Source organism: Ischnura elegans, chromosome 12, assembly GCF_921293095.1.
Source record: "Ischnura elegans chromosome 12, ioIscEleg1.1, whole genome shotgun sequence".
NCBI classification, from domain to species: Eukaryota; Metazoa; Arthropoda; class Insecta; order Odonata; family Coenagrionidae; genus Ischnura; species Ischnura elegans.
Genome location: NC_060257.1, coordinates 62699591 through 63276306, shown reverse-complemented (window position 1 = coordinate 63276306; position 576716 = coordinate 62699591). Strand labels below are relative to the sequence as shown.

The 576716-nt window shown below is 37.8% G+C and overlaps 1 protein-coding gene across 1 annotated transcript; it reads right to left on the bottom strand.

The window, feature by feature from the left end:
* Nucleotides 1–297204: 297204 nt before the first annotated feature.
* Nucleotides 297205–298857, bottom strand: LOC124168702 (heterogeneous nuclear ribonucleoprotein M-like). The gene has a single exon (XM_046546969.1). It carries the CDS (start codon nt 298855–298857, stop codon nt 297370–297372), a length of 1488 nt encoding a protein of 495 aa, XP_046402925.1. The 3' UTR covers nt 297205–297369.
* Between the last annotated feature and the right edge of the window lie 277859 nt (nt 298858–576716).

Below are 576716 nucleotides of genomic sequence, written 5' to 3'. Positions count from 1 at the left end.
TTTTGATTAAATATGAGTTTTGCCGCAATGTTATCACTGTATATCACTCTGAATAGGCGACTGTTATTTCACTCAATCATCAATTTGGCGTTTCTCTCGGCATAGAAATAAGATCTTTTTATTTAAGTATGAAGTTTGCCACCACGGTATCAGTTTCTTTCATTTGTAACGGGCAACTATATTTCATTTCATCGTCAACCATTGATTCCCTTGACGATAAAAGAAGATATTTGTTAATAAGTATGAGGTTTACCGCAATATTATCATTTTCTCTCACTTGGAATGCGCAACTTATACATATTTATTTCACCCAATCACAATTTATTTACTTCCTAGTCATTACACTTCTTTTAATTACACCCAGCTCCATATGTTTATAACAATTTCCTAACTTGTTCCTCTAATATGACATTTACATTTGCATTTGAATCCTACGTTCACGTTCCATGGTATGCTATTTTCGTCTGCTACGGGTAACCTTCCGTTGATAACATTTATACGGAACTTACTTAATGACAACTATATTACCAAATCATGAATAAATAGCATTATACGGAACCAATATTTAAAAAAAGAAACTACGATCTCAAGGATAGTTTCAATAATTCATTCCAGCAACAACAATCTCCATCACATACAAACTTTATTGTGATGTTGTAATATTGTTTCCTTCGATTCTGTAGGTACAGCATTACTACCACACATTATATAAGCATTGTTAACAACTTATCCAATATCGTTTATCTTAATCTAGCAATAAGTCGTAATTTCCGCAAATAAAAAGATTGAGAATGACGACAACAAACTGTGCCAATGAGTCTTCTCTTGTTTTTACCCTTCTTTCCAAGGGGACTCCATTACTATTGTAATATTCGTGCTTCTTTCATTGGTGGAGACACGTGAAACTTCGGATATATTCGGATTTTCCCTGTTTGGGAAGGAGAGGGAACCGTACCGACTGGTTTGAAACCGACGACCTTACAGAATCGCTGAAAGTGTCGTCGTCGGTGCGGAATCCGTTGTCGGTACGGTTTGATGTCCAGTCGGTGGGCTTGAAAGGGAAACCGACCGGTGCGGCACCGACGAAATACAGAATACGGCCCCTGGGTAGGTTGCCCCCAAGGTTCTTTTCTTAGAGTAAAGGTTGCCTTATTCGCGACTCGGGCTCCCATTGGCTTGACGTCACTGTAGACCCAACTTCCAGCGCCATTTCAAATTCTAGCCTTTCCGCGGGCCTAACTGCTTACCGCAGCGTGTTCTTGAATTTACCCTCTATCGAACACTATCAGCCGAATTTGAAATTGAAGGCCGATTTATGAAAATAATGATGATAAGATTTAAAAAAAGATAAATTCGTGTATTCAGACGCCATAATTTCCTGATGAAGTGATGAAATGGGAAGGTGTGCGAGTTGATTCCGTGTCCACACTTCCTTCCTGTAACTCTCAAAACACTGTTTTCCTTGCTACTTCCGCAATATAATTTAAACTTAGATTAATATGGCTGGGAGGAAAATACGCAAAAACCAAATAAGTTGCTTCAAAAAATTACAGTTCTGCAACTTTTTAAATAGAAATTATGCTCGTTTTCATTCCTCGCCGGGCTTTGAAAAACAGACTGTCCCAAGGGTCGTGTGTCATTTTTGACCTGTAATTTTAGTAACTTTTCATCGAGCAATGTTCATGAAAATAGGCATATGTACTTATGGGAAAAGTTCCTAAGTTTTGTTGAGTGTAAGCAAAATTTTACAATTTTGACCTTTTGACCTCACAATGTGGGTGCAAACCAAAAATTTCAATTTGCCTCATGGGGTTTCAATGTTTAAAAAATCGAGATACAAAAAAAGTCTGAATTTCATTGACCAAGATGACTATTCTTAGGTTTTCGGACACGAGAAACCCGAAAATAATACTTTTATTCACGAAAATTCAACTGTTGACCCAGTAAGGTCACCGTCAAGGTCATAAAGGTGGCAAAAAAGAATAGTTTACCAACAAAGGTGTCGATCCATGGGTTTTATAGGGTGCCCAAGTCATTGGTAAAGTCCAAAACCCCTTATTATTCACTAATTGACCTCCGAGGGTCACAATGGGGGTCAAAGGTCATAGAGTTAAACGTCGGGCCATCATGACAACCAACGTGTCAAACCATGGGTTTTGAAGGGTGCCAAAGTCGGTTAGGCAGTTCATAGATCCGTAGTGTTGATTTTTTGACCTCTGAGGGTCACAATGGGGTTCAAAGGTCATCGGGTTAAACGTCGGGAAATCATGATGACCAGCGTGTCAAACCATAGGTTTTGAAGGGTGCCAAAGTCGGTTAAGCAGTTCATAGATCCGTAGTGCTGATTTTTAGACCTCCGAGGGTCACAATGGGGGTCAAAGGTCATAGGGTTAAACCTCGGGCAATCATGGCAACCAACGTGTCAAACGATAGGTTTTGAAGGGTGCCAAAGTCGGTTAGTCGGTCGGTTGTCATGATGGCCCGACGTTTAACTCTATGACCTTTGACCCCCATTGTGACCCTCGGAGGTCAATTAGTGAATAATAAGGGTTTTTGGACTTTACCAATGACTTGGGCACCCTATAAAACCCATGGATCGACACCTTTGTTGGTATACTATTCTTTTTGCCACCTTTATGACCTTGACGGTGACCTTACTGGGTCAACAGTTGAATTTTCGTGAATAAAAGTATTATTTTCGGGTTTCTCGTGTCCGAAAACCTAAGAATAGTCATCTTGGTCAATGAAATTCAGACTTTTTTTGTATCTCGATTTTTTAAACATTGAAACCCCATGAGGCAAATTGAAATTTTTGGTTTGCACCCACATTGTGAGGTCAAAAGGTCAAAATTGTAAAATTTTGCTTACACTCAACAAAACTTAGGAACTTTTCCCATAAGTACATATGCCAATTTCGAAAATTTCTCAATAGCTCTCAAAGGCATGCGAAAGGACTCAAATTTATAGACTTAGTACTAGAAATTTGTTTACCTTATATCTTACCATTGGTACACGATGTTACTCATAGCATACGAGTTAAACAATGAATTTGCAAAATAGTCCCTGCATGAATGAGTGCGCAAAATATTAAGTTCAATTTGCCTTAAAAGGGAAGAAGTCCAGATTTTCCAATGCAATAGGGGCATCTAAGTTCTTGATTACGAAATCTTTAGCATATCCACTTAGTTTGTCTGACCGATTCACTTTCACCACTTTCTTCACATGTGTGGGGGGCGAGACACGGTCAATGATTCGATTAGTTAATATATACAATAAAAAGATTTTTCAATTTAAGCATCCGCCTGTGATATGAGACATTCCGTCCCGCTTTCTTCGTTTTCGACAAGCTGTTGGAGCACGTTGCCTCAGTGCAACGGCAGCCTGGCATATCCGACGATTAATGGCGCTCTTCACCCACAAAAAGTTCGTCTTATGAGTAGTGGATTACAAAGACGATTTCCAGTGAAATTGCAGGAAATTTGTTCAGATTCGCGTTAAACACAAGGCGGCGCAAGGTCTCAGGAACTTATTCTCTCTCAATTTCTAGCGTGCAAACAATGAAATGGCTAGGATCAGCTGTGATGCAGGGTCTACAGTGACGTAACGGGACTTCTGCTGGCGCATGCGCAGTTACGAATGAGGCAACCTTACCGTCTAAGAACCTTGGGTTGCCCCTATCAAGGACATAGTTGTCCGTGTACGTTTAATTAACACTTTTTGATATATATATATATACCGATGTAAAGGTAAAATAGCGCTGTTTTAGGTGGTGTGGCAATAAATAAAAAAATAGAATGAAGAATTGAAACGGCTCGCATAGCGTCACGCAGCACGGAATCACCACAGCAATAGGGTAGTTTGCTTCATCAAAGAAAACGAAAGGCATTGATTGCGATTCCATACCCACCATTAGTGTATTCATAGTATAAAAATTATTTGGTTTTATAAATCCCAGTTTAGACGAATGTTAATGGTCAATTTTAACCTCATTTGAAAAAGGCCAGATTGGCGCCCATGCGATTCCACTCCACGTGACGTCACAGGGACCTAGTTTCTATACGAGTAGATAGGAGTTTTACATCGTCTGAGATTACCAATGTATGAATGAGCGCCAGAGCCCAGGGAAACATCTCTTAATTATCACCCATTACACTTGCCTAAGGTCGGAAAGTTTCCTTCGTTTGATAGGATAATGATAATCCTTATCTAAGCCAAGCGCTACCTGCTAGCAGGATACTCTACTACCTGGTAGCAGCATGCATCGTATCAGCGCTCAAAGCCTTGCTCCAAGGTCACCTCACACGGCGACAGCTGGAACCAGAAATACCTCACACGGGCTTTTCCCAGCATTCATAGTTAGCCGTCGCGTTTTCGCGCGCTTGAAATTTTTCACTTTTCGTTTAATCGCGAAAAATAGATATCGTCATTTAAAAATCGAAGAGCGTGAAATGTACTCCAGAAGCAATAATATTTCGATTTAGGCAATAAAAAAAGAATAGGAAACCGCCCTATTATTTCTATCAAAGATCGAGATGGCTCGCGTAGCCTCGCACTGCCCCACGAAATCACGATTGCAAATGAGAGAATCGAAGAGGCATCATATATATGCGATACCTCTCGCCTTATGCGGCGCATAGTTCATTAGGAACGGAAGTGCGCGCGGACCGAACGTGGGTGTTTTTTTTTAACTCCTTCCTCGCGTGCGTGAGGCATCGTCGCTGCACTCTTGCTTGCCCATTAACGGAGTTGTCGCCCCATCTCCTCTCTTTATCTCTCTCTCTCTCCAACTCGTGTGTGTGTAGTACGCTCGCGACTTCCCTCCATTCAGAAAGGCACCCCCACCCCCCAAAACTCTCATTCCTGCGTCTTCCGTCATCTCGCTCGCAAATGTTTTCTCCGGCGCGCAAAGGGAAGAAAAAAAATATATCCACTAATGAGACGCATTCCGAGCCTTTCCTCGTACAACGTGCGTCGCGAAACCAACCACCCGGCATACACCCTCCGACCACCCACGTCTCGAAAATGTACGCGCTCGGGCGATATAGTAGGCGCTTGAGGTGCTGGAGACGATAGAGGATATACTATATGATAGCAATACATAAATTTTGACAACTGAAGACTGGAAAAGTATAGGAGAAATAAAGAGACGGATAGGAATGGAGAAAGAAGTTTTCAAGAAGAAGAAAAAAGCCTTGTGTAACAAGGCACTGGAATTAAAATTGAGGAAGAGATTGGTGAAATGCTATGCATGGAGTGTGTTTATGTATGGATGTTAGACTTGGACGATAGGGAAGAGAGATAGGGACAGGATTGGGGCGTTTGAGATGTGGGTTTGGAGGAAGATGGAGGGAATACGGTGGACGGATCCTGTTAGGAATGAGCAAGTGTTAAATAGGATAGATGAGGAAAGAACGGTGATGGACAAAATAAATCAAAGGAAGGGTAACTGGCTGGGACATTTGATGAGAGGGAATGGCATTTTGAAAGTAGCCTTGGAGGGAACGGTGGAAGGGATCAGAAGAAGGGGAAGGAGAAGGCTGAAGTTTATTGACAATGTAAAAATTGGAAGATATGGAGACTTCAAGGAGATGGCCGGAGACAGGAGAGAATGGAGACAGCATTGGCGCGGGGGACCTGACGACGGGCAGAACACCACAAGATGATGACTTATACCTCGGAGGAAATCGTGTGAATTAATGTATTATATGTAACTATGTTTAATAAAAAAGTCATAAAGTATTTTTCTCTATGGAAGCGAGGCTTGGGCATTGACAGCAGCAGAGAAGTCAAGAGTGTGAAATGTGGTTCGAAATATGGTGCTACCGAAGGATGATAAAGATAAAATGGATTGACCGAATAAGTAACGAGGAAGTGCTAAGAAGAGTGGGAGAAAAACCATAGGCGCCGACTCCATGGGGCCTGAGGGGGCTCGAGCCCCCTCAATAATTCGTTTGGGGGGGCGGAGCCCCCCCAATAATTCAAGAAATTAATTAAGTTATATTATGCAGTGGCGCCGAATCCATGGGGCCTGAAGGGTCCCGAGCCCCCTCAAAAATTCGTTATGGGTGTGAGGAAATAATGAGTCAGGCTTGTCGATTTTCCCCGGAGTGTTCAGATATCGAGATTCGAGTTATCAGTGTTCTAATGTTGATCATATGACTCTTCTAAAATGCTTAAAAAACTTAAAACTCACTACTTATAAAATTTCACAGGGCAAGATCCCCGGTTAGGGCCCCCCCAATATTTTTTGTAAGTCGGCGCGCCTGAGAAAAACTTAAGCAGAAGACTGGACAACCTAGTTGGCCACATTTTGAGGCACGATGGCCTGATAAAGACACTCGGTGAAGTACAAGTGGAAGGAAAAAAGGGCAAGGGACGGCCCCGAATGAGTTACATAGGACAGGTTGTAAATAAAGGATGTAAAAGAGAAGAAATTTGTAGCTATGACAAGGTTAGCGGATAAAAGAGAGAAATGGAGAGCTGCGTCAAACCAATCTTAGGATTGCATGATAATGATGATGATTGCTCCATGCGAAGTTACTAAAATTAGAGGTCAAAAAAGTACACACGACTCGTGGGACAATCTGTACGTGATAGTAATACCTAGGAGGAAATCGTGTCAATTAAATCCGCATGTATTCTATGTAACTATGTTTAATAAAAAAGTCATAAAAAGCATCTTCAAACGTCTGAACTGCGACACCTTGTGGGAAACATGTAACACTTATGTAACACACAGCAACCCAAAAAAGTTATTTAACGAAATTAATGGGGATCGGGTTGGTGTGGTAGCTAGAGTGTTAACTCTATGTGGTGGCTAGATGGCTTTCCACCAGAAGGTAGAGAATTTTCAGAGACTGCCCGATCCCTGCTTGAATGTTGTGTGGAGGACATTTTAAGCTCAACACTCCGTCCGCCGGATGGGACGTTAAGCCGTGGTCCCCTTGGCGCCTTTCGTAAATGCTAGGCTAATGCCGACGCCGGGTTTCTCTCCACCCTTCCTTACCTATCGTTCCCTCATGGCGCAAATGACCTCAGCTGTCGGTCGCCTCCTCCGAATACCATACCATACCACGAAGTTAAACCAAACAGCCTGCTATACTCCTCCGACCATCCGTGCCTCGATACTATTGGCTCGGGCGATATAGGAAGCGCTTGATATGCTGGAGATGGTAGACTATATATGTGATAATAATGTGTAAGAGGAAATCGTGTGAACGAAAGCAGCATTTACACAATGCATCAATTTTATGAAACAAATTTTAATAAAGAAGTTATGTATCAAAGTCAAATGAGGAAGGTGAGAAGCCAAGGGGTATAATTGATTTTTTTCTAAACAGAGATTGATTGAATATGTACGCTATGTACAGAAATTGATGGAATAAATATGCAAAAACTAGGTGGGAAAGGGATACAAGTGAGTATCTGTTCTATTCTGACGTCGAGTGGAAAATCAAATGCTTCACTAAATCTCTAGTTAGTTGATCTCGTTTATTTACCTAATTTCTATTCCTAACTCTGTTAAGGAAAAAAAAAATTCCAAACGTCCAAACTGCGACATTGGTTGGGAAACGTAACGCTGTTTTGTAACGAATTTTCATATATATAACGATGTTATGTATCAAAGTTACTATTTTGGTTTGCCAAAGTGCATTACTTAAAAAGTGTTAGGTACTCATCATTGTTGCTTAGCAATGATATATAACATTTTTATTTCGCAAAACTGCATTCCATTGCTAAATATATATAACAATTTTATGGTATAGTGAAAATGAGGCTAAAAATATGAGTACATCAGAGGAAGATATAAATATCAGAGAGGATTTTTCTATAAACGGAAGATATTTGCGGCAATGTAAGCTTTTTAGCGGATGCATTCTTGAAGGGAGGTGTGCGGGAAGAAGGGCAAGGGAAGGCCACAAATGAAACATCCTATTAAACCTCCATTTCGCCACCTTAGCTTGCGTCGCTACTCTCGGCCGATTGGCGTTAGGGCTTTCACGGTAGTGTTATTTCTTTATTTGCTTGTGCATGTTACTAAAAGGTATCCTTTTTTTATCCTCTAAAGACAGAACACCACCAAGTGAATCTGATGAAAACGAGTTAGAGCCATCTCCTAATTCACTGAAGGAAAAGAAAAATTACTTGTTACCTTACGTGGTCTCACAAATTAAAGCCACAAAAGTTTAGAAGTTTTGCTCAAGGAGTTTTCTTTTTATCAAGTAAATTTCCCTGTCCGAAGTCGTTTCACAGCTTGGACATTCTTTGCTTTTACTCATAACAACGATTTATGCTGACCCTATAAGTAGCCTAGCTGATTTCTGCTCGGCTCAGTTTATTTCTGCACATAGGAAATTTTAGAGTCCCAAGTGCGAGTTGTAAACTCCAGCCTTAGGTTTATTTTCGATCCTTTAGAATGCAGTGGAACTTGGTTATAACGGCATCGGCTGTAACGTCAACTCGGGTTTAACGTCACATTTTATACAGACCAACTGTAACGCTCGGGTATAGCGTAAAAAATTTTGCGATTCTTAAGTTGCAAAAGTGGTAGTGTGATTTTATTATGTCCCAAAGTTCATAGAAACCATGTGTAGAAACATCAAAAGCAAAAACAAGTCACAAGCTGGACGTTGAGCTGGTGACAGGATGCAACTCTTTTGTTTAATTGGTGTCTGGAGGGAGCGGGGGCTGTCCCGCATACCTGGGTCTTATCCCTTCCCACCCCTACATTCTACAAGGTCACTAACAGAGGCACACTGTGTTGTATTGTATTCACTCAGATTTAAGGCTGCTTTTTTTATAACGTCACTCGGATATAACGTTGAAAATCTTCTGGTCCCTTTGATGACGTTATAACCAAGTTCCACTGTACATAACTCGTTTTCAAGCTTCACCTAATGGAACGACACTTAGAAATGATTTCACTTATTAATGTTTCACGAAAAAGTTTTTAATTTACCTTTTAATGCACGTATCAATATTCTAAACTTTAAACATTTTTCTTTGTATGGCTAGTTTCATTTTTAACATAATGCGGGTTTTAATGTAAATATACAGCACATTCAGAGCGTAATCGCTTGGAGACAAAGGTCGTGATAAAATAACTCTAGCAATTGGTATCAATAAAAGTTACTTTCTTTCACCTTTTGACTGTTTTTCATATCACATTCGATATATTCAACGAGCTTTTCACGTAAGGAGCAGCGGTTTAAAGTTTATTAGAGAATTATGGAAGAAAAAGACTATCGATCAGATAAATTAAAGGATATTTATCGATACAAAATACATTCAACAGTTTTTCTCGCTAGGAATACTTGTCTTTTTATTTATCTGTTTCTGCCGGCGTTAATTTTCATTGTATGAAGCTTACACGAAATTACTTACTTTTGGCAAATAAATTTGTGGGTGCATTCATCTTTTCTTAGCGGCAATATCTTTTCATTGGGATGAATGTTAACAATCATAATAGTTAGTCCAAGGGCTAAATTACTTTAATTCAAAGAAGACATGAAATTGTTGCTCTTGGGACGGTAATACGCTTCTCGTTCCCTAACATAGAGGCATAAGACATCACGGACTAGGTAACAATTTATTATCAAGGTGTAGACCCACTGATATACTCCTTATATTAGCTTATCACTGCTCGGCCTAATTTATTTCTGCAATAAGTACATGTAGGGGTACCTGAAGGGAGTTAAATCATGGATCGATACATTATAAGCTTTATTGTGGAACATTGCAAGGTGAGCGTATGATATCGTAATTCAGTGGCGGATCCAGGATAGGGACAAGGTGGGGGGGGTCAGGAAAAATTACCATTCTATCTAGTGTAAATTAGATACCCGTGGGGGGCTATAGTCTCCTTAGCCCCCCCCCCCATAGATCCGCCACTGCATCGTATTAGGGTTGAAGTGATGGAAATACGATATATTCATGATAAATAATCAAACATGGAGGAAGTACCGTTGAGTAAACGTCCCAAGAGCAACAATTTCATGTACCCTGTGAATTACATTTATTTACCCCTTGAACTTCCGATGTTGATCGTTACTATTCATACCAATATAATTAGTATAGGTATTTTACATTTAATCATGGATTAGTGGGCGTCCATTAATTAAATGAGGCGATTTTGGCGATTTCAGGACCTCCATCCCCCATCCCCCTCTAATCTCACGTGAGATGTTCAAAATGCGTATTTTCAGTGTAATACGTTAATCTATGCTTCATTGGGTTGGATTTATTGGAAAAAACATTTTTTTTAAATTGAAATTAAATATTTTGAAACCATATCAAAATAAAGCGTCACAAATATGGACACACATTTGGATTTCCGGTAGCTAAACAATTGAAGAGCTACTGTGCTACTTTTTGGCGTTCGCATAACCGCGATAAATATTACTGAGTAGATTTTAGTTATCTTTTAATAGAGAAACACGTTTTTCTCAATTCAACCCAATTTTCTCGCAATTTTACAGTTTCCTGCGGAAAAAATAGTGTATACTTGACAGGACCCCTCTCCCTCACGTGATATTAAGTGGGAATCGGATTGACCCACTCACACCCTAAACGCCGCACGTAATTAATGGATACCCCCTTACTAGGTGTAGTCATTCACGAATGATAGTTTAGAATATAGAATCTTTACAAATTTTCTGTATTAGAATTCTTTGTAGCCCTATTAAGAAATATTCCTGGGTGAAATAATGTCGTTCACCGTTTTGTACCATCCCCCTCTGAAAGTCGAGTTTCGGAAATTTGAAATTTCGAAAACTCCCGGAAGGGGAGGAAGTTAAACGCGTTTGCGCTCAGATCTGGAGGGAGGGGCCGGGCTAGGCCTTTTTGGATGTTTACGCGAATTTTCACTCTAATAACGGGGATGCTGTGCGCTCGGTTCGTTCCAAATACGTCCGAAATGGCGCTGCATTAGTCGCCTGACCTCGCCTGATAATGGTCCGCCCGGAGACACGGCTTTCCCTACGGCGATGGCGCGCGCGACCTTTTGCCAAAGCCTGACTCCGCCTACTTTTTCCCTGCCAGATTAGAATAAAAAAAACACTTCGAAAATCTCTTGCGATCTCTCCAGCCTCGGGGGTTTACTTCTGCGAAAAATTTGAAACGAAATCATGCCAAGTTTAAAACCTCGTTTTAATCTTGTCATACAGTTGGATGTAGGTTCTCCGAAATAATTTTTGCATTACAGAAAGCTAGCCTTAGGTCAATGAGAATATTTGATTTTGCATAAATGTAGTTTTTGTTTAGCAACGCGGAGAATTTACCTAGGAATCAAGGGCTTGATATTAAATAGATGGGGATTCAATAGAGCACGTAGCAGTTCCACTATTTGGGCGGCACATCAAGGGAACACGGTTACTGCAGTGAGTGTATCAGGGAGACAATTTCGCAAGCAAGAGAGGCGTTCATAAATAGGAAACAGCGAATGACAGGGTGACACCATTCAAGTAATTACGGCTACCAGATCACGTCGCGACCCGTCGGGGTCACCACTGTGGGAGAATGCGCGGAGAATTATACGCGCGCGTTGGAAGATAACTTTCTTTATTGCTTCTAATAAAATCCACTCGCTTGTGTTTTTCGTTCCCCTGTCTCTCTCAGGTCTGCTGGTGACTCAACTTGACCTCAACACAATGTCGTGGAAAAATGAGATGCACGTAGCACATAATATAAATGGTTCAAGTCACTATCACTAAACATAGACACACAAAAAAGAGGTACACACATGGGAAAATAAAACTTGAAGCTTTCGAAGTAGTGACTACTTCCTCAGCCTGAGACAGAATGGGGAGGAAAGGAGTGCGTTGAGCAAGGGAAAAGGGGGGAGAGTGGAGAGGTGTATGGGGGGGTTAGCATGAGAAGTTCAACCCAGGGAATCTATTGGCTTGCAAATGCCAAATCCACGCCAATTCGAGGGTGTGGAGATTGAGGGCGGAGTCAGTGGAGGAGGGAGGGAGGCAATAACTGATACTCTGAGGCATTCATTGATGAGGGAGTCGTGAGACAAAGAACGTGTGGGGACTGAAAGAGATGCGTGGGGGGATGGCGGACAGCAGAAGGCGCGGTGATTATTTACTCTAAAGTTGAGGGGGGTGGTGCATTGGACATGGTTTTTATGTATCCCCGCTTTCTAATGTAGGCCATGAATGAGGTATGAACACTGAGGAAGGCGGTAGTGCCACCGAAAATTTAAATTCGTCGAGGAATATCACAGCAGGATCATTATGTAAGAGTGATGAGGAAAGACTAGTAAAGCGTTTGATCTGTAACATGGACGCTGAGGAAAGAGGATTCACTTTGGGCATAACTGGGGGCATTCTAGATGTAAGGGAATGGAGGAGGTGCAGTGGACGGGGAAAAAGATAAATGAGCAATAGCTATTCATTATGGGCGAGGTTAAGAAATTTGTATTGGAGAGAGGAATGGATTGGTGTGGTGCCTACAGTGTTGGCTTACCAGCCTATAGGTTGGGGTTTGAATCCCGGCGGTGGCGAAGATTTTTCTGAGACTGGCCTATGCCTGCTTAAGTGCTCCGCGTAGTGCACTTCGAGTTTTAAAAGGAACGGGCTAATGCCGACGCCAGGTTTCTCTCCACCCTTCCATCACTACCCTTCTCTTGTGGATGGAGTCACGAGTGAAAAAGACTTAAAGTGAACACAAGTTTATCTTATTATTAATTTTAAGAAAGAAGTCCGATGTGGGCGGGAAGAAGACCGGGATTATGTTATAAAATACTCCATGTAACCTACCTGAACCGGTAGAATACTCGGTTAGCGCCGGGCTTATGTTCCCGTCTCCATACATGAAGGTAGCTGGTTCGAATACCACCTGGGTGAATTTACCACCATCCAGAGCATGCATGTATGTGATTGTCAAACATGTAAATTGAGAGAAAGGACTCTTTAGTCCTAAATTCCCTTTTAATAAATACGGTATTATTATTATCATGGTGAAAATGACCTCAGCTGTCGGAAGCCTACTCCAAAAACCGTATCATAAATCTAGAGGAGAGACGGAGGTGACAAAGACTGTGAATGAAGCGAGTACTGAAGGATACTTATATTTTCGTTAAAGGGAGAGTGTTGGGCTATTGGGGAGGTGAAAGGGATATAAAAAGACTTACACCTTGTAATGATAAAAATGAACGCGAGTATATCTTACTACTAATCGAAGAAATATATTCGATTTGGGCGGTAGGCAGACCAGTCATATTCATAAAATAATCCATGTATCCTACTCTCACCCGTAGAATACGTTTGTACTTCAGAACATGCAGAAAATAACGATAAAAACTTTATCAGAATTTGGCAAAATTTTAAATTTGTGCTGAGTGTTTAGGATGAGTGCCAAAATATGTTTTCATTTCTCCAAATAACTTTCTTTGATGTCCTGAAAGAATACATGAAGAAATGAGAAGGTTCGTTGTGCTGAACTCAATTTGAAGTCAGGACCATTTTCAAGCCTTGGTGTCAGGTTTTGGTGTAACTTTCACCTATATCTTGTGTGGGCGTTTTCCTGCAGTGGGTTTTTTTCGCTGAAGGATACTACACCCTTATACTCATGTTTTTTTCCCACAAACAGAAATCTTTTTTCCACAAAATCTTACCATACAATTGTTCATATTTTTGACATTTCACAAATATTGTATATTATATATCCTTTGTATCGTAAACGTTTGTCTACTATTTTTTAATACGTTTGCATCGACGCTATGGAGGGGTTAGGTGGAAGAGGGGACTTCTTAGTCTCAACCTTGCCCGAATAAAGGCATTTTATTATTATTATTATTATTATAACCTTCCTCCTCGACTCGTGAAACCACTATCACACCATTTCCATGACCTCCTTATCGCGCGAAAACTAGTGTACCTACACATACGTTAAACCGTCTCCACTATCCGGCTACTACTTAAAGTTGGCGGATATTTTTCCTTGTATGCGATAATGAAATTTTCTGTTGATCGTATTATATCTTTTAATCGTATCTTTTAATAACCTTTTTAACCATACTTTACATTTGATAGGAAATACTTCCAAAAAGTTTTAATTTTGCCCGATGGCTTTTAATTGAAGAGTGAATTTACGGCAAATGATTTGATAGATTTCTTTTACATTATTAAGTATTAGCGATTGAATGCGTTTGCATCCGGTAAAATGTTTTATAGTCAGCCAAAATTGATCTGAAAACGCTAAATTTTATAGGAATTTCAAGGCTAATGTTCGAATGCTACATGTGGAGCATGTTTCTCTATGGTAGCGGGGCTTGGACGTTGACAGCAGCAGAGAAATCAAGAGTGGAAGCATTCGGAATGTGGTGCTACCGAAGAATGATGAAGATAAAATGGATCGACCGTATAGGTATAAGAAGAATGGGAGAAAAGGGAAGTCTTTTAAAAACCTTTAGGAGAAGACGAGACAACTTAGTTGGCCACATTATGAGGCATGATAGCCCGATGAAAACAATCGTTGAAGGACAGGTGGAAAGGAAGAAGGGCAAGGGACGGACCCGAATGAGTTACATGGGACAGGCTGGTTATAAAGGTTGCAAAAGAGAAGAAATTCGTCTCTATGAAAAGGCTGGCTGTAAGGAGAGAGGAATCTAAAGCTGCGTCAAACCAATCTTAGGATTGTTGACTAATGACAATGATGAATAATGTGTCTTTACAAGAAGTCCTAATTTAGCAAAAAATAAAATAAAAAATAAAAATACACTTTTTACAGCACTAGTATAAAATGCACTAAAAAGTAAATAAAAAGCTTTTCATAACTCGGAGATTAGAGCGTGTGTGCTAATCAGATTTATTAGAAATGATTGTAGTAGAGCTCAATAATTGAGAAAGGATTGGCTCGCAATATAGATATTTAAACCTAATCAACACCCACGCTTTCATCTCCCGGAGATGCAAGAAAACGAGCAAAATTTCAAGCCAATCCGTCAATATGAAGTGGGTTCAAAATGATTTTACATGATTCCATCAATGAGACAGACGAAGCAAGTTTAAGAAAAGGCGTGTAAGACTATGGTATCGAGTGGTAATGTATTTAGAATAATCAGTCACAAGTCTGATCCAAACGAAAAGAGCAGGCCATATGTAGAGCCTGGAAAAAAATTCTTACGACTTTTTGTAAAACAGGGAATTTTGTGCTTTTAAATGTAAATTATCTCATATTTAATCCTATAAAAAAGTTTTACAAAAGAATTTTTGGAAAATTCACGGCCTTTTTCGGCGTGCCGAGATTTTTTCTGTTAAAAAGGACTTTTCTGGGTCTATATATTTCATCGCCATGCCTAATTTAAAAGTTAATTTATCCTGATGATGATGAATTAATATTGAATATAAGCTCGAATTAAAAGTAATTTCGAGGAAAAATGAACCTTGTTATTTCACTATTGGCTAATTCTACTACAAAAAAATTCACTAACTCATTAAACTTATAATTCTACTCGATTCCGCAAGAATTTTTAGATGCTAGTATATATTCAATAGGGTTACAGCTGTCGACTTTCTGCAGCGTGTAACTCGTGAATTCCGCGAAGGATCGTAAATACCGAAATATACGGGTTAGTGTATTTTTCAATCTGTCGCTGTGGGCAGTAAATGAAAATTAGTGAACGAAATCACTCAAAACACTCTTCTGTTATGGAGTCTGAAGCGAATCTTACTAACGCCTATCTTAAGCTTATCTTACTAATCTCTGTGAAAGCTATTCTTTGGTTCATAAATATACGTAATGCATTGGTAGTTTAAATATTTACAGTAGTTAAAGGAATGATGACTACCAGTGGCAAGGATTGTATTTTGATTGGAGTTGGCGAGCATTGAAGTTTTTAAATGGTTCATCCCAGAGCGAGGAAGTGAGTTGCTAGAATGGTTTTCCAGAGAACAGAATATCAGAGAAGATATTTCATAACTTTGTATTTGAAACACGTTATTCTTGCTTATATCATGTAGGATAGTCTTATTCAGATGGTTGCGTGAGTCACATGCTATTACGAATATTTATCACTATTTTGGGGAGTCTTTACCGCTGCGCTTTAAAATTTAAGGAAGTATTTCAAACTTCAAAAAAACCCAAAACTCCCTCCATTTTGAAGAAAATTATATTTTTCGTATAAACGCCTACTCGTTCGGACACTTCCGCATACGAGTGAAAGGGGGGGGGATGCCCATCAAGGCAGAATTGCAGGCGTCCATACATACTCGCGTCTCTCTGCTAGGGAGCGAAAGACTGTCCGCAAAACGGAGTTGTCCCTACACAAGAGGTTTCGCCGTGGAAGGAGGAGTTATTATTCTGTGGAGGGGAATTTGAAGTAGTCGCACACTCACACACACACGCCGTGGTGGCGTTGAAGACTAAAGCAGGCGTGGAGGATATGAGAGAGAAGGGAACGCGACTAGGGTCTTTTGGAGAAGGGGAGAAAAAGGTAGTAGGGGTTTTCGGGGACCTTATGAAGGCTCGGAGGGAGATTGGGGGAGAGGGTATTAATAGCGTTGTAAGGGTACTAGGGAGAGGGTAGCGGCAGCGGACGACTGGAGTGGAAGGAGGGGGTAAGATTTGATACTGCCATTTTGATTTCGGCGCGTGCGCTGTCCTCGCGCTGGTAGTGGAGGGAAGAGCCGAGGCGCGGCGCTGACGTCGCTCCGGATCGATAGTGCCGGCGCGATAGGATGTGGTCGGAAGGTCTCATTCGAACGACAGAGGAGTATTTGGAAGGTCGTCATCGATAGGTTAACAACGGGATTTTGAAGTTTATACCCCCCAGACCAGCGCTGGGAAGGCGGTATACCGCACAGTGTGACTTGTGAGTAGGACAGGACGGACCCCCGAGTCTAATAGGGTGTGCCATTTTACTCCACAATATCTCTAGCCCTTGGAATTTTTCACACAGCTCCGAATGATTTTTCGCGGCAGAACTCGTGAGCGGGAACCGCCATTGCGGGCACAGCTCAACTGTCCTTTATCCCTCAGCTCGGTTGGGGGATAAATAGGCCTTTGAAGTGAGATACGAACCGAGTAGTCGGCCTATCCCTATAGCCGTGCTTGTCGTGTGAACTTAGCCCAGTGCTCGCCCGTGTCCCTCCACCACTTACTTTCCGCCTTGTGCTTCTGGAGCGAGAGCATGTGCTTGTAAGTTGAGTGTGAGTGTGTTGTAAGCCCTTTATTCACGAGGCTCTACGTACTCCTTGTCCTGTCCAGGTCGTATCGCACCACCGGAGCCGGCTCTTTGAATAGTGGTCCTGTTGAGGCCGGCACATGGCTTTATAGTCCTGGTGAAATGGGTCCCTCTAGTTGACGGGGAATCCTGAAGTTGTTCCTCGCATGAAGGAAGCTTGCCGCATCCAGAGAAACCTTTGCATCCCGCCGTCTTTTTGACCTTCTTTGTGCGTTGTGTGCTGGCTGCGAATCGAAGAGGATTGACGGACCGCTCGCTCGCTCTCTCTCTCTCCATCCTCCTGATCCTCTCATCTGCCGACTGAACCGCTCCCTCTACCGGCTTACTCAGCTCTGCTCGTGTCAAGGTTCGCGGTGGATGCCGTCCAGAGGGTGCGGTGTATGAGGAGCTCTTATTCCGGAGGTGAGTCACAGACAGTGTTGGTAAAAGTATTTAGGAAAAGTAACTGGGTTCAATTAAAGTTACTTTGTGAAAAAGTAATCAATTACGAGTGCAGATTGTTGATTTTTAAAGGTTATGAGTAAAATTATTATTACAATCTCTTCTTTAAACCTTCTGAAAGACGCAATACAAATCCTACCACGTTCGGCCGAAATTCATCGGTCTGATTAATTAATGGAATTTATGTGTAGGAGATAAAGTATAAAAGTAAAAATTTCATTTGCTATTGTGTATATTTTTTACAATATTTCCGTTTATCATTGCACTCTTATATTAAAATAATGGATCATGTAACATATTTTATAAATTTTTAACTTCTTGAAAACATTATCAGGCTGCCTCTTTGACACTCAACTAGGTACCATTTAAAAATATCAAATATTTCTCAGTCAGGGAAATTTTTCTCAGACTTCTTTTGTCTGTTACATTATCACACTGATTGATTGCGTCTATCAGAGCGTTAGCATATGTATCAAGTGCTCACGCTTCGCTTGGTGGATCCACATATTTATAGTGCGAAATAAATCACTTATTGTTAGTGATGTTCCAATTACTTAAACCTTGATAGTGACCAGGTATAGTTGAAACTCAGGGTTTGAGGAACATTACTAAGATATTTATTTCGCACTATGCTTCTTGTAAGATCGCCCACTGTAGAGACCACCTGGCAGCTGTCGAATATTGCAATAAAAATGTGGAATACTTCAGTCATAAAAATTGCTAATTGCAATTTCACTTGCGATATACAATTGTAACAGAGTAACAAAAGTAGGGGTGTCATATTTTGCCCCATCATAAGTACGCTACAAAATTACAGTGGCTGAACCTACACTAGCAAATCATGGTACTCAGGGACTGGAATTATCTGTAGCAGGGGCGCAGCTAGGAATTAAGGCTGGAGGTTGGCAGCTAGGAAGGCTGGTTTAGGTGCAACTAATACCGGGGTGTGTGTGGGGAATAGTATACCCACCAGGATATGCGGTAGGTGCAAGATTAATAAATTGTGGTATTCTAAAGATAAATGGTTCAAAATGGTGAGTTTTACGGCTTTCTTAGGGATATTTTATTCATCCTTACACTATTCTATTAGTAAATCAATCCAATTAAGTAAAATTGATTAAAATTAAAAATTTCTCTGAGCTCTGGGGGGGGGGGGGGGGTTTATCCCCCAAAACTCCCCCTCGCTGCGCCACTGATCTGTAGGCCTATATAAATCAGTGAAATCAGTTAAGTAATCGTCGATTACGAGCAAGTAACGATTACAACGAAAGTAAAAATTCCTCTTTTATCTTAAGGAGTAAATTACAATTCTCAAAAAGGAATCGTTACAAGTACAAATTGCTGAAAAAGTAATCGCATCAAGTAATCCGATTTCTTCCACTCGATTACTTGCCAACACCGGTCACAGGTCGGAGTGGCCGATCGACTACCTGTACATGTGGGGACATGTGCGTGAGATAGATGAAATCATAACTTATTACTTTTACGCAGCTCATTGCTTGAGAAGGTACCACGAGATTCGATATCATTATAATCATCATAATCAGGTTACTTGGTCACAGTTGAAGCCGGAAAGTCTAATACAACATCAGTCATCGGGACAGAAATTTGGAAAGAAGAGTTTATATGCATATTTTCCCATGACAAATAATGTGTATTTCACCACCGCTAAACCGGCAGAGTTCTAATATTCAATTACTTCAGCCAATGAATCAATTTTTTCCATAAATACAACGGTGTATAGTAACGTATCTACTCATGGGGAAAAGTCGTAGTGATGACTTAGGAGCATAACTTTGAAGCTGTACCGAAAAAGTAGTTTGTCTCGCCTCTTTGCTGAATGGACTTAGTGCTGCTTTAAAATTCGCGGCTTCAGTTAATACCTAATCTGCTTTGCACACCGTTAGCTATAGAGAAGATTTGTTTTTTACAAACAAATTCTTGGTAATACATGTAGATGTAACTTCAAATTGTTTGTCAATCCTCGCACATTAAACCTGAATTCATGGAATTTTATCTTTTGGAAGCTTTTTACAATAGTAGTTACGTATGCTGAATGCGGACTTTATTTTGGTGATATAATAATATCTATTCATGGGAATACCTATTCAACGCTTTATTGGAGTGAGAATGACACTATGAAGTCCTCCCATTCAACCCGTCGCATTTGATTAATACTTAATACTTGCAAACATTTTTATAGTCCGTTAAAGTAATGCATGATACATTTATTATACAGTTATAGATACAGTCACATTTTCCGAAGAGAGTGGAGTTCCTGTAACTAATGAGATGGAAATAAAGTCTCATGAATCGTAGTTGGTTTTGGTGGTCAGAACTACGTGGTTAGCCGCTGGTAGTTCATAAGGAAGGGAACTGACCTCCGAAATGAGAGACATTCGCGCGCCAACGATCTCGAGCTGGCTTATAGATCTATCATGGCCATAAAACCGCCATCAACTTTTGAAAACCTTGTTGGGTGAATGGTGACCAATCGTTAGGATTTAGCGGTGTTGCTTAATGAACGGCTATGATGCCGGTCAAATTTCTTTAAGAGAATATATTTGTAAATGATGGTAGATATTTCCCGTAGAAGGATTTTGAGTAACGGTTCTCAGATGCACCTACTCAAAAGTTCAATTTTTGCCTTAATTTCGATCACTGATTCGGTGATTTTATCAAAACTGATCGGATGTAGATCACATACTTCTGTTGAAGCGTGTGTGCGTACGCGTACGGAGTTCCTACACCCAGGTGAATTTTCATGTAGAGTTACGGTGCTCTAGTTTCTAAGATTGCTTTTATGGATGAATGTTTACCAAGCTAAATGTTAAATTTTCCAAAGAGAGAATTTCTCGGAGCTAATGCACTGGAAATCAAATCTTGAATTACTATTTTCCCTTGCAGGAGATTTAAAAGGTGTGTGCAAGTTCTTGCGTGGGTTTTCGAGTAGGTGGCTGGAAAACAGGTCGATTGTACCATTTAAGACGGTGATAAAGTGGTATCCAAAAAGAATTTAATCTTAGAACCATTTGGAAGAAAATTTTATTTCCCTCCCATGTTGCTCATGTATTTTTCGTCCTTCAATATTTCTTCATTTCATTTTGGATGGGTTTCCGCACTCAATTCCTCTCTACCCATTTATGGCCTTTTTGTTACTCGATCTTACGTGTATAATCCTAATTAGTATTGAAGTTTTTTAATACTCTTCATAGGTTGAAAGTTAGGAAAACTTAGTTCGTGTAACTACGTCCCTAATCTTCATGAGAAGAAGATGACTGAAAAAACATTAAAGCGTTTATCTAAGCATTTTCCTCTTACTTATCATTGAGATCGCTTTGAAAAGTTAGTCAAAATTTTTGAAAATTTCGTCACCTGCACTTTCTGTTAATTTTAATGGTATCCATAATGGACTTATATTTCCCCCAATAAAGCTCATTGTCGATCGAACATCGTAGGTAATTTACAAATGCCAGACACTGCACCCAAATGGCTTCCATATAGTATAAATAATGCTTTAAGCTGTTGAACCATTTGATTTATCATTCTCCTAAAGGATTTTCAACAATCTGGTGAGGGATGTTTCGAATATCCAGTGTCAAATTTGGGCTTCTCTTGACGGAAATTTACCTTCTCGGCCTTTTACCGTTCCGCTTCCTATTCAATGGACGCTTTTATTTATGAGTTTTCTTACTGTTCCCTCTGTGGATACCAGTTTGAGGAAAATAATATAATGGTATTGGCCATTTCTCCAAAAGGCGCGACGATTTTCCTGGAATTTAGTCCCATCTATCGCTGCGGAAAGGATTCTTGGAAGAGCTAACTAGCTACCTATGAAGGATCCTAATTATAAAATAAATGATTTGTTGCTGGAATAGTTTGTTGCACCATATGGGAAATGAATAGTCATATCGGTCTGGGCGTAAGGGGAATTAGCTCTCTTCTAAATTTCTCAATTGCTATAATCATGACTGCATAAAGAATAAAAATCTTCATTTATTTTGAAGGCTGTTACATCCTTAAAGGTTGAATTATCTAGTGGAAGCTGAGATAATTTTCTACTTAATTTCTTTGATATAATCCTAGTGATCAGTTAAGGCTTGTTGGTGAAAAACTCGGCGTGATGTCTACGCAAACGTCACAGAGAATATCCCCACGAGTCTTACATCTTTGGTAATTTTAAATTGTAATATAAACATTTTTAAGATAGTAATTTTTACTTGAAATCTACTTCGAAGTCCGTGTGAGTTATCGTTAATTTTATCAACCATTTAATCAACCAAAAGTGAAAATGAATTTCACGCGCGCTGATCGAAAGGCAGTTATAGCTACATAAACCTCATTCACAGGGGTAAAATTTTGGCAGAACAGATTTATATATGCCTAAAATCCCTAAATCAAGCATTTTAACTAAGGTAGTACGTAACAAAAACGAAATTTCGTTTTTCGTGGAGAAGGTAGTACGTGCGCGTGGCAATGGCATGGATAAGGTAGGAAGTCAATTGGTACAATATTTCAGTTGCTACGATGGACGAAGTTTGTACACTAATGTATACTTCACAATTTTAGTAGATCTTTTTCTTTCGTCTCCTATAAAATTCACATATAGTGACTTACTACCTTTCCTATGTCAAAGCTTCAATTGTTATTTCATGCAGTGGCATAACAAAAATTAATGTGCTGGTTTGTATGTCAGTACTCCCTGTTTGTGATTGTGAGATTTGAGAGAACGCAAAGGAAAAAAATCAGAACTAAATGTACTCGTTATCCTACTGATTAGTTTTCAAAAGAAATATTTGCAATTGTAACTAATTGCAAATGATGTTCTCAGAATATACGTAAAAAAATTATGTGCAAAATGTTTGGCCAAATTTCGATATTATTTTTTATATTTTCTTCGGGGTTACGAATGAATATGATTACATTAAGTTGATGCGTGGAAGCATGAAAAATTATTACAGTTTTTTTTACAATCATAAAATAAAAATAATTCATTTGTACGTAAATTAAAAAGAAGAGACATAAATTAAAATGAAGGTCAAGAGGAAGAAAAAAAGAAATCGATTTATCTAATTGCAAATTTGACTTTTTTTGGATGGAAAGCCCGAGAACTTTTCATCCAACGCCTACGCCGGGAAAACACCCGATTATATTGACTTTTTTATTCTGATTTAGTATAAGTACATATTTTTAATTTTTTCCCCGTCACTGATGGCACTTCAGAATGAACGGATGGTCAATTTTAAACCGTTTCCGAACTTTGATTGGATCGGAAAGAAGCGCACTTCGCTAGTTTCTTGATCGGATGCTAAAATTGGTCTACTTTGTGGAGGGCTATTCAAATTCCAGACTCGAGTGTGTCTCGCTTCGTGAAGTTCAGATAGGATCTCACGGCGTATCGTAAGTTCCTATTTTACCCCGCGAAGGATTTATGTCCTTGAAGTACCTCAAGACGGCATTTATTTTAAGGCTTGCGTTTTATGGAGGCAAATATTTATGCCACGCTGTTCCCCGTTTGACGTTTTTCCTTCCGGCTTCCCGATCTCGTGATGCCGACATGAATGCAGCGTCGTTCGTCCACCCCGCGAGTGGTGGCGCTTGGCGTATCGCGTTTGTTTCTTCTCCCCTCCTCTCGATTCCCCCTTCCTTTGTAATTCTATCCTCATCTTTTTTTTGGTATAGTTTCCCATAAAAGTTTTTTAACCTGGAGCATAGAGCTCTGCTCATTAACTAAACACAATTTTTTCTCTTCTTATCTTGACCTTGTTTAATACATATTATAATATATTAAGAGGTATCTCAAACTTTTTTGTGTATTCTATTGTTATTATATATATATTTAAAAAAATTATATTATTGTATAAAAAAACGCGATCGTGACATTTTTATGTAAAAATATTGTATATCGTTGTTATCTTTGTATTTTAAATTGTTCATGTTTGTCCTTTCATGGCCCTGATGATGATTTAAAATAAATCGAAACGTTGGCTATAACTTGTTTTCATAAAATACATTGACCTAAACTCCAGGAAATATTATAATATGTACAAAACTTAATTGTTGTTCGCGCAACCCGGCCCGTTGTGGCTCAGAAGATGTGCGCGCTACCACTAGACCACGAGAAAGGACCGAATGGGAATGGGACCTTGCAAAACCCGGAGGGCGACGACACTTGCCGACGTGGAGGGAAGGAAATACCCAATAATTGTAATAATATTAAGGTTTTATTGCTACGGCCTGTAATATTTTTGCCGGCCTCAGTGGCGGTGGGTTCCTCTCCTGCCAAACCTTAGGTTGTGGGTTCGAATCACGCCTGGGTAGGTGGTCCCTATCCAGGGCAAGTATGTTTGTGCCGTGCTTAGTTAATCCTCCGTTGTAAAGACCTCTATGTGCTGTTTACGCGGAAGTTGGAAAAAAGGTCAATTCAACGTATTGGAGCATAGGTCTTGAAGAAGAAATTCAAACCCGGATCGGGTTAGTGTGGTCACTTGAATGTTGGCTTCCCACCCTGTGAGCAGTGGTGCCGACTCCATGGGGCCTGATGAGGCCAGAGCCCCCTCAAAAATGTTATGGGTGTGAGGATAAAATGTGCCAGGCTTGTCGACTTTCCCCGGAGTGTCCAGATACCGAGATTCGAGTAATCAGGGTTCTAATGTTGATCATATGACTCTTCTAAAATGCTTAAAAAACTTGAAACTGACTACTCATAAAATTTTCTGGCACAAGATCCCCGGTTTGGGCCCCCCAAATATTTTTTGTAAGTCGGCATCCCTGCCCGTGGGCTGGGGTTCAAATCCTGGCAATGGTGGAGAATTTTCAGAGACTGTCCGATCCCTGCTTCAATGTTGTGTGGAGGACATTTCAAGCGCAGCACTCCGTCCGTCGGATATGACGTTAAGCCGTGGTCCCCTTGACGCCTTTCGTTGAGAGCAGGCTAATACCGACGCCGTTCTCTCCACCCTTCCATTCCTACGCTTCCCTCATGGCGCAAATGACCTCAGCTATCGTTCGCCTCCTCCAATAATCATATCGAATATTAAATGCAAATTTTTATCAACGTTTCAGTATATTTATATACCTTCATTAGGGATTTATTGCAGTGTATTGTATCTATTGTTTTATTAATCATACGAATCAATAGGGTGTCTTTTGAATCGGCACGGTACCCTAGTAGCCTCCTTTTCATTCTCTTGCAGTCCATGATCTCAATACTTGTAAAGGAGTACAGGGACTGCAAACCTTTTCCGATTAATTATTTTCACATTTTCTGTCGTACGATACATTAATATTTTATAATTATTTTAAACTTCAAGTTAGCTTGACTAGCTAAATTGTAAACTTGTCTAAAATAGTCCAATTTCATCAATTGTTAAGAATAGAAATGAAAGTTGTTGAAGCAGCTCTCCCATTGGTTCGCCTGAGTAATATCCTCCACGGTTACGGGGCCCTGGATTATAATGAAGGCGAAAATTGTGAACCGGCATCTTTGACATGAAGACGCTGGCAGTAGTGCCAGCGCAACTGTTGTCACAGCAACCGATGCGATTGTGACCGAAAATGAAGAACTTCATCGCACATGGCGAAAACCTTCGTTCTCTCCTTTATCCATTTTTCCATGAATACTGCATATGAGGATCCTCAAGTCGGCCTCTTAATTTGATGTCATTCAACGTGCATTTAAATGCGTTTACAAAAGTCGCCAGTCGCGTCGCTTACGGACAAAGTGATCCGAGATTCTCGTGGAAACATGGTATAATTTGAGGTTTTAACCGATATTTATATGTATGATGATATGATCTCAAATTCATAGCTGTTCAACGCTATTCCTATCAATTATGCATTATAATTATTATTTACATATTATGCATTATAGTTATTATTATTTATTCCAATTAATAATTATTATTAACTGTTAAGAATTACCAATTATCAATTACTATTAACATTATACTGGAAAATATTGGAAAAAAACTAGGTCGCATTGCACTTATCACCGCGCCGAGGACATTTTTGAAAGTCGATTAAAATACGACCGAAGTGGCAACCGAAATCAGCCTTCTATGGGATGGGATGGCGTCTCTTCCATGCAGTCCACTTGCTTATTTCATATTTTTCTCCCTGAAAATTCCTCACAATGCAGTGTATTGCAATCGCCGCCGACCTTGATCTTTATATCACCGACTTGACTCTCCTCGCTACGCGAAGGAGATCGTAACATACACTCACTTTCTCCGTCTTCCGTATCTTTTTCTCTCGCCTTCCGAAGTCGCGCTCTTAGCTATCCATCTCCGCCGTTTCCACTTCACACTGTCTTTTCGACATCCCCTCCCGTCCAAGGGCTTCCCTTGTCGTCGCCGTTACAGCGCGTTCCAAAGCGTGGTTCGAAATTACGACCGCCTCTTGAGTAATTTCTCTGGGGAATGGCTTCTTTGCCGTTCGCTCTCTCAGCCAGCCCTCCACGCCTTCCTCCGTTCTTCCGCTGTGACAGGATCGATTTTCGTATCGATTCTCTCGGCGATATGCCGCATCAGGTCACTGAACTGTTCTAGTATAACCGGAAGGTATATTTGTAAATTATGACTGGAATATAATATAATTGGTTAATTTCCTACATATCGATTGTACTGCAACAGAAGGGACAAAGAATACAAAGGTGTATAGTACAGTAATTATTGCCAACCACTTGGTAGAGTTCGATTGATTTCGCTGTTATCGACTGAAAATTCTGATGCTTATTACTCATCGAAGAAAATACCGTAAAAAACGTTAGAGGATGGAAGGATATAGCTCTTTGTTAAGGTTGAAATGGATGTCTGCAGCATCGTTATTCTATAAAACCCGCTTCCGACCTCTGACTGACTGGTTCACTCCCTCATACAAATGTTTGGGGTGAAGGTGACGAGTTACGAGAAAAAAGTCATGGAAACTAAAATCATTTGTAATTCTCGAAAAAAATGCCTAAACACTAAATTTTCTATGTCTTACAGTGTAGCCAAATGCCTTTATGCCACTAAGTTTTGTAGGCCATTGGAGGTAAAAGTTATCGATTTTTTAAAAGATGTCATTTTTCGAATTTAGACCACGTGATACGTCGAGAAACCAATTTTTAGACCGATCGGAGCACTTTTAATTTTGGCCAAATCGCGCCATTTTACTATTTCGTGAACTATTATCTCAACAACTGAGGGAGAAACCATGTTGTGTCGTAGAGAAAAATCTCCTCCAACGAGCGAAAGCAAATACATTGAATATGATACACAGAAGCCAGGTCGGATTCTGTGGTTATTGCTGGGCTCTTGCGCTCGTGTTTTCAATTTTAGGCCCAGGTTAATTTTTTAAGGGGACTTCATACACCCGGGAACTATTTGATGACAGGTTAAGCATTGAGTAAGCAATTCGTCGCAAAAAAACATTTACATTGACTGCTGGGTCCCGCTTAGAATTTATAGATGTCCTCAATTTATCGGTGAAAACCAGTGTCTTAAGGCCTGTTTACATGGCACATCAACACGTACGAGTTAATGTGTGAATGCAAGAACGATTTTCTTAAAATTTACTATTTCAGATTCAATTTAAATAATATTAGCACGTGTTAGATGAGTTGGTCTTAAGAAAAAAGTGAGGATTTTATCCATGAATGTCATGTGGATTAAAAAATCACCTATATCTGGGAGTGTGGAATAGTTAATTCTGGAAGAACCTGAAAGTCACCCATTTAATTACTCATAATTAATTAATCAATACAGCTTGTAAGACAGCGAACTATGGACACGCAGGTCTTTACGTTGCGTCGTTAAAAAGGAACCGTAAAAAACTGGGCTTTTAAAATATTTCCTCATTTTTCGTTTATTTTTTTTTAAGCGCGGATTCATTTTGAAAACCAATCTCCCTAATACGTTTTTGCCTGCCTATGCAATTCTTCCCGCCCCGTCGCGGTATACTGTTTTCTTACCTGGGTTATTGACCTGGAACCCGCGGAAGTTTTTTTTTCGCGCCGATAAAGAGAAAAAAACCAGCCCCTTGGCCATTTTCCAACTTTTAATTTCCGATCGTATCGACCCACGGCTCCCTGCTTTTATGCCCCGACTTTTGAGCCGAAGCAATCTTGCGAGAAAATACGTGAATTTTTCAACGCGGCCGTCAATACCCTTTTAATTTATCACCCGCCGTAATTGTTTTAATTATTCCCGCAAGGTAGAGTTGAAGGGGGATTTTTTTTTAAAGGAGAGAGGGGCTCGGAGAAAGGCTGGGTTATCTGTTATTCTCTTTAATAAAGCCGTTCATCACTTTATCTTTTTCGCCTGTCTACTTGTTGTGCCTCAAACCCCTTACGTTACCCTTGGGGAACAGACTCGCGCTTACCCTTACTCTTTCTCCGTAACCCTTTTATGAGACACTCCTACCTCTCTCACGTCAGCTACCTTTCTGCTCCGTCACCCTGGTACCCTAGGACATTAGGAAATATTTTTTCCTCCCTCGGCCCGAGAAGAGAGGCTTCCCAGTGTATCGTATTCACTTCAGCCACGTAATATCTGTGGTATCGTTGTGAAGGTATTCTTTTTTATAATAATTAACTATTTACTTTACTGTAGTAATGCATTTACTAGTGTCATTACACCGCTGCCACACGCCTTTTTAGGCGGCTTGCGGGGTAGTATGTAGATGTGAGAATCCTAGGATTGGTACTCTCCCTTACTCTTTTCCCGTAACCTTTTTATGAGTTATTCGTACCTCTCATGCTGGCTAGATTTCTGCTCCGTCACCTTTGTACCCAAGGATAGTGGAAAATATTTTTTCCTCCCTCGGCCTGAGGAGAGAGGCTTCCCTGGGGATTATATTCGCGTAAGGCACCTTATATCTGATGTATCGTGGTAATGCTACTTTTTTTAAAAATAGTTTACGAAATAATTCATTCGCAGTATTCCAATCCTAGGATTGAAACTCGTTTTTCCTTCCCCTCACGTTTTTCCTTACCCTTACCCGTACCCCTTTTATGAGACACTGCAACCTCTCACGGTGGCTATATTTCTGCTCCATCACTCTGGTTCCCTAGGATATTAGGAAATATTATTTTCTCACTCTGCCTGGAGACATAGGCCTCCCAGCATATCAGATTCACTTCAGCCACGTAACATCCTACATATCTTAACATTTTTTCTGACAATTTACTGCATTCGTAGCTCTGCGATCACAGGAATGGTATACTGTAGACATCTATTTCCTTCCATTGGTATACTGCAGACATTCCCTTTACAGAGCTATTTCCTTCCATTCTCTGATGATCGTCTACGTTGCCGTCTTCGATGAGGGATAGGCAATAGAATATTACGGAACCATAACAGTCGAACCGATCCAACTCTACAGTGTGGTTTGCACTAATTACTGTACTATATTTTTTCTACCTTTGTATTCCTTGTTGGAGCTCAAAGGATTTTTGGAAATTTGACCAAGTATTTTGGTGTAAAATCACAATTTCCAGGTGTACCTTCTAGATTCGTCATCTATAAATTAAATATGCTTTGCATTTATATTATTATTAGCCTCCGTATAAATAATTTTTTTTCTTGATCAGGCGGGATTTTTTTATTTCATTTCAAATATCTCGGCCCTTAAGTCTAGAATTTCCCGAACCAAAAATGTGTTTATCCACCCTCTTTCCATAGTATTGAATGATTATTTTTCGATATACCCTCTGTGGTAAAAATTTGTATTTATTTAAATTAATTTATTGTTGTTTCCTATGGGAGGGTCTATTCTGTGGAGTAAATTAGGGCCCCAAATGAAGCTGGATTTCCAATTTTTTAGCTGTACGAGCCTCATCAGAAATATTTATTTTAAATCAAAAAGAATTTTTCTCTGGATTTTGCCGCGGGAATTTTTCCTTCCTCCTCGATTTCGTCCCTGTTTATATCACTTCAATACCCGTAACTACTTCCATTACTGTCGATTCTTCCCCCTGTCCAGATTTTAAATCAGTATTTTTAGATTCTCTGGAAGAAAACGTTACGAGTCTTCGAAATTTTTATTTTATTTAATTATCTGCGAAGTGCAGATAGAGCGTTTGGTTTCTGATCGAAAGGTGTAGGGTTCAAATCCCTTCGCGCTTTGCTCATCGTTTAACAGGAAATATTCGAAATGCATGATGAAACCTAGCCCTAATACTTGGATCATCATCATCACTGGTCAACAATCCTAGGATTGGTTTGACGCAGCTCTCCACTCAGTTCTCCTATCAGCTAATCTTTTCACACCTACGTATTTCTTCTCTTTCACATCCTTCTTCACTTGTTCCATATATTGTGTTCGGGGTCTTCCTTTTCCATTCTTGCCTTCCACTTGTCCTTCGACGATTGTCTTCATCAGGCCATCATGTCTCAAGATGTGGCCTATAAGGTTGTTCCGTCTTCTTATTAAGGTTTGCATGAGGCTTCTCTTCTCTCCTACCCTTCTTAGGACTTCCTCGTTACTGACTCGGTCGATCCATTTGATTTTCATCATCCTTCTGTAGCACCACATTTCAAAGGCCTCTATCCTTGCTTTCTCCGCTGCGGTCATTGTCCATGCCTCACTTCCGTATAGGAGCATACTCCAGATGTCTCACTACTTGGATATCACACGCATTTGACGTAGTCTGGGGTGAGTTCTAACCTCTCTCTCCCAAAATAACTTATCTTTGAAATGAATCAGTGAATGATCAATTGAAATCTTATAGCTATTAGAAAAGTATAAAAATTTGCTGGTTCACAATAATTTATTAACCCGCAACCGCTTACGATACAATGTAGCATCTTCTGGTTATGATACAGTCATTCATCCTCTAGCCAGAAGATTATACACTATCGAAGCCTGTCCATAATGAATAAATTATTGTGAAACCGGCAAAGTTTGATTCTTTCCTGATAGTCACGAAGGAATTTCATCAAGTAACGCCTGAAGCCATTGAATTTACAAAATATTATTGTTCGAAACTGATTTTTTCAGTCATTTACTAGCGTATTTTTAGTTTTTATGGGAGTAAAATATACTTTCCATCGTAAATAAGCTTCTTCCTACCAACCAACTTTTTTTTCCTTACGAGCTGGTCATTTGGTGCGTCACCCAAAGATTGATCTATATATGAAGCAACGATAGGTAATTGTCCATTCTTACAAAATGTTAAATTATTAGTCTCAGTGCAAGGAAAATTTTCTCTCGGATTTAAGCCGGAGGAATTTCTCTTTTTAAACCCCCTTGCATTCGTCAGTGCCCGTATTAACCCAACCTACGGGGTTTCCAACCACCCTGTCTATCCTCCGCACCCTCCTATATCCATTTCACCCCCACGTTTCGAGAAGGGTGTGATTAATCACCGAATTTATTCTTTTCGCCCTTCACTCATTCGAGAGCGCACCTCTACGCCTGCCCTTCCGAAAACCCCCTTTTCATTCCAGCTCGCTCATAATCTGAGCGATATCTTGTGCTGCTCCGCGTTAATGAATGCGCGGCTGCCACGGAAGAATAAGGGCCCAGCTCAAGGATTGATGGACGGAACGGCCAGGACCTTGCAACTCCGGAGAAATTACTGCTTCAGACGTCTTTGTGGTGGCTATTGAGTGGCTCTACATCTACGTCTACTTCAGTGGCGTGACTCTTGGGGGATGAGGGGGATAGATCCTCCCCAAAGCCTCAGAATTTTTTATAATATACTTATGTTTTCCCTGTTGTGATGATTTCTCGCGGAATTATGAGTGAAACCGAATTTTTAAGTGTCAAAATGATGTAAAATGTATTTTCAGGCATGTAATTTTTCAAACATTTTCCTTTTGCTTGGGGGAAGGGGGAGAGGGGTGTCGTCCCCATCCCCTAAAGCATATTACTAGTTACGCCACTGGTCTACAAGGTACCCCGAAAGACGCCTAAAAAGGCGTGTGGCAGCGGGTGTAAGGACACCAGCCGTTTACACACAAAAAGCAAATGTTCAAACAAAATAACGATTGGTATTTATTGAAGTCCTTTAGGAGTCGAAGGAAAAACGAATTCTCATATCTATCCATGCGACAAAATATTTCTAATTTAGAAAAAATAACAACTTTGCTTTCTACAACTTAACCTTAAATCGCCGAATAGTTTCATTTCAATTCGCTGGGTGCTTTCCATTCATGTGACTCGCGGAAACTGGTTATAACTCTCAAATTCCTGTGCGTAATCGTTTGTTGACTTGTGTCACAACAGTCGGCGACACACTTGGAACACGAAAACCGCGATACAAGTCGGCTTATGTCGACGTGTGTCAATAAATGGAAAGCACCCACTATATAATTTTCAACACTTATCTTGAAACGATAGTGTATTGAAACTAAACGACCATTAAATGTTAAGTTGTAGAATTTGTTATTTTCCTAACTTAAATTGGAATTCAGTGCATCAAAATATATTTCTCAATTAATCGTTCTGTCCGACCTGGAAATATAGTGGGGCTCAAATGTGATGTTCCCCATGTCGCTCTTAAAGATATCATATTCTCAATTGCTCAAGCAATTTAAGCCTAGTGCGCAGCCTCCGAGTCGCTAGTGGCTAAAAGCCTAATTCGCTTACATCTGTGTAACGCTATCTGCGTGCTTAAGTTCCATACGGAGGAATCGAGACAGGGTGGAGAAAAATTGCGTCATGATGATAGGATTAGCTGGTGCCTGTAGGAACCTGTATTGCAGTTAATATTTAGGTGGAATGGCATTATTTTAAAACTACAGAGACTTTGACGCAAGTGCTCCGATTGGCCGCGAGTTTGCCCCGTTGCTGGAAGCACAGGAAAACAAATGACTTCTGAATGCCTTGTCTGACAGATACCGCGATGTCAAGGCAACCGGCAACAGGGCAAACTCGCAGCCAATCGGATCGCTTGTTTCACTTTCTGAAGTTTATAAATGGTGCATTATTCACCGAAACATGATTTGTAATTTTGGTTCCCACTGACATCAGCTATCTTAAGTTTAAAATTTTGTGACGCAATTTTCTTCACCCTATTTGGAAAGATATGATCGAAAACTATTTACGAAATGGAATATTGTTTTTTTTAGGGGAATTAGGATGCTGAAAAATATTGATAAACACCGATTTTAATATTTGCAAATATTTTGCAACTCTAGGTGAACACAATATAAATATGTTGATTAGAACTTGGAATGTTGGCTTTCTTGAATTAAATGAAAATATTTTGCCAACGTTTTGATATATTTTTATACCCGTATCAGGTTTTTTTCTTTTATTACGATTTTTTGGCAATAAAATTGATGGTAACTAAAATATTATTTTTGTTTTTTTTTTAACTTAAGTTTTTTTAGAGATGGTATAAGTTTTAAGTGGAAATTTGTAAATGCATTGACTTGAAAATTTACTACTACTGATTTCCTCCAGATACACTTATGAAACTTGATGACTTAGCATTTTGTACGCAAGCATTTCTGTTAGTATTCGCAAAATTTCTCTCTGTTGAGGTATTCGCTACAGGCGAAAGTCATGGGGACGAAATATCTTCCCAAACCTGCAACAAGAGCAGTTTTATTTTATGGGATTGTCGGCGGTATTTCGAACTGCAAATTTTCGCGTCAAAGCTGCTCCAACTCAAGTGCCAGAGTGTTTCCGAGTTCGAGGTCGTAGAAGGTGCCCTTGAATGAATGAGCGTGCTATCGTGGCAGTCCTTTTCTGCGTCGAAACGGAACATATATGTGCTGTCATACTCTTGTTGACGAGCCGACTTGAGCGTTTAAAATTGGCCGTTATTTTCCGCCTAGGGTCGTTAGTGCAGATGACATCGCAAGACGTGATGTGAGTCGTCATAAAAAAGCGGAATTTTACCTTTTTTTAAGGGTGTTTGTGGTAGGAATATATAGTGAAACAAACAGACGTCACGGAATGGTAAACTACAAATTTCTTTTTTCGAGGATTTCGTGAGAGAAAAATTCCGCATTGCGTCGTACTTGAAACCTAAAAAAAATCAATGTTATTTCAATTTATCCTAATATTGTAACGAATTCCATTATGTGTATTAGAGATGTGCGAGTAGTGCTTTTTGAGTTTAAAACTACTCGGGTCGAGTTTGGTCATTTCTGGTTCTGGTAATATGATAACATATGCCACAATTTATTCTTATTTTTCAAATCCCCATGTGAATTTTCTTTTATGAATGCTTGGCTTGATGTAAAAAGGAAAAGATAATGGGGAATGTTGATGTAATTGTAACGCAATTAGGAGATGAATGACAATTAACGTGTATTGAAAAGTTCCATAAGCACGAAATTAAAATCACCAAGGAGTTTAGTTTCGACCCGGGAAGAAACTTTACTTTCTCGTACGAAACTAAATTAATCGAAACTCCGCTGCTCATACTTATGTTTCTATCACAGAAGTTGAGTGGAGGGGGATAAGAGGGATTAGTTTTGACCCATTACGTTTCATTTACGTGTAGAGAGGTTTAAAAATTGAGCTTAAAAATCAAATGGCCAGTTTGTTTTCACCGTTAACCTGTTAGTGGTGAGTGCCCCATTGTGATGTCGCAAGCTTTTTTTTGTTTCTCAAACAATATAGACATCTATAATCTCTGGAGCTTTATTCCTCTCCTGCCTCCAATATGGCTCTCTTAATAACAATCCCTTATTTACCCCCCGATCACCATAGCGCCCTCAACTCCCAAAACAGCAATATAAACATAAACATGCACACAAACAAAAATTCAATTCAAATATCAATGCATAAAACTCAAAAACAGCAATATAAACCTAAATATGTCGATGCATAATCCAAGGACCATGGCATAATTAATCTCGCCGAACATCAAGGACGCGACGTTACTCCCATGCATCTAATGGCGGTGGGCTGAACCTCAACTACATTCAACCATACTTGGTACTCGGTGTGTGGGTCGGAACTAAACTGATTGAAGATGAAGCGCGGTTCTAAACATTATCTACGCTTCGTTTCGTCCAAGAGTTTTAGTTTCGTTTCGGCCCGAAGTAGTTTCGACTCCGATTTTGTTTCGACTCCGAGTTTAGCTCCTCGGGTTTAAATCCATTTCGTTTCGTTCCTACATTTCGCTCCCGGGAACGGAACTATTGAAATTTTACTGGTTTTGACTTTCGTTTGATTTCTATTGCCATCCATAGGCGGATCTAGGGGGAGGGGTGGCACGGGGGCACGTGCCCCCCCAGACTCTTAAAAATTATGCAAGAATTTAATACACTCCCCTTATCATTGCGTTTCGTTTTGTATTACGAGGTGTCCTTGTGCCCCCCCAGAACAAAATCCTGGATACGGCCTTGCTTGTGACCCCCCCAGGAAGAAATCCTGGATCCGCCCCTGTTGCCATCCCTGGTCGTTAGTTATTCGGCTTCCTAGGTAACAAAACTGTTTCAACTCTCCAAGCTTTGTTTTTGAAGTTTAATGTCGCCTAGTAACAACTCGACGCGGCTTCACCCCGCAGAGTCCTCTAGATTGCTCTCTCAACACTACTCTCTCATGTTATTATATGGCAATATAGAGGACTCTGTCACCCCGAAGACTGAGCTGCCATCTATGAAAATTACCATTACTACGTCGTCTAAGGAAAAAGCGGGGGGCGGTAAGCTACCTCCTTTTAACATGGTAGTTCACAATGCCTGACTGAGACTATTTTATCCGTCCTGAAAATTTCTAGGTGATGAGTTACGTTTTTAATACGTGAATCCCCGCCGTGAAATACAAATACGACCGGTCGTGAGGAAGGCATACGTTCCATTAAGTCCTCAATCCAATACGTACGTTCTCCTCAGTCAGAGGAAATGGGCGATATTGTTTTGAGGAATCACCGGGAGACTCCTGGGGATCCCTGCAGATGTCGGCCCTGTTCCGATAATCTCATTTAAGAGGCTTAATGAGCGGAATAATACCACCGTGTCGGAACGGAGGAAATAGGTGAAATTTATTTCCCATATTTTTTTTCCTCTCCCCCTGAAAGGCTAAAGTGATCGAAAACATGTCTATCCCCCCCTCCCCCAATCTTCTCGCGATAAGTTGAGTCTACCTCCCTCTCCCCCGTTGCCACGGTGACGTGTTTTCGCGGCGATGAATTATTATGGCGTTTTACGCAGCATTTTAGATCGACGTCAGGGGGCCATAATCCTCTTAAGACGTGGAGCTCTCTCTAAGAAGTTGAAGGAGGGTGGCAGGTGGGGGAGGGGGGAAGGGTGGTTGGGCTAATGAAGAAAGGCAGGCCTTCTTCTCGAAGAAAAGATGTATGGCAGGGGTTGGCGGAGGAGTTGAAGATATCGGGAGAAGAGGAGGGGCTTTTTATAAGGGATCGGTGGAGAATTACTCGGCGAATTCTTATTTTTGGTGGTGATGAACGAGCGGGATTTATTCCGGGGGATGCCGGGAAGACGGAGGGGAATTGTTGGGCGATTCGCCGGTCGCATACGTATTCCACACATTTTATGACCGTCAAAAAGGGTCGAAAAAAGGTCCATTTATCCGTACGTCTAAATTCCGCAAATTACCGGTAGGTGGTTGTCCGTTCTGTAAAAAGAAGTCTTGGGAAGTACGAAGACCAAGTAAGAGAAACGGTCTACTTTCACCTCTTTAGACCTCATGAAATAAGTTTAATCAACGAGCTCGAACGAGTTGGTTGTTTCTTTTTTGGTCAGTTATATCTAATTTGTGCCTCGAACAGCTGAGAGACAACTTTTTTCCGGCAAATAAAGATGTTTTCTGCCTAAATGTACCAGACATGTAAAACTAAATACGAACTTAAGATCCGAAATACGACCTATTGCCGTTGGCATAGCAGCAATATGTGAAGTTTTGACGCTCGCAGTCAGGAAAGTTGGTTATGGGGTAATATGCGGAATTCGGACGTTTATATCTACCGAGGCAGATAAATTCTGCGGAATTCGGATGAGCCGGATTCTCCGGTTAAGTTGTAGACATATGAAGACGGAATGAGTGTTATTACAGCGAATAACCGCGAACTAGCTGACGGTGTACTTTTTCCGGAATCTCCCGCATGCACATAGGATATTCGAAGAATCAATTGAGGAGAAATATCCATTGAGGAGGAATAGAGGAGAAAATGAGGAGCCTTGTCCGGGCCTCGAGCCCGGATCTCCCGATTTCGTGCCAGGTGTTCTACCACTTGAGCCACAAAGGCAATTTTTATCTGAGGAGTTTTGGGAGAATTAGATTGTTGTTTGGGTGAGGAATGATCGTATTGTATATACATTACATTTCGGATATTAGGAACACATTGGGTCTCTAAATTTTTAATCTATAACCCGATCAATGATGAAATTAAATTGGTGAAAGAATCTATAATTATCAAATATAATTTGATGCACAAAGGTTAAGAAAACACTTAGCTGTTTCACAAAATAAAATATATTGCGACCGGTTTCGATACAGCGTATCATCATCTGGCATCGCAAATATAATTTGTGTCATAGAAAAGAAGGTGTTCTTTCGTAGCAGTTATTATAAGAAACATTATCGTAAGTGGATAACGCACAAGAGTCAGTTAATGGGGTCGTTCACTGAAATCTGAAATCATAATTTTTGAAAATAATTCTGAAGATAAGAGGGAAAGTTATGTGAGAATGAAAAAAGTCGTCCTCATTGTACCGTTTTCCAATTAACTGTAAAAATTAAAAACTGTAGAAGGCGCCACCCCCTTTTCACGAGTTGGTGACGTCATAGGAGTTTTAGCTCATTAAAATGTTCAAGGAGACCCGATATTTGGCGGAAATAATCCCCTAATACATTGCAATTAACAAGAACCACATGAGACGGATGCACAAGGAGGCTGAGAGGTGGAAGGGAAACGGTGAGTAGTACGTCAAGAATCAGTGACGTTATCTACTTATTTGCGAAAGGGTTAATAGGGTGGTTTCCTGTTACTTTTTTATTGCCAAAATCGAAAGATTATTACTCCTGCAGTACGTATTTCATGCTTTTAGATTTTTAAATGACGATATCTGTTTTTCGCGATTAAATGAAAAGTGAAAAATTTCAAGAGCGCGAAAACGCGGCAGCTAAGTGTGAATGCTGGGAAAAGCCCGCGTGACGTTATTATTTCCGGCTTCCGCTGTCTGAGGCCACCTTGCTGCGAGACTATGAGCTACGATGCACGATGCAGGATGGTAGCAGGTAACAGAGTACCCTGCTAGGAGGTATCGCTTGGCTTAATATGGATTATTAATACCCTGTCAAGCGAAGGAAACTTTCCGACCATAGGCAATTTTAATAGGCGATTATTAAGAAATGTTTCCCTGAGCTCTTAGCCACATGCATGCATTGGTAAAATCAGACGACGTAGAACTCCTATCTACTCGTATGGACTCTAGGCCCCTGTCACGTCACGTGGAATGGCATTGAATGGGCGCCTATCTGGCTTTATAAGGTTAAAATTGGCCATTAACATTCGTCTAAACTGGGATTTCTAAAATTACCAAACAATTTGTATATTATGAATACATTAATGTTGGGTAACGAATCGCAATCAATGCCTTTCGTTTTCTTTGATGAGGGAAACTAGCCTATTCCGTCAATAGTTCGCTGTTAATAGCTCGTGGTCTAAGGATCGAAAAACGGTAAAATAATTTTATGCTTATTTTTCATCCCCTTTCACAATCAAAATTGGTGCAAGATCCCATTGTAGTTTTCGTTTTAAGAACGAGCCCTGAAGAGTGCGAACGGGATGTGGCCTAAATAAGACTTCATCATTGACACGTAGCTCGATGGAACCAGCCGGAAAGTGTTAAGTCCAATTTTTTAAATGCATCCTCGCAGAATCGCACGCGGAGAGGAGCTTGGAGTAAGATGTAACACTTTAAAAGTCCAATTGCTCGACGCGGCCGTAAATCAATTTTCGTGATTAATATGATGGGGTGTATAAAATGCGAGGGAACAAGGCGACGTGGAAAGTGGAGCACTGGTTTTTTTTCCGTTTGTTTCTTTTTTTTCCCTTGTTAGAAATGCGAGTTTCGATTACAGCGACACGACTGTCCGTACAAATGGAGGCAGGTTGCTCATTTGTGACAATATTCCCTCGAAAGTTATTTTATACCCTGCAATTCTGTTCGCGTGAGCCGTTCGAGTTGGTTTTTTCGTCTTGATTGGGATTCTGCAGGAGGTACCTGAATATTGAGGTCAATTGTGACTTACTTGAGAAGAAATGTATTGTGGCGAAGTCAACGTTGTGCCCAGTTAGACCGCTATACTGTATTTCGGTGGTTTTAATTTTGCCTGCCGTGATGGGGATCGTTAATTCAGACCCGTAATAGCAATATAATCTTATACGCCCAGACACCCGGGGAGGGGAAGGAAGGGAAGGAAAAAGGATAGAGGCGCCGCCGCGATGGGAGTCCGCCGACGCCTCTGGGAAAGGATAGGAACGGAAGGGACGGGACGAGGGAAAAACACCCCCAACGCTATAGAAGCGAAGGGGGCCCTACTATTAGCGAAAGCAAGCATAAGCAATTAATGTTCTAGCGATCCTAGTGGATTTTCCTATGAGGAAGAAAAATCCATCGATCGAATCGCTAGATAAACTTAGCTTCAGTCAATCAATGGTAGATTGGAACTAAAAGAAAAATTGACAGGTGCTAAAATTCCCTCAGGTACTCTTCGTGGTTTTCGTTAGTACGTGGTTTGCTAGTAATTTCTTGCTTTTCGACATTTCTCTGCGGGAAAATCTTTTTATAATTTTATTTTATATAATAAAAATGGGTTATTTTGACACCCATCCTTTTGATTAACATAATGGCGCAAATTATCGCAGGGGCATCGGTTTGCCTAAGGTGAGAATTTGACTCGCTAATGATTTGATAGGGGTTGAGCCCTGCCAGCGTGTACACCGTATCTTTTGGATCCTAAAATAACGTAAAACCGTAAATTACGTCTGCATTTGCGATATACGTTGCTGCATAACCGCTGATTGAAGTTAATTCCCATTATAATTATGTGAGTGATGAATCTATCGAATATAATTATACTCAAGACCTCTTAAACTACAGGAATTTTCGTATCAATGGCATCAATAACTGTCCTTTAAATATGTATTGTATGTGCATATTCTCTAATTGTAAGTTTTGATAAATTTCATAGTCTGACCCACATATTCCCTTTGCTTGGTGGGGGGATTTTCTTGAAACCAGTGTTATAGATCAAGGAGTAGAACTTTAGATCCCTATAGTCCTTGAGTTGAGGTTGTGTGCACTTCTGAGTTTCACCTATTTTTTTTAGTTGGGGTTTAAAAAATTCTCTTAATACTTTATTCAAGTCCTGCTAATTAGGGTTTCTTTGAATGCATTTGTATGATGATTGATCACTCCCCTGCATTATTTAGTTTAACGGGCAAGAAAATTAAGGTTTTGGGTTCATAATTTTTCCTTTCAGACCTTAACTTCACCATTTCTAACAGCATGCATTACATGTTCTAGTTTTATAAGCGGATTGCCTTCACAATCAGGAAGCAAGTTTGGCATTTGCATGAATTTGAAAGCATAATTTGTCTGTATGCGTAACATTTTTATGACCATATGGTGTGAATGTGGGAATCGTCTTGCATGCTGGTGATTCATCACCACCTGCCAAATACCCTAGAGGTGGCTCACAAGTCATTATGTAGTTGTAGATTTATTTATTTTACCTCAATTCCAAATTTCTCAATACGAAGCTCCTCATTCGCGATAGGTATTATTTTGTAATCAATTCAAATTAAATATCTCATGCGCATGCAGTAACTCGGGGTGCAGTCCCCTTTTCAAGTATCTCTGTCGTATGGCATAGAAAAAAATGGTTCCGGCCGAAGCTACTTTGCTCTACCCCGATTTTACAGAAAACCGAACCCTTTCGCGTTCATCAGGGCTAAAGGGGGCAGGGTTTAACGGGAACGCGGAGAAGGAGCCGCAAAGGATAGGGGTCCTTTTAGTTCAGCCCTTACAAAAAAAACGCCCCTCACCCGAGTCCCATATAGTTAACCGATTCCGCCCAACTCCTTTTCACCGCTAGCTACCCTTCTTTTTCCTGTTCACAGAAACCACCCGCATTTTTTCTCCCCCGCACGGTTCCAGCATCCATCGGGAGCCCACATCTTCGCCTTGGAAACGCCCTCAGCATCCCTCATTTGGAGTGGAACACGCTCGTTTGAAAAGGGAAATGGCATCGGGTGTACCTCTTACTAGTTGTGTGTGAACGTGTGTTTCTGTTTGCGTAGGTGACCTTCTAATCGTTAGTTCGTGACGATGGTGAATCTACAGGAATTTATGATGGCAATCTAGCACGCAGACCCCAGTAAATTAAGCTGTAATTTTGTAACGTAATGAGAGAAATACGTTTTTATGGCCCTCAAATCGTAATTTACGGACTCAGATTTCGAAAAACTATGTCATTTTCAAGGATTTAGTTAATTGAGGAAGACATTTAGTGGAACAATGTTGAAAATATCTGGATTGATAAATATTACGTAGCCACCAGAAGCAAGTAACTGTGCAAAATTTCAAGCTGATCCGTCGATGTGAAGTGCGATAAAAATCAATCACAAGATTCCATGAAACAAACAGACGAAGCAGGTTAAGGAAAGGCGTGTAATACAAATCTATGGACCATGCAAGGTACAGGAAAATATGTTGCTATTCTCGCCCACAGGCCCCTGTAAATTTGTGAAGTAATGGCTGAAAAGAGTTTTTATGGTCCACATTTTTATTCATCAACAGTTCCAGGACTATACTTCGACTAGCTACTACCTTGATAATGAAATAGTTTTTCCATAAATGTGTCGTAGAAAATGTACCAGAAACGGTGAAAAGACGAACATTTTTCCTGAAGATAAATGAAATGCTCTTAAAGTGTGAAAACCTTGAAGCACACGTAGAATAAAGCGTGGATGCCGATGACATTTATTAAAATGTATACTCGCAAGAAGAGCAAAAAGCTGATGAAGATATATCTACTCCCGAATTGTACCTAAAGTTTATGTGCTTAACGTTCTATTATCCATGTGACTAAAAGCTTATTTGTTTACTTTTTTAAAATTTTCTTCTGTTTTTTTATGTTCTGGAGAAAGCATGTGTTTTAACCTTTGTTATTTTAGATTTGTCTTATGATTTTTAGGGGTGAATGATTTAATCGATTTAATGAGAGCCGCTGTAGAAATTTCCGTCAAAAATTTACAACAAGTGACATCTATTGAAGAACTACGTGAACTATTGTCCGGACATGAATGAACACAACTAGTTCTGCCAACTATCGTCGATCGGACGATCGCTGGGATAATCGTAATCTGAACGGGGAATTTGACTATTAAAAATCGATTGTCGATTTCGATTCGATTATCGAAATCGATTCTTCCATCACTAGTTTTATTCGCCTCACACTTCCTCAGTTTTTCATTAAGTGTTAAAATTTTCGCTATGAGCTCTATGAACTGAGCTTTAATTCTTATACTTCGATAACAGGAGATCCAGTGGTATTGCTGAGTTACTCAATACCACCTTCATTACGAATGAATACAGTGTGACCGAGCGAGAAGTGAGAATGACGCTTGTGGGATTGCAAAGGGGTTAGGTTAGTCCTCGAGACGTGCATGAATTGTAGATTGAGTAGTCTCACGCAGCAGGTGACAGTGATTCCTGACGTGGAGCTGGAGATCATGAAGGAGTCTCGTTTCGCAAGATTTACGAGGATCATTTATTCATAATTAAGCTTCTAATCTTCCTTGAATTCTCCTCATTTCAAGGTTCCCGTCGTGGTTTGGCTTGCAGGCAATGCAATGAGAGTAAACTCGTTCATTCGAACTACAGTAATCAAAATATTGTTATACTGTAGCCCTCCATTTCTAACTGTCCGTTGCTAGTTCCAACGATTAGTTGTACTTCAATGTAACCGTAAAAAATTAACATTCCGTCGCACGCTAACGGTCACTCTCTAAAACCTATAATTTTTTTCTCTTAGTGAGTTTTCTCGATAATGTTTTTGGCTCTTGGGGTGGCCCAGGGCCCGGCTCCCCCCTTTGATTGGGCCCGGACCCTTGCACAAAGTGAATTGCGATCCCCTGTTCATGCGTTTCCGGACAATAGTTCACGTAGTTCCTAACGCTGCCACTTTACGACGGTGAGGCGCTGCGAAAGAGAAGGACGAAATGTTTGTGAAGCTCGATGCTCTCTCTCCTTGTGTCCTTGCCTTTCTGCCCCATGTAGTAAAGATCTTGCTCTTTCTTTCGTTGCTAATATTTTTATTTTATGCTTGTCATAAGTATCTGTGTTGAATTTTACTGTGAGGAATCCACTGTGCTCTACATTCTTCTATGCAGTATGGCTCGCTAAAAATGAATCAAAAGTGAAACTTGTTCTTGAAAAGTTGTTTTTTGAGAATTTGGTCACATCAATCCAGCATTCCAGCATTTTGCAAAAAGTAATCATATAATTATATTGTGACTTGTCGTATAGCTTAAATTACAATTTGTCATTAGACAATGCAACCAAATATGTTTTTAAAAGAAAGTGTGGCAATATGTACTACAAATAGAGGTAAGAATTAATGGTAGTCAGGGAGGTTGAGGAAAATAATAGGATTTGTAGGTAGAATGAATGGAAATACCCTTTACTGGCAATTGAAGAAGGCAGAACAATTTCGGGATGAGGGAGAGAGAGAGAGTCTGGTTGATTCACGTATTGCTCCATGTAAAATTACATTAACTGGCTTAATAATGGTAGTAACAATGTTTTTGAGCAAGAACGATACCACTAGTAAAATGCACTATAGATGTAAATATTGTTTATTTGATTTCAATTCCATTGTTTTTCCCTTAACATATCTTTATCCTATATTACTTATGAATCAGAGTTCATCTCTAAGACATTTTTGCCATGCAACAAATTGCACAGTATTACGATTGTATTTCTGAAGTAGATCCCTCCCACAGACAATGGCCTCTAGGGTTACCTAAAGCTCCAAAATTGGTTTTTGCATCTATTAACTTTAAATGTTTAAATTGTTTAAGGAACAATGAATAAATTAATATATAATACAGGGTGGAGGTGTAATTTTTACCCTTGATAACTGATGCCAGTAGGAAACAATATTACTAATGATTTTTAGGTCGAAAACGCACCATGTTTAAACTTCAGTAACTTTGAGCCAAGCGCTCCGATTGCCGCGACTTTGCCCCGTTGCGGGATGCTATAGAAAACTCGTGACTTCGAATGCTTTGCCTGTATTTGTCTTTGGCCTTCTCGAGAGCATCCGGCAACAGGGCAAACTCGCGGGCAATCGGAGCACTTGTTTCAAAGTTTCTGTAGTTTATAAATAGTGCGTTGTTGACCTAAACATCGTCGGTAATTTTGGTTCCTACGGGCATCAGCTATCCAGGGTCAAACTTTCGTGACATTTGTTGGAGAAAAATTTGAATTGGAAGAAAAATTAAACTATTTGGGCTGCACGTTAGAGGAAAGTGGACACAGCAGAAAAGGACATCGGGAAGAGAATCGCATGAGGAAGAGAATTGCGTCAGCAAAGAAGGCGTTCATGAGCAGGATGAAGCTTCTGAGAGGATCGTTTTGCAAGAGTTAAAAGAAAAGATTAGTGAAGAGTCTGATGGGGTGCGGAAACGTGGGCATTTAGGAAAGAGGACGGGAGAAGACTGGAGGCGTTCGAGATGTGGGTGTGACGAAGAATGGAGAAAGTGAAGTGGACGGAGAGAAAGAGGAACTACGCAGTAGGTGAAGTGAGGCAGCTTCAAGACGAGATAAGGAAGAGACAGAAGATATTGATGGAGCAAGTACTTAGCGAGGAAGTGATGTTGAAAACAGTGTTAGAGGGTAGAATGTTAGGTACAATGGCGCAGCGAGGGTGGGGGGGTTTGGGGGATGAAAGCCCCCCCCCCAGAGCTCAGAAATTTTTTAAAGTTTAATCTATTTTATTTGATTGGATTAATATACCTTACAGAGTATTGTGAGGGTTAATAAAATATCCCTGAGAAAGCCGTAAAACCCACCATTTTGAACCATTTATCTTTATTTTTTTCCCCGCACCTCCTACTTACCCTGGCAGGTATGCCATACCCCCAGACCCCACAGTGTTAGTTGCGCCTGAAACCCTCCTAGCCTTAATTCCTAGCTGCGCCCCTGGTTAGGTAATTAGGAAGAGGAAGGAAGAGAATAGGATTTTTAGATGGAATGAAAGGGAGTTGGCCTTATAGTGAATTGAAGAGGAAGTGCATGAAGGAAGGGGAGACTACCAGATTCCTTCTTCATTTATCCATGGAAACTACCTTGATCGGTGTAATATTTATAATTATAATTTTTCTCCACCCTCTAATAGCAAAAATCGGCTTTCATAGCTATACCCGGCGTTGCATATTGCATTTTGTCTCCGTTATCCCAGCCGCCAATGCTGTTCCCCAGTCGTTTTTTTGTCTTTTTTTGCGGAAGTGACGCTTTCGAGTGGGCAGGAGAGGGGTAATGTCAGAGGGGGAGGGGGGTTGAATGTGGAGTGTGTGTGAGAGAGAGAAAGGTCGTGGGGCGACGGTGGCGCCGCGGGAGCCGGCCGGCCGGCGAACTAGTGCGCTTCGCTCTCTCACCCCGTGTCGTCGTCGAATACTACGTACGGGTGTGTTTTACTACCGCAGGAGGGGAAATGTAGTACGTGTTACGGGTGCAGCTCCCTCCCCTCCTCCGCGCGCTTACCCCCTACCTTCCTTGAGCTCGGCTTAATTCCCCTACCACTCTTCTGCTACCACCCCTACCCCACAATACGCTTCAAAAAGGTCCTCAACCCCCCCCCCCCACTCCTTCTGTTTTCCCCCGCGTTGCGTCATACTCTCCCCCTTCCCGTATTCCCTTTCATAGCCCCTCCCCAGTGATGCAATTCCTCCGGCACAACCTTCCCCCCCTCACACAAGAGCTCGGTTTCATGCGATTCCCCTCCGCTCGTGAGCTGTCTGCCGTGTGGCCGTCGAAATGCGTGGGGCGCTGACTTAGGCCTCTATTAGTCGTGGCAACCTGAACACTCCACCCGACTTTCCACCGGTGGAGTGTCTATTTCCTCGGGTTTACTCCGCCTCAAGGTCCGTAAAGGACCGTAAGGTATATTATAATTTCCTATGATCGTGGAAAATTTCATGAACCTGACTTTCTAAATAAGGAAATGAGACAATGTTCCTTACACCTATGCACCCGGTGCGCTGTCGTACGAAACTTTTTGTCGCGTGGGTTGAAAATTTTTTCAGAGTCGAACCGAGGTCCTCAGTGTCAAAAACCGCCCGTATTTTCAAGTATTCTATAATATTCTATGACCGACGAAAATTTCATGTACCTGACTTCCTAAATAAGGAAGTAAGACATGGTTCCTTGAAACCCATTCATCCGGAGCGCTGTAGTGCGAAATTTATTTTTCCTGTGAGTTGACAATTTTTCTAGAGTCGAACCGAGGACCGTAGACTCAAAATCCAGACGATTCATTCCTTTTAATAACTATGTGTAATCGAAATTTCACTTCGCTGCATCGATTACCTTGAGAGAAATCCATGTTTCATTTTACCTATGTCTTCCATTTAAATGCACGTAAAATTTGAATTTCCGCCGCGCTAGAGACTCAAGATGGATTACATTGGTCAAGTGCGTCACACGACCTGTCTTTTACCGACCTTGCTCCGCCCTGGTCACCGATGGCGCTACCAGTATCTGTTCTAAAAATTCTCATTCTTAAAGGCCTGTTTACACGGTACACTAACACTTACGGGTTAATGCCTGTTTGCATGAATGATTATTGTGGACCGGAACGGAACATGTACGAATGCATGAACCAAATTAGAACAGGTTCTATTTTCTTTGCATGCATTTGCACTACTTGGGTGGTCACATGGTGCATTTTGGCGTTCAATCTCGCATTCATACATTTAGACATTAACCCGTACGAGTTAATGTACCGTGTAAACAGACCTTAACAGAATAAATTTCTAAGCAGCTGTCCGAAACTTGTTGGGTTCTTCTCCACCTCGCTAGTCAAATCCTCCGTATTTGTCTTGTTGTCCTTCAATTTTGATTATTCTTTCGATGAATATATAGGTTTACACGGTCTCCCTTTATTTCTGTTCTTAGTAAGTTTTCCTTTCTTTGTGTTACGTCACTTGGACATGCAACACCTTCACCTTCTTGCAAATTGCGATCACCATCTTCATTCAGCACCGCTCCCGACAAAACATATTAACTCGCAGGAATTCAATTCGCAAGAGCGAACAACTCACCACTAGGTTGGACCGTGACCTGAGATTGTATGTCTGTCTGGAGGTCATGGCCTTATGATACGCGCGCATGCAATATTCAGTCACCAGTGGCGCGTCTGATCGCCTCGTCTATACTCTGTTCATTTTATCTTTGCGGGTGAGCTGGTGTGGCCAAAGCAAGTGGAGATGAGGGAAGGGAAAGTTTCTCGACATGTGACTTTGCCTTTGCCAATCAGCAAACAGTAGGCATGGCCTCAGTGAGTCGCTCTCAGTGTCAGACCTCCGCCGAGTGAGCATCGTGAATATTCTCGTGGATCAGTGTTGCCAAACCTCACGCGTTCTCCTTGTATGGGACTAAGTGTGCCTTCCACCAACGCCTCATTCAGCGCGGCAGCTGACTATGTCATGGACATCTGTGAAAGGATTATCCCCAATGCCTTTCAAATGAGTAGGTATATTGTCTCGGCGACGGGGCCAAAATACCTGTGGCCACCTATGACTCACGCGTTTTCAGTGACAAAGTTGGGCGGCTATGTAGATTTGGCAACGTTATGTTCGCTCCTCCTCTCTCTCTTTCTCGTACTACCCCTCCCCTATCAGCGAAGCCATCCGAGAGTGACCGGGCTCTCACGAAAGCTCACCCGCAGACATAAAGTGAATAGACTATGGTAAGCTGCATATACTCCAATGCCCCGAAACGTTGCTGAGTAACCCAAAGGGGCAGGCACGGTTGCGGGGTTCAGTCGACTGGTTTCGATGGAAAGTCTGGTTGCCACGGATAATAGAACTCTTACAGATTGTGGTCGACCACCTCGAACTAGTTGTGATTGCATCGTCTCTATGAATGCAGCCAGTAGCGGATCTACAAGTACAAGGGGGTGGGGGTCTAGGTGGGGGAATGTGGGTAGTGGCGCAGCGAGGGGGGTTTTTGGGGATGAAACCCCCCCAGAGCTGAGAGAAATATTTTAGCTTGATCCATTTTACGTAATTGGATTAGGATTACTTATAGAATAGTGTTTGGATTAATCAAATATCCCTCAGAAAGCCGTAAAACTCGCCATTTTGAACCATTAGTCTCAACATTTTTCTGGAGGAGGGCCCCCACAAATCTCGCTTACCGTGGCGTGTATGCAATACCCCAAACCCCTGAGTATTATTTGCGCCAAAAACCAGCCAACCCCCCGCCAGCCTTAATTCTTAACTGCGCCCCTGAACGTGGGATAAACTTACAGCATTAGAGGGGTCCGGGAGTTTACCAGAATTTTAGAATTTCGAGGCTTGTATCAACAATTAAAGGTTGTATCATTACTAAAATTCCAAAGAATTAAGTTTGTAAAACAAAAATAAATATGCATATTTAGTAATTTTATTTCATGGTAAGTTTCTACAATGCATTACATTTTTATCCCATATTATAAAAGTTCCAAAAGGCCATTCTTTCCTGCATATATTCGACAACCGAACATTATTACCATATTATCTTGTGTAAATTGGACACCCCTGGAGGAGAAGCTATAGTGACCCCTAGCCCCTCTCTGAATCCGCCACTAAATGTGGCAAAGTAATTTCGATCCTCTTGAAGTTAAGAAAAATCTTGATGGGAGGAAAGGCCCGAAAATAGTAGAATCTGGATTAATAAATATCTTCATATCCGCGCGCTAAAGATTTTTACTTTAAATTTCGCGCTTCATCATTATTTGACAAGTTTTTGTGTTTTGGGGGTGGGGTTGTTTTCGTGAACAGAAACTTAAATCTAATAATAGAAGTGAACTTTTATATTTTATTTATTATGATTATTGGTTTTGGTTTATTAAATTTTTTAAAAAATTATTATAATTATTTAAATTATATATTTATATATAGATATATACAGAAATCTGCAATACCTACTTTAGGAGGTGGTAGGGGAGATAATGTCTCCCCTACCACCTCCTGAAGTACCTATTGCAGATTCCTCCCCAAATACCCTGTTTATATTGTGCGAAAAATCCACAGATTCATTCGCGTTGGCTAGGATACGAACCCGGATTCCTCGATTTCCGGTCTAGTGGTTTAGCCAGTTAAGCTGCCGTCATTCCTCTCTGTGGATATTTGTGGACATAACCGGACTAGGTGTTCTGGTCAAGGCGAATGATTTTTCTCTGTGGATTTTTCGCGCAATTTGTGCATTGCGGGTGACTCCCGTAAAAGTTATCCCCGCGGATAGTCCCGTTATACTTAAAATTATCCTGTATATAGTTACGACTCTCGAACGAGGAGGCCAATAAGGATCCTCAATGACATCAACATGCTGAATTGCGCGAATTCAAAAAACGCAAGTAATGTTGCCGTTGGAAGAGAGAATAGTTGATACAGGATAAACAAATACATCCTCGGTTTTCCCGGCGTATCAGTTGCAGAAAAGTTTCTCGGGTTTTCCACCGGTTGTGTTGTCCATGTCTCCCGACGTTTCGATCCGCGACTTGCTGATCATCCTCAGGTGATCTTCCGAATCATTTTGAAGATCCCCTGAGTATGATCAGCAAGTCGCGGATCAAAACGTCGGGACACATGGACGACGCCAACCCGTGGAAAACCCGAGAAACTTTTCTGCAAATACATCCTCATCCCCGCGCGCTAAAGATTTTTACCTTCACGAATATCGCGCACTTTTACACCGTATGCGTGTGGAGGCGTCGGAACTCCGGTGAGGTCGCGCAGCGTGGAAAATGAACCCCTTTCTCATCATCATCATCATCGATAAAAGCCTGCGGCACGACCGATATTCAGGTCGGTGTTTCCTCCTTGGATGGATGGAGAACGCTTCGCCGGAGCAGGCAGCAGAAGCGGGCAAGTGTGGGAGCATGTACATATATGCACTATAGGATGCGAAGCGAAGATTTGGCGATATCGAGCGATGGAAATTAATTAACCGACCCGCTTTCAGAAGGGGTTTGTTTGCAGGTGGAGTGGGGATTGGGAGGGGGGGGGGTTCCCATGGTCCCCTTGGCTTCATCTGTCAGGGCGCCATTGCCTCTCTTCGAACGCTGAGGCCGAAAAGGTGACGAGACGGTAGTATAGTGAGCGTAGCGGCAGGCACGTAGCAGGTAGGGGGGGTTCTTTGGGAGCTTCTGGCCCCCTGAAATTTATTCTCTTGTGGCGACTATCGGCGATACATGGTAGACGCGATCACGAGAAGAAAATACTGGTGAATTCTTCTCGGGTTTTTCACCGGGTGAGTTGCTTGTGGGCTGACGTTTCGATGGGTACCTCTGCCACCGTCCTTGGGGCAACGACGTCAAACATATCCTTCGTTTACCACCGAATTGGTTAAATATGATCACGATAAGAAAATAAAGGAAATTCTGGTGGAATATTTTCGGGTTTTCCACCGGGTGAATTGCTTGAAGACCGAAGTATCGATGGCCTCCTCCGCCATCGTCCTCGGGGCAACGACGTCAAACATATCCTTCGTTTACCGCCGAACTCGAAGACATGATTACGAGAAGGAAATAAAGGAAATACTGGTGAAATGTTCTCGGGTTTTCTACCGGGTGAGTTGCTTGTAGGCCGACGTGTCGATGGCTTCCTCTGACATCGTCCTCGGGACAACAACGTCAAACATATCCTTCGTTTACCGCCGTACTGTGTAGACATGATCACAAGAAGAAAATAAAGGAAATACTGGTGAAATTTTCTCGGGTTTTACGCCGGGTGAGTTGCTAGTAGGCCGAAGTTACGATAGCTGTTTCCAACATTGTCCTATGGGCCACGACGTCAAACATATCCTTCGTTTACCGTCTTGCTATGATAGTCGTGATCACGAGAAGAAAAAGATGGGAATATACAGCAAAACAGAGAGATTTACACTCACCCGTTTAATCAATTTCAAGCGTATCTGTTTGATAATAATCCGCAAAGCACATTATTTCGTGCATAGGGTAATATCAATTAAAGTCAAACTTTGGCCAATTATGAAAATGAAACATTGGATGACAGTATTTACATTACCTGACTGCAGAATGTCTGAATTCCGAGAAGGTGATTGACGTACCTGTATCATAGATTTTATTTTTAACCAATTACCATACTGTGTATAAAAGGTAGTTGTGGAATACCTGTTGTAAGAATTAAATGCACAAAAATATGCGTTGCTGACATCTTCACGTAGATTTTGTGGCTGACTACCACTGAACTGGCAAAGATGGCGTGAAGTATTCTTATTTGTAGAATTCCTCGTTTAATTATTTTCCCCGTTTGTAAAGAGCGAAGAAAATCTTTTTTCTTTCGTTTTACAGATTTTTGTAAAGCAAATTTATAGTATATTATGTAAAAATGACTCGAAGTATAAGTCATCAACGGGACCTTGAAATTAATATTTTTACCGGCGAAAATGCTGTTGTTAAATCAGGTTTAGTTTCCGTAGAGTATCCGTGGGTAAATTTAATTTACGTATGAAAATTTAACATGACGGTATAGCGTACTTGAAGTTGTTAGTGCACCGTTGCTTATGGGTCTCATTCAGGGAGGCCCAAGAACATGGCGGTTAAGCGTCGTAATTATTATCGTTTCTCCCGTACATTATTCGGAGGCGCCACTAAGCAGCTGTATCTCTCCCAGTGTGACTCGCCATTAACGGTGGTGTGATCTTTTTATTTGGCAATCGTTTCGCATGCATTAAACGAGTGCTATGATTTATTAGCTCAGTTTCATATCACTGCTGTATATTTCCTCGTGAAAAGTGAATATAAATGACTGGCAGCGCCGCTAATGGCGATTTTGAAATCTGATTATAATGCGCGCGGTGCGACAATTCTATTCGGCGTACGTGAGAAACCTCATATGTAATAGCCGTTATTCGTGGAAAAACCTTAGAATGTAGCATTTGTCGTTAACGTTTCAAATGCTCCTTCGGTCTGAATTTGATTTCCGTAGCGAGTTGTGAATTCACCACGGTGATGCCTGACGTAATAACTTCTGCGAAATCTTGAAGCCCAACCCTGTTGCGGGATGTGTGATTATAAAAAAATAATTGCTTACATAAAATTACTTGTTGACGACAAATTAATCGCACTGCTTTCATTTTTCGATATGATTTTTACGGAAACACGAAAAGATTTACTTCCGAGTTGGAGGGAAAGTAAAATAAGTTCAAGAATTTTTATTGTGTGTGCGTTCACAAATACTATCAGAATGACAGAACTGGTTAAGCGTTTAAGAAATACGTGTTAAACAGTAATGATTTAATTCAAATTTTGTATGGCCTCCAAAGATTACGCATACTGAATCAAAAGATTGAGATTTATTTGACTGTTTGCGAGGCAGCATCATAAATCAGGGGTCATTAGTGTAATTTTTAGAATGAGGTTTCTCTGATGCTATTACCTTCTTTCTTGCTACCTTATTGCAATACAATATAGAACTTTCTATTAATACGAGCGTGATGCGCCCGCTCCCAGCGGGCTTCCCCCGCTCTTTTCAATGCAGGTCCACAGAGGGATCGGCGTGTTTCTAATTTTAAAATGTAGAAAAAAAGGCAGGGTCTTATGGACTAATTTAATTGGAATGTTCATGTACAAATTGAGGTCAGAGGACCTCTTTAAACACAACATTGGAAGTAATTACACTATCCTTTGTTGATACTTGTTTAGCGTTTTCCTTAATATTTACAAAAATATTTAGAAAAGATATTACCCTAGAGAATGCTACATAAAGTTGGCCATGAGAGAATACAGTCAGGAATAAGGCAGCTCTTTGCTAAGTCTGACCCTGAGCCTTGTTAATAGTCACCCCATATGAAACCGTAATGGGAAATTTTCAAATATCAAGTTAAAGAGTCAAATTAAAAGGCATGGTGGGATCCGACGGCGTTAACTGTATTCTTGGGATGAGGACAATCTTGCCGGAATCGATTAGTTTTTTTTAATCGATTATTTTTTTTTAATTTTTAAAAACCAATTTTAGGAGGCACTAGAAATATTTAGGAAGTAAGATATGCCGTCGCATGTTCTCTGATAAATTCTTTGCATTTTGGTACCTCATTCGTCGAGTTTGGTTGCGTATAAGTTGAGAAAAAGGTATCCATACAGTAGAAGTTATATAGAGGATTGACTGCAATAGAGGTAGGTAAAGAACTCAGATAGTACTAATTAAAGTAATAGAATTTTGCTGATAAAGAATTAAAATTTAAAAATTAAATTAAATTCAAAGAACTCCATATTTAATGGGGAATGTTCGCCACCGATTGGAGTGAAAAAATAACCGATCATATATTTTTCAGTTTTCAAGTTCGACATTGAATAAATCATAGTCTATTCGTAATTCATTCCGAAATATCGATTTAATGTTAAATACTTGTTGTTCGAAATAATTGACCTCGCATTCTTTCAACCCTGATACCTAAAATGAATATTTTTGGAAAATTTTTATATTTAAAACCATTCTTATTATGTGGTTTTAAAGCGAAATAAAATAAAAATTTGCGATGAATACCTGAGTAATGATCATAAATACTATCTACCTATTCTTACTATTCATTACGTATCTGTACGTTTATTTTGTATTATTAGCGTTCAATGTTTTCGGATAAATAATTTTTCTCTTTCTATTTCAGGTAAGGAAATTGATTGGAATTTGACTTGCCAGTCCATATTGGCATGTGGTCGTTTCTACACCCGTTCAATGTCCCGGCAATTATGTGAGTATCGCGCTTAATATAGGTAGTTGGAGGCTTAAACCCTTCGTTTTATGAGTTTCTCTACTTAAAACATGAGGGGCTAACTTCTTAAGTAGACTAATTACCTACCGCAGTGGTAGGCAATATCAAAAAATCTTCTATTTGAAATATATATTTTTTGATAGTTTTGCATTTCTACAGAATACCTAACAGTTTTTGTTGAGTTCAACCATTAAACCATTAGAAATTCTGTAAAAATTCCATGCCATAATTTTACAGTTGCACCGTTGAAAGAAATGACTTTCCTGTCCATATTGACTTATGGTCGTTTCTACTCCCGTTCAATGTCCCGGCAATTATGTGAATATTGCCATTAATATAGGTAGTTGGAGGCTTAAACCCTTCGTTGTGTGAGCTTCTTAACTTAATTAACATAAGATGTTAACTTCTTAAGTAGGCTAATTAACCTAGCGCAGTGGTAGGCAATATAAAAAAATCTGTTATTTGAAATACATATTTTTTTGATAGTAATGAATTTCTATTGAATACCTAACAGATTTCGTTGATTTAAACCAATAAACCATGAGAATATTCTGTAGAAATTCCTTGCCTTAATTTTGCAGTTGCAAGGTTGAAAAAAATAAATTTTAAAATTGTGAATTATGTTATTGAAAACTTTTATGTGCATTCAGGAAAAAATAATCGAGTGAGACTCAAACGCATGGCCTATGACCTATGAATTATCTGCTGTAGCCACTACACCAACACATCTTTATGTGAGGAAAGTGTACTATACACAACTGCCGTGAGCATGGGCATCGCTCATCCTCATCAAAGTCCAGAGTTGTTACCTTTGACTTTTCTTATTTTTGGGGATAATAATGAGAAGGTTAGTATTTTATGTTCTTATTTTACAAAAAAAACATCATTGCTTCCATTTTTCCTCTCAAAAGTTGTATTTGGTGAGAAAAAATTAGAAAGAGCTGTGAATTAATGCACGGAGCCTACTACTCACTTATGAACCCAATTAGGAAAATATTTGCTTGAGAGCTATTTTGCAAGAATTGGATCTCGATAAACATTCATCAAAATAGCAGCTATTACCATAGATTCTTAAATCACCTGTAGGTGGCAATATGTTTCTCTATTGAATTAATGACATGCGCGGATAGCATTTGTTTTGGATCGCGAAAGTCGCAAAATTCGTACCCCCTTAAGCGGATTCCATTAAATGACATTTCTATCGTATCTCTGTAAAAACTGCCTTAACACCTAGCGGTGAAATAGTAGTAGTAAATTTATTGTAATAACTTAGTTACAAAACATAATCAATCCTGTGAAAATAAGGTGTGCCAAAATTCTTGTGTCTTCTCTCTTTTTATTTATATTTTAAATTACATTATTGTAAAAAATATATTGCTTGTAACCTATAATTTATGCATCAATATTTTACAATCATTTTTTCATTTTAAACCCTGAGGATAGTTTAAAATAAACCGAAACGTAGGCGTATCACTTTTGAATTATTTGGCCTGAACACCAAGAACTTAAGACTATTATTACGAACTAAATATCATTTAATTACGTTCCATTGCATTTAAAAATACCCGCTGAAAAAATTGTTATAGGGTAGGAGTACAATATTAAGAAAATTAATTGGAAGGAATAAGAAGATATCCTTGAAAAATAGGAAGGAAGCCTTGAGGAACCTGGAAAAAGTATTCCTTCCTTCAGTTTTGTTGTACGTGTTCATTGTGCGCGTTGTATTTTCTTTCTCATCCCGCCTTCATATTGTCTTGTGTTCCCGTTTTGGGGGTTCATCTTCCGCCTCCACTTTCTCTCTTTCCTTTCACTACCTTTCTGAAGTCGACAGCCTGAGTGACAAAAGACGGCCACTCGAGCGAATAATACCCAACGGGGGAAGGGGGTTGGAGGTGACCGTGGGAGAGGGGATTTGGACGGTGATTTTTAAAGAGTCTCCTTCGGCGCTAAGCGAATCAATACATACACCTACCCAGCGGGAGAAGTAAAGGGCTGTCCCTTCCCTCGCTTGATGGTTGCACGAGAAAAAAATTTAAAATGGTTTGAACGTTTCTTTGATAATTTACAAATTTTTATGTTTTATTGTTGGGCTTGGGTGCTACGGGGTGAACTCCTCGACTTCCAAATTTATACAAATTAATAATGACAATAAATAATAATAATATTCAATTTATTCAAAATTCTAGAATGAAATTTAAATCGAAATATTAAATATAAATAAATTAAATTTGATAGTGTTAATTGTTATAATAAGAACTTCAACAGGAAATTTAGAGATTTTTGAAATAAGAGAAACTAAACATCAAACCAAATATTATCTTTGACACAGACGTAGTGCCTCATTCAATGCAAAAATGTATAAAAATATTGGATTACCGAAAAACTTGTTCCTTACTGTACAAAGAGCAGCAATTTAAAAGGCAGGTCGAACTGTCAGAAAATTTTTAAACTCAAAATGAAAAGACGAGTTTGCTCGGTGTAATTCATACCTCTTCTAAAACCAGCATTATTGCCGTGGAAATATATGGTTTATATATGGTTAACGTCTCACAGTAGTCCGATCGAATACGATGCAACACTCAGGACTTTTCATTAATTTATGAAAAAGTTATTATTATTTATGGAATGATTTTTTTTTTAATTTCTCGATTAAGGTGGGCTGAACTTAATATATTTTTCCTGAGCTTTCATCTTTTTGAATAGATTTTAAAACATTAATACCAGTATTTACCCTCTATGATTTTTACTGATGTTACATGTTATACAATGTCAAATGGCTTACAAATTAATGTCCCTGGTGAAAAAATTGGTTCCCATGCACAGAACCACAAAGGGCTTCCAGATTAATTTTTTCCTTCGCCATCAATGTTATGCGGAATTAATACCAAATCATTCATATAGTAGTATTCATATATAGTAGTGATTTTTGAAGAAAAATATGCTCTTCACCTCAAAAAAACGAATGCATTAATGTAAATTAATTAAGGAATTTTGTCACTGATTGTTTTCCAAAAATCATTCCTCAGTTATTTTTAACATTTTAAGATCATCTTTTCTTTAAAAAAAAACTAATTATTATTCCCCAATAGACATAAATTACGTATGAATTTTTTCAATCGTGCATTCTCTTCCAAATGTCATTGTTCAATTATTTTGAACAATTTAAGATCATTTTTGCTTTCAAAAAACTACTTATTTTTCCCCAATACGCAGAAACTACGTATGAATTTTTTCAATCGTGCATTCTCTTCCAAATGCCATTATTAAAATATTTTGGACAATTTTAGATCATCTTTGGATTCCACGCAGCTGCCCAATTTACTCGAGCAATCCCCTGTGATCCTTTTATCTCTGGTGCTGTTAATTAAAATCTCATTCGACATCACAGGAAAACCCGCCAGAAACCACATTTTCAAGATGGATTTTGTCGAACAAAAGGTCTGAGATATCGACTCGGCACATCTGTATCCCGTTGCAACGAGGAAGATACTAATTGCCATCTGGGAGACCAGAGGTGAAAGTCAAAGTGAGAGATAAGGAGACAGAGAAGTCGAAGGTCGTATTAAGGGGGTTCTGCGGAGGAACAAAATAAAATTCGATCCCGAGAAAATTTCAAAGTACGCCAAATCACATACTTCCAAATATTAATCATTGGATTTTAATTCAACCCAACAAATTAACACTCCCAACAAATAAATTGGAATAAATATTATCTATACTAAAAATTAATTGGGATTTCCACAATGTTCTTCTTTAGGAAAATGGGAAATTCCATTTCGGAAATAATAATTTATCGTTCATATTTTTAATTATATTCTGGAATTATTCATCTCAACGTACATTACATAAAATATTTTTGATAATTTACGCCAGCATGCCAAGTAGGTTTTTCTTTGGGTTAAAAATGACGTATTTTACGAACTTAGCGTATTAGCCACACGTTTACATAATTGTAAATATTAAATATTTTTCAAAGCAATTGCCAAAGTATCCTCAAGTTTGGAGCTTCTTTGGCATAATTTTAACAAATAAAACAGTCAACTTCAGCGAATAAACATTTTTCATCCATTATGTAGTTAGTATAGCGATAGGTTATCAAACAAAGAGTCAGAATTTGTTTATGGACAACCTACCCAGGCGGGACTCGGACACGCTACCTTTGATTTATCAGGCGAGGACTACCCCGCTGCCACCGAGGCCAGCAAAAACAAACCAAAATTCGTAAATTATCATTCAAACTTGAGGATACGTTGAAATTCGTTTCAAATATTAACTATTAAGAAGTGAAGTTAAGTGAAGGTAAATCAAATGTGTAGACCACTTGAGTGGTCTACACATTTGATTGCCCAAATACAAATTCTTCCATTTAAACAAAAATATGTGTTCTATAAAATGACGGCGGAGGTAGATCGCGGAAAATGTACCAACAAAAATCATCTAAATATGTAGTAAACTACTTTTTATGATGTTTCATGGAGTTTAGGTCAATTGAAACCAAGTTATAGCCAACGTTTCGATTTATTTAAAATCATCCTCAGGGCTATGAAAGTGAAAAAATGAACAATATAGAATACAAAGATGACAACGATATACAATAGTTTTACATAAAATTGTTACGATCGCGTTTTTTATACAGTAATATAATTTAAAGTATACACACATATGCATAAGAACAGAATAGAATACACAAAAAATTTTGACATAAACTACTGTTTAACTTTGAAGGCACCACAACGCCGCTCCTCTACTTTTATCCTGAAATGTCAATATTGAATATATGTGCGAATTTTTATTTTATTTATTTCTTTTATCCATCTTCATCGACCAGAAATCAGGCCATCGCATCAGAGAATCTAGCGAACAACAATCTTGAACACCATTTCGCACATATATTTAATATACCTCAACTATGTTTCATTTAATATAAATATTTATCTTTAGTAGTTACTATACTATAGGCCAGTCAAGTCACTCCTTCACAAAATTGCAAATATTTTTTTTCAAAACAAATATCAAATTATATTCAAGTTTCGAGTTTCTTTAGCATAATTTTGACAAATTTAACAGTAAAATTAAGTGAAAAACATTTTATATATATTTTTATGGTGGGTAAAGCGATAGATTACTGATAAAAGGGCCACAAATTGAATAGAGACAACCTGCCTAGGTGGGATTTGAACCCATGATCCTAGATTTTCCGACTTTGAAGGATTCTGTCTCTTTGTCTTGAAGAAAAAAAAATTCACGATATTCAAACACTTGAAAGAGTAAAAATTTTGTTAATACCTCTTCAATTTTATATTCTCATGTAGTTTTCACTATTTTGTATCCGCCCATCCCTATAATTTCCTCATATAAATTTTTATGATTTGTCTATTTAGAGCCCTATTTTTTTGAATAACCACATTATGTTCTTAATGGACAAGTCCAAAAACAATAAATCAATTTATTATTTATTTCCACGGCAATTATGCTGGTTTTAGGAGAGGTATGAATTACACCAAGCGAACTCGTCTTTTTATTTTGAGTTTAACAATTTTTTGACAGTTCGACACGTCTTTTAAATTTCTGCTCTTTGTATAGTAAGGAACAAGTTTTTCGATAATCCAATATTTTTTATACATTTTTGCATTGAATGAGGCACTACGTCTGTGGCAAAGATAATATTTGGCTTGATGTTTAGTTTCTCTTATTTCAATAATCTCTAAATTTCCTGTTGAAGTTCTTATTATAGCAATTAACATTATCAAATTTAATTTATTTATATTTAATATTTCGATTTAAATTTCATTCTAGAATTTTGAATAAATTTAATATTATTATTGTTGTTATTATTATAATTGCTATTATTATTATTATTATTTATTGTCATTATTTATTTGTATGAATTTGGAAGTCGAGGAGCTCACCCCGTAGCACCCAAGCCCAACAATAAAACATAAAAATTTGTAAATTATCAAAGAAACGTTCAAACCATTTTAAACTTTTTTCTCGTGCAACCATCAAGCGAGGGAAGGGAAAGCCCTTTACTTCTCCCAGGCAACGGGGACCGGGAAAAGTTTGGAAAAATGACATGCCTGTAAATACATTTTATATAACCTTGGCACTTTAGATTTAACTTTAAGCAGATGTCGTTATTGCATGGCAAAACTAGATATTAGTTTTAAATAATTTTTTAATTTCTCTGAGGCTTTGGGGGGGAATCTATCCCCTTATCCTCCCCCCCCCATAGTTACGCCACTGTGTGACACAAAAGTTGGAAGAAATGACTCAGGGTCAGTTTTTTCGCATATCAGTTACATGTAATAATTTCATTTCCTCTCCAATCCCAACGAGCATAATGCTTTCTGCTGGCATAACCAGTAGAACCTCTCTTTGAAGGAAGTAGTTCTCGCAATCTTCCCCAAGGGATGCGCTCATTCCCCGCCCTCTTTAATCTGAGAATCTTTCAGAACTTCTTTCCCCGTTCGGCACCTGTCCGATCTCCTCCAATCTGTCCCCCGAGCGCTTTACCCTTCTCCCCCTTATGGCATCCTTAAAAAAGGAAAGAAAGGAAGAAAAAACTCGGAGATTGAACTCCCATCATCGCCCTTAGGCCTCTTTTTTTTCTCTCCTCCGCCTCTCTTCCCACGCCTCGCAGTGCTCATGCTTTCTCCAACCTTCGCCAATCGTACTCGAATCGATGTCAAGAAAGATCCTTCCGAGGACCTTCCTCTCTCTCCCTCTCTTGCGTTCCCATCCAATCCCCTACTTGTCACTTCCTCCTACTCTCTGCTACACCCGCCATTCTCCTGCCATACATCCCCTTTTCCATTAATGTCCTTTCACTCTCTTTGCCCTCTGCTATCTTTCTCATCCTACTACCTCAAGTCTTTTCATTCCCAACACAAAATCGTGTCCTTTACGTTGCGTCCTCACAATTAAATTCGCAATTCATTAACATGATTAGGTAGATAAATGGTATAGATAGGCTACAACTAATTGATACCTCCTATTGAGCCATTCTATCATGAATTTAAAGGAAAAAACTTTTATGTTTCCGCCCAGTGTGCACGAGTTGTTGACGTCATTATAGTTCCGTATCTAGAAGTGACGTCTATAGAGTTTCCTGTGTGCGAGTGTTCCATTGGCCAACTACTCTATGCTAATTTCCTTTCACTCTTTGCCCTTTGCTTTCTTTCTCGTCTAACTACTTCAAGTCTTTCTCCTAACACAAAATTATGTCCCTTACGTTGCGTTGGTGACGTATTAGATTCCGCGTCTGCGAGTGTTCCATTGACCACTCACTTTCTATTCATTTCCTTTCACTCTTTTGCCCTCTGCTTCCTTTCTCGTCCTCCAACTCAAGTCCCCTCTTCTCACAAAATTGTGTCCCTTACATTGTGTACGCGCTATTAAATTCGCAATGCATTAAAAGAAAAAGGTATATTTATGCTAAATATAGGCTCAAATGAAACACTTCCTATTTAGAGATTCTATTTCAATTTTTAAACTAATAAACGATATTATTTCGCCCACATTTTCATTAGTTGGTGACGTAATTAGAGTTCCCCGTCCACGAGTGTTCTATTGGTCTCCAACTTTATGTTACCGCCCTTCCTCTCTCTTCTTTCTTTCTCGTCCACCTCCTCAAGTCTTTTCATTCCTTTCCAAAAATTGTTCCTCTTACCCCAGTCGTCGCTACTTAATTCAATATTCATTAAAAGAGTGCGGTAGGTATGGAGTTAAGATTTTCTGCAATGAAAAAAATAACTTCCTCTTCACATATTTTCATAGTTTCAAAATAAAAAGTTTTAATGTTTCGCCAACTACCTATGAGTTATATATGATTTAACACTTTCCCGGGGAACAACTTTAGAAAAATCTTCTCGGGATACCGCGCGGGTAAGATTATTTGAGAGCGCCGACGTTTCGGGTACCGACTCGCTACCCATTCTCACGGCTACTTCCTCCAACCGAATCCTGATCATCTTCCTCATGCTTCAATGCTTCGTTGATGTCATCATTCAATGCAGGCACTTCTTTAACATCACAAATACTTTTGGGCAAAGACAGGGTGATTGACTCTGGGCCCTTTCGAACCTTTTTTAGAGGAGTTGGACCACTATTTAACATAAAACATTTAACATTTAATAGTAGCCGTGAGAATGGATAGCGAGTCGGTACCCGAAACGTCGGCGCTCTCAAATAATCTTACCCGCGCGGTATCCCGAGAAGATTTTTCAATACGTATGAGTTGGTGACGTCATTTTGGCTCTACGTGAATTATTATAGAACTCATCATACATCTTCACGGCATACATCTTCATGTTTATATCTTAAAGGCACCATTTTTCAACTTCTGAAACTGTGCACCAAGTGCTCCATTTTGACGGGAGTTTGCCCTGTCACCACGCTACCACTGAGCTAGCGAGCTGCTTTGAATATGTATGTACATCGCGATCTTTGGCGGGAAAAGCATCCGATACCATGAGTTGTCCAGAGCACCCGGAAAATGGTGTATTTTCGGCCCAAAATTGTTTGATAATTTTGGCAGCAGCTATCTTAGGTTAAAATTTCGTGACATAATTTTTCTCGACCCTGCACACTTTACCCAAGGTCTTTTCCATTCTCACCATTTACATGCCTCTCGAAGATTGCCTTCATCCGGCCACCATGCCTCAAAACTTTAGCCAATTAAGTAGTTCTGCCTTATTTTTTTTAAGTTTTCATGAGATACATCTTCTTTCCTGCTCTTATTAAGGCCACTATGCACAGTGGATGATCATGCGAATGATATCATTTGCCGTCTATAACGGAAAAATTCGCGAATGAACCGTCATGCGCATGATCATTCAGAGAAAATTAGAACATGTCCAATTTTGCTCGCATGATCCTGTGAATGATCACGTGAGCGTTCAGCATGATCATTCACCGTGTATAGCGGCCTTGAGGAATTCTTTATTGCTCTTTCGGTCGAGCAATTTGATCTTCATCATTCTTTTGTAGCACCTGATTTCGAATGCCCGCACTCTTGCTTTTGCTGCTGTGGTCATAATCCATGACCGGCTTCTTGTACTTCAGATATAAGTTCTGGCGCAATGCTCCCTCATTTTACCTGAATTTCCATGAGAAATCTATCAAATCTCCTTTTCCGGCCATCAAACCACGAACTTTGGACCTTTGTCTTTCCGGGCCTAATCCAAGAACCCTTTGCCTCCTCGCTTTTTATGAAACTCATATTATTCAGAACAGAAGGTAGTCATTACGGGGTAGCTGTTTATTGATTGTCATACAGTAATACTGATATGAGATTCTTCACCTTATAATAGAAAAAGCACGATCGAAAATTCATTGCGCAATAATAATATCATTAAATGGTGGCAAATAAAGCAATTAAGGGCTTAATTATGCAACTAATCATTATAAGATTAGCCCATAGTAATATTTTGAACTAAGTTTACTTTGGAGCGCCTGAATAAGAATAGAAATGCATGGAATAAATTCAATCAATGGTATATTTGGCTCTTATGTAAGTATTGTAGCGAATTTAGAAGTCAACAGTACACAGGCAAGTTTTACCTTAATATTCACGTGATGTCGTCTGCGGGGATTGGTTGGAGCCTTGATTAAAGTCTTCTCCAAAATTGGTTTCTCTACTTGTAATGCATCGACCTGCGTGGTTATTGACTACCAGGTAAAGCAGGCATTGATGGTACCCTTGATGTCAATAAGCGTAGCAAAGTGTCTGGAGTCTCTTCCAATGGAACATGCATTGAAGCATACCATTCACCGTCGTAAATACTTGGTCCCATATGATCGCTATGTGTGTTGGAATTGAAGGTTTTAGCATACGTTCTGGTGGTTGCCGTTTCTGAAGTGGGAAATATAATAAATAAAGACCTTCATATTCCTAACCCTCTGCGGTCCAACGTAGAGGCTAGCTCGACAAGTTTAGTACTAAAAGCACTAGGTTTGTCGTGGCATCAGGTCTTACTTAGAGTTGAGCTCGACATCAAGGCGAAGCGATTTACACTAGGGCAATGTTTCAAGAGATTACCTGATTTGCCGTCAACTCGAAGTCAGACTTGATGCTACGATAAGCCCAGTGCTGGTAGCACTAGAATTGTCGAGCCAGCCTCGACGCTGGACCGCAATTGGAAACATTCTTATAATTTTTTTAGGTGGGGCATTCCGCCGCAGTTCAACTTTAAAAGCTTCAGATTTTTATTCGTTAGATATCAGATTTTCTTTAGTCTTAGATTCTCAAACTTAATACAAAACAATTTTCTTAAAGATGTGATTGGTGGACCATTCCATCTCAACCATAATAACCATGGACTTAAAGGGACTCAGATTTTCTTCAAGAGTCTTTCCTCAAATTAACTACACCGAAACAGTTTCGTGAAAATGTATGTGACTTAGGTGAATTAGACTTTTTCGCCGTTTCTCTCCCAATAAAATTAAAAGAAAACGTGAAATCGAAAGATTCCAGAAAATTTGTAAATATTATAATTCGCTTAAATCATTGGGTAATCATTGGGCTTATTCATCAATTTTTTCATTTTGGATTTTGATAGAGTTTGATAAATAGAGAGACCCAGTTTCTCCACCTGTCGCATACTTTTCGAGCTATTTGCGACGAAAAGTTGAATGATTAAACCCTTTCACAAAAATCGATGACGTTACGAGCTTATGCCGAGCGCTACGACCGCTTCTCTTCGACTCCCCAGCCTCATTCTTTTTTCTCATACAATTCGTTTTTGCTAATATTTTTGTGAGCGATTACTTCCATCAATGAGTGGTTCCACCTGGAAAAGAAAATAGGCTAACTAGATAGAACTCTAGTGACGTCACCAACTCATGGAAAGTGGGCGGCTAATTTCGCGTTTTTTACTTAAGACTACGCTAGAATGATTAAATAAGGAAGATTTTTTTACACAGCAAGTTGTATTTCCGCTCAATCTTCCGAATTATTTCAATGCGATATCGGGTTTGAGTGAACGACCCCTTCTCGGACTAGAATTTCTCCTTGAACTCTTGAAACAACTTTTGCACTTCACGACCGGTCTCGGTGGGGCTGGGCTATTGCCACCGTATGCCAGTCTAAAGGTCATGGTTTTGAATCCCGCCTGGTTGGACTTACCACCATCCAGGGTATGGATGCATATTTCTGTCATACTGTACGTAAGTTTTAAGAAAGGAATATCTAGTCCTAAATTCGCTTGAGATGGGGACGACATTATTATTAATCCTAAGTATGTGCGTTTTCTCTCTATTACTTTGCCTTGGTAGCCTTCGATCCATCCTCTCCACTGTTTCGTTCAAATGCATTCCAATGTCTTTTCCATTCAACCCCCTGTTCCGAATTTTGTACGACATCTTCATTTTTCCCATGGGAGTGAGGGGTGTGGCTCAATGCTCCTCTGTTTCCTCCGAGTGAGAGGGCGGGAGGGGGGGGAGGAGGGAGAGAGGGGTCCTGCCTCTCTTGCGTTTTTTTTGTACACATCCATTCCCCTTTCCTTTCAGCTTTTTACTGCCATGCGCGAGCAGCTGGCGCCGTGCTGGTACCGTTTTTTTTCTCTCGGTTGATTCAACATTTCGAGTGGGTTGCTTGTCAGAAATATTGACGACTTTTCCCCATGGGTAGACTTGGACTATTTAGATAATTTCATAATCATTTCTTTATAGGAAGAGTTGTAGTAATTTTTAGAGTTGTTGATTTGCGCCACTAGGTTGCGTAAATTTTGGCTGAGGGTGTGTTTCTGTTAATGAAAAAAACTATTTAAATGTACCTACGGACCTTGGCGGGTAGCTGACGTCGCGTGAAGTTGTGAATTGTCAAAAACGACGAGGCTATTTTGAACGTTTTATTTCTTATACGTATGCCCATATTTTATATCGTTTACCTAATTTTCATAAATAGGAAAAATATAGGCCATTAAAAAAATTAAAATGAATTCACCTTTCCCTAGAGCTACAGCCTTGCCGCAGTGGAAACGCTTAAGCGATCCTATAGCCCCTAGAGCTGCTTTGGCGGGATTAATTCTCAATTTCTCCCGATAGAATTAATTGGGGTATTTTTTCATCCCACGTTACCTTTCTAGGGTTAAAATTAATTTGACCGTAAGCCTTCTGTGTGCATCGTTATTTGACCCAGTTTTACCCACATACGAGGTTTGTTAGATAAGAAATGAGACTGAATTTGTATTAACTAACGTTTTTATTTTTTTCAAACAATAATCTTATCCAAGAATTCCGAATAAACGCCCACCACAGGACTGCGCGGGGAGAAGGGAGAAAAACAAGCCAGTGGCCTATGCCACCATCCCATACGTCGTAGGAACGTCTGAGAGAATTTCCCGTGTGCTGAGGAAAGCAGGCATCGTGACGCGGCACAGAGCATCAAAGAAGATGAGCGACTTCTTTCCTTTTGCTAAGGACCGACTACATCCCCTCAACGTGGAAGACGTTTATAGAATCCCGTGCTCATACGGGAAATCTTACGTTGGGCAGACAGGGCGCTCCGTGACTTCCCGTATTAAAGAACACAAACGGGCGATATTACATCGTGACACGGAGAAGTCGGCGATAGCGGAGAATGCTTACTCGGAAGATGGGCATCGAATTTTAATCGACGAGACGCAGGTGTTAGCCCAAGAGAAATTTCATCATCGACGGCTAATTCGGGAGGCTATTGAGATTGAAAAATGCCCCCAGAATTTCAACAGAGTTGACGGCGTTAAACTCAGCCAGGCCTGGAAAACAATTTTCCGAAAGAGAAAACGGCGAATATTATCACCAACAAGGTTATTCGCTAGATAAGAAGAAGAGTCCGCTCGCCGCTCAAGGACAGGGCCGAGAGTTCTGCTGACGTCAGTGCCGCCCTCCTCCCTCACTACTCCGGTGGATGGGGGGAGGTTGGACGAGTATATCAATTGACAACCAATTCCGTAATTTCATTCATCGCCTGATGATGCGCCCTGTAACGGACGCGAAAGCTTGCACGACAAAGCGCAACACGCAGCTGCACCCGGAAGCCGTTAGCGAAGATGCCTCTCGCTGCGAAAACCTACGTTCAAAAATAATCTTATTCCCTTCAAACTAGTTCCCTTATGCAGCTATACACCGGCGGAGTCGTTGTTTCTACTCTTGGTAGCAGCGCTGGAAGTCTTGAAATGGCATGGCTTTTAACTGGTCGGTCAAAGTCTTTTGAGCGTTCTCCAAAGTTCCAAAAATGATGTCCTTTGAGGACATGTTTCAATTTCGTGAAAAGGAAAAAGTCACAGGGACTCAAATCAGGTGAATAGTGGAGTTTAGGAACAACAGAAATGCATTTAGAGGTCACAAATTCACCAATGGAAATGGCCGTGTGACACTGAGCATTGTCATGGTGAAGTATCCACTAGTCCGCTATGTCTCGTCTCACATGAATCACTCTTGTCAGAAATCTTTCGCATGTTCCAATCGTTCGCCAAAATTTGATGCACGGTGGAAGTGTTTAAATTTAACTGCCCACTCATCATTCTTAATGTTAAACTACGGTCCGAGCTCAAAAGAGCCCTCATGCTTTCAACGCTTTCGTTAGTTTTTGAAGTTGAAGGTCTTCCTGAGCTAGGTTCATCTTCAACGTGTTCTAGTCTTTGCAAAAATGATTTTTGCCAGCGGAAAACTTGTGCTCTTAACAAACTACGTGCCTTATAGACCAGTTTCAATTTTTCAAAAGTCACACGCGCGGATTCACCAAGTTTAACATAATACTTTATCGCACAACGTTGCTCTAAATTCCGATGCTCCATTTTCGTAACACACAGCAAAAACACAACTTCACTGATGGCGCTGTCAAAAATAATGTGTAAGCTGTACGGTGTTGAAACTCGCACTGAGGAAGTGGAAGAGACGAAAAAATCTGTCTTTCGCAGGCCAGTCGACACAGCATTGCCAGTTCGCCCGCAGTATTGCCTGTCTCATTACTTTTACAACACGCCTCGTACAGTGGTGGCATACATTTTGTCGTAATAATTTTTCCTACGTAGTACATACCATGGACTCCACGGTAGACACATAGCGGGGGGAGGGCCTTGAGCATCTGTTCCTTTTAGCATATATTCCCTTTTCTTTGCCTTCAGCCAACATCTCTTGCGACCTCCCTCATCCCTCACGATTCTACCGCGCAATACTGTCTGGCTGGGCTGCTGTCAGCTTTGATTCCGTGATTGATTGCACGCCCAGGTCTCTTCGCATCAGCTTACATCCCTTTCCCCGTTGGGTTTGCTCAGCGTCGAAAGACCTTTAAAGCTTTGCAGTCTGTATAGCTCGACACCCCCAACTACATCGGTAGTGCTCTCGGGTCCAAAACCTCACCGGCTTACTTCCTATCTCTCTTTATCTTTCGCTTAAATTGATCGCTTCTGCCTCCCAAACTTACTTCTATCGCGCGCGGTCCGCAAGGGTGCAGAAATTGTCATCTAGGGTCACTAGTATACGCTTTTTTGTGGTTGAAAAAGCTTTTTTTTAGCACTGGAGTAATTTATTTACCCGGTATTTATGCGTTGAACTTTCAAGGATGTAAAATTAACAATTTGAGATTTTTAGTGTAAATTTGGATATTCAGACACATACACGCCTTGAGAATGGAAGAAAAGTCGTTCTCCGAAATCACGCTTTGAGAATGGAAGAAAAGTCGTTCCCCGAAACGTCGGCCAATACGAGTGAACTAACCTGGTGTAGAGCCCGAGAAGAATTCCTGCGTGTAAAATTAGTTTCCGCAGGATTTTATCCGTGTATCGTTTGTTCACAAGGGTCTAGACACCCTCATCTTGCGTCACCGGTAACGAATTTAAAATATGTTTGTGGCGTAGAAAGTTTTTTCAGCCCTGCAGTAATTAATTTATCCGGTATTTATGTGTTGGAATTTCAGTGATACATAATTACTCTCCGCAGTATTTTATCTGTACATCGTTAGGATAATGCCAACATTTTTAGTAGCATAAGAACGTAACGTAACTGTTAAAAACGTCACAGAAACAAGCATTAGATACGTTCATATTTTCCTTTCTCCCAATAAAATTGTGGCGAAGAGAGCCATTTAAGCACGTGAGTTTTAAATAATTTAAATTTTTAAATAATTTAAAGAATTTATCCGGTATTTTTGTGTTGGACTTTCAATCATGCAAAATTATTCCCCGCACAGATTTGTGAAATATGATTTTGATGCTTTCCCTGCGAATAATGTGGATATGTCCCGAGTCGGAGCTTAAAACATTGGCTAATATGGATAAATTTACCCGGTGGTAATCTGAGAAGAATTGATCCACAATGTAAAATTACTTTCCGCATGATTTTATTTGTTCATCGTTAGGGAATACCGAAATCTATTGTAACATAAGAACGGGACACGGTAAAAAATTTATAGTTACGCAATAGACACGATTATATTTTCATTTCATCGGAATCAATGCCTCTTTAACGATAAAACTAAAATTATTATACTAGTAGGCACAAACCATGCATGGAAAATTCAAAAAGAAAATTCCAGGTGTTTGACTGTGATGTTACAACATTGCCAATGTGAGGTTAGCGAAATACCGCATTTCCAAAAGAGGTTAGAGAAATTATAACCTATTTGATATGCGGGAAACTTCATGGGTCACTTCAGAGGAGTAAATAGAGCTTCTCTAATGAACGACGCTGAAGAAGGCAGTATGGAGCATACCTGCATCGATATTGTTTTGTCTTGCCCCATTTTTTTAAAGCTGTGATTCACAGATTCAGTGATTCCACCTTAAGCTTGGTTTGAAACTAAATAAGTACCAAATTCATTAATGCTAAAAAGGTTAATGCGATAAATCTCCCTTCAATTGCAGTAATTTCTTTGATTCTAATAATTTGTATTCATTCATTTGTTATGAGATATAATTTGTAGTTGATTAGTGAAGGATTTCGCGATTACCATACCTCATATAGTTAATAGTTCGGTCTGCATTGAGTTATATCCGAAGACGTTCAATAAACGTTCATAGTTTCTCCAATGTGGTCTAAATAAGAATTATTGTATTAATTACTCGGTAATAACCAGTGATAATAGCCATTCACCTTAAATGTATTTCCCGTGGAAATTTTGAACTCTCAATATTACCTACGCATGTGTAATTTTCTTTATACTGTTTAAGTTGTAGTGTTTAAGTGAATATACATGATTTCCATTTTACTTAGCACTCGAAGCCCTCATTCATGAGCCCCTTATTGAAAGTTCGGAGAACTTAAAAAAATCCCTTTTGCAGACACTCGCTTGAAGTAATTCAAGGGGAATCGCACCATTGTGTAATTTTATTTTAAAATCGTACTGTGCATGGCAGAACCGTAAAGTTGATAAGTTATTTTAAAAAGGTAATTGTTGTAACTTAATTTATACCCATTCGAATAAGCGGTCCTTTACTTTTGTGGATTGGTGATCCCATTTTCCAATTACGTGTATTTCGGAAGAATAACGCAGAAGTCAGGGATTCTAATAGAAGTCTATTCAAGATAAGTCGACACTTTTCAAGTGTCAATTGCTGTAGCATTCTATTGTCTATACTCTCTATGTGCCTTGCGTAATAGATTTTCTCCAGTCCATACATATCCTTGAGCAATTTAAATGTCAGTTGTGTGAATTAGGTGGTGAATTTTAAATGTACCCCTATATCCGGATTCTTCATCCTGCCTCTCATTAAGGTCAATCACATGAATTGCCCGCATTTCATTGATTATGTGTATATAATTCATTCATAGCGAATGCCTCGTTATCCGACACCACTATAATGAATAAAGTATCAGTTAATTGCGGGACATTCATGTAATGCGTTTAGCTAGTTATTATTACCACATTATCTAATTATTGATTAAAATCATGAGCTTTTCGGCGCATATAATTTCAAATGCGCTGATTGTGAATTATTATGCATTTTTACTTTTCTATTTGCAATTTATAATGTATTTCCGATGCAAGTAACATTATGGAATTATTGGCTTATATTAATCCCCACTTGCCGATTGAATGTGCAATTGCGGGTACGTATCCAGATAGATTATTCTCTTTAGCAACCTAATGGCTCCGCGATTTCAATTCGAGTCAGGCGTGCTTGTAACTATGCCAGCGTTACTTTTTTGCGAAATATAAATTACCAATTGCAGTTCTATCAGAAATGAGTAAATTAGTAGTTACTATAGATTTTTTCTGAAATAAGTTTAATTAACGATAGATCTAAAGGTATTCTTTCACACCGTGAAATTATCAAGAAGATACAGCAAAAGAGCTCCATTCCCTCTTTTTATGAAATTATCTATTAAATTTTCTATGCAATTATGTTTTCACCGTCTCAAATAATTGTTTGGGCAAACTTTGCTCTAAAGTTTACGGATATACAGAAATTTTACTGTAGAGCTCCTGAATTTTTCCTTTTGCTATCTTACAGGCCCTTAATTAATGTATCCTGTAAAGTATTCTTAATGTAGGAACGTAATTTTAAAATTTGAAATACAGGCAAATGTTGGAAAGCTTGTAATGCAATTACTCTGAAAATTTAAGTATAATTAATTGCCTATGAATCATTCGAGCCATTCGTAGCGGCGGACCAGTCAAGCAGGAATTGTATAATCTCTTGAAGCTCCATAATGAAACTTATAATATCCAATGAAGCTGCATATATACTATTGATTTTTAGCCTCATATTTTTATCATTAATTATAATTATTTTATTTCGTCGTTCAGCATACTTTTATAGACCTATATAGGGAAATTCCGTGATGGCATAAAGCTAGTAAAAAAACAAAATAGTTTGTGCGAAAGCCGCAAGTTTTCTAATTTCGTGAGATGGTTTTCTCACGAAAATTTTCTTAAATTAAAGCCTCAAAAACCCGTAATTATACTTGCCGCATATTAAACTATTGTCATTCTTAAGGGGGCGCAAACTCAGTGAAATACTTACGGGACACGGTCTAAACTGAATTCCTTCTCATTTTTCTGACCTCAAAATTATTAAATCGTTTCAGGCTTGATTTGGTCGAATTTTGCTTTATCCGTGATTAAAACACAAATCGTAATTTCCACACTATTTAATACAACACTCAACGACCGACCATGGTTTCTACAATCTGTGTCATTTTGACACAAAGGGCCATATTTTAAGACGTTCCTAGAGGAACGACTCTTCCTGTATGACGCGTTACTACATCTACATAATACTCTGCGAGCCACCTCTAGGGTGTTTGGCAGGGGGTGATCAATCACCAGCATGCAATTGGATTCACACATGCACACCACACCGTCCAAAGAACGTCACGCATACAAACAAATTATACTGCCATATGCTGTTATTAATAATACAATTAAGAAACATGCATTAAGTTTTACATTATGCTACACTACAAGTCATCTAATCTATTAGTGAGTTCTATCGCTGCCGTTATAATCTCTTATTGATCGTGGAAAAAAAGACATTCTGGATCTGTCTGTTCTACAGTCTATTTCTCTGATCATATTTGTATGATCTAATCTTCCAAAGTATGTTGGCGTCCTTAGGATATGGCCAACTTCGTTAGAAATGACACTGCTCTTGAATTTATCTAAAAGGTTTAGTATATTTTTCAATCTACGGTCCGACAGAGATTCCCATCCGAGTTTATCTAAGAGGTCAGTTACACTAACAAGACTATCGTAACGACCTTTCACAAACCTGGCAGCTCTTCTTTGCACGCGTTCTAACTCTGTCATTAAGCCTTTTTCATGAGGGTCTCAAACATTGGCAGCGTATTCCAAATGTGGTCTAACGAGGGAAAATGGGGAAGTCAACCATTAAATAGTGAAACCACGATCGGTCGTTGAATTATTAAATCGGCCGTTGTTGTATTAAATAGTGTGGAGATTACCATTTGTATTTTTTATCATGGACTAAAAATGTATGGTTGAATATCGCACCCGGAGTTATGCTTGCCGCAAATTAAACTATTGTCATATTTAAGGGGGTGCGAACTCCTTGAAATATTTGCGGGACTTGGTCTAAACTGAATTCGTTCTAATTTTTCTGCCCTCAAAATATATGGTTAAATATCGCAGAATTCCCCTAAACTTCCTAAATGCACGCGCTTGAATGTGAATGATCTGGCAGATAATTCGTTTTCTGTTATTTATCTGTTTACTGTCGGGTCATTCAGTCAACTAACGCGTTGGATCGTTTTCTCTACCGGCGTAATGCTAGATTCCTTTTCCTCCGGAGAATCCTTAATCGCACGGTCGTCATCTGTGTTCTCGCGACGGAGACGTTCGCACCTGTTCACTTTCGCTCGATAAACAACGGATTATCATAATGTCCTGTAATTCATTATTCTGTCAACTCCATCCAATTCTACATCTCTTCTTATTATTTTTGACGTTAATATAGATGCTGCTATAAATTTATCCGCTCTCTTCCGTCACCGCGAGTTCTATTACGTGTACCTTTTCTATTTGAATGGAGTTTTTTTCTATTTCGATTCTTTTATATTGGTGCAAGTAACATTATGGAATTATTGGCTAAAATAAATTTCCGTTTGCCGATTGAATGTCCAACTGTGGTACGCATCCAGATAGATTATTCTCTTTGGCACCCGTAACGGCTCCGCGATTTCAATTTAATCAGGCGTAACTGTAACTTACTTGTAACTGTACCAGCATCACTTTTTTGCTAAATATAAATAACCTTAATTAACGATATAACTAAAGGTATGTTTTTCCTCGATGAAATTATCAAGAATATACAGCAAAGGAGCTCCATCCCCTCTCTTCATGAAATTAACTATTATATTTTCTATGTAATTATGTTTTAACCACATCAAATAACTGTGTTTTTTCCCCAGGGCCAATATTTCCACATACCATTATTTTCTCCGATCGTGGCAAATTATCTCGGTAAATCTTGGGCTCGTGGTGCCTTACTATTTTGATTTAGTTCGCTGTTTGAGATAGTATGTAAACGATTATTCCCCTCAGGGAATGACTATCTTAGAAAGAGGTAATGAACCACAACTAAACTGATGTCACAAACTCACGAAAAGTGAGCGGTAAATTCCAATGTTTTTATTTTAAATTTAGGATAACATGAGTTATTTAGTCATTGTTTGTTGCTGTAACTTATTTAACCTGTACATCTTCCTAGTTATTTGAATAATATTTAGAAATTGGGTTTCGGTAACATTTTTCAACTTAACTCATTTTCTGTAATAAAATTTACCAAACAAACTCCTCTAGTCTTAGATTAGTTTTTACTAAAGAGTCAACAAATATTAATCGATCACGTGTTTTTTTCTAGCCTTAGAATACATTTTTGTGATTTAAAGACTTTATTGTGTTTCTCTCGTAGCATACTCGTCAACTTTTTAATATTACCCATAACAAGGTACTAGTGCTATCAGAGCTCATACGAAGTTGTTTCTGGTGTCTAAAGTAAGCGAAATCAAAGCAAGAGTTGATTGATAAGTCCGTAAAACGTGAATAAATATCCTGATAAAACTGTACTAAAACGATAAACTTGAAAATTCCTAATATACTTGAAATCGTCACGTAATTCTGTAGCAATCACTACTACGTCCAGCTAATTTTTCCGTGAAAAGAATGATTTTTATATATTTTTTTGAAGATTATGTGATATTGTACTTTTTTGAAAATGATAGTTTCAACGGAACAACAGCATTTCTCTAAGGTGGATAATTGCTTCTATTTAATTTTAAATTTTATCAATTTTTAAATTTTAAATTTGGAAAAAATTTCTGCCCCTAAGCATATTTTTGCTATCTTGCATAAAATATCATGACAGATGTCGATTGTTCCTCTCTAATTGTTATTTTTTATGATAGTGGTATGATCTTCGCTTATCCATTAATTTGTTTAACCAGTTAGACTGATGAAACTGAAAGTAAAGCTGTATCATACTGTCTTATAATAAAAATAATTGCAGAACACAAAAAAAATTTCGAGGCTTTTTAATAATTTCTTGTGTAAATCTAAGAAAATAACTAGATTCATATTTTTTATCCCTAGCCTATTTAAACTAGATTTTTTATTAATTTACCTTGAATCCATTCTTGTTTCTGTTTATGCTGAGATATCGACCTTCTCTCGTCTTGTGAGATCTTTTGTCACCCCAAGATAGGAGCGTGGCGTCGTTAAAGAAGTCGGTTCCCCACCTTGTGAGCACCCGGGCGTGCCCTAAGCCAATTGGCTCCCCTTGTAAGCACAGAGGCCGAAGCGGTTTTCGCGGTCTTCCCCGACTGTGGTATATCGGTGACCGCTTCTTCCGCTTCATGGCTACATCATAATACGGGTCGGTCGCGTCCGCTAACGCAGGCTTCTTATTTTTTTCAGCTTAATTTATAGAGGGATCGCACGTGTATCGCGGTTGACTCCCTCGCTATTGTTATTATTTTCTCTTGATTTTCATTCTCAGCTAAGTTTCTCAGCTGAGTTGATTTCGGCGATTTTTGGGTCCTCCCTCTCTCCTCAGTTTGAAAATTGGCAATTTCTTGTAACTACCATTGTTTTTAAATTTAAGGATGGTAGCCTCCACACTGGTGTTAACCACTAAAACTATATAAAGCTCCTTTTTTTGTTACTCTAAAGTTGAGAAAGTGGAGTAATAACTTTATTATTATTATATCATGAGGTTTGGCTCGGCCCCTCCCATATCCCTCTAATCTCATGTGAGATTGTTCAAAATGGGTACTTTCAGTTTAGGTAAATACGTTAACAGTTAAATACGTTTAAATTGGATTTATAAAACAACAATTAGATTTATTATCTTTATCTAAGATTATGTGAGGCTAGTATTCAAGATTACCAAGGTCGCAAAATAAATTGTTTCATGCAAAGAACAGGCGTTTCAGAAAAAGTTACGTGGTACTTGCCATGACGCTCCCTCTCCCCTACGTGAGATTGAGTTGATCCACATGAACGCCTTACGTAATTAATGGATGCCTTCTTTTCTGATTAAAATGTAACAGATACGTGGTTAATTTTTTCTTGAAATTTTCACGGAATTTAAAGTATCTACGTCATTAAAATTCTCAACTAAGTAACTCTTTACTGTTCTGTTGAGATGAAAAATTTTCTTGTGATGTGGCACATTGAAATCATTACGACCTTTTGCAGTTTGATGTAAGTATTTGGATGAAGGTTGAGTATTGTAATATTATTTCGTATATATTTTGGGATGATACCGGTAGCAGGGAAGACAATAGGCCGTGTAAAAAAAAACTGTTCCATATTCCATATAATTGTTTTATTTCTATTGCCAATTCTTTTGTTGCAAATGTGTATTTTACGGCTGTTGTATTTTCGATGTTATGTGAGAGTGGTACAGTAATATAAACCTAGTATCACGTGCTAATTTTCTGGTTATTATCATTGATATTAGATATAATGTTAATATATCAAGATATATTAACATTATATCTTGTCTATTATTGACATTTGTTTTATGTTTGGATCAGCAAATCGTGGTATAGTATTAGTATTATTTATCCTGAAGTATTCTTTCTCAGTGGTGAGGACACATGGGTTCTTATAAGATTGTAAGTCACATTAGTGAGAACGGGAAATCAGGAATAATTCTGGTTTCGAACATAGGGAATACGGAGAGTAGACTAGAGGAAAAGATAAAGAGGCGTTTTTCGATGGAAATGGGAACGGATATTCTATTTTTATTTCATCTTATTTTTTTTCGTCCTCCACGCACGCCTTGTGTGATTGGCTCCCTTTGGGACCCTCTCCAAGGCGAATGTGTGAGCGTGATTTTATCAAATTTGCAAGCCTTTCACTTTTTTCCCTCAGGAAGGAGGGAGGCGCGCATAAAGATGTGTTTTTTAAGCGTGCGCTGCCAACGCGGAATAATTTCATGCCGCTTCCCGACTGACTCACGAGCGGTTAATGCAGAATTTTCCGGTGGTACACCCCAACCGTTCCGTGCGAAAATAAAACGAGCGTTTCCCCGTTCCTCCCTCTCCTGCGGCGCGTATCATCGTGGGACTCGTTAAATTCCGTCCCGCGGTATGTTAATGGACGCTGCTATTTCGAGTATTCGGAAACTGTTTATCGGTTAAATATGTGAGGGAGGCAGATATTTATGGTGCATGGGCACCAAAAACATTTTCAAGTTCATCGTCCTGATGATTGATATGTTCCCTCAACAATTTGTGTGGAAATTGGTCATATTTTCAGGTTACTAGGCGTATGAAAGTGTAAATGATGCACTGTAGGTTTAGCTAATTAGGAAATTATAGGTTCTGTATTAAAATAATTATTAAAAAGAGATGAGGTCGACCATTGTAAAACAATATTAATATTGTGCTCCTTAAGCAATTTGGATAAAAATCTTTGTTCTGTACAAATGTTACATAATTATTCTCTGAGGTGTGGTCGATTATGAAATATTTTGGTGGTAGGCCCTGTGCTACAATAAAAATTTCGAAGAATTGAGTTCGAAGATAATACAACTGGGTTAATATGTTGTTAATTCAATAATATGGATAGAAATAAGTCATATTTTAGGGTTACCAGACGTCCGTAAAATACCGAAAAAGCCGGAAAAAAATGAATATCACACAGGCCAACAAAAAAATGTTTTTTTTGGTGCCGGGAGTTTTTGAGCTGATATTACCAATATGTGTGGTGCTGAATCCAAATATGATATCCGTTTTTATGTAACAGCTCTACTTTTTTAGATACGGCGCATTTTATGATTAGATTCTTTCAAATATTTGATATATTTCAGAAAATATTTTTCAAATTTAAATCAATCTATAAATAAACCAATTCTTAATCACTCTGCAGTATTTACTATGAAAATCACCTTTATACCTTTGAGAAAGGGGTTGGAGAGGATTTGGCGTGTTTGAAGAAGGGGGAGACAGGCGTACAGAGTGGAGACAGTGGGAAAAGAGACAACTAAGGAATGTGGGAAACCCACGGTGGAAAAGGACTCTAGTCATAACTGTAGAATAAAAACACGTGGGGAGAATCACAGAAAAGTGGAGAAGGGTAAAAAAGGGGAGATAGGGTAAAAAGAGAGCGTATCTTTGAAAATGGAGAGGCGGAAGTAAGTAAGAAGTAAGGGGATTTCCGAAAACAAATGGTCAAATTCTCAAAGTTTTTGTGAAGCAACCTCTAAAAATGAGCTCAATTTGAAGAAGCTGTGTAAATCATTGTGATGTGTGTTGTTACATTTGTGGGGAATATACTTTAAAATAAAATAGGAAAAACATTACAGACTTTGTGAAATGTGCATGCCTGGGAAATTTTGGTGTTCAGCTTGGTGGCCAAGGTAAAAATAGGGCACCGCATGTTGTGTGTAAAACATGTACAGAACATCAGCGGTAGTGGACTACAGGAAAAAGGAAAAGTTTAAAGTTTGGTGTGACAGTCGTTTGGAGAGAACCTACAAACCATATTGATGACTGTTATTTTTGCATGGTAAATGTTTCAGGAATTAATCGAAATAATCGCCACAAGTGGAAATATCCAGATTTGCCTTCAGCTAGACGCCCGGTACCCCATTCAGAAGAAATCCTGATTCCAATATTTCAGACATTACGAGATGTATGTGAGGATGAATAAGAGCCATGTGAACACATTCCTGTTTCTATTGACGATAGTGACAGTGACTACGAGGCAGTATCAACAAATCCTCAACTATTTAATCAAGATGAACTAAGCGACCTTGTTAGAGAATTGAACTTATCAAAGGAAGCATCTGAACTACTAGCTTCAAGGATGCATGAAAAGAATTTAATGGAACAAGGTACAAAAATTAATTTTTATCGCACAAGGGAAAAGAATCTGCTACCCTTCTTTACTCAAGAAGACAATCTTACATTTTGTTTAGGCGTTAGAGGTCTTCTGAAAGGAATGGGATTACCGCAATATGAAGCTAGTGATTGGCGTTCGTACATTGATAGTTTCCAAGCGTATTTAAAAATGTGTTCTTCACAATTTTAACAAGTTTGGCTCACTAGCAATTGCTCATTCAACTGAAATGAAAGAAGAATATGATACAATAGTATTGGTCTTACAGAAGATAAAATACCAGGGACATCGCTAGGTGATTTTTTGTAGATTTAAAAATGGTGAACTTTCTTCTTGGGCAGCAATTTAGCAACACAAAATATCCTTGTTTATTGTGCCTCTGGGATAGCAGGGACAGACAAACCACGGGATTAAGGAGGAGTGGTCAAAGAGAGAAAACTTAATTTTGGGTAAAAACATTATTGCTTAGTCTTTCGTTGAACGGGAGAAAATCACCTTACCACCCCTTCATGTTAAACTAGGCCTAATGAAGCAATTTGTAAAGGCTCTTGACAAGGATGGACCATGCTTCGGCTACATAAGAATAAAAATGCCGCAGATAAGGAGAGAAAAACTTAAAGCTGGTATTTTTTATTGGCCACATATCAGACAACTTACAAAGGATCCTGCTTTTGTCAAGTCAATGAATGGGATTGAAAAAAACAGTTGGCTTTCATTTGTTGGGGTAATAAAAATTTTTCTGGGAAATCACAGATGAGACAATTATCTCGAGCTGGTAAATTATATGCTCACTAACTTTAAATCACTTGGATGTAATATGAGCATAAAAAGTTCACTACCTACATAGTCTTATAGGCTGTTTTCCCGAAAATTTAGGCGACACAAGTGAAAAACAAGGTGAAATATTTCACCAGGAAATCAAAACAATGTAAGATCACTACCAAGGAAGATGGGATAACCATGTGATGGCAGATTACTGCTGGTGCTTAAAACGAGACTGTTTTAACAAAGTCCACCCAAGAAAATCGCGCATAAGAAGCTTCCGAAGTGTTAAGTGACGTTTTTATGTCTTTTTTTCTTTAAAGTGTTTTATTTCAGTAAAAATGTTACTATTTGTATTCAATTGTATTGTAAAACTATTGTAATTGTAGGTGATTTAACATTCCTATAAATAAATCAAGTCTTTATATTTTGTAGGTTTTATCATTCATGTAATTATCCCATATCATCATATTGAACATTTTTTTAAGTAAGTAACAACATATCTATATCTTGAAAACTAGAGCTGATAGGAAAAAACTAATCTCATATTTGGATTCAGCACCCCAATTAAACTTGAAATCAGCTTTAAAAGCTCCGGCACCAAAACCACTGTTGACCTGTGTCATTAATTATAATGCTGTTTTTTCACCTCTGCTCTATACAATTGTCAGATCCTCTGAAGATTGGTCAATTAGAGAATGATAAGTTCTTTGATAGAATTAAAATTAAGAAGACCTGAGGTCGAGGATTGTGCAATTGGGTTAATGTTGTGCTCCTTAAACAATTTAGATAGAAATAGGTCCTATTTTAGGGTTAGAAGGCGTCTGAAAAATTACTGAACGTACCCTTTAATTAGAATTAATTATGCTCGAATTATTACCCTCTGTTTTATTACAAAATTTTATAGAATGATGCTCTATGGGTTTGGTGAATTAGGAAGTGATAAGGTCTCTGCTTAAATAAAAATTACAAAGGCTTGAGTTCCAGGATTGTGCAATTGGGTCGATATTGTCTCACTTCAACAATTTGAATAGAAATACGTTGGTCATATTTTAGGGTTACTAGACGTACGAAAAATGCAAATTTTCCCATAATTACCTTTGATTTTGCTGTTGTTATTGACATATGTTCTTTGCAAATTTCGGGGAATGGTCCTCTGTAAGATTGGTTAATTATAAGATCAGTATTCAACTTTTTTCACCAACGTATCTCTATCTTCGTATTTAATCTCACTTTTATCTGAGCATCCTCGAGGCTTATTTTTCTGCTCCAGTTTCTTGGTCAATATTCCTTGGTAGTTTATGAATGTTACTTGGATACCAATAGTGACACAAGCTTTACACTTGAAGATGCTGAGGGAAGCGAAACGTTGGCGAAAAGAGTTTACGAGTTAGTATTTTTTTTTAAATTTGCCATCAGAACATTATATTCGTTCATAATATTATTAATAAAATTAAAAACTATTCAATGATAAAGAAAATATGCATGTAAAATGATATAGGTCAACACTGATTGGTTGCTGGTTTCAACGGACAGTAACATTACAGTCTTTTTCTCTTAATCGCTTGACTTGTTGGAGGCAGACATCGAGGCAGGTTCCTGCAATTTTGAGGGAATCGTCCCTATGATTGATAAATACTGTTAATTGGTAGGTATAGGCATGCATAGGTCATACTAACGGTTTATTAACGTCCGAAAATCGACGATCTCCTCATTGACTCTACAAACAATTGTCCGAGATACATGTACGAGAGATATCTATAAAAAATTTAATTCATCCTCCAATTTAGGATTTTGAAACTTTTAATGATAGGTTCCGTATTAAAATAAAAATTAAAAAGACTTGAGCTGGAGGAGTAGGTATACAAATTGGTTATTATTGTACAAAGTATGAGTGATATTGTTTGTAATATTATTATTTTGTTCATATAAACACAGGATTTTTCTCCAGTTTTTGGCTTTACAATTAACTTCCCAAAATCCGAAAATTTTGTGAAATTGCTATTTATTTCGGTAATTATACTACTAAATTTTGCAAGTAGAATATGATGACCTGAGTCATGTAATGGTGGAAATTCGTAGAGTATTTGTGTGGAAGTGAAGCCAATGAAGTGAAGAATTCAGCAGTTTGTCACTAGATCGTCTTTCGAAAAATTTTGTAAGAATTGCTTTCTTGAGATATGCCAGCGATACCAATCGCAATGTGAAGGAAAAACGTGAATAAGTGGGATAAATTTTACAATCTAATTCTTTCTAATTTATTTTTCAAGGAGAATTCATTTCTGGTGTCGTATTAGTGTCATAGTAACAGTTATATCATTATTTGTGTCTATTGAAATATCCTTGAAACTTTAGGTGAAATAAAAAAAATTCCGCTTTAAAATTACTATACACCTTTGAAGTTTTCAATTTATTATTTAGTTATGCGTATTTCCAAGAAGAGGAGTCCAAAAATATTTGTTATTCTATTTTCTGAATGATAACTGGTGTACAGAAATGCGTAAAGAAGTAAGAAAAATAGCTAAAGACTCCTATAGTCTCCCGTATTTTATTCATCTTTGAATAACTGTGCAAATCGTAGCTTTGACTAGGATATTTGGGCAGATATGTAAACAAGAGGCCCTGGACGGCTACTTATAATTTATTTTCATGATGGGCCCTTTTTCTGAAATCCTCCAGCGGTTTGCTTTATGACCGATCAGATAAGTGTGGCTCTTGATATCGCCGCCATATCAATTCAACTCTTATGGTTACCATCATGAGAGATTTCCCTGAACTTTATTACCGCAATATGCGATAAATCTCCTGAACGGCAAACTTCAATTCAAACGGGAAAAAAAATAGTATCCATCCGTGATTCGTTTCCATGCATCATTTTGTCATTCTTATTATTCGCGATAATATGCAAGTATAGTCAAGATAAAGAGGTGTAAATACAACTGATAAATATAAAATGGCTTCAAATGTTTCATATTTAATTTTTAATTGACCTATATTAATAATCCTCATATTTTATGAGGATAAAACTGGCAATATGTGTCGGTATTCAATCAAAGTGTCAAGTCTGAGAGAAGCATCATGCGAAGATTACGTACCGTAGACAGGGGGGACTTTGCGTACCTTGCGGTGACTTTGTCCCACCAGTTGGAAAAAGAAAAGGAAAAATTCGTTTTCCCTCGAACAATTACGGTCTTTAATAAATGAATAAATGTTAGGCGTAACTTTGTATGCACATTTCCTTTTTACTTGTTGATTTGTTAATGGTGCCCACCCATCAGATATCTATGAAGGCGGTTTGACTGCTGGTATGTAGATGTAAGGCTGGTTGTTTCGCGACGGAAAGTTAGATGAATTAATTCTTATCTTTATTAATTTGCACTGCTTCAGTTTGCTCGCCGATTCAGCGTTTGAGCCAATAATATCGTATTCAAAGTATCAATGACATTAGGAGGTGAGAATCTGTGTGTGAGAAACGATGATTTTAACTCCGAAATAACTTGACTTTTTGAAAACGCAAGAGTTTATAATTTTTTACCTTTCTTAATACAATGAATGAGTTACAAACATCGACACACGTAACTTTATTTTGAAACTAGAGTGACTCATAAAAAAAGAATTCTGGCGGATAAAATTTTAATCGCGGTGATCCCTAGCCTGCAAGTCTTACTGTAATGCCTCCCCTTAATTACTTCGCTTTCTCACTTTGTTTATTCTAATCCCCTACCACACAATCGAGGATAATCCCAATGGAATAAGATCTACGGGAGTTGACTGTATATATTAAAATAGACGAGATATTACTTCGGCCGATTCATTTCGTCCACCGCTCTCTCGTCGTCAGTCGAAGAAGAATTGCTACCTTTATGTTTTTCGTTCCACTTTCTTTTCCTCGAGAGTTGTTTGGAATGAGTGGCGCTAGAGATTAGAGGGAGAAAAGATTAGAGAATAGGATGGGCTGTGAGAAATTACAAAGTATGACTTCTCCTGAGATTCTAATGCTACAGGAATCTTATCTGTAATAGGGTAGTTTCCATCATCAAAGAAAACGAAAGGCGTTGATTGTGATAAGTTACCCACCATTAGTGTATTCATAATATACAATTAATTTGGTTTTAGAAATCCCAGTTTAGACGAATGTTAATGGTCAATTTTAACCTCATTTAAAAAAAGCCAGACTGGCGCCCATGCAATTCCACTCCACGTGACGTCACAGGGACCTAGGTTCTATACGAGTAGATGGGAGTTTTACATCGTCCGAGATTACCAATGCATGCATGAGGCACAGAGCTCAGGGAAACATCTCATAATAATCACCTATTAAAACTGTCTATGGTCGGAAAGTTTTCTTCGTTTGATAAGGTATTAATAATCCTTATTTAAGCCAAGCGCTACCTGCTAGCAGGATAATGTGCTACCTGCTTGCAGGATAACGTGCTTCCTGCTAGCAGCCAGCGTCATAGCGGCGCACAATATCCTCGCCCCAATGTCACCTCACAATGCGGCAGCGGGAACTATACTGACGTCACACGGGCTTTTCCCAGCGTTCATACTTAGCCGTCTCGTTTTCGCGCGCTTGAAAATTTTCACTTTCCTATTAATCGCGAAAAATAGATATCGTCACTTTAAGATCTAAAAGCGTGAAATGCGTACTCAGGAGTAATAACCTTTCGCTTTAGGCAATAAAAAAATGTAGGAAACCACCCTATTGTAGCCGATAATATAATGTGCGTGAAAGATGATTTCTTCTCCAAAGTATTCATGGCTGATGATGTTGAAGATTGATCATTAGTGCTTAAGATGTTGGGAAAGGCTTCCAACGAAACGTCGGTCTTTAACATGCAAGCCCTAACCCGGTAGGGAATCTGAGGAGAATCCACACTAGTCATTCACCGGGAAAAATTCAGATTCTTCGTATTGAATATTTGCGTATTGTATTAATAACAATATTTTATGTATATGGTAACTATCGTCTAACGCTCCGTAACGAGAGTGAAATTAACTCCTTAGATGTCTCTTTAAAATAGAATTTTATCCACATAAATTTGATAATGTGCAATAGAAATCCAATTCTGAAAAAACATTGCTGCATTGAATGAATGGTAAGTTTTATTTCATTTTTGTCGTGCTTATAAATCCTACTATGTAATTAAAATGCTATATTGCCCTTTGATCGCTGCTTTTAAAGTGCGCTCATAAAATACGAATGTTGCAAAGGCACAGATGACAAGAAAGTAAGGAGATCACTTCAGGTTTCCCATCATTTTTCATTGTTATAATTCGTTGAAAACATATTTTAATAGCCTAATCATCGCTCAAAAGACATCATGGGGTTATAGACTTATGTATATTTAAAAAAGGAACATTACATCAACACTACTTTCGATTGCATTTATGCAATACTTTGTTTTTCATCGACCATTATTATAGCGAGGTGTTGAAGAGTGGCCCAGCAAAAACTGATTTCGCGGGCCAAAAAAAAAACAGCATGATATGAAATGATAAATTAAGAAAAGAGATATTTTTTATGTCCTTCGCTAGCTTGGTTGCAAAAACCCCGTCTGCTATGGATTTTAGCCTGGAGGAAGGATGAATGGTTGCGACTCAGACGGAAGAGTGCAATGCAGTGGAGGGGATTATAGGAGGAGTACGCTCCGAGCGGGAGTTCCGAGAACTAAAGTAGACGAATGAAGGGATAGGGCATGCGATATTAGAATTTAAGAACCGTAAATTGATATTTATTCCTATCTATTTCCAATGACATGCAAAGCTACTTATGATATTCGATCCCCACGATCATTGTTATCAACCGATCGTATCATCATCATCGTATTGTCTGTCGTATTTATTAACTTTTACGCCTACAAAAACGAAGAACCTCATTTTTGAGCAATTTAAAGCATATTTTCAAAGATTTAAGTTCCCATCTTACGCCCAATCCGTGATTGCAAGAAAATGCGCGGAATTGAACAACGAAATTGACGTGAAATGGGTAATCGTTGTTGAAAATGTCCTACCACATGCCCCTCTTTTATTTATCGGCTAGTGAATATAAATTTCTATGAATGAATTGTGCCAGGAATATCTTTATTAGGTTTCCTCTGCATTTTTCTTGGATAATTTTGACGACCCAAAATATCCCGGTTGTTTTTAGCCTGAGTGGTATTTACGAGTAACGTCACTTTTTTCCCCCGTTCTATTGCCAGACAAAATGAGGTTTAAGAGACTGGAGAATATTGAATAAAAATTTCTTTCGCAATAGTACATGCCCTCTGTAACTTCCAGGGCAGAGCACAATGGAGATTCTTCGCCAAAAGTGATTGTTACCGAAGCAGAACTCATTTTGGTGACCTCAATGTCATGCGCACAGAATGGATTATTTTCTCGGAAGTATAAAATAAAAATTGAACAGAACTCACCAAGATATCTGATCCATCACGTACGTCTAAGAGTCTTTTCAAATGTCAGCTCTTCGAACCTTTCCATATGCAGTACAATGTAACTGACGCTGGATTTATTCCGTATGCCTCTCGGGGCAACGTTTTTTTAAGATCCTTGGAGTGAAAGCAAGTTCTTATAGCCAATGGAAAGTAATTTCACGTTAGACTTTGAATATTTAATTCAGTGGAATGAAAGTCATATTGAAAATGGGACTCATTGAGTTTGGTTGGGATTTAAAATAACTCAAATAATTCCTAAAAGCGGTATATAGTGAACTTCCCTAGCTCTGTAAGAGAGAAAATGGAGAAGTAATTAGTTTGTGCTCTTTAACATCTAATTTCTCTCAATTTTTGAAATATTTTCATATAAACTCAATTATGCATATGAACTCTGCATATCATCTTCAACGACTAAATATTTTCGTAATGCTATGTTATTTACATTTTTTGATAGTCGCTAAGACTGATTAAGCATCAGAAGTCTTTTTAGGAAGAATTATCCACTGGGATAGTCAGAAGAGAATCCTAAAATATCAAGTAAACTCATGCTTGGACTCTGGGACTTTGAATTCTTCAAAACCAAAAGATTAATGTATGAAAACTGTTATATAAATAGCTGTACGTTTTATTTCCTCCTGTAGTGCACAAAAAGTTAAATTGAAATAAAATAAAATCCACTCTTTAATTCACTATAGGTATTTACGTGGATTGTAATTGATTTATGCTTGTTTACCGTAGCATACGAAGTAATTAATGTACTACTATACTTTAAGCTGGTGATTAGCAAATCCAAAAAATTATATGTATGCAATATGTCACCGCTCACATCATTCTTTCTATGTTATATGTTAAGACCCAATTATGTGGTAATTTAATTTGTCAGAGTTCTTTGAGATAAAAAAGGATAGAAAAAGCATAAAAATATTGAAAATATAGATAAACATGTATGCATTTCAGAAAAGACAAATTATATAAATTGTATGATTATAATAGAATCAACTAATTTGGGCGTTACTGGATTGAACGATGAAATGTTCATGGTGAAACAAAATCCAGTACTGCTCCACAAACTTTTTATTTTTAGCTGCCAATTAGTTTCGACGTCTATACCGTCATTATCAAGACTAACAGAGGCTCTGTTAGTCTTGATAATGACGGTATAGACGTCGTAACTAGTTGACATATAATAAAAAGTTATAATGTTACATAATATATTATAATAAAAATTATATTAAAATAATATATTAATAATAAAAAGTTTGTGGAACAGTACTGGATTTTGTTTCACCATGAATTTGATTATAATTGATAGCTTTTTTAATAACTTAAAAAACACGTTATTCGTAGAAGGTTGAAAAATTTTGAACAAGAAATTTCGTACATCGTGCATCGTATGTCATACCTTTGCAACGTACGAAGTAGGGTAGTAATACAGTCAGTGGTAGTATTAAAAGAATTCAATATGATACTATTTGGTGTAAGTTAACCTCAAAAAATGAAATAAAGATAAAAATGAAAATATTAGAGAGTAAAAATAATGTACTTATATAAAATATTGTAACATTTATATAAAAAATATCTGTGAAAATAAGTATTAAAAGATAATGATGGGAAATGCGGCTGCCAAAATAATTATGTTACAATTAATAGAACCCTTCTGACAAGTAAATTGGACTTGGCGGATATTAGATGTTTTTTTATATTTTGATGCATGTATGGATAAATATTTGCCTATTTTGAAATTTCATTTTGAAATAAATTCATTATTATTATAAAAAAGGTGTACTTTAGGATTCAGTGCGCACAAAATCTGTCTTGAAATGTTATCATCCTCAGAAAAGATGTTTTTGTATTATGAAGGCGTAAAGCTCACCCCATAGCAGTTACAATCTTATCTAACTAAGGTCCGCATATGTGAGACAAAATATGTCCGAATGGCAAATTCTCGAGGATAAAATAAGTCATCAAAGCCACGATGACGCACGTTATTCCGGTCTCAACTAAATTGACCATTTGCAACTGACTGTTTAGACACGTTTAAAGAATCAAAAAGGTGTAATAAAACCCGAAGATGGCATCATAGCTCTCAAATAGTCGTTTTATGAGCTGTTTGACGGCTATCAACCGCAATTGTAGTATCGTTCGACATCAGGAATGACGCTAAGGTCTATACCCGCTATCGAGCCTTAAAGTTTTTGAAAAACATTCGTCACATCTTCACACTATATCGTTAACTTCAATTTTATTACATAATCGATGTCTCTTATCTTCATCACTGGATGAATTTTTGGGATCCTTTTTTTCGTCAAAGGTTTAACAACGCCTAGAATCCTTGAGAAAAATATAAATATTTTGAATTAAAAATATTATTTATTCTGAATGACGCTTAAATATATGATTTTTAATTATTTTGCTTGCTCCTTAATGTCTTCACAAACATCCTTGTGTACCGTAATTTGATATTATGTGGAAACTATTTGTACAATCTTTTTAAAAAGAAGACGCATCACCCCTTTCAACCGGTCAACTCCTGAGCGAAGGAGCCCGGATCGAGGTTTTCGGGTAGCCTTTTTAATTCGCAAAGCTGTTTTTCCTCTCCATCAAAACTAAAAAGTAAAAATAATATTAAAAATAAAAAATACCATTATTTATAAAAAACACGTTTTATTGAAAAGAAGATAAAACGGCACCTTAAGTTATTGAAAATTTCAAATATACTGAGAAAGTTACAGAAAGAGTTAGAAGAACATTTCAGGTATCAAAAACGAAATACGTGGTGCGCCTGTAAGATAAAAACATTGTGACTTGGTGGTCAGTGGCGGATCCAGGATAGGAACAAGGAGGGGGCAAAGTTGAAGTTAAAATTCCAGAAGTAGTGGGGGTCGGATAAAATAACCATTCTATCTAGTGTAAAATGGATATCCAAGGGTGGGTTAGCTCCCATAGCCACCTCCATAGAGCCGCCATTGTTGGTGGGTAATTGTTATATCCATGCCTCTTGGCGAAAGGGCGAATACATCTTACATTCACACCACGTTTTTCGTTTTTGAATTCCGAAATATTGTTCTAGCATTTACTATTCTAGTCCAACATATTTTAAATTTTCTATAATTTAAGAATACGTGAGCCGCTGATTTTTTTCTCTTTTCATAAAACGTGTTTTTTCTTTCAAAATGATATTTTTTATATTGCTATATTTATTACACTATTGCTAAACTCATATTTCTAAGTTTGAGCGGGAGAGCTGCGTCGAATAAGTGAATAGAATCTTGATTCCGATTGGTGAAATTGGTATTGCGGGATGAGGTCGTCGCTGTGGAAACAGATACCGTGACCTTGCGAGGGCATCTTGTTGTGAATGCTAGTCGTGTGAGGTATAAGAGGAAGAGCGGCCGATGCTGCGCCCAAGTGTTGGACACCTGTTTCGTATGTGCTGGGAATAGATGCGCTTGCCGTCGTGAATTGAAATATTAACGCGGAGTTAGAGGGATTCAAACGGAGTGCGCGGCTTTAAGTGGAATGGAACGTGAAAAACCTGTGGAGTTCACATTTGTTTCATGTCCGTCCTTGTTACCAAGGGAACTACATGTAGGAGGCCTGCCCAATTCCATCCCAAAAAAGGCCGATTTCTGTTGCAACTACGGTCTTATTTTAATCGGTTTTCAGAAATGTCCGCGGCATGGTGATGAGTAAAATGCGATCAACTCTTTCCAATATTTTTCAGTATTATGCTTGTAATTACGACGAATAGTATTGAAAAGTTATGAATTATATACATCACATCATCATGTACATAAATTTCGATTAACACCCCTAATTATACCCAGGGGCGGATACAGGATTTTGTTTTGGTTGAGGCACAAGGATACTCCGTAATACAAAACGAAGGCAATGATAACGTGACCGTATTAAAATTCTTGCATTTTTTTAAGGGTCTGGGGGGGGAGGGGGCACGTGCCCCGTGCCCTCCCCCCCTAGATCCGCCTATGATTATATCATATATCCCCGTGAAACTCGGATCACTTAGTCCGTCAGCGACGCGAGTGGCGAAATTTGTATACCCACTTAAATTCGCGGTGGGTGACAACACATTTATTGGCTGAATTGAGGATCCTCTATTGTAATATTCGTGCTTGTTACTCTCCCTGCTTACTAATGCAGATATTTTGAATACAATGTGCGTGATGCTAGCACTCTTACAATCAATATGAAAGGTTGTGTAGAAAATATGACAGAAATGAATTGCGCTGTTGGCCAGGCAGTTTTTTTCTATCTTGTATGTACTGATTTACTTTTACAAAGCTCAGAAATAGGATAATATTATACATAAATGAACTTCTTGTGGCCGTGAAAGAGTCGAAAGAAATTAATACCCTCATGCCGTACTCTCTCAGGAAGGGGAAGGATTAGTTAATAAGGAAGTTAGTAAGGATTTCAATGGGATAAAATGAAAAAAAATTGAACTAGAAACATAAAAATACACGCAAAAGTGCAAGCTCGATCACTCACCTAACAGATTTGCCAAGGGAACAAATTTCCGCGTAGGTCTCAAGAACACAAAATCTCAGATATACGAAGCTTTCGCTCACACCAGTGACCAACTCACACTAATTTAATAGGAAAACAAATCAAATAAAGAAATACACACTCACGTTCCTTGCGGATTTGCGCTAAGGAACAAAACTCCGCGAAGGCACCACGAACGCATACACACAGGTTTACGCCAGTGACTGTGAAGCACATGGCAGTGAAGAATAGGGTGACAGGGTTGTAAGTGCCCAAGAGTAACCTCCGACACTTGGTGTTCCCGTGTATTTATTTTGGATCAAATATTCGTGGTAAGCCTTCTTATTTTTTAACTTAAAATCGCGTTGGCGTAGTGTGAGCAATAAAATCAAATTTTAATCGTAAGATGTGAGCGATTCCTTCCTTAAATGAAGTATTCCTCTTGAAGGAATCAATAAATCGAAACTACCGTGACGTCACCAGCTCATGGAAAGAGGGTGGTGACTTTCGCGTAGGTATACCTTATGGGAGAATATGTAAGTTTTTTGTTCGTAGTAACTTACTTTTCCCACTTATTTGGAGAATTATTTAAATGATTCGCTATATCGGATATGAACCCATCGGGAGGTGGACATTGTGTGTGGGGTAAGATATGTCTCTAAGTTTCAGCTGTTTTTCCTTCACTCTCCACGAGATACTATCAGTGGTGAATTTAGGGGGAAGGTTATGGTTAAGACCCCTCATATTTTATCAAAAAGTTTTATTTTTACGATTGTTATAGTTTTTTTATCCTCACACTTCTAACATTGTTCAATTTCATCTGTTTTGAAGAACCAAAACTGAGATTTTATGGAGTAAAATGCGTAGAAATTGGGTGTTAAAACTTTTTCACGTAGAATTTATCAGAGATATTCCATACTCACCCAGGTCATGACCCCAGTGGCGCCGACTCCATGGGGCCTGAGGGGGCCCGAGCCCCCTCAAAGATTCGTTTGGGGGGGCGGAGCCCCCTCAATAATTCAAGAAAATAATTAAGTTATATTATGCTTTGTGAAATCACAAATATATATTCGTAATTTTTATTTCCCATGTTTGACGATAGTTACCTTTAAATAAATTTAACATTGAGTGTTGAAACAAATAATTATAAGGTTAAGCAGGTTAACTGAATGAAGTGTTGTGAATCATGGTAGTGTTTCGGTGCTGCGACACACTTTGAATTTAACCTCTTCCCGGGGCAGGACCTCCGATATGGGCCCCCCCAATATTTTTTATAAGTCGGCGCCCCTGCATGACCCCACCCCCATATTTGATGCTGAATTGAGTTGATGTATTGTAATACATCAAGCATTTCTGCCTCCGTCGAAGGAGCAATATAAGCTTGGGTTTTCCCCGGTTGATGAATACTTCGTGATCCTCCGAAAAGCACCCTTTTTTCATGAGCACCGCTACCATCTCCCCCAGATAAATTCATGAGGAAACAGCCAGTTGCTGGCTTCATTTCAGCGCGTCCCATTTGGTTCTATGGCCCTCCATTACGGCCGTTAAATAGCGCGAATCACGCCGTCCTAATATATGGAATATTCACCCGGGCCAGCTGCCTGTAATGGCCAAATCGAGGACGCCATATTTCCTTCCCCTCCACCCCCCGCCTTCTCCCCTTCTCCTTCCGATACGTTCTAGTGCCACGAGAAGTTGATTGTGTGATAGGTTGAGGGTACACCCCTTGGTGTTGCCATGGAGGTGACCCTTTTGAAGGACGAATCAAAAGCTCTTAGCAACAAATTAACTTGAAAGTGATTAACTGCAATGAATTGCATGCAAAAGTATAGGAAATGTTTCAAAAGAATATCAGCCAATCAGACCGGCACCTGATATTAATTGTTGTGCTCGTCAAAAATTCAATTCAGTTTAATGTGAAATCCTACTTTGAGACAGCAACGCGCCTTGATGATGGAAAACAAGTCTTTTACCCAAACTTCGGCCAATATGGCTGCAATAACCTGATGCAGGGCCCGAGAAGAATATTTGAACTTAACTTGTCTTAACTTAGTCTGACATAGGGACTGGGGTTTTGAAACGAGCGCGTGCTAGTTACTTCAAACAAGCTCGCCTAACTCAACTTACAATTATGTGAACATATTTTTAGCCTTCTGCTAAATATTCTTATTTTCTATATTTTTTATTCTTGTACATTATGTAAATTATGATTATTAAGGACTACTAAACCTATTAAATTAGCTTTTATTATTGCGTTATCGACGAGGGCATGTCTGATCCATTTTAAGGAATATTTTTATCTTTCATTGTGCCTCTGTTCCTCCAAATTCTATAAGTTTGCGTTTTCTATTACCGATTTGTATTTGTAATATGCACTACATTATATAATAATAGAATAATATTACTCCCGGTTGCTGGAAATGAATTAACTGAATGGCGCGTCAATGGCAGTGCATCGGCTGTAGCTGGAATTCGTAGGCTTTCTGCTTAATATTATAATATTATATACTACTTACTTAATATTATATACTTTCTACTTATCATTGATGTTAACCACCTGTGTAACCACTATTTTATTTTTATTTCAGGTGCCGCATTTGACGGATTGGTCGCGTGGAGACAATAATCGCTGTTCCAGTGGACCCTCCTCACCTTATCGGAGATAATCGGATTCTGTCCGTGGTTTCATTCATTTTCGGTGCTAGAACAGCGGGACTCCGGAGTCCCGCACCCTAAAAGGGGGCGCCAGCGGGCGTCTCCAACGAATGCAACCGGCAGTCGCGGAAAGTGTCGCTCGTTCCTTATAACATTCTGAAGTGTCGAATTTTGCGTGTAAAAATTTTCGCGAAGTGAAAATGTCCGTGGTGTCCTTGTGGTGCTTGCTCGAGGAGGTCTGGGAGTTTGCCGTGTCGGCGTGCGAGGGCGGCTGATCCGAGTGGGAATGAGCGAAGGCGAGGGCCGCGGGGGCCGCCCGGGGCCTAGGGGGGCCCTGGCTGCCATGCGGTGGCCCCCGATGAGGCCCCTTATCCTCCTTTTCCTGGTCCTGCTGCTCGCCGGCGGTGGAGTGAGACCGGAAAAGAACAAAATCTGTAAGTACAAAAAATCCCCACCTCTCGTTTGATAATAAAAATAATAGTGCTAGGACTAAATAAAGCCTTTTTATGGCGAACTCTCGATTATCCGTGCTAGCTAATTTTATTTTTTATTTTATTTTTTTTTTATTTTAAAGAAATAGAACCACATTCAGCATATACTTGCCATTTTATAGTGGACAGGTAAGAATACATAAATTAGAGGACGAAGACGCAATATAACATGTAGAAAACAATAATTACATTTACAAAAACAAAAGGACAACAAGAAACTGTAGTGACAGGCTACTTCGGTGACAGATAGAATAGGGAAAGGCTTATGAAGGGTTTCAATGGAAGTGCAAAGGGGTCGATGTGTGGAGGGAGTGAGTTCAACACAGAAGTAATGCGGTAGAAAAACGAACGTTTAGTGAGTGAAAGTCTCGGAATGGGCATGTGGATTAGGGGATGAGAACGGGTAGGGCGGGGTGGAACTTTAAAATTGATAAAAGAGAGCAATGCAGGGCAGTCGATGGTGGAATTGAGAATCTTATAAATAAGTTTTAAATCAGCTGTGAGCCTATGGGTTGTGAGATTAGGGATGAAGAGGGAGGAGAGAATAGCATTAGTGGACATATTGCGTAAATGCGGTATTCTATTTTTTACTATATTGGCAAAGAAATTGCTGACACAGTCCAGGGATGAGAGGTTGGTTTGTGAAGAGATAGACCAGATGGGACAAGAGTAGGTAAGAATTGGAAGAATGATAGATGAATAAAAAGTTTAAGTGCTTGGGGGTCTTTAATTTCAGTGAAACGGAACAGGAGTCCTAAGAGGGACATTGCTTTAGACTTGATGGATTGTATGTGGGGAGAAAAATTTAATTTATCGTCAGTGATAATGCCTGCGTCCTTAGACCTAGGTCCTTAATGTTAGGCGAGACACGAATTATCGAATAGAAGACGGATAAATGAAAATGTATTGAATGTTGCGGGAATAACAGTCAACTCTCGATTATTCGTTGTAGCGAATATAAGGCGAGGCCTATATTATCTTATAGAACGGAGATAGGTGAGAATAATTTGAATAAAGTAGAGTGTTACGGGGATATGGATATTTTATTACGTTATGTGGATTGATAATAAAAATTATAATTGTTTTCTAACTAGATTTATAATAATATATTAATAACCAGAAAAAGACAATTCGTATTTTATTTTGCAGTCCTCTCGCGATTATTCGTACTAACGAGTCTAAGGTGAAGCCCAAATTATCAAATGGAACCCAGATAATTGATAATGTTTAGAATGTCTAGGGGGTATGGGAATTTTACTTCTTGATGTGAATAGGGTAGTTTCCTTCATCAAAGAAAACGATAGGCATTTGATTGCGATTCGTTACCCACCATTAGTGTATTCATAATACACAAATTATTTGGTTTTTGAAATACCGGTTTAGACGAATGGCAAGGGTCAAATTTTATCCTCATTTGAAAAAGGCCAGATTGGCGCCCATGCGATTCCACTCCGCGTGACGTCACAGGGACCTAGTTTCTACACGAGAGGATAGGAGTTATACATCGTCTGAGGTTACCAATGCATGCATGAGGCACAGAGCTCAGGGAAACATGTCGTAATAATCACCTATTAAAACTGGCTAAGGTCGGAAAGTTTTCTTCGTTTGATAAGGTATTAATAAACCTTTTTTAAGCCAAGCGCTACCATTCAGCAAGGTACTCAGCTATCCGCTAGCATCCTGCGTCCTATCAGCGCTCAGAGCCTCGATCAAGGTCACTTCACAAGGAGAGAGGGGGAACCAGAAATGCGTCGCACGGACTTTCCTACTTAAGCGTCGCGTTTTTGCGCGCTTGAAATTTTTCACTTTTCATTTAATCGCGAAAAATAGATATCGTCATTTAAAAATCTAAAAGCGCGAAATACGTACTCCAGGAGTAATAATCTTTCGATTTAGGCAATAACAAAATAATAGGAAACCACCCTATTGATAGTAAAAATAATAAGTATCATTAGGACTAGCAAAAGACGAAAAAATTGTACATATTACACTTGACAGCCAACTCTTACTTATACTTCGTAACGAATGTAAAGCGAGACCCAAATTGTCTCCTAGAACACGGATACTTAATTGAGAATCTATAGAATGTTGCCGGAATATGGGTATTTTACATCGTAATGTGAAAATATTTAGGATGCATCGATAATCGTGAAACCTATCTGCAAAAAATCAAATGTCAGGTTTGGTCTGCTGTTTAATTAATAGTAACCCAGTTATCTTACAATGAGACCACTTATCATATCTTAAAATTACGCTCAGTCGAACTATTACCTATTCACAAATATCAAAGGGTATAATTTTTGCATTGGACAAGTGATTTTTTTAAAGGGAAACTGTTAATTTTGATATAGATTTTAGCGTACAAACACGGGTCAGGGCACAAAAATAGTGTTATTTTCTAGATTGTTGCATAGTAATAATGTAAGTAAATTTATTTAATAAAATTTCAAATGTATTCTCAAATTTTGGCGACGATGAATTCTTTAGTGGAAGTTTCGGCAGTTTTCGTGGTTACAATTGATTAAATGCCTCACATCGGAAGGGTATACATGTAATTATTTCTGGCGTATGGTACATCAAATCGGTGTATGTTAACCGAGAGTATACGTTAATCTATTATAAGAAAGCATATAAAAATACGCATGAGTAAATTTTATTATTCACCTAATTAGGTAGAAAGAAATCTCTATTTCAGCTTAGAAATGGTTATTTGAATGTTTTATTTCCTTGTACTGTAAATTAAAATGCTGTTTTAGTTTTTTCCATTCAGCCATTCATTAAATTACAGATAGATGCTGAAGTTGTTAATTTTTACAAAATCTATTGTGATTATATTTTGCGAAATTAAATTAACTCTGATGTCTATTGAACATATAGGCTCCGGAAAAATGGACTGAGAAATTTTTCTACAATGTTTATGCAAAGTTTCAACCTCTTCGCTAAAAAAAGTTTTTTTTTTATTATGGCCAGACCTTTTCAATTTCTACCCACTGTGCGGTCTCTTTTATTTTTTGCCTTAGCATAAATGCACCGGAATTCAATTCGTAAATTAGCTTCAATGACCAAGTTGCCTTAAACGCTTTGCTCGCGTTCCAAAATGACTGCAACCTAGAGAATAATACCTACGTTCCTCTGTTGCAATGCGTATTGGGCCGTAATTGGAAAGATAATTTATTTCTGCCCTACGGCCTTGTTCGCTGTTCCTCCCGTCATCGTGATCAATAATTCGATTCATGTATTGGAAAGAATTTCCACGTAGGAAGTTATTTCGCCGAATCTACTTCTTTTCACCTGGCTTTCAATTCGTTCAGAAAGGACAAGTGTCGGCATGTGGCGAAGATTTTGCTTTATGTTTTCCAGAACGTTTTTATTTGTGATGACTAGGCGGGTTTTTCGAGGCAGTTAAGGGGTATCTGAAGGATCGGAGATTTTTTTTTAACGAGTGGGTTTTTTTAAATATTTCGTTGACTCGACATATATCTGGAGATCTTGAGTCACATATTTTTATGAAAGAGCTTGGAATGTACTTGTCGCTTCAGCTTTGAGCATATAAATCCTTTCCCTGAGATGTGAATTTTTTTATTACATCTAAACTTTCATTCCGAGATATCACTTTGGGTTGCGACTGGTCGAACATTCTTATTTCAAAGAGTGAAGTTATGCAACATAAATGAGCATAGAGTACACACCTTAATTATTTTCCTTTAGAAATGTATAATGTTTACATCAATACGAGGTGCTTCATCCAAAATATTAGAAAACAATTATGTAGGTTAAAGGGTGGGACAGTAAACTATGAACATAGCTTTGAGAAATCCATTAATGTCACTCATGAAACAATAGTAATAAATAAAATCTTGTTGATAGTGTCCAAAAGCTTACTCTTAGTATTATAGCGTTGCTGAATAATGGCAATGAAATGCCATTCAATCATCGTCTAAGTCAAAGGTATTTAGGTCTTTTTCACCGTTAATCAATGTTCATTCTCTAAAATTCTCAAATCATCGATTCATATATACCTAGGAAACTTTCTTACGAAGTAAATGCCGTTATAAATACCATATTTAATGGATGGTACTATCGCAACGAGTTGTTGGTACGGATAAGGTAATGGGGTCCTTTTTATTACGTGAAAGAGGTGATATTGGGGTTGTGTCACTACTAGGTATTACAGGAGGGAACTGAGTTATCACGAAAAGTGAATTATTATTCCGAACTTTTCACTTTAATCCTTCAATTAGATAATATAAACGGATATCTAACTCTGTTGAGTATTGCGCAGGAAGTTCTAGAACCTGAATTTAGTAATACTCGTAGCCTCGTTTTTTTGCTAGTCCTTAAAGGGGAATTTGGATCCATTGTGTCTGCGCAAAAATTTAATTATTCTATTCTGCACGCAAAGGACAAAAAGCTTCGATATTTATAAAATAAAAAATCGGATTTGCGATGCGAATTCATCCTGAGGAGCACAATCAGTAGAAACAAATCTTGATTCTTAGCGATCATTCTTACTTTTCTAAACCCTGACATCTATCCATCCTCTCCGTTTTGAAATATTCATGGTCTCTCCATGTTTAATTTTTCGAATTAAATTTGTTTCCAGAGATTCGTTGGTTTTTTCCTTTATAGATGTTCAGTTGCCATGCCTTGTTGGGTAGTATTTTTATTATTTTAAATGGGTATTAGCAAATTCTCACGGTATGAATGATCACGTAACGTTTAATGAGTAACCTGGACATTCACTGCAATTCTTAAGGGATGAAAATTTTGGGTCTCCTGAAGTATTTATTTATATGTTTATCTATCTTGAATAGTATTACAACTAATCAATCACACATTTTGTGTAACTAAACGTAATTTTTGTTTTTACGAATAATGGCTTGGCTATAGTTTTTCCTCGGAGACACTTATAATTGTTTGTCCATTACTTAATCGGTATCGCAATTGATATGAGTAATATCATTGTAATTATAAAGTTATTTTTTATAAAAATACCCTAGCGTATAAATTGCCATGGTGTGGACGTTGCGTAAAATGAGAAACCTGGAAATTAACTGCAATCCTTAAGGAATTCAATTGGTGTGTTGCCGAGGGTCTCTGTTTATGTATTAGCATTAAAATTTGTCTTGTACGGCAAAAAAACTGAAAATTCACATATTTCCTGTAAGTAAACGTTTTTTTTATTACCAATTTCGACTTGGTGTCGAGGAATAATTTAATCTTCAGTGACCCCTGTAGTTATCAGTTCATTATTTCATCGAATTCGCAATTGCTATTGATAATATGATTTAAATTATGTAGCTATTATTTTAATAAAATTATTCTTGCGTATACTTTTAATTCTCACAGTTTCTGTGCTGGTGCCGCATTCTGGATGTGAGCCCAGTGCTCAGAAGCCAAACGCAGTGCTCTTTAAGACCACAATCCACGCGCAGTTGTGGGTAATAAATAGCTTCATTTTCTTTTCGTTAACGAATGCCTTTTTTTTTATACATATTTTCCTCCTGTTGCCTAGAAATGTTTAGTTTTTCCCATGAATGCCGATAGTTGGACGAGCGTAGTATCGAAGAGTAGACCTAATTGATTTAATCCACCAGTCAGTGGATTCTATTGTGTGCATATTCTTATCTACCCGAGCATTATAATTTTTTATTTTCTTTTGGATCTCCAACAGTCCTTTTTTTCCTCGTCTGCTTCCCGTCCCCTTTGCCTCAAAATCGACCCCGAAGACCGTATTTTTTTTTACGACGTCTGCCTCTCGCCATCCCACGAATTTTCGTGTCATATTTCCCTTCCATCCCTCTTCTCTGTCATTATGTAATCTTGTTTCCGAAATCCTCCCTCCTCCATCCTTCTTCACCCTCTGAACCTGCCCCTCCTCTACCTAAACTCCCTCTGTGCTTGGCAATATTCTAGTCGCGGGAAATTTCTCTTCTTTATCCTATCGTTTTCCTCATATTTCCCATCCTCGCTTGTACGCTGGTCACCCTTTGTTGTCGGCAAAATATTATTTTGTGCAATTACTAAGAGAGAATGCTAATCGCTAAGAGAGAAATAATCGCTAAGAGGGAATGCAATCGGTAAGAAAACAAATCACTGAATTAAACGAAATAAATTTATTTTCCATGTTAGCACCAGTTATGTTTCCATGTTAGCACATGTTATGTTAGCACCAGTCATCTTTTAAACAGTGTATGATGGTAGCCCCAAAACTATTTCACAAAGGTGTACCTAAGTACATATTTCACAGTTTTTAAAGGGTTTTTCGATATAAAGTATTTGAATATGAGTGGAATGAAATTATATTATTATTATTACAGCGATTTTAGTAAACATCGTTATTTAATTGTAAATTAATAATATTTAGTATTAATAATTAATTAATTTAGCTCATTGGTGGAGCTTTTTTGCAGCAATCTTTGGACACATAGTTATTTTAAGTAAATAAATAATATTTATAAATTATTCGGAATTGTTTTTAGCTAAATATTTCAATAAATAGGTATTTATTTTTGCATAACAGTTATCTTGTAAAATTTGTATGGTATGGTATTGGATGGAGGCGACCAAAAGCTATGATTATACGCGCCATGAGGGAAGGATTGGTAAGGAAGGGTGGAAGGAAACCCGGCGTCGGCATTAGGCTTCTCTTAACAAAAGGCGCCAAGGGGACCACGGCTTAACGTCCCAGCCGACGGACGGAGTGTTGCGCTTGAAATTTTCTCCACTCAGCATTTAGGCAGGGATCGGGCATTCTCTAAAAGTTCCCTGCCACCGCCGGGATTTGAACCAGAGCAAATTCCTTGTGACGTAATATCTGGTAATGAGATAAATAGGTATAAAAAATTTGATTTAGGGGCTAAAACATATTTTCATTTAAAAATGACTGATAAGCATTGGAAAGTCATACTCATAACAACGCAAGGCAATTAAGAGTTATCACAGTCTATGAAAATGAACAGCAAGCTATTGAGGAGAAAATAAACTCCAATTTCTCGGATTTAAGGGAAGCGAGGAGTTTTACGAAACACGAGCAGTGTCGACGGATGGGTTAAACAAATGAACTACGACTCGCAACGAACTTAATTGGGCGGGAAGTGACAGGCCAAGTCGTGGAGGAGTGTTTAGACTCTGCTAACGACAACCAAAATATTTCTCGCCTACCAAGCGTTGCAGATGTCCGAACCAATTCTCGAATGCGTCCCGAAGAGGACGAAAAAAACAAGAGAATATACATATTCGCCGCGCTTTCACAGCAACGACTTTTATCTTCCCAACGCAGATGGCCCCCGACGGAATATTTCCCATGAGGCAGCAGCAGCAGACGTATCTCACTTCCCACGGTTCGAAAATGTAAAAAAAGGAGAGAAAAATTGGAATAATGCGGTTGAAGAGGGAAAGGAATTTGTGTCGCACTGGCCTCCGAATATGGATGCCGAGGAGTATGTACTATACTACGCCAGTGATGCATAACAATAGGGTAATTTCCTTCATCAAAGAAAACGAAAGGCATTGATTGCGATTCCTTACCCACCATTAGGGTGTTCATAATATACAAATTATTTGGTTTTTGAAATCCCAGTTTACACGAACGTTAATGGCCAATTTTAACCTCATTTTAAAAAGGCCATATTGGCGTCCATGCAATGCCACTCCATGTGACGTCACAGAGACCTAGATGCTATAAGAGTAGCAGCAGTAGATTGGAGTTTTACATTGTCTGAGATTACCAATGCATGCATGAGGCACAGTGCTGCGGGAAATATCTCTTAATAATCACTTATTAAAATTGCCGATGGTCGGAAAAATCTTTTTCTTTTGATGAGGTATTGATAATCCTAATTTAAGCCAAGCGCTACCTGCTAGCAGGGTACTCTGCTACCTGCTAGCAGCCCGCATCGTAGCGATGCTCATGGCCTCGCCCCAAGGTCACCTCAGACAGCGGCAGCGGGAATTAGAATTACGTCACATGGGCTTTTCCCATCATTCATACTTAACCGTCGCGTTTTCGCGCGCTTGAAATTTTTCACTTTTAATTTAATCGCGAAAAACTGATATCGTCATTTAAAAATCTAAGAACGTGTAATGTGCACTCCAGGAGAAATAATCTTTCGATTTAGGCAATAAAAAATAATAGAAAACCACCCTATTCGGAACCAAGACATCAGATGAAGCATTTTCAATTTATGGAGTAACATAAAAACCTTTAATGATTTCGCATAGTTATTAGTTAACACTTATAGTTGTCTCGATAATGATTTCTTGCAGCAGAAAAATTTGAAGATTAATGAAAATTTTCACGAAATCGTCCAAGCTTCTACAATGCAAAAGAAAACGCGCGAAACAAAGTGTTGGGGAATATTATATGCTCTATTTATCACTAGATTTTTTTTGCTTGACCTCTATTATATAATGATCTTAAGTTCTTGGAGTTATGGCCAAATAATTCAAAAGTGATTTGCCTACGTTTCTGTTTATTTAAAACTATCATCAGGGCTTATTTTCACAGGATTGATTATTAATAAAATGAATCAAAATAATAAAATTATCAACAATAAAAATCAAATATTTATTTATTTAAAATAATCAATATTCTGAAAACGAGCCCTGATGATGGTTTAAAATAAACTGGAACGTTAGCAAATCACTTTTGAATTAAACTCCAAGTGAACTCAATGAAGTAAACTCCAAGAACTTAAGATCATTCTATAAATAACTTCTGACTTGATTTTAATTATGCTCCAGGATTACCTGCAAGATCATGAAAAAGATATTAAATATCATGTTCCGCTCGGAAAACAAATATCATTTTAACAAAATGTTCTATATCAGCTTCCATATTCGAGGCATTGAAACTTTTTAAAAATTTTTACAATTGATTAATTAAAATTTAAGCTATAAATTATTTAAAACTAGTCTATCTCACATTGAAAGCTCTCCCTTAATTTATTGCCAATTTTTCAAGAAACCGGCCTTCGTTTGCCATGTGCTCACATTTCGTTTCGTCCCAGAGTTTTACTTTAGTTTCGACCCGAAGTAGTTTTGATTCCGATTTCGTTTCGACCCCGAGTTTTAGCTCCCCGGGTTTAAATCCATTTCGTTTCGTTTCTACATTTCGCTCCCGGGAACGAAACTATTACAATTTTACTGGTTTTGAATTTCGTTTAGTTTCTATCGACATCCCTACGTAAGACACTTGAGAACGATGTGACAACATCGAAACGCTTCGTGTCCTGCAGTGATTAAAGTTATTAAGTATAATCTAATGAGTACCTATTATGAGCGCAAATGAGCACTTGGGAATTCATTAATTTATTCAGATTCATGACCTAGAAAACATCAATATTTGGCCCTAACAATTAGGGACCACGACAAATAACAATTGAATATAGCAAAAATTCAAGCCCTGGTCGGGGGCAACCTACACAGACGGGATTCGAATTCTCGGCCTTCGGTTTGGAAGGCGAGGACTGTTGCCCGCCGCTACCGAGGCCGGCGCAAATTACGTAATTGATGCATTTAATATGTGATTAGTTACGTAATTTATGTTACGAAAAGTAAAATCGCATATATCGCACCTAACCTCTTATTAACCTCTTAAACGCTTTATTACTTATACAAGACAAAGCGCCTGTTGCCCACAAACATACGAAAATCCATCGTAAATGCTCTCATTTTTCCCCATTTTGATTACTGTTGTGGTGTGCTAAGTAATATTAATGAAGAAACAAATAACAAATTGCAGGTAACGATGAATGCTTCACTGAGATTCATATATGATCTAAAGCGTTGGGATCATATTACAGATGCTTACAGAAAACTAAAATGGCTTAAAGTCAAGGAAAGACGCCTCTATTTGTCTATGGTTTCTGCCTTTAAAACTTTTAAATCCAGCTGTCCTCAGTACCTATTCAACTCTTTCACTTTTAAAAAGAACATAATAAGTCGCTTAACGCGCTCCCAGCATATTGATCTACAGATTCCCCAGCACAAAACCGAAATATATCATAAATCTTACGTAGCTACAGTATCAAGGCATTGGAATGCACTCCCGGAAGATATTAAATCAAGTCAATCTTTAACTAGTTTCAAAATTAAATTATTCAAACACTTAATTCTAAAAACTGAAGAATCTTCCTAAGCACATTGTATCCTAAATTTAGTTTTAATTTAGCTCATTGTTATTAATAATATGTACGATATGTCAATTCCTCCTGTGTATGAGTGTAAATTTATATATTTCCTGTAATTAGTAATCAGACTTAGGATGTCCCAATTGTATGCTACTATGTACCACGGTACAGTCACTTGTTCTTTTATACTTTGTGAACTTACTCTATGTTTTTCAAAAAATTCATTTTGCCCCAGATCAACACTGTTTCATGTTTCATGCCTTGTTATGTATCGAGTGGAAGTTATTGTTGCTATGGGGAAGATACTATTTTTTTCTATTCTATGTAATATTTCTGCTGTACCTAAGTCTTTGTTATTTTTATTTATTTATTACTGTCTTCTTATCATATAAAAAAAAGCTAAATTTTTATTTCTGTAAAGTCTTTAGGACCTTGAAGGTCTACGATGATAAACGTTTATTATTATTATTATTAACCTCTATATCTAGAGGTTAACCCACCATCCGCATCCTGCACACCTAAAGCTCAGCAGGGAGTTGGCAATATATTGGCCGTATGAAAACAATCGTAGAAGGTTAGTTGAAAGGGAAGATGAGAAATATAAAGGCCTCTAATGAGTTACATATTACAGGTAATAAGGATGTGAAGGAGAAGAAATTCGTCGCTATGAAAAGGCTAGCCGTTAGGAGAGCGGAATGGAGAACTTCCTCAAACCAATCTTAGGATGCATTCAGCCCTGATGATGAGTGCCGAGACGGTACTTGAAACGTTGGCCGTTATAAAAATATTAACCTGGTGGGAATCCCGAGAAAAGTTTACCCACATTATTCGCCGGGAAAGCATAAAATCATATTTCACAAATCTTAGGATTGTTAACTTATGATGATGATGTATTCAATTCAAATGCATTTCAAACTTGGAGTTTTCAAAGATTCGTCATTCCCATTTTTAAAGACAAATGAATGCCATTTTTCGACTCTTGGGTTTCGAGTAACATCGTATTGATGGAGGAAAGGCCTTATCGACGGGGATACGGCATACCGTGGAAAGCCGAAACAAAGAGAAAGTAGAGAGAAGAGAACAAGAGATAAGGAAGACAAAGGAGAGAGGAGCAGAACGTCTTCTGAGATAAGGGAGGCGAAGGACGATAGATAAGGGAAGGGAACGGTTGTCTCTTAGACCATATAAGAACTAGACCCGCCATTCCCCACCCCTACCCATGTCTCGCCGTGTGGCCAACATCTCCCCTCCGCTCCCTTCCTTCCCCACCCACTTTTAAAGCGGCGTGACGTCACGGTTGGGACGCTCATCGTCGTAGCGCATGGCTACGAATGGGGATTCACTGTATCACTGCGGTATTTTGACCATTTTCTTCGCGATTTTTCAATTAAAAGTACCAATATTTATTGCGTTATGTACGAGAAGTATTCTCTCAGCCATGGTTGGATTGGTGAACTTACAATTAATGAACATTGGCATTTTTCGGCATTGGCAGCGACGAAAAAATATTGTGGCAGTAAAATGAAGACAAAGCCCTTTGTAAACTTCCGCAGATTTTTTTCTTATCTCGTTAGCGATCTAGCATCATTCGAAACATCGTTATAAAAACATGAAATCTTGTACAAAAGTTGTAAACGGGGAATTTTAGAGAGGAAAAGGGTCATGGTGTAAAGAATTTGCCGGTCATACACGAAGTAACGCGGCAACGCCTTCGCATATAGTAATTTTTAAACGGTCAATTATGCGATGCAAATTGAGCTGCGCGCTAGCGCTACTAAAAAGGGATGTCAACAAATCAGCATTCATATTATTTAGGTAAGTAATTTAGTTATTTCATAAATGCATAATTTTTTACTTAGCAGACAGCTCTCGTGTTATATATATTTTGCGATGGTGGAAAAAGGTCTAGTGCCGGCTTTGCAAGTGACACCTACGATTTACGTACGCTACGGAAAATTCTGGGAATAAATAATACCTATTAACATATTTATAATTAGAAAAAAAGAGAGGATTGGATTAAAATAATTTTAAAAATAAATGTGCTTTATAACAATCAATTATATTTAATATATTGAATAACTTATTAAATATTTTTATGTAATTTTGTACGTATGTACTTACAGAGTTTTCAATTAAATTTTTTTAAACAATTTACGACATAATTTAATTTTTTATATTCTTGTCACAATACGTAAGAAAAGAGGATGTGGATTCAAAGATCATCTAAGAAGTGAATCTCATTTTATTAAAAAAATCCAGACGCGATTACTCTGTGAAATTTGTTAAGAATGTGTGAAATGTAACGGATAAATTTCTATTTTTCACGGCAGTATGATATTTCGAAGCACTTGGAGACGCAAGACCATAAAAGATATTTAAATACTGCTCTATCTTCCTCCAAAATACAGAAATTTTAAGTAAAAACAATTTATGAAAACGAAGAAAAGAAACTAGCATTAGCAGAAGGATGTATTTCCATTCTATTTTTTATAGTCATTCCTTCAGATCTAAGGTCTGTGCATCACAAGTTATCAAATCGGTTTTGCAGCGCACATGATACATAAGGCCGTTCAAACAGCTGCTGTTTTGTTGCCCGCAGATGTGGAAAATATTGTCATTAAAATATATTTCTATTTCTACATTACACTGTGCGTCTTCAAATGCTGAACGAATTTTGTGAAAATGCGGAAGTCGCATGTATAAGAAAATAGTTGGTTACAGTAAAACGCGCTAGTTACCTCTTTCGTCAGCTGTAGATAGAATTTTTAAATTATACCACACCATGAATTCCTACTTTCTATATCAGGCTTAATGGCCTAGAATTGTAGAAGAGAGTTTTGAAAAAGAATCCTCAAATTTAGCTAGAGTTTAAAAACAAACAATCACCTTTTTTAAAATGCTATTGAAGTTATTGAGGGAGATAAAATTTTGGTAATCGAAGTAGCGAATGAAGTTTAATATATCTGAATCAAAAGCGGTCAGAAAGTCAAAGCGGTCGACTAAAATCTCTATGACCTTTGACCCCCATTATGACTTTCGGAGGTCAAAATAAATTGTTGTACGGATGAATGAACTGCGTAACCGACTTTGGGACCCTTCAAAACCTATGGTTTGACACGTTGGTTGTCATGATGGCCAGACATTTAACTCTATGACCTTTGACCCCCATTGAGACCTCGGTGGTCAACAAATCAACAATACGGATCTATTAACTGAAAAATCGACTTTGGCACCCTTAAAAACATATGGTTTGAAACCTGGGTGTCACGATGGCCGGACGTTTACCTCTACGGCCTTTGACCTCCGTATTAACCTTGGAGGTCAATTAGTGAATAATACGGGTATTTGTACAATATCAATGACTTGGGTGCCCTATAAAATCCATGGATCGACACCTTTGTTGGTATGCTATTCTTTTTGCCACCCTTATGACCTTGACGGTGACCTTACTGGGTCAACGGTTGAATTTTCGTAAATTTAAGTGTTTTTTTTTCGGGTTTCTTGTGTCCGAAAACCCAAGAATTGACATTATTGGTCAATGAAATTTAGACATTTTTCAATCTCGATTTTTTACATTAAAACCACATAAGGCAAATTAAAATTTTTGGTTTGGACCCACATTGCGAGGTCAAAAGGTCAAAATTGTAAAACTTTTCCTCAAACTCAACAAAACTTAGGACCTTTCCCCATAAGTGTGCCAATTTTTATGAATATTGCTCGATGCAAAGTTACTAAAATTACGGGTCAAAAATGACACACGACCGTTGGGACAGTCTTAATATTCATTTTCTAGGAATGTAACCGTTAGGTTAATCTACTAGTAATAAGGAATATTTCAAAAATAATTTTGCCTTTTTATGGACCCCTCCCTTCACCCTTTGTGAAATATCGTGGGATTTTGCTCCACGCCTTCTTTTTAATCTCACGTAGGATTTTTCAAAATGCGTATTTTCAGTGTAAATACGTTAATCTAGGCTTCATTGTACTGGGCTTATAAATAAAACGATTTGTTTAATTATTTTTATTGAAGATTACCGAGATCGCAATAAACTGGTTTTTGCGGTGAAAAAATTACGAGACACTTGCCAGGACCCCTTCTTTTTACCTAGAGGGGGTGAAAAGGTATGGTCTAGGGGGAGGAAAGCCATGGTCTAGGGGGGGGAGCCATGTTCTAGGAGGGGGGGGGGCAAGCCAAGTTGAGACATTTTAGCATGGAAAAGATGAATGAAGAACATTATAACAGCGCTTTGTTAGTTTATGAGATCATTTCCTTGAAAAAATAGTTTTATTTCAGTTACTTAACTTATACTAATACATATCATTTTTCGTTGGTTTGAAGAAAATTTGTTGAATACTTTCGTTCCAATTCAGTACTGATTTTGCTTAAAGAATTTTGCGATTTTTGCTTCTAGGGGGACAACTGCTCCCCCTGGCCTTCGCTGGGCACGCCCATGTGATCGTATTAAATAAATTGATTAAGAATATGACATTCTTAATCAATTTATTTAATACGATCGCTTCTAGCTTTATCTTGATTTATTTAGCTTTTTGCGCACAGTCAAGGCTATAAAATGCCTTAGTTCATCGTAAAAATATATTTATTAAGTGTATAATCATTTTGCGTGCCCAATATCGTCACTTTTCGGCGACTTTGCAGCGAATGAGCGTTAAAATATCTCAAGCGCGCATACGGAATATCGTCTGCAGTCCCAACCGTGACGTCACGCTCCCTCATCCCACTCACTTCCCCGCCGTGCGATGTTGGCCACAGCGTTCCGCCCGAATGGCACGTCTACTTACTTAAATGGTCTAAGGGTTGTCTGAATAAAAAGAAAGCAAAGGCCTCCATAAAATGGAGAAAGGAGCACATAGATTCAGTGTGTGGGTGTGTTAGGGAGGCAGCGTAAGACGATTGGAGAGCAATGATACCAATGCGGCCGAGAATATATTTATTCACGCCTTGGTTATAAATTTGTCATAAAAATAAAATAAAAAAACATTTAAAAACACGCATTTTCCAAAAACAGTGCGTATAAAATGCCCAAAATGGTAAAAAAATAGATCAGTACCCTCTGCAGTGAGTGACATACTGCGCATTTTCTCAAGTATAGATCAGTTCCTTTTTTAAGATTAGTTACATTAACAGATAATATTGCATATTCTAACCGTGGGAACTGAGATACGTCTGGTTCTTCTGCTTCGTGGGAAATATTCCATCAGGAGTCGTCTGCGTGACGAAGATAAAAGTCATTGCTATGAAAGCGCGGCGAATAGGTATATTCTCTTGTTTTTTTTCCCTCCTCTTCGGGATGCATTCGAGAATTGGTTCGGACATCTGCAACGCTTGGTAGGCGAGAAATATTTTGGTTGTCGTTTGCAGCGTCCAAACATTCCTCCACGACTTGGCCTGTCGCTTCCCGCCCAATTAAGTTCGTTGCTTGTCGTCGTTCACTTGTTTAACCCATCCGTCGACCCTGCTTGTGTTTCGTAAAATTCCTCGCTTCCCTTAAATCCGAGAAATTGGAGTTTATTTTCTCCTCAATAACTTGCTGTTCATTTTCATAGGCTGTAAAAACTTTTAATTAAAGCTTTGCGTTGCTATGAGTTTGACTTTCCAATGCTTAATCGTCATTAATAAATGGAAATGCGTTTTAGCCCCTTCATCAAATTGTTTTTATACCTCATTATCTCATTACCAGATATTATGTCACAAGGAATATAGTGAAAATTGTTCATTTTTTAAAATCGAATATGAGAGAGGTGATTTCGCTTTTACAGAGACATTTTCGTGACCCCTATTTTGAATATTTTATTTTAAAAAATTCAATTACTTCAGGTAATTGAAGTTTTTTTACATTTGGGCTTTTGGTTAATTTGCACCTAGGTATTTCGGCGAATTTTTCTCATATTACCAGATGTATTTTGACCTTTAAGACAAAGGAGGATGATGTAGACATATCCTGGGAAGACCTGTTCAGAAAAGATTTTGCGATAATTTTATAGCCGAGTATAAATCTTGGTACGTATTTATTTTGTGCATAGTTTTGCTACTCTCGCTATCACTTATTTAAAATGGAAACCTGGTAGCAGCTTTTATTTGTTTATAAACATTCAAAAGCGTATAATTATCAGGAATTGGCTTGTCTACCAAAATGCCGTGGTATTTGACACAGGGAAACTTTAAGAATCACAATTTAATGTTTTTCCTTGATGAAAATTCTGCTTCTGAATTCCGTGGCTATGAAGCATTATGTTAGGAAGCATAAGTTCAGCATCATTTCAAGTGTGTAAAAAGTATTCAGTAATCCTCCTCCAAACACCCTTGTATCCTACCCAATAAAGTAATCCCACATAATAAGGTATCAGTTCCAATTGTTATCTATCATGTCTCGAATAATGTCACAAAGTGGTCAATTGGACTGCAATTAATAGGGATTGATTTTCAAGTACACAGCGTTTAGTGATTATGATGATGACTTTTCTGCTTATGATCTTTCTTTCCATCCGTATGTAACGCGAATGGATTTAACTGTGGGTAGGAGGTCTCGCTTTGACCTCTAATTATTTTAGGCTATGCCGTATAAAAGATACAGTGTCCGGCGTGATGTGGTGGAAATCTTTGATATTCAGCTTATTAAAACAACTTGTCTGTTTCCACTCTCTTTTATTTTCACCGACCATGGTTTCGGCAACTTGTGCCTTGACAATGGCACAACTTGCCGAAACCATGGTCGGTGAAAATTAAAGAGTGTGGAAACAGACAAGTTGTTTTAATGTGCCGTACAGTCTTAGAGCAATATAATTTGATTTCTACTTCCTATTTAGTATGAATCTAATAAGTTTTTGGTATAATACGGTAGATTTTATTCACTTCAGATGCTCTATTTTCTCGGAAGTTTGAGTCTGTTATATGTTAATGATGTCGTCAACTATGCTACTCAATGTCTAGCGATGACGTGCCTAAGTTCATAAAAATGTCCCGAAAAGGTGACCGGAAACTATTTGACGTGGTTAGCACTCATTGTTAAATCACCGTAGGCTCTACACAACGTTCGTTTCTTTCATCTCCTATCGGATCTCAAATTACGCCCCATTCCTCTGTATCGCGATTCGGCTTAAGGGATTTGATTTTCATGTTTTGCATGTAGTGATGCTCATGATCTATTTTCCGTCCGTATATTGAGTTAATGAATTAAACTATAAATACTCGGTTACAGTGTTACCTCACAATCTATCACAGTCCGACATCAATGTCAATTTATTTCCACTTCCTTTTCTGCAATAATCTTATGGTTTGGTGGCATAATACGGTTCATTATGCTCTTTTAGGCTGCTCTGTTACCTTGAAAGGTGGGGCCTTTCATTGGAAAGAAGCGTGTTCCTTTCTGGAACGAGAGGTAATGTATTCCACCTTCGCTCCGCTCTTTGGAGAAGTCTTGTTTTGACGGGGCTTCCGAACCTTGTCAGTGGTGTCAATTACGCGGGAATCCATGCGTAAGAAGCCACTCGAACAAACGGCTGCTTTAGAAAGGGATTGATATGTAAATTTGTCGTTTGTTTTTCAGATCTGTGTTACCTCATTCTTTCCTTTCATCTTCTTCGATCAGCCGCACTTTTGAACCGCGGTTTTCTCAGAACAAATGGAAGAGCCCTACTTTTCCGTTCCGTATTCCATTCGGAAGGTTTCTTCCTGGCGTGTCTTCTCGGAAGTCTTACCCTTAAGCTTGCCTTGTTTGCGCAAGTTCTTTTTGGTGTTATTTTCTAACGTCTGTTGTCGCTGTTTTCTTTATCCTCTGTTCTCATGTCGGGACTTAACCTTATTTTACGCTTCCTCGGAGAGACGTCAGTGCTTCATCGGGATAACTGCGCGGCGTAGCGTCTCAAACCACGTCTTCTTCATGTTGGAAAGGGAGATTTGGAGGCCCTGCGCTTTTATGGAATACACAATCAGATTTGAAAACATTTCCTCGTATTTTCGTGGGAAATATGTTTAGGCTTAGAAATCGCCAAGAAATCTAAGTTCTGCCGTCTTAAAATCTTCAACCCGATAGAAAATATGTAATATTTCGACTGTAAAGTACTCGGAAGATATGCATTTTCATCAGTTTTTTCTTTTTTAATATCTGATTAACGACTGGTGGTTGCAAATTCTTAGGCAAAAGAGTTGCTGGCCTGGCTAGTAGGCAAATGAGTCTGTAACTGCAGAAAGGCATCATGTCCAACTTGGACGATGTTTTTCTTTTTTTTCTTCAAGTTGTCGCTAGATGGAAGAGTAAACGTTTCCTACTAAAAGGAAACATGCCATGCTAATAATACCGAGCTGAAATGTTTCCTTTTAGTAGGAAGCGTTGATTCACTTTTAACCCTTATGCCATAAGTAGTTGGTTAAACGTTTTCAATTATTTTCCAGTACAGATTTTGAATAGACGTATCGTAATGTTAAATTAGGTAAAGTTACATTTTAAACATTAGCGTTTTAATAATGTTTAAACAAAAGGAAGTTCGCCCAAATTGGCGCATATTTTAAATATCAACACCTCCACTCAGGTTTGTCGTTCTTCTTCATTTAAATACCCCGCTATGTTACGTGGTAGCGTCAATTCTCTTCCTCGTAGATGATTTCCAAATAGATCGAAAACCAACATGAGAGATATTTATTTTATGATGAAAAAGTTCCACAAAATAACGCCGGAGACCGTGTCTTATATTAGATATTTATTTTTTCCAAGTTTCATTGGAATGCAGGTTTTTATGGCTACGAATAATTTAAGTAGTAGTAGTTAGTAGTTTCCTCATGAAAACTTTGACAAGAAGACGGAGCAACGTTATCGGCCATATCTTGAGAAATGCCATCTTTATTTTCTTTACAGCAATACCACTTCTTTATTATTACTTGGTTTATTTTCATAGATTTAGAGGCACAATAAGTGGTACATTTGAAATGAATATAATTACCAAAAAAGTTACTGACAGCATCTTCGACCTGAAGACGTTGGCAGTAGTGCTAGCGAAACTGTTGTCATCGACACGGCAACCTTTACTGTAGTAACCGGATACGAAGATGAAATATGATTTAATGCTTTCCCGGCGAATTATATGGGTAAACTTTTCTCGGGATTCCCACCGGGTTAATTCTTTCATAACGGCCAACGTTTCAAGCTCGTCTCGGCGCTCATCGTCAAAATTCAGCCCTGATTATGGGCGCTGAGATGGAGCTTGAAGCGTTGGACGTTATGAAAGAATAGGGTAGTTTCCTTCATCAAAGAAAACGAAAGGCAATGATTACGATTCGTTACCCACCATTAGCGTATTTATAATATACAAATTATTTGGTTTTAGAATTCCTAGTTTAGACGAATGGCAATGGTCAATTTTATACTCATTTGAAAAAGGCCAGAATGGCGCCCGTGCGATGCCACTCCACGTGACGTCACAGGGACCTTAATAATCACCTATTAAAACTGCCTAAGGTCGGAAAGTTTCCTTCGTTTGATAGGGTGATAATAATCCTTATTTAAGCCAAGCGCTACCTGCTAGGAGAGTACTCTGCTACCTGCTAGCAGCCTGCATCTTAGCGGCACACCTAGGTGGCCCCACACAGCGGCTACCGGAACCAGAATGAGATCACACGGGCTTTTCCCAGCATTAATCTTACTTAACCATCGCGTTTTCGCGCGCTTGAAAATTTTCACTTTTCATGTAATCGCGAAAAATAGATATCGCCATTTCAAAATCTAAAAGCGAAAAATGCGTACTCTAGGAGTAATAATCTTTCGATTTAGGCAATAAAAAAGTAAAAGGAAACCACCATATTAATCCGTTGGGATTGCGAGAACAGTTTACCCGGATATGAAGATGTTCAGTAACTCATCTTGGTCATTCTAACCTCGTATGTAATGTTCGTCTTGGATTTTGGAGTAGACTGTCATTCCCAATGTCGGTGGTTGTGCTGCTTACGGCATGGCGATCCCCACTTGAATGGTGGCTAAACTTCCAGATCTCTCTCTCTCATCCTTTGATCCCCCGCCTGTCTTCCTCCTCAACTTTCGTTCCATCTCTCTTTGTCACGTAACACTCCGTGGGGATGGAGGAAGGGTTTTCTGTGGCCCGACGCCGCCAGCGGCAGGAAGGTCGGAGTTTTGAATGAGACCGCCGCCGCGCGAGTGGGGTGAGAACTTGGCCCGCTCCGAGGCATTCGCGGATTTCCGCTCGAGTGGTGGGCTCCCCTGCGTGTTCCGCGATTCTTTTATTTTGCGCGGAGAGGTTGCGGGCCCGCTCAACTTTTTTTTTGTGGAGAATAAATCGGAGGAGTGGAGTCGAGTATCAAGATTTTAGGGGATGAGTGGTGTTGTACCAGCTATCATTATGCTGTTATACCACTTTTTTATCATGTCTTGGTTTGTTTCCATCTTTTTAGAGGGAGAATAAGTGGCACCTTTTAAATTACTTAATAATTATTTACAAAATTCATTGTAAATTAATTTAAGTAATCAATAGTAACCGATATCAATATTCAGCAGCATGGGTGGACCACCCATGGGTGGTGTTGCTTCAGTTATCATGCTACAGCATTATAACACTTTTTAATTAACGGTAGGTCTGTTTTCATCGTAGTTGTGGCATCATAATTGATAGGAATCTTCTAAATTATGTTTGAATTATCTGCAAATGTCTTTTTTATGCAACTAAGTGACCAATAATAACGAATATAGAGATTCATAAGCAAGAGAGGTAATGTGTCACTTATCATATTACAGTAATACCACTTTTCATTATCACTTGATTTGCTTTCAGCGTTATCGTGGAAGGATGAGTGTAATTTCAAGAAATAGGTGCCTCTTCTATGACTTCATAATTATCTAGAAGCTTATTTTTTCATGTAGATAAATAACCAATGTAAACTAATATCAACATTCAGGGGCACGATCGGTGTTGTGCCAGTTATCATGCTATATTTTTAAACCACTTCTTTATTATCACTTGGTTTGTTTTCATCCTAATAGCGGCAAAACAAGTGGCATTGTATTAGATGTGTACCTTTTAAATGACTTTAAAATTATCTTCTAAATTCTTTCTGTACCCAACTAAGTAACCGATAACAAGGAATTTCAAGTTTCAAGGGCTTAAGTGGTGGTGTGCCAGTTATCATGCTGCAGTTATGCACTTCTTTGTTTATTAGTTGGTTTGTTTTCATCGTTTTAGAAACGGAGGAAGTAACACCTTTTAACCAATTACCAATCAACCATTACCAATAATGTGGGAACCGGATGGTTTTGTTAACTAGCCTGAAATGGGGCGGTAGATACTTTTACCCCGCCATTGCAATTTTCTATGAAAATATTTTACCCAAATTTATGAATTCGGATTAAATTGAAAAGTCTGATTTGTTGACAGTTTTGTACTACTAACTTTAATTGTGCGGCAAAGATATGCATTTATCTTTCTCGCAAGTATTCGAAAACGACTAGAATATGAAATCACGTCTGTTTTGCAACGCTGCTAATAGAATAATCTGTCTGTACATGAAATTATTCCGCTTGAAAGGGAAACGTGAATTGGGCTAACGTCAGAATTTCCAAGCTACATCTGCGTCCGGGCAGATGCTACCCCGTAGCTCATCGCTAACCTTTTGGAAACGTATAACGGACAACGCGACGTTCCCAAAGAGGGGCCAGCCCAAACTCAAAGATACATGGATGCCACTTATCTCTGTTGACGCAGGAACAGAAGAAGAATAAACCCCAATTATAGCACAATGCTCTCGCGGGAGGAGGGTGAGTTAGGTAAAGGAGACGGATGTTGAATACGATGGTTGTCTGGTAAGAGGAGATGAAAGCAACCCTCAGAACGTTGAGTTAACATTGCTGGTGCTGATTTTGTGAGAAGAATGGGAAAGACGGTCCAGGAGGCCTAGGACGCTTGGGGCGTACCTCTAAGAAGTACACAACCATTGGCGTACCCAGCGAGGGGCAGGAGGGGGCTGCTGCCCCCCCACTAGAAGCAAAAATCGAAAATGTCTTCAAGGAAAATAATATTTTTTCAAGCAAATAATTTTACAAAACTAATAAAGAGCTGTTACAGTTTCCTTAAAATTTTGGTTTCATTCACCTTTTCCATGCTTAAATCTTACCTTTGACTTGAGCAAGCATGGGTTGCTCCCTCCTACTTTTGATCCTGGGTGCGCCCTTGTACACAATTGGACGATCATATAAAATTATCTAACATGGAAAGTCCACAAGTGTAACCACCAGATCTCGTTCAATTATGCTAGGTGACAGAAAATGGATTGCCATTATGTGTAGTTTTTGTTTCTTCCGCCAATTGCTCAATGCTTTTCTTGGTATTAGCGATGGAAAGTGCCAGAAAACTCTTAAATGAATGCACACAGACAGCACAACAATAAGCCCACAGTGTTCTTCATTCTGGGAGCGGAGTATAAGGGTCTATTGTTGTACGGCGGGATGCATGAATGTACCTTATGTACCTACACATATGCATCCCGCGGTAGAACAAAAGACCCTTATACTCCGTTTGCTAGGATGAATTTCATTGGCAACAAGTAAAATCCTAACCCAGTGTGAAACCCGAGAGAACATCCAGCACCTGATACGCAAGGAAGGCAATACATGATCCGCAAAGTGACCTATTAAAAAAAGGTCAGCGAAGTGTAATTACTTTGTATTACCCACGCCATATCTTCAAGGATAAGGCAAATGCAAATTAACCCGTAAATTCGTGCGTGGGAATACCTCGAAAAAATGCTCAGGTTTTCGGCATTTTAGAATGGATTGTAAGAATTCGAAAACGTCATATTAGCCCTAACATTGCATGTGTTTGCTGATACTTCTGCATTAAAATCAAAATTCAATGTCAATAAATGATTTATATTTTTCTCAGAACAGGTTTATCATAAAAGGATGGTGCGATTTTTAATATTGTTTAAATGAAATGAGAATTACTTACAGTTTATGTGTCTTATTTTTCGAATTTCTCATCTCAAACAGTTTTTTTCACATAATTAATACAATTCAACATGTGCGCTTTTAGTCACTCGACAAGAGAGAAACCCCGCGTCGACATTATCCTATTCCTAACGAAAGTTGCCGAGGGGACCACGGCTTAACGTCCCATTCGACGGAAGGAAAACTGCGCTCTTCATGAACTCAAACAGGGGTAGGGCAGCATCTGAAAAATCTCTGCCACCCTATCCCTTCTATCCTTCTATGAATTACAAAAGTCGCACCATTGTTTTGCGATAATCCTCTATTCCATGAACATTTGGACTTTCACAGTAATTTATCCATACGATAAAAAGCAGTAATTCGTAACGCTATACGTATACGCTACCGTAATTGGAAATCAAAATTGCCCTTGTCTGGGGATAACAGGAGAAAATCCTACTGTACTACCCTAATCTTACTGTAGCCGGACTTACTACTGATTTTATTGAAAAATAATGGACCAGTCACAGTAATTTATCCTAGCGATTAAAGTAGTAATTCGTAGCATAGACACTACCACAATGGGAAATCAAACTTGCCCTTTTCCGGGGATAACAGGAGAAAATCCTATTGTTATGTCCTAATCTTACTCTTGCTGGAATTAATACTGATTTTATTGAAAAATAATGGAACAGTCACAGTAATTTATCCTGGCGATGAAAGTAGTAATTCGTAGCATAGACACTATCACAATGTGAAATCAACCTTGCCCTGGTCCGTGGATAACAGGAGAAAATCCTACTGCAATGCCCTAATCTTACTCTTGCTGGACTTAATACTGATTTTATTAAAAATAATGGGACAGTCACAGTAATTTATCCTGGCGATGAATGTAGTAATTCGTAGCATAGACACTACCACAATGGAAAATCAAACTTGCCCTGGTCCGTGGATAACAGGAGAAAATCCTACTGCAATGCCCTAATCTTACTCTTGCTGGACTTAATACTGATTTTACTAAAAATAATGGGACAGTCACAGTAATTTATCCTGGCGATGAATATAGTAATTCGTAGCATAGACACTACCACAATGGAAAATCAAACTTGCCCTGGTCCGTGGATAACGGGAGAAAATCATAGTTATTGTTGAGGCTAGGGAGGGGACCGTTTCTGGGAATCAGGGGAAGCTGCTCTTGGTATGAGGTCTGTTAGTATGTGTGCGTGCGTGGGATGAGCCCCAAGTTTCGGTATCATTTGCATGCGATTAGGGAAATGTGATTCAATCTGCCGCGCGGCTTGTTCCTTCTGCCTTCGATTCCATTGGCAGCGACGCAGGGCCTCAGGTAAAAGGGTCGAGGCCCTTGCGCTCCACTTCCTACCCACAGAGGGATTGTGTCTCTGCTCCCGACCCCTCCTCCTTCCTTTCCCTTTATCATACCCCTCTTCCCCCACCTCCCTCGAGGCCAGGGTAAATCCTCTCCATGCTAAGCGATGAAAGAAAGGGAGCTTTTATAATTCAATCTTAGAAATTTAACCAACTTCCAGGATCTCTCTCTCTTGAGTTTTGCCATTTGACTTTTCGGGTAGCTCAGATCGTCGGAATTTGACAGTGCTGGGGAAGTAGTTATGCATGTATATGTAATAGGCTAGTTTCCTTCATCAAAGAAATCGAAAGGCATTGATTGCGATTCGTTGCCCACCATAAGTGTATTCATAATATACAAATTATTTGGTTTTAGAAATCCCAGTTTAGACGAATGGCAATGGTCAATTTTAACCGCATTTGAAAAAGGCCGGATTGGCGCCCATGCGATGCGACTCCACGTGACGTCACAGGGACCTAGTTTCTATACGAGTTGATAGGAGTTATACATCGTCTGAGGTTACCAATGCATGTATGAGGCACAGAGCTCAGGGAAACATGTCTTAATAATCACCTATTAAAACTGGCTAAGGTCGGAAAGTTTTCTTCGTTTGATAAGGTATTAATAACCCTTATTTAAGCCAAGCGCTACCAGCTAGCATGGTACTCTTCTACCTGCTAGCATCCTGCGTCGTATCAGCGCTCAGAGCCTCGCTCCAAGGTCACCTCACTTACGGCAGCGGGAACCAGAACGACGTCACACGGAGTTTTCCCGGCATTCATACTTACCCTATTAAAACATAGTTGTGTAACAAATAAAAAAAAGGTAAAATAAACATAGTTAAGGAACGCTCATAAAATTTTATTTCGTTTTCTGTATTTCAACGTTTTAAAATCTAGTTATTTATTTATATTTAAGTTTCATCGCTAGAATTTTTCTCGAGACTACACACATGCTCCTTCATTCATTCACTCGAAGCCATAAGCGCAAATATACAAATAAATTCATAGAATAGGAAAGAATAGGATGGGAAAACACGGTTGAAAATGGACAATGGTGCTGTGGTAGATGCGAAAAGACAGAAATCAGAGGGTAAAAATGCGGCCTGTATGGGAGATACGTACACGATAATGCATTTAAAAACCTGGTAGGACAAAGTCGTAATATTCCCATGATGCTTTTCTCCGGACTAACACTTTGAATGTGTAGAATCACAGATTTATCCACGTAAAAAGTGAGATTTAATAATATATAGCGCTCAAATTAAACATGAAACATTTGAAGGCATTTTCTCTGGGGTCTAACCGTTGAATTGACACCTGCTTCGATTTTATCTTGACACTTCTGCTTACAGGTTTTTGTAAGTGCTAAAAAAGAGTGAAATATGAAACGTAAGAGACAATTATATTGGTATCTATCTGTTGAATGTACATTTTCTTCGATTGAATCTTGACACTACTTGTTACAAGTTATTGGAAGTGCCTGTTATGTTTGAACTTTTCCAGATGATTAAAACGCTTATCTCTGTTTGCAAGCTGTCCATCTCTTGTTTTGATCCCTTTACACAGGGATCGTCCCTTTCCAAATTCGCTCATTTCACTTGATTCCATTCTAACTACAAGAAGGCCCTTCTCAACCAATGCTGTCCCTCTCCAAACTTTCCCATCTTCGTCCTTTCCATTTTCACCGAAACAATGGCCCTTTGTTTCCCTTTACCATCCCCGTATTTCTCTTATCCATTCCCACGTGAGATTCCGTGCTATCTCCCTCCTCTTTATCTCTTTTTACTTAATACCTTTTCCCACCTTCTCATCTACGGGTAATCTAAACCTTGACAATGTGTCTAATTTGCAATGTTATCGCACAAAATATCATACGTAGTAATCCACTTCACAAATTACTATAAATGTACTGATTGACACATATTTTTATCAAATTAATAAAACTTTTGCGGTCCGTGTTTGTCAATATTAATGGATTTTGGGGGTAACCCGCGTCAAGAATTTAAAATCTCCAACGTTTCCTCTTCTATATCGTAGACCTCATTAGGACAAATGAGGTAGTGATAAAATGATAATGATAATTTGCCCTGATGAGGTCTCCGTAATAGGAATTGAAACGGTCATTTTAAAGTCTTGACGCGGGTAAGAAAACCAAGATACTAGGATGCAGCAAAGGAGAAGTCAATACTAACATTAATATTTAGAAAAAAAGTGATGGAATTTGATGAGTTTTGTTATTTGGGAAGTAGAATTACTAGCGACGGGAAAGGCAAGAAAGAAATTATCAGCAGAAAAGCGAAGAGATTATTCCACCGAAAGAGGGATCTACTTACACCGGGAAAACTTAAATATGGATGTAAGGAAACAGTTTATCAGAATTTACATTTGTAGTATGCTTCACCAAGGAGGTGGACAATGATAACAGTGGAGAACGGAAGGATGCAGACCTTCGAAATGTGGTGCTACAGATGAATGGTGAGCTGTGGCGTATCCAGGAATTTCGTTCGGGGGGTGGGGGGGAGTCCAAAACTAGGGGAAAATTAAAAAAAGGGGAAGTTGGAAAGAAATAACTAAAATAAATAAATGATTTACAATATATCTTGAAAAATTTGGTTGAGTTGAACGGTAGCCGGGATACCAAATTAAGGTAATCCTTGTCACCTATCTTAATCATAAGAAACCCCAATCTCAATTGGCATTACGTAATAGATGTGACTTTTAAGTTAACGCATTTGAAAATATTTTTTCGTTCTTTTGGCAACATGCTAAACGTAAAAAAATGACAAATAGCTCCCTTGTCACATATTTGAATCGAAAAAACCCTCACCCTTGTTAGTATTACGTCCTAGTGCGTGCTACGTGCTACTTTTAAGTGAACGCTTTTGAATACTCTATCGTAGAATTTTTAGTATGCTATACGTAAAGAAATAACGTGAATAAAAATTACTTCCAAATGTTACTTTTGATGGATGAATAAATGGTAGTTAGGTCAAAATTTTCGAGCACGGGTGCGTCCTACCATCTAAAAATCTATTGCAATACCTCTCAACATTAAATCTCTTGCAATATCTCTCAACATTTACCAGGTATTTATTTTGATTAATGGATGAATGGTAGCATGGTCAAAAATTTCATGCACGGATTCGTCTAACCATCCGACGAACCTGTGTCCTTTCTCACCTCTGAACTCGCAGTTGGCAGGGTCACTTGGCGCCTGAACATCCCTTTCTTCTCATTTCCGCGTAACAACAAGTGGTTTCCTCTCTCCCTCTCTCTCTCTTTCCCTTTGATTCGAGTCCAACCTCAAGGTTTGGGTATCGATTCGTCACCTCAAACCCACTCCGCTTTCGCACCCTTGATTGTGATCCGTCATGCACTACGTGAAGCCAGGGTCGAGGTGGAAAATTTCACTCTTGTGCTACCCGACCATACTCAATTTCAACTATCTTTTATTATAAGTAATAATACTAATAATATATTTAAAATATAGGTACTTGATGTAGTGGACCTCATCGAGATGTTCAGCAGCAAATTGATGATAATTTATGATACTTTATTAGAGAAATTAATATCTGTGTTTATGTTTCATGTCGAGTGTCAAGTATTTCTGTTAACCTTAATTTATTGCGAGGAAACCTAGCCGTTCCACGTAACCGAAGTGGGGATGGGGTTAGTGTGGTGGCTATAGTGTTGGCTTTCCATTCCGTGGGCTGGGGTTAAAATCCCGGCGTTGGCAGAGAATTTTTCTATGACCTGAATGTTATGTGGAGGACATTTCAAGCGCAACACTCCGTCCGTCGGATGGGACATTAAGCAGCGATCCCCTTGGCGCCTTTCGTTAAGAACAGGCGAATGCCGACGCCGGGTTTCTCTCCACCCTTCCTTACCTACCCATTCCTCATGGCAAAAATGACCTAAGCTCTAGGTCGTCTCCTCCGAATACTTAAAATCACCTATCTTTTATGATAAATATTTATTATAATAATTTGAATATATTGATGAGGTATTGCACCCCCTCAAGATGTCCGGCAGCGAGTTATTGACGATAATCCAATAAATTTTATCGGAGAAATTAATATCTTCGATTATTTTCATGATGAGTCTCTTGTTTATTTTAATTTTCATTAATTACGAACTAACCTTACCATGCCATCTGACCATGGTGAAATTCACTTATCTTTTATAATAAAAATTTATAATAGTAAGTTGAATATATTGATACATAAGGTAGTGCACCCCCACAAGATGTCCGGCAGCGAGTTATTGACGGTAAATAATGAAATTTTTTTCGGAGAATATCTATGGTTATGTTTCATGATGGATATCAAGTGTTTCTATTTGAAAAAACCAACGCACCGTATTGATTTTGAAAAAAACAGAGTTATCGCCAGGGTCCACAAATTTTAACCTCGGCGGTTTCCAGAGACGATTGAAATTTGAAAACGGAAATACGATTTCAACAGGGATGGTGGCCTCATATTGAAAAACACCTGATGTCTGTTTTGAACAGATTATCCTCCTCAACCTCTCTCCCTTCCCCCATTATCCCTATCTTACCCTAGCCACCAACTTGAAGACTGCATATTTCAACCCCCACCGAGAGCAGCCCAATCACCACTAAAGAAGCGACCAAAAGGGGTCGCAAAATTTCGAGATAGAACCTGAACTACGTGGTTATTATTATGGCATTCTACCGATTAAGGTAGTTTTCCATGGAGTATTCAAGAAGCGATCTGGGAGCCTCCCTTTCCTTCCAGCACTGCCTTCTTTAATTCACTGTAAGGCCTACTCCCTTTCAATCTATCTAAAAATCCTATCCTTTTCCTTCCCCTCCCTCGTTTCCCTAACATTCTACCCTCAAACGAACCACGTGGTAAGTCCCAAAAAAGTTAATTATTTTTATCAACCGTTCACCGAAAAACCCTCAATGAAGGGTTTACATTTATTTTCATTTATTACGAAGTAACCTCACCGTTTCACGAGACCTTAGTCAATTTCACATAGCTTTTATTAAAAATAACTATGATAACAATTTTAAAACATTGGTACAAGAGGTACTGCATCCCGTCGAGATGTCCGGCAGTGAGGAGGGCATTCACTAGGACCTGTATATATACAGTGTGGGCGTGGAGGTGCGAGACATTCGAGGCGAGGAAGGGGTGAGTGTGCGTGTGTGTTGGGGGTGGTTTGAGGGAAAGGGTGTGCTTAAACGGCGGAAAGGGTCATGGTTACGCCCCCTCAGATTGAGCAGGCGAGCGAGTTGAAGGAGGAGGGCGGAAACGGGGCTAGTTTAGGGGCCGAGGGTCTCTCGTTGCCTTGATAGACTGCTGCCCTGGGCCAGAAATGGGCCTTCTGGAGAACGTATTCTGCCCCATTTGACGATGAGACTCCAGCAAAGCGGCGCTTGGTGTTGCTACATTGTTATGAACATATTATTTATTGTTAATCACCAATATAACCCAGGTTGGTTAAGAAGCACTATAAAAGACACAATAAAGAAGAGGCTCACACGGATTTTAACTTTTCGGTGTCATTGCCACTTTCTTCATAGTTAGGAACAAGAGATTAGAACTTAAAGAGTAAACTCTTGTTCCTAACTCTGACGCTCGGATATTCTTATTTCGTGACCCAATACTTGTTTAAATTTCATGTTATCCCATCAAAATAATGGAATGCCTTCCGTAGGCTTTGGATACAATTTGCTTAAATCTCAAATGAAAAAAATCCACAGTATTTTCTCTGATGTAAACATTCCGATTTTTTAGGCACGATGAATGAGGGCGAATCGTGAAGCGATGTTAAATGTGTGAGGAGGAAGAAACACGAGAGAATTGATAGTATGTTATGCGCACACCGATATAGGAAAGGGGCGAGAAAATGCTCATGAAGAAAATTTTCGAAGTATATACGATGGCTTGGGAGTAACTCATTGTAAGTAAAAATTCCTTGGTAGCATAAAATGCGGGAGTTAAGAGGACGCATCACTCCAGCACAAGTCTTATTCCGTGACCCAATACTTGTTTAAATTCCATGTTATCACTATGTCTATTGTCTAAGGCTCAATTTTGTGGGAGTTCATTTTAACGTTAATAAAACGAGAAACTTTGTTGTATTCCACCTATTTATTGCACTTACAAGTAGTACCTTAAAATAAATTGGTGGAATACAGCAAAGTTTTTCATTTGATTAACGTGATAACGGTAGTTATATCCTGGGCAAGGGGACTCCGTTAAAGGAGGCCTAAGAACATAGGGGTTAAGACTTTTATTTGTGACTGTTTCGTGCGCATTTTATTCGGCGGCGCCACTAAGCTGCTGTATCCCATCAATTGTTGCTTTCGCAATTAACTGTTGTGGATGTGGTCTCCTTTACTTGATAAACGTCCCACGTACGTTAAATGTGTGGTTTGTATGATTTATTGACTCAGTTAAATATAGTTGCCGTGCATTTCCTCGGAAGTGGATATAGATGACTGGTAGCGCCGCAAGTGGCGATTTTGAAATCTGATTGTGATGCGAGCTGAACGACAACAATTATAGGGGTGCACTTGAGAAATCTGTTATGTAATATTCGTGGTCTCGGGACTGTGGAGGTTACGCTCCTGAGGAATTTCATCGAGTTAGTTCCCAAGCCATCATATATACTTCGAAAAATTTTTTTCATGTGCATTTTCTCGCCCCTCTCCCATTACGGTGTGCGCATAACATACGATCAATTCTCTCGCGTCACGTCCTCCCCACACATTTAACCTCGCACCCCGATTCGCCTTTGTTTATCGTGCGCCGGGGGTGGCGGGGGAAGGAGCGGTAGCGCATATTCGAGCCGAAAACCTTCGCCGTTCGCCGGGGGTACTGGATATCCCTTCCTTGGCTCTCCGTAAACAGTCTCGGGTGACTGGGGTTTGCCCCGAGTAAACAAGTGTCGCCTTTTTACCCTCCGTGTTTATGGAAAGACCCGGATTCGTTGCAACGGGGTCGCACTTTGGGTGGAAGGAAAAAAATATGGTGTCCGATCGTAGGTATATACATATATATTCGCTCTTCTTGCTGGGTGGGTAATGCTCCCATAGATCTAAGGTTTCATCACATTATCATACGTTATCCTATTTCACTATTTCATACATTATCCTATTTCGCTCTAACCCCTGCTGATGTTTGAGTTTTGGATTTTGTGGGGAGTGCTTAAAATAGGGTTGGCGTGTTCTTAACGCAAACAGTAGTTCCATTATTATTATTATAGTAATCTATCGATTGAGGGAGGATTGCATGAAGTGTTTAACAACTATTCCGCCAGTCTCCACTCCTTCAATGGCCTTTAGTCTATAAGTCACGAAACAGCGTACTCCCTTTCATTCCTTCTAAAAATCCTATTCTCTTGATGAATAAAATATATTTAAGTAGAATGCTTAAATAATACAGTGAAATGTCTTTATAACAAACGCCAGTGTAACGAAATGTTCAGAATAACGAAATTATTTTCCGTCCCCTTGACGTTTCGTATATTGTTTTAATGTAAAAGGGTATCAGTTTAACGAAATGGTTTTTGTAGCTGAAATTCAGTATAACGAAGTCTTAAATTACAATAATGAATGGAAAAATGCCAAAATTTTGGTTGTCCATTTCATTTAATAATAATTTAATGTAAATAGTTTGTAAATAGTGTCAATAACAAAATTTATGTGGTATGGACGTAAAAGGTTTTCAAGCCTGTACCTCGTGAGCAAGCACCATGCAAAATATGACTGGTAAGTACATTAATCTGATTTTTAGTTATTTTTGATTATATATTTGCCAAAATGTATATTTTGAATGTTTCATTAAGTGTTTTTTGATGTAGGTACATTCATTCGTATGGGTTTCAGGCGATTTTTTTCGCACATTCCAATGTAACAAAATTTCAGTTTAGCGAACGTATTGCGGAGGTCCGTAGGATTTCGTTATGAAGATATTTCACTGTATTAAGAATACTTATATAATTATACGACGGTAATCTCTCCTCCCCTCACCGACTTCCCTCTTCAATTCATAATGAGGCCTGCTCTCTTTCTTTCTATCTAAAAATCCTATTCTCATCCTTCCTTCCCTCGTTTACACAACATTCTACCCTCTAACACCATTTCCCACATCCGGGCATTCTCTGCCACCTCCAGGATTTGAACGGGATCGCACGGGTAGGGGGAGTTATTTTAAAAATTTTATCGTTTTGGTGTAAGTATATTTTTGTATATTCGCTCAATCAGCTTGCGTGGCAGCTCGTTGAGTTCAGGTTTGGGCCACTAATGTAGGGGTTCCGAGTTCCCACCCTGTCGAAAGTCTCAAACCAGAAACCTCGAAGTGCAAGGTGGAAGATGAATCACATATATTTATCATATACAGTGGAACTTGGTTATAACGTCATCAAAGGGACCAGAAGATTTTTAACGTTATATCCGAGTGACGTTATAAAAAAAGCAGCCTTAAATCTGAGTGAAAGGACAAAGTATAAACGCAAATGTTCTGCTATATACAACACTGTTTATTGAAATCTACTCGTACATTGGAATACGTTTAGTAAAAAACATTAATACAAAAATGATATTCACAAATAAATATTGCAAATGTAAACCAAAGAGTTGCATTCCGTCACCAGCTCACCGTCCAGCTTGTGACCTGTTTTTGCTTTTGATGTTTCTACACTTGGTTTCTATGAACTTTGGGACATAATACAATCACACTACCACTTTTGCAACCTAAGAATCAAAATTTTTGACGCTATACCCGAGCGTCGCAATATTTGTTGACGATATAAACGGGTTTTCGTGCAACATAAAATGTTCAATTTTGGCTGGTCTGTATAAAATGTGACGTTAAACCCGAGTTGACGTTACAGCCGATGCCGTTATAACCAAGTTCCACTGTATATGTATCTGTCATATTATCACTTTCATTCTATTCACTAAGGATGAAGTTCGCCTCGAAAAAATAAAGTTCATCCTTGGTGTATATTAATCACATAATGGATCGTTATGCGATGTGGATGCAAGATGGAAGGAACTGACCCCGTAATGAAAGCGTGAATTTTGTACTCCTGTGGTTTAGTCTGGATTGAGCTCTAACATCACCTATTCATACTATTCTTCGTGTTAATCACGGGCTGATTGAGCTTGATATTAGCTAAATATTTAATGGGCAAACTCATTTTGATTTTTTTCAGCTATGCTGAAGTGCTATTCAGTCACTCATTAGCCCAAATTAAAACTGAACTTCAATAGATAATAATTGGGATATCAAGTTCCGATTAAATGCAATGCTTTGGATTATTTATTTCAGCGCAGAATTGTATAGTGCCTACGAATTTGAATGATTAAGTTGATGAATAGTATCCAACTGATTCAGCTTACCTGATTAATGAAGGAAAAGATTAATTTTTCATGAAAAAGTAACCTATTTTACCATTTTTAATACCCTTAGAGTAGAAGATAATTAAATTTTGAACTAGTACTCTAATAATCAATTACGTAGAATTATCATTTTTCAATTTATAATTTTAAGTGAATGAGTTAGGATCCACTGAACCTACCTTGTTCATGGAAGAATTGATTTTGTTATTGGAGTAATGTGTAAATAGCTACGCATTCAATTGCAGTTGGATAAAAGATATTGAAAATGTGGTAATTTAAGTAAGTAATCCAAATATGCAGAAATTTGAGGTGTAATTATTGTTTAATTCTACGAAGGATGTGAAGTAGCAAAAATTGTTTTAAGAATGTATAGGAATATATTTTAGCAAGTCTTTGTGTTGAAAAGCGTAGTTGAGCCAGGATCTTTTGAAGGCTTTCAACCGCTGAGACTCCTACGACTGTTTTTCGGTGACATTTTTTTATGGTCCCTTGGTCGCGATTCTTTCCTTCCTTAGGCGGTCCCAGCTTTACCCGTTGTTCTTATGGATTATACCGCGCATACTCCCAAAGCGACCTGAGCTCACGTCATTCACGAGATATTTTTCGCAAAAGTAATCTCGCTGTCGACGTATTTGAAACAAAAAATGTGAAGAGATCTTCACAGAGTCTCAATTCAAGGTGCTAAGCCTGAGGAATGGTGCGTACATGTGATGCTTTCCCTCCACAGACAGATGTCCGGATTAAGCGGACTTGGTAGGGGAGAGGAGAAAAAATTGAAGTTCGGATTGCGACGGCGCGTTGTGGAAGGAAGGCTTTTTAAGGGATAGGGTGGTACGTGAAGAAGGGTAAGGGGTATAATCGATTTTAGTTGTTGTTCTCGAAACCTTTGGTCCCTTCGAAACAAGAGAACGTGAGTTACTGTTGTAAGAAAGATCGAGCGATGAAAGAAGTATTCAACCTTAAGTTCATTTCATTTTTAACGTAAACACTGGCGTTTAATATCAGACTACTCTACAGGTAAGACTAAGATTGCCTGTATTCGCTCGTAGTCTTGCAAGGAGTTCTGGATTCGCGAATATCTCCTTCTTACGGGTTTTCACCGCGTTGTTCATCAGAGGTTGACGAAAAAGTTTTAGTCCCATAAGTCTCCCATGTTAATTTAAGTCGATATATATCGAAAACTAATCGACTTTTTTTAGTTTTCGGATTTTTCCTCCCGATGATTTTTTCTTTATGCCTCGTTCAGATTACGATTGTCCGTGTGGTCGTCCTAACGATAGTTGGCCGAACTAGCAGTGTGAATGCATGTTCTGATAAAATTTCCGAACGTTGCCACTTTACGATGGTTAGGCGCTGGGAGACCGGAAACGGAGGCGACAAGGAAGGAAGAATATGGGCGGAAGAAAAATTATTCGGCCAATACACGTTGAACACAGTAATATCTTGATCCTGCATACCTCAAAAGCTTTGCTAACCGTCAATCTCTCGTTCACTTTAGATGTCACCACTAGAGGGCAGCACAGGTTATATCCATAATTGTGTGAATCACGATTGTTGGAACAATCGTAATCTGAATGAGGCACTACTTCTACGTCCTAAAATGCATATGTCCACACCTATCACAGCGTGGGCTGCGACTTTGAATCAATCGGTCAATATGTCAATCCTTTCGTAATTTTATTTAATTATTTCTGGAATTCCACCAAGCGTCCTCAGGTCAACAACAGCAATGAGCACATATGATTAGGTTAAGAATTAGGATCAGTTCAATTTATTATTATGCCATTCTAGACATCTGGGAAAAAAGTCAAAATGCCTGGTAAAAAAGAACACTTCGACGTGAAGACGCGTTGTGGAATCCCGGCGGATATGTCGTCAACCTCCGAGTAGCAACGCGGTGAAAACCCGCAAGGTGGAAAGATCCACAAAAACACTTCGCCTCTCTACTGTATCTTTTATGCACCAAGTAGTATATTTTTGAGTGAAATTTAACATCCCTGACTACATTGCTGTGAAAATTTGTTCTGGTATTTTATTCCCTCAATCCTACACTCAGAGGTAAGTACTACCCAAGAATAGGCTTGAATTCAGTAGGGTCAGATGGCAAAACTAAGGTACATGCTTCTGAAGATCACACGTAAGGGGTGGGAGGGGCAGCATTTATTTCCCTTGATCAACTCGAACTTCGGGGAATTTTTTTAGAGATGTCTTTAGGCTTCAATAAGGAACGAATCCGGGAGTTTTCGATAGGTAGCCTTAAACTTTACCCAAAATGGCGAAGGCCAATGCAGGAAAATTATTCGGAGTCATGAATTGTCCAAAGCACCCGGAAACAGGCAACCTCGCGGCCAAAAAGAACACTTAGCTTTAAGTTTCTGTAGTTTAAAAATGGTGCGTTTTCGACCTAAAAATAATTAGTGGTTTTGGTTCCTATTAGTATCAGCTATCCATGGTTGAAATTTTGTGACCCGATTTTTCTCCATTCCGTATAACAGGACGCATAAATCCATCTCGACTGGGCTTTTTCTGCGACGAATTCTAATCTCAGCTCTCTGCCATCCATTCTATTCATTTTATCCTCATAATTCTTCAGCACCACAGAGTAAACAAACATCAGCTATGAAGGGTTAAAATTTCGTGACAATTTTTCTCCACTCTTATAGCACTACTGAATAAAATATACCCAGTCAAAGTCTTATGTTATGATAAACTTAACGTTTGATAGCGATATTTGGTGGAACTTGGTGACAGGAATCACAATAAAAGATGCACTGAGTTGTATGTTCCACAAAAATTTAATAGACTGACCCAGGTTTCGACATTTACACTATGTCATTTTCTACATGTACACTATGTAACCTTGTAAATGACATAGTGTACATGTCGAAACCTGGGTCGGTCTATTAAAATTTTGTGGAACATAGAACTCAGAGCATCTTTTATTATGTTTCCTCTTACAATATGCTTTTATCTGACTTATATTTGATCAAAGTGGGCGTGGCATTCTTGTTCCATTTCCGTTTTTTTGTTTTCACGCAAGTTAGGCAGAAAACCTCCTTCCCAAAATGTTTTTGAGGCTTGAAAGAGACAGCAAGACGAGTGTTGGCAGAGACTAGTTCTGCTTCAGCGAAGATGCCTCCGCGGAGTGTTTGAGAGGAGACACCCGCCGCAAAGAATCTTAAGTGGCCGCCCCCTGTATGCGCGGGTGGGAAACTGAAACAAATGCAAGGCGTGGAGCGCGTCGCACCTCTCTCGCGTATTCAGCTCCCAACAGCTTCCATTTCCCGTAAAATCTTCCTCCGTCTTTCTTGGAGATATATATATTTTTTGGCGCGCACTTCATCATACTACAGCATAGTTACTCTATAACATCGCGTTGGTGAATTCAGTATATAAATTATAGGGATGGTTTGCTGGTTGGTATGTAGGTATTGGGTAAGGTGTGCAAATAGGTTTTAAAAAGTCAAAAATGTAGCAATTGAGACTAATGGAGTCTACTATCGGTGCAAAAAAGTAGAACGCTGACCTTTAAGTATTTGTATCATATCCTGCCGAATCTCCCGAGGGTCGAATCGTATATTGTTAAATCATTGTTAATTAGAATACAAAAATGGATCATTAAAAAATGGTTAAACGTAAACGCTTAGCTTCTACGATCGAAATAGTGAAGAAGAACGCGAGAAAAACTATGAGAACGGCGAAACGGTGGTCTTCTTCATCTCGCCACGGGAAAAATATTTGATGGGTACATTTCAATGTATTTTTTATACAGAGAACAATATCTTCGCAATACAAATATATATTTAAAATCAAATTTTACGCATTCATTGATGTTTTAAATGGCCAAAAGGTAGATTTCAATTTTCGAGTGCATAAAAGAAAATGAACATCGAAGTTACGTATGCTATGTGTAAAAAATATTTCTGAACTTTTCATGAAAGGAAATGTTTATGTTGTTCCTCTTATTTAAAATTAGCAAAAATGACGCAAATCACCCCGTGGCATTCTCTGTTTAGGTTTGTTGTGCTGTGAGCATCAAAAAAAATAATCCTTCATCCTTTGCGTGGGACGTTAAATTGCGATTATCCTGAGGCCTTTCGTAAATAGCATACTAATACCGGCGTCGAATTTCTCTTCAGCCTTCCATCACTACCCTGTCCTGTGACTAAAGTTGCTTGTCACCATACCATATCAGATTGAGGAGCAAGAGTGCCCTTATAGAGGAGACCCCAGAGCGTATCGTTGAAGCTTGAGCTGCAATATTACTCGCTTAAAATCGGTTTTCAAAATTCTCCTCAGCGCGGACCCATTTATTCCTATCATATGGAATAGCATTATTTTCACTCGCAAGGATTCTATTGAGATGTTATTAATACGATAGATAATCTGTGAAAGCACACAGAAACGACATAAATACGAATTATAATTTCACCTTAGAATTAATAAAATAGGACTTAATTCGTTTCTTCAAAATTAAACAGAACTCCCATCTTTGGAATACGCTGCCAGTGTTATGGATGCTCGTGAAATAGGCTTTAAAACTGGGTAAGAACGCGTGCAGAGAAGAGTTACCAGGTACGTGAAAATTTGGTTTGACCATTTTTGGACTAAGTATCAAACAGTATACGTATATAATCAAGTATTCTATTCCTTATATCGCCTCTGATTTATAAAATGAAAATGCAACAATTTCTTCTTGATTGTCGTCGGAGTTTTTCGATCGTTCTTCATACTACTGTGTTAATTAAACTGTCAGTATAGTCATATCGTGGTTATAATATATCGTCGTGAACATAATTTCGTACTATTATTGCGACCGGTCCGCTATCGTAAGATTTTCATTGGCTGTAATCTTATTAATTATTAGTAGAAGTGCAGGGTAATGGATATTTTACTCTTGTAAAATGTTATTTTCGGCTATACTAAGCTAGTTACACAGCGGAACCGTGGTGATTAACAATGAGTAACAACAATTAGTGTTTCCTTGGAAAAAGATATTCGAGGCATATTTTCACGAAGCCTTCCCATGGTGATAGAAAAAAGGTTTACTGCGTTCGTTTGCGATAGTTTATTTTAACGTTGCAGCGATCATGACCGAATATTTCACCAAATAGTTAGCATTGGCTCTGATGGGATTATCAATGTTTTGGTCAAAGTAGGCGTGGCTATCCTACCCAAGCACCCCCATTCCTGCCACACTGCACTCAACGCTTGGAACCAGCGTTGCCCCCTCCAGTATATTTACTCTCCTCTCAATCTCCTTGACTAAAACCAACAACCGACGCGGTAGCACTGGAAGAATGGAGACATTTGAACTTTCCTTAGTGTAATAGGAACTCATCTTTATGGCGACAGTTTCTAAGTTTGCTAAGCATCACAATGCATGTGAAGCATTGTTGATTTTGTAGATTAGTACATAGATGATTACGTGAAGAGTTTCTATACTGATCATAACCTAGAACAACTGGTAAAGCTTACCTGAGAAGCCAGGAATCATTCGAGATATGATGTAAGAGGCGGGTGCTGAAGATAAAATAAACTCATAGGGTGAAAAACGAGGTCATCCGCCCAAGGACAGGAAAATAAAGGGTACTGTTTAAAAAAAATTGGCCAGAGAAAGCCATGATGGAAGGGCCACGCCATAAGTCATTGCAAAAACGGGATTAATACGATTCAGGGAAAAACTAACGAAAAATTCCTTGAGGAAGATAAAGAGATGTGTTCTTGGGGCAGATACGGCCAGGCCAAAGGCAGGATAGCATCAAGACGCTAGCGTGATAAAGAGTGACACGGAATGCAGCAGTATAAAAGTTCATCATAAGCATATCAAATCTACAAATACTCTAAAAGTATAACTAACTCAGTATATAATTTTTGGATTTTTGGCGAACAATTACAGTGAAGTTTTCTCGGGTTTCACACCGGGTCAGGTCCTCCATTTCTCCTTCCAACGTTTCGATGAACAACTCGCCCATCGTCTTCAGGGATTCAGGAATCCCAGGAATCGTTGGAAGGAGAAATGGAGGACCTGACCCGGTGTGAAACCCGATAAAACTTCTGAATTCCTGAAGACGATGGGCGAGTTGTTCATCGAAACGTTGGAAGGAGAAATGGAGGACCTGACCCGGTGTGAAACCCGATAAAACTTCACTGTAACTCAGTATATTTACAACCTCCTTGGGTGCACCCTGTTGTGGCATGAAGAACATTAAAAGCCACGGTCTCAGGCGTTATTTTGTGGAATTGCTTCATTATAGAATAAAATAAAATAAGTTTAAAGTTATTTTATTTTATTCTATAACATTAAAAGCCGCTAAAGTGACCATATTTACTGAACTACGCGCTGATAAAAATAATTTTTTCAATTATTTTCTTAGTGTCAATTTCACTATCCGTTTCGAAAAGACGCATTCGCACTGCTATCTCCAAGCTTGCTCTATTACCAATGACAAAATCTGCTTGGTCCGCTTCGGCCATCCGCGTTCGTGTGTACCCACAAACTAATCTCTGTGGGCCTTACGCGCGCGGATGATCCGCGGGGCGGAGGGGCCACGCCGATGGCTCCTCCGGGTGCGGACGGTCCACACTCATTTGTAGGCTTCCATTAATCTACATACATCTACATAATACCCTGCGAGCCACCTCTAGGGTGTTTGGCAGGGGGTGATCAATCACCAGAATGCAGCATGCAATTGGACTGCAGCATGCACACCACACGGTCCCCAAAACGTCACGCATACTAAAAAATTATACTACTTTATGCTGTTAGAAATAATAATAAAATTAAGAAACATGCATTAAGTTTTACATAGGTTAGTTGGCTACACCACAAGTCAGGCAATCTATTTATGAGTTCAATCGCTGCCGTTATAATCTCTTATTGATCGTGGAAAAAATGGCATTCAGAATCTGTCTGTTCTACAATACATCTCTCTTATTTTATTTATATGATCTGATAGGTATGTTGGCGTCCGCAAAATATGGTCAACTTCGTCAGAAAAGACACTGCTTTTGAATTTATCTAAAAGGTTTAGTCTATTCTTCAATCTACGGTCCGACAGAGATTCCCATCCGAGTTTATCTAAGAGGTTGGTTACACTAACAAGACTATCGTAACGACCTTTCACATACCTGGCAGCTCTTCTTTGCACGCGTTCTAACTCCGTTATTAAGCCTTTTTCATGAGGGTCCCAAACACTGGCAGCGTATTCCAAATGTGGTCTAACGAGGGAGAAGTAGCTAATCTCTCTCACTTTGTCGTCGCCCTTTCCTAATATTCTTTTAACAAAACCCATTTTACGATTAGCTTGACCGGTTATCTCTCGAATATGTTTATTCCACGATAGATCATTATTGAGTCTAACTCCTAGATATATCACGGATTCAGCAGTCTCTAATTGGGTATCCCGAATTGTATAGCTACATTGTAGGGAGTTATTCTTCTTCCAGAAATTCATTACGACGCATTTTTTCAAATTTAATTCTAACTGCCATGCATCGCACCACGTTTGGATAGCAGCGAGGTCATTCGTTAGTTCATCTATATCTTTGCTGGAACGGATTTCTCTGTAAACTACACCTTCGTCTGCAAATAATCGTAACTTACTGTGTACTACTTCGCCAAAGTCGTTTATATAAATGTGTAAGCTTCCATTAACGTCAATGGAACCTTATTCGAGTGCGTTGCGAGGACCGGCAGCTTATGAAACGGGCCTTAGATTTTCTTACTCGCGCGGAAACCCGAGAATATTTTATTCATTATAACTAAACTATATAGCAGGGATGGCAACGGAAACTAAAAGAGAGTCAAAACCAGTAAAATGTCAATGGTTTCGTCCCCGGGAGCGAAATGTAGAAACGAAGCGAAATGGATTTAAACCCGTGGAGCTAAACTCAGGGTTGAAACGAAATCGGAGTCAAAACTACTTCGGGTGGAAACCAAACTAAAAATCTGGTAGGAAACGAAACGTAAATAATGTTTCGCATCGCAGGGACCACGTGCTTTACCTTTAATCAGTTTAGTTTCGACCCACTCACTGAGTACGAAGTGTGGTTGAATAAAATTGAGGTTCGCCCTACCGCCCTGAGACCTCTGGACGAAACAAAACTTATTACGTTTCGCACTGGAGGGACCACGTACTTCACCTTCGAACAGTTTAGTTTCAACCCACACACGGAGTACGAAGTATCTTTGAATGTAGTAGAGGTTCGGCCTTGCGCCATTAGATTCATGGGGCACTCATATTTTGACCACTAACAGGAGAACGGTGAACGCAAACTGGCCATTTACTTTTTAAGCTCAATTTTTTAACCTCTCTACACGTGTGTCAAACGTAATGGGTCGAAACTATTCCCTCTTATCCCCTCCCCACTCAACTTTTGGGATCGAAACTTAGCTATGAACAGCGGAGTTTCGACTAATTTAGTTTCATTCTCGGGAGTAAAGTCTCGTCCAAAGTCGAAACTAAACTCCTTGGTGATTTTAATTTCGTGCAGGAACGAAACTCAACCTGGGCCTCTTATTTTCGTTTCCCTCCGGGTCTAAACGAAAATTTTCGTTTCGTTTCGCTTGCCATCCCTGCTATATAGAAACTTACAATGTAGACATTACTCACTAGAAGTTTTAAAAAGTATGGATTATGATTGTACGAAAGGAGGAAAGAAAATCGTGAGTATAATGCGGTAAGGTTGAAAAGGAAGGGTTTGTTGGTGGGGGGGAGGGGAGGGGAGGATTGAAGGGTAGAATGTTGGTGGGAGGAGGTTGAAGAGGGAAGGGTTTGGAAAAAGAAAGAAGGAGAGGACAAGCCGAAATGTATATATATCTCCCTCTCGTCCTAAAACGCCTTACACGTCCAAAGTGCTCTGAAAGGGATTCCGAGCAAATTACCTCCACAAATCTTCCGCGGCTCCCCCCTCCCCTACTTCTCCAACCCCCTCCACTCCTCCCCGACCATCTCCTTCTATTTCCGCGTTTTATTTTTCAATCTCTCGGATTGATGGGATTTGAAAAGGGAACACCCGGTTTGGCTCCTCTTCATCGACTTCTCCCCTCCCCCCCTTATTCCTCGTCTGACGACGACTCAACCCGCGTTGAAGGTTTTAATTCTGTATTTTTTTAAACTCCCCTACGAACCCATCCAACGGCGTAGCGTCCAATGGTCTGGATATATTCGTAAGCCAGCAATGTCAAGATTTGTTTGATGCAGTTCTTCACTCCGCTCTCCAGTAATCTAATATTCTATCTATTTATCATTTGTTTTATCACATATTTTTTATTGTATGCAAATAAAGTCATAGGACAGGAAAGGACTGGGTGGAAACACACAGTAGATAAAGGACGAGGACAACGGTGCTGTGGTGGATGCTAAAGCCAGAAAATGTGGCCTGAGTGGAACTCGAACCCAGGACCTCCAGGTTGCTGGCTGGGTGCTTTACCAGTTGCGCTACCTGGACTTTCTTCTATAGTCTGAGGTTTCAGGCGAGATGGAGTGGAAACGTGACATAATGAAGATGAAAAAGCAGGAGCAATTTCCACAATTTTACATTTATTAATACTACCGGTTTCGCTTTTTAGCACCATCAGGTACGTGAAAAGCGAAACCGGTAGTATTAATAAATGTAAAATTGTGGAAATTGCTCCTGCTTTTTCATCTTCATTGGACTTTCTTCATTTACTTCTTTTCCTCTCGTATTCATCCGTTGTCTAAGAAAGACTCTACCCGCGTTGAAGGTTTTAATTCTCTATTTTTTTAAACTCCCCTACCAACCTATCCAACGGCGTAGCGTCCAATGATCTGGATTTTATTCGTAAGCCAGCAATGCGAAGATTGGTTTGATGCAGTTCTTCTCACCACTCTCCATTAATCTAATATTCTGTCTATTTATCATTTGTTTTATTACATATTTTTTATTGTACCTATACAAATAAATTCGTAGAACAAAAAAGGACTGGATGGAAATACATACTTGAAAAAGGACGAGGACAATGGTGCTGTGGTATGGATGCAAAAGCCAGAAATCGGAGGGTAAAAATGTGGCCTGAGTTGAACTCGAACCCAGGGCCTCCCGGTTGCCGGCCGGGTGCTCTACCAGTGGCGCTACCTGGCCCTTCTCCATTGATTTCTTTTCCTCTCGCATTCATCCGTTGTCTAAGAAAGACTCACCCCGCGTTAAAGCTTTTAATTCTGTATTTTCTTTTAACTCCCCCTAAGAACCGTTCTATTAGCGTGGCGGCCAATGGCCTGTGTATGATCCATGGATTGCTTTGGTGCAGCTCTTCACTCCGCCCTCCAATCAGCTAATCTTCTATCTATCTATTATATATAATTTTCCATCATTAGTAATTATGATATACAAATAAATTCATAGAATAGGAAAGAAATGGATAGGGACACATAGTAGAAAAAGGACGAGGAACACGGTGCTGTAGTAGATGGAAAAAACCCATACATCAGCGGGGAAAAATGCGGTCTGACTGGAAGTCTTGACACGCTTAAAGTGAAAAAAACTCTAAGGATTCTACACTTCACTATTAATCCTCTTGGCGCTAACCTTTTAGCTGGGGTTTGCTTTCACACGACGTTGTTGGTCTGCGCTCGGAACGGACCCAAATAATGATATCTTTTTCTTTTGGAGCGGGTTATTGGCGATGCAAAGATTCTCCCCAGCGCCCTTGGCGGCCGCGCCTGGAAGCACTCTAACTCAGACGCGTTGCTCGTAGCTTTGTTTACGTTGCGGAAATCATAGACCACGATTATTTGTCGGTGCCGCACTCCCAGAAAAACTGTAGAAACACCACGTCCTGCAGCGCTCCACAGTGTTCAAGTTATAGTGCACCCGAAGTAAGTTTCCATTATTTTCCGAAGGAAGAAAGTTTACGGCAAAAGTGGGTAGTATTACTGGAGATGGGAAAACGGGCTGATCCAATGCACGGTATACGGAAAACGTTTTTTTCATTGTTTGCTGTAACATATGTATACCATCATCATACCTAATTTTTTCCTTTACCTGCCATGCCATGCCTGCCATGTGACCGTAAGTTCCAAGTTTCACGTTTTCTAATTCTCTGGATAATATCCATCCTGAGCAGTGACGGCTCGTGCGTCAAATGATGGGATGGGAACACTCCACCGGGGGGTCAAAAGTTTTGAATATTTTGTGCATTTTGGTGAGTTTTTCAGGCAATCTAGTGATCACTAATACACAAAAGAATCACTAACACTAAAACGCTAACAATCACTAACTCGATTAACTCAATGACAACTAGGTCTATTTACATTAAAACAATTCACACATGATAAGTCAACTGGTCAGCAAAACAAGGTATTATGCAACACTGCAACACCAAGATAATACGGCCGCATCGGCGCGGCGATGTCAACTCACTAGATACGTCGCTCTACGTATGCTCGGGCGGCGTCTCAAGATTTCCATAATGCACAAGCTTAGACGCGTCATAGGACCAACAGCCCCCACCAATACCACTCTTCATGTAACTGCATGGATGGTGATGGATTGGGACGTTTTGGCCAGCGCCCCGCGGCCACAAATGCGAACTTCTCTCGCTATTTTTGCGTGTTTTTCCTACATTTTCGATGTATGCAATTGAAAAAACGCCTTGGTTAATAGATGTATAATTACAATTGAATGAGTATTTAATTTTTTTTTCCTTTTTCAAATCTTTGGGATTGGGGGCGTCCGAGACTCCTTATGGGCAAGCCGCCACTGATCCTGAGGCCTCCTAGTCTTTTAATAATTACCTTTTCTTCTATTTTTGATTTAGAGTTAATTTTCTTATGTAACTCATTCGGAGCCGTTTTTTTTGCCTCTTTCCCCTTCCAATTTGCTTCGACGATAGTCTTCATCAGTCCATCATACATCACGATTTCCTATAATATTCTTACAATAACTTTCGCCATGCTGCTCGGAGTTCATTATGTGAGGAATATTTCCTACCTTTTGCGTATTTTTGCCTTATAGCAGTTGCGCCAAACATTCATCTATGTATCACCACAAAATAGTATTTCCACTAGGTTCAAATGTTTGCCAGCTTTAAGATTTTATTTATTTCGTAAAAATCCATATTTAACTCTCATCTTTCTTCTTTTATTAGGCGGCAATTTAAAATGGAACTGCTAAAATAGTTTATATATTCTACTTTGTCCGAATATTTCGTTTATTTGGTCAAACTTTTCTGATTTGAACTGGGTAGGAATATAGTTTGATCTACGATCCTGTCTATTCTTTTTTCCAATTACGTTGTACGTTTATTTGCTAGTTTACTCTTATTGGACTAATATTTTTTCAAATTCAAACCGTTTTCAATAAACGATATTGCTATCCATCGTCATAGAATGACTCTTTACTGGTATTTCACTGGAATGTCAGTGTCAGTTAGGCTGAAAGATTGAAATAGAAGGGAGTTTTCATATCGAGAATTCGGAGCAGTACGTCTCTTGCACCTTGTTAAAAATTTCTAATAACGACCGTCAGCAAAATAGTAGTGTACGGTCGTAAAATTGTGGATGTGGAAATAGCTTTACAAATGGAACAACTGCAGAATGGACCAGAGCAAAAAAAGTCACTATGAGACAATAAAATCTGAACTCGATGACAAAAATAGGCCTACCATAACGCCCGAGCAGTATATGTTCGACAATATTGTTTTATTACACGTTAAAGATCTAATTTTTTCCCCGAACCAATCGATTCTATTCCACTGGACCAGTTTTGCGGAGAGAGAGAAATTAGAAACGCAATTTGTTTCTGAATTCTTTTTTTTCCCTCATTGTTTCGTATTGAATCCATCGACTCTTCCACGTTTTTTTTCGATTCAATTTATTCGAATGTGTTATTCGTGCGCGCAATCAAAGCTCTTCCTTTCGATTCGAGACAGCGAAATTGTGGTCGGTAATGGAAGTGACTCGAACAGATTTGTCACGAGGTCGAGATTAAATTGTAGCGACGACTCTCAGCTTCCAATCATTCTTCAGGTTTTTCGCCCCCTTCGTCTCCCCCCTCAATTCGGTGTACAAATCGCTCTTTTCCTTATAGGGAAATTGGAACCACTACTGTACGATCTTCCGGTAAATTTCACGTTGCTCCCTGTCCTTACAATGGGCCCTGATTTTGTACTAGCACCTGTCACTGACACTGTCACCCTGTGACTCCTAGATGTTAATCTGTGATGCTAGACCACCTCATGATCCTCCCTGTGACCCCTAGACTTACTTGTGTTACACATTATCTCCTTCAAAATCCCTGGAGATACAGTAATCAGCAGAAATTAGAGTTCATTCAGCGCTAAAATGAGGACATTCTTCCGTATAACCTTTTTTTGTTTTTCGACAAGCTTTATTTCTCTTTGATAAATGGAAAATAACTGTTTTTAGTATTCCAGCTTAAGGTTACCATTATCTCCTGCTCGACGGGTCTATTTTGATGACCGATTACTCTGTTTAAACTTTTGCTGTCATAATTAAGGTTAAAACATTATAATTACACATGAATTTATTTAAGTACGACCTATCTTTCGACGTGGCTCGTCATCAGCGTCAACGTGGCTACGTCGAAACCTAATTCGTACCTCAATAAATTTATGTGGAATTATAAACTTTTTACTTTTTATTTTGTTTGGTCATTTCCATGAAGTCACGCCCGAGACAACAAATTATTCTGCTATCATCTTGATAAGATCAGGTTAAATAAAGCAGGCCGTATTTTACATTTGCTAGCCTCGGTGTCGGCGGGGTAAAGTCCTCGCATTCCAATTAAGAGGTCGAGGGTTCGAGTCTCGCATGGGCCGGATTCCCCTATCCAGAATATGGTTGTTCGTGAATGTATAATTGTTTTAATATTTTTGTTGAATACCCCGGGATAAAGTAGACAATATGAGCTCTATTCGGTGGTTTGGAAACAAAATAAAACAATAATTTTGTTGGCGTCTCAAATTTGAAAATTTAACCTTTTATCCACAATAATACAATAGAAGATCCTTAAGTCGGCCTCCAGATGCGTTTAACGCGCAATTTCCCCCCCTCCCACTCCTCCACTCCATTCTCCTACTCTTCCTCTGCGAATTAAATGGGTTTAAAGAGTAGCCAGTCACGTCGCTGACGGGCTTAAGGATCCGAATTTTACATAGAAATTAGGTATAATTTGGGGTGTTAACCGAAATTAATAATCATAATGATGTGATTTTTCGATTCCATAAGTTTTCTATGCCATTCTTCGTATTTGCAAATAACGTGCTGCAAATTTTTGAAAAACATTTGATTGCTTTTGTATTCATCGCTGTGATGCGGATATTTTTGAAAACCGATTATAGCGCGACCGAAATGGCAGCGAAAAACAACGAAAATGGGATGGGGCCCTCTATATACAGTGCCTTGCCTTTACCTGTATGCGACTGTCTCGAAGGTATTTTTACTCGCTTTTTTTCATAAATTGCTTCGTCTGTTTCTCTCTTTCATCGATGGAATGGTGTAATTGTTTTTAACAACTGTCCATATCCGGATCGGCTTTAGCTTTTGCACACTTGCTTGCTTCTTATGCCAATAGCAATATTAACTTAATTTCCAACTAGAAAATTGTTCCGAATCATCTCAATAGATGGCGTTAGTTACAAATGTTTTGGCTGAAATTTCTTGAACAGCTCCGGTTTAATCGATTTTTATGATTCACTTCTAAAAAGTAGAAATAATAACATAAAGAGATGAAAATAAAAACGCGCTTTTTCCTAAAATAGTATAAAATGCACAAATAAGTAAAAAATATGCTTTTCATCAATTTGAGAATACACGGTGGGTTCTGATTAGGTTTATCACAAATTATTGTATAGGAGCTTGATAGATGAAGTACAAAGGTAAGTAATCAAAATCCATCCTTAATTCTCTGATTGCTGGAAAACTTATTTTTTTTTTTTCTGCAGTGCAATACATACTGTTTTTGTAGGAAAAGCGTACTATATATGTTTGTTTAATTTTATTCTTATTTTATATTTGAGATGCAGGAGATTGTTGAATAGTGTCGATCCAACTAATTCTGAAAATTTCGCAATCATATAACGTATAGTATGCGAGTAAACCATTGCCAAAATAAAAGACCGGCGGTCGAAGTACACGCTCATTCAACAACATTTGCTAAGGTATTGAGCCCCAATACGGCTTATAGGTTTTGGTGCATACTCATCCATGGTCGTGAGTTACCTGTCGACCGAAAGGGATTTCCGGATCTTGAATTCCGTTCCAGAGCCCTATCGTATGGGGCCAAGCGATTGATCGTCTGTAACACAAGGTGATGGTTGGTATAATGGCGTCTTGGGCGCCGAATTCTGTCCCTTGTGGGGTGAATGGCTTGAGTGGGCAGTGAAAGAAAATCCCACATGAATGGAGAGGCCCTTCAAACCGATTCCTGGGACACAATAGGTGATAGCGCCCAGCGTGTTGTTCGGAAGCTTGCATAGCAGGTGGCGAACTGCTTTCTCCTTCGAAGGCTATTTCCAAAGGGGGCCAAAATATAACAGGTGAAGGGATTGCGATTCAAGCATCGCGTTGTAGTTGCTTGAAATCGTTTGGATTTTATTAGTTCTACACTTTTGAATTGCCATTAAATCTGACAATATGATGGTTTCCTATCATTTTTTATTGCCTAAATCGAAAGATTATTACTCACGGAGTACATATTTCACGCTTTTAGATTTTTAACGATATCTAACTTTCGCAATTGAATGAAAATTGAAAATTTTCAAGCGCGCGAAAACGCGACGGCTAAGTACTGTATTAATGCTGGGAAAAGCCCATGTGACGTTTGCCAGCTGCTGTGTGAGGCCACCTGGGTGCGAGGCTATGAACGCCGCTACGATGCGGGCTGCTTGCGGACGAGCATGGCGGTAGCCTAGAATACCCTACTAGCAGGTAGCAGAGTACCATGCTAGCAGGTAGCGCTTGGCTTAAGTAAGGATTATTAATTTCCTATCAAACGAAGGAGACTTTCCCACCACAGGCAACTTTAATGGACGATTTTTAAGAAATGTTTTCCTGATCTCTGTGCCTCATGCATGCATTGGTAATCTCAGACTATGTAAAACTCCTTTCTACTCGTACAGCATCTAGGTCTCTGTGATGTAACGTGGAGTAGCATCGTATGGGCGCCAATCTGGCCTTTTTCAAATGAGGTTAAAATTGACCATTCCCATTCATTAAAGCGGTATTTCTAAAACCAAATAATTTGTATATTATGAATACACTAATGGTGGGTAACGAATCGCAATCAATGCCTTTCGTTTTCTTTGATGAAGGAAACTAACCTATTTTGATTAGGCTACTTTTGAAATGGAAGTTAAGACATTTTTTCAGTGCCGAGTGTCATCTGTTAATGCCAAAATTGTGTGTTGTCTTCTTGAAATCATCTGTATATTTACGTAATTTATATTAGATTTAATGGAGATAGGTGTACTTATTTTGTACCTATCATAATACCATAAAAAATTAAAAACCAAGTTTCATAATATGCGTAGCATGGAATCCTCCATTTTATGATACGTCTTCTAATACGTACCCTAGTTTCATATATCTTTAAAACATGTTCTTTCCTAGAAAACAATTTCAAGTGCTGTGTTGTTTGTTATTTACTCATTCGCATCACTTTTATAATCCTGCAAAATCTAAAAAGCAATAGAAGAAACTTCGGCATGGAATTAAATGCTTTTCTTACGGGAGGAAAATTTGATATATTGGGGTATAAACCACCCCAAGAATAGTTTACTTCAAAACTCCTTTCTTAGTGTTCCTGCAGACCCAATCTTTAAAAGTTTTCGCCTGCAATTTGGACCGTGCGTTGATGAATACGTCAGGCAGTCAGGACAAGCTGTAAAAATTTTAAAATCAGCCCCAAAGTCACAGAACGGATTGACATTGAATTTTGATATCTTTCCCTGAGTGAGACGAAGATGTACAGAATCTCGAGAATTGCCTCCTAACGTTAACCTCCATTTTAATTAATTTGAAATGCATGAGAATTTAAAAAGTTTTCAAGGCAAAAGTAGTATTGTGATTGGAATCAGACATCACTGTCATCAAACACTGAATTTTAGGTGCTAAAAAACTAAAAAGTTAAAACTAATCTATTAAAAATATGATATTAAGGTCGCTGCTGTCCCCATGTGTATTTTCTGTCGCCCAAGCCTACCCATGGTGCGACGGCGAAATAAGGCGAAAATATCGGGAACCCCCTAAAGGTTGGGAGTTCTCTGAACTCTTTTTCTGCGGCGGATGTGCCGTACAAGCATTGCGGCTGTCGGCGAGAGAGGCCGTTGTATCCGGCTGCGAAAAAGTTTACCCTCACTCTCCGGTTGAGTTGTGCGCGCGGAGTCGCAGGAAAGAACTTCCTTCTGCATTTCCTCCGTGTTCTACTTCCCCTCCCCCCTCAGTTACAGAAATGGGACGGCATGGGGATCACACGATTGATTCGGAAACTTTTGCATGCCGGCGAAAAAATGAGAAACAAGGTGAAATTGGAAATGGGAGAAAACACGCCATATTTTCACCGCCCAAGGAAAAGTGGATGAATTTATTTATTTTTTTTCCCCCTTTACTGAGGTGAAAACTTTTTGTCCATTCTCTCTCTCGCTCTTTTTCTCTTTCCAACTTTCCTCAGCAACCTTTTTCGTCTCTCCCGTTACGTTCTCTCTGAAGACAACAATGTTTCAACCCAAGCCTGCCGACGCAGCGGGGCTACCATTCTCAGGGGAAGTGATATCTTTTTTTGAGCGTGTATGATGGCTATGCAGCAGCAGGAACGTTGGCGCTATAATGGAAACCCCAATCGGGGGGAGGGGTGATAAGAAATGTGTCGAAATTGATGGAATAAATACGCAAAACATTGGTGACCAAGGGATACAGGTGAGTCTGTTCTGTGCTGATATCGAGTGGAAAATCAAATGCGCTTCTAAATATGAAGTTAATCTCGTATGTTCTCTCTACCTAATTTATGTGACTATTTTTGTTCAACCCTTAGAGTACCTACCTCTATTTCTGTCAATATTCATTTTATTTTAACATTAACTATTTTCTCCAAATTATAAAAAATTAACTAATTAATTAATTAATAATTAATAATTAATTTTATTTTATTTTTTTATTTTAAAGAAATATAACCACATACAGCACATGCCATTTTATAGTGGCCAGGCAACAATACATAAATTAGAGGACGAAGACGCAATATAACATGTAAAAAACAATAATTACATTTACAAAAACAAAAGGACAACAAGAAACTGCAGTGACAGATTACTTCGGTGACAGATAGGATAGGGAAAGGCTTATGAAGGATTTCAATGGAAGTGCAAAGGGGTCGATGTGTGGAGGGAGTGAGTTCAACACAGAAGTAATGCGGTAGAAAAACGAACGTTTAGTGAGTGAAAGTCTAGGAATGGGCATGTGGATTAGGGGATGAGAACGGGTAGGGCGGGGTGGAACTTTAAAATTGATAAAAGAGAGCAATGCTGGGCAGTTAATTATAGAGAAAATCCCAAAAAATCGTCAAATAATATAATAAAAAGGTGAAACCACATATGATAAAGATTTCATAAAGTTTTTGAACATATAACTTTACTTGTTTATGGGACCTATTTTCTTTCCCTAACCTACAGCAAAATCAACAAAAATACCTCGGAACTTTTGGCATAGCACCTAGAAAATCTGTTGGAACTCAAAGGGTTGAAAAAGAAAATCACTTGCACCCCTCGGATTCTCACTCTATGGCATAGTCTGGATAAAATTCGGATCTCACGATCGCCGGTCAAGTTAGACTACAGTAGATTCCGTTTAATAGGTCCGTAGGGGCAGATCTTGGAGAACAAAACCTAATAGAGGAATATCCCAGAGTATTCTCCGCTTAATTGGGACAGCATGCCACTTTATTGTGCCATGAGTCGGCGACGTAGACTCTATGCTCGCGACGAAATTAAAATATTTTGTTTTCAGAAAACTATTTTTTTCATATTTTCCTCATTTTTTTAATAGGACTTTTCTTTAATAGGACTTATAGGTGAAAGGTGAAAGACATTCATTTAGCGTCGCCCGAGGCTGTGAAAAATATTTTTAACAAAAATGTTATAAATCTTAAAAATGATAATAAATTAACTAAATCAGCTGATTTATTAATCAAATTAATAGTTTAATAAACTTATGTAGTATTATAAACTTTCTTTAGCCTTCTTTCTACCATTTCAAAGTTTTTTAATACAAGAGAGTTCGCCTAATTGGGGCAGCCGCTTAAGTGGGGCAAAGTGCACAGGTCCCGGTATGTCCCAATTAACCGGAATCTACTGTACCAGTTACACCATAAAGACATCTTCTTCCAAGGCGAATCTCTGGCTGAGTTTTCGGAATTCATATCCAAACAAAATCTTGATGCGCGAGGTGACTCGGGGAAAGGAAATGACCCCAACCCCGAATGTGTGACATTCACAAGCCTTGGCTTACACTTGAGTGAGCTCTACCCTCTCTTTTTGGAAAAAAATATCCCATGTATGTCTTGGATTCTAACCCCCTCAGTTACAATGCTGCTATGGGAAAGGAAAAACAGCAAATTAAATACTTACCTATAACTAGATTTTATTAACCCATTGCCCAGAAAAATTTCTGCTTGCGATTTTGAAGAAATTTATGTATTCCGGTCCCATTGTCGTTTTAAGTGATTCTTTTAAATGTTTTGGTGATACATTTATCAAAATGTTTTCTCAGAATGACGTGTGGCCACATAATTAAACTGGGCAGTAAAGTGTCGAAATCTAATCCGATCTCATTCTAATTCGATCAATTCTTTTCCAGCATTAAAATGATTGAATCTTTAGAGAAAGCACTTTTTTGGATAAATTAAAGATAAAATCACCTTGTCCATATCCTTTTTTTGTAATTCAATGCCCAATATATTATATCTTTCATTATACTCGCGTCTTATTTACAGACATTTGACGTCTATATTGAAATTCTGACTTGCAGCCGTCTGTTTCAGCAAGTGGAAGAATTTCTACCAGCTTCAATAATAAACGTTAAGACAGATTAGATTAACAAAATATTAGGGAGCGTATTGGTAAAAAAATTGTTAACTAATTACGAAGTTTTTCCTGAAGTCTCTCATTTGTCCACCACGTTAGGGTGTAGCCACATGGCTACGGTAGGCAGAAATTGATTAAAATCCTTAAATATTTCTTTCTTCTTGGGAGTTGCATTTGCTGGAAAAATTCTTGTCGGTGTACACAGAATCATAGCTACGCTATCGTCGCAGCTAGCAACCAGATCCATAAAAACATCACGAGATCATGGTTGTTCCTATTTCAATCGTGGTTGCTGGCGCAGTAGCCGATAATCGCTTTTATCTATGTTTAGCGTGTGAGTATCCGTAAGATGTGTCTTTCAAAAAGGCAAGTAATCGATTTACTTAAGTAAAAATGAACATATATTGCAGTATTTTCACTGAATTTATTGGAGTGCGACGCGTTTCGTTGTTTGAACAAGGTTCTCAAGTGCATAATGTGCAACCAAGGTCTTCATTAAATATGTTCTAGAGCTTTGATTTTGGGGGTTTGGGTGTTGGGAAGTGGGGATATTGAAGGTTATGGGAGTAAAGATCGTTTTATAGGCTTAATTTTTGTAAAGTTTCATTTGAAATATATTTATAACAGCCACATAGTGCCACAAACAATACAAAATAATCAATTTTAGTTCATTTAGTAGAAAGTTAGGCCTAATTAATAATTTTGAGTATTCTCGGACGCTCAATTTATGTTATAAATGCTCATAAACATGAAATTTTTTACTCTCGTTAGTAGCAAAGCTGTTGTTATCGTATAGCCAGGAGCAGATAATTTCTCTTTCGTTTCAGTAGGAATTTGGAGTGTGTTCGAAATGGAGACCTGGGAGTTGCTGCTTCTTGCAACCTGGATCCCGGATAAATAATAGATTAGATACCTATCCTCCTTCATTCCGCGCTCGGGAGCTAGTTCTTAAAGAACTCTTGCCTTAAATGTCCCTTTCATCGGCCCATGTTGGTATTTATTTTCTCCTTTAGCTATTTCCACTCTGGAGACTCTTGTGTGTGCTTTTTAATATTGGCCATATTTTAAAAGGATGGAAATAGGAAATTTAGCTTCTAATATTTTAAATTATTTTTTGATTTAAATAATGTAACCTGTTAAGTTCAAAATAGTGACCTAAGAATTCAAATTTAGGGGCCGAAGGAACAGGTTGTAGAGTCTATCTACATCTACATACTACCTCACAAGCCTTGTGGCAGGGGGTGTTAGGACACCAGCCGTTTACACATAAATAGGAAATGTGAAATTACGATTAGCATTTATTATAGTCCTTTATGGTTCGGGGGAAAACGAATTCACATATCTATCCGTCGGACTAAACGTCTCTCTTAATTTATCGCTTCTGTTGGACCTGAAAAATCTCGTCTATTATTTCGTATTTGATAAAAATTAGTTGTACTGACTTCCCCATTTCTTAATTTACAATTATTGGCAACTATGAGTTACAGGAAGGGCAGTGGAAACTAAAACGTTGCATAAAAGTGGGTATGGTTGTTTCCCAATTTTAGAAATAAATATGCAATTGATGTGCCACTACATAAAAAAATTAATCGAAATGTAATGTTTATGACCGCTTGTAAGTATTCAATTTTTTTCTTGTTTTTTTTTTTGTCTCTCATTAAAAAATAATTTCTTCAAATGCAGGTGCGTTAAACTTTGAAAAGAAGCTGAATATTTTACTCAATTTCCTTCTTCAGGTTTAATTTTTCTACTTTACCATGTTCCATTTGTAAGTATTGACGAAAAATTGTATCAGATATAAATTAAAACAACGTAATAGAAGGATTTTGGAATTCATAAATTACGATTCACAAGATATTGAATGATATTCATAGTTCCCTTGTTGCAATGATCGCTTTTTAATACTGCTAGATGTATCCCAATTTTTTCGAGGGCTGGCTATGACCGAGTCTCGACTCCACCAACATGACTTGATCGTTGAAAATTTACTAAATTAATGCTTTCATCGCGTAATTTACGGATTAAATGGCACAATACGTGGGGTTGCGTGACTTTGTGTACTATTATCAGAAATGACCCCAAGGGGCTCTGTTAGGTCTAGGTCAGCCAGACGTGAACAATTTATCTCCCTCATCGAGTAAAACCTGGTACTTAATGTTACACCTCGGAATTGGAAGTTGATTAAATTTCCTCAATAGTCCAAGGGGCTATTACTTAAGAAGAGGAGTTTCTTAACAGCAAGGAATATAAGCGTTGAAGTAAGGAAGCTTTTTTATGATTGTGAAGCATGGGCTATGACGGCAGTGGAGAAACGAAGGTAAATTGCTTTCGAAATGTGGCGTTTTAGAAAATGATGAAAATCAAATGGATATATTGTGTGTGGCAGTAAATGTGAGAGGGTAAATGGGAAAGTTCTTAGAAGATTAGAGGAGAAGAGTGTCTTTTGAAAACCTTAACCCTTCAGTAGTCGCATAGGGCCTATTAGACCCGAGAGTTTTTTTTTAACTAATAAAACTTACATCCTGTTTAGTATTTTAACTGTAGTTAAGTCCCATGTAATCTCTTACGTATTTTTCTTTTTCTTCTCATGCCATTTTTGTTCCCAGATATTTACTTTTTATGTCATAATTTAGCGTTTTGGCCCCACTCGTGTGTTTGCGACTTGAAAAATACCATTCCACGACTCGTTGCGAGCGTTTGTAATACAAAAATACTGGGAAGTGGGTTCAACTCCTCGACTCTCTAACAACAACATATCGGCAGTATAATTTACAGCGACCGTGCGTTTAATTTTTGTGATTTCCTGAGGTCGGTCCTACGGAAATCACGTTCCGTTGAAAGATGTTGCACGCAATGCAGATGTGTCAATGGGTATCCCATTTTTAATGCTGGAAAGCTTTAGTCTAAATTAAAACTGTGCTCAACTGTTCCCCATCGGAAGGAGACTCTGGAATATGACTTGCGTCTGTCATCTTAAGCCTTTTTCTTCCTCTTCTCTTTTCTCCTTCTACCGTTCCCTCGACTGCTGCAATAGGGTAGTTTCCTTCATCAAAGAAAACGAAAGGCATTGATTGCGATTCGTTACCCACCATTAGTGTATTGATAAGGTACAAATTATGTGGTTTTAGATATCCCAGTTTAGACGAATGTTAATGGTCAATTTTAACCTCATTAGAAAAAGGCCAGATTGTCGACCATGCGATGCCACTCCACGTGACGTCACAGGCGCCCAGATTCTATACGAGTAATCAGGAGTTTGAAATCGTCTGAGATTACCAATACATGCATGAGGCATAGTGCTCAGGGAAAAATGTCTTTATAATCACCTATTAAAATTGCCTATGGTCGGAAAGTTTCTTTCGTTTGATAAGGTATTAATAATCCTTGTTTAAGCCATGCGCTACTAGCTAGCATGGTACTCTGCTACCTGCTAGCATCCTGCGTCGTATCAGCGCTCAGAGCCTCGCCCCAAGGTCACCTCACTTGCGGCAGCGGGAACCAGAACGACGTCATACGGGAGTTTTCCCGGCATTCATACTTACCAAATTGAAAATTTTCACTTTTCATTTAATCGCGAAAAATAGATATCGTCATTTAAAAACCTAAAAGCGTGAAATACGTACTCCAGGAGTAATAATCTTTCGATTTAGGCAATAAAAAAGTAATAGGAAACCACCCTATTAAAATACCCTTACCTCTTAAACTATGCCCGATCCAATTCCCCTTTATCTGTAGTACAATTCTCAGAAATTTTCTTTCGTACCCAATTATTTCCAGCTACTGTTTTTAGCTATTGTTTATGTGACTTGAAATTCTGCGTATTACTCGACAGGCGTGTGATAAACGTTAGCCTAAAGTTTGAGCTGGAATCACTACCTGAAATTGTCTCCAGAAAGGGTCATGTACTTTGAGAAAAAGAAACTGCTGTATTCTGATCCTGGTGTCGATCAGTTAACCCTCATGTATTGTCCTATCGCATGGGTCATAACATGTTCGTGATGTGGGCATGCCCTGAATTCTTAGCGTCGTAATTTTTTACACTCGGTAGATAAGCGTTCTCGGTACTTCAACATTGAAGGTCATGCGTTGACTTATTGCTTGGATTTTAAAGCCCGAAGGTTCAAAATAGCAGCATCGAGACGATATAATGCATTTAATAATGTTTTAATGACGGTTACATGAATTCTGGCCTTGAGGATAACTGTTATTTTATTTTACAGAAGCAGCCCTGAATTGAAAATCACCTTGCCCTTTAATAAAAGTAACATACACTTATAAATAAAAAAATGCATGCCATTTAAATGTGAATGGCACGAAGGATAAAATTTGTAACTATAGCAAGTCAGAAAAATTTGCAAGATTGTAGAAATTAGCTATTGTAGAAATTTATATAAGTGTAAATTACCCATTATGTAACTTATATTATCCGTTTTAGTATCTTGACTTGGGGAGGAATAATTGTAATCGGAATTTTTTAATGGATGATGCCTGTGTATTGTGGGAGGGTACTCCATTGATTGACCGCTTTAGCGGAGTGGCAGTGATAAATATGAATGTTCCCAGAGTGGGAGAGTGATTAGTGCCTGTAGGCATCTAAATATGGAGGGTTCATGATTGAATAAAATATATTCTTCTCGTAAGCATTTATAATAGAGTATAAATATTTTAATGCTCTTGGCTTAATTCTACCTTACGGAAAATAAAGAATATAGAATAATATTAGAGAATGCTTGGGTAAAACGTTGCTAGATTTTTTTACGAAAGAGCTCTATAATATCATTGTTAACGGTAATTATATGATATGACGTAGCCTTAACATCAAATAAATATTTTTTTACCGGCAATAAAATGGTGAATGGTTGGATATTGGAATACATTCCTGATTATATTTAAAGTACAATATGAAATGATTTAAGGTGTAAAGCAGAACTTCGTATATCCGAACCTCAATGACCCGATTCATAGATTTTTCCGGATCTAAGATCTGGGCCAATATACGACGTAGAGTACCGTATATGGTTACCCTTTCCTTTAATAATTAAAGTGATATTTAAATATCTGCGTTCAGTAGGTGCCTGATTATTTTCTTTCATAAAAAATTGTGATTTTTTGTTGTGCTGTGCTAGTTTGATGACAAATTGGGACGCGACAATCTAAAGTCCCAGCCGGCCAATTGCTTGATGACCAACCGTGGGCTGGGCGACTTTGTATGTAGTTTATTGTGTAGTGAGTTGTGCTCATGGTAGATATCACGGTAAATAAGTAAATAATAAGTTTTATACTACAGTGCTTATTTTTTAGATAGATATTCCAATTGCTTCCTGTATATACGGGTCATTTCTGGTCCCAGTTAATCCGGATAAACGAGGTTGTAGTGTAATTTTGTAAAAACTGTAATCGGCATCAATCTATGATTTCAACTATTGTTGATCTGGGCCAACGAATTAATGGCCTGGCTATCGCGGCATTAAATATATGGGTTCCATTTTCTTCTCGGGCTGTTAAGCATGCTGAAAGTTTAAGTGTGCGTCATTTTTAATGACCAGAGCTGACTGTTGATGGCAATCTGAGTGTGAATGGCCTTCGTGATAAGATGTTGAGTCAGCCAGCACAGGATCCTCGCTCTCAATGCTCGCTACAGTGTGTGCCAAATACTGGGTGTTTCAAAAAGAATAGCGGGTTTTTAATGCTTTATAATATTTACTATACTTAACTTACAACTATAAATGATACATTAAATGAAAGAGCAACTCAGACAGTTTTTTTTGCTGGCAACAATGCGGATGTGCACTGATTGTTTCCGCCGCCATCCATTAGAAGGCCCAAGTATCTATGATGGCGACTGGTAAACTGTAATCTTTTTTTTGTTTTACAGTTTGCAAAGACTGAATCTGGAGTTTCTGTGTATCTTGTTCCGTATTATGTTCTATCGTGGTCCTCCAGGCGAGAATAATGTCCATGCCTCTACTACCAGCTGACCTTTCAGAATTATGAAGCATATTTGTTGGCAGCTGTTGCAAAAATTACTTGAGGGACACTAATTAACGTTTTGGAAGAACTCGCATATCGATACTTCCACTGCACAAACGCCCAAAAATCTCTCACCGAATGGAATCCGCTCATCTAGTAGGTACTACATCTTCTTGACGTGACGAATGATGCCGTAATTGTTGGCCTCGGTGGCGGCGGGGTTAAGTCCTCGCGTACCAAACATGAGGTCACGGGTTCGAGTCTCGCGTGCGTAGGTTACCTTTATCCAGGGTATGGTTATTCGTGTGCGTTTCATTGTTGAATTTGTTGAACACCCCGATTAAAATTGGCCTATGAGAGCCGTATTCGGAGGTTTGGGACTAAAAAATAAAAAAAAATTGAGCACTTTTTGACTTTTATGTATAAAACATTAAAACACGGCCAATAATTTTTAAACATTCAGTATAGTGGCTATATCACTGCTAACGCGTAAATTTTAACCGCGGTGATGATTGTATCGTTTTGATGCTATAAAATTCGCATCTCGGAGGGGCGTGGTTGCCAAGTTGGTGAAGCACGGATATTGATATATAGGTTCCAGGTTCAAATCCCAGGTATAGTTTTCTGATATCCCTAAATGAAAATTCTGGAATTTTGAAGGGGCCGAGGGAAAGGAATTGGCCCCTTACCATGGATTCGAATAAGTGCTATCCGTCTGGATTTCACGCACCTGTGGTTTACTTCGGGATGAAGTCAATTATCACCTATACAGGGAAACCTTCAAGTTGAATAACGTAGTGAGTGCGCTGTATTGACTGACACTCTCTATCACAGAGGTGGATTTAGGGGGGAGGGCACAGGGGTTATGACCCACCCCAAATTTTATAAAAAAATATTCATTTTTATCACTTTAATAGTTTTTGTTTCCTAGTAAAGGGAGTGTTTATGCTGATGTATGACTACAAGTACCGAACGTAAGAGAAGTCGGAGTTGCAGTTATCGTAGAGAGTAGAATTCCTTAGGTACTGTAAAAACGCCCCTCTCTCCTGGAGGGGTATTCCATACTCCCCCGATCCACGTCAAGACACGAATATGATGCTGAATCTGCCCCTGCTCTACCAATGTCTGTTGTTGAGTCAAATAGTGTCGATTTCTTTTTCTTGACTTTAATTATTTAATAATGAATAACGTCTCGGAGAATTGATCTGAGACATTGATCAGACAGTCAATAAAAGATCAGACATTGAAAAGTAAAATTTATTTTTATTAATAAATCCAAATGGATGGTAACTATCGCATGATATTGTATTAGCTTAGTTACCATCGGTTAACAAATTTGTTCGAATATGGTATGTCAAAATTCTTGTCTCTTCTTTTTCGTTTATGTATAATTGGATTCTTTTTATATTTTTTGTTCTGTTATTGTATAATAACATTGTATCAATTTTTCATGCCGTTATTTATTATTATTATGATCATTATGATTCATAGTTCTGAAGAAGACATAAGAAATATATCGAAACGATGACCAAAAATTTTGCAAATCACTCGCAGACCTATTCTACGAGACGTTATTCATCGTCAAATAGTATCTTATGGCTGCGTACGGCATTGATCGATCAAAACAGATGAAATTGTAAACGCTTATGATTGTTTAAAAAAACTGCCCAATCTCTTTGTGACACCCTTCTTGCATTAAGCAGTTGGTTTTATGTGAGTACTCTGCGTTGCAAGGCGTTTCAGGGAAGTGGTTGGCTTGTATGTATTGGGTGTAAGGCTCCGTGGTTGGGTCACGATGTTGCAAGAAAGAGCACGGAAGTGTTTGGGGGCTTAGGCACGCGTCACGGGGCCTAGCACGCAATTGGAACACGCAAACCCCTTATAACGAACGCGCTCAGACAAACTCGAGACCAACAAATCATTACGCCTCCCTGCTCTCCCTTCCAGGCGTGCTTTGCATATTGCGGGAACTTGAAGGGTTCGTGCCTTGACCACAAGCGGATAAGTATCGGGTACTTGGGAGAAGTGGGGCGCAAAATCACCATATCATCAACATCCTTTCTCTATCCTGCGATCCACCTTATGGGTATGCGGCTGGGGGTTTCATGTGGTCGGCTATCTGTAATCATTGAAGTGTTCAAAGGAGGAAGATCAGCGATTTTGTATTTTAAGACAAATTTTTTTGCATGTGTTATTCAAATTTATTGCTCTTTAAGACAACATCCATCGAGATTAATGAGACAAATGAGGGTACTCAGAATGTTGATGATTTAAAGTTTGTGTTGTTTGGTGTGATACTTTCTCCAGTTTTTTTTAGCTGAAAGGAGTGAAGCCGTCCTCCATTTTGATTTCACGCGGTATCTTTTCTGTACAATATCCTTTAAATGTGGTAAGTATGTAGAAGTTAAATTTAATGGCCAAATTGAAAGTTTAGACGAGGAAAGACTAGGATTTCGGAAAGCTGAGATTAGGATGCCTGAAGGAGTAAGTGCAAGGTATGATTAGATTACATTAAATAAGAAATGCTTAGTTAATGGTGGAAGTTATTCGGTGATTGATATGGGCCCAATCGATTTTCCAGAGCTTTTTTGTGTATTATTATCATGAATGCCAAGATTTGTATTACCTTTGAATAATTTATCAAAACTTCAGTATCGTACTTGATTTTGGAATATATACTTCATATTCAATGATTGTGGACTGAGAAAGATGGAGGAAAAAATATATTTTAAATCTGGTTCAGAATTTGAAAAACATAAGCTGAACTATAATTGTACACCCTAGGGATACAGGCGGTAAGATAGCTACCATTATTATTTTTTATTTACACGAGTCATGCATTATGTTTCTATCCATTATGGTTATAGGTGAAAATTGAGGAAAATATATCTTTCACTCATTGGGTTGTTTTTAGTTGTTACGTATTTTTTAACTCGAGTTTTCCAGATACAAAAAAGCATTCGAATTCCTTTGTCCACCACTCTAGCTCCGTTATTTTTATCCGAATAGGCCAGTGCAAAAAAGCAACGAGGAAACGTTGTAATTGAAACATCGATGAGAATGCCTCACAAAATTATCTTTTAGCATTCTATTTGAACTGTGTAAGTGGATAAAAATTACCCTTGCCTGCTGGTATCTCTTCAGCTCTACTATTTCCTTTGATATGAGGGTAAGCCCTCTTAATTTGAAAGTCTATTGAATTTGCGAAATTGGATCAGAATTACTTCCCATCGGATTTTTTTTATCAGTACAGTAATTCGTTTCATATAATGTCTTTCAATTATGACGATTCAAATTATTTTTACTCTCATGCGACGGGGATGGTTCTTTGGAACAATACACGAATGTATGCAATTTAACAGAATAAAAGGCAGAGGATTTTTCTGCTCAATCATTCGTGCAGTTTTGTTTTATATTTCTATTGAAGTGAAAAATAGAAGCCTTTTTAATTTTTAACCGAGTGATACTCCTCGCAGGATTTAATTTAGAATCGCCAATGGAGTTGCCATGGTTTTTTGACCGTTCATATTGTCCTAAAGCTTTGGATGAAGTGGGTCTCGTATACAGACTGTCCCAAGGGTCGTGTGTCATTTTTGACCTCTAATTATAGTGACTTCCCCTCGAGCTATATTCTTGAAAATTGGCATACTTATGGGGAAAGGTCCTAAGTTTTGTTGAGAGCAAGCAAAATTTTCACAATTTTGACCTTTTGACCTCACAATGTGGGCCAAAACCAAAATTTTGAATTTGCCTTATGGGGTCTCAATGTTAACAAATTCGAAATAGAAAAAAAGTCTGAACTTCATTGACCAAGATTCTTAGGTTTTCGGACACCAGGAAACCGAAAATAAGACTTTTATTTACGAAAATTCAACAGTTGACCCAGTAAGGTCACGGTGACGGTCACGGTCATAAGGGTGGCAAAAAGAATAGCATACCAACAAAGGTGTCGATTCATGGGTTTTAAAGGGTGCCCAAGTCAATGGTACTGTCCAAATACTCGTCTTATTCAATATTTGACCTCCAAGGCTAATACTGAGGTCAAAGGTCATAGAGGTAAACGTTGGGTCATCGTGACAACCAACGTGTCGAACCATAGGTTTTAAAGGGTGCTCAAGTCAGTTTTGCAGTTTATTTATCAGTATTGTTGATTTTTTGACTTTCGGAGGTCACAATGGGGGTCAAGGGTCATAGAGGTATGATTTGATATATCAGGGAAACTAATGTGTCCAAACAATGTCTGTATATACTGGGTGATGCAAAATGAATAGCGTGGTTTTAACGCTTTTTAATATTAATTATACTTAACTTACAGCTATGAATGATGCATATAATGAAAGAGCAACTGAAACTGTTTAGTTTTATGCCAACAATGCGAATGCGCACCCAGTTTTTCTGACGCCAACAGTTAGAAATCGCCAGTAGCAAAAATGGCAACTAGTGAACAGAAGGCTTTTTATGTTTTACAGTTTGCAAAGCCGGAATCTATAGTTACTTAGCTACGTATGTTCCTTATCAAGTTCGGTTGTAATCCTCCAAACTACAATAACATCCGTGCCTCCACTACTACTACTACTTTCCGAATTAAGAAAAAATATTGAAGGTGCTTTTGCAATAGTTACTCGTGAGACACTAATCAATGTCTGGGAAGAACTCGCATATCGTCTAAATGTGCCATTGTCTGGGGAGAACTCACATATTGTCTTGACGTGTGACAATTGGTGCTCATATGGAACGCTTGTAGTCTTGTATTTAAAACTGTTTGAGTTGCTATTTCATTTGATGTATGATGTACAGCTTTAAGCGTAGCGTAAAGGCCGTTCTACACGGGGCAGGGAATTGCGCAGGTTAGAACTTCATTAATTTCTAAAATGGCGTGGAATTGCACGAATGCATGATCGAAATTAGAAGAGGGGCTATTTTGCCACCTCACGTCCACGCATTCTCGCATGTGTTATAGCAATTCATCGCTTTACAGGACGCAATTTTGACTGCGCCTTCGTATACACGTCAGATTGTGCAAGTACGTGCTCCGTGTAAAACGGTCTTAATAAATATAAGAAAGAGTCAAAACCCCGCTATTCATTTTGAAACACCCGGTATTGAAGAAAGCTAACAAACGGATCTCAGTTATGGAGTTAAGGTCAAACCTCGTGAGAGTCTATTGTGAATGGTTTCGGGAGTGAAAGTCTATATTTGTTGATAACAGGATAGCTGTATGAGAATGGATGATCACATTGCGTCTGTGTTTACCTTTAGCCATACGAACAATTCACCAGCGTTGTTCATCCGATATTATAGAAGTATTTTGAAGCTGCAATACAACCGTGCCCATGTTTTCTTTGCTGTAGAAAGTGCCGTTGAACAAATTTTCTTTTTACATTTAATTCAAGTAATGTTACTACTGAATTCCCAAATTTTGTTTTGGTTCGAATGAAATAGTTTATCCTATTTTCCTAGTAGTCCGTCCGTATTTTTTGCGCGTGTACACTGTGATTTTAACAATGTAAACCATTTCAGCAGTATTTCGGAAGCCTAACCTTATCGTTTTATAAGAACAACCTATGAATTCCGAGCCTGCGTACATCCCATCGTTATAATCAAAACTTTTTGCGATGGTTCCCGCAAAAAATCGCATTATTATAACTGTTAAGTTCACACTCGCAGAAACTTTTTCATTTCGAGATCACACGTTCCATAATGATGTATAGCTTTCTACTACAGGAGTCAGGTTTTTTTGAAATTTATATCTTGTTTCGATTGGAAATGCACATAATTTAGAGCAGTATCTTGAGCCTATCATGTCCCAACGCTTTACAGCTTCCTTAGTTTTTTTCCTCTAAGCCTCTTTTATCTATTTTATTTTGGTCCTTCGGAAGTATCCGTGCTGGCTCCAGCTAGAAAAAGTGGACCAGGGGAATTATTTTTGTTGCTTACGTAATATTGGAGGATCTTTGTAGACACGTGCCTGATGTGGGATGCATATTGGCAAACCTTTTAGGGACTTGAAAGGGCAACTTCCTCGTCTATTCTCCTCGAATAGTGGAGATGAAAGTAGCTTTCTTGACGCATGGCCTTTTCCATGAGGAGGCGGAATAAACGAAGCATCTCATGCATATTCCTGCTCGCCTACGAGCTTCCTACGCGTTTCAGAATCGACGTAAATTGAGTAGCGTTGGGTGTTGTGTGTGAGGTATCAACGAGAAGCTTCTGTTGTTGTCATATTCTCAGATTTGCGCTCGTGAGTTCATTATTATTATGTGTGCTTTTATTAAATTCAGAAAAATCCGTGCCGCGCCGTGTTTTGAAGGGTTTAGCCACGGTCGCGTTATTGCGTTCCCAGGGCTATTTTTGTTGCCCATAAAAGAAAATAAGAGCCAGTGTAATGATACACATAGACATGAATGCTTTTTGAAAGGAAGCTCCGATCTCCCTGGACCGGTCGAATCTTGTCTGTTTATCGTGACGTATTGCTCGTTTAAAATCATGCCATATCAATAGTTGTATCTATTAGAAAGTTACTTTGGAAAGAAAGAACTTGTCCAGCTACATTTTTCTGCAGGCAGTAATACTGTAAAATGGGGACGTCAAAACCTGCTGCCTGAGCTTGTAGAAAAATTGGTTTTTCCACATAAGAACTTGAAAGGATCAAATAAGAAAATATTTTTATTGAGGGTTCTTCTGAGCAGTTTGAATACGTTCATTGACGAAATATTACTAGTTGAATTCATTTCCATTGTGCTGATGGAACCTGTTTATGACACATTAACTTTCATTCATCTACTGATAGTTACTCAATTACCATCAACATTCCTCGTGTATCTCTTCCTTTTTACATCAAGCTAAACATTCAAAATAGAAAATTCGCAAGGGGGTTGAAAAAAAAAATTGAGAATATCTTGAAGCATGCATTGTTGTATTGCCTAATTCAAGAGTTACCATACTCGACTCGATATTCTCGAATAGTTTTCAACTCGACTCGATACTCGACTCGAGGTCAAAAAGTACAACTCGCACATCCCTACTATTTATGTAACCCTTACGCAGTCGAGTCGGATCTAGATGACCCGATAGGTTTTCTTTAATAAATAAATCTTTGTCATAAAAAAGCTATTCAGTCAAATATTTCGGCAATTTGTGTATAATGTAATCTCGTAACTTATTTTTTCTCTTTCTTTCCATGCCATTTTTATATCCGGATATATGCATTATGTATCGTAAATAAGAGTTTTGACTCAACGCGAGTGTTTGCGTCTTGTAAAAAACCTGTAAAAGATATAAATGGGAAGAATGGTAGAGGATTATCTCGTATGAAGAGGAAGGGGAAATCAATAATCAATATTGAAAAATTAATAGCGTCGTTTTAACGCTTTGTAATATTAATTATACTTATAGCTATGAATGAATCATGTAATGAAAGACCAACGCAAACTGTTTTGTTTTATGGCAACAATGCTCATAATGATTAAAAGCAACTGTTTTCGAGAATCCATTTGGATACACGTGAGTAAAAACTTTTCATTAATGAGCAACATTTCGAATAATCTTCCTCATTGTAACTCATTGGAATAATAAAACGGACGTACATAAGCAACCAATGGTTATCTGGTTTCATCTATACCTAATACCACTTTTTATGCAGGAATTCAATAAAATAGATAGATAGATAGATAGATAGAAAGATTATTTATTATTCTAGGACTGATGTCCTCTCAGAACAAAACAATTCACAAAGCATATATACATAGGTACTTCAATATATTTGCTCAATTTCTCATTGTGAGCAGTAATAGAGAAAAAAAAATTATACAATATCCAATCAGTGATACAAGTTTTATACAATGTATACAACGGTAAGACATACAATTTAAAATCAAAAAACAGCGTGGCGGTAAGCAATAAGCTATAGACCTTTGACTTAAATAATTTCAGAGACCGAATTTCTTTCACACTTTTAGGCAACTCGTTCCAGAAATTTGACCCAACAACCTGGAAAGATTTCTGGAAAGAAGTTGTGCGATGGGCGGGATAGTATATAAAATTTATATCTGATCTCGTGGTAATCGAAGTAGTTTGTTGCTTAATTTTAAATAGCGTATATAAGTAATCGGGCTGTTCGTGACGAAACAGTGAGTAGAGAAAAGCTGCTAGGAAATATTTCCGGCGTTTTTTAGTTTGAAGCCAACCAATATTTTTAAGGTAGGGTGAAATATGGGTATCTCTACGAAGGAAAGATGTGCGATTCGGCATAAAATGCTAAGGGCGTACCGAAAGCGTAACTCAAATTTTAAACTAACTGGACTAAGAGCTGCTAGATATTGGTAGGCGTCGCGCCACGATTAGAGTGCTTGAGCAAATAGAAATATATATATTTTAATGCGGCACGGAGAGCATCATATTAGAGCCTCATTGTATGTCGCGGTCCGACGGAAACGATAAATTAAGAGAGATATTTTGCCGAACAGATAGGTATGAAAATGCGTTTTCCCCCCGAACAATGAAGGACTTTAATAAAATCGAGGCCGAACTTTGTTTTAAAATTTCCTTTTTATTTGTTTGCGGTTAGTTTTATAGCACCCCCCTCCACTTGCCTATCGGAGTGGCTTGCGGGGTAGTACGAAGATCTAGATATATTGATATTATTTCCTGACGAAAGTTGAATAAATTTAATGAGTTACTTTATTATTTCAGTAATTGAATCAGGCAGTACATTACTAACTTTAGAGATATCGATTGGACCTTTTGTACATCTTTGGTTGATGATTAGGCAAATAATAAATCTAAACCGCGGAGAAAAGAATTTCAGGTCGTTATACAATTCCCTGGTTACAGAAATCAAACGGTGGGAAAAGCACTTGTGTAAAAATCTGGGCTCAATTTATGAATAAATCGAAAATGACGCATTGCATTAATTCTCGGCGAGTGAGATTTAAGGCTAGGCTGAGGACAACTTGGAGCGCCGGGGGAATTGATATAAAACCGACATTTTCCATTAGCATCGGATACCATTGAGGGAAACGCGAATATTCTGGTGAATAACGCGAATATCCCTCTCATGGTGGGGGAGAGATTCACCCCTTTAAACGGAAATGGACCATCAATCACTCTCGATCCGACATTAGAAATGAAGTCGGTAATCAAAACATGTTATTTCAAATCCGCCTGCTTTGCCTCTTCCATTTCCATATTCATGCTCCGTTTACCACGATCATTTTGGTTCGTGCGCTCGCCATCCGCGGCGCTGTGTGTTCAAAGTGTATTGCACTTATTCTGTCGAATGTGAATTTCCTTCAACGTAAAAACAATTCCACTATCGTTGTACGAGGTACCTCAATGTATGAGTGCGATCTTTTTTCAACCTCCGATCGCTCGGCAAAAACACCATACAAGCGACAGGCGGATACTGCGAGGATAGGACAACTGCGCGCCCTCCGCACCACACGCTCAAGTCATTTCTGACAGTAAGATGTTAGTTTAAGGTAAGTAGCAATCTCATTAACTACACCACCTCAATTGATTCTCCCGCCAAGTGTAAACTTCGGAGCAACAGCCAAAGAACTCACCGAATGGCTTCAGCATTGACATGTCTTCACCCTTATACCGATAAAAGAGAATTTTTGCGTTAATACAGCTGCTCAAAGTGAAACATTATGCCAATTCCCATTCAAAACAAAAGAAGAGACGTTCTGAATTCCCTGGAAGTGTTTTGATCCATGACATCGCCCGTTATCTTAGAGCTGATGCAGCTCAACTGCTCCTTGTGCAATTTTAATGGGACATTTTCGATCTCCCGCCGTGTAAAGTCAATCTGTTGCCGTGTGACATCCATATTTATGCTGAAATGAAGATTTGACTGGTAGGGAAGCATTTTAAAACGGGCGATGAGCTTCTGGACGAAGACGAAATTCTTTGGCAGTAATTGGCGGCAACATCCTATGAATAACATATAGTAAAGCTAGTCCACAGGCACGGCCAAATCCTCAATCGCCGGGGTGATTAATGTCGAAAGGACACCATAAGTGTTCTCATTATTTAGCTATGAAATAGTTTTCAATCAATCACTTCGTCCTCTGTTCATGAGTCATCGGAGCTTTAATAAAAACGGCCCTTGTATTGTTAGTCTTAAAATTTGCAAAATTTGGGTGGTTTTAAGAAATCAATGCAAAATTTTGGCCGACGTTTCGATATATTTTTATGAATTCAATTTAAAAATCGAATTTTTTACATTTTATTATTGTAAAAACATTATAGAAACCTTCCATGCCGTTATGAATCAAATTAATGCAATATCATTCATTCATAACCCTGGTGAAGGTATAAAAATGCACCTAAACTTTGGCCATATTTTTTGCGGTAGTTCTTTAAGACCGTAAGTCCAAGACACTAATTAGCATTAAAAATTGAGATTGCAATATCTTTGGAAAAAAGGGAACAAAGGTTAACAGAATCGCATATGAATTTTTGGTAATACAATAGGAACCTTCTTCTTTCATTATCCAATTGGAGTTTGATTTTTGGGTGAAATTCATTTGGTAAACGTATTTGCAATCGACGAATCTGCCTTAATACTGTGTCATTGAAGCTTCTTGTCTCAAAAGAATTTCACATTTTTTCTATACATCGACTTTTTTCTAATAATTCATTGCTTTTTCATTAGCTCTTATTGACAGGGTCTCATTTCTTTGCATAAAAAAATATCAGACAAAGGTTCCTATTTTCCCTAGTGAAATTATGGAGTTATACATAATGTAATAGAGAAAAGCAAGGAATAATTTCCTATTTTTGCCATAATTTAAGTTTCCGTGTGGATGCCTCATATATTGACGTGTATAAATGCATGTATCAGTATCTTATAGTGATTTAGAGCGTTTGAAATTTTAATAGTGATAATTTATATGCTAATTTGAAAATGGCTTTACTAATTATCATTTTTATTTTTTCAGGTAAGTGGTTTCAATCTATCTGGTTCAGAAAAGTGCGAGGCTTCTGTTGGTAAGTTGTTTGGCGTTGTGAATGTTATAAATGCTTTCTATAATTTGACGTCAGGGTTGTATATTGCAGTTGTAGTTTTACAAAGCTGTCCAGTTTCCAATGATGTTAGTTTTCAGTCATTGAAATCTAGCTTTTTTATGTTGTAACATTTGCTTGGGCGAGGAAAATATTTGAAATGTAAGAAAATATTGAAATATTTGAAATGTCTGTCCATTTGTAGCTATAGCCGCTATAACGGTATCTCCGGCAGTTAATTGATTAAATTATTGTATATGATTCCACTAAGTCTCTGCAGGAGACTGTTTGTTCATTAGAAGAGAATATGGTAGAATTTTGTTAGGTATTATTGTCTCTATCTTCCTACTTTCGGCAAAGAAGAATTTGAAACTCAACGCAATTGAGACAATCTAACGTTAATGAAACTGAAATTTTAGCAAGTTCTGTTAGGTTAGCAAGTTAGCAAAATCTGTTCCACTATTTTCATTAACGTATTATTATGATCAAGTTAAAAGAAAATCATTCAAAGATACACGTCTTCTGAGAGTAAAGTAATTGAATTTGTTTAATAACCGCGGTTGAGCTTTTTGTCGCATTAGTCGATGAGAAACGACAGTGTTTAAGCCACTGAACTACCTTTACCTCTGTTAGTAATGGTTAAATTCAATATACCATGGTTATCTTCCTTTATTTTCCTTCAAGATACGATATTAATAAAATATATTTTTTTCCGAAGCAGATTTCTGAATGTATGCATTCATAGTAACCGACTCGAGTTCCGCGTCTCTCACTGTAATGATTCACAATTATCGCTAATGGCCACTCGGCGTGATTCCGTATTCAAAACGCTCGCTTCTCTACGCGTGCGGCACCCATTTGCGAGCATTAGGCGTTCATTAATCATTTTTCCCTTCCGTTTAAGCCCACGGGCCATCATCAGGCGATAGCGTCTTTCTAAACAGCCCTCTTCGCACGTAGCTATTCAGTTTCCGCATCCTCTTTCCGCACTACACAGGAGTGAAACACGAAAGCAAAATGTGATTCGAGCATCCCGCATCTGTTTATTTTATCTGTCCTCGACGTACCCGCATAACCATATTCTCTTTGACTACGCTTCGCACGGTTCTGAATTTATCGAGAAAATCTCTCGCTCCAAACGAGGTCTTATCCGGTAACAGTTATAAGAAGGGGTCTCGATTGGAGGAGGTAGAAATAATACTGAAAAATTGAATGAAATCCGTCATGCAATGAATGATACACAAAGATATCGCTCTGTCTACGTTCTGAATTTATCGAGAAAATCTCTTGCTCCAAACGAGGTCTTATCCAGAAACAGTTATAAGAAGGGGTTTCGATTGGAGGAGGTAGAAATAATACTGTAAAATTGAATGAAATCCGTTATTCAAAGAATGATACACAAAGATATCGCTCTGTTTATATTTTGATTTGATTAACCAACGTAACTTTACTGCGAAAAACGGATACAGAACTAAGGACATCAGGAAGAGAATTGCATTAGTAAAGGAGGCTTTCAAGAACAGGATGGAGCTAATGAAAAAATCGTCATGGAAGAGTTTAAAGAAAAGGTTAGCGAAGTGTATGATTTTGAGTGTTGCGCTTTTCGATGCAGAAACGTGGACACTTAGAAAGGTGGACAATGGAAGACTGGAGGCAGTCGAGATGTGAATGTGGAGAAGAATGGAGAAAGTGAAGTGGGCAGAAAGGAGGAGGAAAGACTAAGTACTGAACATGGTGGGTGAGGAGAGACAGCTTTTAGATAAAATATGGAGGAGACAGAAGGTATGGATGGAGGGAGTACTTAGGGAGGAGGGGGTGCTGGAAAGAGTGTTGAGGGTAGAATGTTGGGTAAACGAGGGAGAGATAGGATTTTTAGATTTAATGAAAGGGAGTAGGCCTTATTGTGAATTGAAGAGAGAAGTTCCTGAAGGAAGGGGAGTCTCCTAGAATGCTTCTTAAGTTCTCTATGGAAACCTACCTTACTCGGTAGAATACTTTAATAATATAAACTTAACTACACGTGTTTCGACTGGCTAGCAGTCATCATTTCCAAAGCATTATAATAGCAAGCCAGCCAAAACTTATGTAATAGTGGTTGTGACGTTAAAATTAAGCAGACAGTATCTTATTATCTTTATATATCACTTTCTTTGTGTATCATTTAATATGCTGTTCTGCAATGTCTCACCAGCAAAAAATTACTTCATTCGTTAATCGTTAAGTTTGTGGTATTCCACTTCAATTCGTTACAATTTTAAATTTTACTTCATCATTCGAAGTGCAATCCGAAAACTGGTGTACTGCATACCTGTTTATTCGACCACGCATCCGCATGCATCTAGATGTTATCGCGATCGCTTTTGGTGATACGGCATGGGCCACCTCAAACCCCTCCCAGAATGCCCTTGTTCAACCCTTCCCCTACCCCTTACCCCTTACAACCCTTCCCTTTGCATGTGTCACCCCTCATCCCAGCGACCTGCCATGCCGATCAGCAAGACCATGCTTCATTGTCGCGAACCACGCCTCGGAAGCGAGGATATTTAAGGGGGTTCCGCTACGACTGTGTGATTCAAAGCCAACACGTACATGCATCGAATATTTTATGGAAATATTATACCTTCATAGACGACATCCATCTACTTTATAACTCTAAACTTGTTTACAGAGAATGTTTACGACATCCATATTGTTTAGTTAACAACTCTTAATGAAATTCAATGCCAGTATAAGTGCAGGTAAAATATAAGTTTACTCTCGTAAATTTTATTTTCAGTTGAGGTGGTTGTAGAACGTAACCGTGGTGATTGATAATAATTTTTCCCTGGAAACGGTATTTGAGTCATAACTTCCCGAAGCCTACCAATGAAGCAAGAAAAAAAGGTTTTAATTGTGCGTTGTATAGTTTATTTTAATGTATCAACGAGTTATGACCAAAAATTTTACCAAATAGTAACCATTGGCCCTTACGAGATTTTCTATGCTTTGGTAAAAGTGGGCGTGGCTTGTCCTACCAAGGTACCTGATGATAGCATTAGATGCTGAAACCCGGGTCGTGCTATTTAAAATAAAGTATGGAATAGAACAAAGTAATTTTATTTTACTTTATGATAAATCAATTCCAAAAAGTAACGCCTGAGACCGTGTATTATATTATAAGTTCATAATTTGATTAATTACATAATCATGCGTAGATATGTCGGTTAACACCCCTAAATATAACTAATTTTCCCGTGAATCTCGGATCGATTTGTCCGTCAGCGATGCAAGTGGCGACTTTGTAAACCCATGTAAATGCGCGGTGGGTGACAACACATTTTAGAGGTCGATTTGAGGATCGTCTTTTGTAATATTCGTGATTTTACGATTCATGAAATGCTCAACGTAAACCTACTTTCAAGGATTGCGTATCTGGCATAATGTACGTAGAAGATATGCTTTAATGGCGAAGTCATAGACGTGGTGGGCGAGAAGAGGAAATTACAGGAGGAGATACGGTGGAAACATAGAATTTGGATAGAGAATGCACTAGCATAAGCGCAAACTGTAGCATATTGTTGCTCCAGTTTAATTTAATAACATTTACTTTCCCATTGGACTAACGTTATGTATTTAATACTATTTCTCTTCGTTTTAGCGACGTTATAAAATCATCCTATTTTAGTTCTTTCTACTCAACAGTAAGCATTGCCCCAAGATCCTTGAAATTTCCATATTATTCAATGATTTTCAGAAAACATTTTTATTCATACGGATATTTCTATTCTTTTAAAACCACAGTCCGCGTAATGCTGTCAAAATATCACGTTGTGGAATGTTCACTATGTTGGTGTTACATACAGTCTCGGTGCAATCTCCTATTGGATTCGTGTACACATGTGATCCGAGGACTAATAGCGATTTCCTTTTTGGGGTTGAAGGTTATACGTGCGCGGGCTTGCGGGGGTGATGTAAGAGTAAGCGGAGCTGTGACTCAGTGTCTACGTGATAGGTGGTAATTAGGGACTGCGTGAAGGGGTTGAGATTCACCGCGCACTATTTCTTCTTCACTTTCCGAAATGAATTTCGTTTTGTGATTGCCTTATTATTTTCATTAAGGAGGATGAACTGTCATGGAGATGAAAACTGTACACAACAATCACACTAAAAATCAATTTATTACTGACGACTATCTAAACAGACACTCCAACGGTTGGTAATATTTTGCAAATGTAATGGTCATGATTGAATTTTACATAGCGGTGTTAGTTGAAAGTTCTTATTGTACTGAATAATTTGTTCTTACACGAATTGGTGGAATAATAATATATTCTATAAAAATTACGTAATCTCAAATTTGAAAAACTTCCAAAAGTTAGCAGGTACAGATACCTTGCGTGCTTTCATTGATACTTTCAATGATATTAAAATTTAGTCTGTTATATTGAATTTGATCCGGAATACTGCTGACGAGAATTCAGATCGCTTTTATAACTATCTTTTTGCGTGTTCTTTTGTTTGTCGAAAATTTCCTTGCGATAAATGTAGTAATATTGAACGACTGGGGGATTGTACCCACCTGACTCATGGTCTATCCTTGCTGTCAAATTTTCTGGATTCGAGAAAAAAGCTAAAAATTAAATTCGGATGGGACATACCATCAGAATCTATAAGGGGAAACAATTGTGTAAAACAATATGAAGTTAACTAGCCATGATTACCGATGAAAATATTCTTTACTCATTGTTATGATTCGGCCATTAAATCGTCCATTCATTAAATTGTGGGATTATTATGGAAGTAACTCAATTTTTAATGGTCAATTTTTCTTATTTCGAAATCGTGGCATTATTGCGAGATTTGATAATCCTCTCCAACTCTGAAAAAAGGCTATTTTATAGTGGAAGGTGTAACATACTAGGGTATCAGAAGTGAAAAGAAGTTTCTATTATCTTGCTCCTGTGGCTATATTTCATTTTACTGTTTTATTGTGGAGTAGCCGTCAGTTTTGCGCCAAATTCACCAAGCTTGTAGTTGAAAGTGATGATGTCAGTTTTAATTGGATGACTCCACAGAATACCCTCTCGTCAAGAGAATTTTTAGTGATATTTTTTCTTGGAATATTCCGAACACAACTAGCATAAAAGCCCTGTCACGACGCGAGATACAGACGTCACAGCAGTATGAAGCAAAGCATCGAGTCACAATGACTCGAAACAAGGTTAAAAATATGCATAAACGGCTTCGCATGACTTTCAAAATGCGTCAACATGACGTTTTATCTATGGCTTTGCTGAGGGCTGATATGAGGATTAAGTCTAGCTTCGTTGTAGGAGATTATGAAGGCTAGAAATTAATCCTAGATTCCTCTCATCTGCTTTTTGGGATAAAATAATTTCTTTAAATAGATCTCATATTAAAAAAAAAGTTTTTCCCCTGTGTATGGTGACATCAATAGGGGAAAGAGGCATGTTATACTCGCACATTCAAGGTTGGATGTTAACGGGAGTCAGTTCTTTCCCCGTTAATGGGTTTTTGAGTGGGGCATGCTATGACGTCACCCGGGATTTGAACCTATTTTTAAGTTTGTGTATACCAGAATGCATAGAGTAATTTTTATTTTATTTGTATTTGACTGCCCGTTTTTATTTTGAAGGATGGTCATTAATTAGCGTCATACTTTGTCTCTTTACATAATCATTGGGAAAAAACACTAAATTTCACGTGAGTTTCTTTTGGAAAATTATATAGTTATATCCAATTTTTCAAAAATTTATAAAATTTCACGTGTATTTTTTTGCGAAATTTTGAAATTCACAACATTTTTTTTTGAGCTGGACGAAATTTCACGTCTTCCAATGCCACTTCGCAAAATATCAATTAACACTCTATTCCCATAATAATATTCCCGCCTGTATTTGTAGACTGTCTTTTAAATTACACCTACGTATTTCACTACTCAGCAGAATCTTCCTTGCCAGTTTGGTGTAGATTGAGAACACGAGGAGGTATGAGATGGGATAGGAAAACAAGCATTAGGTATCAAGAACCCCTGACGTCCGAAGGTCCGGCCAGCCTTTGCACATGAATGCACCCTTAGCGGAACAGGGGCGGCCGACCTCGCTAAAGAGCCACTGACTGCTTTATCGGTCTATTTCTGGAGCTCCGTGCAGCGGCTGTTTACTCTAGGCGACGAGGTTTTCGGCCCCCGCCGCAAATGGGAAGACCAGGGCCGCTCTCCCATATGGATTACTCTGTTTTCCTAGACGTCGCGGGCTTAAAAAAAAGTAGGAAAAAATAAGAACGAGACAATGTATACGGGTCCGTGAGGGAGCCTTGACTTTCTTTATTCTTTTAATTTCGTGCACCCTTTCATGGGATGGGAAATGCTTCGTCATTGTTCGAGAAGTTTCTTGACTGGGATTATGAAAAGCCAACAGTTATTAATGCTTTGAGGAAAGAGGTGGTTTATGTTCCTCAGAAGAGGATTTCAGTCTTTTGGGAGGGGGGTTAAAAAGAAGTTAACGGCGTTGTGGAAAAATTTCTTTTGTCTAATGGATTTTCGTGAAAGTTTTGAGCAGGTTTCAACTCTGCGTAATGACTGGAGCGATTTAAGTTCTTAGTTTCCGCCCTTTTCCCTATTTCACGACATTGGTAGCTCTATATTTCTATCTTCTTCCATAGACTACCAACGAAAAAAAGTTTTTGCGTCAAGGAAGCGCAAGATTAGTAATTACGAGGAGTACAGGCATTGTAAAAGCGAGCGTTTATCTAACCGATTCTGTGAAATGAAGGAATTAATTCCTACGAAAACTTCTATATTAAGTTTGATATTCGCCTTAGGTAAGCATGATTCTCTTCTTTTATGAAAGATATTCTGAAATCAGGAGTTCCTATTTATTTGACTTTCCTACATCAGCATGTATCACTGGCATTGTAATTTCATAGCATGAATAGTAGATTTAATTTTTTTTAATCGTCTGCCATTACTTATGTAAAACTAATATTTTAATGGGCGCAAAAATGTTACAAATTATTGAAGGCATAACGCTCTTTATTTTCTGAGTCCACGTTATTCAAGGAGGAGTGTTTTTGGATGTGACTCAAGCCTTAAAGAGATTTAAACCCGCGTCCCTCCGATCAGCATACTAGCACTTGAATAACTAGGCCTACACGTTTCCTAAATGTGTTTTTATTATCGTTCACCGAAATTTGACTTGATGCACTTAAATCTATCTAGTTCCTATTCTCCTCTCAGGTAGAGGGTTGCTGTACATACGCCCTCCTCCACAATATGGGTAGAATGGCGATGTAGATGTTGCTATGGAGACCGGAGTTCGGAATACCTCCGCCACCGTATTAGTTTGGCAGTTTATTAATTTAACTCCAATGTTATTTCAATAAAACGTTTGGTGATTAATATACGATTATGTTCATAATCAAATGTAGATACTACTGTTCGATATAGGAAGCCAGAAATATAGAAGCGAGGAAGGAAATATTTTCATCCTGACTGTAAAGGATCATTATTTTAATTTAACTGTAGTTGAAGTAATTTCAAATCCTACATATCCTGTACCTACCACTCCTGTACCTTTTTTCTCTCTAATAAAGGACTGCTTTGTACACACCATTCTTAACAAGCTAATTAAAGCGGATTGAGGGTAGAAAAGGGTAGAAATTATCTACTTGAAGTGGCCTTAGCGAGAAATGCCGAAGGTTCTTCGATTTTAATGCAACATTTCGAGAAATATTTTGTTATGTAATTTTTGATATATCGATGTCCTGTTTCTTATTTTACTCTTATTATATTGATGTTAACAGTGTAATTAATACTGGCTTTTATTAAAGATTTTAGTTGCTGCCTAGTTATTAATTTGAGCTATGAACTAGCCCAAAGCCGATATTTTGGCCCTTGGGTCTTTTCGTCTAAGAAGATAACGCCTATATATCTATCTGTGGCACTAAGATGGTTGAGTTAATGTTTAATTTGAGAGAGAAATTTGAGATTTTATCAACTTATGACCAGTGGTATCATGGTGCCGGAACGCGCACTGGTTAACAAAAGACACAATAGTCAAATAACGCACTTATAAATTTTGTTGCCTCAAAATTTCTAATGTATAAATTCGTAGCAAAAAGAAAAAATGCAATAAAATGTATATAATACCTTGTAACAGAAAAACAGACTGAGTAATATTTCACTTCTAAAACAAGTTAAGGAAAGTGCTTTCCGGAATTGGTAAATTTTATCACCACGTAACTGCGTTTGACTATCCTGTTAGGTTCAGATGTGAACCAATATATTTTTACCGATACAAACAATTTTTTAGTATTCAACTCTTTTTTGGGAAAAATTAAGTTGTGAAAACTGCTTTGTGATACGCAATGCTATGACCTTTATTTATTTATTTCATATACCACCGAAAACAGCACTGTTTGGCCTTTACATCGGGGTTGATAACATTTAACAATCACAAACATCCATGCCCTGGATAAGGGTAACTTACCCAGGCGGGACTCGAACCCGCGACCTTCGGTTTGGCAGGCGAGGACTTTACCCCGCCGCCACCGAGGCCGGCAATATAGAAACATTGCTATAGAAACCGGAATTCGAGATACCTCCGCTTCGGTATCAGTTTGACACTTTATTAATTTAAAAACGATGCTCTGAATTTCAATGAAACGTTTGGAGATCGATATGCGAACATGTTCGTAATAAAATGTAGATACTACTGTTCGATATCGGGTCTCTCTCCTCTCCGTATCGTGTGCGGGGGACAGGTGATTTTCAGCGTCTTTTCCCCCCTGCGCTGCCGTTTTAATCGTGACAAACACCTTTTATCCAGCCATCCGTTTCCTTCGCCCGCTCAGAATAAACCCCCTCGTTTATTCCTGGCGATTCTCTCTCGCGATAAAAAACGAGAGCTGCTTGTGTGGGCATAAGCGAGAGGCGCAGTAGTTATCGATCGGGCAGTTTATACCGCCAGCTCTATCCTTCTCCCCACCTGCTTCCCATGTCGACGCTCTTTAAGGAGGTTCAAATTGGAAGTGTAATTTTTAATGAAAATGCTAAATATCGATGGCTAAGCTCGCACAAAACACGCATCTTAAAAATAATCAACATTTCAGGAGAGCAAAATAAACGATGTATGTATTTTTAATTTTACGAAAAACTCATAAAACTGAAAGAGAAGCATACACTTGCAAAAAAGGAGTCGTTTTTTGCATGAATTTAATTTATTAATGACATAACACTTTGTTTAAGGTACATGTCTCAAGCCGGCCAAATTTTGAGATAAGTGTTGTTAGAACTTAGCCATCGATGTGGTGTTTTTAAAAATATTATATAACACTATCCCGGCGAATATAATGAATAAAATTCTCTCGCGTTTGCACACGGCTAAGAAATAATAACAAAAAAATAAAAATAAATTTGTGTAAAAAGCAATATTTTCAACGCGAACTAAAGAGAATACAATACATTTTCTATGAAGCTGACAGAGTCTATGAATAAATTGCTACATATACGACGATAAAGGTTGGGAGATACCCCACTATTTACACTTAATTTTTACTTAACACCATAAAATAATTTAAGTACGAAATATAATGAACTACAGTTTTTTTACATTTTAATTGACGTTAAGTATAAATTGAGTGGATTTTAGTGGCCAGTTTTTGAACTTATCTCTATATTGAATATTTAACTCTGAATAACAATCGAGGTACTGTCAAAATCATGATAAAAGAGTGTTATAATATTGCATTGCCATCTGCTCTGAAATATCCTGAAAAATTCAGATTGATAGGAAATCGGATAGTAGTTTAAAATTGAGTTGCAAGATTTGACCCGGCCAAGTAACAAACAACAAATCAACTGTATGAAAACGTTATTTTATTATCTTGTCCCCACCTGCTTTCCTTGTCGACTCTTTTTAATAAGGTACCTACGGGATGTGTGATTTTAATAGAATTTCTAAATGATGGCGTGAGAAGCCAAGGTGTACAAGTGATTTTTTTTTCTAAATAGAGTTAAGCACAGGAATTTAAGGAAGAAAAAAAACGAGATAAACTGCATCTAAATCTACATACTATCCCGCAAGCCGCCGAAATGGCGTGTGGCAGGGGGTGTTAGGACACCAGCCGTTTACACATAAAAAGCAAATACGCAATTACGATTAGCATTTATTAAAGTCCTTGCCGGCCTCGGTGGTGGCGGGGTAACCTTCTCGCCTGCCAAACAAGAGGTCGCGGGTCCAAGTCCCGCCTGGGTAGGTTTCCCCCGTCCAGGGCATGGTTGTTTGTGTACGTTTACTTGTTACATTTGTGGAACACCCCGGTGTAAAATGGCCAATAAGAGCTGTATCCGGTGGTATGAAAATGAAATAAATAAATAAAATTAACGGTTTGGGGGTAAAACGTGGCTTGGTCAGCACGGAATGTGTTAACGCAAGGCGCCAAGGGGACCACAGCTTGACGTCCTATTCGACGGACGGAGTGTTGAGCTTGATTTTTCATCCACGCAGACACAAAGTACTGCTCCTAAAAATCCTCTATGATGGACGGGATTTGAACCGGGACACACGCGTTTTGCATCCAGCTCTTTCAAGCATGCAACCCCGATACCCGTAAATGTCGTTGAGATAGAAATTGATAGAAAGCTCGTTAAATCATTATACGGTAGCATGCTAGTTTACTGGGATGAGCGCTTGGATGCTGATGATAGGATATCTGAGAGGAGCCTTTGGACACCCCGAAGCTAAAATCATTGATGTGGAATAGGGAAGGGAACTCTACCCCCTCATAATCTGAATATGTAGTTTTACACGCTTGTGGCGTAGCGATGAGGGTTAACTGGGATGAGCTCAACCCTAAACTATCCAAACAAAATTTCAGGTCAAATCACTGAGTGAATGCCGTATTAGAATGTATATGATATTGGTAGGGATCCATGATTTTCGCGAATAAAAATGTTTATTACTTCATATTTTTTTATATTCATCACACGGTTTTTCGAATTCGTTATTTACGATTTTTTCCTCAATTTTTGGTAGGGTCTGAACTTTACCTCCATATTTAAATACTTCAAGCGATGATGACATCGCAAAAGTTAGAATTTTTTAAAATCAAGGAGTCCTTGGTATGGATAATGACTCTGTGTTTCAATCTGAAGGATGATTGCAGTTGGTGAAGGCAAAGCTCATCTCATACTCAGCCATAGGCGTGTTTTCCACACTTTTAGAGTAAGAGAGCCAGATCATTCCCTTTGGCCATTTCACGCTTCGGCGATATGTTTTGAGCAGTCATGTAATTATGGGGGAGAAGGATGAGGGAGATAACCCCCCCAGAACCGATTTAATAAAAATATTGTTGTCACAGCAATCTAATTTGTTTGAAATAAACTAATTATGTGATTTATTTTTATATGGCCTCCCTAATTAATTCAAATTAGTAGTTTCTTTTCGTAATTAGCGAATTCAAACATGTTTATTTAATTAATACGCCCGGGGTTTGCTTATCCCGTTTTTTTTTGCCCGGCGTGGTGTGCTATTCAGTCATACCTCTATCCCATCAAAGCTAAGTTTAACCCTTGAATATGTGCCATAATACTTTTTTCTTTATAAAATATATCAAAAAATGCTTCAATTAATAAATTTTTATAACTTTTTCTGTTATATTTTCTTATTTTTAAGTAAACATTTAATATTTTCATGTATGTATCATACATCACGGTTATAGACAACTTTTACATTGAATGGATATATATCACAGATTTGGAAATTTGCCAGAAAAGGTTTCAATTTCGCATATTCATTGAAAACATCTCGCGCCCGTACTTTTGCTAATTACATAAAGATAACTTCACAGCATAAACGCTCAACAATCGCCCACCGAATCAAATTTACTCATCTGGTACCACTATGGCTACTGGACGCAGTGGAGGTATCGATAATTTATGTAACTCGGGTTAATTCCCTTACTCGTTTCGCATGCGGGGTGCAGCTGACTTCCTTCAACATAATTAGAAGCTGATCACCTTTGGCACCTACTGACTGCTTCGAGAACCTCATAGTATAACGACGGGATGTATCATGTCTGATAAACCATGCGTCAGAGAGGAAGAATCGTGCCCTTCAGAAATAACCGGCTATATATATTCAGGTCGCATTTTTACCCTCTGATTTCTGGCATTTTTCCATCTACCACAGCACCGTTTTCCTCGTCTTTTTTCCATTATATGTTCCTATCCCTTTCTTTCCTTACCTCTGAATTTATTTGTATGTTTGCGCTTAAAGCGCGTTGTGAATGAATGAAGTAATTATTATTAATAATACTACAAAGTACCGTTCTGCCGATAAGTCCCTGTTACGCCGCGGGTGTTGGTGTGCGATACTTCACCCATATTACGATACTCTCTCATCAACAGCCATGCGCTTTACTCGCGAGGCTACCTTAATAACCCATTGGATAATCATGGATGCTTGTAATAAGTTATCCAGCGAATCAACCACATTGGCAGACCTCTAACGGGCATTTTTCTCAGCGCCGCTACCGGCGCGCAGAACGCAGCTCCCGTGGCAAATGGCGTTCTGCTCGTAATCTTCTCTCAGTTTTAGCCTGAGGTATCCTGCGCGTTTTTGCTCTCAAGAGATGAGTTTCCCAAGAGAAGAGTGTTTCTCCCAGAGGAGATTTTTCAACCTTGAGTCCCTAGGATGCCTGGACCTGTCAGGATTCCATTTTCTTCCCGTCACGCTGCTTGGGAACTCATTATTGTAGATGCCCCGGATACTTCGAACGCGAGTCATGATGAACAGTTCCAACAGTAATTTAAAGTTCAACTTCCGGGACAGGGCTTCTATGATCGAATGTATATTAACTCGGTGAATCAAAGTTTTAGTGAAAGACTGTCTTCTATCTCAAATCGCCTCAGGTTGGAAAAATTTTCAGAGTAGCCACTCTTGTAAAGGAAACTTGATAATGCAATAACTAATTTGCCTTAAAAGTCTTGATATGCAAGGGAACAAGAAATATCTTATTTGATTATATTGTTCATATTTGATCATATTCATGAAAATTATGTTTGCAGGAAAAGTAAAATGGTGATACGTACAGGATATCTTCGATAATAATTGATCGCTCCGATCTTAATGAACATATTTTACCTTGGGAAAATATGTTCATGGCCGTGATTCCGGCCCTTGGCCGTGATTCCGATCGAGGAGCTGTAGCTTACTAGGCCACAAAACTTTAACGCAAAAGAATAAAAAAGATAGGTATTTCAGCAATTGCGTAGAAAAGTATTCCCGTAAGAAACTATATTAAAATATGGATTTTGAATGCACAATAGTGGGTAATAATTAAAGAATGGTATGATGTGGAACATGGATTCAATGGCTTAAGCGTTAAATTATACAACCGTGGCAAAAGGAATCGAAGGAAAAGACATTAATAATAACAAAAATTTCAATGAGAAAAAATATCTGGACTTGAAGTCAACAGGGTACCTTCATGTTCTCGGGCCACTTCGCAGATGCAATGTTATACATTGTATCTGCATTGTAGATGCTAGATTCTCATGGCAACCTTACCGAGGATCATGGTATACGACTTCAGAGACTTGCAGTCTTTTCATATTTATTTTTTTCATTTTACCGCATTGCAATACATTTTAAAACTGGTATAGAGCAACCCTCCATTTTTTCCTCTTTCTTTTGTTCTGCTTTTTATGTCCCAAATACTTATGTCTTGGTTTTCCTTGGGGAAATTTCTAGTATATTACCTTCATTATTAGGGTTATCACAAAATAGTGGTGGGGATTTGAACTTGGTTCAAATGAATAAAGAAATACTCGCAGTTTGTTTTTTATTTTTCGATTTCGTCGTCTCAAACAGTTTTTTTTGCATTATTAATAAACTTCGATATGTGCTCCCATAGTCGTTCATCAAGGGAGAAAACCGGCGTCGGCATTGGCCTACTCCTAACGAAAGACTCAAAGGGACCACGGCTCAACGTCCCATCCGACGGACGGAGTGTTGTCCCCAAGTGCCCTCCTCAAGACACTTAATCGGATCCGGCAGCCTCTGAAAAATATCTGCTACTCTATCCCATCCATCATCCTATCACTTACTGAAACCACACCACCATTTTATGATTGCGCTGTAAAGTACAAAAGCCGTAGAGTGGGTACACAGAATTTGGATGATTCAATCGTTATATTTTTAAGTTTATACCATCCTGTTATTTGTTCGTATCTTACCGCCGTTTTCATACAACGAAAATTATTTGACATCTTTTGCAGTATGTATTTATTAATGAATAAAAAATGTGTGCGGTAAGTGTGTGCTAAGTGTTAATTTTACCGTGGTTCTTAAGGAATAACGAATATTATATCAGCTTTTGTGAAAGCGACGTACATGCGTGTAATATCGTTAATAAGCATTTCTCATACGCGTAGGAATGTATTGTCTTAAGTACTTATAATGATGCTAATTATTGAATGCAATTTTCTGAAAAGTATAGCACAAAAAGCCTTTTTCTTCTTTTGTTGTGGATGTCAGTCAATGAAGTACATTTACAAGAATATATTATATATTTTTGATAAAAATGAAATATGCTTATACTCGACAGATGACATAATATTTTATGCTTATAATTAATTTCTTGGACTAACCTTCTTAGCACCAAAATTTGCAATGTATGAAATCAATACTTATTTTAAACATGTTGTACGAAAAATGTAAATGTTTTCAGTGAATTAGTCGCGATTTAAACTCCTGTTTGTTTGCACACCTGGAATCCAATAAACGGCATCTTTTGCTATCATTTTTTTCATTCTGATGCCTATTTTAGAAATTAGGTAGTCGAATAGATTTTGTTTTCCATTATCTAATTCAAGTCATAATACGAACGCAAATCTCCCGTCAATTGTCCCTGGTATCTCATCTCACCTTTTGTGCGGATTTGTGCTCCGCACCACTGGACTTGTCACCGTGGTCACAAGAGCCGTGGTCCTCGATTTTTTTTACCCTTCACTTTTTTAACAGGTTTGTCAATGAATTTGACATTTTTTGGTTGGATTTTTATCCGACCTTTCCGACTCTCTCGTGCACCTGTCCATCTCGGCTGAAGTGCTCACGTCAGAAACGTTCGCGCGTACTTCAGATTAGAATCAAGAGCCTGAGTTCACTCACAATGAACAATTAAAATCCAAAAAATCTAATTAAAACTGTCCCCGACTTCATCACCATGTACCATCATCACGCTCGCACGATCCTAGAGGTGATTTTTGGGATTGAGATCATCCCACTCTGAGAAATATTCGTGAGCGTTTCGCGAATTCAGAATTTAAGACTAGAGAAAACAAAAAATAGTCCACACCGATTTTATGATACAGGCAATAGTAAATAAAGTATATAAAGACAAGTGATGCAGTATAAAGTTCCCAAGGACAATGGGGAATGTGCAAGAATTGTATTTATTTGGTATCCGTGTAGAAATTGTCTGTTTTTGGGCTTACCATCAAGCTAAATTATCAGAGGCAGACTTATAAACGATTTACATACGAACTAGAAAGTCGAGTACAACTTTAATGTGTTCAGATGATTAACAAAAAATATGTTTTTATAATTTTACGAATGAAATTAAAGCAAACAATTGCTCGAACCAAAAAGTTATGGTAAAAATTGTTAAGGATTTTTAAAACAATACGTTAAATTTTTCCAGCCCGCCAATAATCACTTAAAGTCCATAAAATATGGAGCGCTCCTTTTTTTACGAAATATTTCTTATTAATAATAATGTTTATTCCAATGTCACCGGAAAATAATAGGTAATGGGCTAATTCAGTACTTATTCAGTACGTAAGGTTATTCATTGATAATATTGTTCTTTTACACTATTAAGATCCTGTCAGTGAAGTTTCACTGTTCGTGCACTCGTCTTGTACCCAGTAGGCACCGTATGGGCATACAAGTAAAAGTAATTTTCAACATTTTCATTTTTTTTCGCTCGGTCGGTCACCATCTTCGTATGGCACCCCTATTTGCCTCGTGTAGCCTTATTAGCAATGCATTGGTAAATATCAAGGCCAACAGCTTAGTGAACGTCTTTTCTTAATGTTTCGCCGGTTTTTTCAAAACTTTGATGGACTAAAAGAGATTTTTTATGCACTTGAATTGGTGAATATTGAAGCCAACAGCATTGTGAATTTCTTTTCTTAATTTTACGCCGGTTACTTTTCAAAACTCATAGATTAAAAGAGATTTTTTTATGCACTTGGCGAGGAATTTTTTTATTCCGTCTCATGAAAGGATACTTTATGACGTGCTCTAAATTAAAGCAACAGGTCGAAATGCGGCTGTACGAATCGAGAATAGAAAGCAGTTTTTTAGTCAGAGGAATAAGATTTTTGGTCTATTATGCCCTTCATTTGATTCACGTTTTCCTCAAACCTCCTTTCTTTTAAAGTCCCCTTGCGACCATCCCGGGCCGTGTTCAGCTTTTTGACAATTCCGCATAAAATGCATTACTTCCTCTGATACGCTTGACTCATAGGCGTGGGAAATATCTACGAAGCATTGCGAAGCAGGGGCGCCGACTTATAAAAAATATTGGGGGGACCATATCGGAGGTCTTGCCCAAGGAAGAGATTAAATTGAAAGTGTGTCGCAGCACCGAAACACTACCATGATTCACACCACTTGATTCAGTTAACCTGCTTAACCTTATAATTATTTGTTTCAACACTCATTGTTGAATTTATTTTAAAAGGTATTTTTGTGATTTCACAAAGCATAATATAACTTAATTATTTTCTTGAATTATTGAGGGGGCTCCGCCCCCCAAACGAATCTTTGAGGGGGCTCGGGCCCCCTCAGGCCCCATGCAGTCGGCGCCACTGTTGCGAAGAGAATTGCTATAGCATATAGCCTTTCTTTATTAGATGTATTTGCGTAGTTGAGAAGTTCGGGAGTCAATGCCTACAGATATATCGAAAGCGGTAACCGTTGGTTTAAATGCGCAGGAAAAGAATTTAGTTTTAGCTCGCGTTTTTCATTTACTATTATGGGAGATCATTGGTGGACTAAAGTTTTATTTAATTTCTTTAAAAATGATATCTCATTCGCAACCGTCAATTCTGTTAAAAATTGCTCATAATTTGCTTGGAAAAAAATATAATTAGCTATCCCATAAATTTAAAGAGGTCACTACAATTAGTAAGTTTAAGAGATTAGTGAAGGCTTTCCTACTTGAATAGGAGTTTTATAGTACAACAGAATGCTTTGAATGAAGTGGGAACTAATTCTCATTCGTTAAAAAAATATTTTATTTTTTTGTTACGTGCCATTTTTGTAGTTCGTATTTTTTTGGTTCTACTGTCCATACGACCTCTACGGAATAAAGAATAATATTATTATTCTTATTTAATCGCAAAGTTTCTATCATGATACATATTTGACCCTCTTTTGGCACTTCTTTGATGATAATAGTAGGGAATTTCAATGAAAATGTTAAAACTTTCCCTCAAATTAAAAGTTAGACTGGAAATATTTTATCTTGATAAATCAGAATAAATTAACAGCTAAATGATGGAATTTTATGAAATTAGTATTTGAAAAATTATTCAGAGCCTTATAAAAGTTTCCAGATTATACTTCAATTCACAGAGTTTTAAAGGTATTTGAAATCATTACACTCAGGAGAATGACGTGGCAGTAATTCCGTCACATGTTAATTTTGGGCTTATCTAGAAGGTATGTCGATAATTAATTTTGTTTCGGCGCATGAACATCACCTTCATATATGTTTTTTATCATGCATAGTTAGAGGTTTTGCAATTTTTTGTATTTTACATTTTTATCGAAATGCCCTGTTGCATAGTTTTCTCTAAAAGTAATTCCGTCACAAATGGGATTGCCAAGTAGCGGGATATAGTTTCATAGTTACTGCTACAGCAGTTAACTCCGACAAGTAAACCAAAATTCTAAATTCGGGCTTAAGTTCTACCAGCAAATTAATCGATTCTTCCTTTTGTTTTTTTCTATCACCAGATGTATGTGCGAAGTATATATGTTGCCAGTAGCGTAGCCAGGAATTTCGTTCGGGGGAAGGCGGGGGGGTGTCCTAAACCAGGGGTGGAAATTTTTGAAAAGCAGGGTACTAATTGTAAATAATGGGTTTTAAACTAGTTTCATTAATTTTCATAATCGAAAAACTTCATTTGTTAAAGAAATATTTCTTTAATTCATGATTTTTTAATATTTTGTTTTCTTTTTTGTAGGAAAATAACTTTGTTCTTATATTGCGTGGGAATCCGGACCCCCCTGGCTACGCCACTGTATGTTGCACCCGAATACTTTTCCGCCAGCTATGTACTACATACATACTCGCGTCAGCCCGTTAACCTACATTCGAGGATATCCTTTTCCGTGAGCCGCCTTCCGAAATCCCCGATACGTTCGCAAAACGTACGAGGCGCATGCGCGGAACCGTAGCCGGAGCAAAAAAATGGGGTATTACGGATGAAGGAAATGAGAATTTTTTTTGTCTCTCTCTCCGTCGCGTGCTACGCGAGAGGCGAATAACGCGCCTCCTAACGGTAGGTGCTTGGATCACCAGTTTACGGTGGGAACCAGTTTTGTAAGAGGAGTATGTGTTTAGGATACGATGCGGCGGGTAATACGCTGTTCTAGTCGAGAGCTAGGGATTAGCCTAGAGAGTAAGCTATGAATGCCTATCTTCGATAGACCACCGGTGCAAACCTATTGATTTTGTGGGGAATACCGTGTCTTCAACCTGGCAACATGTGCGCCGAAAATTCGGAGAATGAAAATACCCGGTCATGCCGCCGCGTTTTAAAAAGATGAAGCGTCGTTTCGACAAATTTATTTTGCTTAACTTGTATGTACCTATCACCCTGGTCTAATCTAATTAGTGTAATTGAACGTCACAATGTGGACCAATCCAGGGACTTCCACCAATTTTCTAGAAACGTATTTTTGATACATAATATAATTTTAAAGACGCTATATAAAGAAATAGATTACACTAAAAAAACAAGAAATGCTGCGGTAAAGGAACTGAAATTATGCATTTTAGTTATTTTTTATAATTTGACACACCAAATTAATTGTGAAAATGTGAAATAGCAACCAAAAAGCTCCACGATAAGAAGGTCAATGTCCTCATAACTACTTTCAGGATCCCTGAGGATGAGCCCGTAGTCGGAGCTCGTGATGTCGGCAGAAATGGAGTTTTTAACCTGGTTGGAATACCGAGAGAAGTTTACCCGCATCATTCGCCGGGAAGGCATCAAATCTGTTTTTTATTAGTAAACTGTTTATATCGATCACAACTTTGATAGCGAGTCAATCGTGAAATTTATTTTGATAACATTTGATTATTTCTATGACTGTCGGAAGGCAATTTTATCTCCCTTGCTACTGACTAATTTTAAGAGAAAATAGTGCTTTACTAACCACGATTCCAAATAAAGTAACACCACTTCAAGATGCTGCAATACAGGTATGGTATAAACCATATGTATGGTATACTGGTATGGTATAAACCATAAATGCCTTCAATAGACCTTCTTCTTAGAATCTTCAATAGATCCCTGGTGCAGAAAAAAGAATTAGGGGGAAAATCGTGTATGTAACGTGAAAATACCCAACCACATATGCGGCAATAATTTGGAGAAAAAATGCCCTGTTAAGTCACCACTGTTTTAAAACTAAGCCCCGTTTCCACTTTTCTAGGAGTAACTTGATCCATATGGAGACAGACCGATTAATGACGTATTCATTCAATAAAAGCAAAATCCACTCATCAATCGTGAAATATATTTCAGACTGTCGATATTATGTTACTTTTAAAATAAAATACATATTTTATTTCATCCTCGTATTTGATTTATCATATTTCAAAGAATCGAGCAAGCTTTTGAAAACTTTTATCTGCAAAAGATCAATATATATGTAACGAAAAAGTAAAGACAACAATTTCAAATTCATGTATTATCAAAGAGTATGTATTATGTAAGAGTATATATTTTTGCGGGCATGAAACTAGATTTATATGAGTCAATTTTGATAAAAAAACTGTGATAGCTAGGTAAGTTCTCGTTTTGAAGTGATATGTCCCATTTGCTTATATGTATTTAGCTTTTATTATCATGCAACTTTTGTCTTTTGACATCGAAGCATGCGGTACATGAAAAAAGTACGATTGAATTAATATTTACGGCAAGATGATGCTAGGTTTGACCTTTCCTTTTAAATCAACGTTGCCGGGACGCGACCTTTTTTGAAGGAAGTAGCTTCGAGTTCCCCAACGTGTTATAATGAAGGAGAGATAATATTATTTGTGCACAGGTGTCTTCATTTTCGAGCGTAAAAATCGGTGCATTCATGGGTATGTAATCCCATGACCCGTTCTATCGCTATATCTTGAGCTGTTTATTCCTCAATGGCCGGGTGCTGCCACGAGAAAAATGCCTTGTTCACGCGAAAATCTCCCTGCCATGGCAGCTTAAACTGAAAGATTAGGTGTTCTGCTCTCCCGATTTTGAGTTGCGTATTAAGTACGGAAAATAGATCCCATATTGTTAACCTGTGACTGCCGCAAGCAGTTTGAGTGGGAAGCGATTTCATGGGAAATTCTCTGGGAGGCTGGGTGAATATTTGAATAATATTAGCTTGAAAAAGGGATTTAAGTTTATTTTGGCATAGAAAATTGCGTATTTAAAAATAAAAAGAATTACATCAGCTACCGCTTGCCTAAAAAGATTGCCTGTGGTCATTTTTTCCCAGAATTTCTTGATCTCATTGTTGAAGTGTAGTCTGGACAGAAAAATTTGCTCTCATTTATCGATGATCGATTTGTTTGATAAAATAGTGCATAATATAACATGATTTTAATATTTTATATGAAATAAGCTGGAGAGAAACAAGGGTAGCTATATCTATTTTAGGTTCACTTGGAAGCTGAGTTAATCGTATGGTAGTGTCCTCAATGAATAATACATAAATTCAAACTACATTATTTATCCTTTATCTTTTTTTGAAGGCCCTCAATAAATTTCATTCATGGCCCCGGAGGAATTTTAATTTTATTTCGATCAATCTAATTTTACGTGGTAAGAAATTTCGAGAATTCTTTCCAATAGCTTTGTAGTGTTAAGTTTTGAATGGAATTTGGAATGAAAAAAATGATTTTGCTGTTTCAATTGAGATGCCCCTGGAGTAACTTTTTTAAAGGAAATTTCAATCGTGAATTTTTAATTAGCACGCAAATTTTCTATTTATTTAATCCCTTTTCAAATGTGAGTATTACACTTTACAAGTTATATCGAGAACCAGAAGCGATGAACTACGAACAGACCTCTGTAGTTGTTTCCTAAGTGTACATTTTTAATCAAAAACATGATAAACGCCTTACAGTGATCTATGTGGTATGTCGTTATTGAACAGTCTAATGATTCGAAAACATAAATTTTATGATATCTAAATTTTATTAATAGAAGAGACCCGTGATTCAAATTAGATCGTGGAATCACTGTTGTACCCATTAATTGGAAAGTAACAGGTATTTTAACATGACAGTATGATATACTTCCGAGTAAAATTAATTTGAAAATTGGTGTCGATTTTTTGTTTAAAATGATTCGGAAGAATTTTGATTAATTATATAATACAAGCCCTATTTTTTGGAAATTTAAATCAAAACAATTTAGTCCTTTAGACTCTTTGCCACTTCATTATGTAAAACTGAACCTCAATCACCAAGGAAAAATGCTGTTATTATTTAATTATCAGATGTTATCATAATTGCTGCGCCTATAGTAAAGAACATTATAAATAGAATAGCACCTATACTAAATGTTACACCTGAGAGGGAATGTTCAAAAGAGTGTGTCAAACCGAAAAAAGTACTAAATTGATACGAAAAGCAAATTTTTAAGATATTAAACGAACAGTTACTAGAAATATCTACGCGTGGAAAAAACTGGAAGAAATTTTAAGTATTTAGATTATTTATTTCCGCAATGAGGTGATTTTCTTCAATCTTTCAAATAGACGAGGGACGTTCAATAGGTCTTTAGAAAAAGATATAAAAACAAATTGTGTTGGGTCAATTTTTTTATATTTTTCATTATAGTCATCTTTTAGACTTATAAAATTTTTTAAGCATTTTTCCAAGCAATTTTTTAAGCCGTCCAAAAACTATAACTTCGGGAGCCCCTAAAATAGGCATTGGTTTGGGCGATCACCTCTTCCTTAGGTGTAAAACTTTGTCCGCAAAGCAATTTCTTCAAGCTGTGAAGTTATTTAAAAGTCGCCGAAGGCCAAATGTGGCGAATGCGATGAATTTTGTAATGATCGAAACCTTAATTCTATAATTTTGGCTATGGACTCTGAACAGGTGTGAAAACGTGCATTGTCTTGTTGAAGGATGAAATGTTTTTTCTTCAAATGAGGGCGCTTCTCTTGATTGCTAACGTCAACCGGCCCAATAACGATGCATACTACTCACCTGTCATCATCTATTCCATTTCCAATTAATCGATGTAAATAATTCGGCATACATTCCAAAATATCGTTGTCATGACTTGACGTGTACATTTCAACATCTTCGCCTGCTTTGGAGTCAGTTCATCATAAAAATTCCATTTTTTTTGCCTGTCATTTTGTCTCTGTAGTGTATTGATGACTTTATTTCTCATCAAAAGTTATAAACTGATGCGAAAAATCCTCAGGATTGCGTAGGAAAAGCGCCAAAACAGCCTTTGAGTTGACCATACGATTGCGTTTATTCTCCAATGTGTGAAAACGCGGCAGCAATCTTGCCGATATTTTTTTTCACACCCAAATTTTCGTGGAAAATTAAATAATTCGTGCATTGCCATATGCCTGTGGTCTTAGCTATATCGCGCACTTTGATTCATGCAGTAATTAAAAATTTATCGTGGATTTTGTCAATCATTTTTGGGGTTAGACACTTCCAAAGAGCGTGCGGAGCAATGTTCATTATCAGGATATACGGCAACGTTTTAACTCATTTACCCAATTGTAAATAGCTTCAAAAACAAGAGAAGGTCTTCCATAAGCTTCATGAAAGTTTTCTTTGTATATTTCGTTGTTAACCCTTCCAAAAACAAATCTTTGATCATCGCACAAAACTCAATTTTATCCATTTTCATAAACAAATGAAAGTTGCTCACTACAATCGGGATTCAAACCATGGGATAGAAAGAGCTTAAAATTTAACAGCTCACTTGTCACGAGTGCTACTTTATAGTCAAAATTAATTTTTGATTCTTAGAGAGCAATTTCTTGGAGATTAAGGGCTTATTGAACGACCCTTGTATCTATGAAATTTTCCGCGGTTTAAATTTCTTTGTATAAAAAATTCGCGGTATTATTATTTCCATCCGCATAACTCCAGTGGATTTCTCTGGAAGCATGATTTTTCCTATTGATTAGCTCATTAATAACATATTTCGCAGATGGCGGTTAACATTTATTGTTTGCATCCCACCTGAAAACCAGGGGAAACGTTTCATTGTAGGTCTGTTGTGTGTACGACTCCTAACGAGTCACCGCGGAATAGCCCATATCGATTCATTCCGTGTCTCACTTTGGGCTACCACAGTCTGGGCTGGCGGGTTGAAAAGGGTGAGACACAACAATGACCAGAGGGTTCCTCCCCTCCCAACTCCCTTATTCATTCAACCCCTCCGATGTCTGTGGATAGCGCCACCCCATGTCTGGAGGGTCGTGTCTCATGCGGGGTTCGTAAAAGAAGGATCGGGAAATACCGAATGACGCACAGCCAAAGCGGGGAGCTTTACAGCCGCTCATTGTCAAATGGACAGCCTGCGTAACTTGGTCGTTAAATCCATCGAAAGGAAACAATGTAGTACTTTTTCCACTAGCTTTACTTCGGTACTACGCTTTACAAGTGTCAGGTCATCATCAGGTACGTACTACTTATGATGACCTTGCGATTGGAACGCGTAGTACTAAAATAAAACTTGTGGTAAAATGTTACGTTTACGCTAGGTACGCTACGCTACTCAACAATAAGCATTCGTTTCAACCGTTAGGTCATCAACAGGTACGTACTATGATAGCGGTTGAAACGCGAAGTACTTATGTAAAACCTGTGGTATAATGTTACGCTTGGTACGCTACGCTACTCAATGATAAGTACGCGTGTCAACCGTTAGGTCATCATCAATCATACTATGATGGTCTAGCGGTTGAAAGGCGTACAACCGAAGTAGAACCTATGGAAAAAGTGCTACCACGTTTTCTTCAGTCATTACGTTTTCTCTTCGCTACATCTCGGCAGCCTCAGTCAATTTCATTGAAAGAATTTGGTGGAATGCAAGTCGAAGAGCAAAGTGTTCGGCAGTAATTCATACATGGGTTGAAATAGTGTAAGGTCACCTAACGCCGAGTTAATTTTTCGAGAACGGGGTTTTATGCGTTACAAAATATGAGCGGTTTGGCGGAAATGAATTTTCCTCTACGTATTCATTTTGCCTAGAATCCCTATTTATTTAACCCTTAAGCAGTCGAGTCGGGTCTATATGACACGATAGGTTTTCTTGTAATGAATAAAACGTTTTCATAAATGAGCTATTCAGTTAAATATTTTGGCAATTGGCGTCTCATGTAATCTCATAAATTAAATTTTCTCTTTCTTTCCATGCCATTTTTATAACCGGGTATATGCAATTATGTGTCATAAACTAGAGTTTTGACCCAACGCGGGTATCTGCATGTTGACATATCCCGCTGTACGACTCATCACGAACGTTTGTGATACAATGCGAAAGTTCCTAAGGTTTCTACGGTACCTTGATACTTAAATCGCCGAGAAAGTGACGGCTTCGAAAAGGCGGAGTGAACAGCTCAAATATGACTAAAGTCTATAAAAAAAAAATATATATATATACTAAATTCTATGATAACTCCTTTCCGATCGATATATAGATGAATGAAGGGATAAGATCAAAACCTACGAATCCATACTTCTCTCCAAATTCCGCTGTTAATGATACGACGATAACTTCTACCAATAGCTGTTGTGTGTCTATCCAAAGGATAAATAAATGGCTAATGACATTTTCAGAATGACGATCTTCATTTTATGCTGCAGAGATCTTTTAATTTATTTCCGCACTAAATTAATTCGAGCATCACTTTGTGAAATCCACATGTCTACGAAATAAATGTTTTTATTAACATATTTTTTAAATTCTATGATATTCGTATGAAATTAAAATTTCCATAATGTATCTTACTTAACTCTAACCTTTATGCATAGGAAATTATTCCATAGTAAGTGAACGAGTGCCCCACAAAGTAAATTTAGGTGCATTGATGTCGCTCGATTTGTGATTTTTTAAGTGATGTCTAATACTTAAACCATCATCTTGAAATTTTCTGGGTTTATAGATAATAAAATGCTTGTCAATATTTGTCTCTGGAAATGGGGTAATTTAATAGTCTTCGGCTGGTCGGTAACGGCTTTTCAAATATTCTCCAATGTCCCAAAGTACCCCCATAAAGTGATTATTCTATCTTGGGAACACAAAAAAGTCTTATGGACTTTATTCTAGCAAATAAGGAGCCACAGCTATGTTTTCGCTGGCCAGAAAGTGATTGATGGAAATCGCGGTGTGGCTATGTTGTTCGGAATTGATGACTTTTATTTTAAGAACGCACTGAACAGACCTTTCTTACAAATAAAATAACGACGGACATCGCAAACATTATAGCTTGTTCAAACTTGTACTAGCAGCGAATAAGATGTTTACCTGCGCTTTCTCTATTTGCCGCGTTCCTAGTGCTGCCAGATCAAAAACTAGAGAATCAGTCTCATTACTTAATTTAGACACTTCGTTTGTCCAGCAAATTTCAAATTGAGAAACTAAGTTCTGAACGAGTAACCTTTGGCTAAAAAGAGAAAGAATACGACCGCTCAAAAGGGTGTAAAGCTTCCACTAAAAAAACCCAGAGCAGACGCGTCCAAATGAAGCTATGGGGGACAGAAATATGTAATGATAAAAACGCCAGCAGCAGTCGTACCTATAACGAATACCGCAGCAAACGTAGCACTTTTTAAGGACCGATAGCAAAGGCAACAGAACGTCCCGGTCGTGTCGAGAAAGCGTAAACACTTTCGCCGCATTTGGGGCCGGCAAGTATAGATTTTTACCGTCGATTTGTCCAACCACTGCCTCCTCATTTCTCTGCCTTTCCCTCGGCTAAACGCGAATGATGTGTCACGGCGAGGTTTTTACGCGGTCAGGTAAAAAAAAAACATGAAAAAAAATAGACGGCCACGAGCGAATAGGTACCCTGCGCTGAGCGAATAGCGCTGCCTGTTCCCTTAAAAAAAAAAGAAAAAAAAAGAAAAAAAAAGAAAAAAAAGACGATCACGCGGCGTGCCTCCGATTGCCACCAGTGGGGAAACCAAAAAGGGGACCCCCGGTACGTATCGATCTAGAGTCACATTTGCACCCAATGCGTGAAGTCGCCGCGAATGCGGAGAAAAGGGTGACACAGGCCGGGATGCAGGAAGTGAAAGGGAGCCATTAGGGTAATAAAACGTCCTCCCAAGCCCTTTACCCTAGTTCTCCCCCCTTTCCTTTATCAGGATAGGCTCGAACGATACAGTGTAATGAATCGATTGCGATATTCTATACGCGAGAGACACCAAAAAAGGCTCAACGATATTCATGAATACTCACTCAGTTACATCTCTGCGAAAGCAAAGTCATGTAGATTGAAAAAAAAATAATAATTGTCATTATTTGCATTTACAACTTGGTCTTCTAAGCCATAAGGCCTGTCATAAGGTTCCATTTATACTACACTGTAGCATATTGCAAGCATAACAGTTATATTACATTTATAATTTCAAATCAAACAAATTGAACAACAAACACACGACACTAACATTTTTGATTATTAATAAAATGTATAATAAAATTTTAATAAGTAATGCTGTGTGAAGTAAAAAAACTTCGTCAACCCACATGTATTTATTAAAGTACCACATGGGTTTCGACGTTATTAACGAGGGCGGAATCACGAAGTTTTTTACTACTCATTATTTTAAGCCAATTGCATGAAGTCACGGCCGAGGCAAAAAATTATATACAAAGTAATGGTTTTATCTCATCGGAGTCCAGTTGCTTTAACTTATCAGCTTTATGAACTCACTCTATTTGATTCGCAGTCTTAGATTTGAATATCTCCTTCCTTTCTAATTTTAGGGTCCAACGGCGTAGGTGATTATTCGATTATTATGTCCAATACGTGAGACACTCGTTAAAATTGATTGTGAAAGAAGCTTGAGCGAAAAAAAATATTTTAAAATTGTATAATGCAAACGAATTTTCAGAAAAAAATGGGCTGTATTGTTTTTTAGATTTTTTGGCTTAAATAAGGATTATTAATACCTTATCAAACGAAGGAAACTTTCCGGCCTTAGGCAGTTGTAATAGTTGATTATTAAGAGATGTTTCCCTGAGCTCTGTGCCTCATGCATGCGTTGGTAATCTCAGACGATGTAAAACCCCTATCTACTCTTATAGAAACTAGGTCCCTCTGACGTCACGTGGAGTGGCATCGCATGGTCGCCAATCTAGCCTTTTTCAAATGCGGTTAAAATTGGCCATTGCCATTCGTCTGAACTGGGATATCTAAAACCAAATAATTAGTGTATTATGAATACATTAATGGTGGGTAACGATCGCAATCAATGCCTTTCGTTTTCTTTGATGACGGAAACTACCCTATTATAATAAGCAGTTTAAAATATATGGACTCTAGGTACTGTATCCCCTCAAGATGTCCGACAGCGAGAATGGCATGCGCTAGGCTTTTTATTTGCATAGCGGACAAACATACTCACTTCCTCTTTTGTATTTATAGATTAGTGTTGCGTCTGAATACATTTAGGTAGAAATTACATTTGATGATTATGTAGGATATCAAATAGAGTGATGGGAATCCTCCTTTCCTCAAAGATTGTTCGAAAAACCCACGTCACGCCGTTCGCTTCCGCCGTAATCACTTTTAACGGCCTATATAAAGGGCGCGTCGAGTTGAATTGCGTCATTTTAATCCGACTCCAACGCCTTGAGGGGCATAAAAGGATTTATTCGTCATACTTGACTCTCCTAAAGGGAATAATAACGTTGAAAGGCTGTTAAAATTAGTTTTCAGACGAGTATTTAGCCTCGGTTCGCAGAAAATCTTATTTTCATTACTTTTAAACGTAACTTGGGAGGTGTGATTACATTTATAAGTCAGAACTTGGGAACATTACAGTAATGAAAATTATTGCTCTAGGTGTATTTTGTAAATTTGACGAATCCTAACGTTGGTAGAATGTCGATTGGTGCTTCCTTTCAACGGACCCGGTCCCGGGTGATTGGGTTGGTGTGGTGGCGAGATAGCAATAGACCTGACCTGGTACTGCACGAATAAACCACAATTCAGCATACTTGATAGATATTGCTGAACCTAATACGCACAGCTTCATGAAAATTCATATCACCAGGATTTAAAAAATATGAAGAACTCATGGAGGAAATTGGGAGATTGTGGAAATCAGAGAAATTTCACATCATACCAATTATTGTCTCTGCAAAGGGTGTAGTGCCACACTCAATAGATCAAGGTAAAAACATTATTGGATCACCGAAAAACTTGTTCCTTACGATACAAAAAGTAGCAATTTTACTGGCCGAATCGTCAGAAAAATTTTAAATTCAGAATAAAAAGACGAGAGTGCTTTGCGTAACCCATACCTCGCCTAAAACCAGCAAAAATGCTGTGGGAAAAAATAATAACAAATAAATTAAGTGTTAATAATTTATACCTCATAACACAAATAATACTTGAAGTATGTGATGGGTAATAATCCAGGAAATCAGATAGGCCGTGCGAAGGTTATAGGTTCTCTTAAAGATAGCGGTGTGATATCATGGGCATAGTGGCAGTTCACTTAGTTTATTGCGGGTTTCCCGGATATATCGGCTGACCGGACTGAAGTATATCCCGAACGCATAAAGCACGGATATCGCCGCTGTTTTAATCCGCGAATTTATCTCTCCACCGTTAAAAAAAGAAGACTGACGAAGTCCGTCTCGGGTTGCAATCGATCCCAAACATAAGGGGTGGGTTGGAATGTGTGTGGCTTTAAGTTTAAAAAGGCAGTTAGTAGGACACGCGTGCCGCATTGTCACGGTACACGGGTGATCGTGCCGTCACATACGCATGGAAAGGATCTCTATCGCTTGGCTAGAGTTGTTGGCATGTCGTAATAGACACAAAAAACATGAGATCACGTAATATTTCGAAGTCTGCTGCCGTGTGAATGAGGAATCTGTACCACCACTCTTAGAGGAATCTGTATGATTACTTAAAACCGAAGCCTTTGTTTTGAAATGCAAGAATATTTATGTAAATTTTATTTTTGTTTGAATCTTTGTATCCAATTACTCTTCTTTTTATGTTATACTTATTCATAATTATTATATATTTGAGCGTTATATTATCTGTGCTTGCGTTGATTGCTGCCATGGGTTTCCATAAGCATCAATAAACCATTCATTCATTAATTATAGTTGAAGCAGCAAATTAGTCTGGGACGAGCTCCTATTTGAAGCAAAGTTTTGGCTGAAGCAATGGGTGAGTGAAATTTATCCGCCTTTTCAACGTATTTTTCAACATTTTTGCGTGAATGGTATTGCGTACAAGGCTAATTAAAGTATCACAGGTTGCATTGCTGTACTGAACGATGGGCTACGGTGGAGACCCATTTGTGAGATTTATAGCAGTGTGCAGCTAAGGCTCTTTATTTGCGTTTCAGTCCTGCCCAGATGCTCAACGTATGCCGCCTCTGATTAAGTTCCAGAGAATTGTTCTTTTTTTCTGTTTGATCCTGCTTTAGTTCTCATTGCGACGCTCCCAAAGTCTAGGAGTTTAATTTTCTTCTTCTGGTCTACTCAATTTGGTTAAAAGTCTCGGAGAAAGTCCTTCTGTGTCGTCATTTAGGGTCTCTTTGTCCTATCAGGAACTCTTCCTCTTGTCATTTATCGCGTCCCTGACTCTGCTGGGAGCTGCAGTAGTTCGATTAATGTGACCCGACTCCTTTCAGCCTTTTGTTTCCCAGAAGTTTAACGAGTTCTTAGGAGATTGCGTATATGAGATAGTATCGGAAATTTACTGTGCCTGGGAATTGCAATGGCGGTCGAAGGCGGACTCAATTACGCCTTTTATGCTTCCGTGCATCCTGCCCTTCTCAAGTGAAGGATGGGACTACGCGACTAAATTTACGCCTTTCGTCTCTCCGTCTTCTAGTGTCATGTAGTTGGCATTCAAAACTTCAAATCGAGTGGAATCTTTAAAGTTGGATTCTGGAGTACGTTTTGATGAGGGAAACTAGCAATATTTTACCTGAAAACCCTATTCTTCCATCTGACTCCCTTTCCCTAAGTAAAATGTGAGGAATATATGGAAAATACTTACGATGTTGATTACAATACGAGCAACATACCGTGATCATTCTATTATATGGGTTGTCTATATTGTTCGGTTATCTTTCAATCCTATGTGTATGCACTATGTGTGAAAAATGTATTCTCAAGTTTGTGCCGGCAATTAAGGTCTACAGGAAAACCGGTTTCCTTTCTGATCACATGATACTTTTTGACAAAATCCAAAGAGGGAAATTGAATCAAGTCGCATCGTGCTCCTCCTTTGAACCATACAACTCTGAAACGAAATGCCCGCGTATTGCCTACTCCGTGTGTGATTCGCGCTGCTATCTAATTGGTGGCGCCGTAAATAATCAGATAATGTTTATTTTTTTAGTGTAAAACTTTCTATAAAATATTGTGTTGAACATAACCCAAATGTTTCCTTACATCATGATTTTTTTAGCGAAATTTATTGAGCAGTAAAATCAATAATTAAAATTAATTGCTTTCTTTCTTTTTTTCAGGTAAGTGCTTTGGCTTGTTCTACTTCTTAGGATTAACGGTGGTAAGTTGCCAAAGGATAAGTTTTTCTCTTGTGATGATGAGTATCACGGGTTTTCCTTTAACTACCTTATTGAAATTAAGGCTAATATCTGTCTTGTTTTTGTGGTACTTCTCGCCAACTTGCGCTTTTTAACTACATGAATTTAATTAGCTGACACGGAGGTGAATGAGGCTGAAGGGGTTATGTTTGTATATCCTTAGGCATGGAAATGATGTTACGTTATGTCATGTTTTGCTGTAATGAAGAAAGCAAAGCGCTTCTGATGACTAATAATGAATATTTGGGAAAATCTCGGATAATATGAAGAGGAATAAAGATGTTCTAGGTCTTGCAATGTAAAACAAATAACGAGATTTCACCCTCATCTCAATTTGTAGCTGGAAGATATCGGATGAGTGATATTGATACAAGTAAATTTCGCCATCTTTTGCGTCTACTTTTCTTTCTCCTTACACTTTGTTCAATTTTCGGTGTGATGGATTCGCAATTGCATTCGGAGGCGTAATCGGGAGCATTTGCTTGCACTTAAAAATTCCTGTGAACGGAGACGAAACATTGAGTCACGGAGATCAGTTTACGGTTTACTTCACTTGCCAACGCATGATTTACAAGCTTCAAGTAGAGAAAGAATACTGAAAAATTGATGCCCGCAGTAATTTACTCAATATAGAATAGGTGCATTTTTGTATATCAATGCCTAAACTAAATGAAATTGGGTAATTAGTGTTTATTATAAGTCGTAAAATTAGGAAAATGGATTGGTGATGACTATATTAGTCGTATTTTTATGCTTAATTCATTATGATCATTCTACTTCTTCTGTGTACTTGTCCTTTGCTATGTAGGACGCACTGTGCATTTTTGTATTAGCTTGTCATAGTTTTATTTACATTTTTGTTTTAGTTGACTTGGTTTCATCTTAGTAATCATCAATTGGTTCGTCATAAATCCTCATTATATTATAGTAATCACAGTTTGTATGACCTCCGGCCGTAGTGGCGGTGATAAAGTCCTCTCAAGCCCAACCAAAGGGTACTGATTCGAGCCCCACCATTGAAGGTTTTCCTGGGCATTGATGTTTGCATGTTAATTAATAAATGCCCAAATATTAATGCCAAAATGTGCTGTTTTCAGGTTTGCATGACATAAATAGATTACTGTCGATAAATCTGTTTATTGGTTTGATCTTAGAGTAACTTAACTTGACGTAATAATCAACCAGCTCTTTGGGTGAAATTTTCTAGTAATTACAGCTCAAATCGATCGTCCATCATGATATCGTTTTCAGAAAACTTTCAATGTGTCATTAGTGTTTCTAGTCCGAAGTGACGCCACATTATGTTATTGTGAATGAGATCTTTATAATCTTTCTCTGTACTTAGTTAGGCGTAAACCGAAATTTTTTAAGGATGACCCGATTGAAGTTATAGAATAGATTTTGTTTGCAATGCAGTTCTGAAAATGTAATGGGCACAATTTGCAGGAGGCAAGGACTGTCGCATGATAGGAGTTCGATCCACCTCCCGCCTCATGAAGCACGACACCGCCACGGTCCTACGGAGTGGTCGGAAGTTCCCCATGAGAGTTTAAAGGGAGAGGGACGAATAGGGACGTATTATTCCACCCACTCCCATCCTCCCTGGAAAGGAACTGCCGTAATTAATGACGTCTAGGTTTCAGGCGCTGTTGAGAAGAACCTTAGCTACGACATCGTCGTTGCTATAGGGTGGAGTGTGGAAGGGTTTTTTTTGGGAGTGGGGGACGGTTTGAGACCTAAATGTGTCGGGGATAGCAGTGAGGGAGTTAAGTCCTTGTTTCGAGCAAGGATACGTCTCGCAGAAGTGGGATAATGGCAGCCTCTACCCGGGAGCTCTCATGTAGGCTCTGACGATCATTCGCTCGAGTCTCGGAGTGTGAAGGTTCGTAATAGCCCAAATGCCTTTGGGATTAAAACTGTGGATGACGGCTGCGAGGCTGTATCAGGGTGGGGATATAGATCCATAATTATTGTTATTAGTGCCGTTCTCCACAAGGATAAGTTTTTATGCTCACTATCTTTTCATAGCCTTCCTCCCATGCAAGGAGTGACATTTTAAGCGAAGCATGTGTGGGAAGTATGGTGGTATAATGGCTTGAAAAAAAATGTGTTGAGTGTAGAAGGTAGCGTGCTTGACACAGAGTATAATTAGATTGTTGAAGAGTTTTCTTTTATTTTTGATTTTGTGATATTTTGATAAATAATGGGACGTTTAATATGTCGTTTTTCGATCCGACGGCTACTTTTCGAGCTATTAACTGCGGAAAATCGACGGCTTGGATCCTTTTGCAGATTAGTTAATGACGTCATGATGTCATTGCTAATTTTTCACTGCGTCTCAGCTATTCCTTGGTTTTTTGCCTGGGTTTCGTGTACTTCGCGTTGCTTGTAACTACTATTGCTACCGATTATTTTTGCCTCGATTAAATGCTCCTACTGATCTAGTAAATTAACTAAAATGTCGTCATCAATTTATGGACATTAAGTGGTAACTTTCTCGCTTTTTATTTGAAACTTTGGAGAGAATGGACGAGTAAGGAAGATATTTTTTCGTCGAGAGTTATCTTTACCTTCTTTTTACTGAATTTCTTTGAAATAATTCCGGTTTGGGATATAAATGAACGACCATACTCTCTTCTTTCGCGAGTGTAAGTTGGTCCATGACTTTTATAGCATTGTAGTTTTACGCATTCATACATTCATTCTTTTGGTGGTGAAATATTGGTGAACTCGTCGAACAAATGTAATAATGTATTAGGCTTATTGCTCACGTGAAAAATTAGTTAATAAAGAAATATTTTCGTTTGTTTTGAAATTATGGCGAAATTAAAATCCTTTGTCATTAAAATACGTGTTAGAAACGAATTTCAAAAAAATAAGGTAAATTATTAGTTTGCCACTTTTATAGTCATTATTGTAATGAAGTATCTGTGGTAAGGTTTTGAATGCAAAGCTTTGCGCAAATCTACAGGCACCTACATCGGTTCACAAAAACTCACTCCAGCCATGCTAATCAGAAGCATTCTTTTTGCCGAGTTTCGCGAAATGCGAAAGGACGTGGGAAGCAGTTCTGAAGCGACGCCGTACGAGACTCGCATTAGGCTATCTTTCCTCCCTCGAGATCTGCTGGCCTCTTCGCTTATTCCCAATCGGGAAATATTCGGAAGGGCACAGATTCTCTCCCACTTCCTCTTAAAAGCAGTCATCAGAAACTCATTTGGTCTCTGTGGCTGTCGGCACCGCTGATGTTGTGTACCGGCGTATTTCTTTTTTTTCGCGAAGAAGTAAGAGATAAAGTATCATCCCCCACCGTGGCCTCCAGCCCCCCTTTTTAAGGGTTCATTTGTGGAAATCCTTGAATGAGGGAATTATTCAAATGTTCCGCAGGATTATGTCACGTGTGCGATCGTTTCCGAAGTCTCCAAAACCCGTCACCGCAGGCGATACTTAACTAAGGCCCCAATAATCGGGGAACAGCGGGATTAGGCCTTACGCGGATCCGACTGTATTCCTAGCTCTAGCTCTTTGGCTGACTGCCAACTTTGTCTACGATAATCATCAGAGCTGAATTATATGGACTAGGTGAATGGAGGATATTCGTCGTTATACCGTTGCAAGCAAGGCCTTTTCCAAATGCCTCGATGCGTATAGGTTTGATATTGAAAATATAAGTATTGGCAATATTTTCCTTGCGAGTTATAATAGGTTTTGATTTAATAATCTATAATTTAATTAATAATTGTAAATTATAATTATTACAGATTATTATAGATTATAATTTATATTTTTTTTTCATTTACGACTAATATATTGGTTTCAAATACACATTTGTACAAAAAAATCATCATCACCTTGAAAAGAAATAAGGTATTGTGTAGAGGAATGAAAATTCCTTCATAAAATAAGTCTGATTTTAGACATTATTGAAGCAAAAACTCCACGAATAATATATAATCGAATGTAATAATAGTCTGTATAATTATCAATATTGCTCAAAGAAAAAAGTTTTGTAAAATATTGCAAGAAAGTGGAAACGGCTGAAAAGGAATGGCCAATCATTTTGATTTTTCGAATCTCAAAATCTTCATGATGGGTTGACTTTGCTTATCGCTTCAATTATTAATATGTTATACGGTGAGGCCGTTGAATAAAAATGTTAGAAATGTCAGTATTATTCCCACCCAAAGATGCAAAATATTCTCATCTATTTTAAGTAAGAGTGATTTAAATAAATAAAATAACAAATTTTTCAAACGACTTCAATGCGTTTGCCGTATGAATTCTATGTCTGCCTTTTGAATGTGTTTATATTTAGTGGTAAATATCACCTTTATACCATATCGTGTGCACCAGGAAATGTGAGTGAAAATGTAATTTCTATTGATTAAATAACTTTTGCGGTTATCACGACCAACTCAAAGTCTTCCAGCAAAGGAAATCCTTTCATGCAATAATATTTATGAAAACTGTTTCCTTACCCTGCTATCTACGCCTTGACGTTGTGCATATGTACGAGCATTGACAATCACGAACGTTAAATATCAATCATACCAGTTTTTTTAGCTTTGGATGATTCTCGATTAGATATTATTCGTGGAGTTTTTGCTTTAATAATGTCTAAAATCAGTCTTATTTTATGAATGCATTTTAATTCCTCTACACAGTACCTTATTTCTTTTCAAGGTGATGATCTTTTTTTGTTCAAATATGCATTTGAAACCAATATATCAGTCGTAAATGAAAAGAAAATTTTTATTATTTCCACTAATTTATTTTTAGGTATTATATTATGGATATAAAAAACGCATTTTAATTTAGCCAGGTATACCAACTTCCACAAAGTAGAGTCTGAGACAATAGAGCTAAGTATAGGTATGGTGGTATTTAAAGGAGGCAACCGACAGCGTAGGTCATTTGCGCCATGAGAAAAGGGTAGGCAAGGAAGGGTGGAGAGAAACCCGGCGTAGGCATTAGCCTGCTCTTGACGAAAGGCACCAAGGGGACCACGGCTTCACGTCCCATCCAACGGACGGAGTGTTGCACTTGAAATGTCCTCCACACAATACTCAAGCAGGGATCGGGCAGTCTCTGAAAATTCTCTGCCACCGCCGGGATTTGAACCCGAGTCCACGGGGTGGGAAGCCAACGCTCTAACCTCCATACACACCCGATCCCCAAGATAGAGCTAATTTATCTGCTTTTGAACATCTTTAGTGTATAGGTACCCATGATTAGTATAAATATTTTAAGTAAGCATACCTCTCTGAATTTGAATGCGTTTTTTCTTTACTTAATATGTATCCATAATGAGTTACAGGGATTTGCCAGTTGACCGTTATCAAGAGATTTCTATGTTTCCTTTCACCATTCTATCCTTCTATAGTTAAAGTGTAAAAGATGATCATCGTATAGTTGGCGGAAAAAATTAAATGAAATAATTTTTTTTTCCAAAATCTGTGATTCATGAATCATTTTATGATACGATAGAGACGTAAGCCTTATTTTGCTGTTATCTAAGTTTCACAGAAAAAACTTAAGTTACAATAGTATATTAAATACCTAAAATTTTTAAATCATATTTTTTGTGTGTATATTTCCTTAATTATTAAATGTGGTTTTTTGAAAGGCTAAGAATGGACACAAGCAGAACAAACTCTGTTCTTGGCGAAGACTCGAGCTGTTTCATTATAATAATTATGGCCAAAGTTTGGGGCACATTGTTTGAATAAGGCTGTCATCGCCAGTTCCGCGTTATTGTAATTGTATCGATAGTATATATTGGAAATAGTAGTATTTGAGTTTTGATAATAATAAAATTATCGTTTTACATACCGCGGAAAAGCGATTTTCGTACTACTGATCCCATTCTTCACTCCTATAAGCGCGGTGTACGAGGAAAGCAAGTTGATTATCCTCGCAGTTTTAGGTGAATTATTGAATGCTCCCTGGATGCGCAACTTCCATTGATAATTTAATTATCAATTATCACCTCTAATATCGCGGAAACATCCCCCTTCCTCATGCGTTTGTTCAGTGATGGCGCAGAATGGCCCGAACCAAATGCCTATGCACCAGCTTGCGGGATATTAAGTGGTAACGTTGGGTTTGGAAGGAATTAGCATCAATTTCAGTCGATATAGGCCTTTAGAGCTAGTTTTGAAAGTATTGTTGATTTAACGTCTGTGTGGACGCTTAAATTAACGGTGTTATTTGCAGTATCGAGGAAGAAAATGGCCCCATGAAACAACAGAATAGGCATTATTAAGCGAACATTACGAAGCTCTATTGATACAAAACCGAAAGGGTGGCCTAACAGCTGCAATTATGACTGCCACAAGCATTTTCTAGTCAATTTTTAGTGATGTAGTACCATAATAATCCCTAATAAGGTTCATAGAGTCACGCAGAGCCATATAGAGAAAACTTTTAATTATGAATAGGAGTTCGTTTGTAACTCAGCTGAAACTATGCTCAAAGCTTTTTTGGTTTTGGTGGCGACACGTTCGGTTGAGAATTTTACTAGTTTAAATAATTAATATTTATCCTCGCGTATATTTCTGTTATAGTTGCCCTAAGAATTATATGTAGTATCTATTCTAGGCCAGGACAGGTTTTTATGGACATAAGAATTGCTGTGAAAATATATATTTATTTCAAATTGGTGTTAATATATGTGGTTATTAATCTTAAAGTGGTATGTGGTAATGAATCTTTGGTTACTGTCCTCTATTATTTCCAATTCATCATCGTCAACAATAGGGTGGTTTCCTATTATTTTTTTATTGCCTATATCGGAAGATTATTACTCCTGGAGTACGTATTTCACGCTTTTAGATTTTAAAATGACGATATCTATTTTTCGCGATTAAATGAAAAGTGAAAATTTTCAAGCGCGCGAAAACGCAACGGGTAAGGAAATCTCTCCGTGTGACGTATTTCTGGCTCCCCCTCCCGTCTTGTGAGGTGACCTTGATCGAGGCTCTGAGCGCTGATACGACGCAGGCTGCTAGAGGGTAGCTGAGTGCCTTGCTGGCTGGTAGCGCTTGGCTTAAAAAAGGTTTATTAATACCTTATCAAACGAAGAAAACTTTCCGACCTTAGCCAGTTTTAATAGGTGATTATTAAGACATGTTTCCCTGAGCTCTGCGCCTCATGCATGCATTGGTAATCTCAGACGATGTATAACTCCTATCTTCTCCTATAGAAACTAGGTCCCTGTGACGTCACGTGGAGTGGCATCGCATGGGCGCCAATCTGGCCCTTTTCAAATGAGGATAAAAATGGACCATTGCCATTCGTCTAAACCGGTATTTCTAAAACGAAATAATTTGTATATTATGAATACAGTAATGGTGGGTAACAAATCGAAATCAATGCCTTTCGTTTTCTTTGATGAAGGAAACTACCCTATTGACAGTAAGATGATTGGTTTTACGCAGCTATCCAGTCAATTCTCTTATCAGCTAACCTTTTGATGCTTAAATTATTCCTTTGCTTTACATGCTTCATCATCTACTTTTGCCATCTTCCGTTCAATTAGCCCTTCAACGGTTTTTTTTAGAAGGTGGTGTCTCAATATGCAACCGAAACGTTGTCAATGTTATCAAATAACATCTCTCCTACTCTTCTTAGGATATCCCACTTCTTACTTGCTAATTACTACTGCACAATCTGATCATTTGATCCCCATCTTTGTTCTGAAGCACCACACTGCAAATGACGTAATTTTGCTTCTCAATTTTCCATATTTATATATTCCCGTACAGTGGCGGATCTAAGGGGTGGGGTGGGGCTAAAGGTGCTATAGCCCCCCTTGGACATCCAATTTACACTAGGTAGAATGGTACTTTGTTTTCGGACCCGCAATACTTCTGGGAGTTTACCCCATACTTAGCCCCCCCTTGTTCCTACCCTGGATCCGCTACTGTTCCCGTATATATTAAAACTCTGAGATTAGAGAGCAGGATGCGCGACACGTAAACAAGGAGAAACTCACGTTCGCTAATTTTCGGTCCAACGACGGACCCGTCCTCTTGGCACGGAGAAATGGCTCGAATGACAGTTGTATATAAACTTCCCTATTTTTCCCGAATAAATTCCAACTTACGCGCGTCAAAATCAGAATGGTACTTTCATAATTAAAGTAGCTTGTCGGTAGCTGAGCGGGTGAAGGAGAACCATTTATCACGAAGTAATTTATTCATTGCCTAGATTCGTTTTCATTCATAATACTAATGTATGCTTCACTTGGCTATTAATTCTTCAATTTTTAGGCTGTAAGCCCTCATTCTAGCGTGTTACTCCTACTTTAGTTTCCCATATTTTTCGTAATGAGTTTAATCTATCTTATTCTATTGGCAATGGTGATCTACGAGGAATTGTAAAAAGTAACTCAATCATGAATGTATGACAGGAAAAAATGAAACTACCCTGTGCAATTTGCAATTTACTCGGGACGATACGCTTACTTTTTTAATATTGCAAGATATTATACCAAAATTAACGTGAAACTTATCGAAAATTTATTAAAACAAAGGCTATTGTTATGATGTTAGTGTCATACTGGCGTGGTAATTTCATGTTATCTCATATTCAAACTTCCTTAGGGTGAATAAATATGAAGTATATCAGAAAACAATCGTATTATCGTCATATGCCTTGGAATAAGGAGTAAATATTAATCATGCATTCATATCATTCCCGAGGATATCATGTTCCTATTTTTTTAACGTTGCCAATGATGTTGGTCATGAAAGAACGCTTCTCTTAAATTCCTATTTTCGTGAATTTTCCAAAAAACCTGTCAAAAGCTTTAGTAACACTTTTGGAATCGTCATAAAAATCATTAAAAAATGTATCTCTTCACGTCGAGACAATACAAAAAGTGAAAACTGTCCTGTTAATGCTAATAACCAACATTGATAAAATTACTGGTGAAATTGCTAAGTACTTTTTGAGCCCCAAATTGAATGAAAATAAGTTAGTTCGGAAGTTCTTGTACAGCTACCGCTTCTTCCCCTCGGTCGAAGCACAAGTTTCCTGTGTCTTCCTAATTACGAAACTGTTCCACAGGCAAAGGGCCGGCCCCCTCTTTAACGAGTTAACGCCCTTTATCAGTCCGAGCGGTTCCAGCACTTACCCTTGTGGGAAGCCGCACAGTTTGTAAGCGGTGCTTCGGTTACCAGTGAAACTAGTTCTTCCCTTACAGTTTCCTCCCTCCCAGTAACTTAGTACTGAAAATAGTGTCTTCAGTGAGTTTTTATGCGTTTCTTTCCTTGCTTTTTTTATTCCCCAGTACGTCCCAGGTATTGTATCATTTCAAATGGTGTGGAGCTCTTCGGTTCATCTTTACAGTACTAACTATTGTACTAACTACGGTACTAACCATATTTCCAGGTCCGACAAAAGCGATAAATTAAGAGAGATGTTTTGCCGAACGGATAGATATGGGAATTTGTTTTTCCCCTGACTCATAAAGGACTTTAGTAAATACTAGTCGTAATTTCGTTAGAGCATTTCCTTTGTATGTGTTAATGGTTAGTGCCATAACATCCCCTGCCACGCGCCTTTTGGGCGGAAAGCGGAGTTGTACGCATATGTAGATTAACTATTTGCATTCATTTTTTTTGCATGTTGTAACTCCTGCAAAAATCACTTACTACGCTAACTTTTCGTTTTTCTATTACTAGCAAGTTTTAGTGTCATTGTAGCATATTCATGTCCTTAGAACTCTCGATGCCTCTGGTCTATCGTTGTCTGTCTATCGAGTGTTTGGCCTGTATCTGGTAGACCAGTGCGTTTCTAATTAAGGCAAGGATGAGTGCTGCATGCCTAATGTGGAATCAACCCGCGCCACACACCCTGGTGGTGGCTTGCACGGTACATCGTAGATGTTGATGAAACGAAATGTATAGTTGACCTAATGAAAGGACAAATCCATATGGACAACAAACCACTAGTTTAGGCATCCCGTACACTCACCTAGCAACCCACGAACCAAATTTCTGGCAACGTACCAGGGTAGCGGAAAGCGGCTTATCCGTTCTCTGCACATTTTCCCTCCCTCGGTAGATAAGAACGTTCGTTTTCCGTACATAGCCCAAAGTTGCCGCGACTGTCCGTATTCCGCACATTACCAATAACCCAACTTTCCTGACCACGAGCGGTTAAACTTCACATACTGGTGCTATGCCAACGGCAACAGGTTATCTCTTAAGTAGTATATGGTTATTGTACCTATCAGCAGAAAACGTCTTGATTTGTTGTGAGTAAAGTTGTAGCGGTTCGTAGGCCTAACTGACCAAACAAAAAAACTAAAATTAAATTTCACTTCCAAGTTTCAGTGGAGTTTTAATCTGTAGAACAATAATACTACAAAATAAGAACTCCTAACCATATCGCACACCTAGCATAAATAGCCCCTATCAGGAATGTTCCGCAAACAGCCCCAACACCCACTGGGAAATCTAGTTGCTGGTTATTTGCGGAATACAGACGTGCAGATTAGTGGACCTTTTTTCGACCCTTTTTGGCGGTCATAAAATGTGCGAAATACGAATGCGACCGGGCCCTAAGCCCTTAAAGCACTCACTTCACCGGTAACCTGTGCATGGAAGGGTGCTCTGCTCGCACAAATTTGTCCTGCACTCAACAGCGGACACGATATCAGGTTACGGTTGGGTTCTGGATTCTCATTTTTAAGGTCTCGGGTTTGATTCCTGATGCGTCGAAGAGGGAACCATTGTGCCCAGGTGGGTAGAATGCTTGCAGAATGGTCCTCCGTTCAAATCCGGGGGAAGCCTTATGAGCTCCCCTTACTGAAATCCTCCATTCGTGGTGCGGCTATGGAGTAGGAACTCGCTCGATCTGGGAAATTTATATGCCCTTCAGCGTGCTGAAGATTAATTTATCCGCCCAATGCAACTCGGAAGGCATTTACTTTCATTCTCACAATATATAATCCGTTCCCGAGGACTGATCGTAAAGTGAAAGCCATCCTATGTCGAATCGAGCTCTTAAAAAAAATCATATTAAATATCGACGCTCATATTTATGAAAAATAACGTGACACCGAAATATGTAGCCAAATTCGGCGGAAGTATAAATTTCGGTAGCGAAGCAAAATCAGCTCAGATCGAGTGCCGTATTCATCAAAAAGTTGCTGCCCGCGTTTGCATGTTAATTAATCAGTTTTCGGCGTTACTTGGCGTGGAATTTTGCCGCCATAAATGCAGGATGAATGCATAACTGCAATTCCACATAAAAATTTAAATGAACGACGCGGGTTACACTACAGTGTTGTGTCATGAGGGACTTTTATGTCAGGAAAGGCCACCCAGATGATATCAAAGAAGCTAATGATGCCAATCCGTAATGCTACCCTCGGGGGCCTGTCATTGAAATATTTATGTGAGATTGCGGGGTTTCATCCTATCTGTCTCCATCTAAATGTTTGCGTTGTTAATTCTAGTACATTTGATCTTATTTCCTTGGTAGTCGTCTTCCTTAGTATGATCGTAATTTTTCTTGGAAAAAGTACTTGTTGAGGCTACGCTGTAGTGAAATTCGGGTAGTACATTGAAAAAATTATTTTTTCAATCGCAGTTTTATTGTCGCTGTAAATGTCTGCATTGTAAATTCTAGCAAGATTGTTCTTTTTTCTCAGCAGTTTTTTATTGAAATCTTAATGTGGAATTGCATCGTTTCATTCTGTAAATGCCCATGTAAATGTTCGTGTTGTTGACTCTAGAAAATTTGATGATTTTCTTGGTACTTCTTCTTGGTTCTTTTTTATTTTGAAGAAAGTAACTGATGATACCACGCTGTAATGAAGTCCAGTTCGTGCAATGAAATAGTTATGTAGATTTTTAGTTTTCATTCATAATGTCTCCATGCACAGGAAAATGTTCGTGTTGTTAATTCTATCATGATTTTTATTTTTCTCTGCAGCAATCTCGGAAGGCTTGCTTCATATTCACGTAAACGTGATACCTTCTCTTAGTAATATTGTGAGGGATACGGAGGACTTACCATTAAATCGTCATCAACTTATGACTGGTGATAACTCTCTCAGTTTTTATTTTAATATAAATATGAGTGGATAAATATGGAAGTTAATTTTAGTTGTAAGTTATTTCGACCAACTATTAGCTGAATTTTTTAAAAAGTAATAGCGATTTGGGGTCTAAATGAAATTTGGGGCCGAAAGGGTATTTTCGTCCGTCACTAGTTGTTTGAAGTCTTTGTGATCATTTTGAATCCTACCAATTTCAATTCGTTATTCTTTTGTTTGCACAGTAAGTCAAATTTTGTGTTGGTTGACTAAGTAATTCAAATTTTGGAACTGCCCCACGTGTTCAGGCGCCGTGGGCAGGTAGTTAGCTCGTAATCGCCAGATAGAACTGTTGTACTCAAGATTTCTCTTTATTATATTTTTTGACATAAATTATCTATCTGAAACATTGCCTTTTCTATTATCTAAAACCACCTGGTCCATCAGAACATTATCTTCATAACTATCGCGTACACTAGTAAAAGTTGACCAATATATTTTCTAGCATTGTGGGCTTGCATATTCATTAACTCGTTTTTTTTACCAATTTCCGTTCAGAATTTTTTTTAACGTTTATTTTTTGTTTATTGATCTTCCTTTGAATAATGATCATTCTTGCATCAACTGTTAATTTGCAAATACGAACCTAAAAAATGTATTTCCTCAAAGTGGCATTACAATCATATTTAAGCACCAAGTAACTAATATTAGTCACAGCTTGTCAGTAAGAGATACAAAAAGTTTTTAATTCTAGCACGGTCGTAATTTTTCCTCTGAAGCAAGTGCGTAAGACTTGATTCACCGTCACGAAAACGTGATTCCTTCTCTGAGTAATATCGTGAGGGATGCGGGAGACTTCTCCCCAAATCGGGGGAGGAGAGGGGAGGAAAACTTGGGTGTGGTCGACGGCAGGGGTTGTTCTGCGCATGTGTGCCATTCTTCGGAGGACGAGGAAAGCAAGTCGGGACGGCTTTATAAATTTTTTTTCTCTCTTCTACTTTTTTTCGGACCAAAAAGAAAAGACAGTTTTTTTTTATTTCGGTGGGAAGAGAGGAGGTTGGGAAGGGTGTGTCTTCATCAGTCTTGCTCACATGAATGGATTCCCATTATTATTTGCGTCATCATTTCCCCTTCCCTTTCCACCCTTCACGCTTTTTTCTTTCCTGCACGAGACGTATGTATGCGTAGGTCGTCGGACGGTCCTCGAGTTGGTGTTGGGGCAAGGGTTTGAGATGAATATTTTCTCTCTCCAATCCCAACTTCTTTTTTCAAATATTTTCTCTTCCTCCTCCCTAAGGCAAGGATTCAAACAAGCCAAGGGGTAGTAGGAGGAGTTTCTTCCGATGAAGGACGAAGGTTTGGTGAGGATTTAAGATGCTTAACAGTGTGCACCACTCCAGCTCGGCCGGTATTTTGTTGTAAAACCTGAACGATATGTACTTACCTAATTTATTTAATCAAAAAAAATTATTTTCATTAAAATAAAAAAGTTTATAATGCCTTTCACAGTGAATTTGAAGGCACAGGGTTAAATAATGAAGTGCAACATGAAATGATTTCAACAACAACAAAACACATATAAAATATGCCCAGATATAACGTATTAATTCACTTGACCGCCTCATTCGCTCTTTTTGAAACTTAGGGAGGTAGGAGAGAAGGAAGAGGTATTTTTTCAAATATTTTCTCTTCCTCCTCCCTAAGGCAAGGATTCAAACAAGCCAAACGGTATCAGTCTCAGTTTCTTTCGATGAAGTTTTGGCGAGGATTAAAGATACTTAGGGAATTTGCATCACTCCAGCGCCACCGGTCTCATATCTTAAACCGTGGACGATATTTGTCCGTACCTTAATCAGTTTATGGTGAAACAAAACCCAGTACTATTCCACAAACTTTTATTTTAACTGTTTGCTAGTTTCAACGTTTACACCGTCTTGATAATGACGGTGTAAACGTCGAAACTAGTAGACAGTTAAAATAAAAGTTTGTGGAATAGTACTGGGTTTCGTTTCACCAAGAACATTTCATCGTTCCACCAAGTAACGCCCAAATCAGTTGATTAATGAGTATATTTTATATTTTTTTTTCAATTTTTGAAGTTTAATTTGCTTAAAATCCAAAAATAGTCTCTAATACCTTTTACTGAGGATTTCTAAGCATAGGGTAAAATAAAAAAAAGCAAGAAATAACAGCAACAATCGGGCTGAAAATTTTAGGATATCCATTCCGCACCCCATAGCATATTTAAAGAGGTATTCATAAAAAATCCGAGAAAAAATAATGTACAACATAGTCTGGCCGCAATGCATAAAACTCTGTTGTATATATTGCATCCATTTCTGAGGTCGACACTCTTTGTCTGAAGACGGTAACAGAGTGAGCTGCCGACACCTTGGAGGACAGGCCATTCACATGGGCGACTACTGGAGAATATTTTTGCCATTGAAATTATCGGGGTTGACACGGCAGTAGCAACACAACACATTTTAAATACACCCAGATATTACGTATTGTTTCACTTAAATTACCGCCTCATCCGCTATTTTTGTAATTTATGGAGGAAGGGGAGATGGAAGAGGGATTTAGAAAGGAAATTTTCTGATGACGGTTGTAAAGGATGAAATTGATGGCTCGCTTGAAATTGATGTTGAAATGTTTGAAATTCATTCCTCTACATTGTCAAACATATCCATTTATTATGCCTGAGATCCAGGCAGGTTTTGATGAAGATCTACTCTGTATCATTGTCATCAGTCATCTATCTAAAAAAATTGGTTTGACACCCAATTGTTCTGTCAGGTATGCCACCAGTCAAAATTGCTTTGACTTGGTGGCTTGGTTGTGTAGCCAGTAGTAAGTGTAACCAAGCCAGTATGCCTAAACCTAATGGTGTAAACGCCAAATGACAGTATACCTCAACCAGTGGCGGATCGAGGATAGGGACAAAGGGGGGCTAAGAGGGAGTTATTTCTCATCAGTCGTGGGGGTCCGAAGAAAATTGCCATTCTATCTAGTGTAAATTGGATACCCAAGGGGGGGGCTACAGACCCCTTCGTCCCCCCCATAGATACGCCACTGACCTGAACGGCAGTCAGGAGATCCAGGTTCCAGTTTGTCTCATGTTGAGTTTCGATCTTGGTGTGATACGAGTAAATCCTTAAAATCTGATGGTCATTGTTGAAAAAGGTCAACAAAATCAAACCTAAGTTTTCTTAGATATTTAACTTTAATTATACCACTACTTTTTTACATAACGCGACCCGAGTTTCGACGAGTTATCGTCTGAATGATAACTCATTGAAACTTGGGTCGCCGAATGTAAAAAAGTAGTGGTGTAAGTAATAGTGAAATATCCAAGAAAACTTATAATGGAATACCACAAAGTTAATTATGAGTTAGAGATTTTTTTTTTTAAAGTCAACCCTGTTCAATTTATTGCATAAAAATTTCTCAGGTTGCCAACCGAGTGAATGGTTTGATCTCCAGCGTTTCGGCAGCTTACTTTGCTACCGTCTTCAGGCGAAGAGTGTCACCGTCTGAGCAGAGACTGCAATATATACATATACAGAGTAGTAAAAATTGAAGCCATACCCCAGATATCGAAACCCCTGAAGGGATTACAAAACTATCTGCAGAAAGGTTGCATATCGAGCCATTCACCCGGTTGACCACCCCAGAAGATTTCTTACATATTAATCGCTGTGGTGACTTCAATATAGTCGTCGATATGTTAGTTTGAATATGATAACTTAAGTTATTAGCAATTAATTACTCGCGAAGAAAGACATTTAGGTTGGTTGAAAGAAAGTGATGCATCCCCTTAAGGTAGTTTTTAAATTCTTCTCCTTTCTGGAAAAAAATGTAAGAAAAATGTTCCGTCGTTGGCTGCCGTCTCGTAATGAATGAGTCTCCTGGTTTTGTATGTATAGTTCGTGGCCTCAAGGGTGTGGGTTAGGAAAGGAAAAGACGAAAAACCTCTTGGTTTTCTGAAGAAACGGGAAGTGTTTGGGGATTCCATGATCACCAGGGTCTGCAGAGAGTTTGGTCGGGAAGGAAGACAAAAAAAACAAGCGAAGAACCGCGCCGCGTACGTGGATATCGTGGGGGGGGGGGGGGGGGGGAAGATGGGATTCCCATAAATTTACGCCTTCGACGTTTCCTGATATCCGCGATTTTTTTCGTTCTTTCTGCTTTTTCTGCAAACGTTCCTCTCCTTGCGTTTTTCTTTGGGATAGAAAAAGAAAAAAAAAATAATGGTGCTTAGTATGAAAAGGTTGCGTAGCGAGAACGCAATTTTTCATTTTTGTCCGTGTAGGAGATTATGGGCAATGAAGATTCTGGATTCATCCCATTTATGAATAGATTCATACATTTTGTTTTTCTCTCTTGAGCCTCATTTGACTTTTATTTATGTTATTAAAGGTATCGATTTACATAAGCAATGACACCACGATTTTAATAAGTCTAAGCAATTAATTAAGCATTCCCTCTACCAGAGCTTACGCTGCCCTTCAATATTGAAATAGATTTTGAAGGACTTAGGTACAATTTTTTTAGGATGGAAAATAAATGAATAAAACTTTGTTAGGTTCACTTGTATGTTTAAATAGGTACACGACCCAGGTTTCGTAGCATGGTTATATCATAAGTTCACATCACAAAGTTTTATTCGTACATCGCCTGTAATGGAAATGGTTTCGCATAATTAAGCTGAAGTTATCAGTCATAATATTTTTATGTCTCTCGATGGGCAAGACTATCTTCCTCGCCGTTTTCTTTAAATGATTTTCGTTTTCATAGCTCAGTAACTAAGGAGTTGCGACCCCATGTTTATGGACAAACAATACTTGACATTGTATCCCCTACCACATCCTGAAGAATTGCAAATTCATCGTGAAACACCCTGTATGTAATGATACACCAGTAGCGGATTGAGGATAGGGAAAAGGGCTAGGGGGCTCTCTTCTCCTGTATATGAATCGCTAGCTACAGAAAAGCATCACGTTCGAGTTGGACGATGTTTCTTTTATTTCCAAGTTGTTGCTATGTGCAAGACTCAACAATTGCTACAAAAAGGAAACATGTCCTCGCTTTGTTATTAGCATTAAAACGCCTTCAATGTTCTGTAGTCTAGGACTAGTTCCCTTTCTGGGGTAAACAGCAGCCTGCTAGCTGTAGCAGACGCATGAACTAACATCCAATTCACATTATTTGCATCCTGTACCCCTTGTATTCCTGTCCAAGACACCTATATGGTACCTCAAACTGCTCACTATTAACGGCTTTGGTCTAAATAATCTTTCAACGAAGGAATGTACTACGATTGCATTCTTTCCCGGCGTATAGAATCGTGAGAGGTTACTCGGGAATTCCACCGGGTCATCTTCATCATCATCATCATTCCATCTCGGCCGACGTTTCGATGTACGAGTTGTCCATTTTCATCTGGGCTTGATGACGATAGATAACTCATGCATCGAAACGTCGGCCGAGATGGAGTTTGTGAACCTGACCCGATGGAATTTCCGAGCAGCCCATTTAGACCACACATATATATATTTTCAAAATATTTTTGTTTAGTATGACTGGGCGTTTTGAACTTGTAAATACTAGCAAGTAAAATATTTTATGAGAGTTGGCTACTAGGTTTTTTCTCTCTCCTGTAAAGTTAGCCAAATATGGCATGAAGCCTTTCTGCAGTTTGCGGTTAATGTATGCGACAAGTGAACAAAATTACTATTATATTTAGTGTTAATTGGACACCCAAGTGGGAGGCTATAGCTCTCCATAGCCCCTCTCTGGATCTGCCTCTGCGATACAACTAACATTTTATTTTACTCTTTCTATACACTTATTTACTTTTAACATTCTATCATTTAACTAGAAATTTTGTATCGAAGTCATCACTCGATCGTCAGTCTGCGTTCCTCGGCATAGAATTTTTTTCTCGTCTATCGTTGGGTGAGGTAGCATTTGTGCACGCTCCAGGCTCCCCTCACCTGTGATATGTTCCCCGCTTCTTGATACCCTCCCCCTCTGCGTCTCCGCCGGAAATAATCGTGACCGCTTTCCCCCTACCTTATTATATTCCATCCCTCTTGTCTCAGCACCGTCTCGCCGCGTAAGTGGAGCAGATGGCCCACGCCGTATAACTTTCGATTCCGTAATGGCGGCTCCGTCTGGCTCGGCGGCCGCGGTAAGCACTCACATCCATGTTTGAGTATGCATTGACGTTTGTTCCGAGAAATGAGAAAGACTGGAGCACCCAGCACGCCGCGTCATGCTTCAGTCAGTAATTTGAGTTGCCGTTCCCAAATTTCGAACGAATACCTCTGTCTTCTCTCTCGCGAATCGTTTCCGTCGCAATCCTATGGGCTCTGAATTGAGCGAAATTATGAACGAAAGCAGTGAGCTTCGTCAAGAAAATAATTCTGCCTGGAAATGGAAGGCTGGGCTAGTCGATCTTAAAGCGGTCCCTTTAGTCCTTTTTTCTTCGGTAAAATTATCGCATTTCACAATTGTTCAGTGGATATTTTTCATTATTCCTAGGTATGCCCGACGTGACCTGGATTAAGTCACCTCTGGGTATAAAATAGTGAACTTGTCGTGGAATATAGCATCAAATGTGTGAGGTAAACCATTGAGAGTAAGGTGTTTCACTTTTAAAGTCTGATAATACACCATAAGGAGCTCAAATTGTAGACGGTGCAGTAAGACAGCACGTTAATCACGAAAGGATTTCATATCGAACTTTTTTAAAGGAAGCTTTCCACACAGAATTATTTACAAAGTAATCTGTCACGATTTTAATTGTTGGTTTCTAAGAAAGTTATTTACTTAATTAAAAAAACTCAAACAGGTATTTTCCTTCTCTTAACTTCTTGAAAGGAGAATTTTTTGAGTTTTGATTTCGTTCAGGAAGTCAACGTTTCTCACATGGTTTTCAGGCTTGCAGGGTTAACTGTTATCTGAATGTGGTTTTATAATTTCGTCGAGGAGCTTGCGGACTGTCGTAAAACAATGGCGAAATTAAAGTTTTTAGAGGGAAAATGCAGTATAAAATTCGATCGATTGATCACGTGGTATTTATGATATATAGATCATTCCCCGCTTAGAACAGCAAAATTACTGAGCTACAATAACATTTTTTTAAATGTGGAGCAGTTTATATGATGGTGAGGAAATTTTCAGAGTTTGTCCAGCATAAACACATGAGGTCTCTGGTGTGGGGAGTCTCTCAGCAAGATCAACGGTAAAGTTCGTTTCCTTCGCAGAGGAAATGGAAGGGCAAGGAGAGAGCATCGGAAATGAATAAAAGACGTGCTAAAAATAACGACCCGGAGAGAAATTATAACAGCGCCGTTTAAAAAAGATGAAGAAAATTGTGTGGTTTCAGTCCCCAGTTCTCTTTTGTAAATTAATAATAAAATAACGGAAATTCTCGTGGGTATCGTGATGATTATGAACTTTTATTTGTTCCTTATAAGTGAAACTCAATTAACGATGTGGGTCGGGTTAACTTTCTGCTGATTCCGCCAACGTCGGCGAGAGGTCCAAACTCCCTTCGAACAATATCTTCCGTTTCCTTTTTTTCACCTTCCAACAGATTCCGTTTCTGTGCGCAACCTTTTCGATTCATCTTTATTTCCTACTTTTTTATTCATCTCACACGGTACGGAGTTCCTGGGCTAACCATTGTCGGAATGTGCTTTCATGTTTTCGATTTCATATTTATGACCTCAATTATATAGTAATAAGTAACTTCTAGGAATATAGGTCTGGGGATGAAATTCAAAATTATACGCCGACGTATCGATATATTTCAGAAATTACGACGTTTCGATATATTTTTTATATTTAAAAAACAATGTAAAAATCTTTCATGCCTTCATGTATCAATTTATTGTAACCATTATTATAAATAGTTCTGATGAAGATATAAGAAATATATCGAAACATCAAAATTAAAGTTTTAAGAAGGGATATGCTGCTTCGTTCTGTTGATAACGTAATATTTATGAAATTCAGATCATTCCTCGTGTATAACAGCAAAATTAATAACTTTTTCAATTTTAAAACCCTTCCGAGATAGAAAGAGATAGTGGTAAATGAAATTATTGATGATTAGGAGTGTGGTTTGCATAATGGATAAATGTAGTCGTTAAAGAAAAATATTTCATCATGGAAGTGGTTTCTGTCTCTGGATTTTATCATCTTTCAACTTCCATCTCCATTTTATTGTCCATTTTATGTATGATAATCTAGCTGTATACATAATTTAAAGTATTCTACCAGATTAGGTAGGATTTTAACGACCATTTTACGAGCCTTCCACAAATTTAACCATTCTCTTCAATTCTATGGCCTGTTCCTTTTCATTTGTCTATAAAATTACAGCTTTAAGTAATAGTTATTTAGATACATCAGCTTTCCCATTATTTGACCTAATAATTTCCTGGTGAAGTTTTTTCTGGAAATACGGAGATTCTTTTGCTGATTCTTTGATGTTTGAATTATTTTCCGAGTCTATTCATTTGCCTGTTATCCTTCTACTTTGGTCTACTCCTTTTATTCCTGCCATGATTTTCATTATGCGTTTCGATATCTAAAATTTTATAAATTAAGCACTGATCCAAAAGTATAGGCTATGTTTTATTCCATATCGAAACATCAAATTCACCTTGGTGTGGGACCACCAAAAAGCTCTACTAAGAAGAATGCAAGCTCTAGTTAGATGTATTAGATAAAAGAAAAAAAATAGTTTAATAATTTTGTGAAAGAGTTATGTCGAATAGTGACCTTTTCGTGAATGATTGGGTCAAAAGTGTGAGATAACCATTTAAAGTTAAATGTTTGACATTTAAACTCATGCAAATCACATTGAATCCCTGAAAATTGTTTAAAATTAAACCTAAACGCTGAAAAAAATGCATTTCAATTTCTGTCAACTTCCGTAAGTCCATATCGCATTGCAACAGATCAAGCGTAGAAAATGTTTATTACTGCAGTGATTTTCTTTAACCGTGTAGGAGCAATAGGTAGGTAGGGAGTGGGTATTAGTTGGAAGGAGATAGAATCAGTAATGAATTTAAAAAATCTATTAGTAGTAAAAGTATCGTGGCCTGGATTCAGACTCGGAGTTATTAATTGTAGAACATTGTTTTGGAATTCGAGAATTTATATTCCAGGGATATTTATTCCGAAACTCAGTTCCCTGTTCCACCCATGGCTGTCCGTTCATGGTAATTTATACAGAAGTGAAAAAAAGCAATACTGTGAGCCGGAGCATATTTTTCGAAATAAACCCGTGGCGTTTAGGGCATAAATTTCGTCTCTGTCCTGATTAATGATCATTAAAAATGACTGGCTTACAAATTCGTCGGTGATTTACATTACTGTTACCCTTTTTTTCAGAGTCTGCGGTCTATTTTCCAATCTCGAAAGTGTGTTGTGCTAGGTCTTCAGTTTTATTTGGCTGTGTGAAAACGACGTATACCTATATCTTAGCATTTGCAGGTAAAAAGTGCCAGAACTGTTCCACCGTTCTTCGTCTAATAATTCCCAAAAACTTATGGAATAAATTGAATACTGATCATCGGCTAAAACTTCATGTTAGACAATTATTAAAAGAGAGTTAAAAATAAATACAAAACATCCGCATCGTAGATAATTATCGTTATTTGTGGATGGGTGGAAATGCCCGTGATTTAAAAATAATTTCGACTTTAAAAATCTGAAAATATATCTTTTAATGTCTTGGAGTCGAGGTGGTTCTTACGATATCTTTTAGTTACAACTACCAAGCTCTTGGTTTATTCAGCTTCATGGTTATTATCACAAATATTTACGATTTATTTTTACGTTTTTTATTTTTCTGTACATTCTATATTTATTTTAGAATAAAGTAATCATGTTTTTTTTAAACTAACGCTAGTATTGACCAACAAAATATGTAATTTGAGATAGCAAAATGTGTAATAAATACAGTTGTGAGTGAAATTGTGACCCGCTCCACGGATTTGCAGCGTTCATTGTACTCCAAGATAACTTCGTCAATCGCCCGATTGTTACTTATCATCTCATCTTAATCGTCGTAGATATCTCCCGGCTGGCGGTGAGAAGTTTTTTGTGCCGAGTGTTACTTAATAAAGATATTGAAATTTGTCATTCAAATTGAGGAATAATGAAACTGAATGACTGGAAAATGGACAAAATGTGAGGACAAAACACGATCAATTCGAAAGTCGTGGATTATCTACACGAATCTTAAGAAGGCTTTTTCTTCGTCCTGAAAATATTTTAAAATATTGGTTATTTGGAAAAAAAAGTAATCGCGTAGATTCTGCGGCCAGGTTCAATGGGAAATTAGAAGATGCTCCATTGAATGGATGCAAAATTGTTAATTTTTTGTGGATAGAACTTTTTTTTAGGAGTAGTGAGTCGCGTAAATCCAGTAATTGGATTGATGACGTGCTATTGAAATGTCAAAGGGATATAATTCTGACTTTTTTGATCTCGCTATCGGCTAATCTTCTACTCGGAATCAATTAGGCCGCAGGTATAAAAATTATTGATCAGGGAATACCTCGGGATTTTCAAATGATGCTTGAAATCAAGCAGTACTCACGTTGTCAGCGGAATCGAATCAAAAAAATATTAATTTTTTTCCCGTACTACTTTTGGAACTTGAGGAGTTAATTGGAATAACCTTACCTTTAGTTGTTCCTGGGATGGTGTGAAAAAATTGCTGTGCTGATCTGTCGAGGAATGCAGTAATGATCCGTATCAATATCATCGTTAAAATGAACGTAATTTTCTAACACCATTTTCCTTTTCGATGAGTTACGTAATCCAGCGTGTACATACATTATAAAAAGAACTCATGGCTGAAGGTAATTGTCTAAATTTTATTTTCCACAGATTTCATGTATTGCATGGGATAAACTCGGAGAATCACTACTGCCATCATAAAACATGTTTGTTCAACATTATGATTTTAAGAGTAAAGGAATGGTTGTGTTATAACTACTCCTAAATTATTATACAAGAAATATTTTCAACATATTTGTTACAGAAGTCAATTTATCCTTTCGTATTTTTTCATTTTTCGTATCCTCTGTTGGATAAGCCGAGAAAACCCTTGCTCAAATCATCAGCGTCATTATTTAATCTTAACGAATGCAGTTTTGTAATTATCAATGATCCTATCTGTATTGCTTCCCCACCATTCTCTCTCTGCCTAGTTAATTTGTTTTACTCCTATCAGATGAAAGAAATCGTTTAATTTCACTTAAATGTAATAAGGACATAAGTGTTCTGCTGGCAAAATTTAACAAGGAAACGGAAGAAATTATGGCTTAGATATCGTATTTCGTCGCCTTTTTATTTATATGAAGCACTATAAGGTATTTAAAAATATATTTTACTTTAATATGATCGTATTTTGTTTGAATTTGACTGAACAAAATTTGGGAATATATTTTTAACAGAATTTGTCTCGTAATCTCAAAGTTCAGTACTATTTCAAATGCTGAAAAGATTTATATCTTTCTCTTAGGTGGTTGGCATGTAAATCCTATGCATAAATAGTTTACTATAAAATTTCTCTTGTTGATGTTAGGATGTGTCTACAATTTTACATCGAGATGTATTTGTTCACATGATATTCCATTGATATTGATACGGTTTCACGGACAGCTGGGAAAGGGCTAAACATGCAAGATTGATTGATATTTACAAACCCATCCTAGGTAGTGACTTTACTTCCTCGTGTTTCAAATCCTTTCTGTGTCTAACCGACGAGATGGATCACTGGCTACTTTGGATACTCGTTCATCAACTTGATTTGCTGTTTTCATGTTTACCTTGTCTCTTCTCGTGAATTCGCCTATATTGAGTTTACTCATGGTTTGAAAAATAATCCGTTGTGAATAAAATTTGGTTGTTGGAACGCATTTTTGCGCGGTGCGTTTTTATTTTTTCGTGTGTTGTAGACAATTATAAGATATTGAGTATCACGTTACGATAGAAGAGTCTCTTATCCGATTCCATGAGTAAATTGTGTTATTTTCATAGCTTTTTAATTCATTTCCCATGTGACGGTAAGTTCAGGAAAAATGTATGAAACAAAATAACGAAAATAACGAAATGGTCGAAAGTTAAAACAAAATATACAGTATAACGACTAAAAAATAACTATTTTAAACTCTAAAGTTATTTGTGATCGGAGCACTTCGTGTTTTATATCATTATTCTTAGCTTTTTTTAGTACTTTATAAATATGCTATTTAGGTCGAGATATTATGAGAAAGTAAAAAAAGTTAATAATCCTATTAGATGTGCTAGTTGCCTTCGTCGGGGGGAGGACAGGGACGGGCGAACGGACCCGCCAGCTACCTGTGTCGGTCCCGTACAGTTTTTTTGTCGGTCCTTTCCTCCCCTCCTTTGCTCGCAGCTCAGGTACTTCGCGGGCCCGTGAGCCAACTTACGGTATACACACTTTTGGTCCGATAGCGTACTTTTCCTTGAGAGTAATGGGTTAGGGGTGGTGTTCGAATTCCAGAGACCTTGAGCAGTGGATGAAAACACGTCTGGCTCTACGAAGGTACCTTACCTCCTTTGTTCCCCCGTGGACATTCGTCGTTGGGAAATTTAGGTCGCAAAAAGGCATTTAATCCGGGCCCCTAGTCGACTTGACGCGTTTTAAGTTGGCTCGGAAAATTTCATTCGTGAAATATAGTGCGCTCGTCATGAAGAATGATTGCGTCGTGAAGACTCGGAACTTGCGAGTCACGAACTCTTAATAATCGTGACGTCTTGGTTTAGTAATACCCATTATTCTCCTTTCATGCCTCTTGGACTATGACAGACGATGGAGATAGGATTTGATGCTGAAAAACTGTCCGAGGAAGTTATGTAATTGATTGCTGGGATTTTCTTCTTCATAATATCATGCTGACTTGACTCTTCTGAGATGCCTCTTTCGTTTCATTTCTTGTTCTTTATTAGAAAGGTTTACAGAGATGTTACCAGGATCACGCCACTAGACGTAGACCATAAGGAAATAGAAATCTGAAGGAGAGGAGCGAAATATGAGGAGTGAAAATATTTCAGGAATCGGAACTTTTCCGTTATAAGTGAAATAATGAATTTAACTGTCTTAGTGTCTATTTCTCTCCGTCTAAATGGAGTGTGTATTTATGTCTGTCTATTTCGGGGGAACGGGTAAGTAATTCCGAGGGTTTTTATATTAAATACTACAACTTGTTCGAGAAAAAATTATGTCCTGTCATTTATTGGTACATCAACATGCTGTTTATTTCAATTTCACTACTATTGTATTTATTTTTAACTGTATTTAAGCCTGATGTTTTTATTGAAGAATTAAGTTGCTGCATAATTATTCATTTGAAAAATTCACTGCCTCAAAGCCGTTAAATCGGTCCGCGGCATTTAGAGGTTTAATGGCCAAAAAGACAATTTGGGCTTTCCGACAAAGAATATGTTCGTTACAAATGAAATATGAACTTTCCTTGAAAATGAATAACTCTTTTTCTGCGCTTCCCAAGCTGAGGTGCTAGGTGTGTGGAGAAAGTTAGGGCCTGAGTTATATTTCCTGAATTATGAAGATTAAATAAAAGTAATTGTAATTTTTATGACTCATCTGCCCTTCGGCTAAGGAAAAGCTTTGAAATTAATCGTAAAAATCCAGAATTTTAGTGATATTAATTCATATTTGACGATTTTGATATTAATTCTAACAGTTGCGTAAGTAACTTCAGTTTTGTAGTACTTGGATATTATAGAAAGTGGATTTTTCTATTAAGCCATCGTTCCCCTAGACTAGGGAATAGTCTTCTTTCCTCAGTACAAGTTATTTATGCGATCACTGAATAAAAAATGTATTTCATTTATTTTTTCTGATTTTTTCCATGATCTTGCCCGTCTTCGCTAGTATAAAGAAATGGAATTCTGGAAATTCTTGATTCTAGGGAACGCGCTATATTCTCTCCTCCAAGATCGTTTTTTCATTTTATTCCTCTGAGTCATGTTGGAAAAATTATGATCCTCTATTCACTCTTGGCGAAATGATCATTTAACTCAGCCGAAATCTCAGAAAAAAATTAATCCACTGGTTTTCAATCCGCCACAGTCATTCTTTTCCTCGTGTTAGAGTTGCGCTCTTTGTTCGGCTGCATTGTTGTCTGTCTTTCTTTTGCGCTCGTATTGCCCTTGGTCCCGAATTCCTTGCTTCATCTCCAGTGTATTTCATTCGAGCACCTTCGGCAGCAACTCTGTTAACTGTGGTTTATTCTCATTACGACATTATCTATTGCCCACATCCAGAACGTGGTCATTGTACCCTTCTACCATCTCTATTATCATTATATTTATTACTATACATTATTATTATTATTATTATTATTATTGTGGGAAGATTTTCGGATGAGAAAGTAAAAGAAAGGTGCTATTTTGCACTCGTCCGACCGCACCTTGAATATGCAGCGAGCGAATGGGATCGGGTGCAGAAAAACTTAATCCGCGAACTGAATAAAATACAAAGGAAGGCTGCGCGTTTCGTCAAAAACTGCTACGGGCGCACAGATAGCGTTACCCAGATGTTAGGCGAATTGGACTAGGAGCCGCTGGCGACTTGGAGGCTGCGCGCTAGGCTTAGACTGCTCGAACAATTGAGAATGGATATCATCAAGAGCGACACAGAGAACATAATATTAGAGCCACACTATATTTCCAGGTGCGATAGAAGCGATAAATTAAGAGAGATGTTTTGCCGAACGGATAGATATGGGAATTCGTTTTTCCCCTGAACCATAAAGGACTTTCATAAACGCTAGTCCCAACTTCTTTAAAGCACTTCATTTTTAATGTGCAACTCCTGGTGTCCTCACACCCCCTGCCACACGCCTTTTAGGTGGCTTGCGGGGTATTATGGAGATGTAGATATTGACATTCGTGCTGCGCGAGTTGTCCTCCCCGTAGTTATTTTTTTCTTCATCTACCTTTCCATCCCGCTATGGCATTATACTTCTCCCTCGAAACTTAACAGCTTTATTCTTGATAGCCTGTTGTACGACCATTGAGTGTTTACTGCGTATTAGGTGTTAATCGTCGTCTTCAGTGGAGGCGGGGTGAAGTCCTCGCATGTCAAGTAAGAAGGCGCGGGTTCGAGTCCCGTCTGGGAATGTTTCCCATATCCAGGGCGTGGATTTCCGTGGACGTTTAATTGATAACTTACTGAAAAAATACCGATCTACAAGGGTAATGTAGTCTTTTTTGGTGGTGTGACAAAGAAAAAATAAACGAAAAATTTCATTTATGAAAGTAGTATGGCGGTGACAAAAATTTGTTGAAAAGTTTTCCTAAAGTAATTTTAAATACATTTTTGGTATTAATTATGTACTTTATCAAAAATTCCCGCAGCGCTGTGACGAGGACAGAGCGATCAATCTCTATATGCACTCTTTCTCTCTCTCGCTAGGAATAGCATTTAAAATGTAAGAATTCGATAGATTACATAAATGTGAAAATAAATACCGATGCGAGGAAGCCTAGTGCAACCCAGAAGCAGTGATCCGCTCTGAAAGAGTTCCAGACGCTATCAGAATAGTCAAATTAAAAGAATAAAGGCTGTAATCATTTCAGTGCGTAACTCAAAAACGTAGGTGAAATGTTAGCGTGGTTGTTAATAAGGTTTATTTCAAATTAGTGTAGAAGTGCCTGATAGGTGAGTAAGGGCTGGCACGAAATATTTATATCTGAAAATAATCAGCATCCAAACATTGTTTTCTGGGTTATGATAAGCTTACTTTAAAATTTTTAGTGAATGTTATACCGTTTAAAAAAAGCATTATTCATTAATCGATTTTATAATTTCTACTTTTTAATGGTGAATCATGCAATCGATGGAAACGGGGCTGTCAAAAAGAATTATTACTAGCGCCATATATTGAGAATTTCTAAAACTATATTCCCGTATGTATATTAAATTAATGAACTGCTATGAAATTTCTTGTGTGATTATTTAATATCGTATTGTCATCAGAAACAAGCAAGTGTGCGAATTCAAGCTCCGACTGTGGGCAATGGGCTAGACACAAGAGGGTTGTAAATGTCTGGAGGGGGCACCACTGGTTCCGAGAGAGGAGCGAAGTGTGGCCGGAATGGGGGTGATTGGGTAGGACAAGCCACGCCCACTTTGACCAAAACATTGACAATCCCATAAGAGTCAATGCTAACTATTTGGTGAAATGTTTGGTCATAACTCGGTTATATACACTAAAAGAAACTACGGAAAGCGCAATTTAAATCTTTATTTCTTATTTTATTGGTAGGCCTCGCGAAGTTATGACTCAAACATCTTTCCCAGGGAAAAATTACTATCAATCACCACTGTTACCTTCTACAACCAGCTCAGCTGAAAAAAATTTTTTTTCGAGAGTAAACTAGACATTTACCAGCTCTTATACTGGTATTGAATTTTATCATAGCCAACGGAAATTAACAATTACGGTAATGAAGTAAATGTGCAAAGATAACCCCAACAGTAAAGTGGCTAACTGACAGAAGAGTTTATATATTAAAGACGTATCGCGAATGATGGGAAAAATCCGATGACAATCACCGGCGAAATACTAATGATTAGGGTAGCATTTTTCACTCCTTGTAGAATAGAATAGAATAGGATTTTATTGTTCGAGGACTAGTGTCCTATGGAACAGGATTACAATTTACATACATATACACTTATATAAGTGCACTTTCTTATTAATACAAAAGGTAACACACATACCAGAGTATACCCAGGTAAACATTAACAAAAAATAAATTATACACGTCTTCAGAAAATGAATAGTTACAAAATATACCAACATAACATATATACACTTATTATTATACATTGGCCAATGAACCAGATGGTTTTTCATTAAGGCTTGCGCGGAAAATTTGATACAGGTGAGCTGTCATAAGCCTTTTAAACTGTTTAATGTTATTAGCCTTAACAATATAATCTGGGATATCATTCCATATTCTCATAGAAGTATTTAGAGGGGATTGCAGGAACGAGTTTGTTCTGCATTTAGGTATTTTAAAACGTCTCCGCGCCCTAACAACCCTATCACAATTGCTAATGTTGACCATTATTCTTTCATATAAATAATCAGGAGTCTTGCTTGACAATAAATTAAACATAAAAATAGAATACTGTAACTTTTTTCGTTCTTCAAGTTTTAGCCACTCGATCTTTAAGTAGTAAGGAGTAATGTGTTCATGTAATGCCACATTAAATATAAATCTTACACCAGCGTTTAACAATATTTGCATTTTATTAGACAATTCATTAGTTAGATCAGACATTACCAGCGAGCAATACTGAATATGAGGAAGGTACAACGATTGAATTAACTTTTTGCGCAATTCAAGAGGTATTAAATGCTTAAAATGCTTAAGCTTAAGCTGGGCCAACGTTATATAACACTTATTTGAAATATGTGCTACTTGTTCCTCCCAAGTGAGTACATTGTTAAGAGTAACTCCTAAGTTTTTAACAGACTGAGAGTATTGAATTTCAAAGCCGTCAACACAAATTTTGGGTAATGCATCAAAATTAAGTTTATTAATAAATTGTGGGGCGCCAATTATAATCCCTTTCGTTTTTAGAGGATTAATTTTCAACAAATTTTCACGGGACCAATTACAAATACGGCTGATATCGTCATTTACTTTTTCAATGCCTTTAAGCAGGTGAATTGGATGGCAGCGGAGATATATTTGTAAATCATCCGCATATAATTGATACATAGAATGAATTAAGGAACAAGGCAAATCCTTAATAAAAATCGTGAAAAGTAGGGGGCCAAGGATTGACCCCTGCGGCACACCACAAGATACATTAGAAAACTAGAGAGTTGGCCATCACTACCTTTAACTGCTTGTTTTCTCTCTGACAAATAAGATTTAAACCATTTTAGAACAGGTACAGAGAATCCAAGTTTTTTCATTTTGAGTAGGAGGAGGTCATGATTGACACAGTCGAAGGCCTTGCTAAAGTCAAAGAGTACCAAAATAGTAACTTCCTTATTATCTTTGCCGACACGGATATCTTCTGTTACTCTTATGAGAGCAGTTTGAGTACTGTGGGTGCTGCGAAAACCAGATTGATATTTATCGATAAGATTCCTTTCTGCTAAAAATGCAATTGTTGAGTTGTACACAAACCTTTCCAGAGGCTTAGATAGGGTACACAACAAAGATATTGGGCGAAAGTGAGAGAGTTCAGAGGGATTGTGGTTTTTTTTGATAGGTTTGATTACAGCCGTTTTCCAGCTGACGGGAAAGGATGAATAGTTTAGGGAACAATTGTAAATATCTAATATCACTGGGAAAACTACTGGCAGAATATTTTTTAGCGTTTTGTTGTCTAACCCATCTATTCCGGCTGAATTTGATTTGATGCAATGAAAATAATTCAACATGAGTTCAGGAGTAAAATAAGGAAAATAAAAGATGTCATCACCGAACTCCTGATTATCTCTTGGGTTAGTATAGTTGGAAACAAGGGGGCATGGGCCTCTCCCTGACAGGCTGGAGGAGCTGGGGTTAAGTGAGTCAAGAAAATATGCGTTTAACTCCTCAGCAGAAAAATTCATTTTTTCATTTTCTTTACTAGTCTTAACAAGCCCTAGCCGTCGAATCTCATTCCAGATTGACCTTGAATCCCATTTACTGGAAAAGCATTGATTATAATACTCGCTCTTCTTTTTTTTCATAAGACCTAGGGTCGCATTCCTCAGGCTTTTATACTGATGATAAAGTTCTTCCGTTTTATTTCTTTTAAATTTACGCCTCGCTATGTCCCTTCTTTTCATCAAGTCCTTGATATCAGGAGTCACCCATGGAATAAGATTTCTCTTTGGTAGTGTCTTTCTTAAAGGGGCATGCTTTTCTAGTAGTTTATGCACATTGGATATGAATATGCTCAATTTGCAATCAACTGTGTGGACAGACAGAAGTGTAGTGCATTTTTAGAACAAAACTTGGCCACCTCAAAATATTAGTCGGAGACCAAAACAGTTCAAACTAAGATGGCGTAACTTTGACCAAGCCAAAAACTCACCTCCAGATATTTACAACCTCCTTTATTAAATATCAATCATAATATTCCACCAATGAAACAGAGAAACGGGTGAAGCAAGTTGCGAGAAAAAGCGTGTAAATAAGTCTACACTGGGGCAAGGAAATATAGCTACATACGCATGTGTAAATGAAAGAAGAGGGTTGTAAGGAGCGGGAGGGGGAAGACAAAGGCGATGAGATGTCGTCGGGGGATTGGATAAAGAAGCAGCAGCAGAAGGACGGGGTGGAGGGAGAAAAGAAACGTGGCTTCTGGTTGGAGTGGGCACGCCGAGGACGGGCGGAGGGTTGGCGGGCGCGCGGAGGACAAAAGAGACTGAGGACCCGAAGGACAATAGCGCGAGGGAGGAGAAGGACGCGGTGCCTCCACTTTAGCCACGCAGAAAGAGATGAAGAAAAGGATTGTGGAGGACCGCAAGAAGTGCTGCGGGTGATGGGGGCGAAAGAGAGGGGTACACGATTGTCAGAAAGGGTGGTTTACTGTAAGGCGGGAGGAAAAGGGTGGTTGGGAACGAACTGTACTCTGACGAGAGACCGACTCCTTTACGATTGTAAATGTGACGGAGACGGTTGAGGCCGATTCAAAGAGAAAAATAGCAATTATTTATCCGTGCGTGGCACTTTGAACTTGAGACCAATATATTTTCTTAGCGAAGGGTAGTTTGGACGTACGTTCTCGTTAGCAGTTTATGATTTGCCAGGACAAAATATTAGTTGCAACCTCAGAATTATCTTTATTGGCGTTGACGGCTTTCGACATATTTAAAATCGTGGTAGGAATCAAGTAAGGGGGAACTAGTGTTTAAATAAGCATTGTACTAGTATTGATGGGAAGAAGGAATTTGTGTAACTTGGGCTGATTTAGGGCTAATTTCAGATGATATAGGGCTACGTTCAGCTTAAAATTGCGCAGGAAGAGAGATAGATTTAGAGATAGAGAAAAGGAATTTGTGTAACTTTGGCTGATATAGGGCTACGTTCAGCTTAAAATAGGGTGGTTTCCTATTATTTTTTTATTGCCTAAATCGAAAGATTATTACTCCTGGAGTACGTATTTCGCGCTTTTAGATTTTTAAATGACGATATCTATTTTTCGCGATTAAATGAAAAGTGAAAAATTTCAAGCGCGCAAAAACGCGACGCGTAAGTAGGAAAGTCCGTGCGACGCATTTCTGGTTCCCCCTCTCTCCTAGTGAAGTTACCTTGATCGAGGCTCTGAGCGCTGATAGGACGCAGGATGCTAGCGGATAGCTGAGTACCTTGCTGAATGGTAGCGCTTGGCTTAAAAAAGGTTTATTAATACCTTATCAAACGAAGAAAACTTTCCGACCTTAGCCAGTTTTAATAGGTGATTATTAAGACATGTTTCCCTGAGCTCTGTGCCTCATGCATGCATTGGTAATCTCAGATGATGTATAACTCCTATCCTCTCGTGTAGAAACTAGGTCCCTGTGACGTCACGCGGAGTGGAATCGCATGGGCGCCAATCTGGCCTTTTTCAAATGAGGATAAAATTTGACCCTTGCCATTCGTCTAAACCGGTATTTCAAAAACCAAAAAATTTGTGTATTATGAATACACTAATGGTTGGTAAGGAATCGCAATGAATGCCTATCGTTTTCTTTGATGAAGGAAACTACCCTATTGCGCAGGAAGAGAGATAGAATTAGAGATAGAGAAAAGGTATTTGTGTAACTTCAGCTGATATAAGGATGTGGGGTGTATGGTTGTCAGAAAGGGTGGGTTCTTGTTAAATGGGAGGAAGAGGTAGTTTGGAAGGAAGATGTAGTTTGGAATGAGTTGTACTCGGGGGGAAACAGACTCCTTTACGATTTTAAATGTCACAGAGACCGTCAAGACCGTTTAAAGGAAAGCATTAAAGCACTGCGTGAAACAAGGTCGTTTTCAAGAAAACATTAGCTATAATTTATTCGTGCCGAGGACTTTGAAGACGTGACCAACATTTTGCTCCAGGAAAGGATAGTTTGGACCTCCGATCTAATGAGCAGTTTATGATTTGCCACCGCAAAAAATTGGTCACAACCTCAAAGTGCTCAACACGGATAAATTGAAGCTATTTATTTTTCTTTAAACCGGCCTTAACGGTCTCTCTCATATTTAAAATCGTAAAAGAGTCGGTCCAAAATCGATGACACCACAGACCAATGTGAAGTAAACAAGTGAGGGGAAAACAAGCTTTGAAATGAGCATTTTAAGAGCTGTGAAAACAGTAAGTTCTTTTTGTAACTTCAGGTGATGTATGACTACGTTCAGCTGATATAAGGCTAGGTTACCTGATATAAGGCGCAGCTGATATAAGGCTCAGCTGATAAAAGGCCCAGCTGAAATATGGCTCAGCTGATATAAACTTCAGCTGATATATGATTCAGCTGATATAAGTTCAGCTAATATAAGGTTAGGTTACTAGATACAAAGCTCAGCTGATATAAGTTCAGCTAATATAAGGTTAGGTTACTAGATACAAAGCCCAGCTGATATATGGCCCAGCTGATATAAGGTTTAGTTCAGCAGCTATAAGGCTAGGTTCGGCTGACATGAGGCTAAAGAGTGTATGATTGTCAGAAAGGGTGTTTCATTGTAACACAGGAGGAAGAGGGTAGTTTTGAAGGAGTTGTACTCTGACGAGAAACCGACTCCTTTACGATTTAAAATATGATAGAGACCGATGAGGTCGTTTTCAAGAAAAAATAGCTATTATTATATAATATTATGGCAACGTTCGGAACTACGTGAACTATAGTCAGGACATGCATTCACACTGCTAGTTCGGCCAACTATCGTTTGTACGATCGCTCGGACAATCGTAATGTGAACGAGGCATAATTCAGAGAGGTCAGAAATTAACTGATACGCTACCATGGTCGTTATCGAGCTCTATTTGAACCTAAATTCTTCGAAATTTTAAGTCTCGCTCCTTGCCGCTTGCGCTATTGAAACACTGACGTTCGAATCGGTTCAAGATTAAAATTCAATCTTATCGCTTTTTCTGGCCGGTGCCTCGAAGCCACGTTCGATTCGAAAGCACGACCTCTCTACGGCTGTTCGTATTCGCCCGCGCTGTGCTGTGATTGACTAACTTCAATCGCGAATAGCTCGGAAATGGTGCAACTTAGCAACCATTTTTTAAAGTAATTTGTTGTTAAGAGTAATTAACTCTAATACATCCATGGTAGCGTGTCAGCGAATTTCCCAACACCCTGTTTAGTGCAGCAAAAGAACAATGGATGGCGTCCAGTGGCTACGTTTTTCAATAGTTCCAGATAAGGTCAGTAGACATAATGAATTGTAAGAAAAACTCTATCATTCACATAAATTTAATATTATAAAGTAAAATTTAATACTGTTTCATAAAGTCAGGCGCGGGACAACAATTAATATCAGAAGGCATTTTTGAAATCTAACGTTCTACTCTCTGATTGTGTGTGCAAAAACATTATTTGTTTCTCATTTTCCTCGAAAATACACATGTGGTCATTGCCTTGTTTTTGCTCAAACGTCTTCTTTTTAATTGTTCTAAGTGAAAGACATGTTAAGCAATCTAATCGAAATATATCATTATCCTCGCTCAGGTTAGTAATGCGGGTCATAACACATACCGTCACACCCCTAATACTATTTTTATTAAAAATAGAGTTACATGCGTAACCTACGATATTAGATTATGTTACAAGTCAACCATTTGGTTGGTTGGTAACATGAATTGGGTTTACACAAGTTAATACATGACATTGTGATGGAAAAACACAAATATACATGAAGAAACACATAAAAAGTGATAAAATATAATATTTACCGTAAACATAGTAAATATAAAAAATGAAAAAAAAACCTTACAATTAAATTTATTTAACCTTCTCATGAAGGTATTAAGGTTGCGCGGGAAAGTCTTAAAAACGATTTTTTTTATTTAAAATAATCTCAATTTTTATTTAGTAAAGTAATGGATTAAGGAAAAATGGTTGCCAACGTTTAAAAATAGGTCATGCACCTTTAGTGTACAGGTTGAGTGTAAAATTAATTTCAACATATTAAAAACAACTTCCAGCATTTTTTGCATACAATTCTAATATTACAATAAATATATTTAAAAATTAATTAGCTTGATTAAATTAATAAACTCAATGATATGATGAAAGAAACGTACTGTTACTTCTCTTTAGAGAAAGAACAGACCAAGTGTGCAGAATTCGTCTATCCCCTAGAGTTTTTTCTCGGTGAACTTTTTACTTTGGTGAGTGTCATAAACAACGCATAAGTCACAATGGCAATGGTTGAACAAAATATTAATTAACTCTGTCCTACTCATATGCAGTAGGCTACAAATATGTCACAAAAATAATATTTCTATTTCATTTAGAATATACGTGCTAATAGAGAACTTTTTTATGTAGCACGTTTTCCCTTACAGAATTGTACAAGACCTTGTACCTTCCCATACAAGAATTGTATTTTAATGAAATTGGAATACATGACGCTAGATTTATAACTATGGCTTTTCTAGGGTCTCACATTTCCCAGAGAGGATTCATAGTTTTTATAAAACATTTTCCTGCTCATGCTCATCATTGAACACACAAGAGATAATTGAGTCACTGGAAATAAATATCCGTAGATTATAATCTTCATGTTGGAGTAGTATTACTTTATATTATACCTAATTGAATATTAAAACAAACAAGCAAACAAAATGCAATGCTATCTAATTGGAAATCCTTGCCTCTGCTTCGTGATTATCCCTAAATAATTTACATAGTAATCACCCCATGGGTTCATGTAATTAATTTTTACTTATAAAAATTCGGCGTCTAAATATACATCCTTTTTTCATTCATAATATTAATCAAAAAACTTATGAAGTGAGAACCAATCTGAGAATCGGATTCCAGACGATAATTCCTGGTTAATTTCCTAAATGGACTATTATTCCCGTAGACTGACTTTCGACCATAGTCGATTTAAAAGCATCGGCTTATAAAAGAGTCGACTTTAAAGCATTAGTTCAAAATGCAGCACTATATACTATTGAAGTATACAATAACCAGCGAAATAGCCTGAAGAAATGATGTAACTCGAAATTGTTTAGGCCATTAGCATGAGAAAAATTCACGAAAAATCCTGGAATTGTGGATTAGAGATATTTCTGACAACTTTTAATACCTTACGTGGTTATTAGCTTGCTAATAGATTGTAAAAACCATGGTCGGTAGTGGAGTTTTATATAGTAGAAATTATAATTTTTTGTGTATATATTATCATGCAGATAGATTTATTCAACTAATGACTCCGAGAATCTATGTAATTTGCCTAGGTAATTTATTAATTTTCTATGTACTCTAATGACTGTGTAACCTATGTAGTTTTAAAGGTAAGTACCTCGATTATAAATTAAATTATGGAAAATTTTCATGTTTTGTATATTTTATCAAGAGGATTTATTCAACTGACGACTCCGATAGTCTTTATACTTTTGTATATGTAATTTTCTAATTGTCCATGTACTAATCTATGTAATTTTTAAGATACTTGAAAATAACTTAGAGCGTTCATACCGTGGTCGGTAGTGGAGTTATAAATTAAGGAATGGAAATTACCATTTGTTGTTTAAATTATATCATGGATGTATCGCTTTTCCATCACGTCAATCCTGAAACGATTTCATAAAATCTAACTCCGTTTAAAATCACTCTCTCCCACTGATACACTGGATTTCTTGGATAATGCAATGTTCCTTTCCCTTTCCTGCTTTCTTCTCTGCGTGTCCCACATTCCACGTTTTGCGTTTCTCTTCCCGACCCATTCATCTCCTCGTTCCAGTGGATCGATGACCGGTGGTTTTCGAAATGGACGCTTGCATGTTTCGTTTATCGGAGATTAAAACACGCTGGTTTCTTTTTTTTCCTCTCTCTTGAGCCTTCGCTCAAAGCCTGCTGTGGTAGGTTGAAGTGGTCGGGAGCGGTAGAGCGATTGCTAACGGTGGTTCTTGCAAGCCGTGAGGTTTGAGTTGGAAGCATTCTTGATCGTTCTTGGTTACCTATCGTGCAAACAATACGCCGATTTCACTTCTTTGTTAAATCGTAGACAGTATTGGATCAGATACATTAATTGCTGCGGAAATGTAATGATAATACGCATTCAACGCATCAGGTTTCACTGATCAGTTATTGAGGGGGTAAGAGTAATATGTATCGTAAATATTATTTTTGTAACGGCGAGGTTGCTATCGATAAAATTTTGCGGTATATGAACTTTTAAAATATTGTAATTAACTATTTACTTCGTTTCTCGCCGTTTTTTCACTGAAAGTGTTTTTTTCAGACCTCAGCTTGCATATTTACATGAATTACCGTGTAAAAAAAACCTGTACTCGGAATCAGGAATTGGTCATGGGATTTAAGAACAGTGGTCAGAAGTGGACAAAAATATTTGCCATGCGTAAAAGCTCTTAAGCCCAAATTGAGATTGCTCTGATATGTTAAATTTTTAAGGCACGACTATATAAATGTAGAAGTGGTGATCACATAGCTATATTTGAAGTTAATACTTATTTAGATACGTCATGTAGCTGTATTGAAATTATAAAATTCATGCGTTGCAAATTGTCTGGTCCATTACATCATCACAGTTTCCCTATGTTCACATTCGTACTATATCTAGCATATGCGCACCCAGAGAGAAGAAGAACGCCGTGAGGAGAGAAAAAAATGAAAAGAAATTGAGTACGAGTTATCGAAAGCCTAAGCCTCAAAGCGCTGCAAGTAGTTGTTCATATTTTCATTAAAATGTAAGTTTCTTAAAAAGTAACCATAGCTAAAAGTAGTTGTTCATATTTTCATTAAAACGTAATTTTATTAAAAAGTAACCTTAGGCGAAAACAAAATATAGGTCTTGGTAATTTAACCACAGTGCCCTAAGCCATTATGTTCATCTAATATTATTTATGTCCATTTTGACTAATATAATGGGTAAAGGAGTCATTTTTCATCAAATGAGTGATAAGGGTAATATTAATTCCTAAAATCTCATTACCGCTAAACTAACTACTGTGTAAGACATAGAAGAAAAGGCTACGAAAAACCTACTGCGAATAACTTCGTTAAACGGCACTAATATTGAAGTTAACGACAATTTCGATACCTCCACTGCGCAAATGCTCAACAATAACCTCTCGAATCAAATCCGCTCATCTAGTAGCCCAGCAATACGAATCCGCTCAGCTGGCAGTTTCCGGAGCAAAAACGCTCATCTCCTATTCTCCAAGCTTGGAGGTGAGCGTTTATGCTCCGTTTACACTGCCAGCTGAGCGGATTCGTATAGTTGGGCTACTAGATGGGCGGGTTTGATTCCTTGGGCGATTGTTGAGCGTTTTTGCGGTGGAGGTATCCATTTATAAATCGCAAATAATTAATATAAGTGTATTTAAAAACGAAATTTGGGGAAAAATTCATACGCGAAATGAGTCCTCCATAATTTACGCCAAACAAGTCCAAGCTTCCATCGATGCTTCTGTCAGATCCCAAGGACTGCCATATTATTTTTTATAAATGAACTTTTATTAAAGTAATACCGCTTGATCTCTTAATGGGAGAAGGATATTTTTTAGGGCGGTTAGCCAAAGGGTTGCCGGAGTGAGCGTGAACTTTTGTTTGAGAAAAATAGTTCCCGCAGTGGTATCTAGTGACTGGTGTTGGAGGTGGCTTGAGTAGAGAGAGAGGAAGGTGGCGTGGCGTGGACTCCACAGCGAGTCGTCCTTTGTGTTTCGCGACCCGAGCTTCGGCGTTTTGTGTGATTCTCTCGCCGAATAAAGGGAAGTTCATTAAAAATGGCTCCCCGCCGCTGGATCGTATTAACTCGAACTGCATTGGCCTTACTTTCGATCGACTGGGGTGATTACCGAGACTCGCAATTTGTCTACGGAACCCTGCGGTGAGCGCTTGGATATCCCGACGAAAGGTTTTGGCCTGCTTTGACAGGAGGTCGCTAGTTTTCTTCAAAACGGAATTGGCGGTTGATGAGCGGAGGGCTTGTTTAATTGCAGATCCGATCAAACAATTAAATATGTTTCTGGATTAGAAGTCGCTGCATGTGACTGGCGACAAAGCCTTGATAAGTGCTGGAAATTAAACCTGAAACGATTAAGTACGGGAACTGTTTTTCTAAAGTTTCTTTGAAAATATTTCTGACGTTCTGCTCTTTTCAGACCTTTTTATTAAAATTTGCTTGAATTTTACTTCTGTTCTAATAGCGATTAAGTTTTTGTAGATTTGTTCATCCCGTGTCAAACAAAGCGCTTCAGTTGTTGCTGCTGTACATATGATGGTTATATACCGCTAACTACTCTCGTGGTGGTATTTTTTCATGCTGTTGACTATGTTTTTGCCTCTTTAAATGCTTGGAATAACGACGTTTATGACAAAAAAAATGAGTATACGGGAAAAATATTTCTACCACGAACCCTATTTATTAATATTCTCTTTAAATAATTCAATAATATCTTGGTATATAACCGTATTCGTATTATTCATTTTTTATTCTAGGTGCATTATCTTTTTTCTGAAAAAAGACAGATCCTTTTGAAAAAATCAAGCAAACATATGGGCGTTGGTAATTTAACCACACTACCATTTTCCGTCCATTCAATATTATTTATGTTCATTTAAACTAAGGATATAGAAGTGATTTTTCATCAACTAAGTATAGGTGATATAATTTCCTAAGGACTCTATAGTGCTGTACTAACTGCTAATGAGAAATAATATGAGAAATGTATAAGAAGAGGCTAAAAAATACGTACTTCATTCAAATTCGTTAATCGGCAATAATATATTGACGCGAAGGTACACACTTTATGTTCTGGCGTTGTACAAACTGACATCACGATGCTGTTCGGCTAGCCTATGAATCAAATGAAACATTAAGGATGTTCCTAACTTACGCTAGGATAAAGTTTTGTGATAATTTGATAAGGAAAAAATAATATATGCCTTTTAACTTTTTTATGAAATACAGAGGAGCATCCTTCGATATTTTGTACCACGTTGGATGATGGATATGAATGTTGGATGTACCACAAGTGAATGATGGATATGAACACGAGAGACAACTTGCTGCATGAAAGTGTGAGATAAAGTAACTTGTTACGTAACGAATGGACAGAAAATGCCTTGAAACAATGGTGGTTAAAGTACCAAGTCCCTTATTTTTGTTTATGTTTCTAATAAACTTCTGTGATTCTTTTGAAAAAATAAACAGCGCTCAAAAATAAAAATTTAATCCCATAATTTATAATCTATACCTTACCACTTAACAAGGAAACAAAAATTGAGTTCATTATGTTATATTTACTGTTCTTAGTCCAGATTGAAAATTCTAATATTATGCACTTCGTATTTTTTCACGTTTCAGTGAATTGAAATATTTTGAAAACCATGGGCAACTGAGAGCATCTACTTCTAACCTTCCATTTTAATGCGTGTAATATTTATTTCATCAAGTTATTAATCATGTTTTTCTGCTTTAATACCTGTAATAGAACTGCAGGTGGATACAACTAATTTTTGCTGAGTATTAGTACAAGCAAAGATTCTGTTATTCCAGGTTGAAAGAATTATTTTTATTAATCGTGTGGCATCATTCTTGAGAATATAATTGGCGAATTTCTCTTCTGTCAGAGAAGCCGAAAGCAGCTCGTAAAATAGAGATTCGTTACAAAGCGAGGAGGCGAGGATAGTTGAAATATTAATGCTAATTGGAGAGCTCTTTTAGTGAAACAAACAATAACTAGATACCGTTAAATTCCCGGAGATTTATTCTTGATAGAATTACTTAACATATCTTAGGTTTAAAGAAAACTTGTCATTTGAAAATAATGAAGCTGTCCTGGAACCTATTTTCTACCTACGGAAATATGAATTTCAACGTTTCTATTCCGAGCATGTTCTTTTCTGTGATATATTTATTATATATGTAGTAACACAATATTTTATCAAATCTTATCCGAGAAGATTGATAAAATATTTCCATCTTAACTCCTTTATTTTCAATCGAATAACCTTAGACATGTTCTGAGAGCAGTTATGAACTAGGGTTGATCTTTAATTTTTTATAGTTATATCCACGATTACCATAAGTCGTATATACATTGAAACACATCTGCTGAAAATATGTGCTTCTGACTTGACGTGGCACTCCAAATCCTGTACTGATAGAGCTTAGTAAAAATTTCATTTCATCAGCACCTTTTTATATAAGAATCTATAAAAAATTGTCCTCAAACGAGTGGAAATACGGACGTTACTTCGTTGAGAACTGGTTCTTCAGCCATCGCAGTCGGTTCGCAAGAAAAGTATTATTTCTTCGGTAACGTATACTTTAATGGTCTTGATTTCCAGTTAAAATATTTTCCTTCAACCGCTTGGAACTCAATTTTCAAGACGATGGATTCGCCCAAAGAAGGAATTATTGGAGCGGAAATTGAGGGAATTAACGGCAGAGAATGATTCCAAATAGGGATAGAGGTCACGGCATGGACGTTTTCTCACGGTCGCGGTCTCATTATCATTACTCCAAACCATTCAGCGCCTTCGGTGCTTTTCATGAAAAGAAGGAAATAATTTTTCCCAGCTCCTTTGAACCTTCTTCTAAAAAAAGGGTTGTGACCTGATTTTCCGAGCCACTGATCTCTTTAAAAAAAATTGTTTTCAATGGTTGCTCAAGGAGACCGTCTCTTGACGGTGGGGCTCTCTTCAGCTACGAACGTCGGAACAAATGACAGATCTCAAATTTGTATTCTCTGGAATATATATTCTCCTCCCAGTTTGCTTCTGGAATACTTCAGCTGGTTTCAGAGCAGGTTATAAGCTGACAGGCGAAATGTTTGGACAAATAGGTATTCATTAAAGAAAGTGATAGAAAACTACGAATTTCATATTGCGTTTTTTCTGTTTTCATACAAGAAGTACTGTATTGTAGAGGATTTTCTTGACGATGATGCGAGACTTAGAAACTTTGATAGCTTTAATTATTTTTTTCTGTTTTGTGGAACGACAAAATTAGAGTTGTCATTTACTTGATGAATCCGTTTAGGCTGGTTTCAAATGTAGTCTGTTGAAAGATTGTTGATGTAACTTTGTTGTCATACTTATTGATTTATTAACTCTTTTTTAAAATGGATTACACATTAGAGACTATGAAAATTTAATTGGAAAACAATTTATGAAGAATGATAGTTACTATCTGAAGAAAAAGTATATATTACAATGAAAATTGGTGAAGTTTATGCTGGAAACAGAGAAGGATTTCGAAAAGGTTTGTAAATTTTAAGTAGAGAAGTTAAGAATGGAAGCATTTGAAGTGTCGTGCTCCCGAAGAATGATGAAGATAAAATGGATTGACCGTGTAAGTAATGAGGAAGTATTAAGAAGAGAGGGAGAAAAGAAAAGTCTCTTAAAAACCTTAAGGAGAAGATGTGAAAACCTAATAGTTCACATTACAAGGGATCATGGCCTGATGAAAACAATCGTAGGACAGGAGGAAGGGAAAAAGGGCAAGGGACGACCCCGAATGGTTTATATAGGACAGGTTATAACGGATGTAAAAGAAAAGAAATAGGTCGCTATGAAAAGGCTAGCGGATAGGTGGGAGGAATGAAGAGCTGTATCAAACCTAACTTAGGGTGCGTTCACGTAAAATGCTGTTTAAAAGCGCCGGAAAACCAGCAGCTTGTTTCCAGCGTTTACAAGCTTGGGCAATTATCGTGGTCTTTCATTTAAGAAGCTGGAAACAATTTCAAGTCCTCAGTTGTCGAGATATTTTCTTCAAGTGATAATGACATTTTTTTATTAGAAAACGTAAAATAATGAATCGCAGATGTATTTTAAAACATGTATTGAGTAAGGTTAGCATTATTTGGGTTAATGAAATAATATGTTTTCAATTAATAATATGGTTATATATTTTATATAATTTATCATTTCACCAAACCTTAGAGACCCCTAATAAAGTTTCATTTCATCTTGATTTACATTTGTAAATTAAGATGAAATGAAACTTAGCTCAATGTCATAGGTAGATATTAGTGACGGATGAAATGTATTTTTCGAAATATTAAAATCCGGCCCGCCAGGGGTGAAGGCACCCGTTTAAAAAAACCAGCCCTTAAAATTTCAAGCCGAAAAACTTTTATAGATACGTGCGTACACGATAAATTTTTAAAGAAAATATGTATTCCGGAATTGGCCATCGGCAGAGGAAATATCTAGCAATTAGAATCAGTGAATTCTTGTGTAGAAAATCTAGTTGGGATACCGAAAAGAAATTATAAAAGTTGTACTGAAGGTGTGGAAAGGGTAGGATTGATGTAGATGGGAAAAGGGGGTGGTCGTCTCACAATGACTGAGACCGGAGAAGAGAGTTAATGGGGCCGCTTATAACGTGTTAGAAAAAAAATTTAACCACGTCATCGTTACGAATTAGTTGCTGCTCTAAGAATCACATTCTGGATAAAAAAAGTATTTTCTCATATAATCAAATACGTTATTGATAAAAATTGTTTTCATCAATGAAAAATATCTCTCTATAAGATTTTTTTACTTGTGTTTTCAAACGCCTTGGATTAAATGTTCTCAGGTTAAATGGTAAAGGTTAAATTGGTTAAATGATATGGAGCACGTTTATTATTAATAATAGGGTAATTACTCACTAAAAATGTACCATGAACATTGTGAAAATAGGTCCGACATAATAAGTTAACAGGGCACAATACTTTATAGAAAAATAACCGAAACCATAACTTTTTAAAATAGGCATCAACTTCCTGTTGTTAAAACGTAAAGTTATAGGGCTATTTTATGACGCATAGTGATAAAGATTAAGCGCAAGGGCTTCACTACACATGTACATGCATGATTAAAGTTTATTAATTCAATCTGCATGGAAAATATTCGGCCTGGAAGTGGCCATCTGCCAGGGAAGTAGCTTGAAATTGGAATCAGTGAAGTCTTGTGGAGGAAATGTAGTTGGAATACCGAAAAGGATTTTTTGAAGGTGTGCTAAAGGCAAGGTAAGGGGAGGAATGGATATATATATGGAGATTGGAGAGGGATGTTTGTCCTTCAAAGACTGAGACCGGAGAAGAAAGTTAAGGGAGCACTTTATAACGTGCAAGAATTTTAGAAACTAACAACGGTTTCATAGTGAATTTTCGCTGCTAGAAGTATAACATACTGTATTAAAAAAGTATTTTACCTTAGGATTGAATATTCTCTCTAAGGGTTGATAAAGTTACTGAGTTTAATTGCATGCATAAATTAAATATGTTACATATTTCACCATCAGATTTGTTTTATTCGAGTACACAATAATGTCTGACAATAGGGATTACCTTTTTTAAGATAAAATGGTAAAGGTAGATATGTAAAGAACCTTTAGTAGTGCATTATTTTCTGTGCAATATTCGACTGTTATGGAAGCATAATTTTCGACGTAATAAGTTGAGAGGAAACACTAATTTAAAGAACAATAATCAAAAACAATTGAAAAAAGTTGACAGTTTACTGCTTTCAAAGCGTAAAATTACAGAGCTATTTTATAACGTATATTGATAAAGGCTGAGCCGGAAAACTTCGCCTGTTATTTGCCCACATGATTAAATATTATGATTAAATCTGCGAGGAGAATTGTTAGCTCGGAAGTGGCCATCTGCAGAGGACATGTCTTGCAATTAGAATCTGTGAAGTCTTGCGGTGGAATTCTAGTAGGGATACCGAAAAGGTGTGCTGAAGGTACGGGAAGGGGAGGAATGGATATAGAGAGGATGAGGGGTTGGTTGCCTCACAAAGACTGAGGACGAAGAAGAGAGTTAATGGAGCGTAAGGTTTTGTGCTCGCACATGACTCGGGAAAGTGTGTGTGTGGGGAGAAGAAAGAGAATAAGAGAGAGGATGGAAGAGGACGGAAAGATAGAGAAAAGAGAGAAGACAAAGGGATGGGTGGGGGTAGTTGGCGTGGAACGTGGAGGATGATGGGAAATTAAAAAAAAAGAAGTCGGAAGGAGTGAATCCTCCACTCTTGAGAGAGATGCCATTATAAAGAACGGATTCCTTGGCAGTGTCGCTTACTATCCGAATTATTTTCTTCAGTCACCCCCGTCTTGTTTACGATGCAACTGCTCCTGCTTCCCCCTAATTATTCCCGGAATGGGGGCATTGTTTTTAATGTGGTATTTTTTAAATGAATGCGATGCTCGCGCACTTAGGGGATGAGTACCGTAAGATGGACCCTGATGGGCCAAAGTAGCTTATGGTAGCAGTTGTGATTTTTATTTCTTTTGGCCATATTGGTTTAAACGGTGGTTTGTAAAACGATTTCCAGATAAGTAAAACATTTTAAGAAACGTTTTACTTATCGTAAAATAAATTTTAAATAAAAATAAGTAAAAAGAGTTTTTCACTTTTTAAAGTCATATATATTAAGTAAATATACCGTTTACGGTTGATTTACTTGGAATACTTTTTGCCCACTTGAGTACTTGTTCGTACAAAAAAATCTGTTCAACTAAGTAACTTTGAAACTATGCGTTGTCAAATATTTTCCATATTACCTTTTAGGATTGAGGGTATTACTTATATTTATTAAATAACAATTATATAGCAATTCCCTTGTTCCTGTTTTTTTAACTTGGGACAGTGATTACCCAGCCATGAATTTACTTTGCCCCACGCATGATATTTAATGGTCATGATGCTAATTTTTACCCCAATTTTACCCCAAGAAGGAATTTGCCCATATCATTACTCTTCCATACTTTGGAATCTTGAAAACTGTAGGAATCTCTAGTTAGTTCTGCCACCTATTGGCAACAGTATTCAATGCGACAATATGTTAACTGAAAAACATTTTGAAAATATATAATCTCTTTTTAGGGAGTGGGACAAGGTAACTTACGGTGACAGTTGCGATTGTTATTAATTTTTGGCCATATTAGTTTTTATGGTGCCGTGTATCACGACTACCAGATTAGTTAAAAATTAGAATTTCTCACTATTTAAAGTATTACTTATTCAAGTATTCTATCGATTAAGGTAGGTTTGCATGGAGTATTTAAGTATTCTGGTAGTACCCTCTTCCTTCATGAACTTCCATCTTCAATTCCTTATAAGTCCTAATACCTTTCATTTTATCTAAATATTATATTAACCCTTTCAAACCCAGAGCTGTTTCTGGCAGAAATCAAAGTTCAATATTTTTCATTTTGAAAACTGAAAAATTTTACACTCAATGATAATTATCCTGGCAGCTAAATATTTCGTCATTAAATCATCGTCATCATTTACTCTAAAATAATATTTAGTTTAGATATCTCCTAAATAGAGCTGAAAGTTTAACCATTTTTGATGTTGCTTAGAAGCAACATTGGGTTATAAAGGTTGGGTTAACTTCCTTCCTCGGAAAGGCAAAGGATCTAATTTGTCACAAGCTTCATTCTTCGAAGTGTTCATCGACAGAAGAATGAAGCTTGCCCAGAAGAAAGAAGAAGGCCCAGAAGAATGGGACTAGTGGGTGTCTACGTAGTATTAAAAACGCAAACACCTATGTATATGTTTTTATTTTTTAAAGATAATTGATGAATGTAGCACGAGTAATGCTTTCGTAATTTCGGCTACAATATTCCGGAACTACCTTTATTACCTCCTTGTTTTCTATTGCGTTGAAATTAAGCCATCATATTGACTCCATTACTGAGACTAGGGCTGTATCCATTCTATAACTCTCAAGTAATGTTTTCGTAATTTCGGCTACAATATTCCGGCACTACGTTTATTACCTCCATATTTTCTTGTGCGTTTAAATTAAGTCATCGTATTGACTCCAGTATTGAGACTAGGGCTGAATCCATTCTTTAGCTCTCGAGTATGCTGCATAAAAAGTTGCTTTCAAGTATCAGACGCCATCTAAAATTGACGATAAGCCGATTTGCTGATATTTTAAGACCAGAATTTTGGCGACGCCTAATTATTAAGTGCCTTATTGGCCATGATTAATCGGCCTTAGGTAGTGAATGTAAAACTCTTTCTGTGAAATTACTTTTGGCGATTGTTGTGTAATACCACACACGCTATATTAACTTCTGAGTTATTCATATAGTTAATGTCCCCTCTCGTCTCCCCTAATGTCGTTATTGCTTAATTTATTACATTTACTGATTTACACAAATGGAATTTGTAAATATGTTTATAAAGATTATTCTTAATCGTATGTAATATTTGCGATTGACATTAAGTTTGATAGCTCCACCGTTATGCTACCATCGATTTCTCCTTTAGAGGATACAAAACGTATTATATCATCATGCTGTACACTGTAGATTTATCATTGAAGATCGTGAGGCAGCCTACCTATTACTCTATTCTATTCTAGTACGTAACATAGGTGAAATCCTAGAGTGAACGATGAGATCAAGGTTGCTTATTTGTAACAAGAAGAAGAAAGAAAGTAAAAGGAGAGGGGATGGATGGCTGCCGTAGGGTTTCATTGGTAAACCGCCACTATGTTTTCAATGGGAAGACCTAGAGTGATATACAAGCCTCGGCTAGTGGAGCAAAAACATGAGGATAAGTGAGGAAATAGTATGGGGAGAGTTTTCCTGGAGAGAGGCTTTAGCGTTGAGTGGTGTTGAAAGGCATACTCTCTTTAACCATATCATCGGACGCTGTCTTTAAAACGTGGCTAGACATTGAACATATTTGAGTTAAAATTAGACCGTGTGATTAATTTGCGATGTATCTAAATAAAAAGTGAAAAAAAACGCACCCCTGGCTTCGTTTAATTGATATCCAGTAAATTTGACTTCTTAGTTATATTCTGACTACAGTGTAGTTCTAAGAACGGTCAGTCCCAGGGTGCTGGGGTATTCTGTCGTAACAAAATGTGGTGAACTTGGTCGAAGGGAAATGTAAACGAGGAAATCAGGCTGGGAGGGTAGAATACTGAGGAAGGGGGAGTGCTAGTGGTTATCTGTTTGCTTAGTCATCGGAAAAGCACATGATAATTCATCGGGGATAAAAATTTACCTTTAATAACACTTACACTTGTTTTAACATAAAAGGAAGTTGTACATATAGTCATACAAATTCTTCGCAATCTTACTCTCGGTGCGATATCTCAGGAACAAAAAGGCAGAAATGATATAAATTTGAGGTGATTCTTTCCAAATGTCTAATGAGTCGTAGGAGAGATAAAAGTGATAGAATAATCCGAGAGTGACTTCATCTTCTCTTACGTCCGAAAAACACCCGAAAATACCAAAATTTCAAAACTTTAAGTGCGATGCGGCACGTTTTCTCGGTATCCGATTGCAAAAAAAATTTTCACAATTTATTTTCTCACCAAATGGAACAAAACTGGGGGGCATCCCAAAAGAAATGCGAAAACTTTAAAAATAAGGACCACCGTAATGTAGCAGGGATCGAAGGCTATTATTGAATCTCGGCTTGTATTCACTCATCGCCGTGCCGAAGGTAAACGAGCTACCACCTTTGGGAGTGCTCAATCACTATTTATCACTGTGGTATGCGTGCGTAGGGGGATCACATCTCTCCATATCAAACCGAGTTGCCCTGATGGTGAGGGTCACGCAAAGGCGAGGGGGTGATCCATGGAAAATGAGAAAGTTAGCCCTCCTCTACGTTGCGGTTGAGTGTTATTAAGCGTCAATTTTTATCTCGGATGAATTATTATATGTTGTTCCGATGACTAAGCAAACAGCTAACCACTCGCACTCCCCCTTCCTCAGTATTCTACCCTCCCAGCCTGATTTCCTCGTTTACATTTTCCTTCGACCAACTTCACCTCATTTTGTTGCGACAGAATACCCCAGCACCCTGGCACTGACCTCAGGAATTTGAATTGCATCGCGCTCAAGGGAGCTAATGAGAGATTCTTATTCCGAGATTAAGAAGGCCTCTCTGAATTACGCGTTAAAGGCGTATCAAGCCAGGTTTTATTTTCTCCTCTGCGTGAGTCGAAATAAATGATATTTTTCGCCTCTCTGATTGTGTTCTGTGATGGAATAATGTTTTTTTTTTAAGTGGAAACTTATTAAGCATGCTGCTTAAGGGAGTGCTTTACCTTGCTGGGAAGCGCCTATTAAGGTTATCACAATTTCTCTTGCCATAGCTGATCCTTAAGGGTGGTGATCGCGAATATTGTAATGAACTCATATTTTTCAATGACTATTAAAGTATGGTTAAGATAACTTTATGTGACACGCTTAGCGATTCACCCCGGCCGGCCTTCCTTACGAAATTTGACTTTCCTTATCAATTCAAGATAATGGAATATTTTCTGCGTTGTCGTAATTAATAATCAGAGTAATCACTAACGCAAAACCCAACTTATCCCTGGACATGACTTTTCTAAGCATCGGTGAGATCTATTTGCATTATGAATAGGTGATATTTCATCATTTATTCCGTCTATCTGAGGACAAATGCAGAATATATTGGTGGTCGGTGTGCTGAAATGTAATTTTTATTCAATTAGTTGCTTTGCGAAATGTTTTTGCAAGCTTCGTGCCACCAGGCATTATTTATTCCCACTGACCACACGGAAATGTATGCTTCGAGACGTATACTACTTAATGTTTATTATAGTACTGAAAGATATTGTGCTTTCCCGGAATATTTAATGGCTAAATATTTATCCGGCATTCAACCTTGTGAAGTCATCCATGATACCTCTTGCGGTCCATATTCGGTTATTATCACAGATTTAACTAGGTTGTACCAAGAAAAAAATATCTATGGGAATGTATGAAGAGAATGTGTATACATGGGGCGGTCCACTTAGATGGGGATCTTAGAGCCGTAACTATAAATTATATTTGGTGGGGTTGTACTGCTAGTTTGAATCTCCTCTCTGCTCACTACGGCCTAGTTCCTTGGTGAAAACTTCTAAAAATTCATCTAGAGAGTGATGCCGTAGCTAGTGCATTGAGATTTAAATTTTCAGGGGTCGCAATTATTCTGTGTATCATAGTGCTGGAAGTGATTTTATTTCTTTTGTCCTGCCTTTCGGATTAAGTCAACACGAAAGTGATCTAAGTGAATTTCGACTATTTTGGAATTCAGTGCCACTGCTTTTGAATATTTCGGTGACAGCTATATTTTAGTTTTGTGAATATGCGAATGATAATGTATTAGGATTTTTAAATTATTTTTTATAATGAATCATTTCAATTTATTTTGCAGCTGTTAATACCCTTAAGTCAAATATGCTTCTCTCGAGGTGGCGTAACAAATAAATGATCCATCCGATGGGCTTTGATCAAGTTTCTCTAGGTCTTGTATCTCAGTTTGTAATCTTTTACGACTCAAAGAGCGAGATCTATTTGAATATGTATGTATTAAAGTAAATATTAAGTAACCGCTTCTCGAGAAGAATTAAAGGATTTATATAATAGCATGGCGTATAAATGCATCCATCTAGCTAATTCCCCTTTTTGAGGTGTTAGCATTTCAATAATGACTCTTGTTTCCGAATTTTCAATAGTAGTTGCATGAGTACGCAACGCAAATGAATATGCTAAATTCTCCGAAAAGTCAAGTTATTTTTCAAATGAGCGATTTATATACATATTTATTAACACTTATTTATTTTTTTTCAGGTAAGTGCCATCAATCCTTCCACTTCTTTGCCCTATGAGCCCTTGTTGGTGAGTTAAAATTAGTTCATAAAAAGGGTTTGGGTTGGTGTACTACTGATAAACTGTGTTGTTTTGGAGTGTGCCGCAACGTACTCCATGAAACAAGCGATTTAAATAATATTTGAATGCGTTCTTATCGATAAAATGTTTAATTTTCTTATTCGAGTGGGTCTTATTATTTTAATAATAGATATCGATCATATGTTTACAGGATTGAAATACTTAGTCTGTTTTCTGGTCCAGTCTCCGTGGAAGATTACGGCGTCTCAATTGAAAACGTTTTGGGATTGGAGGAGTCTATTCTCCAAATACCGGCTTATCTATGGGGATGATTTGCGTGATTAATTAATTAGGTTGTTTACCGAGACACGCAATTCACGAAAATAATTGGGTAAATGAACGATCAAAATAAGTTACGGTGAATGAACAAATCTCCCTCATTCAGATATACTCTCTCTAATTTTCAAGTAAGAAAACAAGAAAATTGCTGCCCTTGTCTTCGTGAGTTGGTGACGTAGATAACTTTTACTGCTTCATCTACTCGTTCAGAGGGAATCTCTAATTAAGGGGAGGAATAGCTCACTAGAATATACCATAAAAGAACACCACGTGAAGCTGATGCCCTGTGCCGAGGAGTAGCAGCGAAGCGAGTATCTCCTTGGTATGACCATGTGATGTCATCAACTCATCTTGGAAAGGTTCAAGTTCGTCTATTTTTTGTCGCTTAGGGTTCGAGAAGGAGGCGTTGGATCTGAAAACGGAAAAATACTCTTCCCTTTATTTTTGAAACTCTCTCAAAATCTACGGTAAAATAAAATTGTGATTGAGCCCGTTGAAAAACTCTTGTGGGCTTTGGAGACACTTATCTACCTACTGATAATTCATTCTTATCTCAGCGCACCTTTTAGCACTTTCTTGTCGTATCTCCGTGGTTTCAATCTCCTCGTCTAATTGTTTTTGTAATCAGCTGGCACTCGTCACACAGTTGTTTTCAATCAGATCCAATCTGCTTCCGAGGGTGGTGACAAAGGTCTAGGTTTCTTCCTAGAATGCCTCAGATGTCCAAATTCATCAAATCCTAATTATCAGGCTCATTCATTTCCATCCTTCTCCTTTGTCTTTGAGTTAGTCTCTCCATTTTGAACAGAAACGGAGGACAAATATAGCATCCCCATCAATGAAAACTCATCCCTTTCAATCTAACTGGACGTTCTGGGAGGTGGGGAAGCCTAGCTTAATGAGTGGAAAGGACGTCGTCAGAAGGTGGAAGGAAATTTCAGTCCAAATTGTGTGAAAATGATTATATGGTCTCGCTGCTCCATTTTATTTAGGTTCATATGATTTTATCCTTTCAGATTTGGAATCAATCGTTGTCAGTATTCATCGTTTGAAATAGCGTGGTTTAATTTGAAAATTTGACTGGGGACTCGTGAAAAAAGTTAATGAAACTTCGGTCATCGTTGCCATTCTCAGAATGTAAAAGTGACTGTACTGTGGTATTTTCTTGCGATGGAATGTGGGCAATACAGCACTTAGTGTGAATGACTGGCGTATATTTTTGAAGTCATCCCAAGTATACTCTTCTTAGCTTCTAATCGTGAGAATCGTGTTAAGGCCAAAGTAAATATGGCACAATCAACCGATAAAAATTCTTTCAATAATAACTGGTGTCGTAAAAATTTACTACTACATCATCATCACTGGTCAACAATCTTAAGAATGGTTTGATGCAGCTCTCCATCTAATTCCTTTATCAGCTAATCTATTTACATCTACGTATTTTTCTCTTTGACACCCTTCTGTATATTTGGTATCATTAATATGCTCTTCACACCAATTTGATGGACAGAGGAGCGTCAACGTCATATCTAATTTCAATGTTCTACATCTAATTTGTATTAAAAATTATGATGGCTTTTCAGTAGTTAGTTTTCTTCATTACCGATGTCAAGGGATTTGGTAAGGGGTTTGGATATGTTATTCTGAGTGTTCTCTATCTGATGCAGCAAAATAATCTCCACCAACCGTATTTGAGGTATTTAAAATATAATTTAAATATACTCGTATTTCTTCGTTCCTTGTTGGGAAGGCATTAGGTGAATTTCTGCAAATCAGGCGTTTTTTGGGTTGATCTTTGGATGGACGATTTCCATTGACAAGGAAAGTTTTTTTCAAATATATTTAATTGAAAATTTGCTTTACATATTGGGTGAGGAACTCTGGGCTGAGTTCAAACCCGAAAAATTCCACACCCTATTTCTCCCCCGGGTTCTACCCTCCAGAAAGCATTGGAAGCGGAGGGAGAAGCCCTTTGAATTATTTATTCGCCCCTGAAAAGGGTGCAGCGGAGAGGGTGAGGGATGGAACCCTACTGTCGGCTATGGGGAACGACTGAGGGGTTGAAACGCATTTACTTAAAAGCTGATTGAAGAGTGGGCAGATGGTTCCGAATGAAGATGAAAGTAACCCTTTTTTCCTCCTCGTAGTCTATTTGCAAATGTCAACTCGAGCAATTTTGAGCTGGAAAAATGTTTGCCAGAATTTTTAGAGGTGATTGACAGGGACAACTACATTGTGAACGTAAGGAGGTTGATCGACGGGGACTTTTCAGGATTTCATAAAAGTGGTATTTCTCCTGTAAATTTCTAGCTTGTTGGGAATTTATGTAAGGGTACCACTATTTTTTGGGCTAATTGGACCGGACTATATAGTTCAGTTATCATTTACTAAAGCCTTTTCACTGTGAATCATTCGAAGGCACATTACATTTATCCCATGTTTCTCATCTATATACAATAAAGCCCAGTTACGACCACTCACTCACGAACTCACACTAATTTTTGTAGTGAACGAGACGAGATACGACAAAAAGTCTTATGATGACCCCCTCTAAAATTGTCTGAAACCCCAGGAAAAATTATCAAAACACTAAATTTCCCATTTTATATCCGTTTATTCATTTAAAATAAGTATGGGGATTAGTTAAAAAATGGCCTCCAAAATCCAATGGCGACGCGGCGATCAGATACATACAAAACGTCATAGTAACAGGTTTGTTTATGCAAACATAAGGAGAAAAATTGGAAAAGAAGATAAAGGATTAAAAACTAAAAGATAGGTAAAGGAATTAAAAAGTAAATATGATGAAGATAAGGTAGGAAATTTACAAAGTAATATTTGAAAAGTTAATTTCTTAATGGCTTCTTTCCATAAGAACAAAAAAATGTTTACATCAAAGACGATTATTCAAACGAAAAGAGTAGAAATATAAGGTAGGAAATTATGCTTATTGTTTTTGATAAATTACATTCTGTATGTGAAATTTCGGGCAAAAACGAGTTTACATATGTAAATGTTAAAGGCATGTCATCTGTGACATTTCTTCGGATATGAATATGCGCAACTTCGACTTTTTATGGAAATAATGCTTCCAATAAATGCATGAAATAACGTTTATATTAATATAAAAAAATGCTTTCTTTCCCGAATATTAATGGTGTCTAACCTCGTTTACAATTGTTAATTGAAGGTATTGATGTGAAAAGAAAACACTTGGAATCGAAAATATTTCCACAAGGGACTTTTTCCATTTATCTCCAAATTTTCAATGGAATCTATAAATTCATTATGCATTCAACGAAACATTTGTTTTTCAAAGTCTAGTTTTAAATACAAGGAAAAACTCTCCACGTTTCCGTGTTTCAATTGTGTTTTCATCGTATATAATTCGAAGGTACAGCTGGCTTATGATATAAATTTCATTTAAATTTCATGACTCTGACGTTTAGCTCAGTGGAAGTTAAGTTAAGAATTTTCCTGGACTGAATGTCTCCTGTACGTTCATAGAACTACTTATAAAGGACGGAGAAGCTTCAATATCGTATCTGAATACAATATTTTTTATCTAAGTTGTGTTAAAAATTCAAGGTTTTTTTAATGTTAAATTTTCTTGTTTTCTTAAATCCTTCATTGCCGATAAAAAGGGTAAATATGTATTAAGGTATGTAGGGTTTGTTACGTATTTAGTGACTTTTTAAAAACTTGTTTTATTACCTGAACGTTGTATTGTATTACCTGAAATTGTATCCTACCTGATTGTCAATTGTCTTTTATAGCTATTGATGAGAAATGAAAATAGGTTGTGTCGGAAATACTTCCAGGTGAGACTCTATGGTATACGTAGACAATTTCCATGGAGCTCTACATTTTCCATTGAACAGCTATTAATCAATGCCTACTATGATAAATTTATTTTTAAAACCCTAGTTTCAAGCATCAATAATGCATTTTTCTTTTTCGACTGCCTTATCACCATGAATTTTTTTTGGCACGACACGTTTATTCCGTAGTTCTTATTTACATGCAATAACGCTATTCGTATGCCATCTATTACGTATCTTCAGTTGGAATTATGCATAACCACGAATTTTTTCAGGATGACTGCTTCAGCATACACCCATAAATTGCGTAACTCTTTACTGTTTTTACATATTTTACATTCCATGAATGTTTGCAGTATTTATTTCCCTTTTTCAAGCGTCAATTAAAGCTATTTAGTTAAAATGAATACACGAAAGGTCGATATCACTTCCATACGGGAGTAGAATGCATAAAAAATGCTCTAGTATATGAAGCTAGTGCTGTTAGCCTTACTATTATTACATTATACAAGTTGGCTATTGGCCCGGTGGTAACAGTTAATATGTAATGAAAATAGAATAAATGAAAACTCATCACCAAAATGAAACTAGAACAGTGAAATTGAAAACTCTAAATAAGCAATGAAATTAGTTTTCCACGGTAAATTTATTTCCCCTCTTCTTAAAAATCTTAATGTTGCTAGGATAGGGCTGAAACAGTTCTGCATGGAGTCTATTCTAATCATTAATTGTAACGTTGAGATATGAGAATTTTTTTAAGTTTGTCCTTTGAGGCTGGAATTTCATCGTCTATAGTTGATCTTTCCTACCTATATAGCTAGGGTTTTAAATCTTATCTCGTAGTTCTTATGTGCTTAACCTGTAGTCCTGATGATTCTGCAATGCAAACAAACATGTTGACTCATTTTTAAATAAATATTTACTTGGAAAAGTGCTAAGTGTTTATACTTAGCACTTTCACATCATCTATGTTCTCTTTTGAGGTGTTTCTATGTTATGCATAAAAATCATGATTTTATCGATCCAATTCGTACTGCATTTGTATTGGAGAAACATTTGCATCGATTGATTTTTTTATTGTATGAGAATTGGCCTAGCGTAGCGTAGTTTAAAATTTAGTAGTTCGAACGGAGACGGTAAGGTTCCAAGGAGTGAACTTCCGAGATAAGGTTTCAGACGGTGGAGAAGCTTCAGCAAAAGATTATGGTCATATAATGGCTGGATAAAGCGAATCGCCGCTGAAGGGGGTGATTATAAAAGACTGGTCCTTGGAGTGGAATGAAAAATGGATTTTTCTTTTTTTAAAAAAAAAAAAAAAAAGGAGTCCCTTATTTCCTCCAAGAGGGAGATGGTACAGTTTTGACCCAATTCCACGGTGTACGTGAAAAAAGATGTGAATGAGCAAGCAGAAATGAATGAGATTTGAGAGGGTTAATTTTTGTTTTTCATACTGCCTTAAATGAATTCAATCCGTCCTCTCTTTTCTCGGAAGCTTGGTCGCGGGGGCGTACGAGAGAGTAGATTCGGCAAATAATGAAGAATATTTTTTACACCACCCCACGTTACTCCCTTTAAATATATTTTTAGCCAAAAAATGAAACACCCCACTGCGCGTTGTGGACGAATTTCGTTACTCGTTTTTTTTCGAAAAAGGAAACGCCTAGCGAAGAGTTTCTTTTCGGCAATTTTTGCGTGTGACTTTTATGTGCAAAAGGGATTAATTTTTCTCCTCTGCTCTTTTACTAATTTTCTCCAAAAAAATCTCCAATCTTCGTGACTCGCTCATTTTTTTGTCCGAAAAAGGAAACGCCTAGCGAAGAGTTCTTTTCGGCGATTTTTGCGTGTGCCATTATTATGCAAAAGAAACTAATATTTCTCCGCTTTTATTATGATTAATTTGGCCGAAAGATTATTTTCCTAATTTTCTCCAAAAAATCTTTTCTTAATTTTCACCGAAAAAATCTTTTCCTTGTTTTCGCCAAAAAATCTCCGAGGAGGGACTATGCACACCGAGGGATTAATTTTTATTCGAGCTTCAAAGATTCCGGAATCTATTTATCGTGTAATTATACCGTACGTTGCTCCAGGTAATTAGTTTTATTTCAGCCTTTAGAGTCTTTAACCGCGGATACGGAAGAATATGAAAATATGGGCTCTATAATGGAGGAATTAGTTTTCAAATTCCTGCTGCAAAATGAAAATAAATGTAAAATTATTTGGTTGCTGGTTCAATGGTGTTATGGTATTAATTTAAGGATTTGGAATTAGGAAATATTCACTGGTCCAAAGATAGAACTTTAATTCGAGCTTCAAAGATTCCAAAATCTATTTATCGTGTAATTATGCCGTACTTTGCTCCTGGAATTTTTTTTTTAATTTTACAGTCTTTCGAGTGATTAACCTCGGATACTGAAGAATATGAAAATATGGTCTGTATTTTAAAGAATTAGTTTGCAACATCCTGCTACTAATTAAAATAATGTTTATTTTATTGGTTTAAGCTTCAATGAGTTAGGGCATTAATTTTAAGATTGGGAATAGGGCAATATTCACTGTCCCAACTTTCATACATCAATTAAAATATCGAAATTCAATCTGGGATTTTCTTACGAGTATTTTCCCATGAAGTATATTTTACTTTTTTAAGAAGGGAGAAAAAAATATAAGGCGATTAAAAGGAAACTCGCTGGCAAAAAATGCTAGCATCTCAGTATACTGATTAAGTTATGTCATTCGTTCACTAAAATTCCATGAATATTCAAGATACATGTTAATCGTTGATATAACTTTTAATAAAACTTCCGAACGTACCCAAACCTTGCCACTTTGGAAAGAAAGTACTTGTCCAGCTACACAAGTATTTTGCCGAAGACATTTTTCTGCAGGCAGGAATAGTGTAACGTGGAGACGTCAAAACCTACTGCCTGAGCATGTAGAACAATTGGTTTTTCTGTATGAGAATTTGAAAGGTTCAAATATTACATTTGCTTATGCAAAATTAATTACAATTGTACAGATATCTTTATTGAGTGTTTTTCCCCCCTCTTGGAAATTCCCCTGAAGCTGAGTAACGCTCCAACCCCAACGCAACCCTCCCCTACCAACGCGTATTAGAAACCGGATAAACAACAACAAAATAACTGTTAATATAACGATTTCTGTGCCTGATGATGTCGCCTCTGCGACGAAACCGGTCGTATTGAATAAATCGTGTGAAAAGGTACCATAACTTTTTATTGTTCAGAATGGATTTTCACAAAGTAAAACCAGAAACAATCGTGTTCTTCTAAGCAGTTTGGGTACATACATTGACGACATATTACTAGAGGTTAATTCATTTCAATTCTGCTAATGGAAGTTTAAGCCTCATTAATTTTCATTCATCTCCTAATTGTGACTCAATTACCATCAACGATCCTCGTTATATTTCCCCTTTTGCATCAAGCTAAGCATTCAAAATAGAAAATTCGCAAGGGGATTGAGAAAAATTAGAATATGTTGGAGCAGTCTCCTTTCCAAAATTTCAATGCTGGGAGGACTGTTTTCCATCTTCAATAAGTTAGCAAACTTCCTGATGAGCGGGATACACTGTTTGGTCGTGATGACTCACATAAATACCGAAATACCTTATCAGCAAAACCCACATTCTATTTTATTTTCGAATATAACATTGATATGGTCCTAAAGTCTTCAGAAACCTCGAGGAAAATCTTTCGGACCAGTGTCTAATCACAAATTCTTCGTCATTAGAGAAAATATTTATTATTATTTAAAATATTATTTAATTTATGGGTCAAATTTTACTCGAAAACTATATATTTTACATTGTTAATTGGCATTCACGTATCAGAAATGAGAGGCACAATTTTCATGGTGGTTGTAAGAACACTTATGAAATGCAGACAGCTCTGTATAATGACGAAGAAAATTGGTAAATGGGTTGCCAGTAAGAGGTAAGCAAATAATAAAATGTTTGATGAAAGTATATCTGCTAATTAAAATTTGCTCATAGTATATTCACCTAATGCTATGACTTACCTCTGTGGATGCGGTAAAGCATATTGGTACCGCTTTTTATATCCAGACCCGATCGAAGCGATAAATTATGATAGATATCGTGCCGAAAGGATGGGAATCCGTTTTCCCCCGGACGATAAAGGACTTTAATAAATGCTTGTCTCAATTTTGTTTGACCATTTGCTTTATATATGCCCACGGCTGGTGTTCGGACACCCTCTGCCACACGTTTTTTTTTAGGTGGCTTGCGGGGTAGCATGTTGATGTAGGTGTTAAGTAATTTTGATTCTCTTAAAGTAAAAAACCAAGACGGGGAAAAAGGCCTTTTTTGGTAAAGCAGTACCCTTTATGCGATCACCTGAATTCTTCAAAGGAATTTAAATCCATTAGTCTCAAATCGTGAAGGTCATCATTACATTTCCGTAAATAAATTGATGAGATCCTTGAAGGGGACTTGCCCATCTAATCTCAATCGCTAATAACGAATTCTTCGACTCTCCCTTAAGCGCTCAGTGTCTTCGCAGTGATGGCAGTCGCATGGGAATTATCTTTCAGGCTCCGAATTCGTAATGAAAATTTCCCGCACTCTGGGAGACTTCCTGTCCTCTCCAACTTCCTTCACTTTCTATCTCTGTTTTCAAGATATCTCCCGTTTTTAACCCCTTCCTGTTTCAGAAAAAAAATTCTCGAAAAAAGCGTTACTTAAACTTCTTCCGTAATATTACTAGCCCTCGGGATTTATGTGGGGGATCACGTTTTTTACAACTGCTTGTAGAATGCTGCTTGCCTTATAAATTATACGTTGGCAGTTGAGGCTCCTTTCTCACCGTAAAGTTTTAATATTCATTAAATATTACGTCTGAATTTGAATGTAACTCAAGTCTCAATGCGTAGTTACAATAACTCAGAATTATTTAAAAAAAATAAAGTAGGGGTTCCAGAAGATGGAAATGAAAAAGAAGCCATCTTTTCGATAGTTTCAAGAATATCTCTTTATCACCACTTTAAGTTTCGTCTATTAGGGTTTGCAGTAAAATCCGTCTGCTCTGATAGAATTTCTCTTGTGTTTAACTCAACTTTTAATAGTATTTTAATAATAATTTTATATTTTATTTTATAATCTAATTAATTTTAATAATACCTTGCAAAGCCTGTTTTGTCGTTTTTCAGAAAGAATGACATATTGGTGTATTAATCGATTATATTTAAAAAGCATTTCGTTTGTCATAAATTTTTACCTTAATGTAAAATTTGAAAATGCAAATATTATTTCTCCTTAACTGAGTCTAGTCTCTTACAATATTTGAATGGATAGAATAGGGGCGTAGTTTGTGTTATGAGGGAGCTAATGCCCAGAGTAGGATATGGTAGTGAGAAATGTGTAGCTAAAGGCTAACCCGCCTAAGTGGTCTTTGGGATCCGAAATGGAGCTTGCAGCAGGAGGCTGAATATGGCAATTGGGGAAAAATGGAAAGGCTGAATCCTTTAGTGACGTCTGCGCTTTTATCCTGCAACCGCTCTCAAGGGTGCAAAGTGGGTACATTTCCAAGGGGACTAAAATCACCTTTTACTCCAAAGTTGAAATTTTATATCCGTTCTCGAACTTCGGTTATTGCTTGAATAATATTAGCATATTCAAGATGAGAGTCTTAGCTAGTACTGAACTCTGCGTAGGGATCACTGTCACATAACTTGCATTTATTTCGTGAAATGTGGCTATTAATATTTGGAAGCGTCCGTGGGTCTTAGAAGTGCCCAACAGTGGCATTAATCTCAATCTTTAGCGCAAATCATATAAGACGATATTTGTAAAAGGTCATTTTCGGAATTTTAAATTATCATCTTAGATATTTTCAGTTTTGCTATTTGCTTCTTTTTTGTCTGCAAAGACATTTTGCCTTCAAGGAAATCAAATCAATCTCTTTATTGCTCTGAATTGTGAAAGTAAAACTATTATGCTATTTAACTCCTCCCCAATACTGTGGTGTTTTCATACCTATATTAGACTTGTATATTAATTCTTGTTATGATCATTAAAAAGCAGAATGATCGATTTATGATTTATTGTTCGTTTTTTCTCTCAAACTCTCATTTTATCAAAGGTTGGTTCCTCTCATTATACCACCTATGAATTAAATGGGTGGAAAATCTGACTCCTATAGGGAGAACGGAGGTGCGTGTTGGTGCAGTGAGTGGAATGTCAGAAATGATCCATTTTGAGATGCAGGCAAACATGGCAGAGTGTCTACTCAATATAATCATTATTATTGAACATTCTTTAGGCTACTTTGATGCAGCCCTCCATATATTTTTTCCATCCTTTTCATTGTGACGTATTTCATCTATTTTGTATCTTCAATAATATATCCCACGTAACTCATTCGAGGTCGTCCCTTGCTCCTATTTTCGTCCACTTGCCCCTCTACTATGGTCTTTATCAGGCATCTTCATCATGCCTCATGATGTGGCCAGCTAAGTTATCCTATAATTTTCGCAGTGTTTTTTTGGACTTCCTTATCACTTACTCGGTCGATCTATTTTAATATTCATCATTCCTCGGTAGCATCACATTTCCAATGCTTCCACTCTTGACTTCTCTTCTGCTGTCAACTTCCTAGCATCCCTTCTTTAGAGAAAAAAGCTCTATATGTGGCGTGTGTAAACTTTTTCCGTACTTCTATTATTGTATTCTCAGCGGTAACTAGATTCTTCTTTTTGTAGAAAGTTTTCGTCGCCTGCGCTATTGTACGGATTATTTATTTCTTGCGTCGTCCATGTTTGGTAATTCGGCTTCCTAGGTAAGAAAACTCTCTCACCTTTTCAAGGTTTTGCTTCCCTAGTTATTGTTTGTCTTGACCTCCTCTCTATTGCTGCATACTAATATCTTAATCTTCTTTCTGTTGATTTTTAGCTGATATCTGGCCATTGTGCTTTCCATATTTGTCAAAGACTTGTTCAAGTCCTTCTCTGTATGGGTTATGAAGGCCGCTATACACGGTGAATGATCACGTGATCATTCACAGGATAATGCGAGAAAAATAGAACATGTGCAGAGGGGTTAAAGAAGCTGGTGTAGTGGTACGAAAAATGCGTGAAAGTGAACGGCGTTTATCTAGAGTATTAAAGAGGGTTTGAAGCCAACAATAAGTGACCATAAAATGTGTTTCAAATGAGTACATATATTATCACTCGTGACAGAACGGCCCTTACGTAATTAATATGCCTCATACGTAATGTTGCTTAGTCAAAGAGATGCACGCGATGCTTCATTGCTCAACGCCAGTGGACCTCTCTTCTTCCTTTCCTTCCGAAAAATATTGTCCTCCTTCCGTGTCTTAATTTCTCCGTCGCTCACTTAAGGTTCTCGCGTGCTCCGTGTTCTTACATGCCCGCTCTTTCTCAGGGGGAGGTTGTCGGAAGAGGGGAGGGAATGGACGGGGAACAGAATGAGACAAAAGAGGAAGGAAATGAGAAAGGAGACCGCGATGAAAAAGGGACATGTTTGCTTTGTCTCTTCGTATGAATTATGTAACGAACTGGAGGAGTAAGGGCTGAGGGGGAGAGACGTAAAAGGGGTTGGAAGGTATGAAGGTTGGGACGGTTTTTTTTAAAGGGGAAAATATCAAGGGATGCTTGCGGCTGAGCTTACGTCTAAATCACGCGATCGTTTTCCACGTGCAAGTTCAGGGATGGTGATAATGACAGCTCAAATTATGATTTTAGATAGATTTTAATGGATATTTTTAGTATATAACGTAATGCATTCATCACTTTCATATCATCGTCATCTCATACTACAATGTAAAGTACAAGGAAAAGAATCCGAAGAAGTAGCTGTATGACAACATCAACCCTTGCAGTGAAGTTTTCTCGGGTTTCACACCGGGTCAGGTCCTCCATTTCTCCTTCCGACGTTTCGATGAACAACTCGCCCATCGTCTTCAGGGATTCAGGAATCCAATACCAATTCCTCAAATTCTCGGGGTATATATACACAATTCTGAGGTTGAGGGCGGTTCAGCGTCTCCTGATTGGCTGCCAGTCCCCTCGTATTTTTAGGAGGTGGTCCCATATGGGTATTGGTATTGGATTCCTGAATCCCTGAAGACGATGGGCGAGTTGTTCATCGAAACGTTGGAAGGAGAAATGGAGGACCTGACCCGGTGTGAAACCCGAGAAAACTTCAATGTATATATACCTCGAGAATTTGAGGAATTGGTATTGGATTCCTGAATCCCTGAAGACGATGGGCGAGTTGTTCATCGAAACGTTGGAAGGAGAAATGGAGGACCTGACCCGGTGTGAAACCCGAGAAAACTTCAATGTATATATACCCCGAGAATTTGAGGAATTGGTATTGGATTCATGAATCCCTGAAGACGATGTGCGAGTTGTTCATCGAAACGTTGGAAGGAGAAATGGAGGACCTGACCCGGTGTGAAACCCGAGAAAACTTCAATGTATATATACCCCGAGAATTTGAGGAATTGGTATTGGATTCATGAATCCCTGAAGACGATGGGCGAGTTGTTCATCGAAACGTTGGAAGGAGAAATGGAGGACCTGACCCGGTGTGAAACCCGAGGAAACTTCACTGCAATTGTTCGCCGGGAAAAAACCAAAAATTATCTAACCTCAACCCTTAACCCATTTTTTGGACTTCGAAAATGGAAAATTTAAGAAGAAATACAAGAGGAAACTCAGAACATATTGAAGCCCTGATGATGGTTTTAAATAAGCGGAAACGTTGGCTATAACTTTTTTTGCATAACATACGTTGACCTACACTCCAAGAAATATTTTAACATGTATTAAACGGGGTCGAGATGAGGAGAAAAAATAACATATTTTAAGAAACGATGAGGAATTTGTGGGGAACAGAATTGAAAATTTTCCAATAGTAAGGAAGTAAACGAGGGGAAGACCAAAGAGAAGAGAAGATGGAGGGACTGTATCGAGAATGATTCGAAAGGGAAGGGTTTGACTGAAAGGGATGCTCAGGATCAAGTGACTTAGAGGCGAAAAGTTAGAAACAGCGACCTCTAACGGGAGTTAAGCTGCAGAGAAAGAAAAAGAAGATTTTGATGGATATGTTAAGTGAATATAATAAGGTGAGGATCAAATGGATCGATGGAGTTAGTAATGAAGTCCTAATAAGAGTAGGAAAGAAGAGAAGCCTCATGAGAACCTTAATAAGAAGACGGAACTACCTTATAGGCTACATCTTGAGACACGATGGTCTGCCGAAGAAAATTATCGCGGGACAAATGGATGGCAAGAACGGAAAAGGAAGACATCGAACAAAATATTTGGGACAGATAAAGAAAGATGCGAAAGAGAAGAAATTAGTACATGTGAAAAATTAGCCGATAGGAGAATTGGGTGGAGAGCTGCATCAAACCAATCTTAGTATTGTGCGAAAGATCGAACCCGGATCCCCCGATTTCCGGTCGAGTGCTTTAACCAGTTAAGCTACCGATGCGTCATTCTTTCCTGTGGATATTTGTGGACACTACCGGACAAGGTGTTGCTGGACTGCAGAGCATATGATGCCACAATCAGTCCAATCGTGCGCAAAGCGCCGTAGCCGGAGAGCAGGCCCGGACACAGAACACAAATTTCGCATGATTGTGCATTGCGGGTGACTCCCGTAAAAGTTATCACCGCGGCTAGTCCCGGTATAATTTAAACTGATCTTAGTATTGTTGACCAGTGATGATGATTAATTCAGTGGTTTACAGGCAATGGCAATGTAACACAAAAGCAGCAATATAAGCCTCATGAATGTGCCACTTATAATAAAAGTCGTATTGAGGCTTCGCTAATTTAGTCAATTCCACAATCAAGTGGTCTTCGTAAAAATCATTAAAAGAACTTTATTATTGTTAAGTCTTTTATAAGAAAACACAAATATTAAAATACACAGACCCCTTATTTGGATAACACGATAACTCTCGCACGTTGCCATTTTCAGAAATCGCAGTGGTAATAGGAATCACCGTCCCCATTTTCATTATTTGTTGCCGCCGTGTTTTCGGTCGTTGAAAACGCACGTGAAATATAGTAGCATCCAGCCAGTAAACGAGGGAGCAAATGCATATTGCGGCGATGCCATTACGTTTTACGATGGCGAGCATAGTACATCGTCAATGACGCCTCAAATGACCCTGTGATGTAGAAAATGATGGCTATAGCATTCATTTTCACTTTGAAAAGCATTGCTGAAATGATCTCTGGAATAGTTCGTGATAAATTATTGCATGATTCGGGCTTTAACGCCATCAACTGCGTCGACCGGGTTGCGAATTGCGGGCTGACCTTTGGTTACTGATGTTAGCTGCGAGTACTGTGAGAATGTTGAAGTTTTAAGGATTTCAAAAATATGTATGCATGGTGTTTCAGTCGGAATTTGCAATACTTCAAGAGGTTATTGCAGATTACAATTTTCTAAAAAATTAAATGGCTAAGTCGCTTTCTAGGCTAAGGCTAAGTAAGCTTGGAAAGCAGAAGCGAAATATTAATAGAGAGTGTTGAGTCCCCACTCAGTCAGTCCGGGTTCAAATCCCGGCAGTAGCAGTGAGTTTTCAGAGGCTACAAAATCCCTACCTGAGTGCCTTGAGGAGGGTACTTCAAGTGCAGCGCTCCGTCTGTCGGATGGGACATTAAACCGTGGTCCCCTAGGCGCCTTTCGTTAGAAGTAGGCTAATGCCTGGTTTCTCTCCACGCTTCCTTCCCTGACCTTCCGTTAAGACACTGTAGTACATAAGAAGATGTCGTTTATAAATAAATTTTTAGGGAACTTTGGAAATTCCGAAATATAATGGTCATACTTCTTGTAACGTGACAACTTTTAGATAACTTTATTGTTTTGCCTATAGATAGCATGGAGTTGTTGATTGACGTTGAATTTTTGACAAATTTATAGCGTCATTTAAGTAAGCTCACTTTCTTTTCGTGGATAAATATTTATACAAAAATCGATTTCAGGGAACTTTGGAACATCCGAAAGGTATTAACATATTTCTTGTTAGAGAATAGCATTTATTTGTGTACTTTAATATTTTTCTTATGTACTACAGGTCAGTAGCGGATCCAGGATAGGGACAAGGGGGAGCTAAGTATGGGGTAAACCTCCAGAAGTATTGCGGGTCCGAACAAAAATTGCCATTCTATCTCGTGTAATATGGATGTTCAAAGGGGGGCTATATCCCCCTGTCTAGGTGATCCGAAACGCGTCATACGGATTAAATTATAGTGGAAAAGCGCGACTATCTTTCATTTCAATATGTCGAACTTCCACTATCTAACGGCTGAATCAGTTGAAATTTTTACATCACTATATATATTTACGCGGGCTGGGTTTTCGCGGCTGTACAAGGGATGTCAAAAAGAGTTTGAAGCGGTCAAGAAAGCTCAACTCTCATCCATCCTTTCACTTTATCCCTTCACTTCATTTTCCCTTCGAAAGTGGGGAAGGTTTGTTTTTTTCGGAAACGAAGGCATGCTCTGAGATGAGTTTTGATGGATCCACCCTCGATGAATATGCATGGAAAGTGATACCGAGGGATGCTACGGTCCACTTGGCGTAGAAGGGTGCGTTTGGGTATAACATCCCTTGCCTATTGACCCGAAAAACTTCGTTCCTAGGAATATAATTGTAATTGTTTTCGTTTCCATGGATGAATAATTTCCGTCTTCATCCATAAGCTTCATTATAGGATTCATTCTAACAACGATATTAATTCGCTTTTCTTTTTTGCCAGGGCTTAAGTTATTATCATGACTGACCTTTGTAATATTGTTTTGAGTATCTCCTAGAAAGCGATTTTGCTATTCAATTGGAAAGATTTAGGTCACTCCCTTGTTTTTATAATTTTGATGGCGCCAAAAACTAAGTGTATTAAGTAATGGTTTCCTCTTGTGATGCATTATGGGCTTTTTTCGCGCGCTTTTTAAAATTTCACACACTTTATTCAGTTATATAGTTCTAAACCTTATTTATTAACTAAATACTTTTGAATGTATTTATTCATTTGCAAAATTTGAAAGACATTGTTCAATTAGATGGTGGGTATAGCAGACGGCATTATGCTCTAATGCCTCAAAAATAATTTATGAAGTAAATACTCATACCGTGAAAATATATCCTCCATCAATCGCCCTACTTTTACGAGTACAGCGGTTCACTATTTGGTGTGCGGAAAGGAGAAATTTCACCGCATGAGCCAAAATCCAACCTCTTAACTGTAATTACCGTTCGTTGGGAGAAATATTTTTCCGGCTTTTTAATTTTTTGCTTCATTATGTATTGTAATTGTTTTGTGAAAATATTTTGTAAGACGTTTTGCAATAGGAGGATTCAATCGTGTAATGTTGTCAAACTTAATGTACCACATGCCCAACTCGACTATGCTAATCGCTTGTAGTGATAAAAGACTGGCTTAGAAATAATTTTATCGAAAAAACTAGTAATGTTTTTTCGTTCGACAGTTACTTATTGTTGTTTCAACGTTGTTTTTTTGCCTACAATCACTTATGTAGCCTTTTATTATATTTTTTCCATCAATTAAGGTTATAATTTACCTGGCATCATCTCTATGAATTCTTCCCAAATTATTGTGATTTTCGGTTATCTGAATCGGTACGGTCTTGATACATGTGGTGTGCTCATTTATAAATTTTATTTCAAGAATGTTGTGGCATAATTCTTAAAATCACTCGTAAAGCGCGTTTGGAATTTTGAAGAACATAGCGAGATCATAGTTTTAACCAACTTAGCGTAACTCGACTCAACATTAGCCATACCTAGAAGCAATATATTCCTCTAATAATAACTCAGACCATATGTTGGTAAGGAAATTGATTTTAGGGAACTCAGGATAGTTCACATTACTGCCGACAGATAGTACGCCATTTTTTGTGACAGTATAACTTAAAGGTAACAGTATGTTTTTATCTATTAGTAGCATTACCGGGACAGTTTACTTCGCTTTGTGTTGTCGTGAACCAGTAAGCACTTGTAAGTTTTCAGCCCTTTAGTTACGACAAGTTAACTGATTCTGTCGTGATCGAGATTCAGGCTTCAATTGGTGGAAGTTAGACATACTTAAAAAAACAAAAGATCGTAGCACTTTTCCACAAGATCTTTTAATGCGTTGTACGCATTAAAAAATCTTGTGGAAAAGTACTACGATCTTTTATTTATTTAAGTATGTCGTCTTCATATTTAACTTTTTCGTATTCATGTGAACAACGGACCCCTTATTACAAGTAGGCGGCTGGTAATTCGGGACCGGCTATAAGGGTATCCTTAGCTTGTTTGGTTTATCGCTGATGCTTGCCCATTGCTACAAGGTAACCATTCGGATTGCTTGATATTGGATTTTAATGTTATCTCTGCCCCTGTACCCTCCTGCTCCGTTTTGCAGAGTAAGCACCGACGAGAAGCGCATATTCATTTCGGAGGGATGATTCGTGGGATCTGAGTTACTGATACATAGCTTCTGCCCTCCCTTAAACACGTTGGGAACTTCCCCTAGGGTTTAGGAATTGGTCGCCCAAAATTAAATTACTTCGCCCCGTCTTCTTTTGGGGATATAATCTTTTGCCGAGATCGGCTTTCTACTTATTGACTTATAGTATTACGTGTCCATCGGAAGTGAGCCATTTGATTTTCCCCGGGAATTTTGTGTGAGCCGATTAATTCTTTGGCAATGGAAAAACTGATATCCCTTGGAGGAATTCTAAGGGTACGCGGACTCATCCCATTATTTAGTGTTTCAGCGTACTACCAACTGTTCATAGTTTCATAATCAGATGTTCAGTCCTATTTTATTAATGTCCGACGCACGCCTATTGAGTTTGCTTTGGGAGTAGTGTACTTATAGATGTAAGTAACATATAAATTATTGATTTTGAAAAGTTACATTTCATTTCTTTGTTGAAAATTCCCCGACTTTTTTCTCTTCCCTCTGTTTTGTCTCCGCGTCTGCCCATTTTCATTTAATTGAACAAGTTTCATTAATTCATTGTATGTGAAATTCAGGTTCTAAACTGATGATCATTGCTATTTTAGGCAGTAGGAAGCTGGCTGCCAGTATTCCGTATCCGACTTTCAAGATAAAAATAGGAAGGAAACCCGACGTTCTTGTGTTTCCCACGTCGTGAATTAGGCCTAAGAATAATGTGCAATTGAAACGTAAACAGATTTACTCGCCGACCGGTGACACTGTTACATACTTTATAGGTTACAGTTTACCTGGTGGTATTGCTTCTGCGTGTTATTCGATGCATGAACAATTCTTTTCAGATCTATTTCTCGATCATTTGAAACCGAAAGCCTCGTTTCATTTTTAGAAACTATTACAATTTTTATTTGCAACGTACTGTGTACACTTTTTAAATAGCACAACGCCCATGAACTGATGAATACCTAAAAATATAATTTTCTTACAAATATAAGTTTTGTTACTGTCGGTTTATCCCGATTTTTTCGTTGCTTAGGATTGGCTTTAAGAAAAACCTTGCTAACCATAAGAAGATAACTCAACAATCGCAGCAAAAGTCGCTAATTTATTCGCTACCTTGAGTGAGTGACCATCAGAGTAAATGCCTTGGTTTTAGCATGTCTTCTTCCCCTTTATATGAAAGATGTAAAGATATTGACTGCACGCCATAATTAGGTTCTCGAAACAGATCACCCGCTCGAAAATCATCACTCTTTCATCAATCTCAATGTAAAATTATGGCGTAATATATTCAGGTAAATCTCGCTAAAAGAATATAAAGAATTTATCTGTAGTCATCCTCATTTTTTTATATTATTTCAACTTAAAGGAGTTATAGGAACTCCACTGTCTTTTCATCACGATGACATACAGATGGTAATGTTTATGATGCGATGAACCAATGTCTAATTCAATTTCAGCTCTTTCCGTTCAGAGCTGTATATTTTTACGTGGAAAAAACAGTAGAAAACTTTCAATGTGTTTAAAGACTAAGTTTTTGACAAATATCAGGTAAAGGGCGTTATTTTATTGAAAAAGTTCGCACAGTGCGTTATGCATGGAAATAGCAATATTCTCGAAAAATTAAATGGATCCTTTGGTTTTTCAAACGATCGAGAAATTGGTCTCTAAAAAATCGGTCAGCAATCTCATTTTGAGACTCATATTTACGAGAACTTTTACGTTGTTATAAGTCCATTCTGCAATCAGCAACTCTTTAGAATATCAATTTGGAGTTCAAATGAAAACACGGCCGATTTGAATTATTTTTTTGATAGCCGGGTAGGCACAATGTGAATCGTTAGGGAGATGGAAAACGTTATTTGGCCGAAATACCCCTGTTTTGAGGTCACAGCTAATTCCCCGCCCTTAAAAATCTTCATGGCCGAGTTCCGCGCCCTCTCTACGGCGGGCAGCGTATTAGGTTTTTGGATAGCGGAGGATCTTCATTAACGCGATAATGGGTCGAAATTACGACGCTACCCTGTACTGCCTTTTAATGCTATTACCGCGACTGCTACTCCATTGAGCGGCGAACCGGGATTGCTATTCTCAAATTTCAGTGTTCAGCGATTGTGCATTGCGAGCGGGGGAGATTCAGAGGGCACAGTAGCGCCTCACTCGGCTCGCTCCCGAATCATCCCGCACGAATGGGAAACAGAGCTCTTTTGTCTAGTTAAAGACCGCCTCTCTGATGGTTCATCCGGTGCCAATTTGGTTTCTTGTTTGCTCTCGTAATGCGCTCTCAAATTCTTATTCTATGGCTACGAGAGAGCTCATCTTGTGGGAAAGAACAGAAATTTGATGTTGCCAGCGGCAGCCGTCTATTGGCGATCGATCCTTATTTTTAATACGTACTTGCGCTACGTTGACGAGTTCAAGGTATGCGCATCAGAAATCTCTTTTACGTATTTTCCGCTCTTGTCCTAAAATTCTGTTGAAATTTATATTTTGAAGTTATATATTCATTTGGAGAACCTTTTCTAAGCAAGGACATGAACCAGTTCAACCTTATAAAGTGCATTAAGTTTTATTACAATTTGTAAAAAAAAATATATTTTTGTGAACTACGGTGCTCAGTCGTTGAAACCGCGGTGGGTGTTGAATATAGTTGGTCGGAGTGATCGTAAGCAAATAATAGTTGTTGACGGAATTAGCTCTTTTATAGTAAAACTGACAGCAGGAAGTCCTGCAAAAAAGCGGAATCGGCCCAATTTGTTTATTTATTGATAAAATGAAAGGAGTCATGGTCGGATTTAGATGTAAAGAGGCCTTATGATATTCCAATTATGAGGCCCTTCTAAATCCCATTTTAAAGCTTGTATATTGCGTGAGAGATAATAAAATACATCATTACTGAAATACATCAATATGTTAAATGAAAAATGTTGTGTGTTCACTGTTTTTAGTATAGAGTAATTTAAACTTTGCGAACATTTGGTTTGTATGCCTCTCTTGATCCTATGTCCCTAGGTTGGAGACTATTTAGGCTTTAGGAAAATCCGGACCTCTTTGGGGAATGGTGAAGGTGGAGTAGATGATGAGGGAATGGAACGTAGAAGTGTTAGACTTCTACTTCTAGTCAACAAGAAATATAGGATACTTCTATATCAACAAGAAGCTTCTAGCCTAGAAGCTTCTTGTTGATATACGAAGGGGGACTGAGAATTTGGTTTTAGTGAATTTTGCCGGAAATGGGACTTAATAAACCTTGTTAGAAAGAAAACATGCTAGGTTTACATAAAGTCCTCCAAATGTATGATATTCACAACGTACAAATGTGGGCCGTTATATGTCTTACGCTTAAAATATACTGCTGTGAATTTCTTTTCTAATCTCCGAAATTCGGCATTGTAATGTACCTTGTCCGATGAGAGGAATTCCAAGAGTCTTCATCAATGTCGCGAAAATTTGTGAAAGATGGAAATTTTGTCAGCCACTGAAGGCATTAGTACTGTCTCTGGAACAAAGGACTTTCACATAGTTAATGAATAAAAGCGGACCAATTATGATACCTTGAGGGATTCCTACCGCTTTGAGGGATTGATTTTTGATTACTGAAGGATTCCTAATGACCCTGGATGCGTGACTCAGATAGAATAAAACTATTCTCAGCAGGATAGAAAAGAAAAAGTGTAATACGTTGTTTACCTTAAATGCCTTAAACCTAAAATACCGTCACCTTAAATGACGAATTGTATCAATGAATGGCTACTAAAAGTTACTATACATAGATGCGATTGGATAAATATATTGCTTCATTATCATATATTAATATCATCAAGATAGCAAGATAAAACAGAATGTACCTACACAACAGTTTCAATGATTATTCAACTCGGTTTCCTAAGGTAATGGCTTGGTATCCACGAAGCTCCACCGCCAAATTCGGCCGATAGTCAGTATCTCAATGATGAAATCTCCTCGGGTTTGGCACCGGGTAAGGCCAACGTTTCGATGACGTTCAGGGAGTATCTCATTGAAACATTTGGTCTTAAACAGCTTTACCCGGCGCAAACCTGAGAAGATTTCATCAATGGTATTCACCGGGAATGCTTACAATCTGTAAGCATCTCAATGGTATATATTGTAGTAACTCGATGTTTTTTATTGTTATGATATTGAGGAATTCCTCTCGGGTTCTCAGCCAGGTTAATTCAGTCGCATAGGCCGACGTTTCGGAAAACAACTTATCTTTTATTTTAAAGGCGTGTCGCTCAATGACTGACCAATTTCACACATTTTCACATCTATGTGTCATGCCATATATCGATAGCTAAGTTCTAACAACACCTACCTCAAATTAGGCTGGTTTTAGACAAGTATCTTAAACAAAGTGTAATGACATTAAAAAATTAAATATATGCAAAATACAACTCTTTGTTTGCAAATGAATGCTTCTCTTTCAGTTTTATGAACTTTAATTTTTTAGTTTCAGTGTACAGGTAAAAAAATATAATCGTTTTTTTTTACTCTCCTGAAAAGTTGCTATTTTTGAGATACGTGTTGTTAGAACTTAGCCATAGATATAATGCCTTATATTGGACATTTACTGCTCGTAATCGACATTTACTATGACAGTGGTTAGTAGGTTTGAGGCATTAAAGGTAACCGTCACTTTCTTTAACACTGGCAAATTACGTCGGCCTATATGGCTTTATTAACCTGGCTGAGAATCCGTGAATAATTCCTCATTATTATTCACCAGGAAAAATTTAAATCGTTTCTTATGATATGTCTGTATTTTAGCTTCCAAATTCACCCTAAGGGTGGCGGATTAACTATCAGTAATACCCCCCCGCTCAATCCCAATTGCCACTCTCCCATTCATTTCCCTTGTTGTTACCTTTCACCGTCGGGGACCGACAATATTCCGGATACCGCGTCATCTCCGAATAAAAAATGGTCTGCCGTCTCGTATCAATTCTCAATCTTTCTCGGAAGAAAGATTTTTCGCGAGCGGGCCCCGCGTGTGCTAATCCCACGCAGTCATTCATCTCTTTCGCATCGACACACTATTCCATATCCGGCTCTTACCCTCACCCTCCCATGATGCCTTTCTCCCTTTTCCGGTGCGCGGCAAAAATTATTCATAAGGCCTAGAAGTGGGGAAGAAGACGAATTTAAAGTGTGCGTTTCAGAAACCTCTTTTGCTTATTTTCTCTTGACGTCCTAAATTTTTATTTAAAATCACTTTTTTAAGGTCCAACCGGTTATAACCCAATCCTCCTTCTTAGTAACATAAATGTTTAAATTTTAAGCTTTTTTCAGGAAAGATTTAAACCACGTGTTCTTTTGTGCTGTGAATTTTTGGCGAAATATGTAGCTGCTGCTGCAATAATTATGATTGAGTAGAAAAATTCACATTTTTCAAATGAAAAGTCTAGATATTTAACTGCTCACAGAAGCACAGCTTTTTTTAAGTAAGGCCATTAAGATGTAGAATCATATTGTGTATTAATTTTGATTGCAATCATGCTTTTGAACCATGACTATGGCGTTCAGTCGTTGAAACCGCAATTGATGTTGAATTCCCACAAGGAAGCGAAATCGACTCCATTCTGTTTATTATAGCGATTTAGCTGGCCGCAGAGTATTTTGTTTAATTTCGAATTTTGTAAACAATCGCAACAGTAGTTTGCGTACTATTTTTTTAGCAGCATGGTTATACTATGTACGCTATGAATATCTTTTCTTAGGCCTATTTTTTGGTGAAAAAAATATTCAATGATATCTTTTGATGTTAAATTCTTTCTGTGTTGAGTTTATTAACAGGAATAGACTTCCATAAGGAAGCGTAATCGGCCTACCTTTTGTTCGTTATGGAACCGAATTAGCAGTAAAATATGTTTATCTGCTGACGACGCTGTAATCTATCGCGAATATAGCGATAAGTCTGATTTTAACACTATCAGCGTCTTTTAGTAACGTTCGTATTTGAATTCAAAAGTGGGGATTAGTACTTAGGCCCATATTCCAGAACGTCACTCACTCCGAGTGATCACTCGTACTCATTCGAGTGACCACTCATTCTCGAAATGAGTGTGATTGTTGATCGGTATTCCAAGAACACACTCACACTCCACTCATTTGAGGGTCAGTATCGGTACAAGTAACTGGGGATTGCTAGTTACTATGACGTATTTACACCAAAAAAATGACGAGCGATAATAATCAGCGGCAAATCTGATAGTAAATAAAAATGTCCAACAGGGCTAGGTTTTCATCATTTCTTTGGTTTTCAAATATAAATCAACGTTAGAAAATAACAAAACTGACACGCAAACATCAGCAGCAAAAAAGAAAAGCTGGATGAAGCTAGCAGAGGAATTTAATGCGCACAGTTTCGTTCATGGGGTATGTTTGTCAATGCTTTTATAATCGATTCCAACAGCCGAGACGAAAATAAAAAATATGAATTAAGTCTTTGAGATGTAATTATGAAAAGCGGATGGATGAACTACGTTACGATCAGTTAAACATTATTATATTGATGACACTCACTTTAATTTAAGTTAATATGCAAGTGATGGGGTGTAAATAATGATATATGAAACATTCGTTTTCCTTAATTCCAATTCTTATTGTATGGTACTAAATGCATCATAACAAGAATGTCCATGGGATTGATTTTCGTTCTTGCCTTAGCGTGATGGTTGCCAGCCAAAATAAAAGCATGGGAGAATATAACAGCTCGAAGGAAGGCCACATTAGCAAAGTAGACGCAGGAGAGAATGGGCACTTGTGGAGGGCCTTACTCCAATCCCCCGACTACTGATCCCTTGCTGGAGATTACAGTGCCATGCATTTCATACCACATCCCAAATACAGGGGATAGTGATAATATAGTTGATATACATAGGTGGATGTAGGGACGGGGGCTCGCGCCCCCCCCCCCAGGCCCTTAAAAAATAAGGAAGATTTTAATACGGTCCCATTATCATTGCGTTGGTTTTGTTTAGCGAGGTATCCTTGTGCCCCCCCCCCCCCCCCCCCCCAGAAAGAAATCCTGGATCCGCCCCTGTTGATGTAGTACATAATGATAGAAGTAGTGAGATACAATACTCAAATTGCATTATCATATTTTTGGTCTTAAAGTTCTTTTCTCAAAAGTTGTTCATTACTTTATTTGATTAATATTTTGCATTGCCTTCACTTGTGTGCTGACTTTCATACAATGGCTGGCATCAACAAAGAAGGAGCTCCATCCCTTTAAAATACCACAACTACCATTCTCAACTTATCAACATCGTCTATAGCTAACAAAATACTGATACACCTTCATCGGTACTCTTACCAGCATCACTGCCACCCTGCACTTCCCTTCAGCCACAAGCCAAAGCTATAAACTCTGAATACCACCCACCAACCATTACCTCCATCCACCCACCCACAAAAAGAGCCATAGTTAATGATGAATACAATGTCAGGACAAAAAGATGCAAAATAATATATAAGGTGAAGAAGAAATTTTGAACACAAGGAAAGAGGCAGCTCTATTGGAAACAAAAATTAAAAAATAGAACTTGAAAAGGCAATTGAAAACTTGAATTTAAAAAATTGAAATTTAATTGAACAACCAAATGGAGGAGTACGCTCTCAATCATGTGGGAAAATTAAAATTAATTAGAAGCGGAAAAATTCAACAGACACAAGGAAATCACCAATAGCTATGAATTTTTCATCACAGGCTATTCGGGGGAAAAAAGGTCAGAACATGATTTACCACTTTCCACGACCGGTAATACCTCAGCCAAAAAAATGTATTATATAAAAACAATATCTGATATTTTAAAATAAATTGTCTCTCTTAAGAAATGTTCTTTGCCTCCAGTTATAATTTTATACGCTTTTAGATTTGTTTATGCATGTTATTTCAATTCAATACCGATGATTATATTCAAAATGTTGATTGCAACATCTATTTTAAATAAATAAAAATCACTTGATTTTCTAAACTACTTATTGAATCAGAAATCTTGTCTATGATTTACAAAAATGCACAGCCAGCCCCTCCAATTATGGAGACCAAACTAACCGCACTCTTGTGAGCATAATACTCATGTTCTATTTAAAGTGATAATTATAATTTACCAAGCAGTTTAAATGCTAAAAGCACATAAAAGAAATAAGCCATGCAGAAAATTAGCATTATTAAAGATAGGTATGATCATTATTGATTGTCAAAAGACTCATGGGTAATTTGAGTTAGCTGAGTAAATATTAATTCAACAACTATGAGCTATGACTAAGATTTGAGGCTTATAAAAACCCATGTGTTAGAAATCTAAGTACATATCATACATTCTTTAGCTACCATAATACTTGAAGTGCACTTTTGCTCATGCTAGTACATTCACACATGTAATCCAACAAAATGGACCTATAAATTGCTAACCATGTACTATTTTTATTCATCCTAGCCACTCCTATACCATCTTCCTCAACATTAATCCTTTATAATCTCTTTGACTTTTAACCAGGGCAGCAGACGAATCTGCTTAGTATCAGCTATCTATGCTCAATAAGGAGGACAAAATATATTGATGCAGTCATAATTAATGGAGCAATCATTAGTACAATGGAAGAAACATGGTTAATTGAATTCTTTAATTTTTTTCTAAATTGGAGATAGTGAACCATCAGGGTGGATGTTAAAATGGCTATTATTCTCTATAAAATATTTCTTCAAAGGAACCAATAAACAAAATATATATAATTGTGCTATAAAATGTTGATCAACTGCATAGATTAATGATTCGTGGCCTATCTCATCTATTAAAATTATGCGATCAGCTTAAGTTTAATCGAGGATTGAAGAAATATTTTTCCAAAGGTCACTGACAATCACATGTACTTCAGTCCGCAATTTTCAAAAAGAATTTCATGGATATGGCAATCCTCAAAAAGCAACCTAGGTCCATTCACATTTCTTTTGTAGATGAGTGATTTCCTCAACAGCTTTGAAAAATGAAAACATTGTATTATATACATTGTTATCAATGGGCCATAAGATACCAATTCTTATAAAATAATCTAAGCAAATCTTTAGAGCTTCTGGCACAATAATATAACCATTATACGATCAATTAATGAGCTAATACCCTACTATCCATATTAAAAAAAGAGAAGTTCCATGTACATAACCTTTATTTTAAAGATATTCTAATGGAATAAATACATGACATGAAGTTTGCAGGCTTAATAATTGAAGAATTATTGAAGTCGAATATCCATATTAAGAAGTTAGTTCAAATATTGCAAAAATAGGTCATATATTTCCTTTCAGTAATATAACTTGATAAAGTGAGTGGTTTTATATTCCAATTCTGACTCATTTCTGGCTTCCCTATGTTTTTCTCTGTTAAAATCCCTGAACACTTAAAAATTAAACATTTCTATTCAGCAGATCATCTGAAAGTAAAGGTAGGCAATATCATAGGTGTATTACTACGCTCAATACTTACTAGCAGGAAGTTTAACAAATTATTTTAGACTGGTGAGTGTAACACACACATAAATTGGAGCACATTATTTTCAAATTCATATGAACTATAGGGAGCGTCATAGACAGTGATGTAGGTTTCAAATAATCAAAAAAAGGTGTGAAAGAGAAAATGGTACACTAAATGCTTTCAAAAACATTAAGTACATGCTTAGGAAAATGTGAAATTTGTGTAAATGTCAATTGCACTCTCTCATAATCAACTGGCATACCTACCCAGTGGATGAGCTGCATGCTATAACCTGGTTATATTATATCACAATAGATTCAAGTTTACTGAATAAGTGAAAATATTCTGTGTAGGTAAATAGGTATCCATTAAAAAAACTAACCTTAACAAACTTTGATATTTTTGATAGAATAATTCTGAATAAATCACCACAAACACCTAGGACAAGACATTGGAAGTGAAATAAAAATTCTTCTAGATTTTTAACGCCATATGCACCATCAATCATTATGTGGTATCCAGCAATTAATAATTTTACCAACTTAAAAACAACAAATGGCTACAAATCTTAGAAACACTAATGTCTGAATTGCTACTGGCACTGGCAGTTAAAGAATGCTAAGGTGTGGGGTCGAAGCTATGGGGATGATGAAATCTCTGACAATTTTTTTAGGAAATCTAAATCTTGCACAGACTTCTCTGTCGTTGAACATTTACGTAGGGTTATTAAGATCCCTTATTCGCCTACTTTCAAGAGGAAGAGCTTCGTTACCATTAACTTGCAAATAATCGTCGATTCGTGGAGATCCAACCAAATTTTTACCCATCCAACTTTCGTTCACATGTAGGTACCTAATGGACATTGAAAATTAATAAGGTTTCCTCGTTGTATGCTACGATACACAAATTGTATACCTTTATGATCCAATAGGAGCAAGGAACAAGGAAAAGAAACACTAACCTGTAACATCAAATATCTTCTCTTCACATCGATGATTTATTTCAATTTATAAACAAATTCATGAGTATAAACGTAAGTAACGTGAGTAAACGATAAATCCTATCAGAAAAGGAATACATATTCGAAGGTCCACTGACAAATGCCACACACAGTATGTTACAATAGCAGTAATCATAATCACTACATTTTGAAACCTTGATGACATGAAAGAAAGTAACGTGAAACCGAAAACTTTTCCAATACTTGAAAATCTTAGCCACAGTACACAATAACTTAGTAACTATTGCTTCATTGCACAAAAATATATTCAGTAACACACGATCACATTACCACAAACACTGTTGATTAAGCTGCAATCAGTCCTTCTGTATGCACTTATATTACTTGAAATAGTGAATTGAGAACTCAAAATTTGTCGACAAGCTAACTTCCTATGACAAAAACGCCAATTTGGAACGAATGCATATTACCTGCTCATTTTACACTGACAAAGTTTAGTTCATGATTACCTGTAACATTTTAATACATTCCTTAAAGCTGAAAGTCATTGAGGATACTTTACCCGATGTAAACTTATTTAGATAAATGTGATTCCTGTTGGGCTGTTCGGCGATCTGTTTACTTCTACTACTTGACGAAAACAATAGCAAAACTTTAATAGAAGACTCGCGGCAGTGAAGAGCGGTAAATTTGAACCTCGACGCGAGAAGTTAATTGAAAATATATTTCTTCAAGGAATATTAATGATGCATTACATGTCATGCAGGGGGTCAAAACACTTTTATATTACTTTAATTTCATCATACTTTATTAACAGTGGTTTATATGGTCATTGTAAGTTGATTTAAAATCGCAACCCAACCCGAGTCAAAGCCAGTCAGTAAGGTCCCCGTAATGTTTTAGTATTATTTTGAATAAATGTCGATAACATAAGTAAAACGATGCACAAATGTAAATGAGTATATCTTGATTATGATATTTGCTACATCATATAGATTTCCATTCATAAAATCAGTAATTATTATCTGATTATAAATTATGCCAAATCACGGACCCGTGGACACCATGGGGTATCGGAAGGAACGTTAATTGAACTTAATTAAAACGACTGACGCCTCTAAACTAAATTATAATTGTTTAATCATGCTTTATTTAAATCACTGGAATTAAATTTTGTTGGTGGATATCGTTTTACTCCCAATATTCCGCTTTAAATATGCGAGGTGCTAATGGCAGACATCTTGAATTTTGCTCACTCCATTTGAGTGATCACTCGGAGTGTCCAACACAGGTCACTCGTTTCCGAGGGCAGTCCGAGGGAGCAACGTCACTCGAGTGACGTCTTGGAATACCAAAGTAGCGACCGAGTGCAGTTGGAGTGACGAGTGAGGGAAATCAACACTCGAGTGACGTTCTGGAATATGGCCCTTAATATGAGAAAATGCGCGGGTATACACATCTTGCGTATGTCGTCCTGTTATGCCTATGTATATGCTTTGGATGGTGTTAACGTATGGGCGACAAGTGAAGTGAAGTATCTCGAAGTTAAGATAACTTAGAGCCTGTCATGGGGAACACATGGAAGAAATATCTGTGGCAGAAACCTGAAGAAGCTAGAATTCAAACATGCTGTGGGAAGATTTTCGGTTGAAAAAGTATAAAAAAGCACTATTTCGCACTCTCCGGCTACACCTTAAATATGCAGCGAGCAAATGAGATCCAACCCAACCAACCAACTTTCGGGTTAAATCACGGAGAGAGTGAATGATATAAGATACGGTGCAGAAAGACTTAACCCTGACCTGATTCCTGGCCTGTGACAGACCTGATGCATTGCCTGAATTTATTTTGGATGGAAAAAGTGAATGCAATTACTGTAGAGGTGTAAAAACTCGGTTATTAATTGTGGGTGGGAGGTAAACCGAATTTATTACAGGATGCATGAAATGTATAGCTCATACCAGAGTCAGTTATCTTCATTTAACGTGTTCTTATTTTTAATTATTATTGAAAATGTTTACTAAGGTTATTTTCCAGTTTCCGTTTTTACCAATAAATTGTAGAGCTTTTCCAGCTCTAATGTAAAACAATTTTAATAGAAAGACAATATCATCGAAAGCGTATTTATTATTGTTTGAAATAAACCATAATCGTGAATTTATCATGAGTGCCTGACTACAGTTTTGCCGCAGCGCATGCCTTATTACAGATTTTGAATTAATTAGCCATCTTCAAATATCTTCCGACTGGTGTGATGCCCATATTTTTTTTTCATATATCCTGTCAAAGATATTTTTAAAGGCAGTAAAGTAACGAGCAAATAAAATTGAATTCTTTCATTCATCCTCGCTGCATTTTGATTTGCTAGCTTCTATTGAAGGCTAAATTTTCCCGATGGAGAGCTGTATGCCTAACATAATCGATTTTCTGTGATTATTTGCAAATACTAACGGAATGTGTGCTAGGTAAAACTCTTTACGAGTTGAAACACATCTGTTTTTTAAAAATAGGGTGCAATGAATTTGGTTTAGATTGCAAATAGAAGCTCTCTTTCTGAACGAATATTTGTTTGCAGCAATGTGTGCCATGCTAAAAATCTTTCCTGCTGTCAACATGTGTACGATAACACTTTAGTTAACTCAGCAACCTCGTTTCGTATCGGCTAACCCGTGCTTTGGCAGCTCAATCTCATTTTTAGCCTAAGATTTTTTAACCTAGAAAATGGAACTGAGGTCCCAAAATCCGGGTGGGTCTATATATTATCAAATGTGTAGTTTACTGCTATTTCATTGTAAATATATCATATTCTCAATTCGATCGGTTTTTACACGCTTTTTCTTTTCTTACTTCGCCTGTTTTTCTGTTTCATCGACGGAATCTTGAAGTTCATTTTTAACTCACATCCCATTGCTGGATTGGCTTGACAATTTTACATTTTCTTGCTTCTAATGACAGTATATTATTCAGTAATAAAACATTTTAATTTTGCACCATTGTGCTCTAATATATTACCTAAATTTTCATAAAGAAGGACAATTTTATATTGTCTCAATAGAATGCATTGATTATAAATTTTTTGGTGTAAATGTCTTTTACAGCTCGGGTTCTTATCGATTAAGTGATTCACTACAAAGAAGTGGAAAATAAAATAAGAAAGTTTAAAATTTTTTTTTAAGTTAAAACTTTTTTTTTTCGAAAATCAGTGTAGAATGCGCTAAAATTAATATAATAGCTTTTCATCTCTTGGTGGACCAAGCGTGGGTGCTGATCAGGTTTAGATATTAATATCGCGTGCCAACCTTTCCTCACGTATCAGGCTCTTCTGCACTCATTTTTATTAAACTTAGTCAGCACCCACGAGGTATCATCTGAGTAATTGAAAGTTTCCTTTTTAGTATATTTTACACTTCATGGAAAAAGTGTTGATTTACATATCGATACTTCCACTGCACAAACGCTCAACAATCTCCCACCGAATCAAATCCACTCACCTAGTAGCACTAGATGAGCGAATTTGATCTAGTACAACTAGGGCTACTAGATGAGCGTATTTGATTCGGTGGGAGATTGTTGAGCATTTGTGCTGTGGAGGTATAGACATTCTTTATATTATTTTTATTTTTGACTAAAGTAATGGAGTCTAGCTTGAAAATTTTAATTTATTTGACCATTAAGCTTATGGCATTCGTCCATCGATACCATCCTCTCGCCTTCTCTTCATTCTCTCCGTACCTTGCGGCTCACTCTCTTTGCCATTACTGTGAAAATCCGTTCTCTTTCACTTCCGCCTATACTTCGCACTTCTCCACCAATCATTCACCGCTTTGTTTGTCCCCCAGGCTATGAGTCTCCCATAAAAATCATCTGAACAATTATTGGAGATTTTTCAGGGGCTCATGTCTTGTCACAGCCCCTTACAAACCTGATCGATAATGCTACGCATTGATTTCTATTTTTGCGTTGAAGTACCTACTGGGTAATTGATATCAGGACGTGGGACGTGCATAAAAATTCATTGAGGCTAAAGTCGGATTATTGCGTAAGATAGTGAAAGATCGGTTTTATTTCCTATTTTTACGCAAGGTTTATTTTAAGCCGAGATAAGGATTTCCTTAAGCTTGAATCACACGCTAACTTTTTCCGTCCCTCAGAGTCATAGCTCGAGCGATAGGTTTTCAGGGACCAAAAAAGTGATCGCTTGAGCTATAATTTTCTGAATCAGTCGGAAATTCTCAACGCCTCTTTTTCCATTGCTTATTACGTCACTTTCCGTATTAACAACTGCGATTCCTAGCCAATCTTGGTGTTACCATCGCTTTTAGTGGTTCTGTGTTCCAATTGACTGAAGGGCGGTACCAACGATGGTTTCATCGACGGAAAAAGGGACGTGCCGAATGATAGAAAAGGGATGTGATTCCCTCGAGCCATCGCTCAAAATGATGGCGTGAAACGGTAATTTCTCCGCCATCATTGGAGCGACCGCGGGAGGCAGTGGCGTAGCCAACCGAAATATAAAAACAAATTATTTCCCTTCATAAAAGAAAATAAAATATTGAAAAATAATGTATTTTTCGAAATATTTCTACAGCGAATGAAGTTTTTTCGATTACGAAAAGTGTCAAAATTAGTTTAAAACCCTCTACTTAGTACCCTGATTTTAAAAAATTTTCCGCCACCCCACGAACGAAATTCCTAGATCACTAATACGTGGGTAAACTTAAAAGTAAGGTTTCCAAATTATTTTATCATTGAATATAACACTTATTTAAATTTTTGGATTCACCGTTGGAAAGTTCATAGCTTTAGCTATTTTTCGATGTACTGAGCCTGGCACTCGATCACTTTCTTCATCCGCACGATGAACTATTGAATACCGTCGACGTACCAGCTTCCGTTCGCGTTGCTATGATAGGCGTTGATCTTTTCTTAAGACCTGTTTACTCGGTACATTAACACGTACGGGTTAATGTCTAAATGTATGAAAGTGAGAATGAACGCCAAAATGCACCTTGTAACCACCCAACTTGTGCGAATGCATGCACAGAAAATAGAACCTTTTCTAATTTGGTTCATGCATTCGTACATTATCCGTTCCGGTCCACAATAATCATTCATGGGCAATTCCATTTGTGACGGAATTACCTTTCGAGAAAACTGTGCAATAGGATATTTCGTTAAAATTGTAACACACAAAAAATTGCAAAACGTTTAACTGTGCGTGATCAAAAATCATTTATGAAGGTGATTTTTATTTACAGAAACAAAATTAAATATCGAAATACGTTCTAAATAAACATGTGACGGAATAACGCCAGGTTTAAGTGTAATGATTTCAAGCATCTTCAAAACTCTGTGAATCGAAGTATAATTTGAAAACTTTTAATAAGACTCCGAATAATGTTTCAAACACTAATTTCATAAAATTCACACATTTAGCTTTTGATTTATCAAGATAAAATATTTCCAGCCTAAATTTTAATTTAAGAGAAATAGTTCACATTTTCATGGAAATGCCCTCATACAAGCAGAGATGAACTCGTGCGTGTTAATGTATCGTGTAAAAAGGCCTTTACACCTCGTAATCCGTCGCGAGCTTCATTCCTCTTAGCTTTTTTCAAGGCGAATAACATGTGGAAATCACTGGGTGAGAGAGTCCAAAAAAGCATTCCCTGCCTCTTCAAAATCGCGCAAAACTTCTTCAGCACATTCCACGCGATGCCTCTGGTGGTCTTTGGTGAGCTGTTTGGGTACCCGCGTGGCAGTGGACGTTTGCGCGGACGAAAAGGAACTTGTGGCGCCACTTATGAAAGGTTTTAAAATCCATAGATTTTTAACCGTAAACTTCAACCAATTGGCGATTAATTTCGATAGGTGCACCTTTTTTCCGGTCAAAAATCGTATGACAGACCTGATTTCAAAACTGGGCGGAGACGTGAGAGGAAGATATATGAAGACAGCCGCTATGTCAACAATGAGCGGTCAACAATGTTTCGAGGCGGTCAAGAGTGGTAGAAGAGGAACGAAGGAACACGGTGAAGTAGGCGGATTTTGTCTAGCTCTTCATGCGGTGACGCAACGACTTAGGAGACCATACTTTTAAGTTAACCCCCGTATATAGCCAAAGGGGCGGAAAAAATTATCACGTTATTCAGGATTTAGAATCCGTATACTTAAAAATATAATTTGCATATTTGAAATATTATATAAAATCCAATAGAAATAGAGGAATATATTCCCTTAGTAACGATGAATTATGCATTAGTATTTTTAAGCGTGATATAATTTTTGTACGCAATTAATATTGTTTTTCGTGGAAATTGAGGAAAATAAACTGGGATTAAGCTAGTAAAGTGCTGAAATTTTTCCTAGAACAGCGTTAATAATCATGCAGTGTTGGAAAATGCTCGGTAGTAACAAAAACGAGGAGTTTATTCATTAAATGCATATTAATCAGAAGTTAATTCATCTGTGTTGGGAAGGGAAATAAAACTTCGGATAAAAAAAGCTATTTAATATGTATATGTTATTCATGCTAAATCGCAAATGCCTGCCAAATCGTAGCATTGGAAATTTACTGAGGTATTCGTCACGGCCATGACCTTATAGTACAGAATGCCTGCTGTACAGGTTATCAGCATAAATCTTATAATAATTAGTTGGTATGTAAACTGTAATCTGCAGGGGACTTCTTTGCTAATAAGGTCTTTTCTGAATATTTTAAAACACAAATAAGCAAACATGCATAGGTTTTATCAAGGGAAATTAATGCGATGCCATGAATGTTTTTAGCATAAGTTTTCTGAGACATGTATGTTTCAAATTGCGTTTTCAATTTACATGTTTGCACATATCAATGTGTGAATAACTGTTTCTTTTTTGGATTTAATTGCTTTTGAAGTCCTGGTGGAGTGTTGGGAACAAAATATATTTTATACAAAATCACGTTTCCACTACGGAAATAGCAAACTGTGGATTAGGAGTATATATCCTAAGAATATTTAAAAAGGCAAATATTATGCCGTAAGGAAACCCATAAATTACAAATATTCTGGGTTGCCTTATGGATTTTTTCCGCAATTTCTTGACGATATAAACTGTTGTTGCCTAGGCGTCCTTCAGTTTTCTGGCAGTCATGAATTCACTTAGTCAGGTTACATTTTATGAAAAAAATTCTGATGTACTTTTACGATAACTTAAAGAACGTTGTGCTAGAATAGTGGTGGAAATTCGGCAAATAAGGCGGGTGAAAGGTCACGGAAAGAGCTGGAATAGGTGATTCGGATTTGAGAGGAAATCGAATGAGAAGAGCAGGAAATGTATTAGAATCGGATTAGCCGAGCCTGACCTTCCGGTAGCTTTCTCTGGAATCGTGAGCTCTCGTTTTACCTGCTAAACTAGTAATCAAGGCTAGAGTTACAGATGGCTGCGGATGATCGATACGCCATTTCCTCAAATATTTTGTGACATTCTGATGAGCTACTGTTTGTGTTACCATGTTGAAAAATATGGTAGTGAATCAGGGACAGGAGGCGGTGCTATACCTTAAATGCGTGACATTCTGTCAATAAAAATTTAGTGCGGCGTTTTGTGTACCCTGAGGAACTAGTATTAAAATAATTTAATACCCCAGGATTTTATCATGATATTCTATCGTTTTGCTTTCATTTCTTTTTACGTAAATGCGTATATAATTTTACAATGCAAATATTAGAGATGTTAAGTGTTTAATGCGACGAAATAAGTATTATTCTTCGGGGTGAATAATTAAGATCTCCAAGACTACTGGAAAATGTGGAACTCTGCTTGGAATTATTGAATCAAAATGAGTTTACCGTTGCTGCACAACTTCTGTACCCGCTCTGGTCCGTGTCACTGAATTTATGTTAGAGTAAAATAGCGTGTTACCAACTGTAGCACTAATGTAAAATGACCGTTTTCGTCTTTTATGTAGGAATTTTACTGTCAAGCGATATGATGAGGGGCCATGGAAGGTTATTTTGCACCAAGAAGGGCTATCCGTTGTTTTATCTTGGGGAAATGGAGGGCATGATTGTGATAGTTCTTATTGCGCTGTTTTTGAAGTTTTTCGTCTAGGAATACTTCAATGGTAGCGGATTTGTATAAATTATTTCTGTTATTACTTTAATTGTGTAGGTACTTGTTCTTTTTCGAAATTGAGATTGCACAAGGGAATGTAGAACAGACGGAGCATTAAGGACTGAAATCTCTACTTTTAAGTTGGAATTGATGTATTATTATAGGTAGTTTTCATAATAATTTAGGGAAAATCTTAAAAATCATTTGAAAATAACCAATGAAAATAAATGTATTTATTTATACAAGGAACTGAAGGCTGGAAGAGAATGCTGCCGTTGGGAAACGAACCGGAATTGGTACTGACAATAAAGAAGTGGAACGGATTTTCCCTGAAAAAAACCGTATATTCTCTGTAAGGCAATATCAAAATCAACTCGTGACTTTTTTTCTATTGTAACATGCACGAATTTATTCACCTAATGTTGATTTTTCAACCTTCCTTCACGCCCATGTCTTGCGATGAAAGTTAACCTTTCCGTGTCACGCGATATACCGCCATCGTTTCGAGGTCCTTAAACTCTCCAGCGGCGTCCCGACTTGAAGACAAAAGGTTTTCATTATCCCCGCCGCAATTTCGTGTTGGCATGGAGATTATTTGGACGCCGTTATAGTACCGCTCTAAGTGAACAAAATATAATCTCCGGATATGACCCATCAACGAGATTTTAATGCGGGCGTCTCTTTTTCTCGACTCAGCAGCTACAAATTGCGTTCAATACGCCTGGGGGTATAGACAGCGTTGTTTGTATTTACGTGGAATTTTTCCGCGGTAACACATAAACTTGGATGGTCATTTCACTCCTGTCGGTCGGCTAGTTTCACGTTAATACCTTTTTCGCCCATAAATTTCCACCCCTCACTCGTAAAGCACGCGGGCCATCGCCTCATTTCGATAATTATCGACCGGCGAACATCCGATAATGGATATATCCCGCGCGAGAAAGCCACCAACGGAAGCGAATTCTCGGAAGCGCGAACATTTTGATGCAGCGCGGGAAAATAGCCTAATTCCCCCGAAGCTTTACCCCTTTGGGGCGTTAAAAATCTCAAATGAGTTCGAACAAGCCCGATGGGATCCTCGACGTTCCAATTATTCGGCCATTACTTATTTAATATGATTAAGCGGCGGTTGGTGTCCACGCGAACGACGTTGCTAAGCACCCAAGGTAAATAACCTAATGCAAGTGGAAATAGCACTCTGCGGTAGACCGCGAGGACCAATAGCAGGAATGTTAGATTAAAACCATAGAGTGCAAATTTGTTGCGAGTAATAAGTATGAATTTGAGGAAGAAGAACGGCAAATTGAAGTTATACTTTTATAGCAATCAATTTTTTTATGAGTTCGTCACGAGTTGATATAAATTGAATACGGTTCGCCCCTATAATATTTCGCAAAAAATTTATTTCGATTTATATTTATAGGCAGTAGTTATTTATTATTATATTTGATTTTTATTATTTATCGTTTAACCCGATTCATGATTTCACGAGTTTAACTTCAAGCCAGTGCAGAGGAGACGATCCATATGGTGAGAGAAAGTGCCCAAGTGCAAGTATCCAGGTAACAATAAATATTTTGAGTAAATACCGCAGTCATCGTGCAAAACGTAAAAACTTTTCCGTACTGTAAGGGTTAAGTCTTTGTTCGGTGTGTATTAATGTGGAATCTAAGTATTATTAATTATATATTAAGTATTTTTCTTCGCTTCAATCAAGCGCGCTATAAATGCAGTCTAATGAACTATATTCAAATGTTAATAGCACTCCAGGGCCTATCGCGAGGTATTGTAAATAGGAGGTGAGATCAACATACATTAATCAAAGTATTCTTGGATATCACAATATTACCTTTACCACTTTTATTATCTTAGTAGTGGAAAGTAGTGGCATAAGTAATAGTGAAATATCAAAAAAATAATGGAATAACACAAAATTAATAATTGGTTTGCAAATTTTATGCATTAATCAGTTGAGGAAGTTTTTTAAAGTAGACGGAGGACAAATATTGACACTGTTTTCGTATTCATTTGTTTTTTATTTAATTTTTTGCCATATTTACGATTCTGCGACGATTTACGATTCACGATTTTGCAGTGATTTACGATTTGCAACATTTTATCATCGTTTTAATATCACCAATCTTGATTTTGATTGATGGGGTTGTTATTTTAATGTATTATCAAACTATCATTTTCTCTCCATAATGGTTTAGAATTTTAGTTTCTTTCCGAAGTTTAGTTTGATGGAAAATTTATGGATGGAATACTATGAGTTTGGAGACGATTGCAAATATGTTGTGGTTGGTAACGTTCATTTTTTGTTTATTTGTTTTTTTGGGAAACTGGCGTTACTAAGAGTAAAATCCCAGAAGGCGATAGCAGACTCAGCTGTTGAAACGTTGGAAGAAATTACCTAATACTACATCCGGTGGGAAACCCGTGAAATTTATCCATCTTTATAATGGTTGTTCATGTTTCACACCCTAGGCCAGTGTGAAGAGATATGAAAGTTCAGGCCCGTGCTGGGTCGCCGGGACACTGGGACCCCTCCCCCGGTGCATCCTCCAGCCAGGATATCATTGGCGCCCTCCTGTTCCGAAACTGACACATTTTACAGTCACAATAGCGAAATAGAGCAGAAAGATTTCGTGCTTTCCCGGCGAATGGACTTGGTGAAGAGTTCTCGGGATCGCCACTCGGGTATGGAGTTCCTGACCCGGTGGCGATCCCGAGAACTCTTCCCGAAATAGAGCAGTTAACTTGATTTCAATGATGTCTCATTTAACAGCATAATATACACCGTCTAGAGTAAGGAAAATAATTATTAATATTAATATGATTCAATCTGGTAAGATTCGATTCAATCTCAAGAGGGTAGGGATTAAAATATAAAAATTTATTTATTATATTCCATATCCCCAGACACACACCCGGTGGTTCTCCCCCTGCATAGTGCCGGCGCCCTCTGGCTATTGTCGTCCACCGCCCTAAGAAGGGGTAGCACGGGCCTGTGAAAGTCTCAAAAATACACAAGTATTTTGGACCAACTTTGGATTTGATTTTGTAGTTTTATGAAAGGTTTTATTCTTGTTACGTAAGGGAGTTGTATTTGTTGTTTCTCGCCCAATGATTTCCATTGCTTATTTCATTTAAAAATAACCGATAATTACCAAAGTTACCAAATTTGGATGTCCTATCGCTTGCCTATAAATCTATTGTTAATTGTTGGAATTTCAAAATTCACTGCGTTTATTTAATCACTAAGCACAAAAATAAAGTCTTTTCCCTATGCTCTGTCATCTCCGTGGACTAACGCTAGCATCAACTGAAATATTTTTAGTGCATCCGAAATATCTATTACAACTGCATATCAGAAATAGATGCATTGATGTACATTTTTGTTGCAGTATCTTTTACCTCCGCCTTGAGCGCAAAAAATCTCTTTGGTGGCGAAATAAAATATGCCATGCTGAGTATGTGGTGTCTTTTCAGCAAAGTTTGCTCCCATTGGAATGACGAGAATATGATTGTGGTTTAATATTTCCTCTCGGAATAAGGGCTTTTAATTTTCTCATGATTTTGTCTAATTTAAAGTGGCATTTTCCCAAATTGTCCCGAAACCCATGCAAGGTATTCGTTCTTCCGTGATTATTTTTCGAATATATCATACGGCCGTAGGCGAGGATACTGCTGTGTCCGTGGTTTTCTCTTCGCTTTGCGGGATGGAAACAGTTTTCCTCAATAACTCAGCCTAATGGCCTCGGCTTAAATCAATTACGCAACCCTACCATCGCTCGCCCTGGGCTCCCGGTAAAACCTCTTTCCCTCCACAATCCAAATTCATTCTCGTGTTCCCTGCATTACCGAGGCAATATGAAATATGCGAGGATCGCAGAAGATACTGGCAGGTGGATGCGCAGGACGACTCGACGGATTAGAATGTCAAAAAAATATAAATTGAATAATATCTTCTAACTTGCAAATTGGTTGGTATTTTTTTAAATCACTAGTTTATTACTAGTCCATGTAGCCAAAGTTTCGGTTTCATGTTATTGTTTTACATTACCGATTTATTATTATTTTAGTTTAACAACTTTTCGGATTTAACGAAACCATTACTATGACTTAGTAGTGTATTTTTCCCGTTAATACAATCGCTGGATAACCTAGCTTTATTGGCACAAAATCAAATTTAGAAATATTTATTTATAAATGTAGCCCAATAATTGGAGTAATTATCGCCTCAACCTTTTCAAAACTCTTGGCTCATTCAAAAAAACCAACTTAACACAGCAATTTATTGAATTTTATCTGCAACAGACAGCCGATGTCATGGTGAAGATGTCAACTGCTGGATGATACTTGTCGTATATATTGAGAATTTGTAGATAGTTATGTTATTATGAGTTAGAAGTGTTTCGAGGTGTGATCGTGTGCATAATTAAACAATAATTTATAAAATCAGGTCAGCTTCTTGTAATACGTTATTTCAATGCCACCCGCTCCAAGTTTAGTGTCATTATCTGGCCAGATGAATTGGGAGACCGTCAGATGTTTCTCAGGCGTGCGATTATGAAGTGATCTAACATAATTAATGTTATGTGTCTCGACAAAGGTATTTTAAATACAGAAATATTGAATGTGGTCAATTACATATTAAGGCACCGAAATAATATCAGGAATGGCAACACATTATTTTTTATAGTGATTATGCGTTGGGTTAAAACGGAAATAACATTTAGGTGGTACAGGCATGCAGCGAATGAGGTATGGTACCAAAGGGTATAATTGAAGAAGATAAACCCTGATAGAGATTGAATCTGAGAGATCTGGAAAACGAAATTTCATGTAAATTATGGCCTTAAATGGTTAGGTACTGCATTGCTCAGCATCTGCATCATTAACATTATTTTTGAAGAAATATTTTTTATGAAGCGGTATTGTTTTTGACTACCTTGTGCCGAGTTTTAGCGTTCCCGTTAATCATTGTGTAATCTCATTTTTGCCGCTGCAATTTTCTAGGAAATATGATTTCGTTCTCGAAATTCGTTATGGGGAAAAATGAATTGAACATCTGGCGTATTCTCTTTATAATTTATGCAAATTAGTTACCGTTTAATTTGTGTTCAATATGTATGAAGGCAAATGGCAAACACTTCATGACCGCAACTTATTTCTTCCAGCTGGTATCCCATTAGCTCTTTTTCAATCGTGTTTTTTTACACTCAGCTATGCGAGTACCGCAAGGCTCCACATTGTGACCTGGAGGTTGAAAAAAATATGAGCCAAGTTTTTGTAGTTCACTGGTATTTCCTTTTTGTTTGGCATAAATTAATGATTTGTTGGTGAAGAAAGGCTGTTTTTGTAATTTCAACGTGTACCTCAACATTGTTTTTATATCCACGTTTGTATATTTTCTAATTTAGCCAAAATAATTTGAGAAAAATAATAGCAGTTGTCGCATGGAATAGGGGATAAATTTATCGTATATTTTTATGACACTTTGGCAGCCTCCACTTGTTAAATCAATCGGTAATAAGATAAAATAACAATCGTGGCGAAAACTCCACAGAGAAAAAATCATTGAAGTGTGAGTTCTGTGGGTTTTTCGCACAATTGTGCATTACGGGTGACTACATACGTAAAGTGGTACCTAAAATTATCACTGTGGTTAGCTCCAGTGTACTTAAATTTAACAATCGTGGCGGCAGTTGCTAGTTCCTAAGTTATAATGAGTTAACAGCTTGGATAATATGGAAACAGCGTCTGCATTTATCGGCCTTTGTATTGGTCCCAACATCAATATTTTTCATTTAGTGCTAACTTTGGACCTTTAGCGTCACACGTGTCAGGAGTCGCAGTTTGAAATAACTGAATGAAAACCTTGTCATGAATGGGCTCTTCCGATACACATGTACACAGTGGGTCGTCAGTCGATATCGGGACTGTCTCAATGGTAATATGTATGATGGGGCATATTTGATTATGATTTGAGATTAGCAACCAGGTATAAAAACCGTAATAAATGCCCCAGGGTTCCTTGCTATTTTCTATCAAGACCACTGTGTTAAATAATTTTTTAAGGGTTTGGAAACACAGCTACTTTTTCTAAAGACTTACAGCCAGGCAAAGGACTGTTGTAGAAATAAATATTTTTTTAATGCACGTGGCCGGAGTTGAGTGAAGTCATAAAAATAACACAGGTCAACAGTGGTTTTGGTGCCGGAGTTTTTAAAGCTGATTTCAAGTATAATTGGGGTGCTGAATCCAAATATGATATTAGTTTTTTCCTATCAGCTCTAGTTTTCAAGATACAGATATGTTGTTACTTACGTAAAAATTTTTCAATATGATGATATTACACATATGATAAAACCCACAAAATATAAAGACTTGATTTATTTATAGGAATGTTAAATCACCTACAATTACAATAGTTTTACAATACAATTGAATACAAATAGTAATATTTTTTACTGAAATAAAACAATTTAAACAAAAAAAAGACGTAAAAACGTCACTCAACACTACGGAAGCTCCTTTTGCGAGTTTTCTTGCGTGCACTTTGTTAAAACAGTCTCATTTTAAGCACCAGCAGTAATCTGCCATCATATGCTTATCCCATCTTCCTTGGTAGCGATCTTATATTGTTTTAATTTCCTGGTGAAATCATTCGCCTTGTTTTTCACTTGTGTCGCCTAAATTTTCAAGAAAACAGTCTAAGTGACTGTGTATAGTGAATTTTTATGCTAATATTACATCCAAGTGGTTTAAAGTTATTGAGCATATTGTTTACCAGCTCAAGATAATTTCTCTCGCTTGTGATTTCCCAGAAAAATTTTTATAACCTCAACGAATGAAAGCCAACTGTTTTTTTCAATCTCATTCAATGGCTTGACAAAAGCAGGATTCTTTTGTAAGTTGTCTGATTTGTGGTCCATCAAAACTATCAGCTTTAAGTTTTTCTATAGTTATCTGCGGCATTTTTATTCTTATGTAGCCGAAGCATGGTCCATCCTTGTCAAGAACCTTTAAAAATTACTTCATTAAGCCAAGTTTAACATGAAGGGGCGGTAAGGTGATTTTCTCCCGTTCACCAAAGACTCAGCAACAATGCACTGAAAAAACACTTTGGATATGAGAATCGTAGGTTTGGGTGTCACACCCAAAGCTGAGGTGAAGGAAAGGACTTGTCCATACATTTGGTTGTGTCACCCAAAGGGAATGGGTGATGAGGAGTTGGATGTTCCAACTACTCCTTTGGTTGCTACATCCAAAGAAGATGGACGAGTACTTTGGGTGTGAGAACCAAAGCGTTGGGTAGCTCATCAGAACGACGTTTGGAGGCCGAATGAAAAGTTTAGATCACCTGTCCAAAGGATTGGGCGCCTACCCCTTCCTCCCTCCTATTCAGCCCACTACATTTTAATATTGTTCTTTTTCAACCAATTTCTGAATAGGCCACTAGGACAGTGCAACTAAAAAATGAGAAAACCTAGCTCTGTAGTTGTCATAATACCTATCTATTATCACATAATTCAACATATTGTAATGTGCGTGGGTGGAAAAATAAATATCCCCATTTGTAGAACACTAGAAAGAACATTTATTTCCAATATGTAAACACACAGTTACATAAAATTCACTCCAAACACACAATTTTTCTCAATCTCTTCTTGTTCATTCTCCTTTCCTCGTCAATAACCTCCGTGCCAACGTTCTCGGTGATTACTCCGCAAGGCTCTCGATGAATCCACCGTTATAATATCATAAAAAGTGCACAAAACACAGTGAATTAATATCATTATCACATTCTATGCCAATAACATAAAATATTATTAAAATACAATCACAACATATTATAAATATTATCGGGAAATACAAGAAACGTGAGACAATTTAACCTCAATAAATAAAGGTCCATGTTAATAAGCACAGCAGCACTTCCGACAAAATATGATCTGAGAGTTTGAACTTTGTTTTAATAAGCACATAGAGATAACAAAAGGAATCTGAAGAACTCATAAGCAAAGGGTGGTAGTGCGGGCATGAGAAGTAATGCAACATGGCGGTGAGAATAAACACAAAATGGCCGTGAGAATAAACAACAACTCGCAACTTACCAGCAAACACATGGATATAGGCTCCAAGTCCAGCCTTCGATAAGAAATTCGCCGTGCCCTCGTCCATAATCTCGAGCAGCATGAGCAACGAAGTACAAACGGCAGTAGAGTTCGCCCGTTTTGCAACACAACAAGTCCACACGTGTCTACGGCTTCCACGGCTGAACACAGAACTGCGGGTGCTAGAGAGCTTCATGAGATTGCCACTAGAGCGCGTAACAATAGATTTAGATTTCGCACCTAAACCGGTAGAGTGCACTAACCATGACTTTGGTTCTCCCATCCAAAGGACGTTGACTGGACGTGTTTGGTGTGACATTCTTTGCCTTTGGTTCTGACATCCAAAGAGTTAGTTCTGACGTCGCATGATTCTTGATGACGCATCCAAACCTCCCCGCCCAAAAGGGTTTAGGGTGTAGCATCCAAACCTGTTCTCTCAGTGTGTTTTTACCCAATAATTAAGTTTTCTCTCTTTGACCACTCCTTCTTAATCCAATGGTTTGTCTGTCCCTGCTAGCACAGAGGCACAAGAAACAAGGATATTTTGTGTTGCTAAATTGCTGCCCAAGAAGAAAGTTCACCAATTTTAAATCTACAAAAATCACCTAGCGATGTCCCTGGTATTTTATCTTCTGTAAGGCCAATACTATTGTATCATATTCTTCTTTCATTTCAGTTGAATGAGCGATTGGTATTGAGCCAAACTTGTTAACATTGTAAAGAACACATTTTAAACTACGCTTGGAGCTATCAATGAACAAACGCCAATCACTAGCTTCATATTGCGGTAGTCCCATTCCTTTCAGAAGACCTCTAAAGTCTAAACAAAATGTAAGATTGTCTTCTTGAGTAAAGAGGGGTAGTAGATCCTTTTCAATTGTGAGATAAAAATTAATTTTTGTACCTTGTTCCATTAAATTCTTTTCATGCATCCTTGAAACTAGCAGTTCAGATGCTTCCTTCGGTAAGTTCAATTCTCTAACAAGGTCGCTTAGTTCATCTTGATTAAATAGTTGAGGATTTGTTGATACTGCCTCGTTGTCACTGTCACTATCGTCAATAGAATCAGGAATGTGTTCAAATGGCTCATATTTCTCCTCACATACATCTCGTAATGTCTGAAATATTAGGATCGGGATTTCTTCTGAATGGGGTACCGGGTGTCTAGCTGAAGGCAAATCTGTATATTTTCATTTGTGGCGATTGTTTCGATTAATTCCCGAAACATTTACCATGCAAAAATAACAGTCTTCAATATTGTTTGTAGGTTCTCTCCAAACCATTGTCACACCAAACTTTAAACTTTTCCTTTTTCCTGTAGTCCAATACCGCTGATGTTCTGTACATGTTTTACACACAACATGCGGTGCCTACTTTTTACCTTGGTCACCAAGCTGAACATCAAAATATCCTAGGTATGCACGTTTCACGAAGTCTGTAATGTTTTTCCTATTTTCTTTTAAAGTATATTCCCCACAAATGTAACAAAACACATCACAATGATTTACACAGCTTCTTCGATTTGAGCTCATTTTTAGAGGCTGCTTTATAAAAACTTTGAGAATTTGACCATTTGTTTTCGGAAATTCCCTTACGGCTTACTTACTCCCGCCTCTCCATTTTCAAAGACACTCTCTCTTTACCCTATCCCCCCTTTTTTACTCTTCTCCACTTTTCTGTGATTCTTCCCACGTGTCGTTATTCTACAGTTATGACTAGGGTCCTTTTCCAACGTGGGTTTCCCACATCCCTTAGTTGTATCTTTTCCCACTGCCTCCGCTCTGTACGCCTGTCTCCCCCTTCTTCAAACACGCCAAATCCTCCCCAACCCCTTTCCCAAAGGTATAAAGGTGATTTTCAAAGTAAATACTGCAGAGTGATTATGAATTAGTTTATTTATAGATTGATTTAAATTTAAAAAATATTTTCTGAAATATATCAAAAATTTGAAAGAATATAATCATAAAATACGCCGTATCTAAAAAAGTAGAGCTGTTACATAAAAACGGATATCATATTTGGATTCAACACCACTAATATTGTTAGTATCAGCTAAAAAATTCCCGGCACCAAAAAAAAAGTTTTTTTTTGTTGGCCTGTGTAATTTTTTTATGGGTTTGGAAACACAGCTACTTTTTCTGAAGACTTACAGCCAGGCAAAAGACTGTTGTGGAAATAAATATTTTTTAATCTTCTGACTTATTTTGCTAATGTATTCAGTTCATGGCCTTGCATTCGTCATGGTAAGTATAACCTAAATTTATTCATGTGTTTCAAATATACTCCGGTCACGTAATATGTATTTGTAAGTACCCTTGAACCTTGTTAGACCTAGTATATCTCGTTGTCTGCTAGTCCTTCAAAATATTTTGTCGCTTCTGTTTTCTATTTCCATGCTGACCGTCTGCTTACTGATTGCATATGGATGTAATTAAAAATATTTATAAACGATATTTAGTTATAAAATAAGATTTGATACTTTTCCGGCAAATAAATTGGGTAAACTTTTAGAACATATGCGCCGTCAGTCCTCATAGTTCCTGTTAAGATAAATCACTTTGAAGTAAGACATATATGCAAATTTAAACGTTAAGTAAAGCCTATGAAGCCTATAAAAATCATCGGTAATATTTAAAAATATAATTCCAAAAATGTGCTTAAGCGTGGTTGAAGTGTTATAGCATTTAATTCTCTCGTAAAGGAAATTAATCAGCCCTGAGGTTGAACTCCGAGTCGGAGCTCGAAACGTCGGCAGATATGGAGCTATAAACCCGGTGGGAATCCCCAGAAATGTTACCTTATTAAGAGTTATTTTGCCGATGATTTAAATCTGTTAAGCTATCCAACTCCTTTCGCACCGTATCTCTTATTTGAAACCTCCTAACTGAGAACTTAGATATCTTGAAGTTTTATTCGTTGGCCGTGGAGTGCACTGCATGCGTCTTATGAGATACGGGATAACGCAAGGGTTCAAGGGTCGGATTTGCGTGGAACCACTCTTGTTCAGTTATCTCCGCGGACACAAGAATGCAGACCTTTTTAGGATGCCGGAAGCTTGTGGGAACGAAGTGGTATGACTGTATTTCACTTTATTTAGTGCTCACTAATATTTTTTTTCAGTACGTGTATGTCGTCGGTCATGATAGTTCCTGTTTCGACTCGTCGCTTGAAACTTAGATAACTATGTAAATTTATACTTTAAATGAGAAGCCTTAGCTAACATTTTCACCGGAAATATTTAATAATCTAATTTAATATGCCAAAAAGTACGCTTGAGACTCGGAGGTTGCGCGCTACGCTTAGATTGCTTCAGAAATTGAGAATGGATCCTTAAATGGATATGAGTGACGCGAAGATCATTATATCAGAACCCCACTACATTTTAACTTCAGACTGGATGGCAATACTTGGTGGAACTTGGTGACAGGAAACATGATAAAAGATACACTGTTGTATGCTCCACAGAAGTTTACTTAACCGATCCAGGTTTCAATATTACATGTCATTTTCAAACGTCGTTCTAGGCTCGTTTTATCTTTGAAAATGACAAAGTTTAATGTCGAAACCTGGGTAGGTGAAGTAAGCTTATGTGGAACATACAACAGTGTATCTTTTGATATGTTTCCCACTGCATTTATAGGTCCGACTGTAATCATGAATTAAGAAAAATGTTTTTCGAGTGGATACGCATGGAATTCGTTTTTCCACCGCACGATAAGGAACTATAATTAATGCTAGGCGTAAGAGTATAGAGTATTTCTTTTTTACTTGTAAACGGCTGGTGTCCTAGCGTCACCGCCACACGCCTATTGAGGCAGTTTGTGATGTGTTTGATCTGAGGTTTCCGCGGCGTTTCTTCATATGAGTCTTGGATTCCGGGCGTTCCTCCGCGTTTAGATGTCCATAAGTGACGACAGTTTCTCCAGCCATTCTGCTGGTGTCTTCAGGTCAGAAGTAGCGATGCATAAAATTTTGCCGTCTTATATAGGCACTCGTACCTAAGACGGCCAAATTTTATGCATCGCTACTTCTGACCTGAAGACACCAGCAGAATGGCTGGAGAAACTGTCGTCACTTATGGACATCTAAACGCGGAGGAACGCCCGGAAGCCAAGACTCAGTTTGTGATGTATTATGTAGATGCAGACCAATATATTTTTTTAAATCGATGATGTTTATTAAATTTTTGAGTTGTGTAGATTGAGAATAGTTGTGAAGTAGTATGACAGAAAAACAGGCGTGAGGGCGAGGTAAAGGAACGAGAGGAAAAGCTTGAAAGTGAGTTAGGGGGGCGAGAGTGGATTATTAAATGTGAAGTGAGGGTTGGTTTATTAGGACGCGGGTCACGGTCGGAGGGGTGGCTTTGTTGTCCGTGAAGTGGCGTACGTTTCCCCTCCAGTCGGTGCACAAGGGTCGCTGCTGGTTGGTGGTGCCGAGGGCATAAAGGGGGGGACCCTTCACGTCTCCCCGCCTTGCTCCACGAGAGGGCACTCCTGCGCTCCGAGGCTGGCATTGTTTTATGCGCCGCGGAAGCCGCGCCGGTATTTCGGCGTTCAGTGGCACTCGCCTTTGTCGAGCAATGAAATTCAGAGGGAAAATAAGGATGCTGGGTAAGGGAAAGAAATCAGCCCATGATCGTAACTCCCTCCTGTGATCTCTGTAAGAGAAGTTTTTAATGTTCCTGGCGAAGTCTCCTGTAAAAATATGAATCTAACGATCTGATTGTTGGATTATTCTTCCTAATCTCTATCGTGCTGGGAAATGGTTGCTCATGAAGGAAAAGGTTGCTCACCCTAAAAACCTTTACAAGATTGCTTTTCATAACTACAATAACCTGAAAAGGATATTTAACAACACTAAGGAAAGGAGTGACCCATTGGACAATAGTGGCATTTATTTATTGGAATACAATGAATGCTTTGCAGCGTACATCGGACAAACGGGCCGCAATTTCCGGAAGAGAGCGGAGGAACACAAGAGGAGTTTGCAGGCTTGTAACCTCTCCCAATCCCACTTTGCTAAACACTTGTTGGAGGAGAACCACAACAGTGATTTCATGCCAAAAATTCTACACAGGGAGGAAAAAGGCAGAAGAATGAACAAGCTAGAAGAGTTGGAGATTAGAAGACTCATCAAGTAACGTACCCTTACCCACAACGCCCAATCACCTACCTTAGATTTCCCAGCCACCCCTTCCACCTACCTTCTTCCTCCCCCACAGATACCACATGATATATAAGTATGTTTGATTCTTTGTAGCCTTGTACCTGATGATGACGCCGCTGCGTCGAAACTAGTAGTACCACATAAATAAATTGGTGGATTCATTCATAGTTTGTTCGCTTTTATTTATCATTATTCTTCCTCATAGAATAATCCTCCAAGGTCGTTAGAATATTAATGGCTTTGCCTGGTTCCGCTAGGATGGTAGGACCCGCCCGCCTCTGTGACGGTGCGGGATTCCTCGTCCCTTCCCTTCCTTCCCTATCCACTCCCAGGAGGCGTCGTCGGGCTCCTATCGCGGCGGCGCCTCTTTCCTTTCTCCTTCCCGTCCTCCCCCCTTCTGGGTGCAGAGGTGAAAAGCTCGCGCTTACAGTCACTGCCCCAGGAGTGTAACCTTGCGAGCCCGCCCTGGAGTCTCGTTTCCCTTGTAAAAATATCACATATCTTCATTGGGTTTCGATAAAAATATAAACTAAAAATTGTAATTTCTACCCTTTTGAGTTTAATTTTTAAAATCTCGCCACATGTGCCACAGTGTGGACTTGTGACGTCAGCATCTTGTTCGGTAAAACCCATCCCGAAGTTTGCTCTGAGAAAATGGCTCGGTGGTGGAACTGGTTAACACACCCGACCGGTAGTCGGGAGATCCGGGTTCGAATCCTCGCTAAGTCAAATATTTTTTCTTGTTGAGCTCCATCCGTTGGTGTATTTAAAGTCTAGTTAGAAAATGAATTTCCGAAGTAAGAAATTGTCATTGAAGAAGGAAAAATCATACATGGTTTCGATATACCCTTAAATTTTTGACCGGTAGAAGAGTTAATAATTTGAAATATTATCCCGTATCCATAGTGGTAATTCCAATGTAAGGATTGCAACTTTGCTTGCTGATTAAAGTTGGCGATGCAAGACTCTTAATTAGGTGAAACTAACAAAAAATTAGGGGCGATATACGATATTTTAATACAAAGACCTTAAAAAGATGAAAATTCGCTTTTTTATGTAACTTAATGTTTCGATCGTGTCCAGCCAGTATTTTTTTTCGGCTTGAGGTTGGGTACGATTTACGAGATTGGTATTTCGGAAAACTGGTCACTATTTGAAGCATTTTCTGATCCTTACCCGGCATCATTAGAGGATATACCAGGATTGTGATCCACTGGGGAAGTTCTCTTAAAACTATCAACGTTTTGGGTCTCGATGCTATTCGGGTTTTCTAACGCGTCGTTTTTCTGATAATTTATAACGTTTCGGGTGTTGATTCGAGCACTTTCCTCAATGCTACCGAGGACTACAAGCCGGAACTTCGCCAATTATGTGAAATCGTATCTGGATGGAGACCTGAATAGCCAATTTCTGTGAGAAGCCGGGGAATTAAAGTAGTATTCCGCGACGTCTAGTATCAACATTGTAACGTAAGACTATTAATTTTCAGAACCCTTTTTATTTCCTTCTATTATCTCCAAAATCCTCCACAAAAACCTCTCCTTTTTACATCTCACTCAACAATCCCCTCTCCCCAAACAAACCCTTCACAACCAAAATAACAACTCAGATCAAACAAAACATCAGGCGTTACAGTCTTTCCTCCACCCTTTAAGAATTTTGTCCATAAATGTTTTAATGCTTCAATCACTGGACAAAATTTTATTGCGATGCCGTTGGAGTACCCCTTGCCAGATGGTGCCACACCCGAACACTTACCGACTTCCAATCTATTTGATGTCGCTCATCGCCCTGCTTAGCGCACCCGCGTTCTTATGAGCTGACCCCGGCTAGACCAGCCCCAAGGCTGCATCCCAAACTGCCTCCAATGCTGCCAATGTCACCTCCACCGGCCAAAGCTCCAAGACTGCCCACTCCCACAGACAGCCCACCTGGCAGGGCAACAGCTCCACTGCTATAGCCAAGGGCTGATCTCCTTGGAAGAGGTGGACTATCAGCAAACCGACCAGTACTATTCAATCCTAATGATGGGGACACCACACTTGGCAACACTGCAGCACGAGAAACATCAAGTAGAGGGTTTCCACCAGCACCCAGACCCATACCAATTCCACGTAGACCTTCAGGTAACTTTGAGGGCAAGCCTTCAGTCTTTTCATTCACACGGTCCATTCTCACTGTCATTTTCCTATCATACAACAGCTGATTATGAAGCATAGATATTGCTTGCACAGCTTCAACTGGATGCTCAAATTTCACCACACCATGTCCACGACTCTTTCCATCTTTGTCTCTGTTAAGTTTTGCATTAGTGACTTTACCAGCGAGACGGAAGACATCCCTCAATTTCTTTTCATCAACTTTGTAGTCCAAATTGGCAACAAACAATCTACTGACTAGGGGTCCATTTATTCCCAGGCATTCTAAAAACTGTGGGCTCAGTCCATACGTATTGCCCCACTTGTTCTGAATTGCAGGTGAAGTAGGACCAATTAGACCAGGTAAAGGTGCTGGTGCCTGCCAGCTAGACCGTGGTTCATCTCTGGGGCGACTACTTCCTCCACTCATACCAGCATTTCCTCTACCCCCACCATCACCACTGGAACCTCCCTTCATTGGCCTGCCATACTTGTCCCTCTCAATATCAAAATCCTCCTTAACAACAAGTTTTCTTCCTTTCAACTCCCACCTATGCATTTTCTCAACTGCCTTCTTAACAGATTCTGCATTTTCAAACTCAACGATACCACACCCTCTAGGTTTTTCTCCATCATCACTAAACAGCTCCACATAAGCAACTTCACCAACTTCTGTTCTAAAGAGGTCCTTCAACTCCTGCCAGCGGAATTCATAAGGAATGTTGGAGATGTAAATTCTTCTATCTGCGGGAGCTCTCCTTCCTCCCCTGTCACGATCGCGACCGCCACTGGAACTTCTGGGTTGGAATCTACTTTGTCTTTCACCTCTTCTCTTTGCCGCTCGAGTCTGCACCGTATTTATCCAATGTTTTTCTTGTTGCTCTAATTGACATTTTTCAATTAATTCTGCGGTGGTATTTCGCAAAATATATACACCGCGATCCAAATCATTCTGTACTACCACAGCCTTCCCAAATACTCGACCGAACTCTCCAATTACTTCTACTTCTGCTATAGGAAGAAAACGATCGCGTACTTCTAAAGCTTGCTGTATCCAAACAGTTTCTCCTGTATACATGTGTGGGGTAACATACTTCTGAGCCACTACATCGATTGTTGCACCTGTATCTCGTAATATCTTCATTGAATACCCATTTACCATTCCCTCTGTCAAGTATTTGCCAAACATATTTTTATTATTTTCAATTTTTAAAGAACCAACGAATTCTTTTTCTTCGTTATCCTTCGTTTTTTTCTTTGGGCAATTTGCGAGAAAATGTTGAGTGGAACCACACCCGTAGCACTTGGGTTGAAACCTCTTTTCGAAATTAAGTCCCGAAGACGATGATTTAGGCATCTTTTCCATAGTCAAGTCACGCCTTTCTTCATCAGAATTTACAGAAACAGTCTTCGGCTTTGTAAACTGGATCCTTTTATTTTGTTGATCCTTAATGTAATCATCCGTGGTTTTCCGTCCCATGCTTTCTCTAATAGCATCAAAACTATCCAACTTCTCAGCCAATACATTCGGATCCTTAAAATTTGGCAATTCGTCTATCAGGAGATCTCGCACCTCTATGGGTACTTTTCTTTTCATCTGATCAGTCACCATCAGTCCTTTTAACTCCTCAAAAGAAATTATATCCATCCCGTCAATCCATCCTTGGAAATAATTAGTCATTTTATATACTACATCACTCCACGCCATACCATTTGATTTGGACTGCTTGTAAAATAACTGTCTGAACATTTCTGAGCTCAATTTGTATTTCTTAAGCAGTAAATTTTTCACAAATTCATAACTATCAGCTTTTTCCCTAGGTTCTCGAGAAATTATATCATTAATCTCGTTTGATAGTAATCCCGTCAAGTAAAATACTAATTGGTGTTCCGGAATACCGGCCCTATCTGCCTGCCTTTCAAAACGTTCAAGATATAAACTAATGTTTTCCCCGTGAGGATAAAATTTATCCATATGCCGAGTTATATCTATTTTCGGCAGTGTCCTCTGAGCGGTCTCCGTCTCCAATCCATCACACTCGCGGTTTAAATTGGTTTGTGAAAATTTTAGTTTCTCCATTTCTAACTGAAAACTTCTCTGTCTTTCAGCGTCTTCCCGTTCCAATCTTCTCTCTTCTGCCTCTCGTTCTAATCTTCTCTCTTCTGCCTCTCGTTCTAATCTTCTCTCTTCTGCCTCTCGTTCCCGTTCCAATCTTCTCTCTTCCGCTTCCCGTTCTAATCTTCTCTCTTCTGCCTCTCGTTCCAATCTTTTCTCTCCAGTCAAAAACTTCAGCATCTCTTTAACAAATTCCTCATCATAATCTTTACTTTTTAGTATCGCTTGTTTGTACTCTACGACTCTAGCTTCCCTCCCCACGTCAGCTCCTACTTCATATGCGATTTTGCACAAAACATCTTTAGGGACTCTAGCCAAATACGACATTGTTTAAGTTTTTCCGCAAATATATCACCTAAACAACTCACTAAAATGAGGAAGTCAGAAACAGCACCCAGTATGCTCACACCATCCGGCAAAAAGGGTACTCACCTTTCCCGAAGCAAAAACGCCACACCAGCGAATTAAACTTCCACTTCTTCCGAAAAACACCAAGTCGTCTTTGCTTGCAGCTCCAACTTCTCAATGTGCGTCCTTCCTTGAAGCAAATACCATCTCCAGTCCGCTTCCTCGAACCAGCAACCGTTCCAACGCTCAAACCGGCCGCTGCGTCTTCTCAATTTCACTCAGGCTAATTTTTCCAAACCTGTGTCAAATATCCCATCCTCGTCGCCAGAAAAAACGTGGGCTCACACTTACGTCTGTAACGTAAGACTATTAATTTTCAGAACCCTTTTTATTTCCTTCTATTATCTCCAAAATCCTCCACAAAAACCTCTCCTTTTTACATCTCACTCAACAATCCCCTCTCCCCAAACAAACCCTTCACAACCAAAATAACAACTCAGATCAAACAAAACATCAGACGTTACAACATCCATTTTTCGGGTGTACGTTGCGTCATCTGAATTTCCGTGACAAAAGTTTCATCCCCTATCCCGGAGACTTCCTTAGGTTGAGTAGATCGTCGTTGCTTTCTGGCCAGTACTAGCAGAACTGCGTGAACATTACATGCACTGAAACCACTAATAAATCAGATACTAGGGTGGGAAAACTTCAGCGGGCCACCAGTATACATATCGGTCAGAATGTAACGACGATGGACTGTTTGGCTTGTTCACATTTACAATACGTGCATAAGGTCAAAACTAACATACGCAATACCATCGTGGATAGGATTAACTACTAAATCAAATCGCGAAAAAATAAATGACACGGAGCGATAGTCTTTGAGATCAACCCTGAAAATAAATGGCATGGTGACAAAAGTAACGTGGCCTTATATGAAAAGACTGGAATAAAAGAAATTCAGAAATTGAACTGTAACACTCTTCAAAATATTTCGAAAACCTAAAAATGAATGAGAGAATTATCATCAAGGACTCATCTATTCCGAAAACCAATAAGAGATATGAAGTGAAACACTTTGCAATTTCCACATAGAAATTTATTAAACTACAGCTGACATGTTTCGCCATTGTCACATGTCGACATTGTTACATGTTGACATGTTTCGCCATGTTACAGTTGACATATTTGTTTAGTCTTGATAATGCTGCAGTGCAGCGAAACATGTCAACTGTAGTTTAATAAAGTTGCATGTGGAAAGTGCAGTGTTTCACTTCATATCTCATAATGGATCTCCACAAAGTATCTGCCTCATCCATTCAATTCATTTCGAAAACCAATGGTTGGGATAGATACAAAAGGGCGGAGTAATGCCTAAATATATAGGGAATGGTAGCCTAATAAGAGGAAAAAGGAGTTAGACATTGCAAAAAATCGAATAGCATCGATAAACGCAAATAAAAACTGCTTACAGCGCCGTCACATCTGTTAAAATCGTCCTGGTGACGTCTCCAGAACAGGGGACTGAATTGTTGCGAGGGAAAGTCAGCTAAGGTGATGTATACCCGGAAGATGGACCGTGAAGCAAGAGACTGTTTACGTCATACGATAGTTGAGCTGGGTGTGTATATTCTACTAAGTTGGTATTTGCTGCCGAAGAAAAAAATTACTTCTATTCATTCCAGTCACAATCCTTTTCATCCCTGGTGAAATCACAGGGCGTAGGCGCACTGAATTCGTGTCGTAGGTACTCGTGTGTTAAACATGACCTTTCGAGTCATAGCGTAGGCAGCATCCAATCGATGATTTCATCATACGACCGATATTTGGGGACTGAACCGTGATAGACGGCCGTATGTACTCTTACGGATTGTATTAAATAGCTGTTTGCTGCAGAACTGGAAAGATACGGATCCAGGTAAACGATTCAATTGCATTTCCATGTAAATATTGATTTTGTTGTATGACGCTGTGAAATCATTCGTCTACGTAAGGACACACTATTTAATGAAGTGTGTGCACTGAGATAGAGCAATGAATTCTTGGAAATATATTCATGGCTGAAATCGATAAAATAATCAAGGCAAAATCATAATTAAGTCTTCCGCGACGAAGGTATTTTAATGCGTTTACGGAGAAGTTATATCGTTGCAAAAATAAATTAAAATAGAAAATCGAAATAAATATGGTTACGTTGCATGCATATGCACTTTACAGCTATGCAGAAAATATGCTTGGCGTAAAATGAGTCAATTTAACCGAATATAATTTACAATTCGATGCTTTTAGGAATTATTCTCGCTGCATTTGAAGCGGTATATTATCCTGGAGTATAGGCAATGACTTAGGATATTTGGGCTGTATAACAATCAGGAGCTATTTCAATCAAGGCCTATCTCGTAGCCAAATGCTTTGTCTTGGCTTCCAAAATGTTGCAGCGGATTGTCTATAGGAAATTTTGGCATCGTACTCCACCTTTTTTTAAATACTTTAGATTGCGATAGCGTCTTAAAGATAAAAGATGTGTTTTTCCCTTTCACCATCTGTCGCATACTTCTTGAGCGATCACCGGCGAAATAACGATGGCCTAAACTCTTTCAATAACCCCTCAACTCGCATCGCGCGCATCACCACATAATTGTTACTCCTTGGTCTGTCGTATCCGTATCATGTGGTTCATAGTTGTTAACGGGTTTGTGAGCGATTATTACCTCAACTAGCGACCTCCCTGAAGGATTCAATGAAGTATTAGAAGAAAGAGTAATTTTGCTCTAAAACTTCTCTTTCTAGACAGAAAAAATACCCCAAATCACACTGCTTGTCATATATTGCTCTAAAATTTGCTGGGCAAATTTCGGTTAATCTTATGCCGTTTTTTATCCAGTGAGAATATAACCATTTTTGGCCTAAAAAGTTTTACTTTTGTATAATCTTGCAGGCTCTATTTTTTCTCTTATTATGTTTACATTTTCTTCACATGGTATTTTTTGTCACGTGTCTTTTTAATGACATTTATAATGCGTACAAAGTTAATAATTTTTTTGTGACTAGCATTGCATTTAAATTTAAAGATGGTCGCTTCCACACTGGTGTTAATCTCTGAAGCTACCTAAAGTTACTTCATATTTTGTTACCTAATTTGTACATTTTAGACTTTTGGAGAAATAAATATATTGCAATTTATTTCACTCTAAGTCTGAGTCTGCAAGTTACGTTTTTATTGATTTAATTCTGTCTCACCGAGTTTTTTAAAATGTCAGTTTCTCGAGGTCACTGACCCAGGTCTTTTGGCGCCCTGTTGATTTCGGACGCACGCGTTAGTCTCCTGTTTGTTCGCGTCACTCGCGATTGCTTCTCCTGTTTGTAAGGATATACAGAGGGCACGGAGCGACACGTGAATCCCTCCCGGGCGATCGTGTGCCACGACGAGAATGCTATCGAGTGAAAATGCTTCATCATGTTTCTTCCCCTCCACGAACGATGGAGTTATGGCGTTGTTTGTGCTTTCGCGAAATCGGCTCTGCTGACTGAAATTACGGCTCCGAGGTCACCGGTATTGAGGGACTAGATTGCACGTTATGGAAAAGAACATTATAAAGGTGGAATGAAACGTGAATAGGGTAGTAATGCGTTGCAATGCTTTACCAACACACATCGTAGCTTCTTCATCAGTTCTGATTCGTCAACCGTACTGTGATATTTTTCATCTATCCATGCTCGATATCTTGCCATGAAGATGTGGTGCCTGCAAGCAGGCAGAATTTGTTTTGAAAGCGCAATTCGATCAGCGGATAATGCGTGAAGTATGTGGTTGGCGGTTGTTTTGATTTTAAATAATTTCAACTTGATCGAATTAAAACGTAGAAATAAACTTTTCAGTCTACATTCGGATTTTGAAAGGACTCAAAAAAGATATTTTTTTTCCCTGAAGGGTATTCGGAGTGGTAAGATTAATTTATGTCAAATAATTGCACATATCATTGCTAAAACTGTCTATATTACTCGTGTTTTAGTGTCTTTTTGTAACTAACGAGGCAAAATGTTTATTTATATTTCGTCCAAATTGATTGTAAAAGTTCCGACCGGTAGTTATATAGTAGATATTGGCTAGTATAGATACTTTTAAGCAATTCAGCTCTATCTGTTAAAAAAATAAACGTTATTCAGTTAATAAAATAAACTATTTCGGGTTTTACCGCGTAGTAGAGGTTATCTGCCGGGGTTTCGCGACCCCTACTGGTCGATTCTTCAAAGGGGATTGAGTTGCTTATGGTGTGGGTTGAAATATATACTTTTGATGTCGGTGGGTTGGGTGTGATAGAGGGAATGACGGAGAATGGGGAAGAATTGAGGAGGAGAGTCTGTTCCAAACGGACATCCAGGAATTGCTCAGTAAGACGCCGCCATGCGAAATTTTTGAAATACGATTAAAATGCGTGCTTAGCTGTTGCATAACACAACACCAGTGGTGTCACGGTGCTGGAACGCGCCGAACCCCGTTCCGGCACGGATTAACAGAAGGCATAATAGTCAAGTACCACTTTTATCTATTTTGTTGCCTCAAACTTTTTAATATATAATTATTGGTAACCAAAGAAATCGTTATCAAATGTAAATAATAACTTGTAATGAAAAAACACACAGAGTAATATTACACTTCTAAAAAAAGTTAAGGAAAGTGCGTTCCGGCACTGCTAATTTTTCCATGACGTCACTGCGTGAGGGGACTACATGGAGGATGCTGTACGTAGTGGGGACTACATACAGTAATAAAGCAACACTTTATAAGACGTCACGGAAAATCTCTAGCTGTTCTGTTGGAAAAATCCAGGGTGGTACCCATTACATTCCGTAAAAGTTTCTTGCTTGTTTGGTTGCTTATTTATCTGTTTTAAAAAATGTTGTCAGCTTGGCGTTGTAAGGAGAGCGATCCACTCTTCCCCTATATTTGCAGCAAAGTATTTGAATTCGTTATGAACTGTTGTTATTGAAAACGACGTAGACGGTTGAAAGCCCCAGAAATGGCTGCCATTCACCACGCAAACCGTGGAAGCCATATCACCAACTTGGTGAGAAATACCACTGAAGAGTTTAAGTGTGACCGATCACATCATGAGGAATATTAATTTTGGTTTGTAGTCTTGATCATGGCTTATTTATCCTAGAAATTCGGATCACCTTCCTGCCGACGTGAGTGCCGACTTCGGAAAACCAATTCCTATGCACGATGGGTGACAACGCATCTAATGTCGACTCGAGAATCCTCTTACTTAATATACTTGCTCCTATGGTTGGTCTTGGGCCGCCTCCATGAGATTATCCTGCATATCGTCTTGGCGGCGCTGGTCGGAAATTGTTTTACTACGAATAAATAAACGTTTGTCACGTAAGCTCTGGAAATTTACTGAAAAATTCGGCGTGAGCCTATATTAATCCCAAAATAAATACTATTACACCGTTTTATGTGTTTTAAGTTATTTATTGCAACTGTGAACGGAAGCAGACCGCGTTCATGTGATTCCGTAGTGTATTGTCAAGGCGGCGCTGGTTGGACATTATGTTTGAAATATTTTCTTGTGATGACCAATGCCATGAAGGGCGAGTAAAGTACTTTTTGATCAACTTTTACGAGAAAGAAGTCATAAGAGTTATTCTACCGTGAATAAATAAACGTTTTTCCCGTAAGCTCTGGAAATTAGATGAAAAAGTCGGCATGAGCCTATATTAACCCCAAAATAAATACTCCGTTTTATGTGTTTTAAGTTATTTATTGTTACTATGAACGGACGCAGGCCGCCTCTCTAGTATATCGTCCTGGCGGGGCCAGTCGGAAATTATGTTTGTAATATTTGCACGTGATGACACATCCTCCTTTGGATTGTTACGTTAGCTTGCTTAAGTATCGCCCTGGTCCCATCATTGACTCCAAAAGCTGTGCTGTGCGTTCAAACGAATTTCACCCAGGTAGGCGAGCAAATGGAGCGAAGGGGATTTGATAGCAGTCGCCATGGTGACAGCAAGCTCTTTCTCTATATCTCCGTGGCGTCTCTGGTGACCCATAGTCCGGTCAGTGGGCTATCTCTCGTGTGGTTTAATGGATAATAATCCTTACTCCAACGCGCAAGCTTCCTCGCCACTGGACACGGGGCCGCAATGCCGGGCCCTAATTGCGCTGTTCGGGTATTCCCCTCTCCCAAATACCGATAGAGTTCCCATGAACGAAAATATCGGTCAGCTTTGGCGTTCTCGCCTGCGTAAAGATGAGTCCACCGATACCCTGAAATGTGAGTGAAGTAGCATGGATCATGCTCTCACTTTTTGATTGATTTTTACCAGAAAGAATTTATAATGTAATAATAATAATGATAATAATATGGATTATTACAAGGATACAATGATAATTGTTTAAATAAAAATAATACATTTTACAGTCATATTTTCAAATAATAGTTTAACATAAGTGTAAAAAATAGCCAATTGTAACATACAACAAAATAAATAATGACATACAATCAGGATACAATGATAATTGTTTAAATAAAAATAATACATTTGACAGTCATATTTTCAAATAATAGTTTAACATAAGTGTAAAAATTAGCCATTTGTAACATGTAATCAAATAAATAGTCACCAAATTTAAAATGAGATAATAATAATAATAATAAAGATAAGATAGCCCAAGTAAAGATGTCTTTATTTGGGCTATGTTGAGACTAAGAAGTCCCTTGTTCCACCTAACCCTTCAATAGCGTCAATGCAAACATATTTAAAAGCGGCATATAAACGTTTACAATGCAAAAAGATATACAATACACACTATTTGATAAATGTCAAAAAAGATAAACAAGTATATGTGAAAATTTTGTGCAAAAAAAAGATTTCTGTTTGTGGGGAAAACATGAGGGTAAGGGTGTAGTATCCTTCAGCGAAAAAACCCACTCCAGGAAAACGCCCACACAAGAAGGGAGGCGTGAAAAACCTGCGAAAACCTACTGAGTGAAAGCTAATGTCATGTTACATGGGTAATTCAGGCTCAAATAAATAAATAATACTCGCCTATGATGCTGTGATGATAGCTTGTTTGGAATGGCAACGAAAATATTATATTTCTAATATTTTTTTAAATATTCCTGAAAATAAACGTTTTTCCCGCAAGCTCTAGGATTTTGATGAACATTTCTACTTGGTCTTAAATTAACCATATACTCCAAATCAATGTATCCTGACACCTTTAATTTAAAAAATTGTGCGTTTTAAGTCATTTCTCGTTTTGTGAACAAAAAAACCTGCTCAAAATCATTTAATTCCTTCTTTGTTTCTGCAAAATTGTGGTGGATAAATGAATTATGAAATTAATCACAAAGGAAAGCTTTGGGCAAGACATTTTATGTGTGATAGATTATAAAATACCCTCTTCTATATATATTATATGTGAGTATTAAAATAATTTTATTAACTTAAGTAATCCAGGCCATATTGGACTTTAATTTTCAATTATAATCAACGTAGAAAATTACGCCAGAATCCGAGACCACGAGTGAGAAGCGTTTGTAAACTTAAGTTGGAATGGGCCATATTTTCTACCATTCAATTAGATTCTGATTAAACATTTATGGCGATCATAGTGAAACATATAATGAACACATTTTTTCTGTGTTTTCATTCTCGTGAAATGATAATGGGGTTTAGACAGAGCTAGTTTTGAGGATGCAAATGAAAACATATTTTTACTTCAATTATATATAAAAACCAAACTTTATGTTTTTAGGCTATCAAAGTGTATTGATTTTTCACCGTGCTGATTGAAATAAAATACTGTAGATTTGTAAATAAACTACTCGATTGTCTTCGACAACATTTGAAAATAAATACTTGGTGTTTATTTTGTCAATAGAGTTTTCTTTACTGAGCTGTCATCTATTGATGACAAAAAGCAAGCAAGTAATGACTCCTATAGAGTGGGAAATTCAAGCTTGTATTTTTCTGCTAATTCTTTTTTCCTGCTTAGCCGAGCCGAGCGATGCGCTCTTATAAATTTACCAACTCAGTACCTATTGAACTGCAGATATGCCATTAGATGGTAGTCACCCGGTAGTGACCAGGTACCCGCCAGGGTTTCATTCCATTTTTATCAAATTTAATTCGTTTACCGCTTTGTAAAATATTTTTTACCTTGAAAGTATTTTACGTCACAAGCAAAGTTTTTCCCTTTACTAGGTTATAGGTAACGATGTAAAAATTCAGATTGTGGATTAGAAATTTTATAAAATTTAGTCTGTTGGCAGGAAAGGTAATTTTATTCATTGGTCTATTAAGTACTACACACATTTCAATTTTTTCAATTTTTAGAAAAAATTGTATTTAATTTGTCTCTTAGTTTAAGCCTTCATATGATGGCATAGGTCACTCCTATCGACTGTGGAGAAAATAGCAATAATCTTTTATTGCATGTTATTAGAAATAAAACCTTTCCTTCTCATCGATGAGGTATAGAGACCTATTTCTCACACGGGTGGTATGTTGCCGTCACGGTATATTTAGATATTTTTTTTCGCGTTCATCACTCGGAGTCTCTAACCTTGAGATAAGCATCCTATGGCTGCTGGTCCAATAATGCTGTACCAAAACTATCTCAACCAGCTGCGGATATTCTGTGACGGAAAATGTGGGTCAAATTTAGCGCTCTATCGCCTGTAAAGATGGGTTCGCCGCCCTATCCCGTTATCTGCGAAGAAAGCAGCATCCATTTTCTATATTTTTCAATCTGGTTCTTCCCTTCGACGGGGTCGTGGTGTATTTCACCCACGAATAGGTATTACCTCCGCGGAAATTGAGAACTTTTTTGCCGCCATCTAACGCATTCTTGGCTTGACGAGGCTTCAAGACAGAAATTTAGGTAAAACTAAATATTTTCAATTGCCTGCCTCAACTTTCGCCCCTGATTTTCCGTTTCTATCCATGGTCGTTGCGGATATTTATTAATCAATTTTTATTCAATGCCTAAAGTGTGAAGTTTGATGCGAAAATTTCCCGTCAGTTTGAATATCAACGGTTAATGTCATAACGGTTTCTCATTTCTATTACCAGATGGTTCTTCTACGTTATATTGTTATGTTAATTCAGGGTCAAAATAGTTTATTGTAATACATTTGGAGGATGTTATCGAAAGCTGAGGTAAGGGTAGGGAAGGACGGGTGGAGAGAAACCCGGCGTCGGCAATAGCCTGCTTTAAACTAGAGATGCCAAGGGGACCACGGCTTAACATCCTATCCGACGGTCATACACAATTGATTAAAAGAGAAATTTTGTGGTCTGACGATTTATTGTTAAAGGAAGCAGACGGTTTTATTTGAAAATTTCATCCATTCAACTTCCAACTCTTTTCTTGAATGGAAATGTGACCTTTTGGAATTGTCTTCTTTATTAGTGTCGAGACTTGTTTTTGAGGAAGTAAGAAATATTAGAAATAGCACTTAAATATAAAAAGGCGCGATTTTTTCAAAATTTAACTCTTAATCTAAGGTTTAATAATATTTTCATTGTTATCAAATAAGTATTACTTAATTGTAAAGTTAGTTTTTCTATAGTAATTATTGTTTCTTCTTTTTTTCTAGGTAAGTTCACTCTTCCTTTAATTGGAGTTCTCTTAGTGAGTATTAAATAGTTCATTATTGATTTTCGTTTATAGTACCAGGTAAGAAATTATGTCCAATCCTTTAATAGTTATGAAGACTCACTAACTAAAATACTATTATGCATTAACATAACGATGATATCTGGATTAATATTACGAGGCTCATCTTAGTTTTCATTTTTCCAAATAATAGCTTGAGAGTGTTTCATTTGTTTTTAATGCAGATAGAGCTTTGTGACGTTGATTAGGGTAGTCCTTGGGTTATTTAACGAAAGAATTTATTGAAACCAGTAAGAGCAAAAAATCTGAGGTAGGCCCCAAATTCTCCTGTTTGCTTCCGCATATCAGTCGCTTGGGAAGCGATCCCTTCGTAAACGATCAAAGCGTTCGGCAGTTAGTTAAACCTATTTGGATGGAATGAACAATGGGGATGATTTGATAATTGGGAGAAAGGTGAGTCAACCTGATGCATGGGATTCTGCGCCCCGTATTCGCTCCCTGGTGAATCTAGACAAAGGCGTCAGAAAGAGAAAGGAGGAAATTGCTTGGAAAATCTCATTAACAGGAGCAGTTTTATCAAATAATAAAGAAACTGAAGTTACAAAAAGTTAAAAACTTTGGTCTACACGGCTTAACCTTGTCGTACTTAACCTTAACCGTCGCTTCACCTTAATCGTCGACTGGTATCGATACAATTCATCGAAAAGAGGCGATTTAAGTCTAAGTTGAATAAAGCAAAGTCTGTAATTTTTCCTAAATTAAAATGGAATTCTAAAAGGTTAAGGCCTCAAAAATCCAGTGCATCAATGAAGGGTTTAGTATTCTCTCAGCATATGACGCTGATTCATTCTTCACGGCTTTTCCACCGTTTATGCGAGATGGCAGCTCACATATTCGGTATCATAATTTATATCCACGTTTTGACCCCTGTCTTTGATAACATTTACGGGGTTGAATCAAGCCCACTCGTATGCTCTCGCATCCTTGCAGCTAAAGGGTGGCATGGCATTACGTTGGGTACAGAATAGGATATTCTGAAAAAATTCTCGTGACTTATCATTTTTATTTTCTCTTTCCTCTCTTTCTCTTTTTCCTGTTCATTCAACCCTTTACCCTCGTCTCTTTATACCAACGTTTCGTCGCCTATCTCCGGCGTCGTCTGCAGGATGTATAAGTGTCAAGTCTAGGATTTTTCAGGACTATATAACCTCAGTTTCATCTTAGATTACTCTATTTAGCATGTTTATGAATGATCTTCCATCCCATCCGGACTCAGAATCCTCCCCTATGCGCTGATGACTACGCCAATATCGTCAAATCCGTCAACCCAGACACGGCTGCGGGTTGGATCCAGGTATATCTTGACGAATTGAAAGATTGAATGACCTCCAGGATACTTCAGCGTAACCTTAAAAAAGCCACTTCATGCAGTTTGCTAGAAAGACAAACCCCATCATGTCTAGATCAATTTACTGCAGCAATTCCAGTATCAGCCGCAATAATACGGCAAAATTCCTTGAAGTTTATCTGTATGACAAGCTAACGTTGCACGCCTACACCACGACAGCTATCAAAAAGGCGAAACAAAATAAATATTGTCGACCTCAGACACCATTAAGATAGTAAGAAGATATTCGAGTTAGGCGTCGAATTAACGTCAGCGGTAGTCACACTTACCTGATAAGAAACCCGTGGAGATATCATCAAATTAATTTGTTGATTACAACTCGAATGCGTTGAGTTATTTTTTGTGGTAAGTAATTCGTGTTCTCATTTGCAATTTTCCCACCTCACAAAGGCTACATTGAAAACGCAAGGTTGGCAATACCGTTTCATTGATGAGAAGAGTTTTTGTATTCATTCAGTAAGGTTAATAAAATGCATTGGTGATAGAATTTCACGAATTTCCCTGTCGCGTGAATGTATGCAATTATGCTTTGGCTACCCTTCAAAGAAGAAAATGTTCCGAGGCCTTAAAGATTTAGTAGTAATTAAAATAAGTCATTTTTAAGATCAATAAACGTTAATGATTCCACATAAGAAAATCAAAGATAGTGAATAAATTCAATTTTGTACCTTAATGTACGTATTTAATTTTTAAATCAGTGCCTTTCGTCAGTTTATTGTAACCAATTGAAATCAATTTTTTAATGAATGAGATAAACTGGGCACGAGAATGGATAATTTAACATCAAGTGTGCAAACCACTGTGCAGACAACTCAACCTAAACATTTTGGTCCTCTCTAATATGTAGCGATTCTACCATTCTACCATTAAATTGGTTTTTAAGTATTATTAACAATTCCCATAACTAATACACTTGCTGAATTTTGGTGAAGTGTTTTTATTTAGGTATGCAATCACTTTACATGTATGTTTCAATTTTACTAACAATAGGAGAAATTGATTATTGTTGAAACGAATTAAGAAATATTTTTATTCTCTAATTAGAGGTTGAACAAATAAATGGAGATCATAAGTAAATATATGTGGTTTGATAAATTTTACTTTACTTTATATTTTACTTTATTTAATATTGATTAAAATTGTAGAAGCAGAGCCTATTTTCCGGGTACAATTCAAAGGATACTTAAATTTTTTCTTGCTTAAAAAAGTATAGTTTTACGTATTCACACTATGAATGCGGATTGTTTTTCGACCGCGGTAATTGAAACAAACTGCCGTGAACAAAACTCGGTAAATGAATTATTGAATTTAAGTGTATGATATGAATGCATTTTACACGATCGGTTGTAATTTTGATTTTTCTAACAACGCGTGTAAATTTATCTCCGGTGGAACGTGCAAAACGAATTCAATGAAATAAAAAATGCTCAGGATTTGCAAACAATGCTGTTATCGGATCGTTGATTGCTCAATTCTTTTTGTTCCGTAATTACAACGCTTCGCTCCGTGGAAGCGTTATATGTGATGGGAATAAACTCGCCTCCTGATGTTCCGAAAAATTTTATTTTTTACGATGAAGTTTTATACACTGGCTGCCTGTCATTTACAAAGTAAACAAAACTAAATATTTTACGTACTGAAAAAAATTGGGAAAAATTGGTTGGCGAAAGAAAGAAGTTAAAATGTGGCGCAAATATAGTGAGAGATGTTATGAATGAATGAAGGTTTTACGGCCGTTGAACGGTTGAAAGACGATGTAAATGCTAAATTAAAAATTGAAAGACGATCTATAAAGCTAATAATTTGGAGTGATTGGCTGCTGAACCTTGCGTACTAAGTTCAAATTTGGGGTTAGTCAGCAGTGTAAATAAGTAAAAATTCTCGATAGGAGGTGGACCAGGGAAAGAAAAGTGCCCCCCCCCTTCCCTGAAAATGTGATCTTCACCCACCAGCAGTTTAGTCTGGGGTGGCCCATAGCATCACCCATTTTCGGGTTGAAGCTCTGAGGGTCTCTATGCTTACTGAATTTCTTTCTCTATTTTCTATTTTCAAATAGGAATACTTTGTTTTACCGCATATTTTTTTAAAAACAAAATTTGTTTTAAATTAATTTTTTTTGGCTGTGGTGAACATTTTTTTTCGTGTCTCTCTTGATTTTTGAAAGAAATTTGATTTTGAAATTTGGATGACCGTTTAAAGAAGGCTTCCACCTGATGAAGATAACAATGAAAGATCTTTGAAAGATTGAAAGAACAAAGAAAGAGCGGTCGTACAAAAGCTTTTTTTAAAGAAGTATTAAAGGAAATGTATTATTTATTGTTCAATTCTAATAGCGCGGTATCATGTTATTAACATGAATGACAATGTTACTAACTGAGTGTCAGCCAACGACGTATTGAATCTGCAGTTGATTTGACTTAAAAAATAGGGTTACGATGTACTAAACGAGTATTTGGACTGAATTTTACCTCCGCAAAAATCACGTGAAAAGTTCGCATTTGAGATGCTATTCGCTGGGAACAATTTCCTTCTGATTTTTCCTGTTCGAGTATATCAACGAAAACTCTGAATATGTACTAATTCATGAAAATTGAGGATCAACCATAGTTTTTAACTTATGAGAGAATGACTGGATGATGAGGATTTTTCTAATTACGAGGTGCATTCAAGTTCTCATTCCTCCGATTTTTGTTCATAGTGGCTACTCACTCGAAAACTGTTGAACTGGTGTTACTTGTAAACGTAATACCCCTACAGACGTACACATTTTTCACATTGTCGACGGAGGCGAAGGCTTCTTAAGGAGTTTAGACCCCTGGGAAATCGCCTAGATTGTTTTGTTTTTTTTTGTCATGTTTAGCTGTCGCACCCAAGAACGCACTTTCTACAAACCTAGTACTTCATCACCACACGTCACCTTAAACTGTTAATCAATTTCAGTTGGTGTCACACCACGTAAATGTATAAAAACGAATGATTGCACGCTGTTCGTGTAAGGAAAACTTCATTTCAAGTATTTAAAAAGGTCCTAATCCTAGACGCTGCGGTAAGAGTTCTATCTGTGCTACAGTTTACCCATCTCTGTCACGAATTGACGAAGAGTGCTTGCTCGTTTTGAAGCTATGGACATGTTTTTATTCGTTTCCAGTATGGAGGAAAAAAATCGGAGGCTCTAGAACTTATATGCTCCTCGTATAACTAATCTTTATTTTTCTACGACCAATTTCTTTTTCCAAACAGTGAGTTCGCGTCTGAACGAGCCCCTAAGGGAATTGAAAGACGTGGCTCTTTTTTTCTAACTCTCGATCACTGTGAGTTCGCTACTCAGCTGCCATGATGATGTCATTTCCAATCTCTTACCTCTTACCGAGTTCAAGATCTGCACTTGATCTGCGTGAAAATAAAGCATTTCCGAGGGGAAAATGGAAATTGAATCTGATTATAGCGATAAGCACGTACAAAAGGTGCAGATTTAGATGGTTAATTCACTTTGAAATAAATGCTGGTAATATTTCCTTTGAGATAAATGCCATTTTCACGGCCGACTTGTCCGTCTTAAAGGATCATGAAATAGTATGGGTTAATTTGTGAATGTAACATTACTTTTTGGTGTTGCTTATTTTTTAAAAAATTTTCTCGGATTTTTTATTTATACCTCTTAAAATATGCTATGGGGTTCAGAATGGATATCCTAAAAATTTCAGCTGGATTGTTTTATATTTAGAGGTCGCTCAAAGAACATAAATACAAATGTCTTTTTTTTATTATATATAAGGTTCGAAGAACAGTACTGTAGTTATTTTAAAGGATAAACTACAGAAAACGCGCAGTATGAAAAACGTCAAGATAGTATTCGACTCCTACCTTCTTCCGCTGTAACTCGTTAGGGAAGTCACGGGGGGTCGTAAGACAATGCGGGGCGCAGGATCTATCAGCTGACCGTGAATGCGGCCTGCCAGTGACCAGCTCCCCGTTAGGGATGTGACGCGCGGCTGTAACTCGCGGAAAAGTATTATATTCCTGGAAAACTTTTGAGCGGCGTAAAATTGGAGTCTACTTAGCGGTACCCAATAATATGATGAAAATAATCTCCTTTCGTATTGCGTGACAAAAAAATATTTCAAGGACTCAGGTGCCAGCATTTTATATTATTTTTCAGGTAGTCGGTATGTTATGACTATTGATCTTTGTTGCTCTATTTATTGATGGGAAATACAGTGATAGAAGAAAGGATGACAGCTCATCAAGCATTAAAAATAAGTTATGTTGGATTTCTGAAGACAATTTATTCGATTATAAGCGAAAAACCCTGGAGACAGGAAAATCCGTATGTATATCATAGTTAAAATACAACCAACTACTCTCCTTTCTGATTACCTGATCAATGAGGAAAAATAAATCGGAGATCCTCCTCTACTTACAAATTGTAGAACCCGATAAGGTGATAAAAATCATCTCCTTTCGTAGTGAATCGCAATGAGTAAATAATGAAACACTCAAATGACAGCAATAAATATAATTTTTCAGCTAATCAGTTTATAATGACTACCACTCTCACATACTGACTGGTTTAAGGAAAATACAGTAATGGAAAAAAGGATGATGATTGCTCATCAAGTATTTAAAATAAATTTTGGTGAATTTCTGAAGAAAATTGAAGAAGTCCGGGGACAGAAAAATCCTTATGGCTATCGTAGCTTAAGTTTACACAGCTATTTTTCTTCCTGATTGTCTGGTTAATGGGAAATGTTTGAATCAGAGGTATATGTTTTCTCCTGATTATTTTTGAATTCGGCAATCAAGCTTTGATATTTAAACATGGCTTAAGACAAGCCAATAAGTTGCTCAGCTTAATTTTTCGTGGTGGTAAATGACTTTTTAAAGGAACTATAAAGTAATATAATTATTATAATAAAAATCCCCTGTTGGTGCCAGATTGAGACTAAAAATTCCCTTCTTCCGTCAAACCCCAGTATTGAATGAAAAGACAAATCTTATATTTAACTCTTGAAAGCACTGAGTTACGTATCCGGATGCCATGGAAATATCAATTTTCTAGTCTTCGTTTTCTTATTTTTTTTTATTTCTGACCTGCACTTGATTCGTATTTAAAAAAATTGAGATTAAAAATAGAAAAAAGTTGGAGTTTCGCGGAAAGGGTGCAGATTTAAATGCCGTATTCGCATTGAGATAAATGCATGTGCCATTTTCACGGCCGATATGCCCGCCTTGAGGGGTCATAAGGTCAGTCACGCGGCGCACGTAGGTACACGTACGTCTCCTCGCAGGATTTTCCTTTTTTTTATTACGTTGCCCTAGATCGCTCCGCGACTATGCAAGTGATTGGCCTCCCGATGCACGCTCGCAAGAGGTTCGGTCGTTTCCACTACGGCCGTCGGCGGCGCCTCCACCGCCGTGGTCATTTCAGCGTGCCCGGCGAACGCGTCGGCGGTCTAGTGTTGGCTTTTATGGCCTCAGGGGCGATGCATTTCCCTTGCGAGCCTCGAGTTGGCCTCGCTACCTGAGGTGAGTGAAGAATGACCCACGTCCAGCGTTCCATCTGACGGTGAAGTAGGGAAAGAGCAAGGAAAAAAAAAGAAGTGCTGCGCAGCGAAGAAACGAGGAAAAGCAATCTGCGGGCGGCACTCTTGGAGTGAATTTACGCTACGTGATCTGACGCTATAACTCGATATCGAGTGTTGATTTTCATATTTATTCTACGTTTCCAAGTTATATCCGCTGAAAGGAAATGACTTATTCACCTTGCGTTTATACACGTAGCGAGGGAAGAGTATCCGCAGCAATGTGGGAATGAGAAATCTATCAAAAAGAGGCCTCGATACATTAAAATACGGAAATATGAGTTAAACAAGAACTTTTGAGAGTAATATTCTTTTCTTATGGCCAAATAACATAAATCTCTTTTCAGATGACGAATAGGGTAGTTTCCTTCATCAAATAAAACGAAGGGTATTAATTGCGATTCGTTACCCACCATTATTGTATTCATAATATACAAATTAATTGGTATTAGAAATCCCAGTTTAGACAAATGGCCACGGTCAATTTTAACCTCATTTGAAAAAAGCCAGATTGGCGCCCATGCGATTCCACACCACGTGACGTCACAGGGACCTAGTTTCTATGCGAGAAGATAGAAGTTTTACATCGTCTGAGATTACCAATGCAGGCATGAGGCATAGAGCTCAGGGAAACATAACTTCATAATCACCTATTAAAACTGGCTAAGGTCGAAAAGTTTTCTTCGTTTGATAAGGTATTAATAATCCTTATTTAAGCCAAGCGCTATCTGCTGGCAGGGTATTCTGCTACCTGCTAGCAGCCTGCATCGCAGCAGCGCACATATCCTCGCCCCAAGGTTACCTCACTCGGCGACAGCGGGAAACAGAATGGCGTCACACGGGCTTTTCCCAGCATTCAAACATAGCCGTCGCGTTTTCGCGCGCTTGAAATTTTTCACTTTTCATTTAATCGCGATAAATAGACATCGTCATTTAAAAATCTAAAAGTGTGAAATACGTACTCCAGGAGTAATTATCTTTCTATCTAGGCAATAAAAAATAATAGGAAACCACCATATTTTAGCTCACCGTAGCCATATGGCTACCCCCTACCGTGCTCGGCAAATGAAGAATAAATGCGTTTTCGTTTATTTTAAAATTTTAAAGATACGAGAGGAGACCCAAAAATAACCGGAACAGTTTAGAAAGAATTCAAAATTTAATTTTTGTGTTACAAACGCTAGTCACCTTCGATGTAGGTACTCTCCATTTAAACTGACACTTTAGTTAATACGTTTTTTTCCACTGGGCAAAACACCTTTCGTACTCTTCGTTTCCGATGCATTGCAGGACCCCCTTCCATTCTATTTCCACCTCCGTAATTAGAAGAAAAAATTCCCCTTTCATTACTATTTCCATCCGGGGGAACAAAAGGAAATCACAAGGTGCTAGATCTAGTGAGTAGGGTGGGTGAGAAAGCAGTGTTATGCAATGTTTTACAAAAAAAAACCAAAGTCGTGGCAAGCAACAACACGTGCCGTATTTTGATCAGGAGTCGGCAAACGATGAATTTCGACGGTTTTTGTCTCATTTACTAATCTTCAGCTTACATTCACTGCAGTGAACTCAAAGAAAGACCAGATTGTTCTGCGAGCTCGTAAATAGTACGCCTCTTATCCTCGTGCACAAGGACACGAATTTTTTCCACATGTTCATCAGTTCTGGACCTGGAAGGCCGGCACGGTCGTTGAATGTCTTCGATCGACATGTTGCCGCGTTTGAATTACGAATACCACTCGTGCGCTTCAGTTCTTTTTAAGGGTATGTCCTTTATAAGCTGTAGCCAAAATTTTAACCATGTCCGAGTAAAATTTATCGAGCAGAGAACAAATTTTCAACGCTGTACGCTGTTCTCGAATATCAACCATTTCAAAATCGGAGAGATCAAAAAACTCTTCGAATGTAAACGGTCAGAGGGGTTCGCTATAACCGTGTAAAGCCACGCCATTTCGTGTACTAACTCAGAAATGATGAAATAACACAACGGAGGTTGTAAATATACTGGAGGGAGCACCACTGGTTCCGAGCGTTTAGCGCAGTGTGGCAGGAATGGGGGTGCTTGGGTAGGATAGCCACGCCTACTTTGACCAAAACATTGATAATCCCACAAGTGTCAAATTTGGTGAAATATTCGGTCATGATCGTTGTTACGTTAAAATAAACTATCGCAAACGAACACAGTAAACCTTTTTTTATCATTATGGGAAGGCTTCGTGAAAATATGCCTCGAATATCTTTTCCCAAATAAAAATTATTGTCAATCACCACGTGTACAACTAGCTGTAGCCTAGCCCAAAATTAACATTTTAAAAGGGTAAAATATCTATTACCCTGCACTTCTAATGATAATTAATAAGATTACCCTACAGACAGTGGAAATCTTACGATAGCGGACCGGTCACAATAATAGTTCGAAAGTATGTTCAGGTCGATATATTATCACCACGATATGACTGCATGGTCAGTTTAATATACACAGTAGTATGACGAACGATCGGAAAACTCCGACGACAATAAAAAGTAATTGTTGCATTTTCATTTCATGAATCAGAGGCGATATAAGGAATATAATACTTGATTATGTACGTACACTGTTTGAGACTAAGTCCGAAAATGGTCAAAGCAAGATGGCGGAATTCTGACCACGCCTAAAACTTGAATACAGCGCCTCCAGTGTGTTTACAGCCTCCTTGATTAACACCCATCTAGTGGGAGAAGCCCAAAATATAAGAGTTACGTGCGCAGCTATTTCCGTCCGGTTATTTTTGGGATCCCCCTCGTATGGTTATAGGATTTTTGTCAACCAAATTCATCTATTTGTTCATTTTTGAAGCTGGTAGAAAAAATCCCACCCACTGAAAGATACATGTGCAAGTAAGAATGTCAATATAGATGCTTACCGTCAGTAAGATGCTAGTACGGTAGAAGTAAAGAAATGGAAGGACAATGAAAAAATGATTAACTCTCAATCATCCAAAAAAAAATGTGTGAGTGCACCCAAGGACTTGGCATCTTTCGCCTCACTCGGGGCACATCCTCATGGATTAATGTTGTTGAAACGTTGGCCATTATGGAAAAATTAACCCGGTGGGAATCCCGAGTAGAGTTTACCCAGACCAGTCTATAGTCTATCGCGAGAATGGTCTTAAAGAAACAGAAATTATTAAAAGATTTCAGCGGGAAAATAAATGTATAGAGCCCCACGAACACTTGAAAAGAATAATCCTGGCATAAAAAACCAAATTATGACTCTACAAGTGTTTTGTATTGCCTGTTTCTTACATGGATGAGAAATCTCTTCACCGAGCTTAATGTAGGAAGACATGTATAGTCTTAGAAAACTAACTATTTCGCGCCGAGCTATACGGGCCTGGATAACAGTAGCTATAGATAGCTAATGGTTAAGTATCATAACCCTGGAATTTTCTCGGTCAAAAGCAAATGACTTAGTAAGGCTGGCTTAGTGAACAGAGGCTCAATATCAGGATGGTAGCAGAGAATAAGCACTATAGGATTACAAAAATTTATTTAAAAATAAAGCAAATTCATTCTTCAACGGCACGATGCATGATCCTGCAAAGAATAAAAAATGTAGATTTTATTAAAGTTATAAATATCCCTTTAACTGAAACATAGGATCATCTTTGATGAAGACAACCGTCGAGGTACAAGTGGATGGCAAGAACGGAAAACGAAGACCTCGAAAAAAATACAGGGAACAGGTAGAAAGGATGTGAAAGAGAAGAAATACGTTGGTGTGAAAAGATTAGCTGATAGGAGAATTGAGTGGAGAGCTGCGTCAATCATCCAATCTTAGGATTGTTTACCAGTGATGATAATCATCATCTTATTTCAATACATTTAGAATTGATAGCGTAAGATTTTAGTAAGCAATGCGTCATGGAATTACATCGGCCGAGCGTAAATGGTCTACCCTACCTCCAGCGTAGCCCTTGGTGTAGAGGTACGGTGTCGCAAATGTCCTTCTCTTTCCATCCCTTTTCAATCGGACATCCGTGGAAAACGTGAATCGGCGCGTCAAACTCGCGACCGCATCAGACCGTCGCCGTTCTCCGTCACCTCCGGCCCATGGAATCCGTGAGCGCCGGTCAAAATCCCTAAATGCGCTCGCAGCCGACAAAAGCACATCTTCCCTTTCCCTGCCGACGCTTTGTCGCCTCCAGAGTTTACAGTCACGCGTGCCGTGGTCTCCTGGGTCATTATACTGCGTCCGCGGATTCAGTGACGTGAGATCACAGAGGGAAATAAATTTAGGGAGAAAAAAAACAGGCGGGGGAGAGGTATCAAAAGGTTTCTCCTTCCGGAATCCGCTTGCTTTTGAGCTTCCGCGTTTCGATCTTTCCGCGTCAATAGTTTGTCACCGTATCTCTCCTGCTTCGACTCACGTTTAGTCGCGTGTATTGTGTGAATCTGTGCTCACATCGCAGGCTATGATGAATGGACGTGACTAAGTGAGCATTGCTGATGATGGCTCGAGGTAAAATTTTGGGGTTGATAACTCGATGTTTTTCTTACACGGGGAGCTCCATATATCCGTTATTTTTTTCCGTGTGAAAAATCAAAGCTAAGCATTTTCTTTGATTAACATTACACAATCATCAACAGGTAAAAATAGTTTGTCCAAACTCTTTTATTGTAAACAATAGTTTAATATAATATATTTATTTAATGTATCACTTAACAGAAAGAAGCTTATTCATTTTTTTATTTCTATATACGTGTAAAATTTCTGCATGCAATCATTTCATCTCATTTCACGGAGATAGTTTACGAAATAAATTCGCGTTGACAAGCCTAGAGCACACGTGTAATTATTGTTAATATCCCTTAACAGATTCGTTGACTGCTGTCTGAAAATGTGTGAGTTCTCATAACTCTACCTAATATTGACCGAGCTATATTAAGCTTCTCCACCAACTATCCACCTCTTTTGGAAAATTGTGTGAATGTTGCTCCTAATAAAGGGTTGATAGTGCAAAGACGAGTGGCTATTTACTATTTGGATGAATCGGGCCGCAATTTTCTAGCGCTTAATTCTTTTTAGCACACCTCCTTCCATGGAATTTGATACGACATCAATGTAACTATATATTATATATGCTAAGCGTGTTACGTGTAAGATTTTTTTGTATCATATTGCAAGTTAATACAGTGCTTTTTTCTTATAATGTAATTTTTTAAAACTTAAATACATAATAAGCCTAATTTTTATTTTTATTTCCATGAAATTTAATAATATTAAAAACACATTTATAATGAGGAACTGTACGATTTTCCCTGGGAAAATATTGAAAAAAAAGGTGTTATGTTATTATGAGTATCTTGGGAATAATATTCAGAGAAATCACTTTGTTCTGCCTATAAAAGACGCTGATTATCTCTTCGCATTGACGGCTTTTTAGGTGCAAGATTTGGCCATACAGTTTTGACCAAAATTCTCACTTTAGAGGTGGCGAAGTGCTCGAAGCAATGATGTTGGTGTCGATAACAGTATCGGATTTCATATCCGTCTCTTCAGCCTACGTTTCGTTTCGGGAGCACCCTGGCGGTATGGAATGGAAAACAAGAGGCGTGTTTCCTAGACGACCGTTTGCGTCGCTCCTCTATTTTTTTCAATTCAGTCACTGCTCAATTCTCTGCTTTCCCGCTGGTCTCGTGCAACATACATCGTTAACACTCTCGGGTGACCGACGCAGGCCGTTCGTCTGATATTTTGGAAGCGATGCGAATTTGTTCGCTCCGGATTTCTTGTCACAGACTTCAATCTCCCGTGTTACTTCCAGCGTAAGCCCATTGCGAACTCGGCGTATCTGGTTTTGGCGCGGTAGATCTCTTGAACACGGGGTCCCCAGTGCTCTGCAGGACAATCTAATCGCATTTTCTCCTTTAATACGGTCGATATTGTGTTTGAAGTCTCGTGGAACTCTGAAAATGACAAAAAAATAATCTTTTTGGTGGTTTATGGCACGGATCAAATATTGACTGTAAAGTCTTCGTCGTTTATATTTCATAGCAACGTCTGTCCTTTCATCCGAGTTTTGAAAGGCAAGCATCGCCTCACTGAAGTGTGAACTCGTTTCTTTTTTCAGTTTTCAGAGAAAAATACTGATTCTTTGTATATCTGATGGAATGAAAGGCTGCACCTCTGATAATGCGTGTTAAGAAATATAACTCCTTGTTAGTTTTTGGTTGTGTAATAAAATGTAAAAATTTATTTTACATTATAATGTTACCATATTCTCGTTCCATATTCCTTGTGAATTCCATTGAGATGTGTGATTTCATGCTGTGTGCAACTTTGCGCAATGCAAAAGATAATTTGTTATGATATGTAGTGTAATCAATAAATTAAATATGTTAAATATGTATGCACACTATTGAATAGTTAAGTATGCTGCATTAAGAGCATCTCGCAGTTAAAATACGAAGATCGGATAGGATTTGAGTGAATGTTTCAATGGGACGATAGTTTATAGGAATAATGAGACCAGTGGCAGATTTACTACGTGGATGAATTGAGTCCCAATTTCAAAGCATTCTCGCTTTGCTTTTTTCCCTCCATGGTAGTCGTCACAACATTAATCGATGTTATGTTAAATTTAGGGTATTTTTACATAATTTCGTAATATATTCCAGCGATTTTTTCCGTGTTATGTGATGTTTATACTTTTGAATGTATGAAAAATCCTAATGTTTATTGTAATTGCCATTATATTTTATTATATCCACATACTCCGAGTTTGATTAACTTTGTTCTCTATTCCATTTTTTGACATCTTATCCCGTAAATGATATCTCCATATAGAATATTTGTACAAATAACTGATTTGGTAAATGGTTTTTCTGCAACTAAGGCATACTTCACACATTTTCTCATGTCGATGTGTTCATATTATTATGTGGTACATACAGTGAGAATTAACTGTGTCTATTTGACTATCAGTTTTTATAATCATTATATTTCATTAGTAGTTCGTTAGCTGCTTGAGTTCTTTTAGGTTTATAAAATATGTGATAGGATTTTTTAATTAAAATAAAATAAATTATATTGCATGAATATGTCATGTTAGGCGTTGGGCATCATAAAATTTACCAGCTTGTTTTTAATCAAGCTAAGAAATAATGCCCTCAATTGTATTTCGTGAAGATGCCCGCCACGGTAAATTTCTTAGTAAAGAATGGAAGTGATGGAGAAAGCATAGAATGACGAGAGAAACTTATTTGAATATAAGGAAGTTGGGTAGAGTAGGAGGAGCGGGTGAACTTTAGGGAAGTTATTCTGGCCGAATTGAGGACGATTTACGATGCATTATATATCAATGTTAACTGTGGGACGCAATCAATGTGAATGTGTGGCGGTAGCCGTATACCGTGAGTGACATGTTACGGGAGATTCCCTCCACGGACGCAATCTACGTAGGGGCTATACGTACTGACTATCGTTGAGAACAGCGTTGAATCCAAGCATTAGCATCTGTAATCAAAGGTATACTTGCTATCTTTTTAACATCGGTTGATAAATATAATGTTCGGAGAAATGGATAAAGATGTAGTGATCTATTTACTACTAAGTTATTATAATGGTACAATTCATTCTATTAATTAAGCTAATATATAATGGCAAATCGATATGCCACTGACTGACTCATCAATATTCGCAGCCCAAACTGTGATAGGTGTGGGTATTTGGCTTATTGGACGCAAAAGTAAAAAAAAATTCATCGGGAGAAAAAATCTGAAAACTCGAAAAAGTCGATTAGTTTTCGAGATATATCGACTTGAATTAACATGGGAGCCTTATGGGACTAAAACATTTTCGCTTTTATTTTGTACTTTGAAAATCTTGAGGAACATGATAATCAATGGACATAAAGTAGATTTTTTGGTCGATTTTTTGGTACGGTTTTCATGGCGACCAATTGATATTTAGTATTTTTTATTATTTTTTGAACGTTTTCTATGCTTTTCTTATGGAAAAAGTTTAGGATTTTTTTTGACCAACTTGCAATAATCGTACGACAAATTCCTTGACTTATTTGGTGGAGGATTTTTTGGTTGATTTTTTGGCTATCTTGAAATTTTCATATGTCGAAACAATTCCGAGGAATAAACGATTTCGATTTTACATTGTCGTGAAGGGCGAATTTTCAAACTCGGATTTCAGCCTTGAGACATGTGCCATATGAAAATTTGGACTCTTCTGGAAAAACCGTTAGAGGGTACTTCGTACCCTCACGTTTAAGCTTACTTTCGCCGTAACCCTCTTGGTTAATTCATAATTAAATTCCGAAAAATGTCCTGCAAGCGAAAAATCATTGTCGCCATTTTTTTGTGGAGCATACAATCTTGAATATCTTAGCAACCATTTCAGCTAGATGAATGAAATTTTCAGGGTAATAGCATCATTAAAATAGTCAACATTTGCAATGATTGCCATTCCGCTCGATCGATTCACGTGCGAGTTATATCGATACCAATCTCCTTGGATACGCTTCAATCGCTAATAACTTTTTTGTTAATCAAGATTTGAACATGAAAGTCATACAAAATACAACTGATAATGTCACTCATCCGACAAAAGTTAAATCAAGCGGATCGATTGATAAGACTTGAAGTTATGATCGATACAAGGTTGTATTCGACTGAGCCTTTTTTTGGGCTTATTTACATAGTTACGGGGATAAAATTTTTAACAATATGTAAAGAAAAGAATGAATTATTCGCACACATAAATTATTTAGATGAGTTATGTTTTCTTATGAAGATACATCGATATGAATTTATACCTTTTTGTATTAGGCCCCCGTAAGAAATACACGCATCCCGTCTATCTACGTCACCAATATAAGAACATAGGCTAAATTTTGAAAGCGGGGATAGTAGAGAAGGCAGGGATAACGCAGTGACCATAGAATGGAAGGGATATCAATAGGATTGCGGATGTTACTGTACAGATGTCACTATTGTCTAAAGTACGATTCGATAACTATAGCAAATACGCAAATTGGCATAACTTAATAAGTGTATACGTTAGACCAATGAAACTTGGTGAACGGGTACATCTTGGTATTCCTAACAATGCTCAATGGTAATATGTTTTGTATAAAGTCTCACGTTCGATATATATCGAATCTACTTTTTCTTAAAATATATCGTACTGCTATAACATGTAAGATTTAACATCCAAGGACATAGTTAACCAGGGATTAAAAAGTAGATACCAATAGACTGGATTTTAAACCAATAGCATTGCGGTATTTGCGGTACAGATGTCAGTATGATCGAAAAATCGATTCAATTATTATAGCAAATACACAAATAGGTATAACTTGAAAAGTATACCCGTTGGACCAATGAAATTTGGTGAAGGTGCACATCTTGGTATTCCTCACAATGTCCAATAGAAATATGTTTTTTATGTAGTCTAACGTGCGATATATATCGAATATGCTTTCTCTTCAAATATATCGAACTGCTATAACAAATAGGATTTTACATCCAAGGGCATAGTTGACCAATTATTATATAGTAGATACCCATAGACTTTAAGTTAAACCAATAGCATTTCGGAATTTACAGTACAGATGTCAGTATGATCGAAAAATCTATTCGATTATTATAGCAAATATACAAATTAGTATAACTTGAAAAGTATACCCGTTGGACCAATGAAATTTGGCGAAGGTGCACATCTTGGTATTCCTCACAATGCCCAATAGAAATATGTTTTGTATGTAGTCTAACGTGCGGTATATATCGAATATGCTTTCTCTTCAAATATATCGAACTGCTATAACAAATTGCATTTTACATCTAAGGGCATAGTTGACCAGGTATTATATAGTAGATACCCATAGACTTTAAGTTAAACCAATAGCATTTCGGATGTTACAGTATAGTTGTCAGTATGATCGAAAAATCGATTCGATTATTATAGCAAATACGTAAATTGGCATAACTTCAAGACTATATCCGCTTGACCAATAAAATTTGGTGAATGGGTACATCTTGGTATTCCTCACAATGCCCAATGGAAATATGTTTTGCATGTAGTCTCACGTTCGATATATATCGAATCTACTTTTTCCTAAAAGATATCGAATTGCTATAACATATAGTATTTTACATCCAAGGACATAGTTGACCAGGAATCGTATAGAAAATACCCGCAGACTGGAAGTTAAACCAATAGCATTGCGGATTTTAAAGTACAGATGTCAGTATAATCGAAAGATCGATACGATAATTATAGCAAATACGCAAATTGGCATAACTTGATTGCTATATAAGTTGGACCAAAGAAATTTTGGGAATTGGTCTATCATGATATTTCTCACAATGACAAATAGAAATATGTTTTGTATATGGTCTCACATGCGATATATATCGAATCTTCATTTTCCAAATTATATCGATTTGCCTTAACATTTAGGATTTTACATACACAGGCATTGTTGACCAGGAATTATAGAGTAGATGACTATTGACTGGAATTAAAATATACAGCATTGCGGATTTTACAGTGCAGATGGCAGTTAAATCGAAAGATCGAATCGATTATTATAGCAAATATGCAAATTGGCATAACTTGAATAATATATGCGTTGGACCATTGAAATTTGGTGAATAGGTACACATTGGTACTCCTCACAATGCCCAATGGGAAGATTTTTTGTATGTAGTCTCTCATTCGATATATATCGAATATACTTTTTCTTAAAATATATGGAATTGTTATAACACATCGGAATTTACATCAATGGGCAAAGGTGACAAGGAATTATATGGTAAATGGCCATGGACCGGAATTAAAATCAAAAGCTTTGCGAATTTTACATTACAGATGCAGTGTAATCGAATGATCGAATCGATTATTATAGAAAATACGCAAATTGGCATAACTTGATTCGTATATCCTTTGGACCAATGGAATTTGGTGAATATGTACAGCCTGGTATTCTTCACAAAGCCCAAGGGAAATATGTTTTGCATGTAGTGTCTCATTAGATATATATCGATTCAGCGTTTTCTGAAAATATATCGAATTGCTATAACATGCAGGATTTTGCATCCGCGGTCGTATTTGACCATGAAATATAGGGTAGATGACCTAACGGGAAGATAAATCAATAGGATTGCGAATTTATATTTTCGCATGTGAGTATACTTGACAATTCGTTATGATTATGGTAGCAAATTACTAATTTCCGTATCTTTATTACAATTGATGTTAGACCGAAGAAATTTTATGAATATGTTTATTAAAGCATTGTTTATGCTGCACCTATGAAATATATTCGCTTTTAATTCTCCCTTTCGACACATATCGAATCTACGTTTTTGTAAAATATATCGAACTGCTATCAACGGGGACAGTTGAACATTCTTCAATTCTTTCTCCAATTCAAGTTTCATAACCGTATTAATATATTTATTGTAATCATTGCGTTTTGTTGTTATAAACCTTCCTTAGATATAAAAAAATGACAGCATTGAGAGACATACATCGTCAGAGAAATCGGAACATTACTTCATTATTCGAGACATATTTATTCGGATAATCATTTCATTAGTCTCTGTTCGTTTATTTTCTAATACTTATGTATTTAATTTCATTAAGTCTGCTGTATTCAAACGTTAAAAATCAAAAATGGAGGTGATACAATCCTAGGGTAAGGGATAAAATAAGAAAAATCGGCTACATTTCATAAGTTCATCTATCGAACACTTTATATTTTTCTACATTGCGTAAATCATTCATATCAAAACGGTTTCCCGAAGCATTGATCACCGTGGTTACTAAGAAGGTCTTAAGTATTGTTGACAGTGAATGAGCGTATTGCCCGCCTATTTTACTCATTTAAACGATATTTGGGGTGTTTCTTTCGCTTTTTGAACCGCTTATGGGCACATGACTCGGAAACACGTGACACAACTATGTTCCCACCCCCCTAATTACCCGCTTGATGAATTCAAGCGCCCAATATACTCGTTTGATAATAAGTCTCCATGTAACGAATAGTTAATTCATCACATACCAGAAAACAAAACGCTTGCAGAAATTATTTCCAAGTATGGCAATGATGAATTACTTGAAATTCATTAGATGGAAATTCAATGTTCCTTGTTATTATTTTATATAAGATGCATAAGCCAAGCTCATTGACAATTAAAAGGATTCATGTGCAAATTTACGCTCAAATATTTCCGTAAATAAGGCATTGGGCATGGTAAGCTTGGACATGTTTACTAATCGTGTAAGATTTATCATGTCAGACGTATCACTTTTCCAAACATGTCAGGAACCAATCAGGATCCCTATTGGCAATGGGTCACAACCATCGCTAACTACATAACATACTAGGAAAACACATTTCCGAGTTGTTAATATGTTCGTCCACTAGAGAAGATATATAAGAGGTCTAAACGGAGGACTTTGGGCATTCGTGGTAGTCCCCTTAGTACTCCCAAAATTTCCCGTTATAATTACGCTGAAGTATTAATTAATTTTTTAATAAAGTATTATTAATCGCAAAGCCACCAATTTGTTACGGATGAATTTACTTGGGTTTTCCCTGTGATACCTTATGTAACTATAGAATCACACACCTGTGGTGTACACTTAAGTTAACTCTACCCTTTCCAGTTCTACCCAACTTGCGGGTTTTACTTTACACGGACGGGACAGGTCATTTTTACCCATGCCTCTTGTTACAAATTAAATTATTTATTTATTCATCATGTGTCATCGCAGGCACAATATGTCGAAATTATTGTTATTTTTTGTTGACTATTATAGTAATTTTCTTACAAAAGACAGAAAGTTGAAAAATCAGTAGGTAATACATTGATAATTCATCATTTTATCGGGACTTCAAATCATTTTTACAAAGTATTTTGGGCTTTTTATGTCCATCCATAATTTGATCAGAATAAAATAAACTATTTTTGTCTGGAACTACTGAAAACTTGTAATTCATAAGGGTGTTAGTACCATTATACTTTTTTGTTAATATCATCATCCGATTATTGCCCATAACTTTACAGTGACGCAGAGTTCTCTAGATTGTCATGCAATAATTGACGGATTAGTCTTGATAGTGGCAATCTAGAAGACTCGCAAATGAGTTACCATCTAGTGGGGTTTGTAGGAATTAGTAGATCGTAAATTTGCTCAAAAAGCCTTTGGATTGTCTAGGTGAGGGGTCTCCAAAATACGGCCCGCGGAGGGCTTTCATCCGGCCCGTGCACTTGTTTCAAGTATTGAATATTGTATACTTCAGTAAACGGCAAATTTGCTATTCGGCCTGCGGGGCGATCCGGAACTTGGAATGTGGCCCTCGTGGCCTAGTAAATTGGAGATCCCTGGTCTAGGGACTTGGATTATACTTCCTAAATAATTATAATTACAAATGAGAATTTCCATATTATGAATTTCATGTCTTTCGCCATTGCAATATTTGGAAATAACTTCTGCTTATTCTGGTAAAATTAATGTAATTTATAATCCTGCCGGAGGAGTGCGCTAATTGTTCGAAGGCAGGAGTTCCAGTCGATGAATCTCACGGTATGCGACAAGAAGCTAGTGGGAGACCCCCAGTCTATATGTTCCCGAACGTCGTTATTAGATATACGTGTTTAATATGCGATGAATGGACGTATAACTGAAATGTGTGCATCGATCATGGGGTAGCATTATTCATGAAATTAAAGGGAATCACTGCGCTACTCTAAAAAGCAAACAGGTCGTGCGCGGAGAGCGAATCTTGCTTTATTTTCCCTCCACCCACTCTCCATTTGCAATTTATCTCATCAATATTTCCCTTTCCCCTTACCAAATACAGCGAAATTTTGGTCCATTACACTCTATTTTATGCATTACTGCGTAATCAGCCGAGTCCAAATATGCGAAGTTTCAAAGACCGTAAAAAAATGTTGAATGCTCCCACTCTTACCTGCAGTTTGAGCTTCCCATACAGTTGGGAGTCATATGTCCAGTGACGCGTGCTGTGGTGATGATATGCCCAGGTTAATGTTGCGCCAAGCTCGGATTTTGAACGGATTTTAAGTGTGTAATTGCTTTCAAGCTTCGAAATTTGATTTGCTGCTCACCCCGTCTCTGATCATACGAATTTAGTTACCTCTGACCTTTTGCTGTTTATACCTTTCGGCTCATGCACTACCTTATAATTACCTGCTATTAGCATGTTCTCATTTGACGCTTATTTAATTACAACTTATGCAATGCCTCTACGCCCGATATTTTCTCTGATAATATGGGCTAACAATTTTTGGTATAAATGTATCACAATGTTTGCGGGAGTTAATAGAATAGTAGTGTGGATCTACAATTTATATATTTAGGTTAAATCTTGCATCTACACAGTTGGTCGCTTATTCACGGAAAATGTTTAGCTGTTTAGAACCTGTGCAATATTTTTTGGTGTGCCTCTTGTAATTGAAATTAATTTATGTATCTTTTTTGCAGGTAAGTTTGGTGTCCATCCCTATTTACAAAGCTTTATGTAGTGAGTATTAAATTTAAAAAAAAGGTATTTCGGATATTAAAACGATAGAGCCAAAGAAAACAAGGATTTTGTTTTTTCTACCCCATCCGAATGAAAAAATGTTTTTTTCTTGGTTTTCATAACCAGACATAATATAGATAGAAACTGGGGTTTTAGCGACGGTCATTGAATTAAATTATTTTTAAAGATCATGAAATTAATTAACACTATTATTCGTAAATGAGATTAAAGAAGATCGTATCAATTGTGTTACTTTTAAATGATGTTAATCCAGATGCATTGAGTTTTCCAATTTCATATTATTACAATTATGTGACATAATGTGTAAGATAATTGTTTAGTTTTAATTTCCATTGGGTAACAAAATCATCATGATATCAAAAATCTATCACACTCCCTTCACCAGAGGCATTTTCAATGTAAATTTTTTATCTATATATTTTTTTAAAGGAATTATTATTTGTTATTATAAATATTATTTGGTAATTATTAGGATTTTTTTGTGATTTTTCCCGATTCTATTTGGCTAATTCAGCCTCCTTCCGAAAAATAACTTGCGGTGAGAAAATTCTAGCTGAATTATCACCTGAATATGTAATAATAGCTTGCGATAAAACTTCTATACTGGTGCAGCCGCAAATAAAAAAAGAAAAAAATATTTTTTCTTACGTTTTGCAGTCTGAATGCAGTCAGTCACATGGCAAATTAAACAGGAAGATTAATGTAATCTCTGGTAAAATTAATGTAATTTATTAATTATTTTGATTACACACAAAACGCATAAATATTAATCTTATTAAGTTTATCCGGTTGTGATAAAGTCATCTTCCTCACTTTTAAATTCCTATTAAATTAATTTTGAAATTTCAATTCTTGGTAAGTTTTTGAGATTTATTGACGAATTATTTTATGGATATGTCCTTTACATTTATTTCAAATCTTTCGGATTGCACCTACTTCGCCGGCCTCGGTGGCGCCGGGGTAAAGTCCCCGACTGCCAACCTAGTGTTCGCGGGTTCGAATCCCGCCTGGGTGGCTTGACTACCATCCAGGGCATGGATGTTTGTGAATGTCTAACAAGTTAATTGTAAGAGAGGACAACTCTGTCCTAAATTCGCTTGTATAATAAAGTCAAATTATTATTATTATTATTACTTTTAATTTCAGCGTTAACCGTTACGATCATAAGTATTACCTGTTGAGAGGAAAATATTCAGTATTTTGTAGCGATTTCTGAGGGGAAATACGCTTCATTTTTGTATTTTTTTGCAGTGAATAGTGGGAGCTAGCGTTGAAATACGGCGAAAAAAGATATTTCCTTCGGCAGTCGTGCACTTGATGGACGAATAATATCCGCTCTTCAACCGGACGCGCTCGATACTTCCGTGCGCAATTAGGCATTATACATCTGCATCGGTTCCCAGCCTTCTTCCTTCCTGGCGCTGGACAAATAAACAGGAAAACGCGATGGTGGCTGATAAATAATAAGTTATACCGAACAAACGGATCCAGGCCGTTCACTCCCCCCCCCCCAACTACCAATTCCTTTCACCGCTTCCTCCTCAAAGTCCCCATCTTTCCGTCATTAGTTTTCGCCATGACATCACCATCGTAATCGACTGAAATTATTTGTCAAACCACCATACTTTTTATCTCTCTTCGAGATATTTAGGTATGAATTATTATTGACGGATGGTTTATGAAATCTGGTTTCTCTAAGCTTGTCAGAAGTTTCCGTACAGCGTAGAAGCGGTATTTGTAAAATACAGTAAATGGAAGTGTTTATAGTCTATAAAACCTAGTATTAAAACTTGAAAAATATTAATTTATTTAATTGTACAATTCATTTAAAATATTACATTATAAATATTGCATCAACGTTTATGCACACACATGTAGCCTATGAAAATAGCATTATAGATAGAAATTATAGTCACTAGAATTCATTAATCACGTTAAAATTCATTGTAATTTTCACATCATGACATGGTAAATGTGTATTTAGATTACACACAAATTGCATAAATATTAATCTTATTAAGTTTATTAGGTTGTACTAAAATCATCTTCCTCAATTTTAAATTCCTATTAAATATTAATTGTGAAACTTCAATTCTTGGTAAGTTTTTGAAATTTATTTCACGAATTGTTTTATGGATATGTCCATTTCATTTATTTCAAAGGCTTCGGATTGGACCTACTTTTAATTTCAGCGTGAACTGTTACGATTATAAGTATTGAAAAAGTTACTCACGGTATTTGGGTGTCATTTATCAAATCATCATTTATATATTTTTTCGGGCTAGTTAATTGGTTGATAAGTTTCATTAATGAATTGTTTTCTGTCGCTGCATGTTAGCCCATGCGTCCTTTCTGTGAGTGTGGATCTAATGCATGTAAAAAATTTCCGTTGTGCAAGAGAAAAAAACAAAGTGCTATCAAAATATTTATTGATTGAATTTTGATTCGGTCGCAAAACTGATATGAATTCATTGGGACTGCCAAGAGCCTGTTACAAAGCCTGCGCCTGGTTGAGCCTGCTTACGCCAGAAGTCAAGGTAATAATATTTATTTGCGTATTATAGAAAACTAGCCGGCCACCAGGCGTTGCTCGGGAAGGATAGTTCCCAGAGAGGGGGAAACTTAGATATTTAAATTCATGGTAATATTGACTTCTCAATTGTAAAATATGAAAGAACTTAAGAAGAAACACGATGTGATGGAATTAAGGATTAAAAGGACAGCAAGGTTATTCTTGGACCATTTACTTATGAACGGTGAAGCTGCGAGAAAAAGCGGTATTGGAACTGGAAGTCGCCAAATCGTCCTTCACCTCGCACACAGCGCGCAAAAAGATATACAAACAAGACAGAGGGAATGGTGATGTTATCGGACTGTGGGAAAGTAAGCAGAGGGTGCGAAATGGGTGCTAGATGGCGCTGAGCGTACTTGCAGGGTTCGTTTAGGAAAAAGCAATGCAAAGGACGCGTCGGACGCAGCCGAACGTATTATTGGGCTTCGGGAGCATGAGATGCACCTATATACAAACTTTGTCCGAAATCCATGTAGCCGTATGGAAGCGTGTAACAGATATACAAACAGACATCTTCTTTTAATGTATAGATTAAATATAAAAATTAGCCCTATGAAGCAGATTGGTAGCCCATAATGGTGAAGCATGTGATGTGGTTAATTTTAATTCATCCATTTAGTACAAAGAGAAATTATATTGTAAGTAAACTTCGCAGCATGATTTTTACTACTCGAAATAATTCTTTGTACGAAAATATATAACATTTGTAAAAGTGAATGGTATTTTGGAATTTTCTCTGATGAATTATACAATTCATCATTCCAATTACAATACAATATACATTTACATCAATTCACAATTATATAATTCATCAGAGAAAATACTCTCTGCATAATAAATTTTTAAAAAATAGAATAGACTTATTCAATCCAATTTATTTCTACCATTAATCATATTTAAACTCAGATATCCGTTATGCTACATAAATACTTGCAGCTTTGGCATTGATTTTCAGCAAGTTCAACGCAAGTTAAAACCAAAATTATTATGTCGTACGGTAGGTACTATGCGCTATGTAGTGCTATACTGTTTTATTTTATTTCACACTTTGAAAAATAGTTTAGTGGTTCTTACTAAGTTTCTTGTGCATGAGTTTTTTGCACTTGCTATTCAAACGAACCTAAAGTAAAAATAGGCGTTCTAGAGCCTTTGCGGTTTTTGAACGAGATCAGTTGTAATGTAGGTGTGGGAACGTAAAGTTCGTATAAGGAGCGTGAAATTTATCTGGGTGTCTGGCATTGTACATCGTCACAAAATTTTCTCTATGGATTTCGTTTTACATTAGATGGATTTACGGTTAAAAATATGGCATAGTGCTTGTTGGAATTTATTTTTATCATTATCGTTCAACAGATCTTGAAAATTTGTTGTGCCCTCTCCTTTAGTGTTGTTTAGGACATTATTTTATTTTATTATGAATTAATATTTCATCATTAAAAGCGCAGAGGAAGAACTGATGAAGGCGAATAATGTCACCGAATCACGTAGGTCATAATTGTAAAATAAAAATTATTTTTTATCCCGCGCTCTAGAAAGGATACGGCGTGGTTTAAAACTGATGTTTAATATTTTTTAATCTGTTTTAACCTGTGTGGTATACTGGGCATACTTGCGTGCGTTTTTTACGAGTGTATTATCCTTCCCGCCTCTTAAAGCTCTCCTCTCTCCTTCGCATCACATTTAAGCCTTCTTTAATGACGTTTCACATCTTCCTTTCCCTTTTGCTCCATGTCTCCAACCAGCAACGACAGCGTATGGACTCGGAAAAGGAGGGGACTCGGAAGAAGCGTACAAAAACGAAAAACAAAAGACTAACGGAGCGGCGATCCTCTTTTCCGTGCCGTCTGTTGAGATGAGCCTTCGAGGGCCTCGTGCTCGATATATCGATTTCCGAACGCACTTTTCCGACTCAACCCCAAACCATATTCTTTTACCCCTTCACTGTTCTTCCACGTACTCCTCTTTTTCTGATCTTCTTTCGGTCCTGGTTCTTCTCCCAAATCTCCCACTTCTCTCCTGTTCCTTCTTTGTCTTACTTTGCCTGCCACATTTTAGCCTTTTCTCACGTCGTTCCGCCTTCGTGGTCGGTGCGTTAGGTGTTGATTTTCCCAAGTTCACTATTTTCCTGTTTTGGCTTAAGGAACTTATTTTTTTATTTAGAGTATCGATTTCCGAACGCACTTTTCCGACTCAACCCCAAACCATATTCTTTTACCCCTTCACTGTTCTATTTCTAAGATTGGTATATTTCATCATTCCACTTAACAAGCACTCAATAAGCAAAATACACTTGATGTGGAAATAGGTAACACCATTTTACATCTGTAAGATAATCCTTGTGCCTTTCTGTGGTGCCTCAAGCACCCCCTCTCTTGGTCCTTCTACGAGGACTTTTAGTTCAATTTTTCCCTTCCAATAATCATTATGCCTCATAAAATCGTTTAGCCAGTGGATCCCTCCTTGCCGTAAGGTATTTTAAAGTTCTAGTTCTTATCGTAACCTCAAAGTTCTTTCCTTTTTTGTTTATTTTCCCTTTAACAGCTCGCAAAAGAAATTTATCGACTATTTTATATTACGAATGAGAAAGCCTTGCGTTTGCTTTTTTTTTCTTTTGCTGAAACTGATTTTGTTACCATTTATCATATCGTTATCTCAGACGCCCGCTATGCTACATAAATACTTGCAGCTTTGGCATTGGTTTTGAGTATGTTCAACGCAAGCAAACGCCAAAATTATTATGTCGTGTATCAGTGGGGCTGTGTGTGATGCAGTGCTATACTACTTTATTTTATTTCACAGTAAAAAAAATAGTTTAGTGGTACTTACTAAGTTTCTTGTACATGAGTTTTTTTTCAATTGCTATTCAAACGAACCTCAAGTAAAAATACTCGTTATAGGGCGCTTGCGACTATGGTTGAGTGAGATATATTGTAATTTAGGACTGAGAACGTAAGATTCGTGTAAGGAGCGAGAGACCTTTCTGGGTGTCTTGCGTGGTGGGGTGGTTCATTTTGTCCAACTCCGGTTCCATTTGCATTTCAGTCAGTATTCTAATTCTTTAGACCTGAAGAAAGCTCTCCACATACATGAAGAAATCGGAACACAAGCGTATGTGCTTTTCGACGTGATGATAAAAAGCTCTCGGTACCCTGAAAACAATATTGGAACATACTTGTCTGCCGCCGCGATGTATTGGTCCACGGCGCGAATCGGTCGTCGAGTCTGCTCTGTATACTATCGAGAATTTCCCAAAATTCACTCAGGTCAAGGATGTATGATCAATAATCTCATAATTCAGTCTTCAATGTTAAAATAATAATGATACATTTATTGCCCAAGGATAATATCCTTGGGAACATATGAAGTATTCATTTATACATTTGGAAACCATAATATGACAGTTGAGGTAAATGTACCCAATAAAATGAAAAATGCTGTATTGAATAATTACAACAGCAACAGCCATTCAGAATGAGATTTCAAATTCGCATCTTGCGGCTCTACTAGTCATCTTTATCCAGTTTTCACGACTAAATACTCGGAATTAATGTGTAATTATGTCAAAAAAAGGATGCGAGAGGATTTTTAAATAAAAAATTCCAACTCTCTTAGGGTTGATGACGAAAGTCACGCTGAACGAGATACAGCTGCCCAGTGGCGCCGCCCAATAAAATGCGCGCGAAACGACATTACGCATAACCGCCATGTTTTTGGGCCTCCCATAATGAGTCCCCTTGTCTACCCTTCCTTACCTACCCTTATCTCATGGCGCAAATGATTTCAGCTGTCGGTTGGTTCCTGCAAATACCATACTATCCTTACCAAGCTTCTTAGCAATGCCCGTATTTGGCTTAACCGATTTTGAACCTAAATTCTGAAATAAAAAATAGTTGTCACGAATACTGCTAAAGAGGATCCTCAAGTCGGCCTCTAAAATGTGTTGTTACCCATTGAGCTTTTAAATGGGTTTACGAAAGTCGCCACTCGCATCGGTGACGGAAAAATTGATCCGAGTGTAATGGAGAAATATCCGGGGGGTAGCGAGTTGATTCATATAGACGATGAGGTAAAGGGTGAAGCGACAAGTGAAGTGATTTGTGAGTGTATGAGGTTTGACAAAATTATTTATTTCTTCCATACAGGTTTATGCAGCCGAGTACACTTCCATCAAAGGTATCTAACTGTTGGGAAGGGGATATATTTTATGTAGTTATTCTTTAGAGATACGTCGAGCGCGTATTAATTTTCATTTGTTTGTCATTCTGCTCAACGAACCGGTACCCAACCTTATTCCATATCTCAGCTACGACTTGAAGAGGAAAAAAAAGGAAGAGGTGGCAGGTGTGGTGGCTAGACTGGTGGCTTCCTACCTTGTGTGCTCAGGTTCAAATCCCGGCGGTGACAGAGAATTTTCAGAGACTGCCCAATCCCTGCTTGAATGCTGGGAGGAGGACATATAAAGCGCAACACTCCGTCCGTCGGTTGGGACATTAAGCCGTGGTATATCGTTAAGAGCACGCTAATGCCGACGTTGGGAACCTCTCTACCCTTCCTTACCTACTCTTCCCTCATGGCGCAAATCACCTCAGCTGTCGGTCGCCTCCTCCAAATACCATACTTAGTAAGCTTCCTAGCAATGCCCGTATTTGGCTAAACCTATTACGTAAATAGAAGGATCAACAACTTTGCTATTTCCACATGGTAATTTATGGAGACCAACCGTGGTTTCGTTACAGAGTAACATTATCAAGGATCACTCTATAACGAAACCATGGTCAGTCTCAATAAATTAGCATGTGGAAATAGCAAAGTTGTTGATCCTTCTATTCCTGTGATTATGGATTTCCACCAAGATACGCCCGCTACTATTGATTAAAGCTATTACGTTATCCGAATTTGAGACCAAATTCTTAGATACAAAATAGCTCCTAAGATGTGGCTTCATTTCAGCCGCGGCATTTTGGGTGGATCACGTGGTATTTCAGCTGTACTGCTCTGGAGGGTTTGGTGCCGTCGGAGTCTGCTCAACGAACCGATACCCTACCCCTTATTCCATCTCTCCGCTACGACTTGAAGAGAAGGGTTCTCGTTCTTCAAGAGAAAGTCTCCTTCCCCGCTACCAACGCTTTTTGCACTTCTTTTTTTTTTCTTCCTCAGCAGGCCACACGTCATCCATCCCCTTCACCTGCAGATCCTCGCTCGTTTCCTCGTCTTCCGTACCGTTGCCCTCGGCTGCTTCGCGACGCTCCGTCTCCTCCCATTCCGACTCGTTCTTCTTCTTCTCGGCGTACCGCAGACGAATCTTGAAAACCCCCTCACCCGTTCCCCTTCTCACGAGCTCCCTCTCCCTGCGTCTGGCCAATTTCTTCTTTGTAGCTCCCCAACCATGTCTTCATATCCTTTGCGCATTTGAACCCAACTTTCTTACGTCTGCATTTTGTATTTTATTTTGTCGCATTGGAAATATGAACAGCGGCTACACTATAGTCATCATTGTCTCCGGTCCGCAATCAAGTATGCATCTGCGTTAACATCTACCAAACCAAGGGTCGTGGGTTTGAGTCCCGCCTGGGTACTTAATCCTTCTCAAGGGCATTGGTGATCGGGGACGTAATTTGTTACCTTGTTACGAAAGTCCCAATGTAAAAGTCCAATACAGTGATGTGTTCTGCAATATTAAAAAATAGCTTGGGGCATGGTTCGTCATCTACAGATGTGTTCTGCAATATTTAAAAAAATTAGCTTGGAGTATGGATATTCATCTACATATACGAGGGATCGTGCAACCCAACACCAGGATGTGTGGCACGGGTTGACTTCACACCAGACATGTAGCACTCATTTTAGCCTTAATCAGAAACGTGCTCGCTTACCAAACAGAAGCCAAGCACACCGAAGAACGATGCATTGTCATGCTAGAATCTAGGAGAGTGCTAATGACATGGATATGCTACCATGCAAATAAAACAAATAGTTAGTAATAGAAAATTGTATTGAACTGTAAAATAGTATTGTGGCTGCTATTCTCGCGTGTTTAACAGTTATTAACTAGTAAGTAATGTTATCCATGTGCTTTTTCAACGATTTGACGGGAGAATAAGCCATCGTTAACAGGGATCCAGGAATCCTTGTGAAGTAAAACCCAACCCGGATCTCAGATGTGAATCATATGTCTCTTAGATTCTATAACACATAATGTGCGATTCTTTCACTGAAACTTGGGTGGAAGATGTGCGGAACCTAATCCTGAGTTCACCTATGTTATTAGCAGGATTACCTATCGTCATGTCAAATTCTCAGGCTATTTTGACCCTGCTCTCCACTACATTTTCTTCTCAGCTAATCACTATAACAAGCAATTTTCCTCGACATTCCTCTTACTTTATCCTCTGTATTTCAAGGATCAGATTGCTTGATAAATCAGTATAAGATATTTTTCAAGTAGATTTTTAGAAGTCCGACAGGACCTATAATTTTAAGGTGATGCTTTTTTCCGACTAGAGAGAATAATGAATTTGTTTTTCCCCTAATTATGAAGCACCTAAAAAGATGTTAGAACTAAATCAGAGCGTTAAATCTCTCAGGACGCGCACCTATTTTATTATTTATTTTGTATTCTTGCACAGGTTTACGGCTGTTTTTCGAGCATCTATTGTTACCGCCACATACCTATTGTAGCAGTTTTTATTAGCGGGTAGTACGTATGTGAAGACGATTTGCAGTTTGATCGAAAGGGATGAAGAGCCTCTGTGCGAATAACTAGTGTAGCATAGGATGTATTAATTTTTTCTGTCCACCTCGCGCCACAAGCCTATTAACTCGACTAGCGTGTAGATGTGTTCTAAACTAACCGTGGGTCTCTTTCGGCCAATGAACTTATTCCATGTAACCTGTACAATAAATTTTCAGTGTTTTGAATGGATAACTTCGTTAAGACTGTATTATTTAGTTTTCTGAAATTAAAAGCTGATATCTAGAACAGTAATATTATTTCAACAGTATAATTTTGACCATTTAATTAAATTTACAGTTTTTCTTGTTATAATTTTGTTCATGATGTCTATCCCTAAATTTACATAACTAAAAAATATGACCCAAGGGAAATATTCCTTTTTAAACTGCGATACTGCCTTAGCACGCTCATTTCATACTAATTTTCATTGTATCATTTTAGTAGCACCCATCGTATTAGAAATTTCTTAGTCTTATTTTTAGTGTCGATGACCCCCAGATCAATGATTATTTAAAAATTGAGTGAGCGCTTGTTATCGTTCTGGACTCTTTCCCAGTCTCAAGTATCCTGTCAGCATTTATGAATGGTAAATGAAGGCTTTCGGAACAAGAGCGCAATTTGAAAACACTAAGAGGCTCTTCCCAATGCTATTATTTTTTTTCGTAAAAAAAATTATTTTTTTAAGTTTCCTGGAAATAATTTAATAACTCCTCTCCCTCTCTCTCTCTAAGCGATTATTAAAGAAACTTTTCCTCCAGTTATGATAACTATTTATGTCTCGTTCTCATCATTACTATTTCTTCAAATTTCTGTTGAAGTTCTCTTGAAATATTTAACAGCTACTTCTAAGTTCTTTTGTGAGAAAGAGGGAAAATTATTCTTCAAATTACGACTTGCGTCCTCGAAAAACGGCTTTTATTCTCAAAAATAGCGAAATAGTGGCCATCCACATTATTATTTTCTATATTCAAAGTCTCCATAGCTGATTATCGTTTAAATAAATCTTTTTCTCTCATTAGTTTCGACTACTTTTATTCACAACTTTCTGTAGTCTCTGTAGGGGCACAGTAATCATATTCTTATATATTTTCTATCTTCTCTTTCCCCATCCCGGGCATCGGTTAATAACGAATATATTACTTATATAGTTTCTCAATTGAGCTGAAAATTACTATTCGTACTCTCTAGATATGAGCATCAAGATATTTTAAATTTATGGATCAATGGTCAAAGCCTGCAAAACTATTTTAGCTATACTAAATCCTTAAGATTTAGTGTTTAGATATTGCCATTTATTTTCAACGGTCTAATTGTTTTTACCAGCAATTTCATCCATACCAATGATATTTTTAAATTCTCTTTGCTACGGAAAAATTAATTATTAGGTTGAAAGCTTCAATTTTTTAGATAAATTCTGACGAAATTTTCACCGCCTCCGATGATTGCGCATTCTTCTTAACCATAATCACTGTGCTAACTCAACAGTACGTAGCTGATAGCTGTGTACAGTTTCCATCCCAACGTTTACGGGGAAGAATTAAGTTAAATTCCTGGCTAGCTCATTTTCATTTGCAATTCCGTATGTGCTGCGGAATGGGATGGACCAACACCAGAGTCTGGCGAATAGGACTTTCCACCTGACTTCCAGGTGGTTACCTACTTCCGTGGAAGTAGTCAAGGGGTCCTATATCTGATTCATGTTTGTCGTATTTCCCTCTTGCCCCATCCGAAACATTTCTTACGCATGCATAATTGATAACCCATAGTGCAGCTTCTTTTGAAGAGCTTGGTGGTTTGAGAAATATGTCCGAGAAAGAATTTCCATGCGTGCTGGTTACCTCAAGCTGTTTGATTGCTATGCGCCATACCATTTTAATCATTATAGCGCCAGCCTATTTTGCATGTTATGCTGAAGAATACCAGGCTTTTTTTTGGCTAATTTGTTGGATTGCTCTTAAAAATTTACATAAAGATTAATATGCATTTTTAGAAACAATTTGTTAAAATTTCCTCCCAAAACTTACGGGTATGTTAAAGCTTGTCAGATTCTAAAAATAGTTACCAAAGCTACACGTAACACAATAAATAGAAGGCGTGAGTGTAAAAAGAACCCGGCTGATAGATTGGCCCTTGGCACTCTTCACGCATCCCACCCGACTCTATAAGGGTTAAACCATTGATTCATCTAAAGAAACATTTTTTAGCTAAATATTTCTATTAAATACTGAATAATATTCTCAAATGATCCCTAATTAATCCGAAGTGGATGTGTGAATATTTATTTCATGGTTGCGATTCTCAACTATTAGCTCGTATTCCTCAAGCTGTTTTAATATTTGATAAAATTTGTGATCTTTCTGCCCGTATTTCTGCTGGTTGGTACCAAGGGTGTTTTTATCATTTTCCCTTTCTTTAATTTTCTCGTGAAACGTGTGACTGTGAGGCTTACTGAATCATCACATTTATGTTATAGATCTGTCAGGATCGCGAATATGGGTCAGAGTTAATTAAAAACAACTTTTGCCAGCCAAGGTTTTGAAGCAAAATATACCATCCTCAGGGCTTAGAATAAATAAAATTGTACTTTGCAGAAAAGTTTCTCGGGTTTTCCACCGGTTGATGTCGTCCATGTCTCCCGACGTTTCGATCCGCGACTTGCTGATCATCCTCAGGGGATCTTCCGAAGAATTCGGAAATTCGGATTTTCTGCAACTGATACGCCGGGAAAACCTAAGATCATACAAAATTGTACTTTATCTATTAGAGCAAAATGAAAAGGATATCTGATATCATTTAATGCAGTACAGTATACATTAGGAGTTATGCATATATATCTGTGACTGTAACAGATGTTTCGGACTATTATGTGGAACAATGGCGTGACTAGGAATATTCTTTGGGGGGGGATAAGGGAGCTTTGGAGCCTTGGGGGCGACCCCCCAAGGGTCTAGGAAAATTTATGAAAAATGATATGCCTGGAAATACGTTTGCATAATTTCGGCACTTAAAATTTGGGTTTCATTAATATGTCAGGCTAAAAGTTATTATATATCTAAACTAGACAATAGTTTTAAATATTTTTTATTTCTCTGAGGATTTGGGGGGATCTATCCCCCCATCCCCTAGTAGTTACGCCACTGTTGTGAAATATGTTTATCAATCTTTATCATTCTTTGTATTCGAAATTCAATACTGATATCAGCTTTCTTTTTAAAGTTGAAGCATTGGTTGTACCCCTGTTTATTATTTCTAACTCTTGAAGATGCAATACATATTCCGAAACGTCGGCCAGTAAGTGATGCTTTTCATTTAATTTTAAAAGATACTTGCAATCCTTATCGATAACAGAAGTACTCTCTTTATATTATAGTAATATTTGTGGAACGTGAATAGTGAAGTTTTATGAACCATAAGTAAATTATTTTCAATTCAATGATAGTAGGAGCTTTCCTATGAAAGTTAAAGTAAAAGATTTATCCCTGATTTTTTTATTCCAACCCTTGAAGATGGAATGCAATGTATCCAAAAATGTCGGCAGATAAGAATTGTTTTTCATTTACTCTTAATAGACAATCGCAATCCTTATTGATCTATTAATGAATAGGACGATGTAAGAGATACTGTATTTATAGTATCATCCGTGGTGGCTGAATGGCGTAATTTTATGGACCATAAGTCAATTATTTTCTTTTCTGCCGTCTTTCAATAGAAGGAAGTGATGTCTGCGTTTGAAACCTATCTTTCTACGCTGTCCTACTCCTCCCTTTCTAAGCTGAAACGTAAAAGAGGGATTTATAAGTCCACAGAGGTTCACCAAGCATCGCTCCCAGCTGTGTGCCTGGACCTGGCAGAAAGTACTCAGAAGCAATTTGTATTCAGCCACCGGTTTCTGCCTTTGATGCTCCCATCGATCAGATATCGTCAAAGCCGAAAGATGGTCCCTGCTCCGACTTCAGCCGAGATTTTACTCAATGTCCGCTTGCTTTAAGATGTGGCGAGTTAGAAACCTCTTCAAGTCTGCGGTAACGTGGGCGCAGGCTCTTTGAAAATCTCTCCGGCTGCAAGTCTCAATCGGAGAACATACTCTCTCCTCGCAGTCCAAATCCGGAGAATTCCATCTCTCCCAGTCATCGGAAACTCTTCGACCGGAGAGAGAAAAAAATGCGATACTCTGGGAATATCACATCCCTCGGCTCTTTGGCTCTTTTCTTCCGATGTCCTCTCCTCGCGCAGCGTTGCCGAGTCATCAAAGCGGGGTTTGGAGCCCGTTTGCACCGGGCGTAATCATATTGCCCGAAGGGGTGGAATTTGAGCGTGCGATGTCTATAAAGAGAGAGTGCTGTGGGAAAGCCTCAAGTTTTCGGTGATCGTTTAGCCTCATACCCTACGCCATAAAGTTGGTCTGGTTTCTTGGAAAATTACGACCTATGATGAAAAAGGTAGACATAGTTTTGAAGGTGAATTTGAGTATGAATATATAGAGAAATTTGGTTCGATCAGTACTTTATTTTATCTGGTCCTATGACCTTGGAGACCACCTTAAGCTCCTTCTCTTGTTTTTTTTGTATTAAGATGTAAAAACAAAATGTAGGAGTAATAAATTATTATTATTATTATTTTAATACCACTCGATTGGCTTATAAAATTTGACTATAATTATGAGTACTATCCTCCGCAGTCCCGGAACAAAATCTACCGTTTTTTTTTTGGTGTTCAATTCATTTTTTTGGTGCATAAAATGTTAACAAAAAACATGGGTGATTTCGGTGAGTCATGCTTCTGTGTGGTGCTGTCATCGATCATGGCGGTCTAAACTAATTGTATTTACGATATTTCACGTAGCCAAGCGGGAAAAAATTAAATGTCGATGTATTGTATACAATACATCAGAACCGAGGAGGCCATAGACACAAATGTGATAAATGGAACTCCCTTACCATTATAAACTCTCTAGAAATTCAAATCTTTATTAACTAAAATATTGCTATTTATTTCACCTGTAGTTCCGTTTTTTTTATTACTGTTATCTGGTATTACCTTAATGATTTCTATCATTGAAAAAAGAGAAACTTCGTCGCTTAAAAACTCTTCTATCCGATGTATCTTCAATATCGATTGAGATGGCCGTATCTTTTTTTACAGAACACTATTAGCCTGGTCGAAAATCGAAATCAAACTACTCTACGTGCTCTGTGTGCATCTATATACTTCATTCTCCCTTAGGCTACCCTGCTTCCCCTGCGAAGCGTTTAAGTGTGCACTTATGTCGAAATATGGCTAACAGAAGCAACCACCCAACCAATAGTATCCTACTTTACCACGTATCATCTCTCACTTCAAGTATAGTATATTGCGATGTGGAACTTTTTAGCGCTAGAATTTAGAATTTTTTAGATATTAGTGTATACAAGACATTAGATTGTTTAAAGCGAGGTTTTGCCTCGTTACCTTACTTGCACTTATATATGCATTCGCTTACATGTTCTTTGGTTTTTATCGAAGTACTTTTGAGTGTTTGTTTGTATCTACTAACCATATCTTAGAGATCTTGCATCTGAAGTATTGGTAAATTTCATTTATTATCAATTCTGCAATATTTATGAGTATCTAGAATATATAGTATTGTGAATTGAAGTGGGAAGTAAGAAAAAAAAATTGAAGGTAATAGGAAACAGTGGAGCAGAGAGAGGATGCAATTAATGAAGTCAACGAAGTGGATCAGAAGGAGGAAAAATAAAGCGATCTGTAGCAAAGACTCTAGGTTTAACAGCGTATTAAAGAGAGAATAGTTCTATAGAAATGGAGGAACCGAGGACAAGTGAACGGAGATGGATTGAAGGTGATAATATAGTTCTCTGTTTCCATGTTTCATAATTTTATTATCAACGAAAGGGGATGGGTCGAGCTCTATCCACACACATCCTGAGGGGAGCGTGGTGGTACAGTGGGTCGAGCATTGAGTTACTCATCGCTAAGTCTAGGGTAAAATCTTCTGGAACCTGAACAAAATCTTGGAATATGCTCATTGAAAAGGAACTAGACCCCGTACCCTGAATGCCTGTTACCACACCCCATTATTTAGAGCCAGCGTGGTGAGGTCAAAATTTACTATCCAAACGTCCCGACCGAATAAGTGTTGGTTACCTAAATCCATTTCGCTTAATTTTTTATATTTTCATCAATTCCAGTAACGCGGAAAACAGCACCTTTGACCCTTTGCATCGTTTCAATTTAAACTTTGAAATCAAACGTACACGAATATATGTGCCCTGGATAGGGGAAACCTGCGTAGACTCGAACCCACGACCTCTTGTGTAGCAAAGAAGGACTCTACCCCACCGCCACCGAGGCCGGCTCGAGCAGGAATTTCAATTGATCACCCTCTTTGTTGGGACGTATGATAACTTTTTTATGATAACTAAGTTATAGTAACTAAGTTATCATTTCTTAGAAGTACGATTGATAATTGAAATCGACTATATGCAGAACTGTTTCATCTCTGTTATGGTAACTTAAACATCTTTGAGTATAGGTGCAAAAAATTGGTTCAGGAAAATTAATTCCCATGCTAATTTTAAAGTTTCGATTCGACTGATTTAGTTTTATTTTGGTGAAGTATTTTCATTAGTTAACTCTTGCCGCTTAAAAAATGGCAAATTTTATTATCAATAATAATTTAATTTTAATAGTAATAAAATATACCAAATAGTATCAAAATACTCAATAAAAATACCTTCACGTAAATAAATTCATCAAATTGCAAAAGGCTGTAATAATTTCTTGCCATACCACGAGAAAATTTGTCAACGCAATAGAACAGTAAACATTTACCTTGGTGAGAACCTGTGCTCTTTAGATTAAAAAATGTCCGTGAAAACTAAAGAAACTTGAATAAAAAAGATGATAACAGTAATGATGATTTTTATATTAAAATTGATAAGTGTAATAATAGAAAAATTTTTAAAAAGTGCATAATAATTACATAAATATTAACAGTAATATAAAAAATTAGCACAAGGCGCAAAAATAATCGAATTCCGGAGTCAAAAGTCGATATTTTTGGACCATCAGCCATTTGACTGCTGTGAGCCACCTTGCTCCCTGTACCCTTCTGTATCCCCGATCGCTCTCACCGCAGCCATAATATCCCTTCGCCCTTTTGCCCGGCCGAAAAAATAAATCCCCATGGCCACCAACCCTCCCTCAACCCCAACCCAACGTCCGAAAACCCCACGTCGGGGGCACACGACGCGGCTAATGCACCACCCTCCCTTACCCTTTCGATGGCTTCGCAAAATCCAGATTTATTTGGCCGGCACGTTTCCCCGCGACCCAATCGTTAGGGAGATAGAGGGGTGGGGAGGGCTGTAGACTGGCCAGACGAACCCTTTTCGGACCCCCAAAAACCGCACTGCCATCCCTGCTGCCCCTAAGGGTGGACCCTTATCTTCATCCCCACCTCCACCGGCCTGATTCCGCATGAAATGCTCTTGCGTTTATACGACCCATGCTGGTTCGCAGTTTCCCGCTCCGAAGTAGATTTTGCCCTGAATGGCCACTTTGTCAGTCTCTGGAGACTTAGGAATTTTAGCCATATTGATCTTACGCGAATAAATACTCGCCTTGTTATTGTGTTTGTATTCATCATCGTCCTCAGTCAACAGCCCTAATTTTTTTTATCGTTTCAAGTGTTTTTTTTTCTCTATGGAAAAATTCCACTCCGTTACGCTTTGATCTTCGGATTTGAAACAATCCTAAATTTTTTACGGAGTCTTCCGCGGTAATTTAAGTTTGCATTTTTGCATTTTGCGTTTGCCTTTTGGACCCTAAGACGGAATCTGGAATACGCTCAAAACTGTCGTCCACTATAAATGAGTCGGCGTGACATTAACGAGAAAAATTATCAATCCTCATAATGATAATTATCAGCAATCCTAAGATTGGTTTGACGCAGCTCTCCTATTCGCTAGCCTTTTCGTAGCGAAGTATTTCTTTTCTTTTACACCCTTAGTGTAGTGCGGGGCAAGAGTCCGCATGTGGAAAGATTCCTTTCTGGATTAATGGAGGTTGTGGAAAATTGTACTCAGATCCACTAATTATTGATTGGATAATGTGCTGTGAATGTAAAATATGGAGGAATTAACCTTGCACCGCATATTATGGAAAGGAAAAGTTTACATGGGGAAACTGTGATTAGGACTCTTGCCCCATGATGGGAGGACTGGAGGAGGATGCCCCACGTGAGGGGCAAATTTCCTATTTGTTTTTCTCTTACATTTTGATGAATAACGGTAATTCTATATATGTTTCTGCAGAAATGGAAGACATGTATAGTAGTACATGTAACAGTGAAAAATTATGTAAAAATAAAAATGATTGCTTAAACCTAAATTCATGATTTTTATGATTGTTTGTTAGATGCGTACCGTTGCCCCTCATTCCCCTATACTTAACGAGTCCTATGAAACTCATTCGGGGCAATCCCTTGCCTTTCTCCCCATCCACTTGTCGGTAAATGATCATTTCAAAATCGCAAACTGTGTTCAGCAGACGCCCTTCGGAAGTGAAAGCATATTTAAGGCAAAACGCCTAGAATTTACTGTATTGGGCGTGAAACTGTACTCTGTGGTACACTGGCTGGTACCGAGATCTACAATCTTTTAATATTTCCTTCATCATAATTAGTCAACAACTCAAAGATTAGTTTCTTTCACTAGCCTTTTCATAGCGACGTATTTCTTCCCTTTTATATCCTTTATCACCTGTCCTATGTAACTCATTCGTGGCCGTCCCTCGCCCTTCTTCCCTTCCACCTGTCCTTCTACGGCTGTTTTCATCAGGCCAACATGCCTCATAGCTAGGTTGCTCCGTCTTCTTCTTAAGATTTTTTTGAAGACTTGTCTTTTCTCCCACTCTTCTCAGCACTTCCTCATTGCATACACGGTCGATCCATTTCATCTTCATTATTCTTCAGACAAAACCACTGATTGTGTGTAATAAACATCGTTTATCATTCCACACTTTTTGATAATATAGCTTATTTTTAGCTAATAGGTGAGAGTAAAAAAGGAGTGGGTTGTACAGCTTTTTATTTTTACAGCAATTGAAGAGAACGTGTGAAATCCGCTCGTGAGAACATATATTTTTGTCTCGATTTCCTGTAGTATTCATTGATTAAAGCAGACCCATAGGTCGTGAAATTATCAGAATGTGATGATTTGATACTTGTAAAAATTTGACTGCATATAAAATATGAATCTTATCTTGAAAAAAATTTAGCACGTGGGTAAATATTTGCTAAAGATGATCCTTGCACCTTGAAAATTTTAGGTTCTCTGTTGTTGAAGTTATAAATCAGCAAAACATCTTAACATCAGACTAATCATCCGACTGCGTGGTTGAGATGATTTTTCTGGACAAATTTCTTGTATGAAAATTTACGGTGTACGGGCGTAGAGAATGGAAATTTCCAAGTCATATCCTTAAATCCTAAATGTAAAAATTTTACATCTGAGAAAATACAGCACAGTCTCTGTAATCCGGCCTTTCGGTAATCCGACGTGTCCAATAGTCTGGCGTGCAGGGCTGAAGACCTCCCTTCGGCTAATATAATTTCGTTGGTTTTAAATAAAAGATTTTCAATGTATAGTATATATTTGGTGTACTATTATGCATGTAGGTGTTCTTTGCAGAGTCAAAGTGCTGTCCAGTGTTTATTCTGACTTTATCATTATTATTAATTTGCCTATCTACCTTTACTCACAGCCAAATCAGTAGGGTGAGTTTGCGTTACTTAAACCTATGTATTTAAAAGCAAAATTATATCTTAAAAGGTTTTTTGTGCATTGTGTTTGTTTCCTGTACGTTGAAAATAATCCGGTTTTTCCGATAATCCGGCTGTCATAGCTGCATACAGTTGGATTACCGAAATCACACTATATAGAGGGGAAAATAATGAGATGCATAGTCTAGTTTACATAACCTGAATGTTTGAAGGCGATAGCGTACGTTTTAAGCTATTGATACATCACGATAAACTAGCTATTGAGCTGTAGTGATGGGCCCTCTTAAATTGTGAGAAATAGCGTCGTTTACAAATATGTGTAGGGAAGTATCGTTGGAAGAGTATAGGAGGATAGGTGACGTGAAACGTAGAGATTGCTCGTAATTGCGACAGATAAGGGAGATTTTTTGGCTGCCTCTGTTGCCATCAGGAACGAAGTGAAGCGAGTAACGGTGGTCGGAGCAATTGGACAAAATCCCATGAGTGTCTGGCGGGGTAGTGATCGGATCTTACGATATCGCCCTGCTTGATCTATTGAACTATTATGCGCAGTTTTGGAAAGCTCTCAAAAGTCCAGCGTGAAACCCCATAGGCGTTAACAATGCTGCATTATTCGTAAGATGGGCGTCATGAGTTTGTAATCTTGCTTGGGCATACAATTCTTTTTGGTTGTGTGGTTTTCAGGCCGGCGTTTGTATGTTCATTTTGTGGGGTCGTATAGATTTTATGCCGGGCAAAAGGCTTCGGATGTTTCATATTTCGCTTACTGGTGATTTAAATCATTGGTTGTTTAATTGCATGATTTAAAGAGGACTGCTGGTATTTGTTACGTTTTAAGTTAACCATTCGTCGATTACGTTTTTACTAACAGCAACTGATTAATATTTAAACTTTTTCAGGATGCCTATTGCTTTTCAATGTCATTAATTACAGCATATGTCACATTGTTTTGTCTTCTTTTATTGTATTATTATTTATTATCTATCTTTATTTATTTGATATCTTTGTTTTATTATTTATTTTATTTATTATACTATTTATTATCTTTCTTTTAGTGTATATAGCACATTTCAAGCACTAAGCCGTTATAACCAAATAGAAATTATTGCTACGAGCCTAAAGTTTTCCTTATTCTTTCAACAAAACATTATCGAAGTTCTGTTGATGTCTTATTGATATTTAGAGACATTGAGACCAGGCGATGAATGATGTATAGCTGAATAATTAATTAGGTATTAAATGATAAGCCAATAATAGAAATGAGTGTAGGGCTGCGTAAAACCAATCTTAGTATTGATGGCCATTGATGATGATTGATATCTCCATTAAATACATTTAAATACCCAATGAGTAGTGAGAAAGGATTTAATTCAAATCGAAAATCTCTACTGAGGATCTTTGAAGCAACCCAATTTCGACTGCTCAAGCATAGTTACCTGCATTAACTCATTACATTTTACGCTCGAATTCTTTGCATAAAGTTATAGAAAACCTGAAAGCTCAATTAGCCTTTTTATATCGACGTCTTTTGTGCCATAAAATGTAAACATGCCCATATTTATTCACAAGCTGATTTTGTGCTATCGATGTGGTAGAATCATAAAAATATCTTGCGCAATTTATGGCTGATTTTCCACAGAGAGATCTTTGCACTCTAAATTAACTTTTTAATGTGCATGTGTGTCTTTAGTGCGTGGGAAAACATCTACTGAAATCGGTCTCTAATTTGTACTTAATTTACGAACCTTCGTAAACTCAGTCTCGAACTTCGTAAACTTCATCCCTTTGAGTTTCCATATATGCCTCCTCTTCATGGAGTGCTAAATTTCCTCGTCCAATTACCGAATGGAAATGACCTAGCTATCTGAAGATACGAATGACGGGTTGGTACTAAACTGTGCCCGAGTGGCGCGCATAACGTTCTTCAGCCGGTGACACTCGGCTTGGTAATTGATCTTATCAGATTCATTGACGATTGCCATCCATAAATTCCATTCGGAAGTAATTTACTGTCCCATTGTGTTAATGTGCCTGGCTCTGAGGTTTCGTTTAAACATATCTCACTGTGTTCTTCTTTCGCAAAAGTTTATTCCAACCTCAGTCCTCATAAACTGTGAAGCAAGTGTTTTCATTCATTATTCCATCCAACCGTGCATTCAAATGCCTTTCAATCAGTGCATTTTTTCTCGGGTTAGTTACGCTTGCAGAATAATGTGGCTGTAGGTCTTCTAAACCCTCCCAAATAATGCTGTATCTCACTGAATGTCGCCTTTATTACCTTATAGTTTTCTTTTTGGAATAGGGTTTGGAAAATTTATATTTTTTCTATGAAATAACTTTTGATGATCGTTATTAGGGACTTAATTTTAAAGTACATGAATTACCAGTTACGAATCATCTTTAAATTGCGATCATATTATACTTTCTGGTGCAATATTGATGTTGCTATCTAAAGGCTAATGGTTTTAGATATTTTTTTACCGATAAATAGTGTTCATGGTATAGATTGCCTATCAATAATAAAATTTATTTTCCTTGAGCTCTTGATGCTTACGGTTCGTATTCTGTAACCATCTTTTGAAGGCATTACCATTTTCAGTTTAGCGGTAAAGTTACAATGGTGTCAAGTTTGTAAGTATAATTTGCATTAGGCTATTTGAGGCTTTTGAGTTCGGACGTGACAATAAGATAGCAATTTTTTGCTGGTCGAAAAAACCTTCTTGGAGAGTTACACTGATCTTGCAGCGGTCATCGTTATATACTAGTATGTGCGGTTGGTTTTTATGTGATAAACTTATGTTTCAAAGAAATTGAATTGATATCGATGCCTAAAACTTTTTGGAAACCAGTAAGAGAAAATAGAAACGACGTCGTATAAGTGTTTTTTCGAACACTAGCGAAATCACGGGCAAAAACTTAGTTATTTGAAGTATTTATGTCAGTTCTCATACAAGACGCTGCCGAAAGAGTTCTAGCCGTCCTACAGTTCAGCCATCTCTATAGCGTATTGGCAAAGAGCGCACGCTCATTTTAAAATAATACACTTGTTTCTATTTGTTTCCATTTTGGAGGAAAATTGGAGGCCTTAGATTTTGAATGCACCTCGTATATTGTATCTTCACTTTCAATTGAGGACCCTAGAAGTCAAGGGGGATAAGTGCAACTTATTATTTTTTGAGATGAGTAGGGGAAGGTTGCCTAAATCGCACCAATTTTGGAAAAAGAGAATTAACTCAAAAATAAGTGACGCATTATAAGTTTTTAATGCTGCTTAATATGAGGGGGAATGTCTTCTTTTCTTGCATTTTTGGGGACAGTCAATTCCAAGTTGAACACATGTATAAAAATTCAATTTCAAACCTCAGCAAACGGTGAGATTTAGGCAACCGGTTTCCCAAATCGGACGAATGGAGGCCGAAATTAGGAAATGATGTTTCAACGACAATGAGAGGCAGAGAGGCAAGTTATTTAAGGTTATTTTTTAAGATCCCTTAACAACGCAAACATGTGCATTAAAATACCTATAACATAAAGAACGCAAAAAGTTAAATAAGTCATTTCTTTGACATTAATAATAGATGTAGTATTTTTGCTTGACAAAAAATCTGCAATAATTGCAATAAAATTTACAAGTCTCTTGTAGAAGTGTTCATGCTTTCGAATAGTCTTTTCACGGCAACTTTTTTTTAAGGTCTCTTACATCGCACAGGTATATAGAGACGTATGCGATTTGGGAGCGACCGCCATTTTATATGAAGCCATTTTCACTGCTTAAACACGTGATCATGCCACGCTGTTAATGGCTCTAAATGAAACACAATAGACTTAAAAAATATGATATTTAGCTAATAATATGCAAATAAAACTTATTTGTTTTCAGTATTCTTGTAAAAAGATGAAAGAAATAACAGATGAGACACTGTGTGTTTGGTGATGCAGAAAGTGACAAATGCAGCTATTAGATTTCATATATATCTAATATGTTGGTCAATAGGATGGTGGTGCGATTTGGGAAGCGGTGCCATTTAGGCAACTCACCCCTATAGACAATGCTTGGTGGGCTGCTTAATACTGTTGTGGCAAAGGGATACATTTAAATCACTTACGCATAGAGATATACATATATATTCAGTGACTTACTTGTAATCATTTTTGACAACAATATTGTGTATGATACCAACGATTATATGCAATTATCTCCAAAATAAATTGCACTTATCGCCATTGGCTTCTATAGTCCTCAATTTCTTTCTAACTTCCCAAACCCCATATCCTTCCCCTTCCTCTCCCCCATTTTTCGCTCCATCCGACGTATCTATATGGGAGATTCGTACGCAAAGGCTCAAGTGAGTCAACGGCGACAATCCTAGGGAGAGATGGAAAAGCCCAAAGTTGGCACTTCCGCTGCTGCCTTCGCCCGAGTTCTCCGGCCCCAGGGTCGAGAGTGTGGAGAGAATGAAAAATAAAACGAAAGCGTCGCGCGAAGTGCGCACTCAGGACCACTTGTATTCCTCGCCGGACCCCTTTAGGAAGTGTTCGGAATTTTTCGGAGTGTTGTCTGGATGTGTAGGAAGCGCGTAGGGGAGCCCCCGTGATAGCTAGAGTGTATGTCTGCGTCGCAGTTTTCTTTTTTATATTCATTCCGTCTGCCGCATCCAGAGAGTGAGTGCGAGAGATTTTTGCGAGAAAACTTTTTGGTTCCACAACGTTCTCCGAAGAATCGTGATTCAATTTATGATATATTTTAATGTCATCCGTCTAAAATAATTTTAGTTTCCTTGTTCACTCTTGCGGTCAGGAGGTAAAATTATTTCTCGATTTTTGACAATTTTATTTGCAATACCAAAGCAATCTAATTTTAATGATGTTAACGGATGTGATAGACAAGAAACATGTTAGTTTTAAACGACTGGCTTATAGGAAAATTTATTAATGGCATTTTTTATATTCCATCTATCTAAAATTGTAAGGTATTTTTCCTGTTATTCTTGCGGTAGGTGGGTAATCTTAGATTTCGATTTTTAAAATTTTAATGCGTAATACCGAAGAAATCTAATTTTATGACGTTAATGGATGTGAAAGACAATAAACATACTAGTATTATAAGATTGTCTGAGAGGAAAATTGGATGAAGAGCTCCGTCAAAGCTATTTTACGATTGTTGACCTATGATGATTTATTTTGGATACCATTGGAATAGCTTCTCCGACTGAAGTAGAGGAACTGTGCATTTACCCATCTACGAGAGGATCTCTAGCTCAATTTAAATGCTTGAGAAATATTCCATCTTTGAATTCTTCTGTAAACTTGCACAATTCTAACGCAAATTGGGAGATGAATACTTAGAAATAATCATATTTGTGAATATAAATATTTGGGTATCGATATGCACGGAGAAAAAAATAGTATGCTGTGATTTGCTGGCGACATACCACTCATAGCTGGGGTAGAGAAGGATTTAAAGGAGAATTTGACGAATATGGAAAAGAAAATGGCGAGATCAAAATAAATTTTCGAAAATGGAGAAAGATATGAAATTCAACAAGAAAAACACTAAGATATTCATTTGCAGCATAAGAGAGGAGGCTAAGACACATATTAACCTAGGACAGCATAAGCTTGAGGAGATGAAAGAGTTTTCTTGGTAAGCCGAATAACCAACAATGGACGAAGCAGGAAAGAAATAGTCAGTGGGATTGCGCGGTTGAAGAAGGCCTTCAACAAAAAGTATAATCTTCATATAGCTGAGAAAACAAGCCTAGAAGTAAGGAAAAACTTCATCAGATGCTACATATGGAACATTTTTCTCCATAGAAGGGAGGCTTGGACGTTGGCAGCAGCAGGCAAGTCAAGAATGGAAGAATTCGAAATGTGGTGTAATCGAAGAATGATAAAGATAAAATGGATCGACCGTGTAAGTTACGAGGAAGACATGACAACTTAGTTGACCTCATTCTGAGGCATAACGGCCTGATAAAAACAATCGTGGAAGGACAAAATAAAATTAACAAAATTTTTTTCCCTATCCTTGTATGCCGGAAGGTCATCGAAATCCGATTGACGATTTTGAAAAAAAAATGTTTTTTGGGATAGCCTAACCCCCCACTACTACCTCCGAGGCCACTATCAAGACTCCCCTTGTTTCTATCCTGGATCCGCCACTGGTGTTAGGGTCACCTAAACGCCCATCACGCCCTTCTATCCCCCCTTTTCTGCGTCCGTAAACAATGGCGGATGTTCCCTGGTGACGAAATGAACTCGCTAGGCGCGGAGTGCTGTACGCGCTGTATCGCCTCGTCCGGCTTTTGAAGGAGGGCCTATGTTTCAAACGGAGGGATACGAAGCGGACATCACGCATTCCTATAGCATTGAGTCTTTGATGGAGACAGGTGTTAAATAGTAAGGCATGGGCTCAAAGTGTAGTGCTACTGATGAATAATGAAGGGAATCGACGGATAACATGTGGGCGGCAAGATAGACAACGAAAGGCCTTGGTTTAAATGTATGAAAGGGGTAATTAAGGATAATAATACGTTTTAATGGTGATTGTATAGATGTCCTTGGTATTAGAAATTCATTGTGAAAATTAGAAATGAATGTACCGATGGAGCTAGCTCATTTTAATTTAATATAATTTACGTTATATTGCACTTAAAATTAAATTCACAAGATTTCACAAAGAATCAGAAAAAACTTTAGTAATTGAATGAAATAGTAATACGAACATTAATTATACACATGGAGTTTCAGGATAAATATGAAATATTTTAGGAAGAATCTGCAATACTCTTTTGAAGGTATAAATCTTGAGCTGAATTAAACGGGAGCTTTGAGTGAGTATCAACAATACAGTTGCGCAATCCCACCCATTTTTTCCAGCCTTTATATCAACTCACCAACCTGTCTGTTTGTTTGTCTGTTTGTCTGGTACAAATCTTGTAACTCAAATTTGACTCACTTCCTGTGAAGCAAAAACGCTGAAATTTTACACACTTCTTCATTTCCGATGACAATACATGAAAATATAACTTTTTCTCTCCAACCCCCCTTTAACCACCCCCCAGTCAACCTATAGCCCCCCAAAACATGTTTTTGATCTAAGAAGTTCCAAATGGTCGATTTTCGTGTTTTGCGACCACAGTAAAAGTTATCCACCATAAAATTTCCCATCTTTTGACACCCATAAAATCTCACCATATTCACCACAACTCAACATGTTCACCACAAATCTTACAAATTTTCCTTTTTTCTGCCTTGTGTGGCATTTTTAACATAGGGGTAGGCATTTAAAAGCATAGGGGTGGCATTTTGAAACATAGGGGGCTTACCATTCACTGAAAATTTAATAAATATAGTGACTTTTTTAATACGTCACTTTTGGTTTTTCGGGGTCACTGAGTTTTTTTGCTTTGTGTCATATATAAACGTTGCTCATCCCCTGTAATCTAAATATAAAGGCTGGTTAAAAAAGAAATTTTATAAGAGCTTATTAGATTAATTGCTTCAGACAATTATAACCGCACTTTTTCATCGAGCTTAAAATATTTAATGTCCTTAAAAATCCATAGCGCTGAATTGAATTCGAAAAGGCAGGATACCCAAGGAAAACCGTTTTCATGGTTACTTCAAACTGCATCCAAATGAATGTTTGCGTTGCTATAGCTCAGTAACTAAGGAATTAAGACCCCCATCTTTTTGGAAAAAAATGGATCGAATTGTCTTCCTAGATCCTCACTCTGGTGCCCTAACGTCGCGTGGATTGCGTCCTTGCTCGCTTGCGTCCTGAAAAATTCATTGAAGCATTGCAGAGTACTCCTGAAACACCCTGTACAAAGTCAGGAGCAACGAAGGTGTAACACTACTATGACTAGGAATGCAATGCAGACGATGTGAATGACAAAATATTTTATATTAATTATTGTAAATCGCTTATACTATGAGAAAAATCGTATGTAGATGTGGGTCGAGAACTAATATAATGATTCCGGACCTGTGCTGAAATACTTCATAAGTCCTATTTTGATCTTGAAATTCTTGTAAATTTATCCGTCTAGATGGTGATTTTAGCTCGTTGACCACCCGAACCTCTGTACCTAGTTTTCGTAAACAATAGCGGGTGTCCCGTGGTGTTGAAATGGACTCACTAGGCGTGGAGTGCCATACGCGCTGTGTCGCTTCGTCCGGCTCCTGACCAAGGGTCTACTATGTTCCTCTCGTAGAGAGGGTGCAGGAGAGAGGGTTTATGGACCGTGTTGTCCCCAGCGGGGTGGAATGGAGCGAGGATCTCTCTCGCGGCGCCCTTCTGTCGTCGAGTGTTTTCCAAATCCCCCAGCGCTTGTTCTAGCCCATTCCATGCCTTCATTCCCATACTATTCCTCCCTAGCTCTTTAGCATCAGATCCTATCTCTGGTGCCTTAACGTCACGTGGATTATACTCACTTGCGTCCTGAAAAATTCATTACGCACATAGTCGACTAATTTTATGTCTAAGTATATCACATCTGAAAAAAATAGAAAGCGTAGAATACTCCAGTTACTGTGCAATTTAGTTCTACGAATAGGCTACATAAAATTAAGTTTTCGTTTTTTGGGTAAGGATTTTACATCATATACCGTCTTGAATATGTCGGTCGGTGATGCTCCTATTGCCTACTAAAGGATAAGAATCAATTGTGTGCGTTTTCATGTATTGGTGCTAAATACTTTGGAGACATAAATAAATCCATAGAAATAATAAGAATGAATTGAGTAAGTAAGAGAAGAATACCTAAAGATTCTATTTGGTAATCAGTCTCCTCTTTTCCTATGAATGACATGACGTTTCTTGACCGCATTATATGCTGCATTGAACAATCAGGGTTCAAAATAAAGAAGAGTGTTGAAATTGTGGAATTTCGGTACTACGAAAAGAAAATAACGTGTACTTGAAAACTGTAAGGATCCCATCGACATAGAACAATAGCTTATACAATGAATTCTCATATTTTCAACCATTATTTCTTCTTATTTATGCTTATCTGCTGCTTAGAGGTGACCTTGCACACGTCATAGTTGAAAACGTTGGGCGACATTTAATGATATTTCACTGTCACTTGGCCAGCCAATAGATATCATACATATTTATTTTAAAGATGTTGAATTAAAATTTCCGTGATCATATCTACGTAATTTGGGTAGTATTTTCATGCCGCTTATCGTGGCAAGGAGCAGTGACGGATCTAGGTTTGGACCAACGGGGGACAAAATGGGAGTCTGAGTAATTCCTCCCTGCCGCAGGGTGGTTCGGGAATTTTGCAAATTTGGTATTTTCAAGACTCAAAAAACACCTTTTTATGCTAACTAATCGACAAGAAAAGACACGCATGCCCCAAGTTTAATACACTAATTTGTAGTTCAATTTGTAATTGTAGGTAAGTTTACCGGAAAATATAGCAAAATATTTTCGTGCAAAGTGCTAACCTCCAAAAATTTCGATTTTATATATTGTACGTTTCGATCCAATGCTGTTAGATAAAATCGAAATTTTTGAAGGGTGCCACTTTGACAACCTCCTAATATTTCGATTTTATATAGTGTATGTTTTGACCAAAAAGGGTTAGATGAAATCAAAATTTTTGGATGTTATCACTTTGCACAAAAATATTTGGTTATATTTTCCGTAATTTTACCTACTATTACGAGCTGAATTATGAATAGCCCCTATGCCTTCCCCCCATTAGATCCACCCCTGGCCAAGAGTCGTTGTCCGCTATCGTACTTTGGTGAATGCGTTGCTTGCATTTGCCGCTGTAATCGACGGCACTCTATATTAATTGAAGGTAGGCCTGCGGACGTTGGATCAATTTCACTCGCCAGGCGTGATTGGCTCCCATTGCGTTAATCTTCGTCGGGGAAATGGCGCGAAAGATGGTCATTAGCCACTGGGTGTACTGGGGTACAGTTAGAATGGCTCGCTGAAGGGAAAGTGGACATTTTGAGCCAACGTGACACTGGAAAATGCCGGCAGACTAAATGAGGTTGTAGGGATGGAATATATCGACAAAAGTATATTCATAGAAGCAAGCTTAGTGGAAGAGTGCGTAGTAGGGTGTCTCGTTTTGCCCATTTTTTTTGGAGCGTATCGTAATACCCGGCAAAATTTGCGTGCCTGGATGGGTATTACAGATTTAATGTTTTTTTTCAAAATCGGTTAATATCTTCTGTTCGCCATTTTGTCTTGAAATTTCGAAATTTTTAACGAAAAACGTTAAAAATGTAAAAAATTTAAATTTGGTTTCAGCACGCACTCATTTTTTTCCAATGGAGTATAACATTCGTCTTTCCTTGATATTTTAGATCAAATACGTCAGCTCTTTTGCTTTTAATTATCGAGAAAATGACCTTTTATCGTGCCCCCGAAAGCAGTTTCGTGGGATAGGCAATTCGCAAAACGACGCCTCATTTTACGCCATGCATGCGATAGATGACGCGAGAAAGTGATGTTTTTCAGTCAAAAATGTCTGTCTGTAAGAATTATGTCTGAAGTTGTCAGGAGTAGTCACTATGATGAGAGTATGCTCTTTTATGCCATTACCGACTGTATTTACCATATTTTTGTGTGAAAGAACTGCGTACTCATCAATGCAGGAAAGCCTTCCGTAATAAACAATCGATTTAAGGTAGCCGAGCGTTGAAATCTGCGCTTAAAAGTACAGTTCCTGTTTTTTAATTGTAAGATATTGATCTTTCCTGAAGTTAAAGCTTGGGTGGAGTGGATATTTTAGAAGTAGAGAAAGAGTTGGCGATTTCCCGGCGAATAGATTGCATGAAGACATCTCGGGATCGCCACTGGGTCGGGAAAAAGGAGGTTGAAAATATCTGGAGGCGCTATTTCCGAGTTTTTAGCGTGGTCAAAGTTCCGCCATCTTGGTTTGACAATTTTCGGACTTAGTTTCCGACTGATATTTTGAGGTGGCTTAGTTCTGTTCTGAATATGAACTAAAATATGTGAAAAATGCTACCATAATCATTAATATTTCGCCGGCGATTGTCATCGAATTTTTCCCATGCATTCGTGATACTTCTATTAATGTATACACTCTGTGTCTGTTAGCCACCTTACTGTTGGGTAGGGGCGGTCATCAAACAAATTTTTTCGAAAGTCAAAGTTCGACATATTACAAAATGTAGCCCGACGTACCAAATGAACAGAGAAAAAATTTTGTTCATGTAGGTTGACATCCTACGGTTGCACCAGGGCCGTTTATGTTAAGCTTAGGCAACCCGCAATACATTCCCTCTTTTTACGCTATTTCGGCGATAAATGTCGTGATTTGAATGATTTTTTCAGCCGATTCTGCACCAGTCAAGTATGAAATAGTCGAGGTAAGCAACATAGGTAGAATAATAACGTTTATTATACAATCACCGGTATTAAAATGCAAAGAAACATAAAAAACTTTGAAATTTTCTTAATTAATGGTATATATTTTAATTTGGTGTACTCGTATGGGCATGATCGCACTAATATAACCCTACCGTTTATATACAACAACATTTTTCCCCTCTCCCATCCTAGAGTAAGGATCTCCTCGTCTCCCTACGGCCCGCCTATGAACTGATATAAATACACTGGTCAGGGATGTGAAAAGCCCTGATGCCTTCATCTGGCGAATAGGTCTTTCTTGCCTGCAATATCCTTTGGAAGGCTACTCTTCGCGCTTCGACCCTTTCATTTTTCACCAATGAGGATGTTTTCTGGATGAGCGAAGAACGCTTTGCTCTGGATGAATTTCTCAAGAACTCTACTTTTTACGGAATTGTCTTATTCTCTTAAGCATTTCCCAGATATGTTCTGCTTCTGTAATCTTCCAATTTTTCTTTATTGTGAACCTCATAGGAATATAGAGTTTCATCATAGTCTCGGTTATTGAATTCAAAGCCACTGTTGGTCGTCTTGTTTCTATGTAAACGCGGATCACTCTGTTGGCCGTCATTCCCCATCTGCTGTTATTCATTTCCCCATTATCGCGATCAGCCAGCTCTTGTGGGATTATCCCCTGGAAATACCACGAGCCATGTCCAGCGAATAATATTGGTATTTGCTGATGAAAGATGAATTTAGTTCAGGATCAGGTAGACCAAGATCAATCGTCTGAAATTTCATTAGAGGTAGCTGCGCACAGGTCTTTAGTTGGCGTCCAACTGACCCAATGTAGATATTTGGTCCCGTCGTTGTCCCATCAAATTTCTCCATTATAAGTCGAAGAGGGAGTTCATCTGAATGCAGAAGGCACTTAAATCTATAAGGCACGCCCGAGACGCACGTCGATAAACATATAGCGCCTCCGTTCCAGCCGTTCGCGGTGTTCGAATGTGATCCATCACAATCGATGCACCATATGGAAGACGTGTCAATTATAGCAGCTTCAACTAATTCGAGGATAGAGTTTCCGAGCCATTCTCTTTCTCCTGTTTCAGTTTATGCATGTCCCAAATGAACCCCGCCGGGTTCTGCAAGGATGACTACATGCTCTTCGGTTATGTCGTGATGCGCACTTCATTGTTGCTGCACAATTCCCTGATTTTCGTCTTCTCTTTTCTTCCCTCGAAGAACAATGCTATCCTCGGTTGATCTCTAAGCTTTTCCATATCTTCTGAAGTCGCAAGCTCTCTGTATTTCTTCCTTTGTCGCGCAATTTTCTTCCGGTCGACAATCATCGATGCATTTTCAGGTGTGACCTGGCCGACGTCTTCAAACGCTCCAGTCACGAGGGTTGCTGCAAACCGCTGGCTACGTTGTGCCTTTTCACCGATTGGCAGGTCACAGGCAGCTTCAGGATGTTGCGCGCCGAGCTATTATAGGATGGGCGGGAGGATGGTTGCCATTCGTCGCCGAGCACAGGTGGCGAGTCATTTTGAACTTTAGAGCACTAAGACTTGAATTTAGAACTAATTTTCTGGGCAAATGATGCCCTATTTTCAAATGATTCCTCCGTTTTTATAATTTTTTCTTTGGCAGCCTTCTTCCTATATTTTTGTGGTTATCCAATCAATGGTCCCAATCACTAGTTCTCCGGTTGATCTTTGGTCTAAAAGGAATGATATTTCTTCATTTTTAATTTACGACTTCGGCTTACAAATACACTAGGCCAATTTTGGAAGACACATTGAGGAAAATAAAACAATATTTTAACATCTTCCTTAAATTAATAAAGTCTCGATGGGCAGCAGAGGAATTTTTCTTCTTTGTGCTCTTCATAATTTTTTTACATTACGTGTTGTATCTCTAAACTGCCATGAGGATGCCGCGGTTCGACATTAAAGGTCCAGACGCGTAGTTTTACACTTGGTCCACTCTGTCGGCGACAACATGGGCAATCTCCTGGACCGATTGATCAAATTCTCATCTTTCTTGCATCTTTTCCATCTTCACCCATTAGTAATACTTCATAATATCTTCATATGTGGGAAGATATCTCCCAAACATCTGTCGAGGAGCGCCAAAGAGATGACTCTCAACTGAAGAGCGTGTCAATACATTCATTGTTTATTTTAGTTGCTTCTCCATTAAAAAAAATCACTTCGGCACGAAATCCTTGCCTCACAAAACCTTGCGAAAGGCCATCCACATGTACAAGACAATTCATCAATAGCGTACAGGGGATATGTATATAGTAAAAGAGAATAGAGGGGAAATGGAGAAAAAGGAGAGGATACCGGCAAATGTTATTTTGTTTTAATTTGTATTTACATAGCCTTCAGCAACTCACTTCCTTCCAATCTGTTTAATTACCATTTATCTCCACCAATTTTGGATACAAAAAAGATTGCATCTTAACTGGTACGTCATAAGACTTGAAGGGTGGGTAGTAATGGGAGAAGCTCGAGTTGGAGCGCCCTCCACGTGGCGAGTTCTGGGTCTCCCTGAGAGCCAGAGTGGCACCTGTTCTAATGGTGGGTGAAGAACTGCAAAATTTGGAACACGGAGTCATTTTCGTAGACGATGTGGCCTGAGCAGTGCGTTGACATTAGTTCATAGGCGGAGCAGTGCGTTGACATTAGTTCATAGGCGGGCAGGGAGACGAGGAGATCCTTACTCTAGGATGGGAGAGGGGAAAAATGTTGTTGTATATAAACGGTAGGGTCATATTAGTGCGATCATGCCCATACGAGTACACCAAATTAAAATATATACCATTAATTAAGAAAATTTCAAAGTTTTTTATGTTTCTTTGCATTTCAATACCGGTGATTGTATAATAAACGTTATTATTCGACCTATGTTGCTTACCTCGACTATTTCGTACATGACTGGTGCAGAATCGGCTGAAAAAATCATTCAAATCACGACATTTATCGCCGAAATAGCGTAAAAAGAGGGAATGTGTTGAGGGTTGCCTACGCTTAACATAAACGGCCCTGGTGCAACCGTAGGATGTCAACCTACATGAACAAAATTTTTTCTCCGTTCATTTGGTACGTCGGGCTACATTTTGTACTATGTCGAACTTTGACTTTCGAAAAAAGTTGTTTGATGACCGCCCCTACTGTTGGGGGTATCCTTGAAAATATACTTTATTACTGTATTTTTTTATTTACGTTGGCTGTAATGAATTTAAAAACCAGTATGAAGTAAATGATTAGTTTATTCTCGTAAAACTTTAATTTTAGCTAAGCCGGTTGTAGAACGCAATCGTAGTGATTGATAATAATTTTTCCCTGGGAAAGGATGTTTGAGTCATAACTCCTGGAAGCCTTCCAATGAAGTGAGATTATAAGGTTTACATTGTGTCCTCCATAGGTTATTTTAATGTATTTACGAGTTATGACCAAAATTTTCACCAAATTGTTAGCATTGACACTTGTGGGATTATCAATGTTTTGGTCAAAGTGGGCGTGGCTTGTCCTACCCAAGCACCCCTATTCCGGTCACACCTCGCTCCACGCTCGAAAGCAGTGGTGCACCCTCCAGATATTTACAACCTCCTAGGTGAGGAACTGCATCACTGCTTTCGACGTCCGACTCGGCCACCGTCCACAGAGCTATTGAGCTCAGGGCTATTGAATTATAGCTCTGAGGAAGAATGCCGAGTCGGATATCAAAACGTCGGCAGTAATGCAGTTCCTGACCAGGTGGTGATCGCGAAAACTATTCACGCAATTTTACAAGGAGTATAGTCTGAGGTTTCAGGCGAGATGGAGTGGAAACGTGACATAATGAAAAATGAAAAAGCAGGAGCAATTTCCACAATTTTACATTTATTAATACTACCGGTTTCGCTTTACCTTACTTTTAGGTACCTGATGATGCTGAAAAGCGAAACCGGTAGTATTAATAAATGTAAAATTGTGGAAATTGCTCCTGCTTTTTCATTTTTCATTTACAAGGAGTAATTAAACGTTAATTCTAAATGTCATTCAGTCCGCGTGGAGTTTCGCGGACCGTTTTGATTGGTTGTTGTAGTGCGGGGCTTTCGGAGCTTACGTCATCTTCGTCTTCGCGGCCATCTTGGAAAAGCTTTAACCACTCGTTAAGTCTTGTTTTAATCTTAGCAGACTCACCATAAGCTTTTGTCAACATTTCACACAAATGGTTACACTTTATTTTCTTCATAATTGTTTTGCTTCGCGGTCATTCTCTGATCCATTTCTTTTGAAAAACGAAAATCGCAGAGCTCATAAAACACATATAACCTCAGCGGCTACTACAGACAAAGTAATCAATGAATGAAGCTGAAAACGTTATGATAATTCAGGGGCATGTATACCATCATAATATTTTTTTTGGAAGTCGGACTTTCTAAACCCGCGAAATATAGACCTGTTTTACCTCGATTGACGTCATTCCTTAGCTAGTAGCGTGTGCAATGGTTATACATAAACTAAGGGCAGAGATGGGCGCTTTCAAAGGTCAAAATACGCTGCATCACGCCGTCTGTACCTCGTATCGTCATGGGGTTTCAAGTGGTCCACGATACCCTCCCTGAAGAGCCTCACGAGAGGCTCGTACAAAGTCCCAGTGAGCTATGCCCTGTGCCTTATCCCCGTCTGTCAATACATCCCCGGGGGAGCTCTCCTTTTGAGCTCTGTGTGTAAAGGGAAACATGCGAAAAAGCATTCAGCTTACGAGGAGAAGAGTACAGGAGTACCTTTCGTCCCAGTGCATTCTTTCTTATCCGGTTTTAAAGAGAGAACCTAATATTATGATGAGGTTTTATGGAGACGGTGGACTCGATGATAGAGTTGCAGAGCTAACATGACGTTCGTATCCCTGAAAAACTATTTTATAGGCATTCTAGGCTAGGCATTCTTTTCACAAAAGATCTTTATTAAACTTTGATTTAAAAATGTGATTAATTTTGCCTTATCGGTTAACCTTGGTCGTTTACAGATAATTGATGCATGGAGAATCTAAATGTTTACATACGTTTAACCCATAAGTATATTGGTACTTATTGATGTTTTGATTAATAATTGCCATTGAATATGAATATTCCTAGGAAGATATAGACATATTCTTGATTACGGTGTAAGGATAAGATTTTATAAGAATGGCGCAAGCCTGGCCCCATAGATTGAATCGAAACTTGAAGCACGAACGATGTGGAAGGGCTCCATGATAATAATAAAATACACTTTGTTTCTTCCACAAGTATATGAAAATTTCTATTTTATTACCGATTTCGGCTATTACACCTTCATGAAAAATATGGTATTTGATAATGATGTAATAGCCGAAACCGGTAATAAAATAGAAATTTTTATAAACTTGTGGAAGAAGCAAAGTGTCTTTCATTATTAATTACTACCCATAGATTGACATTGATATTCCTTGAAATCTATTAACTGGATAAAGTTCTTTTTATATAAGACAATAATTATCCTTTTACGTGAAAAAATATACAGGAAATCACCACTTAGGTGGTTTGGTGTGTGACTTATCAAATTAATAACTTTTCAATGATATTTCTCGCTATCGCAAGTCGTACTTTGCAATTATGGAGACTGAATAGATCGCTATTCACTCATAGACGGTCTGCGGACATTTTTGGAGACCGATTTTAAATGACTTAATTTTAAAACTTCTAAGGGAAAGACTGGCTTACGTAGATCTGTGCCTACAAATCGCCCATGTAGGATAAAATTGACGTAACTATAAAACCCTGTTTTGAGAAAAGTCAATTTAAAGGTGTTGTTTGATCTTACTACTTTCTGACTTTTTTTCACAACCCTTTCTTAGAGTCGTGCAAAAATATTGGAAATTAGTTGTTTATTATCACAAAAAATTTATTCGATTTATCTCTAAACAGTGTTTTTTTAGTTAAGTCTGTTTGATCCTAAATGGGAGATATTATCCCATTCATATATGCTTCCTCCGACGCGTTGTACGTCCATGGAGTGAAATTATATCGCGGAAGGCTTAACGCGGTCCGCTTCTTCCTCGTCCAGCACGTGTGCCATTTTTCGGGGGGCAACGGTCCCTGGACAATGACGGAAAAAATTTATTTCTCTCTTTTTTCAGTCTTCCTTCTATCTTTTTCCTTGCTTTCAATCTTCCTTTCTCTCTTTTTTTCCCCTTCCTCGTCTTTCTCACTGTTCCGTTTCCCGGGAGAAGAGGCTTAATATGGTGTGGCCAGGGTGTCCCAATGTGTCGATGACGTCCACTGGTCCAGGAGAGAGAGAAGTGAATAAGGTTTTATTTTTTACGGAGGGGTAAGGTAGGGACTGGCGTGGAGCAAGGGGCGGCACGGCAGGGGTGGCACGCCCGAGTTCGACGCTCCCTCATTGACGCGGTTTTTTCCGTCCCTCAGGATTTCCACCGTGAAATAGTTTCATTTATTCTTTTTTTTTTGGCATTTTGCTTTTCTTGAATAGAGAATAATCTATCTTAACGAGCTCAGCGAGGCACACTTTCACGCTTTTTTCCTATTTTGTGGCAAATTTATTCTTACATTCTGTGCGACTATAACGAATAAAAGACTTTTAGAGTAGAAAAGATAAAACTTGAAAACTAATTAAAATAAATGAAAGTAAAAAAAGAGCGATTGTTGAAATAGTTCAAATGCGTAGTTGAACATGCCATCATGTTTTTTTTCATTTTAAAATGACTACGCAATCTTGTAGGCCTCGGTGTCGGCGGGGTAAAGTCCTTGTCGCTATCCAGGGTATGGTTCTTCGTACACGATAGCTAATAGCTACGTAATAAACCCCGATATGTAAGGCTAATGGAGATTTTTTCGCTGGTAAAGGACATGTAATTAAATTAACTAAAGCCAAATACCATTACAATTTTAAATTAAATTTAATTATTAGGATTAAATTCCTCCCGTATAGTTATTTTTCCTGATTAAAAGTATTTATTGTAGGTAATATTTGTGAAGCTATGGTGTGGATAACTGACTTGTTTGTAGGCACGTGCACAGTGATCACAATTGTATTCTTTGTATTGCATTCTGAAAGGCGTGATCGCGCTCCGAAATTCCCATGATTCTTATATTTTTAATCCTAATAGTGAACTGTTAATTATACTGACAAACGCACGTCAGTGATTCAACGCAAAGGTTGCTAGGCGTTGGTGCGGATAGAGCTCACCCCGGCTTAAACACTGGATTTTGAATTTTACTTAATCAGTGCCGAACTTAAGGGATTATATCTTGGTGGTGTCAGCAAGCTTCATCCGGGATTAGAATCCGGCTACCTTAGATCAACAGCCATGCGCTCTACCCAAGGATCCTATTTCCCCCGCGCTATACACCCTTAGAAAAGGCTTTTCAGCATGTGTGATTTATTATATGATAGTTATCCATTCATCCTTATCTATCTTTGTTTCTAATTTGTCTCTCTTGTTTTTTGCAGGTAAGCATCCATTTACGTTCTCTCGGTAGAAGTAGTAAGTATTTTTTAATTCAAAACATTAGTTTTTCCTGTTATAAATGGCTTAGGATTTTGTCTACGAAGCAATGAATTTTGAACGCACATACGCACTCACGCAATGCATTTCACTTTTTTTTCTTGTAGGTACTTCCCAGCTATGGCTATCTACTACTCATTAATTTTTTTGTTGTTTCTGGCAAATTTTTTGTCATGGCATGTCTTATAGTCAATGAATTTTTAAGTATTTAAATCAAAGAGATAGACTATATAATTTAATTAATTCTGTGTATCTCTTAACAATTTTCTTGAGAGCCTCGGTAAAAAATGAATGGAATTTATATCTTTTATTATGCATGTGTAGATAATGCGAGTTCAAGCCTGAACTGTGGCTGCATCTCTACTAATATCAAATTCCACTTTTCTCTATAATGTTTATATGCATTTTATCAATGGGATATTACATTACAGAACTGCGAAGATAGATTTTATTCAAAGCAAGATAATTTTCTCACTCAGTTTTTCTTGGCAGAAGTGCCATTTCTTATCAATTGCTACTTAAAATTTAACCTCCGTGGAGTCTATACTTTTTAATATAGATCAGATTTTGATAAGCGAAACTTGTAATGGTAGGCTTCATTTTACCCTCCACTTGTGTTAGTGTGAGCATTGAATGATAATAATAACTTTTAATTTATTTACTCCCACATTTTGTTTTTACATCTGACTACAGATATATTAAAGAGAATGAGCTTTAGGTGGTCTCCAAGGTCATAGGACCAGAATTGAGCGACCATCAAATAACAAAATGTATGCCAGTAAAAAAATAATAGTGCAGTAAATGATACATGAGTCTTTTAAATAAATAACGTCAAAATAAATTTTCAATTGTTTGCTGTGAGAAAAGCCAGTCTTTGGCAAGTTTTAAAATTTCATTTGTGGATTTATTTTTGAAGTGAAAACTTCTTTAGCGGCGTTAAGCACTTTTGCGGGATGGGGAAAAAGCATAGAATCCGCGTGAGCGTCACCGACCCGACACCGCGATCGCTACAGCGAGATATGCATATGTATAGTGTGTATAGTGTATACAATGGTATAGGTTGCGTCACCGCTATACTTTTACATACTGAAATCTGTCTGCTTCTAGTTCTATACTGTACATATGTACTTTTTCTATACAGTGCGTATTATTTTGTAGACTGTTAATAGAGATTTATATATACACTTTGTTAATGTATTGTTAATATATAGACTGTTAAAGTCTTTTTGTTTTAAAAATATTAAAGTTGAAAATAAAAATCTATTGTGTATATTGTATAAGTTCATTAAATATAAAGAGCTCGTGCATGAAAGAAAGTGCAGAAGAGTGTACACGCTATAAAAATGCAGGTCGGTACAATTTAAGGCAGTTTATTTTAATTGCAAAGTGAACAATTATAGGTTTAAAGCATATTAAATAAAAGAAATAAAAGCATATTATATTTTAATATATAAATGATGTTACTTTCTATTCATACCCATCGTATTTTCAATACATATTTAATAATAAACAGTTTGCTGAAAAAAATAATTTCAATTTTTGTTGAAAAATGAGTATTACTGGAAAAATTAGTTCTTTAATAATATTAACAAATGGATAATAATTATTTCAGTTTTCACTTCTGTCGGCCAGTCCCACGACTGCCCCGTTTTTTTTATTCTAGCGGGCAGTTAAATGCAATACGTGCATCTACGTACTACTAAGTCGCAATACATTTTTAATTACAATGCTTTGTTTGAAACAAATATTCTCTCTGTCTCTTATGTACATGGGAATTGAAAATATATATTTCTCTCTTTTGATCAAGTATTTCAGGTGTAAATCCAAATGCGCTCTTAGCACTTAAAACGTAAAACTCCCGTGTCCTTTTGCCCCTTGGTATATGCCTGTTGTCTTTTCTCCTTTTGCCTTATTGCGAATTCCCTTGACAACGCCACTCAAAGTACAGAATTCATTACGGTCGCGGGTCAAGGATGGCACGCAGAAATGACATTTGCCAGTCGTTTCCGCGTCGAGGTGCGAAAAAAAAGGTTCCGCAAACCGACTCACAGCGGCGCTGCCAGCTTCTGATGCTGTCAGTCTTTACAGGAAGCCTCTCTATCTATGTGATGTCCTCGTCTGTCGCCGTAAAATAAAGAAAAAGTTGAGGCCAATGTTGAAAGGAACGCTCTACTTAAGGCTGAATAGTACATCGTCCTACCTCCCTTGCGCTATGACGATTTCCGTGCAAAAACTTTGTTTTTCATTTCCGGCCAGTGCTCTTTGTAGTTCGCTCGAAGTGACTGTTTTCGTTACTCATCTCTGAGCTTAGAGCATTGTTGGCATATTTTTTAAGTTGGAAATTCTATGTCTCTACATTTTATCAGCTGACCAGGCAATGATATCGCTTTTATTCTAACAGCCAATGACAATGCATTGATTTTTTTACCATGTTTTATTATACTCGCTTTCTTGTTTGTCCTGCCGGGAAAAATCTTGCAGCTCAAATTTTTACCACTTCCTCATTACCTAGAGCGTTGAAATTTTCGGGATAGCTCAGAACTGGATGACAATGCAATTTTCTTATACTTGATTTTATTAGATTATATTCGCTTTCGCAGGGAATCAAGTCTGAAATGCGTAGACCAGCAAGTATTAAATTTATGATATTACATGCCTACCTCGTTTTTCGTTTTTTATATCTGAAATGCTCATATAAAACTCATTTTAACTATCTCATCAAGTACATTTGAAATTTTAAATAATTTAATATGCCGTAAGTCGTTATTCTCTTCTTTTTAATAAAACGTGTTTTTGATAAAAGTTAAATTTTTACAATTTAGTATTTTTTCTTCTGAATTTAAACATGCATCTTGTTTCACTCTAAAGCAACAAGAATCGCGAAGTGATTATTATTTTCCTTTTTTATTAAATTCCTAAAGATAAAGCTTTTGAGAGTTAAGAAAAGGGTAGAGCCATTATGAGTTAAAGAAAAGAAACGCAATATACGGATTTCTTTTGCATATGCTCTGTTGGTGATAATTACTTTTAACCCATTGTTGCTTTTAAGTAACCGCATTTGAAAATAATTTTCAGTTGCAGTTAAGAGAGATATTTAACACTTTTCATTTTTTTTGTAAAAATGAAATGGTCAATATTATGCTTACATGGAAAATATACACATTTTTAGTGAAAAGTATTCTAATTTCATTTTTCTCAGAAACATCGGTGGGCGAGTGAGGGATTTGATTTTTTATTTGATTCTCTGATGATGACGAAACTGAATAAAGGTTCACTTTTTCTGTTTCTTGGAAATGAGAATAAAGTTTTAAGATTTGAGGACAAAATTGAACCATAGTATGTTGAAGGAAAAGGGGCAATAAAATCCGGATTAATTGTTCAATATGTGCAATAGGAATTACTTACCTGTTTCCATTTTGGTAAAATGATTTCTCCATGGCATGTCGTTAAACTCCTTTGATTTTCGGAATCCCTACTACGGATTTTCCACTTTCCTCCTTTGCTCACCATTGTCTGTCGAATCGGGTAACATCCGCTCTGTGAGAATTCCAGGAAATCCCGGAAAGGTGACCGTAATGCCCTTCATCGTATCCCATTAGCCCGGACTTACAAAACCGTGCCCCTATGTCCCTGCTATTGGCTGCTCCCTCACGTCATTAGAATGATTCATCATTTTCTGCTTCCATGCTATTCCCTTCTCATTTATCTTACTGGACCATTATTTTATCGTGACGAATTGATTGGTTGAAACTTTAGTAGTTTGCGTAGTTGAAATATCCATTGTAAAATTTTTAAAATTGTATGAGATTGAGAAAAAAATCCTCCCCGGCGGGGAATCGAACCCCTGTCTCCCGCGTGACAGGCGGAGATGACCACTATACTACCGAGGATGTGATACTAAGAGACGAATTTTAAGACGGAAATGTATATCTCGCTGTAGCGATTCTATGCTTAAAATCTATGCTTTTTCCCCCATCCCGCAAAAGTGCTTAACGCCGCTAAAGAAGTTTTCACTTCAAAAGTCTGAACTTCATTGATCAAGATTGTAAGGTAATCAATCACGCTGTGATTCTAATTAAAAGTTAGCATCGATAAGTGATGGTAGAGTTCTCCACAGGTGTATGAATGTGCCACAGGCGCTTGAAATATCACACTTTCTGGATCGGGGGCAGTTCTTTTCATCGGTAACTTTGCACTTCATAGATTTCTCTTTTGGATGTCCGTTGGCTCCGCGAAGGTACACTATCGGTCGGTAGCGAGATGATCTATTTATGAAATGCAGTCAAAACCAGCACTAGGGAAATTACAAAGGACTGTAATGGCAATGAAAACAATAAACAAATATCAAGGAACGTGGACAACAATTTGTCAAACAATATTCAACAGTATTATCAAATAACAGGCAAAGAAATGGTGGAATTCATTGGGTGGAGAAAGAAGTAGAGGGAAAATTACGAAGGAGATGGTGCTAGATAGATTAGGGATGAAAAAGTATCAAAATTGGGAACAAATTGTAAAATAAAATAAACGCGAGGGATAATCCTTGCATCCTTGATGGACCGCGAGGGCCTAACACCTAGTACCATGAGCCTCGGTATAATTGCCATGGGGATTAAAGAACCTGAATAGCGTAGTGGTCTGCGCAGTGGCCCGGAAAGCCAAAGGTCCGTGGTTCGATTCCCGGTCCAGGGAAATGTTTTCGCAATTCTTGTGTATCGTTAAGTAAGTTTGGTTCTACACACCAAGGGTAAGTTTGAAACGATGAATTCGTCGCAGAAAAAGCCCGGTCGAGCTGTATTGATGTGTCCTGCCAAAATATCGACGGGATACACTGAAGCCTTGAGTATTACAAAAGAGGATCCTCAAGTCTGTTTAGTGGCGGATACACCCCTCCCTTTCAACCCTATCCCCATCCCAGAGGCGTCGCCGGGCTCCTATCGCGGCGGCGCCTCTTTCCTTGTTCCTTCCCATCCAAACCCCTCCCCGGGAGCGCGGGCATATAAGTCTCTGACTTGGTTCCCGGCCCCGGTGCGTTGTAACCCTCAGAGGACCCACCTTGGGTCCGGATCTCATTGTCTTGTATGTGTGTATAATCAGTTTAAATAAATATTTCTTAAACTTTGTACATGTGACTTGATTACTTTTCATTACGATAGAAGTAAAGGTAGCTCAAGATATCTTTTGCGCACTCTCCCCTTGAGTTTATTCTGTATCCGCTTCTGAGTCTGCCTCTTAATGTATTGTCACTCACCGCGTATTAAAATGGGTTTGCAAAACTTGCCACCAGTGTCGCTGACGGACAATTTGATCCAAGTTTCACTGGGAAATTAGGTATAATAAGGAGTTAATCGAAATTAACATTCATCGTGATGTGAACTATCAAATTAATTAATTATCAATGCCATTCCTCGTAATGATAAACAGTATACTGCAAAGTATTGGAAAAAATTGATCGCATTGCATTCATCACCGCACCGCGGACACTTCTGAAAAACCATGACAATCCAAAAGTGGCAACAGGAATCAGCATTCTATGGGATGGCATTGGGCCTCTTGTGTGGAGTCCTCTTGACTGAAGCATTGAACTCCATTTTGCTGTGTGACTGTGTGGTTTTTTCGTTTGAGCTCGCGGTTGTTCGCAAAAGGGCGGGAGAAAAATGGATACCCCGAAGCGTTTGCATTATTTTCTCGCCTCCGCCGCTGTCCAAAAACATTTTTCACGGAAGCCTGGGCACGGTTCAGCCCTGCGTATTTCAATCTTGGCCGTGTGAGAATTTCATTCTGGTCCCGTAAAATGATTTCCGACCTCTTTTTTTTTCTCTCTCTCGATCGCACTGTGCGTTCTCTTTCAAAAGTATCCAATCAGAATCATGAATGGGAAACTCGTTAAATGATTGATAAGGTTCCGTGCTCTCGCGAACGAGTTTGATAAACAAAAAAAATTACCTTCGACGCGGTGGGACATTTTCTGTTTCCTTCGTGATTTTTTTCTTTCATTCTTTTTTTTACCAATTCGAGTCGTCAGCAACACTGGTCTTCTGGAGTGAGGGAATCGCTTACGCGTTAACTGTCGAGCGATACGTATCGAAGTTTTCCTCCTGCCAATTTGGTCCTACTGTTACGGATAAAATGTCGTAAACGAACGCCGCCAAAGTGTGGGATATTGTGGCATTCCTAAATGATAGTGGTATTTTCGGGCCTTGAACTTCTCTTTGATATGCTTTTATTTTCAATTTTTTCTATTTGTTGATTGAGTATGCCATTTTATTAAGGAGGTTGTAAATATCTGGAGGGGGCAACACTGGTTTCGAGCGTGGAGGGAAGTGTGGCCGGAATGGGGGTGCTTGGGTAGGACAAGCCACGCCCACTTTGACCAAAACATAGACAATCCCATAAGGGGCAATGCTTACTATTTGGTGAAATTTTTGGTCATAACTCGTTACTACATTAAAATAGGCTATGGAACCCACAATGCAAACCTTTTTTCTTGCTTCATTGGTAGGCTTCGCGAATTTATGACTCAAGCATCCTTTCCCAGGGAAAAATTTTTATCAATCACCACGGTTACGTTCTACAACCAGCTCTGCTGAAATTAAAATTTTACGAGAGTAAACCAGCCATTTACCTGCACTTATACTGGTATTTAATTTTATTATAGCCCACACGGAAATCTAAAAATTACAGTAATAAAGTATATTTTCAAGGATATCCCCACGAGAAAAGTGGCTAAAAGACACAGAGTTAATATATTAATAGAAGTAAGTGCCACAAATGATGGAGAACATCCAATGACAATCGCCAGCGAAATACTTATGATTATGGTAGCATTTTTCACTTAACGCAGTTCATACTCAGAACAAAACTTAGCCACCTCAAGGCTTCAGTCAGAGATTAAGTCCAAAAATTGTCAAGGCAAGATGGCGGAACTTTGAACGCGCCAAAAACTCGGAAAAAGCACCTCCAGATATGCCAACCTACTTGTATTTTACTCACTTAAAAAAGAGAGCATTGTGAATTGGATTACGACGGAAATATTTTTTGGAAGGGATACGATTTTGAAGGAAAAATATCTGACAAGCGAACTCTTTAGTAGCATTAATGGAAGCGCTGACTTGGGAAAGGTAGTGAGTCCCTAAATGTGAATTTTACAGGAGAGGAAAGGAAGAGGTTTGCCAACAAAGTGAGGTTCATATCAGTGTACAAACTTTGTCAATCGTAGCAATTGTAATATTGTACCAATTGACTTTCTACCATATCCATGCAATTGGCATGTGCACGTACTACCTTCTCCATGAAAAAACGAAATTTCTATTTTTTATGACCTACAATCCTTCCCTTACCAACGCTTCAAATGTTGACCTAGTTGTGGATGACCTAGCTGTGATTCGTCGCCCACTTTTAAATTTAGGAAGTTCAATAGCAAGGACCGTTTTGATAGAATTAATTTACTGAGTATGCTTTAGACAGTATTATACCCAAAGAAATAATAAAATGCATCTTCTGTTTCATCTACATCTACATAATACCTTGCGAGCCACCTCTAGGGTGTTTGGTAGGGGGTGATCAATCGCCAGAATGCAGCATGCAATGGGATTCCCACATGCACACCACACAGTCCAAAAAACGTTACGCATGCTGACAAATCTAAATACCACATGCTATTAGAAATGATAATAAAATTTATAAGTCTGCAATAATGTATATATAAGTTAGTAGGCGACCCTAAAAGTCATATACTATTTGTGAGTTCAAACGCTGCCGTTATAATCCCTCATTGCTCGTGAAAAAAAGACATTCTGAATCTCTTTATTCTACAGTTTATCTCTCTTATTTTATTCACATGATCTGATTTTCCGCAGGATGTTGGCGTTCGTTTGGAAGAATAGGAGTTTGAACTAAATGTGTTAATATAGACTGACTGATTAAAAAAAAAAGTGTGATTAAACACCTTGCCGGCGAATACAATGAATTCACTTCTCTCTGGTTTGCGCGAAGTTCCGAAAATTTAGGCAGCCAAAATTTCGGATACCGCCTCGTAAGAAGGAATTCGAAGTGTAGGCCTTAATTTTTCTGACCCGCGAAAACCTGAGAGAAGAAATAAATGATTATTATATTTTTTCGTTATAGGTTAATTTTTACCTGTTACATGTATTAAATTCTAGGTCCTACTTTTCCGTTCGTGCCACATACTTGTCCCTCAACGCAGTGGCGTAGCCAGGGGAGGATGTCCGGGGCGTCTGGACCGAAATATAAAAATGCAATTGTTTTCCTTCATAAAAGAAAATAAAATGTTGAAAAATCATGCATTTACAAAATATTTCTTCAAGAAATGAAGTTTTGCGATTATGGAAAGTGTTAAAATTAGTTTAAAACCAATTATTTAGTACCCTGTTTTATTTATTTTTCCCCATTGGATCCCCACCCCGAAAAAAATTGCTGGCTACGCCACTGCCACGACGATTGTTTTCATCAGGCCATTACGTCTCAGTATTTGGCCAATAAGGTTGCTCCGTTTTCTCCCGTCAAGTTTTCATGAGTCCTCTCTTCTCTCCTACTCTTCTTGGGACTTGCTCATTACTCACTCAGTCGATCCATTTGATCCTCATCATTCTTCTATAGCATCAAATTTCGAAGTACTCCACCCTTAACTTCTCCGCTGCTGTAATTGGTATGGTATGTATGGCATTTGGAGGAGGCGACCGACACTGTAGGTTATTTGCGCCTTGAGGGAATGGTAGGCAAGGAAGGGCGGAGAGAAACCCGGCGTCGGTATTAATATGATCTTAACGAAAGGCGCCAAGGAGACCACGGCTTTACTTCCCATGCAACGGACGGAGTGTTGCGCCTGAAATTCCTCCACACAAAATTCAAGCAGGGACCTGAAAAATGAAAAAGTGAAAATTCTCTGTCAACGCCGGGATTTGAACCCGAGCCCACGGGGTGGGAAGCTAAAACTAGCCACCACACCAACCCGATCACCTGCTGTAACTGTCCATACCTTGCTTCCGTCGAGAAGCGTAGACCTTATGTAGGCAAGAAATGGGCAATTGATTGAAAAAAGGGAGAAATATGTCCCCCTTCATTTTTCTAACTGTCGCAGTAGATAGCATAAAAAAATGGTGAATTAATCCATCACAGTTATATTCTCACTAGAACCAAGCAGGCATTTCTACATTAATACATTCAATGGTTTCCGGCTCAACTTCGTGGAAGTTGAAGTTCACAAATGACAAAACGATCTCGTTTTCTTCCACGGATTTATTTTCTTGGTATGACATGTTTCAACCTCAAGAGGTCATTTTCAAGTACTTGAGAGGTTTAAGATACTTTTAGGTACTTGAAAATGGCCTCTTGAGGTTGAAACATGTCGTACCAAGAAAATATATCCGTGGAAGGAAACGAAGTTTTTTTGTAATTTGCGATTTTTAAATTAGCTCCAACAGAAAAATCACTCGTTACCGGAGTACGAAAAGAGGTGTACCAAACCACAGAACCACCACCTCAAAACGATCCTCCTGTCGAACGCATGTTTGGAAATTGGATGTTGATTTTAATAGGTCGCCGTCGCGTTCGTTTGTTGGTTCTTCATCAGCGTCCAATTTATTATTTTTACCTGCGTGTCACCCGTTTCGCTCCTCCCCCCCCCTCCTACTCCCCCTTCCACGTCCCCTATTCCCCCCTCCCCTCTCCCAAACCGCCAAAACCTCCGCTGCGCGTCGCTGGCATCCTCAATTGTTCGCCGCGCGCGTGACAAGGGCTCGTAGTGATGTGGACGTTGGATGTGGCGGGTCTCGACCGTAATTCTATTACGTCGCGGGCAGGGAAAGCAAAACCCCCTTGTGCACTGTCGCTCCGTGTTTCGACAAATTTTATCTCGGCAAAAGTTGGAAATCCCAATTGGAACTTTGGGGGGGTTTGGGCTTTTGCGTTCACAACAATAGGCTACAAGACCTTTTTTTTGGTCGGGATCAATACGGTTGTAAGTGTCATTGAGGTTATTCTAATTTTTTGATGCTTGGTACGAACCGTATTTTTGTATTAAACTTGCTTGATTAAATAATTCTGTGCTCCTAATTGAGTGGAAAATAATTTAGAAGTTTAAGTAATTGTGGTACTTAAGAAAAACATGTAAGCAGGTTGTGTAGCTCAATAGCGTTGACGTGTCTCCCTGCCAAACACCCTAGAGGTGGCTCGCAGGGTATTATGTAGATGTAGATGAATAGCTATTCTTCGCTTTTTCTAAGTCTAGTATTTTGTAAATTATTTCCCTCTACTAATGTTAAATATGAGTTTTTGAAATTTTAGGATGTTATATGTATCTAGTCAAGGTTCTTAGACTATACTTACTCTTAAGAACCTTGGTAGCTAGTAATCATTTCAATTTTTCAAGACAGTACTGAGAGGGAAAATTTATCATTAAAAATATTGAATTTTAAAGGAAGTGTTATCATTTCAAAACATGATAATATTCTAGTAGATTTTAGATACATTTTTGAAAATATTGAGAAAGAAATGAGGAAATACTGCAATTAATTCTATTATGAAGTGATACTTCTCTCTCTTAGACCTAACATGATTAAACAGAATTAAGAATATTGATTTTAAGTAATGTTTTTTGGGGAAAAAATTAATCTTTTTGTCTAATGTTGATGCCAAGGTATGGGTCGCGAGTATTTGTTTTTTAATCATATTACCTAGGTTCTCATCGTTATTTCATGTGTATGTCCCAACTCATGCATAACTTTTATTTCGATCCAAATCTTTAACGCATATTTGGCATCATAATTGACTCAGTAAAGTTGTATGATTTCCTTCACCTTCTTCCTTTAGACTACTTCACCTTCTGCGTTCCGTTACAATTTTTTGGAGCTTGTTGTTGTTACGGATTAAATGAGTAGGCCTTTTATACTTGGTCTTTAAGTGGACCTATTAATCCCTCTTGACCAGTCTTTTTTCCTAACGATTTTTTATTTTATACCTAACCAATAATTTTGAGAAATTTAATTATACCGGGAATAGCCACCGTGATATCTTAAGGGAGTCACCCGCAATGCATGTATTGTGCGAAAAATCCACAGAGAAAAAACCATTCGCCTTGACCGGGTTTTGAATCTGGATTTCCTGATTTTCGGTTGAGTGCTTAAGCCAGTTATGCTACCGAGGCATCATTCTTCCGAGTGGAAATTCGAGGACAATACCGGACAAGGTGGTATGGACTGCGGAGCATATCGATGGCCATGTTCTAGCAACACGTATCTCAAATTCGGCCGGTTTAAGACAAGTATATTAAACAAAGTGTAATAGCATTAAAAAAATAAAATAAAAGCAAAAAACAACTCTTTGTTTGCAAATAAATGCTTCTTTTTCAGTTTTATGAACTTTTGGATTTTAATATCAGTGTCCAAGTTTAAAAAAATTAATCGTTTTTTCGCTCCCCTGAAAAGTTGCTATTTTTGAGATACGTGTTGTTAGAACTTAGCCATCGATATGATGCCACAAGCAGTTCAAATCGTGCGCACAGCGCTACCGCCGTAGAGCAAAGCTCGAACTTTGACCACATAGAGGCGATTGCTCTTGACTTATTTAAGTATAGAGGGAATAATTTTGAGGTTTATTCAGGTAATACATTGAGTTGATTTGTTTTCACATTGGGATGAAGACGCATAAAGTATTAAAACTTGACGTCTATATTTTCTGAATACTGATGTCAAGTTTTCGCAAATTGCAATCGCAAAAGTTTTTGTTATTGAGAACCTGAAAAATGTACAGAAGGGTTTGATCTATGCACCCTTAAAGTTTTAATGTGGGAGCATCCGTTTTGAATGAGTTAGACGTTGCGTCATGATCATCATCATCATGATTAGTCAACAATCCCAAGATTGGTTTAACTCAACTCTTCAATCCGCTTTCCTATCCGCTAGCCTTTTAAAGTGACATTTTCCTCCTCTTTTACAGACTATGACTTGTCGTATGTAACTCATTTGGAGCCGTACTCTGAACTTCTTCCCTTTCACCTGTCCTACTACGATTGTTTTCATCAGGCCATTATACGTTATCATATTAAAATTAAGAATTAGTTTTCCCGTCTTCCGCTTAAGGTTTTTAGGAGACTTCTCTTTTCTCCTCCCTTCTTAGTACTTCCCCATTATTAACACGGTCGATCCATTTTATTTTCACCATATTTCGAATGCTTCCACTCTTGACTTCTCTGCTACTGTCAACGTCCAACCCTAGCTTCCATTAATAAACTTTACTCTATTTGTAGCATCTGATGATTTTTTTCCTCGTTTCTATACTGGTATTTTCGGCAGTGGCAGTTAAAGTTTCTTGCTACTTTTCTGACAAAATCATCGTCATTATTATTGATCTGCAGTCCTGAGGTGGGTTGGATAAGACCCTTCACTCTAGTGTCCCATATTTAATCTTATCAATTCCTTATTCCGTATATGTAATATTGAGGGATTTGTGGCGTTTGTAATTATGCCGTATTTTTAATGTTGGTATAATCGTTTAAGGCAAAAGTTTACAGTTTAATCTATTGGTGGCATGAAGAAAAATAAACGTTTTTTTATATTTCTTTGGTTGTTTGTTCTTTTCATCATGTAACTTACAACTTCTTAAAACTTCTTCCTCATTGGTGTAATCTTACGTACAGTTACTATGATGGAACTAATTAAAATCTTTTGGAACTATGTGTATGATTTGATTTTCTATCTTTTTTTTTTAACTTTGTACAACGGAACACTTTTTTTCTATTGTCCTGTTGGTTTATCGCTCACAATAAATGAGTTGATCTCATGATTTTATGTTTCAATTTATTCAAAGTTTATATTTACTCTATATTTACTATGATTACTTTTTATTTTTTGTACAGCAAATTGTTTTTGTTCTAAGAGGACATGAGTCCTAGAGCAAGTATCATTGGTCCTGCTCTCTGTGATTAGCCACTGGGTAATTGATGCGCTGTAATGTTACGTATAATTACTATGATGGAACTAATTATAATCTATAGAACATTGGGTATGGTATGTATTTCTTATTTTCTTTTACTTTGTATAATTGAACTATTTTGTTGTATTTTCCTGTTGATTTATCGCTCACAACATGTTTATTTATATTTTTGTACAGCAAATTGCTTTTGTTCTCAGAGGACATAAGTCATAGAGCAATAAATATTTTTCGAAACAAAAAAAACAGAAGAAACAATGCTAACTATCGAGCGGGAGGGATGCCTACTCTTAAAAGTGCCCAACTATCTGGAGGGCTTCACTTAGAATATAATGACAATAATCTTCTCTCACATACGTACTTTCCAAATCCTCATTAATATTTCCCACCATCCCCTTCCCTGAGGGCTTAATGTCTTTCCATCCGACGTTCCCCCCACTATTCCGACCTCTGCCTAGTTGTCAATCACACCGTGTCACGTGGACAACGGTCGCATGCTGTCCTTCCAAAACAGGCCAACTCAATTTGCAGCCGCCCATCTTGGTTTGCGCTTTAAAAACTCTGACCTGATGGTCACTATAAGCCGTGCATGGGAATGCATGAATGCATGCGAATTGAGAGATTCATACGGTGCAGACCCACGAAGAATGGTCCAGAAGTCTACGACAGAAACGATAGATTTGGGTTTCCGCGGGTAGGATATTCTACAAAGGCTATCCGCAGTAAAGAAGGGCACATAAAAATCAAAGAAAGGATAAAGGATAAATAATCTCCCCTTAACGAACTGGAGATGGATCTAAGATCACGTACGGAGTCCTACCACCTACGTTACTATAAAATACTACAGTAATCTAAATATGAGTACACAAATAAGGATATCTGATAGGTACCTTGAGTGCATATCCTTATTTTTTCATAGTTGTTTACTATTGTTTCCGCGAAATTCATCATCATTAGTCAACAATCCTAAGATTGGTTTGACGCAGCTCTCCATTTCTCTCTCCTATCCGCTAATCTCTTCATAGCTACATATTTATTCTCTTTTACATCCTTTATAACCTGTCCTATATAACTCATTCGGGGCCGTCCCTTGCCCTTTTTCCCTTCCACTTGTCCTTCAACGATTGTCTTCATCAGACTATCGTGCCTCAAAATGTGGCCAACTAAGTTGTCCCTTCTTCTGCTTAATGTTTTTAGGAGGCTTCTCTTTTCTCCCACTCTCCTTAGCACTTCCTGGTTACTCACACGGTCAATCCATTTTATCTTCATCATTCTTCGGTAGCACCACATTTCGAATGATTCCACTCTTGACTTCTCTGCTGCTGTCAACGTCCAAGCCTCGCTTCCATAGAGAAACATACTCCATATGTAGCATCTGATGAATTGTTTCCTTACTTCTATGCTGGTATTTTCAGCTGTAAGAAGATTCTTCTTTTTGTAGAAAGCCCTCTTCGCCTGCGCTATTCTACTGTGTATTTCTTTCTTGCTCTGTCCATCGCTGGTAATTCGGCTTCCCAGGTAAGAGAACTCGTTCACCTCTTCAAGCTTATGCTTTCCTAGGTTGATGTTTGTTTTAGCCTCCTCTCTTTTGCTGCAAACTAATATCTTAGTCTTCTTTTTGTTGGTTTTCAGCTGATATCTGGCCATTGTCCTTTCCATGCTTGTTAACGTCTTCTACAAATCCTTCTTCCGCGAAATTAGTTCATTTATTCTTAATGAGATCCAGTATCTTATATAATTTGTAGTGTCGTTGTTCATGGGACGCTGTGTGATTGACAATTAGGCGGAGGTCGGATTAGTAAGGGTATCGGCGACCGGAAAGACATTAAACCCTGTGGGAAGGGGTTGGTGGGAAATGGAAATGTATTTTTTGATTAGCCAAGAGAGTGGGTGACGAGTCGGAACCCGAAACGTTGGCGCTCTTAAAATCCACCCGCGCGGAAACTCGAGAAAAGTTTAAACATTTCGTCGGGAAAGCGTAAAATCATGCATATGATAAAAATGGTGATTTTTCCCTCAGACCCGAAATCTCAATTCATTGAAATTTGGTGAATGGGTGGGAAAGATAAGTTGACACGAAAAAATCTTACTTATTCAGCCTTCTCTTTTAAATATAAAATATTAAAGCACAAAGGTTGCTGCCAATATGGCATGAGTTAATGATGTCATCAAAGTTTCGAGTCATTACTGTCTTTAATAGAATACCGCCATTTTGGGAATGTGTTACCCACAGTGTGTGTTTGTGTTTGTGAGCAACAAAGAGCCAAGCTAGGCCGATGCGGGAAGTCCATGAGTTGCTGTACCGCACGGCGTGAGTTCGTCAAGTCATCAAGTGTAGAAAAGTTGCTTTTATTTGTAAGTAAATAATTTTTAAAGATTACTTAAGTTTGTGGAATAAAAAAATTCAACGGAGAGCCAATTTAACCATGACCGTCTTTTCAATATTTGTCGAAAATTACACGATGTAGCCGATTAAATTGTCCCATCTTCGCCTTTAGTTTTTTAGAATATTACTCTTTTCCCCCACTCTTAGCACTTTCGCATTACGTTACTTGTTCAATCCATTTTGTCCTCATCATTCTTCGGCATCACCTTATTTCGAAGGCCTCCACTCTTGACTTCTTTGTTGGTGCCAACGTTCAAGCCTCGTTCCCATATAGAAACACACGCAATTTGTTTCATCTGATGAATTATTTCCTTACTTCTAAAGACAAAATGCGATCATTCCTTACCCCTCGCGGTCCCGACCTTAATCCACCTCTTACCACCGTATTATCTACTGTAGGCGCTCGTAGTAGGTACTGAATTCTTGGTTTATCCAGAATTGCAAATTTTGAGTAGAATTATCTCCTTAATCGCCCCAAGATAATTTAAGTTTTTTCTTAATCGCTTACCTTTTTTTTCAACCAGAAATTTTCTATCGCGATCTCTGTAAGAATTAATTAAACTAATTTTTCTGAAGAAATTGTGTACAACTTTGAAAAAGCTAGGATATGTAGTGAAGGTAAAGGTCTGATATCCTTATAAGTGTACTCATATTTAGATAAATGTCTATTTTCTGGTAGCGTAGGTGGTGGGACTCCGTACGTGATCTTAGATCTATCTTGAGTTCGTGGCAGGAATATTATATATCCTTTATTTGGTTTTTTCGTGCCCATCTTTACTGTGGATAGCCTTTGTACAACGATATAACCTTGTTTTGCTATTTATTTTTTGAAGGCTTTTTTTTAGCATGCAAAGGTAGAAGTTATATTTAGTGAAATACTACTTTTGCCCATAGATGACGCTGTCCAAAAAAATTCAGTGATGTGCAAATAAAGATGTGTGAAATCCTATAAAGATGAGCGAAAGAGTTCTATCGATAAATTTGACCTTGTTTACGAGGATTTTTTATAGTTCAAATTAATTATGTTGTTTTTGGCATATGCATTCCCATTACCATTTAGTCTCAGATTCCATTGTGGTACTCCCGGAACAAACATTCATGTAAGCTAGAAATCATAGATTCTGCAAGTTTTTATCTAGGCTGATGGATTTATACGAGCTTAATCAACGGTTAAGCTGCATTTTCTGTCGCCGTGCTTTTTGATTCGTGTAACTGGCCACCGCATTCGAAATCATGTGATTGGTTACCGTGGATCAACGATTTTTTTTCCTTCTAACCCCTTTCGGGGCAGGACTAGCCTCGGGTCATTTTTGAATCCAGCGATGTGGATGACGTGACGGTCAATTGAAAAATTTCCATTTCCCCAGGGGGTTTATCACTTGTCAACTCGACCGATCCTCGCTCTGAAAGTTAGGTTTTTTTCCCCAACGCTAATCAAACGCGAATTCCGGAATCTGTTATGTCTAGGTTAGCCAATCACTCTGTCACGGTGGGGTTCTACTCGTTGTTAGTTCGGTCGCATCAAAAAGCTTCAGCCGGAAGGTGCATTAGCAAGCAATTTTTTATACACCTGGAAAGCTATACTGCCAAATGAACCCATTGACATTTAAAAAAAAATCAAAATATTTTTTCCCCACAATATCAGTATATCTATAAACGCCGAATGACCGTGCAATTCCTGTTATAATTTTTTTTTCCGTTGGTTGTATATTTCCTTCCACTCCTCATTTACTCCAGCAACGAATTGCACAAATGCTACCTTCGCATTCACGCCTAATTTCACTCGGTCCATTTGTCACCGGCCATCCGTCCGTGACACTGGTCATTTTTCATTTTTATTTCTTGCTCAGCGATTTATTTTTTTTAAGCCGAGGGTTTTTGCATCGATTTTGACGGCACTCAATCTACGGATTTGCTCGTGTCGAAAAAAAGTTTTATCATCTCTTGCGTACAATGCTTTTTCTGTTCAACAGTTCTCTTTTGAGTGTGATTGAGGGCATATCGCCAGCAGCTCGTTCGTTGAAGAGTTGGGTAATTAGGTTGCTTAGCAGAGCTGTATTTACGCTCAGATAGTCTCCATGATGCATCCTATGGTTGCTTTGTGCTTTGAGAAATGTTTCAAATAGAAATTAATTCTCTAGAATACTGACATGACATTAATGCCTCATTCACGTTACGATAGTCCGAGCCGTCGTCCTAACTATAGTTGACCGAACTAGCCGTGTGAATGCAAGTCCTGACTATAGTTGACGTAGTTCCGAACGTTGCCACTTTACTATGGTTAGGCGCTGGGAGACCGGAAACGGAAGCGACAAGAGAAAGACGAAAAGCTCGTGAAACTCTATTATTTTCATGGATTTGTCCTAGGAAGGAAGAATATGAGCGGAAGAAAAATTATTCGGTAAATACACGTTGAAAACAGTAATATCTTGTCAATGCAAACCTCAACAGCTTTGCTAATCATCAATTTCCCGTTCACTTTAGATGTCAGCACTAGAGAGCAGAACAGGTTTCAACCATCGTCGTGTGAATGCACGATAGTTCCGACGATGGCTGGAGCTATCGTAATGTGAATGAGGCATTAATTTGATTAACAATAGTAGTTCGAAAACATGACATTCATTGTCATGTTTGTAGAAACTAAGGAAGGAATCACCGCGCTGAGTAATTGTTGTGGTTCGTTGTTGACTATCTTCAGTTTTTTATTGCTGAATCATTGAATACTGCGTACTTATATGCCCTTGCAAGTTTTAGTATGATTGCGGATGCATCACTTGCTGCCCTCATGTTACAATAGCTGGTAGTTAAATAGTAAAATATCTTCGTATTTTTCTTCTATGGAAATCTATGGTACTGCCTCACTACTCGCATAGTATTGTGGAAATATTTGTGCTTCTAGGCGGTTTTGTGGTTTATTGAAATTCATTGAAATTATGAGGCACATTTGTAGGTTATGAGGTCATGTTTACGAAAATTGCTAATGCAAGCTTGTACCTACTAGCTCTCCACCCTCGACATCGGTTTTTACAGAATTGACAGTTCAGGTCCCAGTGGTATTGACTGGTTTGTGCAATCAGCTTTTTTCGAAAATTTCGGAAGTGTTTATGAAGTTTTTAAGAAAACTAAATGCATATTGATTTTCTGAGGACCCTCTCTTATATTTGCGCTAATAGCTAGATTTTTTATGCATTTTTTTTATATCGCTTGCATATGCTACTAAATTTCCGTCTGGCATTTTATGAGTTAAAGCTCTTTCCCCATCTTCCGTTCATCTTAGATAAGGCACCTTATTATGATATGACTAACGACATTAGTGCTTTTGATGATATTTTTCGGGTGCGACCCGCGTCAATTTTTGGTTTTGTGGCCCGACGTTAATGGTCACGTTTTCTATGGGATTGAGAACAGTTTTTCGTGCAGGGTATTTGAAAGGATTAATGGTAGAATGGAGGTTGTAACTGGAGGGGGTGAAGGAGTTGTCATTGTCACGTTGGAACAAAAGACCATTAATTACGCTGGGCTCGCTCGAAAAACATGATCAACGGCTTCAATGACTCTCGAAAGCTTCAGGGAATAAATAAAGATATTATTATCTATTTTATTTATCTATATACTATAAAGCCAACATCCAACCACTCACTCATTCATGCAAATGTTTGGGGTGAACGAGACGAGATATGACAAAAAGTCTTATGACGACCCCCTCACATATTGTCGGAAACCATAGCATTAATTGTGAAAAATTTCCTATTTTTTATCTCTCTTTTCATTTCAAATTGAGAGTGGAGATTAGTTTAAAAAAATGGCCACCAAAATCCAATGTCGGCGCGGCGGCCATTGGCGGGAAGATGCAAAAAAATAATCATAGCAAAATATTATTTAATGCAATCGAAAGGAGCAAAACTGGAAAAGAAGACGAAGGAATTAAAACGGAAAAATGAAAAAGATAAAGTAGGAATTTTACAATGTATTTTTTGAAAAGTCAATTTCTTCATTGCTTCTTTCCATTTGAATAAAAATTTCTTCACCCCAAAGCGTATTCAAACGAAAAGAGGAGAAAGAGAAGATAGGAAACTACTGATTGTTTTTGATAAACAACATTCTGTATGTAAAACTTCGGTGGTATCAAAATCGAAAGTGTGATTGTTAATTAATTCCATAGGTACCAAGTGCACATAATGCCATTTGTAAAAGATAATAACGTTTTATTTTTTTACGTTATCTTTTTCTATGAATATCCTTTGTAATGTGAATATTATCCGTGAGTTGGTTTGTTGCTTAAAAGGATCGTTTACTTTTCAATTGGCTAGATTATATATAAGCAATATTTCCAATTTAAACTAAAACGAGCGCATGGTAATTAGGCAACAATATGAAAATAAAATTTTTATTAGGCGCCATAAAATCATCTATTGAGTAGCAGATGACAACTTTTGACTAATAAGACATTGTAAATGCCATGATTTCAAATATGTTTACAGCTAAATACCTTATTATTGACTAAATAATTAATAAATAATTATGTGAACTAACTTTAACTAGCATACAGGGAGAAAAAGCACAAAGCATAAAGGGGGGGTATGTTCACGCATACATAGGTGGTGGCTTGCGATGCACAGTGGGCGGAAATCGAAAAAAAACTGGCCAAAACCCAATTTTTTTACCATTTTGTATTAATCCAAAAGTTCCATATTATTGTTCTAGAATACCTAGATATACTAATAAGTTAACCAATTTCTATTTATTTCTATTCTAAAATTTGGGTTTTGGCCAGTTTTTTTCGATTTCCGCCCACTGTGCATCGCAAGCCACCACCTATGCATGCGTGAACATACCCCGTTTATGCTTTGTGCTTTTTCTCTCTGTATGCTAGCTAAAGTTAGTTCTTATAATTAGTTATTAATTATTTAGTCAAAATTAAGGTATTTATGTTCGTTGTATGTATATACTTCAAAAAGTGACAAAAAATCCAGAGTCCAAAGCTACATTTTTTGCAAAATATCTCAATGCTTTTTGCCCTAGCGTGCGAAACAAACGTAAATATTGTTATATTGGCGGATATACAACGCTATTATGTATCTATGAGATACCATTAAGCTATGATTCTTGGAAAATATCACTTTCCGAATCATCATTACGCATCAATTACAAATTAACTACTTAAATTTTAACCGAATCAGAGATAAATTTACTTATCTCCGCGGAGATATACTGATCAACGGTTAATCATCATATACCCTTTGCGCAGCTATTTTATAGCTTTAACATTGTTATAAGAGGAAGAAGTTTCAGCTGCCGCCGTGTGAGACCACCTTGGTGAGAGGCTATGAGGACCGATATGATGCAGGCTGCTAGCAGGTAGCAGAGTATCCCGCTAGCAGTCAGCGCTTGGCTTAAATAACGATTATTAATTCCCTATCATACGAAGGAAACTTTCCGGCCATAGGCAGTTTTAATAGGTGATTATTAAGAGATGTTACCCTGAGCTCTGTTCCTCATGCATGCATTGGTAATCTCGGACGATGTAAAACTCCTATCTACTCGTATAGAACCTAGGTCCCTGTGACGTCACGTGGAGTGGCATCGCATGGGCGCCAATCTGGCCTTTTTCGAATGAGGTTAAAATTGACCATTAACATTCGTATAAACTGGGATTTCTAAAACAAAATAATTTGTATATTATGAATACACTAATGGTGGGTAACGGGTCGCAATCAGTGCCTTTCGTTTTCTTTGATGAAGAATACTACCCTATTGGGCGACGACCACTATACGTTGAGATTCCCCTCCCAACATCCCCTCCCCCAGTTTGTCATTTCTTTTCTCCTTCTTTTTATACCTCTCACTCGTGCACGTAGTCCCCCCCTCCTCCCGTCAACGATGCGGCGTGATCAACCAGAGGGTGCTCGGGATCACGTGACACACCCGTCTTATGCGGTGCGAATCGAGGTTGCCCACTCTGTGTCGTTTATCCGGCGATGAGCAGAGAAAAGGGAAGGAGAGACTCCTTTTGTGTGTGCAGTGCTTTTGAGAGCGGCTCGGTTGTCTGTCTCTCTCTGCGAAAGCCCTTCCCAATGCAGTCTCCCTTTTGTGCCAGGGAACTTAGGTCGTCGTCGAGGGTCCGCCATTGAGAGTATGATAGGTGCCGGGAGGCACTCAGCCGGCGTGGGAGGCAATGACAAATAAATGTTTTTCTATATTCGTAATCGCGTGAATTTGGTGTATTCGGGAGAGGGAGGGTGGCTGGAGGGGCGTTCGCGGATCTGCATCTACATACTACCCCGTAAGCCGCCTGAAAGTCTTTTGGCAGGGGGTGCTAGGATACCAGCCATTTGCACATGAAAAGGAAATGCTCTAAAGATATTTATTTATTATATCTATTTATTTCAATTACCCCCGAAAACAGCACAATGAGGACTTTACATCGGGGGTTTCAAGAATAAACAAGAGACGACCGTACACACCCATGTCCTAGAAGGGGCAACCTATGGACTCCAACTCACGACCTTCGGTGTAGTAGACAAGGACTTTATCTCCGCCGCCACCGAGGCCGGATTATTACGACTGGCATTTATTAAAGTCGTTTATGGTTGGGGGAAAAAAGGAATCCGCATATCTATTCGTTCGGCAAAAGATCTATATTAATTTATCGCTTCTGTCGGACCTGGATATATAGTGGGGCTTTAATATTATGTTCTCTGTGTCGCTCTTAAAGATATCCATTCTCAATTGTTCAGACAATCCCAGCCTAGTGCGCAGCCGCCGAGTCTCCAGCGGCTCCCAGCCTAATTCGCTCAACATCTGGGTAACGCTGTCTGTACACTCGTAGCAGTTTTTGACTAACCGCCTCGCCTTCCTCTGTATTTTCTTCAATTCGCGGATTAAGTCTTTCTGCAACCTATCCCATACGCTCGCTGCATATTCAAGGTGCGGTCGGACGAGTGCGAAATAGCACCTTTCTTTTACTTTCTCATCCGAAAATCTTCCCACAATAGGTTTGACGAATCTTAATTTCGTCAGGGCTATGCGGCAAATATTCCTTGTATGCGTTCCCCACGAGAGGTTCGAGGTTAACGTAACTCTCGAGTACTTCTTTTCGCCTGTTGCCTTTACGTTCATACCATCCACAACGTAAACATGGTTAAAATTGGACGAACTCTGCCAAAATTGACCCGGCATGCATTTTCTCAGATTGAGTTCGAGTCCACACTCTTGGCTCCACAAATAGACGTTTAAATCAACGGAAGGGTCTACGCGGGCCCTCTGGAGGCCTTTTAACGACGCGTAGTCACATAAGGGCCGTGTGTGAGGGGAGGGAGTCCCACTCCTGCAGCAATCAACCAAACCACTTCACACCGTATGACTATCATGACGACATCAATATTTATTTTTTTCATGCATACATAATCTTCGCAATTTCGAGGGTTAAAATAGTCATCGGTTGAGAAACAATAAGGCAATTTTTTTACAGCAGTTTTTAAGAAAATGACGTCAATAATGATTTCTAGATGAACTCACGGTACCAACTGCTTGAAGCACTTAAGATCGTATGAATATAATGGCAATATAAATATTTATTTTGTTGATGCATACATACGAGGCTTGAGGAGCCTCTTCTTTAGTTACGCTGATGGTAAGTCAATTGTTTCGGCAATTTTTGAAATCGCTTTCCTTTGCTACTTTATTTTCTTCTGACATAGAAGAAATTAGTGTTCTTTTTCCATCTCCCGTTCATTTTTACAACCTTATTTGAGTATGACCAACGATAATAGTATTTCTTTTGTTTATGCTTACACATTTTTCGTAATTTCTAGTCTAATATTCGTCACCGGGTGGAAAACTATATGGGGATATTTCTTCACGGACGTTTCTACGAAAACAACGTTAATAATGATTTCTAGAAGAACCCTATTTACAGTACCAGCTGCTTTAAGTACTTAACACCGTAATTAAAACGGAAAGTTGCTCGCCTCACAACAGAGATAGCGGGTTTTGAATAAGGAGGAAATTGAGGCATTCAGAGTTCTAGAGCAAGTGAGAAACTGTTTAGCGGGCTGGAGTGGGTGGGATAGGTTAATGAGAGGCGGAGAGGCTTCGAAGCTAAGTGAGATAATTGAGTTGAGTCTGTCTCAGGCCGACCACTCGTGAGCAGGCACTCATCGCGACAAGGCTGAGCAAAGCCTTCGAAAGCGGAGACACGATTCAGTGTTGGTCGGTGAATACCTTCGGCGGATGGCCCGGTATTGTGAGGGGGGTTTTGAGTTGAGAAGTTTCGCTTGTCCTGCCGCATGTTTTTTAATTTTTGAAGCTCTTACTCAGCTTAATTAAACGCCAGCTCGCATTACCCAGTGGAACAGAGCTCGCGCGAATTCAAGGGGTAGGCTGGTTATCATCTTTCTGCAGACTTCCGGCCCTGTATACATCTCAATGAGTGTGTGTGCGATCAGTTATTTTGTATATGTTGGTATAGGAGAGGTCATTTATTAATATCGTTTTTTTTAAATATCGTTTTTATTATCGCATTTATTAATATCGTGCTGCGCCCGCTCCCAGCGGGCTTCCCCCACTCTTTCCAATTCAGGTCCACAGAGGGATAGGCGCGTTTCTAATTTTAAAATGTAGAAAAAAAAGGCAGGGTCTTATGTAAAAATTTAATTGGAATGTTCATGTACAAATTGAGGTCAGAGGACCTCTTTAAACACAACATTGGAAGTAATTACAATATCCTCTGTTAAACGCACATGATGACTCATACTTACATATCAACAGGAGACTTGAATGTGGAATCAGCTGTATTTTGATAAAAGTTATTTAAAGAATGCGAGATATTGTTGCAAATGAACAAATGTATCAGTTTGTGCGCCGTTAACGTCGCATGTTCTCCGATAAATTCTGTGCATTTTGGTACCTCATTTGTAGAGTTTGGTTGCGTATAAGTTGAGTTAAGTATAATAACCAGTTATTTTATCTCATATTCAGTGGAACAGAGCTCACGTGAATTCAAGGGGTAGGGTGGCTAGCATCTTTCTACAGAATTCCGACCCTGTATAAGGGTGAATGCGTTCAGCTATTTTGTATATGTACGTGGAAGCACTTCAGGGAAACATCAGCGACAGGATGCTAAAATATAAATGCCCTACGATATGTTGTTAATATAAATATACAAATTATGTTGCGCCATGCGAATAAAATCACATAAGGCTCAAACTTCTGTACATCTGGATGATCCGTCTAAAATGTAACCCCGTGGTAAATATTTTATCTTTCAAATTAAAAGTTTGAGGTACCTTAATGATGATACAAGATGCTGAAGCCAATGTGAGTATTTAAGGAATGGTATTTTTTTGTGGAAAGTTACCCTTGTTTTAAAGTCATTCCTTGTTTACTCAACGATCATCTGTCATTTGCGGTACGCTATCGTTTTTAATGATTCCTCAAACTTTATTTTTCCTTTCTTCCCCAGTTTTTTCTTCAGAAACCAATCCAATCGAGCTTAAATTATGCCAGCTCAATATGTGTTTTTAGCCAGATGTTTACATTTTCTCTTAACTCAATGGGGGTTGGATGGAAGATGGCACTTTCTAGTCCCAATCTCGCCGAATAAAGGCGTACCATAATTATTTATGTTGGCGTATGTGATAAAAATTTAAAGTTTACCCACAAAATAAATATGCATTAAACTCCACTTTGGAGTACCGGATTGCACATAATTCGGAAAAAAATGCTTTGGGTGTATTGCAATTTTAGTTGATGACATTCTATTCAAGAAGGCATAGTTACATATCTGCTTGGAAACAAGAAAGTAAATAATATTGAACTTGTTGAATTAAAACTTTTGGGCTATGTCGCCGCGTCAGATTTTTGGTGGCCCCAACGTTTCCCGACCGATGCTGGTCGCTTTCTCAAGGGAATCTGTCGGGAAAAAAAGGGGCCACCCAAAATCTGACGCGGCGACATAGCCCAAAAGTTTTAATTCAACATGACGAGCACCCGCGAAAGTTTTAACGAAGAATATTGAACTTATTAAACATTTTCATTATGCTAGCGTACAAGAACTCATGAAGTTAAGGTGGTCGTTACACCAATAGAGTACACCATTGCAATCATTCTGAGATGAAGTTGGTATATCATCAAAGGAAATTCATATTTCGCTCTTAACAATATTTTAGTTTAATTTTTATCTTTCACCGTAAATTCAAGCAATGCAAAATATATTCGAGTCCTAGGAGTATTGAACTCCGCTTATATATTGCATTCATAGTTTAGTTGTGGCTAAATTGTGGATTTGATTTATGAATTGGAATTAATCTATGTGAATAATATATGAAATAAATATGAATTAATAACAGGGGGCTGCTGGACTTTGAGATATGCATTGCGGAAAAGTATGAAAATTGAAAATATGGTGCAGGGAAATAAATTACAATTAGATGTTTTTGGGATGACAGATGGACCAATGAGGCTATTTTCAGTAGGAAATCACCTGTATTTTTTAATGCACGGTCTATTCGGAAAGTTATAAATAAAATGGTGTACATTCTTGATAGGAGAGGTTAGTATTGCTGTATGAGTTTCACCATACATATAATTACCACGCTGCTCCCTTTACAGAGTGCTTAGTCCTATAAATTCCATTCGGGTTATGTTCTGGGTAAGGGTTTTCTCGGACAAAAATGGTACCATGCAAAATATTGGAGTTTTTTTTAACGTCACACGGTTGCTTGTATATTTTTTACGCGATCGCTGCAGGAGTGGATGAAATATTCCATGTTTCTCTACACCATTCATATTTCTCCGCTTGCGTTGGCGAATATTAATTTGGTTCTCCCTTGTACTTCTCGCGTTTACTTTATTGGCCATTAGTCACGGTGGTTGCTCCAGTTAAAAAGGAAACGAGAGAAAGAGAGGGGAGCATATGGTCTTAATTTCAGTGGGATGCTGGAGTAAATTATATTCCCCTGGTTGCTTTGCTTGCTGCATTCTTTCGCCCGGCAGTGGACTGAAATCGGGGATAGCTGGATGGATTCCTTATGAGAACGCATGCTTTCTCCTGGACTGGTCTTTTTTGGTGAAGGATTACTCGCTTTAAACTTAGGGATCATCTTAAAATGTTCAGAGTATACATGGTGTTTCGGTAGGAATCTGCAATACTTATGGTAGGGGTGACAATTTTTGATTTCAATAAGAGGAGATTTATTTTGTTAATAAACATGGGGTTGCAGCACCTAGTTACTGAGCTATGGAAATGCAAACAATTTTCTGGATTGACCATGCAGTTACCATAACATCGGTATCTCTTGGGTATCCAGCCTTATCGACATCTGAAAATGGGTGACAATGAGCAATCGTGTTGTTGATACTCGCTCAAAGCTCTCGTTCAATTAAGTTTAAGACAGTTAGGGCCCCCGCGCACTGGCAACTTTTACAAAGCAACTATTTAGTTGCTTTGTGGATGTTCAAATGAAACACACGAAATTGACTGTGGCCCCGCGCACGGGCAACTTTTTAGTTGCCGCAACTGCCGTGTGTTCCATAGGGACTTCCTCAAAGCAACTAAATAGTTGCTTTGTAAAAGTTACCAGTGCGCGGGGGCCCTTATTATCTCTCATTTTAGTCCAACCATAATTATTTAATGTCCTTAAATATCCAGAGCATTAGCCCTTCAAAAACCGAACTAACTTATAAACTTATTTTTATTATTTTTTGCATATCCTATTTATTTTATAACTAATTAAGACATATTGTGTTCGAAAACCCGAACAAAATATTTTAAAATGCGTTTCCCAAATGGGAACAAACCACAACATTTTGCAATTTCTTGAAAAATAATGTACACCTGGCCAAGAAGCTAAGTTTAACAATGTGAAATATATTGATTGATCTTTTGAATAAATGAGCAGTTGTTGATGGAGAGCTAGTGTAGGGAAAAATGTCCAATTAACCGCATCTTCACTACAGAGGAGACGAAAATAGCAAATTTTGAAAAGGTATAATTAACGACCAAGGTAAACATAAATCATGCGATTCAATTTAAAAAATACTCCATACCTTATTCACCTAATAAAAGCTATAAAAGTAATCGCGGGTACGAAGTATAATTTTCATGAATTTTTATTAATCTGTTACAAAAGGGAAACATTGGACGGCTAAATAAATTCGAGATGTGGATATGGAGAAAGTGAGATGGACGGAGAGGAGGAAGAATGACCAAGTGCTGGACTTGGAGTTGAGGAGAGGCAGTTGCTAGATCTGATACCGAAGGTGGCAGGAGGTATGGACGGAGCGAATACTGACTTGGGGAGAGGATGTTGAAAACAGTGCAAGAGGATAGAATATTGTGTAAACGAAGGAAAGGAGGAAGGAGAATAAGATCATTAGATAGAATGAAAGGGCATTATATTGAATTGGAACTCCCCAGTTGGGAAGGGAGACAGGCCAGGGTGATTGGAAAAATGCTTCCTGTTAATTTAGCTTGATCCTCTTACAGAAAAGTTTCTCGGGTTTTCCAACCGGTGCTTTCTGCAACTGATACGCCGGGAAAACCTTAGATCTTGATTCTCTTAGTTATCTGTACCCAAAAAGACCGTTTAGAGAAACACATTCGCTCTTATAAGAGAAAATCATCCACTCCCGTTCTACCAGTCATATTGTTCCATTTTTAGCGACGATTAACTCACTTAAAACTTAAGTTACCATGGTAAAATTTACAGGGCATATAGAGTAAAATTTATCAACAGTTAACTGTATCTCAAAAATATTTTTATTACTATTCTATTCATTTCTAAATTGATTTGTAGTTAGTCTTAATAATTTTGGCGTGATTGCGAAGAGTTCCCAACTATGAAGAGCTCGGAAGAGGTTTAAGAGGACGGATTACTTACACTCGACTGGTCGTATTTTATCGATGAATATTTTTCACTTTATCTAAATTAAATATTTTCGACTGAAACATATTTATTCCACCACTTTTTAGTGGAATGTAGATAAATTGAAGGAGAAAACCTGTTTTGGTGTTACCTTATGCTACAATTCAATAGCAGAGAACAGATGCCGTTCGAAAGATATGAATTCTTATTTTTTATATTTTTCAGCACCCTTTGACTTGTTGGGCAACAATATTAATGACTTTTTTATTTCTAAAATTTTCCAGCATAGTTTATTCACATATTTTCAACTAAAATTTCGACTTTTAACGTTGTTGGCCTCGGTGGCTGCGGGGCAAAGACCTCGCTTGCGAAACAGGAGTTTGCGGGTTCGAGTCCCGCATGGGTAACTTACCCCTATCTAGGGCCAACGCCACATAGAGTAAACTTTACCTTAGGGCCTTTTACTTTAGGTGGCGTTGTCAGGGCATGGTTGTTTCTGTACATTAAATTGTTAGCATGTTAATTAATCTAATGTAAAAGGCCGTTTAGAGCTCTTTTCAGGGGCATGGAAATAAATAAATAAAGAGTTTTTAGTTGAAGAACAGTAATTAGAAACTACATAACTCGTAGGAGAAAAAATGCTTTGGGGATACCATGTGTTACAATGCATAAGCAGTGAACATATGTCGTTCAAAAATATGAATTCGCGTTTTTAACATTTTAGCAACATTTTTCTTGGTTCTTGCTGCGCAAAAATAACAATAATGTTTTTTAGCTCCAAATGTCTAGCATTGTTGTATATATATACACATTTATATTCAGGGATGTTATTTGCAAGCCTTTGAATTTTCACGTTCGTATCTTTTTTTTAAATTATAACGACAAAGACGGCTTATTTTGTTCAAAGCAGGTGCCGCCCACTGAAATTGCTCAACGCAGCCCTGTGTGACCCGCCGTCAGCGCATTTCGTCACAAAGCATTGTATCATGGCTACGCATTTGCATTTCGACTTTTTTACGATCCCCGGGCCACTGCTCGTCGCACGCTAAAGTTTCATTCTCCTCTCCCCACCCCTATTTCCGCGCTCTACCGAGAGAGGGCACTGTAAATCACACTCGCGCCCTTTTCGAGTGAGCGCGCGGCCGGCGTTCGCGCTTGGCTGCGCTTTTTCGCACCCTCGTTGCCCGGCAACCATCTCCCGCCTTGCAGTCGAACACCCTCGCCTCGTCTGCAAAACACTTTTGCCCTTTCTCTCTCTCCATCTCTCCCTTTTACATTGATTCTAATCCCCTTGCTCCTCCGCAACCTCGTTCGCACGCGCTGATCATGATATTCTCTCGCGAGATAAAGGTGTGGCGCGTATACACGAGCGTGTAAATAGTTCAAACGTGTGCGTTTCCCTTATCACTGGTGTTACTATTATTTCCTTCATCACTGGTATTAATATTATTCACTTTTTCACTGATATTACTATTTATGTATTAATATTTAAGTAAATGGTCAATTTTTAAGTATAGGTACGCAACTAAGTTCCCGCTGTTTTTTGAACGAAAATACAACTTTATCGTGAAAAAATGTTTATAAATGAATCGTTCTAAGTATTTTCCATCGCTAGCTTCAACTTTTCCCATCATTGTGGCAGAGGCCAATACCTTAATGGTAAAAATGTTCATTTTTTGAGGCTACCCATTAATCATGCCATTTTTTTGGTGTCTGCGTATGAGCGCATCTGCTGATCAGCCAGACCAAGTGCCATATAACAAAACAAGTAATAATCGGACGGCGTAATACCTGGGGAATATAGCGGGAGGGTCAGGACTTCCCATGTGTGCGTTTACAGGTAGTTTTAACGGGTTTTGCAACGTGGGGTGAGCGTTGTCATGCTGTAGAATCACTTAGAATCATAAGGATTCGAAGTTCCTTACTTTTGCATAAATCCCAACGCATCCAATCGCTTGGTAAAGCGGGTTACTCTAGTGATGAGCGATATATCGCTAACTGTGATTAAATCACCGTTACTGAAAAGTAGCAGTCACTGTCGGTGATTTAATACTCGAAATCACGGTGATTGGACCACTGGATTCGGTGATGGCACAGGCTGCTACCAAGTGATTAGCGATATATCGCTATCTGTGATTAAAGAGAAGTAACCGATCACTACCGGTGACTAAATCACTGAATACTCGAAATCACTGCGACTGTGAATCAAGGCGAAGATAGCTTCGGATGCTACCACTGCTACTAACAGCATAATAAAGGATGTCTTATTCATATTTTCTGATGAATAAAACATTCTTTACGAAATGTTCAGGCAACGGTTTGAATATAAAATATGTTAAAATAATGCCAACGGAATTTTAACGATTGCCCCTTATCAATTTCTTTACCATATCAAATTTACTTAATTATCGTTACATAAACGCAGAATCAGAGCTATTCCCTCAAAAAAATTATTTTGCCTAATTTTCAAATTTTCAATAAGTTTATTCGTTCCTTTTGCGGAGAGCTCATTCATTCATTGAAATTTGACAAAATAGCAGGAATAGCAGCGCCACAAATCACCGCTGACTTTTACGAGGGATTCTCCTCGGTGATCGCAATCACAGTGAAGAATCACCGTTACTGATAAGTAGCAGTCGCAGGTAACGAAGTGATTGGAAAATCACAGTTCCGCTCATCACTAGGTTACTTCTAATGCATAAGCATCCTCTTCTTGAGTTTGGTACTGATATTCATCGAGCAATGCCTCCAATTCAGCGTCTTCGAAGGTTTTTGGTCTTCCTTCACGTCAGCATTGGAATGACCGTCTTTGAAGCGGCGGAAGCAATCACGGCACGTTGTTTCACTTAGAGCAGCATCTCCGTAAACTTTTTGGAGCTCTCGATGCACTTCAGCCTCTGTTTTCTTCGAATGAAAGAAGAAAATACACACTCCCCGACAATGACGGTTACCTGGCACAAACTCGGACATTTTCACGCGACAACAAGGATATGACGCTAAAAAAACTCGCCATTGTTGTCGAGCGGTTTGTTTGCCAAATGTCTAAGCTTGATTCGTGATGTTTTCGATGCGTCAAAATCGACCACTGCTAGAGCCATCTGTTAACAAATAGCGGGAACTTACTTTCGCACCTAATAAAACTTTTGAAGCGTCAACATTTACATGCGTTAAATGTCTGATCATTATATTCTCTCCCCAGATAAAGGTATAGCTCGTATACATGAACATATACCTAGTTAAAATCTGTACGTTTCCTTTCTCGCTGTTATTATTATTATTTCCTTTGTCACTCGTGTTACTATTATTTCTTTTATTACTGGTATTACTATTAAGGTATTCATATTTGAGTACAGGGCTAATTTTGAAGTTAAAGTTTTGCAACATCAAAATTTACTTGTGTAGAATGTCTACAAGCTTGTTCTTTGTCCGGAAATTATGTACATTCAAAATACGCTGGAATGTGCTTTACGATAGTACACCTGAGCGGGTGAAGACCGTAATGCGGGGCTCAACTGTACTGTATCTTTGTAGTCCACAGAAAAAACTCTGCGATATTCCTATTAATCTGTCTAGTGTTACAGTTCTTAACAGATGCTCTAGTTTTCACTTCTGGTATCATTAGAATCATAGGATCGTATAGATTTTTCAGATACTGCCCGATCCCTGTTCGAGTTCCTTGATGAGGCCTCCTCAAATGCATCTATACTCCGTCCATCGGATGGGACGTTGAGCCATTGTCCCCTTGGCTCCTTTCTTTAGGAGCAGGCTAATGTCGACGCCGGGTTTTTCTCTTGTCGAGCGACTAAGGACACGCACATCGAAATTCGTTTATAAGATACATGAAAAAAACTGTTATAGACGACATATTAGAAAGCATAAACTCTAAGTAATTCTGTTTTCATTGAAACCATGCTCAAAACCAGTTTTTTTATAACCCTATTTGATAACGAGTTAGGTTTACATGGAGTAGATTACGCCGAACTCTCTCCCCTGCCAAATATAGCTTCAGTTTTTCTTTCACAAGAAAGCCTACTCACTTGGATTGCATCTTTAAAACCTTGTCTTTCCTTCCCTATTACCTACTCTTTCTTTCCTAAGGCACTTTAAAAAAATATCCTTCTCGCTTTATCAAAAATCCCTCTTATCTTTGATTCAAATTACTAGTATGTCCACATCCTCGTTCATATACGCTGATCATTAAATTCTGAGGCGAGATACAATTATAGCAGGGATACGCGGACGTGTAATGAGTTCAAACCTGCGAGTTTTCTTTATCGCTAGTGAGGTGTTATAATTAAAGTATCCTACTTGTTAAGTCAGGTGTACATGGAGAATTTTGCAAATTAGCCCAGCATGTATCTCCTTCAAGATTGGACTTCTGTCTTCAATTCATAATAACGCCTTCTCCCTTTCATGTTATTCCCGAATACCTTGTCGTTTCCTTCCCCTTCTTGATTTATTTAATTTTCTTCCCTTTAATATGGTATCTCTTGGCGTGCAAAACCTTCTTACACTTTAATTCTAATCCCTAGTTCGCTCATATGATCGTTCGAGCAAGTGGATTCTGATGTTCTGTCGTCGGATAAAACGGCAGCACGGACACGTAAACGAATGCAAAGTTGACACTTAATCATTTCTTTTTATTGAATAGTCAGTAAAAGTCATCGTATATGAGTAATGGCCTGATGAAGACAGTCGTCGAGGGAAAAGTAGATGATAAGAACAGAAAACGAAGGAACTCCTCGAACAAAATATGTGGAACGGGTAAAGAAGGATGAGAAAAAGAAGAAATAAGTAGGTTTTCAAAATATTATCTGAATGGAGAATTGAGTGGAGAGTTGCTTCAAACAAATTTTAGGATTATTGTGACCTGTGATGATAATGAAGTCTTTTGTTTGCATAAATTGGAATAAAGTGAAATTCATCTTTCGTTATTGGCAGAAATTATGAAATGAAACTATATTAAAAAAATGGATTGTCAGAGGATTGGATATCCCCTGGGCTAGTGGTCTTCTCAGCAGATGTATCACGTGCATTTGCAAAAAAGGAAGATTTTTGGGGGCGGAGGGAATTAAACCATAAAGCCCATCCTGGCCAAGTGACTATTTCACACGAATTAAATTACCAAAATTTTACATTTACCCCCTAATTTTCCTTCAGGGCATTACGAATAGTGTAGTTTCCTTCATCAAAGAAAACGAAAGACATTGATTGCGATTCCTTACCCAACATTAGTATAATTTTAATATAAAAATTATTTGGTTTAAGAAATACCAGTTTAGACGAATTTTAATAGTCAATTTTAACCTCATTTGAAAAATCCCAGATTGGCGCTCATGCGATGCCACTCCACGTGACGTAACAGGGATTTAGATGCTATACTAGTAGATAGGAGTTTTACATCATCTGAGATTACCAATGTATGCATAAGAAACAGAGCTCAGGGAAACATCTCTTAATAATCACCTATTAAAATTGTCTATGGTTGGAAAGTTTCCTAGGTTCGATAGGGTATTAATAATCCGTATTTAAGCCAAGCGCTACGGCTGTTCGCCAGCAAGCAGCCTCCATCGTAGAGGCGTTCATAGCCTCGCACCCAGGTGGCCTCACTTATCAGCAACCAGACGTCACACGGGCTTTTCCCAGCATTCATACTTAGCCGTCGCGTTTTCGCGCGCTTGAAAATTTTCACTTTTCATTATATCACGAAAAATAGGTATCGTCATTTAGAAATCTAAAAGCATGAAATACGTAGGTGAAATACTCCAGGTGCAATTATCTATCGATTTAGGAAATAAAAAAAATAGGAAACCACCGTATTGAGGCTATCATGCACTGATACATAACGGACGTACGTGAAATAAATTAAAAGAAATAGATTTCACAATCTGTCTACAATATGAGAAAAAAATGAATGCGAAACCTTTCCATTTTCCGTTGCTTCGTCAAAGTGTAATGTGCAGCTGAAGTGATTGCACCTGTCACAGGAGACGCTTTGAATTTTTCCGTGATATTTCACCTGTCAGGACTCAGTTCCCGTGACGTTTTCGCGTTAAATCCGATGCTTTTACCGCTGATTCCCGCGAATATTTTTCCACCTTCCCCGTTCTAGTTTTCTAAGCGCATTACATTTGGGAAAAAAGGAAGGAAATAATTTTTCTATTTTTTTCGCGAGCTTTTGACGTCAGTAATTCGTGAAAACCTCCTTTCATTCGGAAAACATTGGTATTTGTCCCAGTATCACGCCACTGAATCGGAATTAAGAATATGTAGAATCGTACACAGCACAATTTATTCATCATTCAAGAAGATATCAACTCCACAGCAACCAATTATAAAACATAAAACATTCTAATGCGTAGTAACGGGTAACTATTTATATACCTTACGCCCCTATAATACTAGCTTAAAAAATAAAATCAACGTAAAAGTATATTTTGTACAATATGAAAATCAATGTTGAATTTGTGGGCCATGTCGCCGCGTCAGATTTTGGGGCCACCCAAAATCTGACGCGGCGACATAGCCCAAAAGTTTTAATTCAACATGACGAGCACCCGCGAAAGTTTTAACGAAGAATTATGAAAATCAATGTCCATTATAGCAAAAAGACTAATAAATCGTGTTACACTTCAAAAATCAAGTTTTTTGGTTGGTTTAGACAGTAAATGCAGCCTACTTAAAATATTTGATTCATATTTTCTATCAAATCAGTTTCACATTCCTGTTTAGTTTCACAGTCATTTTAAAAAATCACCAACACTTGTTATCTGGTCTGTATGCCTTTTCCAAAGAAACTTTTGCTCATCAGCAAGTTCACTCAAATATGTCATAAACCTCAACACCTTTAAAATTGTTGCTTTTCCCAAAGTTGTCGCATTTAGCATACGGTAAGCTTTAACGTACACCGCCTCAAAAAGTGCGCGAAATATTTTTTTCGAGCTTTGGTCGTCAATATTTCGTGCAAACCTCATTTGAATGGGAAAACAGTGGTTTGCGTCACGCCGCCTATTCGGATTTACGTCTGTGTGGCAGGAAGGTTCAAATGGGACATTCATCATGAATAACCAAGTCCGGGGCTAAATTTGAAGTGACAATCCGAGAAAAAGGTCTTTTTTTCATGCTCCCTATGGTCCAGCCCAGTGATTTCGGTCCATCTACCCTCGCCGAGTTTCAGCAGAAATCCAGATATAACTAAGCAAAGCAAGTTAGTTATCATTCGTGTTAGTTTACTTTGCCTGCATAATAACAGGATTCTTAAAATTCAACTTCCAAACGATAAGAAATAAAATAATCACTGGATTGAATTAAAGAAACTTGAACCAGTGGTAGTAGAAATATGAACTTGTGGAATAAATGCATGAGCACTCTATATGTGTAATTCTGTGCAAGATTTTCCCAATGCTGTTGTTCTTCATCTTATTGGATCTGTACCAGAGAGACCCTGGAATAGGGGAGGGCAGGACATGAAAGATGAAAAAACGCGAGTACACCATCCGAAGATGGCGACATGTTTCATCTAGCGAAGCCAACTTTGATGCTCCGAATAAATTGTATCCGACAACATATCCAATACCATAATTATTTCTTTAGATTAAGGCATAGTTTATTCTCTTTTCTGCATTATATGTACCTACCTAAAATTGAACTTAAAGCTTCCGAATTTGTGGAATCTGCGTAGTCCCTGCAAATTTGTAGCTAGTATACTGTTTGAATTTTTTTCAGTTTTCAATTATCTATATATTTTATATTGAATCGCTACAAAACCATAAACATGTAGCGCTTACAGAGGGATTATCTGTCTAAAAGGAAATCGAAAGTGTGCTTTGAGGCTACTTAATAATAAAGTTATATCACTGGGCTAAAATGGCTAGTGCAATATTAAGTTTCTATTTTTCTTGGCTAATGAGGCATCAGGAATTTAAATAACTAAGCACGCGAAATGCTTTTGCATTTAGCGAAAACTATCGTTAAATTAACGTTTCGAGTAGTATTTTCTGGCATTATTATGGTAGATTTTATATAAATGATTGGTATTTATGATAATTTCATGAATTATCTATGTAAAGAGCGAAATAATGTCCAGAAGTAAGAGTACTGTATAGAATCTATGTTATGAATTGAAAATAGGAGAGATAAAAATCACATTGACTCGTAAATTAATCAAAAATGGCATTGAATTGGTATCAAATGCAGTTTCCAAATAATTTTTTAAACTAGGGAATCTTTAAGCTTTATTGATTATGGTAAAGTATGCATCAGGATCAACAAATATATAATTAATTCAGTATCTTTATGCGGCGTTTTTACGCGATAATGCGTCGATAAATATTTGCTGTTCTTCGAGCCGACAATATTTATTTCGTATTTACCTTTCAGTATCCAATGATTGTAATTGATACGTGCCACGAATTAAATTAATGGAATAAATTTAAAAAAAAGCCCCTGCGATATAATGTATTCCCTTATTTTTTTACCAAAAGTGGCGCCGGCTGTTTTATTCCTGGGATCATTTTCATAAAATATGAATCCTGCAAACACATGGTGGAGTCGGGTAGAGGTGTGCGCGAACGAAAAAGCCGGTCCATATTGATTTTTGACGGCGATGGCTTTGGCGGGAGGATGTTGACTTTTTTTTCTCGGAGACTGAGGAATGTCATCTGCCTACTCTGCTATATTATTTCACCCGTGCGGTGCAGGACTCGAGCATTCCTTTGTCTGCCATTTTTTTTGTTCTGAGGTGAAAGAATATCTGAGAGGACATCAATGAAATCAATGGTACTTTTTCCGTACTTAATTTTGGTGGCACCCTTGTGTGGAAGACATGCTGAGATAAAGTATATCAAAGATTAATGTAAATTTATTTGAAGCACCGCATCTTTGTCAGTTATTTTCTTTTTCTGAGGTGAAATAAAATTTCAGGGAACATCAATGAAATCAATGATACTTTTTCCGTACTTAATTTTGGTAGCACCCTTGTGTGGAAGACATGCTGAGATAAAGTATGTCAAAGATTAATGTAAATGTATTTGAAGCACCGCATCTTTGTCAGTTATTTTCTTTTTCTGAGGTGAAAGAGTATTTCAGGGAACATCAATGAAATCAATGATATTTTTTCTGTTGTTAATTTTGATAGCTCCCTTGTGTAGCAGACATGCCAAGCTAAGGTTTATCAAAGTATAATGTTACGAGTTCTTTATTTCAAGCACCAGGCGTCGTTATCTCTACTGCTTAAAGGTGATCTTTTTAGCTCTCCTGCACCTTACATTCGCATAAAATCATGCGATCCTCCTCGAGGGTGTTAGGTAAGGGTTGAGTAATTATATTACATACCTATGTATGCCAGTATATTATATAGGTGTGCCAGAATGCCTTATGTTATTATTTCAATGGCACTGAATGGAAGTTTGAATGTAGAACGTAAACATGTTTTTTACGAAAAAATATATTTTAGCGTTTATTTTTCATCATCATAAATTGTTTTTGCAAAGTCACTTCCAAGTAAATGTCTTCATTATAAGTCATCACATTCTCACTGACTGATTCCACCTAATTTAAAGGTTGCGTTATGATGAATGAGGTTAATCATCTCTGGCCAACAATCCTAAGATTGTTTTGACGTTGCTAACTACTCAATTTTCCTATCAGCTGATCTTTTCACACCTACGCATTTTTCTTCTCTTTCATATCCGTCTTAACCAGCTCCTTAAATTTCATTCGAAACCTTTCTTTTCGGCTTTTGGATCTACTTGTCCCTAGAATATTGCCTTCAACAGTCCATCATTCCATGCCATATACGAGATATGACCGATAAGTTGCTCCGAATTCAAAATAAGATCTCTCCTACTTTTCTCATTATTACTGAGATATTCTGAGTTATAAAGCCAGTATGCATTAATCTTATAATTACCTTTTTTTTGAAATTTGCTCGTGAACTAATGACTCTTTTCTTTTTTTCAGGTGAGTATCAGACGCTGAACTGTTTAGTCTTATGGCATTAACTGTGAGTATTCTTAATGCTGGATAATTTTTATGCTTAAATGACGAGTGATATTTCTTGTCTTGAATTAATATTCGCACACTTTTGATAGGTGCTTAGAGTTAAATTCAACAGTGTCAGTCGATACTTGGTGAATATTTTTCATGATATTTAAGAAAGAAAGGCAATGGTAGGTTCCACAAGTATTTATTTAGTCGACTGGTTTCGATCCAACGTATTATCATCAGGAACTTACTATGGATATCATTTTCATGTATATGGTAATAGTCAGATAGGCCTTCCTCTTTCAATCTTCCCATCACTCCTTCTGACTATTACCTACCATATGCATGGAAAACGTATCTACAATAGTTGTCTGGTGATGAAACTTTGCATCGAAACAAATCGCATCAATAAGACACTGTGGAATCTATCATTGCCTTTCCTGTTTGCCTCTTTGTTTTATGAAACAGCGCAGTCCTAGATGAGAATGTGGTATAAAGTGAGCAGATAATGTCTTCATCGATTAATAACTTTCCCTTTTGGATAGGCCTCTCATTAATATTTTGAGCGTGATCTACAAGGAATTAGGTATGGTGAAAGGCTAGCTTTGATGGACGAACTGGTTATCGTTCAAAAAGCCGTGAGGTAGAGCGCATCAAAACTCAATCATAATATTGCCTTATTCTAACTTATTCAGTGCCATACACAGATGCTTAGTTATTGGATTATATATTGTTATATCTATTTTTCGACCAAGGTTTTAAATATTTTCTTGTATTCATCAAGTTAAAGAAGTTAAAGAAGTCATAGCGTGAAAATGTGTTGGATTCGAACGATCATATTTCATGAAAACAAATTTAACCTGTATTATTATTAGGTTAGTTTGAGTCAAGACGAAAAAATTACGTGGTGACAGATATACTTTGTGTGACGAAAAGGTTAGCTTGAGTATTATAAATCATTTTGAACTATATATGGCTATATGAACTGTATACAAACTGGCTGTAAATTGAAAATTTCAGTCATGGTTATTGATAATAACTTGCTTTGGATGGAATGGAACACAAGTACATCGTGAAATTCTCTTTTGCAAATAATGATGGAAAGTTATATCTCCAATACCTACTGTCATCCCTGAATAAGAGTTTGGTCATCCTAAAGATAGCTATTGAATGGTACATTTTCATCCTTTATAGCTGGTATTCAAGACTTATTACATTTTTTCGTATCTCAAGCCTAAATCATAAGATAGGTGAACGTGAGCCATACACGAGGGCATGTGACTACGGCTACCTATTAAGATTTTTATAGACTATACAAATATTTTAATCCATGAAAATGATTGTTGGAAATTAATCTATAATGTGGCGTATTTTTGCTGGATATATATTTGAGAACATTTTATGCATGGAAAAATAATAAAAGAAAAATATTTTAAATATAATATAATATTACTACCGACATAAAATCCAGTTCAGTATTTGTTATTAAAAAATATTTTGTATTCATTAAACTGAGAAAGGCCTTAATTTAATAAGTATGCAAAAACTCATTGAAGGACTGTTGTTATTCTTCATAATAATGTAAGGGCTGGGTACCCAAGAAAAACCGTTTTCATGGTAACTGCGAAGTGCATCCGAAAATGTTCGTAAAAAGCTCAGTAAGTGAGGAGTTGCGACCCCAATGTTTATGGAAATAACGAAATGGTTAAAATTCTCTACCCTACCACCTTCTGAAGTATTGCATATTCTTGCTGAAGCACCCTGTGTGGTGAGCTTGTGGTCTAGCAGGTGTAACGTACGGTTTAACATTGAAGTAAATCATCTTGCAAATTCGCTAGCAGTGCTTCGTGATCAGCGGACTCTGCCGAGGAGGTATCTTGGTGCTTGATTCCCATCGGCTTCGCTTGATTGTTCACGCTCCGCCGGCCCTGACTCACACCCCTGGCGTGTACGTGATATCTCCAAGCGTCCCCACCGCCCCTGAAACATATCTTCTCAATCTGCTGACAACCCATCGAGGCACGCTGCAAAGGGGTTGGGTAAAAGTCTCGACGTATTTGTTGTACTACGAGGAAAATGTAGCGAATATCAAAGGGAGTTACGTACGAACGCTTCCAAAAGGGTATCGCGTCTATACATAAACGTCTACTTCGTAACCGACATCTCGTGAACGGACAGTTCGTAACCGCGACATCTCGTTTTCGAGACATGTCCGTTTACGAGATGTCGGTTACTAAATGGCCGTTTACGTATTAACATGGATCCATCGGAAAGATATTACCCGTCGTTACGAGCTCAAAACATTAGTGATAGATGCTCGAAATAGTTATGCGCATAATAGTTATGAATAGTTATAATTCACTCACAGATCACTGTGGAAATTTTAACGATACGCGTTTACTGTCAATATGTGTAAAAATGAAAAAGTCATAAAACGCACAGTTTTTCCCGAAAAAAGTCTCCAGATAGTTATTTCGTGGGGATGCGCACAAATGGAGTGATTGCGGTAAGAAAGTGAGACCCCTAGGACTCTGGTACGTTGAATGACCCATATCTTAATTAACAACGTTATGTATTTTATTAGTGACGCCATATAATTTGAAATAGCGCATTTATGTTTTCGCTTGTACCTATATTTTAATTTAGCATTGTGTGTATACATTTCGGCGTTGATTTTCCAATAACTACGGGAGCTTCAAGGGGATTCTTCAGTTATATCTATCATGATATTATTAAAACTCTCCTTAGCAGATTTTATATTCCAAATAAAATGTTTAGCATAAAGATACGCTGTTTCCATTTATGATAATCCTATTTAAATAAATACGTTGCTGTTAATATAGCAGTGGTTATAACGTGAGTGGGTGGATTGCATATTCCTTTTGCTTGCTATCCTTAGACTCTCCTATTTCCCATAATGGTATTTTAAATATAACCTCGAGAGTAATAGCGTAAATATTCCAATCATAAATCCTCTGGGGAAACGTTACAAGTTTTATAGCATCAGACATGCCTTTCTTAAATGTGTCTGGCAGTTAATTAAAATTGTCTTAAATCGTACATATTTTTGCTAATGGGTCTCCAAATATTTAGTTCAAGGTGAATGTTCACAAATACAGCAATGGTACCGTTGTCAATTGTTGTCAATTTCGTTTTGACATTTCAACCGTTCGTTTACGACAATATGTAAAACTTTAGCCATTAATTTGTAATTAAGGTATTAACTTCCCATTTAGGGATTTATTTTGCAATCATCGCTCTGTCCACTAATGATTATAATGCCTATTTAAATTTCCACTTTGATTATTCATGCATTCGAAATTATTTTCATTTTTCTCCACGTTTTTTATTGCGCGAATTTCCATTTAATGAATTACGTTGAAAATTCAATTAGTATCCTATCACGCGGATACATTCTCAACTTGCTTAAAATAACTGAGCCGCTGATAAATGTAAACAATTACCTTTGAGGCAGAACTAATTTCATAGAATTAAAATGAGGCTTTTTTCCAGTACTTGATATTCGTAGCGTTAATTAAACTATTAAATTTACTGTTGTTTATTGAAATCTGGAATTGAATTGAATTATTTATTTTTTACGCTCGTAACAATTCCATTTCCCATGTTTTTTTGACCATTTGTTGCTTGCATTAATTTTATTTCTTTAATGGGCACAATGCGAAATACGAGTTTAATAAAAATGTTTTCCTTTTGCTTTTAGCGATAATTTTATTGTTTCCTGAATCATTATTTCCTTTTACTGTTGACCTTTAGTTATGATATTGAATTGGTTGATAGAATACCCTAGTATAATGATACTTTTATTCGCAAGCGACGTCTAATTACTTTCAATAGGTTTTTTAATATGAATAATTACATTCCAGGTAATGCCTTTTCGTATGTAATTTAATTAATTGGAGTCGAATCTTTTATTTTCTAATATCGAAATGCCATTGGAGGAGAAGAGTTTTGGGTCACAATCTTGCCGCTTGTAAAATTTTATTACAGGCATTATTTCCAATTTGACTCCGAATCAATCAGTGATATATTCCACATGAAATTTTCAGGATCCTACTTCCATGCTATCATAACCTGGTTCTTAAGGCTACGGTTAAAAACTGGTTATCCTTAATACCTGCGTAGTTGATTTTTATAATTTTGGGAATAATGGCTTCAGTTTGATCATTTGCAAAGACTACAATGACAAAAATGGCATCATGAATTGGAAGTAGTTAGATGAGTTTGCAAATTGAGGCAAAAATCTGTTTTTAGTCGTTTATTTAATGCATTACCTGTGCATAATTTTGGCAATACCAAATTTAAATACCTATATCTCTAGGTGCTTATTAAGTAAAGTGTAGACAATATTAATCAAGAGAAGAAATCAGCACGGGTATGTGCATTGCGTGATAACCGTGTGCACAATTATTTAGGTATATTTGTGGAATTGCATCAATTTCTTGTAAAAAAAACTCAAGAACAGATTCGTATGGTAGGGCATTTCAATATCCTTTCGTACAAATGGCTCATTTTGTATTATTCGCGTAAGAGAATCGTTGAGAGTCGAATTATGCTCGCACACATCAAGAAATCCCTTCGAGGGACATACATTTCAAGTGAAGGACCCTGCATTGCGTGGTATTTTCCACGATCTGTGCAGAGGATTAATCCGTCCTTTTTGAATGGCCGAGGGTGAGAAATTACCGCCCTTTTCGCCTTTCGCCGGACAAAAGCGTAAGGCGCCAATTAGTATTTCATTCAAGCCATTGCTTTTGTCTCGAATGGTTACGCGTCTCTCCTTGGTTCTTTTGCCTTCACAAGTCCAGAATTTCTTCTATAGTAAGCGGAATGCAGGTTTTAGGAGGATGCGATGGTATTTAAAATGAGTAACTACGATATAAATAAAAAAGGTTAAACTGAATAATTAGAGCAATTAGAAATTGCCAATACCTCACAATATTTAGCTAGTTTTCTCGAAAAACTGAATTTTTTCGGGTCTAACAGGCATGAGGACCTAAGGTGGACTTGAGGAAGACACAACTGGAACGTTGCGGTAAAATTGCCAAAGAATATTGTTTGATGAGAAGGATTGTGCAAAAGACATTCTCACTCTTTCAATACAACTCTCCGTAGAAGATTTCATTCGAAATATACAGTGTATTTCAGGATAATGCTGCGATACTTCAGGAGGTGGTAGAGTAGAAAATTTTAAGAGTTTTTTGTCCAAAAACATGGGGTAGTAACTCCTTACTTACTGTGCTATGGCAACGCAAACATTTTTTGAATGCACTCTTCAGTTAATATTAAAACAGTTTTTCTTAGATAGCCAGCCTTTACAGCATTGAATATAATTCTCTGGATTTTTAAGGTCATTAAATAATTAAGGTTGGACGAAAATGTGCTATTATAATTGCATGAAAAAATCTCAAAGATTGCGAAATCGCATTGATAATCTCGCTCGAAGGTCTGGTTTGATTAAGCTCCAAGATTAATCCGAATCATTTAAAAATATTTAAGTGAGAGTTGAGTGAGGGCAAATATTTTGGTCTATTTAAGAATTGTATAATAAATATACATTGTATTATTCATGGTTACTCAATTATATTGATTTCAGTGGTCATTTGTATCATTTTAGAATCATAGATGTTTGGACATTCGCCGTCACTCCAAAATTGCATTCCTTTTTTTCCCCTCTCGCTACCCAGTCACGTGACCACTGGCAAAAAATGATGGGAGAGATTGAGAAGTTCCTCCCTTGCTCCTGTAAAGGTTGACTTTTAAATGATATTATTTGCTGTTCTCAGGGAGCTTTTGATTAAAAAGGATAGGGCGATTGATGAGAAGATAAGCAAAGGAGACGTTTAAATAAATTAAACTACAATAAATAAACAAATGAAATGAAATTAAAGTAAGTGAATTTCGAATATATTTTAATACCGTCTTCAAGGGTTTGAATGAATATAATTACATTACGTTGATGCATGAAGACATGGAACATTATAACAATGTTAATCAAAATAATGAAAATAAATGAGGCTGTGCATACTAAGTAGTAATACGCGTCGTACGGAGAATCCTGTATTCATGATTATTGTATTAGATTGATTTCTGTAGTGATATGCATCACCTTCATACCATGGATGTTTGCACATTCGCCGTCACTCAAAAATTGCATCCCTTTTTTTCCCTTCTCACCACCCAGTCACGTGACTACTGGCAAAAAATGATGTGAGGGGTGTGGTTGGGAAGTTCCCCTCCTTCTTCTCCCCCCTTACGCCTAACACTCCCCTCCCCTCGTCTCCCCCTTATGTGTCCTTCCCCCCGCGCCAGAAAGCGCACGAAAACCAATAACGTAACGTAGGGAATGTCGGCTCCCGAACGAGGGAGACTCAATTTCCATCTTTCATCCCTCTTTCCCTGTGCAGACTTGGAGTTCCCTCTCTCTCTCTTCCTTTTTTTCATCTCTTTCCATGTTCCCTGTTCATCGTCTTCCTTCTCCCACCCCTGTTCCTCCCAACCCCCTATTTCCTGCACGGAAAACTCCGCCTGACTACTGAAGTGAGGAGATGAACATCTTTTTGCCAGAAGGACGTTCTAAACACGTCTATATCGTTCCAGGCTACATGAATATAAGTATATTTAATTTATTTTTTCTCCCTTATATTGTGGATGAAAGGTATCCTATTTTTGAGGGAAAGTTGAGAATTTTAAACTATAATGTGCGTAAATTTATTTCACTGGAGAAAAAATCATTTACTTTGCCAGGGATTATTCCTCTTAATTCTTCCGTAACGCCACATTTCGTGAGTCTCTTTACTCTTGATTTTTTCGCTGCTATTACTGTCCATGCCCTACTTCCTTAGCGAAGCATTCTCCAAATGTAAGTTCTGAAAAATTGTTTCCATAAATCTATGTTTTAATTTCCCGCTGTAAATTTATCTCCCTCTCGGTGGATTTCTCTTTTCACTTGGGTTACTTAGTCGTACACTGAGGCTCCAAAATGATATATTTGGTGTTACACCGAAAATTGTCCGTTCTCAGTTGTTCACGCAATGTAAGACTGGAGCTTATCACCGTGGTCTTTTCTTTAGTGTAATTACTATAACGATTAGTGTAATAAGCTACACATTTATCTGGACTGGAGGAGTATGAGAGAAATTCTGACAAGCTGACAGAGATCCAGACATGAAAGGAAGCTTTCAATAAGAAAAAAAGGTGCTTTTTAGCAGCGTGGACCTGGAGCTGAGGAAAAGGCCGGTGAAAGATTAGAGTTTGTAGATTTTTTTATTGTCTGGATGCGAAACGTGGCCCTTGGAAAGAAGAAATAGAGACAGTATCAACGCTTTTGAGATGTGGGAGTGGGGAAGGATGGAGAGAGTGAAGTGAGTGGATAAAGTGAGGAATTAGAGGGTGCTAGAAAGAGTTGGGGAGGTTAGGACATTATTGAGGACTATGCAAAAGAGAAAAGGGGATTTGTATTGGACATATTTTAAGAGGGAAGCGGATTTTAAATGCAGCAGTCGAGGGAACAGTGGAAGAAGAAAAGAGAAGAGGAAGGAGAAGGCTGAAGATGACAAGGCGCAGTGAAGTTAAAAAAAAGGTATGAGGAAACCTAGGAGGAGGTGCGGAATAAGGAGTTGGAGTATATTTTGGTATTTGAGACCTGTCAGTGAGAAGAAAACCACATGATGATGATTTATCTATTCGTTACAGTACCACTTTATGTGGCTCCTATGCATTATCTATACCCCATTAATTGAGTTTTCTCAAGTCGTCGGAAAATGGAAATTAATGCCTTGAAAAAGAGATGAAAATAAGGCTGAAATTGTAAAAAGGTGGTGGATATCCTCAACCCTTCATTCAGAAATTACCTAGCTGCCATTGGAGGTCCACACCTGTCGTATATTTTTCTGTTAATTTAATATTACCGCCAATCTACTGCGGCTACCAATCTAAACCAACCAAAATGTTTAAATACATTCAGTATCCTCTGTGAGTCTGTGGAAATATTCTCGGGTTTTGGTGAGTTGCTTCTAGGCCGATGTTTCGAAGGCTGCCCCTGCTATCATCCTCAGGCCACTCTGGAAATATTTTGATGCATACAAGTGAGAGGGCATGGCATGCCCTTAGGGAGGTGGCAGAGGCAGCCATGAAAACGTCGGCCTACAAGCAACTCACCCGGTGGGAAACCCGGCAATATTTCACTAGAATAATAGAAGGCCAGGAATGAACAAAATCATGTCTCTGAGACTAGTTCGAGGTGAAGGTTGCGCATCAAATTTTCCCACTTTCCCTTTCTCGTTGCATTTCAAAATTGCACTCATTTGAGTAATTATTCACGAGGCATCGAAGCTGCCGTTCCGTAACGAGCTTCGCTCGCCGCCAGTACTTATTGCTCGCGAGCCTCCCGGTTTAATTAACGGTCGATTAAAGGTTAATCGTGGGTGGGGTGAGAGGCAAATTACTCCCATTGCTTACCTCCGCTTCATTTGTCTCTGCGCGGATCAACATCCCCTACGTGCCACCTCTATCAGCTAACTTATTCATCCGCAACGCGACCTCATAGCCGGACGATTTTCCACTCCTCTCTGGGTTGATTGTTGCATGAAGAAATGATGCACCGTAACTTAGTAGAGGGCATGATGCATCATGCAAAGCATCACATGTCTTGAAACCCCTGCAATGTTTTCTAGCCTGAAGAGCTTAGAATTAAGTTTTCATGGATATCACACAATTACTTAAACCACTTCTTTTTGTACACAGCGCGACCCGGGTTTCAATGAATTATCATCATCTTTAGGCGCAAATTATGATCTAACAATTCATAATTTGCGCCTGAAGGTGGTGATAATTCATTGAAACCCGGGTCGCGCTCTGTAAAAAAAGAAGAGGTATAAGTAACTGTGTGATATCCAGGAAAACTTATAATGGAATACCACAAAGTTAATCACGAGTTAGTGAATTTTTGTAGCTTGAAGTTTTTAATTGGGAATGTAATTTATGCTCATCATCTTCATCATCATCATTAGTCAACAATCCTAAGATTGGTTTGACGCAGCTCACTATTCCTCTCTCATATCCACTAGCCTTTTCATAGTGACATATTTCTTATCTTTTACATCCTTTATAACCTGTCCTAAGTATCTGATTTGGGGCTGTCCCTTGTCCTTCTTCCTGTCCTTCTACGATTCTCTCTCCTATCCGCTAACCTTTTCATAGCTACATTTTTCAACTCTTTCACATCCTTTATTACCTGTCTTATGTGACTCATTCGGGGCCATCCCTTGCACTTCTTCCCCTCCACCTATACTTTTGCGATAGTCTTCATTAGGCCGTCGTGCCTTAAAATGTGGACAGCTAAGTTGTCCCGTCTTCCGCTTAAGGTTTTTAGTAGGCTTCTCTTATCTCCCACTCTTCTTAGCACTTCCTCGTTACTCACACGGTCAATCCATTTTATCTTCATCATTCTTCCGTACCACATTTCGAATGCTTCCACTCTTGACTTCTCTGCTGCTGTCAACGTCCAAGCCTCGCTTCCATAGAGAAACATACTTAATTTATGAATCCCTCTAAAAATAGGCCCTGAAAAGGCCAGTAGGGTATACATGTAAACGATTATTATACTTAGCTACTCCACATAGTTATCTATAAGGTAAAGAACCTCTAATGGGATGATGACTACAAAATTCCGGAATTCCAGGCGTGTTTTTCGTTTGTGATTGACAGCAGTTTCAAAACCCATCCTGCTTTCGTCTTCAGGTTGATGGTGACAAGTTTTGATTTTTCGCCACCTTGTCCTTCCCCAGGTGAACCCAGAATTTCACATTCATCATGGGCATCGCCGCGAAAACCTACTCACGAATCAATGGAGGATGACATATAACACCGAGACACCATGACTTAATTTTCCTGAAGGCGTCGGACAAAGACAATTAATATGTAGAAAAATTGATAAAAATTAAACTGGGAATGTAAAAGGATGGAGGGTATCTTCGATCCGTTGCTTAGCAATTACACAGCTACGCATGCATGTAGGCCCAAACCTGTCTCCTTTTTTCCTGTTAATTTATAGCATCATCAAATTTATTTATCACTGCATACTTGTTTGCACCTTGGTCTTCTAAGGTGAAGATAAGATTAAGTGCGCTCTAATTGCATGGTTTTAAGGGAAATCACTATTTAGATCCCAGAAATCATATCGGATGAATGATATTATTTTTTTGGTGTGGATGACAAAACTGCTTTTCTGGCATGAGTTCTTTTTATCCCATTTTATTAACTCCATTTAGGTGTGCACTCGTCTTGTAAAGAAAATAATTTGTCTAATATCGTCCAAAATTTTTTATGGACACTTATTTCCGTTTTTCGTGGCCCAAAAATTATTGCCACTAAGGCATTTGTATTTATTCAAAGTTTTAAAATAGGTAGTTTTATTCCAGAAATGGCAATATGCCGAGAGTATCTGATAAATGTGAATATAATTTTAGGAATGAGTCAAACATTTTGACTAGCTGACCAAGATTAACTTTATATAAACGCTGCTTTCTCTAAAAAGAGCCAAATATATTTAATTTACTGTTCAATGAAAATAAAAATAAATCATAAAGAAACATTAGAATTTGCCAAAGACTGGCTTTTTTTTTCTCAAGAATCAATTTAATATTAATCTTGATGTATTTTATTGTAGCAACGCTTATGTAACAATTACTGAGTTTATTTCTATGGCGTACATTTTTGTAATTTGCTGGTTGCCCTATTCTGGTCTTATTACCTCGGAGACCACCCAAGGCTCCATATCCTTTGATGTTATCTGTTTGTGAAACTAATATTTTTAGAGAGTAAATATATTATTATTGCTGGATACCATATTTCATGACGTTTGGAAATGTCTTAATATAGGAAAGAATCATTAATTTATTATGTGTTATTCTTTGGCTATAGAAATGAATGAATGTAATCCTGACGTGTCGTCATTGAATAATCTATTCCGGAAGAGTGCTTCGGCTATTCATCTCGTTAGAGACTCCGTTTTATGTGTTTCCGTTTTCGCGCCATTGAAGAGTTTTATTGCGAAAAAATTCCCCAAAAAATGCGTCGTGTGACTAAAGGGTGAAGGTTAACAATGAATTCTGTCAATCGAACGGATATAGGGGAGAATAAACGAGCTTTTTAATTTTTTCCTCGTATCCGATTGGACGGATGTCCAAGCTTGAGGGGCGACTTATTTATATTTATTCATTGTTGATTAGGATTTTGAAAGGTCAGATTTATTGCCAGTGAGTAAATATATTCCTGCATGTTGATTTATTTTATTTGCCTCGCATTTTTCGAAATTCACGCGTGCTTTTAAGACTTGCTCCAAAAATGTCCGCAAAAAAGCTTGCATTTTCGCCACTTTTAGGCATCCGAAATGCCTTGCAATTTCTCTACTTTTTAGCGCAGTATTTTAATTAGGTATAGTGCTGGTGATAGTTTTTTCCAAGGTGTATTTTTATTTATAGTTTTCATGCTTGGTATCGAACAGAAGAAAGTACATCGAAGTCTCTACTAAGACACTGTGTAAGGGATATTTCTTATGGCTATTTGTTATCATATGCTAAATAAGTTGAGCTTTATTTAATAATCAAGAAAATATCTCATGTGGCTAACATATAATTAACGTATTGATATTGATGGGATGCCATTTTCTTTTCGATAATTTTGTAATGCATTGTTCAAATTATTATATAATATGAAGATAATGTTTGTACTTAATTATGCAACAGGAAATATGCCATTTAAGGAAGCATTTTAAAGATATTTAGTTAGTTAATTGTAGTGCGTATGAATCGTGGTTTATCCCATACTAGTTCAGATACCATGCAAGGTCAAAGAAACAAATTAATTCGTTTATATCTTGAAATTATTCGTTGCCTTAAATTTGGTATCGATGACTGTTCATTTCCCAATGGATATCTTAGTCTCTTATTTTCTTAGTCGAATGGGGAACTGAAGTTGAGGGTCATTGTGAAACCTTGCCCAAAATCTCCGTAATAGAGAATAGGATACGTTATTCTCCTGGCGTCTCCTACGCGTTATGGGCGCGTCTCGGATACGGATGGCAAGTGTGCATAGTTTGCATACTTCGCTTCGGCTCATTCTGAAGTGTCCTTCAGTCGGCCCTGGGTATTTCGGACACCCTTCATATGCTGGCCGACACCACACAAGTGGCTCTCAAGAGTCCTCTTGGTTCCATTTCGAACTCTGCCTAAATTTTTCATGGACCTCTATTGCGCTACGTTGCACCCGTCGGCTCCATCAAACAGACGCCGCCAAAAATTTTCTTGACTACTACGTTGAATATACTTTTCCCTTTGTATTGGTGCCGAAGACGCCGCTGGGGAACGTGGCGCTCTAAACGAAATTGTACATTTTATTTGAAAATTCGGGTAAAAAACGCTAAAAGTGAAAATAAATATGTAGAAAATGGTAAACATAGTAAAATCCGAATAAAATTTATGTTCTGCTATGTGATAATGTTTATATTTTTAGGTAAAATGTTTTTTGGCTTAATATATCTCGTAAAGTTTGTTCTCCATGACGCTGAACTTTTTCAAAATCGACCGATTTCACGCAACTGTCATTTTTACGGTGAATGCTCCATGTTTGACGGATCCCTGCGGCCGCTCTAATACACAAAAATACCAACTTAGTAGTGTATTTTGTAGACAATATACTGTAGAATCCAAATAGAAGGTTAAAAAATTCCTTGAAAAAATTTGAAATTGTGGTTATTGGATGTGAAGTACGTCGTATCATCTGTAGTGATGTTTAAAAGTTTTTTTTACATCGTCATGAATTTGTGCATTTAAAACGTAATTCATGGAAGAAATGTACTTGTTCCGAGCATGGTAACTCCGTTCATATGAATAATTGGCTCTATCGTTATGTATTGCACACGTTGGCCCTATCACTGAGACATATGAATGTAATGTGCTTTTCGGGTATGATGTACCATAAAATAACTGAGGTGTGGTTTATATAAAATGTGTTATCATATTTTCATGGAATTTGCGTAGTTGTCCAGATGTGCTAGATGGAGGTTAAATTATATTTTCATTCATTTCAAATTGAATTTAAGTGACGTTTTGACGAAGGTAGCAAACAATACAGGTCTGTAAAATTTGTCTTGTCCAACAGGTAGTGAATATTTAACTCATTTCGGTTGTAACTTGAGTTAAAAATCAAAGCACAATATAACAGGATTCCCTAGACGATGCATAGAGCTATTTCCACTCTTTTGGAAAAGGGTCAGTTCATTCATCAATGTCATTCTTTCCTCAAAAAATAAAACACCGGTTAACTGTTAGACCTTTGGCTATGGCATATTCTATTTTTGTGGGGAAACTAAAAAAAATATTGATGTACGAGTCTTCTTTTTTTCCTTTGCCTTTATTCGTCTGCTGTTTGGCAAACAAGTGTATGAATAGGTATTTAAAAAATCACGAGAAAGGCAAGCTTCTATTACTAATATATTTTCTATGAATGATATTTTTTTCATACTTCAGCGAGCTAAAATAATCTAATGACATTTGTTGATTATGATGCTATTTTATTTAATGCGAAGTGACGTTATATAATGTAAACGTTAGCGGTTATTGTTCGTATGTACACGCAAATTATGTTTTTGATCAGTCGACATGAAGATATAATCTATTTTAGCCGTGTCATTTGTTTGTGGGCGTAAATGACAGCAGCAGGTGTTCTCATTACTCAAAGTTATGAATATTTTATCTATATTAATTTTTTCTTGCTGGTCTCATACATTTTTAACTATGGAATTGATTAAAAAATCGCTATTTACTAACATTGGAACACTCTCTGGAAGCGTTTGTGTTAATTAATGATAGGTTAGTAACCCCAATGCGGACTTTCTCCTTAAGGGTTCCTATATTTCATAAATATTTTTTTTGCGTTATCTGTAATGAAAAAACATTGAGTGGCAATTATTATGTGAAAAGTTCCTCAAGGTATTTTTCTGCTGGTGGGGCCACCTTAGGATATTTCACCAACCTAATAAGAGCATATTGAATGGCAATATACTTCGAATTGAAAAAGGAAAGCCGACATTTTCACAAAAAAGTATATTTTAAGGGTGAAAACATAATTTTTAAACAAACGTTATAGTAGCTCTGTTATCGTAGTTAATCAGAAGATTTCCTGAGATTCACCAGCTGTAGGAATGGGAAAGTTTTTGTGTTCGTGTTTACTTGTATTTTATTAGGCAAGCTTTTGGAATCTCTGGTCCCCAAGTAAAGAAAGCATTATTTGGTAAGAGTAACATTATTATGGTTGGGCGAAAGGTTGGATACATTTGGCGGCATTACAGCTTTCTTCAACACTTTAACTTTACGGCAGTTAGCGCTGAACCAGAATATCTAGTATATGCTTCTGGTCTTTATTAACATTTTCATTTCTTTGTAGAAGTATTTATTTCAATACTAAAGTCATATTAACTTTCATAAATGAAAACATTGTTTTGAAATGCATCTATTAATAATATCTTTATTGAGGATAAATTTAGTAAATTTACGTTCAATGGTTTCCCGCTCAACTTTGTGGAAGTTGAAGTTCACGAATGACAAACGACATCGTCTTCTTCCTCGGATTTAGTTTTTTGGTACAATATATTTTAACCTCAAGAAGTCATTTTCATGTACTTTTGAAAATGTTGTTTGAAAATGATATCTTGAGGTCGGTATCAATGCTCTTACGAAGAATGATCGCGGGCTTTCCCGGCGTATAGAATTGTGGATGGTTACTCGGGATTTCCACCGGGTCAGATTCTCCAACTCCATCTCGGCCGACGTTTCGACGAACGAGTTATCCATCGTCATCAGGGCATGACCTGCCGCGATGCCGCGATGACGCCAAAGACGGCATCGCGGCAGGTCATGCCCTGATGACGATAGACAACTCGTTCATCGAAACGTCGGCCGATATGGAGTTGGAGAACCTGACCCGGTTGAAATCCCGAGTAACCTTCCACAATGCTGTAACGATGTCCCAACATCCATATTCGCCAGGAATGGCTCCGTATGACATTTTCCTTTGTCAAAAACAGAACTTAATGGGCCTTCATTTTATAAAATTACATGACATTAAAAGAAATCACTGTCAGCGCTAAAGGCTACCCCAAAGATCGAATTTAAGAACAGTATCATGAATTGGAAGAAGCGCTGGCACAAGTTCTATGGATGAGACCAGGGGTATCATGGTGCCGGATCGCGCCGGAACGCCGTTCCGACAATGGTTAACCAAAGACATAATGGTCAAATAACACTTTTAACAATTTTGCTGTCTCAAAATTACTAATATATACATTCGTAACCAAAAGAAAAAATTGCAATGAAATGTAAATAATAAGTTGTAATGAAAGAAATGATAGAGATATGTCACTTCTAAAAAAAGTTAAGGGAAATGCGTTCCGGCACAGATAATGTTACTATGATGTCACTGGGTGAGACATCAGAATGTATTCTGTCTCACTCGGAAACGCCTCGAAATATCCGATATGCGGTTTTTATCAAATAGTATATTATACCTTCATGGAATTTGCGCAGTTTTCCATGCTTGATGGGAGCTAAATCTTACTTTCCTTCCAGTATAATTAAAGTGACATTTTGAGGAATGAAGTAAACAGCACAGTTTTGAAAAATTTGTCTCGTCCAACAGGTAGTGAATTTTAACGCATTTCACCCGTAGCGATGATTGAAAAATCAATAAATACACAATAGAACAGAGTTCCTGGACGATTCACAGAGCTATTTCCACTCTTTTCCAACAGGGTGGCTTCATTCATAAATGCCATTCTCTCCTAAAAAAATAATACATCGGTTTCCAGTTGGACGTTTGGTTATACCATGTTCTGTTTTTGCTCGAGACTATGAAAAGTATTGATGCATAAGCTGTCTTTTTTTCTCTTACGTGTGTTTATCTGCTGATAGGTAAACAAATGTGTGCATGATTATTTAAGAATTCACGATAAAGGTAAGTAATTGAAGTTTCTTTTGCTAAACTAAGTTTTATTAGATTCTTTTGGTAATATTTCTGCAAGGTAGGGTCATCTTATGATGTCTGTTGATAATGATGCGATTTTAACTAATGCAAAGAGGTGTTAAATAGTGAAAACTTTAGCAATCGTTTTTCGTATGAACCCGCAAATAATCTCTCTAATGATTCAACGCCAAAATATTATTTATTCTAGTTGTTTCATGTTTTCAGATTGTTGAAGAAGGATTGTAGAAGTGTTACGAGGATTGAAAGTACCGCTGGAGCTAACGCATAATGTTGTCATTTTATATTAGGGACTAGTTTGAAGGTGACAGCATTAATGTAGACGAATAAATAAATATTTTTATTTCAAAAACTAAATTCCCGTTATTTTCTGAACCCGTAAGTATGCTCTTAAGGCTCTGAAGTTCCTGATAAGGTGACATCATTAATGTAGACGAATAAATAAATATTTCATTTCAAAAACTAAAATTCCCGTTATTTTCTGAACACACCTCGTATGCTTAGAAGGCTCTGCAGTTCCTTATCCTACAGCTCTTCACTCTTGGAAGGTATATTGGGGCTCCATCCTATTACATATGCCCCAGTACAGACTTCCGCTGTCTCCTAGCATGAGTTCCGACTCCCGGTAGACGACCTCCCAGACTGCAAGTGGTGGTAGGGGCGGCGGCGATTGCGTGGCATTGTGTGGTTCGGCCATTTGAGTGGGCGTCCTTTGGATCAGGGGTGGCGGCGGAGGCGGTCGGTGTTAAGGGGTGAGCTGAGCGCCGCCCCTGACTACTTTCGCTGACGCCATCTGCTCAGCTAGCCGCAAGCTCTCCATCTTGCCTCCCAACCCTGCGATACTCTCCTCATTAAGTCTGCAACTACGTCGTGTACTGCAAACCATGGCATATGGTAGCGGGTGCTAGTATTCAGATGAATAGACCACTCAATTGCCTTGTTTTTTTTGCTCTAAACGTTCAAATTTCTACGTCTAAAAGACAATTCGTTAATGTGGAGCAATCGTTGTTTTAATTGAAATTCATTAAATAGTTCCACTTGCCTATTTTGAGTATTTTAATGTAGTCGAAGCGCCGCGCGACTTACAATTGTAAATTTTAGAATACAAAGTATAAAATATTGTTGAGTTATTACTAAGTTTGTTATTTGAAATAGTTGTATGTATCTACCGTGTGAAATAAAAGTGTCGATCGATAATGACATGGCGTATACCAAAAAAATTATATAAAAAGAGTCACCAAGAGTAATTTATTATGAGCCCTATTTACGCAAGACCATTGAAGCGTCTTTCGGGTACAGAGATTCAATAGGTACTATACTTCATGGCGAGTCTCTTCGTGATTAAAATCGAAACCGATATTGGTGGACAAGGTTGAAAGTTATTTTATTTCATCGTTGGGAAAATCCTCCCAATTCATTGAAATAATAATACTTATAGTACTAAGTAGCATATGTAATGATTTATAATAAAATAACGGCCTTTGTAATATTTATTGTTTGTTTAACGATAAATTATTTAAAATCAATTAAAATTATTTTATATAATTGGAAGTTCGTTGCGTCAAAGTATCTTGAAATAATAACCGCCGGTATTTCTTTGGTATTTTAATGCTGAGGAAGCCAAGCCCATTATTTTCGTGTACAATGCAATGATAGAAAATAAAATTATCGTTGACGAGAATCTCCTTCAACAATTGACCACATTGTAATCATTAATAAAGTTTTAAATTTTAATATTTATATGCAATATAAATATTAATTTGATAAATTATTAAAAACCTTCAAAGCAAAATTTTGGCTACAGTTTAGAATATTATAGAAGAAGTTATTTTTAAAATTAGTCTTTAAACAAGTATTTGGGCTGGTTTCTTGCCGTAAAAATTGAAGTATAAATTTTGGGGTTCGCGAAAACATTCATGCAGAAAATACCCGTTCCTCAGTTGTCATTTTAAATTTCTGCAAAATGCTTCATGCGCTATTTAATATATGGGGATTCAGAGATTTAGACTATTGTTTCGTTAAAATCAGAGATCAAAGAAAAACTCCCGTCCAAAGTGTTGTGTTCAGACCCATGCACTCAAAATTCATCACATTATCTAGGAGATCTGATTGCCTCGTATAGGTGTCTAGGGGTGTTCTTTGGAAGTGCGTTGCGTCAATGTATCTTGAAATAATTACCGCCGGTATTTCTTTGGTATTTTAGTGCTGAGGAAGCCAAGCCCATTATTTTCGTGTACAATGCAATGATTGAAATAAAATTATCGTTGACGAGTATCTCCTCCAACAATTGACCGCATTGTAATCATTACTAAAGTTTTAAATATTAATATTTATATGCAATATAAGCGTACTTGATTGTTAATTCACATTAAAAGGGAAAACAAGCTTAACAAGCTTCTATGCACAAAAATAAAATCAGAAACCCCTAAAAATCTGAAAAGTAATGTAATATATAAAATTTCATGCCTCGATTGTAGCACTTGCTATATTGGACAAGCATAACAATATTTTTAAAAATAGGGTTTTACAAAACAAGTCATCAGGAAAAGGTGGTATAACACCCTGTGCTCTTGCTAGCCATAGCATAAGCAATGGCCATGTTTTTGATTTTGACAACACCGAAATTTTAGATCATAAGATTAGTTTGAGAAAAAGACTTTTCAGAGAAATGGTTCACATATCTAAATCAATTAACAGTTGTAATAAAAAAAACAGACCTTGAAAACGTTAACAAAATTTATTTTTATTTAATTAATTGAAATTAATGGTAACTAGGTTTGGTAATAGCTTAGTAACGTAATATCAATAAATATGTGCAAAGTTAAGGTTCGCAAAATTTTTTGTGCATTCTCTTCTTATTTTTTAAATCATATTAAAAAGAAACTCTTTTGTAGCATTTATTTATGTAAAAATATTGTATATCATTGTATTTTATTTTGTTTTCATGTTTTCATTCATAGCCCTGATGATGGTTTTAAATGAACTGAAACGTTGGCTAACAACTTTTTTTGCATCATATACATTTGACCTCTACTCCAAGAATTATTTTATCATTAATTAAATGAGGTAGGAGGAAAAAAATCTACTTATTAAAAGGGCGTTACACTTGTATGCGCTATTATTATAGCCATGAAGCGAGTTTTTCTTATCGTAACTAGTTAAAATAAATTACTAAATTACTCTTAAAAAATGTATTCAACCTAAGAAAATATGTTTTTCGACACTGTGAAGAATAATTTCGAACATCGTTGGGAAGAAATTCGACGGCTTCGATTTTCATACGTGTTGTTGCGTACAACTTTCATAGTGAGACGAAAACCTTCGGGACTTCATGGGGAACCATAAATTTGTATTCAAACTGGGTCCAGTAAAGCTCGAATCTGGTGTTTGATAGGTCAACCGTACTACTCCGGAGTTGGTTCACCAATTGGAGGGTCTGGTTTATTACCCAAAGGGTACCAAACAGCTTCATAGTACATATAGCTGCTGCCTTCATGCATTCAAACCGTAAGTGTACCTAACCCCTTTCTGGCTGTAAAGCTTATGGCCACCCGGCGGGACTCGACGTAAAGGAACTTTCTCGAGCTGATTCAAAATATGAGCCCAACATGCACCGTAAGCAAGGCTTACTGTTTAGGAAAGCCTTGTTGACGAACTTTTTGATCTATGAAGGCTTTGGGTTAGTGATTATTTATTCTTTCATATTTTTCCATAACTAAACGCGTTACGTCATGGTTATGGTTTCGGGAAAGGGGTATTCTACGCTGTAACGAGAAATATTATTGTTGGAGAAAGCGTTGCTGTTAACGAGTATGAAAAATTGTACATTAAGCGCAGTCCACATACGGGATCGTTTACCTTTGCCATATGCCAGAGACTAGCTTACCCAACGAACATCGTACCACCAAACAATCAATAAATAGTTTAGTTACATCACTTATAAATCAAGAATAGCTGTATCGATTTTAATCATATTTGACTTGCTGTAATAATTTAAGACAAAATTGCTGAAACGATTGAAAAATGGGAGATCCTAAAATAACAAATATCATTTAAATCGGTATAGCCATCCTTGAGTTATAAATTGTATAACTAATTCGATTTATGACTTTGTATTCTGTGTATTATATTTAAATTTAAAACTCCTCAATGCTATTCCTCGCAATTGCAAAATAATCCTGCAAACTATTGGAAAAAATTAGATGGCACCGTACTCATCACAGCATCGCGGACATTTTTGAAAGTCGATTAAAATGCGACCGAAGTGGCAACTGAAATCAGTCTTACACGAGATGGAATTGGGCCTCTACGCATTTACCCTGAATCACGGTTAGAATTAACAAAACACGGTTGAAAATCGTATCAAATAATGAATACCACACTGCTTGTTCCAAAGTTTCGCGCTAAATATCCCGGTAATTCAAAATCAACAAAAACCTCATGCTAATTTTTGCGAAAATTTACCGAAATTCGTTGCTAATTTGTTAATGAACATCGAGGTTGGAGTAGATACTGGAATCACTTGCAAAATGCTTCGTATGCATAATTTCTTGCAAATTTTTTTACAGTGTGTTTCAGGAAGAATCTCTAATACTTCAGGAGGTGGTAGGGGTAATATTTTGTGCATTTTTTGTCCTTTGACATAGGCTTTTAGGGATTTTCAACAGTATGATTGTTCAATTTCACCCAGTTGGAGATTAATTGTTTCCAACCTTTTCAATTTATGGTCCTTAAAAAGTTTAGAGTATAAAATAAAATGCCGAAAAGGATACACGAGAAAAACATTTATCATTGTAACCGCTAAGTGCACCCAAAAAATGTTTGCGTTGCCATAGTTCAGTAACTAAGATGTTGCTACCTCATATTTACGGACTAAAAATCCTTATAATTCCCTATCACCTCCTTAATTGTTGCAGATTCCTCCTGAAACATTACGTATGAAACACCAATAGTTATTTCCACGGTTTAATACAGACAGTGGTGGAGACAATTTTAAGCATTTTTTATCCTATAAACATGGGGTTGTAACTCCTTCGTTACAGAGCTATGACGACGCAAACATTATTTTTCATGCACTTCACAGTTACTATGAAACCCCTTTTATAGAGTATCCAGCCTTTCCTATTTTAATTTAATACTCTGTATTTTTAAGGACATTAAATAATTGAGGTTTGAAGAAAAAGTGCAATTATTACTGTCGGAAACAATTTTTCTCAAAATGGGTGATATTTCGAAATAGTATTATTGATACTTGCTCAATGCTCTCGTTTAATTTAGCTCAAAGATAAAAATTCTTTCAGTCATTTTTATCCGCACATTTTTGTCCAAGAGTAATTGTCCTTAAAAACACAGAGTCACACTCAGTAACACTCAACCATTTTTAATCTGTTGTTTTAGGCAACTATAATCGCACATTATCGTTCGACTTTAATTAATAAATGTCCTTAAAAACCCAGAGTATTAAATATAAAGTCAAAAAGGTTGGATACCCATGAAAAACCGTTGTCATGGTTACTGCGAAAAGCATCCAATGAATGATTGCCTTGCCATAGCTCAGTAAATAAGGATAGCGATCCCATGTGTATGGACAAAAAATGCTTAAAATTGTCTACTCTACCACCTGCTTTAGTATTGCTAATTCCTACTGAAATACCATGTGTAAACCGGCCTTTAGTCATGTGCTCGGCTGAAAAATTGCCTGCATCGTTAAAGCCTCCGAACGCATGGATATCGTTCGGGTCGTCACGAAACGTGCCGGGCTTTGTCGAGGTCCCTCGGGAGATCCACGGGGCTTTCCCGGCAGTCGGGCGTGGTCTGTCCCATCCAAGCCCTCCCCCTTCTTCCAGCACGAGGGAGAAAAGGGATCGGAAAGTTTTATTGCCCAAGTTTCGGTAACTCGTCGCTATATCCTCCATTCAACCGCTCCACGGTGCCGCACCCGTCCCAGGCCTCACGGCGACCGCTCCCTTACCGCACCCTATGCGTCGTCTCCCCTCCGAACCGTTTGCGACCGCAGATACGACCCTCGCCCCTAATCCCTACCCCCTTGAGCGTACTGTATCCCTACTCCCGGTGTCAAGCGGAAAATGTCCACCCTCTTGCTTCCTGCATACCTCTGCCTAGTGGTGGAAACCCTGTTACAAATTATGCGCGCTTGAGTTATGCCTCGTTCAGATTACGATTGTTCCAGCGATCGTTGGAGCTGTCGTGCATTCACACAACGATGGTTAAAAACATGTGCCGCCCTCCAGTGCTGAAATCTAAAGTGGACGAGAAATTGACAGTTAGCAAAGCTGTTGAGGTATATCATGTTAAGATATTACTGTGTTCAACGTGTATTTAACTTATAATTTAACTTTCGCCCATATTCTTCCATGCTTGGACAAATTCATGAAAAAATAGAGCGAATGGAGCTTTACGAACTTTTCGTCTTTCTCTTCTCGCTTCCTCTTCCGGTGTCGCAGCGCCTAACCATCGTAAAGTGGCAACATTAGGAACTGCGTGAACTATTTTCCGGACAGGCATTCACACGACTAGTTCTGCCTACTATCATTAGGACTATCACTGGGACTATCGTAATCTGAACGGAACATAAGGTTTCCAGTTTATTAAGAGGTCGGTAAGAAAAATGTAGCATGTATTAAATATCTGATGCTTTCCCGGCGAACAAGGTTGAAGGCGTCTCGGATTTCACACCATTTGAGGTTATCCATATCTCCGTCCAACGTTTCAACGAGCGACGTGCTCATCGTCTTATGGAATCAGCATCAACGTCATTACCGAATCTCAGGGTGGATTTTTTAGGGGCGCAAACGATGAAATATTTACTTCCTTTGCGTCAAATTATGGAACAGCATTTTGACCACAACCAAGATTTACTCCTACTGTTTGTGGGTTTTTAACAAGTGTTTGACAGTGTGAAGAAAAGCACTCTGTATACAGCATTAAAAGAATTAGGCTCGTCAAATCAGTTAATCAGACCTGTAAGAATGATCATAGAAGCCGTATCTATGGTTAAGGCCGGTAAAAAATGGGTAGTGATTTTCCATTGAATATGAGAGTAAATCATGGTGATGGTTTGCCTTCAATGTATAAAATGGCAAATATGAAAAAATATCGTTTACGATGGCCTTGCATTGAGCAGTAAACGGAGTTGACCCTGTTGGAACAATATTCCATCGGAGCAGCCAAATACTGGAATTTGCAGATGATTTTGCCATTGTAACCAGATCTTAAAGTAAGTTGAAAGAATATTTGGCTAACGAAAGGAAAGCACTTAAGGAATCAGACTGAGAGTTTACTATAACAAAACAAAATGCATGTGTATGTCCACATCTGATGCTCGCAGACGACCTCAAATGCTAGACATTGACGGTGATGAATTTGAGGGTGTCTTATCCTTTAAATACCTTGGAGAATCACTGCTGGCAATAGAGACTGACGTGGATTGCAATGGAAGCCAAAGCTGACAAAAAACTGTCGCAACAAGAAGAAGAAGTGATTCAATCTCGATCACTGCCCTGCTTAAAAATATTTAAAATCTGTGAATCTATTTTCGAGCTAAGTTACTTAAGCTATTTAACCCTATTGTGAAAAGATAATTCAATAATGGCCTTTATAAAGATGAAAGGCTAAGTCTTTTTGACCTGAAGGTAATTAATTAGGAGATATCTTTCCGTTATCTGGTCTGTTGACCTACTTCTCAGGAAATATATTTGCTAATTTAAAAATATGTTTTACCAAGCCAATGTGCATCATGGCTGTAAAATAATTGGAGGCTAATGTTTCAATACTACCTCACCCGATTAAACAATTAATTTTTTATCCTAAAACGGTCATAACATTGGTATAATAATGCCATTTATCTCTTTTTCAAGGAAGTTCCGTTAGTTGACTCATGTTCTTCTTGTCTAAGTTAGAATATACTGCCTTTTGTTTAACGGATTTAGCATAGAAAGGACGAAAAAGAAATGTTAACGCCGAACTCAGATTACTTTGCTGACTTTTACTTTGTGGACCATCTTCACCAAGGGTAAGATACTCGTACTTATCTCATTGAAATATGACACTCCGTCACCGAAGGATGTACCTTCGCTGGTCAATCTGCTGTGAGCCATGCTGATGTAAATTAGGAATTGCTGGTGTCATAAATGGAGAATATTAAGTACTTCATTCACCCCTTCCTGTTGGCCAGTTTCTCCCTTTCACGTACATACACGACACCCCGACTAACCCTCTTTGGTAGCAGGGACTACCCCACCCTCTTTGACGGCACTTATGAATATTTCTGATATATTGCATCCCTGTCAGTGTGAGACGGGGGAGAGGGTTCTCTGGACCCCTCTTCATGGCTAGCTTCCTCTTGCACAGCATACGCATTTCCTCATGAGATGGTCTACCGACATCTGCTGCTGCGTATCACCTTGATCCAATTTGCCTGGAGCTCTCCGGAACAACGCACCCTTGGGCCGTATATTGAGTGCCCTGTTATCGTTTCCTCACCTGATTGATGTGGCAAAATACGAGATCTATTACTCTGCTGCTCTGTTAGACTCGAGTAATTGCGTAGTATGGCTACTGTGATAAATACTCGATGTTCTGAGAGCTTGTATATTTAGATGACCAGAGCACTTCATTGGGTTGGCCGGGTTAATGGAAAATTTTTGTCTAATTTGATGCCTTGTGTTGAAACTCCTTTTTTAAGTATGATCTAAATAAAAAAACTGAATTTACCTCTACTTGTGGTTTAAATCATAGGAATAATTCAATAAACTAAATTTGACTTGCGTCGTAAATGAAACAACATTTTGAGATTTTGAAATGAACACTTGCAGTTTTCCGATAATCGTGGAAAATGCTCGCTGCATTTGTTAGTATGATTCAGCAAAGTTTATGTTTCTTCATTTTTTGCGGCTAAAAGTGACTTATCTACGATAAAGCTACAATTTTGTCATTAATTCATTCAGGAATCAACCAAGCATAGTGGCAAACATGGTATTTTTTCTTATTTCGTCTGTGTAGATGTGTATTCTATTACTGAGACTAGTATTCGTGAGTGCGTTGATCGTTCAAGCTTCGATAAAATATAGTTATTGAAATATGGTCCATGTAGTGTTAAGGGCGTTGACAACTGAAGTATTTCTTTAACAAATTCTTCAATTTTCCCAAAGGCTTTCCGAGATTAACTTTGACAAAGTCGTGGACATTGAGTGATTCCCTCCGGTTTGTTCGTGGAGTGTGTCGGTATAAATCATATAAAAGCTCCGGTCCGGTTGTGTGTGTACGTGTAAATTCTTTTTTTTTTCTTCTCCGTGATTCATACGCCTGAATGATTGATTCTGGCGGCTATTAAATATGAAGGTACTTAAAATTTTTATGCCAGGGATGTGAAAAAGCGCCCGTGGTACATTAAAAACGATCGCTAAATTAATCATCTCTCCACGTTTTCCTCTCGCAATTCGTTCTGTCTTTTTTTAAGCATTTTTAGGGAAGAAGTTTTTTTTTCCAAAAGCGCAACCTTTTCTCGAATTCTTTCGCCTCCACCAATCCGGTATATTTTTCGTACTTCATCGTGTTGTTTTGTCGGTGTGGATGTTGCGTTTCGTTTCGATATGGCTGTATTGAAATAAATACTAGCATCATTCTTCGATTATAAAATTTATTAGGACCTAGGTTTTAATGTAACTACCAAGGTAGTAACATTGAAACCCAGGTCATAATAAATTTAATGATCGCAGAAAGTTGAAAGCATTTATTTCAGATGAAAAAAATTCACTTTATCACGCTCAAAACTTATATCTTGAAATATTTAATGCACCAGTAGCGTAGTAGTTTCATCAGTTGCATAGTAGTTATTGTGAAATAAATCATCGCCTTTACTAAAGTCTTACGCATTTTACAACCGATGAAAACTGTAACTAGTTCAAATAGTTTAGCATCAATGCAGATATTGAATTCATAATTTCCGAAACATCATAGGTCACTTCAATGCTTGAACACTTGTCAGGAATAAGGTTTTACGGTTTTGTTTGCCTTTCAAGAGAATGAAGGGATCTACTATCACTTATGCGACAGAATACTATAGCCGTTGATTCGATTTTGTATCTGTGTATGGATGGGAGGAATAGTGATTTCCTAATAATTAATAAGAACGTAATTTTTTCATAAATTTGCTGAATGGTCTTTTACTTATTTGTAACTCTCCGTATTCAATTGCCAACAAGGAATTGTTGCCAATTGTTCAACTGGTCATACCGGTCATCTTTGGCAATCATGCTCCTTCTCCATTTGATTCTATACCTAGGATATCTGCCATGTATAAACCGATCAGAAATCAAAACTGTGTAAAGGTTTACTATCAAGATTAGGCCATGTGATTTTGAGTATCGGTTGAAGAGAAGGAGAGAATGGGATATATCACACTGCGTGCTTTATGTCCTCGACTCCTGGTTCTTGCGTCTGCACATGATAATGCAAAGTCCGATTACGTGACCGGCTGGACGCCAAATACTTCATACGCGTTTCGCTTGTTTTTTTCCGATCTTTTATTACCTCTATGCCAAATTAAGCGTCCACTTCCGGGATGAATCACCATTTTCGACACTAATGGCCGTGGTTGAATCGTTTCGACAGCTCTTCCTCTGGTCGTTGAACGTTTGACGTCAACTGTTTGACGGTGGATGAAAGAATATTTGCGCCCCAGAGTGTACAGTACTGCGCAAATTTGAGTCTGATTATTCTGATGAGGTACGGACTTTGCACTTGGAAAAAGAATGGTCGAAATGACGCTCGTTGGGCTAAATATGATGTGATGGGCAAATTTAGACAGTTCGTCATTGCATGATATGGTTGAATTGAATCGACAATCTTACGGATACATAATCATGATGAATTGATAATCAAGATAATCATGATAATAGTTAAACTAAGGATCGCCACCCTTACACTTCGATTTATCAAATAATAAATGCTTCAATTTAGGTGACATGTTGGGTTTAGTCGTATGTAAAAAGAACAACATACCACCCCTCAAGCCGCCTAAAAAAACGTATAAAAAGGGGTGTTATGGCACCAGCTGTTAAATATAAGGAGTAAATGATCAAACAAAATTGCGAGTAGCAATTATTAAATTCCTTTATGGTTCAGAGGATAAACGAATCCCTATATCTATCCGTTTGGAAATATATCTCTAAATTAATCGCTTCTATCGGACCTGGAAATATAATAGAGCTCTACTATGATGATCTCCGTGTCGCTCTTAAAGATATCAATTCTCATTTGCTCAAGCAATCTAAGCCTTGCGCGCAGCCTCCGAGTCTCGAGCACCTCCCTGCCCATTAATATCTCTGTAACGATTGTTGTACGCCCGTTAACACTATGGTCGATTTTGTTGATTGGATAAGTATTCTCTTAAAATACAGGCTTATCATAATAGAATGGTGCGGTTTCAGTAATTCATCGGAAGATAGTAGGGATAGGGTGGCAGATGTTGTTCAGAGGCTGCCTGATCCCTGATTAAGTGCTATGAGAAGGGTACTTCACGTACAGCATTCCGTCTGTGGAATGGGACGTTAAACTGTGGGCAGCATTTTTTAGGAGTAGGCTCATGCCGACGCCGGGTTTTTCTGTAGTCGAGCGACTATATCGCAAATTATGAAATTTATTAATTATGTCATCATCATCATCATCATCATTACTCAACAATCCTGGGATTGGTTTGACGCAGCTCTCCATTTCTCTCACCTATCCGCTAACCTTTTCATAGCAACATATTTCTTCTCTTTTAGATCCTTTATATCCTGTCCTATGTAACTCCTTCGGGGCCGCCCTTTGCCCTTTTTCCCTTCCACTTGTCCTTCAGCGATAGTCTTATATAGAAAATATAAAAGATATTGTATTAATCGTATTGCATTAGTTATTAAGTTAAGGAAATAATTATGTTTAAAATTAAACCTTGTTCAACACCGCACCATTCTTTCATGATAACCCTGTATAATCATAAAATAATTCACACACTCTCTGTCCTAATTATTCTCTTGAAGAGGAAGTTGCACTCCGCCTGTACTGATCGTATTTGGTATTTTAACTCCTTGTACTATTTTAATAACTGACGTTATTATCATGAAAAAGTCAGGTCATATAAAAGAAATTATGTATAAATTTACCCGTGTTTTAGGTACAGCATTTTTTGGGTACAGCACTCGTAGGATATATCAGAGGCGTAACTAGGAATATGCTTTGGGGGGATGACGTGCTTGGGGGAGCGACCCTTCTCCTCAGGCAACGGGAAAATGTTTAATACATGACATGCCTGAAAATACTTTTTGCATAATTTTGTCAATTAAAATTTAACTTAAAGCAGATGCAGTTATTATATACCAAAATTAGACAATAGTTTTTAAAAAATTTTATTTCTCTGAGGCTTTGTGGGGGATCTATCCCCTCATCCCCCTATAGTTAAGCAACTGGGATATACTATTTTAAATTCAGTAAAACGCGCGAAATATGAAGAAAGATGCCAAGTCATCTTCCGTATTGTATCGTAGAAGGTTACTCGAAATTTCTACCGGGTCTGATTCTCCATCACGGCCGACGTTTCGATGAACGAGCTGTCCACCATCATCAGAGGATGCCCAACAACTAGATCATCGAATTGTCTGCCGTGATGGAGAACACGACCCGGTGGAAATCCCAAGTAATGACTCGAGATATGTTTTTCTAAACCGTGCATTCTTAACCTTACCTCCTCAATGATGTATTTGACTGCTGGCTACTGCCCCTGTTCACCCAGTTTCGTTAGAGACTTGAATATACCAAAGGGCCATTGTGGAAACAGCGAATCCCATTTCATTCTCAGAATGAGATGTTTGGAGTGATGGAGCCTGTCTAATATGACCTCACAAATGCTTTAATACTCCGAGCTACAGAATGTTTAACCACTAAAACATGTAATTACCCTAGTTATGGAATTTTCAACCCACCTCCATGCCGTGTTGATGAGAAGGTGAAGGAGCAATTTCTAAAAAAAGAAATAGCCTTTTAATTACTGCCGTCCTGCTGAATTTCGAAGTTCTCGGTTGGAAGCATCAGGCGTGAGGTGGAAATAACAAGGAGGTATCTAACCGTGGCAATAATCCTCCCTAGATTTCCAGCTAAGCTCTAGAAAATGGTAATTAAGGCCTTTTTCGGTGCAAATTGTTCCTTCGCATCCGAGCGAGGCTGAACACGATGGAAGGGTCGACGTCAATTAAAATTTCCCAGTTTCCAGCTAAATTGGGCACGTGAAATGACCTTTTGTGAGTCAAAAATAGGCTATTCATGTCCATTTTGAGAGTTTTTTTTTGATACTTGCCTCCGAGTAAAGTAAAACCTCCGAGGGAAAATTGGTTTTTAAAAATGCGCAAAAATTTAAGCATGTGATGTTAAACAACATCAGGCATTAATAACCTAAGTAAAATTCATTTGTATTTAATTAATCCAAATTGATGGTAACCATGATGTTACTAACCTATCTACAATGGAGAAACAAAGTGCAAATAAGGTTCTTTTTATATTTTGTTATTGTAAAAAATATAATAAAATCGTTCGTGCCTTCATATATTACTATATTGTACTCATTTATCATAGCATTGATGAAATGTAAGAAATTATCGAAGCGTAGACAAATATTTTGCATTTCATTTCCCTCACCCATTCTCAAAAACTATATTAATAATATATAAATTTAGTTCATGATGAAGAAATAAATGTAGTTAAGCAGAATGTTTTTTTAACAGTGATATTTTATCAGCGGGTAATTTTAGCTATTCTCCGAAGCAATGCACAAGATTCCTGAATCATTAAAACTTGGGTTAAGATTAAAAGTTGTGCAAAATTAGTTGCCTTAACGTTGGTAAGGATTCAGATACTGACCCCGGTAGTAAAACAAGAAAACATAAATAAATAAATTAGTCGGGAAAGCAACGTTTGATTTTGTTTCTTTTTAGTAGCAATCATTGACAAATATTGTCTTTCAGCTTGGAATTCAAGCTTAAAACTTTTTGTGACTGTACTAATTTTACTAATAACAGTGTCCACAACTCTTTTTTTGTAAATTTAATTCCTAGGGAAACTTGATTTTCAAAGGTGCTAAAAATTTAACATGTAATGTTAAACAGAATGTTTTTAACAGTGATATTTTATTATCGTATAACTAAATGTATTCTCCGAAGCAATTAATGTACGTTCTAGTAATAATGGAGCGTCTCTAAGATAAGATCCTTGAATATTTTATTCTCTAGTTATGTCCCAAATTGAAATTTGTCGTTAGTTAGTTGGCCTAACTTTGACAATAATTCAGCTGCAGGTCCTAGAAGTAAATCAAGAAATCCTATCAAAAAAATTGCTGGTAAAGCTTCATTTGCTATTCTGTTTCTTTTGTGTAGAAATTTTCGGCAAGTATTCTAATGCTTTGCTTGGAATATAACCTTAATATTTTCGGTGACCGAACTATTTTTAATGTAAAAAATTGTAAATAACTTTAATTTTTTTAATTTAATAACTTTTTGTTTCATTTAATAACGTTTGCTCTGTACGCCAAGTAAGCCAATTTTTAAAATCATTTGGAATTTGTGTTCAGTGTGGTCGGTGATCACGAGAGTAAATGTAACTCGCTCACCCAATTTTATGTATTTGTATATTCCTCCCTCAAACCTCTGGATGATATGTTTTTTGAAGTATATATTTGGCGGCAGGATTACTCAATGTCGTTGTGCGCAGTGAACGAGAAGTACATTTGTCACCTATCCATTCTCAGATGTCGTAGCTTAATTTTACGCAAATTGTTATTCATTACGGAAACCACAACTTATGAACAATATGCTACCTTTGTCTCTCAATAATATGCAAAAAATGGAGAAAATTTCTCATCAATTATGCTGCTAAAAAGGATTGCGTGGCTGCAAAGGTGTGTCATAATCGTACAAGAATGTTAAAACGTGTGAACCAAGGGGCTGTCATCAGAGAGTCAATGGAACTAAAATTTTGATTCTTTTGTTAACAGTGTTGACATCATTTTTAGCATTTACAATCTCGCGTAACTTTTAGGATAAATTAGGAGCATTCTGATTTTTAACCATCGAAAATTTTTATTCGGAAGGAATATATTTTTTTATATCGCTAAATTTAATAATTACTTCTTTGTTCTGATAGGTTTGCCGTTTTATATTTAACTCACGGTTAAATATATTTGGTTTAGGCCAACTCATACGGTATTTTATAAAAGGCCATAAAGGGAAAGTTTAAAGTTACGGTCATCAGGACTTCAGAAGTCGGCTGGTATAAATAAAATCATTGGATTAATTATTACACTCCTTCAAATTCCATTAGTGCATAGCTCAGAGGAAAAAGCATCCGCCAAATTTTATTTCAGAGCTTGGCGTAAATCAATCCGCAATTTTTTCTTATACGTCATTAATACTAAAGGAATAAAAAGTAAGGTTAAACATTGATATTTGTACCACAAAGCTGCTGCTGCTGCAAATGGTCATCAGACCTTCACAATTAATTTTTATCTGCTCTAACTACAATCAATGGACTAACATTTTGCACTCCTTAAATTTCATTAGTGCGTAGGTCAAGACAAAAAGCATCGGCCAAATTGGAGCATGACACTTACCAATTCTCAATTTTTTCTTCAACGAAATTAATTTTTAGGTCATAACAGGTATGGATAAAAATTGAAATTTTAATTGATAATTTTGCATTTATTTTATTTACTTTAAGGTCCAGATGAATAAATTTATAAGTGATTCATCTTTTTATTTTGTTATCAATATTTCATCATGTTATTTTTTTCGTCGTGGATGTTGCTTTTTGTTTCGATATGGCTGTATTGAAATAAATACTTGTATTATTCCTCGATTATAAAATTTATTAGGACCTAGGTTGCAATGTTACTACATCATGTTGTGAACCTAACATTTATCAATTCTCAGTTTTTTCTTTGACGAAATGAATTTCAAAGTCATAAAAGGTATGGATAAATATTGATATTTTAATTTATCATTTCGCATTTCTTACATTTACTTGAAGGTCCAGATTATTCTAAGTAGTTTATTCATCCAGTATATTCTAAGTAGTTTATTCATCTTGAGTAATTTGTAAAGTAAGAATTGTTATGATGCAGAAAGTAAAAAAATCAAAGTAATTTTATCGTCTAAAAACAGACCCTCGGGTAAATAAAAAGAATTACGAATGCATCAATAAAAGTTAATCCAAAATAAATTTCAGCGTTAAAGTAGAAACTTGATAAGATGAGTAAACGGATATTTCTGGCTTTCGCCTCTCCTAGCCCTCACTGAATATGACCCCTCTGCCTTGATTATTATAATTCTCCTCTTTTGTACAAGTACCACTCACTCCCACGCCTTGGCCCCAACTCACCTCGGCGTAAAGCGTCCTCATTTCCTGAGGGCCGTAACGCGCACCACTGTTTTAATGTCCGTTAATCCGACTCCGCGCCACCTGGCGCCCTCCCCGAGAGATGCCAGTCGACGCTGAGTGGTCCAGCGTAGTGGAGTGACTGTCCCTCCCACCAACTCCCCCATCATCTCCCAACCTCCCCTTCCATTTCCCTCAACCTTCATCCAAAGTTTCACCGCTCCTTGTCTCGCTGTCTAGTTCATTCTTCCTGTCCCTGTCTTATTCCTCCGCTCCCTCGATGAACGAAACGAAACGAGAGTGTAAGAGTTTTCTCGCCAAAAGATAAACTTTCATTTTATTCATTACCAATTTACAATCGTAAGAATATTATTATTATTATTTGAGGTTTGGATATTATTATTATTATTATTGGAGGTTTGGTAGGACCGAATTGTTTATGCTTTTTGCCTATTGCTGGTACTTCCTGACGAGCCGATTTTGGCTCAGGAGGACCTGAGGTGCGAGCTTGCTTGTACATAATTATTATTGTTATTATTATTATAATCGTGAAGAATGTAACTACACAAATGTTATATTATTTTTGAACAGTTATTCTTGTAATAATAAACTATGTATATCATTTTAAAAAATATTTAAAAAATATTATTATTATTATTATTACATAAATTGTTACTAGTCGACCATGAAGTCAAGTAGTAACATAAAGTCAGAAAGTACATTTAGAAAAAAATATAAAATGCATGTGAAATGAAAGATGAAAAAAGCATTGAATGAATGCATTGAAATAAAATAATGATAATTGAATGCAAACGAGAATGCATTGAAAATGAAATATGACTATGAGAAAACGTGTGCACTAATATACGGAAGACGAGCCAATCAGAACAGTGTCAAAATTATATTGATTCCAATTTTATTAATATCATTATTAGTTTATCTACAATTTTGGATACAAACTCCCCCGTTTGAGTTTGTGAAAGCTTTTTAATTATATTTTTTTAACGAAAATTGAAATTGAAGTTATAGGTTGAAGTTATGAATTCGAGAATGGGAATTTGTGGATATCACATAACAGCTGAAAGTAAAATTAATTTTTTCCCAATTATTTAACAGGCTTGAAGAAATGGAGCTTTGTTGTATTCTATGTATGGGTTGATAATGAGATCTATCCAATCCCTAGCCCATAATATAACTCTCCCGTCTTGTCCCAGCTTTGCCAAGCCTTCATTTTGAGCTCCATCGTCCTTTGTCCTGCTGTCTTCTTCTTTCTGTCTTATTTTTCAGCTCTCTGGCTGACTTAGAGACTTTAAGAGGTCTCTATCTTCATAAAGATTGTCATTTATTGTTAGAATAGGCACTAGGAAATTTAACCTTAGAAGTCATAAATTCAATTTCCAAATTTTATTTCATAAAAGTCAGAGTGTAACTATTAGCAGGCTGCAAGGGAAAATTGTTATCTTCATTTAAAGCATCTGGTAACCATAGCCTTCCTTAAAAATTTCATAATTTGTCTGCTTTTCTTTGAATCTTCCTCCAATGGATATTGAACTCGAAAGTGTAGGATAACCGTAAAACATGTAGAACAAATTCGTAATTTAACCGTATTTCTGTTTAAAAACAATTGTATGTTGTATTAAATAATGTAATTAAATTGTTTTCAATGCTGTTTAATGTTTTATCAAATAAATATAGTATGGCAGTATCAACCATGACGTCAACCCATTTTTTACCGCCACTAATAATCATTTCCAGTTCACAGTATAGCACATTTCTCGCGATAAACGAGTAGGCTAAGATGAGAGTAAATACATAAAGTTTTTTCTCACCATAAATTATTCTATTTGCTATGCAATGATCTTCTCGATAAGTAAGCAATTTTCCCTGCTATCTTGGTTCCAATCTGGATGGTATCTTCTGCTAGAATATGTTCAGGTGAATGACATCAGAAATCTAGGTCATCAACCGCCACCACAACGCGCAGGGAAGTGCAAATATCCTGCGACCCTGTATTCATAGAAACTCTGTGAAGTATATTTATCGTGATATTCAGAGGAAAGGGTAGTCTAAGTTTACTATTTTTGGTACAAAATATAACTTTCATAATGATCACATTAAATTATGGTTAATGCTGCAGACAAAAATGTTTTTTTTTGCAGGGACTTAAGTGATATAAACCGATTTATATCTAATTACCAGTTTTTAAATGCAATAATTCGTAATATCCGATACTAAAAGTCGACATCCTTTCGTAGATTATGTTATAATTTCATTAGTTCCTGGATTAAAGGAGTATTATTTTTTAAGTTGTAACTTATCTTTCCCATTAATTGAACGAATTCTTTTACTGAAATAAAATTTCGCATCTCAGTGAGCGAGCCCATTTACGAGAGTTGTTAACAGTAGAGAAATGATTTATTTTACTTCTCAAAAATAGACGTCATGGTCTTTACATTGAATATAAAACTTATAATATGCAGATTTAACAAATATAAATTAATAAAAAAGTTAAGAAAGAATAAAACATTGATATTTAGGTGAATATGGCATTTTGGAGCTGCTTCTTGAAAGATCCGATGGGAGTTAAGGAGATCCACGAAAGGGTAGGTGGACGAAATGCAGTTAAACAAGGTAGATAGTTTAAGGGTAGGAAATCAAGGTAGGAATATAAAAAGTTCACAATCATCCATGCCCTGGGTAGTGACCACTAACCCAGTCGGGATTTGAACCCGCGACCTACGGCTTGGCTCGCGTGGACTTTATCCCACCGCCAGCACAGCATTAATATGGGGAATTGTATTGTCTATTTATCATCAGCATCCATCCTCCATGACCAGGTCTCAAAGGTCGAATTCATTTGTGATCACTTTTTCCTACAACAGTCCTAATTTATGCATCTTAGTGTGTGAAGGGAAAATATAAAAAGGTCACCTATAATTTCATCTTCATCATTAGTCAACAATCCTAAAATTAATTTGACGCAGCTCTCAATTCCTCTCTCATATCCACTATCCAACAGCTTCTAAGCCTAAGTTTACAGTTTTTGGTAAAAATATAGCTTCCATAATGATCACATTTAATTATATTTTGTGGCATGTAGTAGCTATTTACGGCAGATTAAAAATGATTTTTTGCGGGGAATTTGGTGATATATACCGATTAGTACCTAATTATCAGTTTGTAAATACCATAATTCATTATATCTGACTCTAAAAGTTTTCATCCTTTCGTAGATAATTTGATAATTTTACTATTTACTGAATTAAAGGAATATTATTTTTAAAGTCGTAACTCATCTTTCCCATCAATTAACCGAATTCTTTAACAGAAATACAATTTTGGGTCTCAGTTAGTGACCCATTGACGAGAGTTGTGGAAAATATTACGTATTTCTTCTCTTTTACACTCTTTATAACCTATCCTATATAACTCATCCTGTGCCGTCCTAGCCCTTCTTCCCTTCAACGATTAGTACCTGTATTGTATTGTAGTATTGTCCTTGTACGATTGTTTTCATCAGGCCATAATGTCTCATAATGTGGCCAACGAAGTTATCAAGTCTTCTGCTTAAGGTTTCTCTTTTCTCCCACTCTTCTTAGCACTTCCATAGAGAAACATACATAATTTATAATAGATTCTCCCTCTTAAAATAGGCCCTGAACAGGCCAGTGGTGTATAAATGTAAACGATTATTTTACTGAGCTACTCCATATAGTTATCTTTAAGGCAAAGAACGTCTAATGGGGATAATGACTGCCAAATTCCGGGTTCTCTTGGCGTGTTTTTTGTTTGTGATTTGAAACAGTTTCAAGCGCCATCCTGCTTCTGTCTTCAGGTCGATGGTGAGAAGCCTTGGCTTTCTCCACTCTTCTTAGCGCTTCCTCGTTACTTAAACGGTCAATCCGTTTCATCTACATCGTTCTTCTCCATCACAACATTTCGAATGCTTCCACTATTGACGTCTCTGCTGCTGTGAACGTCCAAGTCTTCGCTTCCGTAAAATTCGTTCAAAAATACCCTAAATTTATCAGTGGTATGTAGTTTAATTCATCTCGGTGTTGGATGAATTTTTCGGTGCTTATCGAACTAGTGCGGAGGATGACGATGGCGTACCGCCACCTTCACGCCATTTTAATAAAGCATCCCCTTTAAAAGCGGGGGAGGAAACGGAATTTTCGATCGATGAAATAGCGGCGCTAACATTTCTGCCTTCCGCGTGCATCCTTCTGCTGGCGATGGCAGAACGCGGGCGGACCACGTAAGCGAAGGAGGAAGGAACGTCGATGTAACGTTGGCCAACATCGTCTACCTACCCCGCGAACGTAGTGGAGCGCTGAAAATAAAAAGGGGAACGTAATTAGGACTGGCTGAATTCGATCCTTAAGTCTGCAGAGTGGAGGAGGAGAATTTCCATTTTTAAAGCGACGCGAAGAGACGGTCTCCTCTTAAAGAGGCTGGCTCCCTATAGCCGCGATGCGTTGACACTTTTGTACCCCAGCGAGTCGTTTCAATTTTATGTGATTGGGTTGGAAGCCAAGGGGTGCAAGTGATTTTTTTCTCAAGAGAGTTAGGTAAAGTTAATTGTTAGAATAAATGCACAAAAACCTGGTTGCCAAGGGAAACGAGTGAGTCTCTGTTCTGTGCTGACATCGAGTGGACAATCAAAAGCACTACCAAGTATCTAATTGATCTCTTTTGTTTCCTATTCCTAATTTCTGTATATATCTCTTTAAAGAAAAGAGAAATCACTTGTACCCCTTTGCTTCCAACCCACTCATATCAAGTTCGCGTTTTAATTTGTTACCATAATTACCGGAAAAGGCGCTATTTGGTCTTTACAGGGGGGAGTTTATAACTTTTAACAATTAAATGCCTTCGAACATCCGTGCCCTGGGTAGGGGAAAACTGTCCAGGCAGGAATCGAACTCGCGACCTTCGATATGGCATGCTAAGACTTAACCCCGCCATCACCGATGCCAGCAATGATATGCTATGAGAAGAAATTCTATGAAAGGGATAATTGAGGCAAGCACTTGTTTTGTGTGGAAAGAAAGAAAGTTTTAGAAATTCTATTCCTAAGTGAGTCTTAAGGTTAGTTCGAAGGAACTTCATCTCAATTCCATCTCAATTTTACAAAAAAAACTCCCCGAAAAGTATAGTAAAAAATTTTCTCACTCTGAATCAGTCAAAGTAGCTTTTTTTGATTATGTAGAAAAACTATTAAGCAAAGCAGTCTTTTAATTGTTACACAGGTTATGATGTCAGTATTGTACTTAATATGCATTTTTTTGGTAAGATGACGATCATTTAATTGTGAAAATTCGATTTATCCCCAAGGTTTTAAATATACCTATATTATTTCGTTTTACTTTCAACACATGTGCAAAATTCATGTTGGATGTGTATTCAATTCAATTGTTTTAACAAGATTGCGCTTTTTGAATCATAATCCAAAGTGTTTGAAGGTAAGTTCTAAGGTAAATTTGAAGAAATATGATACCATATAATTTAAAAAAACTACCCGACCGAGCAAATTATCAAAGTTTCCAACACTGAATCAAGCCAGAAGCTTTTTTGGATCATGAAGAATAACTACTAAGCAGAGTAAGGTTTTATGTTAATGTCTCTGCATAGATTTACTTACTTTAAAATATTAAAGTAAGATGTGCTCTCATAAGATATAAGCACTTTGCACTGTTATTTGCCTGAATTTATGTAGATAAAACAAAATATTTGTTACTTTCAAAATGCTAAATTGCGACGCTACAAATGCTGGAGGGATTGCTAATGAACCATTCGTTGGACCGAAATAAACGCAATTAATATCCAAACACGTATTAATGGTTTTCTTATGCCTTAATAAGAAAAAAAAATGGTTTTTCCAATGTTAAAAAAATGATACAGTCACGGGTTAGCTAGAGTGATCCAGCTTTTAGGTTGACAAACGTCCATTGCGGGCCGGTGCACCACGGTCGTCCCGTGGATTCGGGAAATCGCCAATGACTCTCTTGCGACTTCTCTCCATGGTTACACACTCTTCTTTGCTCCACTTAGTCCCTTCCACACTCCACCTGCGTCCCCTACGGCCGACGTGGAAGGGTCGGCCCTGACGAGCCCCTGTGTCCATTCTCTGTACTGTACCGTAGAGTTCTTGTCTCCACAAGAAGATAATGCCTTGTCAACACCAATCCATGGATGATATCAAAAACTTCCTTTTAAAATTGTGCCAAATTAATTACACGAATATTTCAATATAGTAGTCTTCAGTAGGGTACGTAATATGTTGTCGATATCCGCGCATTTACGTAACCGTAAACGATTGAAGACTTTTGACCGCAGAGAGCTAATAGAAGTCGCCAATCGCGTTGCTGGTGGGACTCAAACAAGTCACTAAGGGGTAGTGATCTGAGATTATTTCCATATTAATTTTTTTTCCGATGGTGAGAAACCAAAAATCTTCTCCCCAATATTGCCTCTATCCCACTCACTGAGGTTCTCACCCAATGATAACTCGAATGCCCAATGATATATGGCCGCGAATGCATTTTTGATTCCGGTTAAAGGGAAGGACGGGAGCCTAATGCTCTGCCTTGGATTCATCGTTTCCGGCTCTCACTAATTCGGTGGGCGAGGAGCGAAGGCTTTGTCTGTGGTGGAAGGCTATGAAAGTCTATTCCACACCGGTGCAAATTGAACGTATAGGGAAGACAAGGGTGTTTGGACCCAAATCCCTCTTTCATTTAGATAGGTCCAGCCTCGTAGACGCTACCAAACCTTCTCGGACTGTAAAACTCTGTTGATATTAAAATTTCAACGGGCAGAAGTCAACTAACTGTCTTCATTCTTTTTTATCCGAAATTAGTGGGCTCGTGAGGATAATTTTACAGAACATCAAAGATTTAATTTCAATGTACAATTGTGAGTAAAATTTTTGCAGCGTTGTCTCAGCCCTTGTATGGAGTTCCGCAGTGACCTAGTGATGATAAATATTCCATTTCATTCTGAATTTTGTTATTTTAAGGGGGCGCATCGCTTAGTTCCAGTTGGTAAGGTGCGAGACCTCAATAACATGAAAAGACATTCCTTAATTTTTTTTTAAAAGTTCCGGGGATTTGGGCAGTTACGCCATTATCAAGAATATAAAATCCATTGCTATTATGTAGCTCTTTCATCACACAATAGCTTAAAGTTTCGATGTTAGTGAAAGACCTCGTTGACTCATGTGTCATTGAAAATTTATATTTGAATTTGTGTGAAAGTGACTTTGACCTCTGAGTGCACGATGCTTAATATTGGAGGGATAAAGTTTATCTTTTGCGATTCAATTGAATAACAAAATTCTGTAATCTCATTGTTAGCCTTTTTGTAGGCGATTTATTTGTTTGATCTTCATATTTAATCCAATTTGTAGTTTTTTAAGTAGTTACCAGTAAGATTTTCTCTCATTTGCAATTAGGATGGAAGATAGGCATGCTTGAAAATTTTGAAATAATCATATTTTTAGTGTCTTTTCGTTATCCTCGTTAAATTATTTGTATGACATTTCAATGTATAACACACGAAATTATTCTCTTCCCTGTGGAGAAATATGGAGTTCACTTTGGTAAATTATCGTGTAATCCAGTTTTTTTGGACAAATATCTTCTAAATCGCTTCTGAATTCAGCAATTTCGTCCATTTTACAAATATTATAGTTCGTTATCCGTCGAGCAGTTACTATTCCATGGCGGTGGGGATAAGTCCTTGCCTATCATGCCGAAGGTCGCGGGAACGAGTCCCGCCTGGATAGGTTGCCCCTGCCAGGACGTGGTTGTGTGTGATCGTGTGTTGTTGATTGTTTAAAACTCCTGATGTAAAGGCCTCATTGTGCTGTTTCGGAGGTAATTGAGATAAATAATATAAATAAATAAATTAATTTTAAAGATAAATTTTCTTGCATAATTAAGTGATTTTTCATGGTAACTGCCATTATTCGTTGTAACCGTTTAAAATTTTAGTTTCCTCGTAATTGATTCTTGCTCAATCTTAATTTCCAGCGAATTGAATGTTTGTCTCGTAGTTGCTTACGCATTATAAATACCTCAACCTTACCCTGGAGGAATGAGATTGTTCATTTGACTTCCTTTGCATTGGATTATTTCCAGAGAACAGGTCTATGTGTTCGCGTGTGAGTCATCATGGAAGCACGAAACTCCTCCAACGCCTTGCCTCCCCCTCCTTCATACTAATCGGCCAATTTTTATGCAAGGAGACGCGCGGAATAAATTTTTCACCCATATCCATGAAGTTGGGCGTGGAAGGGCCCGCTAATATTAAAGATTGGTGCGGTGGGCGTACGTGAGAGAAGGATACATTCTTACGGGAAAGCTGTATGTCTTTCTGTCCGAAATTCTTACATCTAGATGTAGATAAGGGGCGTTGTAAGTAAGCGGGTAGAGCGCTTGGTTGATGATAGTAGAATCATAGGTTCTAATCCCTGGTGAATTCTTTCCATGAATATACACGTATATTTTGCCAATAAGCGTTATCAGTGGCGGATCTATCGGGGGGGGGGGGGGGGGGGATGAAGGGGGCGGCTAAGGGGCCCCCCACCTTGGGTATCCAATTTACACTAGATAGAATGGCAATTTGCTTCGGACCCCCACTACTGCTGGGAGATGACTCCCTATCCTGGATCCGCCACTGAGCGTAATATTTCTGTGACAGTTTGGTGTGCATGTGGCGGTCCCCTTGAATGCTGCATTGTGAAGCTCTCGGGCGTCGTCATCATTATCATAGCTCAAAAATCCTAAGATGTGTTTGACTTAATTTTCCATTCATAAGTGATAAATACTTGCAGTTTTAACTCAAACACGAAGTTAATGACGCGTTGGGAACAACTTTAGGCGATGCCCAAGATAATATCATGCAATTAATCTCCTTTTCAAAAGAAACAAGCATTTTTATAAATTGTAACTAATGTTTTAAGAAGTCGTCTTCATCATCATAAGTCAACAATCCTAAGATTGGTTTGATTCAGCTCTCCATTCCTCTCTTCTATCCGCTAACCTTTTCATTGTGACATATTTCTTCTCTTTTACATCCTTTACAACCTGTCCTGTGTAACTCATTTGGAGCCATCTACTGCCATTCTTCCCTTCCACCTGTCCTTCTAAGATTGTTTTCATCAGACCATTCTGTCTCATAATGTGGCCAACTAATTGTGAGTTGTCCCGACTCCTCCTTAAGGTTTTTGGAAGACTTCTCTTTTCTCCCACCCTTATAAGCCCTTCCTCATTATTTATTCGGTCGATCCATTTTATCTTCATCATTCATCGGTAGCACCATATGTCGAATACTTCAATTCTTGACTTCTCTGCCCCTATCAACGTCCAAGCTTCGCTCCAAGATAGAAACATGCTCCATATCATCTCCCCATCACCAGGAGTAATTGCTCACGCTAATTAAAACGTAGTCTTAATTCCAATGGGGTACCTATGTGCCTAAATATATTTTAACGAATAAGAACTGTAGTTTTTTGTGAAATAAACATGATTATATTTAGCATCATTATTATTATCATTATATTTTTCACTTTGAAAAGCTCGGTCATTGGAACTAAATGAAGCGTATGATATATTTGTTTTGTTTTACGCAAGACAGTTTGTAACCCCAAGCGGCCTGACCAACCAACTAACCAATTTCGGGTTTTCCTTATCCCATCTCGAATCGGATTCCCTCCGTAACCTTCCCACAATTTCATCTTTTCCCCCGTATCAGGTTAAGGGCTCAGGGGAGAATCGTAGGTATGCGTCGAGGAAAATTAAGAATAGCAATTTATGGGAAGGGAGAACGCAATGGCGAGAGTATTATGCTCTATTAAAAAATGAAATTGAGGCCATCTTCCAGACCCCTTACAGATTTATATCTCGCTGCAAAAGTCCCCCATCCCCTCACGCCGCAAATATTACCGATTCCCCCGAATCCCCACTCCTTTTTTCTTTTCAACCCCACGTAACGTTCAACCCCTGCTGGGTGCACAATGGTCCGGCACTAATAATGCCCCATAAATATCCAGCCTCCCCTCCGGCACCGCACCACACCATTCTATGCTCTTAGACTGAACGGTCGCCTCGTGGCTGTGGGGAAAATACTCTTTACCGTCTTTGCCGGGAAAGCATTGGGAAGAAGAAGATTTTGGCGTTTAATTTTTGTGTTGAAAATTTGGAGAGAGGATATTCGTCACTGGGATTAAATGAGGCCGTACCTACCCAAGTGTCACATCCAGATCGCCTTCTAATTTCGCACTGACAATTTTTATACAATTTTAAGAGATTATTGTTTATTAGCGTAACAGTCCTTTGTTGAAGACGTATCTTTACAATAACATGTATGGTAAAAGGCTGCTGAAGTACCTATGTATTACCTCATGCTTTCAATTGTATGCCAAAGACTCTATGTAATCTAAAATCTTTGGCCGACATTTAAAGAAAAGAGAAATAATGGTTAATAAGTGAAACTGTAAACTTGTAATTTCCCTAATTTAATCGGAAATTTACAAATGATATTAATATCTCATAATTTTGTTTCAAAGCTCCTAAAACTTTTTATGCCATGTTATTGTTTTTTTTGTATATGAAGTTGTAACTTGTAATGCAGTATAAATGCTACGCTTTCTATGTTGCCACTGTGTAGGATGAATGGAACATTCTGACAAGCCATATGGCTTAGAAGGACCAAGTTTGTATATGCTAATAAGTCAATCTATAATAATATAAAACAATGTGAATTTGACGAGACTCAATTGAGACTCTCTTGAGTCACTATCTCTGCGCAGGCTTTATTATTTTATATATTATAACATTCTAAAATTTTGTAATATTATATGTACTGTGACTATTTATTTGACTGGATGTTAACGAATGACACATTTTTTATTCGTGTGTTAAACTATCATTTGAAAAAAATTAACCATCAAATGTATTTATTTAAAAATGTTATCCTTGTAATTGCAATAAACTAATTTATTATTCTCAAGTGTCCAATAGACCCTAGTTGTTTTTTAACATTCAAATTTACGATGATTAAATAATTCCTGGAGTATAGGTCATATAATGCAAAAAGTTGTTAGCCAACGTTGCGGTTTATTTTAAAAACTTCATCAGGACTATGAATGAAAAAATGACAGTACAATAAAATACAATAATATACAATATTGATACATACGTAAAGGTTACAAAACAGTTATTTTACAATAATATAATAAAAAATGAGGAGGGAATACACAAGAAATTTTGACACACCTTACTTTTGCACATATTTGTTTATTGATAGTAGGTAACTATGCTATTACCTAACCTAGTTACCATTAATTTTGATTAATTAAATAACAATAAACTAAAAATAAAATAAAAAATTAAAATTTTTGCATTATTTTACCTATGCTCCAGGAATTATTTAACCATTAATTAAAAGATGTCAAGGCAATAGAAAAATGAAAATTCAAATTTACTTTAATTTAAATTTTCAAATCACGAAAAAAATAGAATGAGCTATTCATTATGGTATGTGGGAGTAGGTTCCATGTTTACGCATTGATGTTGCGCGGTATACTTCATTTTTGTACATTTACACATGCCTCTACATCCTTACTGAAACTGAAGAGGTGATACTGGTCTCTTAAACTTGACCCCTTCGTTTGCTCACTAAGTTTAAAAAAAAGCAATGATTAGTTAAGATTTATTGCTGCGTTATCGAAATTCGTCAGGAATGGAAATGAAAAAGAATCATGTGAATATTAGATTTTAAAAATAAGCGAAATATTATAATAAAAGAGTTTCTAGGATAAATTCAACTACGACGAGTTTAAATGGTGAAATCGCGGCAATATTATGACAGTAAAATCACGTTATTTCCAACTAACCCTCAACCAGTTTCCGGCTCTTCCGGCCATTTTTGAGGAAAGTATATTGCTTTCAGAAATACCATGGTACTATCAATTACTCAGTCAATTACTTAAGTCGTAGTTGATTCTATTTAAAGTTATTAAATGATTTTCATGTTACTTAAATGAAAAAAGGGTTTTTTTTTTCAAATGAACAAAAAATAATGATTTTTTCTTTTCTTTCAGGTGAGTATCAAGCAGTTATATTCGAAGAGTTGCATGCCAATATTTGTAAGTAGTCAATTCGTTGGTATTTGTAATATATACTGGCAAGAGATTGTATTTTGTTCACTATGCGGTATAGGTTTCTTTTTAGCGATTCAATTTTCGTGCTTGACCTTCCACTCTCTTATTTGCATTCAAATCGTGTTTATAATGGCGGCTGTTTTTCATTTTGATCAAATGCGCAAGTGGACGAAATTAATCAGTGAAGTTCTAATAAAAATATCCTGCATATTTGCTTTGCCTGACTGAAATTTTCATCAGGTCGCGATTCTGGACATTTATCATAGGTTTTGTGGATGGTGTGATAAAACTTCTTTTAATATTGGTGGATCTATGGATCAGTAAAATATTTTGCTGGATTTTAACAAGTTCTGAGTATGCGGGGTTTAGGTAATGCGTGTTGTTATAAATCACGATTAGAGATTTCTTACGTCTTCTATCGTTTAACAACATGCTTTTGAGCTAGGTGGTTGTGACATTACATTTTAGGATTCATGTCACATGTGCTATCGTGTGTGGAATTACATTATACTGGTGTCTAAGGATGCTATCTCCGAGGGCAGGAGTCGCAGAGAGGAAATTGATTTTGCGATTGGGATATTCCTTGTAAACTATGTCTTCACTTTTACCCATTTCATTTCTATGCTCATTCCAGCAGCTTTTTAGTACTCAAGAGAATGGCTGTTTGAAACTCAGCTCAGTAACAGAATTTATAATTTTCATCATTCAGTTTTTATATTTACGTATCCTCATATCATTATTTCATCTTCGATAAGGAATCACCGACCGATAAAATATTACGATCTCGCATAAATATCCTATATCACGATGTATCATTATACTTATGATATTTTATCAGGCAATAGGCACATCGTCATGGGCGAATTGAGGAGCGGGGGCTTTCATCATGCATCATGAAAATCATCATACATCGTTATTGACACTAATTATCATCTTATTTATCGTGGTATTCTACCATGCAGCAGGTTGTGCATCGTGGTATTCAATTGGGCTTGGTTAGACGATATTTAAAATTCGAGGATCGTTTTCACTATTGAGTTGTCGATATTCAAAAATTATCATTCTGTCTGTCGGCTGTCGTGGTATTTTATCAAGCAGTGGGTTGTCCATCGTGGTATTTTATTTGACCGGACTGGACGCTATTTATCGTTCGATATTAGCATTCAATATCAAGTTATGGATATTCAAAAATTGCCAAACATCGATATTGACACTAATTATAATCCTGTTCATCGTGGTATTGTATCAGGCATAGGTACATCATGGTATTTTATGAACCAGATTAGACGATATTTATCGTTCGAGGATAGTTGTCGCTATCGAGTTATCGATATTAAAAAATACCATTCATCGATATTGGCTCTAATTATCAACGTATTTATCGTGGTATTGTATCAGGCAATAGGTACATCGTGGTATTTTATGAACCAGATTGGACGATATTTATCGTTCGAGGATAGTTGCCGCTATCGAGTTGTCGGTATTCAAAAATTATCACCCATCGATATTGAATTTTCAATAACTCCCAGGCCTTACTGCCATCTCCTCCGTCACAGGGATGAAATGTGGTGGATCCTTTTTCCCTCGCAGCCATGATTGAGGAATGGGACGCCATAGAAAAGGGGTTGAGTGATATATGGAGTGCGGCGGATGGCTTCCCGTCATCCATAAAGGGCCAATACTAGCCGGATCGATGTCGTGCGGAACCGCATCGCGAATTATTTTTCATGGATCCGGCAGAAGCTGAAAAGGCGATGGGCGCAGACAACGCCACCGAAGCGAAAGGTAGCGGATTTGTTTGAGCGGAGAGATTGCCAAGAGGGAGAGAGTGGTTGAGTCTAATTCGCGGAAAGGCATTACTGCTGTTAATCTTATTGAAACTCTTCGTTTGACCGTCGCGACTTTGCGACCGACGCGTCGCCACTTTGTGGTATTTGCTCGAACTTTCTGGTGATTGCTTAGTCGAATAGAATAAGTTTTGAGGATCTACGAACGTTAGTTTTGAGTATTTTACTCTCTCTATTTTACTATTCTACTATAGAAAAGGGGTTGAGTGTTAAATATGTTAAATGTGCTATCTATAAAATATTAATAATATACAGATTTGCAAATCTGTATGTTATACATATTTTATACATGTCTGATGATACATGATCCTGTGCACCAGAATCTTTAAAATATACAAATAATATCCTTACGGGGTAACCAGGGATCATCAGACATGTATAAGATATGTATAATATATTCAGATTTACAACGAGTTATAGGTACATATTTAATCCATATAAAATCCATATTTTTGCAGCAGATATAGTAAGTATAATATCTAGATGTTATCTGCGTGGTAGAGGGCATTTGCATGTATTTTATACAGATATAATATATATATACGGTGTATACTATGATACGTATTACATCTAGATATAATCCTTTTGGTCCTACTAGGGAATATATATTAGAAATTTAGTTTATATCGGATTCAGCTTTGGTAGAGCCACTGTTATTGTTGCTATTGTTGGAATACGACCGGAAATCGGGGGTTCGGCGCATCATTTGTCATACCAAGGTGTTGGACCGGACCGCCCGCGATCAAATCTAGGCGCTGGCCGGTATTTTTTCGGTCCGTTACAAATAAACTCCAGAATGTTCGAGGGAGTTCCCGCGTGGCGTGCCAGAAAGTTCGCTGGCAATATAAAAACAAGCCATCTCGGCTGCCCAGGCAGTGTGTATATTGAAGTGATTATAAACACTCCTCTACAGCAATTTCGTGAGAAATTAATGTAGCGTAGCTGTTGCTACAAACGCGAGGAAGACATGATGTAATCTGTAGTGAAAGAGTGATAGTAAAATTCCATATTATAATTATTTAATATTAACATAAAAAACCCCAGGTTGGGCATAATCACAGTACTCAAAAAAAGATAAAAACACTCACAGTACTAAATTTTCGGTGGCGCATTACCACCTTCCTCAGAGTTAGGATTGATGGATAAAAGGTTATTGATGATGGAATACGTAATTGAAAATGAAATAGTACTATCGAAACCATCTTATGGAACGAAGTAAGTGTGTAATGCGCATAGAAAGTTTTCATTTAAGATTTCGTGCTTCATCACAGTAAACTCGTAACGATTAAAATTCTTTATAGTGCCTTCGGATAGTCAGAAAAGTCCACTATTTGAAGTACAATTTTTGGAACTATGTTGAAATTGAAACAGGTTAATGCATGGAGCTGGGATTCGTGAACATAGGGCTGTAAAACGGCTGTTTTATGCCCGAGTCATCAATTGATAAAAATTTGGTGCCGAGCATTACCCTGGAATATTTAGCAATCAGTATTTTAAAAAAAGCCGCGTAAGCATAAGAATCAAATAATTTGTTAAAAGCTTCCTTTACCCTTAGATTTGGATTATAGTAAATCCGTAATTAGAGCGACCGCAGTTATTTTGAGCAGAGGAAAAATTGAAATACATGAAGTTTATGAAGGAACTTTTAGAATTTATGTATACCAGTATAGATCATTCGAAGTGAAATTATACCTTTCATTATAAATGAGCAGCGGCAGAATCATTTAAATTCATTTCCCAGCAAACAGTGATTGATAAAGTGAATAATTACCCATCTAATGTAGGTTGTTAGGCATTTAACGCTACGCAACAAGTTTCAATACAATTGCAATAAATTTTAGCTCTCGATATTGTGATTAATTGTATCTGTAATACGAATAACTGAACAATATGTTGATTATTTTGCTGCTGTGATTACCCATCGAGTTTTGCTGTGTTTCTCATGCCACATTGTACAAATATCAGTTTTTTTATCTTTTGTTGTGTGTACCGTGATAAAAAATAGGTAAAATTAAAAGAAGACTTCGTTGATTTCCACTGATTTATTTCGTCCTTTTTCGATACTTTTCATTTTCGAGTATCAACTTCCACATAGTTGAGCCTAATACAATTGAACGAAGAATAAGGAATTCACGTTCTTCCACTACCCCTTTATAGACTAAACGAAGTCAATGTTGTTTTTTTAAGGGTAGTTTTTTTGTGTGACCTTCTTGTTTCTAGAATGCGAATACCCTGTAAGCTTTATTGCCTTGGGAAAGGTTATGTAAAGGTTTCGTGGTCGCCAACACCTCGTGAGATTTTCGTGGTGGAGGTATCCTTTAGTCTTCCGGCATTTGACATGTCCCTAAAGCCATAAATTTGGGGTACTAACGTCCCTTCTGGACGATAAAACGTTATACCTTGCTGCCGAAGGCCGTTAAATCTGTGCAAAAGACATCTTTTCATCGCGCGGATCAAGCTTTTCATGAGAGCATGGCTCATGTTTTCATGGAATAGGGGCAGTGCACGGAAAAAATATCATGGGGGTCATGTTTGGCGTTGATTTTTGTGAAATGTGAATGAAGAACAATTGCAGAAGGCTCACCCTTAATGCTATTCCAGCTAGTTGGTGTATCTTTTTAATTAAAATCTAATACTTTTCTATCTATTTTCATCCAAGTATCCCTTATTTTGTGTAAAACGCATGAGAGCATTGATTACTTGGAATTCAATGACAGTAAAGACTAAATCATATAAATAACTTGGCAACTCTTTGCATGATCACTCGTTGAAAAATTATACCATAAAATATGACTGATAGGTCCATACGGAATGACCGACATGTCTTCAAGCTTTCTATTAATTCGTCTATTTTTAATATTAACAAGCATATACAGCATTTTTTCTTCCTCATCCTCTTTTTCCCTCTATTTTCCCTTCACTTATTCTTCTAAAGAGGTAACACCAGCGTAATATATGCCCCAATCGTTGAGAATTATTACTGATTTTTCAACCTAACCGCCCGTTTTTCCGTTTGAAAATTTTATTAAAATTCAATTCGTTTGTCAGCCACAGCAGAGATGTCTCTGCAATGTTTCTATTCTGATTAATTCATTAAAACGCACATATTTTTATAAAAATGCGTTCATATTAACTTCAATTATATTTAAAAAATATACCGTTCCTTATTAAAAATTTCTAAAACAGTGTGTAATCGTTAAAATATTTCCTTACTTTATTTTGAGTGATTTTTCGTATTTTTCACGCTTAACTAGACATGTACTTCTATCTGGAAGAGCTATTCGTAGAAACAGAAAATAACGTAAAATTATAATACGAAATCCAGGGTGGAAAGAGTTTATTATCACTGTCATCAGATGTGGTTGAGATATCCCCTCGACATCTAATTTTCATCTAATCAAGAATAGGCAGTGTTTTTGTGGTAAGGTGTTCAGTGCTCAAAAGTTTCTTTGCATGGCATTACTACTTTATTTCTAAGGCAATGTTTGGCTGTAATGAATTGCCCTCTTGAGTTTCACATAAAAGTACTGAAATACTAGATGTAATTTCCTCGGTAGCGTCGGAGTAATGTACTCGCCTGCCATAATTGCCGGCCTCGGTGGCACCTGGGTGAAGTCCCCGACTGCTAACCTAGAGGTCGCGGGTTCGAATCCCGCCTGGGTGGCTTGATCACCATCCATGGTATGGATGTTTGTGAATGTCAATCAAGTTAATATTAAGGGAGGACAATGTTGTCCTAAATTCGCTAGAAAAATAAAGACAAATAAAAATAAAAGTAATGAAGGTCGCATTTTCGACTCCCGCTTGGGTAGGTTTTCCCTACCCACGGCATGAATGTCCGCGAACGTTAAGTTGCTAGATATAAAAAAACCCTATGTAAAGGCCAAAGAGTTCTGTTTTCCGTGGTGTAGCAATAAATAGTTAAACTTTTCCTTGTTGCTTTCATGATTTCCTTAATATTTTGGTGTCTCCTTGAATCGTGCGGCGTCTGCTTACGAATCTCAAACTTTACCTCAAATGGAAAATGTACGAAAGTAGAGTAATCATAGCCTGTATCCTATGTGGCATCGTTTCCTGGTAATACTGACTTTATGAGGAAATTACTTTTCATTGAATTTAATATATTTACTTGCCGATAGAAGAGTATCTCTTGTATTCTTTCATCAATACTCCTTGAGAAATATTTTCTACATTTTTTCTTATCCTCCGGAAAATGTCTCCTGGAAATATACTCGGAATCGGAATAAGATACTCCTAGAAACAAACATTTCCTAGGAATCTCTCCGTCTCTTGCGGAAACCAGGATGAGATGGGGTTATTATCGCTGTCATCTCATGCGGGTGCACGGGGCGCTATAAAAAGGAATGGATTCACTCCGCCATTCCCTCGGGCCACCCGCGACAAATCTCTTCCCACCGGGATCTCTTTCTCTGTTTTCATCCCCTTTCCAACCCCCTCGGGCCTCACCACCCCCTGGGCCTTCCGCCTTTCCCAAACCCCCCCCCCCACCTCCGCCACTGCATCCAAACTCTCTCCCTGGAATAACGAAATCTGTCTCAAATTGGCACCTCACCAGAAATCCCTTTTAAATCATCGCCAAGGAATCTTATTTTTTATTTCCTAATCTATAGCTACCTCCTCTTTTCATACTCCAGCTCCGTTGCTAAGACCGCCCCGGACTCCGGGGCCAATGCCCTGTAGAGGAAGTGAGGAAATGTACCCTTCTGTTACTAAGTAGTTTTCTACGAACTACCGCACAGCCTTACAAGGTAGGGTTAACGTTTTTAAGTCCTCCGTTGGTCGCGCGGCGTCTACCAGACGCCGGGCTATTTTCTCTTCTTTACCCACATTGACATATCACAAATAGTGTATATTGTATATGTTTTGTATTATAAACGTCTATGTACCGTTTTTAAATATGTTTTCATGACGCTATTCAGGGGTTAGGTGGAAGAGGAGACTTCTTAGTCTTAACCTCGGCCAAATAAAGACATCTTATTGTTATTATTATTATTTTCATAGTTCGGAAACTCATATTTCTTTTATATTATTATTTTATGATTATAACGTCATTATCGCAAATAAATTATAAAATAATAATCAATGAGAGAATGACAGCCGTCAGCATCTGTGATTTTAACATTCACAGTTTCTCAGTGTGCGACCAAATCGTAGGCGACTGTGTATAGCTATGTTATACTCTCCATTATATTACTTCCTATTAAGATTCTTCGTCGGCTGCGTTCACTTGTAGTCTGACACAAGTGCTAAATAAGCCATTTATCAGCTCTCCTACTGAATTGCGTGGAAGCTTGCTTTGCAGAAACGGTGATTTTGAAGAGTAGGTGACTATTATGAAGGTAGTCACTGAGGGATAAGTGGATGGCAAGGACGGAAAAGGAAGACCCTGAACAGAATATATGAAACAGGTAAAGAAGGATGTGAATGAGAAAAATACGTAGGTATGATAAGATTAGCTGATAGGAGAATCAAGTGGAGAGCTGCATCAAGCCTCAAAACAGTAATTATGCACGAATATTTATTAAAATAAAGCATATAAATTGACTGAAAGAAATTATAATAAAGACTCAAGGGGTTTTAACCCGCAGTGTCTACGGCACTGATCGGGAACTTAATATCAGACATCATCATCATCACTCCTCAATGTAGAAGCACCTTTCCTAAGATGCAAAAATAAGCTTATTCTCCAGGCATAACTCGAAGAATCTCATTTTAATCCTTGCTAACATCACTCAAATTTCCTGTATATCCCGATTGACTTTAATAACGACGCAGCAGTTGTCAAATTGCTGCCAAAACTTGTTTAAAAATCCACGAAGCGTATTTTACCTTGCGTCATGGTTAACGACCGTTGCTTATCATTCCCTTTTCGGAAGGTTGGTAAGCAACGGAACTATTTTGTTCTCATCCCTCGTCCTTTCGTTTTTGAGGGGAAAAAATAGAGCTTGCTAAAGTAATGGAATCAAACGTGAGGATTGAATATAAATTGGCTTTCCCTTTATTTATTTTGAACTGGTACTTCAACTTTCGTTCTCAGGGTAAATATTGAAGGACCTAAACATCTTCTCACGCTTAATTCTAGTGTTTTTATTCCCTCTAGGCTGATCTCAAGGGAAAAGAATGCCTTTCCCTTCCTTTATTATCTCAAATGCTTTTCTTGAATTCTTCCATCTCCATTTTCATCACATTCATTCAAAGGAGTTTCCACATTCCCTATGTCTCAATCCCATCCTACCCGTTGTTCCCGATTTATGGAGGAAACCTCGGTCCACGTTTATTCTTGAGTGATAATCTTTCTTGAGGTAAAATGAAATGTTTCCGCGGCAAATAAATATCTCAATCAATATTTCAGCATTTTTATTTTATTCTTGCCAATTGTTTGATTTTTATCTGAATTGCCTATGCACACCATTCATTATAATCTGTGCTTCTTTTATTTTTTATGAGCTTTTGTTTTGCTTGCTGGAATTGCTTCTCGACTACCGTATGCACTATAGTAATTCACCTTCAAGATATGGTATGCGAGAGTTTTAAATGTTCAAGCTTTATCCGTCATCTTTTAGTGTACCTAAATATGGTAGCCAAAACTCTTTAATTGGGGCAACTTTGAATAGAGATACGTGAATTTGTAAAACAATACTTCCTTTTTAAAATATTACGTTCATATTAAATCAAAATTATAGTGCTTAACACTAATTATTCTTTAGATTGTACCCGGTGATGTGTAACCTCATTATATAAAATTTAATGTGACTGCAAATAAACTAAATTTTTCATCCATTCCTATTTTTATGCCGTTAGATCAAATTGTGTCCATCAGCCTACTCGAACGTTGGTCGATACACAATACATGATTCACCTCCATCTCCACCTACACGGTACCCCACAAGCCGTCCCATGAGGCGAGCGGCACCAGCCGTTAAAAATAAGAAATATGGGGGTGAAAATCCGCCTAGCATTTATTTACTGTTCAAGGAGTAACGAATTACAATACCTTTACGTTCGGAACGATATTTCTATTAATTTATCGGATATGGAAATATAGTGAGGTTCTAGTATGGTTTTGGTGTCGCTCTGAAATATTTATTTTCTTAATTGCTCAAGGACTCTAAGCTTAGCGTGTATTCTCCGAGTCTCCTGTGACTCCCAGCCTAATTAGTTTAAAATTTACGCCGTCTTCATCCCTGTAGCAGTTTTTTTTCTGATCACGCACCTTTAATTAGTATTTTATTAAATTTATATCCATATTTATTAGCAATTTACCATCAAGTTGATGTAATATTTTCAATGTTTTCACGGAAAAAATAAGGAAAACAATTTGAATGATGTTAACAGAGGTAAATAAATGCCTTACCATTAAATTTTTGCCATTCAACTCCTTGTTTTTATCTCGTTCAACTCGTGGTCTTTCTAAAATGGGTCGAATAGCATTTTCTTGAATTCACATATGGAATACGAATACTTAAATTTTTCCGAACATCTCACTCGAATATTGAATACTTCATCACTGAATACTAAATATGAATTTTTTCACCAATTTTAAGTACATATGAAAATTAAAATAAAAAAATGCTGAACACTTTGATAGTAAATGTACTTTAATACGACTCCTAAACCCTGAAGCAACTGTCAACCATGATTACGTAAAACTTGCGCCCGTGGAACTCCACAATTCTTTCGGCTTTTTATTGTATGCATATTGAAGGTTTTATTATTAGTAATGCTTTATTATGCTCATTGCAAGCCTTAGATTAAATAAGGAATTGAAAATTAAATTGAAATTAGAATATGTAAAACGTAAATGTTATCATGCACAGGGAATCATGGAAAAGGAACAGCCATCATACTTGCATTTGAACGTATGCATACATTCTTCTTAGTGTTGTTCTCGTGGAGCCATCGGAATTTTACATATTTTAGCACTTCCTTGATAAGTTTTCTTAAAAATAATATTAAAGAATTGAACCAACAAAATATATAAACCTTCATGTAAGACCCAACCATTTTCAATGGATTAAAATTGAATCACGGACGTTCTGTGCTGTGTATTTGAAATACGAATAATTGATAACTTTGTGTCATAAATACCGAATAGTATAAAAAGCTCATTATTCGAGGCATTCGGTGATTCGACTATTCGAATGACCCATTCTTTCCCATATTTATTCGTCTTGTAAGATTATTCGTGGATTTATATCCAGGTTTTCCCGCTGTTTCATTCATCCTCTTTGGAGGGTAGATTTATTTTAATCCCTATCCGTTACTATCCCAATGAAGAGGAATTACTATGATCCCGCCCCTCGTGAGCGCTTATCTTGCCTCCCGCATCGCCCGAGAAGCAATTCCTTTCACCCCGGCCCTATCCGTCTTCTTTCAAAATCACTTCAGGTTTCCAGCCGATGGCTATCTAGGGAGTCACCCTCACTTAATGGCCCTTATCTTTCCTTTCCTCGTAGACTTTTTGTCCCCGACGGTCTGTTGATATTTTATTCCTTTTTCCTCCCCGTTTTCTCGCGTGTATATCGATAGCATAGCTGTCTAGCTGGTTTCCGTGATGTGTCATTGAGTGCAGAAGCTGATCGAAATTTTTTTTTTCCTTAATTTCGTTCATGAATTTTTTGAACTTTCCGTGTTGTTCTCGTGGAGTCATCGGTATTTTAGATATTTTAGAACTTACTTGATAAGTTTTCGTAAAAATATTATTAAAGAATTGAACCAACCAAATATATATACCTCCATGTAAGACCCAACCATTGTCAACGATCTGTGCTATGTATTTGAAATTCGTGATATAAAATAAAATATTTTAGTAATAATTCCTGTGTATTTGAAATTTTTCGTTCATTTTTTCGTTCACGAAAATTTTTTTTTCCATAATTTCGTACGGATTTTGCTTTTTACGCGCTTTCCTTAACGTTCCGTGTCTGTTTCATTTACGCAATCATGTAATTGCTTTTTTAACCCGCTTTCTATTGTCTGATCGGCTTAAATTTTTCCACACTTGCTTGCTACAGATGACAATATAATATTCATTAAATAGGCATTTGAAATATTTTTCTACTGCGCTCAAATTATTAAGCAAAATATCAGCATGGAAAAATATTTTTAATTTTTTTCAATAGATGGGGTTAGATAATAATTAGAAAATGTTTTGGCAGATATTTTTTTAACATCTCAGGTTTAATCAATAACATGATTCACCGCTAAAATATAGAAAATAAATATAAAATAAAAAAGATTAAAAACACACTTTTTCCAGAATCAGAATTAAATGCTCTATTAATTAAAAGATTACTTTTAATCACTTAGAGAGTAATGCGTTGGTTGCTGATTAGGTTTAGCTATTAATAATGAGAGCCATTCCTTCGAACCTTATGTTTTTTGCGTCTAATTAGAACCCACATCTTATTTCCTAGATGTTCACAAGCTTATTTTAAGTTTTAAGTGTATTTTTTACTGTGCATTAGCGATGAGCGATATACAGCTAACTGTAACTGAATAACAGTTACTGAAATGGTGTAGACACTGTCGGTGACTTGATACCCGAAATCACTGTGATTGGATCACTGGATTCGGTGAAGATAGTTCAGGCTGCTACCATGTGATTAGCGATATATCGCCACCTGTGATTGAAGAGAAGTAGCCGATCACTGCCGGCAACTAAATCACTAAATACTGGAAATCACTGCGACTGTGAATACGATTAAGATAGCTTCGACTGATACCAACTTCAGAAATGTTACGAAATGCACAGCTAACGGGTATAAAATATGTTAAAAGTATGCTGCCGGGATTTTAATGATTGCCACTAATCAATTTCTTTACTGTATAAAATTTACTTCATACTTGTAATATAAACTCCGAACCAGAACCATTCCCTCAAAAATATTTTGCCTAATTTTGCAATTTTCAATTCGTACCTTTTGCGGAGAATTCATTGATTGAATTTGGGCAAAATAGCAGGAATAGCAGCGCCGCAAATCACGGCTTACTTTTATGAGTGATTCTCCTCGGTGATCGCAGTCACAGTTAAAAATCACCGTTACCGATGCGTAGCATTCACTGGTAACGAAGTGATTGGAAAATAACAGTTCCGCTCATCACTACAGTGCATAAAGAACCCATGTTTTATTAAGTAATTTATGCTAAGGTTAACTTCGACTAACAGCCTTTTCACAAGTTAGTAATTTTAAAAGATTTTGCAAATACGTAAGTGTTATTTTCTTCGAAAAACTTCCCTTGACACTGTGGATTTTTGTGGGTGCTAAATTTGCTTTCATGTTGATTTTTTCAAACTCACAGTTCATCGGCAGATGCTACCTAATACTCGCTAAGCTAATAATACTAAGTTAATCTAATACTCGCTGTAGAATTAGTATCTATAAATCTACTTTAATATATCCCAGGATGATATTATTTGCACTCATCATTTCCTTTGTTAGTAATCGCAATAGTTGATAAAATTGCAGTTCAAAATTTCTTTTTTATGCGTATATATATTAGTGGTAAAATGATTACATGACTAAAAGGCAACAAAGGTTTAAGGAAAGATGCCGAATGCTTAAAAAAATGAATTTCGAGTAGATAGGCTGGAAAATGAGTGTAATATAGGTACTTTATGAATGGAGTAGATAAGCAGGAAGAATGATTGCAAAAAATTAGAAAACTTTATAATATACTAGGAAAAATAAGAAACCTTATAATATACGCATTAGTGTACATACATTTAGATTTATTTAAAAAATACCTCCCGTACGTTGGTATATCATCTGCCTTTGGCGGTAGATTATTTTCATGTTAAATAAAATTGATATGCTTCTGCTTTCCTAATGTGACAGCACTTTTGGTAAGCTATATATATAGACGATGAGGATTTCTAGAATTAAATTCCATACTGTGTGTCTTGCAATTAGGTGAAATATACATTCCTAAATTAGAGGATGTTGTTGCCTTGGCCCATTTACTGCCACTAGCCAAGTTTTTGTGAATTCCGTCTCAGTATTTCTTGCCAATTAAATCCCTTAAGGATGTAGAATCGCCACTGCATGACTCAAAACCAATACCTAGCACAAATACTTTCGAATAATTTTTTTCCATTACAGACGAAATTAATCAAGGTTAATAAAACGCAACAGAGAATGTTGGAAATTCAATCCTAATTTTATTTAGTTAACACATTTTCCTTCTATTTTAGTCGGCGGTAGAATCATTTTCATGCTACTAACGTATTTGAATTCAATTACTGCATTCATGAACTAATGACTCAAATAGTAGTTCAGTGACGAGCTTGGTAGGCACTATTTTAGTCATGGTTTTTAAGGAACAACATGAACTGTATCGCTTTTATGTATTGACGATACATATATTTTTTAATATTGTAAAATCGATGTAAAAATGAATGTTTTCAAATGCAATTTGCCGTATGGCATGGCACAGAAATCGTATTATTTGTGGCTGTGTCTCGATGCGACACTATCAGAAAAGCATATTTGATATTTTCATGAAAGGGACATATGCCTCGCACACCATGCTGCTACGAATAAATTCCTGTTCCCTACTTCCATTCCATGGGGATTTTTCCTCACTCCGCCCTCTGTTTGTCATTTGTTGGGAAAATTCCAGCATACCCTCTTGTTTTCTGCATATTCCACCTCGACTCTCCCCTTCTTACTCTAGCCCGTTCCTGCTGCTGTCTCCTCGAGATCTTTTCATATTTTCAAGCCACTTGTTGTCATGCCTACCCGAACGCTCAGCGTCTTGTTTACCGGTTCTCTTAGTCGCTTGAGTGGAGAAAAATGTCGCTTAATCGTTCGGTTCAAAAGGTCTGCGAGAGCTCACTTTGTTCTCGATTCGATATTTACATTTTATTTCTAGTATCTTCGCTTAAAAGCATCTCCTCAGCGCCGATTCTATAGTTTACTCATAATTTTACCCAAGGGGAGCCCGTAGAGGAGGCCCAATCCATCTCATAGAAGGCTGATTTCTGTTGCCACTTCGGGTCGCATTTTTATCAACTTTCAACAATGTCCGCGGCGCGGTGATGAGTGTAATGAGACCGAGTGGCGCAGGAAGGGGGGGTTTTGGGGGATTAAAACCCCCCCAGAACTGAAATTTTTTAAAAGTTTAATCCATTTTACTTAATTAGATTGATAGTACTAACAGAATAGTGTAAGGATGAATTAAATATCCCTCAGAAAGCCGTAAAACTCACCATTTTGAACCATTTATCTTTAAAATTCCACAATTTATTAAACTTGTACCTACAGCTTATCTTGGTGGGTATTCCATATCCCCACACACCCCGGTATTAGTTGTAACTAAAACCCCCCAGCCTTAATTCCTAGCTGCGCCCCTGATGCGACCCACTTTTTTCCCAATATTTTAAAGTATAATTTTTGCAGTTACAAGGAACAGCATTGAGCTCTTACGAATTTGAAAGATTATATCATCATGTTTAAAAATTTCGGCTAACAACTCTAATTTTACCTTATTATCTCGTTAATTTCGGATCACTTTGTCCGTCAGCGATGCGAGTGGTGACTTTTGAAACTTCATCGATTCATTCATCGATTGTTTTCATCAGGCTGTCATGTCCCATGATATGACCAATTATGTTTTCTCGTCTTCTTCGAAAGAACTTCAGGAGACCAATCTTATCTGCTACTCTTCTGAAACTTCCTCATTCTCGCACGGTCTAGCTTTATGATATCCAGCATTCAGCTCTTACGAATTTGAAAGATTATATCATAATGTTTATAAATTTCGGCTAACAACTCTAATTTTACCTTATTATCTCGTTAATTTCGGATCACTTTGTCCGACAGCGACGCGAGTGGTGACTTTTGAAACTTCATCGATTGTGTTCATCAGGCTGTCATGTCCCATGATATGACCAATTATATTCTCCCGTCTTCTTCGAAAGAACTTCGTGAGACCAATCTTATCTGCTACTCTTCTTAGACTTCCACATTCTCGCACGGTATAGCTGTTTGATATCCATCATAATTCTATAACATCTCATTTCAAACGCATCCAAACTTGATCTCTCTTTTGTTGTCAGCGAACTCGCTGCGTCAAAACAAGTATAGGGATGGCTGACTGTTAATGATATTTACCCAATTTCTTTCAGTTTCTTTCAATCGCCAGTTTTACAGTGGATGTTTCGATAAACCCATTATATATCGATTGTATTTTATTCCTACATGACTGGACCCTTCAGTGAAATATCTGTGATGATTTAATACGAATTTGGATGAGCTAAAGTTCCTGGATTGTTGAAATTATAATATGACCCCTTTTTCCTCTAAGAAAAACATAGACACATATTCATTAGAGACCTATTAGACACGTATTCACAGCATTATAACCATATAGTCTTTGGTGGTATTACTCCAAAATTACTAATTGAATGTTACTAATAATTTCAGGCTCAACTTTATGAAACCTTTCTATCACGGAAATTGAATGAATAAACTTTATTAGGTTCACTTAATATATTTAAAAAGCACTGCCCGGAATTCGTAGAATAGTTGCATTTTCAGGTTACTTCATACCATCTCTTACACCTTCATCTTCACTAAGTGATGTTCACAAAGTTTATCCGTTCCATATCCATTACTAAATAAAATTATATTTTTGAATATTGTGACAAATATTTGTCTGCTTCTACTTGAAAAATGACCTGAAACTGGCATTATCGCAAATTTGAAAAAAACAGCATTATTTGGAAACCCAGTATTTATTTTACAACATGTCCATGTTAATAAGTACGAGAAAACCCCAACTTAACGATGGTTTCGACGTCATTGACCTGAATTTTCGCACGCTTTTTAAATTTAATAAATTCTCCGATTTCATTTCCATTCGCATATTATGCAATCAATGGTATAATTTTTCGTCTTACTTGTTTACACGGTTCATTCTCTTAAAACTGCTTCCTCGTGCATATTCAGTTTACGATAGAATTCGCTTTACAACCGGTCCTTCTCCGGAAACGGATTAATATCGTAAAGCGAGGGTCTGTTGTATTTTATTTTCCCTCATCGTAAGAATCGTCATTGGCAACGTGTACTGTTACACCGCCCGATAAAACAAGGGGGGAAAGAAGATATATATAAGACCCTTTCCTCGCGAGTAACGGCGTACCTATTCCCCTTTCCAAAGAGAGGAAGTTTCGGCCGATTGGGGCGACATCAGGTGGTTTCCCTCCTTACTACGGTCTCCCCTCCTTCCCTTCCTCACGCACTCGCTCAGACAATGGACGAACTCCTCTTCTTTCGAGGCCTCCTCCAATCCGAGAGAACCCACTACTGTAGCCTATTCTCTCCCACCTTTCTTTCTCTCTCTCTGGAGTCCCGGGAACATACAATCCGAAGAACCCCTATTCCAAATCCACCTCCCGGGCCATCTTCACCTCATATAAACCCGAGAAAAAAACTCACCTCGGGTCCTCACTGCTCTCCATGGGAACCCTCATTCACTATCCCGCTGCTGACTATTGAAAGGTGTGGAGATGTGGGTGGGTTGTGAGGAAAGGAGGTCTTTTTTTTTGGTGTGAGAGAATAAGATTGAAGGTGGAAAAGGTTGTAGGGTAACGGCAAGGCCGGATAGAAGGGGCAGGAAGAGTTAAGGCACGGGGGGTCGAGGTTTAACGTGTATGGCCCGGGTGAATGGGTCTAGCGAAATGGAGGAAGGGAAAGACTTGGTACTCTATGAAAGGGTAGAGGAGATTTTGTGGAATGATGATACTGATTAGGGAATAGGAAATAAATTAGTCATTTGCAATGAACTGAGGATTGGGATGCCGTTATATTAACGAAATTAATTCATACCGGGATCATTATTCCACCGTGTTTCAAAAAATTAATTCAACTATTGAGAGTCAGTTTTTGGTCGAAATACCTGTATGATTATATTATTCTTATTATTACTTAGTCCCAGTCAGACCGCATTTTCACCCTCTGATTTTCTGGCCTTTTCCTTCTACCACAGCACCGTTGTCCTCGTCATTTTTCTATTACGTGTTCCTATCCCTTTCTTTCCTTACCTCTGAATTTATTTGAATGTATTATTATTAAAGTACTCCGATTAGGTTAGTTTTCCGTGGAATACTTTTGAAGCATTCTGGCAGCATCCCCTCCCTTCAAGTAATTACTTCTTCAACTCACTGTAGGGCATAGCCCAGTGGCGTCATGGCAAAATTAGCAGTGCCGAAACGCAATTTCCTTACCTTTTTGTAGATGTGAAATGTTACTCTGTGTGTTCTGTTATTACAAGTTATTATTTACATTTTGTAACATTTTTTTTGGTTAGGAATGTATATATTAGAAGTTTTAAGGCTACAAAATTGATAAAAATGTTATTTGACGATTACGTATTTTGTTAACCAGTGCCAGAACGGCGATCCGGCACTATGACACCACTGGCCTACCCCCTTTCATTCTATCTATAAATCCTATTCTTTTCCTTCCTACCCTCATTCACCTAACACTCTTCCTAACAACACTGTTTTCAACATCCCCTTCCCGCTCAGCACTCCCTCCATCTATACATTCTGTGTCTTCCGCATCTCATCTAGAAGCTGCCTCATCACCCACCATGTCCAGGGCTACGTCTGCCTAATATTGTATGCTTCACAAAGTTTTTAATAGTCAGATTCAGGTTTAGACACTGTACCTTATATCATTCCCAAAGGTTGAGAATGACTTGGTGTACAGTGTCGAAAGTTAGGTCAGACTAATGAAATAATTGTGAAACAAACATTATTAGCATGTATGTGATTATGTTTAAAAATGGAAATTTATTCATTTACAGTCAACTGTGGAGTTATGTCATTCACAAAGATGCTTAAGTTGCCTGAAATGAGGGTAAAAATGGAATTTATTGCATTTTTCGAAAGAAACTTGCATTAGATCAGAATTTTCTTTTAATTTTTTTAAAGGTGATAATAGGGTAGTATCCTTCATCAAAGAAAATGAAAGGTATTGATTGCGATTCGTTACCCAACATAAGTGTATTCATAAAATACAAATTATTTGGTTTTAGAAATCCCAGTTTAGATGAATATTAATGGTCAATTTTAACCTCATTTGAAAAATGCTAGATTGGCGGCCATGCGATGCCACTCCACGTGACGTCAAGGGACCTAGATTCTATACGAATTGTCAGGAGTTTAACATCGTCTGAGATTACCAATGCATGCATGAGGCACAGAGCTCATGGAAGCATTTCTTAATAATCACTTATTAAAATTGCCTATGGTCGGAAAGTGTCTTTCGTTTGATAGGGTATTAACTATCCTTATTTAAGTCAAACGCTATCTGCTATCAGGGCACTCTACGCTACCGCCATGCTCGGCAGCAAGCAGCCTGCATCGTAACGGCGCTCATAGCCTCGCACCAAAGTGGCCTCACACGGCGGCAGCTGCAACCAGAATGACGTCACATGGGCTTTTCCCAGAGTTCATACTTAGCCGTCGCGTTTTCGCGCGCTTGAAATTTTTCACATTTCATTTCATCGCGAAAAATAGATAACGTCATTTGAAAATCTAAAAGCATGAAATACGTACTCCAGGAGTAATAATCTTTCGATTTAGGCAATTAAAAAAAGGAAATCACCCAATTAGAGTTACAAGCACAGTTAACCGTCATCATTCAGCAATCTGAATATTGGTTTGACGCAGCTCTCCACTCAATTCCTTTATTAGCAATTCTTTTAAAACCTACGTAATTCTTTTTTCTTACATCTGTTATACTTGCTCCGTGTGTTTCATCCAAGATGTCTCTTTGTCGCTCTTTCCTTTTCCAATCCTTCAACGATAGTTTTCTTCTGACAATCGTGCATCATGATGTGGCCTATATTTTTTTAGACTTCTTTCCATTGTTTCTGAAAGACTTCTTTCCTACTCTTCCTGAAACTCGCAATACTCACAATATCTATCAATTTGATAATAATCATTATTCCGTAAAACTAAATGTAAAATGTTTCTAGTCTTGACCACTCAGGTGCAAACATTGTCCATGCCACATGCCGTGAAGGAATACGTTCCAAATGTAAGACCTATTACTTCCTTACTCGATCGCTTATATTCCCAATGGCTAAAATAGTCCTCTTTTTTTATGAATGCCGTCATGGCTTTGGCTCTTCTGCTGGCAACTCTCATAAATATCCTTAGCTTTTTTTTTTGAGTGAGTAGAGTGGTTAGTTAGTTACTTCTGCTACTTGAATCATTTTTTTTATTATGTTGTCTTCAGTCATCCCACGTTGAGGGACAAATATAGAGAGCTCAGGTTTCTCACCCAACCGTAATAACCGTCAAAACCGTGAATAAGGCGTGCATTTCGCCTGCCGTGAAAAAAAAACAGGAAAAAGCCGTTAATTTCCTTATATAACCTCAAATACCTCTCGAACTTGATTGTAGAACTATGATTGACGGATGAAAAAATAATCGATACGTCGATCATGTGTCAAATTCAGTCACTCGCAGACACTGTCTACGCATTTATCTGCTCACGTATATACGAAGGGCAAGTTTTGGTCCGTGTGCCATGACGACACATTGGCCTTAAGACTAACTAAGCCGGAAGACCGGTAAAAAAAGGTGTTCATTTCCCCTGTCGAAAAATCGGACACTTCTTCACTTCCCTGCCACCCTGCTTCCTCCATTTTCCCACTCACAGCCTTTAGCCGGCCCTGAATTTTGCTAACGATAGGTGACGTCATTAGAGCACTTTCATTGCTGTGTTTACATTCACGGCGTCTGTCGCGTTTGTTGAATTTTTAGGTGACGTGCGGCCGATGATTGTTACGTCATCAATATTTTTGGCTAAATTGGCTCATCAACATGCCGTGAATTTGAAGACTTTTAGGCCGTGAAAACCTGGAAAAAACGTGAATCTTATGATTTAGTTAGTGTGGGAATCCTGGAGCTACAATTAAAACATTAGCCTTTACATGACTTCCCTTTTTTCAGCACGAATCTTGTGATTTATGCGTCGTGAATTCTACACCTCTCACATTTTTTTTTTTACGATTCATAGCCCATCAAAAAACATTCGGTAAATTATTAGCGTCATTTCAGCTTGGCGTTTCCTGCAAAATTATTCATGCGTCATTATTTTATGGTTTCCACCGTCTGGGATCGTTGCAGAATTTTATCTCTGAGAATCGCGTGAAAAATTAACTGTCCACTTCGATTAATGATAAGAAGAAGCAGCTCTCTGGATCATTTAAGCATCGCTGGCTCCGTGTTTATCAGAGCTTATGAATATTTTTTCTGATATATCCTTCCATTTGATCAATTTTGCGATTGAAAACTCCCATAATTAACGTTCCATGCAGAAAAATAACATTGATAATCTTATTTGAGCGCTGAAAATATTCAAGTTGATACCTTTCTAATTATTCATGGAGTTATTAATGTGGAAAATGCTTCTATGCTTTTTTAATCTCCGCATCGAACATGTTTTTAATCCATTTCAAAATGAAATTTCAAGGCTTGGACATCTGTAGAGGTGACGTCGCTAATCTCGCTTTCGTAAAAGGCTTTATTTTAAAATATACATTCCAAATAATCTATTAGCGTAGCTTCCATGAATATTTTCCCCCAGAAAACGTAAGGCGTGTTGCTAGGGCTTGTTTGGCTACAGTAGGGAACCATATACAACCTACTAACCTTCACTGATGATAGTTCCATGGAGCTAAATGTTACTGCATTTATTAACAGCTACTTTATTGGACTCCGTAAAAGTTTACTTGCGGAGAAATCGAGGTCATTTTATTGAGGCTAGGTTTGTGTATTTCAATTGGCGTGATTGTACATTTCCCCTAATTTCTATCGAGGGAAATGATGATTTACTTTAAGCTTAGCTAGCAACCGTTCGTATAGGAAAAAAGTGTCATTTATTTCATCATCATCATCATTAAACAACATTCCTAAGATTGGTTTGACGCAGCTCTCCATTTCTCTCTCCTATCCGCTAATCTTTTCATAGCTACATATTTCTTCTCTTTTACATCCTTTATAACCTGTCCTATATAACTCATTCGGGGCCGTCCCTTGCCCTTCTTCCCTTCCACTAGTCCTTCAACGATTGTCTTCATCAGACCATCGTGCCTCGAAATGTGGCCAACTAAGTTGTCCCTTCTTCTGCATAAGGTTTTTAGGAGGTTTCTCTTTTCTGCCACTCTTCTTAGCACTTCCTCGTTACTCACACGGTCAATCCATTTTATCTTCATCATTCTTCGGTAGCACCACAATTTATTTCATAACTTTATCAAAAGTTGTACTATGGGGAATAAGTAGAGGAGGTACCGGTTTGTCCTGTAGAACTTGATTTACGTGGGTACTTTGGTCACATTTTTATTGGAATTCAGAAATTTCCACAGCGCTTTTATGATGTAATAGCTATTTATTTTCGATATTTACTGCATTAAAATTAAGATCGTTAGGAATAGCATTGAAAATTTGTTCCATGGGTAGATAAAATTATTGCGAATCAAAGTTTATTATTTTTTTTTCCTAAATGGAAAAGTTCCTCAGATTTAAGCCTGAAATCATCATCCGATTATATTTTTAAGGTTTCATGACCGAGTTATTGGAGAATCTCAGAAGATATTTTGTTCAATTTTTTTTGTTGGTTACTTAACAAGACAAACTAGATCAACAAACCCAATTTTTCTCCTCTTATTTATTGATATAAGAGAGAGAAGACCCAGAAATCCGTTTTAATTTTAAATTCATTAAAATGCGTGGTGGATGAACCTATTTAAATGAAAATAAATAGGCCGACTGGTGTATCCTATATTATAATTTCGTTGATATTAACCATCGCTAATGTTTTAGGTTCCGCTAAAAAGTATTTGATTTCCTCATCATGATTAGAGATGCGTGAAAATCGCAAATTCGATAAATGCGATATAGATGCGATGTACGCAAATAAATGCGACAAAGATGCGATGACTGGACTTTAATGATATTTTAACGCAAATTTGCCTTTTTGACGGCAAAATTCGTACATTTTGTGCCGAGCGCAGTTCAAATGCTTCACCGGCACTCACCGCTTTAAAGCATGTGAGCGACTGGCCAGCTGCTAGTTGGCTGGGACTCTTTACGTGGCCGCGAACTACAAGTGGGCGAGGGCAAGCAACGCCTCCGCCACTATACGTCTTATTCCTTAATTTATTATTGTTCTACAACATAGTTATTCAAAATATTCCGTATGTTGTCATATAACTGTGTTTCACTACATTTCATCGTCATATACCTCATTATGAAAATACAAAAATAGACGCTACAAATTGCGATAAACTGTTATTGAAAGTGCGATACAATAAAAATGAAAGTGCGATTTTCACGTATCTCAACCATGGTTCATTTCGTCACCTCTTGGTAGAGTGCAGATTATATTTATAAACTTTTAGGACCGTGCGTTTAAGGAATATCAAAAGCCGTCCGTACCATTTTTTTCGGTAGTGGTGAAATTATAGCCGAGCCGTCAGGAGCACGCGTCAAAAGAGATTGGTTAGGGCGGGAGGAAAGGGAGGGGGAGGATTGACAGGAGTGTGAAGCCCATCGGAGCATCAATTCCAGTTAGCCCGAGAATCGCTCCCAGTCCCGACATTAAACGGCCGATCATGGCCCGGAGAAGGAATGGAGGGAAGATGACGTGAAAAATCACCAGGGTCCCATTCATCTGCGTTCGCAAGGTGATCAATTAGTTTTTTTTCCACGTTCCTTAGGGTCTGGGTGGTGTCATTGCGAGTTTCATTTCGCTGATGGCCTCCAGTTTGCTCAGTTTCCACGTCCCATAAAGATAGTTGGGCTGTGATTTGCAGCTCCCTGGATCATAGGATGCTCTAGCGATAGTCCTGAGGTATTGGTGATGTCTTTCGACCAAGCCTAAAACAATATCTGATATTAAAGTATACCGGGACTAGCCACGGTGATAACTTTTTACGGAGTCACCCGCAATGCACAAATAGTGCGAGAAATCCACAGAGGAAAAATCATTCATTCATTCATTGGAATTCGGGTGAAATCCCGGTCAAGGCGAATGATTTTTCCTCTGTGGATTTTTCGCACTATTTGTGCAATGTGGGTGACTCCGTAAAAAGTTATCACCGTGGCTAGTAGTCCCGGTATACTTTAATAAGTCCAGAGCGCACACCTCTAGTGTTCAAAGTTCGGGCTTTACTCTCCGGCTGTGGCGCCATGCGCACGACCTGGACTGCTAGTCGCATCATATGCTCAGCAGTCCATACCACCTTGTCCGGTATTGTCCACAAATTTCCACAGGGGAGAATGACGCCTCGTTAGCTTAACTGGCTAAAGCACTCGGCCGGAAATCGAGGGATCCGGGTTCGGATCCCGGTCAAGGCGAATGATTTTTCCTCTGTGGATTTTTCGCACAATGTCTGATAATTTATAATACCACCATATCATATAATTATTGGTTTTTCTCGGCGAACAATTGTAGTAAAGTTTTCTCGGGTTTCGCACCGGGTCAGGTCCTCCATATCTCCTAACGTTTCGATGAACAACTTCCTCATGGGGAGTTGTTCATCGAAACGTTGGAAGGTGATGTGGAGGACCCGAGAAAACTTTACTAAATCACTATAATTATCCCTAATGGTAATGTATCTACATCCTCAACAATTATAAGGGTTTTATAAGATACATTAATCGTAACTCTAATTCAGTGTAGACGGAAAAATCAGAAAATTCCTCGTGGTATGGCAAGTTGAAATAATTACGGCCTTTTGCAACTAGATGAATGTATTTGGATGAAGGTTGATTATTTTAAAACTATTTTGTATATGATTTGGGACGATAGCTATAGCAGAGGTGACGATTGGAGGCAAAAAAAAACCTGTTCTATATTCCATATTTTTTATTTCTATTGCCAATTCTTGGTACTTATTTATTTTCCCCGCTTTTGTCTTTTTTATGCAATGCGAGAGGGGTACAGCAATATCAGCTGTGTAACAAGTTCTATTTTTCTTGTCGATCAACGTAATACCTGGTCTTTTATTGACAATAGCTTTTAATATAAAAATTTAACTGTATTTTTTAATTCTAATCATTTTTTGTTTCTAATCAGTTTTCTGTTTTATTAATTGTTTTTGGTAGTTATTTATGTTATTGTTATTCTAGCGATCCTCCTTTTGAGAGGAGCATATTCAATGGAATTAAAGACGCGGCATGTTAGCAGGGTTGCTAGGAGCGGTGAAGGTGAGGGGTATGAGAAAAAAACCTGGGTTAGAGTGGAGGTCAGACAGGGCTGTGGGGGATGCATTGTCGGCGCGTCTGCAGGAGCACGCGCTGCGTGAAGTAGTGGAACTAATCAATGCGGTGCCACCCCTACTCCGTCACCAACCCTCCCCCCTCCTCTCCTTTCCCTTCCCCTAGCCCCTGCCCGCCCAACCCTCTCATATCTCCCCACACCCCCCAGCTGGAGGTGAGCATCAAACAAATGCGAAAAGAGGCGTTTTATACGTAAATGTCATCTAGGGGAAATAATTTTTGTACTGAAAGGGGGAAAGATTCGTACTTTTTTAAATCTCTCCCGCTTTAGGTGCAGGGAGTCAGCTTTCATTCTTTTCAAAATTATTACCGTTATTTCGAGTGCACAATCCATCTCGTTTATAACGTAACAGCCTTGAATAGAATTGCATACTTTAGAAGCCATATCCGAGATGCGTTTTACTCCCCTTGTTATGTCTCTCTCGCTAAAAATCCCCTCCCTCACGGATTGAGGGAATATAATATCGCTGTGGTTGCATCGGCTATGTTGTTTCAATTTAATTAGATACATAGTTCTCAATTTTGTATCGGTATTTTCACGCATACACCGTTGATACCAATTTCGCAATCTTATGGTTATTATTCTTACCAATGAGTGGCATTTGATGATTTATAACTCTAAGTGATCATTAGTTTATATTTCTTCTTATGAGTATTTTTATGCCACGAAATGATTTGTAACTCACATAAAACATATTTCATTCGTAGCATATTTAGGTACTGGTGCATGAGTATTTCCCCTTGTTTCCGCCATATTGTGATGGCCATTTTTCTGGAGTAAACTGGAATTGTACGGAGTGTTTTTGTATTCATTTTCGTATAAATAAATCTGCAATACCTTCTGAAGGCATTGAATAAGTTATTCTTAATGGAAAAGTCATATTCTTATACGTGCTATAAGCCATCTCAATTGAAGTGAGGCATGATTAGGTGTGCATTTCGGAACGCCTTATTTGATCTGCCTGAGTGTAACTAACATATATTCGGATCTTCTCCAGTCTTGTTTTATAACGTTTGGCTGCTTAACGATTGTTTTTATTGTTTCTATTTCAAAAATTTATTCCATGAAATTACTCATTTATTTCAATATTTCCTGAAACTTTATGTACAATTACCGCACATGCGTGCAACTGCTTTCAGGGAGCATGATCGCTTAAGACCCAAGATCGCATAATTAGAACGGGAATGAGAGAAATTGTACTTGCTCCAAAATATTTATAAATCTGTGTTTCCCTGATAAACGTACACCACCAGAAAAGTTTTTAATATTGAAATGGAAATGCTGTCCATATCCAATAACTGTTTAATGCCTATCCTCTCTAACTAACACTGGGTTCGTAATAGCATAGTAGTTGCATTGTTGCATCTGCTATTTTTTAAAAATTTGATTAGTAATATCTTTTCATCTATACATCTATTATTTGATTAGACTTACCTTCTTTGCATGATCAGGCTTCATGGACCCTGTGACGTCAAAACCAAGACTATTCACTCTTTTCTTCCTCTGGCCACTTCCCTCTAATCATCCCGTGATTCATATCGTTTCAAATCTTATATTACGCTACCCATCCACCTTTTCTTCAGCCTTCCTCTTGGTGTTCTCACCTTCGGGATCATATAAAATGCCAATTTAGGATATATCGTTATTCGTCCGTTCCACATGTCATATCCAATCCAATCTCCTGCCATTTTATAATCCCACTATCGCATTTCCCCATAGGTCTGGACCATATGCATGAGCTGGGCTGGACAGCACCCAATTCTCAAATACAAAGAGTTTTTTCAAGTGTTTTTTCCTTGTGCTCCAGCTTTGAAGTACCGGAACGCTGTGCCAATAGATATGTCGCATGATTAAATATACAGTATGGAGAAAAAGTGTGCCACGAAATTTTAACGCTGGATAGCTGGTGCCAATAAAAACCAAAAGTTCTGATGATGTTCAGGTCGAAAACGCACCATTTCTTAACTACAGAAACTTTGAGCCGAGCGCTCCTCTTGGCCGCGAGTTCCTGTTACCGGATACCTTGGATACATCGCGATCTCCCTTAGGCCAAGCATTCGAAGTTATGAGTTGTCCAGAGCATCGGGAAACAGGGCAAACTCGCAGCCAATCGGAGCGCTAGTCTAAAAGTCTATGTAGTTAAAAATGGTGCGTTTTCTACCGAAACATCATTATCATCATTTTGATTCCTACCGGCGTCATCTAGCTATCCACGGTTAAAATTTCTTAACACAATTTTCCTCCATCCTAATTAAACTTAAGTGCTAAGTTTAGTATGGTATATTATGATATGGTGTAGTACCGATGATGCCAATTTCGTAATAAAAAAACATTAGTGAGAACTTCATTGATTAGTTTCGTTTGAGTACAGGTGGTAAAGGATACTAAGGTATAGCAGGTTTATTTATCGGATATGCATTCCGAAAGATTTGTGCACACTTCGGAGGAAATCTTTCTTTCCGCTTTGCTCACTCGAAATAATTCATTTTCAGAGGCTTTTTCACGTCCGAATTTCCAGTCAACATTCGACGTTCATTCGTTCCCGGATGAGCGTCAGAGGAAAAGAATGGAAAAGATAAATAAACAGAGTTTTTTCAGACAGGAGGCTAAAAGGACGGGAAAAACGAGGGAATAAAGAGATCTCGTTAGCAGTGACAATCGGGAGTTACTTAAAAAGGAATTAAAACGTTTGTGAGAGATGGAAACCGACAAAAAGTTTTCTCCCCTTTCCCCTGCGTTCAAATTCCCCGTACAATCTGCTTCTCCTACCCTTTTTTTCCTTGAAACCATATAGCCACACCATGAAAACCTTCACCGGATAAACCGTTTTAAAGCAATCATTTCATCTTTTTTATATTTGTCCCTTTGATGGATTTTTCCGTAGCACATTCTTCCCCAAAGCGTGGGCGGGCGGGTTATGTCTTTCGTAAAAGAGAGGATGAGCTACGCGTGAGGTTATATTTTTTATCGTCATTTTTATTTTATACCTCGCGATGCTCACATAACGAGGGGTGAGATAATTTAACAATGAATATTTGAAAGTTTCGTTGCCCCTGTGTATTCAGTAGATCTGAGTAATCAGAAGTTGGAGGAGATTAGGATTCAGGTGTTCATATTAATTCTAGATTGCTGAATTTGTAATATCTGGTGCAACTATACGGTAGTCTTCACATTATGTGAATTTTTTGTATTTATGGCGAAAACTATTTTAAATTCGTATTCAAGTATGATCAAGATTACTAGGCTTATTATTTTAAATAGATATCGGTTGTACTCACTTTTACTTAATTATCTGCTAATTTTAGCTAATTTTTTTTTTTACGTATTCATTTCTTTGTATCTCTTCGCTTTATATTATGGTGAAATATGCTCTTTGCTGCTTTTAGTCACGCTAAAAAGGACCATCTCATATGAGCCATATTATTTTCGGTTATAACATATTTAGCCTTAGGCGTATCTGTACCGTAGTCTCCACATTGTGAGAAATTGCATAAATTATGTATTAAGTATTTCTTGTCGATAATTGTATGAAATTCATACTTAAGTATATTAAAAATAACTGGCCAAAATATTCCTGAATAGTATTGGTCGTACGCTGTATCGGTTGTACTGAATTATCCGATAAGTTAGTTGAATATGTTTATTTATAAAATTATTTATTTGTAGCTTTTATCTTTACCTTTCGGTGGAATAGACTCTTGCTTGAGTTTATTCTAGAAAGAGGGTTTATATCCAGGAAATTGGATGGAAAATTATTTAAGCAAGTATTTAGAGTTTTCTATCTGAGACCAGACGGAGATAGGACTACGTTTGTAGTATAATTTTGGAAATTCTACCTTGGCTTCCTCATGAGGGAAGCAAACCTCAGTTGTCAAATGCGATGAATATTTTCTCCTACCAGGTAAATTATTAGATATGAGATTATGAGAGTCTCAAAGATATCAGTTAATCTTTCATGAATAGGGAATGAAAATTTATAGAATGAAATTGATTTAATGGAGTCATTGAGCTGCGTGAAATTCAGGCATACTTTTCATTATTAAAAGTGTCTATAGGATAAAGTAAAAATAAAGTATTCTTCAGATAACAAGGTCTCAAACGACGACGCACCGCAATCACGACGAGGAATATATTATAAATTGAGTGCAACTCCCTGTGAAACTTGTAACATATGTATATTGCGTACTATTCCTGTTGTCCCTATTATCCTCCATTCCAATTATATCTTGAGTTTCACATTTCCGGGTTTATCTTTTAAGGGTTCTGTCACATGTTGCAGGTTCATTGAGTTTCCATCTTGTCGTGCCTCCATTAAACTTGGATCTGTGGATATTGTACTCAAATTGCTCCCACGGTCAATATCGTACCGTAGCGGAAGCGACGTCCCGACTACCAGACCAAAATATGGCAAACAAACTCACAATTTGAAAGCAATCATTCATATTTTATCCAATGGTGGGCAATTCTATCAAGTGTTATTGCTCCCCGAAGGACAGTATACAGTTGCTTCCCACGAAAGAGAAAGCTACACATATTCACATTTCGAAGCGAATCTTGCGAATAAAAGTCAGAATAGATAAAATTCTGGTGATGGAAATTGTTTGTGTACCTAAAATATTTGTTTCGAGTACTTGAAGACTCCTACGAATCATCATTGATGTCAAATCATCATTGCAGCAGTCAAACACACGAAAAATTAAGTAGAGCCACTCGTGTGGTGAATTATCTATTTCCTCCGTCGTACTTCTTACTGTCTTTAGAAATATTGTAAGTACTTTTTTTCTTGCCTTTTAAATACAAATATTTTTATAGTAATATATGATTCATTTTAAGATAAAATTATTTTATAGGAATGAATTGAAGATTCACGACGAAAGAAAGCGTTGAATTAATTTTCACGTCACTTAAATATCGCCTCATAAATCATGAAAAAAACGCTAGTAGTATCTTCTTTTGACATTATAATCTTTCATTATTCACCTTGGTATGGAAGGGTATTTGAATAATTGGCAAAGGCCATGAAGTGCAATATTTTAAAATATAATTTTCTAGCATCCTGATACTTTTTAATGAGTATTACGTTGAATGGAATACAATTTAGAATCAATAGCTGGCTTCAGTGGCGGTGGTATGGAGTCCTAGCCTACCAAATTGATGGCACCACCAGATTAGGTGACCCTATACATGGCATTGTGATTAGTAAGCCTTATATTACAGTTATAGTTTTTGTTTCGTATTTTTATTTTGTTGCTAATGATAGCTTGTTAATTAACCGTCTAGTAGAAGGTTTAATATAATGCTGTTTCCGGTGGTATGAAGAGAAACATGAGATCGAGTGGGTATGTTGACTAGCATTTTTCTTTCCATCAAGTGGATTAAGGTTCAAATCCCGGCGGTAGTAGTGAATGTTCAGAGACTGCCCGAACCTTGCTGAGTGTTGTGTGGAGGACAAGTCAAGCGCAACACTCCGTCCGTCGGATGGGACGTTAAGCCGTGGTCCCCTTGGCACCTTTCGTTAAGAGCAGGCTAATGCCGACGCCGGGTTTCTCTCCACCCTTCCTTCCGTACCCTTCCCTCATGGCGCAAATGGCCTTAATTTTCAATCGCTTACTTCCTCCTTCATACCGTAAATAACAGAATAAAATAATGAATATAGTGAAAAATAACTCTCTTGTCGTAGTCAGCCAATCAAATCCGCTCAGTGATCTCGGATTTTGCCTCTTCTATCATGTACAAATGAGAAATTTCTATTATATGTATTACGTTTGCCTATGTAAGAATTTGGATGCTCTTGCATTAGAACGCAACTTATATTTTAGCGTACATATACATCATGCCGACGTTTTAACTGCGTATTGATGATCCGTCCATAGAAAATCCTATCGCGGAAGAGAGATCCTGTAGTTACAGCTTCTTCCTCGTTTCTCCATTTATATTTCTTACCTCCTTAAGAAATCTGAGATTAGCTTGTTTCTACCCTCCGACTATCCTAGGCTTTCGAATATTCCACGGAGTCACCCGAATCAGATGTCTTTATCGCTCACTGACCGCGAATATTAGAAAAGAGGATCCTCAAATCCTCCTCTAGATGTGTTGTCAACCACCGTGCATTTAAATGGGTTTGACCCGGCGCGGCGTCGGTATTAACCTGCTCATCACAAACGGCGCCAAGGGGACCACGGCTTAACGTCCCATCCGACGGACGGAGTGTTGAGCTTGACTTGTCCTCCACACAACACTCAAGCAAGGTTCGGGAAGTCTCTGAACACTCACTACTACCGCCGGTATTTGACCTCAATCCACTTGGGTACAAAAGTCGCCACTCGCGTCGCTGACGGACAAATTGAGCCGAGTTACGCGGTATATTTAGGTGTCTCAACCGACATTTCTATGCTTGATTATGTTCTTAATCAAATTAAGAACTCTTCTATTCAATTTCTCGCATTTAAAAAAAGGGCCGCACTGCGAAATATTGGACTATTGAAGCAAAGATCGCATTGCTGGACATTTTTGAAATTTTTTCGCCGCGGATATTTTTTAAGACTGATTAGAACGCGATCGACTACAGAAATCTGCCTTCTATGGGATGGAATTGGGCTATGAAGTTTCCTTATCCCTGACGCTCACATACGCTTCTCCGCTCTGCACCCGAGAAACCTTGTCGTTCGCTTCTTTCATTAAAAAAAATAAAGCTGAGCGTAGTACGCGAGAGGCAAGGGAGTATTTCGATGCTGAAGGACCGCCTTCAGAGGGGAGAGAGATTCCGTGGACTCCCACCATTTCACTCCTCTCAATAATCCTTTTTTATTCGCTCGCCCTCCCCTCTGCCACCCCCGCCTCGTGTCTTGGTCGCTGTGACGTGGAGGGGCGGGTAATGAGGGCGTGGTACTTGCCCCTTCAGCCGCCGGCCACGCCGCCTCAAGAGGACGTATCACTCAACTACCACCGGGCTTTATTTTCGTGAAGAAACATCGTCTTAAAATTAGCGAAAAGTAAGGAAGATAGTTTTGGTGGTAGGTGCTTAATCCGTGAACTTAATAAAATACAAAATACCAAAAGCTGCTCAATTCAACAATAACTGCCATGGGCGTACAGGAAGCTTCCCATAGATGTTAACCGTATTAGGTTGGAAGTCGCTAGTGACTCGGAGGCTACTCGTAGATTACTTCAGCGATTGAAAGTGGATATCTTTAAGAGCGACACGGAGAACATCAATAAGAACCATACCATGTTTCCAGGTGCGACGGAAACGATAATTAAAGCTTTGTTAACATTAATTACCAAGGTAGCACAAAATGAGCTACACTATATGTAAAGCATAATATATTATTATTTTGGATGGTAGCTCCAAACAGGTTATCCTTCAAGGCTACCAAAAATTACTCAATTTTGTTATTATCATGTAATTTGTGCATGGAGTAATAAAATTACTATCATTAAAAATATGATGATGTTGAATAATGATAACTTTAAACCTTACGCCGAAGCACTTTAAAATTCGGTGTTGTGTAATGGTAAATAAATAAGAAGTCGGCCTCGGTGGCGGTGGGGTTCGAGTCCCGCCTGGGTGAGTGGTCCCAATCCAGAACATGGGTGTTTGTGTTGTGCATTGTTAGCGCTGGGAAATCTCGTTGTGAAAGGCCAAAATGTACTCTTTACGAGAAAGTTTGAAATAAATAAATAATTATACATCTAATTACCACAATGTTTCTTCCTTAATAACAAGAGATAAATGCGTCACAATGAAAAGGTTAGTGAATAGGCGCAAGGAATGGAGAGCTGCGTCAAATTAATCGCAGAATTAATTACTTATGATGATGAAGCGCAATTTTACCATTACTTTTGGATATTGATGTCTGATTATCTGGCATCGTTTAAAATAATTCGTCAAAATTTCTTCGCTATAGTACAGGCCTTAAGTACTTTATCTCACAATATTTCGCCCCTCTCCTAGGGATGGCTTCACCTCCTTTCTCGTCTCGACTGTCGCCTTGGGAACCGTAAAACAAGGGCCATTATAAAAAAAACTCCCCAGCCACCCCTTTAAAACCCACGGATACCACCCCTTCCGCGAGAAACCAATCTCCTCTCTCCGCGTCGTCGATAGGGTATTAAAACTTTCACGCCAGCGCCATTTTGCCAATTTTCCACCCCTGCCCGCTTTCTTTTGTCTCCCGCACTAGCTTGATGGATGATCACTCCCGCGGATAGTATTATAGGGCTCTGGAAGGGGTTTGGCACTTGCGATACACCATGTGTGTACGAAGGGGTGGCAATTGCTCACGTGGGACCCTAGGGTTTCGGCTTCGGTGTTGGGGGATATTGGTGAGGGGGTGTGTTAATGGGGGAGGTTGGTCGGATGAGGAATTATAAGTCATTAGCGCTCGTATTTGCTTAATGGATAGGTGGAAGCGGCGCTTCGCCTGAGGGTTGCTGCTGCTGGCGGAAGGTGCTGGTTTAGGTCGACTCAGATGGTGCTGAATAAAGGGGTGAGGTTTGGCTTGAAAAATGATTCATCACAGTCTGTGGAGCCCCATCAAAGTTTTTCGGTGCACGTTAACAATTGTTCGCAAATGGCAATGTATCAATGGAAATGTGTATAACGCAAATATCTACGCAATTTTTTTGGCGAATTATTCACAATTTAGGTTTCAATACTAAGTCACCCCTCACTTTCAAGAATCATTTTTAGCGCTAAATGATTGACGGTACGCATAAGGTAGCACCTGAATATATTATTGAGATAAAAAATATTTAGCCACTTTTTGAAGTTCCATAGTTTATTGGATTTTTGACTTCGAAACATGCTTTTCGAAATTTTTAAATTATTTAGGATTAGATTATTTGACTTGTTGGATGAAAATGAAGGTATATAGTATTTTTTAAATCAAGGGCAGTTCATTGTTTAGTTGTTAATGCGCCAAGGTTCTATGGAACTAGTGAAAACGATATTCCCTTTGCCGGTGGTAGGAGTATGGCACTACTCACGCTATTCTATTGTCCTTGTGTGAAGATTTGAAGGTGCTGGGACCGAGGACTTACCCTTGAGGTACTCATCCTTTCGCTAAGCACCATATTTCATTTGTATCTCTTTAATGGCTAAAGGTTATGGCTGATTTATTATTACACAGTGATTTTACTTTTAAGGCTACGAAATAAATTCAGAATATTAGTTTTAAAAACACTGACGGCAGAAATTTGCTATCATTTCCCTTGAACGAGATCCATATGCAGACTTTTTGACCAACACCAAATTGTTTTTTTATAACCAACTTGTCAACGACAAAATTGAGGGATCACTTGCAATTTACTAAAATTATAAAATTTATAACGACCCGGGTTTCATTTTACTATATAATGAAGATAATATAATAACATTAAAACATAGGTCACAATAAATTTCGTAATCGTGGAAAATTGCAAGCATTTATTTCAATATGAAAAAATTCCACTCCATCACGCTTTAATCTTCGGATTTAATTTTAAAAATAAAGGGTAGTTTTTTGTTTAGTTTTCAATACGCCTAGGTACAGTAGTAGTAGATTCGTGATTCTCTTTTCCGATGGTAGGGATATGTCACTCCTCACTCTATTCTATTGTCCTCGCGTGGAGAGTTGAAAGTGGAGGGTCCGAGGCCTTACCCTTGAGGTACTCGTCCTTTCTCTCCGCCGCCACTTACGTTATTGGCGCGGAGGGGTCGAAGGAAAAAAAAAGGCACGACCACGAAAAGCCTAGACACATTGCCATGGCAGATGGGTCCCATCCTTCTCCCTATTGGGTTGTCGGATGGGGAGGGAGGGGTCTCAAAAGGGGACCATTCCAGCACGTGACCGCAATGCACATTGGCAACATCGGAGGGAAGCCCCGGGCGGACGTGACCCGGGGTGAAACGAGCTTCAAATGATGTCCGAGGTGCTCATATAACAACAATGCGTCCATATTTCAATGCGATTTGGAGCGATCGGTGGCGTTAAACACTGGGGAAGTGCTGGGGATGGCTGATAGATCGCCAGTCTGTCCAGCTCGGAGACTTTCTTTACGGCCAACGGTCGACGCAATATTTCTATCCTTCCGTCACTCGTTTACATTGTTCTTTTTCCTCAGTGTACCCAATAAACCTTCAACGATGATCCCAATTTGGACATTTTTAAAATTTTAAGCACTATAGGGGAGTGTGGTAGCCCAGGGTTCCGAAACCTACGGCTCGCGGACCGCATACTGCTCTTTGAATATCCAATTTAATGCTCAAAAATGATTTTTATACTTTTTAATTTTCAAAATTAAAAAAATATTGAAAACTAGATAAAACTCATTAATATGGGAAGGAGAGAGGATAAAGTGTCTTCGACATGCCCTTCTACGATTTTTTCATCAGGTCATCATGCTTCATATAGCCTAAAATGTCTCTTCCTTAGGGTTTTTAGAAGACTTAACTTTTCTCCCACTCATTTTAGCACACCCTACATTCTTGGTCGATCTATTTTATCTTCATCATTCTTCGGTAGCACCACATTTCGAATGATTTCACTCTTGACTTCTCTGATTCCGTCAGCACACCTTCCTCGCTTCCAAAGGGACATATAAAAAGTTATGCATCTTATACAGTGGCAAGTAAAGTAATTTAATAATTTTAGTTTTATTTGATCTTCAGCTTGTATTTTTACATGTTCCATTCAGAGTGCTATGGGGATTATAGTGGTGAAAAATCACCTCGCCGTCCACGCACCCAAACAAACTAAGAATATACGACGATTTGAAATAAAAGGTAGTTGCACTTGTCAACAATTATTTAATGCGCACGACGCGTTTCGGCTCACAGAGCCATCGTCTGGTTCTGGAAATTATGATGAATGAGAAAATCACATTTATATTAAAATTTCGTCAATATGAATGTGATTTTCTGATGTACTATGATGTCTTGAACCAAATGATGGCTCTGTGATCCTAAATGCATCGTACGCATTAAATAATTGTCGGGAAGTGCAATTACCTATATATCAATATTTTGAAATTTCACTATATAACGCTTAAATCTTTTGATCTTATATATAGGGAGCTTTCTTTTTCTCTTTTATGCCAACACATTTATGAAATGAATGTGATGTTCTCATGTACTATAATACCTTGAACAAGATGATTGGAAAGCGTAGTACGCATTAAAATAATTTTGTAATAGTGCAACTGCATTTTATTTCAATATGTGGAACCTCCACTATTGCCCCGTTCGGATTACGATTGTCCCAGCGATCGTCCTAACGATAGTTGGCAGAACAAGGCGTGTGAATGCATGTCCAGATAGTTCACGTAGTTCCCAACATTGCCACTTTGCGATGGTTAGGCGCTGTAAAACCGGAAGAGGAAGTGACAAGAGAAGGACCAAAAGTTTGTAAAGCTCCCATCGCTCTATTTTTTTCATGGATTTGTCCAAGCAAGGAAGAATATGGGCGAAAGAAGAGTTATAGGTTAAATCCACGTTGAATACAGTAATATCTTAACCTTCCATACCTCAACAGCTTTGTTAACCGTCAATTTATCGTTCACTTTCACTTTATGTTTCGGCATTGGTGGGCAGAACAGGTTTGAACCATCGTAGAGTGAATGCACGATAGTTCCAACAATCGTAATCTGAACGAGGCATATATCGTGTAGGAATCGGTTGATCTTATTAGGACATACGATGCCATTTTTCTGTTTTATGTTTCTCGCTTGGAGTCGTTTCCTTCTATTGTGCTGCCCAATAATACGAAGCATCGCCTTCGGAGCACGTCATTCTCGCGTTAAGTCTTCCATAGTCGGATAAATTGTATGATTATGAGATTACCGCATTATATGCTCCACTCACAATCAGCACTGTTCGCGGTAAGTATTTCCTTCGCCCGAAAAGGCATGGGGAGAGTTGCGTTCTTTATTCCCTTTGACCTCTCCCTTTGTCCGTCTCGTAAAAATCCCTCTGAATGGCAAGAGCTGTTGTATCCCTGGGTGGAAATAGGGTGCTACGGTTGCTCTGCTAGCTAGGGTCTAACTCCGTTCCCAGAAAAGGAGATAAGCCCTTGCTTGCCTGCTTTTCGGGGAATCCATAGGGCAGCCACTGGACTTCAAGGGGACGAACTGTTCCGTTTCAGCGCGTCGTGTTTTTTTTATATTTTTTTCTTACGACAAATTAATCGAAGGGAATTTTTGTTTTAGATTTTCGCAATGATTAGATGATCTAAGGAAAATTAGAGCGTCGTTTTTTGATATTTTTTTAAATGCAAATTAATCGATGGAAATTTTTGATTTAGACTTTCGTTGTGATTAGATGATCTATTGCAAATTAGCACGTCGTGTTTTATTATTTTTCTCACGGCAACTTAATCGATGAAAATTTTTAGTTTTAGATTTTCGCAGTATATGAATAAATATCAATAATTTTTCGTACTCTGCGACGTGGAATTGACTTTAAATGTTTGAGGACTTTAAAAACTGAGGAGATATCTTACTTTTGTTCGCTTTTTTATTTGAAGGACCAATAGTAAATTAAATACCTATTATATCTCTTCATTTTTCTCGTGTTTTCTTCCGCGTCACTTGGCTTAAAGAGTTCCGTTGACTATCCTGCCAGCGTTTTACTCCTGGCACATTAAAGTATGGTTTCGCTAGTAGTGGGTATTACTAATATTACTCTATCCCACCCCTCTAACCCTATCCCTACCCTAGAGGCGTCGTTGGGCTCCTATTGCGGCGCCGCGGCGCCTTCGTCCTTTTTCTTTCTCATTCCACTCCCCTCCCCGGAAGCGCGGGCGTATCACTTGAGGTACTGGATCCCGGCCCCGGTGTGTTGTATCCTTCTAAGAACCCCCATTTGATTCTCATTCTTGACGTGGAAGAAAACCTGAGAAAAAAATCGAGGTCACAGTATCACCGCGAAAACCTTCGGTCTAACAAATGAAATATTTGTGTTTTAGTTTTTCAAAGTGTCATCCATTTCCGTTTTTTTTTCTGCGTGGAATTAACTTTTATTGCTCTACGTTTCATTTCCCATTCCTAGAAACATCGTCAGGAGACTGAATGAGATTTACCTGTTTTTCATCTTGACGATCCGATGGAATTCCGATCAATGTTGTCTTGGATGTAGGTAACTAGTGAAAATCAAACCGTAAGCTTGGCAACCAAGCATAGATCATTTTCGTTTTTAATAGATTTTTTGTACATTTGATTTCGTTTTTTATTAATTTCTTGCTGCTCTCCCTCTCCCCTCGTTCATTTAGCCCCTACCACTCAGAAAATTGGATTAATGTAACACCCACTCCGTAAAAGTTCGAAGTTGTAACCTTAAGAACGAAGCAGTAAGTGTCGAAAAAGTTTTGGTTTAGTAGGCGTTATGTGGAAAATTATAAATTCGTTATTCCTCCCGTAATTGAGACGAAATTTCACCAATTTGGGGCAGCAGCTATGGAATTATTCACAAAACAAATTCAATATAATTTACGAGAAGTGTTTGCTTTGAGACGTACACTCACGGAGTATTTCCGCATAAGACAATAGTTAATAGTCCTCTTTCAGTCAACAAAGCGTTTCTATGCCGTGGTGGTACGATATATACCTAGAGCAATTGTATCCGTTGAACCGAGCAATTTCTCACTTTTCTCCGTAGTTTAACTGTGATGTTCTTTTTTTGGTCATTCCTATTGAGTTTTACCTCTCCTAGTCTATGGTTGTGTTTTTGATATTAGTCTTCCATAAAGTAAAGATATTTCTTTCTTGGTAAAAGTGTATGTAATTCCTTTTATGTATATCTGCTCCCATCCTCTAACAACCCTGAGAATAGCAACAGTATCAAAACGAATGGTTTCGGGTTTCATTTTGTGAAATATTTGCGAATATTTTTGCGATTTTCGCTGGGTAAGGTAAGGTAAATGTAATACGACCCGGGTATGAGATTGTTGTGTTATCGTCAGGAAACGTTACAGACATTGCGTGCAATTTATATGTTCCAAATGGTTTTAATACCATCTAAATGGATTTCCCTAGCCTTCATCCAAAGAGATTTCATTGAAACCAAGCGAAATATATGAATAGGATTGAATCTCTGCAAAGTTTCCTGATGATAACTGCAAGTGTAACCCAATTCGCAAAAATTTCCTAACCTACTGAAATTTGTCTTTTTTCCATCAGCGAGTGTATCGTGTGTTCCTTTCGCGGAGTTTTCGCGAGGGAACGGCCATAGTCTTTCTTGGCGAAATACTTCTTCCTCTAGGTGTCTGCAAAGTGCTCCTCTTACGGGCTCCGCGGGAAGATGGCTGAAATATTTATCCGTCGCGGCAGTCTTCGCCATCTGGAGTAAACGCCCTCGCGGGTTGGTCGCTAAGAGTGTTTGAAGGCGTCCTTTACGGCGACATTGGATGCCGATTATTGCCTCCTTTTTAGGGGGCCCTTAAACTCCCTTGAGGTTTCGGGCTGTCGCCTAGTTTAAGGGCGTATTAAAAGGGAACGAGGAATTATTAAGGCGAAAAATATCGTGGCCAATAGAGCGGGGTTTAGGGAATTGGTGAGGTGGAGGATTTTTTAAGGGCAGTGGATTGCCCTCTTCACATCTATTGGGGTACTTTCGTGGAACGGAGTCAATTTCTTCCTCAAAATATGACTGATCTTACAGAGTTGCGATCAAAGGAGGTTATAGCTAGTTGAATGAAGATAGGTGCTGGAAAGTATTAGCGGATTATCCTATACCAGGGCTCAACTGTAAAAGTAATGGAAAAGTATTCAGTGTGGAAAAGTACGAAAATATTAAGGTATCAGTTGAAAACTGTTATCATCTGAACACATTATTGAAGTATTCTATCGAGTAAGGTAGGTTTCGATGGAGAATTATTAAGGCAGACTCCCCTTCCTTCATGGACTCCTCTAACACTGTTTATAACATCCCCTTCCCGCTCGGCACTCACTGTATCCATTCTTTCTGTCTCTTCCGCATCTCAGATAGAAGATTCCTCTCCTCACCTCGTGCTTCAAATGCATTCATCCCAGCCTGTGAGTGTTACAAGCCGTGTAATATAAATACGAGCAATTCGTCGCTGAATACTTGGAAATTCTAAGTTTAAATATAAAAAATAGATATTCCAATCTTTTTTGGTCACTCCCCATATCTTCCACAAATTATAAATCTTTTCAGAATTGCTATACAAAGTACTTATGCATACAGATCTTAAAATGTAGGTCTGTCAAATATTCGCAATAAAGCAAATTAAGTATAGTTACGGTATAAATTTAATGTAAATAATTATGAAATATTTTTTAAAACACATGATAGGCATGAAATACTATAGAGGTACACGACTGCCGGGGTAGACTACTAGAGGGGAGGAAACTATATTTAGGGTGTGGAGCATTTTACAAGTCATACCTCTGGGAACTCTGAAACCATAATGCTTGGTAGACTCGCAATCCCGGGGAATATCATAAATTTTACAGGTCTCTCAAGAATCGGTTGGGTAATATCAAATTATTAATTTACCAGTTTCACGGTTTGAAATTATTAATGTTACTATCATTCTTCCTAATGTTATAGCTTGTGAGCTATCCACTGAAATCGATTGTGTAGGAAAAAATATATCTTAGACTTAGTTTAATTTCAAATTTTTAGAATATATTGTGTTTCATAAACTCTCTCGGCGAATAAGGGGAATAGATATATTTGCCATCGAGAAATTAAGTAAATTCGTGTAAATATTTGTATCTAGTAGATAATATATTTGGAGAAATTACCAAGTATCCGAAAGCATTTTTTTAAATGCAGATTGTCATTGAAATGGTGCGTGCAGTTTTTGCCCGAATATAAGAGTCAAAAATTTCAGTTTTGGCGTGATAACTTTCTTTTTACGATCGAGACCAATATGTTGTTAAGCTGAGGAAAAATACTTAGATATAATTCTATAATTTCTGAACTTCGTAATAGTCCAAGGAACCGCGACTGAAAAGGGTATAAATGTGTGAAAATGTGAAAATGGAGAGATGGTTTTCGGAACCTATATATTATATTCGCTGCTGATTGATTTCAAGGTGTCCCAACAAACTTTCAGGCTGCCAAACTATTTTTCAGTGAAAATATCTAAAAATAGAGTTTTTTGTTTTTTTTTTATGTTTATTCTAAAGTTTGGTAAGCAGTGAATGCAAATTTAAAATTTGAAAAAGTTTTCTACAAATTTCTATCCATACCTTGGGTAGTAAGAAGGGTAAAGTGCAAGCAAAATCAAGTTTGAAAATCTGTTTTGGATATACGTCTCTTCCTAGCCGCCCGTTGCCTCTTTATTTCTACCGCGGCACGGTGGAGAGAGAATGCAACTCCATGGAGAGGGTGAGATTCGCTACTGAATGACACGACAGAAGATTTAATGAAGAAGGCATCGACATTTGGCTTTTTTATGTGTTATTATTACCTTAGAATACATTTGAGTGAACAATGGCCAAGGCTGTGGAACAAAAGAAATTGATGTAAACGAGGATAAAGGAGGTAAGTCGTGTGATGTTATGCAGCGACGCTTTTCGCTGAGGTAGTGAGGCTCCATAAGTTCTCACTCGTAAACTATCCCAGCGAATATGGGTAATAGATGAATTTACCACCGAGAAAGTTTTGTAAATTCGTGCAACATTTTGTGCCGAGTTGCTAATATACTTCGAGAAATTTACAAATATCTGAAAGCATTTTTTTAATGCAGCTTGTCTTTACAGGCTCTCGTATGAATATGTTGATGAGAATGCTCTGTTTAAAGCATTCTTCATCCTCTTTTGAGTCCATCCCTGATTTTGAAAGCATCAAGTGATCTTCTGTTGCACCTCATCCTTCATTGCCATGTAGTCAGTGGATTCATTCATGTCTCATCATTTGCACTGAAGAACGTGTACTTCCTTGGGGGTAATTCCGTTCCGACCAACCTTCTCCCATCAACGGAAGGGTGAAAGCGTATTCGAAGTATACATAATTCATGAGAAACGCGGTGCCCTTCCCTCCACCACGCGTGGGCTGGGAAGCAAATTTGTCAACGCGGCTATTTCGTTGTCAACGTTTCCATGAGGAAATGAGTGTTGTGTCGTGCGGAAAGGGAACTCGGCCACCATACCAGTGTTTCCCTTTTCTCCAATTTAAATCCCGTGCTTGTGGCCATCCCTATGCTTGCCGCCAATTTTTTTTTCTTTTACTGATTGGCTTCGACCTGAAAATATTGCCCTCGGAGGCAGTGGCGGAACCAGGATAGGGACTAGGGGGGGGGGGGGGGTAACCTCCCAGCTGTATTGCGGGTCCTAACAAACTTACCATTATATCTAGTGTAAAATGGATATTCAAGGGGTGGGCTACTCGCAGGTATACAGTGGTGTAGCCACGGGGGGAGGTGGGTGGAGGGTTTCCGGGTTACAACCCAACCCCCCTAGCCTCTTGAGCCTCTAACCCTTAGAGAGCGGAACGTTTTTAAACGTTTTGCCCTGTGGTATTTACGAAAAAAGTTTATTGCTATGCTATCAGGATATCTTGCACTTGGGCACTTTCCCTCACCATAGCGATTGCTAAGGGGCTTAACTCTACCGGACCAGGGCAGGGGGTGCCTCCTGCACCGGAGGTCTCTTCTGCACTGGCTGGCAGCTAAAATCGTTAACTATCACAGCCCAAAGGTTTGAAGCTTTTACTTTATCCAATTTATATACTTTATTTTATTAAATACTGGTACAATATTACTGTTGCTGAGTCCAAAAAATCACGTTTTCAACATTAAAAATCCCAAAATTTTCGAGGGAGGATCCCCGGATACTATTTGCCCTGGAGTGTTTTCCTTACGTCCTGAAGGGACCCCGAAATCTCCGGTAAACCCCCATTTAAAAACCTACACCACTGCAGGTATACATATAAGTTGTGTATACAGTAGTATACCTCGTCCTTCCTATATATAGTATACCTCGTCTCCGGTCCGGTGTACCCTCGGGAGCAAGCCTTGATGGCTTTTAAAGGCTTTAGCGGCCTTCTACAGTTGACAACATACATGGGTATGTTTTTACTCTAAACAAGCTTTGATGACGCGTCATAGCATTGTATCAAATGTATAGCAGATCTGAGGCTCGTACTTCCCTCACTTTTTTTAGTGTTCTATACTCCTCTTGAGGAAAGATCACGAAGAAATCAGACATTTGACAAACACTTAGGATAACAAAATAACAAATTATTTATAATATAAAATCTTTTCTCCTGGATAAAATAATACACATTATTTTTATAGAAATAATTTTAACGAAGGCTTGCGTTTTCAATTCCTTGAATCAGCAGCAGAAACTCATAGAGTGAAGTCATAAGACATTACCGAACTTGTACAGCATTAAAGTCTTTCATGGTGGCTCCATGAAAGTTTTGTCCCCATGGTCATGGTCATCCGCGTTTGTGAAGTCTCTTTAAAGTGAATTTCTTCCCTCGAAATTTCCTGTCATTGCAAATGAAAAAAGTAGCATACAGCAAGTGTGTAAAAGAAAAGTTCACGTCGATGCAGTATCGTTCGCCGATCAAGCTGAACAAGGCTACACCATCGATATGATAGGACTCCTTGACTTTATGTATGTTATATTTATGACGCATTTAATGTTTATGGGTTCGTATTTTTCGCAAATGCTAGTCGATATTAAACGTATTCGTAGCGTTTTTTTAAAATATTTTTTCCTTCATTATTTTAACATCGAATATTTCGTCTAACGTTCTGATCTTACTACCAAATTTAAAAATTGCAAACACTAATGAGATTCGCGGAAATCAATATGCTCTCGTAAGAAAGTGTTATATAGATAGAAGTAATTAACCATACCCTTTTCAGGGGTTATTCTGTGTGTCTAAATTTGGGCTCAAGTAGAATTGCGTTACCTATTTAGCCAAATGTGATCATTGTTTCGAAGCTCAAAAAGTGTTAGTGCATAGCGCGAGAGAAAAGGCTAATGGCGAATGGTTCATTGCCGTCGTGTCAGTAAAGTCGTGCTGAGTACTGAATGATTCATTGAACGGTTGATATGAAGATCCAACAACTCTTCGAATATGGTCATTTTAAATAAAAAATACTGACTTACAGACCTGAAAGTGTTTCAAGGTGTATTTCAAGAAGGTTTTATGTTTTAACTGTTTTTTTTGTTTTCTCTTTCCGGTGGCTTTTACTCTGAATTTTGGGGAAATATTATAAAATTGCTCGATAAAAAGTATGCCGTGTTATGTTATTTTGTAAAATATTTTTACACAATTCGTATTTTTCTGATTAATATTTTTTTATCTGCATTTATTTATTTTTCGTTTATTTTAACAAAGAAATTAACCTCCGAAACCAGGCATGTGCATCCATTAAAAACATATACAACAGTGAAACTGATTTTTCACTAACTCTTCTAGATTTCAATCTCAAAACTATCTAGCTACTAATAACTACGACTCCGTCACCAAATCGATTAGTTGCATACGCTTCCACTATGGGAAAGGCAGTGTCCGCCATTGTTAGACTATACGCCCCTTATGGATTTATGGGGAAATGACCAGATATGTTTATTTTAGGTTTATGGAATAATGGAAAGATATTCGGGCTACAAACAATTGAAGCGTGACAACTATGGGAGCGTCAGAAACAAATTGAAAATCACATATCGATGGTTAAGTTCTAACAACACGTATCTCAAATTCGGCCGATTTGAGACAGGTATCTTAAACAAAGTGTAATAACATTAAAAAATGACATAAAAGCAAAAAACAACTCTTTGTTTGCAAACGTATGCTTCTTTTTCAGTTTTATGAACTTTTGGTTTTTAATTTCAGTGTACGAGTAAAATAAGCTGTTATAAAAATTTTTTTTAAAAAACCAGCCTTTATATTTAGATTACAGGGGATGAGCAACGTTTATATATGACACAAAGCAAAAAAAACTCAGTGACCCCGAAAAACCAAAAGTGACGTATTAAAAAAGTCACTATATTTATTAAATTTTCAGTGAATGGTAAGCCCCCTGTTTCAAAATGCCGCCCCTATGCTTTTAAATGCCTACCCCTATGTTAAAAATGCCACCCCCCTATGTTAAAAATGCCACCCCGTACGTTTTATGTAACGGTAAAACAATATTCAAACATTTACAAAACCTTACAATTGTTAATAAATATATGAAGATCATAATTAGCTAATTTTATGGTGGATAACTTTTACTGTGGTCGCAAAACACGAAAATCGACCATTTGGAACTTCTTATATCGAAAACATGTTTTGGGGGGCTATAGGTTGACTGGGGGGTGGTTAAAGGGGGGTTGGAGAGAAAAAGTTATATTTTCATGTATTGTCATCGGAAATGAAGAAGTGTGCAAAATTTCAGCGTTTTTGCTTCACAGGAAGTGAGTCAAATTTGAGTTACAAGATTTGTACCAGACAAACAGACAAACAAACAGACAAACAGACAGGTTGGTGAGTTGATATAAAGACTGGAAAAAAATAATCGTTTTTTAGCTCTCCTGAAAAGTTGCTATTTTTTGAGATACGTGTTGTTAGAACTTAGCCATCGATATGGAATTGTTATTTTGGCGTGGGTACCAATCCTAACTCACCTATCAGGCTCTTCTACACTCATTTTAATAAACTAAATCAGCACCCATGATTTATTCTCCGTGTGACGAAAAGATTAATTTTTACTTATTATTGAATTTTGCTGTTTTTGGAAAAAAATGTTTTTTTAATTTTTATTTTCTGTATATTTTTAATCTCCTTTTTTGTTTTCATGCATGTTCATATTTTCATAAATATTTGTCCTAATTTTCGGACCCAATTTCTTCTTTTACCGAACATGTTTGTTGCTTTAAGGGATATGGCTTGTTTGCTGCAAAGGATGTATGTATTTACCAACCCATCTTCCTCTCCTTCCCCCTGACCTCCTAGGTTTACCTGCGACCATTACCGTCTTTACCTTTCATGTTCCATCCAACCTGAGCTCGACCCATTTCTCCCGGAACACCTCCGTCAAATTATCCACTTCGTATAAAAATCCATATCGCGTTCGTCCAAGCCATTTCATTCCTTTCCGACGTCCTTGACGGGAAAGAGGCAGACGTTTCCTCGCCTGCCCCTCCTGCCATCTTCATGCCCTCTACACACCCTTTCCCTCATCTCTCAATGGGATAGGCGTTATTATGTTTTTCCATTTCCCTTTACGGAACACCTCTGTCGTTTTTATTTTCCGCGGTTAATTTATTTTGCCTCTTTCATTCTGCGTAACTCACGACTCCCATTTCCGTCTCAACGTACCGTGTTGCCTTTGCCCCGGGTTCTTCGGCGGCGTCCGTGTTCTCATTATGCCCTCTGTCGCCTCCCTAAACTTTACTCATGTACCGTGTCGCGAACGCGAGGAATTTTGGTGGCCGCGATGCCAATTTCGTGCGACGGGAGTCTTTTTTTTTCACCGAAATGTCTTGTGGGAGGAGAAAATTAAGGTTGCAAGACTAGAAAAGATCCTTTGCCTTTTGGGGGGAAAAATCTGTCATCTAGGCCGGGGGCTTGTTAGTTCGAAAATTGCTTTGACCTTACGCCCGTAGCGACATAGCAAGAAATACAGGTGAATAAGTGAAGAAAATGCCTGGCTGTGGTGGGCCTGCTTTATTCTATTTGACTGGATTTCATTTCTGCATAAAGGCCTATTTGCATTTTAATTTAGTTCTTACGTATATATTTGATCTTCTACGTTCTGGTTTAGTATATCTAGCACCACAGGAGGACAAAAATTAATTAGTAAATAAAGTAAATATTGCAAACTCTACGACGTCATGAAATCCGTAATGTTTGAACATTTTTAGCAGCCTTTATTCATTGCTAAGCTTTTCTTTTTTTCTACCGATTCTTTTGGTTAGTTCCTCAGCCCTACTAATATAAAATATATAATTAACTATGTTATCTTGAAAGCGAAAGCGAATTTCTTGTTATGCATGTTATGCAAATGATTATAATGAATTCATTTTTCCTTGCCTTTTTACTATGGTTTTGAAAGTAGGTACTCGAAGCGTACCATACCTACTTGTAGGAGGTGTTTCTGTAGCGCATTATTTTTTCTAAAGTTAGTCCCCACGGATACAATACTTTTATCCTTCAGTAAGTTCAAGAAGCTTTTTTATTTCTAATATTAATTGATAAATGTCTGCGCTTTAGTGACCGAATTTGGAATAGAATATGGTATAGAAAAAGTATTATGTGGCTCGTAATTTTTTCTTAAGGTGTGTTCAGTGTTCTAATGTTAGTTCTATTTCATCTATTTATATTTAACTTTTTTGTATAGACCTACTCTTTCGCTTGGGAAGAAGGTAATTCGCGAATTCACGACTTACAAGGAATTTTGGGATGAATTTATGATCTAATCGACATTTGGTGTGGAAACTATCTATCGTATAGCTTAGGAGGTACCGTTTTCTCTGAAAAAGTCAGAATTTCTACATTTGAATAACTTTGAAAAAAAAAATTAAATGCTTTTTTCAACTTAACTCTGCTCCCCACTTTTGAAAATTTGGATAATATTATTCTTCATATTTTGTTTTGTTTATCGTAAGCGTTTAAAATATTATGTTTGTGTTTTATATGATTTGGAATATTATTCAAAATTTTCCTCTGCAGACGACTAAAAATATTCATGTAGCAGCTTAAATCAATTGCAATCAATTCTTGATAATTCTTGTTGCCAAATAGTCGAATATCACTCATTTTTAAGGGTCTGATTTTCGTCATCGTTAATCGTAGAATTGGAATTAATTATGTAATCGAATTTTTTAAAAGATAATTTGATATATATGGGGTAATTAAATCCATTATGTGTATGCTTTGGCTGTTTTCGGTGTAATTGGTGCACTAAAGCTCAAAGGATGTCCACGTAAATGTTATACAAACGGGTTCAGCAGGCTATCAAATGTAATTTTAACGAGCCGATTCATAACGGGATTAATGTTCATTCTCAATTTACCGATTTGCTGCATATGCCGTCATAAATTGCATTTTCAGCCCTTCGAAAAGAATGCAGATAAACAATTCGAAGCGCTTATGTGTATTGCAAGAATTTTACGTAGCCACACGTTATGGGACGGATTTTATAGTGCCTATTATTGTTATAATGCCAAACAAATTTTCAAAAGTAGCAAATTGAGCTTTGCCTGACCAGGATCGTCCTTTGTATTTGAGCTACTGCTTACGTACTTGTGTGCTCATCAAATATATGTTGCAATTGCCTCGGTTAAAGGGATATATTTTCCTTATCTGACCTAAAAAATTGATTGCGGTGGTCATAGAAATAACATCATTAGTAAGAATGTTTGTTGTGGAGTATGGTCATCATATGAGCATGCCATTATATAGGACATATCAAAGAGGTCACATAATCTCTAGCGTTTAAATGATGAAGGGTGTTTTGTATATTGCCATAACCGAAGATAATTTAAGCAGAAACCTCTCCATAGCAGTATCACTATAGGCCATCGCGAGTGTGTGGAATTATGGGGTTTAAAACCAGTGATGGTAAGTGAAACGAAACGAAAATGTTAAGTTCAGAAGAAATCAAAATCACCAAGGAATTTAGTTTCGACCCGGGACGTAACTTTACTCCCGAGAACGAAACTAAAATAATGAAAACTCCGCTCCTTATAATTAAGTTTCGATCCCAGAAGTTTAGTTGGGGGAATAAGAGGGAATACTTTCGGCCCACTACGTATGAAATACGTGTAGAGAGGTAAAACATCGAGGTTCAAAATCGAATGGCCAGTTTTCGTTCACCGTTCTCCTGTTAGTGGGAAAATTGTAAGTGCCCCAAGCTTCTGATGGCGTTAGGCCGAATCTCTAACTTAATTCAACCATACTTCGTACTCGGTGCGTGGATCGAAGCTAAACCATTTCTAAGGTGAAGCACGTGGTCCATGCTATTTGAGGCATTATCTGCGTTTCGTTTCATCCCAGAGTTTTAGTTTAGTTTCGACCCAAAGTAGTTTTGACCCCGATTTTGTTTCGAACCTGAGTTTAGCTCCCCGGGTTTAAATCCATTTTATTTCGTTTCCACATTTCGCTCCCGGGAACGAAACTATTGAAATTTTACTGGTTTTGACTTTCGTTTAGTTTCGATTGCCATCCCTGTTTAAAATACCCGAAGATGCGATAAACATACGCACATGCACTCATTATTCCTGGAAGTAATAAAGACTGGCCATGAAGTAAATTTTGGTGCCAAAATTAGTAGAAAGAAATTTTTACTTCCCTCTCTTTTCTCCATGCTTCGATGAGATAGAGTACTTACCGTGCGAAGAAAGAATTCGTGCTCTCCCGGCTAATGGACTTAGTGAAGATTTCTCGGGATCGCCACCGGGTCAGGAACTGAATAACTGCCGACGTTTCGATGCCCGACTCGGCCATCGTCGTCAGGGCTGTGAGTCTATTAGCAGAGTGTATGGGAAGGGATGTGAGAGCTATTATTTCACTCACAGCTCTGAGGACAATGGCCGAGTCGGGCATCGAAACGTCGGCAGTTATGCAGTTCCTGACCCGGTGGCGATCCAGAGAACTCTTCACTAAATACTTACCGTGTTTCTATACTGATTCACTAAATATTTTTCCTCTCAAGTTTCCGCCTCCCTCTTCCTTGCGGTCATTATTCTTGCCTTTGCCTTGCCGTTCCTACACTTCTAACCTGGTCTGTCTGTTCTTTTCCCTCACCGACGTCGGCTCAGCCGACCGTGGCAAGACGGGAAAATCGATATTTAGCTTAGGAAAAAAATGGTGGCATGGCAGAAGGGAAAGGGTAGTTTGAGGAAAGGAAAGATGGGTTTACTGTGAAAAAAGAAGAGAAATGGACGCGGAGAGCGAAGAGGGGTTGGGAAGAGAGTGGATGGCGTGAGGTGAATAGGAAACGAGGGAGGGAAGGCGGGAAGTATCTCGGGACTAGGAAACGCGGAGAACTCTTGAAAAAGGCGTCCATCTAAATTGTGTGAATCTTAGTTAACACTTGTAGGCCAACCGGCGTTGCTCCGAAAGGGTAGTACCCAGAGAAGTGGGAAAATTCGGAACTTTGGTGCGAAAAATCCACACAGAAAAAAATCATTCACCTTGACCGGGTATCAAACCCGGTTATCTCAATTGCCGATCGACTTAAGTCACCGAGCTCCATAGGTGCAGAGACGTCTCAGTAGCTTCGATTAAGCGCTTGAACAGAATTTGGGAGACACGGGCTCGAATCCCGGCAAGGCGAATGATTTTTAGCACAATTTGTGCATTGTGGGTGACTCTGTAATGATATCACCGTGGCTAGTCCCGGTTTCTTAAATAGTCAAGGGTGACCACCTCCATGTAATCAAAGTTCGGCTATGCTCTCCGGCTATGGCGTTGTGCACTCCATTTGGACTGCTTGTGGCATCATATGCTCAGCAGTCCATACCACCTTGTCCGGCATAGTCCTCAAATTTCCACAGAATACAATGGCACCTCGGTAGCTGTACTGGCTAAAATACTCGACTGGAAGTCGGCAGAGACGAGTACGAATCCCGGTCAAGGCGAACGATTTTTTTCTCTTTGATTTTTTCACACAATTTGTGCATTGTGGGAGGCTCCGTAAGTTTATTACCGTGGATAGTCCCGGTAAACATTTAATGAACTTTATGGGCACATGGCAGTATTTCCAGGTGGAGCAACAAACCAGGTATTATGATGGTCTACATATACAAGAGCGAATAATGGATAAAATGATTTCCGATTACCGGGCTCGGGATCAACTTCTACACCGCTCCACAGCATTGGTCGTTTTTTGTGTCCGTACGTGTGAAGCCAAAAAACGTCTTGTGAACGAATTCCTCAGCAAAAAGGTTTTCACCGAGAGGATCAATAATTATTTGGTGCAGTATCCTGTGAATTATGTTTTCCCTTTGAATGTGTCAAGTGGTGTGCCTACCACATAGGCAAACCGCAGAAGCTAAACGACTTGACTTAACAAACGTAAATAATAAAACGACGTAATGGACGCATCGGATACCACCAGAAGCAGCCGAATTTCGGAGAAATATTTCGGATCATCAAAATTGGTATTTGAAATATTAAAATATCAAAATTAATTCATTTCCCTTGACCAGAGTTACGACGATGAAAGATTTGGGCGTTATAACCGACCCTAAACTAAACCACTCCGACCACATTCAGGCTGTAAAAAAGAAAGCCATGTCTCTGTAAGGCCTTCTTTACCGCTTCACGGAAATTAAGGATCCTATTGCACTTCACTCCTATTTCTCTATTTTTTGTATTGCTCTCCAATTTGGTCCATGTCAGCCCCGAATAACCTAAAATCCATTGATTGCATCCCCCACTTCTTTGCCAAAGTAGTTAGGCATAGAGTTCCTAATTTACGCAGTATGTCCTCTGATGCTGTATTGTCTTCTCTTACCTAATCTGCAGAATCTCAGACTTAAACGGACTTCAAATTTCTACACAGTATTTTATACTCAGCTTCTAACTGCCCTGAACTCCTCTCTCTGTTGAATTTTAGAATACCGACTCGTTCCACCCGCTCACTCTCTCTACTACTCCACCTTCCTACTCCCAGAATTTTCCTGTTCAAGCGCTCACCTTTATATCGCCTCTCCTACTTTCGAAATTCGCTCCCTCCTTCCATAGATCCTTTTTACCTGTCATGCAAAAAATTCACCGCACAAGCTGTATCCCATATGTCTGCTAATTGAATGTTACTGGTTAATTCTTTGTTTGTTTTTATGTTTTTATTGTATTTGTGACTAATTCATGTCATTGTTAAAAATTTCACCGTAATTTGGCGTCGCGGCTGTATGTGAAAATTACTTAAATAAATAAATAACAATAAATAAAAATTACCGGCAATTTTGTTACGTCAATTCACGACCGGGTTCAATAAATTATTAATTCATAAATTATTATATCTATAAATCGATTTAAATAAATTATCTTATCACCTGAACATAATATAACATTTATTGATGAAACTATAATTCAATATGAAAATTTCATTTATCATTAGAAATAAGCCTAAACATTATAGAAAAGTTCTGTGACTGATTGATGTTTTTCTGTCTTTTATAGGTGAGTATAACATCCCAGTATTTTCCACCACATACTGTTGTTTGTAAGTACTTGCTCCTTGAAACCCTCATTGAAGGCATATTTCTCACCAAAGTTAAAAATGAAAAAAAAAAAATACTTTTCATTATTGATGCTTCTTAAAACAATTCTTAAGGCTCTCGTTAAAATGACGTGAGGATGTTCTCTGAATATCTATGTAGTCTTAACTCCTCATAAAGTTTAAACGTTCTGAACAATCCTTAGCATACGCAAAATGTGCAATGACAAATGAATGCATGAAAAGTCATATTTGCCCCACCGACTACATAGTAAAATACTATATACTACTTCATTCATTCACACGACGCCTTAAGCGTAAACATTCAAATAAATGCAGAGGTAAGGAAAGAAAGGATAGGGACATATAATAGAAAAAGGACGAGGACAGCAGTGATGTGGTAGATGGAAAAAGCCAGACATCAGAGGGTAAAAATGCTACCTGACTGGGACTATACTCTAAAATATATTTACGACAATATAATTAACTCCCTAAAGCGGAGGTTGTGTGAATTAGAAAAATTGCTATGTTTTAACCGATTTTAATGCTTTAATTGTTGGAATTAAAATGGTTTTACGCGCTTTTTCTAACTTGCTTCATATGCCATCGATGAAATGGTCATAGATGCATTCATCATGAAACTTTGTAACTTCATCATAGTAAGTTTGGATCGGCTTGAAATTTGACACACTTGCTGGCTTATTATGTCAATACAATAATTAATAATAAAAAAATTGAAATTTCGTTCTATTTTTACTGTAATTAATCAACCAAATTTCCACATGGAAAGATAGTTTTCAATTTTCTAAACGGTGTTGGTTATAAAAATGTTGGCAGAAAAATCCATTTCGAAAATAAAATAAATCGAATAAATGTTTCTTTTTAAATAGTTTTTTATTCATTTTTCAGTTGTAGTTATATTTCAGAAAAATGTTACATTGAGGCAAAAATCAATCCATAATGCATCTCATGAATTCCATAAATTCCATTCCACTGGAGCATCAATTTGACAGCGATTATAAATACAGTAATTTTATCAGTTTTCTTGGGTACAAAAAAACCTCTATCATTTTAGATACTAGTATTGTTGCATTAGAATTCGTGCTATCGTTTGCTTTCATTGCCATTTGCGTCTCTATTTTCTGCTCTGCTGCTGCTCGCACACCGCTCCTTCAAGAATGGGAAACGTGTAGGTACTATGAATATTCCGCCTAGGGCTGTTGCTATAATCTATACGAGCAGAATGGACTCGTTCAACTAGATGCAAATGCGAGTTGCGCAACAGACATTGCACCCTATGCAGAGTTAAGCAAGCTGTGATAACAGGATATGTGTTGAAATAATATCGTAGCTATGCCACTGTGTAGCTGTACCCTAAGACATTCTGCTCGTTCAAGACCATACAGCACCTTATCAGTCCCCAGTAGGGTGTTCAATACAAGAATCTTATCTTAACTGCGCATGAATTTCATGAGATTGCGTAATGTTTTTGGCTCTAGTCATTTTTGTAGGGTATGCAACTATGCAAGGTCACCTTTTCTCACAAATAATAATTTGTTAGCTGGGTAAAGAACTTTTGGACAAGAATGATGAAACACAGTACATATAATTTGAACAAGAACGAAAACTTTAAGTGATGAAGCCAAACAGACTACACATAGGAGGCTCTTATTGAACTGTAGGAACTTAATATATGCTTTAAGTTAGGTTACATTTTAATCCACTTTCAGAATGTCACTAAAGCGGGGGTGAGGTTAGAGCGGTCTATTAATTTATTTAATGCGGCCCAAAAACAGCACAAGGCCAACTATAAAGACTCATATTAACAGAGAAAAAAATCAACAAGTAGTAATAAAAACATGAACAACAATCATAAAAATAATTTTCAACAGTATTATCAAATAACAAACTAATACAATGGTGGTATTCCTAGGGCGCGAGGAGAATAGGGAAAATTACGATGGATATTGTGCAAGATTGATGAGGGATGAAATAAAGGATCACAAGTGGGATTACATTTTGAATTGGAGTTAATGGAAGGGGGGAGTATGAATAGAAAATAACCTTTGGAGACAAAAAGGCAAGGGGGTCACTTGACCTCGTCTTCTTTCCCTATATTACAATAGGTATTTTCAGTCGTGAGGTATAGCTTTGGAATTTTTAAATTTGTGAGATAGTGTCATAAGGAATGCAACTTTCGGGTGACCGCCCTAATCATAAGACAATTTCCCTTGAAATTCGATTTGCTCTGTCGTCAGAGATGCGAATGTTTACTTTTGTGAATCCATGGGAATGCGCGTTGGATTTAAACACATCTAGTTTCCGAATATAAAATCCTACAATTAAACATTCGTGGTTGAATCACATGCAACTATTCAAGCTCATCGTTTCTTGCAAACAATTTGTTTTTTTATCTATTAATGTGCGAAATTTTGCGATTGGGGATGCAAAGGTCACTTTATCTCTTTATATGGGGACGTACTTGCACAATATGACGTTTGCACAAAGGCGCAGTCAAAATTGCGTCGTGTAAAGCAGTAGATTGCCAGAACATATTGCTAGAATTGCTGCTGAGTGGACGTGAAATGGCAAAGTTTACGTCCCCTTGGCAAAATGTATGGCCTTATATATGGCAAAATGGCCCCTGTTCTAATTTTTTCTGTGAATTTGTCCAATTCCACGCCATAATGAGAAATGAATGAAGTTCTAACGTGAGTAGTTCCGTACCCCGTGTAAAACGGTCTAAAAATAGGTATACTTCATACTATTTACACGATTGAAAACTTGACTGTGGACCTTTTGCCGGCCTCAAAAAAAACGTTTTCCTTTTCTAATGGGAAAAGATATTTCCAGGGCTGTGTTTGCGTTATACTTCGAACTTATTGGTGGTTTTGGATTAGTCCTGGGTCGAGGGAGGAAAGAGAAGGTTCTGAATTTGAATATGTATTTTTTATTCTAATGGAGCTGAGATTAGAAGCATCTCCTCGTGCTATGCATACGCAAGTATCTCATCTGGGAATAAATGTAACTTTTCATCAGCAGGAAAAAATCATAATCCCCGGAGCGAATCTTTTATAAAACCTCATTCGAGAGAAAATTTTTGAAACTTTAAAAATAAAGTCTCATTCCCTTTTCTACTCAGAAAGCCGATATATTTTTCTAGGAAAAAGCTTATTTTAGGAAGTAATATATGTTGATGAGCTTGCTCTCCGAGGTAACTTCGTTACATGGTTCACCTTGAGATGATTGACCTTCAAAAGGTCTATCATCTCCAGGTGCTGTATGCTCCCGCAGAAGAAAAAGATCTGCCTTTAATATTAGTCTACTTTATGAAATACTTGTGTAGCATCGAAAGCGTATCCATCATCAAAAGAGGTTTAATTGATGTATGACTCTTTCTATTGGCGTAATTAAAGAGAAAAATGTATATTTACCTTCAAGCACCATATTACCGGTCCTAAGAACGTGATGCACGTCTGTTGAATTTATCTTTCTGCCGTGCCAAATGCCAAATTTCTGCCATGCATTGGATGCTTAAATACCATCACCATGTTGTGTTCGGCCTTGACCTCATGGATATGGACTCGATAATAGGTATAAAAATCATATGGGTTAGCTGGGATCCGAACCAGAGTCTCCCGATTGTCGGTCAGATGTGGTAACGCTTACGCCAACAATCTAACTTTTTCCAAGCCGAATCTCAGACAGGGAGGACCGAACGTCTCGAGTTCACACTATGACGCTGGAGATGGAGGTTGCGCCTACTAAGCCACTGTCGGAGGATTGTCCCGGCTTAACCAAATGATTATTTTCATGGCGAATATCACCCTTAATAAATATTAATTTGCACCCATGCGCGCGACTGCGAACGAAGTTACTAGTTTCATGCAGTGCTTTGGGATCCATGCATTTAAATCAATCACAATTCATTGGAAAAAAACAATGATTACCTCTTTTTTTTTCCTCTAGGAACATATTTTGCCACACATATTTTGTCAAATGGAAGCAGATACTTGCTAAAACGTTGTAAAACATCTCTCAAATGTATCAGACCCAGAGAAAAGCTGCTTAGAAGATTCAAACCTGAGAGCTCATGATGGGAAAAACAATATTTGATTGGCGATAAGTAATGCTGCCTTTAATATTAATCTGCTTTGCGAAATACTTGTATGGCATAGTTATGGTATCCATCATCACAAGGTTTTTTTATAGAGACACTTTGGATGGGTATAATGAAGGAGAGAAATGTATGATAAATATATTTAAAAGCAAGAGAAAATGTAACTCATCAATTCAAGAAAAGAAAGTTATTTATAGGCTGAACTGATTCATTAAAATACGGAGGAAAACGCTGAGAAGGTTTCTTCAGGAATGCACTTTTTGCGTGGAAAAATTATCTATTTATAATGCTGAGATACTCTTAAACATTCATAAGTCATAATTTATGTCAAACCTATCAAAAGTCTAATTTAAATCGATCACATCGAGTCCTCGTTGTCCCGGGCTGATGATCGACGAACCTTTTGGCTTTTTAAATCTCTCGCAGTACGCAGATCATTACGCCATCCTGGGTTTTCTAAGATTCTATATTACTTAAGTCAAGGAAAAGGAGCTAGGAAACGTGGATAGCCTTTTGGTTTGCGATGTGGCCGGGTAAAATTAAGTTATTCATCAATTCTTGATAATGAATAATTTTTCCAAGAAATCACGAGCAATAATCTGTCTCCTGATACTTATTTGTCTGTCTCGGCCTTTATCGTTGACGTGTATTTCTTCTTAGCAATTTTGGCCAAACGTTTATTTAGTGCATTGAGAGGTAGTACGTCATGGTTGACTTAATTAGTTATTTGTTTCTTATTTGTTTGTGTTTTTATGGTTTTGGTTGTTTTAATTGCGTCATGGGTGATATAGCAAAACAGCTTCCTGACGATCCATCAATTCTCTAATTTTAACTGTCAAAAAGCATAAAATGCGATTAAGTACTTAGTCTTTGTGCCACTCGGGTGTGCATTTGTTGCTCCAGTGCCCTAGTTATTTGGGAGTCTTATTGATTATTATTTAGAGTGGTTCGACTCCTTTATCTTGTCCGTTCCAATTCCAAAATTCGATTCTGTCGTTAATAAATATTTTTCTTTACATTTCGTATGTATTGTTAGGTATCAATGACTTTCCTTTGAGTGCTAAGAAAACTCACGAAATTTGCACAAGTGATTTGATCATTTACATCTCTCTATTTTAAGGATTAAATGTAAATTATATCACAAAAGAACTTCAATTTCGATTTTGCACAAATCAATCGATTAAATATTTAAATTCAGCTCTGATTCCGGTTGTATGCTTAGAAAGTTCTATACTTATTCTTGATGGAGCAGAGTGCCAAACTGACTCATGCCCCATTTGAATTCTCTAAAATTGAGTATCCATGGTTCTATTTTACTGGAAAGAAAGAATCTACAGACAGATTAGGGAGTGAAATAGTAGGCTGAAGTATCTAGCTGGGTCACCTTGGAGTGGGTTCCAACGCGACGTGAAACGGATTACGAAGGTAAATGAGACGGAGAAAGATAAGGGACATAAATTGGTTGGGGAAGTCTACAATGTCCTTGCACGAGATAACCTTTGGTCCCAATTCAAGCAGCCAGATGATTTCAAGAAGTTACCATCGATTGGTAACTGCAGTTGTACCATGCAGATATTATGCACTGATTTTTATGTATTATCCTTCAAATTTTCCTTTCCTCAGGATTTACTATGCCGTCATTGGACTTCTACTTCGTTCTTTCTTTAACCCGTTTGCCTCTTTATTTTTCATGGAAACTTCGGACCTAAATCCCTCATTTATTTTTCTGGAAGTTTTCATATGCACATTACCTACTTTATATAACAAGATAATGTATGACAAGATTCATATATTTATTTGTAATAGGATAATTTTAGTCATTTTGGCACATGATATTTATTTTTAACGTACTATTATTTGTAGATTTATGGTTTTTTTTTTTGGGAATATCCCGCGTCAGGTTATTAAAATGGCCGACGTTTCTTCTCCTATGCCGGAGACCTCATCAGGGTGAATGGGTCATTCGCCCTGATGAGGTCTCCGGCATAGGAGAAGAAACGTCGGCCATTTTAATAACCTGACGCGGGATATTCCCAAAAAAAACCATAAATCTACAAACATGGACCGCGAAACCTTTAGTAATTTGTTCTATTATTTCATAAACAATTTGAAACATAAAGATACTACAACAAAAATCACGCTACCGGTGATTCGCCGGCTCTTCTACCTCAAGGAAGATCTATATAGGCCGATAAAATGCCGGCTATATATCCGAATGATTTATTTAATACATTTGTTTATTACCCATTAACTTTCATTATTTTTCCTAATCATTGCTTCAATATTTTTTTTCCTTTTTAGAAAATAATGGTGCTTATTATCTATTTTTATATTTGCATTGACAATTAATTACAAAGCGAGGTTGATCGAATAATCATGTCTATGTAAATATGAAAAATTTCTTCGATCTTGAGGCGAGGAATATAAGTAGTGATCTGAAATGGTGCGCCGTTCTCACTTCTATCTATCTTCTATCTCAGATCTGCATTTTTTTTATTTTAGTGCTTTAATGTGGTTCAATTCAAGTAAAATATGGATTTTTCCGTTTTTATTTATATATTTAACTGTCTTAGGTTTGACCATTGATTTTTTAAAAGTAGTATATCGTAGTTTCTATGATACCGTGTACAAGCGAACATTTCCATATTATTTCAATTTTTCAGCAATGAAAGCCGAAGATTGCTTATTACTATTGTGTTTGAAAATAGCTCGATAGAAAAAAGATAATTAAGTAATAATTCAAGCAGCATTTTCTGAAGTTAACAGGTCATGCCTCTAAAATTTTTATTTGTAAGTGAAGTACCTAGTTCTTTTCTTTAAAAGACTCATTCCCGTCATTATTAAATAAAACACCTAGGAATCTTGGTTACCTCAGCAACCGTTTATACTCTATAAACATATTCTCCATGAAATTGCTGGGAATCTTTATATATATAAAAGAAAGTCGAAAATCGTGTTAGTTAGAACACTTATAACTCGAGAACGGCTGCACCGATTTCAATGAGATTTGGTTCTTTGGATTCGTCTCAGGCGGGGCTAACATATAGGCTATTAAAAAAAGGATAATTTCACACAAAAAATTCATCTCTTTCCTATGGGCATGCTTTTAGGAGTTATAGTAACGCAACAATTGATAAGTCGGTCAAAACTACAAATTAAATAATGTGTTTTGTTTTTACCACTTTAATAACTGAATTTAGTAACAATATAACATTTTAATTACTAAATATATTCAAAATATTAATTAAATTGAAATTACATTTTAAAAATATAATTCGAGCTGATTGTAAGCCCAGCCGTGGCCCAGCTCGAGTTGACACTTCACTACCGTGTTTGTAAACAAATCTCCAAGCAATTGTTGACAAACGGTAATGTCCGTGTTCCTGTCCAGGAATCGAGTAGTTTTAACTCATTTCGTAACGAGGTAAATTCAAATAGTTCGTACTCTGCATGGATTCGAATCTTTTAAATGTGTAACAAACGAAGACGAAATCACCAACTATCTATCTGAATATTTTAAGTCCTTGGACGTACCTGGCTTACCAAGGCACGATTTACAGAAAAATATAGTTTCTGTGCTCATGATCTTTCGAAGCCTAAACCAACCATAACTATCCAACGGAACGTGTTTGATCATTAAAAAAATTGGTGATGAATGTGATTCACGCAACTTTACTCAGAGGAAAATTCAAAGGTTAGGAAGTCCTCATTCCGTAGATTCCATGATCTCAACTCATATTCCCTTTTGAGCTTAAACGTATTCAATTTACAATTCGTGTTGCATTCGTGATAACGATTAAAAAATCGCATGGTCATTCGTTCAGTTTTTGTGTTGTTTGTGCTCATGTGCTAATGAAAACCCATGATTTTCTCATGGTCAATTTAGCGTGCTATGTTCACGAGTCGATAAACCATCCTCTGTATTTCTTCCTTCGCTTCAAGTGCGTAGCTAGGATAGGGGGTTTTGGGCGCAGCTAATACCACGGGTCTGTAGGGTATAGAAAACTCGCTAAGGTAAGCGGGAAGTGTGCGGGCACTTCCCCCAGATATTTTTTAAGATAAATTGTTCAAAATAGTGGGTTTTGTGGCTGTGTGAATAGTTAAATATGTTTTGTTTGTTAGTCATCCGTCCCCCAAATATTAATAACAAAATCTTTCATAAAAAAATTCTCTTAGCTCTTGGGGGGGGGGTTTATCCCCCAAAACCTCCCCTCGCTGCGTCACTGCTTTGCTTTGCTATATTTATTTAGCTTCATCCGCTTCATCTTGCGCCTGATAACAAAACAAAAACTGTTGTTTCTCAGGTGCTTGACGCAGGACATTAAACCCGAATGTGTAGGGCTCACCGTGGTGCGTTTGCGCATGCAGTACGTTTACGCAGTGCATTTTTTCCAAACAGAGATACTAAAACTGGCGCGCCTTAAGTCATTTAATGCGAATGCTGCTTCATTGGGGCTTTTCTGGCACGATTTTGAGCATCAGTCAAGCGTCGGTCTGGGGTCGTGTCAACCTGCCCCCTGAATGGGCCAAGTGTATGCAACAGACTTGGACCTAAAAACATATTTTTACAGCTAATAACGCAAATAGCCAACAACTGAATGCGTATAATTTTTATTTCATGAACTGCTTTATTAAACCACAATGCCCAAAATTTCTTAAGCTAAAACGTAAGAAAATTTGTTGAAAAAAATCCGTGTAAACGTGCTCCGATTCACCCTATGTAGATTCAATAAAGAAAATGTCTTTCTGACAAGCAATTTTGGTACTCATTTACGTAGTTTTATTGAATTTGTATCCTTATTTTATTATAATAAATTAAACATGATTAAAAACGATACAGCCGCTCTTGATTTATAAATGGTGTAAGTAAACTGTAAGTTCATTGATTGTTAGGCGGTACGAAGTTCGCCGGGTCAGCTAGTGTAACTATAAATACGAAATCTATGAGACATTTCTGTTTGAAATTTTAAGATGAAAAGGAAGTACTTAACCTATATTTTTAGCCTCATTCAGTGATCGGAGGAATATGTCTCAGCCAGAACGTGCTTTGCGAGAAACAGTCCCCATAAGCGTTTAAAAATTAAAAATGAACAGTCACCGCTTCTAAAACGGAAGTCCACGCGTTCATTCATTAATCTGACACAGTTTCCGCAGTGCTGGATAAAATCGAACGCAGCAGTATTCATACGGCAAGAAATAAAAAAAGAAGTTATTTGCTCCGTGCAGTTGGGAAATTATTCCACTCACGAAGGCTTTAAGGGTGTTGACGCGGAACGAAATATGGAGGCAATACCCCCGTTAGATGGAGCTGGCAGTCCTTGGCGTGAATCGTGCATTAAATATTCCACGTGCGCGCAGCATAATTAACGTCGCGCATTACACTTTTATCGAGACACCGAAACGTATCATGCGCGCTATAATTTTCGCTGCAGACTCGCGAGTTCCGGCCGTTGCTCATCTGTTTTTTTTCCTAAATACCAGCGTAGCTATAGCACATGCCGCGTCGCTGCGGAAACTCCTGAGTCTATTACGTGCAGTCTTTCGAAATGATGGGGTAGTAGGTACTTGTAAGAGAGCGAGAACAGGAAAGGTTTGGATTGAGGCGAGGAATATAAGTAGTGATCTGAAATGGTGCACCGTTCTCACTTCTACATTTACTACCTAAAAACTGTGCCAGTTTAAAGTAAAAGTTAAATATTCGTATCGATTATTTGCTGGACGATTAAAATAGTTTAAGAAATGGGAACAGATTTATCGATAAGAATTTATGCAGTCTGTTTTACTCAGGGAGTGAATCTTTTCAATTGCTTTTCGTTAGGAATATTTTTTTAAGTTTCATCGAATTAATATATACTGAAAATATTTTATTCTTCATGAATGCGAAACTTTTGAACGGATTAGCCATGAACCTACGTAAAATAAAGCGACAGCAGAGGTTATAATTCTTAAGTAAAGTAATTCTTTCCTGTAAAGTAAATCCCAATCGTAATCAATGAAGGAGCAGAATTCGAAACTAAGTATAAACTATTGCTATGATATGAACCTAAGCCTCGAGGTGGCACTAGCGCCCTCTAATAAAAGCTTCATTTTTATCTCCTTGCAGTTCTTTACACATAGCCGTGTTGCGATATGTGTCTATCAATGCCTTAAAGCTGTAATTAAATTCTACGATTTAGCACTGACCGTCTTTCAATGAGCACGTACGCAGGAGAGAAGATATAGCGATTAAAATAAGTCAAGAACTTCTCCTGGAACAAATTTAAGAAATATTCGTTAAAAAGAATAGGTACTAAAGTTGAAGTAGATAACTTGAATTTTAAATGGCAGTCAGAGAACTAAAGAAAATAAGGACTAGAACAATGGTTTTACAATAATAAGATAAAAAATAGAAACATTTATTTGTAAATTTCTAAATTTTCTAATTTAAAGGAAGAGACTAAAATTTTGACCTATCTTTTTGTAATTTTTAATCGTGGTAAATAAGCTAACACGATTCATGGCTACCTGTCAATTTTGATTATTTAATAATAATAAATGTTTCTTAAATTGTCTATACTTGATCTTTTAATCTTTTATTGCTAGTATTTTTGTCTTGGAAGCATGTACTATTTATTTAGATATTCTTTTTGTTAAATCACATCCATTACCTATCTAAAATTGTTGCTATTTTCAAAGACGAAAGTATGGCTATTGCCATGTTATGAAAGTAAACTGGTTTTGCCGGGCACATCGTTGTATTTTATTTTTTATCTCTATCCTCTATAATTTAGCTTCATTGTGATAATTGTGCTTTGTGAGTCTGTTTCTCTTTCAAAGTTTTGGTCGGGATGTCTATATTTCAGCCCATTTGTATTTGCGACGCTGGTCGCATACCAATCAGTGGCATAGCTGGGGGGGCAGGGAGGCACATGTCCCCGCAACCAATAAATTTTAGCAGAAAAATATTAAACCAATGAAACAACTTTGTTCTATTCCACCAGTACTAGGCAGAAAAACTAAGATTGAATATTAAACTTGTGATGTGACACTAATAACCACGCATTTGTGCCCGGGTTGACAGCTAAGCTTGCGTCTTAGTATGTAAAAATGTTTACAATGAGTGTGAAAAGTGTATTTTATAGCGTAGTATGTTATAAAAACAGCTTCCCTACGATGTATCAATTGTGTAGTTTTAATAACATAAAATGTGATATCTACAGATAAAAATGTTCACATTTTACCCCATTCGGTAAAAAAAGCTTGAATAACATAAAAAGCTAAAAAAAAAACTGCGTAACAAAAGTTATCGCGCCCATTGAAGAGTAAAATTTTGTGAGTGAATTTATTTATAATCACTCTTCACTTCTGAAAGAAGAGTGAATGAAAAGCCAAGGGATGGCTAAATGTACCCGTGGAATATTTTATGTCCTTAAACTACGCTCTTTGATACGTATGTGGCAAGGTAAATGTGAATAGTTATCTATAATAATTCCAGCACAAGATGGAATTATAATCATTAAATAGGTAACAGTTATACCAATTTGGTGGAATATCGTCTTCAATGTCTCATATTAGATATTAAGAGATTATTACGTGACCCCTCGTTGCGGTAAGGGGCTGCGGTCATTTAATTGTTCATTCAGTCAGTTTGCTAAATGAATATTTGTTGGTTTCAACGAAAAATATGAATTAAGAGTTGAATTCTTTGTCTTTTGAACGGCGTTTACAATTTTTAAACGAAATTCTACCATTATTATTAACTTATCTTTTGATTTCAGCATAAAAATGAACATGGAAATTTTAAGAGCATTAAATCCGTTATTGTTGACGGCATGCCTTTATTTTGAACGAATCTATGCCGCGGCATAGCTTCGTTCAAAATTTGATAATGATCACAAAGTAACGAGGAATTCAATCTGAAGCTTGCAATTTACGTGCAAGCAACAATTATTAATGTAGCTTATTCATATATACAAATCATTAGCTGACTGCGAACCAATGCCGCTGGTAACGTAATCCCGGAAAGGAGGGAGCTCAACTACCCTCGGAGTCCGAGATAATGCGGAGTCCCCGATAGAAAGAGTCGAAAAAGGTTGGTGCTGAGAATGCGTGATTATCCGCGAGACCCTTCTTTACTAATGTCCAGCAAAAATTCTCCGTACATAGGGTACCAAGGAGTCTCTCGGAGCTTAGTCCAGCATTCATAATGAGAGAACTCCACCGTCTCGAAAGCGTTAATTTAATAATTATCCCTTTCCTCCACACTTAGGTGATAATACCTAGTACTCACTGAGGCTTGACCGAGAGCGTAATTATAAAAATAGTTTCAGGCTAGACTTGGTGAAAGTTCGTAATATCCATGATAAAAAAATACAAATGGTCATTTCCGCACTGTAATTAATAAATCAGCTACCGACCATGAAAATGACATAATATGTTGAAACCATGATCAGTGGTTGAGTTTTGTATTGAAAGTGAAAATTACCATTTGTAGTTATTATCGTGGAGAGCGTAATTATTGATGTAAATAGTTTAGTGTTGGTATGCTCTCCTCCTTTTAAGAATATTTCCTCCGGAGGGAACGATTATTGTTAGGGTATGCTCTAAAGATTCAAATTGAGGAATAGTGTGATCATTTCGCTATCACGGCGTTATTTTATCAAGTTCTATTTACCGCAGCAACGCATTCATCACTTGAATTTATTGTACTCGCCTAATCACCGAATATGGAGCGGGTTATGTTTTTTGTGACATTAGTCTTCCCATTTTAAATTTATGCTCGTTGCTTTCAATTTAAAAATTAAAATATTTTAATTAGTAATTTTTAAAGTCTTTTCCGTTTTGCCTTTGAATGATGCGTTTCTATCCCAAATTTTAACGTATTTCTTTACCTTCGTATCTTTGCGGCCGTAGTGCTATATAAAGGACATTATAGCAATCATCTGCTCGAAGCAGTAATTATAGGTCGCTATGTTAAGAGACCTATAGTTCCTTTCTACCCAGATTAAGTTATGAGTTCCATAGCTTTATGAGACTCATAGTTATTGAACCGATAGCGGAAGTATCTAGCAACCGGTCATTAGAATACAGTATCCTTTTTGAATCACGTAGCCATGGAAGAACCGCTGTGGTTGCTCATAGTTGTGGTGAACGTAATGGTGAGAGAAATTGGCGGAGAGATTTGAGTCTCGAGTCTTCTGGGATGCGGTATGAGCGTGAGAGATGCAAGCGACAGCCAAGTGGAACCTTAGTGCTTCTCGTGCGGCTAAAAGTGCGTATAAATTTGAAATATGACACCCTGGAGGGATGGAAAGGCCCACTTGAGAGCAGTTTGGGGACACTAAATATTTCCCGTGCGCTTTTATCTGCCCGGTAGCTTTTCTTTCACTCTTGCTTTCTAAGTGAGGTGTGACTTAAACAAAATTTCTTGGGATATCCGCTGATTTTTAACGCAAAACGCGCTACCCATATCCACTAGCATATATTACTTGCGTTTTTCCTCCTTCTTTAGACTAAGAGGAGACATAAACCAGCGCAAACTTGCCCAATGAATGTTCCACTCTGAATTTCTTTCTCGGAAGAAATGTAAAAACTTCTGAAAAGGCACTTAAGTGGAATCCGTTGAGGAAGTAATTGAACCATGGTAACTAGGCTGCGTCATTCCATCTAAAAAATGTGGTTCTCCGCCTCTCCTTTTTTAGACTTATATTGAGCTTTTACTGGTTTAAGTGGTGGCAAATTCTATATAATAATAATAATAACGTCCGTTTATATAAGCGATGCTTTCTGCGGTAAGGGATTCTCTGGCCATTGAAATAATTTGTTGTCATTCCAGGTATTTTACCCTCAATACGTACTTTTCGACACACCTTTCAAATTGTGAGTTGCTAGTAGCCTAACAAGTATTTTAGCTAGCTTATGAACATTATGTTATTAATACAGGTAAATTACCAATTTAATAATTGGCTGATCATTGCCAGGGTAATTTTATTTCTCTCTGAGCTTATACAGAGGTTGATGTAAGACGAATATGGCTATTCTCTATTCTCTGTTTTAGAACAGGTTTTCACCTGGATATGAAAACACGAACATCTTGTACAGCAGCCACATCGGTATCTACAGTATGTACGAATTGTACATGAAACAAAATTGTAGCAAAACTTCCGTCCGCAAAATTGAAGCAAGTCTGAAATATCACGCAAAACAATTATTAATTTGACTCGAACAATTATAACCTGTGGGGTGTTGATTCCTACTACTTGATGAATGCAAATCCTCTCGTAGTTGATACTCTACCTTTATTCTCTTAAATGGCATAGTGTTGGGCATGGTTTTCATACGAAGGTCAAAGATCAATCTTTTTCACTACTTTACGGGCTTCACCCTTTCCTATCTCACGGTATACTCACAAACAGACTACCAAAAAGGCTAGTACGCGAGTAAAATACAAAAATGAACAATAATCTGTGATATGGGCTCAATAAACATATAAAAGGAGTAATCGTTGTTGAAAGCTTTGCCATTTTGAAGCGTATAATGTTGACTTATAATATTTCTCCTTTAACAGCGTCTTCATTTTACCAAAATTAGTGTTTATAATAATTTAATATTTGAGATATGTGCTATTTTTTTCCTATTATTATATGTTGAACACCGCTACGTTGATGAATTTATTCACTTCATCAGTATAATTTTCAATCGTGGATGTATGTAAACAGTTTTATTGCTGGCAAAATATATTATACCTTTTCAGTTAAAAAAGCTACTACGTGGGAATAATGAGAAAATTAACCATAATAGGTAATATGAACTTACACAACATCTCCAAGGACTAGCCGTCGGTAAAAAATGCGTCATTTTTCAGATTTAAATCTTAACTAATAATATTTTCCAATGCATGCTACAATGCATTTTGCGAAATCACGATACATTAGTGTTTGATAAATGAAATATTTGGACTCTATGCTGTCTGCTTTCCTGATACTAGACGTTGCAAGACTATATTGGTGAATTAATTTAGTTATTTAATTATTCAGTATAATTTACAGTCGTGTAGTGAGGTACATAATTTTGTAGTTGCCAAATATGATTATGCCTTACTGGTCAAAAAAGCTGCTACGTAGGAAAATGAAAAAAGGAACCATTATAAGTGATATGGGCTTACAATACATCTACAAGAACTAGCCATCGTTGAAATTGGTGGCATTTTACTCCATTTTTTCAAAATGATTCTTTCAGCATGAGTTTCCAAGAGAAATTGTATGCTTATCTGAGGAAGGAGATTCTGCCCTCAAGGAAAGCGACCGGAAATATTGCGTTCTATCCCTGAATGTTATTTTGCGTGACGTATGGACGGCGCTACTGCCCCTGGCGGTATAATTTTCAATCCTCTCACGTTCCCGGCATAAGAATGGAGAAGGAAGAGTTTTTTTTTATTCGAAGGAATTTGGAGTATTTTTTCGAAGGCGGGTGTAAATTGCCTATCGACCTTAGGTCAACGTTATCGAAATAGATCACTCAATCCATTTTGTTTCCTATTTTTATGCACGTGTAGTTTTAGTGTTATTCATGGGAATATTTTTAAGCTGGTTTGTTTGACTCACCTACGTTTTTCCAGGAGTCATGGAAACCTATTTCATATTTAAACTATATCGATGGCTAAGTCCGAACAACGCGTGTGTAAAATTCGACCGGTTTGAGACAGGTACCTTAAACACAGTGTAGTAACATTAAAAAATATAATACAAGCAAAGAACAACTATTTATTTGCAAACGAATCCTTCTTTTTCAGTTTTAAGAACTTTTGGTTTTTAATTTCAGTGTGCAAGTAAAATAAATTAATCGTTTTTTTGCTCTCCTTAAAAGTTGCTATTTTTAAGATACGTGTTGTTAGAACTTAGCTATCGATATTCTCCATCACGCGATGAGGTATTCTATTTTCTTCAAACGCTAGGTGAACACACATGTACCTCAAAGTTATTATTGTTATAATCCTTCAGCTGTGAATAATTGTCTTTTAAACCGGCCGCTGCACTTCTTTGGGCCTTGTATTAGACGATTCTGCCACTACACGCCACATATGTTTTGTTTCCCATTCGTAAAACAAGATGGATGAAACAACGACAAGCAAGATGAGTGTGCGTCATGGAGTTTTTTCAGCAAGCTATCGGGGATGCCGACTTACAAAAAAATATTGGTGGGCCAAAAACAGGGGATCCAGCCCCAGGAAATTTTATAAGTAGTGAGTTTTCAGTTTTTTAAGCATTTTAGAAAAGTCATGTGATCAAAAATAGAACCCTGATAACTCGAATCTCGATATTTGGACACTCCGGGGAAAATCGACAAGCCTGATACGAATTTTGATACGGTTCGGTCCCCCTCAGGCCCCATGGATTCGGTGCCACTGTAAGCTATTATGTAGACCGTTGTTTAAAACTAATAAATAATGTCTATAAAGATTAAAGTAATTGAAAATAATGAGTGATAATAAAGTATTCTTAATGAGAATAATTTATGCGTATTACCGTAGTGCATAAAAGTAGTCGATACGTCCACTGCAAAAACGCTCAACAATCGCCCGCCGAATCAAATCCGCTCATCTAGTAGCCCAACAATACGAATCCGCTCAGCTGTCAGTGTCCGGAGCATAAACGCTCATCTTCTATTCTCCAAGCTTGGAGGTGAGCGTTATAAAAATTTTATTTTTATACTTTAGTATTATTTCTCCATTATAATTTCTTCCTGCCCCTAGCAACGAATGGACGCATAAAAAGAGTAAGCTATTGTTCCCTGTATCTACATCTCAACAGACACCCGTCCTCACAGTTTCAAATATTGTACCGTTTTCTACAACAATCTTACACCACACTTCCTTCTGCCATCTCTGTATCTGCATTTTACCCGTAAGCCACCCTTATAAGCGTATGGCGGGGGGTGTTAGGACATAAGCCGTCAAAAAATCAAAGGAAATTCTCAAACGAAGTTCTGCCTAGCTTTCATTTCAGTCCTTTACCATTCTGGGGGAAAACGAATTCCTATACCTACCAGTTCGGCAAAATATCTCTCTTAATGTATCGTTTTTGTCGGATCTGGAAATACATTACGGTTCTAATATGATATTCTTCGTGTCGCTGCTAAAGATAACAATTCTCAATTGCTCAAGCAATCCAAGAGTAGCGCACATCCTCCAAGTCTTTAGAAGCTTCCTGCTTAATTCGCTGAATATCTGTGGAACGCTCTATTCCCTTGACATCTACGCTTTCATCCACTCTAGCTTCGCTCTCTTCTTCCATATTCTTGTCTTTCTGAAATCTCCCTTAAATAAACACTTTAGTTTTATAGGAGGAAATTTTCTCTATCCCATGAAGCCTTTTAGTACGTCAGATTCGGGAACTATCGTGTTTTCCTAGAAGAAATTTTTTCGAACGATACGCCAGAAACGTCTTGTAATTTATGCTCAAATATCGAGAAAGCACCTGGGGTATAGTCAAGTGTGAAAATGAATGGCGGTTGCATATTTTTAGCATCTCAACATCCGTTCATATTTTATCCAACTCGTAAAAAGAAAATGAATATATTCGTGAGAGCATTAAAGGTGAATTTCGAGTTATTCACTTGAAGGAAACCATGGATACTTAGCTAAATGCACATTTACTGCTGTTTTTGTATACTGTTTACGGTACATGCGGCTTTATAACTTAGGAAACTCGATAAAGAAAACCATGTGATGGACTGTTTGGAAATTTGAAGTTGCCCTTCTTTGAATGAGAGCATAGTCAGGATTGAGAGGGACGAATGATTCAAGTTTTAGTTAGGAATGATATAATTCTAGTTAGGATGATAGAAAACCATTATTATTACTGAAGAGGAAAAAATCAATTTACTAATCTAATTTACCGCCTACGCTAAGTATTCCTCCCAAAACTCAATTTTTTACTATCCTGTATACTTATTTCATGATTAAGTTCGCTCCATTAAATGTATTTTATCGCCATCATTAAGAAACAGGGTGTATAGCACCATTTTATGTCGTAACTTTCAAGTAATGTACTCTTCATTAGTTTTATTCATATACTCATGGAATATGTGTTTCATACCCCAATTAGCTATCTTATATTAGCCACTTCTTTAATGTAGAAATGTCTTTCATAATAAAAATGCTGGAATTGCTTTTGTATGAAGCCAAAGGCGTATCAATCCGGTGACTATTAGTTGAAAAATCCAGCCTACGGAAAAAGAGACATTGCTGGAATTTTTATGGGGGCATTAGGGTTAATTGCAAGATCGTTACAAAAACTGAATGATAAGGCAAACCTTGTGAACGGCCAAATGGTAATGGTAACTGGATTTCGTTGTTTCCAGCATAACCGTAAGATCATCATCAGAACAAATGGCATCTCAGCCTAATGGATGTGGAGCAATGTCGTTTTACGTAACGGGTGATGTTGGGGTGAGGCTTATCCCTTGGAACTGTGGATTTATGCTCATTTATTTCATTTTTATGGGATGTTTATCGATCTGAACGGATGTTTTTGGTGCTTTTGCAGTGTTGGTACACGAGTCAGCAGTAAAAAAAAATATTAGAGGGAACTGATAACGATTTCAAGGTGTAGGGAACCACATTGAAGAATATATTTTCACACTCCAAGTCATCAAAAAAGTTATAGCGTACTATCAAAGGAATGGAATATTATTCGCCGGTAGACTATGTTTTTCGTGCATAAGCCCTGGAGGCAAGTCAGTTCGATGAGAATGGCATCAATATTAGTTGTAGTAATCATTGGTATCTAAAGGTGTATGCTGTAGTTGATTTCAGAGAAAAGTGTTTGATTTTTCAGGTGAAATATGAATTTTTAACCAATAAGAAGGGTAAAAAAAAAAAGACTGGCAAAACTGAAGGCATTAGTTATTCAGCTATCTGATGATATATATACCATCCCTCAGTATTGAGTGAAAGTACTTAAAAAAGCAAAATGATTGAGGTGGATGTAATCAATGAAATGGGCGTTGTTGTAAATGGCTTATTAATAAGTAAAGAATTAGTTTTGCTGATTGAAATAAGTCAAAAGAAATCATTTATGCAACTCTCCATGTATACTTGCTTTTACTATTTATTTTCGTGCGTTATTTTCCATATTTTTTACTAAACCACCATTCAAAAACGAAAAATAATTGTAAATCGACGCATCGATAGCTATTAAATGTGGGCTTTTTGCATCTATTGGCAAAGTTCTTGTTTCTCCAACATTTTTTCATTTCCAATTTGGTGGATATTCTCACGATAAAGCCTTAAAAGCAATGAACAAATCAGTGCAATTGTCACTTTGGTTGAATCAATAGGTCCAACGTTTCATCAAGCAAGTCCAATAACGTTCTTCACATTGCCATAATACAGTTTTCAGGAGATCATTGTAAGAAATTTCACATTTTCAATAAAAAGATGCGATGAGAATATAGAGATGAATAAATTAACTGTAAAATAGCGTAGAGGAAGAAAGCAGTCTAAAACATTTTGTATTCAAATTCAGAGCATTTGATAAATCACCGAAGAAAATATTTTCGGTATCTGCCTGCATTCCCCGCTACTTTCTCGCGAGATTTCTCCCAACAATAGGTGAAACAGCCATCGACTATTTCCTCGGAGGGCATGTTTCAAGTGATAAATTGGAAAACCGCTGAGAAAGCCCAGATTTCGATAGCAAAGATTTAAGGTCGTGATAGGCCGTATATTTGCATCGCAGGAAAAAAGACAATACCGCAAATGTATGTTTCTATATTACCCACCATTTATATAATATTACAATAAGACATATGAAATCAGGTTACATAATTCAGAACTACTTGCGTGGAAAGTTATTCATCATAGACTGTAAGTACTGCGCAAAATTTAGTTACCCATCATAATATTCCATTAAGTCATCTTTTATACAGCGTAAAAGCTCATTAACAGGACTCATGCAAAAACTTTTCAGGGAGTATCGATTTAAATCTATCTATATCAATTACCACAATGGTTCCACTAAAAAGACTTCATTACGCAAAATTAAATGCCGTCCTTTATAGTGGTGAAATAATTTTTCAGCCAAGTAGACGAGACAATGTCTGATTTTCATATTTATGATACTAAAAACGTTCCATGCGGATATCTGAAATGATTATCATTATTTAAGTTTCCTTCCAATTAAGGTAGGTTACCAAGGAGTACTTAGGAAGTATTATGGCAGACTTCCCTTCCTTCATCTACTCCCCTCTACAAATTCACAATAAGGCTTACTCCCTTACGGAATTTGCTAAACATTTTGGATGAATTTTCAATGTTTTGATTAGTACTCCAAAATGTTCAGAAAATTCCTAAAATTATCGCCGGAAACCTCCAAGCCTACTCCCTTTCTAAATTATATCTAAAAATCCAATTCTCTTCCTTATCTTCCACCTCTATCCTACATTCTACCATTTTAAACTGTTTCGTGAAGGGATATTTTTCGGTAAAGTTTTTGTGGGAGCCATGAAAAAATCTTGTATTACAATCCAAAAACATTTTTGGAATCCCTATGAAAGTTATTTTCGTGATCTTTCGTGATCACTTGCCCTATTAATAGGATATTTTTTGGTAAAATACTTGGTGGGAGTTATTGAAGAAGCTTGTTTTTTAATAAAAAAATTATGGAATCCCTGAAGAAATTATTGTCGTGATCTCATGTTTTAATGATAGGATATTTTTTCGCAAAATTTTGTGGGAGTCATAGAAGAATCTTGTATTCCAATTAAAAAAAATATGAAAACCCTGAAGAAATTATTTTTGTGCTCTTCTGTTTCGTTAAAAGGAAATTCTTCGGTAAAATATTTCTGGGAGTAATAGAAGAATCTTGTATTCCATTCCAAAACAATTTCATGGTATCCGCGAAGAAAATATTACTGTGATCTCCAAGCCTCCCATTCTTTTTTGCTCAACCTCTTCTAACAATTGGTTTAAAAAAATCCGGAGACTGCTTCCTCTCAGGGCGTATCTCAAGTGATAAAGCAGGGAACCGCTGAGAAAGCCCAGATTTCGATGGCAAAGATTGAGGGTCGAGATACAAACGGTGTATTTGCGTCACAGTGAAAGGGGCCAATAGCGGCTGCAGGAAAAGGGAATTGAATTTCAATGGAATATCGCGACGCTCATTTATCACCCGCGGGAGAAAGATTTGTCTGCATTTAAGGCAATTCCGCCGATGCCTGTGAGGATCACACGTTGAATACGTAAACTCAGAAACATTCGGAAACCAATTCAGAGCCACGCGAGGAATGTTTGATATGATTCAATTTTCTGAAATCCGCCGGAATGCCAAATCTGCGTGAATGCAAATCCCAACGAAATTTAGGACCGGGAGAAACTCATGCCCATCACTTTGGCAAAACAATTCTTATTTTACTATTCCAGTTATTTTGAAGACGAACTCTCATGACTGTTAATAAATGCTAATGATTTGTCGCAGTATTAATTTATTTACACATCGGAAATATGTGCGGTACCATTTTTGAGGTCAGAGCGAAATAAGTTCTCGCTTCAAAAAAAATTCAGAAGAAATTTTTTAGCTTTTTTCGGTGTACTCTCTAGCAATTTTCAGTAATCAGTCCATAAAGTTCTGCACTGAGTACTGAAAATTTAATTTTCTATCACTTGGAACCCTCTCCGCCCATGTTAGCATGATTCTTCGACCGAATCTACTTAATTGGGTTTAATCTTCTTATTGCGATCAGCGCTATCGTCAGTTTTTCGAAATTACTGCAGAGAAATACAAAATAATTGAAAATTTAGGCCTTAAAATCCCTAATATTCAATGGTCATCGCTGTGGCTTATCAGAAATGGTATTCTTATTCGGGCGAAGCCAGGATTTTGAAATGGGAGGGGGTTTACTGGAGATTTTGGGGCCCATCTGGGATGTACGGAAGACATTTCAGGGCAAATGCGGGTTCTCCCCGGAAAATTTTGGTACTTTGATGTCGAAAACTTGATTTTTAGGACACAAAAACAGTAATTTTGTGCGAGTATTTATTAAGATAAAGAATATAAATTGGCTTAAGAAGGGGTTTGTAACCAGGAACCCTCCAATAGTTGACTATTCTCAAGGCTGTTGATTCCCACTACTTAATTCGTGCAAACGCTCATGTAGTTCGTGCTGTAGCTTTATTTTCTTAACTATATTGCTGTGTAGGTTTTTCATGAGAAGGTCAAGGAGCAATCTTTTTCATTACTTTACGAGCTTTACCCCTTCCGTAACCCTCTCTCACGGTATACTCTCAAAAGGACTGCTAAAAAGGCTAGTACTTGAGAATAATACGAAAATGAACCATAATCTGTGATATGGGCTTAATAAACATCTAAAATGAGTAGCCGTTGTTGAAAAATTAGCCACTTTGGAGCGTTAAATGTTGACTTATAATATTTTTCCTTTAACAACGCCTCCGTTTTGCCAATGTTAGTTTTTATAATAATTTAGTGAGTGAAATATGCGTTATTTGCTTTCCTATTGGTCTATATTGAACGACACTATATCAATAAATTGAATTATAGAGGCAGATACTTCGTGGAGATCTATTGTAAAAGTAAAGAATATTACTTTGCACTTTTACACATAAAAAGTGCAAAGTACTATTCTTGACTCGATGAATTTAGTCATTTATTCAGTGTAATTTTCAGTCGTAGATGGAGGTAAATAGTTTTGTATTTGGAAAATAATATTATTTATTTTCAGTAAAAAAAACTACTTTGTGGTAATAATAAGAAAATTAACCATAATAGGTAACATCCATGTGAAGTAGGTGGGTAAAAAATTGTATACGTACCATACGTGGCTACGCCACTGGTGGTAGAGTTGAAGTTTTTAATGGTATGTTGGCTCGCATTCTCCCGTGTCGTTATGGATCTCTCTATCTTCCGGGTTTTCGCCGCGTTGCTTGCCAGAGGTTGACGACAGTTTCGTCGTCATTCCACCGGGCGTCTTCAGTTTGAAGGTTTTTAAGACTCAAAAACAGTAAATTTGTACGAATATTTATTAAAAGTTATTTTTTGAGGGCATCTTACTCGTTTTTGGCGCCTCTTTAATATGGGGATTGTTACCCGGAAACCCCCCCCACCCGTTGTTAATGTATCTGTATCTTGTTTTCTCTGTATCCTTAAACCGTTTACAGCCTGGAGTACCAAACCCCGTGACGATGCTTGACTTTGAAATCTGGGTCGTAACCGAATGGGGAATATAGTGAATTATGTCAACATTGCGTGTCCCAACTGAATCTCCTGATTCAACTCTTCTACCTTCTACCGCCAGGTGCTCTTCCTATCGCCTGGGATTCCTGCCTCGTCTGGATTTGAGTTGAGAGTTTATATCCTCGTAAATCTTTCTTTCGCGAGTGAATTCCAAGCCCGTTCGATACAAGACGTGGTACATTTATGAATTTTAAAACTCGATGATTTTTTTTCGTAGAATGGGCAGTGCATCAATGGGGAAAAGAAGACAGAGGCTTCTGTTTGCATGGAGTCAGACATTTCAAGTTTTTTTCGATTTTTCTTTTTGCTCCATGTCAATATCAATTGTTATTCCACACGCTTTACCATACAGATGTCGTGAGTAGATTAAATCATCATATTGCAGTTGGGCATGTATTTTAACTTTCCTCATCTTTTCTTTGTTCTTAGTGTGTTAGCTGGTGCTACTTTTTACGATTCTTATGAGTTTCGACACATATTTGGGCTTCCAAAATATGATAGCCTCACCTATGTTAGTATGTAAACTCTATGCAACTATGTTTTTTAATTAACAGATTTATTCGTGATAGTTCTTTCTCATATAAAAAATATCATTTGACAAAATAATTGATTGTGTCTGCACTGTGATGTTTAAATGCATGTTTTACCTTAAGGTTTCTTTTCTTGAGAGCATTCTCAATGTGATTTTCCAAATTCCTCATTAAATCGAAAGTCATACAAATTGATACCTGTGGCTAGTTTAGCCAGTTAGTTTCCTAAATACTGTGACTCGATATATTCCTATGAGTCGTCTTCAGCATATGATACGTTCTGGGTAGGTGGATATTCCTTAAATTTGGGAATCAAGAGAAAAGTGCTTTACCCCATAACGTACTTATTATTGAGTAAATTATTGCAATTTCTATTCCAAATCGGATCGAAAATCCCCATCGGTATAAAAATCCTCTCTTTGGGTCTAAATATTTTATAAATGCGATTCCAAACTCCAAGCACCGCCGTTCATAGGTTCCATGGTGAAAACTGAGTTTTACTTCCTTCCCACTCGATAGACTTGGAGTATATTTCCGGCTTGTCGGGCTCGGTGGACGTAAAGGTGGCAAAATAAAAACTATTTGATGACGGAAAATACACACATCCTTTGAAGACCCAGCATCTACGTCAAAAGTGCCTTCACAAGGATCGGGAATTGCTTTCCAATGCATATTGCATTTCGTCGCTGTCTAGCCTGGATTCTCTGTTTAATTCAGGATTTTATATCCGTCTCCTAAGACGTGATTTACAGCAAGGTTGTGTGTTTTGATGATAGGATTTGAGAACAGTGCCTGATAGGGTCCCTTAATTTAACTGCCTCGATGTCTGCTGTACCATTCATTAGGGGCGGTAATATATTAACTTTTCTCAAGCAAATTCACATTTTTTTTGTTTCAATATCCTCTACAATATTTTCAATATCACATCACCGGCTGATCGAATGGTGTTCTAATTTTTGGAAACAACGGACGTGGTAAGTGGGGATTTAGTTTTTAAAATTGCTGCCATTTTGAGCTGGAGAGGAAGTGGAAAAGCGTTCAAAGGTATTGGTTACATTGTTAATCCTTATTTTTTTCGCAATGGTCCTGTCTAGCGTTACATTTAACAGTAGGTTCCAGGATTATCATTTCAAGCTGCATCAATTTACTTCTTTACATATTTGCGCTTAGACATGAATACAATATATCCGCAATTACATTTATGCATTCTCTTAAATATTATCCTAATATAAAATCAATAAAACATAAAAAACTTTAAACTTTTAAAAATCATATTGTTGTAATAATTATAATTATTAGTGCATATAAACGCTGCGAAACTGGGATAACATTGACAAACTTTTATGTACGCTATCCATTCAAAATATTCCGAAAATTTCTGTTTTTTTTGGCGCGTTAAACTTCACTTTGCTTAATTCGTAACATTTTAATGGAGTATGTAATGAACTAAATAGAATACGGCTTGTCGCGGAAGCTTTCTTTAACTTCAAGGTATGAAGGAGCGGCATAAATTCCTTCCTCCAAGGTCTATCGTATGCAGATTGAATAAACAAATTTCTTTCTAACAAGTCACTGTAATACTCATTTTTGTAGTTTTATTGAAATTATGGGCCTCCAACCTTGGCCTGGGTATAAATACCAAGAGAGTGCTGGTTGTATCACATGGAAAATGACACAATGTATTGAAACCATGGTCTGTTGTTGAGTTTTGGATTAAAAGTGTGGATGTCACTAATTGTGTTCTTTTACCATGAATATATCGAACTTCCTCAAAATCAAGCCTGAAACAATTTTATGTGTGAATTTTTGTTACTATTTATCATAATAAGTAAAATATTATTCAAATCAGTACAGCCGCTCTTGATTTATGAATGCTGTAACTAAACTGTTAATTGATAAGTGGGCGGTACGAAGTTCGCCGGGTCAGCTAGTGTATGTATATATTAAGTATTTTTGTATGTTACATCAGTTAAATTATCAATTCTAAATCTGGACTATATTCCACAATCAACTAGTATTTGTTTATAGGCGTGTGATTTTAAATCAATGTGCAAAATTCTTTTCGTTATTTTAAACGCTAAGAAACCTCGAAAACATTGAAAAATATAGTTTTACGTCCTCCTTTGTAAAATACTCCAACCACATAAGTTGTTAAATTAAATTCTATTATTATTTTATACAACTATATTTCTATTATATTAAATTAGAAATAGGTGCTATAAGTTGCTCTATAGACAGTCATAAGGCTAAGATAGTGGATCAACTATGAGTCTTTTCAGTTTAAAAATGATTTTATTTAGACATTTACACGCTTATACTGACAGGATGAGATTCTTGGTTTTCTTCATTTTTGGTGCGTGCAGTCTCCCTTCGCTAAATTCATTGCATTTTGATGGTGTAAGCAATGGACTGGATTGGATACGGCTCGCCACGGAAGTTTTCTTCGACGTCAACGTATGAAAGGGCGGCATAAATTCTAACCTTCGAGGTGGCCAGTCGGACTTAAGCATCCGTGCACTGCTTGAAAGGAAACCCACCCGGATATAAATGCCCCATACGGCCTATCTCTCCGTTTCCGTAGGAACCACTTCCCTCCTTTAAATGCCAGATCCGCCTCCGATCGCCTCAAAAGGAGCCGGCCCTGGTTCGTGCCTCCATTTCCCCCCCTGCCACTGGTGGTGGCGTCGTCTCGACCGGAATCCAATCTATCTCTCCGATCACACGCCAGGGCCGCCCTTTGCATTCATCGCATGGGAGAGACCCTTGACCCGGCGACAGGGAGCTTTCTTCCCCCTCCCTCCCTCCACCTCACAAACTCTGAGCCACCCCATGTCTTTTAAGTTCTCCGCGTGCTGCAGATGAAAAACCCGCCCTACTCCTTACTTCTGCTTTTTCTCTTTTCTTGTCTAAAATCGATTTCATTATTAATTAACAAAAATTCACATATCTTACAAAATAGGCGTTTAACAACTTCGTTGCGATTTCGGGAGGAAAGGAGTATCTATTGTGCCTAATAATAGTTTATGTGGTTTGGCTGCGGGGCAAACGTCAGGGTTATCATCAGGTTATGTAGATCAAAGCTGTGCCAAAAATGTTGGCTTTCGACTTTGACATTGGGCGTAATTGAAAATTGCAGTAGCTAAAAGTATTATCAATTAAAAAACAAAAAAATTGAGGTATTTATGAGGTGAAGAGAGAAGTATGAGGAAAATTACGATGAAGATGGTGCAAGATTGATAAGGGAAAAAAGAAAAAAGTCTTTGAAATGGTGCTTTTCATTTCATCATCATCATTAGTCAACAATCCTAAGATTGGTTTGACGCAGCTCTCCATTTCTCTCTCCTATCCGCTAATCTCTTCATAGCTACATATTTATTCTCTTTTACATCCTTTATAACTTGTCCTATATAACTCATTCGGGGCCGTCCCTTACCCTTTTTCCCTTCCACTAGTCCTTCAACGATTGTCTTCGTCAGACCATCGTGCCTCAAAATGTGGCCAACTAAGTTGTCCCTTCTTCTGCTTAATGTTTTTAGGAGGCTTCTCTTTTGTCCCACTCTCCTAAGCACTTCCTGGTTACTCACACGGTCAATCCATTTTATCTTCATCATTCTTCGGTAGCACCACATTTCCAATGCTTCCACTCTTGACTTCTCTGCTGCTGTCAACGTCCAAGCCTCGCTTCCATAGAGAAACATACCCCATATGTAGCATCTGATGAATTGTTTCCTTACTTCTATGCTGGTATTTTCAGCTGTAAGAAGATTCTTCTTTTTGTAGAAAGCCCTCTTCGCCTGCGCTATTCTACTGTGTATTTCTTTCTTGCTCCGTCCATCGCTGGTAATTCGGCTTCCCAGGTAAGAGAACTCGTTCAGCTCTTCAAAATTATGCTTTCCTAGGTTGATGTTTGTTTTAGCCTCCTCTCCTTTGCTGCAAACTAATATCTTAGTCTTCTTTTTGTTGATTTTCAGCTGATATCTGGCCATTGTCCTTTCCATGTTTGTCAACGTCTTCTCCAAAATCCTTCTCATTCTTATTCAAAACTTTTCATTTAATATTAATTAAATGTAAAAAATGTACAATGGAGACAAATGGTTAAATAAATTCAGTATGAAATGGTGGCTAACGTTTTCCACGAATATGTCAGTAGTATCGGGAGACACATTTGGTAGCCGAGCATAAGCCATCCATCGATATTTCTGGACTTATATGGACCTTTGATGTCCTCCAATATTTCTGCTACCTTTCTCTAAATCACAGCAGTCATATTAATAAGATAATATTATTATTTTTTTATCAGATCGGTGATAATGATTAATGTATCAGATAGGTACGTGGTACCAAACTTGCTATGTCGTAATTGAGAAAGGATATATAGTGCGCAATGTTGTAAATTTGGCGTTGGGTCTGGAGAAGAATACCGATGTTAGGATTGGAATAAAATAGAATCAGTCAGCCATCGTCTATGGATTTGCTTTTGAGCATCAATTTTTTAGTGTCACTCCAAAGTTCCCTAAAGCACATATAAATAAAGTATATTTTTCTAAAGAGCTTAAGAGAACCAATTATAAGTTATGATATTTATAGTGGTTTTGATGGCACAGTTTTGTGTTTTTTTTCGTATCGTGGATAATAGTACTTATTTATTTTATGCAGTTGAAAACAGCGAAAGGCTAATTAATGGTAAAGAAAACAATTGAAAATATTATATTATAAATATAAGTATTAAAAAACGCGGACAGCAATGAAGAAAACAATAGTTAATAGCATTATCAAATAAAAAACAAAGAATCGTAATATTCATAGGGTGGATCAGAGTGTAAATTACGACAGAGATGGAAAAATAGATAAGGGATTAAAAAAAAAGAAAAATATGCCTTTGTGGTACTACTTTTGGTTTTTATGAAATCGATGTAAAAAAATTAACAGTATCAAAGGAGAAAAATGGTGTAATAAATGCAGTATGTAATAAAGCCTGACGCTTTCCGCGAACATGTCATTTGCACCCAGGAAAATCGGGCCGCATCATCCGTAGTTGGGCTTCAGCCACCCATCGATATTTCTGGACTATGTGGACCTTTGATGCCCTTCTATATTCCTCCTCCCACTACCTTCCAACTCATCATCACTCACACACCTGCGTGCGTAATCATTCGAGCCACAACAATAGCCCGGGATCCCTGTCTGCTTCGTCCTCCACGCGAGTCGCCCATTGTTATGGAGATTCGATGGATATCCCTCGAGAGCGGGTCGCCAGGGCTACCGGCCGACAATCGTCGACGTGGCTTCTCCTCCAATGATATGATCTACAGCCGCTCAATCACCGCTGAGTTAATTGGGTCGCTTTCGACTCCGCGCGTTGATGATTGTCTCTGCAAGTGATGTCTCGCTGATTGATCAGTATGAATACCTTCTTTCTTTCGGAAAAACGTCATAACAGTTTTGTGAAGACTATATGAAAGGTCAGTTATGCTTTCTGATTTGGTCCTCAAATGTTTGGATGGTGAACAACCGTAATCATGTCTGATAGGTCCAAATTGCAATTTTCTGCTTCCCCGAACACCATTGTCCCTTCGTCTATCCGTTGTAATCCTCTATTAATCGCATCTGTAGTTATTCCTTCTTTTTGGTATCGTAGTTAATGACATCGGCCACTCTGACCCGGAAATCGTAACCTCTTAAAAGGATTCGTTTGATGAAATGGAAAGATAAGGTAGAAAATATTTATCCCCATTTAGGCACTACATCGTAGTCCTTCTCTATACAGGCATGGTGAGGATTCGTTACACTTATGGAAGGCATAAAAAAATGTAGAACATTGAATTTGGGATGAAGATCGCTGGAACAAGGGTTCAATCATAGAATGCGATTGTGTTCCTGAATCAAACAATGCTTTACATTTTAGATACCTATCATATTTGTCAGGTATCTTCACCATGGCAGTGGGATGGACTTATATATACGATTGAATTTCATATGAGCAGTAGGGTTTGACACTCTCTGATTGCATAGAATAATATGATCTACGGTTGATACCCTCCTTTGGAGAACATTTAAATACTAAAAACATTTAAGCTGCCGCCCACTTTTGTATTAGTGGGTGACGTCATTAGATTTCTTGTCCATTTCCTGCTTCAGGGAAAATATTTCATTGAAGGTAAGAATCTGTCGCAGGAGTGTAAACAAAAACCGACCATTGCGAGACCCATGCACAGGTCCGAGGAGTGGCTGAGAAGTCGTAAAACGTTCGGTGTGAGTTCGTGACGTGATCAAATTAACTGCGAAAGGGTTAAGATCTTCGATTTATCGTCGGAAATCGCTGGAAAAGAAGGCATAGGATCGAAAAAACGAAGAATGTGGGTGTCAACTTTTCCAGCAGTATTATAGTCGACGGTAAAGGAAAATTGGTGAACGAAACCATTTTTTGTGCTGTGACAATTCCCATCCTCCAGATGTTCTACTGTATCGATGGGTCACCACATTTCTTTCGGGGAACATCAAAAAATATTTTAAAACACATGGAAGGTCACTTATGGTATTCGATTTGCCCTCGAATGTTTGGGTGGTGAACAACAATTAAAATTGCCTTGAAGATGTATTTAGAAGGATCGCCATAGTGTCCAAGGTTGAGTAGCTAGCAGTGATTGACCGGATCTGTGGAAAGAGGAACAAGAATTGGAATTTTAGGCCTAATAAATGATGTTAAAAAAAGAGTAGCTTAGGGAAGGGTAATGCAGGGGAAAGGATAATTTGCGCAGGAGAAAAGGGTTTTTGGCTCACGAGGGAAAAAGGAGTTAAAAATCCCTGAGAAGGCCTAAGCTGAGCTTCCTCATCGGCTGGGATGAATTGGCGCCGTGGAAAGTCCGACGGTGCATTGGGTCTCCCTATTCAAGGAGAATCTGTAGTGTCGTCCCCGGCTTATCTCTGAATAAAGGCCTTTTTCAGGCCTTCATTCTATGTTACTTGCTGCCTCCGAGTTCTTTCAGTACTGCCTCTCACGGTTTCCGGCGTCTCTATGTCGGATTTCGTCGAAGCCGTATAGTGGATCGGTTTCCGGGATATTTTGACCTGCTGGTGTAAAAAAATATGTAACTATTCTTCCATCGGGAGACGTGTTCTTTTGAAGTCGCTCCTCTGTTCACATCGGTGCTCAAATGTACCATCGTACCTCGTATGAGGTACTAGATTTTTGACCTGCATTTTCACGTATTCTTACCCACATGCTCTTGTGATGAACGATTTGTGTTGGATGAAGGGAATTAAGTAAGACGATATTTTTATTTCTCCTCTCTAGCTGGCAATGTTTTCTTATACTTCCAACTGAGTAGGTAGATATAACCTGACCTAATTGCGTTATTTTATATGCATATGACATTGGATACCTCAGAAATTCGACGATTTCTTTGGATTTAAAGTGAGTTCTTAATTTTTAAGTGTTTTCATGCTTTTAAAGATTTTAAGTAAACTAACTAAGCCTTATAAGCCCTGAAATTGATAAGGTGCTTTACATTTCTCATACTTTCTGGGTTTTAGGCGGCTACTCACCCCTATTTTTGGGATCTCTAAGGTAAAGTTGTTTCAAAATGAAAGAATAATCGAGGTCATTCGGTGGATAGAAATTTATATATTTTTACTTCCAATTATAAATGATAAATCAAATATAAAAATTAAAGTATTCAATGTACGGAATAAATCGCCTTTGTAGCGGATGTGTGGAGCCCACCGCGTGATGCTCATAATCATCATTAGCAGGTTAAATAAATTTATATGAGTTGTTTTGTCAATATATGTGTTGTTTTAAGATGCGATTTGAATACGGTGGCAAACTTAAGGTTCTACTCATAAGCTTACTTATAAGCCTTAAGTTCGCTAAGAATCGCCCACACTTTAAAAGTCCAGGTCAGAAGAAAATATGATACAGGAAAACATTAATACAGGTTGTTACAGGGTGTCTGCTATACTTTAGGAAGTGGTAGGGATGATAATTTTAAGAATTTTTTACCTTCAATTTGAGTGTCTGAAAGTATCTTTGAGCTTAATTCATTTTGAACCATGAACAAGTATCTACAATACGATTGCACAATCTCTCCCATTTTTAAATTAGTTATTTCATACAATTACTATAGCATGCAGTCGTAAAACGTTAATTATTTAATATCCTTAAAATTAAGAGCATAAAATAAAATGTCGAAAATCCTGGATACCCAAGAAAAACAGTTTTCATTGTAAATGCAATTTGAATAAAAAGAATTTTTGCGTTACCTTAGCTCAGTAATCAAGGAGTTGCGACTTCATGTTTAATCTTTCCGTGACTGTGCGGGTTAACTAAGTTACCCTTTAATTTTGAATGTTAATTTTGATTAATTTTCTTATTTTTTATTTCGTTCCTTTGATATCATATTTATTTCAGCTCAATCACTTTGTCGTTATTTAGGCGGCGAAATTAAAAAAAAAAGATATTAATTGTTTTTGAAAACTTAAATTTTTTTGGTGGGGTAACTTAGCTGCGGACAGCTTGCCTCGAAGAAAAAAAACCTTGTTTATTATATGAGTGCAGGGATAAATTTGAATGGAATAAATTTTACTGTATTATAACTTCAACAACGCCAATATTCTACGCGGTTGCACCTTATGTACTTGTTTTTTCTTAGCATGTCAGTCAATGTACTGTCACAATAGCAAAATATGAATGATTCCTGCCATATTGCACAAAATCAATGTAGAAACTAGGGATGGTCGGATCGGATACCTCGGATCCAAATATCCGCGGATATTGCCCTCCATCGGATACATCGGATCCAAAGTCGCGGAAGACATCGGATCTAGATCCGAAATTTTGAATAATAGCTTCGGTGAATGCAACGCGCAATAAGGGTGGAAAGAGTTCCGATTCTATCTTTGAATGCGCCGTCGCATGCGATTCTTGTCCTACTCATGCACCGTTTTGTTTGAAACCGCTCGCAGAGGTTACGTAGGAGACTTTCAGCCGTGGAAAATAAAAATAGCAAAATACGTCTGGCACATAGTGTGACTCTTCCCAAGAGATTGAACAATCATCGGGGGAATCTCAGCGACAGGAATCTGGGGGGTGTTTCAGAGTCTCCCTTTCCGAGCGGATCGGGAGACTTGACGCGGATTCTACGTCACTTACTATCGGCCAGGCAATCCGTGCGTTTCAGACTATTTCCGTGCGTTTCCTATCGACTCAAGGCCGGTTTCCTATCGGATAGAAGTCGAGTGGGCTAGAGGTGACGGAAACTCATTCCGGTTGCGAGTGGAGATATGTTATAATGCTGTTTTTTATTAAGTATTTGGCTATAATAAAATCATACAACATTATTTCATGAGTGCTGATATATGTGGATATTCTGATAGAGTAATATAAGTGTAAATGACTTTAATTCTCGTGTAAATTAGGCGATAAATAGGCAGACTGTATCATTGACGGTGCAAGTTCGTTTGCGTAGTTATTTGGACGAGTAGTTTGGCAAAGAGAACGTGAAACAAGTTGGAATGCATGGCGTAATGACTTACAAATATGCAGGTAGCATAACGCATTGAATACGTGTCCGTGGGTTTGGAAGTATAACAATTTGTCTAGTTTGAAATGATTGTGTGTGTGACTTGGCATCGTAGTTACATCGAAATTAGACGTGGGTATGTACCTAATTCAGTTGATTCCATGGTATACATTCTAAATATTCATTTTAATGTGAAATATTAGTTCAAGCATAACGGGAATAGCCACGGTATCAACTACACCGAAGCTCCCTCATACCATCCTTTTATTTATAGTTTACAAATTTCAGCCTTAATGAAGGTGGCGCAGTGGATTAAGGCAGAATCCAGCGAGGTAAAGGCTATGAGTTCGATTCCCTTTTGCAGCGACTATTTTTTTCTTTGTAGAATTATCGCTCACTGAAATATAATTTATAGGACGTATTTAAAGGTGCATCGATAGCAACAATTTGTCATTTTCGTACCAAATAAAATGGTGTTATAGAAATAACCGAGAACGTGCAAAACAGATAACAAACTAACCAAATTATTTTGCGTTATTTTAACGTACATAACTCAAGCCATTACTAATAATGGACACTATTCAACCTATTTTAATCGCTGTATTTCATTCCAGCGTACCTTCACTTTCACGGAAAAATTGTAAGACGTTTACGGCATATCATGAAGGCCATAACATCATTTATGATGGTCAATATTCATATTTAATTGAGATACTGAATGAAAATATGACAATTTGGTTAAACAATAGAGTAAGTAAACCATATGTTGTTGGAAAAAATGATGGATATCGCGACTACCAGTAGGTTAGTTCTTAAGAACAATCAACTATGCTCTCACGAGAATGAAAAGAACAAACTCGTTCAAAATTTTCCTTCACTCCCGTAATTTGCTCAAAACGACAGGGTATTACGTTAAAAAAACTACAGACGAACAATTCTAAAATAATTTTACCCGGCAACAACGTCAATTACGTGACAATGTATCAATTAGCACTTATTTATGCCCGTATATACCTTTCGCCTCCCTTGTCAAGCATCAAATCTTGCGGGAGGTTATTTTCGCTACTCACTTGTCACTTGAAAATTGTGACGTTTTCTCGTTTCCCGGAGGAGGATGACTGTTGACGTCATACCAGAAGCGGAACGCTTTGCGATAGTATGTGTGAAACGCCCGGAAGACGAGCGTAGGATAGGTTCCCGATCGACTCGGAATGAATCCGTTTCCGACGCCGCCAATCCTACGAGACTCTGAAACACCCCCCAAATGCATTTGGATCCGAAAATATCCGATCCGAAAGATCCGGTTCCGAAAATCAAGGATCCGATCCGAATCCGGATCCGATACAAATCCTGGATCCGTCCATCCCTGGTAAAAACCTAAATGTAACCTACAATGTATTTATTAAGTTTACAACACAAGATATGTTACCATTAAAAATGAGAGCCATGGTGTTGAATTAGAGAGAAGACTAAAATACGACTTATAATTTGTGAATTATAAATGGGTTACCTGAGATACCCCACGCAGTTGTTCGCGTAAGTTTTCTAGGCACAGTCATATAAGAATTAAATACTGGCACATAAGAAGAAGACAAAAAACGCTCAAAGTTGTCTCCTCCACCATCTCATGAAGTATAGAGTGTTTATAAATGAATATCGGTGTTTTAACGTTTTATAATATTTATTGAATTATACTTACAGTTATAAATTATATATCAAATGAAAGAGCAACTCATAAAGTTTTGTTATTTAGCAGTAATGCACATGTACGTGAATTGTTTCCGCCGCGATCCGCTAGAAAGCGGTAGTAGCAAAGATGGCGACTAGTGAACAGAAAGCGTTATGTGTTTTACAGTTTTCAAAGACTGAATCTGTAGTTACTGTGCAACGCAACGTTTCACGCACATACGCATTGTTGTTAAAAAAAAACAAACTGTTTGAGTTGCTCTTTCATTTGATAGATATATAATTTTTAACTGTAAGTATAATTCAATAAATATCATAAAGCGTTGAAACTCCGATATTCATTTATAAACACTCTGTATTGCAAATTTCTCCTGAAACACCCTGTATACCACGTTAAGCCTCAAGTTAAGTTACAAGCATCCACATTATTAAGTCCCGTTCAAAAGGAAACGATATCAACAAATTAATATTCCTAAGCATTTTTCTCAGCGATCACGTTGAATTTAATTATTCCACCGTATCCTGGGTGCTGCTGTCCTATGAAAGCAGAATTAATTCATTATTTGGTACCCTAGTCCCGTTTTTTTTTAGACAAACGATGTGAAATGATTCAAACCCCAGTTTTTTTCCGCCTAGCTTTCGCACCAAGGATAGTGAGCCGCTTCTGATAGCTTGATTAAAATCGTCATCACCACCGGTAGGCTTTGTGAAGCGTGAATTTGATCTGAAAATAGTTTTTATCTGTTGGAAAAACTTACTCGCTCATTCACTCCTTAGAATTGGAGAGAGGGGATGTAATTAACGAAGGAACGAAAAAAAGGCCAATCCAAATCCGCGTTCCCCATTACTCCACATTCCTCATCGAAACGGAATTTCATCTGATTTACATTTCTCTCCTAACAGGCCCTAGTGATTAAAGAGAACTCCAGTTTTTTTAAATGATAAAATGAATTCCGATTAGAATTGAAGAGTGATAGAGGGTATTGAAGAGTCCAGACGGTGAAAACGAAAGATCGGGAACTCAACCTTCCTTTAATTACATCCATGGTGTTGATTTTTTTCGTGGCGTCTAATTACAGGTTGGCATAGAAAATTTGCTTGATTTTGAGTCTTACTCTGTCACTCGAAGAGTCTTTTCCAGTGGCATATTAATCTTTTTAAACTTAAGCTTTCAACTTGAAATCTTCAGAGTATAAATATATGGATCTTTTCAACGTTTGATTGTATCTTAAGTACGAAAATATTACACAGTATTTTCTCAGATGCAAATACTTTATTTAATACTTACTGTCATGCTGGAAAATATTGGGCAAAGTTCTTTTCTATGCAACCTGCATATTACGAGACGACAGAATTAGTTATGAAAAGATTTTTGTTCCGCGACATAAGTTGGATTACGACAGCTGGAAAGGAAGTGATACGTTCTCATAAGTTCTTGATTTGCGAATTTTTCAGATTTAAATGAGTCTTATGGAGAGATACTTATCACGATTCACTAAGCGCTCCTAACTGAATTTCCACACTACTAAACTAATCATAATGCACGTATATTCATGAAACCGTGCTCCCTTTTTCAACAAACTATTGCGTCTAATCTTTATGTCTTCGATTAAATGTTTATGGAAAACGATGAATGCTTTTTGAACATTTTATTCAGCATTTTCATTTTTCTATCGTTTTCTACCCAGTCAAGAATGAGTGGCGCATCTACGATATGAACCTTTAATTTTTAATTATGACAAGAAGTACCAATCTCACATACTTAAGACAAAATTTCTTTTTAAATATATAAAAATCAATATAAGTACATTTAGAACTCTCGCCAGCAAAAATTTATCGAGAGTGATTTAATATTTTGATTCTGACGATAGGGAGCCGTTTTAAATTATTTTATGACTTTATGATGAGCTTCAACGGACGAATTCGTCCAGAAACTCGAATTTTATTATTGATGCGTCTCTGTTTTTATTGTCCGATGACAAATGCTTGCTTTCCAGGTTTACAAAAAGTAATAACTAAATTTTTCGTAGGAAAGTAGCTTATTATAATGCATCATTTTAAAATTATCAACTGAAGACCTAGTTTTGGGTTATAAGCATGTGTTTTCAACTATGGCATGGTAATGAGTAGGTACTGATATAATTACTAGAAAATTCAAAATAACAACAACATTTAAAAATCAGAAATTAGGCATAGAAATATTTCGTTTAAGCTTCATTGATGGAAGAAAACAGTTTTTGTTTTTTAATAGGGTGTTCCAAAGATGACATCCAGTCAGTATAAAGGATTTTGGAGCTTCATGGTGAGAAATAGGAAAATATTGATACTCAGCATCACATCGCTTTCTCAGGTAGAAGGATCTGGAGGATGAACCATTCTAAACACTAACCCCAGAAATGCAATTTACTCAAGAAATTGTTAATACCGAAGTTTTTCAACGACTAAATTTATTAAAACGATGACTTTTTTAGAATCTTGATCCATTATACTGTCTCAAATATTCACTGTCGAGAGACCGGTATTCCTCCACAGGTGTATTTCAGTGATAAGTAGAAATCGAAATACTCTGCCCTTTGATGTGGTGGTTATTGTGCGTTGCAGATGAGTTTGATAGCTCCGGTAGAAGCCCTATTTAATAATTAAGCGATACCTGTCCGTGCATCACTGTGAACCTTCTCTTTCCGTGCCATCCATGCGGGCTGGAGCCGGCTTTGTAGTGAAGTCAATGGTTTTCCCCTCACGTGAAGTCACAAAGGAAATTCCAATCGCATTAGTCCCTTCCCTGTTGCCGACGCTGTCGCGTGTTCGTGATTTCCTTGCGGACTTCAGATGTGGGTCACGGCATGAAACAGAACCTTGAACGAGACCGTATCCCAGTCGGGAAAATGTTGCCCAAAATGTGGTCAAAGGACGTTCACTAAGTACTGTTGAAGCGCTTTAGTTTGTGATATGTGGTATATGAGGCAAAATTCCTCGGTATGTCATCGTTTGCAGAAAAAAATAATTTATCAACCCCTTTATTCTAGAATCTGTTTCCGAAACTCTACATCACAGGTCCTCAAGGGTTGGTATTCTTTGCGTTGTAGGGTAAAAAGAGGATACGGCCAATAGTTAAGAGAGGGCAATAATCCCTCGTTACATGAATACTTTGCGTTATCGCCTCGTAATTTTTAACTTTAAACAACATTTCCCCGCCTTTAAAGTGTATTAATTCTGAGAAAACAAAGAGATTACATTTTTGGATATGAGATACGGGCGAATTTGACCAGGGTCTACTTCGTGTATCAAAAAATTACAGTTGATGAAATAAGATTTAAAAAGTAATGCATCTCAATTCAACGGTTCGCGAGATCGCCTCGTGGAATGATGACATGACAGATTCTAAAGTAAATTTTGTAATATATCACACAGTATTTATTAAAAACCCTACCGGTGGGTGAATTACAGCGTCGATCATGCCTGGCCCTCTACGAAGGGCGCTATGGGAACCACGGAATAACGTTCTATCCGACCTACGAAGATTTGTACTTCATAATAATTTTCTTATACACAACATCCGATCAAGGTTCAGGGTTCTTTAAAGTTCTGGCAAGAACTGTGCCAGGATTTTGATATGTATGCCTCCATGCATCTTTATTTTCTGGTGGATTAACTTGTGGATGCATATTGGAAGCTGAGAAAGTAGTGGACTTAGGAGGTTTTTGGGGATTTAAGGAAGCGTAAAGTCTTCGAATATATACGAAGATAAGGCCTGTTTGTGTGTTTATACTAGTACTAAAGGTAAAAAAGTTATCGTAACTGAATATTGCGTATATTAAAAATACCAGGTTGATGAATTCGAGGGCTGGGGATTATCTATTCATAGCGCGTGTACGTCATCGATAGGGTGCCCTCACGCAATGGAAAATTCAGCTGTATAAAATATTCCCAGAGTATAATATTCGTCGTGAAAGAAAAGAGGCTCAACCGACCCATGGGTAAAATTTGACTGAAAATAAGAGTTATATAGAGAATTTCTCTCAATGGGTCATTGAATATTTTTGTATACTATGTACCTCATTAGCTATGCTGTATTTTGCATGTAACATAACATTAGTTTTCACTCAATAGGGTTTCGTAGGTATTTCACGCCCCCCTTCTTGTGTGGGCGTTTTCTTGCAGTGGGTTTTTTCTTTGAAGGATACTACTACCTTATGCTCATGTTTTTCCCCACAGACAGAAACTTTTTTTACTCACAAATTTCCACATGTACTTGTTTATCTTGTTTGACATTTCACCAAGAATGTATATTGTATAATTTTTGTATTGTAAACTTTTATTTACCATTTTAAAATGTTTGTATTGACGCTATCGAGGGGTTAGGTCAAAGAGGGGACTTATTATTGCCTCAACCTCACCCGAATAAAGACATCTTATTATTATTAAAATAAATGCTTTTTTTGCATCAATACATAAAATAGGTGTTTACTGATCAAACATGTCCATGACGCCTTTATCAATAGTTTAGGAGGCTGGGCTTGGAATTTTTGAAATATTTTTCAAGTTATAAATTGGTCCGCTTGAAAAGTTAATCGCAATCATAATAGATATTTTATTATAATAATTCAATTTTTCGTAACGCTGCAGCGGGCTGGGACGGTGCTCCTAGGCCGAGTACAGAAAGCAGAGCCTAAATTTGGTCTCTTAGGGCACAGATTGATACCAGGCGAGTCATTCACCGTCCTCAAAATTTAGAGAAGTAAAATTGCTGAAAAATTCATAAACACATGGAAACACATATACTGAGAACGGCTAAACCAGCTCAAATGTATTGGTGCATTAGCGGATAGAGTTTTACTAATATGGAAGATATTTTTTGATACTTCAGAGATTATTCATACATTCGCAACCATTAAGTATAGTTTGAAGATACACAATGAATAGTTGGAAGGTTGCATTTGATGAATCTCAAGATCATACCAGAAGCATTCGCCTATAACATGTAACCTTAATGTAACAATATAAATGAAAATGGGTAACAGACATTGGCGTAGCCAGGGGTGAGGTCCGGAGGATCCGGACGCCCCCCGACAAATATAAAAACACAATTACTTTGCTTCATAAAGGAAAACAAAATATTGAAAAATCATGAATTTACAAAATATTTCTTTGACAAATGAAATTTTTTTGACCATGAAAAGTGTTTAAATTAGTTTAAAACCCTATAATTAGTACCTTGTTTTTTTTTTTTTTTAATTTTCCCCTGTTTTTGGACCCCCCACGGACGAAATTTCTGGCTACCTCACTGGTATCAAATGCTTTCAGGAGCAGCTGCTTATTACGTTTTGTCCAATGAGCTTTCGCCACCATTACAGAGCGCATCATCAGGCGATGAATAATGCATTAGAGAAATCATTACAGCATTAAAGAATACAGGTATTTATTCATCACTTGATGATGTACCCTGTAATGGCCGTGAAATTTCGTTTGTCAAAGTGTTCGCAGCTGCTTTTGGAAGCCTCCGATAAACACGAATATAGCTGCGGAAGCCGACATTTCAAATTTTAAACTCAAAGGAATGATATTCAAGAAAATATTTTGGAAATATGAATAAGAAAACGACCTGTAAAAATTCGTTCTACTTTCTGTATCTTTGAATTTTTATAAGACCAATCATCGGTGAAATACATAGATTCCCAATTATTAGTTTAGTTATAATTCCCAATTTCCAGAGTAGTTGCGTGCGGTGAGCCTTATGCACCATTGCTGAGTCAATGTTAAAGTCTTGCTGAGTCAATGTTTAAGTCTTGCTGAGTCAATGTTCAAATTTTACTGCAGCAAACTTTTAAATGCGGAAAGAATTATATTTGAGATAAAGCAGGGCTACCACTCAACTGCGAAAATCGTAAAACCGTGTATTTTGTTTACCGTGAATAAAACCTTGAAATTTGCCGTTAATCTCGTCACAAAACATTATAACTCTCTCAAACTTGATAGTAAAACTACGATTGATAGATCAAAACAAAAATTGATACAGTAGAACCTCGGATAACGACCACAATCCGTTCCAGAAAGCTGGTCTTTATCCGAAATGTTCGCTATCCGAAACAATGTTCTCCATAAGAAATAAAGGAAATAGGAATAATTGGTTCCTAGGTCCTATTGACTCGCTATTATATGAAAGTTACAGGCTATATAGGTATTGTATTACATTGTATTACTTGTAGACTTACTATTGGAGACATTGTATTACTTTTAGACTCACTATTGTAGACATTGTATTACTCTGTATCCATTTGGGATCGCAAAGCACCGAACACAAAAATGTCCGCTACACATCTGTTCGCTAACCGAAATTTTGTTCGCTATCCGAGGCAAATTTTTAGCCATATTTTTGGTCGTTATCCGAAATGTTCGTTATCAGAGGCGTTCGCTAACCGAGGTTTCACTGTATTTCGATCATGTTTCAATGCCGAGTCGCGTGCAGACACTGTCCACGCTCAAGTGTGTTCGTAACGCAATTATTGGTCCGTGTGCCATGACGACACATTGAACTTAAGCCTGTGATTGGAAGACCCGTTAACCGGTAAAGTGTACATTAACCCTAGCGAAAAATGAGACACTTCTTAACTTCCCTGCCACCCTGTTCCCTCCAACACCTTTAGCCGGACTTGGATTTTGCAAACGATAGGTGACGAGATAAAAGGTAGTACATTGCATTCGCTGCGTTTGCATTCGCGGTGTCTGTCCCGTTTAAACTAAAGGAATCTATTTAGTTTACCCTGATTTTTTTCCAACAAGTTTTGCTTTTAATTTTTCCGTGTTTATACTCTAATTTTTGGTTAAATTAAATTACTGGAACCGATTTTTTAAAAATTTTTATTCCTTCGGCTTGCACAAATGTGGGAAATATGTATAGGCTCTGTGATATTAGCGGGCAGACATGGTGGGCAAGGAGAGGCAGCTTATAGATGAGAATCAAAGGAGACCGAAGGTATGGATGTAGGGAGTACTTAGTGAGGAGGGGATGCTGAAAACGGTGTTACAGGGTAGAATGTTAGATAAACGAGGGAGAGGTAGAAAAGAATGGGATTTGTAGGCAGAATGAAAGAGAGTAGGCCTTGCTGTGAATTGAAGGGGATAATCCATGAAGAGAGGGCAGAATATCATAATGCTTCTTTAATACCTACCTTGATCGGTAGATTAAGTTAGTAATAATAAAATAATGTAGCCCTTATATTGAAAATTTTCGAGACGCCAGTATTAGCGCAAACATTTGCTCTAGAAGAGCTACAAGAGGTGGTTTGAAGAGGGGAAATAAGGTTGTGAACGGGTAGGAGGAATTTATATTTGAAGAAAGGAGAAATTTAGGAGATGGCTAGGAGGGTGGCCAGAATGAACAAGCCCCTGAGGAGAAAGGAATAAAAAAGCGCGCATAATGCAGAGGGAGTGAGAGGTTCCGATAGACGCCGTGGCAAAGGCGGGGCGTGACAGTCGTCTTAATGTCCCCGCTCGCGAAACCCGCGCCATTTCACTCGATTTCATGGCAAACCCAACGAAATAAAAAAAAGGGGAGGAGAAAAAATCGAGATGAAAAAATAAAGGCGGGCTCCTTGCGATTGTGCGATCCTGCGTGTTTAACCATACGTCTCTCCTCTTTAGTGCCTTTCAGTGGAAAGCCACGATAAGCCAAGTGCTTCGGACCCTTGCCAATTTATCCTTTTGTGTGATAAACCTATTGCTTGCTTTATATGCAAGAATTCTGGAGACTCATACAGTATTTACAGCTGTCGCAGCGTTTGAGTTACTATTTGGGTTTAAGCTGGAGCAAATGTCTCATCAGCTTTTCCCATATGTTATCCTTGTCATGCGCCCAAGTTATCGTACATTTGCTGTTGTCTGCAAACTTAATTATGACTAGCAAGTCCCACCGTGGTTCGCCTCGTGATAGAGTTTACTGCTGGCAATACCTGTTGCATTCAAGCAATATCCTCAATTTAATAGGCAAGAGGAATATTATCTATCAAGCAGAGGATGACTATTATCTTCAAATATGATGACTATTATCTTCTACATATAAGTTCGTTCCGAAATCAATATCAATTTTTTTATTAAGGCGATGTATCTAGCGGTAAAGCTTCTCTAAAAAAAACAACCTTAGGTAAATAGGTTCATGATTTCCGCGACGGAAAATATCCTTGCCTTGACTGTAACCCTGATGTTAGGGAATCTCACATTATTTGTCGCTTCAGAGGCAGACGTGGGCGCCGAAAATCTTTCCGTCAGCGGTGGTGGCCGACCCTCTTCCGACCTGGCGGCGTACTCGAAGTAATCGAAGTGGGCCGCTGCATCGCTCATACTTTCTTGGGCGATACTTTTATCCCAAATAATACTTACAAAAATTTAAGATATCTATGAAAAACTTAACTTTTAGGTTTTAGCGGACACGGTGTTTTTCGACAGAAGTGGTGCCATATTTTAATCTTTTTGAGCACTACGTATGCCCAATGTTAATTTTCCTTTATTCCTTTGTTGCTTTTATTTTTTTCTTGAACTAACAAAACAATAGGTAGTTGATTTAATGAAGTGAGAAATAAAGAAAAAAATACCACAAAGCTAAGGCTGAGTAAAAAGGGTCCACAAAACTAAAGCTAACTACTTACAACCGTGTGTTTGCTTCGTCCACTTAAACTCCATAAAGATTCAAGGTGCATAAAATTCGTTTATATAATTTTTAATAAAAATCCCAAGGTTCCCAAACCTTGCAATTTTAGCAAGGTTTCTGTGCTGCCACACAAGTGTGTTGCGAAAGACAATTTTCTGTAGGCAGTAATACTATAGCTAGGAGACGTCAAAACCTGCTGACTAAGCATGTAGAACAATTTGTTTTTATGCATGAAAATTTGATAGAATCACTTCTTACATGATACATATACGTATATGATCTTTGTTAAAACCTTGCCTTTATTCAGGGCTCTTCCAAGCAGTTTGTATTCATATATTCATTAAATTGACGACATATTACTAGAGGATAATTCGTTTCAATTGTGCTTGTGGAACTGTTTAAGACACATTTTCATTCATCTCCTAATTCTGACAAAACTACCATCAACATTCCTCATTTTATTTTCCTTTTAAAAACCAAGCTAAGCATTCAGAATAGATAATTCACAAGTGGATTGGAAAAATGAGAAATAATGAGAATAATGGGATAATAATGAGAATATGTCGGAACATGCGTGGTTGTATTGCCTGGTCCAGAAATTATCATACTCGACTCGATACTCGCGAATAGTATTCAACTCGATTCGATACTCTACTCGAGATGAAAAAGTACTACTCGAACATCCCTACATATAATATTGTAAAAATAACTCTGGAAGCACTTCCCTTGGTATTACATGAGAGAAAATATTTTACGCTAAATCAGTAAATTATTTTTGCGTATCCGTAAAGATAATGCAATCCTTATGAGTGTTATTTTCGATTAGCTTTACAACGATTTATCCACATTGATTTCCTTACCTATATTTGAAGCAGGAACAGAAACAATCATAGATTATGATTAGAAATAGTATGTGATTATGCCGTGGTAAGAAATGAAATGGCACAATGCAGTCTGGCTTTTGAACATGGAATCTCAGAGGTACATGACATACCCACCGCCTCCACCAATCTGACGCCCGAGTTATAAAAGTCTACCAAACGCATTCCCTCTGGGGTCACAATCTCTCTCTCTCTTCCCATTCCATTATTTCAGACTCTTCATTCCCATTCCCTCATTCACGCATGACATCCATTTCAATTTCGTCCCTCCCTCCACGCGATGGCCCGCCCTTATTTGACTTCCTCTCCTCACGATGAGATGTCCTCCACGGCCTCCCATCACCGCCTTCGAGCACACACAGAAAAAAAACGTATTCTCCATTTTTACATTTCAGCCTCCCGTTTTCCCGTCGCCATGCCTGCCTTCCGCTCAATATTTTACCACGCGTAGCACCCCAGGGAGTGTGTGACATTGGATATATATGACACATCATATTCCACATTCATACGTATACGATTGTGGAAATCGAGAGTGGAAATTACGGTTGAATTTCAAAAATATCGCCAAATCACAGCGAGTCACAAATCATAGTTCTACCTCGTATTTTTTTAAAAGTATTTTACCGATAAATGTAGGTTTCCATGGAGTGTTTAAGAAGAATTCCGGAAGCCTCCCCTACCATCTTGCGCTTCCCTCTTCAATTCACAATAAGACCTACTCCCTTTCATTCTATCTAAAAATCCTATTCTTTTCCTTCCTCTCTCTCGTTTACCTATCATTCTTCCCTCTAACACTGTTTTAAATATCCCCTCCCAGCTAAGTACTCGCTCCATCCCTACCTTCTATCTCCTCCGTATCTCATCTAAAAGCTGCCTCTTCTCACCCACCATGTCCAGCACTTCGTCGTTTCTCCTCTCTGTCTACTCCACCTCCATTCTTCGCCACACCCACATCTCGTAGGCCTCGAGTATTCTCTCGTCCTTCTTCCTAAGTGTCCACGTCTCTGCACCGTAAAGCGCTGCACTCCAGATCAGACTCTTCACTAACCTTTACTTTAAATTCTTACATAAGGAACTTCTCAGAAGATACTTCCTGCTCATGAACGCCTCCTTTGCTAACGCAATTCTCTTCCTAATATCTTTACTACACTGTCCGTTTTCCTCTAACGTACTACCTAAATAGTTTAACTGCTCAATTTGCTCAAGTTAATCACCACCCACCTTTATCTTAAGTCTCGCGTTCCTCGCTCGTGATGCTATACAAAACCGCATAACCTTGGTCTTCTTGAGATTAATCCTCATCCCATATTCTCGCAAAGCTCGTATAACGCATTCACTAGAGCCTGAAGCCCCCTCGCTGACTGGCTAATCAACGCCTGGTCATCCGTAATTCTCACTGATTTGAACATCATTCCTCCCACTTTTACTCTTGCTTCTAAAGGCCGTTTTACACGGTACACGGAATTTCGCAATCTGACGTACGTGCGAAGGCGCAATTAAAGTTGCGTCGTGTGAAGCGGTGAATTGCTAGAACACATGCGAGAATTCGTTAATGCGAGACGGCAAAATAGCCCCTATTCTGATTTCGTTCATGCATTCGCGCAATTCAACGCCATTTTAGAAATTAATGCAGCTCTAACCAGCGCAATTCCGTGCCCCGTGTGAAACGGCCTTAATTCATCCCGCGCTTCCCGTACCATCTCCACAGCTTATAACGATTAGATAAAATATGAAAAGTTTTAAAGTATACCGGCACTAGCCTCGGTGATAACTTTTTACGGGAGTCACCCGCAATGAACAAATTGTGCGAAAGATCCACAGAGAAAAAATCATTCGCCTTGACCGGGATCCGAACCCGGATCCCCCGATTTCCGGTCGAGTGATTTAGCCAGTTAAGCTACCGAGGCGTCATCTTTCCCGCAAATATCCACAGGGAAGAATGACGCCTCGGTAGCTTAACTGGCTAAAGCACTCGACCGGAAATCGGGGGATCCGGGTTCGAATCCCGGTCAAGGCGAATGATTTTTTCTCTGTGGATCTTTCGCAAAATATTTGAAAAGATTGAATTGAGACACAATATGTCGTATTCATGCATATGGTCGTGGGAATCGGGAGGTAAATTTCGGTTACTGTAGAACAATGGCACTTAATCACAGGGCATAGCGAATCATTGTCTACCGCACAAATATCAATTACATTATAAGTTACTGGATAGAAATGACACATTATATCCATTGATTTTACAAGTATTATCGTGGAAATCGAGAGTAAACTTTAGGTAAGAGTTAAATAATAGCATCAACTCAAAGAACATCGCGAATCATAGGCGGAATTAGGGGGGGGGGGGGAGCACGTGCACCCCCTAGGCGATTGAAAAATGGATAAAAATGTTTATTCTGTTAACAATACTTTCGTTTTGTTTTGTATATTACGGATTCTCAATCATATAATGTCGTATTAATAACTTTCATGTTAAAATAAAAAGAATATTTCGTATAGTAATTATTGTATCATGTTTTTTATTTCAAGTATGATAAGATGGTTTACCTGTAAGACCCTTGTGCCACCAAGAAAAAAATCATGGATCCACCCCAGTCGCGAATCATAAGGATAACTCATTAATATCAACTCTATGTGACTGGATAGAAATGATACATCATATCCCATGATCATACAAATTTAATTTTGGGAATTGATATAAAAAATATCGGTAAAAAACACCAAGTCATTGGACGTTGCGAATTATGGTACTACCTCATTGAAATCAGTAGCATCATATTTGACTAGAAATGACCCATCATATTCCATATTTATTCTTACATGATCGCGACAAACAAGAGGAAAGTTTCACCACTATAAGACAAATTAAAATTACGGGAAATCACGATTCCTGATACAATTCAATTATATCAATGATTTGGACTAAAATTGTGAATGACACAATGAAAAGGACAAGGCTTAATGTAAATTTTTAAAAATTGACCCTTAAAAAATCACACAACATTACATAGAAAATGGAAATATATCATAAAAATAAGATACATAAGAAAAATAAATGTTCATTACGTACGCGTTAGGCGTTTGTAATTGGATAGAAATGACGGAGAAGCTCATGAATCCTAATAAAAATCCATAATTTTTTAATGAAATTAATGGCAATGCACTGCTCGATAGGAAGGATAGATGAAACGGAAATCCACAAAATTATGGTCATAAAAATCAATACTTTTGAGGGAATGTAGAGAGTAAAATAAACCACCTTGCCTATGCCCTAGGTTCTACATTTTAATTTTACAGGTAAAATACAATATGTTGAAAACCTAAAACGAGGTGTACTTTTATTTTAACGTCTTATATCAAATTCTTTCTCTTTGCATATTCATTACTATACTACAACTTAAATTTCATATGTTAATGAATACTCCAATGTCGCAAATGGAAGACGAATCCTCAACACTTCTTTAGTGTTGCACATGTATTCTTTCTGCTAAATTATAACGAGGGACCTTGTGCTAAGTCAGGGTGATTTATTTACTTCTTTACAATTCAAAACGTCCGTATTAAAATAATTTTTAAATTTATTGTAATATTCAAAAAATGGCCATTGATTTCCCTACGATATAAACCAATGTGTACCTCAAAGGAATTGACGAAAAAACTTGGACAGATGTGCCAAGAGCGTTGAAACTGTTGAGGGCACGTAGCCTCCAGATTTTCCGGCCTCCCTCTAACCACCCTTTCTTTCACACAGCCCACGCTGCAACCTCTGTCCTTCATTCTTTCATTGAAACATGAGCCTTCTGGCACAGCACAGTCGCCGTAACTTCGTTTGAGGTTTCTGTCCTCCGGTCACCAAGAACGCAACCGTAGAACAGCAACAGGAGAGCCGTGGAAACCCCAAAGGCAAACCTTTTGTAAAAGAAGACGTTCGAGAGAAAACGCTGGGAAGAGACTCTTCCATAGCAATGGTAACGACTGTCCTGCACTCTTTGGTTTCAACTTTTCCAGCAGAATATTAATGCAATTTTGACAGAAAGGCAAATGTCCTGTCCGAAATACTTTATTCACCGTTATGTGAATATTTTGCTGTAGCCTGAGGCAACGACAAGATACAACATGATATATGAACTATTTTGGGCCAAATTTAAGTTTACGTTCACAATTATAAGGATTTATCATAAATAAACTTTCAATAATAAGATTCAACACCAAATTCGGTAAGAAACATCTTATATATATTGAAGGACACCACAGGTGATATAAATAAATGCCATGATAGGCCACAAAAAAAACATAGACACAAATAAAAGAGAACTCACACGTTGGTTTCAAATTTTCGACCCCTTTGGGTCTTCGTCGGGAAGGAGAGACTGGTGAGAACAAAATTCACAATCAAATGACACGGAGTAATATTTTCTGTCGCAGTTCGAAAAGCATGAGATATGAGTAAACTTCTCTCGGGTTTCCCACCGAGTTAAAGGCTTCATAATGGCCGACGTTTCGAGCTCCGACTCGGCGCTCATCATCTGGGCTACTGGATCATCTGGGCTACTGGACCCGGCGGGAAACCCGAGAGAAGTTTACTCACATCATTCGCCGGGAAAGCATCAAATCTTTCTTCAGCATGAGATATGCTTTACAACAGTTGATGCAATGCATGAAAAAGCAATAGGACTGCAGTCTAGTGCTTTCAATTACTGGGCAAGACGCTGGAAAAATAAGAAAACATCTCAATTATGTAGCGACATATGGATACCGTAAAATCAGTTGACCTAAGTTTGCGAAATAAAACTTCAGATCAGCAATCAGAATATCCATTTGAATAGTCAATATTCCGCACATACACGTGTAGTTTATAACAGAAAATGAAGAGCAGTTACGAGGCCTAGCACAGAGAAAATTTGTAATTGAAACAAATTTAAATTCTACAAGAGACTCGTGCTATGGCAATGAAATTACAACTCTTCATATTAATTCTATAAGGGATTATACTGCCTTTACTGATAGTGATATGAGAGCCGTGGAAACCATATTGCAAAAAGGGACGTTCAAGAGTGGTCGGGAGAGACTCTCCTACGGCAACGGCGAAGATTGCCCGACACTCTTTGGTTTAAAAAATTTCAGAGGAAATTTTCAACGGTTTTGATATAAATGCGAACATGTTGTCTAAAATTCTTATCCCTGGTGTTAAGAATTTGCTTCAGCCTGAGACAAGGACCAGATTTACGGTTAAATTTAAACCACAATTTTTTTGGAGTTTTCAGGAGAATTTTAAGTTTCTGTTTACAATTTTAAGAGTTTATCGTACAAAAAAATACGGTTTATATTCTTATTAGGTGTAATTATTAAGGTAACAGTCTATTATATTTATCAATGAAATTAGCCATAAAAATTGATAAATTATTTTTCTCTATCTGGAGAAATTAGAACGAAATTCATGAAGTGATATTAACTAACTCTGTGCCAAAACAAGGGGATGTGTTTAGTGACGGTTGATGCAATGTATGGAATAGCAATAGGTTTCCAGTATGTACTGTTACTTCAATCACTAGACAAAGATAGCTGGAATAATCAAATAACATCTCAATTACGAAGCGAAATGAGGATACCGTAAAATCAGTTGACCTTAATTTGCAAAATAAAACTTCCAATCAGAAATTAGTTTCCAATCCAATACCGTTGGTATCAACGCTATAAGGTAGTGTTGCATTTATTTCAAATATTATTCCCGTTACACCGTAACGAATGCAGAAATTTTATGCTGTGAAATTATCTCAATAAAGATACTTCTAATGTGTTTACTGTATTTCGTGTTTTCGCAATAAAAGTTTTTCCATTTTAAAGTAATTATCACTCTGCCAAATATTTTGAGTCGTTACTGATTGTCGTGAGTACATTTTATCGCTCATTGAAGTGATATTTAAAGCCAGCTTGAAATCTGAATTGGAATCTAATCAACCCTGCTTTTAAGATCGTAGGCTTCCCCGGCGAATACCACTAATACAGTCTTCTCTGGTTTGGTACTGGGCAATGCTGTTTAAGGCCAACCTTTTCGATGAGAAACTCCATCATCGTCATCTGTGCTAAGGATGTCATTTGGCCTTAAATAGCCTTGAACGGTGCTAAACCCGCAAAATATTTTGTCAATCCTGTTTTTCACACTTTATAACCTAGTGTTTCTTCTAAGCAACATCAAAAACGTATACATCTTTAGCTCAATTTAAGAAATATTTAACCGTCCGTTGTTGGTGTGGCATGTACCAGACGACAAGCCATTTTCATTTCTTTACCCACATCGTGTTTTCAAAGTTAGGAATCTGACATTAATTGTATCTAATTATTCTATGCTTCTGCATTAGTTTCCAATATGATTTTATGTTTCGTCGCATTTCTGGAATTAATAAGAATATTTTAATGCTTTTGGCTTCTGGTACACGCCACGCGACAACTTGATGTACAATGCGTCATATACTAATTTCTTCGCGAAACAAACATTATTAATAACTATTTAAATCATTGAATTTGGGGTACGCAACGTTTTGGAAAACAAATTTATGATGGTATGCCCATGCATGAAATTAAATATTATATGAATGATTTTTTGTAGTTAAAACAGTTATTTTTGCGTGCATGTACTTCCTTTAATTGTTACTAAGTGGTGTCTGTGAGACGCCGTGCAAAAAAATGTGACGCGAATGACGGAGAACATTATTTTATGCTGTAAAGTTCAATGGCAAAAATATGTAGCTGTCAAAATAATTATGATCGAGCAAAACATTCATTCACATTTTAAAATTTAATTTCTCCCAGGATCAGATCTGCATTACAAAGGGTTATTAAATTATTATATCAAGCCAACGGAACTCTGCAATTTATTCTCACAGGAAAAATATGCCACTATTAGTCTTCATTAACAGATGTTCCTACCATTCTTTCATTCCGGAGTCGTAACGGAAAGCTATTTATGAGACCGACTGCCTCCGGCTCGGATCTTGTTCGTCCGTAGAATAGGACTCGAATTAGAACGATAGATAGAGCAACCCCGCCCATTTCGGTTTCTTCCGGAGCCTTCCGGAAATTAGCTAGGGCTCCCGGAGTCAGAATCACGCGCTCTCTCATCCGGAAGTAGTCGGTCCGAACTTCCAGCCGGAAGCCAAGAACTTTTGGGGTTTACCGTAGCACTTTTTCCTCCTGTTCTTCGATGCATGAAGGCGGTTATAAATTTTCAATTCGCGAGCCAAAAACTCTCCCTCTCTGTGGCCTAGTACTTTTTTCCTCAAGGATCTTTTGCGCTCACCGCCATCGCGTTCTTCCTCATGGAAAACGTAAGCCAATCGAAAAAGACAGGTTTTTCCAGAGGTCTTGGTTGAAATGACAACGTATGCAATCTTTACAGACTGAACTGAGAGGGTGTATTATTCTAGGGTATTGTTATGCTTTTCGCGGTTCATGTAGAATCGTATAATCAGGATGGAGAAAAATTTTGTCACGAAATTTTAATTGTGGATAGCTAATGTTAGTTGTAACCAAGACCTCGCCTGCCAAACATGAATTTTTAACTCTGGATAGCTGATGTTAGTTGGAACCAAGTCCTTGCCTGCCAAACATGATGTCGCGGGTTCCAGTCCCGCCTGGGTAAGTCTCCCCTATCCAGGGCATGGTTGGTTGCGTACGTTTAATTGTTAAATTTTTTGAATGCCCCGATATAAAATGGCCTATGAGAGCTATATATTTGGTGGTTTGAGAATAAAATAAATAAATACTCATGATGTTTAGGTCGAACTAGCTCAACGAGTAACGGAAAACTCAAAGTTTTCCGCTGTTGAAAATGATGCGTTTTGGACCTACACATCATTGATAATTATAGGTATTACTGGCATCAGCTCTCCAGGGTTAAAATTTCTTTGCACATTTTTTCTCCACAATCTACAGCAAGAAAATTTCTCTCGCATCGCAGAAAGATGATTATGAATGGTGGTAGCCGATAAGTTGCCTTCTAATCAAGGAAGAAAGATTTTTGCCTGGGAGGTAGTTCATTTGTAATGTATCGTGGGGAACACATACATGAAATATGTATGGTGGAGCCCTTAGGAGGAAAAAAACATTTTAGGCATTAATTGTAGTTGTAAGTTGATGGTTACTGGCCATACTTTATGAAATTTACTCATTTTGAATGAAAAATTTAACTTTGTTTTTCCACAGGATAATTTTTATCAGTACACTACCATGGTTTCGACGCTCTACGTCATCCTCAGGCGAGGAGTACATGTAGGCGAGAAGTGATGTACTCCTCGCCTGACGAGTACATTACCTCTCGCGGACCGTCGAAACCATTGCCATTGTCCAACTAAATCAAATACCATTCCATACCTCACTAAAGAAATTTCTCAAGTTTTTTATGTATGTCATGTTCTAACAATGATATTTTTTATTTTCAGGTAAGTAACACGCTGCCTATCATTTCGAGCCGTGTAGCTATTCTGGTGAGTACATCTTTATCGCTTGTTGAAGTGGTATTATTAACCACTTGGTTATTATTAGGAGTAGGATGGAGAAACATTCGTAGACTGAGGAGCTGTCTAGGCCGCAGTCAAAAGCATTTTTCCGGGGTGCGTTGGGTTAAATTTGAGGGAATGCATCGAAGACTGTATCTGTCGAATATTTCGTGGGGGTTCCCCCTGAGACCTCCTTACCCTTTGCTACCGCCTTGAATCAGTGGTTACGGTACGGGCACTAAAGGTATGAAGCTTTCTTTGAGAGAATGAGCGCGAACGCTCAATTAATTCCACTTTGTAGATCACAGATGTCATGATTCGAAACAACTCTCAGGGGTATGTATGAGTGACTGAGTTTTTAAAAAAATGCCACAATCTGTGTAATTGAATGGTATCACTTAAAATTTCTATCACTATGTAGAAAGAATATTAAAAGTGTTGGGAGCCTCTAATTTGCCTTTCATTGTAGGAAGAAGGATTTTTGCCTCGGGTATAGCTCATTATTTATACTGCACCAAACCTAGGCGAATATTCAATATAACGGAGCTCGTTTTTAGGTCTTCCTAATTATTCTTTAAAATACCACGCAGCCATAGAGAAAGACAAATTTTATTAAAGAGCACATTGGACGCCACTCCATTTTCGGGGGGATCGGGTTGGTGTGGTGGCTGGAGTGTTGGCTTCCCACCCGGCGGGCTCGAGTTAAAATCCCGGCAGTGGCAGAGAATTTTCAGAGACTGCCCGATCCCTGCTTGAATGTCGTGTGGAGGACATTTCAAGCGTAACACTCCGTCCATCGGATGGGACGTTAAGCCGTGGTCCCCTTGGCGCCTTTTGTTAAGAGCAGGCTAATGCCGACGCCGGGTTTTTCTCCAACTCTACCCTAACCTCATGGCGCAAGTGACCTGTCAGCTTTCGGTCGCCTCCTCAAAAAACCATACCATCCATTTTTGGGTAAGCTTTCTCAGCCTAAATAATACTTAAATAATCACCAGTATCTTTTCATACTCCGCAGTTTCTAGATTTTTACTGGCGTCTTATTATCCTCAGCACCCATTCCCTCACTAACTGCTTTTCCTCCATCCACTCGCCACTTTGAGTCCTCGTGCGCGAAAAATTCGTTCGGATCCGCTCCATTAATCGCTGTCTCTGGCGTGGGTCGTGGTTTGAGCGAAGTGAGACGTTGCGTTGGGGGAAGAACTTTTTTCTGACGTTCACTGCGGAAGGGAGACGCGGGCGCTGGGCTGATAGGCGGAGGTTTCGGCTTCGAACGAGAGGAAATGGAGGAGGGAGGAAGAAAATGTTCGTGGATGGCTTCGTATCCGCTCTCTCAATCTCCCACTAGGTGCAGTCGATTTCCTTATCGGTGATAGTGGCAGTGATAGTGGGAGTGGCGTAGCCAGGGGAAGGGTCCGGGGGGTACGGACTCCCCCCCGAAATATAAAAACAAAATTATTTTCTGACGAATATTTCTCGGGTTCTCAGCCAGGTTAATGCTTTTATATAAGCTGTCGTTTCGGGAGACGACTTGTCTCCCATCCTCAAGGCTGTGTTACTTTATGGAAGTCCAATTTCAGACTAAATTAGAAATTAATATTATTCTTATTGTTTACCAGGAAAAATTAAAATCGTTTATAATTAATTTCCTTCATGAAAGAAAAAAATGAAAAATCATGAATTTAGAAAAGATTTCTTTGATAAATGAAGTCCTTTTGGTTATGAAAAGAGTAAAAATTAGTTTACAAACTTCTACGTAGTAGCTTGTTTTTAAAAAAAATGTTCAGCCCTGGTTTTGGACACCCCCCGAACGAAATTCCTGGCTACGCCACGGCTTATCGCACCCCGTGAATGAAATAGACTTAGGGTACTCGCATAGTGAGAAGGTAGAGGTGGAGGTGGAGATTAAGGTGGAGGTAGAGGTAGTATCGCATAGTGAAGAGGTTCATGCACGCAGCTTTCCCATAGCCCCAATCATGAGCCAGTGCTTCACCGCGTGGTATCAAGTATAATGGTCATTTTCAAGATCTATCTCCTAGGCAGAGACAGCACTTGAAAATGATGCATAAGCATTGAAACCGCTCGAGAAAGATTAAAAAAGTGTGGAAAATTACTACAGCCGTTTCAATTATTATTATCCACGGACTTTCACAAAGTCAACTCGTCGACAACCAGTCTGCAGGTTTGAAATCAGCATGCCTACTTTATCATGAAGCAGCTCAAAAGTTGAAATCAACAGAAAATGCGTTTAAAAAATTTCCCCTGAGCTATCCATTCAAACTTGTCTTAATTTGAAGTGGTGAATGAAAATTGTCGATTCATGAAATTTCGGCCAACATAACAAGATTTACAGACATTGAGGTTTGGATTTCCTGTCTAGTTATTGCTCACTTACCTATCTAGTATAGTTTTTGGCAACTGATGTAAGGGTCCTGCGTTCAACTCCGGGCTAGAATTTCGAGAGTGATTTGATTTACTCAATTGAGTGTCAGTCGCCTAACTCAAGGTTAACTAACTGAGTTGTTAACGCAGAATTAAGACAACGCATACAGACAAATATATTCAAGAATCAACGAAACTTTATGCACAGAAAATGTGTTCACTATTACAAAAATATCAACATCACAGCGCAATAACTGCAAATTGGGATCATTATAATAAGCAATATTTTTAGATGTTTAACCCGATGATAACATCAAACCTCAGCCAAGAGTTTTAAAAGCATTTTCAATATTCTTCTGAAAAAACCACCCATAGGTAACAGGAATGGAGTAACCTTTCCAATAAAACTATTCTTTCGTTTGAAAAGACGACAGTTCCCTGGCAGCTTTTGTGAACTGGTTACGCTTTAGATTTCTGGAAAATTTGATTGTTCTGAGAGAGCTTTTCATAGACTGGAGTAGCTATTAAGGGTGTTATTAAAAGCGGATTACGCGGAATGATACAATTTAGCGAAACTAGCCACCATAAATTTGTTTTGTAAAAGTAGAAAAATGCCATTCGTTCTGTTAAACATTATAGAGCAGTATGATTTTACTCTTTCCCGGCGAACAACATGTAGAAACTCTTTTCGGGATACCGCGCGGGTAAGACTATATAACGAAGCCGTGAGAATGGGTAGCGAGTTGGTACCCGAAACGTCGGCGCTCTTATATAATCTTACCCGCGCGGTATCCCGAGAAGAGTTTTTATATTATGGAGCTGCTCCACCACATTGGCACAGATTATGAAAATTTACCTATTAGACGATGTATCTCCAGGGATTTGGAAAGTAAAATATCTTTTTAATGGTATTGCGAGGTAAAATTTGTATAATGCTTACATTCTCCTATCACCGATGCTCATTTTTCCTCACAGTTCACTTTTATCAACGTTATATTATTCCTTCTGACTGATTTCGTGGGCCGATTGATCCTTTTGCGATATCATTTCTGTTAATATCTTAAACTCTGAATAAATAAAATGCTCCCGAAAGTGCATGATTACAAATTTATTTTTACTAGCTGTGGAGATTAGAGTGTAAAGTATTTTATATTTTTAGCAGTAGCACCGTATGGCCCTGAATGCGAACGCTGAGTAATAATTTTTGCTGGAGTCTAGCTGTATCGAAGCGTTGGAGGGACTAAAGCTTTCCAGTGTCTACAGACGGCTAATGAGTTCTGGCAATTATGAGCTTGCCAAATTAGTTACAACTTCGCTAATTTAGTTGCTGAAATTGAAGTTGATTACGTACGCCACGAAGGAGGCAAAAACTAATTGAAAGCCATAAATTACAGAATAAATTCCTATATTGACTCTAGCGTTCCTTTTTGGAAATCAAGTGAGTAAAGAGAAACACGCATATAGCAATTACTGAGGAAGAGTAGCTTTAGTATTATACCAATAAATATATTTTAACATAAAGAATAGTTCTCCGTGTCTTACGCTAGAGTTCGCTTTTACGTCGTGACGTTTTGTCGGTCATTTTTGGTCACATGTTGGCTTTGATCCTATTTCTTCCGCTAGCGCTTCCCATTTATTGACTAAAATAACCTTTTTACCAGAAAGAAGAACAATTTTTAATACTCCCCCATGTTAACTGGGGTAACTTTAGATGGAATTGCTTCAAATAAAACAGCCTCGTCGTGTTGCCATCACTTGTGGTCCCATGATGGCTATGTTCCTGTATGTATCTTCCACTATTGGTTGCGTATTTTTGTCAGAAATGCCTTCATATCAGAAATTCTATATGGAAAATGAACGTTGTGGAGTATTTCTTTTAGACAGGGAAACTAAGCCGTGGAAATTGAGGCTGCTTTTGAATAACAGCCTGTGTTCTTTTTTTCTTAAAATTTGTCATTAGTTAACCTGCTCACTTACTCAATAATCATTGCTTTAGTCTGCTTGGATTATGATCGATTTTTACGTTTGATAGGTGCGGATAGAAAAAATAATGAAATCTGCCATTACGTTTAAGCTACTTTTCAGTCCAAGTATATTTCATTTTACCTTTTCTCTTTGTATGTACCATCGCCTGCTGTTGATTTAAGGCGCGTTTACAATGTGTAACATGTTATTTAAACAAGCTACCTGAAACATGTTTTACGAAAAAGTTACAAATTCGTGTAGCATACTATATGTAACATTATGTTATTAAACAAAATTCGTGTTATACAACAAGTTTTTGGTCTCCCACACGAAGCGGGAAACGAAAAATTTGTTGTATAAGTCAATATTTTGTTTTATAACACAATGTTACATGTAACATGTTACACGATAATGCATATTTTTCGTAAAACATGTTTAATGTAAATTGTTACATATATAATGTATTACAAAAAAGTTACACATCCGCGTTACAATTACATGTAACATTGTGTCACAAAACAAAAATTCGTGTCATATAACAAGTTTTTGGTTTCCCGCGCGAAGTAGGAAAATGTGTAACATGTTACAGAAAATAGGTGAAGTGCATGGTGGAGATAGACAGTGGACGGGTGGGCTGCGACTGAATCCGTAACATGATATTTGTGCATTTTTGACTCCGCTGGACTCTTGTTATAAAACAAATGTTACATAAAACAAATGTTACAAGTACCTTGTTACTTATAAGATGTTTATAACACGATATTTTGTTTTACAACACAATGTTACATGCAACATGCTCCACGGATTTGTAACTTTTTCGTAAAACATGTTACATGTAAAAGCACCTTTAGGTTTAACCTGAGCCGGAATCAATTTTTTTCCGCGCTTAATTCCCCGAAGGCATGCCGAAATATTCCAGCGAAGGTATTGAGCCGTGAGAAGATGAATATGAAGAGTTTGCCATGCCTCTTTTTTCCGATACTGCCTGCGAACGAGAGATCTGAGAATGATGCGTGGTGGAGATGCACAAGGGAAAGATGCTAAATTGGAAAAGTGTCGAAAGAGAAGTTTCATTTTAGAGGGAAGGGAGCGAGATTAAAGGGACTGGCTAGCAAATAACCGCGAAAATATTTGATTTCCCTTTAGTTTTTGCTAGTATTGATTTTCCGGTTAAGGCGAGCAACTGCTGAAGTTTAATTCGCCGGTAAAATGAGGTTCAAGGCAACTTCTGCGAATGAACCCGTGTGGATGAAACGGAGTTGGAGTATCACAAGGAAAGTCCCTCCAGTGTCACGACCAGATCTCCTTCAAATTTTGCTAAGTGATAGGAAATGGATATTCTTAAGATGTACTATTGATTTCAGCCAGCCGTCAATACTCAATACTTTTAGAGATATTATCGACGGAAAGTACTAGGAAAACGCCTAGATTTATGCATCCCGAAGCACAACCATATCATTGCTCATCATCCTAGCATTCTAGCTTGGCTGCCTTCCATTCATCGACACACGTCGAGACAAATCGACTCGTGTCACGGTATTCGTTTTCGGTACACGTTCGGTACACGGTATATATCGACAGACAGCGAACGATTACGAGCAGGAATTTGAGAATTATAATCAGTTTCCGGGAGTCGATGCGTGAGTCTTATGAATGAAAAGAAAAAAAAATATCAAAACCACGGCAATATACTTACAAATTAAGATCATTATAACAAACATTTTTTAAGACAAACAATTGTTTATTGTTGTTCTGCGTGGGGGGCCTATTGTTGTTCTCCGTGCTGCATAGTGGGCCCTTATCGCTTCCATAGCGTTAAGGTGTTTTCCCCGTCTCATCCCTTCCAACCCTTTCCCTACCCCAGAGGCGTCGCGGCGGCGCCTCTTTCCTTTTTCCTTCCTCTCCACCCCTTCCCCGGGTGATCGGGCGTACAAGTCACGGACTTGGTTCCTGGCCCCGGTGGTTGTATCCTCGAAGGGCTTCCCTGAGCCCTCACATCTTGTCGTATTCAATAGGTATATGTGTATAAATATAAGATGCATGAAAGATCAGTCACCTGAGGATGTAACTACGTTACGAAACCCGGGTCGTGCCCATATTAATATAATAGTGAACATTAAAAAAAATGCACTGAATTGTTGAGGCCTTTACTTTGTAGAATTCCATATTTAATGTTTGGAAGGAAATTTCTTAGCTTTGATTTTCCGGTTACCAATGATGGTTCCAATTACCAATGATGTTTAACCAAACTTTGAGATAAGAAATTTCCTTCCAAACACTAAAAAAAATAACTAACTCTTGATTCACTTTGTGGTATACCACTATAATTTTTCATGGATATCACACAATTAGTTATACCACATCATTATACTTATCATTATTATTAGTAAAACATTATCCTAAAGATTATGATAATTCATTGAAACCCGGGTCGCGCTCCGTAAAAATTTGTGGTATGAGCAATTGTGTGATATCCATAAAAAATTAATAGTGAACCTGACAAATTATTACTCCTTATTTCCAATTACCAATGATGTTTAGGTCAAAAACGCACCATTTTTAAACCACAGAAACTTTGAGCATAGCGCTCCGACTGGCCGCAATTTGCCTATATTCCCGATTATCCGGCAATGGCCCTTTTTCCGGATACCTTGGATACATCGCGATCTCCTGCTGGTAAAGGCCGTTTTACACGGAGCACGGAATTGCGCAGGTTAGAACTGCATTAATTTCTAAAATGGCGTGGAATTGCGCGAATGCATGAATGAAATTAGAACGGGGGCTATTTAGCCATCTCACGTCCACGCATTCACGCATGTGTTCTAGCAATTCACCGCTTTTACACGACGTAATTTTGACTGCACCTTCGTACACACGTCAGATTGTGAAAGTACGTGCCCCTTGTAAAATGGCCTTAAAGCAGTCGAAGTCATGAGTTGTGTACACAAATCCTATATTCATTACATATTCGCGCGACTAAATCAATATCGAGATTATGAAACATATCGGTTCATATGCTACACATATTGAATGAATATATTTGCATTCATATGCTATTGGTCGTGCATTTGAACCTACCCTTGGACAGTTTCTTTCCATTTTGGGGAGGTTTACTGTTCTGCTGTTACTAATTATGCGGGTGTTGTCTGCCGCCTACCTTTGCGCCAAATTTGCTCCCTATTCATGGATGCTTTCCTACATGCCTCTCTCCCGTTCACTTCGTGAATGTTAGCTCTCGAAAAGGTCACGGTCCGTGTAATTTTAACCTCGTCCCGCGTGAGAGAGGAGCGGAAATTGTGTAGCTGCATCAAAGCTCCGAGCGCGGCAGTAATTAGCAGCTTGGGAAATAATGAGCTTTTTGAGTGTCCATGGCTGCAAGGGGCAGATTGCATTTAGGTCTATTTCCATTTATCCTTCTTCAATGACTTGAAACGGAGGGGATATCGCTAGCAATACTGTCACCTTGGCCGCGCGTCATTGTCAAAGGGAATTTTTTTTGGGACCTTTGAAGGTGGTTAGGTCGAGCAAGCGAAGTACATTTAAATAATCAAAAGCGATAAATTAAGAGAGATGTTTTGCCGAACGGATACCTTTAGAACTGGGAATCCGTTTATCGAAACATATGGAACTTTAGTAAATACTAGTCGTAATTTTGTTGGAGAATTTGCTTTATAGCATAGGTAAATGGCTGATGTCCTAAAACCTCCTGCTACACAACGTTTTTTGGCGATTTGCGGGATAGTATGTAAATGTAGATGTACATGTCAAATTCGTGCAGAAATAGTCGTTAACTGGAATCCGAAGTTATAGATAAATTAAAAGAAATAGGTATATGGGAGGGAAAGAGAAGTTATCACGACGATTTTCCAATCAGCATTTCTTTCGTAAATTCTTAGTAAGAAAGTACGAAAATTGCCTCCCACTTTTCATGAGTTGGTTACGTCGTTAGAGTTCCGACTCATTAGCAATTTCAGATATCCTTCAGAAATCCATCCATATTTCGACCGACCCAGGCTCCAGCACACAATGCCATTTTTCAGGTAAATTTATTCGTCCGAGAGTGGAAGAATGCGAAATGTGGTGCTAACGAAGAATGATGAAGATAAATTTGATTGACTGCGTAAGTAACGAGAAAGTGCCAAAAAGAGTGGAATAAAAATAAGCCTCCTAAAAACCTTAAGCAGAAGACGGGACAACTTATTTGGCCACATTTTGAGGCATGATGGCCCGATGAAGACAATCGTTGGAGGACTAGTGGAAGGGTAGAAGGGCAAGGGACGGCCCCGAATGAGTTACATGGGACAGGTTATAAAGGATGTAAAAGAGAAGAAATACGTCGCTATGAAATGGTTAGCGAATAGGAGAGAGGATTGGAGAGATTCATCAAACCATTGTTGTACCATTGTTATCATTGTTGACTAATGTTGATGATGAGTTATTCCTCATTGGCGAGTGCGCAATCTTTCTTTCTCACCTTGAAAATGTCATTAAAACCTGACACCCAGGAAATAAAAGAGCATGTCAGTAACACCTAATGATTTCTTATGTCAAATACCAACAATTTCGACAGAATTACGCCGGCAACTGTGTCTTATATTTAAACCATATCGAGACGATCCTCTCCCTTCTCTTAAAGATTTCTCCACGTATCTCCAGAAGTTCTCCCAGTCCGCAGATTCGCCCATTTCATTCCACTTACCCCCTAGCCCGCCTTCGGCATCCCCTTCTTTTGAGCCCTTTACCTCATCTTCCGATTTCCTCCCCTGCCTCTCCTCACGCTCTCCGCCCCTACAACGCCTCGGGATGCTTTCCTCCAATCCCCTTACTCCCTTCCTTCCGAAAAGAAATCCTTATGGAGGAAGTTACAGTATCCTTTCGCTCTCTCCCTCTGTCCATGCACAAACAGACGGAGTTCAACTGCGCAGGTACATCAACAAAACTCGGCCCGCAGGAAGATGCCACTCACTCAGACTCTACGACTAGGTTTTCCTAGTCTCTGCGGAATAGAAGGGCTTCCTTTGCACGTCGCTCTTACTCCCTATAAGACTCTGAATTGCCACCTTGTCGATTTCGTATTCTCATTTATGTTTCAAACAAATATAAATTCGGTCAATCAGATTATCATCATTAGTCAACAATCGCACTTTGCGTACTGGGGTATTTAAATTCCTAGGAACGCCGAAATTGGAAATACGTGCCTATTAGGGCGTAATGCCTTTGGTTTAAACATGGTTAAAAAGCTAATGTTTAGAACATAACTTTACCCAATCAAACATTATGATGCATCAATTCATTATGAATGACGAACAACAAATGAAAACGTACTAACGAATACGTATTGTACGCTTTAAAATTGTTTAGGTTGACGCGCCTAAACGACGAGAATCTTCGTCATCCGTCCGGAACGTTCGGGAAAAAAATGACAAGAATTCTCGCCATCCGTACGCAACGTGCTAGGATTGGTTTGACGCAGCTCTCCTGTCCACTAGCTTTTTCATAGCTACATATTTCTTCACTTTTACATCCTTTATAACCTGTCCTATGTAACTCATTCGGGGCCGTCCCTTGCCCTTTTTGTCAATCAGATATATCTCGATATAAAAGCTATAATATCGATTGTGTACTAATTTTTCCCGAGGTTGTTATAATTATCATTTTTGTTTATCACTATTATTATTTATCATCTTTATTATTTTTTGACAGCATTTTTTCGGGTTTTAGGCGAGGTAGGGGATATGCCAATACCTTTCGTCTTTTATGTTCTGAGTTTTAAAATTTGCTGACTAAACGGCATGCATTTAAAAATGTTGCTTTTAATATGGTAAGAAATGAGTTTTTTGGTCATGCGAAATTTTTAAAATCTTGATGAATTGAGTGAGGCCCGACACCCGTAGCAGATATATTGGTATGATGTGTACTTTATCTGATTTCCAGAGTCTCATAATTTCCTCTTTCAGTTCATCATATTTTTCAAGTTTGATGATTCAGGTTCGCGATGTTGTGCGTGTTAGGTGCAGTAATATCAATCAAGTATGTTGTGTTGTGGTTTTTACCGTGCAGTACCAGGTCAGGTCTTTTGAAAGGGATTGTATTATGGATATTATTTTTTTTAATTGTTCCTAGTAGGCCGGTTACCTGGTGGTAATATAAACATGTGATGAAAACAATTGAAAAATTATAAGGAAACCTTCAAAAATTTACTTCTTTATCCGCTTTTAAAAAATACGTTACTTTTTCCGGAAGGGCTCAAATATTTTTGCTGGTAGGTCATTCCTGTCCCGAATTCTCCCCATAGTTACACTACTTAAGCCAAGGAAATGTTTTTCTCACCTCAAGTAGTAACTTAATTATCGGGTGATTAGTAGACTGAGATTATGCGTACTTGCCGGAATTCATGTCAATGGAAATTTTTCGTGGCTCCAAATTTTATTTTTTGTTAACCACAAATTATATTATATCATATATTATAGATTTTATTAAGATGCCTCTTCTATATGAAAATGGACAATTATAATTGTCTGAAATAGCTTCAAAATGGGTGAGATGGGTCAATGATATCGTTGATAATCCCTCAAATCTCTCGTATAATTATGCTCAAAAATGTTTTCAGGAAGTTATCATCGTACATTTTCGTCCAATCCTAATTTCTGTCTTTAAACATCCAGAGTATCAAATAAAAATTCAAAAAGTGTGGACACCCAAGAAAACTGCTGTCATGGTAACTGAAAATCGTATCCAAAACATGTTTGCGTGGCCATAGGTCAGTAACTAAGGAGTTTTGACCCCATGTTTATGCGCAAAAAGTTCTTAAAATTCTCTCTCCTACAACCTCCTGTAGAATGGAAAATTCCATCTGAAACACCCTGTAAATTTCACATTAAAGATTGTGCGGAGTTTTGCATTGAAAGAGCAATTTTTTTGGGCCTTCCCTCTCGTCAATATATATTCTTGGAAAACCTTTTCTAATATCCCATTTTGGGCTTTCTAAGGCCCACTTCCTCTCAAACCTTAAAGACCCGAAAAAATTCATTTACTTTCGCGAACATTAGCTAAATATCCCTTCCGTGGCTGAGCGGGGTAAGTTACCCCAAATTATGTTAATGTTGCATGATTTATCCATTTTTATATTTTGCCCCTTTGATATTTTTTGTATTTGAGCTCAACACTTAGTCCTTATTTATGTCACGAATGACTTTTTATGCATTCAAATTGTTTTCGGAAAGTTAAATTTTTATTGGTGGGAAGAAAATAACACTTGTTTGTTATATGAGTGCAGGGGTAAAAGATGAATGCAATACATTTTATTATATTATAACTCCAATAACGCCAATATTGTACATGATGGCAACTTTTGTACTTATTTTTTCATAGTATGTTAGCCAATGCATAGTTATAATAGCAAGACATGAAATATTCCTGCCATTTCGCACAAAATCAATGTAAAAACCTAAATTTAGGCTACAAGGCAATTATAAATAATAAAAAGCAAGATTTTATATAATTGACAAAGAGCCATGCTATTGAGTTACAGAAAAGACTTAAATACAACGTATAATTCATGAATTACAAATGGGGTACCTGAGATATCCCTCACGTAAGTTTTCTAGGCACTGTCACGGAAGGGATATTTTGCTGGCTATTGGAAATTTATAATTTCTCTTATTATTTATTCCTTTTATGGTATTATCTTACTCATTTGTAAGGATGATCATTGCGTACAATCAATATTCACCAACATTTTCCCCTTCTTTTAATCCTCCTAGACTATTTATGCTTAATTCCCCCTCTCAAATGTCCAATTCCCTCAGACAAGTGTAAAAAGTTTGCATCAATCTCTCTTCACCGGCAGTATTTTGTCTATTTAAAACTTCCGCTATAATTTTGAATATTAATGGATGAGTTTACCAGGCCTCAATCAAAATTTTCTTGTGCCTTAAATATATGCTAAATGTCTTTAGGGATTGAGGAATCTATTAATAAAATAAAATATTTAACTATCAACTCATGTGTAAATTATTATTATTATTATTATTTACTAATTATTATATATAAAGTTACGTTATTATCTTGTGGCTTTCCGGATAAATCGAGTAGGGACTGATTGCTAGTGTCTTAAAAAAACATTTAATAAGTAGAGAGGAATTTTCATATTTTTGAATGTTATCATACGCATCAAAAGCCACCACGTTACAATTAAAACCACAAATAATTATTTTAGACAAGATATTAATCAACTCAATAAACCATAGTTTCAGTAAATAGTAGTGCAGAAAAGGTGCTGATGGCCTGTATGCAACTTCATATAAGTCTAGTTTTGGCACTCCGCAAATGTCAAGGTTGTATCATTTATTATTATGGTTAAATGTGATGATTGAATGGGTAAAAATTTGGGAAAATGCTCGTTTCTAATATCGCTCGATATCGATCTATAGATACATTCTCCCTTCCTTCCTTCCATCTCCAACTGGTTTTTCCCCATCTTCCGTTTCCCTTTCAACCGCCCGATGCCGGCCGCGAAGTGTTAACGTACGTGATTGGAATGTGGCGACTCTCGGAGGGTGATCCAAGTGCTTCCCCACCTCGAGGCAACGAGGGGTGGCCTTTCTCCCCCTCCTCGAAAAAGAGTGCTCGCGGAAGGTAAAGGGTGGGCGGAGTTTTTTTTTCTCTCCACTGCGGGGGATGAATGGTACGGGAGAAAAGTGTAAAAAGGATCGAAGATGGAATTGGAGAGGGGTATATAAAGCTTTCTGGATGCTGCAGGGGAGAGGGAAAGGAAGCTGAGAAAGATTTTCGGGTGAAAAAGAACGGGGAGTTATTTTTTTCGGTGCTCTTCCATTTACGGTTATTTCCGACGGCGCTCAGTCTTTCTTTTCATGCCCACTTCTCCTCTTATATTTTCCTCTTCCGCTCCTTTGAGCCGCTCCCGTGCGGTATTCATCAAAGAATACGCCTTCTCCGCCTACTGAAGGCGCCGCGAGCCACAGCGTATGGGAGCGTGTGTAAAAAAAAGGGGTTTTTAGGCTCACTCGATTCATAGGAATAGACCAAAGGAATAGATTTTATTCATCATCACTGGTCAACAATCCTAGGATTGGTTTGACGCAGCTCTCACTCAGTTCTCCTATCAGCTAATCTTTTCACACCTACGTATTTCTTCTCTTTCACATCTTTCTTTACTTGTTCAATATATTTTGTTCGAGGTCTTCCTTTTCCGTTCTTGCCTTCCACTTGTCCCTCGACGATTGTCTTCATCAGTCCATCATGTCTCAAGATGTGGCCTATAAGGTTGTTCCGTCTTCTTATTAAGGTTTTCTCTTACTCTTTTTAGGACTTCCTCGTTACTAACTCGGTCGATCCATTTGATCTTCATAATCTTCTGTAGCACCACATTTCGAAGGCCTCTATCCTTGCTTTCTCCGCTGCGGTCATTGTCCATGCCTCACTTCCGTATAGGAGCGTACACCAAATGTAGGTTCTTATAAATTGTTTCTTTTCTTCCATATTGATGTTTCCCTCTGGAAGCAGGTCTCTCTTTTGGTGGAATGCTCTCTTCGCCTGAGCTAGTCTGCTGATAATTTCTTTTTTACTTCTCCCGTCACTAGTTATCTTGCTTTAGATTTTATTGCTGTGGATTATTTTCTACCAATGATATTTTTTTCATTCTGCTGGGGTATCTTGATTTGACTTCTGCACCCTCAGGGATTTTTTAGATATATCATGAAATATGAAATCAATGGTTTGCGAGGTTTGTTTGTGAAATTGTGACATGATAAATTAAAAAAAAAATTTGTTGTGTTCTACAGAGTATTTATCAAAATAATACACCAGTTTCAACCTTTTCAGGGAATTATCCAGAGGTGAAGGTGTGGAAGTATCTTTAATATGTGGCTCATTTGGTCGTTTCTACGTACAGAATTGCTCCAAATTATAGCTTATAGTCACACATGTTTACCACGACAAATATTGGTTAGTAACAAACACCGGTCGAGCCTATTAATGAATACTGTGTGTAATACAACAAAGTATATTTTTCAATCTATCATTATTTTGAAAGGTATTTTACCAATCGTGGTAGGCAGGGCCGAATTTTCTTTTAGGCTAACTAGTCTTCATCCTAGGGCATCAAGATCAATAGAGGCCCACATTCAAATTGATAGATAGGTATGATTTTTTTCATTCTGCTGACGTTTCTTCCTTTAGCTTCTGTAATCTCAGGGGTGCATTGCATAAAATGATTTACCAACATTATAACGAAAGGTTTTACAACAATCGAGGTAGGCAAGTCCATATTTTACCGTAGGCTAATTAGGCTTCATCCTAGGGCATGAAGATCAAGATGCCTTTAGGCTTTCGGGGTTAAATTATACTCCATAACCTTAAGTTTGAATATTTGAGCATACTAACTACGTTTCATTACAGGTCTAAGCTCTATTTTATGCAATGCATTGCATAAAATAGAGCTTAAACCTGTTGCATGTATTGCATGGACTGAATTAAAGGAGTAGAACTTACTTTACTAATATTTTTAGTGTAACGTAAAAAGTATTTATAATTCATAATTTTAATATACTTTGGGTGTTGTGTAGAAAAAACATACATTAATACTTGTTTCGAGTGAAGAACTGGCATGTAAACCTTTTCAAAAGTCAACCCAGGACCACCAAGCAGTATGGATCACCAAGTATGGATCCATCTTCGAATATCGTCCTCCCATTTGGTGAATTTCTCTAGGACTTCCAATCTCTCTACCCCACATTGCGGGTCTGAATAAAAATGTTGTCTTTTGTTTTCATGGCCATACATCTGAGCACTTCCTCCACCCGAGTATTCACACTCCAAACCCAAAAATCCACCACTATCGCTTCATCGGGGATAGATAACTTTCGACCCATATCATGGCTAAACTGAGTAGCATGCGAACTAAAAGTAATCATTAATTAAAAACTTTGATAATATTGCCCACTCTGTTCACATATGGTGCTCATAATTTCTGTTGTATTTTTGTCAATTTTGGTAAATGCTAAGGATGGGTATTTGAGGCAGTTGTCTTTTTTATTTATTATTATTTTGTAAAAATACGAATAAATTGCTTCAAAAGGAGACACTTTATTCATTATTAATTTACAAAAGTTAGACATTTGAACACATTTTTTCCTTGGTCATTACAATGGCTACCTATTTTTTATTTTTTTTTATTCTATAGCAGTCCTTCGTCTTTATGAATTGCTGGCTTAAAAATTCATTGATCACGTTTAAACTTCAAAAATGTTTTGTTTAAAATTTTTTGAGAAATATCCATAATTATACCCCTCACCTGTTACATGAATTCAAATATAAATTCTTGTCCGTCATTATTAAAAGTTAATACAGAAAAATATATTACTAATTAATTGATCGATTTTAGTGGCAAATTTGAAGTGGAGAAGCCTCCTTATAAATCAACCTTGTAGCCCTGAATATGGATTCATCTCTGGGTATATCGTTTCCATACAATTCAAATTCTTCTAGACATCCAAACTTCCAATCTCTCCTCCTCTCGTTGCGGATCCGAATAAAACTTTCCTCTTTCATTCCCATCGCCACACATCCGAGCACTTCCATCGCCCGGGCATTCACACTCAACACTCGAAAATCCACCACTACCACTCAAGTGGGGCTGCGAAGAAAAGAACTTCCGACCCATTTCTTCGCGCCCGGTCTTCAACCAGGAAATCTTTACAAATGCTTTCGGAGTTTTAAGGATCGTCCCAAAAATCTCCTCCTCTCTCCACCAGTTGTCGCGGCATTACGCATTCCTTTACGCTTAAACGCCTCCCCCTTGTACTTTCCTTCCCGATTCAACAATTGAATAGTTCAGATCGATTGTTGACGAGTTTACTTTATGAAAATTCATAGAAAATAATCATAAAAACCGCGGCAGTAATTTTCCACATTATTTTATTTGCTCATTTCGTTTTTACCTCGAAAGATTTAAAAAAACTGTTACGTACGCGAATAATGAAGTTCCCCATGAAAAAAATATTTGGCGTAGCTGGGATTCGAACCCGGATCTCCCGATTTCCGGTCCGGCGTGTTATATATTTTTACTTCAAAATTTTAATATTCTTTGGGTGTTGTGTAGAAAAAACATACTTAAATACTTGTTTCGAGCGAAGAAATGGTATGCAAACCTGCTCAAAAGTCAATCTAGGACCACTAAGTATGTATGGATCACCAAGTATGGATCCACCAAGGATGAACTGGAATATGATCTTCCCATTCAACGAATTCCTTTAGGACTTTCAATCTCTCTTCCCCAGATTAATTTTTAACTACGCCACGAGGCCATTTTGTTAGAAGGATATTCAAGTTGACCATCTTCGTATTTGGTGCATATTACATTGCACCCGTGCACGTGACTGCGTACGAGGTCACTAGTTTCACGGAGACCTTAAAAAAAACTGAAATAATTGCTTAGCTGATTACAAATCAGTCTTTAATTTTTCGAGTACGCATACAATCTAGTAGCTCGTGTTGTAACTGCTCCTAACTACTTACTGATGTGGATAGCGTGGTAATACGTTGGTGTTAAAAGAATGCAAAAAGTCGGAATCATTCTGATATTTGTTTCGGATACGCAGTCAAAAAGAACCGTTTTTAATAATCTGCGCAGCATATAGCTCTATAGCCCTGGACTCACTGACGGAGCGTAATCAAATCTGGTCAGGAAGGGAAGGAAATCCCAAAAGCCATCATATTCGGAGCGCAGATATTACCCGACTGTGCACAAATCACCTACTTTATGGAGGGTACTGTAAGTGTGACACTTCTTCCGTCGGATAGGACGCTAATCCTGTTTTCTCCCTTTAGTCTTAAATTAAGTGGAGCCTTATTTGGACGCCGGTTTGCACTCAACTCTAGCTGACTTATGTGTAAATAACCTATGGTGTCATTCACCTCCTACCATCTATCCTAGAACTCATCCAAACAATGTGAGCGAATTATCGTCATTAAGAGAAGCACTTCTCACGCCAGTCTGGACGTTTGTTTCCCGAGAAATTAATCCCTTGAAACATTTTTTTATGGTATTTAATTTTTCAATTTATATGGGCGTTGTAAAGCATTAAGTAGAGCATTGTCAACAATTTCCTCCGACCGAAAAATACAATTTAAGGCCTATAAAGTAGTGAATCAAAATATTCAAATTTAAGATGCATTAAAATATTGAATAGGGTTTCTTCCGTATGACATGACAATATAAAGCTGTAATAATAATGTTTAATCAAGTAATTCTTAAGTTTTCTTAGATATTTCACTATTACTTATACTACTACTTGCATTAAAAATGCACCTCTTCCTCCGTTAGGTAACTAGGTAGCAATATAAGATAAATAAATCATAATTTACGCCTGAAGACAATGATAACTCATCGAAACCCGGGTCGCGTTATGTAAAAAAGCAGTAGTATAAGTACCTAATCGTGTGATATTCAAGAAAACTGGATACCCAAAAGTTAATAATGAGAATTAATTAATGTTGAAGTAATTCTTGGTGAAAATGACTGGTCGTCCGATTGTAATGTGTTCTGCTAAGTGATAAGTCGGGTTTCTCTTCTCCCTTCCTTCTATGTTGCGCAAATCATCTTAACACCAGTTAGCTCCTCAAAATACCCAACTGCGTCCTACTCTGAAATAAACGTTTTGGGAGCGTAATAAAAAACTCATTGGCATTATGATTGCCAAAGATATTTTTCATGTTATTTCACACTATAATCCTATTACAATGCTAGTTTTTATTAATACACTCTTGATTGTTATACGATAATATTTTATGATTTTGTCCTCTTGATATTATATAATAAAACAAATAATATGTATACAATTTTAGGTTTATAATACATTGAAGCGACGATGATTATCGTTCAAAAATAGGTGTAGGCCACTGCATTGCCATTTATTTTTATTGTTTTTCTCCAATCTTTATTACAGTGTAATGTTAAAAGTAAACACGATTTTAACTATATTCATACTACGTGGAGTTACACAGCTATTTGTTCTTGAAAGTGCAGTTACGAGGAAGCCCTCTTTAATAATTTGTGCATCATATCGTTCCGTGTAGTCCTGGACGCACTCACGCAGCGTAATCAAATCAGGTCACGGGGAAAGAAGGCAATCCCTGAAGCCATCACACGCGGAGCAGTGGTATTACCCGACAACGCCCTCTCTCGCCGAATGAGCGAGGGGCCCAACGCAGAGCTTCCGACGAACACACTCCTAATTACAGCGTTGATTTCGTTCGAGGAAGGCGCGCTGTCACACAGCGCTCTCTCTCCGGCTGGAGGCGGGGAGGTCGCGACAAGTCTCTCATTACGAATGCATCGAGGAGATGGGGCAGTGTCAGACACGCCGCTCAAGGCTTCAACTTTCGCGGAACATATCCATGAGCTATCTCACTCTTTGCGTTCTACCATCTTAAAATAGGTGATTTAGCGTGCTAACTCAAACAAAGCACTTACTTCTTAGCATGCCACTGTATTTCAAAATTTATTTAAATTGTTACCGCGGGACTTAAAAACGCTTAGGGACTTAAGATAGTGGTATGTTTACGAAAAATGTGATTAAAAAAAAAGTATTTTCATTTCTCCATGAAATTTTTTTCAAAATAAAAATTAGATTTTTAGTATTGGTGAGTTATGATCACTTTCGGCGCAAAGAAAAACTCTGAACTCAAAGCATTTGTACGAAATTCTGCCGAAGCTCCTTAATTTTGTGTCGTGTATCGTTCAACTCATTGTTTACTCAACTGCAATAATATATTATTAATTAATCGTTTAAACCACTCATGCGTTCTACCATCTTAAAATGGGTAATTTAGCGTGATAAACTCAAACACTTACTTCACAACAAGACACTATTTCAAAATTTGTTTAAATTGTTATTGCGGTATATAAAAACTCTTAATAGTATTACATATGTACGAAAAATGTAATTTTTATAAATAATTTCATCTTGAATTTCATCATTTCTCGTCACGGTTTGTGTTACTCAAACTTTCTCGTCACATTTGATGTTTTTTCTTTGGAAAAAATAGTGAAGCATGACTAAATTTAGACAGTCAGTGTAAGATATAAGAATGAATTTTCTGCTATTCTACGGATTGGGAAAAATGGAATGATTCATAATAATTTATCTCCACACTAAGCAAACGGAGCAAAAGGGTGGTGGGGATTGTAGCGACAAGACTCTCATTACGAATGCATCGAGGAGCTTGGGCAGTGTCGGATGAGCAAACGCCGCTCAAGGCTTCAACTTCCGCGGAACGTTTCCAGGAGCTATCTCACCGAGTATTCCACTTCTTCGTCTAAAAATGGGCGATTTAGCGGGATAAACTCTTCACTCAAACACCACACCTACTTAAAAAGTTGATAATTCATCATAAAATGTATTGAAATTTGTAGCACAGGACATACATGAAAGTAGAACACGAAACATATGAATTTGATTTAACCTTTTTTCAGGCGCAACATTGGAATTGCTGAGTTCAGGCGCAATGTACCTGATAGGCACCGATGTGAAAAACATTATTAACCCTTACCATGGCTCAGTGGTACACCTTTAAAATTCAAAGCACTATTATAAGTGTACTCGAACACTTCTGTGATGTCTTTCATGCTATGCATATACTCCTTTACATGCCGCCACACGACCCCAGAGCGATCCAGTAAGGTGCAATTTAACGTACTCTTTAGGCTATAAAGTATTATTATTTGTAATGTATCTAAGAATTTGAATTCTATAAGTTCATTTCTTAATTTTATCGACTTATTTGTCTAAT

Bases quoted from the DNA above. Each gene is read 5' to 3' on its own strand.
- LOC124168702 (XM_046546969.1), bottom strand. From the start codon at position 298,857: ATGGTAAATGGGTATTCAATGAAGATATTACGAGATACAGGTGCAACA.